The sequence below is a fragment of the Triturus cristatus genome, chromosome 3_1 (genome assembly GCF_964204655.1).
Source record: "Triturus cristatus chromosome 3_1, aTriCri1.1, whole genome shotgun sequence".
Taxonomy (NCBI): domain Eukaryota; kingdom Metazoa; phylum Chordata; class Amphibia; order Caudata; family Salamandridae; genus Triturus; species Triturus cristatus.
This window is the reverse complement of record NC_140583.1, coordinates 1032069432-1032646147: the sequence shown is the minus strand read 5'-3', so window position 1 is coordinate 1032646147 and position 576716 is coordinate 1032069432. Positions and strand designations below refer to the sequence as shown.

The 576716-nt window shown below is 45.7% G+C and overlaps 2 protein-coding genes across 6 annotated transcripts; both read left to right on the top strand.

Annotated features, from left to right (window-relative positions):
* The first annotated feature begins 70668 nt into the window (after positions 1-70668).
* LOC146861447 (zinc finger MYM-type protein 1-like) lies at positions 70669-76002 on the top strand. Its single transcript, XM_085645747.1, has 2 exons — positions 70669-70797; positions 71208-76002. Exon 2 carries the CDS (start codon positions 71244-71246, stop codon positions 72192-72194), a length of 951 nt encoding a protein of 316 aa, XP_085501873.1. The 5' UTR covers positions 70669-70797; positions 71208-71243; the 3' UTR covers positions 72195-76002.
* A 79894-nt stretch (positions 76003-155896) lies between these two features.
* LOC146861446 (NXPE family member 2-like) lies at positions 155897-439124 on the top strand. 5 transcript variants are annotated; one of them, XM_085645744.1, is made up of 8 exons: positions 155897-156228; positions 204017-204054; positions 204888-204958; positions 240915-241017; positions 279360-280084; positions 283417-283478; positions 346014-346232; positions 436789-439124. In XM_085645744.1, exons 4-8 carry the CDS (start codon positions 240925-240927, stop codon positions 437331-437333), a joined length of 1644 nt encoding a protein of 547 aa, XP_085501870.1. In that variant the 5' UTR covers positions 155897-156228; positions 204017-204054; positions 204888-204958; positions 240915-240924; the 3' UTR covers positions 437334-439124. The 5 variants fall into 5 exon arrangements, with proteins under 5 accessions (XP_085501870.1, XP_085501868.1, XP_085501869.1 ...); XM_085645742.1 differs by lacking the exons at positions 204017-204054; positions 204888-204958 and having other exon boundaries at positions 155897-156084; positions 156167-156228; XM_085645743.1 differs by lacking the exon at positions 204017-204054.
* The last annotated feature ends 137592 nt before the right edge of the window (positions 439125-576716 follow it).

Here is a 576716-nt window from a genome sequence, read left to right as displayed (position 1 = left end):
TGGTAAAAATCACCATAAAAGTAGAAAAAACACCCAAACACAAAATGACCAACACCCAAGCACCATAGAGGCAGCCGGAGCAGGTGCAGAGGACGAGCACAACCCCACAAGCACACCGGACGACCAGCCTGGGACCTCGGTGACAGGAAAGGGCAAGGACAAGAAGAAGGGGAAGACGAAGTTCAGTCCGCAGGCGAACAGGATCATAGTCACGGAGGTGATGGAACACCATCAACAACTGTTCGTCACCTCCAACGTGTCATTGGGAACCAAAAATGGAATATGGCGGGACATCGTGGACAAGGTGAATGCCATTGGAGAGCACAAGAGGATAATGGATGAGGTCAAGAGGCGATGGAATGACAACAAGCAAAATACCAAGGAGAAACTCGCAGCCAACCAGAAGGCAGCAATGCAGACTGGAGGTGGGGGTCCAGCGCCACAGCTCGTGCTGTATGACATTGAGGAGCTGGTGTCGACAGTCATCAGTGTGGATACTGTGGCCGGAGTTGGGGGACAGGACACTGCTCGACAGGACCCAATACAACCGCAACAGGGTCAGTGACCACCAGGTACTGGGGGGACGGGTGGAGATGGCCACGATGGCACACATGCACAATCAAGCAGAGCACAGTGCACACCCTCAATGTCTCTGGGTCATCGCCAAGATCTATATATTGTCACAATATCTAATGCCATGCTGTCTGAATGTCAACATGTCCCATGCGGCTACATACATGTGGACACATTGCAATACACCATCTCCCCTTCCCATTGCAGGGCCACCGTCAACACCCACTGCAGCGCAGTCCCAGCCACTCTTCACTGATGACGAGGAGGACAACCACAGCATCGATGCACAAGCCCTCCTAGACATCATTGACATCATCCGTGACTCACCTCCAGGATAATGGCTGCCCAGCTGCATCAAGGAGACCCCACCCACCTCCCAAACCACCCAACAGGAGGCACCCACAGCCCCGGCAGTCTCCCAAGAACCCCAGGAACAGCACACTGCCTTCCAACGCCATGCGCTGGAGGGCCAGAGGGAAACGGCTGAGCAGGTGCGGGTGGGGTTCGACCTCATGGCCCGTTCCATGGTCTCCAAAGAGCCCTGACTGACATCGCTGGAGCCATGATGCGGAGAGAAGAATACCTGTCCACTCAGAGGGGCTCCAGCGATACCAGCCGTGAGCTGGCACACATGCGGTGGCTCATGAAGGACATGGTGCGGATGGAGGCGGAAAAAATGTCAGCCACCGTTGCACACCAGCGAAATGTAGCTGGGATCTACCATGCCCTGCAGATCCTCATCATGGCATTGCTGCCACAAGGCGTGGCGATGATGAATGCTGCTGCCCCCACATCATTCACATCTCCGCCCCCTGGTGTGCCATTGCCTCACAGTGCGGCCGAAAATCCTCCTTCGGCCCCTGATGTGTCAGTGGCACACAGTGCCTCAGCCGGTACTGCAAACCCCACAGGTGGGGCAGAGCACACATCCAGGGAAAAGGACTTGGATGGGTTTGTGACCAGGAGGCACTAGCATTCACTTCCGCCACCTGGCCTGTTTCTGCTTGGTGCTGCATATGCCCCCATGACTTTCCACTGACCCCCGATATACTCCGATGCACTCGCCTTGGACAGCGACATGGACTGCAATATCCTGTTTGATAACCAATGACACGGCGACCAGACTGCGCGGACTGTACCCTTCCTCTTCCGCAGTACTTGTCATCCCCGGATGGACTCTGGCTGGCCCTCCACGGGCCCATATTGTGTAGTGTGCTTGGCATTGCCCTGTACCGCTCCAGCAGCAAAACTGCACTGGATGTGCAGTAAACATCCAGAAACGCACTGCTTTGTTATGTCTTTACTTATTCATGTATGAATGTATGCATGAATGTAGGGACAGTGATTTCCCTTGCATCAATGATGCTCACCCTGTGGGTTGCCAGTCAGAGGGTGCTACATTGCCTATTGTGTTCCGGGTGCCGCGGACACTACAACAGGGACACATGCATCAGTCACATCCATGTCCGGACATGGATTGAACCACGCCCAGAGCCCATGAGTCATTATTGTAAGCCCTGCGCTGGTCCGGCATACGGCAGGCCAGACCACTCTGCTTACGCTCCGGGGGGAGCCCCCATTGCTACCCAAAGTAGGCGTACTCGCTGGTGGTGTGCAGGTCACTGGTCTAGTTGTCAGCATGTCACAGCCACTCTCTGAGGGCAGGTTTGCACACACACCACACCCATCCAGCACAGGCTTCACAGGCTATGAGACTCCACCAACATAAGGGTCCGACAACGTCACATTCCCCTCTGCCGGTGGTGACTGGATGACGGACGCTCCACGGTTCTCAATCATAAAGGGCCCATAAGTTGTTGCGCACAGGGTTAGTGGCACCCGAGGCCTTGCAGCCGTCACGGGCCTACCACCACGTGGCGCTGACTGGGGTTGCACAGGGTTAGTGACACCCGATGCTTTGCGGCCGGCACAGGCACCCCGCCATGGGACGGTGACTTTGGGTGCACTGAGATAGGGGCACCTTTAGTGCTGAGCAGGTGTGCAGCCTGCGATGATGCCCCGTGCCAGCGGTCCGGACAGCTCAGGTTTTGTGTGCCCTGCTGGACCGCAGTGTAGACCAGAGCCAGCGGGCAGCGTGGGCCTACCGCTACGTGGCATCGCTGCCGGGATCCCAGAGTTAGTGGCACCTATTGGGCTGAGCGGGTGTGCAGCCTGCGATGAGGCCGGATGCACTGGTATGTCCTCTCCCATGGAGTAATCAAGACCCAGCACCAAACGTGTGACCTGGTGGCCTGCGGAGCAGGGCTGCATGATGTGGAGGGTGCCATGTCAGCGAGCACTGGATTGTGGCTTGCAGCGGCACGTGGTGGGACCTCCTGTCTGCACGCCGGTAGCGGAAGGTGAGCAGTGAGGCCTGGGTGTGCAAGGGCAGGCATGCTCCGATGGGCGGTGGGAGGGGCTGGGGTGCCTCCACCTGGGTGTGCATGGGCAGGCATGCTCCGATGGGCAGCGGGAGGGGCTGGGGTGCCTCTGCTTGGGTGTGCATGGGCGGGCATGCGATGTCGTCTTGTGCAATTGTGTGTACTGTGCCAATCATGTATCTGGACTCTGTTTCAGATGACGGATTCGTCTCAGATGTGTGACCTGGTGAACTGCAATACATACCGGCAAGTGTTTGGAGACACACCGGTGGCAGCAGGTGGGCAGTGTGGCCTGGGTGCGCAAGAGCGGCACTCTCTCTCTCCCCGTCTCTTCTTGTCTCTCTCTCCCCCTCTCTTCTTCTCTCTCTCTCCCCCTCTCTTCTTATCTCTCTCTTCCCCTTTCTTATTCTCTCTCTCTCTCTCCCCCTCTTCTTCTCTCTCTCCCACTCTCTTCTTGTCTCTCTCTCCCCCTCTCTTCTTCTTCTCTCTCTCTCTCTCTCCCCCCTCTCTTCTTATCTCTCTCTCTCCCTCTCTTCCTCTCGCTCTCCTTCGCTCTCTCTCTGTCCTTTGATGTGCGCAGGACACACTTTCTCATCATGATTTTTGTCTTGCAGACTGTGACCTACAGATTGTCCCGAGGGAAGCCGCCATGTGTCTTCATTTCATTTCAGTGTTCATTTTAATAAAGTTTCATTTGTTGCTTCGAAAGTGAATGTGTGATGCTCATTTTTGTGACAACACATGCATTTCACCAGTTGTGATTGTGCGATATCATGCAGATTATTTTGTACATGTTTAGGTGTAGCTGATGTGGCATGTCTTTGGTCGGGGGGTGCCGGGGAGGGGGGGTCCTGGGGGTGTTGGCGGTGGGTGTTGTTGCCCTTTCGGCCCTCCAGGCTGCAGGTTCAGTTGCCCGGGTGCATCTGTTGTTCTTCAGGTGTGGCTCTGGGCTGGGCTCCCTTTTGTGGTGCAGGCTGTGGTCCGACTTACCACCAGGTCAGAGCAGGTGTTATTTTCCTGCTGCTAACGTGCCTTATTGACTGTTTTGTGTTCTTATCACAGTTCTGGCTGGTCATTGTGAATGTTGTGGTGTGGCGTTGTCGAGGCTTTTGGCACGGAAACGACTACTCTGCATCTCATTAACGATAGTTGCGGGGGTCATCTGTGGCAATGTTTTTTGCTGCTGCTATCGCGGGTAAACTGGTGCTGTGGGATGTTAACACCAGCTTGTGATTGTGGTGATAAGTTTATCGCAACTTTGGCTGCGATAAAGTGCTGTTAACTCGGCGATAGATCCTTGTGAATATCCCCCTAAGTTCATTTTTAATATGTTTGGTAAACACTACTGCAGCGCATTTTGTATTTATTTATGTGGCTTGGTGCTATTTAGCACTGCGGTGCAATTTAATATGTGAATAACACAAGGAGCACTTTCTTATACACATACAGCAGTGCCTTTTTAAGATTGCCTTTTGGCACTTTCAAAATCTTTTGTATAATTTATGAATTAGTTAATAAAATCATAGTGTACGCGTAAATGTGAGACCTATTGCATTGCAAATGCTTGTTGTCTTTTGAACCTTTTTTAGGTCTCGCTGAGCAAGCGCATGCGCTGCTCTGTGAGACATTTAGTGTGTGGGTTTTCAAAGTGCTGCCACAGGCTTTTGGTGGCCTAAAGCTTGCGTGCATGCGAGCATGCACACATGCAACCGCCATCTGTCTTTCCTCCGTCACTCAACTCCCGCTTCTCCCCCTCCCCTACCACAGATCGCTTCGCTTGCCGCGCTTGATCACGATCACTTTCACTTTCGCGGGCTGCGCGGCGTGTCACTTTCACGGCCGCGCGGCCAATGCTTGTTTTTTTCCCGCGGCCGCGTCAGTATCAATTTTAGGTCATCACGTGACTGGAAGTTTGCTTCGTAGGTGTGTTTTCGCATGTGCCACTGCCGTCTTCATGCATTGCATTGCATGTATGTAATTGTAATTTTTTTGTGAAGGACAGCGCTGTGCCCCACCTACGACTGGCAGTGCTTGCAATGTTCAGCTTCAGTAAACTCTGATTGTACGTATCCTACTGAAATAAAATGGCTTATATGCAAGAATTTATTGGGGGCTCTCCGAAATTTATTCCAATTGGCCTAAACTGCACTTCCCTCGCTATGAAGGCAGCTCCAGTTCAAATCTTTTTCTCGTTGACCAGTAGTCCTTTCTTTATGTTTTTCATCAGCAGCTGTACGTGATTTGCATATCTGATCTATTGTACATGCTTTCTAAAACAAGACATTAGCCATTTATACCAGCGTATCTCTTCTAACTTTGCACAGGGACGGCAGCTTTCAAAATGCTGTGATTTAAAAATACAATTTCAATCTATAGAGCCTCTGACATTTTGGACTGGCATAAACGTGGAAGCCAATATGCAAAAGCGTTCTCATGTGCCACACAGCTGTCAGCCATCAGCAGATGACTGCAGTCAGACACAGGGGGAGCGTGTGCTTTGTTAGCCACGAGCCTGGATAATCTCCAAGTCTGTGCACACAATTGGAGGGCAATCTTCTAATGCGGATGGTAATTGTTGGGCCTGCAAGGAGGCTTTGATGCTGTGGCTGTGTTTAATTTTTACCAGCAGGTATGTGCAGCCTGGCCATTTCTTGCGCTTTTTAGTGCGTTTTAGAGTAAATAGTGAGCAGTGAGTTATTTATTCGTGCCGGCATTACGTGACTGGAAGTTTGCTTCGTTGGTGTGTTTTCGCATGTGTCACTGCCTTCTTCAAGCATTGCATGTATGTAATTGTAATTTTTTCGTGAAGGACAGCGCTGTGCCCTACCTACGAATGGCAGTGCTTGCAATGTTCAGCTTCAGTAAACTCTGATTCTATGTATCCTACTGAAATAAAATGGCTAGTCAAGGGTTTTCGGCTCCATTCACATAAACGTTCACAAGTTTGCATTAAAAGTTCTATCACTTTGCATGGGTGCAGAAACCTGATTTGGAGAGTTTTACAAACGTTTCCTGGCATACTCCTCCGAATGTTTTTGTGTATCTCCACTTGAGTCCATGCAGATGTACTTGCTCATGTACTTGCAGATTACCCAGGAAAACGAATGTTCTGACTTCCAACAAATAGCATACTACCTTGCGAAATACATTTCAGAAGTAAAAGCTCGCCAATTTTGGGAAATTTTATAATCACGTTTTATTTATATGCGCTTGTACAGAACGAAGGAGAAGCGGTATAAAAGCAGTGCTGAAAAGTCCTTTCAGCCACACAAGGCAGCTGTGATTACTTAACCAGGGTGGACACAAAAAAATGACATGGAAAAAAAGCCTTCAAAACTGCACGCACACGTTTAGTTCCTTCCTTTCCCTTTTCCTTTTTCTTTATTTTCCTTCCTCTCTCCCTCCCCGTTTCTTATTTTCTATTTATTTAATTTTTTAGTCTTCCTTCTTTCATTATTTCTCTATTCCCTTACCTCCTTACCCTATTAATCTTTTTCTTTACCTCTTGTATTTCGATATTTTTCTACCCTTTCAATGATTTATGTCCCCATTTGTTTTCTTTACCTATCATTTCTTTCTTCTTCATTCAACAGCTTTTTTAGACTTTATTTTGTCCTTTCGTTATTTCCTTTTTCTTACTCTTATTTTCTTCTTTCCTTCTAATTTCTTTCCTACTTTAAGTCATTATTGAGAAACTTGGCCCACTTCCAGTTAATAAATAAGAGAAAAATAACTTAAAAGTGCATCACTATTCCAGTGTGTTGAAAATTTTATATCTGGACAAAGACAGGGGCAAATACCACTGAACATTCATGCAACACAGGACAGCAGGAATAACACATTTCTGTTTGGAGCACATATCACAAAATGCGTATTTGAATATTGTTTTTGCAAGGAAAGTTTTTTTTTTTGCAAATGTATGTCATAACAGCGATCCCTATATCTAAAAATAAAGTATAAAAAATCAACCTACAACTGTAATGGCATAAAGCAACAAGCATTGGCATAGCCAATAGGTCTCGCCTTTGGGACCTTATAAGTGTTTAGCCATGCAACAGTTAATGTTGTTGCACCAAGGATATTGTGCTGCAAAACTAAATACTTATAAGGTCCCAAAAGCGAGACCTATTGGCTATGCCAATGCTTGTTTCTCTCTGTACCGAGGCTGCACCAGGTATTGCTGTACCTCCAGGAATGGTGCACACTTCCTTACTCGGGGATAAAAATGTTGTTTAAACAAAGAGGAGAAAACAAAAGTCCACTTCAAAGACAAACCCTGTAAAGTGGCGCTAATGTGTGTGGTTGTGAGTAACACCAATCCGGCCACTTTGCGACCACTGAGGAGGAGGACCGAGACAGAGACAGAAGGAGAGACAATAAGTGGAAGAAAGAGAGGGGAGAAAAGCAGCTGGTAGCAGCAGAGCAGGAGATGTGAACACTTGTTTAAAGAAACACGAGAAAACAAAAGTAGCGCTTTACTGGTAAACTCTGTTAAGTGTTGCTAGTGTGTGTGGTTGTGAATAAAAGCAGTTTGACCACTTTACGACCACTGAGGAGGAGCGAGACAGAAAGAAGGAGAGGCAATACCTGGAAGAGAGGGGGGGGCACTGCTAGCGGCAAAGCAGAAGTGAAAACTAGTGTTTAAAGAAACATGATAAAAGGAAAGTAATGCTTCAGTGGGAACTCTATGAAGTGTCGCTAATGCATGTATTTGTAATATAATCAATCTGGCAGCTTTATGTATTTTGACCCTTTTTTGTGTCTGGCCTAAGGCTGCACCGTGTATTACTGTCCCTTTAGTCTGAAAGTATTTTTATAGCACACAGAAGAAGATATTAACACATTATGCATAAATAGTGGCAACAGGGGCTCCATAATGGCTCTTGAATGAGGTAGAAACAGCACGAGGCGGCTGTCTGTAGTGTGCCTGGACACCACAGATGGAAAACCCCTGCATACTTATTTATTTATAGCGCCGACCACCAGACCATCAGGTATAGCAGCGCTTCAGATAATAGAATTAATTAGGAGACATGAAAATAACACGCTATAAAGTATATCAAAGAAACATGCAAAGTAACAGTTGATGTCTTAAGAATATGCAGAGAGGTACGGTATACAACTATACATTTATCCGCGAGAAACTTTCTCCCTGCCGCACCCCCACTCTGAGAGGTCCCTATGTATGTGTACGTGTATTTGTGCATGTATGTGAGTACGTGTGGGATAAAAGAAAGGAAGAAGCCGTGAAGGAAAATAGTTACTGGATTAGAAATAGCGCGATTTATTTAAAACCTCCCGATTCTCGTTTTTGAAGTTTAAAAATTACAAAGATAAAAGAAAGATGTTTATTTTACTGGTAGCTTAACAATTCAATACCAGGGCTCGGCAGCATCTGTATAAACAGATTACCATTAAAAACTGCTTTGTGGCACCCCGCTTTTAACTGAACCTCAGAGGCATTTCCTACATTTGCTGGAGAAGAACAGAACACAGTGTTACTCAGTCAGGCGTGTTCTCAAAGCGTTGGTACTGCTTCTTTTTTTCATAAGCAACATCATGCTATATACATTTTGTATTACGTAATCACTATTATTCTCACATTTTGCAACAGTGTTTTTTTTTAGTATTATACAGTTTGCAACCAAAGTGCACTCTGCAGAAATTGCTGAACATTTTCATTAAATATTCACGGAGCTACCGGAAATACTAATGACGGTGGGCGGGCTGCACTGCGACTCCTTGGGAAGGTGAAAAGTTCTGAAAGCAGTTTGGGACAGGAGAGCAGCTTCCCAGAGGCCCCAGTTGGGTGCAGCATCCACAGTAGGAGCATGAGGGAGGCGCACAGCATAGCAGAGTCACCAGAGTGACTGCTGGAAGAACACAGCGGCGGAGGAGGCGCAGCAGCAGTCTCCCGAGGCACCGGTTACTCTTCCCCCGGCTGCAGCGACGCCTTCTCCCATTCATGGACTCCACCTCCATTCTTTGACCCTCAGTCCCTTGGAAGCCCCTCCGAGAGCCCAGACTCCGCCCCCCCCGGCACCGACGGCAGCAACAGCACTTTGTTTCATGACCTCGTCATACGAAGCTTCTTGGAATCGACATGTAGCTGAAGGTGGCAGGAGGGCCGCGACTTACTCGGGGGCCAGAAGCCCTAATGAGTGCTGGAGGAGCTGTCTGGCCGGGACCCAGCGAGAGCCGAGAATCGGCTCTGTGATGCCGACCCTCCGCAAAATGGCTGCGGAGACAGTGATATCGAGGGCAGAGTCGATTGCGGGGATTTGAGCGCTGGACTGTGAGCGTAGAGAGCTCTACAGGCGTGCTCGTGCTAGCGCGACAGACTACGGAAGGCATTGAAGAGCAGGGGGTGGCCGGTCCCCATTTTACCCCCCCACCCGACGTGGCGTGGAGAACTGCCTGCTGCCTGGGGAGCGTTATCTGCAGACGATTGATGGCGGCGAGAGAGACACGGCCTGCACGACAGTCAGAGGCCCAACCGGATGCGGGAGCTTCCTGAGTCCTAATAGAGGCTGTTGGCTGCGACACGGGGTGGAGGAAGGGGGATTCACTGGCAGCGCTCAGCCCAAGAACACTATAAGGGGGGAGCCTGAAACCCCTGATAAACTAATAGACAGTAATAGAAGATTAGGAGATTTGCTGCACAAGCACTTTTCTGTTTGGGGACTGCATTCCCCAGCTACGCTGGTGCCCGGAGGCACCCGCCAGCCACATCACGACGCTCCCGCCGGAGGCACACAAAGACACCCTTCGGCCCCTGCAGCGCGGAAGCCTGAGAATTGCCGCACCAGCACTTTCCTGTTTGGAGACTGCATCTCCCGGCGACGCTCGTGCCCTGAGGCGCCCACCAGCCGTGTCACGATCCTCACGCCAGAGGTGCATAAAGACACCCCTGGGCCCCCGCAGCGTGGGAGCCTAAGAGTTGCCACACCAGTACTTTCCTGTTTTTGGACTGCATCCCCCAGCGACGCTCGCGCCCATAGGCGCCCACCAGCCGCGTCACGATCTTCGTGCCGGAGGTGCATAAAGACACCCCTGGGCCCCCGCAGCGCCGGAGCCCGAGAATTGGTGCACCAGCACTTTCCTGTTTGGGGACTGCATCCCCCAGTGAAGCTCGCGCCCGGAGGCGACCGCCACCCACGTCATGATCTCGCACCGGAGGCACATAAAGACACCCCTGGGCCCCCGCAGCGTGGGAGCCCAAGAGTTGCCGCACCAGCTGGCCCACCTTGGGTGGCCAAGAATTCCTCCTTATCGGTCCTATTCTACTTGCCCTCCAACCGCCTTTGTCTCTGTTTAACCAGGATGACCTCCCCTCTGGTCCTGCTACTACGGCAGCCATATACCTGCCCGGAGAGCTGCCTTCGCCCGGAGTTTCAATTCAGGTCAGGATCAATGTCTCTACCTATCACTGTGATCCTCTAGGGGACTCCCACTTCCATGCTGACCTCCATACTTGGAGGTCCTTTTCCCTGGGTGGTAGGTTTTGGCCCCGTTATGATCCCACTCCCTCTCCGCCACTGGACACAACCTAGCCTTCTATCCCACCAGTATGATGGTTTAGAGGGGAGTTAGACCAGAGTCCCTGACCGTGCATTTCTAGTCGCCTCCTATCCACAATCTCATTGGATTTTCCTCAATTGACTTCCGGAATATGCGCCCTCCTCTTCTTATTCTTCTTTGCGCTGTCGCTACCCTGGTGGCCCCTCCTCTCCCTATCATGGCTTCCATTCGAATTAAGTCGGGAGTTAACTGCTTCAAAATCATTTACCCACCCAATCTGACCAAAGCAGCAGTAAAACGGCTCAAGCACAACACCAATGAACAATTCCCTGATTCCCTCTTTGTTGATCAATTCCATAATGGGTGCCTAGGGAAACTCAAAAATGACTTCATTTTTTTCACTCACGATATCCCTTTCTGGTCCACCAGCTTCTTCAATTCCTTCAATGTCTCCTCCTCCTCATCCATCCCGCATGGACAGCGGCTAAAAATGTCCCCCTCCACTAGCTTTAATGGCTCTCTCACCATTACACTTTACAATAATGGTACTGTCATGATACAAGCTACAGACTCCTGTCTTTCCCTCTTTGATCATCTCTTCCACTCCCTTTGTCCAACCCATACAACTATGATTTCCCCGGAATCTCCTTTGAGCTCATCTCCTTTCTCCCTTTCTCCCCCCCTGACTCCCCGATACTCGATCAGGCCGTGTTCCCGGGAGTCACAGGCCTACCCTTTGTTCCCCCCTACCTTTGCTTCCTCCCCTCCCACCCCTCCCCCTTCCCAATTGGTTCCACCCCCTAGCTCTTCTACCTTGCCTCCGGCATCCACTCCCCCTCACCACCCTGCACCTGCCTGATTCTCTAACGCTTTCTCCTCCCCCCTAATCCAACCAACCTCCCCCCTTATTATTTCACCTGTCTTACAACCTGGTCTACCGATCAACTTTCCTTACTGTTGCAAATAACGATTCGAAACCAATATAGTTCAAGTGTAGGAGTTTAATCCAACAGATCCTTCAGCCTCTCCAACTCACTCTCCCAACATTCTAACCTGAGCTTCAGCCCCCAACGTTCTACAGCTGGGCCATCCCATATGGTGAGGAAAGAGGGGGGGGGGGGGGGAAGGGAAAAGGGAAAAGAGGGAACGGGACAGGTTACAACACATCTCCCTACTAGAAGGAGAATTTCCCAAAACATACAAAAGTGGGTTTGGATACACAATCCCAATTACCTAAGGATAAAACAAAAATTCAAGGAGAAATGCAAAACCATACCTCCATAACATTTCATATCACAGAGCAACCCTCAGAGGATAGAACTTGAGCAATAAAGGAAAAAGAATATTCTAGGGTTACATCTTGTAGTCAGCTTGCCAACTAGGAGGTCCCCTTACCCTTGCAGTTTTGTGCTCATCACTAAGGGACGTTGCAATGCTTTGTTCGTCTCCAATGGTGGGCTTGGAACCAGTGATGCTTGGACAACCAGCTATGATGTCCATGCTCCACGTGCTTCTATCTTCTAGCAATACTGAATTGTTGTGAACGCGAGTTATCCTCAGAGGTTTGGAAAATGAGGAGATCTTGGATTTAGACAAGGAGGGTTTCTTTACGACCACCCATTGGCCTTCCTTCCACCTTTTTTTTAAACTCCCCAATGTTTGTCGTACCTGTGCTTGTAGTCTTGTTGATGTTTATGAGTTTTCCCCAGCACTGCCTCTCTGTCCACCCAAACAGGAGATCCCCCATTTAGCCAGTTGGGAGTGAGTTTAGAACCCGGGTTCCTCCCTTTGAGTGACACAAACGGGGAAACACCTGATACAGCATTGGGAGTCGTATGATACGACCACAGCATTTTCCTAATGGCCTCCTCCACCGGTACCTGTGAGCTCAGTGCAAGTTGAATAGTGTCTTTTAACATCCTGTTTGCCCTCTCTACCAGTCCATTAGCTTTGGGGCAGTAGAGCGGGGACCTAAGATGTGTGATGGATAGTGTGGACATAAACTGCTTCATTTCTTCTGAGGCGAATTGGACCCCATTGTCAGTTATTATTTGTTTGTTTGCAGAGTTTTATATAGCGCGAACTTGACCCGAATCCAATCAGGTATCAGAGCGCTTTACATAGCACCAGTTACGTTACATGAGGACACACATACATTTTTTCGTTTTTGTTAGGCACGGGGAGATTAAGTGATTTGCCCAGAATCACAGGAGGTTTAGCGTCGTTACCGAGACTCAAACCCAGTTCCCCCAGGTCCGAGGTCGAGCGCCCCTAACCGTTAGGCCACGCCTGGTATACCTTCTTTAGAAAAGGTATCTCTCAAAAAATTTATCAACGAAGCAGTAGTGATGGAAGATACCATTCTCGTTATAATCCAATGGGAAAGGTAGTCAATGAGAACGAACATGAATCTATGAGAATGGTTCAGGAGATTCAAGGGACCAATTATATCTAAACCCAGTTTGTCCCAAGGTATGGTGGGGACTTCTACTGGGAAAAGTGGTGATTTGCGGACAACCTTGGTTTTGTCACTGGAACCACAAGCCACGCAACTCTTTACTTGATCCTCCACTAGAGAATCCATACCTGGGAACCAGTAGTTTTGCCTGATCTTGCTTTTCGTCATGCTTCTACCCGGGTGGCCCTCATGTGCGATCTGAATTATACGTTCATACATATTCTTTGGAGGAATGATTTTACTTCCTCTACAAATTAGGTCTTTTACAATGGACAGTTCATCTCTCACAGACCAGAATTGACAGATAGATTCCGGCACCTCAGACTTGTTTGCAGGCCATCCTGTGCAAATCATATTCTTCAAAGCATCAAGGTCACTGTCTTCTCTTAAGGATTCCTCCCATTCCTTACGATTGATGGCCGGAATTTCAACCAAAAGGATGGTCTCCTCCGGTGGGTTGTGCATAGGATCACCTCTGGTCACAGGTAGTCTTGAGAGACAATCCGCTACCCTATTGTCATTTCCTGGAACATGTATCATGGAATAGTTGTAACCTTGTAGACTCAGTACCCATTTAGATATGCGTGGAGTGGCATTTTCCAGGCGTTTGATGGAGAATAACGGGAGTAAAGGTTTGTGGTCCGTTCTCAATGAAAATGGGATACCCCATAAGTAATACTTAAAGTGGTTTATGGCCCAATAGCAAGCCAAAGCTTCTTTTTCTATTGTAGAGTAGTTTAGTTCGGCATCTCTCAATGTTCTAGAAGCGAAAGCAATCACTGTCTCTTGTCCATTTATCCTCTGCGTAAGTGAAGCTCCTAACCCCTTCATGCTGGCATCTGTGGTCAGAGTGGTTTTGGCATTGGGGTCAAAAGCACTCAGAATAGGTGCCTTAACAATGGCCTCCTTAATGAGTTGGAAAGCTGATTGACACTGTTGATTCCACTCAAAATTAGATCCTTTCTTCAGCAGCTCTCTGAGAGGACGCACTTGATCTGCAAAGTTTTTGACGAACTTGGACATATATTCTGCTAAACCCAGAAATGATTTAAGTTCATCCTTGTTGTTGGGCGCTGGGGCTAGCTTAACAGAATCCACCAAATTGGATTAGGGCTTGATTCCCTCGCTTGAGATAGAGTGACCGAGATAGACCACAGATTCCACCCCGATTTTGCATTTGTCTTTCTGAGTGGTGAAACCAGCTTTACTGAGTCTGGACAACACTGCTTCCAGAGTTTCATTATGCTCTTCTGCTGATGAACCATGAATCAGGATGTCGTCTTGGAAGCAGAGTACTTTCCCAAGACCTTGCAGTATGTGCTGCATGACGCGTTGGAATACTGCCGCAGCAGATGCCAGACCAAAAGGTAACCTGGAAAAATGATAAACCCCGTGCGGGGTAATGAAAGAAGTGAGAGGTTTAGATTCCGGATGGAGATCGACCTGGTGATATGCTGAGGATAGGGGGGGAAGGGAAAAGGGAAAAGAGGGAACGGGACAGGTTACAACACTTACCTTCCCTCCCCCTTTCAACTCATCCTTTTTCGCTCTTCCCCGTCCCCCGTCCCCTTAATTCTTCTCTTTCACCTCCCTTCTCTCTTCAACCTCCCCTCCCTCTTCCTGGGCTTCCTAACCATGTCTCCTTCCTCGACAATTCCTTCCTCGTCTCCCCCTCACTCCACCTGTTGCCTGTCCCCCTTCAATCACCGTTCATAACTTACAGTACTTGTCCAGCACCTTCCTCTCTTGTCTCCCCATACTTCTGGCCTTCATTGGATCCCCCTCCCTCCCCCCTTGTACAACGCCCTCTCCTCTCTTCTCCACGTACCTTTGGCATTCATCTAACCCCCTGTCCTCCCCTCCCTGTTCAGCCTCTTCTCCTCTCTTCTCCCCTTACCTTTGGCCTTCATTTGAACCCCTTCCGACTCCTTAACCTTCTCCTCCTATTTATGATCTCTACTCTTCCCCTCTGTTCAACCCCAGTAAAAATATTTCTCTTCCCACCTCTGTTTTATCATCCTCTCCTATCGCCCACCATCTTTCCCAACCTTCAACCCTTGCTCTCCAACTCCCCACCCATTCCCCCACCCCTCCCCTCCCTCCTTCTCCCTCTGCACTTCCTCCCTTTTCCCCCTCCCCCACCTTGCCCCGTCCTCCCTCACTCCCTCCCATTTCCCGCTCATCCATATCTCCCCATCCTCAATCACCCTCTGCTCCACCTCCCTTATCCCATTCCCCTACCCGTCCCCCCTCACCCTCTGCACTCCCACCCTTATCCATCAAGCCACCCAACACTCCGTGCTCAGCTCTCCTCTCCCTAGAAAATAAACTTGATTCTCTCATCTCTTCCATTTCCCAGCTTGTAGCATCCATCTCACTTTTAAGCGCCAAGATGTCCCCCTTCCCTAATACCCTCCCGAGGAGTTCCATGCTCCCGAGCCACAATAAAGCAAACCACAGTCTGTCCTCTACAAACATCTCCAACTTACTAGCCAGCTATAAGACCACCAGCGTCACTCCCCCTCTACCTTCATCTCCCATTAATTCTACGCAGTGCACTATTCAGACCATCTCCTCTGCCAGAACCTACCAGCCTCCCTCTTACCGGGCACCCTCATTCAAGAATCTTATCCCTATCTCCCTTAACAGCCCTAACACCCCATCACTAAAACAGTTGGGTCAGAGCTGCACTGCTTGCTCCACAACTGCAGATCTGCAATGAAACATAAATTGGAAATTTCTGACATTATCACCCTCCAGAATCTTGACATGTTCTTCCTCACTAAGACCTGGTTTAATGACTCCTCTCATACTTTGTTTGATCTTCTGGTACCCACTGACTACTCTATCCTCAGAAATGACAGATCAGACAAAATTGGGGGCGGAGTCGCTATCATCTTCAGGAATTGTCTTCAAATGAAAGCCTTCCCTACCACCCTTTTCCGTACATTCGAATGCCTATCCCTAGATTTTCAAATACACCATGGCTCACCCTTTAGATTCCATGCCATCTACCACCCGCCAGGTAACTGCTCTTCCTTTGTGGAGGAACTCACTGACTTCATCAGTGACCAATTTTCTCAAAGTGACAGACAGATCTTCCTGGGTGACTTTATTCTCCATTGGGGCTCTTTGGAAGACTCGGCTGCCAACGAGCTTGCCACCTTTCTCTCAGCCAACAATCTCTTCCAATATTGCTCTGAAACCACTCATTCCAAGGGCTCAATTCTGGATCTTGTTATATCCAAAGCAGACCTGCTGACTACTGCTCCCCCCATCCATGTAGACTGGTCTGACCACTTCCTCGTTCCCTTCCGTTTTCATCTTTCGCACGTTATAGCTCAGGGCCAACCTAAAAGAGCTACCACCTGGTTCCGCAACACTAAAAACATTGATTTTGACACTTTTTGTGACTCTGCTATGCGGTCACTTCCTAGACTTGACCCTAACGTGATGTCAACACTCTCACCACTCAGTGCCTCTCAGTCTTAGCAGTTGAAATCGACAATGTCGCTCCACTCCAAAGCAAAAGGAAAAGACACACCCCCTCAGCACCTTGGTTCAATAAAGCTCTCTACAATGAAAGGAAAAACCTTAGAATCCTGGAGAAACATTGGAGAAAAGTTCCTTCTACCTTCAATCTCTCTCTGCTACGTTCAGTAAGATCCAAATACCACAACCACATCTTCCATGAAAAAGCATCCCATTTCAGATCCCTCCTTGACTCAGCCAAAAACAGACCCAAAAAAACTCTTCGACCTCATCAAAAACCCAAACTGTTCTCCCCTAACTACTAAGCCCGAGGACTCCACAAAGAAAGCAGCCGATTTCGCCATTTTCTTTGATGAAAAGGTCAAACGACTGGTGGATCAAGTCGCACACCCCACCCCCTTTGAGGAGCGAAAATCCTTAGTCACCTGGCAATACTTTGACGTTATATCGGAAGATGACCTCCTCAAATGCATCCTTGAAACCAAACCATCCAACCACTCTTCTGACCCCATCCCTAGCATCATCGCCATCGATTTCTACACCCATACTCTCTCTTACTGGACCGGGCTAGTTAATCTCTTCCTCAGTCAAGGCTCCCTCCCTGTTGCCCTTAAATCAGGACAGGTTACCCCTCTTCTAAAAAAAACCTCAGCTGATGCAACCAACCTCAACAACTTCCGCCCTATCACCAACCTCCCTTTTCATTTGAAAATCACTGAAAAATGTGTTGCGAAACAACTTTCCCTACATATTATAGACAATAATCTCCTCAATGTTTTCCAATCTGGCTTCATCCAAAATTGCAGCACTGAAACGGCCCTGCTGCAAGTGATTGATGATGCGTTGCATATACTCGACTCCGGGGAATCGTGTCTTCTGATTCTTCTAGACCTCTCTGCAGCCTTTGACACTGTTAATCATAGCACCCTCCTTAACACTCTTCAACAGAGAATGGGATTGGATGGCACAGTGCTTAAATGGTTTGCCTCTTTCCTCTCAGACAGATCCCAAATGATTAGGATAGCGAACAGTCTTTCATCTCCATTGGCTGTAGGTCAAGGTGTCCCTCAAGGTTCTATCCTGGCACCCACTCTGTTTAATCTCTACCTGGAACCTTTAGGGAACCTCTTAAGCAAATCTGGGATCCATTACCATCTTCATGCGGATGACACTCAAATCTACCTCAAGGTGTCTTCCGCACACGATCTCTCTTTACTCGACTCTACTCTGAACTACATCCACAACTGGATGTTAGCTCACCAACTCACTCTAAATCCCGCCAAAACTGAATTCCTCCTCCTTTCGACCTCTCTCGTAACTCCTCCTGTTCAATCGTTGATGGATCAGCTGAACCTGCTCAACAACAAACCCATCATTGTCGACAGCGCTAAATCTCTAGGTGTCATTCTTGACAAAAGACTCAACTTAATCTCCCACATCAACTCTATTGCCAAGAACGCACGGTACCAGTTGCGCCTTCTATGGGGGATCCGTCGGTTCTTCCCGGAGAAAGACTTAAAAACCTTGGTACAATCGCTGGTTCTCTCAAGACTGGATTATTGCAATTCTCTTCTGACGGGCCTACCCAAATCCCACCTCTCCCTCTCAAATCCATCCTCCATTCTGCAGCTCGCTTCATTTCAGGGTCTAAACAAGGCAACCACATCACTCCTATCCTGTCCTCTCTTCGATGGCTTCCGATAGAGGCAAGATCTATTTACAAAACTGCCTGCATCACACACAAAGCCTTGCACACGTCCTCCCCTCGTTACCTGGCAAATAAATTGAAATTGTCCGGAGGCTCTCGACCCTCTCGTAATGCGGAAAAGCTTCTGCTTGAGCCCCCCGTCTTCAAAAGGGAAAGATCAATGGCGCAATCCTTCTCAGGCAATGCGGTGAGAATATGGAACTCACTTTTCCCCCATTGCTCCGTGCCACCTCCTCTACCCGGATCTTCAAAGCTGAACTCAAAACTCTTCTCTTCCAAAGACACTTTCAGATCTAATACTTTCATACTCCGGCCCCTCTTGGAAGTTCGCTCTTCATTGTAAATTTGTATTTTTTCCTGTGCATCCCTCACCCCTGCGTGCTGTGTTGGATTTTGTGTTTGTGTACCCTTCACTCTCAGGCCCTTCTTGGAAGTTCGCTTTTCGTTGTAAATTTGTATTTTTTCCTGTACATTCCTCTCCCCTGTGTGCTGTGTTGGATTTTGTGTTTGTGTACCCTTCATTTTTAGTCTGTGTAATGTTATATTCTGTACCACTTTTCTCTTGTAACGTAACTAGCTCTATTGTACAGCTCTCTGACACCTTTGGGTAATGTCCGCGCTTTATAAAAATGCACTAAATAAAATAAATAAAGGATCGGAAATGCAGCTTCCGAAACCGGCGCAGCAGGGAACACATTAAAGAGAGTACATTACCGACTGTAGCAGATCGGATTCAAAGCCTGGCTTTGCCGCCTCAGGACATTGTGTGATCCTAGACAAACTAGCGCGCTATGCTGCAGCCTGGACTGTGAATTTCTACCTAGGGCAGAGCCTGTGGAAGCGTGACAGCACGGTGATTCTCAGCCAGTCCGGATGTGAGTGGGCATTAATGCAGCTGCTCAATCTTTAGAAACAGTATTTCATTATTATTCCGCCTCTGTCCTGGCTGCAGAAACGCTGCTGAAGTCTGACAAAGCTGCTGCTGCCCCGTGCTCGAAGAGGGTGGGACGAGTCTTCATACTTTTATTGATAATGCGCGAACTTAACATTAAGAAACCTCTATCAGTTAATGCACTGCAGAGGTATGTGTCTGTTATAGCTATGTATTTCTGTACGACGCTCTTAACTGCTGGCAGCAGAAAGGAACAATTAACATGCAGCTCAAGAGGAGTGGTGAGGGCGGGCACAGGAGTGCGTCTCCGCCCTGCGCGCCCCTGCTTGCTCCCGCAAGCAAAACGCTGTTGGAGTGAATCTTTTTAAAAGAGGTGGGACATGCGCCCGCCTTTAGCCATTTGTAAGCTAAAATAACTAAATGACACAGGCAACAGCCAACCCAATGCTTGGGGGGAGTTAGACCCACACAAATTAGTTTTGAGCGCTTACAAGAAGCCTCGCTGAGCAGCGCATGCGCGCTGGCTCAGGCTCGACCTAAAAATCTGTTACCAGCGGTTCATGTTCGAAAGTGCGCTAAGGGAGCAGCGCTCTGTCTCACTGCCCAACTGTAACGCATTCTCAAAGGTGTTTGGGGTGACTTTTAGTCAGCTGCAGGTACTCTCTACAGTTTCACATGCTCTCCCGCTTCACCAATCAAAATTAATTCACTTTTTGGGCTGAAAACATTTCTAATCAGGCCCTGGATGTAAAAGCACAATGCACAGCACCTACATAACATTTTGTTTTTAACAATAAAATGTGTTCCGGGTCTTTACTGTCTTCAGTGTTCGGGCCAATAATATTACTTTTTTTGTTTACTGGCCTAAAGCTCTACTGTACTTTAAAATTGTGCACAAAATACACAAGGTTTTAACTGTGAAAAAAATCATATTTACAACTAAAACATATTTATTGTCTATGCACATAAAATAAAATTGCCCTAATATAGCAGTCCCTTTCTATTTATTTATAATTTTGCAGCCACAACAAAAGCACATTTCACAAAACACAATATAATTATATTATATAAAATTCTATCTGCAGTGACTTTACACCCGCCCTGGGGTATAACTGCACCATCATAAAGCACAGCAGCTAATATTTATTTTAAAAACACTTCAACTATAACTCTCCCTAAGGGAGCAGCGCTCTCTTGCTTCCCCTACTATAATGCTTTTTGTTTTCGGTTTAAGTGCACTTTTAGTCTGCCCCAGGTTTAACTACACCTTCACACGCTCTCACAAATCTACTCACATGCACTCGACTCCCTACAATTACTTTAAAAAACAAACAAAAATAACCCAACAAATACAGAAGGTTTTTTTTGCACTCAAAACCACAAATTAACAGTACAAGTCTTCAGGCACCTTGATCGTAACTCAGTAGCACACATATCTTTAAAGAACTTTTGCATGGCTAAGTATTCTCTTAAATGCTCAATGCTGCGGTCTCCACAAGAACCCTTTGTTCCCTATCTACCGTACCATCTTTTGCACTCTGTATGAAACACATGCAACCAGTTTCACAAGTTACTTCAAAAAAGCTACTTTTCACACATAGCTGAACTAATTTACACATCTTTCTACCTCACCACACCTCTCCATTCTGTCTATGCATTTGTTGGAGTTCCATGGGACTTCTTTTGGACACATATGGTACTGCACCCTGCAACATGGCTAGGCAAAAAACATTGGTATTTATAATGCCAATAACTACAACTCCAACACATGCGAGACCTTTTACATTTGCAATTCTGGTTATTGAAGTGGGTTATTTTCTAACACTCCCCAACAAACATCTTTGGAAGTATTTGTGCACTAAATGTGTCCCCACTCGTGCAAGTCTGTGAAGTGATAATGTAAAGCTGGCTACCTTATGGAGGATATGATATGCAGAAATTGAAGAGAGGGCTAGGAAGAAACTGCATATGAGGTGTAGTGGGAGAGAAATAGCAAGCTGAAGCCATTATCTATTTTCCTTATTATTTAATAACATCAAAAAGAGAACTAATTGATATTGGAGTGTTCTGAATGTGGGTGGGGTGAACCATGAGAATCCTTTGCTGTTTAGGAGGACAGGCTTGAGGCTGCAGAGCAGGCTTAGCTGGAACCGGGAATTCATAGCTGTCTCTTTGAACATGGTGATCTCTATTGTATTGTATAGTATTGCAGCATTTATATAACGCATACTTCCCCCATGCAGTGTGATGACGAGTGTACCTATATAGATAGCACGTTACACTGTTTAGGGGGTGTGTGGTTGGAAGAATGTTGTCTTTGTATTGATCCTATGTGGAAAGTGTTTCTAGGTCATGCTTGATGACCACAGAAGTGTGGGTATTACGTTATGGGATGCAGAGCGTAGCAGTGTGGTGGATGATGAAGTGTGAGAGACATATGTGCAGTTTTATGTTTTTCAGTATGCTGGTATCATTGAACAGCTCTGCAGGTCCCTGTATAGTATTTCTGGGTTGTCCAGTGTTATATTCTGTGTATAATTGTGGCACTGAAATGCCAAGTGGAGAGATCTATTGGGACATGCATTTTTATTGTCATCTCATATCCGAGTCTCTTTATGAGATATAAAGAAGCAGTCAGATTGTATATATATTTGGGACTGGCAATGGTGGATTGGATTAAAATTCTACAAATTGTTCAGCAATAAATAACGGAGCTCTTCAGTAATTCCATGCCTATACATTTGATGATGTTTGGCTTTTTGGCTGTTCAGTGCAGGTGATGGACAGCCCTCAAAGCAGATATATCGTATCTGAATTTAATAGGTATAAGTTACAATTTGCTGCTGACTACTGCGTATTATGGTATTAGTATTATTGTGTGCCATAACTGTGATAAATGCAAGCACATTACTATATAATGCCTCGCCACAGCATAGGTCAGCCCTCTTTAGCTTACCTGTATATCGAAAGCAGTTTGCTGGTTGAGTTGTGTCCAGTTAGTGGGTTGTAAACTGAGGACTGCACTTCTGTTTAAACCCGAACATCAGCTTATATTTTTTATATGTCATAATTAAAATTACTAATAATTAATTACTAGATATTAATTTTGTCAAGTCTCTGATTAATCAACCTTACTAATGAAAGAATTACACGAGGGAATGCATTTGTGTTGCTTTATTAATACGTGAATTAAGTTGGTGAGCAAATTAATTAAATAAGTGTTGCTAAAAGTGCTATTTGTTATGTGTATGCGCTTTGAAATAATACGCTTTAATGCTTCTTTATGTTGCAGATGGCTAGATAATTACATACACATAAGGGTATTAGTGGGAATTAACACTGTATAATCATTACGATATATTAACGTTGTTTTGTGTTTCTTTTGATTAAGATTGTCCATTCTGGCCTAGTCAAAAATGGCCGACAATTACAGCCTGCATTTGAGTAGATGAAATACGAAGAGAGGCCTCGCTGAATATGGTTGGAATCCTGACCTCGGCCTCTGTCTGTATTAAAAGTTTCCGTGAGGACGGCAGCTCTGGGCTTAATGCCAGTTGTTACCAGTTATCCTTGGGAGAGAATAAAAGCCACAATGAACTTTGATAAACTTGCGGTGGCTTCACTATGACTCCGAGGAGGAGCATTCATGGATGTTACATTTTTTAGTTTGTGCTTCCTTCTTCCGTGTTTCTATTTTTGAGATTTTCAAGAGCGGACGTTTTCCTAAATGTTGCGAGTCAACATCCTTTCCTGCTCGCTCTGCTCAACGGCTCAACGGACGTTTAGAGTTTGTTTGTAACTTTTAATGTGTAAGTTTTACTATAGATATTGTTAGACTAGAGAGGGTCTAAGGCCACTTCTTCCCGAACCTATGCTCGTCAGGATCGACGCTGATTGAGAGGACGGCGACTCAGGAGACTTTACTGAGAGATCTGTCCTGACCCAAATATGACATTTAGCTAGAATAGGTAACTATGAGAATAATGTTTTTGCTATTGATTGATTTCATTTGAACTAATTTAGATAAAAATAACCTTTGTTTGAATTCCAGTGTCGGGTGGTTATTTCTTTGTCAATTTATTGGGATCTCAGATGTGTTTATTGTTAAAATCATGACTCGAGACATATCAATTAGGTTGCATTGACCTCAGTTTAGATGTAGATTGATTTAGGAGTTCTCTCGTATATTCAGTGTGGATAGAGTAATAGAATGAATGTTTGTGTGATGGGCCCTAGTGTATGATGAGTGTATGTGCGTATGACTGTGGAATTACTCTGTCCGTGGAAGTAGGGAGAATTTATATGCTTCGATCTGCAGCAGTTTCCTGGTAGCAGTATGATGGTTAATGATTATTGTCTTGATCTGATAGATTGCTTGTACATAGGCTTCTGGATTTATTGATTTATTGATTGATGTTGATACATGTACTAACATTATATGTTTAAGTCGTCGTATTGAGTTCTATGTAGTGTGTACGGCTTCTGGAACGTAGGGAGCGGGTGACGGTTCTGTAGTAGGGCAGAGGGAAGTGAGTGCTCCTCTCGGGAAAGACGGGATTGTTGGCCCTGTACGTATGCAGGGAAAAGCGTGTCACAATTGAAGTTGCGCGTCGCATTATCTGGGTTCGGAATCAGTGACATCGCCATGTGTTACTACTAGAGACATATTTTCTGTATAAGAGGAGTGTGTATGGTAGCGAAGGTTATCTGTGAAACTTTGGTCTTAAGTCCCAGGGATCCGCAAGGTTCACCGTTAAAGCTTATCACTGAAGAAGTAATAGGTATTCTCTGAGCTTGATTGAAGGACTGGGCAGAGGTAAGCGCTGCTTGGTTGACGTGTGTTATAATTCTGTAGTAGGACAGACTGTTTACTGTTCTCGGGAAAGGCAGGATTCTGTGTAAATGTGCTACATTTTCGAGTGTGAAGTGCGTGAATGTATGAGCATTTAGTTGATTGTGAGACTCTTTGGAGCATTCCTAGAGGAAACAGTTAATGAATGCATGTTAGAAGGGCAGAGTAGAGGGATGTGCTACTGTGTCAACGAAAGTAATAATTCCGTGGTAGAGCAGAGGTAAGCGCTGTTCTAGAGAGAAGCGGGATTCTTGTGAAAAAGATTTTTCTTTACTATTCTATGGTTAGCGAAGCAGACAATGGAGATGTTTTTATGTTGTAACTAATAGATTTTGTAGAATCTGAAACGAAGTCTACTAAGAAGGCTTTGTAAAGGAGGGGTAGACGAGTGACAGAAGACAGAGTAGAAGCGACTGCAGCGACTACTAACGTCAGACAAGACCGCGCTGTGATTGGACAGTGGATTAGAATAGTGCTCGTGCTGTGATTGGTGCATTGGTGTGAGTCGCGCAGGGATTGGAAGGAGAACAGGGTGACGTAGATGCTTCAGGATTGGTGCGTTGGTGTGAGTTGCGCTGTTATTGGACAAAAGATCGTACAGTTGCGGAAAGGACTAGAGGGTTGTGGTAAACGCTAAAATGTATTACCAAACGGAGGAAAAGAAGAAGAAATCCTTGTTCGGTAAAATTAAAAAATGGTTCGACAAGGATAAGGACATAATAACTAGGGAAGGCGAACTGCTACCTCCGACAAGAACCCCTGCATCCTTCATGGTTGCAAAATATGGGTATCATACCTGTATTTGGTTAGACAATTGGGCTAAGTACACTAAAGAGGATGGTGTTTTAGCGTTCCCGGAACATGGTTCATTTAATCTGGCTGTGTTGAGAAATTTACGAGAAAAGATGATGTGTCTAGAGCCTAGACCAAGGCCGACACAGTTTGAGGCATTGGTAGAATGGGAAGATGAGGTGCATGAGCGAGAAAAGCAGAGGAGTGGAGGTAATTATAGGTATATTTTGGGAGGAAATATGATCGTGAAACTCATCATGATCGAATGAGGAGATGGCGAGATGCTAGTATGTCAGAGGGATTATATCCTATGAGAACTGTTGAGGAATCGGAAGGGAGGAAAGGTGCAGAAAAGGTACCTGATACAGAATTGAGGAGGTATGGGGCTAATGATTATGAGGATGAAGTCTTGAATGACATGATTTACAAGAGACCACCTCCATATAGACCAGAACCAGAAGTGAGAACACCAGTTGCTACTCCAATAAGAGATACTTTGCAGATCATTAAAACAGAAGTTGCGACACCTGATTTGAAAAGTGGGAGCTCTTTCACGGAAAGAGAGAGAGAGAGAGAGCGAGAGAGAGAGAGTGCAATCGGGGATGAGAAAACAAGAGAGTTAGCAAGAACAACATCTGAGTTGACAGAAAAGATCAGAGAATTAACGAAGAATCTAGAAGCTGTTACAGTGCCTGTAACCATAGGTCCGGTTATGCCTATTTTTGATAAGCAAAGAATGGGTGAAAATGGTTTGACGGTTCCCTATGTAGGAAATGGTTTGGTTAATTCTTCGGGAGAGTCAGGAATGAGGATGGAAGAAAATCATTTGAGACAGTTGAGACATGACACATGTGGTGGAGGGTCAGATGTACAGCCTAATTCAGGATTGAATACTGGTTGTTTAGAAAGATCGATTTTAGAACCACAGAGGATGGCAGAACAAGTGAGTACAGTGAAAAGATCTACAGAAATAACGGATGAGGATTTGAATGATTGGTTGAAAGTTCTCCAAAAGAAGGATAAAGATTCACAGGCAGTGGATGTGGCCAGGTTGCGCATAGAATTGGAGGAACTCATAGCAGGAACAATTCCTACAGAGATGTTGAAAAATCATCATGATGGAGAGTTGTTATTCATGTGCAAGAGTATTACATGGAGGGCTAAGAGTACACATGACAGGTTGAAAGGAATAGCGAGTTAAATGGGAGTTGATATGGATAAGGTGAAAGCTTTGCAGAAGCCTTACAGGGTGGATTTCTCTGACAAGGACATAGAGAATCTAAATGATGTTGGAAGAACAGGGCAGATTAAGAAGATGATTTCCTTATTGCGAAAATGGGGTGATGTGGAAAAATGGAAGGATAGGTGGTACAAGAAAAGGGAAGATTCAGTGGACAGGACTTACTCAGCATTTCCCATGAGAGAAAAAGAAAAAACAGTGGATGCCTATCCTATGAGAGAGATTCCTGGAGGAGGATATGTACATGTCCCATGGACTAGACAGGATATTTTGTCATTTACGAATGATTTCCCTCGATTGAGAGAAAAGCCCGTCGAGTGGTATAGGCAGGTAGACAGGTTGGTGAAATTGTCAAAAGTGCTGTGGATTGACCTGAATAGTCTGTTTGATATAATTGTTCCAGCAGACTTGTGGGCAGAGTGCAAAATAGTTGTAGATTGGCCTGCTAAGGAGTATCCAAGAGATCAGAGAACAGGAGCTCCAGACCCAGAGGTCATGAAGAAGTATGAGCAGGTTATTGTGTTCCTGAAGAATAAGGTACCCCCTAAAGAAACAGACTGGGTTAAAATAGATCGAACACATCAGGAAGCAAAATAATCAGTTCATGCTTTTTATGAAAGGCTGATACTGGCTTTTAAACAGTTCAGTGGAGATGAACACCTGGGTGATAAGGATTTGAGTCATTTTGTATACAGATTTGTATATGGCTTGAGACCTGAAATCAGTGAACGGATTCGAGAACACACAGTTGATTGGCAGAGTAAAAAGATTGATGAAATCTTGAGACATGCGAAATACTTCAGTGATGAAATTGAGGCAAAACAAAGAAAGCTGAAAGAGAAAGCAATGTGGGCACAGGTGAAAGTTACAGAAAGACAAGAAGCACAGCTGGTTGAACAAGCAAATAATCCAGGAAATAGGCCCAGATATGGTGCAGGAAAAGGAAAGGGGAATTTAGAAGAGGCCAAAAAGAAGTTCCCATGTCACAACTGTGGACAATTGGGGCATTGGAGATCCGAGTGTACCAATCCACCATTAGTGAGCAATGAGAATAAATCATTGAATCAACAGGTGCAGAACGAGGGGTGTAATCATCAGCAGCAACAGCAGAAGGTTGTCAGACAGCAGAGTCAAGAGCCAAAACCGCCCTTGCCGCAGAATAGAGGGTCCCAGAAATATAACCATGACTCAGGATTCTACAATGATGAGCAGGTAAACAAACCGAGGCGTACTAACCCAGTACAGCAGTACTGGCTAAAGAATGAGGGGAGTGAGTCTGAAGGGGACTACTGACGGTGCCGAAGAGAGGAGGAAGAGTGCATACTTGGTGCAACTCTAGAAATAGACCAGGCAGGACCATTTGTAGATGGGAAAATAAATGGGGAAAGTGTTACTTTATTGGTAGACACAGGAGCGACGAGATCAACTGTCAGGTCAGCAGATATAAGAAATCTTCCTCTCTCGGACGAAGCAATCCAAGTGGTTGGTGTAGCTAATACACAGATTAAGACTCGACTTACTGAACCAGTAAGGGTAAGAATAGGGAAATTTTCAGACATGCACAGGTTTGTAGTCTGTGACACTAGTCCAGTGAACTTGTTAGGTAGGGACTTATTGTGTAAAATGAATTGCACAATTTTTTGTACTCCGGATGGAATAGCTTTTGAGACACCAGATGAGGATGTCTTGTACAGGATGACTCTAGATAATAGAGAAAGTGAGATTGTTGGGACATATGCTGTATTTAATCCAGATGACTTGCCTCAAGAGTTGAGGAATACAGTAAAAGCAGCGGTTTGGGATTTTACTGGAGAAGATGTGGGATTGATGAATAATTGATGGACTCGTTTGGGGACTTCATGCATAGCCTGGACTTGGTGGTCAATAACGGCAAATCACATGCTATGTCGTTAGGACACGCGAAAAACAAGGTAAAGCCTTTTTTCTGTAGAGGAGCTGAAATCTCAAGAGTGAAGGTTTTCACTTACTTGGGAGTAGTCTTTGATGACAAAGGCTCATGGTCCCCTCAGCTCTCTATAAAGGTAAACTCCGTGAGAAGCTCATCTGCGGCAGTACTTGGTTTTGCAAAAAGGTTGGGAGGAAAGCCGACAGAGGCAATATTAACTATCTATAAAGCCAAAACTGTTTCCATTGTAAGGTATGGGGCATCAATCTGGGGTTACATTAAACACGACGTGATCCAAACGGAGGAAAATAAATTCTTGCGCTCCCTCCTTGGCCTCCCTCAATCAACCGCTTCTTATTCAGTCCATTTGGAACTCGGGATTGGTTACATAGCAGATATGATTAAATTAGCCCCTCTGCTGCTATGGATTAAAATATGGCTAAACCCGAATCTTATTTTAAATCACAAAATCCTAAAGGACTGTGCTCGACTTGACAACATGAATAAAATTCAATGGCTGTCAAATATCGAGTTGTTATCTGCCTACATTGGGAGACCTGAAATCTTTTTTAACCCTGAAATTCTTTGTAAGGCAGATCTTGAGTGGGTAAACTCTAACTTTATGAAATTAAGGGAGGCCGAGCGGGAAGAAGACGAACTTCGTAAACCCTCTGTTAGGGGACATGTCCTGGTATCCCAGCCTTCAGGGTTGTCATTATATCTTACAATGGTAACCAACCCTTTTCATAGATGGCTGTTGACCAAATTCCGGTTCAACCAAGTACATATAGTTCTTTGGGATGTGGTTGGCTGGAATAGGCTAGAAGATGTTGCCCCTTGCAAGTGCGATGACATTTCTCCATAAGACACTACGCACTTTATGCTCTTTTGTACTTTTTTCAAATATGCCAGGAAGAAGTTTATTATTCCTTTGTTAAAAAGTAGGAATTTTACTCAGTATAAGCCAGCTCTATTGTTCTTAAGCATGCTTGAATGTCCATTAACTATGTTCAGTGTTGCTAGCTTTTTAGTGGCAGCTGTCAGAGAAAGGAGGGTTAGACTAAAACTAATACAAGATCCTAACTGACATTTGGAAACCGAACCTGCACTAAGAAATTACGTTGACTATGGTCTATTATGAAATTTTAATAGGAATTGTTTTTAACTGTATATCTGTGAATTGCAAGATTTTATATATTTAACTGTGTAGCATACTTTTATGATTTTAATTAATCGAATAAAGTGGTTTTGACTTGACTTGACTTGAATAATGTAGATCCAGTGAAGATTTCAGTGAAAGAGGGAATCACTTATCCTAATATCCCACATTACAGATTGACACCAGAGATAATTGAGGGAATAACCCCTATAATTGACAAGATGATTCAACAGGGTGTTTTGAGAGAGTTATTGAGTAGCCTATGTAATTCACCGATAATGGGGCTGAAGAAACCTAATGGGAAGTTCAGGATTGTACAAGATTTGAGAAAGATTAACAAAATTGTGGTAGCATGTTGTCCCATTGTGCCAAATCCATCAGTGATTTTGTATCAGATTCCTCATGATGCTGAATGGTACACGGTGATTGATTTGTGTCATGCTTTCTTTTCAATTCCATTGCATCATGACAGCCAGCCGATTTTTGCATTTCGGTTTGGACAGCGTATTTTGGCATGGTGTCGTATCCCACAGGGGTATACAGAGAGTCCATCAATATTCAATCAGTTGTTAAAGAAGTCTTTGGAAAGTTTGATCATGCCTGAGAGTTCGATACTAGTACCGTATATCGATGACCTACTTGTGGCATCGAAGACACGTGAAGCTTGTGAAGTAGATACCACAGCTTTACTGAATCATCTGGCAGATGGAGGGTTAAAGGTATCTCCAGCCAAATTGCAGTTTTGCAAGAAAGAAGTACATTATCTTGGACACAATATTGAGAAAGGTCTGAGAAAAGTGACCAATGACAGGATCAACATTATCAGAGGAATGAGAGCCCCAATGACCCAGAGAGAGGTGAGAATGTTTCTGGGAATGGTGGGTTATTGTCGTCAGTGGATAAGTAATTTTTCCCTGATAGCAAAGCCACGGATTAAATTGACTAAAAGTGAAGTGAAAGACCCATTGGAACTGAATGCAGAACAAATGGCAGCATTTGAAGAATTAAAGAGCAGAATGTGTGAAGCTCCTGCTCTGGGAATGCCAGACTATGAGAAGGAGTTTGAATTGTACTGTAGTGAGAGAAATGGATGTGCACTTTCAGTGTTAATCCAGAAACATGGACGACTGAGAAGGCCAATTGCATACTTCTCATCAACACTTGACCCAGTAGCTGTGGGTTTGCCAGGTTGCCTGAAAGCAGTAGCTGCTACATGCAGAAGCTTGGAACAAAGTGAGGGTATAATAATGGGATATCCTGTAAGGGTGTTCGTACCTCATGATGTGGCAATTCTTTTGACAAAAAGCAGGACTCAATATATGTCACATAGTCGGCTGACTAAATAGGAGAAAATCATTCTGGGAGCATCAAATGTGACTCTTGAGAGATGTGTGAATGTGAATCCAGCAACACTCTTGCAAGATGCTGAAAATGTGAGTGTGAGAGATGATGTTGATCATGATTGCTTGGATGTGCTTTATTACTGTACTAAACAGAGACCAGACATAAGAGATCTGCCACTACCTGAGAGTGATCATGTGTTGTTTGTGGATGGATCATGTCTGAGAACTGATGATGGTGTGCTGAGTGCAGCATATGTGGTGTGCAAGGTTTCAGAGGTTATGGAAGCTTCGTCTTTGAAAGGAGTAAGTTCTGCTCAAGTAGCTGAATTGGTGGCATTGACGAAAGCTTGCAAGATTGGGAAGAATTTGAGAGTGACTGTAATGACTGATAGTCAGTATGGATTTGGAGTGGTTCATGATTTTGGCCAACTTTGGCTACAGAGAGGTTTCTTGACGTCGAGTGGGACTCCTATAAAGAATGCTGAAGTGATTGGAAAATTGCTTGAGGCGATACAGCTGCCTAAAGAACTAGCAGTTGTAAAATGTGCTGCTCATGGACAGGGAGATGATTTTGTTACTCTTGGTAATCGCTTTGCAAATGACATAGCGCAGTATTGTGCAAAGAACAATGATTCGATTAACAAGGGACGAGAAAGAGAAATGTCTTTTTGTTCTGTAATGTTTACTAATGTCCTGGAAACATGGGATGAGGTGAAACAGTTGCAGGATGAAGCAGGAGATGAGGAAATGAGGGATTGGATCAAGGCAGGTTGTGCTCCAAGAGAGAAAGATCATGTTTGGATCTATAGAGATGGTAGACCAGTTATGCCTAACTCCATGCTGTCAACTATGGCAAGAATGTATCATGGCCAGGGACATCTGGGGAGGGACGCTATGATTAGGTCCTTTAAACAAAACTGGTACAATGCGAAGTTCAGGCTGATTGCAGAGAGCATTTGTCAGAGATGTTTGATTTGTCAGCAGTTCAATACTCGAAAGAAGACAGTGGTGAGCCTAGGAACAATAGGCAGAGAAGGAGGTCCTTTTACAAGAATGCAAATAGATTTCATTGAAATGCCTCAGGTCAATAGATTGAGGTATGTTCTAGTGGTATGCAAAGAAACGGTTCAAAGCCGGAGGGTCAAAGGGAACATTTTTTAAGACCACACAGGGTTAGATCCCCAATTCAAGTACCTAAAACAACAAGAACCCTGAGGTCTAAAATCACCAAAGAGGAAAAAGAAGAAGAACGAGAAGGTGATGTATAAATGACAAACAAAAGCCCAATTCACATAGTGAAAGGGCAATCCCTTTTAAGGACGTAATCCCTCACTCACCCTGGGTGACATGCTTCATCATATGGGATTCTCCTCCCAGAGAAAAATCCTAGTTTCTCTGGGGGCTACAAACCCCTCTATGAGAGGGAGGAGCTCAGGGATGTTTTGATTGTGCACTGAAGGATAGACTAAATCCACATATGATGAGCTACGTATGAGTGAGGGCTGCAGTGCTAACAAAATGATTGTGCAGTGAAATAAGTGTGTTAAAATTAGTCACGGGACGGCAAAGGAGATTCTCTTAACACAGCCGTGCCGAAGCTAGATTAAAAACGTGAACACCGGGGGAGGAGCCTAGCGCGCAACCAAGATGGCCGCGTAGGTGCGAGGCTCCCGAGGACCTCCGCGACCTCCTGAATTAATCCTGGCGATATCCTGTCCTTGTTGAGGGGACTGTGTCGGGGAACCCGAGCTGAGGCGCCACCCGTTTTTTGGGCTCGAATCGGACCCCGAACACCGGTGGGAGCATCGATCGAAGGTTGCGGCCTTCTCCTCGCCGGCCCCCCGGATTGGAGTAGTGGGGCGATCCGGGGACAAAGTGAATAACAGCGGCGAGCGGGGCTGGGCGACTCGCGTGCCCCGCACTTTCGCTTTCGCTTTTGCGCCCTCCTTGCTCTCAAGCGGGGTTGGGCTGCGGAGCGGGGTGCGGTGGTGCGGCCTTGTCCAGGTGCCCGGCTGACCCGCCGGCGGTGGGTTGACCCGCGGCTCGGTGGTCGCCCCCGCCCCCCCCCCTGACACCCGTGATTTGGTGTGGCGGCCCGTTTGGAGATCTTGGCACGACGGTGGAAGGGCCAGCATGGCCACCAAGCAAGATGGCGACCGGGCGAAGGTGAAGACAACCCGCCGTGGCACGGCGCACCAGGCCAACAGTATGGACCGCTACACGCTCCAGAAGGGTTCTCCGGAGACATCGCGGTCCTCCCCGGTGGGCCCGACGGAGGCATCTGCCCATCCGGTGGATCTGACCCTCCGGGACGTCATGGGCGCCATCGCAGAGATGAAGGCCTCAGTGGACCAGCGTTTCGACACCTTGGCGCAAAAAATTGACTCGGTCCTGGTGGATGTGAGCTTGGTGAGGGCAGACTTGTCCAAAACAAACGACCGAGTCGACTCCCTGGCCCACACCGCAACGAGCCTCACTACGGACGTGGTGGCCCTCCAGAAGGAGGTGCGCCGGCTTGGCCAGGCGAGCGCCCTGATGGACCGGCGACTGGAGGATTCCGAGGGTCGGGCCCGGAGGAATAATGTCCGTATTATTGGTGTGCCGGAGGGACGAGAGGCGGAGGCGGCGGATCTCTTCGTGGAAGAATTGATCCTGACCCATCTCCAGCCCCGGGGGCTGAGTAAGCTTTTTGCGGTGGAGCGTGCCCACCGGGTCCCCGGGGGCCGCCCTAAGACCGGTGCCCCGCCGCGGCCTCTTATTGCCCGGATTTTTAATTTTCGGGACAGAGATGCCATCCTCCAGACCTCCAGGCAACAGGGACCGGTCAAGCTGGAAAACATGGAAGTACACTTCTACCCAGACTTTACTCCGGCGGTCCAGAAGCAGCGACAGAGCTTTCTTGGTGTTAAACGTCGCCTAAGGGACCTAAACCTCAAGTACTCAATGCTCTTTCCGGCTAAGCTGAGGGTGGAGGTGGATGGTCGTACGCACTTCTTCGACCGGCCCGAGGCGGCTGGGGACTGGTTGGACACTTTGCCTGGAGATCGGGGCCGGGGGGGCGGGGGGGGCGCGGCTGGCGAGGAGAGCCCGCCGGATCAGAATTGAGGGGTGACTGTATAGGCCTTGCTCTGGCTGTTGTTCCTTCACCATATATTGATTGCGTATGTTCCCCTCCCGTGGAGGTCGTGCGGGGTCTGCTGGGGGCTTCCCTCCTCCTCTGGGGGACTAGTTAGTATTTAGCTATGGGGCGACAGGCACACTGCACTTTGGGGGGGCTGTCTGGGCTCATGCAGGGGTGCAGGGAGGGGGGAGTTCTGTTGGGACCGGGGGGTGGGGGGGGTGTGTTGTTTGTTAGCACCGCAAGGCAAACCCGCTACTGTGTTGTTGTTTTTAAGATGCTCGGTGGGGGACGACCGATTGTTTCGACGTATGATGGGGGGTAGGGATTTGACTGTGTTGTCATGGAATGTTAACGGCCTGGGGGATAGGATTAAGCGTGGTGTGGTCCTGCAGTACCTAAAACGTATTTCACCAGATGTTGTCTTTCTGCAGGAGACGCACCTTATAGGTAACACCTTTCATGCACTGAATCGGCGGGGATATCGTTTGGCGGCCCATTCCGGCTTCACCTCGGGCTCGCGGGGGGTGGGTATTATGATCAAGAACTCGCTCCCGTTGGAGATTGACGAGGTGCGCCATGATGAGAGGGGACGCTACACTGTCCTGGTGGGACGAATGGAGGGTAGAGTGTTTATCTTTATATCAGTGTACGTCCCGCCTGGGTTACAAGCCACCACATTTGCGGACCTGGGGCGCCTCCTTCTGGACCTTCCGAGTGGCCTGCTGGTGGTTGGAGGGGACTTTAATGCGGTGGCCTCTGGGTCTATGGATCGCCATCCCCCTAGGGACCTCCCCCGGGCACAGGCGTGGCTGCCCGGCTTTTTGGACACGCTGGGCCTGGTGGATTGCTGGCGATTAAAGCATCCCGTATTGCAACAGTACACCTTCCACTCGGGTGCCCATGGTAGCCTCTCGCGGCTTGATTACATCCTTGTCCCGGCGGCCCATGCAGAGAGGGTGGGGGAGGTGCGCCATCTGGCGCGGGGTATCTCAGACCACTCCCCATTGTTGTTGCATTTCGATGTCTTCCCGAGGGGGGATGGTAGGGTGGCCCCGATCAATGCATGGTATTTGCGCGACCCCACCATTCGTGCCGATTTGATCAAATCCTTACAGCGATATTTCGATGAGAATGTGGGGTCGGTCCCGTCGGCCATCTCCCTGTGGGAGGCTTTCAAGGTAGTTCTTAGAGGGGAGGCCCTCTCCTTTATTTCCCATGCCCGGCGGCGCGAGCGGGAGGAGGTGACCCGGGTTGAGGCCGAGATTGCAGAACTGGAGGGTGACCTGGGGAGCGGGGTAACAGACGCCAAGTTGCATGTTCTACACCTAAAGCAGGCGGCCTATCGGGCCCTCGTCACGGAGGCGGCCAGGGGCCTCAGTAGAGAGCAACAGGGGCGATTGTATGATGTGGGTGACAAGGCTGGCAAATTGATTGCGTGGTTGGATAAGAGGGAGAGAGCGAGCCGCGTGGTGCCTTTGATTGAGAGTGTGGATGGTGTGTGTGTCACTGAGCCGGAAGCCATTGTCTCCTGCTTCGCGGATTATTTCCGCGAAGTCTACTCCCCGGTTTCTCCCTGCTCGGAGGAAGATTCCCATGCCTTGCTTCGGGACATCGCACTGCCCTCCCTTACGGTGGAGGACAGGGACTCGCTGGACGCCCCTCCCACCTCGGACGAAATTGCCTTGGCTATTCGCTCGGTTGCATCCGGCAAGGCCATGGGCCCCAATGGTATTCCCATTGAGCTATACAAGCTACGCCCGGATGTGTTGGCGCCCCACCTGCGCGCGATGTTCCTGGCGGCCCACTCGCAGGGTTCCCTCCCGCCGGACCAGCGTCTGGCCACAATTGTGGTGATCCACAAGGAGGGGAAGCCCCGTGAACGGGTCACATCCTATAGGCCGATTTCGCTTTTGAACGCGGAGCCCAAAATCCTCGCCAAGGTGTTGGCCAACCGGTTGGTTGGCGTGGTGGGCGATTTGGTCCACCAAGACCAATCGGGCTTTATACCTCACCGCAACACGGCGCTCAATTTGCGGCGCTTACACGGGGTGCTCGCGCGTGTCTCATTTGTGCGGGAGCCGGCCATCTTGGCGTCCTTGGACGCCACCATGGCGTTTGATACGCTTGAATGGCCATACATCTGGGCGATGCTGGCGAAGTTTGGGTTTGGCCCGGGTTTCATTAGCTGGGTCAAATTGCTATATTCGGGCCCGTTGGCGCAGGTGGTGGTGAATGGGCGAGTCTCGGCCCCATTCGCGCTGGGGCGGGGCACGCGACAGGGTTGCCCCCTGTCGCCTCTCCTGTTTGCCCTGGCCCTGGATCCCCTGGCGGAGTGGCTGCGGTGGCACCCTTCTATCCGTGGTCTCCGCTGGACTCCCGAGCATGAGGACCGTGTGTCCCTCTATGCTGACGATATCCTTCTGTATCTCGCCTCCCCGCGTAAATCACTGGTCGTCCTGGTTGATGTTTTGCGCTCATTCGGTCGCAACTCAGGCCTCGTCATCAACTGGGCGAAATCTTGTGTCTATGTGCTCTCCGGGGAGGCTCCGGTCCTACCACGGGACTGTCCGATCCAGATTGCCTCCCAAGGTTTTCGGTACCTGGGTATATATATCACTCTTGACCCGGAGGCCCGCTATGAGCGGAATTTGCTGCCCCCCCTCCAGCGTTTGAAGGAGGACGTGGTTCGCTGGCGGCGTCTGCCGCTTTCGCCGCTCGGTCGAGCGGCCTTGTTTAAAATGATGGCCCTGCCGCGCTTCCTCTACGCCCTCCAGAATACTATGGACTTGGTTCCGGCACGCTACTTCCGTGAGGTGGAGGGCCTCCAGCGGCGCCTGTTCTGGGACGGGAGGCCGCGTATTGCTCTGGCTAAATTGACGCTCCCGTGGTACGATGGAGGGGTCGCCCTCCCGGACATTAAACGGTATTACTGGGCCTCCCAACTAGCTGCAATTAATCATGGCCTTTACGGGCCCGCCTTGAACCCGGCATTTGAGATGGACAAGATGCTCCTGCCCGGTGGCGATTATAATCGAGCGCTCTACTCTGGCGCGCCCGACTCCCGTTTGACGGGACCGACGCGTGTCATGGTGCGTGTCTGGCACGCGGCTAATGCAGCTATGGGGTGGAAGGACCGTTTGACCCGGGCGTCACCGCTGTATGCGTCTGAGAGGTTGGGCTCCCTGTGGACGTCGAAGGGCTTCGAGAAGTGGGACACGATCGGAATCAGCACGGTGGGAGATCTCTGGACGAGGGGGGGATTTAAAACTTTTGAGACGCTGCAGGCGGAGTTTCAGCTGCAGGGCAGTGAGTACTTTCGGTACCTACAAGTCCGCCATGCGCTGGGCTCCGTCTTCCCGGATGTCGCATCCATTCCGGAGTCTTCCCCCCTGGAGGACAGAGTGCTAGATGGCCATGTCCCGGACAGCACGATCTCCCTCATATACAAAAAACTGATCAATGATAGATCGTGCCTGCTGACTAGTCTCCGCGAGGCTTGGGTTGCCGACGGGCTGGAGCTGGACGACGAGGATTGGATTTCTGCGGTGGCCTCTCCGAAAGAGGTGGCCATCCCGGCTCGCCTTCGTTTCGTCCAGCTCAAGATCCTTCACCGGGTTTACGTGACGGGGCCAAGGCTTTTGCGTATGGGTTTTGCTGGTGACGGAATGTGTAAGCGTGGCTGTGGTGCATTGGCGACTTTCATGCATATACTGTGGGAGTGCCCGAAGGTGGAGCGATTCTGGCGTGGTGTGCATGAGGTTCTGCGAGTGGTGACGCGTGTCGCGCTGCTGCCTGAAGCGAGGAGATGCTTGCTGAATGTCTGGGAACCAAATGACTATTCGGTCCCGCAGACGCGGTGGGTGACTCTGGGATACATGATAGCTAAGCGTGATATTGCTCAATTGTGGGGATCCCAGAGGCCCCCTGCGGTGTCGGCCTGGAAAGAGCATATGGATTGGTGTATGTTTCGTGAAAAGGTGGTGTATGTGGCGAGGGGTAAGCCTGGGGCGTGGGTGAAACTCTGGGGCCCCTGGAACGCCTACCGCGGGGGTATTTGTGAACCGCCACTGCTACCGGCTGCCTCGCTTGCTCCGTCTCCCTAGACGGCCCCCCTCCCTCGGCCGCGGGCGCGCGGTCCCCCAGTCCCTGATCTACTCCCATTCCCCTCTTCAGAGTTTTGCTGCTGATTTTGGTCCCCCACTTATGGAGCACGTGTTGTCATTTTGGATTGCGGGTTGCCTTGCGGGTGTGGTTTTTTGGTGTTGTTTTGCTTTAAGAAAATGGAACCGTACTGTGGGCATGGAGCCGTGTGGCCTGCACCATCGATTACTCCTGTTTTCCTACTCTGCACTGCTGAGAGACTTTTACTGTATGTACGCAATATGCTTTTGATACTCTAGCGGCCGGCCGGGTGGTTGTAGGCCCATACCTGTAACTTTTGCAAACTGCAATAAACGGTTTCAAAAAAAAAAAAAAAAAACGTGAACACCACTAGTCGAATGTAAACAATGGTGATAAACAACAAAAGAAGGTCGACATGTTTCAGCCAAAACGCCTAAATAGGCTCGGCTTTCATCAGGACCACAGAAGCTACTGCAAAATGAAAAAAACTGTGTGAAAACTACACAGAAAAAAGGATACTGTGAACACCCAATGATTGCTTGAAGGGTGTACGTCACCTTGTCATCTCAAACATCACCTAAACAAAGAAAACTCGGTGTAAGAACAAGTTGGTTCTCAATGCAAAGTAATTAAAATGCAGGAAATGAAACTTTATAACTAATTGCATAAACCACCCACCCGTTAGCACTGGGTGGGACTCTAACCTCCACCTGGCAACCGCTCAGGAAGGGAACACCGCTCTGGAAAAGGATGTAAGACGGCTCAGAATTTGGTACTTACATCTCATGGGCGAATGTTCTAAAAATGTGGACTAAGAAACTAAAAACAAGGGAGACTGATATCTTGGGTAATTGCACCGAGTGCTACTTATAAGAAGAACCAATGAAATACAGCGTTCTTCAAAATGTATACGTTACAACAAGTCTCGCTGTAATTAACATTCAAATTGGACAAATCAAGAAAACCACTGTTAAATCAAAACACTGTTTGAAAAGACTCTGCTTGTAAAAATAAAAATAAAGGAATTTGCTCAATATACTTGGCACTCGAGTGCGTTAGTTGTGAAACGAGTAGCCGAGGATACTTGAAAAAGGCATTAACCGCCTTAGAAACAACTATGTAGAATCTTTCAGAAGAAATGGTGAATAGGCAGTATATCAAAAAGTACCAGAGGGCTACTCCAAGCGCTTACCTCTCCGTCGGGGAACCGAGGCTGAAATGAGCCTGAGGCCGGAGGTCCCGCGGAACGGGCAAACGTGTAATTAAAAAGCGTCAGTGTCTTCAAACAGTGGCCAATAGGAAAGCTCGTTGTAGAGAAACCATAATAGAGAAACCAATCAGAGCTGCTCTACCGCCCTTGTTCCTGTTGTCTTAACAACGGGTGATGCAGCCGACGAAACGGTTTCATAAAGGAAATGCAAGCAAGAAACAAAGGTGCTGGCTCGTGTTATTGGGCTAAGCAACAATTTGAATGCCGAAAACGGAGGAATCCTAGTTAAAATAGACACTAGCTCCGTTAGGAAATGCACGAAAGAAACAAAGGTGCTGGCTTGAACTATTGAGCTGGACACCGGCTTAACTGACGAAAACGGAGGAATTCTAGTTTAAATAGACACTAGCTCCGTAATTGACGCGCAAATGCTCGTCACAAAACAAACTTAAACAACGACAAACTAGGTGTGCAAAACTGAAAAAATGGTCCAAAGCATAGCACAACCTCAGAAAGAAGTAGAAAACATGGAAAAGAGACAAACCTTTCATACCCTCCCATCTGACAGATTGCTCTTCCTTTCTGTTCAAACGAGAGCAAAGGTGGGTTTATAAACTTAACACGCATGTCAAAGGATTGAATGACGACATACCGTGGTTGTTACTGTAAACTTCAGAAAGTTAGTCTACTTCTGGTCCCGATATATTTCATACTATGCACATAGGACAAGCCAAGAGAGTATTCTGTGTGATGGTCAGATTTACTTTTGTCTCTCTTTTCCATGTTTTCTACTTATTTCTGAGGTTGTGCTACCTAGTGCTTGCCTTCTCTGAACTACTTTGTTCGATTTCTTGGATTGATTGAATACCTCACAGTCTCTCTTAGCTGTCTGATCTTGTCTCGCTATTCCAGGACATCTGCTGTTTCCTTGCACATTAGCACGCTTTGGACCATTTTTTTCAGTTTTGCACACCTAGTTTGTCGTTGTTTAAGTTTGTTTTGTGACGAGCATTTGCGCGTCAAATACGGAGCTAGTGTCTATTTAAACTAGAATTCCTCCGTTTTCGTCAGTTAAGCCGGTGTCCAGCTCAATAGTTCGAGCCAGCACCTTTGTTTCTTTCGTGCATTTCCTAACGGAGCTAGTGTCTATTTTAACTAGGATTCCTCCGTTTTCGGCATTCAAATTGTTGCTTAGCCCAATAACACGAGCCAGCACCTTTGTTTCTTGCGTGCATTTCCTTTATGAAACCGTTTCGTCGGCTGCATCACCCGTTGTTAAGACAACAGGAACAAGGGCGGTAGAGCAGCTCTGATTGGTTTCTCTATTATGGTTTCTCTACAACGAGCTTTCCTATTGGCCACTGTTTGAAGACACTGACGCTTTTTAATTACACGTTTGCCCGTTCCGCGGGACCTCCGGCCTCAGGCTCATTTCAGCCTCGGTTCCCCGACGGAGAGGTAAGCGCTTGGAGTAGCCCTCTGGTACTTTTTGATATACTGCCTATTCACCATTTCTTCTGAAAGATTCTACATAGTTGTTTCTAAGGCGGTTAATGCCTTTTTCAAGTATCCTCGGCTACTCGTTTCACAACTAACGCACTCGAGTGCCAAGTATATTGAGCAAATTCCTTTATTTTTATTTTTACAAGCAGAGTCTTTTCAAACAGTGTTTTGATTTAACAGTGGTTTTCTTGATTTGTCCAATTTGAATGTTAATTACAGCGAGACTTGTTGTAACGTATACATTTTGAAGAACGCTGTATTTCATTGGTTCTTCTTATAAGTAGCACTCGGTGCAATTAGCGAAGATATCAGTCTCCCTTGTTTTTAGTTTCTTAGTCCACATTTTTAGAACATTCGCCCATGAGATGTAAGTACCAAATTCTGAGCCGTCTTACATCCTTTTCCAGAGCGGTGTTCCCTTCCTGAGCGGTTGCCAGGTGGAGGTTAGAGTCCCACCCAGTGCTAACGGGTGAGTGGTTTATGCAATTAGTTATTAAGTTTCATTTCCTGCATTTTAATTACTTTGCATTGAGAACCAACTTGTTCTTACACCGAGTTTTCTTTGTTTAGGTGATGTTTGAGATGACAAGGTGACGTACACCCTTCAAGCAATCATTGGGTGTTCACAGTATCCTTTTTTCTGTGTAGTTTTCACACAGTTTTTTTCATTTTGCAGTAGCTTCTGTGGTCCTGATGAAAGCCGAGCCTATTTAGGCGTTTTGGCTGAAACATGTCGACCTTCTTTTGTTGTTTATCACCATTGTTTACATTCGACTAGTGGTGTTCACATTTTTAATCTAGCTTCGGCACGGCTGTGTTAAGAGAATCTCCTTTGCCGTCCCGTGACTAATTTTAACACACTTATTTCACTGCACAATCATTTTGTTAGCACTGCACCCCTCACTCATACGTAGCTCATCATATGTGGATTTAGTCTATCCTTTAGTGCACAATCAAAACATCCCTGAGCTCCTCCCTCTCATAGAGGGGGTTGTAGCCCCCAGAGAAACTAGGATTTTTCTCTGGGAGGAGAATCCCATATGATGAAGCATGTCACCCAGGGTGAGTGAGGGATTACGTCCTTAAAAGGGATTGCCCTTTCACTATGTGAATTGGGCTTTTGTTTGTCATTTATACATCACCTTCTCGTTCTTCTTCTTTTTCCTCTTTGGTGATTTTAGACCTCATGGTTCTTGTTGTTTTATGTTCTAGTGGTAGTCTGTTCTCAAGATGGGTAGAAGCCTATCCGACTAGGAGAAATGATGGAATAACAGTGGCAAAGTTACTGTTAAGAGAGTTGATTCCTAGGTACGGGTTCCCAGTGACAATTGAGTCAGACAGAGGTGGACACTTCTACAATGAGCTCATGGGTTTAATTTGTGAAGCATTAAGCATACAGCAGAAGCTACATTGTGCATACAGGCCAGAGGCTTCTGGTGTTGTTGAACAGATGAATGGCACAATCAAAAACAGAATTGGTAAGATGTGTTTAGTCACTGGAATGAAATGGCCTGATGTCATGCCTCTAGTGCTATTGACTATTAGGTCTACTCCAGATAGAACTACAGGGTTGAGTCCACATGAAATATTGATGGGACGAGCCATGAGACATGCATTCGTGCCTGTCAACAAATTGATGACAATAACTGATGACATGATTTTGGATTACTGTAAAGGCCTGGCTGACGCAATTCATTCTGTGTTTCACCAGGTTGGAGGAGACGCCACCACACTTGAAAAGAAGCAAGCCCATGATCTGAGTCCAGGGGACTGGGTGAGGATAAAAGTGCACAGAAGAAGAAATTGCTTGGTTCCGAGGTGGGGAAGGCCAAGACAAGTCATTCTGACTACGACAACTGCTGTAAAGTGTGCTGGTGTGAAGAACTGGGTTCATGCAAGTCATACTCTGAGAGTTCCAAATCCAAAGGATGGGACTGGGAAAGAGTATTTTGAAGAGTCAGATTCCAGTGATGATGCAGACACTGAAACAGTGAGAAGAAAAAAGAATCCTGAAAGGGGGGAAGGAGAGTTGGAAAGAGAGTCAGGTGATTCTTTTTTCTTACCGAGAGAGGCTTCAAGAGAAACATTGAGAGCTTCAGAGGAGAGTTCAGATTCTGTAAGAGTGCCTGAAGTTTCAACAAACAGTGGAGAAAATAAAGGAGGGAAAAGGAAAGAAAAGAGCAATTCCACAGAGACTACACCTGAATCAGATGAAGAGATTGAGGATCCACCTGAGATTACTCCTGAAGAAGTAGGGTCAGAAGAAGATAGAGAGGGACAGATTGCGGAAGACCCCCGAGGAGGTGTAGGGAACATTCCTGATAAGCTAGGTGAAGGGACAAGTAGACAGCAAGAAGATTGCGTGTCGGAGACCCGAGGAGGGACAGTGGTAGGGAAATCTCAAACGGTGGAAAGGAAGAAGTCTGTGGAGCAAAAGAAAATTGTTGATGAACAAGAGGCAGATGAGACAGAATCAGATGAGAGTGAGAATGAGAAACCAGAGGGTCGAGTTCTGAGAAAGAGAACTTGGATCGGAGAAAGAAATAATAAAGAAGTGAGACCGAAAAGGAGTGTAAGAGGAGATCTTTGGCCTAACAAGATAAAGAGGCTGAGGTACCGACTGACACGAGCGAATTCATCGAAAGCTGAACAGGTGAACGAGGTATCGAGTCAGAATCAAGCAAAGGGTGAAAAACAAAAAGAATCAAAAGAACCAGAGGAGATCAAGAGAATCAGAAAGCCTAACCAGAAGTATAGGTCACCGGAATGGACGTACGTGGCACTGTCGGAAGAAGAAGAGGCAGAAAGTCAAGGAAATCCAGAGGGGACCTTACGGGAAGTGGTTGAGGAGGAGAGAACTGTTGGAGTCCTGAAAGTTATCTTAACTGACATTGGAGAAGAGTCAGATGCTCAGGATATTGAAGATCTGATACAATTTGACGTTGCTGAAGAAGAAGTAAAAAGTGATGAGAATCCAAATTGAGTGAACTAAAGGAGTCACTTGGAGAAAAGTGAAAAAGAAGAAATCTAAAATTAACAGATTGAAATAATCTAGTGTTCTAGAGATTCAGTAGTGGAGTAGTAGAGGCTAAGTCAAAAGACACAGCCAAAGTAGTAAAATGGCTAACGCAGAAAATAATCAAAGTAGATGTACCTTTTTGAAAAGATGGTGTAGAATGTGCTGCTGCTGTACAGGATTATTAATGCTACTGTGGAGTGTACTTGCTTTATTAGTTACTTTTAGGGTTACAATAGACACTTCTGGAATACACACTGAGAATATGACTAACATAGGGAAGAGTTCGCAGAAAATAGTGCCGACTAGAATTAGTAACATTTACATACATAAAGATAGATCGATTAATGATTTTTCTAGCAATGTTTTTTCAAAGTTGTTGTACGAATACGTAAAGACAACGGAAGTAAGGGATTGCTACGTCTGTATGCAATTGCCTGCATCCGTTTCGGAGGGAGTTACTTATCATCATCTTCCAGCTACATATGGGATTTCATGTAGTGTGCTAAGTAGTGTTTTTTATCTGTTAGGGAAAATAGATTATGAGATGTCTAATAAAGATAACATTTTTGGGCAATTGCCTATGAATAAGAAATTAAATCCTGCAAAAGAAGCTAACATTTTTGGTGAGATTTTTCTTGAGACAGAAGAATTAACATTAGATTACATTTTTAGAAACAATTTAACTTGTAGTTTGAAGGAAGAAGAAAAAGCTTTTCTGGATATGGTAGAGAAAAGAAGAGTGAGCATGCATGAAAAGGCAGGAAGATATAAAATGAGTGAGACAATATGGGAAATTGAGATGGGAAAGGAGTTGAAGAATGGGGCCAGTCCAACTTTGGCTTTAGATGCACCACAAAAGGGTAAGCTATGCATTACCAGAAGGAAATCCCAATATGATAATTATTTCGTTGGGACTAGTGAGTGTCATGATACATACTTTATTGCAACAGGATGGGGATTCAAGGGAGGAGAAGATCCAGTTTTCCCGGGAGTGTATTATATTTGTGGGAATAAGGCTTATTACAGGTTGCCTGACCATTGGTATGGCACATGTTATGTTGGCCTGGTCTTTCCAAAGATTTTTCATATAGATAATATTGAGGATGTAGAAAAAATTAATTTACTAACACGCTTTAAGAGAGAAACTTGGTCAGAAATTGTAGGAGATATTTTTGGAGCTTTGATTCCAGCAGTGGGAATTTCATTAAATGCATATGGAATTCTGAAGCTGTCAACAGTGGTGGATCGCTTATCGACAAGCACCGCTGGAGGGTTTGTATTGGTGAATACGGAGATGGTTGCCTTACGTGCCATGTCTATGCAAAATCGACTTGCCCTTGATATTCTATTGGCCAAAGAGGGTGGAGTCTGTGGAATGCTGAAGGTTCAACATTGTTGCACTTACATTCCTGACGAAAGCAAAGATCTAAAGATCTATATCAAAAATATTACAGATTTGCATGAAGAATTAGTACCACTGGAAGCTGAAAGTATCTGGACTAAAATGGCTAATAAGATGATTGCTGTTAAGAACTTTATTGCTAAGATAGGTAGTACTATAATTGGTAAGATATTGTTTCCTTTGACATGTGTGATTGTTGCTTTATTGATACTTAGATTAGGGTGTTTGTGTTGTAAAAACAGGGGAGGGAAAAAGAAAATAATAAGAGAAAATTCTGAAAAGAAACAAAAGAGGTCAAAAAGAGACCCACAGGAAATAGAATTAGAAGAATTTAGGGAGAGTGTGTATCTAGAATCGAAAAAAAATGATGAAAGAGAGTCTGGTGTGTAGTGTCATACAAAAAGACATTTGAATTTCTCCTAAGAAATGGGGACTAAAGTTTTTTTTGGGTTGGTTTTTGTGGTGATAATATATCACCAAAGGGGGGATTGCTGGAGCAGGGTTTTCTGTTTAAACCCGAACATCAGCTTATATTTTTTATATGTCATAATTAAAATTACTAATAATTAATTACTAGATATTAATTTTGTCAAGTCTCTGATTAATCAACCTTACTAATGAAAGAATTACACGAGGGAATGCATTTGTGTTGCTTTATTAATACATGAATTAAGTTGGTGAGCAAATTAATTAAATAAGTGTCGCTAAAAGTGCTATTTGTTATGTGTATGCGCTTTGAAATAATACGCTTTAATGCTTCTTTATGTTGCAGATGGCTAGACAATTACATACACATAAGGGTATTAGTGGGAATTAACACTGTATAATCATTACGATATATTAACGTTGTTTTGTGTTTCTTTTGATTAAGATTGTCCATTCTGGCCTAGTCAAAAATGGCCGACAATTACAGCCTGCATTTGAGTAGATGAAATACGAAGAGAGGCCTCGCTGAATATTGTTGGAATCCTGACCTCGGCCTCTGTCTGTATTAAAAGTTTCCGTGAGGACGGCAGCTCTGGGCTTAATGCCAGTTGTCACCAGTTATCCTTGGGAGAGAATAAAAGCCACAATGAACTTTGATAAACTTGCGGTGGCTTCACTATGACTCCGAGGAAGAGCATTCATGGATGTTACATTTATTAGTTTGTGCTTCCTTCTTCCGTGTTTTTATTTTTGAGATTTTCAAGAGCGGACGTTTTCCTAAATGTTGCGAGTCAACATCCTTTCCTGCTCGCTCTGCTCAACGGCTCAACGGACGTTTAGAGTTTGTTTGTAACTTTTAATGTGTAAGTTTTACTATAAATATTGTTAGACTAGAGAGGGTCTAAGGCCACTTCTTCCTGAACCTATGCTCGTGAGGATCGACGCTGATTGAGAGGACGGCGACTCGGGAGACTTTACTGAGAGATCTGTCCTGACCCAAATATGACATTTAGCTAGAATAGGTAACTATGAGAATGTTGCTATTGATTGATTTCATTTGAACTAATTTAGATAAAAATAACCTTTGTTTGAATTCCAGTGTCGGGTGGTTATTTCTTTGTCAATTTATTGGGATCTCAGATGTGTTTATTGTTAAAATCATGACTCGAGACATATCAATTAGGTTGCAATGACCTCAGTTTAGATGTAGATTGATTTAGGAGTTCTCTCGTATATTCAGTGTGGATAGAGTAATAGAATGAATGTTTCTGTGATGGGCCCTAGCGTATGATGAGTGTATGTGCGTATGACTGTGGAATTACTCTGTCCGTGGAAGTAGGGAGAATTTATATGATTCGATCTGCAGCACTTGGGGGTGCAACTGTTATCTGGGCTTTGTTTTTGGGATGTGGGTGGTGCAGTTATCTAGGAAATAGCCATGTTTCAACTGTCTTTGGAATTGTACATGCTTCTGGGTGCGTCTAATGTTGGCTGGCAGTGAGCTCCAGAACTTGGTGGCTTGTACTGAGAAGGCAGTGCCTTCTATCAATTTCGTAAGGTAAGGTGGATTGATGATAAGTGGTACAAGCCTGGAGCCCTGCTGCAGCATTTTGGATGAGTTGCATTTTACGTATAGTGATTTTGGGGGTGCCCAAGTGTAGGCTGTTGGCATAGTCAGGCTTTCGAGTTTGAGGATGATTTGCAGTTTATGTTGGTTTGAAAATCAATCTCCAAGGTTAAAACTAAATCTTAAGTACACTAACGAGATGTTTGTGGATCCCATTAAATTACATTAGTGAATTGGAGTTTTTTAACAGACATTGCAAGTCAACTGCCAGAACATTTGAGTAGCTCGTGAAATTTAAAGCCAAGATAGTTTGCTGTGATACCCATTTCCTTAAATTGGTTTGATCAATTATGGGAAGTTTTTTTCCTTTGTAGGGGAGAGGAGAGGAATTTCAGTCATCAGGAGGTTCGGTTTCAGATACATATTCTTCATCCAGGTCTGAAATTCCTTAAGACAGGAGATGAAGATTGTAAGACTGCTGGCGCATTTGACTTTAATACATTACTTAGTAATAAAAGCATATAGTAAAAAATAGATACTAGTTTAGTTTGGACATTGCCTGGTGGTTCTGCTTTGAGATTGAAGAGCAGGAGTGCAAGGATGGAGCACCAAGAGACTCTTAAGAAGGCGGGGCCGGCATCGAACACGCCGCATGTATGGCGGTCATGCCGGCCCCGATGACCACACGGGGGCGGGCCTGTCACGTGCAAGGGTGACGCGACAGGCGCGCTTCACCAATGGGTGTCTCCGGGTTGTTGGTGCGTGCCCCGGAAGTGATTATAATCACTTCCGGGGCACGCGTCGCATCAACGCTAGGCCGGTTAGAATCGGCCTGGCCTGATTAGGTTTAGCATAAAAGGCTGGGGAGCGGCAGAGTCTACCTCTTTGCTCGCCGCTCCCACAGCCTGCCCTTAAGGACAACAGCCTCCCTAGGAGGCTGTATTTTAATTTCTTTTTATTTTTGTTTTACAGATTTGGGTCGGTTGGACGTGGAACGGCGGCATTTGGACTCGGGCAGCCTCACTCACGAGGCGGTACAACCCTTGTTGTTTTATTTTTCAGGTCGCTCCGTGGGGCCGTGAGCAGCACCTGTTTCTCGGCTAACTGGTCTCTTAAGGCCAAGCTGATTGAGAGGAGCGCAAGGAATTCTGGGGCGCCAAGTGTGGCCTGATGCGGAGGTTTGTGTTGTGGTCTCCATGTGTACCGGCACAGCGTCGAATGATGAAGATTTCATGTGTTCAGGGTTATCGCCCTGCTCTGAACCCGGAGTTAGCGCCTGCCGACGATCACACATCCCGCTGCCTGAGCGATGCTGGGCTGTAGCTGGTGTCAGATGGCGGCCGACCAACTCACAGGTAACCCCCGCCGTGAACTCTTTTACGATAGCTTTTGGGAACACTAACAAGATAATTGAAGCGCAGGCATTTATTGCCCTGATATGTGCCCGAAGGGGGGCGGGTGTTTAGAGAAGATGGGTGCCCGCCTTGTGTCTTACTTGGTAACCCCGACTGCGTTTGTTCTTTCTCTCCAGTTGAATACAGTGTGAGCTAGACTCGAGAACATCAAAGCACTTTACACACGTTTAATTGAAGGTAGTGCATTTATTGCAGGTGTCATTGACACAGCGCTCGTTTATGACAACTCGATTGATTGCTTCGCTCCTTAGTTATCCATGTGTGATCCTAGGCATGATAGATGCGATGGCACTTAGATCGTATGCACGTACTTTTATGTACCGTAAGTTTCCTGACCAAGGCGCCATTATGCCTGCCGTGATTTCCACAGCGTCTTGGATATGTCCATGACAGTACTAACACCGCTTGATTATTTCTTATTTCATACCCAGCGTAGCAGTTTTACCCTCCACGTGCTGTCTGTATTCTTTCAGTGGTAGTGCTCTTCTGTGTATATATGCAGGCCAGACCCAGTTGGCAGGGCCGTACTTACACAATTGATATAATCCTTGTACTGTACGTATTGTGTCCTTGGGAGTACGGGTAGGTATACCTCTCCATGCCTCTTTGGTACTATCCATACTATGTCCAGGGTTTTAGTTACATTTACAGCGGTAGTTTAAACTCCTTTGCGTCACATACTACACTACTTATGCCCTGGGCTGTAATTAAAATTTCTGAGGGTATGCACTGAAATTGTGATTCCCTTGGTGATGTTAAATCTTTCTTTAGCTCATGATGCACGTATGGCGGCTGCACCTAATATATATATGTTATGTGCCACACATTTCCTGGGCCGGTTTGTGTTTGTTTTCATCTAAGGAGTGTATTGTTCCCTGGTCGGTGGCTGCACCTTCAGTACGGTTATGCCCTGTACTCGTGATGTACTGGGGTGGTCACACATTCTGTATGTTTATTATGAACCGGCTGAGCGATAGTTGCACCTTCTGTACGCCTGTCTGTAATTTTCATGACCTCGGTTGTCATTATACATTCTGTATATTGCATACGTCTCGTATGCATGATGCATGGTCTAGTACTTACATCTAGTATATGCTTATGTCCTGTACTGATCATGACCTGGGCAGTGGTTACATCTTTCTTATGTTATGTACCATACGTACCATTTCTTGTTACCTCTATTAATTTGTATAAATTCCTTATATTCGTTCCATATGCATGATGTAGGGGGTGGTAGTTGCATCTAATATATGTTTTGGCCTGTAAGAACTTCTGTATATTCCTTGTATCTCACACATGACGGCTGGGGGTGGTGGTAAGGGCACCTTTGTATGGTATCATGTACTGTGTGTATCACTTCTTGGGCAGCAGTTACGCCTTCTATTTGTATATCTGCTATATGTGTTATTCCCTGTTGTGCAGATTCACCTTTATATGTGTCCTTTGTACCGTCTGTCATATTGAGCATGAGTATTACCCTTTCTGCACTCGACTTTGCACTCCAGGTCCATTCTTTAATTAGTTGGGCGCGCACATTTGGTGTATACCTCCAAGAGAACCAAGTACATGGTATGCATGTAATTATAAGCCCGTTCTATAATGGAATTAACGGGTTACATTCACCCTCTCGTTGGATACAGTGGGTTAGCCATGGGCATTTCACTTTGTTTGCAGCTCCTCTCACGGGGATCCACGTGGGGAGTTGTCACTTGTACTTCCCCTTCAAAGGTGTTATTTATCAGGTCATATCTCGCGTGATATTTTCAGGCGGGGTATTTTAGAAACAGCGCTCTGCTGGGAGAACCGTGGTAAGCGTTGGCATCAGTATTAGCAGGCTCCAAGGTTTCGTGTTTGGGGCTGGTCATGAAGCTGGCGGACGGAATATCCTGATAATGACATTGAACACATGTGATGCTGGGTGGATCATTTAAGCTCCCACGCAAAAACAAAATATAAAGGGGTCCCCATGTAATGCAACTAGTGCTTGGCTAAGCACTCTCATTGTAAGTCTAATGTCAATGTTCCTCAGGTAATGGAACTGGGGCTATGCTAGGCGCTCCCATTGAAAATATGATTTCAAAGTTCCTTATGTAATGCAACTGATGCTATGCTAGGCCTTCACAATACAACTTCTGATTTCAATGCGTGTTTTTAAAGTCCCAGTTTCGGGTCAGACAGTCATGTACTGTTAAATTGAATTTAGGTCAGTTCACAAGAAACGCAAGATATATTCAGCATATTACCAGTTTATCTTATGCTATGCTAGGCTCTCACAATACAACTTCTGATTTCAATGCGTGTTTTAAAGGCCCAGTTTCGGGTCAGACAGTCATGCACTGTTTAATTGAATTTAGGCCAGTTCACAAGCAACGCAAGATATATTCAGCATATTTACCGGTTTATCTTATGGTTTATCCATAAACAAACCCTTGCTGAAGCGAACATCTCTTCGCTGGCTAAAGATCTATGACAGCCGGGTTAGGTCGCTCGAATTCTCATTCCACATTTTGTGGTTTGCTTGCTTGGGTAGTTAAGCTTTGCGTGATAATGGGACTGGTTAATCAGAGTCCGAGGAACTCCAAGTTACACACCCATGGTGGTTTTAATGTTTGCATTTTAAGTATGCCAGCGGCAGGCCTTTAGTATAAGATGTTTGGCCGTGACAATTCGTTGCCGCCGGAATGGACAAACCATGGACGTTTTTTCAGTGTGAAACATGACTGCCCTACTGTTGGTTTGGGTCACATCAAGTCATTCCAAGCCGTCATGTCCCACCAATCTATTCCAAAGTGTTGAGGTCAGTCTTGCGATGCGCTGGCCTCGGTGATGTCACTCAAGAACATTATCAGCACTTAGGATGTCACATCACTACATCCCAGAACTTGTCGTCACACCTTCGAGAGTACCTAGGCACGCATGTGCGGTTGCACATATGAATTAGGGGTCTGTGTCAAAAAGCATTTAGGCACTCATTGCAAGTACAGGTACGCATTAGAAGCACGTTATGTCACATAGTGCTTAGGCACGCTTGTACATGTAGGCATTATACGCCGGGGGTTTGTCACACGGTGCCTGTGCACGTGTGTGCTCTACATGGATGCTGAATATCAATGCATTGTGTCGCACAGTACCTCTGCACCCGTGTGCCTGAGCACTTGTGCATTGAATGGCTGTGGTGTCACACGGTACCGGTGCACCCTTGTGATTGTGCAATTAAGCATTATATGCCTGTGGTTTGTCACTCAGTATCTCTGCACCCTTGTGCCTGCACATTTATGCATTACATGTCCGTGTTGGGTCACACTACCTTATGCGCCCTCGGGCATGTACAATGAAGCATGCTATTCCTGTGTTGTCACACTGCAACTATTCCCCGTGGGCTAGTGCGCATTTTGTGCATGTGGACACCTATGTTGTCGTACATCCGTATTGTGTCACACTGTACCTATGCAACCTGGGCTGGGGGAGAAGGGGGGTGCAGTCTAATGATGTAGTCAATAGAACTGGCATGTAAACTATGTTTTTTATCCAAAAGCTAAAAACACTAATCATTTGTGTTTTTGATTTTCATTTATGCATGGCTGGTTCCATGACTGTGATACCTGGGAGGTGCTTCACACCACAATGACTGCAAGATGTGGACAGGCAATGGGACCGGAGGATCCGGAACGTAATTGGCAAGCAACGTCATCAAGTGTGATGGGCAATCAATGGAAAGGCTCAAGAGGTGCCAGCATGCATGGTTGAGATGGTGTGGCACTAGCACTCTTTTGGTAGTGTATAGGTATGACAATCATATCTTGCGTCAGCTAGGTCATTTAGAGGTACGCTGCTTTACGGGTAATGGGCGGATGCAATACCTCAACACCCCTGTCTTGGAAATGTATTCTGCTACTACGGCGCTTGTGCTCGCAGGTGCCACTTTAGCGGACACTGCACGGTGTTGGGATGCTCCGCAGTAGGGGAGAAGCCTGTTCCAGAACATGTGGCCTAGGGTAGGCTTAGGTTGTTTGCGCATTCCTGATTGTTTATGGGAGATCTTGGGGCCTCTGGGGCACTCCCTGTGTAGCCTTCCAAAGGTTACAATTTTGGGAGTCAGTTGATCATTCGAATATGGCTTACACTCTCTTGAGATGGGTGCAGTTGCACCAGGAACGAGTATCATCGTCTGGGGCAACGTGCCACTTTGGGGCTCTGGGATGGTATGTCAATCTCCCCTTAGCCAGCCAGCCCTAGAACTAGTATATCACACTTGTGTGGGGGAAGGACTTGGTACGCCTGCGTAAAAGCGGCGGCGGGTAGAAACACCCATTACTGAAGTAGGGATGGTTGGCACGTCTTTGCCTCGGGGTACACCCTGGTCTGGTAACAGATGGTGCAGAGATTACACTGCTAGGAGGGGAGTTTATGAGGGCATGGACAGCACTCGCTAAAGGATTTAGGGACACAATTTTGTGACTATCTAGGGCTCTACATTTGTAGACTATAGCTCATTGGTGCATCTGGGGGGAGTCGGGCTTCTTAAAAGGACAATGCCTATTTGTCCAAATGAGCCTAGGGAGTTGTTTCCTCGAGGATGAAGTCTTCAGAAAGGTTCTTCTGGCCTGGTTAGTAGTGTATGGGGATACGGCATGACCTTTCAGTGAGTGTTGTTTGGGGGGGCCTGAAAGTCGGGCAACTATGCAGGCCTGTGGCGGTAAGGTCATGATTGGTGAGCAGTAAATTTAAGGTCCTTAGAGGGCGGCGCCATTCTTGAATAGGGCGCCCAAGGGGGAGGGACAAGTGGTCTCCCATAGAACTCCAGGGGCAGTTACAGCCGGTTGGCTGGATGGGTGAGGGGGAGTCACGCTTTTCCAGTAGGCTGCTTGGCCACCCTGCAAGCGCACAATGGCGCAAGTAAATGGCTCATAACTGCAAAGGCCCCTTATGAAGATAATTTACAGGACGTACGAGGGTGACCTGGGGGGGAAGTACCCTCATGGGGAATGGGCCCTCTGCACATGCGCACTCCGGTTGGAGGGCGGGCATAAGGGCGTATGGGGGCGACCTGGGGGAGAAGTACCCTCACGGTAAACGGGCCACCTGTGCCTGCGCACTCCGTTGGAGTGCGGGCATAATTTGATAAGGATCTAGCACCAGTTAATGACCTTGCCGTAGGCTCAAAATAGGGATACGCAGAAAATTAAATGTTATAGTTATGATTATTGATTATGGAATGTTTAGATTCGGATAGGAATATATTTGTATTAGAGATGTTAAGGTTAGCAAAAATTAAATCTCTACTTATCCAAGTATTCAATGTAATGGTTTTTCTGCGTATTGTTTAAATATTATAATTAAAAATATTGATTTAATTTTATGTTAATAAATACGGCCGGGGATTTACGACTCCCTAGTCCAAAAATTCCTTGTGCTAAGCGTGTTACTGTCTTAGTATTGATAATGGAGGAGGGGGTTTAGGCGGTACCTGGCCATATAAGGATTGGAGAAAGAATTCCCTATTATGAAAAGTTGTGCTCTGTCAAAAACGCAGGACCTAAGCCCTTCTACTCTATTCCTTCAACATCCACTACATTTCATAGGATTTTGAGGGTGGTATTATGATCAAAGACCGATAATCAGTCAAGAAAGAGCAGGAGGCAGAAACTTCCTTTGTTACATCAACTAAGTGCATTTTTTTATGGATTCTAAGGATCAAAGTTTCAGTGCTGTGACCAAAGCGGAAGCCAGACTGGAAAATTCCTAGGAGAAGTCAGTTGTTGCATTAAAAGGAGTTCTAATGTTTGATGTTGTTCTGTATGTGTGAAGTGTGTTGGTGGAGTATGGTAGGACATTGTAGGTGGTGTGCAGATTGGCATAGACATTCTTGCATTGTGTGGTGTGTTTGGTGGATTTTGATATGGTGTAGTATAGCAAAAATTACTAATAGGTGAGGTGCAGTGATACCATTTGAAGTACCTGCCTTAGTTGTCAAAATGCAGTCAATGATCCATTGCTGCAATAGAATTGGAACCAGGAGATCCCTGTTCTGGCGGCTGTTCTTGTGCCAGAACCGCGATATAAGGTAAGTCTTCCTGTCCGGGTCCCAGTGCAGTGTGGTGTCACTGAGACACATTCAGGTGGGTGGGGAAGACTCACTTCTCCCTTAGCTCCATGGAGCTGCAGCCTGCAGGGTGGTGAGGGGTCTTCTTTTCCTTCCAGTCAGTGCTGGCTCTAAGGCAATGAGACCGGTGGCGCCGTGTTTGCAAGCTATTTATGGTTTTAAAAGCACCTGCTTCATTGTTCTTTTTCGGCTAGAATTTTTCAGGCAACAATAAAAATGTTAAGGCAACAATAAATGTCAAGATAATTCCAGTGATTAATGTTCTTCCTGGAGAGAGATCGGAGTTTATTCTAGTAGAAGGTTTGACTCACCATAAGGTAGGGCAGATGGCTAATATGGCTGCTGCAAAGAATGTGTACCATGCAGATCACAAAGTGCTTGTAATGTGAATAGAATGGGCTACTGCTTTTGTGAGAAATCATTTTGTTACTTGCAGCTCATAAATTAAAATCCTAATGTAGAACAGTGAGCTATTAACTGTCATCAAAGAGCTTTATGCAACCTACAGTTTATAGATTAGAGCGTTTCGATTGTTCCCCCAGTCTTTCATTATCCTAATGTTGTAAAAAGGGTTCACATGGGTAGAAATCAATCCTTATTAGTAAAGAGAACCCCTACCCATGGTGTTACATTTTAAATTCTGAGTTTGTGCTTCTCCAGACGAGGCACTCAAACTATACTGCCTACCAGTAAGGATGACAGGTCACTCCTACTCCTTGTAGTCCTCTGGCTTATGTAACATTTCCTATACACTTATTTACACATGTATGGTTGTCTCTGTGTAACAGTGTGTGATGTAAAGTGCTCTCACACCCAACAATGGTATGAGTGGCACTATAATACTAATTAAATGCATCTGAGAGAGAGTTGTTATGGAGACTTAAGGGGCACTGTTAAAGGGTGGTGGTGAGGGAATCCGTGGCAGAGGTGGTCTGTATGGCGCCAACAAACATTGTGGCACCTGGCGCCACTGGTGCTAAAGCCGGCTCTGAAGCAGTAAATGGTTCACTTGCTGACAATCACTAATTTCTTTTGTCCAAGCTGTGTGCCCTGCTTGAAGCTGTTTTAGGTCAACAGGGCACAAATGTAATCTTGCCCCAAAATACAGCAACAAAGTTTTCTTGGGCTTTACTTTATAGGTGTCCAAGAGATATATTTAGATTTTAAAAGCGTTTTGATTTAAATGATATGTACATATAATTTGTGCTGTTTAGGAGTGTCAGGAGGAACGTTGTGCATTTACACCACTGTCTATGTAGGCTCCACCCGCTCAATGCTCTGTAGTTAGATCTTGTAAAATCTAACCAAATAATGGCTATGACGGCTGCCACTGACTCCGCCCCATTTCGAGCATCACCTCTCTACTCACAATTTGTAGATTTATGTGGTATTTTTTCCATTTTCGGGACAGCAACGCTAGTTAACAAGAGAACCGGAATGACCTGATTTGCATAAGTATGGCGGGGGCCGGGGCGCCTGAATCCCTCGACCCCGGTGCGCAGCTTCTGTGAACACCGCTGGCTGCTTCAGGGCCTTCTAACTGCGGCAACTTCCCTGTGGTGTGCGTTCGTCCTTTATCAAATCTTCACTGCTACTGTGGGTCGTTGCTTAGGGTGGGCGCTACCTGCGCCGCATGGAAAGAAGCACCCCAACCACACCACGAGCAAGGCTCCGAATCGCATGATGACTTTAGGTATTGGAAAGCCAGTGTGCGGAAAGGAAGTTCGAGGTTACGGTCCTCGAATGCCTCGTGCCTCCAAGACACAACCTTTCACCCCATTACAGGCAGGGTAGGGCACGAATAGCGGGGTGACTGACATATTTAACTCACAGTGACGTCATAGTAAGTAATGTTAAATAAACCCTGATAAGATATCCCAGTTTAAATGAACCTGCCTATTTGACAAAAGGGGGGACCCAGGAGGAGCGGAGCGCGAGCCAGTCTCCCCCTGGGTGGTTTCGCACATGGGAGCAGCCATCCAGGTGCAGAGTAGGGATAATCAGGGAGGCGGCAGGCACGTGGGTCAAGGTTATATTTAGAGGGCAGTAGGGCGAGAAAATGATTGTGCCTCAGGGAGCCGGGAGGAGGGGGTTTTGAATTTGTTATTTTGTCTCACTGCTTCCACCGTACCTTCGGCTGGAAATGGCGTCACAGGAGGAAGTTCGCGCTGCCGTTCGAGTGCTCTGTGCGGCCAGCAGGGACGACTTACTGAAGCCTGGCATCCCGGAGCAGGCTTGGTTGGGACTCGAGCGCCGGCACAGGAAGGCGGTGGGAGGTGTCGCACGTGCGGTGGCGGCGTGCCTGTCGCCCCAGCCGGAGGACGTCGAGGTGTGCACAGCGGCAGGGCAGGAGGGGGCCATGGAGGTCGGGGCTGCTAGTACGGACGCACCGGTCGTTGCTATCGAGGCGCCTGCAACGGAGTCCCAGGTATGTGCGGCCGCCCGTGCAGTGGTAGGCGGGTGGCGCGCTAAGGGAGGCAGCAGGAGGGGGCGGTCTTTGAGCTCAGCTCGGAGGCGGGGAGAGGGGCGGTGAGTTGTGTAGCTGCCGGGCGTTTGCTTGGCAGGAGGGGCCAACGTGCAAGGAGTATGGAGAGGCTAAATTCCACAACCACAGAACAGGCACATTCACCTGCTCCTGAGCATGCCGGTGTCTTATGGCAGGGGAGTGCTCTGTTATTGAACTTGAATGGGCAACAGTATGTTATTAGCCCTGCCCCAAAGGTGTCATGCGTCTGCCCCCCCCTTTACCTTCGGTGTACACCACTGCTGGGCCGTCTGGGTTGGTGCCCCACGGGAGGGTCAGCTGGTCTCAGGGCGCCCTGTCGTCTGGCTCAACATCTAAAGATGGAGAATTTGGGATGCAAGCCAGGGCACTGGGTGGTATGGACGACGTTCAGCTGCCAGCTCGATCTTCACAGGTTGCGGGCAAATTAGTGACATCAGATTGTGGTGGCAAGCAGGTGGCTCAGCCTTTTCCCAGTCACCCGGCAGGGCTGGGGTCACAGGGAGGGCGCTTGCGGGGTACATCCGGGACAGTGGCGCGAGAGCCCAATGAGGGCCAGTAGGGTGCGTAGTGGTGGCGCATCTGGCAAGGCTCGGGGTGGTGCGCTAGGGGTCCCTGGGGGCACGACAGGAGCTCAGGAAGACTATAGTCAGAGCGGCTTGCGTAACACAATGCCAGTTTTGTCCACACGGACGGCGGCTGGCAAGCGCACATTACAGTTAGAACACGCAGCGGATCTGTCTGGGGGGCCTGTAGATGGAGGGCGATCTGAGCGGATTTCCCTTCTCATACAGGCACTCCATCTGTTACGACGAATGTTACCTGGAATTTGGTTTCTGGTGGAAGGGGAGCTTTGGACATGCCAGGGGGAAGTGGGTCATTGTGGCGATGAAGTGGTATTGGATATTGACAGCGATGATCTGGAAGAAGGGGAATTGCATGAGGGGGATGGTGGGGATGACCGGAAACAGTATGTGACATCATTGAGGGGTAAGAGGGGTGTGTCGGGGCAACACAGTGTGCTTAGTCTTTTGCAGACGTCACGAGCGGACCAAGCAAAGCTGCGAGATCATGCCACTGTCACGCCACTACAGGAGGAGCGTCAAGATTTACAACACAGAGCGGCTCAGTTGCCAACAGGTACGTGAAGTAAGTAGACACTTCAATGCTTATTTCCAGTAACCTTTTATTAAGTAATTAGTCAACTGCATCCTCAGCTTACCGGCTGGACCATAATCTGAAGGCAACCTCGTCAACATTCCAAGGCTGCCTTCACGTCAACATTCTGAACGTAACATCATTACAGTAGAGTGTGGGGGTGGCCGGAACGTACCATGTGGTTAGTTACAACACATCTCCCTACTTAAAGAAGGTCTATGCACACCCGTGGAACAACAAAGAAAAAGGATAGCCGGAGTGGGGCCTAAGGATGGTGACCTCCCCACAAGACCTATAAACAACAACAAGACCTATTGCATTATTTTTCCTTAACCCATTTGAAATTCCTTGTGCCACCTTGGGGGATTGCGGTCCCTAATTTCCCTACTTCCTTGTGCCCCTTCTGCTCGGGAACTCTGGGCAAGATACCTACCATCCCCCGCTTGGTCCGTTTCCCTCGGACCATTGGCCACCCGGTCCATGCTCCACTTTTTCCCATCCTCCATGATGACCACGTTTCTTTTGACCTCTCTTATTTTCCCAGGCTCGTAGTACCTCTCCTCTTTCCCCCCTAGGTTCATTGGTTTCCTTATCACCACCTTTTGTCCCTCTCTGAAAGGTCTTTCCTGCACCCCCCATTTTCGGTCGTACCACCCTTTATACTTCTCTTGTCTGGAGTCAATTCTCTTACTGATTCCCTCCCGATCAATCACCACGGGATCCTTGGGGATCATCCAGTTAGGGGATAGTTTTGAACCAGCCTTTCTCCCCCTCAATAGTTCAAACGGCGTATGCCCTGTGGAGAGGCTAGGCGTGGTGTGGTAGGCCCAAAGCATGTCTCTCAGCGCCCCCTCAATGGGATTCCCCGCTTTCACTGCTAGTTGTATGCACTCTTTCAACATACGGTTAGCCCTCTCCACTTTCCCGTTTGCTTTCGGGCAGTACAATGGGGTGCGTATGTGTGTTATCGACATGTCCTTCAGGTATTCCCTCATCTCTTCCGATACCAATTGGACACCATTGTCCGTGATTAAGGTGGAGGGAATGCCCTCCTTTGAAAACACTTCGTTCAAAAATTCAATCAACGATCTTGTGTTGATGTTGCTCACAAACTTGTGTGTGACCCAGTTTGAGTAATAGTCTATAAGCACTAAGATGTACCATTGCTGTGGTCCCTTAGCCCTTATGGGACCTGTGATGTCAAATCCCAATTTGTCCCATGGAGCTCGCGGGACCTCCACGGGACTAAGCGGAGATCTCCTGATACATCTAGTTTTATCACTTTCGCCACATGCATGGCACTCCTTCACCTTGTCTTCCATGTGCGTATCCATCCCAGGGAACCAATATTCCGATCTCAGTCTTGCCTTGCATAGGCTCCTTCCCAGGTGCCCCTCATGTGCGAGGTCCATGATCTGTCCTCTTAATCCAGCTGGTGGCACTATCCTGCCTGACTTGAGGAGGTATCCACCTACTATGGACAGATCATCTCGTACATTCCAGTACGGTTGCATGTCTTCTGGTAGAGTCTTGCATTTCATGGGCCATCCTTTGATTACCCAAGTTTTTACCTTGTTGAGAATGCTATCCTGTTCCAGGTGATAGTCCCACTGACTTTTTGTCATTGTTGGAAGTTTAACCTCAAGAACCCCTTCATTGATCTTGACCTCCTCCTCATGACTTCCCACTGGTGCTCTTGATAAAAAGTCTGCCACCTTGTTCTGTTGGCCCGGGACATACACTGTCTTGAAGTTGTAGCCCTGCAATCCTAGGACCCATTTTGCAATTCGCGGGGTCATGTTCTCCAAGACTTTGTTGCCGAACAAGCATATCAATGGCTTATGGTCCGTGCACACTTCAAATGGCAATCCCCACACATAGAAGCTGAAATGTCTAATTGCCCAATACACTGCCAATGCCTCCTTCTCTATTGTAGAGTAATTAGACTCAGCCACTGATAACGACCTTGATGCAAACGCTACCACTTTAACTTCACTGCCCCTTCTTTGTGAGAGCATGGCCCCTATGCCCTTGCCACTTGCATCCGTTGTTATTATGGTATCCTTTGTAACATCAAAGTTGCCTATGTATGGTGCAGTTACAATTGCTTCCTTTATGTTTTCAAAAGCCTGTTCCTGACTTTTCTCCCACATAAATGGCATGTCTTTCCTTAAGACCTCTCTTAGGGGATTTGCTAACATTGCAAAGTTCTTAATGAATTTGGCCATGTATTCCGCTAGGCCCAAGAAAGATAGCACTTCCTCTTTGCTTGATGGCGTTGGTGCTTTACGAACTGCTTCAACTAGATCTATTTTTGGTTTTATCCCCTCCTCGGAGATGGTATGCCCTAGATAGTCTACCGCCGTTACACCCACTTTGCATTTGCTCTTCTTCGTGGTAAACCCTACCTCCTTTAGTTTGTTGAGTACTCTTTCAGCGTTCAGATTATGTTCCTTCTCGTTTGCTCCATAAATTAGAATGTCGTCCTGAAAGCACATTGATTTAGGACAATCCTTCAACACATGTTGCATCACCCTTTGGAATGCCGATGCTGCTGATGCCAGCCCGAAGGGCATTCTTAAGAATTTGTAGTTGCCAAATGGGGTAGTGAACGCCGTTAATGGTTGTGATTCAGGGGGAAGTTTGATTTGGTGGTAGGCCGATGAGAGGTCCAGAACACTGAAAAACTTTGCCCCTTGCAGTGTGCTCAACATCTCATGTATCCTGGGCAAGGGGTGTCTGTCCACCACAATGTTGGCATTCAGTGTCCTGAGATCCACACATAGACGGATGCTCTTTCCACCCTCCTTACTTGTGATGACAATGGGCGCCAACCATGCTGCACATTCGACCTCCTGTATGACCCCTTGCTCCACCAACTTTCTCAATTCCAGTCTCAGAGGTTCCCTCATCAGTAAAGGGATCGACCGTGTCTTGTGCACCACTGGTATCGCTCCTTCCTTCAATTCAATCTTATGCATGTAATTTTTTAGTACCCCTAACTTGTCACTGAACACTTCAGGGAATTCTTTCACTAAATTTGATCCCACCTCTGGAGGGTCAATCAACAACACCTGCTCCTGGTTGTTAGGGTCAAGTTTTATTCCCAATTCCTTTTGGTGTTTCCACCCCAATAAACTTGACCCCTCCTTTGTAACGTAAACTTTCCCTACTGTGTGCCTGTCCTTAAACGTAATTCTCATTCTAATCATCCCCTCCAATGGTATGGGTACCCTATTGTAACCCATGGGAGCAATGTCAGCTGTTTCTAGTATGAGCCTATGTTTTGCAAACTTCTCCTCAAACCTGTCTTTATCCACGAGGGTGAATGGGGAGCATGAGTCAGCATACACCTTAAACTTTTCCCCATCCAGTCCTATTTCGCATGTGGGATACTGTGTCTGCTCACCCTTATTTTCATCTTCAACCTGAAAAATGTAATTTTTCTCTTCTTCCTCATCTCTCTCTCTGTTTTCCACTACATGGACTTTATTAGAACTCACATTGCATACTTTAGAAAAATGTCCTTTCCTATTGCACTTTCTGCAAACTACATTGCGGGCTGGGCAACGCCAATTGTTAGCTAGGTGATTGTGGTTACCACACCTAAAACACTTCAGGCCTTCCCCTCTATTACCCATGTATTCTTTGTTCCTATTCTCAACTTTACATACTGCCTCCTCGTTAACATTGTCCTTCCCTCTATTTTTTTATTTGCCCCCTCCGAAACTTTCATTTCTCTCATGCACTGTGCTGTATGTTCCAGCCCCTTAGCTATGGTAATGGCTTACTCCAAGTCTGGATTTCTAGTCAGTAGTTCTTCCTGAACCTTCTCCTCATTGGTGCATCTCACCAATTGGTCTCTAATAAGAGAGTCCGTAAGTGGCCCGAACTCACATGTGGCTGCCATGCCTCTCAATACTGCTATGTACGACGACACTTTTTCTTCCTTCCTTTGTACTCTCTTAAAGAATTTGTGTCTTTCCAACACCACATTTATTTTTACTTTGAAGTGAGCTTCTAATTTCCTTAAAGTATATTTGTACACATCCACCCCTTCATCTTCTCCGCTTCCTTCATCCTCCACCTGTCTACCTGTTATGTCCTCAAAAACCTTCCTTCCATGTATACCCAGATTATGCAAGAGAATGTGTTGCTTCCTTAGATTGGAAAAATTCCCACCTCCTATAGCTATCAAATATGACTTGAAAATACCTTCCCATCTTTTCCAAGGTATTTCTGGCTCTCCCAGCTCATATAGGAATGGAGGCGGCTGACTCATCCCTGCACCTGCCATAATGTAGGATGAGTGTGACTAAAAGAGTGAAAACAAGTGCAGGCGAACCAATTTTACCTATAAGACAAAAGGACTATACTCACAATGCATGTAAATACCATTTACTTCCCCCAACAGTCTCAGCAGGAACCTTATATCAACAGAAATGTCCTCCTTTGATCTCCTATAACCTTACTTTCCTTTAGGACAGTCCTCTTTCTTTGTTTGGTGTATTTCCCACCATTCCACTAGTTGGCCGCTGACGAGCGCTTCCTGTGGCAGCCTGAGGAAAAAAACGAGTCTTTGAGGAAGTCCCTGCCTCTGAGGAGATAGATCTCCCTCACCACTCGTAAGTACGGTGCTTGTTCCGTCCTCTTATTCCGCAGCCCCCCTTGAGGAAGAGGGTGTCCTTCGCGCGCAGTCCCTGTGATATTTATTTATTTTCACGCTGCTTCCTGCACCACAGCACCCTTCGTCCCTGCGAACTCAGAGACCTTCAATGGTTGGGTACAATTTCAGCGGCCGCCGCTTTTCGAACTCCTAGCCGGCCTTGCCATTATAGCTGCTAGTTGCACACCGGAGTACCGCAAAAAGGGGGGGGGGTTATTTTTTCGTTGTCTTTAGTGTCCCCCAGCCCCGTTGCAGATATCTCTTAAGACTCGCTCTTCCTCCGCTATCAGGCCAGGTCGTCCTTTTTTTTCTTTTTTCTCCTCCTTAAGCTGCTGCAATGCGTTGCCCCCTACAACACTACCACAAAGGTCGCGACCTTCCGGATGTCCGTGCCTTCTTTTCTCTCTCTCCCTCGACAGTCCCCGTGGCAACTCAAATTGGGAATTCGTCAGTACTTTCCCTTAGTTCCGCTCCGAAAGCCTCAGGCTGACCATTCACCTCAGCATTCAAGTTTTAATCTGGTAGTTCTTGCTCTTCGTTCCGCTGCAAACGTCTCAGGCTGATAAGTCACCTCAGCCACCCTTTCATTAATTTTTTTTCTCCGCTCATAACCTTCACAGATGCACAGCTGTACTGACCCGGTATGGCACAATTCCTCTGCCTCTACACCCCTTCAGTTCCGCTCAATCGCCAGGGGTCGGTCCTCACCATATGCGGAATAAGTGAAGAAAACTTCCTCTTCTTCCCGGAGTCTTGATTACTCCTTTCAATGCCAGCAAGCCGAAATATACTACAGGGGAGAATGCAGCGCCGTCCCTGTCACAGCTCCGGTCATCCTCGTCGCCATCTGAAGTAAGTAGACACTTCAATGCTTATTTCCAGTAACCTTTTATTAAGTAATGAGTCAACTGCATCCTCAGCTTACCGGCTGGACCATAATCTGAAGGCAACCTCGTCAACATTCCAAGGCTGCCTTCACGTCAACATTCTGAACGTAACATCATTACAGTAGAGTGTGGGGGTACCATGTGGTTAGTTACAACAGTACGGCAGGATGGTGGTCGGCTTGGCATCAAGAGGGAAAACCGCAGAAATCAACAAGGTCCATTGGTGTGGGGGAGGAGTGCTTGGGGGTTAAGGTTCATGCTGGGGATGTGCGCCCCGGTAATTTACAAGATGCTGCACGGGTGGGGGGCGAAGCTAATGCTGGCGATCCTACTGTCATTGAGAAGGGTAAGGAAGTCAAGGATTCCACAGAGGAAGATAAGAATATTCACAAAAAATTGCCTTATACGGGGATTGGTATGCCGTTAGGCTCCCATTTGTCAGATAGGACCAAAAACAGAATTTGGAGACATGAATTTGTCGATGTTTTTAAGTTGTTGCATCGGGATATTCAGGCGAAAGAAGGGTCTAAGGAGGAAGAATTCCGTGCTCGTTTGAGTGTTTCCAACGATAGGCCATGGGGTGATGTGGATTCCGAGTTGTGGTTGCAATGGATGGCGTCTTCTCAGCCCCCTGCCACCACTCACACGGCAAGTGGGTTACCAGTCTCTTATCGGCCCTTTCCATCTCGTCCTGCCCAGCCTGGGGCGGGGTTTGGTGGCAGGGGTCAGACAGTCCTGTTTGCGGCTTGTTGGAACTTCAACAGGGGGTTTTGCAGTAGACATTTTTGCAGGTACAAGCACGAGTGCTCCCAATGCGGGGGTAAACATCCCCTCACACAATGCTTTGCGGGCCAACGTTTTGGGGATCAAGGAAGAGGACAGCGGGGTAGAGGGCAGGCTTTCCAGTTTGTATCAAAAGGCTCCTGCCCCAATTAGGTTTGAGGTTTTGGGGCATTGGTTGACGGAGTACCCGGACTCGACAGCTGCCAACAGATTGTGGTGGGGTTTCAAGGAGGGATTCCGGATAGGTTACCAGGGCCCCCGGCAGAGTAGGTGGGTGGATAATCTGAAATCTGCTAAAGAGTTCCCACAGGTGGTTCACCAGAAGTTACGGTCTGAAGTGAAAGCGGGCCGGGTGGCTGGTCCTTTCGGTCAATGTCCCATGCCCAATTTGATTGTCTCTCCACTGGGGGTGGTACCAAAAAAGAAAGCTGGGGAGTTCCGGCTGATACACCATTTGTCATGGCCTGAGGGTGCCTCAATTAATGATTTTATATCGCCAGCGGATTCTTGCGTGTCTTACGCTTCTGTGGATGACGCGCTGGGTTTGGTACGTTCAGCAGGGAGGTATGCACAATTGGCTAAAAGTGACATTCAGTCGGCTTTTCGGCTGCTCCCCATTCATCCTTACGATTTTGAACTTTTGGGAATGCACTTTCAAGGGGCGTTTTATGTTGATAAGATGCTGCCAATGGGGTGTTTGATCTCGTGTGCCCTCTTTGAAATCTTCAGCACGTTTTTACAGTGGCGTTTTACCCACATTACGGGTCATGCCCTCATCTGCCATTATTTGGATGATTTTTTTGTTCATTGGTGTCCAGAACTCAGGGCAGTGTCAAGCGGCTTTGTATGCTTTTCAGAGTATGGCACAGGAGCTTGGGGTGCCGTTGACACCAGATAAAACTGAGGGCCCCAGTACCACCATGGTTTTCTTAGGTATTGAAATTGACACAGTGGCAATGGTGGCACGGTTACCGGAGGCAAAGGTGCAGGAGATTTCGGTATTTTTGTCTTCGGTGGTCGAAGAGCGCAAATTGGAGCTCAGGAAAGTGCAAAAGTTGTTGGGATATCTCAATTTTGCTTGCAGGGTGGTGAGGGCCGGGAGAACTTTCTGCAGGAGGTTGGGGTTGTCTATGTCTGGGGTTTTTCTCCCACACCACAGAGTACGTATTTCTGCAGCCACTAGGGCGGATCTACGGGTTTTGTTGACTTTTCTGGGAGAATTCAATGGAGTGTCTTTGTTTTTTGTGGACGAAGATATGATTTGGCAAGTACAGGTTTACTCGGATGTGGCTGGAGCAACAGGTTTTGGCATATTTTGGAAGGGGCGTTGGTGCGCCGAGAGCTGGCCAGAGCGTTGGCTCATTCAAGGGCGCAGTATCGCTTTCCTAGAGTTCTTTCCCCTACTAGTGGCCTTGTATGTCTGGGGTGAAGAGTTTCAGAATCGTTCAGTGCTGTTTCATGTTGACAATCTAGCAATGGTAGAGCTGATCAATCACCAGAAGGCCAGGGATTTGAGAGTTTTACGTTTGTTGCGTGCTTTTATGTTGAAATGTTTACAGCTTAACATTGTTTTCAAGGCACAACATATTTCAGGTGTCAACAATTGTATAGCAGACTCTCTGTCTCGTTTGCAGTGGGAGAGATTTTGCAGGCTGGCTCCTGGGGCAGCACCTCACAAGACTCAGGTCCCGCAGTGTGTCTGGGAGTGGGGGGACTAAGAATTGTCGACTTGGTAGAGCACTCTATAACGGCAGTGGCGGTGCGTCCATTGGGGGCGTTGGGGCGTTGCCCCACCAAACAGTTACAATAATAAATTATAATTCCCCAAATAAATTGCATGCAAACAAATTGCAATAAATGGCAGCGCAGCGCACTGGTAGTCGGGACTGAAGTGACAAGCGAGCGCGCGCCTCGCACTCACTCGCAGTCTGTGGGTGGGTGTGTGTGGGGGCGGGGCTGCCGCTGACGTGGGAATAGCTCAGCAGAGATTGATTGTTCAACACTGCGCATGTCACGTTTTGGGCTTTATTCTTGAATCCTGGCCCGAACATGCGCACACGGTGTGTGCTGTATCTATTAGCACCCATCGACTTCAGTGGCGACTGGGACCCGAGGGTGCGTCTCATGACGCAGCCCCCCGGGTCTCATTATGGGCAGGGAGTAACCCTGCTCTTAAGCCAATCCTGGTGCTGCTGGCGCAGTGGCACTGGTAATGCAGCGCCAGGATTGGCTGAGTCTTTCACCGCGCGCGCAGTGCAGCAGCAGCATGGTCATCATGATGACTCATGGTGCCGCGTATGGCCAATCACACTGCGGCAATGTGAAGCCCTGCAGTAGTGATTGGCCATTCCTACGCTGTCGGCGCACCACGTCACCGCGCCAGTGCGCCTGCTGCTGCCTGCCACGACACGAGTCGACACTCGACACTCGACAGACACGAGAGACGACACGCGACACGACACGAGGAGTCTGAGTCAGAGTCAGAGATCATCATCAGTCAGCCAGGCTGCAGTCACCGAGTCACGAGCGGAGCACGAGTCGTCGAGACTCTTTAATTATTCTTTCCATCCATATAAAAATGTAAGTTTTCCTTTCACCCTGCAGAACATAACCGAGACCAGCTTCCTTCCCCTCCTTTCACCGTGCGGAATGTAACCCCGTCCCCAACATGTCCCTCTCCCCGTCTCACCTTTCACCCTCGGCCTCCCCTCAAGTAAAGCCTATACTATACTGGCTCCCAAGAAGCCTTTAAATGTTCTGATTAACCAACTGCACCCATGTTCATATCTTTGATATAACAGGCACCCTGGGGAAAAGGCTTTCTTATTTTTTAGATGTCTGTTGCTTCACTCTCTTGACAGTACAGAAGACCTCCTCCATGACTGGTATCATACAATCTGAAACAGTAATTGTTTTAACAAACCTTACGGAAACCGTTTTGATAAAATCAAAAAAGGTTAGAAATGTAGTTTCCAATACACACTGCCCACTTTGACCGCTAGCAATACCAGCAAACTAGCAGCTAGCTTTCGAAAGTCTAACCTGCTAAGCATTACCATAAGATTAATTTCCATATTTCCACTGTGAGTTCTGTGTGACCGTTCCGCGTAATTATTAATTTGCCACACTTACCAGACCTTTCATCCGCTTCACACTTTACAGCTTGACAAATGTCTTTTTCTAGATAAAAAAGTTGCTAAAATGTTTTCGCTCTGAGCCGAACACAGAGCCAGAATATTCTCAAACAATTGCTGGTTACCTTAAGCTACTTATTGCTATATTGAGGCACTAAAGCATGTAAGAATTTTACAGTGGGTGATGTGAATATCCTCAAGGGATGGACCGAGAAATGTGGGGTGGAAGAAGAATACGTTTGTCTGCCACTGGAAATAAAACCTTAACAATTTTCAAATAGGGTGGTCAGAATTTTGTGATTAAAATATGTGGACTCACTATTCAGGCAAACACGTTAATATCACAAGCACTGTACAGAAATTTGGAGTTATATCAATAAGATACTCACAGTTTAGAATTATTCCATGCATTCTGTATAACTTCAAGCTACAATTTGTGAACCTTTAAGGGCATCCTAATGAAAAACCTGTATGATAGGCAGTGGTCGGAGGGGATAAGGTAGCGGGAGGATGCATATAGACACTCATGTAATTCTGCCCATTGGCGTTCTACACAGTCTTGCGAATTATGTAGGTAACGTGGTCTTGTACTACAGCTACACTAAGGAAACCCTAGAAGCACCATGCCCACACGAAGAAGTGACAGGATCTTGTATAACTATGTACACAAGACTGCTTCAGGTAAAAGGGCTGGAGGCCTGTCCAAGGAAGAGACTGAGAATTAAGAGAAAGAGGGGGGGGGGCAGGTCAGAATCACCAGCATTTCCCACACAGTTGGATTCTAATCAGGGTCAGGGGTGAAACAGTCCATAGGAGGCACGCATTTTTTTTTGTTGAAGTCTGGTACATATCCACCCACTCGGACCTATCCTGGGAAGGGGGATTATGAATTCATATACGTCACCCCCTTCTCCCCCGGCACCTTTCAATTACACTCTGGTGCTGACATGGCTGCTGTTGACCGTGCCTCTTTCTGGTATTAATTACTATAGGTGTCCTAATCAATTGAAATCTACCAACATGGTGGCTCATGAATTATGGTGGAGTCCGAGAGTCAAGAGGGTAATCTCGCTGAAGCGAATTGATTTTGCAACATTTCAATACCGTGTCACAGGTTTGCAGAGAAGGTAACCCTGGTGAAGTCCATGGAGGCTTGCTGCTTTTGAGGTGCATGATAAACAATGTAAAAGGCGTTGCTATCTTCTAAGTGAGGATGAGAAGCACAGTTAAGTATTCATCCAACAAATATTAATGCGGCTGTGGCATTCTAGCCCCCTATAGGAACCGTGACAAACTGGGGAAGGTGGATAATGTTCAACATGCCGATTGGCGGCCTATTTTAGAACAATGATGAGACACATTATTGGGAGAGCTGTAACTGAGGGAGACGTCACCTGAATGTGTGAATATGGAGAGGCAGCTGCGATCAGCAGGAGTGGGAGCTACCTGGGGATGTGATACAGGGCTTGGGGAAAGGTGCTGGGAACGTGGGCTGCTCCACGGCGTGTGGTCACAGCTGAGGGGCGGGGCAGAGGGGGGTGGGGGTTGCACCACGCAAGGGACAGACCCTTCAAGTTGTCATTCAGAAATGAATAGTCCCTACTCGTTCACAGAGCGGCCCTGGGCACCACCGACAACAGGGCCCATTGACAAGTACATAACTGCCATCACCTATTTAGATGGGTTACTCGATATTTTAATGCCAAAATGCTTCTGTTTTAACCGTCCAGGCTTAAACAATTAATTGTCCCAATTTCTTCCAGCTTAAAGCCTGGAAGGAGTTCAAGTGCCTTTGAAAAGGCAGTCTGGAAATATGACATAAATATGGCTCGCCTTGACAAGCCCCTCTTGTGTAAGTGTCAAAAGAGTTCTGCTTTGCTTCCATTGGCCGCTTGATTTACCGCTGTATGGGTAGCGTATGTTTAATATGGTCTTAATTAGGTGGTACAGTAATAGGTTAATAATGGAACATGTGTGACAAGCATCAGGTTCAGCCGCGTGCAGTGAAGGGGCAGACTCATAGACAGGCTTTCGGCGGGATCTGTCTCAGTTAATTTGGGGTGAACAAGGAAGACTGAAAGCCATCGTGGGGGTGATGGACTAATAACAGCGACCACAGACCGAAGGGGGAGGGAGGTGTCGTTAAGGTGTCCACATACCCACTACCAACATTTAACAGTGGAGCGACAATATAAACCAGTTGTTGCATCTCTTGGCAACTTAACACCTTTGGCCGTACCCCTGAAATTAACAAGCATTTGCCCGGCAATAGGTCAAGCATTTATGCAAGTTTAAACTATTGGCATTTTAAATGACAATGCATTTTATTTATGTTTCAAAAACAAAAAATAAATAAAAGGCATTGTCATTTGCAATGTCAATAGCTCAAACTCACGTAAATGCGAGACCTGTTGCATTGCAAGTGCTTGTCCTAATCTGCAATGTATTTTTGACTTGCACCAGGGGGTTTACAAGTCATTCCGGAGCGCAGGGAGGAAAGGCCTGAAAGGGGCATCCTGTTAACCTCGGAGACATCAAAAATGTTGATGTCTCCGAGGTTAACAGGTCACGGGTCTCTTTGTATTAACAATTCTTTGTTAAGATTTCAGGTAAACAGTAAATCCAACTGTGGGACTTTTCAGTGTATTCAGGTTAACAGCTATTCCTACTGGATTAATGGAAGAGCCGCTTATGTGCCGTTTCTGAGTCTAAATTTGCACAGAGTCGCTTTGATGTGAGTTTTGTATCTGAATGAGTGAGAGAATGAACTGTGCCATTTCTCTTGTTTAGAAGCATTATTACTCAGTAGTTTGTATTGAGTTGTCGTTTTAGAGGGCATCCTGCTGCCCACTACATGGCACTGGTGATCTATTGTGTGTGAGGGTGAAATGGACTATCTAATAATGTGTGTAGTATCTTTGGGTGTTGGTGTGCATGAGGAGCATATTGTGAGGATATTGTTAATGTTTTTCCTAGAGAGAGATCAGAGTTTTGTGTAATGGAAGTTTTGACTCATGGAAAGGTAGCGCAGAACTTCAGAAGGTTAATGTGCCTGCTGCAAAGAACATGTACCTGATGCAGATCACAAAATGCACATGATGTAAATAGGTCAGCGAGTCACTGCATTTGTCAGAGAGATCATTTTGTTACTTGCAGTTTGTAAGTTGTAATCCTAACATACAACAGTGAGCTATTATTAACTGTCATGTAAGAGCTGCATGCAAACTGCAAGCAGGTAAAAATTGTAGCGTTATGTTTTTTCCTCCCCAGTCTTTGTTTGATTACCCTTATGTTTTAAAAATAAATTGTTATATTTTTATTTTCAGCACCTGGTAAAGCCTGAAACATTAACTGAACCACTACCTAATTTTTGGGCAATTTTTGGACAGAGAACAGGAAGACCCAACCTCCTTTGCTGCTCTTTCATCCCGTCTACGACCCAGCAAACAACAGTGTTAAAGGTAAGGAAACTGCTGATATCCTTTTTTATATTGGAATTAGGGCTATGTTTGTGGTCACTGGTCACTCTAGATGGTGGTTGGGGTGGCTGAACATTCTGAAGATTGTTCTCTCAGTGGATAGCATTTACTAATACTGAGCCTTAGCCCTGTGCTTTGGGCACTAACGGTTGTTAAAGGCACTATCTATCCCTTGCCTTGTTCAAGGCCCTGAAACAGTCTCTTTTGCAGTGTCTTCAGCAACCACTATGGCACACAGAGGCAGCAGGCAGTAAGGCTGTATTTTTAGCAGTCCTGTTGTCCAAAGGGGAGCTTTGGAGATATATTGCGATAATGCACATGATAGATGTACTTATACTGAAATTTGATATTATTGCACCAAATCTTATACGTTGTACTTTGACTATTGACAGGCTTCTTTCATATTGGTAAGGACAGCATCGACATCCATGATGAATACGGTAGAACAATTAATTACACGGTCATTCCATGCACGGCCACTACAAGATAAACTACATATAAAGAGACTAGGACCTGATCGGCCAGACCTACAACTACAACAAGTTACCCAGGACAGAGGAAAATTGTACACACGTACATTCTCAAACACCTGGTACACAAAAGCTGAATGGCTTACAGGGTGTCCGTCAAGAAACAAACTGTTCTGCTTCCCCTTCTTGCTGTTTAATGGTGATTTTCCTTGGACAAGAGAAGGAGTGATAGACTTGAAGCATCTGTCTGAAAAAATCAAAAAGCATGCACACACAAGAAAGCATATGGAAAACGTAACAAGACTGGGAATGTTGGGAGACACACCGATTGAGCAGCACATAAACAGTGCATACCGCCAAACAATACAGAAACACAATGAAGCAGTTGATCGGAATAGGCACATACTATCAAAAATAATTGATTGCATTCGTTTCTGTGGTGCTTTCGAACTGGCATTGCGAGGCCATGATGAATCTGAAGATTCCACAAATCCAGGAATATTCAAAGGCCTTGTGGATTTAATAGCAAGCATAGACAAGGAAATGGAAGCACATTTAGCAACTGCTACAGTCTTTAAGGGCACCTCTAAAACTATACAAAATGAACTCCTTGAGTGTATGCTCGAAATTATGAGAAGCCATATTGTCCAAGAGTTGCAAAACACAGACTTTGTGGCTATTCAGGCTGATGACACCACTGATGTGGCCACACAAACACAGTCCGTATTAGTCTTTTGGTACCTGGACAATGACAATAATGTTGTGGAGAGGTTCTATGGTTTCACTCATTTAAGATACTCTACTGCAGAAACCATTACTGCAGCTATACTGCGTCAACTGAACTTCATTTTTCCAGAGGTGCACCAAAAAAAAAACGTATTGCACAAAGCTATGATGGTGCGCCCGTAATGAGTGGAAGCCTTGGTGGAGTACAGAAAAGAATTAGAGATGTGTACCCTTATGCTCATTACGTGCACTGTTACGCCCACCAACTTAATCTTATTATGCAGCAGGCAGTATCAAAGATCTCCGAGACACGAATTTTCTTTCAGGATGTAGGAGGCATGGCAGCATTCTTCTCACATTCCCCAAAAAGAACGGAAGCACTTCAGGAGATTGTGGACAAAAGGGTTCCAAGGGGATCCTCAACTCGTTGGAACTTTAACATACGTACAGTCCAACTGATATATCAATATAGGGAGGACCTTGTGAAATGTTTTCTTAATATAGAAGTCAATGAAACCTTTGATTTCAAAACTCAAAGTGAAGTCCGTGGCTTTGCTAGAACACTAGAAGATAGAGAGTTTCAGTTCTTTCTGTTTTTATTTCAAGACATAATGTCAGCTGTTGAAAATTTATACAATCAGTTACAAGCACGAGAGATCGATACTGTCTCTGTGAAAAGAAATACCGCTATGTTTGTCGAGCGCATAAACATAGTGAGAAATGAGGTTGACAATTTAGACAGCAAACTGCCAGAGGCTTCAATTTTTGAAAACCACAGGAAAGACATCACCACTCTGGTCCGAAATGCAAAGGAGATATGTGACATTGTAATTGTGCATGCACAAGAACGTTTTGCTTTCACAAAACATTTGGTGAGTGCCGCATTATTGGAAAGTCAAAACTTTGCAAAATATGGTGAATCCTTCCCTGAGCATGCTCTGCATGAGGCTGTGGAAGCTTATCCTATGCTCAACCAAGAGGACCTCAAAAGTGAGCTGACTGTACTGTACTCAATGCCTGTGTACCGAAATGCCAGAGATGCCAGGGCTTTGCTGACTTTAATTCATAAACTTAATATGGAAAAGACATTTACAGAGACAGTGACTTTACTTAAAATTGTCATAACCACTCCTATGACAACAGCAGAGGCAGAACGATCTTTTTCCGCCTTAAAGAGGATTAAGACATTCCTAAGAAACACCATGCTTCAGGAAAGACTGAATGCTTTGGCAATGCTCTCTATAGAGAGCAAGTTAGTTCAAAATATCTCTGATTTTAACGTTCAAGTAATTGAAAAGTTTGCTGCTCTTAAAGACAGACGTGCTGAGTTTAGATACAAAAAGTAAACATATGTATGTTCAATGCTGCTAGTTTCCGACCACCTGTTTAGTTGTTTGTTAAATAAAAAACACCTGTGAGGTACTCAGAAATGCATTATATCTCAAAGTCTGTTATGAAGCTCTGTGGTTACACTGAATAAGCAGCTGCCTATGTTATATGACATGATCTCTTTATTACTGTAATAACTGCACTTTCTTCATTGCTTTATTAACCTTTCTGCTTTCTCAAATTTGCTTGAAAATGCACCAAATTTTTCTCGGGGGAGAAGCCCCCCGAACCCCCCATAGGTTGTTCGGGCTCGCTCGCAATGCGCGCTCGCTATGCTGAAGTATGCCAAACATTTTACGCCCACCACTTTCAAATGTCACCGTCCGCCACTGTATAACGGACTCTACGAGATGGAGCTATCAGCAAGCATGGAGCGAGTTCCTCTGTTATGGTAACATGTGCACTGAAAGTAGGGGAAGGATGGATGATGAGCAGTTCTTATTGGGTTTTGTGTTACACCTGATAGATAAAGGTCTGTCCCACAATACCATTTCCGGTAAATTGGCTGGGATTTCTTTTTACGGACAGTTGCGGTTGGGGAGGGACCCGGTAGGGGGGGTGCTGGTGAAGAGGGTTCTTAAAGGTTTAAGTAGGGTACAGGCTGGGTACAAGAAGTTACGCCGGCCGGTGACGTTTGATTTGTTACAAAGGATGCTGGGGCAGCTGCCACTTTGCTGTTATAATGAGTCTGAATGCGGCCTGTTTAGGTTATGTTTTGTATGGTTGTTTTTTGGGGCGTTCAGGGCATCCGAATTGCTTGGTTTGAGAAATAAGGTGGGGATTAGCAGCGACGAGGTTGTTTTGGAAGAACACAGGTTGCGGCTTTGGTTGAGGGTCTCTAAAACGGATCAGTTGGGTAAGGGAGAATGGGTTGTGGGATGGGTCAATGCTGTCCAGTGAGGGAATGGGAGGTTTTCAAGGCCTCTAGCTTCTTTTCTCCTGGGGCCATATTTTGTCACGCACAAGGGAGTCAGATTTCAGTCTCACAGTTGTTGGCTGTGATGAGAAAAGTGCTCGTCCTTTTGGGGGAGAACCCCTTATATTTTGGAACACATTCTTTCCGTATTGAGGCAGCAACAGAGGCGGCTAGATTGGGTTGGTCATGGGCAGACATACGTCGGATTGGGAGATGGAAATCCAAATGTTGTGAGAAATATGTTAGGAAATAATTTTCAGTTTTACTGTGTTTTCTTTTGTTAACGTTTGTTTTTCTGCCTAGGTAAGACTCCGGGGCTTGTTAATTGGAAAAAGACAACATGGATAGTAGGACACTCCTTCATAAAGTGGGCTGCTGTTTATGCTGAGCAACAGATTTGTGGGAGATCGCTTGGACTAAAAAGTGCTAGCCATGAAGTGGTGTGGAAGGGTAAAGGGGGAATGCGTTGGGGGCATTTAAGTTCATTGCTGGCCATGATGTGTTCCAACAAGGGCCCGCCAAACCTGCTTATTATTCATTTGGGTGAGAATGATCTCGTGGCCTTATCTGGGCTGACACTAATAAAATTGATGCAGCAGGATCTAGCAAACATCAAGTCTAATTGGACAGGCACCACGGTAGTTTGGACTGAGTTCATTACACGGATGCGCTGGAAAGGAGCACGAAACCACGCAGCTATAGAGAAAGCGCGTCGGAAGCTTAATAGAGCCATGACACTGTTTTGTGAGGGCATGGGAATTCAGGTTCTCTCTCATTCTCATATACAGAGCACTGAAGGGCATCTTTTTCGGGAAGATGGGGTACATTTGTCTACCATGGGGCAAGCTTTCTATTTGCTAGAGTTAAGGGACTTGATTGCTCAAATTTGGAAAGAATATATTTGGTGCGCATCTGCCAGACTGTAGCAATTTGATGTTGGGTGGGGCAGGGAAACTCTTTTAGGTTTTCCTGGTTGGCGGGTTTTTTGCTGGGGGGTGGGCAGCCTTGAGCGGGATTGCCCATCCTACAACGGTGTGGAAAATAGGCCTCAGCTAGGCCTACCAGTGCAAGGGGTTCGCCCTTCTCTGCACAGAGTCCTCAGACTATTAGAAAGTTGGCACAGAAACTGGAATAGAAAATACAGAGTTTAATAAACCTCATGAGGTGGAACCACATTCACCCAGCACCCTGTGGTGCTGAATGAAGGTAGCACACAGAGTAGAAGAACCATGGGTCTTTTATACCCACACAGGGGCTCAGAAAAGGGCGGTACAAGTATACATGAGAAGAGTTACATACATAGATGGTCATACAGAAATGCACAGTCGACAGTAAAGGAGGAGCTAGCAGTTGCTGACTCTGGTAGAAACAACCTGATAGTTACAGACTAAAAACAGATGCATGGACAGTTAGATATTCCTGCGCATGTGCAGGGTAGCAGAGTCTAAGTATAGCCAGTCCTTTAAGCAGAGCACAAGGGTAAACAAAATGGCTGCCAGAAATACAAAATGGATTCCACAAAATGTACAAGATAGCCTCTAAATACCAGATAGATTCTGCTAACGCTAATTTAATTGCAGCCAATTTACGACAACGGGGGAGGTGGGGGACGCAGTCACGGGGACGGGAAATGAGAATGAGGGGGATCTATCAACAGGAGTCATTTAGTTGTTTTTGCTTGGGGTATATATTGGGGGTTATGTTTTATGGATGTCAAGGGGAAATTTGGGGATTTGTTTATCAGACAATGAAAAATGTGTTTTAGAAAAAATTATAATTTGGCACCTGTCTTAATAAAGTGGCCTTTTTTGCTAATCAAGAAGTGGTGGATCGTGAGTCATTGTGCGAGGGGGGACCCAGGGGGAGCGGAGCATGTACCCACACAACAGTGAAAGGAACATTTTTGTTTTGTTTTACTTTTTATAAATCACGTAGGCTTTGCACATTTCAATGTGAAATGAGCTCAGAAATGCCGGAAAGAGACGCTATTTTTGAACTTTGTATTAAATATTTAAACAGCGTTTGGAGAATAAACAAAATATGTTGTGTTTAGTTTTATAGTTTTAACTGTCATACTTGCTATTAATTCATGTTTGTTTTCTGCTGTTCCTTGTCCAAGGACCCACACAACATATTTGCAGTTAATTTTGTCTCGGCCGGAAGGGGATCAAAGTCTTTAGCGGGTGTGTGTGTTTTTTATTGGGGGGGATTGGACTTATTGCAGCTGCGCCCACCTCCGACTTGTATCAAATTTTCAGTTCATTTTGTCAATATTATTTAGTCCAATGAAACTAAACAAGATTGCAATTCCGATGATGCACTGTAGCATTGAATACATAGGACTGGATGCCCTGGTGGTGAAATAAAGTCCTCAACATGAACGAGAACTGCCCGCAAGCTCTTAAGACATACCCATTAGCCTGACGAGAGACTGTCCAACAGGTGGGGAAGAAGAGCGCCCAACCCATCCCTGGGGTGTCAAAAGGAAGAACGCCGGGGCGTGGCTTCGACGCCGAACAAGCATGGCGGTCCGCTTCTAAGCTCCGTCCAGACGCGGAGCTTTTCCTGCAAAAGATGCCTCACTGACGCAGTGCTTCTGAACCCTGACCGCGGCCCCACAATTATGAAGTGGTGGTGAATCTCGGAACCGCTCCTTGAGTCTCCTGCATTTGATTTTCAGCCTGGGAACCGCGGCGGTGATATTTTCCTCACAGAAACGCGAGCGGTCGCCATTTTGCATAGTGGTGCTCGCGCTCCGATTTTTTCACTAATTTGGATAGTTTTGCTTCTTCAACAATGCCTTGCAGTTTATTTACATACCTCCTGCCATCAGGTGACGTACCTCTATTTTTACCTGCATTCTCTGCTTCCATAACAGGGAAATTATTGCTGTGAGGATTCTTCATATTACAGAGTGTTTTTCACCTCATAATTGCACGCTGGATGGATCTTTTCCCTGCTTTGGATGGTAAATCACAACACATTTCTGCAGCTTTTGCTCATTTTTTGCTGTGATGGTTCTTGTTCACATTGGGCTGAATTCTAAATGACCTTTTTCAGTGACTATTATATTTTGCTCCTGCCCTTCTGTTTTATTTACAATCTATTCACCTATTTTTCTTTTTGAGGACTGTTGTTCTTGTCTTTTTATAATCCCCTGCATTGAGACTTTTTATCCATGTGGGGTGGAGTAGAAATGCTTTCATCTGTCTTCTGTGGCTATTCTTCATGATTTGCACTAAAGTTAAGGTTCCATCAACTTTACTGCTCTATGCTGAAGCAACTCAGGATTCCTTTTTTTTTATGCTCCGAATGGGATAACCTATTGACTCTGATCTCGCTGATATTGCTTATCTGAGATGGTTCCAGTTATCTGCTCTACTCTGCATTACACATTTAACTATGTGCTCCTATTGCATTACTATGCTCTGAACAGCCTTTTATTTCTTTGGATGTAGCTAATAAGGTTACTCTGTGAGGTGACCTATTTGTTCCTTACTGGGGTACATATTGTAAATCACCTTCCAGTGTTTTATATAAATACATATACCCCTTTGCATCATTCTCAATCTGGTGACCTGCTTATTGCACCTGCTGCCCTTTTTGTCATTATATGGGCCGGATCCACCCTATTCTTCTTATGTCTCATCGCTCAATAAACCAGCTTCTTCAGGTGCTAAACCAAAAAGAGACAAAAACGACCCACCTTCTCCTATTCTCTCCTCGCAAAATCTAGTTCGTGACTCTTTTAAATGAAGTACGTGGCCTTCAGCCATTCATGGTAACTACCAATGAAAAACTAAAACAGATAGAAGACCGCTGGATTATCATAGAGGGAAAGGTGTTGGAACTTGAACAACGAGTGAGTGACCTTCATGACATATCTGATAAAATTATTTTACTAGAACATGGATCTGCAAGCTGAAACTCCATACTGAAGACCTTGAAAATCGTAATCAAAGGAATAACCTCCGCCTTTATGGTCTCCCGGAAAATATTGAAGGACCAGACATGTTATCCTTTCTGCAGAAGTTTCTCCCAGATCTGTTAGATCTTCAATCCTCTTCACCTCTCATTGTTCAACCAGCGCATCGTCTGGGTTGCATCCATCCTAATTCAAATAAACCACGTGGCATTATAATGCTCTTCCTGGAATTTACTGAACTTATGCAGGTTTTGAAGGCAGTCAAGCTCAAACGACGTCTCACGTAGTCGGGGCATAATATTTTAATTTCTCAAGATGTTTCCAACGCAACGAATGCTCGACGTAAAAAATTTCTTGCTCTTCGCCCACCAATGAGACATTTGAACATTCATTTTGGCATTCTCCATCCGTGCCTTTGCAAAATTACCCATGAAGGAAATTTGCGTTCATTTGATGATCCTGAGAAACTCAAACTCTTTCTAAACAACTTTTCTTCCCACAACATGGACACCAATGTTTAAAATGTATCTTAGTTAATGGTTTGATATTGCTGTTCTAAAGGTTTATCTATTTTGATGTTTTAATATGTAGTTCCTTTCCCTTCCCCTTATAATGTTCTCTCATCCCTTGTTCTTTTTCTTTCTCTATCTTATTTCTTAAAATTACTCCTTTTTTGTTTTTAATATCTTTTCTCACTTTTTAATGGAGAACTAATGTTTTAGTTTTCTCTTAGTTTTACTAGTTTTTTTTTAAATATTATATTTTATTGCAATTTAAGGCATACAGCAAAGGAAAAAAAAACAAACATATACGTATCAAATAATAAATGAAAGAACGAAAGCAAAAATTAACACAAATGCGGATCGCTGAAGTCACAACCAAATATACAATTGTATAACATCAATACAAAAGGTAGTGGTGAGCAAGGGAAGGGGGAGGAGACATGTGAGATCTTAGTTTTACTAGTTAATTGGTTGTTGTTAATCTTATAACTGTACCTGTACTTTTTTTTCTCTTATTCGCTCCTCTTATATACTATTTTTTATTTCCTCACATTTTTTTCTTTTCACTCTTTATCTCCTACTACTGTTACTCATCTACTTATCACTGAGGCTTATCATTTTTTATTTACTCATACCGCTGTCCTTGCTTTTGTCGTCACCTTGCCCCCCTCTGTTGCTTGCTTACCTCCAGATCTGGATTCTTCTCCTTAATCTGCTTATTATCCTCCTTTTTTTGTTTTTCTCCCTTTACTCTTTTCCTCTCTTCTCCTATCATCCTATTTTCCTTCTGCTTTTTTTCACGGTGCATTTACATTATCAATTTTTTTTATATTTGAATGTTTTTCATTAAGTGCTTATCTTTCTTTCATATATTGCTTGATGCTTGTGCTTATTAGTGTTATTAGCTATCGTACATTTTGTTTTTTAATAAGTGGTGTTTTTCTGCTTCCGGTTGTTCTCCTGAGGTGTATCATCTCCATTCATGTCTTACCCTCCCTTCCCTCCATTATGTGTAATGTCATCATGTGGAATGTCAGTGGTCTTGGAAACCCCGATAAAGGCAAATGGTACTCTCTCATTTATCTAAATTGAATTCTCATGTTTCATTCATTCAAGAAACGCATTGTAATGATGTAGAATCACTTACATTGAAAAGACAATGGGTGGGTCAAATTGTTTATTCTCCAGCCTCTAATCGGAAAGGTGGTATTGCTATACATTTTCATAAATCGATCCATGTACAAATTCTATCTACGCAATGTGATAATGATGGACGCTGGGTAATGGCTAAGGTTGTTATCCAAAATAAATAACTTGTTTTATTGAATATTTACGGCCCTGTGAAACCTGACCCAGATTTTTGGAATAGTATTAAGGTCTTACTCTCCTCTATTGATGGCCCAAATATTATTGTTGCTGGAGACTTTAACCAATGGTTAGACCCATTTTTGGATAGACAATCCAAATGTACATTTAACCCTGATAAAACTCACAAATCATTTCAATCTGCCATTGCCTCACGTTCATTATACGATGTTTGGAAGACCTGTAATCCTGATATTCTTGAGTTTACTTTTTTTTCTAATGTTCACCATACTCATTCTAGAATTGATTACATTTTAGTTAGTAAACCCTTACTTCCATCTATTCAATCCTCCGAGATTGGATCTATTTTTATCTCTGATCATGCCGTTTTTTCTGCTCTTGATCTCTCCCGGAGTTCTCCAAAATTTGGTTGTTGGAAACGTAATCATTTTTTGTTGTCAGATAATGCTTTTGTAACTGAAGCTACTACTTTTATTAACTAGTTTTTTACTATTAATAATCCTTTGGACACCTCCATTACCAATAATTGGGATGCCTTTAAGGCTTCCTTCCGTGCTTTTGCTATTTTCTACTCAGCAAAAAAAAAGAAAACCTCTAAAACCAAGTATACAACTTTACTACAACAACTTAAATTGCTGGAACACAATTACTTTACTTCTAGATCTTCCTCTGCTCTCCATGAATTGATTAAGGCCAAATCTGCTCTTTACAAGCTTGCCACAATTGATGCATGTAATGTTCTTCTTAAAATTAAGTCTAAATATCACGGAGGTCAAAATAAAGCTGGCAAGATGTTGGCCAATTACTTAAAAATTAAATCTGAACGTAAAAATATAGGTCCTATTCTAAATGAATCTACTAATATTTTAGCATCTTCTGATGAAGACATTGGTACTGCATTCCATGATTATTATCAATCATTATATTCTCATGATACGAATCCCTCTACCTTATCCAACACCATTAGTTATATGTTTAATGTTCTAACTACCAAAATACAATCACTCCTTCTTTCATGGTCCCCGCTTCCTTTGTCATGGTGGGGTAGATTAGATACTATTAAAATTATGATTGTGCCCCATGTCCTTTACACATTATCCATGCTACCTTTTCGGATTCCTACTTCGTATTTTGCACAGATCAATTCTATTTGCACAAAGTTCTTATGGAATAACAAATACCCCCGCATTGCTCTTATGAAACTCAAACGTCCCAAAACAGAAGGTGGTGTGCGTTTTCCTGTTTTTTAATCATATCATTCTGCATGTTTAATTTGTAAATTTTTTGCTTTAATTTATGATTTTGCTGACACCCCTATCCCTCGTTGGATTGTTTTTGAACATTCCCTATTAAAAGATTTTTCTTCTCAAAATATAATATATATGTCTAATTGCTCCTTCATATCAGATAATCCTATTTCAATACTCCCAACAATTATTATATAATATTTTTTTCCGATGGTCTAGATTCATATCAATGTTTTTTGCCCTCCACTATTTGGTATAATAAATTTATCAAATATAAAGGTAAATCATTTTATTACAAACATTGGAAGGAGAAGGGAATTATTTTTATTAATCAATTAATCCAGCATAATTCTGTTATTCCCTTCCATGAATTACAATTACAATATAATTTACCTGATTAATTTTTTAATGAGTATCATTTAATATCAACAGCTTTGCAGTCTTATTTATCTTCCAACGATTTCCCTTTAGCTTCTCCCTTACTCACGCCACCCTCCCCATTATATAGTGTTTCTCAGGTGCATACGCCTAAGGCTGCCTTTATTTATAAAATGCTGTTATCACCTGTTACTGAACAACTTAAATCCCATGTCGAATTACTCTGGGAAGCAGACTTATCATTGTCTCTCCCTATCTCTGCTTGGGATAAATTATGGCTCAAGTTATTTAAAACTTCTATTGCCGCACGTATTACTCAATCCCTTTATTTTATTTATAATAGAGCTGTTATTACCCCTGTTTATATTTCCAAGTTTTCCCCTACTTCCTCGTCCTTATGTTGGTCTTGTTCTGAATCCACTGGGACTTTAATTCATCAACTTTATGATTGTTCGAATGTATTGAAGTTCTGGAAATCTATTTGGTCTAAATGTATGACAATATTTCAATGTAATATTCCATTAACAATACAACATTTTCTTCTTGGTTTCTCCACACCTGATTTTGATGTTCCTAATCATAATTCTTTGCTGTTTGATTCGTTTAGTGCTCTAGCATTTAAAGTGATTTTGTCCTGTTGGAAAGACAACTCTAAATTATCATTATTAACTTGGTGGAACTATATTTGTGATGAACACAGAATTGCTACTGTTTCGTCTCTTACTCTTTCTCAGAAAATTAAATCCGACCTACTTTGGCTACCTTTTACTTATTATCTTTCTACACATACACCTGCATCGTAATTTCTTACTTTCTCTTAATTTCTAACTCTCTTTTATTCCTTTGTTCTCTCTTTCTTTCTTTTCCTCTTCTCCTCTATAGCTCTTTCTTTTCTCCTATTTTTTTTTTTCTATCTTTCTTTCCTTTGTTCTCTCTTTCTTTCTTTTCTTCTTCTCCTCTATAGCTCTTTCTTTTCTCTTATTTTATTTTTTTTCTATCTTTCTTTTTCACCTCTTTTTTATCTTCTGCTCTCTTGAAATATTTGCTCATGTTTTCTTATATATCAATTGTTATATTGTATTCATAATGTGTTTATTTGACTAATATATGTCTTTTTCTGAAAACGTAATAAAAAATTATTATACAAAAAATAAGGAAGAACGCCCATCTAGAAACAAGAGTTATAGGCTAGCTTTTCGTCCGAGCACCTCAGCTAGGACATCAACAGGATGGAAGCATTCTGCATGAGCATTGCTGTACTGTATCTTCATGAGATGCTATACCAGGCACTGCTGGTCTCGGAGCACTGCTGTGCTTGACACTGCTGTACTGAAGTCTGCTGAGCCGGTCTCTGCTACTCTGGAGCCTGCTAGGCTGGGGACACTACTTTCTCCGCAGGGCTAGGGGCACTTCTATACAAGGAACTATTGTTGAGAAAGGCAATATGTGCACTAACAGATTTGCCACATAATCCGTCATCAGATGTATAATCTGCAGATTTTAACAAAAAAAAGTATCCGACCCAAACGGTTCTAATGTTACTGAAAACGCAGTGATGTCAATCAATCAATCAATCAAGGTTTTGTAGAGTGCACTAATCACCAGTGAGGGTCTCAAGGCGCTAAGGGGGTGGGGGGGCATCTTCGTTGGGGTTGTTTGAAGAGCCAGGTCTTGAGGTCCTTTCTGAATTGGTGCAATGTCATGCTTCATTGGAGGTGAAGGGGGAGTTTGTTTCAGGTCTTGGCTGCAAGGTAGAAGAAGGATCTTCCACCTGCACTGGTCCTGTAGAAACGAGGGACGGTGGCTAGGGTGAGGTCGGCGGAGCGGAGTTTCTCTTGGGGGCGTGGAAGTAGATTCGGTCATTGAGGTATTGGGGTCAGGTGTTGTAGAGGGCTCTGTAGGCGTGTGTGAGCAGCTCGAAGGTTATTCTTCTTTCGACGGTGAGCCAGTGGAGGTCGCGGAGGTGTTGGGTGATCTGGTTGTGTCATGAAATGTCGAAGAAAAGTCTGGCTGCAGTGTTCTGGATGGTCTGGAGTTTGCGGAGTTTTTTTTTGTTGATTCCGGTGTAGAGAGCGTTGCCATAGTCCAATCTGTTAGTGATGAGGGCGTTTGTGACCGTTTTTCTGGATTAGGAAGGGATCCAACATTTTTCAGAGTATGCAGAGGGTGTTGAAGCAGGTTGAGGATAAAGCGTTGATCCGGTGATTCAATTCAATTCAATAGATCTTTATTCGGATATAAAATATCCATAAAAGCACAGGTCAAAATACCAACAGAAATAAATACATTTGTAAACAATACACAATATAAAAACAATAGGCAAATAGGGGCTTGTGGTATGTATCAAACAACATTAAAAGTACATATATCATAAAAGTGGTCATGATATGCAAAGCAGCAACTTCATAAAAAGCTTTGGCAGAAGGGCCCTTGACAGGTAGCAGCATAGTATAATAAAGTGCAGTCAAATGTTTAACAAATAGCAGCATAATAAAGTAAGGTGCAATCAAATGTAAACAAATAGCAGCATAGTATATAAAGTGCATTCAGATATGAACTGTAAAAAGAAGAACATAGTATACAGAGCAGCTGTTTCCTATAAAACGCCATCCCAAATAAGAGTTTAATATTCATATCGATTAGCATCATGATGTAATTAAGTGCAATCAAATATGTTATGGGGTGCTCGTTGAGGAACGTGAGCGAAATGCCACTTTCAAATAGGAACTTACACAAAAATCAAAAATCCCTCTGCAGCTTTAGAATTTCCATGTAGGCTATTCTGTACTCAGTGAAGGCATTTGCCTTGAAGAAAGGGATCAAAAATTGTTTAGTGTAAATTTAATCAAAATTGCAAAAGAATAAAAAATGTAACATTGATTGATTGCTGCGGTTGCTGCAGGGGCAGGGCATTTGCTCAAGATTGATATTAAAGCCTATAGGGAAGCAAAGTGAATATTTTAAGGTGCCAGCCCTAAGGCGGAAGTAAACTTCTCTCCCAGCGACCTGGTGATTCATGGTGAGTGAAGAGTTGAGTATGATGCTGAGGTTGCTTGCATGGTCTGTTGGGGTGGGTGGGTTGCAGAGGGCGGGGGGCCACCAAGTGTTGTCCCATGCGTATGGGATGAGCCGAAGATGAGGACTTCTGTTTTCTCCTAGTTGAGCTTCAGCAGCTGTTACTCATCCATTATGTGTGTTGCCACTCAGTGGAATGCCCTTTGCAAAGGTTGACTGGTAATTTTTCTGTTGCTTATTACTATATTTGGGTGTTGAACTGGTACTAACGAGCTGCTACCTATGCCCGGACAGTGCTGACCAGTGTAAAAATCAATCAATCAGGGGTTTGTGAAGAGCAACTACTCACCCGTGAGGATCTCAAGGCATTGGGGGGGTGGCTCTGGAGGGTGCTGTGTTCATCTGAAGAGTCAGGTCTTGAGGTCCTTCCTGAACTGTAGCAGTGTAGGTCTTTGCCGGAGGTGGAAGGGGGAGGTCATTCCAGGTCTTGGCTGAGAGGTAGGAGAAGGACTTTCCACCTGTTCTGGTCTTGTAGGTGCGTGGTATGGTGGCCAGAGAGAGGTCGGCTTAACGGAGGTTTCTCTTGGGTGTGTGGAAGGATAGGCAGTTGTTTAGGTATGCTAGTCCGATGTTGTGGAGATCTTTGTATGCATGCGTGAGGAGCTTGAAAGTTATTCTTCTTTCAATGGGGTGCCAGTGGAGGTCACAGAGTTGTTGGGTGATGTGGTTGCGGCAGGGAATGTCCAGGGTTAGTCTGGCTGCGGCGTTCTGGACGGTCAGGAGCTTGTGGAGGAGTTTTTTTGTTGATTCTGCCATAGAGGGCTTTGCCGTAGTCCAATCTGCTAGTGCCAAGGGCGTGTGTGACCAGTTTTTTGGATTCGGAGGGGATCCATGTAGGAGAGTAGGGTCTGCTTCCTATGGTCACCCCCACTTTTTGCTTTTGCTTTACTGGTTTTCAACTTAGATGTGTCTGTGGGCCTGCTAATCAGACCCACAGCCCAACTGTTCTCTCTCTAAATTCATACTATGTACTTTAGGTACATAACCCAATTGGTAAGGATCACCTTATGGGGCCCTGTACAGTGTACCTTAGGTACCCAGGGCATAGGTGTACCCTAGGCCTACCAGGGGCTGCAGCATGTATTATGCCACCCCTGGCTGGCTTCCCATCATGACACAACTGGCTGATCACTCAGCTGGGGCAAGGCCGTGTAATCACCCCTTGCTTAGGTGTAGTATCCCTATACCTACCTCATATATAGACACATGGGTAACCTGTTAGCCACTCCTATGGCAGGCCTTAACAATCCTGGAGGCAGAGTGCTTGGTAACATGTGAGATGGTGCTCTAGCATGAGCTGAGCCTGTCTGCAGCTTTCGGAACCATGTCCTTATAGCTGTTCTATGATATCGCCTACCATATACTCTTAAAGTGCCTTATAGACGCGGTTATGGTAACTATGGTTTGGCTTTATCAAAACATGTTGTGTAAGGTGTCTAACACTTTGGAATACTACACCCACACCGTTTCTGGCGATGAGGATAGTATTCCCCCCTTCTAGAGGGAGAAGACATGTTGAAATCCTACTTACCCGGTTAAAGTTAACCAGAGCCCCAGCATCACAAAATGGATGCTGCTGCCACGGACACAAGTCTGACCTCCTGCTGCTGGGAGTCCTTCCAGCGAGGGAGGCTTGGACAATAGGTTTCCTGCCTTGGGAGGTGCTAGCACCACCCCAGACAGGACTTAGTGTATTGGGGCAGGGAGGGATGAAAGAAACGAGACACTGCCTGGGGCACACAAGGTGTCCCATGCATAGCCCGGTTCAAACCGGTGCTGGGGCACTCCAGCCCCAGCCCTGGCACGAAACTGGACAAAGGGAAGGGGGTGTAACCACCCCCCTCCCTGGTCCCACCCATAGGAGGGACCTAGCAGGTAACCCATCCCCCCAGATTAGTATAAGAGTGGGAGCTGAGTCCCTAGGACTTTGGATTATCTTGAACCGAAACTAGACACGAAACTCTGGACCTTCGACATTTGACAACAAGAAGACTGAAGAATCTCCCTTGTGGCCAAGGAGTGGCCACCCTGTGCAAACAGGCACCAACAAGCAACCTGCCGTTTGCTTTGCCCAAGTTCTACGAGGAACCAACTGCAGAGCCCGACCAGCGCCTTGACTTCCAGACTTCTCCGACCCTGATCCACATCCACAGCCGAGCTGAGATCCGTGGAGGCGACGAGAGACGTGGGACCGGCTACCTGGGAAAATTGGCGAGTAGCTTCTAGCGCAGCTTCTGAGGCATCCTCGAAGTTGTACTCTGGGGATTGAGAAACCCCAACCCGAGCACCATCTGCACCGAAGATCCGCCCTCCACACTCCGCGAGTTCTGCGTGGGGCCCTTCTGCATTTTCCTGCTCGACGCGTCTGTCCGGTTGCTGGCCCGCTGGCTAGTAGCCTCAGTGACGACGAACACTTAACTTTCCACCACTGGTTTGGCTCCTCCAGACTGGCCCTTGCTTCCCTGTGAAAGAGAAGCACCCCAGATCTTCCTGGTCTGCACCTGAAGCGAATTTCCCTTTCCGCGTGGGTTGCCTTTGCCAAGGCTTGTTGACTCCAATCGGGACGTCGACTCCGCCATAAGCAAGACCCTTCGTGGGACAGCTCGTACCCTGGTACTGGTTGTCTTCAACACCTCCTGGTCCACGCAGCTGCAGAGACAAGCTTCACGACATCACCTGTGTTCTGCACGACATCGCCTGGTTCCTTCCTGGTTCCACACGGTCACTGGCTAGTGACCCAGACTTTGTCCCCTCTGCTTGCAGGTGTTCCTCCTTCAAGATCCATCCTTTGATCCACCGGACATCTTCCTCCTGGCCGCCTGCCAGCATCTGTTCTTCAGGCGTCCATAGGATCCAGCGACGACATCCGACACATCTTCACACCTATGCATCCGTCTCCTGTGGGTGAGGTTGGTGCAGATCAGAGCTTCCGAATCCCCTCTACTTCCACGGTCGGAATGATTTCACAGTCACACACGCATACACACATCACACGCTGGTGGGGCCCATTACACAAACATTCACCCTAAACCAAACCTATCCGTGCCCTGTAAAGGAGAAAACACCTTTCACATATGCTCTATCTGATCTGCCTGTACTTTGAGGTCAATGCGACCTGCTGATTGCTGTAGATCTAGCAAAATACATTTCAAAGAACATACAATAGAATCAATAAACATGACCAGAAATAATCACCCGAGACAGTAATTCAAACAAATTGTTCATTTATCTAAATTTTCAGGAAAAGCCAATTAAATGCAAATTTCATTTTCTCTCATATTTACCTATTCTGTCTAAAAGTCAGATCCTAAGTCAGAACCGGTCCTCTGTAGAATAATTAGAGTTTTCTGCCGTCATGTAGAGTCATCGTCCTCTCCGTCAGCGTAGGGACCTCGCATCATCAGCTCGGGAAGAAGTGGCGCTAGACCTCTCTAGTCTACTTACTTTTATACTAAATTTACATTCTAAAAAGTATCATTTCTTTATTCAGAACGGATGAATGGCGGAAATAATGTCGTCTTGCAACATGAGCAAAATTTCCCAGATATTGTCTGTCTTGAATGATGAATAGAAAATGTAATGTCCATAATTTATTCGATACTTCTACGGATGTTTTTCCCAGATTAAATGTATCCCAGTTGTTAGATTGACAGTTCAAGAGTTCAATATTCATTTCTTTGAAACATTTTCTCAATCAGGGGCTTTTCTGGCAGTCCTCCCAGATTTGTCGTCATGGTCATGGCTTTTCAGTTCATCAGAGGTGCAAGGTCACAGGCAGAGCGAAGCCTTTTTGTAAATTTCCATCAACTCCAATGCAGGCTGCGGGTGGCGGCCATTTTGTGGCAGGCCACAATGGACAACTTAAAGCAAAGTAAACATAAAACAGAATTAATGCATAGAAATGATTAAACAGTGTTATTCCCCTGCTAATACCCTTATGTGTGTGTATTTATCTAGCCATTTGCGACATCAGAAGCCATTAATGCATATTAATTATAAGCGCAAAACACCATAACATCACATAAGCAGCATCGTATTCTGTCAGTTTGCTCACCAACTTAGTTCACTTGTTATTTAGCCATGCAATAGCATTCCCACGTGTAATTCTCTTGTTAATAAGATTGATTAGTCCACATTCGACAAACTTTTAATCATTAATAATTATTCAGTAGTACGTTTAATTATAACATGCGAAAATGAAACAGGTATTCCGTTTTGGAGTAAAAACCCTGCTCCATCAATCCCCCCTTTGGTGATATATAATCACCACAAAAAATCAAAACCCAAAAATCTATTTAGTTTCCCCTTTTAGAAGAATTTGAAATGTCTTCTTGTTCTTCTTTTAGACCCTAGTTTCCATCTCATCTTCCTTTTTAGTTTCTATATACCTGCTTTCTCTTAATTCTTCAAGTTCTATTTCTTGTGGATCTCTTTCTGATTTCTTTTGTCTCTTTTTAACATTTTCTTTTACGATTTTCTTTTTATTTCTTCTATATCTACAACACATACATCCTAATCTAAGAATCAATAGTGCAACTATTACACAAGTTAATGGAAATAATATCTTACCAAAAATGGTACTACCTATTTTAGCTACAAAGTTCTTAATAGCAATCATCTTATTAGCCATTTTAGTCCAGATACTTTCAGCTTCCAGTGGTACTAATTCTTCATGCAAATCAGTAATATTTTTGATGTAAACTTTTCGATCTTTACTTTCGTCAGGAATGTAAGTGCAACAATGTTGAACTTTCAGCATTCCACAGACTCCACCCTCTTTTGCCAAAAGAATGTCGAGGGCAAGTCGATTTTGCATCACCATAGCACGCAAAGCAACCATTTCCGTATTTACCAAAAGAAAGCCTCCAGCGGTGCTTGTTGACAAGCGATCCACCACTGTTGACAGCTTCCGAATGCCATATGCATTTAAAGAAATTCCCACTGCTGGAATTAAAGCTCCAAAAATATCTCCTACAATTTCTGTCCATGTTTCTCTTCTATAGCGTGTTAATGTGCTAGAATGTTCAGCATCATCTACTCTATCCATGTGAAAATTTTTTGGAAAGACCAGGCCAACATAACATGTACCAAACCAATGGTCAGGCAAACGGTAATAAGCCTTGTTCCCACAAATATAATACACTCCCGGAAAAACTGGATCTTCTCCTCCTCTAAATCCCCATCCGGTTGCACTAAAGGATGTATCATGGCACTCACTAGTCCCTATGAAATAATAATCATATTGGGATCTCTTCCTGGTAATACACCGTTTTCCTTTCTGTGGGGCATCTATAGCCATAGTTGGACTGGCTCCATTTTTCAACTCCTTTTCTTTTTCAATATCCCACATTGTGTCACTCATTTTATGCCCTTCTGCTTTCTTGTGCATGTTCAACCTTCTTCTCTCAACCATGTCTAGCAAATTCTTCTCTTCTCCTTTCAATTTGCAAGTTAAATTATTTCTAAAAACATAGTCTAAGGTTAATTCTTTGGTTTCTAAAAAAATCTCACCTAAAGTGTTAGCATCCTTTGCAGGATTCAGTGCTTTATTCATAGGCAACTGCCCCAGAATATTATCTACATTAGACATATTGTAATCTAATTTCCCTAACTGATAAAATATACTAATCAACACACTACAGGAAATTCCATACGTAGCCGGAAGATGATGATAAGTCACTCCTTCCGAAACAGAGGCAGGTAATTGCATGCAGGCGTAGCAATCCCTTACTTCCATTGTCTTTACGTACTCATACAACAATTTAGAAAAAACATTGCTAGAAAAATCGTTAATTGATCTATCTTCATGTATATGTACATTACTAGTTCTAGTTGGAACTACCTTTAATGGACTCTTCCCTATATTAGTCTTGTTCTCAGTGTGACCCTCTAAAGTGTCTATAGTGACTCTAAATGAAATCAATAGAGCAAGCACGCTCCAAAGCAGCATTAATAAACCTGTACAGCAGCAGCACATTTTGCACCATCTTTTCAGAAAGAAACATCTACTGTTATTCTCAGTGTTAGCCATTTTGTTAATTGGACCGTGTCTTTTGACTTAGCCTCTTCTACTCCTTTACTGAACTTTTAAGGGCAGCAAGTACCCACCAGATTATTAAACTCTACTAATTTTAGTACTACTGCTTCTTCTCTTTTCCAAGTGATTTTTCCTTGGATTCACTCAATTTGGGTTTTCATCACTTTTCACTGTCTCTTCATCATCATCAAACTGTATCAGGTCCTGAACATCCGTCTCTTCTCCAATGTCGGACAAGATAACTCTCAGGATTCCCACAGCTTCTTCTTCAGCAACCTCCTTCAGCAAAGCCTCCTCTGGACTTCCTTGACTGTCCGCCGCTTCTCCTCCTTCAGGCAGTGCCACATACGTCCATTCCGGTGACTTGTACCTTTGGTTGGGTTTTCTTATTCTTTTGGCTCTTTCAGATATCTTTGTTTCTTCTTCTTCTTTAGTTGGATTCTGACTTGACACTTCGTTCACTTGTTCAGCTCTCGAAGAGTTAACTCGTGTCAGTCTGTACCTCAGTCTCTTTATCTTATTTGGCCAAAGATCACCTTTAGCATTTCTCTTTTGTTTCACTTCTTTATTGTTTCTTTCTCCAAGCCAAGTTCTCTTTCTCAGAACTCGTCCTCCATGTATCTCATTGTCACTTTCATCAGACTCTGTTTCAATTGTTTCTGGTTCGTTAACAGCTTTCTTTTCTTCAACAACTTCCTTTTCTCCAATAGTCTCTTTTTCCACCACTTGAGATTTCCCTGCTTCTGTCCCTCCTCGGGTCTCCGACACGCAATCTTCTTGCTGTCTACTTGTCCCTTCACCTAGCTTGTTGTTGATGTTCCCTACACCTCCTCGGGGTTTTTCCACAATCTGTCCCTCTCTGTCTTTGTCTGTCCCTTTTTCTTCACTATCTATCTCAGGTGGAACTTGTCCAATTCTTTCATGAGACTCAGGTGTCTCTTCTGTTGGAATGTTCTTTTCTTTTCTTTCTTTCTTTCTTTTTGTGTTGGTCACTGTCAATTGGAACCTCAGGCAATTCTTCTGAGTCTGAGCTTGCTTCTGCAGTTTGCACTGTTCTCTTCAGAACCTCTTCTGGTTGGATGAAAGCTTCTCTTGACTCGCTTTCCCCACTTTCAGGATTCTTTTTCCTTCTTACTGCCTCACTGTCTGCATCATCACTGGAATCTGATTCTTCGAAGTATTCTTTTCCAGTACCATCTCTTGGATTTGGAACTCTCAGTGTGTGGTTTGCATGTATCCAATTCTTCACACCAGCGCACTTCACAGCAGTCGTCGTGGTCAAGATGACTTGTCTTGGCCTTCCCCACCTTGGAACCAGGCAATTCCTTCTTCTGTGGACTTTTATCCTTACCCAGTCCCCTGGGCTCAGATCATGGGCTGGTTTCTTTTCAAGTGTGGTGGCGTCTTCTCCAACCTGGTGAAACACAGAATGAACTGCGTCAGCCAGGCCTTTGCAGTAATCCAAAATCATGTCATTAGTTATAGTCATCAGCTAGTTCACTGGTACATATGCATGCCTCATAGCACGTCCCATGATAATTTCATGTGGACTCAAACCTGTTGTTCTGTCTGGAGTAGACCTAATGGTCATCAGGACTAGAGGCAAGACATCGGGCCATTTCATTCCTGTGGCTAAGCACATTTTGCCAATTCTGTTTTTGAAAGTGCCATTCATCTGCTCAACAACCCCAGAAGCCTCTGGTCTGTAAGCACAATGCAACTTCTGCTGTACACTCAATACTTCACAAATTAGACTCATGATTTCATTATAAAAATGTCCTCCTCTGTCTGATTCAATGGTTACTGGGAACCCGTACCTTGGGATGAACTGTCTTAACAGTAATTTGGCCACTGTTATCCCATCATTTCTTCTTGTAGGGTATGCCTCCACCCACCTTGAGAACAAACAGACCACCACCAGAACATACCTCAACCTGTTGACTGGGGGCATTTCAATGAAATCTATCTGCATTCTTGTGAAGGGTCCTCCCTCTCTGCCTATTGTTCCTAGGCTCACCACTGTTTTCTTTCCAGGATTGAATTGCTGACATATCAGACATCTCTGACAGAGACTTTCTGCAATCAGTCTGAACTTTGGACTGTACCAGGTTTGCTTAAAGGCTCTTATCATAGCATCCCTCCCCAGGTGTCCCTGGCCATGATACATCCTTTCCATTGTTGATAGCATGCTGTTAGGCATGACTGGTCTTCCATCCCTGTAGACCCACACATGATCCTTTTATCTGGGTGCACAACCTGCCTTCACCCAATCCCTCATTTCATATTCCTCTGCCTCATCCTGCAGCTGTTTTACTTCCTCCCATGTCCCCACTTCATTAGTAAACATTAATGAACAAGAAGACATTTCCCGTTCTTTACTCCTGTTAATTGAGTGATTGTTCCTTGCACAATATTGTGCTATGTCATTTGCAAACTTGTTACCAACTGTTACAAAATCGTCACCATTACCATGAGCAGCACATTTTACAACTGCTAGTTCTTTAGGCAGCTGTATCGCCTCTAACAGTTTTCCAACCACTTCAGCATTCTTTATGGGAGTTCCATTTGAGGTCAGGAAACCTCTTTGTAGTCATAGCTGGTCAAAATCATGGACAACTCCGAAGCCATACTGGCTGTCAGTCATCACAGTCACTCTCACATTCCTCCCAATCTTGCATGCCTTTGTCAGTGCCACCAGTTCTGCCACTTGAGCGGATTTAACTCCTTTCAAGGGTGATGCTTCCACGACTTCCGAGACTTTGCACACAGCATATGCAGCACTCAACACTCCTTCATCTGTTCTCAGACATGACCCATCCACAAACAACACATGATCACTTTCAGGCAGTGGTAGATCTCTTATGTCTGGTCTTGGTTTTGTGCAGTAATCAAGTACATCCAGGCAGTCATGATCAACATCATTTCTCACTCCCACACATTCAGCATCAGGTAACAGTGTCGCTGGATTCACATTCACACATCTCTCCAGACTTACATTGGTTGCACCAAGAATAACTTTCTCATATTTAGTCAGCCGACTATGAGACATGAACTGTGTCCAACTACTTGTTAAAAGGATTGCCACATCATGAGGTACAAATACCCGTACAGGGTATCCCATTATGATTCCCTCACTTTGTTCCAAACTTTTGCAGGTAGCAGCTACTGCTTTCAGGCAACCTGGCAAACCCACAGCTACTGGGTCAAGAGTTGCTGAGAAATAGGCGATTGGCCTTCTCAGACGTCCGTGTTTCTGGATTAACACTGAAAGTGCACATCCATTTCTCTCACTGCAGTACAATTCAAATTCCTTTTCATAATCAGGCATCCCTAGGGCGGGAGCTTCACAAAGTCGGTCTTTCAGCTCTCTGAATGCAGCCATTTCTTCTGGGTTTAGTTCTAATGGGTCTTTCACCTCACTTTTGGTCAATTTAATCAATGGTTTGGCAATCAGGGAAAAATTACTTATCCACAGACGACAGTAACCCACCATTCCCAGGAACATTCTCACTTCTCTTTGTGTCTTTGGGGCTCTCATACCCCTAATGATTTTGATTCTGTCAATAGTCACTTTTCTCAGGCCTTTCTCAATATTGTGTCCCAGATACTGGACTTCTTTCTTACAGAACTGCAATTTGGCTGGAGATACCTTTAATCCTCCATCTACCAAGTGATTCAGCAATGCAATGGTATCTACTTCACAAGCTTCACGTGTTTTTGATGCCACAAGTAGGTCATCAATATATTGGACCAAGACTGAATTTTCAGGCATTGTCAGACTTTCCAGAGATTTCTTTAGCAATTGATTAAATATTGAGGGGCTCTCTGTATACCCCTGTGGGATTCGGCACCATGCCAAAATCCGCTCTCCAAATCTAAAAGAAAATATTGACTGGCTGTCATGATGCAATGGGATTGAAAAGAAAGCATGACACAAATCAATTACCGTGTACCATTCTGCATCATGAGGAATCTGATACAAAATTACTGATGGATTTGGCACAATTGGACAACATGGCACAACAACCTTGTGAATCTTTCTCAAATCTTGTACTATTCTGAACTTTCCATTAGGTTTCTTCAGTCCCATTATCGGTGAGTTACATGGGCTGCTCAATATTTCTCTTAACACCCCTTGCTGGATCATCTTCTCAATTAAGGGTGTTATCCCTTCAATTATTTCAGGTGTCAATCTGTATTGCGGTATGTTTGGGTAAACCACTCCCTCTTTTACAGCAATCTTTACTGGATCTACATTTCTCATCAGGCCCACATCTTCTCCAGTAAAATCCCAAACTGCTGCTTTCACTGTCTGTTTCAACTCCGGGGGTAATGCATCTGGATTAAATATTGCATATGTTCCCAAAGCCTCACATTCTCTGTTATCCATGGTCATTCTGTATAGCACATCCTCATCAGGTGTTTCAAAGGTTATTCCCTCTGGAGTACAGAAAATAGTGCAATTCATTTTGCACAGCAGATCCCTGCCTAACAGGTTCACTGGACTGGTGTCACACACCACAAATCGGTGCATGTCTGAAAATGTCCCTATTTTAACCCTTACTGGTTCAGTAAGTAATGTTTTGATCTGTGTGTTGGACACACCAACCACTTGGATTGCTTCGTCCGAGAGAGGAAGATTCTTTATATCAGCTGACCTGACAGTTGATCTCGTAGCCCCAGTATCAACTAGGAAAGTGATACTTTCACCATTAATTTTCCCATCTACAAAAGGTCCTGCCTGGTCTATTTCCAGAGTAGCGCCAAGTACGCACTCCTCCTCCTCTCTTCGGCACCATCAGAAGTCTCCCTCAGAGTCACTTCCCTCATTTTTCAGCCAGTACTGAGATACGGCGCTTGCGCGTTTTGGTTTGATTACCTGCTCTTCATCGTAGAACCACGATTCTTGGCTGTACTTCTGGGATCCTTTTCTCTGTGGCAAGGGTAGTTTTGGCACCTGATTCTGCTGTTTATCAGCCTTCTGCTGTTGCCGATGCTGACCACACCCCTTGTTCTGCACCTGCGAATTCAATGATGAATTATCATCGTTAGTGGACGGTGGATTCTTACACTCGGATTTCCAGTGCCCCAATTTTCCCCAGTTGTGGCACGGGAACTTCTTTTTGGTCTCTTCTATGTTCCCTTTCCCTTTTCCTGGACCATACTTGGGTTTATTTCCTGGGTTATTTGCCTGTTCAACCAGCTGAGCTTCCTGTCTTTCTGCAACTTTCACCTGTGCCCACATTGCCTTTTCTTTTAGTTTTCTCTGCTTTGCCTCAATCTCATCACTGAAGTATTTTGCATGACTCAAAATCTCATCAATCTTCTTACTCTGCCAATCCACGGTATGCTGCCGTATCATTTCACTGATTTCAGGCCGCAAACCGTACACAAATCTGTACACAAAGTGACTCAGATCTTTGTCACCCAGGTGTTCATCTCCACTGAACTGCTTAAAAGCTAGTATCAGTCTTTCATAGTAAGCATGAACTGATTCTTTCAACTCCTGATGTGTTCGATCTATTTTAACCCAGTCTGTCTCCTTGGGGGGTACTTTATTTTTCAAGAAGGCCATAACCTGCTCATACTTCTTCATGACCTCCGGGTCTGGAGCTCCTGTTTTTAGATCTCTCGGGTATTCCTTTGTAGGCCAATCTATGACTATTTTACATTCGGCCCACAAGTCTGCTGGTACAATTATATCAAACAGACTATTCAGGTCAATCCACAGTACTTTTGACAGCTTTACAAATCTGTCAACTTGTCTGTACCACTCCACAGGCTTTTCCCTTAGTCGGGGGAAATAATTCGTAAATGATAAAATATCCTTTCTGGTCCATGGGACATGTACGTACCCTCCTCCTGGAATCTCTCTCATGGGGTAAGCTGTCACTGCTTTCTCCTTTTCTGTTAGGGGAAATGCTGAGTAAGTTCTATCCACTCCATCCTCTCGCTTTCGATACCATCTGTCTTTCCATCTTTCTACATCTCCCCATTTCCTTAGCAAGGCAATCATTTCCTTAATCTGTCCTGTTCGGCCTGCATTATTCAGATTCTCAATATCTTTGTCTGAAAAATCCACTCGGTATGTTTTCTGTAAAGCTTTCACCTTATCCATGTCAATTCCTACCTCACTGGCTATTCCTTTCAACCTGTTGTGTATGTTCTTTGCTCTCCATGTGATACTCTTACATAAAAAGAGAATCTCCCCTTCCTGATAATTCTTCAGTGAATCTGTAGGTATGGTTCCTACTATCAATTCTTCCATCTCCATACGTAGCCTGGCTACATCCATTCCCTGTGACTCTTTCTCCTTTTTCTGTAATGCTTTCAGCCAGTCATTCAAATCTTTAGCAGTTATCACAGATTTTTCCACACCTCCTGGTTCTGCCACCCTCTGCGGTTCCAAAATTGATCCACTGGTCCCTTCCATACATCCAGAATTCAAACTTGAGTTAGTCTGCACACTCATTTCCCCTCCACATACAGTACGTCTCCACTGATTTTCTCCTGTTCTCCATTGTGTTTCTCCAGCTCTCATTTCTGCCTGTTCCGGAGGCACAATCAACCTATTGCCCACATATGGCACCGTCAAACCTTTTTCACCCGTCCTCTGCTTGTCAAAAATCGGCATAACCGGGCCTATTGTCACAGGCACTGTAACAGCCTCAAGATTCTTAGTCAGCTCCCTGATTTTCTCTGTTAGTTCCGATGTAGTTCTTGCTAGTTCTCTCGTCTTTTCATTTTCAATTTCATTCTCTCTCTCTATCTCTCTTTCTCTCTCTCTCTCTCTCTCTCTAACTCTCTTTCTCTCTCTCTCTCTCTCTCTCTTTCTCTCTCTCTTCTTCTATCTCTCTCTCTTTCTCTTTCTCTCTCTCTCTCTCTCTCTTTCTTTTTCTCTTTCTCTCTCTATCTCTCTTTCTCTCTCTTTTTCTCTTTCCGCCAGAGAACAACCACTTTTCAGCTCAGGGGCTGTAGCCTCTGTCTTTATAATCCGCAAGGTGTTTCTCAAAGGGGTGACTGCTGTCCCTACCTCTGGTTCTCTTCTATACGGGGGTGGTCTTTTGTAGAGCATGTCCTCTAAGATATCATCATCAGACTCATATGCCCCATATCTTCTGGTCTCTACATTATGTTCTTTTTCTGTACACTTTCTCCCTCCTGATTCCTCTGCTGTTCTTACAGGATATAATCCCTCGGTCATACTGGCATCTCGCCACCTTCTCATTCTGTCATGATGGGTTTCGCGATCATATTTTCTACCGAACATATATCGGTAGTTACCTCCACTCCTCTGCTTTTCTCGCTCATGTACTTCATCTTCCCATTCCACCAAAGCCTCGAATTGCATCGGCCTAGGCCGAGGCTCTAGATTCATCATCTTTTCCCGTAAATTTCTTAACACAGCCAGATTAAATGAGCCATGTTCTGGAAAAGCCAAAACCCCATCCTCTCTAGTATACTTTGCTCAGTTGTCTAACCAAATACAGGTATGATACCCATATTTTGCAACCATAAAGGATGCAGGGGCTCTGGTCGGAGGAAGTAACTCTCCCTCCCTTGTTACTATGTCTTTATCCTTGTCAAACCAGGTTTTAACCTTACTGAACAAGGACTTTTTCTTCTTTTCCTCAGCATGGTAATACATCTTTCTTATTTTTCCACTAGCTGTTTACACTTACTACAGCTGTACGATCTTTTGTCCAATTGCAGTGCGACTCACACCAACGCACCAATCCTGGAGCGTCTACGTCACTGATTCAGTCCGCGAATCCCAGCGCGACTCACACAAACGCACCAATCCTTGAGCGTCTACGTCACTGACTCAGTCCGCGAATCCCTGCGCGACTGACACTAACGCACCAATCCTGGAGCGTCTACGTCACTGACTCAGTCCGCGAATCCCAGCGCGACTCACACTAACGCACCAATCCTTGCGCTTTCTCTGTTCTAGCCCACTGTCCAATCACAGCGCGGTCTCCCAGACGTCAACAGCCGCTGCAGTCGCTTCTGCTCCTGTCTTCTGTCCTTCTCGTCTACCCCTCCTTTACAAGACTACTCGGTAGACTTTGTTTCGACTTCTACGAGTCTGTTAGTTACAACGTACAAACATCTCCATTGTCTGCTTCGCTAGCCACAGAACAGCAAAAGACCTTTCCCACGAGAATTCTGCCTTTCCCGAGAGCAGCGCTTACCTCTGCCCTACTACAGAATCGTTACTTCCGTTGATAAAGTAGCACATCCCTCTACTTTACCCTTCTAACAAGCATCAATTAACTGTTTCCCTTCGGAATGCTCCTAAGAGTTTCACAATTAACCAGAATGCCTTCTCATTCACGCACTTACACACCAGAAAATGTAGTACATTCACACAGAATTCTGTCTTTCCCGAGAACAGCGAACAGTCTGTCCTACTACAGAATTATATCATACGTTAACAAAGCAGCGCTTACCTCTGCCCTGTCCTTCTAACAAGCTCCGAGAATACCTTTTACTTCTCCAGCGGTAAGCTTTAACGGCAAACCTTACGGATCCCTGGGACTTAAGACCAGAGTTTCACAGATAACCTTTGCTATCATATACGCTCCTCTCACACAGAAATACGTTTCTTTTTTTTTTTTTTTTTTTTTTATTTTAATCGAGCAAAAATTCATACAACATAATACGTCATACAGTACATAGTAACACATTAACAAATCTGAAATAAGGATTCAAATCAAAATTTAAACAAATAAGCAAATATAAAGCCCAACAGCTAACTTGTTTAGTTCAAAAGAGGTGGCTCATTGGATCTATGTTTCAAATACCATTTAGAAATAGGAGCCCAAATCTGGGCCCCGAAAAGCCGAGCTTTTTTACCTCTAGAGCTATAAATTAAAAGCTCCTGTTTGTATGTTGCTAAAAATCGGCTAAGCCACATCTGAAAAGTAGGTGAATCTGTGTCTTTCCATCGTGCAGCTAAAATAATACGAAAAATAGCAGTACCCAAAAAAAGTATCCTTTGTTCTTCAATATTATGACCAAGCGATTCATCATGTCCCAATAAATAAAGAGTTGTAGAGTCTTGAATGTGATGACCAAATAATCGGTTCCAAAAGCCCATGAGCGAAGCTTTTAATAAATCTAATTTGGGACAACTTGCAAACATATGTACTAAATTCGCTTGGGGCTGATTACATCTCGGACAGTTATCATCAGCCCGAAGACCCCAAGAAAATAGCTTTGCGGGGGTAAAGTAGAGGTTATAAAGAACTCTGTAATATTGGGCTTTAAGATTCGACGGAATAAAGAGCTCAGATGAAAGAGCCAGGGAAAGATCAACATCAACATTTGGATTAGCTAATCTTATAGCCCAGGTCTGTTCAACCCGCTCTAAATCATCTGAAGTATTTTGGATCAGCAGTTGATAAAAAGTGCCGATCCTAGTGGAGTGTTTCCCAATAATAGAGAACAGCTTGATGTCATCCAATTTAATACTAGGCGTCCGGTCACGAATGCTTGTAAACACCTGCAGGTATTTCAAAAAATCAGTGGAAGGAACATTAAATTTCTGTTGTAACCGTTCAAATGACAAAGTGATGTCATTGCCAAAGAAATCATCCACTGTATTAATACCTAAATGTTCCCACCTATGGGTGGTAGAATCGTTAAGACTAGCAGGTATAATTGCACTATGCCATAAGGGAGTATATTTCGAATATTTTGGAATCGATAAATATTTAGATACAGATTTCCAAACCTTCCAAGCATCTGTGACTACCCTTAATTTGATTTTCTTGTAAATACGTTTCTAATGGCAACACACGGCGATGCTACCTTGTCGAACCCAGACAATGCGACGCGCAACTTCAATTGTCACACGTTTTCCCCTGTCTGCATACAGGGTCACCAATCCCGCCTTTTTCCGAGAGCAACACTCCCTCTGCTCTACTACGGAACTGTCACCGACTTCCTACATCCCAGAAGCCGTTCACAATACATAGAACTCAACACGACTTCAACATATAGTGTTAGTACTAATGTCAATCAAAAATCAACAAGCCTATATACACGCAATTTCACCAGATCAAGACAATAGCAAACCATCATTCTGCTACCAAGAAACTGGTGCAGATCAGAGCTTCCGAATCCCCTCTACATCACACGCTGGTGGGGCCCATTACACCAACATTCACCCTAAACCAAACCTATCCGTGCCCTGTAAAGGAGAAAACACCTTTCACATATGCTCTATCTGATCTGCCTGTACTTTGAGGTCAATGCGACCTGCTGATTGCTGTAGATCTAGCAAAATACATTTCAAAGAACATACAATAGAATCAATAAACATGACCAGAAATAATCACCCGAGACAGTAATTCAAACAAATTGTTCATTTATCTAAATTTTCAGGAAAAGCCAATTAAATGCAAATTTCATTTTCTCTCATATTTACCTATTCTGTCTAAAAGTCAGATCCTAAGTCAGAACCGGTCCTCTGTAGAATAATTAGAGTTTTCTGCCGTCATGTAGAGTCATCGTCCTCTCCGTCAGTGTAGGGACCTCGCATCATCAGCTCGGGAAGAAGTGGCGCTAGACCTCTCTAGTCTACATACTTTTATACTAAATTTACATTCTAAAAAGTATCATTTCTTTTTTCAGAACGGATGAATGGCGGAAATAATGTCGTCTTGCAACATGAGCAAAAGTTCCCAGATATTGTCTGTCTTGAATGATGAATAGAAAATGTAATGTCCATAATTTATTCGATACTTCTACGGATGTTTTTCCCAGATTAAATGTATCCCAGTTGTGGGATTGACAGTTCAAGAGTTCAATATTCATTTCTTTGAAACATTTTCTCAATCAGGGGCTTTTCTGGCAGTCCTCCCAGATTTGTCGTCATGGTCATGGCTTTTCAGTTCATCAGAGGTGCAAGGTCACAGGCAGAGCGAAGCCTTTTTGTAAATTTCCAGCAACTCCAATGCAGGCTGTGGGTGGCGGCCATTTTGTGGCAGGCCACAATGGACAACTTAAAGCAAAGTAAACATAAAACAGAATGTCTGCATAGAAATGATTAAACAGTGTTATTCCCCTGCTAATACCCTTATGTGTGTGTATTTATCTAGCCATTTGCGACATCAGAAGCCATTAATGCATATTAATTATAAGCGCAAAACACCATAACATCACATAAGCAGCATCGTATTCTGTCAGTTTGCTCACCAACTTAGTTCACTTGTTATTTAGCCATGCAATAGCATTCCCACGTGTAATTCTCTTGTTAATAAGATTGATTAGTCCACATTCGACAAACTTTTAATCATTAATAATTATTCAGTAGTACGTTTAATTATAACATGCGAAAATGAAACAGGTATTCCGTTTTGGAGTAAAAACCCTGCTCCATCAAGGTAACGCGAGTACTCTGGTGCTCCAGTGGATATTGACTATCCAAGTGTCTAAGTCTTTAGTTGCTTCCTCCTAGCTCCTTCGAAAGTGCCCTTATTCCTCCTATTTCTAACTGTTACATTCCCATTGACTTTAATGTAACCCGCGTGTGTGTTTCCACACTGCACACGCTTCCCGTGGGCCTCCCACTTCCTAACTATTGGTAGGGTAGTGTAGCCCCAGCGATTCCCTAGGCCCTAGGCCTACTCCCTGTTCGTGACGTGGTACTTATACCACTTTCTTAGTATATGGTTTGCGTGGCCCCTGGGCCTAACTGTATTTTCCTGTGTAACTTAACGTATGCTACTTAAGAAATTGTTTGTACTTAGACCTCTGAACTCATAAAGAGTGCTGAGGGTATATGCTAGAATAAATACATTCTAACTTTATATATACCTGGTGTGGTGTCCTTTCATTTGGTATTCAAGGGATTATAATGGTATAACAGCTGTCTTCACATGCCATACAGAGTTTAGCCTAAGACTGCTCTTGTCCATGCTACCACTAGGATAGCTGGTCTATAAGGTTGACTTTACAACCAATCACCATATGGGTTGTTTGGACTGATACAAGGTGTGCACTAGAACTAGTGACATCATATAGCAGGCCAACTTCTCACATTGGTGAGCAGCGGTTGGGATCTGAGCTTGCTATTGTGATACCATTATAATCTTGAGATATCAAATTGAAAGATCACATTAGGTACTGTAAGGTACATATAAAACAAAATCTTAGAATACTTAAGTTCTACTGAACTTAGTTGTTGTAGGTTGAAGGGCCTAGCACACCCTGACTACAACAACTGAGAGGTTTTAGTAGATACAACTAGTGTAGGTAGGTGCACACACCACACCCTCACTAGATCATGTCTCTGAGAGGAGATCAAGATGATTCTCTCTCAGGAGGGGGATGTCCTAGAAAGATACCCTCTAGATATGATACCCTAACTTTTCAGGAGATGAGACAAGTGTGTACCTCCAGAAAGTTAAAACAGGGTTCCAACCCTACCCTCATTTATCTAGTGGAGATCTTAGAAGAGCATGATGCTCAGAGAGCCTCCCAGGATGGTACCTTAGGTACAAATGAGGGTCTGCCCTCTACAGAAGACTCCCCTCACCACACTGATCAAGATGAGTCAGAAGGTACTTCAGGAGATGAGGTAGACAGCCAGGTCCAAGTTAGGAGACTTAGCCAGGCTAACTTAAGCCTACATGGGAGTCAGAATGGGATCCCCTCATTCAGACCCTCAGGTGGACTTAACCAGAGAGGTAGGAGAGGAAGATCCCCTTCCAGGGAATCTATCCACTCCCATGTCTCTAATAGCTCCAATGCCTCTTCTCATAGGGGAATGACTTCTCCACAGAGAAAAGAGCATCAGGCCAGAATTAGGGAAGTCAATCTGAGGATTGAAAGGGAAGAACTTGCCCTTGCCAAATAGAGACTTGCTCTGGCCAGAGAGCAAAAGTTAGGTGGGTTAGAACCCACTGGTGGCAGCACTATCCCTAAGGATAGAGACAGGACCTATGACAATAGAAACCTGAGCAAGATTGTCCCTCCCTACAAGTGTGGGGATGACATCCACAAATGGATAACTGCTTTGGAGAGGGCTTGCAAAGTGCAGCAGGTACCCCAAAGTCAGTGGGCAGCTATCTTGTGGCTCTCCTTCTCTGAGAAAGGTAGAGACAAGCTCCTCACAGTTAGTGATGAGGATGCGGATAATTACACTGTCCTGAAGAGTGCTCTGATTGATGGGTTTGGCCTAACCACTGAACAATACAGGTTGTTGTTCAGGGATACCCAGAAGACACAGACTCAGGACTGGACTGACTTTGTAGATTGTGCCACTAAGGCTTTGGAAGGTTGGTTATTGGGTAGTAAGGTTAAGGACTATACAGGATTGTATAATTTGATCATGAGAGAACAAATCCTTAACAACTGTCAAAACCAGCTACTGCATCAACACTTGATTGACTCTGACCTAACTTCTCCCCAAGAATTGGGAAAGAAGGCAGATAGGTGGGTCAGGACTAGAGTTAAGCAGAAATCCCAGAACCAGGGCGGTGATCAGAAAAAGGCAGACCAGAAGGGAAATGAGCAGAAAGCAAAAGACCAGAAGTCTTCACCAGGCCCCCAAAAGGCTCAGGGGGAGGGTGGTCCCAAAAAGGATAAAAAGAAAGATGGCCAAAAGAAACCTTGGTGTAACTATTGTAAGTCCAATTCCCATTGGTATAGTGAATGCACCAAAAAGGACAAGCCCCCAACCACCATTGCCCCTAAGGCAACTGTACCCCCTAGTCCAGCTGTGAGTGGTGGTTCCCAGCAAAAGGGTGTAATAGGGTTAACCCTGGGAACTGAAGTGGATTCTGGCCTAGTCAGAATACCAACTCAGGCTGTTCTGATCTGTGATGGGGACATAGCTTTGTCCCCTACTATGAGTCCCAGTAACCTGGGCAAGTATAGACAGACTCCTTTAATCAACCATAGAATGGCTCAGGCCTACAGGGACACAGGTGCTAGTGTCACAATGGTGACACCTGCCTTTGTGGACCCTGGACAGATCATGCTAGGTGAGAATTACCTAGTGACCAACGCTAGCAATGGCACTACCTCCCATAGTGTGGCAATTGTTAACTTCTCCTGGGGAGGGGTAACTGGCCTCAAGAAAGTTATGGTAAGTTCAGACCTTCCTGTAGAGTGTCTGTTGGGAAATGACCTTGAAACCTCAGTTTGGGCTGAAGTGGAGTATAGGACCCATGCAGAAATGCTGGGAATAGATGCACATGTCCTTGCTGTGACTAGGTCACAGGCCAAAAACTGCCACACTGAACAAGTGCTGGATCCTGGGACAATGGACCAGACACAACCCAAGAGAAAGAGCAGTAGGGTTAAGGCTGTGCCTTCCCCCCTGCCTCAGGTAGAGAATCAGCCCTCACAGGAGGTATACAACCTTTACAACGCAACTTTTACAACGCACTACACTTACAACGCATTTTTTACAACGCAACATCCCCTACAACGCATTCCATTACAACGCAGGACACTACAACGCATTTTTAAAAACTACCTTTACAACGCATTCCATTACAACGCATACTACCTTTACAACGCATACCATTACAACGCATAATATTACATTAAAACCCCTACACTATCCAACACTTACCCTACTGTTGCACCCCCTAGAGTTAGAATAGTAATTTTTACCCCTATACTATCCAACACTTGCTCTACTGTTGCACCCCCTGGAGTTAGAATAGTAATTTTACCCCTATACTATCCAACACTTGCCCTACTGTTGCACCCCCTGGAGTTAGAATAGTAATTTTTACCCCTATACTATCCAACACTTGCCCTACTGTTGCACCCCCTGGAGTTAGAATAGTAATTTTTACCCCTATACTATCCAACACTTGCCCTACTGTTGCACCCCCTGGAGTTAGAATAGTAATTTTTACCCCTATACTATCCAACGCTTGCCCTACTGTTGCACCCCCTGGAGTTAGAATAGTAATTTTTACCCCTATACTATCCAACGCTTGCCCTACTGTTGCACCCCCTGGAGTTAGAATAGTAATTTTTACCCCTATACTATCCAACACTTGCCCTACTGTTGCACCCCCTGGAGTTAGAATAGTAATTTTTACCCCTATACTATCCAACACTTACCCTACTGTTGCACCCCCTGGAGTTAGAATAGTAATTTTTACCCCTATACTATCCAACACTTACCCTACTGTTGCACCCCCTGGAGTTAGAATAGTAATTTTTACCCCTATACTATCCAACACTTACCCTACTGTTGCACCCCCTGGAGTTAGAATAGTAATTTTTACCCCTATACTATCCAACACTTGCCCTACTGTTGCATCCCCTGGAGTTAGAAATAGTAATTTTTACCCCTATACTATCCAACACTTGCCCTACTGTTGCACCCCCTGGAGTTAGAATAGTAATTTTTACCCCTATACTATCCAACACTTACCCTACTGTTGCCCCCCTGGAGTAAGAATAGTAATTTTTACCCCTATACTATCCAATACTTACCTTAAATCCAATGTAATATTATGCATTGTAATGGTATGCGTTGTAAAGGTAGTATGCGTTGTAATGGAATGCGTTGTAAAGGTAGTTTTTAAAAATGCGTTGTAGTGTCCTGCGTTGTAATGGAATGCGTTGTAGTGGATGTTGCATTGTAAAAAATGTGTTGTAAGTGCATGCGTTGTAAAAGTGTGCGTTGTAACGACATACATCCCTCACAGGAGGATGATTCTGAGAGCCCTGAAGGAACTGTCCTAGAAGAACTGGAACCTGACCAGGTTGAGTTTCTTGGGACAGGGGGACCTTCAAGGGCAGATCTGAGGTAGGCACAATTAGACTGTCCTTCTCTTGAACCCCTCAGACAGCATGCTGCTGCTGAGGCTGCAGGGAATGCTCAAGGTACCCATAAAGTGTATTGGGATGAAGGGCTGCTGTACTCAGAGGCTAGAGACCCCAAGCCTGGTGCTTCCAGGAGGTTGGTCATACCATTGAGTTTCAGAGGCTTCCTTCTTACCTTGGCCCATGATATTCCCCTTGCAGGACACTTAGGCCAGAATAAGACTTGGGACAGACTTGTCCCTCACTTTCACTGGCCTCACATGTCAGAAGATACCAAGGAGTTTTGTCGCTCCTGTGTCACCTGCCAAGCCAGTGGCAAATCAGGTGGCACCACAAAGGCCCCCCTAATACCACTACCTGTGGTGGGGGTTCCCTTTGAGAGAGTGGGAATAGACATTGTTGGACCATTGGACCCCCAAACAGCATCTGGGCACAGATTCATACTGGTGATAGTGGACCATGCCACCAGATACCCAGAAGCTATACCCCTGAGGACCACAACAGCACCTGTTGTGGCAAGGGCCCTACTTGGAGTGTTCTCCAGAGTGGGGTTTCCAAAGGAGGTTGTCTCTGACAGAGGTGCCAACTTCATGTCAGGATATCTGACTGCAATGTGGAAGGAGTGTGGTGTTAACTACAAATTCACTACACCCTATCACCCACAATGCAATGGGCTTGTTGAAAGATTCAACAAGACCCTAAAAGGGATGATAAAAGGTTTACCAGACAAGCTTAGGCGAAGATGGGACATCCTTTTACCATGCCTTCTGTTTGCTTACAGAGAGGTCCCACAAAAGGGGGTTGGCTACAGCCCTTTTGAACTTTTGTTTGGGCATCCTGTAAGGGGACCCCTATGTTTAGTAAGGGAAGGATGGGAGAGACCTCTCAGACAACCCAAGCTTGATATAGTGGATTATGTACTTGGCCTCCGCTCAAGGATGGCAGAGTATTTGAAGAAGGCTTCTAAAAACCTTGAGGCAAGCCAAGAACTCCAAAAAGCTTGGCATGACCAAAAGGCTGTGCTGACTGTGTACCAGCCAGGACAGAACGTGTGGGTGTTGGAGCCAGTGGCCCCAGCAGCACTCCAAGACAAATGGGCTGGACCCCACACTATTGTTGAGCAGAAAGGAGAAGTCACCTACTTGGTGGACCTTGGGACTCCCAGAAGCCCCCACAGGGTGCTTCATGTCAACAGGTTAAAGGCATATGTTGACAGGGCAGACATGGGCTTGATCATGGCTACAGATGAGGGGCAGGAGGAAGAGAGTGACCCTCTCCCAGACCTGCTGACTCAGAACCCTGATGATGGTTCAGTTGATGGTGTGGTCTTTTCTGACAGCCTCACTAACCATCAGCAACAGGACTGCAGACAAGTTCTACAGGCCTATAGACATATGTTCTCACTGACCCCAAGTCAGACAAACTGGTGCACCCATGAGGTGGACACTGGTGACAGTCTGCCTGTGAAGAGTAAAATCTACAGGCAACCTGACTATGTCAGGGACTGCATAAAGATTGAGGTACAAAAGATGTTGGAGCTGGGAGTCATTGAACCTTCAGAGAGCCCTTGGGCTAGTCCTGTAGTTCTTGTGCCAAAACCTCACACCCAAGATGGTAAGAGAGAGATGAGGTTTTGCGTAGACTACAGAGGTCTCAATGCTGTCACTAGGACAGATGCCCACCCAATACCTAGGGCAGATGAACTCATTGACAGATTGGCAGCTGCCAAGTTTCTGAGTACATTTGACCTGACAGCAGGCTACAGGCAAATCAGGCTAGCTGAGAGTGCAAAAGCCAAAACTGCTTTCTCAACCCCAGGAGGACATTATCAATTTGTGGTAATGCCCTTTGGCTTGAAGAATGCACCTGCCACTTTCCAAAGGTTGGTGAATCAAGTCCTTACAGGCCTGGATGACTACTGTGCAGCTTATCTTGATGATATTGCTGTCTTTAGCTCCACCTGGGAGGATCGCCTGGTCCACCTGAGGAATGTTTTAGAGGCCCTGCAAAAGGCAGGCCTCACTATCAAGGCCACTAAGTGCCAGATAGGGCAGAGCAAGGTTGTGTACCTGGGCCACCTAGTAGGTGGGGGTCAGGTTCAACCACTGGAGAGCAAGATCCAGAACATAAAGGACTCCTCCAATTACCCAGACACAGGTCAGAGCTTTCTTGGGCCTGTCTGGGTACTACAGAAAGTTTGTTAAGAACTATGGGTCCATTGTGACAGCACTTAATGACTTGACCTCCAAGAAAATGCCAAAGAAAGTTCAGTGGACAGTAAGCTGTCAGAAGGCATTTGATGACCTGAAGCAGGCCATGTGCACTGCACCTATTCTGAAAAGTCCAGATTACTCCAAATAATTAATTGTCCAAACAGATGCTTCTGAGTTGGGTGTGGGAGCTGTTCTTTCACAACTGAATATAGATGGTCAAGACCAGTCCATTGCTTTTATTAGTAGAAGTCTGACCCCTAGAGAGAAACGTTGGTCAGCTATTGAGAGGGAGGCCTTTGCTATGGTCTGGGCCCTGAAGAAGCTGAGGCCATACCTGTTTGGCACTCACTTCAAGATTCAGACAGACCATAAGCCCCTCTTGTGGCTAAATCAGATGAAGGGTGAAAATCCCAAACTTCTTAGGTGGTCCATTTCCCTACAGGGGATGGACTTCACAGTGGAACCTAGACCTGGGACTAACCATGCCAATGCAGATGGACTCTCCAGATATTTCCACTTAGAACATGAAGACTCAACTGGTCAAGGTTAGTTTAATGTCCCTAGGTTTGGGGGGGGGGGGGGTTGTGTAGGAGAGCAGGATCTGCTTCCTATGGTCACCCCCACTTTTTGCTTTTGCTTTACTGGTTTTCGACTTAGATGTGGCTGCGGGCCTGCTAATCAGACCCACAGCCCAGCTGTTCTCTCTCTGAATTCATACTATGTACTTTAGGTACATAACCCAATTGGTAAGGATCACCTTATGGGGCTCTGTACAGTGTACCTTAGGTACCCAGGGCATAGGTGTACCCTAGGCCTACCAGGGGCTGCAGCATGTATTATGCCACCCCTGGCTGGCCTCCCATCATGACACAACTGGCTGATCACTCAGCTGGGGCAAGGTCGTGTAATCACCCCTTGCTTAGGTGTAGTATACCTATACCTACCTCATATATAGACACATGGGTAACCTGTCAGCCACTCCTATGGCAGGCCTTAACAATCCTGTAGGCAGAGTGCTTGGTAACATGTGAGATGGTGCTCTAGCATGAGCTGAGCCTGTCTGCAGCTTTCGGAACCATGTCCTTATAGCTGTTCTATGATATCGCCTACCATATACTCTTAAAGTGCCTTATAATCCTCGCGGTTATGGTAACTATGGTTTGGCTTTATCAAAACATGTTGTGTAAGGTGTCTAACATTTTGGAATACTACCCCCACACCATTTCTGGCGATGAGGATAGTATTCCCCCCTTCTAGAGGGAGAAGACATGTTGAAATCCTACTTACCCGGTTAAAGTTAACCAGAGCCCCAGCATCACAAAATGGATGTTGCTGCCACGGACACAAGTCTGACCTCCTGCTGCTGGGAGTCCTTCCAGCAAGCGAGGCTTGGACAATAGGTTTCCTGCCTTGGGAGGTGCTAGCACCACCCCAGACAGGACTTAGTGTATTGGGGCAGGGAGGGATGAAAGAAACAAGACCCTGCTTGGGGCACACAGGGTGTCTCATGCATAGCCCGGTTCAAACCGGTGCTGGGGCACTCCAGCCCCAGCCCTGGCGCGAAACTGGACAAAGGGAAGGGGGTGTAACCACCCCCCTCCCTGGTCCCACCCATAGGAGGGACCTAGCAGGTAACCCAGCCCCCCAGATTAGTATAAGAGTGGGAGCTGAGTCCCTAGGACTTTGGATTATCCTGAACTGAAACTAGACACGAAACTCTGGACCTTCGACATTCGACGACAAGAAGACTGAAGAATCTCCCTTGTGGCCAAGGAGTGGCCACCCTGTGCAAACAGGCACCAACAAGCAACCTGCCGTTTGCTTTGCCCAAGTTCTATGAGGAACCGACTGCAGAGCCCGACCAGCGCCTTGACTTCCAGACTTCTCCGACCCTGATCCACATCCACAGCCGAGCTGAGATCCGTGGAGGCGACGAGAGACGTGGGACCGGATACCTGGGAAAATTGGCGAGTAGCTTCCAGCGCAGCTTCTGAGGCATCCTCGAAGTTGTACTCTGAGGATTGAGAAGCCCCAACCCCGAGCACCATCTGCACCGAAGATCCGCCCTCTACACTCCACGAGTTCTGCGTGGGGCCCTTCTGCATTTTCCTGCTCGACGTGTCTGTCCGGTTGCTGACCCGCTGGCTAGTAGCCTCAGTGACGACGAACCCTTAACTTTCCACTGCTGGTTTGGCTCCTCCAGACTGGCCCTTGCTTCCCTGTGAAAGGGAAGCACCCCAGACCTTCCTGGTCTGCACCTGAAGCGAATTTCCCTTTCCGCGTGGGTTGCCAAGGCTTGTTGACTCCAATCGGGACGTCGACTCCGCCATCAGCAAGATCCTTCGTGGGACAGCTCGTACCCTGGTTCTGGTCATCCTCGACGCCTCCTGGTCCACGCAGCTGCAGAGACAAGCTTCACGACATCACCTGTGTTCTGCACGACATCGCCTGGTTCCTTCCTGGTTCCACACGGTCACTGGCTAGTGATCCAGACTTTGTCCCCTCTGCTTGCAGGTGTTCCTCCTTCAAGATCCATCCTTGGATCCACCGGACATCCTCCTCCTGAACGCCTGCCAGCATCTGTTCTTCAGGCATCCATAGGATCCAGCGACGACACCCGACACATCTTCACACCTATGTACCCGTCTCCTGTGGGTGAGGTAACGCGAGTACTCCGGTGCTCCAGTGGATATTGACTATCCAAGTGTCTAAGTCTTTAGTTGCTTCCTCCTAGCTCCTTCGGAAGTGTCCTTATTCCTCCTATTTCTAACTGTTACATTCCCATTGACTTTAATGTAACCCGCGTGTGTGTTTCCACACTGCACACGCTTCCCGTGGGCCTCCCACTTCCTAACTATTGGTAGGGTAGTGTAGCCCCAGCGATTCCCTAGGCCCTAGGCCTACTCCCTGTTCGTGACGTGGTACTTATACCACTTTCTTAGTATATGGTTTGCGTGGCCCCTGGGCCTAACTGTATTTTCCTGTGTACCTTAACGTATGCTACTTAAGAAATTGTTTGTACTTAGACCTCTGAACTCATAAAGAGTGCTGAGGGTATATGCTAGAATAAATACATTCTAACTTTATATATACCTGGTGTGGTGTCCTTTCATTTGGTATTCAAGGGATTATAATGGTATAACAGCTGGCTTCACATGCCATACAGAGTTTAGCCTAAGACTGCTCTTGTCCATGCTACCACTAGGATAGCTGGTCTATAAGGTTGACTTTACAACCAATCACCATAAGGGTTGTTTGGACTGATACAAGGTGTGCACTAGAACTAGTGACATCATATATCAGGCCAACTTCTCACAATCCATTCAAACGTTTTCCGGAGTATGCGGAGGGTGTTGAAGCAGGCAGATGATACTGCATTGATCTGGCGGTTCATAGTGAGTGATGAGTCCAGTATGGTGCAGAGGTTTGGTGCATGGTCTGTCGGGGTGGGGGGTTTCTGAGGGCAGGAGGCCACCAGGTGTCGTCCCATGCTGAGGGGGTGGAACCAAGGATGAGGACTATTGTTTTCTCAGAGTTGAGTTTCAGGCAGCTGTCCTTCATCCATGTGGCGACAGCTTTCATCCCTTCTTGGAAGTTGTGCCTGGTGATGCTGGGTTCCTTCATGAGGAAGAAGATGAACTGGATGTTGTTGGCGTAGGAGACTATGTTGAGCCCGTGGTTTCTGACGGTGGATGCAAGGGGGCCATGTAGATGTTGAAAGAGGGTGGGGCTGAGGGAGGATCGCTAGGAACACATCTGGTCTCTGTTGGTTCCGAGAGGTAGGGCCGGGAGTCTGACTTGTTGAGTTCTGCCTGTGAGAAATAAGCGTATCCAGTCGAGGTCTTTTCCTCAGATGCCAGCATTGTGGTGTCTGGTAGGTAGTGTGCGGTGGTAGACGGTGTCGAAGGCAGATGAGAGGTCCAGGAGGATGAGGGTTGATACTTGGCCTTGGTCAAGTAGGGCGTGGATGTTGTCGTGGCGGCGAGTAGGGTGGTCTCGGTGCTGTGGTTGCTGCGGAATCCAAATTTGTATATGTCCAAGTCGTTGTTGGCTTAGATGAAGTTTGTTAGCTGGGTGTTGATGGCCTTTTTGATGACCTTGGCTGCGATTGGGAGCAGTGAGATGGGCCTGAAGTTCTTGAGGTCTGTCGGGTCTGCGGCAGGTTTCTTCAAGAGGGGGTTGACTTCGGCGTGTTTCCAGTCGTCAGGGAATGTGGAGGTGTTGAGGGCGTAGTTATTTGGTCCAGCGTAGTTTGGGTGCAATGGCCACGGCCGCTCTGTGGAAGAAGTGGGGGGACAGGAGTATGAGGGTGCTCCAGAGTGGTACTCTTCATGGTCTTTAAGGTGACTTTTGTTGTCAGTGGGGTCCAAGTGAGTAGGGTCTGTTGGGTGGCTTCACTGTGGGTGGGGGCTGAGGCGATGCAGATGTCCTAGTTGTCGAAGTTGCCATAGCGTGTCATACTCTTGAGGTGGAAAGATGTGTTGAGCCTGTTGCTGAGGTCTTGGGACGGAGGATCTGTAGTTTCGCTGCCGGGTATGGCAAATTCCTGGATGATGGAGAAAAGTTCTTTGGAGTTATGGGCATTGGTGAGGATTTTGTCTTGGAGGAAGTTCTTCCTCCAATGAATGAGCAAGCAATGAAGTAACACTTTAAAGAGTGGTCCCCTATAAGGGTATGAGGGCCAAGTGTAGAGGACCTGGGGAAAGAGAAGGAGAAGCACGATCATGAGAAGGAGGGCCACCAGGATACCCTAGAGAACCAGGATAAAACTAACAACAGGACCAATATCAGGATCTTGCTGACCAGGGGAGGCAGTAGGAGAGGCAGCAGGGCAAGGAAAGCCCCAAGCAGTGCTTAATTTGTGTAAAAAAATAAAATAAGTTCCACGGCCCTTGTCAGGAGGCCACTGCAGCTTGCTTCACCCATTGCCAATGCCTGCACTGCCCTTGACAGCGCTAACACAACTACTAACCATCACACTCTTGTTAGTGTGACATTTCTGACTGTCCCCAATTTACAAGAATGGCTTGGGTGGCAGGCATTAGTCATTTTATTTTTTATGTATACTGAAAAACTGCTGTTATTGTGCTCATCTCTAAATTAGACAAACAGGGCCACCTCGTGACAGACTGTCATAAGTGCCGGTGCCGAGCACTAGAAACAACTGGCTGAAATAAAGCCCTGCCCCCAGGAGGGCCAAGGTCACCAGGTGGAATCAGGAGGAAGAGGATAATTGAGGTTGCAAGGCTAGGAGGATCATGCCCCGAGGGACGCGAGGGGGCTGTAGGCCAGACATGTCCTTAGTTACAGAGGTAACTCTCCTTGAAAATTATTCTTAATTATCCTTCCTAGGCCACATCACCTTTAAAGACCCTCCGCCTTTTAAAGCAAACTTAAAGCACTGGAAAGTCTGTGATGGTGCTACCTGTTTTGCGTGCGTATGTGCTAGAGAAGATCTGTTTCCTCTGTTGTGCTCAGTGTTAGAAGAGAAAAAGAGTGCGTTTTACTGGGCCTTGTAAGACTAAGAAGAAATAAAGGAGGGCCCTAAAGCAGGCCTGCCTAGACATATATGCCACAAATTGAGCCCGCAGAGGCCCACCCAAATGCACCCTTGGCCCACCCAAATAAAAATTCCTGGAGCCGGGCCTGCCCTAATTTAAAATGACACCTTTATTATCCAGCCTGTGTGGTCCACCGTGCACATCGACAAAGGCCATCAGTCTAGCATAGCATGAAAACGGCTGCTCTGAGCCCGTGATTCACACCTCATTCAGTGAGGACAGCTGCCTGCCTGCCCCCACTGTGACCAATACAATGGTCACATCAGGATACTTTGGTGTCTCCCCCTCTTCCCCGCTCACGCAGACTGACGGATGCCACCTGGGAAAGAAGAAAAGGGCTTCACTGAGGACTTTGTGACTGTGAATCTGCTCTCCAGCCAGCCAGAACTGAAACGCTGTCCCAGCCCCACTAGCCTCTCCTGGAAATTGTTCTCTGTGCCTGCCCAGAGGTCACCGGCCCCTCCTTTACAGCTCTGCTCTTTTCTCTGTACCGGCCAGCAAGAGGAGCCTGGACTTCCTCTGAAGTTGAACTCCACAAAGATCAAGTAAGTTGGGAAAATTAAATACCTGGTGCATTTTTTAAACGGGAAATGTCGAATGTCTTATCTGCTGTTTTTTAGGTTATTTTTTTAATGTGTAGCAGACATGACAACCCTCCCGATTCAGGCGGGAGACTACCGATTTGAAGGCTAGTCTCCCATTGAAGCATCTAGAAACCCGATGCCAGCACTAATTACGTTACCTTCTGCTCTAGGCTGCAAAATATCGAAAACACATTTTAATGGGATGTTTCAAAGATGGACTAGAATTTCTTTTCATGCCATGACAAGAATAAATGAATTTTAGAGTTGGGGGATTTTAGGTTAACAGGTGGCATTAATAGTTTCATATTACAGGCAAGCATGTGTCCCTTTGCTAAGAAGCTGTAACTCCTGAAGACTACATCCTAAACAAGTATGATGGCTTACGACTATTTAGAGAGCAGCAGTGCAAACTGTGTGTAAAGGGGAAAACCCACGTAAGGATGAGAGAAGACCCAGGAAATCTGTCTAGAAACGTGGTTAATTGGCTGTGTCAGGTTTCCTAACATACACTTGGTAAAGAAAAATATATCTTTAACTGTACAGCTAAATACATCATTAACTAGTATGAATTAACGTGTGAAATCTGATATATTTTTAACTTCCGATATTTAACATGGCATGTTCACAAAGTCTGCTTTTTAAACCATAAATGTGATAAACCTAGTCATCCCTCTGGTGAAGCCGTGATCTACCATTAAATACACTATTGTGAAACAATACCTATGAGGCTAAAATTGCTAGAAACTACGCTACGTGCCAGCATTTTTTAAATAAACATTTGAGCTACTATGGTCAAGAAAGGGACTTATTCAACCAGCGTTGAACCTGGTATCATGTTAGTCGCTACTTATTTGATGTCCGTTGTCCTACCTGTTTTCATCATTATATTTTCTGTTATAGCGCCCAACACAACTGCAACAGAACAAAGGCTGTGTTAGCATCAATAGGGCACAGTTCTTTAGGAGCTTAGCAAATAACCTGCGAAAAAGGATGACAATGTCTAATGCATCAAATGTTTCTAGATGCACAACCACAAACAATGATGAAATAGAATACAAAGAGTTAGTACATAGAATGAAACTCCTACAACCAGTTTATTGGCCAGATCCAGTAGACATCTTATACGGTGAGGGAGAATTACAAAACCTTTGTAGCAGGTTGCATGTATTTGATACCAGGCAGTACATCCTTGGTTTCAGAGAGTACAAACAAAATAAAAATTGCATCTCTGAAAGCCTGAAACCATTAATGCACATTATAAACACCTTTTGTACCTCAACTGCTGAATGTGAACGGGGCTTTAGTGTAATGAATGATGTGCTCACACCACTGCGGAACAGAATATCAATCAATTGTCTGTCTTCTACAATGTTCATAAATATCGTGGGGCCACCTGTCATAGAATTTAAACCTGAATTTTATGTTCAGAAATGGTTAGAAAAAGGGAGGAGAAGTGCAGATGAAAGAAACTGCATGGCTCGGAGACAAATGGCTTATGATTCCACTTATAAGCGTATTTGGAATATTCTGTGATTGGAAACATGTCCCACATTGTAAATGAATTAAATACAAACAACTTATATATTAAACCTCAAATAAACATGTTTATTGATTCTTTGAATTAAATAACGTTATAAGCTGTAACTGATCAGTGAAATGCCAAACGTTCAAAAATTGGTATGTTTTGCTATTTCTAGCCACACCTCCGACTCCGCCCACTAATCCAATCCTTGGGTTATTCCTGCCCCCTGAGTCTCCGCCCACAGTTCCCCTACATTTTTTTTCCCACTTTGACCACTGGTTGTGCTTGTTTAACGTGAGTGTGTTACTTTTCTTCTTTTGGGGGCCCTGCTCCGCGTGCATGGAAGGCTGTAATTAACCAAGTAGGCTGTTAGCAGGCAGCAGTGCAAAGTGAATGTGGAGGTGAGAAGGCAGCGCTGCATAAGAGCCAGGGACCACACTCTGGCCAGGTGGGGTGGCGGGGGGTGGGGAGAAGATTTCCCTCCAGGTAGCATACCTGCCACCTTGAAGAACAATCTCACCGTCAGGCTGGTGCCGATATCCAGGGTTGTTTTCAGACCTCTTCATGGACGTCGGCAGTTAAAAGCTTCAGAAAACGAGATGGAAATCCACTGTTTACAGTTGGTTTTTAGCTTGTTTTCCCTGCCACTGTGTGATATCGCCTCCTCACTTGGAGATCGTGTGATGGGAGCCGATACTGGGTGTCACACAGTTGCACCGTGTGAGTTGGCAGGTAGGGGGTGGCCGTCGGATGGAGTCAGCGATGGACGTGTCCTTACCTACCACCTGTGATGCTGGAGTGAAGAGGGGGCTGAGTGGTCCTTCATTGGATAGCATGGGGCACTTATTTCAAAGCTCCCTGCAGTGACCTTGCACGGTCGCTCATATGACAATGGAGCCAGAAATTGACATCATTACAGCTTATTCAGAGGCTGAGTTCACCAGCCACATACTTTACACATCAGGAGACCCCAACGCTTAAACATTTAAGGTCGCAGCTCAGTCTCATAGCATTGAAGCACCTAATGATCCACAGCTTTCAAGCATTAATTGTTCCTGTCGTAAACCAAGCTACTGCTTAAGCTTTATATGTTCTACATCATGGGGAGTGCAGCTTTTTTAAAATCCTGTAATGTATTGTAATTGTATTTATATAGCGCTTACTACCCCTGGTGAGGCGTCAAAGTACTTTTTTGGTGAGTAGCAGGATTTGTGGTGAATTAGTATAGGGAGATATAAAACTAATTTGAGCGGTGGACATGTGAGTTTGTTATTTGTATTGAAAAGGATAGTGGAGGGATAGAAGAGGGAAGGATTTACATTTATAAAGCACTTGCTACCTCTGATGAGTTGTTGACATGCTTTTTGGCGAGTAGCACGCTAGAACGGAACCGAAACAGGATTAGAGGGCAATTAATATAGGGAAATATAAAATTTATTTGATTGGTGGAATATTAGTCTGTTAGTTGGATTGAAAGGATACTGGAGAATTAGAAGAGAGAAGGTTTTGCATTTATATAGCGCTTGCTACCCCTGACGAGGCCTCAAGGCACCCCTCGGCGGGCAGCACGCCACTCCAGAACCCGAACAGCACCAGTGGGGAACTAGTATATGGAAATATGAAATTAACTTGATGGTGGATATGTTAGTCTGCTGTTTGGATTGAAAGGACAGTGGAGGGATAGAAAAGGGAAGGACTAGAAAGATTTATTTCTTTATTTTTTGGGAGCTCATACCAGTAGGAGGAGGTTTGGGATGAGTAAAGGGAAGGTGGAAGGGGGAAGAATCAATGGGAAGTGTTTAGAAAGGCTTGTTTGGAAGATCTGGACAACAAAAGAGGTATGGAATGATGCAAGGAAGGGTAGAGGAGTGAAGAGTCTAAAAAGGGCTATCTCGGAGATCACAGCAGCAGAAGGAGGCCTGAGACAAGTCAGAGAGTGGAGGCAGAGGACACATCAAGAAAGGTATAGGTTGAGACACAGGGTAGTTATGTTATGTTAACTTTATTTAAAGAGCGCATTATTGCCCTGAGGCGTCTAAGCGCTGTTTTGTTTCAGCTATGATCCAGCGCAAGCCCAATACCTGATCAGAGATCAATACTCGATAACACCCCATAACAATGGCCCATAAACATTCACCCAAAATCCCTGATGCACTGCGGGTCAATTTTTATAGATGTTCAATTCTTTTTCCTTCAAAATCCATGTGTGATATCACAAAATACATATCTAACTTATACATCAACTTTCCTTCTATGTGGTCGATGAACCAATTAGTTGAATAGTTGATGGTAATGATACTACTATCTACCTAACTTTTCAGTCAGCTAAATAATCACAGAATCTCGGTAAAGTTAATAAAGCTTTATCTCAAATAAATGCTCAATGCATATGGTCACCAATGCAAACAATGAAATTCACAAAAGGGAGAGAAAACATCAGCAATTTCAAAACAGTGTCAAACTCAATCTCAATATACGTAATGCATTAAAGGAGTGGATAGGTTAAGAGACATCAGTTTCAGCAAAATTAATGCAAAACAAAAATACATCTAACAGAGGGGATAGATGAAGAGACATAAGTTTCATCTAAATAATACGTGACAATATACCTGTGACGGAGTGGATAGGTGAAGAGACACAAGTTTCAGAGACAAAATACAGTTGCAAGTAAATTTGCAAGAAGGAGTCAGAATAATACAAACCCAAAGGATCTGTGGAAAACCACCCCCCTGGCCAAGGTGATGGTGAGGGTCCCCTGAAATAGAATCAGCGAACAACGATTTCAGGACCCAGGAGCAGGACAGAGACATTAACAGCTAGGCCTCTCTGCAAACCGACGAACAGCGACTCATTCACCCTTCTTCTCTTTCTCCCCGCAAGACTCAACCACACCTCCAAAGGCACCCCAGTTATACCCTAAAACCTACATTTCCATCCCACACCAGTTGAAACATTTCGCGAAACTCGACAAGTGATTGGTGGAGTTAGGAGGTGGTGTGTCACATCATCAGGTTCCCATTCAGGACTACTATAGACTACTGTTTTATTTCTCTTCCCCTTACCTAAGTTCTGACTTGGTCATACATTTAATACATGTCGCATTTTAAATGGCATTTTCCTAAGTCTTTGGCTACGTCCGCGGAAGAGGTTTTAGGTCCCATGGACAGTCACATCCCTTTGGCAGGCACTTAATATTCTCCTTCAGTGTAATGGCCTTGAACCTCTGTGTCCCATCTGCTGTGCTCAGCGCTTCTGTCTGTTCAGACGGGCCAGTTTCACTCTCTTCTCCAACCCCTCCTCTATCCGGCCAACTTATGGAAAATGGGATCTCATTCAGTTCACTATAGCAAATGGAACATAAACATTCATTAATTATATGATAATGCGCATTTCACTGTTTACCACCCACCTTTGCACTATTCCCTGTTAATGTTTTCCCTAGCATAGCTTTAAGCAAAAGTGGCATAATTTATTATTTCAAACCAAGATGCAACATGCAAGCTACGAAATGCACATGCGGCCTAGTGATGCATTATTTCTCGTTTCTTTTAAAGCACAATGTAAATACGTTTTTTTTTCGTTTATGCGTTATCTCATGTTAGTGCATGTATGCGCAAAGCATTTTCCCTCGTGTTCATGTAAGGTGCAAGTTAGTTGTCTATTACTACTTACTGTTAGTACGTATTATGGGGGGTGTTCATCCGAGCAGGTTTCTTTTTGAGAAATCCTGCTCCATAAGCTGCGAGTGTCAACAACAGTGCCCGAAGAATTGCCAGGATTTCAATAACCAGGTTTTTACAGCCTTCCTGAAAGAGAGGAGACCGGACTCATTTTTTATGCACAGAGGAAGTGCATTCCATACTTTGGATGCTTCCATCACGATGCTCTTTCCACCCCATCGTGCTTTTTGAAATCTAGGCTGTACCAATCAATAGGTTGGCGGTAGCTGAACAACGTTTTCTAGCAGGAACATACTGTTTGAAGCTGTGGTTCAAGAAATCAGGACCAAGATTGTGAATTGCCTTATAATTTAGGCATAGCACCTTACAGGTCATTCTTTGCTTGACAGGAAGCCAGTGCAGATGTTTTAGATTTTGAGCTACTGAACCGAATTTGGGAATTTTCAGTAGGAGCCTAACCGTGGCCTTTTGCAGGACCTGGAGTTGTTTAAATTGTACATACGAGTGGTTAGAAGCAGACTGTTACAGTAATCTATTTTTGACAGGATTTGCGATGTAACTAATATTTTTTGTAGGTTGGCAGGTTTGAAAGGCAGGATTCTTTAAATTATTCTGAGGGTGTTACATGTAGAAAAAATGAGTTTATTTACATGATCTGCATTGGAGATGCTGAATTAGAAGCAAAGTAATAAATACAAAGATACATAAGTACAAGGAAGGTATATATGTATAAGGAAGGCAACATATATAGATCTAAGTTGTACCTAATAAACTCAGACTTTCATGAAGTGTACATATACACACACATACATAGACATATACATATTCTATAATTCAATAGTGAAGCAGCTGTCAATAGCCCTGACAATAGGGAGATTTTTGGACACACACAAGAACTGTGTCCAGAATGGCTGCCTGTACGGAGCGCCTCTCAGGGAGTTCACTTGAAGCAGGCCCCGGGTTGTCTGCACACGCACGGAAAGCTTCCTTGCATGAACCCCTCCACCGCTTCTCTGTGAGAAAAAGAGGCAGTGGAAATGGGGAAATTAAAGAACAGAAGCTGCAGGGGATGGAGAGCAGGGACGAACTCCAGGTTTTACCAAAAAGTAGACAGTTCCTTTTTCCAGTGTGGCTTAACCGCGCTGTTTGCCATTGCCCTGGGGCCTGTCCAGTTTGCATTTTATGAACGTTCACAGGAAGGTGTTTAATGTAATAGAAGTGCGGTGAGACGTGAAGGGCAAATGGGGCCTGGAGCGCTGTGTCAAAGTGTTTTGACATGTAAGGTAGGAAATGTTTGAGGCAACTCACCCTTACTTGCCAGCAACTTCCCGCCCCTTCCTTCTTGACCAACTACCTCATCACCTCGCTCGCAACCTACTACTGACGGGAAATATTTCAAAAGAAAAAGTGAATAAAACTGTGCGTCATCCCGGGGAACACAGCGAGGAGACTTATATGTTACATTAGTTATCAGATTAAACATCAAATGTGAAGAAAGCACACTGTATGCATAAACATAGAGAAGCAGCAATGCTCACACCCTGCCTTTTAACCATTAATACCCCGGTTACTTACCGGTAATCTTCATTACTCCAAGTACAGTCTTCCTTGCCACATGACTAACAAAGTGAGCTTCAGCTCCACACCAGAACCCTCCAAAGCAAAAAAGTCAGCCTTCCATGCCTCCCATCCCTTTCCAATATGGCCGACTGTTAGAAATGGGATTTCTGGTTGGCTAAGGCTAGCGCCAAAGCCAGGCAGAAACCACCACTCTAAGTCAGGGCTGGGGAGTTACACGCCAAAGATAACCCCTGCTCACCCCCTTGGTAGCTTGGCACGAGCAGTCAGGCTTATCCCGGAGGCAATGTGTAAAGCGTTTGCGCGCGCACCCAGCAACAACACCCAAGGCCCACACAAAAGAAACTCCACACAAGGTTATATATAAAGATAGCCTTTGTATTATACCAAAACACATTAGATAATATTCACACAATTTACACTGTGCCAACTGGCACTGGGCAGAATTTACAGGGGACTATTTACACAAGACAGAGCCACATGGACCGCTGTCAGAATTAGCACAAATCACCAATAGTAAATGTAGAACATATACCAACTGTAACACAAATTGTAACTGTAACGCACAACCAGTAACTACTGGTAATAGGTAAGTACACCCTATGCAATCCTAAACACCTTAGGCATATATCACGCAGGGAACCATGAACTCACTAGCATAACCTATACTAGGAAAACAATCTCCTAAGCATAGACACATTTAGAAATAGACATAAGCATAAAGGCAATCCACATTGCGCAAACGTACACATGTAGAAATAACCATGTACCCTAGGTGAGGGCACAACACCGAGAAACTGTCCCCAGGCCAACTTGGCCTCTCAGGGGCTCAAACGCCCTTTGTCCAAAATGTCAGGGCTTCTAGTGGGGCCTGCAAACTGGCCCCCTGGTCGCACAAGCAGCAAAAGCAAAGTGCGCAATGCACTGGCCTACACGTAGCAGCTGCCCCCTACTGGCTGGGCAGCTGTGCGGGTAAAAATATGGTCACTGGCACTCCTGCGCCCTTAGTCCCCCACCGGGACTTGTCCCAACAAATTGCGCACAAGTGGCAGCTGCCCACTGCCAAACTGCCACTGCCAAACTGTAGAAAAAATGAGCCTTGGCACCACTGTGCCTTGTGAGCCCCACTGGGCTCTTTATCCAAATGCACCCATGTTGCAGCTGTCCACTGCCAAACGGGGCAGCTGGAGAAGAATGCGTGGGCACCCCGTGTGTCCTTAGAGCAACCGCAGGGGCGGGCAGGCACCGACAATGTGCCCCGCCACACCCTCCAACCCGAAAGGAACTCTGGGCCCCACTCACCGGCAGTCTCCTCGCGCTGCTCCAGGGCTACGGTCCCCCTCTGGTGCCGTCTCTGGAATCCGCGCGTCGTAGTGGAGCCCCTCCTTCACTGGGGCTCCTTCCTTGCAACTACGCTGAGGCCGCGGGAGGGCACCGGCAGTGTGCCTTGGTCGGCCCGTTACTCCTCCGCTCTGGGGACGCCTCCTCCTGCAGGTGCAGGAGCACGGCAACACGTCGGTGGGGTGGGCTCCCGCCGGACTCGGGCTGTCCTAGTCGGCATACGCGGGGCTCTCCACGAGCACGGGAGCCCCGCTGGACCACACGCCACTTCCTTCTGCACGCGGCAGGCCCCGCCTGCAGTCAGGCGGCGGTGGCCTGACTTCCTGTTTTACCCGGCCGCGGCGGTGATCTCCTCAAGACGGCGGCAATGAGGGGTAGGCTCCCTCTTCTTTAATCATACGAAGCGGGGTGGGCACCCGCTATGAAGGTACCGATGCGGGGTGGGCTCCCGCTCGGTTATGAAGCATAAATCAGCGGGGTGGGCACCCGCCAAAGTAACGGCAAGTACAGGCAGGCTCCCGCGAGGTCAGCAGCACAGGGGGGAATCCCTACGCTCGGGATTCCCTCGGCAGGCTCCTCTGCAGCGCTCTAAAAGACAGAAATGGCTCAGCACACAACTCAAATTCAGAGATAATAGACAGAAATATATGCCAAAATCAATAAACAACCAAAATTGTAAAGTATCCCCAAGGATTCACGGTAGACTTCAGTATCTGAATGTTGACATTTTCTTTATTTTGTTGTTCAAGTTATTCTCAGTTAAAAGCACAGCATACAATTCATAGCCGACGCGGCGCGTTTCGTCCCAACGGGACTTCTTTAAGGCTATAAAGATACATATACAAAACATACATTACTATATACAATTAAAAAGTACATAAAAAAAGAAAAAGAAACCCAATTATCGCATAAACATTTAGAGTACATTCTTAATACATTTATGTGTACAGTCAAATCAAAGAGTATGAACAGACTTGGGGATATATTGAAAAAACAGAAGGAGGATCTAACAGAGTTAACCTGTTTTTTTTAAATGTATCATGACAAGTTGAATTAATGCTCAATTCTTTTCACTAAATTTTATATATATGTATTTAAATTCTGATCAGTTTATTCTATAAGTATTATCAATAGTATATCTGTTATACATAAACGGGCAAAACGTTTCACCATTGACATTACTCAATAGTATCCAACTTACAACAGAGTCAATAAGTTTGTTTCCTAAGATTGCACATACCTCACAGAGAGTGCTTATACTGTCCAACGCCAATCAATATTTTCCTTTTCCTTTCTGTGATTAGTTTTTTCAAAGGTCTACAAACTATGGTAAAAAGCAGAAATTTGTTTATCTCAAATTATTGTGCTAAAAAAGGGTCAAACCTTACACAGTATGTAAAGTAATCTTGTTTTATCTGAGGAAACGAATTTATATGAATATATATATACGCATTAAATGAATAGTTGTACCCTTACTTGAACCACAAAATGCAGCTCAAAATCGCTTTCGCTGTATTGTTTGGGGCATTTAGACCAATTAATTTGTAAGTTAAAAAAATGTGCGATGTCATTTGTTAGGACTCTAAGATCAGAACCTTTACGTCAACCAATTAGGTACATGAAATATAATCTCCTAATAGTAAGAACCTCTATGTTTGTATAACATTTACTCAAACAGTTAAGGTGCTAAAACATACCTTCTTACTGACAAACACCTCCATGTTTGCATGATATGGTGGTGGAAGGTTCAAGGTACGATGGCCTTGGTCCTACAAGAAAGCAGGGACATTTGAGATTTTAATTTTAATAATATTAAAGTTTCAGTTATTCAAACTTTTTTATGTTGTTTTAATTGCACTTCTCTATACAAAAATAGAGGCCAGGTAGTTCTAAAGGATACAACATGTAAAATCTGCGAGGCAAGAGGCCATTTCCAAATAAAATATGTCAAGGAAAACATTTATTAGACTAATGGTAAAATGGTAAACCATAGAGAGAAATATATATCCCTATTTGTACCAAGCATGCTAATCTCATCACAGAAGTCATGTTAATATACTATCCTATTATGCATGCAAACGTATTCAATACACGGACACAGTGCTAATATTAGAAAAACGTTGAGAGTGATGGTGCGCTCTTCAAAAAGCTCAACATACACGAAGCTTATTTATTCGAAGAAAGTCAAAGTGTATAGACTTAAGTAAACATCCTCTTATTGGAGGTAACCCTCCAGACCTAATCTGTAAAGCCTTAGTGGACAACAATGATCCTAGTAAGATTTCAAGTTGTGCAGCGAGCTTTTGAGTACGATGGTGAGCGGAAACCACACTCCTGTGAAAACATCAGCGCCATATTGGCCAATTAAATAGGCACCATATAGTAGCTCTCTGATACAGAAAACATATCACTGTCCTAGTTCAGGCATTGAAGAAAAACCCTATAAGGGTATGAACAATGAAAAGTAAACGTAAAAGTCTAACGTAACAGTTATAAAGAGAAAAACTTACGCAATATACGGTCGGAGTATCACAGGGTCCGCACTCAGCGTGTTCGAAAAAGTAGAAAGAAACCACACAACGCTGTGGCCCTATATATATGATGAGTTAAACTCACTACACCTGTGTCGTGTGAAGCAAGGCTGGAAGCCCAAAAGAAGAACGTATAAAGTTATCGAGCGTTTGCGTAAATTGGTCCGCCATCTTAAAATGGTTTGGCGATCCTAAGGAATGATATCTTGTGATCTAAAAAGATATCTTAAACACACAAAATTATGTGTTTGAGACAGCCAAAAAAAATATATATTATGAACTAGTTTTTCGTAAGAAAAAATAGCTGCAAAGTAAGGCTAAAACAGTTACAGGTTAGTCCGCCATCATGGAGTGGTGTAACGATCCTAACGAGAAAAATAATAACGGAGGAGATCTTAGGTATAAGAAATTTATATACGACAGCAAAAGAAGGATGATTATGAAAACTAAATATAAAGCTTAAGAGGTTGTCAATTTAAACGTTTATTTCATACAGAAAAGGTTTGAGAGCTAAGATAAGATTCGTGTAATGTAGTTAAAAATCTACGCAAACTAGTCCGCCATCTTGAAATGATTAGGCGATCCATACAAGAGAAAGATTTGTAAACTTAGGAAATGTCGGAAATGCCTAAGATTATATTTAGGACAGCGAAAGGCTGAAAAAATAAAGTAACTTTCAAAGAGTAGCAAGAACCCAATAAAGGATATGAGCAGTAACCAATATAACATAAGCTGAGCATGAAGAGGAAAATGCACCCGCCATTTTACATTAGTTATTTGTGAATAAACTGAGAAAATAGCAAAGTCGAGCCCAGAGTGACATGTATACCTTTTAAGCAGAGGTTTTCTGTGTACCATGATCATTGTCTGCATAAAGTATACATGTATGACATTACCACCATCTTAAAATGGTAATTTGAGCAAGAATAATGTTTTAGACATTATTCATTAAATCGAATCACAAACGATAGTACAGATGGTGAGTTCATGTTATGAGAAGAAAATCCTCAGAGATGACGTGAGATGCTGTTATCGCACCTGAAGTAAAATAGCGCCTATTGCCTATCCTCTGCAGCGCTCTGCCAGACACCAGCCCTTCAAATTCAAAAGGCACTCGGCAAGAATAGAAATCAAGCGCTCTCAGGCACTAGCTGCCCATAAAGTCCTGGGAAAGGCAAAATGAAAGTCTCTTTGGTGCTGGAAAAGGCCCCAGCAAAGCGCAGCCAGGCAGGCCAGCACGCAGGGACCCCCAGGAAACATCAGCTGGGTCCTGCGGCGATTCCTCCTGGCAGAGGGTCCTCCTAAGGGAAGAACAAGCACAACAGAACACTTTACATGGGGTCACAGCCCCTTTTTATATACACATTTCCTTTGTCTCAGGCTGCAGGGTTAAGAAAAAAACAGATGCAACTGGTTTTGGAGCACTCTGTTGTGCTCAGCCCCTCTCTCCATTCACTGGACAGGCTAGGGACATCAGTCGCACCACAGGGGGCGGAGCCAGCATTGTGTAGGGAAGGCCCAGCCCTATTCAGGTCCCAGTTGTACTCCTCCCTGCCATCAGCATGCAGATCTCTCCATTCACCACCGGGACAGACCCATCCTGACTCCTGAGCCAGGCACACCAGCCAATCACAAGCCAGACAGTCACTTCACATTTATTACATAGACATGCCAGCTTCTAGAAGTGGCACTTCTACACTAGACACAGTAACGCCGCACACATCATCGCGCAGCATTCAATCTCACGAGTTCGCACATACCAAACTCGACCCTGCACTCCCCACGCATCAGGAACTACCATGGACACACACATTCCCCATGCATTCCTATGGGAGGGCAGGTCAGTCTCACTAAATGTAACACAGAGCGCACACACTTTACACTGGGACACAGTGTTAAAGCGCCTAGAGGCCTAAAACCACTTACACAACATAGGGAAAGGCTAGGACAAATGCAAAAAGTTTTGGGGGCGAACCCGCCAGAAGGGCCAAGTCCAACACTACCCTTTTTCCAACCAAAACGCAGGGGAGACCAATCACCACCGTGATGGGCTTCCCTGCTTTGGGCGATAGAACACGGACGCGGGCCCGGCCCGCAACGGCAGGGACACCCTCCTGTTCTACGCCACTCTGAACCCACGTGGTTCCCTCTGTAAAAGCTCTGCGGACAAACTGGTCTAACCCACTGGTACTCCTCAGCTGTCCGCGGCCAGGACCAGGCCCTAGGCCATCCAGATACCACTGGTCCTTGCCTATCCACAGAGTGGGGGGTAGTAACCCCTGGCACATAGTAACCATTCTCCACTCTACCCCTCATCAGGGCAGTTCTAAACTGCCACTGATCCTCCAGGCTAGGATCTGTACCCTCAAGCTGACCAACAGTCACGGACGAGGCTCTCCTCCCCCTACCTCTTCTTCTAGGGTTCCGTCCTCTCTTCCTCTGAGAGGCGAACTCGTAACACAATTCACCCACCAGCTCAGAACCTCTCCCTGAGAACTGGTCTCCCAACCTAGGGTTTAACCCCTCAGGTTGCACCGGGGTCAGAGGTGAGGACTCCCTCCCTCTGCACCCCCTTTCAGAGTCCGGCACCCTCCCAACTGGAGTGGTGCCCCTAGCAGCTACATCGGTTAGGACACTGCTTACAGTAGTCCTTCCCTCCAGGTCAGGCTGATCCTGAACCTGGCCTCCCAACCATGGGTCTAAACCCTTTGGCTGAGTACTTGCCTGGCACTCCAGGACTTCTGGGGACTTACACACCATCCCCCCTGAGGGTAACATACGCCTCATATGTTGCGTGACAGTCTGCCTGGCGCAGATCTCCCATCCCCTGTCCACCTGACAGTGCGTGAAGATCCCCCAGGAGAAACGTGTGGTCACCATGGTCACCTCTAGGAGACTCAGCCCTCCTGGCTGGTCCCTGACCCACTGGCTCCTCCACTGGGGAACACAGCCCCATGCCACCCCTCTCGCTGGACTTCTGTACCCTCCCTACTGGAGCGGCACTGCCAGACACCAGAACCACTGGAGTTCTACTTACAGATGCTCCAGGTTCTCCATACACTAGGTGATCCTCCTCAAATGGACTAACAGGACAGCCTAGGCCCCCAACCTGGTGTTCCCTGAAGAAACCATCCAGGCTCTGAGACTGGGTTTTGGGCATCTGGGGACTCAAAGTCACACACTCACTCCTACTCCACTGAGATAGGTTGTGAACCCCTACACCCCTCTCACTACTCTGGGACCTAGCTGGGCTACTCTGAACCTCTTCCCCAATTCAGGACGGGAAGATACCTAAGCCACTACTTTTGGAATCACTTTCCCATGCCTCCTCAGAACTTCGGGCACTTTCCCAGTGGTCCGCTTCTATTGCCAGGTCCCAAGGACAAAAGGAGTCATACCTCAACAGGTGTTGGCGCAACCCGGGATAACAACTACTGAGCATCTGCTCTTTGTTAATCATATTGACCGCTCCATCCAAATCCTGTTCCGGGTTAACCGCAAGCCAATCCATCAGTGCATCATGATAATCATCCACAAAATACCCCCACGACTGGTGAGACAGCTGCTTCTTACTGTCCCTGAACTTCAACCTGTACTCCTCCTCTCGGGAACAAGGTACCATACTCGGGGAACTGGGAATGGGACGTCCTGCACTGGACTCTGTATCGCTGCCACCACTGGACTCTATCCTCCCTGGGGAATCCAGACAACTACAACTGCGCTCAGGGGACAACTTACCCTCCAGAGCTAGTTTTTCTCTGGCAAAGGCCCTCTCTGCCTCTGCCATCCTCTCCTGCGCTAGGACCCTCTCTGTCTCCAGCTTGGCATGTTCTATCCTGAGCTTCTCCATGGTCAGCTGATGCTCCCTCTCTTCCCTCCTATCTACCCACTCCTCTGGGGATAGGGAAAGGGGTGGGGCGCTCCCCCTGACACTGGACCCAGCAAGGGACTCCCTATCTATGGGGTCCTCACTATCTACTGGCGTCCCTGTCCTGTCATTTTCCTCCTCCTCTTCAGACTCTTCAGGGCTCCCCTCAGACCCACCACTCTCTTTGAGTGCAGCCTGGTCCCTGCCTATCTGTATCCATCTATCCTGCTGACAGTGTAGCAAGGCTGTCCTAAGGGATAGCCGAGTGTCTTCCTCACCCACTGCTAAGCTTCTCTCCTCACAGAAACCCCTTAACTCCCACATACTGTATTCCAACAGATTATATGCATTAAAGGTAGGTTCCATTCTTGGCAAGGTACTAAAACCCACACAGGTATAATGTAAGACTCTTAGGCTGAAGATCTGAACCAAGAGTACAAAATTTGAAAATGACACTTTCAGGAGAAAAATAAAATCTGAAACAATAATCCCCAACATGTGATTATCTAAAATGCAGAGTTTTGTAGTGCAGCCAGTTGTCGCTGTGGTACTGCGCAAACGCAAGTCCTAATCCCACCGCTGATCACCAATGTTAGGAATGGGATTTCTGGTTGGCTAAGGCTTGCGCCAAAGCCAGGCAGAAACCACCACTCTAAGTCAGGGCTGTAGAGTTACACGCCAAAGATAACCCCTGCTCACCCCCTTGGTAGCTTGGCACGAGCAGTCAGGCTTATCCCGGAGGCAATGTGTAAAGAATTTGCGCTCGCACCCAGCAACAACACCCAAGGCCCACCACAAAAGAAACTCCACACAAGGTTATATATAAGAATAGCCTTTGTATTTTACCAAAACACATTAGATAATATTCACACAATTTACACTGTGCCAACTGGCACTGGGCAGAATTTACAGGGGACTATTTACACAAGACAGGGCCACATGGACCGCTGTCAGAATCAGCACAAATCACCAATAGTAAATGTAGAACATATACCAACTGTAACACAAATTGTAACTGTAGCACACAACCAGTAACTACTGGTAATAGGTAAGTACACCCTACGCAATCCTAAACACCTTAGGCATATATCACGCAGGGAACCATGAACTCACTAGCATAACCTATACTAGGAAAACAATCTCCTAAGCATAGACACATTTAGAAATAGACATAAGCATAAAGGCAATGCACATTGCGCAAATGTACACATGTGAAAATAACCATGTACCCTAGGTGAGGGCACAACACCGAGAAACTGTCCCCAGGCCAACTTGGCCTCTCAGGGGCTCAAACGCCCTTTGTCCAAAATGTCAGGGCTTTTAGTGGGACCTGCCAACTGGCCCCCTGGTCGCACAAGCAGCAAAAGCAAAGTGCGCAATGCACTGGCCTACACGTAGCAGCTGCCCCCTACTGGCTGGGCAGCTGTGCGGGTAAAAATATGGTCACTGGCACTCCTGCGCCCTTAGTCCCCCACTGGGACTTGTCCCAACAAATTGCGCACAAGTGGCAGCTGCCCACTGCCAAACTGCCACTGCCAAACTGGAGAAAAAAATGAGCCTTGGCACCACTGTGCCTTGTGAGCCCCACTGGGCTCTTTATCCAAATGCACCCATGTTGCAGCTGTCCACTGCCAAACGGGGCAGCTGGAGAAGAATGCGTGGGCACCCCGTGTGTCCTTAGAGCAACCGCAGGGGCGGGCAGGCACCGACAATGTGCCCCGCCACACCCTCCAACCCGAAAGGAACTCTGGGCCCCACTCACCGGCAGTCTCCTCGCGCTGCTCCAGGGCTACGGTCCCCCTCTGGTGCCGTCTCTGGCATTCGCGCGGCGTAGTGGAGCCGCTCCTTCACTGGGGCTCCTTCCTTGCAACGATGCTGAGGCCGTGGGAGGGCACTGGCAGTGTGCCTTGGTCGGCCCGTTACTCCTCCGCTCCGGGGACGCCTCCTCCTGCAGGTGCAGGCGCACGGCAACACGTCGGTGGGGTGGGCTCCCGTCGGACTCGGGCTGTCCTAGTCGGCATAGGCGGGGCTCTCCAAGAGCACGGGAGCCCCGCTGGACCACACGCCACTTCCTTCTGCACGCGGCAGGCCCCGCCCACAGTCAGGCGGCGCGGGCCTGACTTCCTGTTTTATCCAGCCGCGGCGGTGATCTCCTCAAGACGGCGGCAATGAGGGGTAGGCTCCCTCTTCTTTAATCATACGAAGCGGGGTGGGCACCCGCTATGAAGGTACCGATGCGGGGTGGGCTCCCGCTCGGTTATGAAGCATAAATCAGCGGGGTGGGCACCCGCAAAGTAACGGCAAGTAGAGGCAGGCTCCTGCGAGGTCAGCAGCACAGGGGGGAATCCCTACGCTCGGGATTCCCTCGGCAGGCTCCTTTGCAGCGCTCTGCCAGACGCCAGCCCTTCAAATTCAAAAGGCACTTGGCAAGAATAGAAATCAAGCGCTCTCAGGCGCTAGCTGCCCATAAAGTCCTGGGAAAGGCAAAATGAAAGTCTCTTTGGTGCTGGAGAAGGCCCCAGCAAAGCGCAGCCAGGCAGGCCAGCACGCAGGGACCCCAGGAAACATCAGCTGGGTCCTGCGGCGGTTCCTCCTGGCAGAGGGTCCTCCTAAGGGAAGAACAAGCACAACAGAACACTTTACATGGGGTCACAGCCCCTTTTTATATACACATTTCCTTTGTCTCAGGCTGCAGGGTTAAGGAAAAACCAGATGCAACTGGTTTTGTAGCACTCTGTTGTGCTCAGCCCCTCTCCCCATTCACTGGACAGGCTAGGGACATCAGTCGCACCACAGGGGGCGGAGCCAGCATTGTGTAGGGAAGGCCCAGCCCTTTTCAGGTCCCAGTTGTACTCCTCCCTGCCATCAGCATGCAGATCTCTCCATTCACCACCGGGGCAGACCCATCCTGACTCCTGGAGACAGGCACACCAGCCAATCACAAGCCAGACAGTCACTTCACATTTATTACATAGACATGCCAGCTCCTAGAAGTGGCACTTCTACACTAGACACAGTAACGCCGCACACATCATCGCGCAGCATTCAATCTCACGAGTTCGCACATACCAAACTCGACCCTGCACTCCCCACGCATCAGTAACTACCATGGACACACACATTCCCCATAAATTCCTATGGGAGAGTAGGTCAGTCTCACTAAATGTAACACAGAGCGCACGCACTTTACACTGGGACACAGTGTTAAAGCGCCTAGAGGCCTAAAACCACTTACACGACATAGGGAAAGGCTAGGACAAATGCAAAAAGTTTTGGGGGCGAACCCGCCAGGAGGGCCAAGTCCAACACCGACCCATTACACCCTTGACCTCTATAAGAGGCGGGCCGGCCCAACCCTTCAGCCTGAAACTACCAAGCATAAACATGAAGCCGATAGCCAGACAGGGAGGGAGGGAGGGATGGGAACTCATGTGGCGAGGAAGAATATACTCGGAGTAATGAAGATTACCGGTAAGTAACCGGGACATTATCTCCTCGTAAGTCTTCCTCGCCACATGACTAACAAAGTGTGCACATACCAAAGCCAAGCGGCTACATGGAAACTCACAAGCAACCAACGGACCAGAATGGGACGCCCACGAAAGAGGGCAAACCCAAAAACATAGACGAGTGGAAGAAAACACCCAAGAGAGAGGCAACCACGAGCAGGAAGAACCAGCCCGGGAAAGAGAGATACCGGGAGGGCCGAGACCCCAGACCCTCGAGACCCGCAGGCAAGCCAGAAGCAGGGTCAAAACCAATGACAGAAGTGGACAGAGAAGGACCGGGATGAAACCGTACGGAGCCAAAGGCAACAACAACAGGCCCCAGAACAGAAAACAGTGAGCCGGCCCCAACATACCAAGACCGACCAACGGACAGCCAATAGTGAGAAGGAAGCAGAAGCCCAGACTTTGGAACCGAAGAAACAGAGGGCACCCCCACCACAGTGACACCACAAGAAGCCACAGCAGCAAAGAGACACAGTCCGACTGAAACCCAGCCATCGAACCACCCCAAAAACAACTACCATATGGGAAGAAGGAAACGAAAACCCACCAGGCCCGGTGGCAACCGAGCCGAAGCAGAGGAACCAGACGGGAACAACCCAGACCGGGAGGAGCCGCTAGAACGGAAGGAGGCGCAGAAGGAACCCAGCACCCCAACCGAACAACACAAATGAAGGTCACCCAAATCCCACCAGGAAGGAGAGAACAGGTGGAACACGGACCCCAGTCGCACAAAGGGCCCCCCGGAAGGGAGCGCGACACCAAAGAGAGAAGCCAGGCCGACACAAGGCAAAACCGACCCAGGAGGCCGCAGCAAATGATAGTGAAGCAACCCGGCCACCCACGGAACCCAACCGGCCATCCGCGAAAAGCGGGAAACCCACAAGTTTTCCATGGAGGCCGAAGATCGGAAGGGACCAGGACCAAGTACAAGTCACCAGAAAAAAACGTGAACGCCCACCAGGGGCCACCATGTACAAGAAAGCAGAACAAACCCGGAAGAAAGGGGAACGCAGCATGAATGCGCGAGAAAAGCCCACGCAGGGGACAAGCAAAGCGGTCCTGCAACCTACCAAGTGCAGCAATGACCCGCCGAAGCGAACACCCAGAGGGGCCCTCATACAACCAACAACCAGACCCGACCCAGCCGAGAAACAGAGAGCCGACAGGCACTGGTGCGAACATGGAGGGAAGGCCACAGGCAGAAACATACCAAAGGCGAGGTCAAAAGAGCCGGGCAAAATTGACCCGAGCAAGGTCTACACATCCAGGGAGCTAACCCGAGCCAGAAGGCACCCCAAAAACAGGGACAAAGAAGAAGAGGATACAAAATCTGCACAGGAAGCGTAGGGCCCCAACCGGGGAAGGAGAACAGGGAAAACCCCACACCCCCTGAAAAAGAAAGGCACCGCCGGACCATGGGAAAAGCGAAAACAGCGGCAGGACACAAACCCACGGCCGGAGTGAGCATGTGCCCCCAGAAGCACAATACGGACCATAGAGTAACAACTCACAGGCCCAACACCCACAGCAGCAGAATCAAGGGAGAAGCACCAGGGTGAGCACCACGAACAGTGCAAATGACCCGGGCAGGCCAAGAAAGCCCAGAACCCACCCAAGAAAAGGGACCATGGGAAGGCGCAAATCCGGGAGCCCGGACAAGAAGGCAGAGAGAGCCAACCCCGGGGGAGGCAAACGGAACCAGAGCGCCCCAGACAAGGACAGCACAACCATGGCAAAACGCCAAGGAGGAAAACCCACAACCCCCCGGAGAATGAGGCAGAGGACAAACTGCCCAGAGTGGCAACCAGAAGGCCCCGCCATTCAGGGGCAAACCCCAGCCAAGCCAAGGAACTGCCAACAGAAGCCAGACGGAAAACCCGCCAGCAGGAGTCCCCACCGACCCAGGACAGGCCGGGAACTCAAGCAAGCCCCACAGGACGGCAAAGGCCACAACATCCGGGAAGGATACCAGAACAGAAAGCCCACCGGCCGCACCAGGAGACACCGGGGCAAGAGAACCGGACAGGGAGGACCCTCAATTGACAGACAGGGGAAGTACCACCAGTCAACAAGGCTAAAAAAATGCCCAAAAACACTCCCCGTGGGGGCCAAACGAAACCAGCCGAAGGGGGACAGGCACCAGTAGGAAGGCAACCAAAAACCAGAAAACCAGAAACAGGAGGGGGAACACCCACTGGCAAACTGGAACCAGAAAAACAGGACCTGCCAGAGAAGGACCAGCGAGAACGCCCAAAAGCGAACCCGCAATAAGAGGCCAAAAAACACACCCCCCAGAAGAGGCGTGTGCCGAACCCCAGGCCCCACCCAGCAGACACCACCCAAAGGTAGTGGACCAACCAAAGAGCCACAGCTCCAAAGGACAGGAGCAGGGGAGCCCGACAACCGGAGCGGCCCGGCAGCGGGCAGGACCCAAGGTACCGTGCCACCCAGGATGAGAAGAAAGACCACAGAAGGCCCACAACAGAGCCCCGATCCCCAGGAAGCGAGGAGAAGCATGGCCAGGAAGGAGGGGCAAGAGCCACCTACTGAGACAGGGAGCAGGAGGAGGAGGGAGCACCAAGCCGCGGCCTCGGAGAAGATAGGGTAAGCCATCCCGGAGCCAAAACAGAAGCAAGAGCCACCAGGTGACCATCGAAGCAGCCCAGAGATGGACTGACAGGTGCCAACCTTAGCCTGCCCCCAACAGACACGCAGCAGTCCACAGCCCCTGGAAACCCCCAGAGGATGTCCAACAAGGGATCAACTGGGACAGAACCCGCACAACAACGGAGAGCAGGTGGGAACAGGAGACCACAGGACGCAAGGACCGTAGGCCCAAAGCCCGGAAGGGAAGAAGGAGACGGGGACAAACACAGCGAACAAAGGAAGCCGTGGCCCTGTGACACTCCGAAATGTCATGCAAAACACCAGGACAGGAACACACACTGTGTAGCCTACAGACATTGGCAATCCCAGGAGGATATCCATCCAGGAACTGACCAGACCCGAACCTGTTAAATCTCTTGAGAGCAGAGGAGATCATGTGCTTCAGGGTTGTAAAGCCGTGGGCCCAACGGTCAAACAGGAAAAGGATGGAGCACCACCAGAACGCACATCATTGGCAAAGAAAGATGCACCCCATTTAAGTGCGTAGTTCCACCCAAAGGAACCCACAAGACAATCACGGCATAAAGAAAGACAGAGAGGGCCCGATGACACGTCATGAAGCTCATGAAACAGTGTATGCACGGCAACTCGACGCCGCAACCCAAAACACCAGTACGCACAAAAAAAACTAGACAGTATTGACCAGCAGGGAAGAAAAGAAGACAGATTGCAACAAAAAGTCGCACGGGGAGACCAACAGACAGAAAGCACAAAACACCAATGTGCTATGCATCCGGTAATCCCAGTCAGTCTCCCCTCTAGGGACCAACCTGGCCCGAAGCTGCTTAACTACCGAGAGCAGGCAACAGCAGGAGCCGACAGGTAGGAAGGGCCCAACTACCGACACCACTAGGTCATAATGGGCCAAGATGCAGTCCAGAACTGCCAAAAACAGTTATATATTCCCAAAAATAACCGTCACCCAGAGTACATAGTACCCCTCGGCCAACCTGCGACAGACCGAAGCTGAGCCGAGATGAAAATGACAAATAAAACATTTTCCAGGGAAAGCACCCCTGGCTACAGTTTTTCTTTAGAAACCAAACCCATGGAAACACCTGGGTTTGAACACGTAACCTCCAGGATGCGAGTCCGATTCCTTAACCACTAGGCCACAGACCAAAGGCACCCACCACAACCAGGTCCCATACACAGTCACATCCAACACTCGCCAAATAGTCTCGCAGTGCAAGAAGGGCGAAATGCACGTGCGTGCGTGAAACACACCGGGAACCACAAAAGTCCCCGAAAGCTACGCCCAAGAGGCAGAAAGAGACCCACCAGGGATCGGTGCCACTCCAGGGACACCCAAAATCTACCCGCCGCACGTTTCCCCCGGACGGAGGAACGGGAGAGTATGAGACAAATACGGGACCAGGACTGCAAGATGTAAGTGCAGGCTCCAGACAGCCCGCAGCCGCGCGCGGCACCCGAGAGGACAGGCGCCAACACTGGCCCGGGGGAGCAGCACCGGGCCAACCCCAACCTGCCAATATCGAGGCAGAGCGCCACGAGACTGGCTACATAACCAGGACCGGAAGCGTCCAACCGAGGCATGCAAGGAGAAGCGTAGCCCCGCAACAGCCAGCGCTGGAGCAAAAACAGGCAATGACATACCGCCAGCCCCCCGAGACAGAGACAGAGCAGGCCGCAGGGAGGCCCCCAGGGGACCCCGACCAATACAATAAGGAAGCGGAGGCGTGCCCTGGGACTGTAGAACTGACCGCCAGGTGCCCCCCCCACAAGACCCACAAGACCAGTAGTCCAACCCACAGCGTCCTCAAAATAGGGCAAGAGCAGAACCCATCGAGGCACAAACAGTCAATACCCTCCTACAGGAGACACCAGGGGTGGGTGGGGTACGAGCAGAACAGGACTAAGAGACAGAGATCTGATACACACCGCCCACACAGATGAGGGGACAGGAGATGGCCCAGGAAGGGCCCCAGCCCCCCTCGTCCGGCCTCCTGTAAACCCGTGGCTCGCTAAAGCAGAGCCTAACCGGCCCAGACCAGACACCGGGGGAAGGAAGGAGGAAGGCCCCAGAGTCCTAGGGCCCACTAGAGCAGGGCCACCAAGCAGGGACCCCAGTCCCAGCTACAGCAGGAACCACTTACCTGAAGACACGCTCTGGAGGATCTGCAGCGCAGAACCAAAAAAACAGGCTGAAGGGTTGGGCCGGCCTGCTTCTTATAGAGGTCAAGGGTGTAATGGGTCGGCCATATTGGGAAGGGATGGGAGGCAGGGCCGGACTGGGACCCAAAACCGGCCCTGGCAAAGTGCTCGGCCGGCCCCCCGGGGCTTGGGGGTGCCGCCGAGCTCTTTGCCAGGGCCGGTTTTCGGCCGATTTTGTTACAGGGCCGATTTTGCAGCTATGCTGCAAAAACGGCCCTGTAACAAAAACGTCCCCGAGGGGCTCAAAACCGGCCCCCACCCGTGCGGCGCACCGGGGGATTGCCCGGTGCCCGCTATGGCCAGTCCGGCCCTGATGAGAGGCATGGGAGGCTGACTTTTTTGCTTTGGAGGGTTCTTGTGTGGAGCTGAAGCTCACTTTGTTAGTCATGTGGCGAGGAAGACTTACGAGGAGGTAATTACGATTTGTCTGCCTGTCTCTATCACAACGATCTCTATCGCAACTAACACTCAACAAATGGCGTTTAGCAAACGCGTTGAAGTGGCCTTAATTCAACATATTGGATCTGCAGAAATCGACCATATGTAGATGTGAAGAGGGGGCAATTTGCTTTGCTGCTGCCATTATTTACCCCGAGATGTAAAATTGTGCTTATTTGTAGTTAATTTTAAAGACATTTTCTCGAACTGCCTGTTTACGTGTTTTAAAGAATACTTATTCTCACACTTGCTCATCTCACTCACACTCTTGAGAAACTAGTGTCTTTTAATGCTTTGGGCTCACGCTTAATGAGTGGGTCTTGAGGGTAGGGGCACACCTGGATGTTATCTGTTAACTAGTTTAAATTGCTTATCCTGTGGCCAAGTGTGACCTATAACTGCTGAATATTGAATTATAGAAATAGAAGTAAAATTCATGTGGTTAAATAAAAATACCAATTTGATCCAATAAATACAATTGTCAAGTTTCAAACATATGACTGCAATCAAACTGAATTCCCTGTTTGGCAGTTAATTGTAAAAACAACAGTTGATGGACAGAATGCAGAACAATGTCATACGTTCACCCCAGTACTGAGATCTGGGCCTAAATCCATCGTGTTTTTGCTCACCATGCCATTCCAGTTAATTGTCCCTTATAAGATCAGCAGAAACAGTCTGTGGCTGGCAAACTGGAATTTCCACTAAAGCCCCTAGTTCTGTGCCAGGGAGAGTCATTTGATATACAGCGCTAAGTAGAAGGGTATGCAAAGTGCAGGTCAGGGTGTGAAGCCTCCGCCAAGGAAGATGCCAGCCTGTGTTCAGCTGGGAGGAGGGCAGGGAGGCACCTGACCCAGACACCCAGGGTAGAAAAGAACAGCAGGTGGTGGGATCCGGAGAGGTGAGACATGTGAGCCTAGAAGCAGGCGTCTTCAAACTGGGAGGCGGGCCCCCCTAGGCGGGCCTCAGGTGATGCCAGGGGAGCACCAGTCTTTGTACAAAAGAAGCATTATACTGATAAGAGTGCTTTGTTTTAAGCAGATAAAAATGAGTGGTAGTAAGCAGCTCTGTAATGGACCATCACTGGGGTTACCCATCCTTTAGTCAGCTAAGAGTTTTTCGCCGGTCTTGCGTCTGCTGCTTCTGCACCAAGTTTCACTTCCTCGCTCATAAACCACCCCTCTTAAAATACAAAATTCTCATAAAATACCCCTCTCCAAATGCCCCAATTCAGAAATCCCTACTCTGAGTGGTCCTGTTTTGTGCCCATGATTGTTTGTACGTGTTGCTCAGAGCTTTCACGTTCCCTATTCCTGCGGTTTAAGAAGGGCCAGCGACATCGAGGCGCTGTCGCTGCCCGCATTCACCATGTTATTTGGACGCATGGAGTGAATGGCTTATTTTGAGAGTCATGGGCAGGAACGTGGTCTTTTTGTGCAATAACGAGAGTGGGGTACCAGATGGACCCTTTAAATGAGGCTCACATGGATGCAGGGCTACAGGATGAAGGCACCAGATCCGATTTAGGGCAGAGGGACTGGTGCTGCCAAACAAAGACTGGATTTCGTCTTCATCATTGTGCATGAATGTCAGCTAGTGGGGTTTCTGTGGTCCCGCTTCTCGTTTTGAAGGGATTCCTCATCGAATTGTGGGTGTTATGTATTCCTGTAATCAATTAGTTGGGAAGTAAAAGACAGGCAGAAGGTGAATCCTGTGGGCCCCTAACACTCCAAGGCCCCAGCACTACTACATCAGCTACACCATGAATAGCTTTCATCCTTCATCTGTGATGAATTAATCGTATTATTTCAAACATATTTTTTACGCAATTATCGCAAAATCCCAGTTGAAGATGTCTAAGGATCCCATGGTTTAACTTGCTTTGTCCAGCCCCTGGAAGCTTTGTATTTGAAAAGACTCTGAAATTGATTTTGCGCTTACATTGCTTCTCCCTGTATTTAACACACAATTATGAATTTTATTTTACGAAAACAGAATCTCTTCTTTTTAAGTGTTGTTTGAGTTGATAATTTGGATATATGTTTTTATGTGGAACTATTTGGAGCTCCAAATCTTAATAAATAAAAATGAAAAATAAATGAATATCTTGTGTGTTACGTCGCTGCTCCTTATATGGCCTGAAATAAACTGCGGCGTTTGTGGTCAGCACCAATACGAATACCAACACTCACCCTCTCTCCTTAAGAACATCACCGCTAAACACCTGAAAGCAGGCTCTGTCTATACACACGGAACCTACCTACTTCACTCTGCCAGCGCAACCCCTTCTCCTCTGAGCTCGACCCTGATAAATGCTCACATACTGCCTCCTCAGTTTAGGGTGCCATTTGTATTTGTTAACAGAGATTTATAACGCCCTGTGTTGCCAAAGCGGTTGCAGCGCAGTTCTGTCTGTTTGTTCAGTACTTTCCTGTATCGTTCTTGTGCGTTTCATAACCAGATCTAACCGCGCCAACATCTGACTCTTTACATCTTTTTTTTTTTTAAATGTGCCATAAATGGCAACAGGCACGCTGCAAAAAATGGTTCTAGCTCCTCCATATTTGCAATTCTCAATAGTTGTGCCTCTTTGGTCGGAAACTCGATTGCTTTTTAAATCAATCTAGTGAGACTTACAGCGATTATTTTCATGGAGATCCCGGCACACATTTTACTGCACGCATTGTTGCACCTGCATAGTGCACTAAGAGGCCGTGAAAGAAACAACATGTGTGCGCGGACCCTGGTATGCTGTCTCAGTTTTGGTAGAGAGCTGCTTTTGTACCATTACAGTCAGGGAACTTTCACAAAACCCACACACACACTCAGCAGTTCGCTTCTGCTCTGTCAAAGCTCCTCTTCCAAGAACTCTCCTCCCCCTGTTTTATCAGGTTGTTGCTTAAACCACCTGGACAGCTGTACATGCGTACAGCTGTGTGCTCATGCAAGGCAGCTGTGCAAACAGAACTGAACCCTTCACGGTACAACCCGGCGTCATTTACCACTGACCGGAAGGCACAGCTGACCCTAAAGGGAGGGCGGCTAACTCCCCCCCACGTGGGCGGCAGACAAGAGGGCGCATTCTCGCACCAACGACAAAGGCCAATGCGTAACGAGGAAGTTTGAGTTCAAATGGCCCAATCAGGAAAGAGGTGCATGGTCATAAGCACGGCCAAAAACGCGACTGAGACAACCAAGCCTCAGCTTTGTCGCCGGAGGAAATTGTCCCACCCACCCACATCAGAGAAGGTGGGCGTCGCAGCCATAGTGTGACGAGGAGGCGGGAAGTCACAAGGTTTAGCATGAAAGAATCGTCACATAAAGACGTAAAAGGGCATTTGCCCAAACAAGGTCCTTGGGATGCCTTACGGCTGGAACTCTTGAGACAACTGCAATTGCCCGAACAAGGTCCTTGGGATGCCTTACGGCAGGGACTCTTGAGATAAGTGACCGGAGAAGGTCCTTGGGATGCCTTACGGCAGGGACTCTTGAGATAAGTGACCGGAGAAGGTCCTTGGGATGCCTTACGGCAGGGACTCTTGAGATAAGTGACCGGAGAAGGTTCTTGGGATACCTTACTGCAGGGAAACTTGAGACCAGGCAAAAGGGTAGGAAATGGGCAGAGCTGGGTGGACACGGCACTTGCAGCCCAGGCATGGCAATGGGGCCACGACCACCAGATATTTGGTAACAAGTTGAAGCCTTGAAGCTGCGACTTGCTGTACCAAGTACGACAGACAGAAGTAGAGCTGTCACAACAGTTTGAAGTTATGTTTATTAATATGCAACAAATTATATGATGTACAATGTATAACTTGTTACGAAAAATTCCTTATGTTGTAAGCCAAGATGAGCCAGAAATGAGCATGTTGATGACCATCATCATCATAAGTTGGTACACGAAAAATGTGTACCAACTTATGATGTGAATAAACTGGGGCCGTTCTAACACCACAAAAAAGGTCTTTGTGAACATTTCTTGTTGGGTAGGACATCTGCACACATCTGCACACTGCAAGGATAAGCAATCCTAGTACACAAACCGAAAAAGACACATGCTCAGGCGATACACTTCAAGCACACCTACACCACAGGGACACATGAACCTATTAACATCGAATCCCACCCATCCCGTCCCACCGTCACCTAGAAGCGTGCACATGAATGTGCCGTGCTGCCAGGTTACCAATGTGCATGAATAACCAATCAGTGAAAGATTCCTAACTCAGTCCACGTGTTATTTCTGCATGGAAAGTGAACAGTTTTAGTCTCCCACTGGACTATCCTCTTACATACCTATGTTCTTCCTCCTGAGTCCTCTTTCTCTGGAGCACAGGGTCCCGTCAGTGCCTCTCAATAACATACCTGTGGGAAGCGCTGACTCCCTCAAAAGCTCATATGGCTAAAAGTGCACAATAGGGCACAGTGAAAAAAGACAACCAACACCAAAGAACAAGCATTTGCAATGCAAATTGGTCATGCATTTGTGAGGGTTAGAGGTATTGGTGATGTAAATGACAATGTCTTTTATCCATGTGTTTTGGATTGGAATGGATGTATGTGGTGTGGAGTGGAATATTGTGTGTTGGATTGGAACTGTTAGTTGTGGAATTGTGTGTGTAGAATTGTGTGGTGCGTAGTGGAATTATGTGGCTTGGTGTGCAGTGGAAATATGTGGATAGTAATTATGTGGTGTGTAGTGGAATTATGTGGCCTGGTGTGCAGTGGAAATATGTGGATAGTAATTATGTGGTGTTGAGTGTTCTGGAAGTATGTGGAGTTGAATTATGTGTCAGAATGTAATTATGTAGAATGGCATTTTGTTTTGTGGGGTGGTATGATGTGGAGTTCAATTATGTGCTGTTAAATTTAGTGGCATGATGTGGAATTCTGTGATGTGTTGTTGAGTTGAAATATGTGGTTTGTTGCTGAATTATGTGGTGTGGAATGGAAATGTATAGAGTTGAATTGTGTGGCATTGAAGTGTGTGGTGTTGAGTAAAATTATGCTGATTGGAATTATGTGGCATGGTGTGGAGTGTATTTGTGTGGATTGTGTTACTAAGTTTAAAAATAATGAAACATAATTACAAAGAAAGGCTGCCTTTCATTGCACACATATTTACAAAACCATATAATAATATGCAAAGACTTGTACGAATATCAAAATTAAAACATTCAGAGTCAACCCCAGTGACATTTGTGTCAATGAATTATACAGGGGGCTTGAACAATGCGGGGTGCTGCTTTGGTTGCTAATGGTCCTAGGACTCTGCACATCTTTGCTTCTAAAAGCATTATGCAATGGGAATCCCTCAAGCCTCAGTGGATGTTCAATACCTGCTGAGCTCCCTCCAGGCATTGGCGAAGCCAATAGGTCTCAGCAATGGGAGATCTATTAGCTTTGTGAAATTTAATATGTTTCATTATTGCATGGCTAGATAGTAAGTGTTCCACAGGCAGATGCAGCACCCATAGCTGATGTGCCGTTAATCCTTTGTGTAATGACGGGCTTAAGCACTGGTATTAGTACCACCCTATGAGGCATTTCCCCTGTGAGTGGATTTGGGAGACAGTGCGTATACGTCTAGAATGGAGGTGGATGATGGGTTGCGCTGCACGGAAGGAGTGCAGGACTCTATAGAGAAGAGAGTCCTGGTGCAGAGTGCCATAAAGAAGAAATGACACAGGAAGGGAACTGCCATAGAGAAGAGTCGAAGGAACAGCTGCAAGGAACCTGTTAGACAAATGTTATATTTGTTGTACTGGCAATCAAAGTACAATAAATAATCTTACTTCATTTCATTTGACATTACCATCATGTAATCACAAAATCTAAGCATGGTTTGGAAAAGCAGTGCAGGTTTTTAGGTCTTGCGTAGCGACGCAGCGCATGCGCTGTCCGCCTTGGTGATATCTATTGTCGTCGACTTGGTTGTCGAAGGGGGACAGGAAATGTGCACGCGTGTGGAAGACAGGAGATGTGCACGCGTACGGCTTGCTGCGTTATCATAACTCCTGCTCGCACCATACGCATGCACATCTCCTGTCCGGGCGCGGTGCGCTTACGTCAGCTGCTTCCATTTACTCGCTTGGCAGCGCTTCCAGAACTTCTGACCGCCGCTCCCACAATGTCTCTGAGCCGCAGGAACTGGTCTGCCCTCTCCAGGTAAGAGAACTGCTATTAATGCTCCATCTTCACACAGTTGCAGCCAGTGGGTGGCGATGTCCGGCCCTAACGCCAGCGGCAGCCAACGTGCCTGCACTGCCGAGGGTGCTGCATGGGCCCTTGGCGGTCTCAGGGTCCGTGCTACAGCTCTCCCGCAGCCAGGCGTGGCGTGGGCCTTCAATCCAGTGGCACCCTCTGTCCACGTTTCGGTTGCTCTACGCAAGCGGCGCCCCAGTTATCTCCGTGGATGTCCTGGCAGCTCGTCGGAGCTCACGGTGCCGGTCCGCTGCGCTTCACATCGCTTGTCACTCCCGGGATGGCCAGTCGGAGAGATGCACCGCCCTCTCTTTCTACAGTCACTGCCAGAGGGCGGCGATGTCTGCCCCGGTCGCCAGTGGTATTGCTCCCCACTGTGGCTCTCCTCACCGCGTGTTCTTTGCACCATCCTTGCTGAGGGGATTTATTTTTCCAGTTCTGCCCCACAGGATTGGGGGTGGGGGGCTTGCAGAAGAGGGCGCTGCACAGTCTTTTTGGTAATCTCAGGCTCCAGGAACTAGTTCGCCCTCTGGGCCTGTCATCTTTCGCGGCGCAGCACCACACTTCTGTAGTGTCTCCTGCCTGCGTCTCGCTTGTTCTCGTAGAGTGGCGTCCCATTCACATCCGCGGGAGTCTGGGCGGGTCGTCAGCACCTATCATTTTGATTGTTGTCCTTGCTTTGCTTTCAGCTATTATTGCTGCTGTGATTGTGGCTGTAGTCTGAGCTGTTGTATTTACTGTTCCTTTTACTGCTGTGGTCTCTGCTGTGGTAGAATTGTGATTAATGTTGTTGTTGCTGTAATGGGAGTAGTTGTGATTGAGTCTGCTCCTGCTGAGGTTTCAGCAATAGTCCCTGTTGGGGCAGAAGCTCTGGTCATTGTTTTTGTTGCACCTGTAATTGCTACTATTGACTTTGCTATGGTGGCAACTCTCATTGCTGCTGTTGTCCTACTCAAGGTGGGAGCTGTAGTCACTGCCCTGGTGCCTGCCATGGTTGCAGTTGTGGTCACTGCTCAGGTCCTTTATGTGGTCCCTGCTGTCGACACAGCTATGGTTACTGCTGTGGAGCAAAAGGGACTGAACCTTAGCCCCTACCTGTACATTTTTTCATTTTTTTTTATCATATGATTTCTGGAAGACAGCACAGGCTGTGTCTAGCTATACTCTTATTCCTGCTGAACTCAAATTTTACATTTGAGCCTTATTTCTCTCCTCATTGAGAGCTGATTTCTGCAGATGCTGGCTCCTGGCCTTCAGAGCTTCCCATTGGTGCGTCCATCTTGTAGGCCATCACGTTGCTGTCCACATCCTCCACCTTTTTTATCTTAATATATGCTCCATTTACAATACAACATTTAAGGGACCTTGCCATGTGCCTCTGGAATATGGTATATCATCATTGTGAAATGTGTATATTAGTGTTGCTCCAGTCCACAATGTTGTAAAACTAGGACCACAAATAAACTCAGCATTTTAAAGTTGGAAATTACAAATTCTCAACACTCTCCCAACTCACACAATCACACACCAAATTATTACACAAGCAAGTGTGGAAACACTCTTTAAGTCACACCAAAAGTAAGGTGAGAAGCCTTGAAGTATAAAAGAAACCGGGGGGGTGAAATAAAATTTGACCCACCAAGCTTAAAAACAGCTTCCCCTAGGACCACTGCATCTTGAGTAATCATAATGACTTTTTTTATCAAAACAATATCTCATATCTGCTACATTTGTCTCTTTCTCTTGCCCTCTCTTTCTTGTCCTCCCTTGTATCTGTAGCTCTAACGTCTTCCCTCTTCTTCCTCCCTTATGATCTTTGCAATATATCATTTCCTCTGTCTAACGAGTAATTCGTTCTACCCCTTTCTCAATATCTAAGCAGACTATATTTTCACTCCCCTTCCACAATCTTCATCTCTATGATTTATTGCAAATCTTTTATTCTCTCACAAGTATAGATCTCTTTATGACACATCACTCACCGTCTACTCCGTGATGCTTCTTTTCTCGCCTCCTTTTGCTCTATTTCTACTCTTTCATTCTTTTTTGCCATCTCTTCAAGAACAAGATCTTTCTGGCATCTCTCTCTCTCAATTACAGCAACCTGTCTCATTCATTCTCTTTAGAACTCCCTTCTTATGCATCTTCAAATGACTGGTATGGTTCTCCATCACTTTCTCTTTCACTCTGTTCCTCTCTATTTGGATCTTTTCCTCTCTGTGCGCCTTTTTATTTGTTTCCCCAAACCTACTGTAAGAGTGCCAGGTCATTCTTAGGTCGAGCCTGGGCAGCGCATGAGCTGCTCTGCGAAGCATTCCGTATTCAGGTATGGAATTGAAGCTCTGTCCAATCTCCACCCATATTTTTAATTGGCTTGTGTCATTGTTCACTGTAAGCTGTGGCTTTTCATTTGTCAACAGGCTTAGTCGTCCCTCTTTAGTACTGCCTTGTCTCATTTTGTAACCTCCCATGAGGACACCCCCTGTTACATGTGTTGTTACTCGGTAGACTTTAATTACAGCCTCCTAGCACTATTTTCTCAAATATCTTTGTCCTGCATGCTCTTGAAAGCAGGACACATTCTCTTTAAAAAAAATCTTCATAGCACGCGCGCCGGCCGAACTCGTTTGTAATGAAGTAGGTCTCGCATTTGCGAAAGTAAGCTATTGGCATTAAAAATGACAATGTCTTTTATTTATCTGTTTTAAAAACAAACCCTAAATAAAAGGCATTGTTATTTACAATGCCAATAGCTCAAACTCTTGTAAATGCGAGACCTATTGCATTGCAAATGCTTGTTAATGTTTGGTGTTAGTCAAGACTTCTACAGCATACAGAATGGGGCAATGTATTTGCCCATTCAAGTTGCAGCCAAGGCCTTTTTGATGTTACTAATATTTTATGTATGATGTATTTAGTATAGGGCTTTCAGACAGATTTCTTCGTCCATTGGTCTGTCATTCACACTTTTTTCCACTCTCCACAGCATACAGCAATGGGTCACACATGAGCCATTGGCTAACTTCACTATGAGTAGGAACATTCTACTCTTTCCGAAAAGAGACGCTCACAAAAGCTAGTTCCCTTCAGTGCAATAGATTAGGCAATGGGTGCTTTGTGAGACCCAAACATATTTTTGTTTTCAGCCATTTTTTGTACATTAGTGTTTTGAAAAAAAGAAGCATTGACAAATCCAAAAGGCTACTGGCTGGTGCCAAACATATTGTGTTTGCCAATGGTTGTTTGATTAGCCTTGAGCCATTTCTTCAGTGAACTTGACAAGCAACAGTGCCCTGAGAAGGATTCATCCTTTTACCCCGCTATATGTCAGAGCTATGAAATGGTCAATGCTCTGAAACTTTACCTATGCATACACAGGGCACAAGTCCTAAAAACAACAAGTGGGGGGACTAACCCAGTTAATCAGAATGCAAGTGGCGTCCCGGCGCGTGGCATCATGGTATGTGACACCGCGGCGTGTGACATCACGGCGCATGACATCACAGCATGTGACATCAGATCTTAAGCCCTCACATGCATGTTTAACATGTCTAGCATGAGTACATTGGAGGAGATTTCGAGTATATAGGGAATCCCTCCTGATTTATGCAGAAGATTCACACTTTTGTAAGCTACACATAAAACAATGTTGCCTTTTGTCTGCGTAAACGTCCTCTACCCATAGTGATTTAAAAGAAAAAATAGTGGTACTTAAAATATTTAAACGCCTACTCAGGGGTAGTAAGCACTATATAAATTACATTTATTTTGTGTAAATACAGGAAAAGACCAACACATATGACATTCTTACAGTGCATGCATATGTTGTAAACAGAGCTTGAACAAAGTGAAATGCTGGCTCTTTAAGTATGTGTGAAGTGCTAACAAGGTGTAAGCCTTTGCTTCCCTTCTGCTGTATTTGCATCAGGTGTGAGGCTCCTGACTGCTCCCAGCCAAGAGACTCCAACAAAAGGAAGCCTGATGACCCCAGCAGGAGTCTGAAATAAGAGAACCCCTTCCTGCCTGCACGTTGTTGCGATCAAAAGCAGACAACAACGTGCAGGCGCTGCTGAATGTGTCCTGGGGCCAGAGGTAGGTAAACCTGAAATACCGATTTCTTAATAGCAAATTTTACCGATTCGCTATTAAGAAATCGGTATTTCCTATGTAGGTAAAGATTCGGTAAAAAAAACGGAATCCTTAATATTCCTTATTACCAAATCGGTAATTGAGATTCAGTAATAAGGAATACCTACCCATTCATTCCTATGGGCTTGGAGGCCCATAGGAATGAATGTGAAGACATTCACTATTATCAATTCGGTAGTACCGAATCGCTAATAGCGGGAGCACCTTCAAGGGTGCCAGGGTGTCAAAAGGATACCCTGTTGCACCCCTGAAATGTGCATGTGTGCACATGTGGCGCACATACATGCCCTAAGGGCATGAATGTGTGCCACATGGCACTTAACGAAAAACAAAAATGTGTTTTTTTAAAGGAAATCGGTAATTACCACCAACTTGAAGTTGGTGGTAATTACCGATTTCTTAAGGCTCAAAAGCACTCTTTAATGTGCTTCCTACATTGCATTTAAGAAATCGATATCACCGATTCCTTAAATGCAAGAGCAATAAGGAATCAGTATTTACCAATTCCTTATTTACCGATTCCTTACCTACATTAGGAATGGCTAAATACCGGTCAGTAACGCTGAAATTTACCGAATTTCGGCGTTACCGGCCGGTATTTAGCCACCTACATCTGGCGCCTGGTGTTTGCAAATTACACCGGGACGAATTCAGCATCTTTTTCAGTGGGGCCCAACTTCTTGGCAGGGTGGACGGCGTCCAACCAGTGAAAATAGTGGGTGGACGCCGTCCACCCGCGTGTACCCCCGACTCCTGCTCTGTGCATACACGATGTTGAAAGTCAAAAGCAGTCGTTTATGAAACATTACAGAAAGCATGAAAGTAATTTAGAATACAGGGTGTCTGAGGTCGGTCATCATGTTGTGCTTTTATAATAAAAAGAAACGTGAAACCAATATATGGAAATTATTTCACTTAAATCACCCAGGAAATGTAAACATAAAAGGGGGTTAAGCTTGGTATGTTTTCTGAGACGATCAGCAAACGCCGAGATAAGAGGTGGCTGTGTTTCAACAGCAGACTTTAACACTCTCAAGAAGCTGGGTCCGAAAAGTGACACCTGTGCAGTCACACAGCCATACCGATGAAAGTGATGACATGATACATTTTTCTTCAGCCGGACTGCCGCCTAATGCTATTACTGCGGTTGTCCGCTTCACCGCAGTAAAATGCATAGGCCACACATTTATAGTGCCTCCTGACACCCCACTAGTGCTGCCTGGCACAAGTCAAGACGGTAGGAGGAGGCGCGCTCCGTTAGGCGAGCAGAGCAAGGCTGGTGTGCTGAGCTATTGTTTGTTTACTGACATGTTAACAATGTCATCGTCATTTTGTGGCTTTGTCTTGTAGCTACTTTTTTCAGGATTCGTGGCTCCGGTGGGACAAGTTTGTTTGTTCTGGAAAGCAGGTTACGGCAACGGCAGCACGTCCAGTGCGGCTTCTTCAAGTCTCCAAGCATTTCCTTTCAGTTTACAGTTCTTTGTTTCCTTAACGTGTTTTTTTAGCAGCAGATGTTAAGGTTTGTACTGAAATGCGACCACATGAGTTGTGGGCAAATTAAACGTTCTGTTTCCTGTTGCGGTGCTGGCTGCAGGCACAGAGTGTGTGGAGCTGCGCCCTTTATATTCTAGGTGGGGCCTCAGCGGCAGTGCACTCTGTGTGTGCTGATCAGTCTTCACAGTGCTATAACTTGTGTGACTGGCACCATGTAGCATGTTTTTAATTTTACCACCTTTGCTTGGTGGCCGTCCTTAAAAAGGCATTGCTGCTGCTCGGGCTCGCCCACCCTTAAAACAGCATGCATGGGGCCATGTAAGAAGCAAAAACTGCTGTGAGACAAAGCAAGAAACTCCTGAGGAGAACTGCCTGTGGCCCTCCATGGGCTCTGACAATTCTTTAAATTGTACCTGTGGTCCTTTCCCGTCCTCCCTGGCTGAAGCACCAAGGCACATTGCAGCTCAAGGCAAAACAAAGCGAGCTGGTAAGCTCTCAGCTTGGAGACCCACTCCAAGGCACTGGTGGAATGCAGCTGTCAGGTGAGTCCTGTTAGGGCGGATACCTTTTCTAGAGAAGAATTACTGGCCACTACCTAAAAAGGACAGGAACAAAATTGAATTTATTTATTTCTGCTGTATCATTTCTGTATATGCTTACTTTACGTTTTAGTCATGGATCACTCCTAGAACACTTTTAAAAGCGCTTTCTATTAATATTTGTTCTTTGAAGTATGTACAGTTAAAGCGTAAAAATACCAGCTTTTTTTGATTTTTAGGTCTCGCCTGGCGTAAGACTGCGCAGACATGCGCAGTCTCGCTGACGAGATTTAATAACTTTAGGAGATTTCTCTAGTGGGCTTTAAGCTCCGCCCCTCTTTTCCATTGGCTAGCATCACCGTTTATGCTAAACGGTGGCCAGCCATTGGAAGAGAGCGTCTAGTGACGTACACATTTCTTTTTTAGAGCCGTCACAGTTGGACTGGCTGCCCCGACTTACTGCTGGCGTAAAAGTTTTTTTTATCTTTATGGGGCCAAACACATGGCCCCATAAAGATAAGAAACTAGTCATGCGAGTCAGTCCAACTGGGACGGCTCGTGAGCCAGTCCAACTGCGACGGCTCTAAAAGAGAAAAAAAAGCGGGAGACGTTGTTGGCGTTGCTTGTGCATGAAACAAACGTGGACACATCTCGAAGGTCTCTCTCTGGCATTCAGCTTTAGGCACTCTGCCCTTCGTGAGTGTACAGCCGGAGGGTCTGCCCCAATCACTGTTACGTTGAAAGGCGAGGCTCCGATACTCAAATCTGCCCGTCATGCCTAACCCCCCCATCATTTTCGTCACCCTGCTCACACTACGCTGGCGGTGGTACCCATCACCCCGCAGCACTCAGCTCTGGATTTACTCCGCCTTCATCAGATAGCGGCGGGAGGAAGCTGGCACTCGGGATGAAGATAAACAAGGAGCCAATTCAAATACGGAGCTTAATTAATGTTTGCTTTCGGGGCGGATCACAGCCCGCTGCGTGGGATGGATCTGGGTGGCCGTTCCTGAAGAGATGGCGTGGCTATCCCTCCCCTGGACAGGAGGGTGCGAGCTGCAGTGTAGTCAGGGCAGTCAGTGCTCGGTATGTGATGCCCGAGGTGTGCGCGGTGTCTGCTGTATATGCTCGTGCTGCATGACTCGACGTGTGGATGTTGTGCAGATATGTGGATACCCCCAGGTTCTTGACACTTTTATAACTTAAATTGCTGTTGAGCATGTTTGAGTCTTAGTTTTTGATCCAAGCACGGTCATTGAATTCCACCCTTCCTTAGGAATGGTAATGTTTATTTTCAGTATGAGGGCTCGCAATAAACCTAATAGCTTTACAGAAGAAACAAGCTGATGGCGCGCAGATGTGGCCTAACGCACATCGTGTGGCCACATGAGTAAATCTGGGCTAACTGCAGAATCCAGCTAATAAAAGGAGGAAGGGGAGGGGGGGGGGGCGTTCAGGGAATAATCCAAGGCCACGCTGCTGCAGAGTGTCTGATCTGACCGTGTGCTGCTGCTTACCCACAATAGGAGGATGCCCTGCTCACTGAGCCACCAGCCCTGCACGGCAGGCGGCATTACCCCCAGACAAAACAGTGCCAACCAGACTCGCGCTTAACGAGGCATGCTCCCAACAATTGCTATCGCAAGCAAAACACCGTAACATGGGGTTGATGAGAGAGAGGTGCGTGCGCGAGTCGGGGCGTCGGGGGACACCGTATCAACACATAAATAAAACAACTTCATTGTGACGAGTGTTCGTAAGAAGATGCGCTTTGCTTTAAAATGCAACCATTTGCGATTGTTTAACTAAATATTTAATTCAACACTAGAGGCATGCTTGTGCATTAAAAGGGCACTTGGAAATCTCGCTGGCTGGACGGCAGGTTTTTGCTGCAGTGTCCTGTTAAAAACTGGCCTCTCTTGGGTGGGGGGGTTGCATGCCGGCATGCAACCCCCCCCACCCTCCACACACATACACACACACCCCTGTACCACTCTGTCAACATGGTAAAATACACACGGAAGCATACATGTATCACGTGCCTCCTTTCCCCTCTTATCGGGTCTCATGTGTGCATTATTCCTCGTAGATATCACAAATGCCGACGCGCATGGCGTTTCCGGTAGAGTCATCGTAGACACATTAGTAGTTTTGAAATACCACAAAAGAGATACTTTTTTTTTGTTTAAATGAAACTCAAGCCGCAACCCCAATGAAGAGAATTATTCCCAAAAAATAGAATTAACACATAGTGCTGCATTGGAAAGCAGAACTCCAGCCTCCCTGAACACATTTGGAGGACAAGCATTGAAAATGCAATAGGCCTCGCCTTTTATTAAGTTAAAGCCATTTGCTTTGCTAATGGTATTATATAGCAAAGCAAATGTCTTTAACTTAATGGTATTATATAGCAAAGAAAATGGCTTTAACTTAATAAAAGGTGAGGCCTATTGCATTTTCAATGCTTGTACTTATTTGTGTACCGTCTGCTGCATCAAAATATCTACCCTGTGTTCATTTGATTTCTGCAGCATGTGCTTAACTGCATTAGGGCGCAATAAAGTGCAATGGCATGGGTTTATGAGACGTTTTAGGGTGGTTTCTTTACTTTTATATCTTCTGGGCACACAAATCCTATTGGTATCTTAACCTTCCATTTCAGGGGATTTGAAACAGTTTCAAGATATTTTAGTTTTAATGATCAAAAGGGTGTCATTTCTAGTATTTATCTATTTCCATGCACTGCATTGCCTGGTTTCACTCACGAGAAAATGTCACATATTTTGTAGTCTAGTGTTACTCATAAGTACACTGAAACCATGGAAATGTCACACATAAGCAATCTGTAAACTTTGTAGATATGCAACCCTAAATGCATGAGTACTCGTAAACATTTCCCCTGGGGGCCACAATGTACTGTCTGTGGCTTCCCGAGGGCTGCGCTGATGCCAGCAGGGCGAGGGTCGGGTGTTGAAAGGTGGGCATAGGGGGGGCGCAAAGCAGATGCATGCTAAAGATAAGTTGTCTAGGAAACATAATTTGTTTCTGTACCTTTAGTTTAGTTAACGTGTGAATAAAGTATGCCTCTTTCACAGCTTTTTAGGTCTCGCCTGACCCAGCACATGCGCTGATCTGGCGAGACATTTTGTGAGGGTTCCAAAAAGTGCTACCAGGCCAGCCTAGAGCTACAGTGCATGTGCGCGGGCACGCGCCCCGCACTTGACCGAGCTTACTTTCACTTTCGCGGCCACACAGCCGCAGTGGATCGACTGCTGAATTGGTTGCCATGGTAAAGCCAGACCGGTACCTCGGTTCAGGCTCGGCTCTTGTGGCTTGTAAACCTCTACTTTAAATGTACTCATGTTTGCATATTTGTTTTCACTTTTTTTTTTCCGCATTTTCATGCGTCGTTTTTCTTCTTAGGCTGGGGATGTGAAATTGGGAACTTAAAATCTGAATCTATATTTGCGCTAGACAGTACGATCAATTGCAACAGTTCGGCAAAAATGAACTTTTTTATGTAAAACAAAAGATATTGCGCCACCTACTGGTTTTAAGGGTATGTCTTTTCTTGATCCTTCCAAAAGGAGAAATTCACAGCCTGCAACTCGTGCAAAATGCTTTTACTTCACCCCCCACATACAGTACCTATCTCACCAGCTCACCTGATCACTGGTGAACATTCAAGTCTCTATTTCTTGCAGAATAACTCATCATTTAAGTGGTAGCATACAGGCTGGTGGTGGTTGAAATGCGGTACCAATATAAGCTGCAAGTTCACTCCTTCAAACGGGATTGGATGGAAGACGGAGTCTTTTCTGCAAGTGCAACACGGCTATGAAACCAGCTCCTTTTTGACTTACCCAGAGAAGCCGGTTTATAGCAATACAGGGAAAGTCTAAAAAATGGGTATTTCCTGCAGCATCAGCATGATGTGTTGTGTCACCCGTCGGAAGTTCTATGACAAGTGTGTAGAGTGCTTTGTAGCCTATGAGCGAAAGCAGCGCTCTATAAAACCCAATACTTCTAGATTTGGCCTGACCCTTTAATCTCCCAACATCTCAGCAAGGCTTATTAGGGTTAGAGCAACAGAGGGCGCAGGACTAACCCCTGGACCAGTGCAAATTACTATACACACACGAGGCACCCCGGCTCAAAAACCAAGCATGTGGCAACGATCCTTCAAAAACTGGAAACAATATCTATCTAATCTGCAAAAAAATAAAAACAAGCATTTGCAATTCAATAGGTCTTGCATTTGAGAGAGTTTGAGGTATTGACATTGCAAATAACAATGCCTTTTATTTTTGTTTTTGTTTTAAAAACATAAATAAAAGGCATACTCATTTACAATGCCAAAAGCTTAAACTCGCGTAACTGCGTGACCTATTGCATTGCAAATGCTTGTTGAATGTTCCTGCTCTGTCAAATGAACAGCAGCCCAGTACTGTTGCTCACCAGGGGGACACAATTAAAGGTCAGGAGGGCCGCTCCACCATACTTTGAATATCCCTGCCCTAATGCATGGTACTTGGCAGGGCTGGTGTAATTTCTGATACTTATGTTTCCCTCGTCTTCATTACTTGATTTTGCTCACGAGAAAGTGTCACTCTTAGTGGTTGAAATGTCACTCATAATTACACTGTGATTATATAAAGGTCACACATGGCACTCTGAAACTTTGCCAGCAATGCTGTGTCCTTGTAAGCGTGTTCAGAAAGATTGCCCTTCTCAGCATGAGGGAGGCTCACACTTTTTCTGCACATTTGATGATGCCCGACATGTTTCTACTGAAGCCCGAGAGATCATTTTCACATTATGTAAAAGTTCAAATGATACACATAGACAGGACTTGATTTATAAATGACTTTTTATTGTTGACACTATCCGACTGGTCAGTCTGCCTTTTATTTGTTCATGTGGTTATACTAACCCTATTGCGACTAGGTGCAACATTCGAATTGTTACTGTTAAAACTTCTAAACCAATGGTGGTAACTGGTTGGATGCAGTGTTTTATGGTCTTTCCAGTTTGGCGTCTGCAGGGAGATGTATAACTGCCTTGGTGGATTTACCTGTCAAGTGAGATTGTTTGTAGGTTAATGAGGAAGTTTTGAGTCGGGGAGGTGGGTTGCCAGAGGAGCTCAGTGCGCAGCGGGGAGGATCATTGGGGTTGCTAGGTTAGGAGAACCACGCCCAGAGGGGCGGGAGGGGGGTGTAGGCCAGACATGCTCTTGGTTACAGAGGCAACTCTTCTTGGAAATTATGCTTAATTGTGCTTCCTAGGCCACATCACCTTTAAAGACCCTCCGCCTTTTTATGCAAACTGGAACGTCTGTGCTGGTGCTGCCTGTTCCGCGCTCGTGTGTGTTAGAGAAGAGGGGAGACCTGTTTCCTGTGTAATTCTTGTATAACGTGAGTGTGTTCCTTTTCTTCGCTTGGGGGCCCTGCTCCGCCTTCGTGGAAGGCTATCATTAACCAAGCATGCGGTTTTCAGGCAACAGTTCAGAAGGTGAGGAGGCAGCGCTGCAGAAGAGCCGGGGATCACGCTCCTGCCAGGTGAGTTGGGCGTGGGGGACCCGCAGCCACAGGACTAACAGAGGTGATGTGGTCATTGCAATGTAGATGCTCCCACGGCCGGCGTCATCTCCTGTGGGGCTGGTAGTGATCACTTTATCTGCGCTCGGGCAACATTTAAAGTGGGGCTACTCCGGGCTAGAGTAGTCGGCGCTGCTGTGAACTGCCCAAAAATATTCTTTCTAAAAGCTGTCTCGACAGAATGTAAGGCTTTTCTCTTGTGCCCTGAGTGGATCAGATATCTTTCCTTTTTCTTTCATCTGCTGTTATGTTCTCTCGCCCTATGTTGTTTCTCTCTCTACCCCCCTCCCCCCAACACTTTATAAATGGCAGGGGCGTAGGAGACACTACATTTCTGGGGGGGTAGGTGGGGCGCAGGGACAACTTTGTGGACTTTCCAGTGACCCTATACAAATCGCCCGTTGCATGAGATGGTACGCCCGTTAAACGAATACAACTGTTTATTTTTGAAGTGAAATATTGAGAAAGACAGTCATTTTAGTCACATTTTGCAAGTATCCTTTATTGTTATTTACATACACAAGGTAATTAGACCAAATGTGGAAAAATCGGGTATATTTCTTTATAGTGCTACTCATAGTTCACTCACACCTAGTTCAGTGATCTGCATGGTACATGTTCTTTGCAGCAGGCACATTAACCCTCCGTGCTACTTTACGATGAGCCAAAACTTCCACTAGACAACATTCTGAACTCTCACTAGTAGGAAAGTTAATCAACAGAGTAATCTTAACTTTTTTTATTGTTGCCTGAAAACTGGTTGATACACAAGGAAGCTGATGTGCTTTTAAACCACTAATAATTTTTAAACACAGCATCCCCCCACCAACGCGAGATGTGGATTCACTGGTCGCACCGCCCTAAAGCCAGTCCTGCTACCAGCAATGGGGTAGGACAAGTATTTCGAGAAAAGGGGTCAAAGCTTACCTCCTAGCCATTATATGAGGAAAAATATCTATGTAAGGGTTGGGGTGTTATCCATCCTCCAAATTCCAACAAGCTAAACAATTTAACAGATTTCTTGTAGATGATTTAGGGAGAGTAGACTTTTCCCCTGAGAATTTTTTGAAATTTTTGGGATCATATTTCTCAAAAGCCACAGAGATTTTTAGGGCACTCATTAAATATTCCAGTACTTTCATGGTGCACTAGGGAAGCCAGGTTTTTCCGAGGAGTAGATTTGAGGTTTTTTTTTAAATGTCTTAAGTCAGAAATAACTTCCACTATACCAAGATCCTCATGTGTTCATAGGTGAGCCCCTTATGCCAAGGAGTACATTCAATATAACAGTGCCAGAAATTTACCATGGATGATTCAGCCACAGTCGTGGGTCCCTCTAAAAATTCCCTCCAGTATATAAGGGTCAACATTGTGCCATTGACACTCCCCATAAAATGAGTACAGGAAATCTCATGACAAGAGTTACCTCAAATATCAGTTCCAACATTTTGCTATGGATTCACCCTGTAGAAAAGTAGGATCTGCTTTTATGGTTACCTCCACTTTTTGCTTGATGTAATGCTGTTACTGACTAGTCCGACTAGGATCCTGCTAATCAGGACCTCAGTCTCTGTGATTTCTCCCCTAGATTTGGTATGTTAAGTACTTAGGTACATCTCAGATTGGACACTGGTGTACACTTATCAGCCCCTACTAAGGTACCAGGGCATAGGTACACCAGGGGTGTATTATGCCACCCATAGGAGACCACTCAATTTGTAACTGCAGGCGTGCCATTGCAGCCTGTGTAAGCTGGTGCTAGCACCACTTACGAAAGATATAGGTTTCCCTATATCTGAGGTAAATGCACTTAAAACCTATAGTTCATCCTTAAAGTAGGCCTTTCAATCCTGAAGGCAGGGTGCTCGGTTCTAAGCGTGAGAGTACCCCTGCATGAGCAGGACACCCCTACAGCCTACGGAGTTCATTCTCCTGGGTTGTAAGTGCAGCAGCCATATACAATATAGAGGGGCACCGCGTAATTACGCGATAACCATCTCAAAAACGGCTGTAAGGAATCCTATCATGTTTGGTATCTCCTTCGTTAAGGCGGAGGAGCATCGCCCCACTGCTTCTTTGCAGCATTAAAAGAAATGAAAAATAAAATGATAATAACTCAATGATATTATCATGTTATTCTTCCCTGCTGTGGCAGCATGAGGGTGGTACTGCCCTGCCAAAGAGATAGGGAGGAGTGGTGGGCACATTAAAGTGCGCATGATGCTTTGACCGGCCGGTCAAACAGTCATGTGCACTTTAGCATGTTCTCCACACAGACTGCATTAAAGCCTGCATTGGTGCAAGGATGCCAAAAGGGACCGAGCGCAAGGGAATAAGCAGGAATGCACCGTATTGCCTTAAATACGGCACATACCTCCCCTTTCCCTGTCACGCAGTGCAACACAGCAAGATGACTTGCTGTGCTACACTGCTTGGCATTCTCGTAAATAGGCCCCCCAGTGTGTAGCTGGTAACAAACACATAAGTGCCTGGGCTCAAAACGTTTCTCAAAAGCTTGCCACTAACGTTGCCAGATGACAGGGTTGCTGTATATCAAGGCTGTCTAGTTTTGATGCCACTTCATCACTTTGTCATCTACAGCCTGTCTCTTTTGTTTCACTCTTGCAGATTATTTTTAATCCCTGCTTTTTAGGTCTCGTGAGCCAAAGGCTCGAAGAGACATTTTATATCTGGGCTTTTCAAAGTGCTGCCGTGGCCTAAAGCTACAGTGCACGTGAACGTGCACGCGCGCAGCGGCATGTGTCTTAACTCCGTAGCGATCGTAATCACGATCACTTTCACTTTCGCGGGCTCCTCTGTTGCTGGCATTCCCCCCTCCCTTCTCGCCCAGCCCTTCTTGTTAAAGCTGCAGGCGTATTAACGTAATACTGCATTGCAACTCAAATATTCTTGTGCATGGAGCCAGTATTTGTATTGGGGCATTTAAACATCTATAACCGAGTGTTTGACAGCATAAGATGAAAGTAATTTACCGTTGCGATTCATCCTGGCGTTTCTTAACCCCGCAACGGAGCTGAAAGTTAATTAACATGACCACGTGTCACACAACCAAAGCAACTTATCGCAGTGCTTTCCAAGGTTCCCTAAACTTGTTTTTTTTTTATTTAAAGGGTAGCACAGTTGTCTTTTTCCCTGTCATGATTCTTCCCCCACAGTAAGGGCGTTGACAAGGAAGCACAGGACAAAGTATAATGACGATTACCAGCAAGTAATCACACCATAACAGAGCACTGATGTGCCTTCTTAATATTGGTTACTTGCTACCCACCAGGACTTTACCACTTTCATTAATACCCTCCCAGCTCTTATCTCATACCTGCTCATGTCACCGCTGTACATTTCTACGAGTCGTACCATATCATAGCATTAATGTTGAGGGTTAAACCTGTATGCAACTTAAAGTTAGCTTTTTATTAACACAAAATGCGGCATCTTTTATTGACTAAATCCATTCCTGGACACGCCTTCCTTTATACAGCGGGTATCCCACACTGAAGATCTGACATCACAACTTTTCCTGGCTCGTTTTTTTTTCATGGAGCCAATATAAGCAAAGCTTTGATTTAATAAGATTCTGGACAAACACTGACATCATTCAGCGGCCGCTTATCAAAGCAGGCATCCTTCCCTGCAGCGACCATCTGGCTCGCCTCGCTGCTCGTCCCTCCTGGCTCCTGCGCATCTTCATTTATTACCTCTCAGTAAACAAGCTTCAAAGGGGCTGCTGTCATCATTCACACCTCCCGTGCTTAGCAGGCAGCGCTGTGCCCATGTGCCTTGCATACCACGCTCCTTCTGGCCGGCGACCACAAAGCTGAAGCCATTAATCCAGTAGTCTAACAAGGTCCTGGGTTTCGTTAGAATGGTGCAAATATCTGCGCATATTTGAGAAGGGCATTCTCTGACCTGGAAATCTATGAATTATGGAGAGATGGTGACGGGGCACAGAGCGTAGAAGTGCCAAGACGCTCTAAAATGGTAAACTGATGTTGATGTGGGGAACATATTTGACACATGAGGATGTTCCACCTGCACCTACGTCATGTGAGTAACTCCAAAGATGTTAGCTGCCCATCAACGCAATGTGCTTCCAGTTCCATTTACAAAATACATCGGTGAGCTGCTCTCACACAGGCGACTCTAGGCTCTACAATGTTTCACTTTACTACCGAAGTCATTTTTGGGTTGCGTTTGCAGTTTTGTGTAGCGCAACCACAACCCGAAGGTATAGCAGCGCTTTACATGAGCACCAGTTACATTACACATGGACAAACCCTTCTCTTTTTTATTACAGTATATGCAAGTGATTAACTGGCTTGCGTGTTATTGTAACGAATGAGTGCTCTCCATCACACATATGAACAACTAAAGGCCTACGTGAGTTGACAGGGCAAATATGCCAACATTGTGGATTGTAATTGCATCGCTGCACCGTGCAAGGAGGGGTTTCAGTCTCCAGGTCGGTAATAACCATGTCCACCTGTAATTACCGGTTCCCTTGCCGTGGGCTTATACCTGATTTCAGGGACATCTCTGCTACCATTTACCCCATTAATTGAGCTAATGGTAACAGGGTGTAGGGGGAGTTGGAGGAGGGGCAACGCGATGCACAGGGTGGTGGTGGGGAAGGCAAAGGTGAAGATGCAGGGCAGGCTTTGGGGCTGCTGGGGTGCCACAGGAGGTGGCCGGGTGAGCCCAGGCTGACCACAACTCCAACCCAACCTGCTTTTAATTTTACTGGGTGCAGGTGCTGAAAATAGAAAATATTTGCTCCTGGCACCCATGAATTGGTCAAAGTGTGGCAGAGGAATGGGGTGGAGGCACAAAAGGGCATGAATAACTGTGTTTGACAGTCAACTTTACATTTTTTTTTTTTTACTCTGCTGCCTAGAAACTGGCACTAAGGACAAATGAGACATCAAGTCTGTTCTGGCTTACCCAATTGGTCACACAGTGGCTGCATCTTAAAATATATTATGGAGTGAAGGCACTCGCCGCTGAGATCTTTGTGTGCCTAGTACTTTCATTGGATAATAATGGTAAGATAATTCTGGTGGTTCCAGGATTGATCTGTGTTTTATCTAATCAAAGTTTTGACTCATAAAGTAGCATAAAGTGTTACTGCATCTGCTGAAAAACACATTGCATAAGATGAAGATCACAGATTTGTATTCTAGGTAGATAAGTAAGTTGATCATTGCCTTTGACACAGAGATCCATATGTTGTTTGCAGTTCATACGTTGCAATCCTTATACTATAGAACAGTGAGCTCTGAATAGTCATTAAGGCGCTGCATGCAAGCTGCTAGCTATGGTGGGGTTAGAACCTTATTGTTTTTTTCTCAAGCTATCATTTTTCTTAGGTTACTACAAAGGGTTCCTTTTCGGAGTGATACTGCCTAATTGGTGCAGATAACCTCAACCACTTTTATATTCTGACTTTGTATTTCTCCCGACCATGCACTATTTAATATAAAGCCTAGCAGTATGGGCCATACATTGTAACCCTCATTGCCTTATATAACATATCCTGCACTTTGATTTACACACTTGTATGATTTATTGTCTGTGTATAATATGTGTATGTGTGTAATGCAAAGCGCTCTGACAACCTACAATGGAATGAGTAGGTATATACAAAGCAAATAAATAAATGAATTAGTAAGTTCTATTTAAATCACTATTTGTGTAATTACTAATACAGATGCTCCTGACATTCTTACAGTGCATGCATCTCTTACTTGCAGGGGTTGAACAAAGTCAAAGCCCCGGCTCCAGTTCATAGTTTCTGTTAAATATTTCTGAAACTATAACAACCTGAGTGCCTTTGTTTCCCTCCATTGCATTGGCGTATAGGTTTTAGGCTACAGATAGCTCCCACCCAGGATTACACTAAAACAAAAGAAGCGCTGATGAACCTTTAAATCAGGCCTTTGTTTTTGGCCCAGAAGGAAGTGAAACAAGCATTGGCATAGCCAATAGGTCTCGCTTTTGGGACCTTATAAGTGTTTAACTATGCAACAGTTGCATAACTAAATACTTATAAGGTCCCAAAAGCGAGACCTATTGGCTATGCCAATGCTTGTTTCCTTTGTCACTAGAAAAAAAAATGCAACCTCCACGGTAAAGGCACCCTCACGACCAAATCACCTGCCCATCATAATTATTTTATTCAGTGGCCATTCAAAAAAAATGCCTGCTCTTGAATGGTCTGAAACCAATTTAGCTATGAATACGAGTGCCACGGAGGGGGTTTGACATTACTTGCACTGGGTAAAATCTGGTGCCTGGGGTTTGATCTTGATCTGGTGTGATAAAACGCCAGTTTCGCCTAAATCTGGAATATTACCTGTAGATTTTGCTTCCTATACTTGTAAATATCTGGTATACTTTTCTGGTACATTTCGGCAGACTTGACCTACTTAAACAAAGGGGGGAAAATTGCAGGTGTGTGATTTTCAACACACAGGAGGATATTCGCCATGCAAAAATTGTGCAGTTATCACCCACGCTGAAATTCACAAGGCATTCAAAGTCAGCCCCTAAGAAAGTAAACAAAACAAATTCTCGTTATGCTATAATTTCAGGCACATTTTTTTCATTTTCTTGGCCAAGCAAATTCCAACTCTAATCGTTTTTTCATTTCTCCGAACCTCACACCTTTTTACAAACTGATGGGAGCTTGCATTCTTTGTATTTTATTGTAATGTGTGTGTCTATATTGGTGGGGTAGAATTTAATAACAATAACATTGGCTTTCATACCTGGCAATAAAACCCCAGAGGGGCACCGTCGACGATAATTACATTGCAAGTGGCGGCTGGGGGCAGAAACATCTATGGAAATAAAAGGAATAGCCTCTTGAGAATTAGTGGGAAATATTTCTCATGGGGCTGACTTTAGGCCTGGCTGTGCCAACCCAGCCAGCCTCCACAGCCTAAGGGAGGAAGGACGGGTGAAGTTGACTAAACCCTTTCAGTCCAATGGGCGATGCGCGCCCGAATGCGTCCTTTTACATCACAACAGCAACCTGAAACAATTTAGCACTTTCAATAAAATATTTAACAAATATCGAGTACCCCGGGAACAAGAGCCCTCCAAAGTCTTGAGAGGGGTGCAAGGTTCAGGCTGTGCAGGAGATTACCAGCAGGTGGAAGGAGGCCCAAAATTCTGCTTGATGTGGTCCCGGCGATGTAAGCACGCCTCAGGCTCTGCGGGGGGCACACACACGGCAGACCCTCCCAACGTGCAGTAGGGCTCTCTAGAATAGGACCTCACACCCCTCTGTGGCGAAGGGGCACACAGGAGGCCCACCCCCTGCCCATGCGGGAGCTCCATGTACCAGACTTATTACGTGCAGTGTAGGCCACCTTGGGCCTATCCAACGGTCTCAAGCCCCCAACAAAGGTCATGGCGCATCCGCGGGGAGCAGCTCACCTGCAGAGTGATGGAGCGCAGGGCAGGTCCCGACCCAGCCGCTGCTGCTCAGACTTCACCCTCCCCAGTTTCACAGTGGTTGAGGGGCCTCCGTTTGATATGGTCCAGGTGTGGATTGCGTCCTCCTCAGTGGTGCTCTGTGCTGTTCTGCGTCCGGTGTTGCCTCTGACCCATCAGCAAGGAGGCCGGCCACCCCCTCACCAGGTCCACTAGGTTCCGGGCGCTGCGCTGTGGCTCACAATGCCAGCCCACTCTCCCGGTAGCACAGTCCACAGCTACGCCGTAGCTTAGGTGTGGTCTTGGCCTCTCGCCTCAGCCTTGGCTCGCATTTCTTGCTGTCAGCACTCACCCCATATATACTGTAGGGCCCGGATGTCACTTAAGGGAGGGCAGCAGCAGATTCCCAGTCTGTCTCGGGAGAGCACAGTCCGGCGCCAATCTCCATCTGGGTCAGTGCTGATTTGTGTTGCTCGGCCTCCGCTGCCGCCACGGCCCGCCCAGGTGCACCCGATCTGATCAGTCGTCTCCTTCATGGAACCCTGCCGTAGGTCAGCGGTCTCCCCCCAGCAGGCATGCCATGGCTGTGTCACCCCAGCTTTGTTCTTCGTGGTCTCAGGCAAACCGTTGTGGGGCTGAACCACCTCTGCGGAGGCCACCTGTTGTCACACCGGCATTGGAGGGACTCACCTTCTGAGTTCCCCAAAAATAAGCCTGCTTAGGTGAGGTGTAACCAACAGAAATATCTTTATTTCTCCTCATTACTTCCTCCTTCTATGTGTGCTGCATTCTGCAGCCCACATGGAAAGAGGAATATGACTCTCAGGATTGTTTTTGTACAGGAGCAGACCAGTGGAATCATACCCCTATGATTCCAAGCACTTGAAGAGCCCTCTGTTAGGCTCTCAGTGTTCCTGGTACCAGTCGTCTTGACCCGGACAGCACAAAATGGTTGCTGCCGATCAGAGACACGATTCTGTCCTCCTTTTGCTGACCCAAGCTCGGGCAATGGAAGGCAGAACAATAGGCATCCTGTCACAGGGAGGTGTGACCACTTCCCCTATAGCCTACGGAGTCCTTTCTCCCGGGTTGTAAGTGAGACAGCCATATAACATATAGAGGGGCACTGCGTCATTACCAGGGCAATCGCCACTAGCGGGGGGCTACAGGGGCCGGGCCCCTCTTAATGTGATTGTGGCCCCCTTAAACAGGTTAAGTTTTCCATTATTTGAAGAACAGGACTTGGGCTGGCTGACTTGAAAATCAGTCTTTTCCTGGTGTGCCGAAGACATGCGTTAACATTTTAATTGCATGTTTAGATAACTTATGGGGGGGGGGGGAGGCAGGGGAGCGGAAACCATCCTGCATTTCTTCGGCATACCAGAAAAAGACTGGCTTTCAATCTGATGCTTTGGAACTGCCAGAAGGATACCTTTCACCGTCGATATCCTTGAAGCTCTGGAGCAAAATTTATTGAAAAGTTCACAATCTTCTTTTGGTGCCCAAACAACCACAGAAGTACTCTTCTATGGCTCACAGGACCTCAGCGGGAGCTCTTAGAGAGTCTCAGAGTACCAGGCAGAGGGCCTCATCAAAGTCTAGCGCTGGTCCTGTGCCACTGGAATTCTTCTTAGGAATGCCCCCTTCAACCTTTTCCGTTCCTGGCCCCACCCAGGGAATCAGCCCTATGATCCTTGGAGATCAAGTGGAAGGAGGTCCAACCCTCTCAGGTCCTTCTCACAGATCAAACATGCCAAGTGCAGCAAATTTGGTCCATCTGGAATCATTTTGCAAGTCCAGCAGTGTTCTGAGGAAGGCTGGGCAAAGGTCCAGATTAGCAGGGTTCACCAGCCTGAGTGTGTGTGATTGTGTGATACCCCAAGACATACGTAGTTCCTCTCTAACCAATGGAGTAAAGCCTCCCAAGCCCCTGCCTTCCTACAATTGAGGTCGTTTCTGTTTGGTTTACTGCAAACAGACCCAAAATGCAATGTGTCAGGGCAAATCCAAAATGTTGTCTTAGACTACACTAAACTTTGCTCTGAGGCTGGGGGTGTGAGTCCGGAGTTTACTATGGCAATCAAAGTGCCCACCCACATCTAACACTAAAATCCAGTTTGAGTCAGGCACTGTACCTACAACAAACCCAGAGACAGAACTCTGGAAGGGCATAAGCTGAGTCCTACTGCAACCAAACAAGGGATACACAGGAAATGTCTTGACATCCTGTTCTCTCCGTGTCCAATGTACCCAAGATATTGCATGTGGCTCAAAAGATCTGTTAAGCTGGATTTGACACTTTGGTGTCATCATGATGCCCACAACACCCACCTGGCATATTCAGTTGAGCTCAGAGGAGTAATCTCTGCCCATTCAGGTCAGTCTATTGCTTGTTTCTTGGAGGCATTTCACACCTATTGTTTTCACCTTTCCCAGGCTTGAGCACAGGCTTTGGCTTATGCGAATTAGTCTTCTGACAGTTAAGGCAGGTAAAGGAAAACTTTCTAAAAGTTACCTTTCCTATTTATTAAAAAAACTGACTTCACCATTGGATTTTTAATAACTATTAAAATAGCTGTTTAATTTGTTTGTAGCTTGTTCCATTCTAGAGATAGGAGTATTAGTATTTTGATCTTTACTATGGTTTTCTACATAGTACAGCTAGACCTGCCACAGTGAAATAGTTTTTTGTCCTTGTAACTTTTATGACATGGTAACGTTTATTTTCTATATGTCCCTCTTTTAAATGCTATGCACCCTTCCTTGTGGGCTACAATGCTTATATAATTAAAAGAGAGGTTTCTATTTATCAAAAAAGTTATTTTATTAGGTCTCATTGCAAGTTTTACACTGCAGCAGTCTGGCACCTGCAGTAGTCCTAACACTATGCATAATATGTGCTGCAGTCTACAAGTGACATTCAACTTTCAATGCCATAGGTGTATTCCCACACATTATACTATGACATTATAGACATACAAAAGGTCAATAAACCAATCAGGGCGTAGCCGATTTCAACATGTTGTGAGGGTCAGAGCACATACACTGGACACAGAAGCGAAATGCCACAGTGTACAGAGTCTTATAACCCACAATACATTTCAGGAAACAATGGGGGTAACCATACAAAAAGGGCCATTTTTTCACAGCCATTATCAATTTTCTAGTATTTTGGATTAAAACATTTTCTGTTTTCAGTACCAGCCTTAAACTACCGCTCTCTATTGAATCTTTATTTTAACTATTTAGAAGATTGTTATATCGAGTGCACTGGGTTTGTTTATCAGTTTGGTATGCACTTCTTACAAGGAAAGAGAAATGAGGAAAGCTAAAAAGTGAGAACATGCAAATAATAGTTCTGTCAGGTTTGTGGCTATTCTGGAGCAGGCCATAGGCCTTGCATTTTTATATTTGTGCAGCGGGTGAGCTATTGGGTACTGATCGGGCTCTAATTTATTGATAAGTAACACCTTTTTTCAGAATAATAGTGATAGTTGCAGAAAGGCACAGATTTCTGTTGCTGTCTGAGGACTGGGAATGATTGTTCATACTGTTTTTTTTTACAGACATATTGATGGTCACTGAGCGTCAGTGGGTAGCTGGCACTAATGTGCACTACATCCAAACATTTCATTTGTCAAACTCAGGGCCTGATGTGAACCCTTTCCGTGCTCATGACGGAACCACTCCGTCATGAGCCACGGGTGCCGTGTGCTCATGACGGAGTGGTTCCGTCATGCTGCGGCCGTTGGCGGCCGCTCCGCCCACGCGGCGCTAATTCCCCACCTGTGCGGGCGATTAGCGCAGTGGGCGGAGACGTGACGTAACCACTCCGTCATGAGCACAGCTCACCCGTGGCTCGTGACGGATTGGTTCCGTCACGAGCACAGCGCCACCGCAACTGCCCCCAAACCCCCCCCAGCGCCGCGGCGGAATTCCTGCCGCGGCGAAGGGGTTAAACCATAACCAGTGTGTATTGACGCTTTTAAACAAAATTGCTTACAATTCTCCATTTGACTTATATTTAACTCTTAGATTCCTTGAAGTACCTACTAACTGAAACCCCGAACCTATGAAGTTATGTTTTAATTTTGAGTTTTCCTCTGTGTTACTGACCCTTTGCACTTATAAAGGTGCCTCAAATATTCTCAAATAACCCTTTTGGAGGGGAGGGTATTCTCCAACTGTAAAGTTGTCTTTGAATTGATCCCATTTTAACTAATTTGACTGCTCCAATGAGCTTTGTAATGTTCTATCTGCCTATTCGTATGACATAAGTCTATTCCAACTCCCATGCAAAGTTGACATCAAATTCTGGTTAATTTTACTCCAGTGTACTAGTCCAACGTGCTATATGTGCAACACTGGAAATTCCTGTTCCGACAGATTCCATGACGGAATCTTGTACCCCTCATGTAAGGATGTCTTTACAGTAAGTGCAGTTTTGACTAACATGCTTTAAAATGCAATATTTGTCTCCAACTTTAACCTCTTGGGCGAACAGCATAAAAAGAATAATTCAGCTTAGTATCCACATCATCATTTGCACTGCATTTTTTCGCAAGCTACCACATCCAACTTGCCCCTACTCCACCCCGAGAACATTTCCTTGTCAGTGCTGGGGGGCCGTGCCCCCCAAAGTATACACTTCTGGCTACGGCCCTGGTCATTACGCGGTGACCATCTTGAAACTGGCTGTCACGAACCCTAGCATATTTGGTATCAAACATGTTGGTGTGGGAGGTATGATTCCATGCACTGTAAACCACGATTCTGCCCTCCTGCTGCTGAGTCAAGCTCGAGTAGGGGAAGGCAGAACAATAGGTATTCTGTCACAGGGAGGTGTGACCACCTCACAGACAGGGTTTAGTGTATTGGGGCCAGGTGGGAGCGCTTGCTAGCGCCACTCAATCTGTTTACAAGGCGCACCTGGTGCCCTCCTTGCATAGTCCAGCTCAGGGAGCCGTTGGCTCCCGCTGTGGCGCAAAACTGGACAAAGGACATGGGAGTATGCTCCCCACTGTCCGACCCCTCCCCTGGGAGGGAATCCTGAATCATCCCAACCCTTTCCATAGGGTACGTAAGGGCTTATCTGAGGGTGGGTCCCTAGATTCATCATGGAACAAGATTCATTTGACACCACTTCTTCTTCAACCATCTGGGCACTCTGGACTTCGCTGGACTTTGCTCTGGGCATCAAGGCTGCAACTCGGAAGACTTCTGCTGCTCCTGATCTCGTCGCCCTGCTCGTCTGCTGCAACGTCCTTGCCTGTGCACCATACAGGAACCTTCCAGACCTGTGGGCATCGAAGACACCTGAAGGAATCTCCCTTGAAGTGAAGGAGTCAATTCCCTGCATCTGCAGGCACCTAAACTAAGCTGACCGGTCTGCTGAATCTGGGCTCCCATGGACTCCGAAAGGCTCAGCAATACCGGTGTTGGTTCTTCAGATCTCTCCAGGCTTGCCCAAGTTTGAGGTCAGTATCCCTTTGCAGAGCCACAGGAACCGAACCCCTGAGCACCATGTGGACTTGCAGTTGCAAAGGCTTGTTGGCTTCCTTCCACCAAGATCTTTGGGTTCCTAGTAGCCCCAACCTCAAGCCCCTCCAGTGACTAAAATCTTTGTCCTCACCACATCACTTGCACCGTGGACCGGCATTTTTGGTGAGCTGCTCGAGGTCCTCTTGCGACTCCCGTGCCTCCAGCCTGTGGGTCTTTTTGAAGGCCATCTTTAAATTATTTGGGCTCCCATGATTGCTTTCGGCTTTCCCTGATTCCCCTGCTTGTGGTGAGTCACCTGGACCTTGCTGACCCCGACACTGCACCTTCTTTGCTTTCCACGTTGTTTGCAGTTGCTATGGCTTGTTGGTGCTCCCGACAGACATCGACCCCTCAACTCTCGACATCTCGACCAGGAGCTTGTGAACAGCTCCTGGTCTTCCACAGCATTGTCTGGTCCTCACAGCTGCAGCTCCAAGGTCACTGTCATCTCTCTTGCAGCACTTGACATCGGTGGGCATTCGTCTTCCGCTACTTACCTGTTTCTATTGAAAAGTATTGTGTGCATTGTGCATATCTCTGGCTAGGAGATATCTGTATGTGTTAGTGAGTGTCTTATAATACATACATATTTTTATAAATAAACTGTGTGGTTCTTTTTCACTTCATCTATACCTATAAGATTATGTTCTGGTAAAACAATCTGCTTTACACTCCTTTTGGACTAAGCCTGAAGGCTGCTCTCCACAGCTACCACTTAGAGAGCTTTCTAAGATTGTCTAAGACCTCTAAAATCACTATGAGGGTTGTCTGAATTGGTGCCCCCTTAAATAACTGTACAACATATACTAAGCCAGCTTCTCACACACCTCATATGCTAAGAATTACGTGCATCATGTCAGGACCTTCGGCCAGGTGTGGTGGTGCGTGTTTTGTGTCCCTGCCGCTGGGTATGACTGGGTTAGCAGCTTTTTCAGACAGTTCGAGTCCCCACAGCCAATGATGGTGCCTTTAAAAGAGCATGTCAGGTGCCAGGGCCTGCAGTTTGACATAGATAACGCTTCTCATCCATATGCTGTTAGTGTCCTTGTCCAAAAGTCAAAAATAACCTCCAGTATGCCAGTCTAGCACCACACTTGCACGCATAACAAACATACACTTATACAGACACCTTCTCTCACACACACATTTTCACTATATCTCTGGCACTCTTTCGTAACTTTTGTACTCTGTCACGCTCACACACAGACACACTGCCACTGACACTTCTATTAGCCAGTTAGCTTCTATTGTGTTAGAAAAGCTTGCCCTGCTGCTTCTGCTACACTTGCCTTGCCTTATAGTGAAACTTAATAAAAACATATTCTCTATATGCTATTCAAAAATAATAGATTGCCATGTCAATGTTTGTTACAAGTATGATGTGAATGAAAAGTGCACTTCCTTAAAATAGCTATATGGGGCTTATATTTGGTATCACATGTAGATCAAGCAGTTACAGTATTGGAACTAATCCATGTTCTAACATGTAATATCACAGCATCCATCTGACCTTATGAAATGCTTGACTTCTTCGATAACCATGGACTTCATCCAGTAACACTTTACATTTTTGGGTTTTTGAGACCTAACTTGCAATGTAAAACAAGCGTTTGCAATGCAATAGCTCTGGCATTGTTGAAAGTTAGAGCAATTAATTTTGTTAATCTACTTGAGAAATAGACACTGTACTCTAAGAAGCATTTCATGTGCACGATCCACTAAAATAAGAGTTGACATGCCCCCTTTTTAGGTCTCGCACCTGCGTTGCAGTGCGTAGCACTGCTCACGCAGCGAGAGACCTCTTGGAGGGGGTTTAGAAACGGGTCTAGCAATCGCACACGCTCGTGCGTGTGCTTTTCCTTTTGGGCCAGGCTATTGGCCTTTGCGTGCGTCTTTTTATAAAAGATAGCACGCAATTGGCCAAAGGCGGGCGCATTGCTTCGCCCATGGCCTATTGGTGTCTATTACTCGCACCACTGCCATGTGGTTTCAATAATCGTGCCCAGACACAGGCATGATAATTGAAACCACATGTCTCGCTGTGGCGCACGCGCGCGCACCACTCGCAGGCTTCTTTGTTTTTCAAGCGATCGCTTTCCCTTCCGCCGTTTTTTCTAGGGTTCGATTTTTCATTTCTGCGACAAGTGAACCGTAATAAGTTTACCGCATAATTCCTCCCTTTTAGCACTTAAATGAGCATCGACCGTGTACTGCGCAGTGGCCAATTGGCATGTGTCTAACTGAAATATGCTCTTATAAGGGAGGCTTTGGTTATATTAATATCCAGCAGGTGTCAGCTGGGCTAAAGGAAGGGCGGGGTGTTCCGTGATTGAAATACGACTTTAATCCCTACTTGTTTGTGTATACAGCAGTATTAGTTTGGAGCCTCGACTTTGAGCACGAGAAACAATCCCAGCTGAGTTGGGCTGCAATACTCCATAGCAGCTACTAGAGAGAGCCCTTGCCCTGCCTGTTTCAGAGGCACTCGTAAAAGCAGCGGCTGTACCAGAGGAGGGGACCGGACGCCTCGGGAAAAGGCGAGCCTGTCTGCACGCTGGCGGGATGGATAATGACAACCAGTTCCCGCTTTTCGGGAGGGTTTCTGCGCTGCTCCTAAGTCCTTTCATCGGCTAAAAAGGCCTGCGGAATACAACTGATTGTATGTAAAGTGCATGCTAAGTAAGTGCCTAAGCCCATGAGCCATTATCAACTTGGAGCGTCCTCTTGGAGACCAGTGTCATTTTAATGGAGCTGCGGGAAGTGCCGCGTTTCCCCAGCGGCTCCTCCAGGCCCTGGCTCCCACTTTGTATGGAAGCTGCAACCTTCTGGGCCCAGGTCCACTGGGCTCATTTCACATGGTCGGGAACGCAGACAGCCCCAGGTCTGGGGTGGGGTTATGTAGAGCTAGTACTGGACACATCCAAACAGAAACATAAAGTAGAAGTGAAACATAAATTGTGTCCTCCAACGTCCCTAGACGAACCCAAAGGTGCACCAGAGGTAGCGAGAAATCGTCATGCAATGTATGAAAGTCGAATTTACAAAACATATTGCAGTGTGACTGTCGGCCTTAGAATCACTCAACAACTGCATTAAGTTTGTGTGCACATTTTTATTTTTTATCTTTTGCAACAGCGCTACAGGATCTCGAGCGGTTTTCATATTTTCATCCTTCGAAGCAGGTGATTTTTTTGTACCTGCTCCTCCGACCATCTCTGACGGGCCCAAAGGAGCATTTCTCACTCTTGTTGAAAGGACGCGCCTACAAATGACGCACAAAGTATATACACAAGTGCACACCTGCATTAATTCCACCATTTATTCAATACGCGCTGGTCTCTTGATCTGTTTAGAAGGCTCATCTTTTCAGAGTGTGTTTGGGCGATGATTTGTGTTGCTTTACTGTTATTCACTGCATCGATTTGCTTTCATAGTTGAACACCCAGTTGTTGAAGCACGCATTCAGAAACTCCGCCTCTCGAATGCTAGGGAAATTTATAATTACAATAATAAATGTAATTCTACTACTACTAATAATATCGAACTCTTACTAAGTTGCGCTTCGAACCGTAGTCTATGCTTTCTAAGCGATGTAAATAGCAAGTGGTACCAGTTATATACTCTCGCGCACACAGCTCAGAAGGGTAGGCGACTGGTTGGTTTTGTCGAGATTCAAACGTGCTATCGTAATAGTACAGCAGTTGCTAGCGGCGAGCGTTTCACTCATCGAGCCATATTGCCATTATACGAACTCAGTAAATAATTAGAACATGAACTCATATCTGCTACTTGGAGATATCTCGATTATTTTTTTGCACAGTCCTATTAAAATGATCTTTTCTTAATAATACAGCGGGAGTGGAGTCTGCGTCACGTGGTTTTGGGGTGCCCTTCGCTAGCCCCCACCTTCCTCCAATGATGCCGTTATATGGAAGTCCTTACTCACGGTCCTCAGTATTTCACCCATCGGGTATACTGACAACTTGACCTTTTAGCAGAGGAAGGATAAAAAAGTGTCTACCCGAGCTTAACAAAGTGGGATGTATTTGTAGCTCTGCTTGACCTCGGTCAGAGACACGTCTCCAGCATTTCAGTAACTGTTGAAATTTGCGCCTTGAGAATGATTGGAGGCGCCGCATGGTTTGTTAGAATGCTAAAATAACACACAGTGACACAATAGTGACGTCTGACAGAGTGGCTTTTTGCACCAACAACACACAGATATGATTGGGTGAGGGAGACGCCGACTGTAGTATGTAAGTGAGGCTGCCAGGCGCGCGCAGTGACATGATGCCACTTGGGCCATATGCACGGTGGCAGGCGTTGTCCCTGGCATGCATGGCTCTCTGGGTTCTCTAATTCCCAGTGACGTGCAGCGGCGCTTGCCTCCTTCCTGAATCTGATGCTGTTGCCCGGCAACCCCTGCTGCTACTCCTTGCATTTGCATCGTTGCTTGGCAACCGCTGCAACATGGAGTAGGGCGCAGCTCTGTCCAGCAGCATCTGCTCTGTCCGTGCAGCTCTGCTCGCACATTCACTTGTTTGGGTTGTAGCCACCACATCTGGTAACATACGCTGGCGCAACTGGTCTCTCTAGGAAGGGTGGGCATTCATTTACCATCTAGAGAGAAAGTAACATTTAGGAAGTTTAAAGTACACCGTCAGCTGGCTGCCTCCGGCTACAGAGCACCCTTACCATCTGAACTGTCAGTGAGTGCCCTACGGTGGGTTGAACGGAGAGCTTTTCATTTATAAGATCTCGGAGGCACCATCTCGACGGGGAGAAGAATTCGACCGTGAGATTGTGCATCAAACTTTACCTCCTCGGTGAAAGTAAATGGATTGAACCCAGAGACTAAGAACCAGGGAGTTGCCACAGAACTGTTCTTAGATAGGACCAGAAAGGAAGGAGCTCCGGGTTTGGAAAGCTCCTTGGATGATGTGCAGGGAGTAGAACCGAGGCTGCTTGTAGCCAGAGTGCAGCAGGTACCATCTCCCTGTGAATCAGAGCTGGAGGTGTACTGCTGCATTCTGCTGGGGTTAGGGGTAGGGTGACCAACTGGCATTGGTGCGAATTCAGGACGGTGAGTGTAAAAAGTCAGGACAAAGGGTCAAAATTCAGGACACAAATTCAGGACAGGAGGTCAAAATTCAGGACAATAGGTACGTTTTACAGACACATCAGAGGAGGTCGCGCAATAGTATATACGTAAGCCCAGCGTTATCCAAACATATTCAACCATTTGCAAACCTATCCATCATGTATCCTTCCATCTATCATTTAAACTCATCCATCCCTTCATCCATCCCTTCATCCATCCTTTCACTCATCCATCCATTATCCATCCATCCACCCTTTCACCCTATCCATCTGTACACTCATGCATCCACTCTTCTACCCATCCATTCACTCATCCATCCAGCCATTTACCCTTTCACCCATCCAGCCATCCTTTCACTTACTCATCCATCCATTCAGTCACTCATCCTTCCACCCATCCACCCTTTCAGTCATCCATCCATCCTCCCTTTCTCTCCCCAACAACCCTTTCACTTAGCCATCCTTCCTCCCATCCATCCACCCACCCATCCATCTACTCATCCACTCATGAATCCATCCATTGACCCTATCACTCATCCATCCTTTCGCTCATCCATCTATCCTTTCACTCCTTCACTTATCTATCCATCCTTTTGTCCATCTACCCTACCTTTCACTCACTCATCCATCCTTACATCCACCCATTCCTCATCCCTCCATCCATTCACCCTTGCACTTATCAATTCATCAATCCATCCATCATTTCACTCATCCATCCACCCACTCACTCATCATCCACCTTTTCACTCATCCATACTTTCACTCATCCATCCACCCTTTTACCTATCCAGCTACCCTTCCACCCATACATCCAGCTATTTACCTTTTCTCTCATCCATCCTTCCACTGACTCATCAATCTACCATCCATCCTCTCTCATTATCCATCTCTTCAATCTATCATTCATCCATTCGCCCTTTCACTTATTCATCCAGCCATCCACCCATCCCTTCACTTACTCACTCGCCCACCTTTTCATTTTAATTTTGAGCTGAGCCTTTTTGAGAAGAGGCCCATCAAGAACTTAACCCTCGCTGCAGGAGCCATTCCAGGACTGGGACAGGATCCACCAAGGGGGGGGGGGTCAGGAGCCATCACAGGGGTGGGCGGCAGGAGCCATCACAGGTGGGGGGGACAGGAGCCACCACATGGGGGGGCAAGAGCCATCACTGGGGGGTGGGGCAGGAGCCATCACATCAGGGGGAACAGGATGCACCAGGGTGGGCATGCAGTATTCTAGTATCATATTGGTCTCTTCCAGGGTGGGGTAGGGCTCCTCACCCCCTCCTGGACAGGACAATGAGAAGACAGGCTCTCTTTCCAAAATGTTAGTTTTGCCATCCCCACTGTGATGTACAGTAAGCCTGGGCAAAGCACTATGCTATGCTCGCGTAGTTTGCGAAGTTCGCGCTACTTCGCACTACGCGAATTTCACGTAGCACAGTGCAAACACGCATAGCGCAGCGTAGCGGTCATTTTTTGCTGGCTCGCGGTCCTCAATGTCAAGTTGGCGACCGCGAGCAAGCAAAATGACATCCTGGCGAGACTTTTTCCTCGTTCGCGATCAGCAACCTCAAGTTGCCGATCGCGAGCGTGAAAAATAAACCACCCGACGAGATTCTCAACGCGGGGAGGTCAGGTTTCTCATTGCGAGTGGTCACGTATGCTCGCGACCGCTCGCGATGAGAAACTACCAGTCCGCGTTGAGAAAGCTGCCGCTCGAGTAAAAATCTACAGAAAACTACAGCTCGCAATGATTGTCCGCACTGTGCAATCATTGAAAACGGCATCTTGCACAGTGCGAACAGGGTACTACGCAGTTCGCGAAGTGCTATGCGTAGCTCGCGTAGTGCAAAGTGACTTTGCGTAGCTACGCGTAGCGCTGCTTCGCAAACTACGCCCAGGATAATGTACAGTACTTAAAGGAGATACTCCACGAGAACTGATTTAACTGATTGTCCTCCATACTTTGTTAATCAGTGTGGGTGCGATTGTGCCATTTCTTTATTTTATTACATTATAGACTGCATGCTTGAAGAACCGAGGTTTGCTTAAAGTTTAGTGACAGTAATTAAGCTCTGTGACGAGAACCACCACGTGCTGCCTCGGTGTAATCAGGGCCGGTTCTAGGACGTTTGGGGCCCTGGGCAGAAAGGGAATGTGTGAGGCCCCTCTAAATTGCAGACACATGACCATTCAGGGCTGTTTGCATCTGAATAGATGCCCCTGCGCCTGAAGCTTCAGCCCCCCCTCTCAGTCACCTTAAAACACCTCTTAACAGCTCATCAAGGGCGGAAGGTGTGAGGGTTGCCATCCCGCTGTGCCTCTCCAATGCTGCTGGGTATCTGAGCTTTGGTACTGCATCGGAGTCTGTTACACCCGACCTCAACGGCATCAGAGTCAGGCCCGGCTCCAGGAATTTTTATATGGGTGGGCCAAGGGTGCATTTGGGTGCGCCACTGCGGGCTCGATTTGTCGCATATATGTCTGGGCAGGCCTGCTTCAGGGCCCTCCTTTATCTCTTCTTAGTCTTACAAGGCCCAGTAAATCGCACTCTTTTCCAAATCTCTTTCTAAATATTATCACTCTCAAAAACTGTTTTTTCTATGTAATTTTCCTTTGATGGGAAGAGGAGGTTTCTGAGGTGGTAGTATCAGGCAAGTGACACTACTTGGGCTCCCTCTGTTCGAGCCTTCATGGAGGATCCCTCTTCATTACTACCTCCACCTGGCCCCAGACTCCGCAACGCACTGCCTTGCAGGCTTGATTATACACTACTCCTCTCCAGTGCACCTTATCTCACAGCTGACCTTGGGCCCCAGCCCCATATCAGGCATCATCGGGCTCCACTTTCATTTTTCCCGGTAAAAACAGTAAAATCACCTTCAAACTTAAAACATTGAATATAGCAGTAAATATAATTAGCATGCCCTTTAAAGTATGTTCCACAGTAGCCCTTATGACCCGACTGCTAATTAAATAAACAAAAACAGAAAGGCCATGACAGGGCCGGCTTTAGCGCTGATGCGAAAGTCTTTTTTGGCGCCGCACCAATAATCACTGCCATACGCCACAAGTGCCCCTCAGCTCCCCATAGCCCCTCCCCCTCATGACCACCTCCTCAGATTCCCTCACTGCCACCCTCTACCAATGCCCCTCATTTCTCTGTAGCCCCTACCCCTCATGACCTTCTCCTCAGAATCCCTCACTACCATCCTCCAGCAGTGCCCCTCATCTCTCCCTAGCTCCCCCTCCTCCCCCCTCCACCCATGACCTCTTCCTCGGATTCCCTCACTGCCACCCTCCAACAGTGCCCCTCATCGCTCCATAGCCACTCCCACTACCTCCTCCTCGGATTCCCTCACTGCCACCCTCCAACAGTGCCCCTCATCGCTTCATAGCCCCTCCCACTACCTCCTCCTCGGATTCCCTCACTGCCACCCTCCAACAGTGCCCCTCAGCTTTACGTAGCCACTCTCTCATATGCATTTCATTTGTTGTGTAGCGCTACTCATATCAGTGTAGTGTGTGTCAGTACTTTACACCACGCACACATTATACAGAGACAACGAATCATACAAATATGTAAATCAGCCTACAGGGAATGTCACATAAGCCAATGAGGATTACATGGTGTACGAATCACGTCATCCATACTGGTGGGCAGTTATTTTAAGAGGGTTTGGTCTGGAGAAGCACAAACTCAGGATTTAAAGAGTACTCCAGTGGTTAGGGGTTGGCTTTACTGATAAAAATGTATATCTGACCAAACATACTCATTTTAGCAACATTAGAATAATGAAAGACTGAGGAAGTTCTAACTATATCACAAAACAAAAAACGCGAATTTCTAACTATACCATTCAGGTTTGCATGCAGCTCTTTGATGACAGTTCATTGGTCACTGTCCTATGTTAGGATTGTAACTTCTGAACTGCAAGTAACACAAGGATCTCTGTCACAATGACAGTAACCCACTGAGATTCCGCATAAAATACAGTTCATCTGCATTTAAAACTACTAACAGAGAAATGATTGCTCTCTCCAGCAGGATCATTAATAGCCAGCGTTATCTGGGCATTTTTTTTATTGTCCTATTGTTGTCCTGCATCAGCCATGATAACGATAAAAACTGATTAAATGAAGCACACACGAAGTACAGATCCTGCTGGGCCTGTGCAGGTTTTAAAAAGAAAAACAAACAGTGACACATTCTCCTACCTACTCCATTAGTCAAACTTAGTGTCGCAGCCTGATCTGATAAGCAGCTGTAGGGGTTGGGAAAGGTGAATCAAAATAAACAAACTTCTTTTCTCCTGCGCTGCATAGAAAAAGAATATCCACGCAGCAGGACAGTAAGCAAAGGTTACCGCGGCCAAAGAAAGGATTTTCAATTCAATAATACTTTATTTCGACCTGTTTCGGCCATAAAAGCAGCATTTAAAACACAGTACATTAAAATACACAATAAAAACATCATCAGTTAAAACAAATTTTTTACAGCTAGCACCCCAAGTTAGTCTAGGCACTGTTTCGAATTAAAAAACTCCTTTTTATCCAGAATGCATTGAGATACTTAGAAAGTGCAAACACAATGTAAGCTGCTGTGTTAGATTTAAAAACTCTAAGTGCATCTGCATATTTGCGGAAGCCCAGGTTCCTACATACAGGTATAATCCAGTGCTTCCGGGCTCTGCTGTACATGGGGCAGAAGAAAAGGATGTGACATTCATTCTCTAAATCCGTGCCGCAGCCTGGGCATTTGGAAACCCCGGAGCTAGACCACTTGTTTGTAAAGCATGCAAGGGGGAGGCAGCCAAACCTCCATTGGATGTATAACTTTCTGGCCAGTACAGGATAAATTACATTTAAATAATCCTCAAAGGAGTATACAGATTTAAACTCTAGAAATGAATTTACCATAGCACCAATACGTGAGTTATGCAACCATGCACTAGTGCATCTAGCTCTATATGACTGGGTGAGCTGTTTCCCTGAGATCTCACTGCAGGCAATCGCTGGCCGATGCCACATATCCACAAGACCCATTAACGTTAATTCCTGTTTGACATAGGAGAGCCAGGGGATGTGCACAGCTTTGCTCAAATTTAATACTTCCTGCAGTTCAGTTCTATATTGTGTGAGTTCGGGGGTTAGCCATAATCTCCTCCAGAATCTAAGGGGTTTTATAGACAGTTCCTCCTGGATTGGGAGTAAGCCCAGATCAAGCCGAAGAGGAATAAGGGGGGTACTTTGTGGAAGCATTAGCAGCTGCCTCAAGAATCTATTCTCCGCTTTGGTTAATTCGGGACTCACAACGTACCCCCATAGTTCCCCCCATACAGGGCCGCTGATCTTGCCCTGGATTTATAGATTTCTAAACCTGGGCTTATGGGCCTGTATGATGAGGCATTGTTCATTTTCAATATTCCACCCGCTGTTTGAGTCAATTTAAGCTGGGATTTTAGGAGATGAGGCACCCAGGAAAGGTTTTCGCTCAGCGTGACACCTAGGTATTGAAAGGTCTGCACTCTCTCAAGCGAAACTGTATCCAATATAGGAGGGGGTCTGGTGCGTCGTGGGGGATTAAAAATCATGAATTTGGTTTGTCTACGTTGATTTGTAGACCATGATCAATGCAAAATTCATGAAACCCAACCAATGTGCGCTGTATCCCCATGGGTGACTTAGCTAATAAAAGAGTATCGTCGGCAAACATTATTGCCGCGATTTTCTTACCTGCCAGCCTGGGTGCATCGTTGTTTGGGACTGCATCCAGGCGAGAAATCAACCCATTCACGTATAGGCAAAACAAGGTGGGGGCAAGGACACACCCTTGCCTAACTCCCTTGTCTACCGGGAACCTTGCGGACAAGACTACTCCCCTCGCACACCTGACCTGTGCAAAATTCTGTGTATGCAATCTCACTAATATGTTCAACAGAGCATTAGGTACTCCCAGATCCCGAAGAACAGCCCACAATTTCCCCCTAGGCACGGTGTCAAATGCTGAACGGAGATCAACGAACACCATATAGAGGCTGCCACCCTCTATAGTGACGGTCTTCCAGTATAGCATAGCTAGGCGGAATAGCTGATCCGTGGTGGATGTTTTACTCCTAAAGCCAGCCTGATAGGGTGACAAAATATCATTCTCATTGATCCACTCTTGCAGGCGATCTAAAATAAGTCGCGCAAATATTTTTTGGGGGACATCAATGAGACTGATAGGTCTGTAATTTGCTGGGAGCAGAGGTGACCCCTTTTTGTAGATAGGTATAATCTCTGCTCCCAGCCACGACCCAGGAACTTCTGCGCCTCGCAAGATATTATTGAATAGAGCGCACAGATACGGTGCCCAAATCAGGGGCTGGTCCTTAAACATGTCTCCTGGAAGTTTATCTAAACCTGGGGCTTTGCCCCACATCAGTTTTCCCAGGGCAATGGTAATATCATCGTGGGTGAAGGCCAAAGTCTCAACCTCATCATCTCCAGGTATAAGGGGATGAAAATGCAGAACATCTAAGTCGGAAGATCCTGCATAAAGAGACTTAAAATGGGATTCCCAAACCCCTGGGTCTAGATTTACTTCTATTGCATTGCGGGGTTCAGCAGTCCCATTATTTACGATTGCCCAGAATCTCCGCGATTCCTTACTAGTAAGTGCAGAGGCAAGATCGTGCCAGCGCTCCCAGTCCCAGGCAATTTTTGCCTGTTCCATTACTACCTTGTAGGAGCGTCTGAGGGCCCGAATAGTTGAACTATCCGTACCATCCTTAATTGCATTTACCAGATTGGTTTTTGACTTCCTGCACGCAGCATTATACCAGGAGGAAGGGCGGGGCACCATAGTTTTATTGGAGGTTACAACTGGATTAAAAATATCGGCTAACGTGTCCACCAGGTCCTGATGGAGAGTAAGCAAGTTCACAGAGGGAACAGAATGCTCTTCCGCGATCAGGATGTCCCTTGCCATAGTGAGGAAGGGGAGAATAGTTAAATATAATCTAGGGAGGGCATCCCTATTATCTTGCAGTTTCGCCCATTTGACACGCCGCCTGTTATTAGATAAAACAAGGCCAGGGTCAGTTGGCAGTTCGGGTTGTCGCTTTGAAACAAGAGGAGATATCATCTTTAGCACCAGAGCGTTATGATCGCTATCAGTCCTGGGCAGTACCTCCAGATCCACGATCTTTGGCCAAAGCCTGGTCTCGACCATGACATAGTCTAGATGAGATTCGTGATCTTTTTTATTATCCGTACATCTAGACGGAATGTCCGAGGGTTTCCTGTCGTTAACCTCCCTAACTGAATTGTGAAGGGTAAGAGACATAATCTGTGTAGCTACTGGGGACCAAGCCTTAGCAGGAGCAGAGTTGCAGGGAGGAATTCCCCAGAACTCATCCTCTTCCAACAGGGCTCCCTCATCCATCCCTGGTAGGGGCTCATAATGGCAGTTGAAATCACCTGCAATTATAAACTGAATTTCCCGATTCAAAAAGTCGAGAAAAGTTGAAAGTTCTCTGATGGTGTGAGATTCCCTAGCCAGTGCTATGGGGCGGGAATAAACATTGATTAGGGCTAGTTTAAAAGAGGATTGCCATGTCAGTAAGACACATAAAATGTCAGCTGAATTGGTCTCAATTAATTCTGCTTTGCAACCCAGATGGATACCAACCCACGTAGACAGGCCGCCAGACGGCCTCCCAATGCCTCCCCAACGTGCCATGGTATTAAAAGCCACAAACCCCAGCCTGTGGGCTCCCTCCCTAGCCCAGGTCTCTTGAAATAGAATCACATCATAGGTGTCTACAAAGGAGCCCCATTCAGGGCACTTGAGTTTGGTGCTTATTCCCGCCACGTTCCAGGATGTTATGGTCATGTGCTGAACGTGGCTATTGGGTAGAGATGGAAAGACAGTCGAATGTGGTAAACTCTCCGATGGATTGGGTTCAATGGGGACCTCAGGAGCAATGGTGTCATTAGCTAAATTTTCTGTAGGGTGTTGCTCACTGAGACTGCAACCAATACTCTCTAGGGAGTGACCTGAGCTGATCCCTCCTGGGGGAGATGGTACCTCCCTACTACAGGGAAGCATATTGCCTTCATGAATTGACTCAATCTGGTGGGAAGCCTGAGTCCCGCCTAACGACCTAATCAGTCAATCCACCTGATCTAACTGGCTATACCTGTTGTAAAGGGGGATAAAAGTGCGGGACAAGGTATGAGCTTCTCGCCTTGGTTGCCCGACACGCCCCCTTCGGGAATGGGGTACAAGGGACCATTCGGTTTCTTGGCTTATCGCAGATTGGCTAGGATAAAAGGAAGAAAGTGGGCATGTTGCGATTTTAGTTGCAAGGTGGGAGAATCCCCCCCTGCAAATGTGCTCCACTGTTTTGGGGTCCCTAAAATTGACTAAAACTTGTATAGTTTTGGGGGTATGCCCTATCCAGCCCACCCTTCTGACCATAATGATCTCACTGTTGACATTGGGGGGCAAAGGCCTGTGGGTACACAGCCATTGCATCGTCTTATTCTTTAGGGAGATGTAGTCTTCTGTGGTGGCTTCACTTATTTCAGGGACACCTGTGAGAACGACCACAAGGGGGCAAGATTCGGGAGGTAAATCGATTGACAGAATAGGCCCAGGTACCTCTCCCAGATCTCCCCTTCTTGACGAACTTCCACTAACACTGCCTTTTGCCACCAGAGCCGATGCTGGAATAATAGGAGCAGGTAGTTGAGTGTTACTGGCCCTGTCTTCAGTTTGGAAGGGTGCTGGGTTAACAATATGGGCAGAAGCTGCCTGATCTGTTGTAGGGTGGTTAGACAGTTGCTGAGTGTTTGAATTATTTAAATTATTTAAGGGTGCAACTGGGGTTGTCCCATCCGGCCTGTTATTGTGGTTGCATTTGCAGGAGCATTGCAGTTGTATGTTATTATGGGCATTTCCCTGTGCTCCATTGATAAGAATCTCAAGCTGTGCCAGGTGAGTTGTTATCCTATCTAACCTGGTAAGAATGGGATCGAGTAGGGTGTGCAACAATGAGTTAAGTTGCAACAGAGTTACAACCCCTTCAGTTTGTAGCGGGATGTTGGATGGAGCGCTTGCATCGACCATAACAGTGGGGGCAACTAGGTGCGGGGAACATGACTCAAGATCTTCACTTAACCTGATAGAAACTTCAGTGGTTAGATTATCCCGGCGCTTTGAGGTTTTCTTACCCCCGGGATGAATTCTTTTCCCACTAGGAGCTTTAGATTTATTCTTCGAAGGCACTATCAGAGTTTTATCCTTCTTGTTGCGCAGGATAGGGCCTGAGCACGGCGGTGGAGGGGATCTAGTTTTCGGTGATGTTATTAGTTCATCGCAACTCATGGTGTCACTTTGTGGAGTGTCATCTATAAATTGGGTCAGTGGGAGTGCAGATGATTTGGCGCCTGTACAGTTAGGAGTACCCTCAATGGCTCGGGGAGTACAAACAGAGGCTAAAGGACCCAGAGAAGAGCGTCTGGCCTGAGCAAGTTCTTGCGAAACCCTACGTTCCATAAGAACTATGCCCTGGTCTATCACTGAGTTAGCTCTGATGATGAAATTATCTAAGGTGCCCGTGAGGTTGTCATTACGAGCAGGAATCCTGCCCGTTTTAGAGGCCATTGCGCTAAGCTCAGAATATGGGGGGAACAATTGCGTTGGAACGTTAGAGCACCCGCGACTATGTCAAGCAATGCCTAACACCCACTGTGCCCGCTAAACTCTATCAACCCGCAAGCAATACAACAGTATGAATGTAAAGCCCAGATCAAACCTGCACCCAAGTCCGTAGATGAAAGGGACGTAGCCCGGTCCGGACTCTTGCGGGCTCGAACGGGCTACAACGGGCCCGCCCTTGGCCCGGGCTTCGCCCGCGCTGCGATCCGCGCTGCGGAAGGACTAAGCCGGGAATAAATAATGATGAGGGGGGCGGGGCTATAGGAAGAGGAGCAGGTGAGCCGAGTTAGCGGAGCGCAATGCTCCAAGGTCCTCGCAGTCCCGTCTTCTAGGCAATCCAAGGCCCCCACATGCAGCGTAGCGTCCTGGGCACAGGGAGCGCGAAAGAAACCCAACCTGCAACACACCAGCCAAGATTTTAAATGTTGATGAGGAGGCCTGCGAGCGGCACCCGCGCACCGTGGGCCGCGAGGCGTGGCGTGGGTGGAGAGGCCAGCGGGAAGAGGAGCAGGTGAGCCGAGTTAGCGGAGCGCAATGCTCCAAGGTCCTCGCAGTCCCGTCTTCTAGGCAATCCAAGGCCCCCACAAGCAGCATAGCGTCCTGGGCACAGGGAGCGTGAAAGAAACCCAACCTGCAACACACCAGCCAAGATTTTAAATGTTGATGAGGAGGCCTGCGAGCGGCACCCGCGCACCGTGGGCCGCGAGGCGTGGCGTGGGTGGAGAGGCCAGCGGGAAGAGGAGCAGGTGAGCCGAGTTAGCGGAGCGCAATGCTCCAAGGTCCTCGCAGTCCCGTCTTCTAGGCAATCCAAGGCCCCCACAAGCAGCTTAGCGTCCTGGGCACAGGGAGCGTGAAACAATATAGCTCTTGCCTCGATTGGTAGCCAGTTGAGTTTCTTGAGGGTGGGGGTAATGTGATTGAAGCGTCTCTCCCCCGACAGTAGTCTAGCTGATGTGTGGAGTGCGGCTTTCAAGGGGCCTAGGTGTGTTTTTTTGGCACCTGGAGAAATTTCGAGTTAACTTAGATGTATGGTTCAGCGCAACTCTGCACGACATGGTGTCTATTTCCTTCTCATTCTTCTTCCCGCCGTAAATGACTTCTTGGTTAGCACCAAAGAAAGGATTTGTCGCCATGCCCCTGTTGGAGATGAAGGGGTGAAAAAAGAAACAAAGCCTCGTTAACATGTAAATGGTCTTTTAAAGACCTGTGAAGTACTCGGGTACAACTGCGATAATCTCAAAAACTGTCTGTGCGCGCGCATGGGGGCACACACACGAAGGGGGAGGTGGGGGGGGGGGGCTTTGAAGCACTTGAGCCCCGTGGCGTTGCGCGCCTCCCTTCAAGCCCTCACTGCAAGGGCCAAGGTTCCAGTTTACAAGACACATACATTTAGAGTGGTGCGACCGGTGCCTGGTTAAAATTACGGACAAATAGCGTCCGTTAAAGAATCCTTCACGGACAACGGACAGACGGCCGAAATTACGGACTGTCCGTGAAATTTACGGACGGTTGGTCAACCTAGTTAGGGGCCCATGGTGTCATGCATCCTCTGCAAGGATCTGTGCTTGACTTCATGATCAGATTCAGTCCCCAGCGGGTCCACTCAGCCTTTCATCCTGCTGAGGTTGATGAAATCAGTACCATCTAGTGGGATAACAGTAAACGTTTGTTTTATGTTTCTTTGCACACCACCTTGAAACTCCTCGAGGGGAACTTGCGCTCCACAAATACATCCCTTCTCTTCTGTTATTATACACTTAATCGAGATGTCCAAGAAGTGCATTTGTTCGACAGCCGAGCATGGGCAGCAGTTCACCGGAGGTCCTTCGGCTGGAAGGATCAAGTACTGATTCCCGAGCTGACCTGATCCGGAGGCAGGCTCCATCAGGCTGAACACCCATGACACGGGTGTCCGTGGTTTAGGACCAGGTTTCATGAATGTTGTCAGGCGGGTGTTCGTACAGACATGCCGGTGATCCCGAAAGACTCCTGCCCTCTTCCACACGGCTTTAAACGCACACACGCATTGCTGGCTTAGTAGCAGTCACCAACCCTCGATCAGAGGATCTATAGCTTTCACATTTGCATATTATCTGCATACATGTAGAAACAATCACATGTGAGTGGATGGCCTGAGTTAACGGATACAGTCCTTACAGGGCAGCTCGAGGCCTCCTTGCTGCACATCAGAACATCAAGTGGCTTCAGTGTGGCCGTTGTTAAAGGCAAATAGCCAGGATGCCACAGCTTCAATGAAGTGGGCCTGCTGCCCCTTCTCTGCAATGAAACTGATCTGTGAGTGGTGCTGCACAAGCCTCCTCTCAGGGCCCCCTCTGTGCAGTGAAACTGATCTGTGGAGCAATGCTGCACAAGTCCCATCTCTGGCCCTCTCTGTGCAGTGAAACTGATCTGTGGAGCGATGCTGCACAAGTCCCGTCTCTGGGCCCTCGCTGTGCAACGAAACTGATCTGTATAGCGATGCTGCACAAGTCCCATCTCTGGGCCCCCTCTGTGCAGTGAAACTGATCTATGGAGCGATGCTGCACAAGTCCCAGCTCTGGGCCCTCTCTGTGCAGTGAAACTGATCTGTGAGTGATGCTGCACAAGTCTCCTCTCTGGCCCCCCTCTGTGCAATGAAACTGATCTGTGAGTGGTGCTGCACAAGCCTCCTCTCAGGGCCCCCTCTGTGCAGTGAAACTGATCTGTGGAGCGATGCTGCACAAGTCCCATCTCTGGGCCCCCTCTGTGCAGTGAAACTGATCTGTGGAGCGATGCTGCACAAGTCCCATCTCTGGGCCCTCTCTGTGCAGTGAAACTGATCTGAGTGGTGCTGCACAAGCCTCCTCTCATGGGCCCCTCTGTGCAGTGAAACTGATCTGTGAAGCGATGCTGCACAAGTCCCATCTCTGGGCCCTCTCTGTGCAGTGAAACTGATCTGTGGAGCGATGCTGCACAAGTCCCGTCTCTGGGCCCTCGCTGTGCAATGAAACTGATCTGTGAAGCGATGCTGCACAAGTCCCATCTCTGGGCCCCCTCTGTGCAGTGAAACTGATCTGTGGAGCGATGCTGCACAAGTCCCATCTCTGGGCCCTCTCTGTGCAGTGAAACTGATCTGTGAGTGATGCTTCACAAGTCTCCTCTCTGGCCCCCCTCTGTGCAATGAAACTGATCTGTGAGTGGTGCTGCACAAGCCTCCTCTCAGGGCCCCCTCTGTGCAGTGAAACTGATCTGTGGAGCGATGCTGCACAAGTCCCAGCTCTGGGCCCCCTCTGTGCAGTGAAACTGATCTGTGGAGCGATGCTGCACAAGTCCCATCTCTGGGCCCTCTCTGTGCAGTGAAACTGATCTGTGAGTGATGCTGCACAAGTCTCCTCTCTGGGCCCCCTCTGTGCAATGAAACTGATCTGTGAGTGGTGCTGCACAAGCCTCCTCACTGGGCCCCCTCTGTGCAATGAAACTGATCTGTGAGTGGTGCTGCACAAGCCTCCTCTCAGGCCCCCCTCTGTGCAATGAAACTGATCTGTGAGTGGTGCTGCACAAGCCTCCTCTCTGGGCCCCCTCTGTGCAATGAAACTGATCTGTGAGTGGTGCTGCACAAGCCTCCTCTCAGGGCCCCCTCTGTGCAGTGAAACTGATCTGTGGAGCGATGCTGCACAAGTCCCATCTCTGGGCCCCCTCTGTGCAATGAAACTGATTTATGAAGCGGTGCAAGTCCCATCTCTGGACTGCGTTGTGGTGGCCTCTTGCCCATAATAGCTTTCAGATCTAACAGGCCACAAGTGAAATGGTTAAATTGGCTAAATCTAGGTGTCTTTCCCTCCCAGTCCTAAACCCAGTGTTAATATACTCTCCCTCTTGTTTCACAGCTTTGTCCAGAAAGGCACGTGAAAGGTTTGGGAATATGGCTGTCTCGTTTTATTGTGATATGTTTATTGACTAATTTTTTGGGGGAAACCAGGTCCTGTATTGGAAATCCACCGATGCACTGTGCGGTAAATCAGGGAGCGGTGGTTAGTTGGCTGGATGCAGAGTGGTTTAGCTCTGATTTGAATCTGCCTATCAATTTTTATTTTAACATTTTTTGTTGTGGTATGCGTTTGTCTAATCAACAAAATATCACTAGATTTACCAAACTGAAAAGTTGGTTAAAGGCGGTAATGTGATGGCCATTCACACCCTAGTTAATATGTGCATGGTCCACAGGTGCCTGAGAAGTTTGTATTACTGAAGGGACCCCAGATTCTGCTTAAATAAAATAGTGCAGCACGTGTAGAAGTGATGTCAGTTGTTACTTATGCTGTGAGGTCTGCAGAGTGTACATTACCGCAGGTGCTGCCTATGATGGTTCACAGATGTGGCATTAGGAAGTTAATGTGCACAAAGACCTTTCATACAGATTGCTTTTCCTGCATCTTCTTGACCCAGCATGTGCCGCGTGATCCAGATACTGCTCAGGAAGGCATGGACTGGTTTGCACACTTCTGTCCCCAGCTGCGTCTTGAGGGTCATAGATCAGCGGTACAAAAGGGGGTGGTGATGGACGGAGCATCAGAACCAATCAAACACTCACACCCAGTCAACAGATCTGGGTTTGACCCATCACCGTTCTTTAGCCCACTCTGCCACCCCAGTTCAGACATGGCCATATGCAAATCAGTCTGACCCTGTGCCTCATGGGAACAGTCCAGCCCGAACTGCCAAGTCATGTCTTCTCTGGACCGGAAACAAGCTTCCTAGGACCGGTTTCTGGCATTTCAGCCGTCTTCAGCCAGGCTTGATTGAATCCAGTGGCAAAGTGAGCAAGGGACTCACGTCTGAGCATACCCTGCCAACTTATGGCGAACAAAGCGGTACAAAAGGGGGTGGTGATGGACGGAGCATCAGAACCAATCAAACACTCACACCCAGTCAACAGATCTGGGTTTGATCCATCACCGTTCTTTAGCCCACTCTGGCACCCCAGTTCAGACATGGCCATATGCAAATCAGTCTGACCCTGATAGATCATCCCCATCCTTCAAGTCTGGGTTTAAAGGTTCTCGATTCTCATCCGGGTTCAAGGAGTTCTGGCAGAAGGAGGACGAGCTCAATTACTTGATCTGTTCCACCATTGAGACACCTAACTTTCTTTTTGCAGAATCTGCACTGCTCCTGTCTCATGCTTCGCATGCAACTTTCCCCCTGCAGAATTTTGCAGGCATCTAATAGCACATATCCTTCACGTTGTAGAGAGCTGCCAAACTTTTTCTCACTCCATGTGCACTCTTCGCTTTACAGTAAGCTGCAGGACTACTTCTTACCTTAGCATGCGCCCTTTACTTTGCAGAAATCTGCAGAGCTCCTGCACTGCCCTTAGAGACATCTTTATGGAATCTGCAGTGCTATTGTCTCACCCTTTGTACATAACCTTCACTTCAGGTACGTTTGCATGGCTCTAATGGTACATATATTTCACTTTGCATAAATCTGCAGGTGTTCTTTCTTACTCCAGCACACACCCTTCACTTTGCAGAAACCTGCGGCTCTCGTCTCGCCCTGAAACGCTGATTCGTTAATAGGCTTGTTAGTCCTTGTCTTCATTTGTATCCTCCCTTGAGGACTGGCCCTTTTACTTTAGTTGTTACACTGTAGGTTTTATTTAGTCTCTAAGCACTATTTTCTTTAATGGTTTCCCCTACTGCAGGCGCAACATACTTTCCTGCAACGGTGCAGCTTTGCTGGCACTTTTTCATCTAAATGTTTTGGCAGCATAGCACGCCATTCTAGCGGCAGCACGCTTTTATGTTATATAATAAATCCACTGCAAATAAAAAAACAAAATTAAAAACATTGTTATTTAAAACACCAACAGCTCTAACTTTAAGAAATGCGAGACCTATTGCATTGCATATGCTTGTTACTGTGTTGCCCCTGCTTCCTGCCTAGCCAGACTTTTATTTTGTTAATGGACTGCAACCGGCAACACTGCGCCTGCTCAGGGTGTGTAATGCGCAAGCACCTACCAAGGGGACTGGTGTTTGATAGTGACCAGTGTGACTTAATACAAGAACCCAAAACACCCCCGTTCATCTGTAAAAAGCCAACAGGTGGACAGCATTGTGGGTTAATGCTCCTGCTGCTGAGACTTATGAGAAACCTGCTGGTGAATGGTCTAAATTTGTATCTGGCCCCTATATCGTTTTAATTATTTTTATGAGATTGATGAACTGGACTTTCAGGCTGTTGAATAATACCTGATAGATTTTTCACATAAATTGCTTTTTGAATCAGTGCACCTGGACAAGGGCAGCTTGGAAGCTAACGTTAGTCTTTGAAAATGTTCTCACAATCTCTCCATTTTGTATGGAGTGAATGTAGCAAGTTATTCCAGCCGTCTCCAGGTGGATTTGGGGGGCACATTTTATAAGTTTGTAGCAGGAACATTGTGTGTTTCCTAAGGGCAGTTTGCCAGACTGGACAGTCCATGCTCCACTCCTAAAAGCATCTCGCTGGCCCTCTGCAGGGGGGTTCCCCTGTGCCCTGCAGTGCCAGTCCAGCCTTGCACCTGGAGCATGTAGCCTTTCGCAATCACATTAGACACGTACTGACTGACGAGACACCGCTCAGAAGTTTACCAACATTTTACAGGCACTGTTCCCTGCCTGCGGTACGGACTGCTAGGTCCTTCCACAGATACCGAACTTTGTCCTCGGAGGACGTGATCCTAAAAGGAAGAAGACAGCGTTTGCTGAATAGCTGAAAATGTGAATTATTCATGCCTGCTGCATTACAGCAGAGAACCCCTTCAGAAGGAGGATTCCTGGCTGCTCTGTTGCATAATAGCTCAATGAAAAGAGGAAGAGCGAGCGCAGTGGGAACTACATTGAAACCACCAGTAGTGATGTTGTATGTGTGAGTGTGCAAGCTTTGGTGTCTGGAAGGGAGTTTTTGTGTGTGCAGGGATGTGTACACGAGTTTGTGGGTGTGTCTGTGTGCAGTGGCGGCTGGTGACTTTTGAAAATGGCGAGGCGTAAACTTTCTGTCAGAGTGCATCATGGCGAGCGAGCGGAGCGAGCGCGCCTGAACATCTTAAGGGGGGTTCGGGAAAATTTTGAAAAAAGAGTGGGTAAATGGTGCATTTTCAAGGAAATTTGAGAAGCAAGAAGGTTAATAAAGCAATTGTGAAAGTGCAGTTATTACATTAATAAAGGGACGTCATATAACAACATGTAGATAGAAATGTTTCTGAAGCTAGACCCTGCCAGTGCCACGCACCTCTGAGCAATATACACGCTGTGTGCCAGCAGGGCTGAGCGTCAGAAACTTTTCTATTTTTATGTTTTTGAAGCTAGGCCCAGTGCTGGCACTCAGTGTGTATGCTTCTCAGAGGTGCATCACGCGTGGCAGGGTCTGTAGCTTCAGAGTATAAATGACTTGGATGCATCGCATATGACAGAAATGCACAATACTTTACTAGAAAGCGCTGTAAATAACTTGGTTACAAATGTTATGACAGGGGTGCAGAATCAAAGCGCTGTAAGTATCTTGAATGCTTAGCATACAACAGGGTTGCAGAATACTTTAAGGGCAAAGAAAGTTTTGTACGTGGTTTGAATTCACAGAATATAACTGGGATGCATAAAACATTACTGCGAATGACTAATGAACATTTAAATCATCAAATGCTGTAACATGCTTTCATTCTATAAATATTTTTATAATTCCTATCAAAAATACACTAGAGAGGAGAAATACATTGTCACTTAAAGGCCTGGGTAAATGACTTACTAATTATCGAGCATGCATCAAGAATCAGCCTCTTGTAATACACAGTCCCTCATTATTTACCACATCCTCGGCCATAAAAAAAAACTCCAGTTTACATTTCTGCTGCTCAACGTTGTGCCTTTTATGACGGACACACACACAACCAAGCACTTCGATGGTTACACAATACACAGCCTACTTTTTCCACATGACATGAGGTCTTTGAAACCTTACTTTGAAAATAAAGAATTTCCATGACCATCTATTTGTAGAAGATTAGGGAACAGAAAGAAAATCCAATAACATATTTAAAGTTTTGAGGCACCTATATTCGGTTGATGGTAGACATTACATTATGAAAAACAGGTTACTGAGAATTTGTAAATACCCTCAATTCTGACACACGTTTACGGGTTATTTGCTGATATATGATGCAAAAAGCCGGAGATTGTTTTCCATTTTATGTATACGCCTACAAGTCACTGTATGCAAAGTGCGACTGAATAAAACGCAGTACAGACTGAATGTGACCCCTGTAATAGGAAGCCAGATGGCAACAATGCTATTCATTCATCTGCAGTTCAGCAGCCAACTCCTACAGTATGCTGTGTCAACATCCCAGACCAAAGTACAAGGATGTAGGATTTACGTCACTATTATTCCCTCAGGCAAGCACCAAACGATAATAATAAACTAATTTGAGGTTTCTATATCATTTATGGGAAACCAAGAAGCCGACTGTAACTCATGCGAAGTTCTCGACGTGTGTGGTATTGGCCTCCAGGAACAAAACACTAACAAGCGCGTGAGTGGAAGTGCTTTCTTTTCATAGTTCGCACTCCCTCCGGCTGCTCTGACAGCAAGTTGAAAGGTGACAGGCATTACTCACTGTTCACTGCCAAGACTGATGAGAGCCAGCAGCTATAATAATAGCAGAATGCAGCTCGTGCTATACAGGTCAGCCATTACATGGCATAGACAGCCATTCACACAAGCAGTGTCTCTATAAATACAGGGCAACAAATCCGCTGCACGCTCTATAATGGAATTGCTATAATGCAGTAAATTACATGGTAAACATTCCAGCGTGTTAAATGGTCGCCATTTTCACATTACGGGTGGTAATGATTCTGTGCTGTTAGAGCAATCTAACCAGCAATTTAGTGGCACATTGTAGGCATTCGTCATTTTCATAAGGCTTAAGCATCTCATACAGGCGCGGCCGGCATGACTGGAGAGGGGAAGGGGGGGTTAATTTAATTAATAAAAGAACTTACCAGGCATCTTCTCCGGTCCTGCGTCGCATCACGTCTGCTCTGCAACGTGGTGGAAGTAACTTCTCTCTGCTCTTTTCTTTTGCCAATTAGGACACTGGGGGGCCGGGCGGCTGAACCTGGTTTACTCAGTCCTGGTATTTGATAGGGCATGGGGCGACTTTGCGCAAAACGCGTCACCGCCCGAGCAGGAGCCTATCTTCAAACTCCTGCTCTACACAGGGCATGCGCAGCAAACCTAATGGTTTGTGAATGTGAGTGAGGGGCTTTGCTCCTCTCTCACATGCGCAGACCACCTTTTGAACTCCTGCTCGTCTCTGCCTGCGTGCGCTGTGTGTGACATGCGCACAGCGCACTTTCACCAATGAAGCGCACAGGCGGGCCTGGAAATGTAAACAGACGAATTGTAAGCTGTCAATTCGTCTGTTTACATTCCTGTTCACCTGTTGCCTGATTCTTTTGTGGGGCGCTGCCCCAACGCCCCTAATGGACCAGCCGCCACTGTCTGTGTGTGCTTAGATGTCTACAGGAAGGTTGTGTGCATTTGCCTAAGTGTCTCTGTGGAGGGAGTCGTGCGTGTTTGGATGTTTATAGGGAGTTATTGTGTGTCTGTGTGTGTGTTTGTGCGTCTGTGAATGCATGCTACCGTGTCTGGATAGGGAGATCATGTGTTTGGGTGTCTATTTAGGGAGCATGTGTATGCATGCTTGAGTTTCTATATAGCGAGTTAATGGTGTTTGTATGCATAATTCTGTTGTGTGTGTGCGAGTGTATGAGTACTATTGTAACTGTGGGTGGATGGGTGCTGGCATGTGTGTGTAAATAACAGGATGTACCTAGGTATATTGATTGTCAGTGGGAGTTTATTGGGTGGGTGTGTGTGTAGTGCTTCTTTTATGTCGGGGACATGTGTATAAGCGTGCTTGTATATGTGGAAGGCTGCTTGAGTGCATATGTGCATGCATGTGGGTGAGGGTTGTGTGAACGGGGCATTTGTGTGAGAAAGATTGTGTGTACGTGTTGGAAATTTGTGTTTTAGGAGACTCAGGAGCATATTTACAAGCCCATATTGCCACCAGAGCCTCACTTTTTTTTAAAGTTGTGGTGGCGATACGGGCTTCACCTTATTTATTAACGTGGCTTAACGCTGCCTTGTAAATAAGGCATCCTTTCACGCTATATTTAGCGTGAAAGGGGTGGGCAATGAATGTTGCGTTGGGCGTTCTGCCGCAACACCCATTGATTTTTGCACTGCCCCATATTTACAAGAGTGTGCTTGAGTTCCTATATAGTGAGTTAATGGTGTTTGTAAGTATAGTTCTGTGTTCTTTGTGTGCGTGTGTAAAAGTACTAATGTGAAAAATGTGACTGTGGGTAGATGGGTGCTGGAATGTGTGTGTGCATAACAGGATGTGCCTAGGTGTATAGGTTGTCAGTGGGAGTTTATTGGGTGTATGTGTGTAGTGCTTCTTTTATGTAAATGGCATGTGTGTAAGCATGCTTGTATGTGTGGAAGGCTGCTTGCCTGCATATGTGCGTGCACGTAGGTGAGGGTTGTATGTATGGGGCATTTGAATGAGAAGGGTTGTGTGTACGTGTTGGAAAGTTGTGTTTTAAGAGAATGAGGAGCATATTTACGAGCACACATCGCCACCAGAACGTCACTCTTTTTACGTTGTGGTGGTGATACGGGCTTCACGTTATTTACAAGGCAGCATTAAGCCCCTTAACGTGGCTTAACACTGCCTTCTTTCAAGCTATACTTAGCATGAAAGGGGTGGGCAATGGGTGTTGTGGTGGGCTTTACGCCGCAACACCCATTGATTTTGACGCTGCCCCATATTTACAAGAGTGGCGTAAATTTGGGGCAGCGCCACAATTAAGACCAGAGAAAACCTGGTATTAACAGGGCCCAATGAGGAGACATTCTTTTTTCTTTAGTTTTTGCTGTTTTTATGTGCAGCACACATAAAAACAGCAAAATGCCATGCAAGATTGTTTATGTGCAGGAAGGTGTCCCTTCCTGCACGTAAACAATCATTTTTAAAATGAAGAATTGCAACTTCTATGTGTGCTGCACAAAGAGCCCAAATAGAAGTTACATATCACCATTTAAGATTGTTTATGTGCAGCAAGGGACACCTTCCTGCACTTAAACAATTATTCTCCACAATGCAGGCACTCTTGCACTACGGTGCAAGGGTGCCTGTGTTGGTGCTAGGCAGCTACATTTAGAACCAGCACAGGGGGAAATGCAGGGCTGCACTGAATTGTTCTAAATACGGTGCAGCCCTGCATTTCAGAAGTGGCGGAGTGCGGAGTTGAGCCAAGAAGGCTAACGCCACGCTCCACCACTTCTTTGTAAATATACGCCTAGGTGTCTTTGTGTGAGATTGCTTGTATGTGTAATGTGTCGCTTCTTTGTTTGTGTGTGGTGTGTTTGTGAAGTCTGTTAGGGGTTTGTGTGGTGAAAGAAATACCTTTAAATAAGAGGCCATGGTCGTAGGGATAGCTTGAGGATGAAGTGGGCAGTTCTCCTTCCCAAAAAATCTTCAACGAAAACACTTTGAAATAAACTATTTTTTTAAATCTAAACTAAATCAGCTGTACAGGCAAATTAACTCTAAAGAGAGATTCAACTTGCACATCTTTCATGCTGCACAATGTGAGACAAACTATGCAGGAGCAAAAGAAAGCAAGTTCTGGGGAGGGGGAAGTGCACCAAACATGTGCCCTCAGAATGCTGTTGTGTAGTTCCGATACACCTATATAGGATCTGCACGTTTAGTTTAGCTTAGTAGATTGGTATACAGACTGATTCTAGCCACCCCCACCGGGTATGTTAGCCTGTATGCCAGCTATCTCACAGTGCCACTAGAAACCCCTCTTACCAAGGATAGAATAGTTCTTGGCAACTATCAAACATGATAACCCTGATCTCTCAGGATCGTGGAAACAGTACGATACTTTTTGCTCAGTCCCTCGTGCTCACTTTGTCGCAGAGAGATACACAGAATATACTGTTGGGACGTGTTTCAATAAGCATTTATTGAACCAGTGTCATTCTAGTGTAAAATAGGTCTGCTGAAACAACTACTAAACAGTAACAGATATAACTGATTATAAGCACTAACAGAGAGAAAGGATGGTAGATTTCTAACATCATGCTAAAACAATGAATACAGGCAAGTATATAAAATACATGACAGTAATAAATGCCTACTCCTACGATGCTACCCTAACTAGATCTACCTAAGTGTACCTAGCATGTATGTGGATATAAAGCAAAGAATCCCTCTAGGATAAAGTCAAGCCCATTACCTGAAATGAGAGACTGAGGGACCCCGTCTTGGTCTTGAGATGGACACACGGCAAGGGATGTCAGACCACTGCTAGAAGGAGTGTCTGCGTGCAGGAGCCTCAGCGTCTCGCGTCAGTGTATGGGCATGCAAGTCAATTTTTTCCCTCTGACTACTTCAGCGAGATATGGTGTATATATACCCAAAGTGGTACCCCCTGGGGATATACCTTACTGTGTCATGTCAGGCTGGGATGACTGACGGAATGACTCTTACACATAGTTATAATGCAGGCGATGGTAAGTCTGCTGTCCTGCTGTGATTCCAAGAATCCTCATGCATAATGAATGAGGCTTCAGCTTTTCAGGGAAAACCCCACGTCATCTTTAGGCATTACCATAACTAGGTAAAAGGTCAGTACTAAGAACCGTTATACAGTGTAATATCAGGGGAATGTAGGTGAAAAGTGCTTTCATTACCTGAACTGATATTGGGATACCTATATGAAACATAACACCCACTCCTCATCCGACTGGACAACACATTAAAAATTCTAACGTACGGCTAAATGTTGTATGCAAACTATTAATAAGCCCATTAAAAATAGTACTTTAAAAACACAAAACTTCTATAAACGCTAAAAGAGAAAAAAATATTGCATGTGATAGAAGTCTGTACTAAATATGTTCGTATATGTAGTCTGAACAATGAGTGACTGAAAGCCATGCAGTTTTTAGAAAAAGTGTCTTGTTTAAAATTCCAAATTTGGTTATTTTTGAAAAAGCCAAATTTTCCCAGCACACGATGAACCAAATGTTTATGTGTCCTGGCTGGGAGATGCAACATCACTGTTGCCTGCTATCGCAGACGACGGTCCCTGCAACACCTCCCAGATCAGGTCAATCAAGCACAGAAGTTCCTCCGTATTCACCACAGCCGCTGCTGGGGATGTATGAGTGTCATCAAAGGGCTGAGTATTTGTTGAGGAGTCGGTATCCCTTCCAACAGGAGCTAAAGCATCCTATGGTGGCTTTAAGAATGCAGACATCAACATTGTAATACGCTGAGGACACTGCAGAACATGGGCTGTTATTGGGTCCAGTAAAGCATGAATGTCCGGTGGCGCAATTGTCGGAAGTGTTGGACAGAGATCCAACACGCATTCTTGTCCGCAGAACAGGAATCGGAGAACAGGCATAATACAGTCGATCCAGACTGGTCGAAATGATAAGAACCAAGACTCACTCAATTCTCGAACACGAGGTGCGCCCAGATGGATTACCATGCGATCACAGTATTGGCGCTCCAAGAGCGTTCTTTTCTCCATCTCCTTGGTGAATGGGACGTCCATTGCGTAGCAGAAAAATGACAATCAGGTTACCTGCTATTAGCAACAGGATCAGCGTAAGCCCTCCAAAAATGATTCCGAATACGGAGTGTATGAAGTTGGTAACAACTCTGAGGATTGTCTGAAATATGCTTAACAGTCCAGAACCTATGGTCTAAAATAGGTGGACAATACCCGCTCCATCAGACATGTTAAAGATACGTTGTATCATTTCTGTGAAATGGAAAGGGCAGTTTGTTCATACTAGTGCTTGTATCTCAGCCAAGGACCTTGCAACCTGAAGATCATAAGTTTCCCAGGTGGAAGTTGAGGTCATGGTTTGCTGTAAAAGTATAGCTTTCATTCGGCTCAGAGTATCAAACCGTATAAAGGAAACATTCAATGAAGGCCATAACGGCGCCTCCCTGACTGTGTGGGTCAGTGGAAACAATACTTGCATACAGAAAGTAACCCTGGAGCTTACAGTGGCAAGATATGCGATGCCCTGGAGCATCCAACAACAACCTTGATCATTCAGCATCAAGTAACTCCCATTAGAAAGCAACTTGAACACCGGATTAATCACGGCAGCTGGGGACCCTTTCAAGTGACAGGGTAAGTTAGCAACTGAACCATTACAGGCCCCGTGAAGCAAGATTCCTTGATTAATTCCCTACCCATCGCTTCATATCTGCCCACCTGTTGTTGTTCTAGGCAATACTGAAACTAGAAAGTTGTGACCGGTAGTGTTATATGGCCATGGATTAACCATTTTGTGGATGGTGATTCTGGCACAGTAAAAGGTAATTTGTTGAGTTTTTCAATACGCAGCTTTGTATATTTTGCTCTCCTTTGTGCCATCGTTATCTTCTTTTCAGTTAGATTGTATGCAGAAAATAGGGACGTACAGTTGATAAATCGGCAAGTCACATAACCAGCGAGTAATGATTGCAGCGTCCAGTTCAATAACATAATAGAACGTAGTTGAACACCATGCCTTGCCAGTGTTTGACCCTCACCACCACTCCATAGTGTGACACTATACTGTGGTAGAATGATCTGTGTCCAGGACCATTGTGCTCATCAGCACTGTTTCACAAATTGTCATGTGTTATTTGATTCTACTTGATTTCAGTCATGGTTGTTCATGTACAGTACAGATGAGTTTCCAGCACAGTCCTCTGGTCAAATTCAATGCATATGTGTGAGCCTGAGTTGTGCAGCATTAGTTGATAGCTAAAGTGTGTATCTGTATCCTGGGGTACTGCTGCCCATCCTGAGTGTGCAGTGATTTGTGTGATGTGATGATTTGTGATGTTAATGGTCATGGTTGTGAAATCAAATATGTGTGATGCTGGTTTGGTGGTGATGAGACACTGCTTGCTGTGCATGCACTGCTGTCAGTGAATGTGGCATTGTCCTTACCAGGCGTGAGTCACCCTGATGTACAGCTGGATTTGGTGTGTGATGTGTTTGGATGTGCATATGTTCTGAATTTGTTGTTGAGGGATGCAGTCTTCGTCCTGTGTTGGCTCTTTCTACTGACAGGTCCATGTGTGTGTGATGCGTTTTGTAGCATGACAGTGTGTGTGAGGAGTTTGTGTTTTTGAATGCATTCAGATGTTTGGTGATTTTGTGCTGTGCATTATTTGTGTGCATATCACATGCGGCAATGTGGAGGTTTGTTTATTGGCTTGTTTTGTGTGCACTATTGTGCTGTGGCATCCTATATTGGAACAGTCACTTGTCAGGATTTTGCATGTGAATGCTTGTGCAAGACATTGACACCATGCTCACTCTGTAACCGGTGGAGTGTCTATGTCTGTCTTTGCAGAATTGTCTGGTTGCACACAGTTTGTGGTTACATTTGACATTTGTTCATGTATTTTTGTTTTAGTTTGGCTGATAAACTCTGTGGAGTTGGCCAGAGGAGAAGTGTTGTCTGTTCCAGGGTGGACTAGGTTCACATTGACTATCCACTTTTTTGCTGTTCATGGCCATGCTTGTTGGACTTCTTTTGGTGTTTTTTGTGATACATGTTTTTGGCAATTGGTTTGAGTTCAGCATTGGATCCGAAATCCCTGAGTGGTGCTCAGACATTTGTAGAGACACACTAGGGTGTATTATTGGGTATCAGGGAACTCATAGGACCTTATTTTCACCTTTGTCAGGTCCTCTCCCAGGTGTAGAGCAGTGAAGGTGGAAGATGGGTAGATGATGGGTATGTGTGATGGTCATAGTTGAGTTTGACAGTCAGGGAATGTCACTGTGAGGCATGAGTGTTGTGCTGGTGGCATACACATGTCAAGACAGTTGATACAGATGAGGAGCTGGTCATTGTATGGCTTATGACAGTTCTTCACATTCTGGTCCTATGCATTACTTACATTGCTGTCTCACAGGGATACTGCACAGATGCTACTCTCATACAATTTTGATATCTGTGCAACCATGTATTATTTGATGTCCTAAGTGTAGTGTGGTACCTCTTGAATGCCATGTTCATTTGGTACCAGCCATTTCTCCATGCTTTTCTACTCTGTGGACTCCACTTTATAATAGTTTACTTGAGGAAACAAACTTTACAACGCAGTCATTACATCGCACTACCTTTACAACGGTTGTATGACATAATTTCGACAGACAGAAAATCGACCTACAAATATATCGCAACAAAAATATCGATGTCAAGAATATCGACATCCTATCTACAACATGGTAAGTACAAAAATATCGAAAATTAAATATCGATGTCAAAAATATCGTTATTAAAAATATCGTTTTTCTTTTACTTTAAAAATATATGTAAAATAAACCAAATTATACTTAGAAATTAAATAAACATAATTAAATATATTGTATAATATTTAAAATGTATAATTAATATATATAATTTAATAAAACTTTAATTAAACATATACATATAATATATAATATATATACTTACTTAATAATTAATTTTACTAATAATTTCTGTAACGTATAAATTATTAAATGTTTTTAAAAATTACCAATACATCTATACACATAAAATAATAACATTAATAAATATTTAATAATTACATATAGCAAATAATAATCAATATTTTTAATGTGAATAATTTTTATTATTAATGATATATTACAATAGCAAAAATAATACAAAACATATGAAATATCAGACACAATAAAACTACTAGTCCAACTCCAACAAAAACAACAGTAAGGAAAATGTTGGATACCGTAGAGGTAAAAATTACTATTCCAACTCCAAAGAGTGCAACAGTAGGGAAAGCGTTGGATAGCGTAGGGTTAAAATTGCTATTCCAACTCCAGAGAGTGCAATAGTAGGGAAAGCATTGGATAGCGTAAAGGTAAAAATTACTATTCCAACTCCAGAGAGTGCAACAGTAGGAAAAGCGCTGGATAGCGTAGGGGTAAAAATTACTATTCCAACTCCAGAGAGTGCAACAGTAGGGAAAGCGTTGGATAGCGTAGGGGTACAAATTACTATTCCCACTCCAGTAAGTGAAACAGTAGGTAAAGCGCTGGATAGCGTAGGGGTAAAAATTACTATTCCAACTCCAAAGAGTGCAACAGCAGGGAAAGCGTTGGATAGCGTAGGGGTAAAAGTTACTATTCCAACTCCAAAGAGTGTAACAGTAGGGAAAGCGTTGGATAGCGTAGGGGTACAAATTACTATTCCCACTCCAGTAAGTGAAACAGTAAGGAAAGCGCTGGATAGCGTAGAGGTAAAAATTACTATTCCAACTCCAAAGAGTGCAACAGTAGGGAAAGCGTTGGATAGCGTAGGGGTAAAAATTACTATTCCAACTCCAGAGAGTGCAATAGTAGGGAAAGCATTGGATAGCGTAAGGGTAAAAATTACTATTCCCACTCCAGAGAGTGCAACAGTAGGGAAAGTGTTGGATAGCGTAGGGAAAAGAATTACTATTCCAACTCCAGAGAGTGCAATAGTAGGAAAAACGTTGGATAGCGTAGGAGTAAAAATTACTATTCCCACTCCAGTGAGTCCAACAGTAGGGAAAGCGTTGGATAGCGTAGGGGTAAAAATTACTATTCCCACTCCAGAGAGTGCAACAGTAGTGAAAACGCTGGATAGCGTAGGGGTACAAATTACTATTCCCACTCCAGTAAGTGAAACAGTAGGGAAAGCGCTGGATAGCGTAGGGGTATAAATTACTATTCCAACTCCAAAGAGTGCAACAGTAGGGAAAGCGTTGGATAGTGTAGGGGTAAAAATTACTATTCCAACTCCAGAGAGTGCAATAGTAGAGAAAGCGTTGGATAGCGTAAGGGTAAAAATTACTATTCCCACTCCAGTAAGTCCAACAGAAGGGAAAGCGTTGGATAGCGTAGGAGTAAAAATTACTATTCCCACTCCAGAGAGTGCAACAGTAGTGAAAACGCTGGATAGCGTAGGGGTACAAATTACTATTCCCACTCCAGTAAGTGAAACAGTAGGGAAAGCGCTGGATAGCGTAGGGTTAAAAATTACTATTCCAACTCCAGATAGTAAAACAGTTGGGAAAGCACTGGATAGCATAGGGATTCTATAAACATAATAACCAATTAAATAATTAGTTATAAAAAAATAGCATATTAATAATTAATTTACAAAATATGTATTATTAAATACCAATTATTTAAAATAAATATTTATATAAATAACTTTAAATTACATCCCACACTATTCCCCCTTTAACACACAACACACTACACATACAAAATACACAATACATTTAAATATCAGTTTATCTATTATTTACAATTAATAATACATTCTTTATAATTAATATACTTATTATTTACTAATTTATACATATTAACTACCAAATTACAATTATTCACAAATTAATTATTAATTAACAATACATTAATTAGCAATAACAACAAATATCATGAAATAATAAATTATTTATATTTACTATATTTAACGTACTAATAACAATTAATTACCAATTAATAATTAATTAACAATTAATTATTATTAATTACAAATAAATAAAAATTATCAGTAATTATTTGAATTTAATTACATCCCACCCTATTCCCCTATAAACCCACAACCCACTACACATAAAAATTCACATAATTAATTTAATCATCAATTAATCACTTAATAAAATTAAATCACCAATTAATTAGTAATTAACAATTAATTAATTAACAATACCAATAAATAAATATTAATATTAAACTATTTATAACTTATATAATTAACCAATTAACAAAATTAATTTACAATTAATAATTAATTAACAATTAATTAATCAATTAATATATTTAATTAACAATTAGTAATTAATTAACAATTAATTAATCATAAATACCAATTAAACAATACATATTAATTAATTAATTATAATTAAATTACTTCCCACCCTATTCCCCTATAAACCCACAATCCGCTCTGATACTAAAACGCTAAATTATATTTTAAATAATTATTAATCTCTAAACATTTATTTTTAAATGTATTAAAATACATTACAATAATCTTTAACATACAAATAAAATACATATTAAAATACATTACACTAATAAAATATCGATATTCTTGACATCGAAATTTTTGATTACGATATTACTTACATCTATATTAATGACTTCGATATTATTAACTTTGATAATACTTACCTTGGGGTCGATATTCTGTCCATCGATATTCTTGACTTCGATATTCTTCACCTACGATATTTACAACTCGATATACTTGTAGGTCGAAATTTAAAACTCGATATTTAGACTGCTCGCCCTTTACAACGCAGTCATTACAATGCAACATCCTTTCTATCGCATGCTATTACAACGCAGCATTACATCGCATGTCACTACAACGCATGTCATTACAATGCATGTCACTACAACGCATACCCTTACAACGCATAGGAGTACAATGCATCGTTTTTACCCTTACACTATCCAACACTTACCCTCCTGTTGCACGCACTGGCGTGGCAATAGTAATTTTTACCCCTACACTATCCAACACAATTACCTTTAATGCAATGTAATGGTATGCGTTGTAATGGTATAATGCGATGTCTTGGAATGCGTTGTAAATGTAGTTTCTAAAAATGCGTTGGCAATGGGCTACGTGTAATATGATTCTTGTATGTGACTATGAATTACTGTAATAGTATGAATAATGTTTTTAATCGTATTGTATATATGTGCACTTTTATGGTGTGAAATATAACCGAATAAAGTCTCTATTGAGTTGAATCTCAACTGAATGTGGAACATACACCTTCACAGGATGTCCCATCACAATTGACTCACTTTGTTCCAGACTCATACAGGTGGCAGCTACTGCTTTCAAACATCCAGGTAATGCTGATGCTACAGGGTCCATGGTAGCAGAAAACTTTGCTACAGGACGTCGACTTAAACCATGTCTGTGTGTTAAAACTGACCACTACCACTCCAAGGAACATTCTAATCTCTCTTTGGGACTGTGGTAACTGCATTTGTTTTATTATCTTTATTCTTTCAGGGGTCACTTTCCTCACTCCCCATTCAATCTGGTGCCCTAAATATCTGACTCCAGTTCTACAAAATTGAAGTTTCTCTGGTGACACTTTGTGTCCACCATCAGCCAAATGATTTAATAAGGCAATCGAATCAGTAGCACAAACATCTCATGACTTTGATGCAACTAGTAAGTCGTTGATATATTTAACTAAAATTGATTTTCTGGGTATCACTAACGTTTCTAAACACTTTTTCAAAATTTGATTGAATATTGAAGGACTTTCTGTGTACCCCTGAGGAACTCTATTCCAGACTAAGATATGGTCCTCAAACTTAAACGAAAAGAGATACTAGCTGTCGGGGTGTAAAGGAATGGAGAAAAAGGCTTTGCAAAAATCAATTACAATAAATCATCCTGCCTTCCATGGTATCTGATACAGAATTACTGCTGGATTGGGCACTACAGGGCAACATGGCCCTACAATTTTATTGAATTTTCGTAAATCTTGGACTATTCTGTATTTCCCGCTAGGTTTCTTAATGCCGGTTATAGTCGAATTACAAGGACTGCTCATGAATTCCTTCAAAATGCCTTGTTTTAAACCCAGATCTCTTGACTGGGGGTGAATGTTTTGATTTCTTCTGCATTCCGTCCATCAATAGTGTGTCTTTTGGTTTCTCGCCCTCAGTACGCCAAATTACAAAAGATGTGGAGATTTTTGTTATTTAACACGAAGTACATCTGAGAGGACATCGGAAGGTATGGCAATTGTCTTTCTAAATGAAAAGGGATGCAACGTATTGTGATATCTTGCCTTATGTGCTTCGCAGCTTATCTTGATGTTATCCATTGGTTGATTTCAGGTCCTTAATCAGCATTTGAAGTCTGAGGTACCAACCAGTCATTACTATATGTGATATATATTGTACACTATGGTGGCTTGATGGTGTCTATGACCACTCAGATTCACAGTCATTACACGTTTGGAGGTGTGATATGTTTGTTACAATATTAGGGATATCCTGTCTCTTCGCAATTTGGACATCTCTTTCAAATTAGGAACCACATGTTGGTGTAACTGGTATATTTGTGTATTTGAAGCACTATCAAAGTTTATTTTGTCTCGACTTACGATTAATATGTGAGCATGGTATTAAGTCCTTAGGCATGAGGTTCTCTAGGGGCTCCCCTTTATTTATTAGTTATGTTGATTTCTTTATTCTGTACGTTATCTGTATTACAATGGTAGTTGTTTGTTGCTTCCAGCCCTGAGGAAGTCGCACGGTTGACTACCATAGCGACGAAACGCGTTGGGATTGGAAGACAAAGAAATAAAGGAAGACAAAAAAGAGAAGGAGCTCCATTGCATTTTGTGTTGAATTCAATAACTGTTACTGTTTTTTACTACTGAGTGTGTGCATCAGCTTAACTTGTATATTTGCTTTTTTCTTGGGAAAGTGGGTGTTTCCCTTAGTTAGATGCATTACATTACAATCTAGCAACATTTAAAAGACTGTGTAAAATTGTAGATGCGCCTGGTTCTACTATACACCGCCTCTTTTCTTTTCAATAGATAGACCTGACTGATCTACCGGTAAGGATGCCCCAAGTATGCACTCCTCCTCCTCCCCCCTCAGGCACTGTCATTGTTCATCTCCGGAAAGATAACTATTCTGCAAAAGAAACTGTGAAGTTACAGAATTTTCCTTACCTCTTTGTCCTGGACATCCGGTGTCCGCAGTGTATGTTGCTCTGTTCACAAAATTTGGCATATGGGCAGGTGGCAACTGACTCTGTGGATTTACAACCTGCTGCAGTTGACTCATTATCGCCTTATTCTGCGTCTGTGGATTTAAATTTTGATTTGGGCCATTATTATTCTGAATATTTTTACACTCCTTTTTGCAATGTCCCAATTTTCCACACCCCTGACAAGGAATTTTTTTCGTTGCTTCCTCCCTATTCATTCGTCCTTTTTGTTTTCCCCCATTTTTATCATTCTGACCCTGTCCTCTCACATGATCATCTGTCGGATTATTTAATTTAAGATCTGCCAATTTCACTTGTAACCACACCACTTTTTCCTCTAGCTTTATACGTCTATTTTCCATATCGTCTCCACAATACTTGTCGTATTTTAAGATTTCATCAATAGGTTTTGCCTGCCAGCGCAACATGTGCTGCTGAATTATCTGGGAGATTTCTGGCCTTAACCTGACACAAAACCATATGCAAAATGACCCATGCCTTTGTCTACGATATTCTCAAACCTGCTCTACTGCTTGAACACCTGTAATAGATGCTCATAATAAGCATGTACAGTCTCATTTATGTCTTGTGTTGTTCTATCTATTTTTACCCAATCTGTTTCTTTCGGTGGGATTTTCCCTTTCACAAAAGTGATCACTTGGTGATACTTCTTCATTACCTCTTCTGAATGGGCTCCTGTTTTCTCATCTCTTGGGTACTCTTCACTAGGCCAATCAACTGTGATTTTACATTCTGTCCATAAATCAACAGGCACCACTATGCCAAATAGACCATCCAAATCTTTCAACAAATCCTTTGAAACCTTCACAAACCTTTTAACCTGTCGGTACCATTCAACTGTTTTTCTCTTAACTTTGGAAAATCATTAGTAAATGACAAAATATCTTGTCGAGTCCATGGAACATGTACATATCCCCCTCCTAGAACTTCTCTCATAGGACAACATCTTTCTGCCTTTCCTAATTCTTTCAATAAGAATTCAGATGTCACAGATGTCGATCGATTTGCCTGTGCTTCTTCCTTTTTCTTCATCCACCTAGCCTTCCATTTGTCCAGATCTTCCCACTTTTGTAATATGGTCATTAATTCCGTAACCAGTAATTTCCTTCCAGACACATTCATGTTTTCCAAATCTCTATCAGAAAATTCTGTTCTATATGGCTTCTGCAGTACTTTCGATCTCCCTATTTCAATCCCCATTTCGGAAGCAAGATCTGTCAATTTCTCATGAAATGTCTTTGCATTTCTAGTAATGCTTCTACAAATAAATAATAATTATTCTTCATTGTAAGCATTTAATCTGTCTATCCCCACATTTCCAGCTATCATTTCTTCCAATTCCACCTTCAATTTGTAAATATCTAAAATCTTTATTGGTTGTTTTGGCTTATCCATTCCTTGTGCCCATCTTTCTAATTCTTCTGGGGATACTATTGTGGCACTCTTAGCTCCTGTAGATGTTTCTAAGTGTATTTCTTTTGAACAACTAGATGCAACTCTTCTTGGAGTTTCATTTATCTGTCCTCTTATTGGTAAATCCATTAAGGAAATTACCGAATCACATTCACTGGCTTGATCATCAATTTTTTTTTCTGGGTTCAATGGTAGAAGTTGACATGACTGGTGGTTTAGGACAGATCGCCTTATCCCCATACAAAGGGAACAACAGGACCTATAGTTACTGGTATAGTAATTGCTTCCGTGTGTGTATTTATTAGGGTTATTTTCTGTATTACTTCTTCTCTATTCTTATTTATTGCTTCTCTTTCCTTTTCTTGAAGTACCCTTCCATTCATTGGATCATATATAATCTGTGGAACCCAGGGTGTTCTCAAGGCTGGGGCACTAGGAGTAATTCTATTAGTTCCTTCCTCATATAGTGGTGGGTTTTTCTTTAAAATATCTCCCATAAACTCATCTTCTGATTCCCCACAACCTGTCATTGTTAAATGCTTAGTTTTCCCTTTGCACTTGCCTCCTGACTGTTCTCCAGCCATTAATACAGGATCCAGTCCCTCAGTAACCATTGCTTGTCTCCATTGTTTCATCTGACTCTCTTGCGTTTCGCGCATCTGTCTAGGGAAAAATCCTTTATAACTTCTGCTACTTCTAGATCTATCACGCTCAAATGCCTCAGTTTCCCATTCTTCTAATGCCTCATATTGCGTTAGTCTCAGTCTGGGCTCTAATTCATTCATCCGCCTTCTCAAATTATGAAGGATTCTCCCATTGAACGTACCATTTTCTGGGAAAGCTAACACTCCATCACTTTTGGTATACTCTATCCAATTTTCTAACCATGCACAGATATGGTAGCCTCTCTCCATCATCATAAATGATGCAGGTGTCTTTGGGGGTGGAATAAGAATTCCTTCTCTAGTCTTAATGGGTTTATCTTTCTTGAAATACTTTTTAATTTTCTGCATGAATGACATCTTTCTCTTTTCTCCGTACATTTTTGGTGAAGATCTATTTATATATTAATTTCTGGCAAATCCTAAATATATCCTGTCTGGGTGATTCCCTATTAGTGTTGGATCGTATTTCCACATACAAACTCCACTGTCCAATACTATTACAGCTTCTATTTAAATAACCAATTAGATCCTTCCTCACACTTGAGGTTTGACCAATCCCAGAGTGGCTTCTATTCTCTTGACCAATCAAACTCGGGCTCACGCTCTTCGTCTAGCCAATACTATCGCGGCATTTCTGTGACGTCAGTATCACTCCTTACTACTGACCCCTCCTTTACAATTTCGCATCAGTCACACACCCACTGTTTCAACCAATCCCGGCGCGGCCCTCTGAGACGTCAGTGCCACTCCAGTAACTGACCCCTCCTTCACAAGGTAACACGAAAAACGTATTTTCTTAAAATCTTCATTAATAACAACATAGAAACATTCACTAGTCTGTCTGTTCCACTAAAACCAAAGGATAGTTGTTTTCTTTTACTACGAGTAAAACCTTCTGCTTACTCTTCACACACTGCGAGTAAAACCCTTCAGTTTATCCTTCATTCAAGCTCCGACGAACCTGTTACTCCTTCAGCGTTACCCTTTCTAGGTGACATAACACCAAAGTTTCACCAGAGAACTCTTTTGCTATCGATCACTCTCACTTGTATACGAGAATAGTCCCTAATTTACCACTGCCAGCCCAGAGTAGCTTTTCAGTGCTACTCCAACTGACGAGTGACCTCACTGCAGTGTGGCTTCCATTTACCACCCGCTTTTCATTTCCCTGTAATTTCCAGACACCATAAAACAACAACAAAACGGGTTTTTAAAACATAAATCAATAATTGATAATCACCAAAGTAGCCAATAAAAAAACCATCCTCTGCTACCAGAAAACTGATCCAGCACGTTACCAACCTCAGGTACTCAACTACCATATACTCACCTGGGCCCATAAACTCACACACATTCACATTGGCTAGTAAATCCCGCTGGGGGGGTCAATTTATAATTACACTAGATTAGTTACCTGCTTAATTTAACATCTTTCATTGATCAAAAAGTTCTTTCCTCTGGTCAATGAACTTTTTAGTAGGAACTAGTTGATGGTGAAATGATATAATTGGAAGGATTCTAGGTTAAATGGACCCACAAAGAGAGGGAAAGAAAGTGTCTTGCCTCTTGTTGCCCTCACACACCCCAAATGGTGTCATGCTTCATCATCGGGCAGTTGCTCCTCGTTGGGCCGGCGCTGCAATCCCCAACGGGTCCCCCGAAGGGTCACTTTAGCGGAGATCTTTTGAGACATGCCGGATGGTGCATGTGGGTATGTGGGGTGTGGGTTCAAAATAAGGGTAGCAAAGTGCGTGCATAGTGATTTAAAACTGACCAAGGGTAGCCTAAAAAAGTTATGATGTATAGCATCACCCTTGTCAGAATAAAAGCTCATAATTAGAGTATAATCCCAGGGGGCACATTTGTGCCTCGGTATCATAGAAATGGTCAACATGTTTCACGCCTCTGTTGCCATAAACGGTCGTTGGCGCTTCTTCAGGACCAGGATTAAAAAGTGTAGTGAAGTGCACGTGAGGAAATATTAAAAAATAGATAAATACCCATGATACATGTCAGGGCGGGCCATTGTACTGCTACTGATCAAAACCTAGAACAGAAAAGAAAAGAAAGAAAGTACATCGGATGTGCATTAGCATTGCTTAATGCAACATAGTGTTTCCGGAAGTATCCTTAGTTTTGAATTTGGTATATTTGGATTTAACTGCTAGAACATCACAACAGTGAGATTTTCCGCCTGACACAGTCAATTGACTCATAAAGGATGTAGTGCTCTCAATCCTAGAAGCAATTTCTACAGCCTCCTCCAACGTAAGATTAGGTTTAGATAACAGGGCTTCTTGAGCTTTCTTGTTGTTAGTTTTATTGACTAACTGATTACGGATCATTTCATCCTCAAAGTCCCTATACTCGCACAAAACAGCTAGAATTCTTAAAGCTCCAGCATAGCTGGCAGCTGATTCACCAGAAATTTGAACTCTTCTATAAAATTTGTGTCTTTCCATGATGACATTCTTCCTTGCCTTGAATCTCAAATCTAGTGCTCTTAAAGCCATAGCGTACTCATCAATAACGCTGTCTCCCTCTGTCTCCAAAATGGGATCAGAAGGAATGTGCTTGAGGATTTTGCGTCCAACTGCACCTAAACAATGACGAAGGATAGCAAACTTCTTTTTATGAGTAAAGGAGTCGCCATCTAGTGCATCCAAATATGCCTCAAAAGCTTCCTTCCACTACTCCCAATCAGAATCTGGGTTAGTTGGACTAGGAGAAAAGGCAGGTGGAGGAACTAGTGAGTTTTGCATTATGTAAAGGATAGCTCTGTGCACAATATTCAATAAACATGTGAAGTAAGGAAACAGTGAGCATACAAACAAGGACTGAAAAATGATGATGGAAACATGCTGTATATTGTAATGTGCTGTGTGCATCAGCGCAGACAACTTCCACTGCACAAAACGTAGAGGGTAATGACAATGAATTCAGCTGTGCGTTTCAGCAAATAAAATTACTGTACGCAACTCAAATGAATACAGGAACAGCTGTGTGCATCAGCGCAGACACTACAATGCACAACATGTTATAATTAATGAGAGTGAAATCCAGCTGTGCATATCAGCGAATAAGGACAGCACTGAACACACTGTAGATTATGTATACAAGCAAGAAAGCTGTGCGTATCAGCGATCACAACTCAAATGAATACAGGAACAGCTGTGTGCATCAGCGTAGACACTCCAATGTACAACATGTAATGATTAATGAGAGTGAAATCCAGCTGTGTGTATCAGCGAATAAGGACAGCACTGAACGCACTGTAGATTATGTATACGAGCAAGGAACCTGATATGGAGACATAACGGCTGAGCTGCGCGTATCAGCGATCGAGAATAAAGCTGATGCCGCACCAGACAGCCAAATACTCAACATACGAGCGCTTCGGTTGCCATGGATACTGGAGGGTTTGAAGAGGTGACAAAATAGCTGACGCAGCGTAATGACGCTGAAGGTGACGTCAGCGAAGGAGTCGGAGGTGAAGGCACGTGCAGACACTGGATCGAGACAGCGCAATGTCTGCTCAACAAAATCGAAGAAAAGTACTCACGGCTGGATTACGAGCCTCCAAAGGCTGACCGCAAGGGGCCGTGCACCCATAGGATAGGAACCTTGAAGAGATGCTCACACTCAGCTACGGCCTCCAAGAAGATGGCAGATGTGCAGTGGGCAAAGACGAGGTGTTCGGGGGCTGGAACACCGCCTGGGGGACTCGTCCAGTCAACTCTTTGCCACTGAAAGGACACCAGTTGGTAAGTTGTAGTCCTTTATTATGATAGCGTTATGATTGCATTGACAAGGCGAGTTGGCACCTCCGACAGTAACCCTGTTTAAAATGTTGCCCACTCGCCGGGAGTTATGGAAATTATTATTGACTTTGACATCCCTCTCTGTAACACTCCTGAAAGCTCTTGTTTTGATCACATAAGGTCTGGCGACAGCTGCGCTGTAAACCAGGATCTGGAAAGGAGACAGGAAGAAAATCACCATGTAAATGGATAATAACAATAATAATATTAATAATAATAATAAAAATAATAATAATACTTCATTGTGTGATTACTTAAAACCATTAAAATTTTTCTGTTTGAGATTAAAAAAACTCGTACAATTCTTATGTACAGAAAACAAAGCTTTAAAAGACTCTGATTAATACTAGGACAATCTAAAATAGGAGGGTGTGATTAAAATATCCTAATGTTAATTAATTGCCTATGACGTTCAGAAACTGGGGTGTCGGGTCGGTCGAAGAGTCGCTTTTTTTTTGTGATCTGGAGAGAAACAGCTAAACAAGCATTTTCAAAAAAGCCATCTGAAGAAATGTAAACAGTTAATATTAAGCAAAAGGCAATATTCCAATCGACAGTACTGAGTGATCAAGAGTTCGTGGGTTGAATCTGAAGCAGCGTAACAGAGCAGCCAGGGTGAGGGAGATTTGTGGCCCTGTTTTTTCCCAACGATTTGGCCGCTCTGTTAGATTTAGTGAACAGAATGTTCAGCTTCGTATTGTCTGAGTTCAAGGCAGCAATTATGGCTTGTCGACATGTACGTACTCCGAGTTTATTCCATTCATCCCGTAGTAAGGACCATCTGTCAATGAGCAGGACGGGACATACGCAGGCTATGTGCTCCATTGCTTCGGAGTTTTAGCCACACTTCCTGCATTTGGTACCAGTACTAGAGCGGTGCCATTCGGGCAGGTTCTATAAAAAAGGCCATTCTCCCATACTCGGGGCCATAAAATTTAGCTTCCAAAAACGTGCAAACGTACTTGACAAATAAGATGATTCGACCCCCCCGTTTAAAATCAGAAATTACCGCCCAGGCATGTTTCCTTCTGGACATTGTTGCCCCATCGGAATGGAAAGACCAGAGCCGGACACTTTTCTTGATGCCTTAAGTGCTGGCTGAGATGGATTTGTTCCCCAATATTCCTTGACACCAAGTAGTTGCAGACAGTAGTCCAGATGATGCCGAGGTTTGTGGCTGGATTGGCAATTCGATATTTCGTTCCAGAGTCTGGCCTCCAGGCTGCCCTCCCAGGCTTTGCGCAAGCTGTTACAAAGCCCTATAAACGCACCTGCCTCGATGCCATGGTGATCTAATAAGCCTAGTTCAAGTCTAACTTGGGCTGGCGATGCATATCTTGGCTGGCGAAAAGCGCGTTTGAAGATTTCGATGGTTAATTTATTGACAAGGAGTTGGTTATCTTTGCCTTCATCACCTTTAGCATTGGAGTTAGACTTGGGCCGAGTAGTTGTTTCGAAAGTTTTGTGGAGGCAACCTCAAGTGATAGAGCTTTGGCCCTTAGTGCCTCTTTCTGCTTTACAAAAGATCCTCTGGTGTCAAGAAAAATTCCCAAGTATTTGAAGTGGGATACTGATTTAATCTTTTTGTTGTTAAAGAGCCACCCTCTACTCTGCCGCTTTTGCTTCCCAAAAGCAATTGTTTTTGTTTTTGACAGGTTCCGCTCAAGAAGGTTTTTTGTTGTATATGGGAGCAGCTGAACAAGTAGCCTCTGTAGGCCTACTTTTGTGTTTTGTAATAACACAAGGTCGTCGGTGTATAACAAGTTACTAATGTGGGATCCGTCTATTTGAGAAGGGTGGCTATTAGCGCTGTTGAGTATAGGGGATAAATCCAAAATGAACAAATTAAAAATAAGTGGGGCCAACACGCAGCCTTGTTTGACGCCGCTTTTAGTCTCGATATTCCTGGAGACATGGGAGCCTTCTCCCAACTTAATTCTGATCCAAGTTTCCGAATGGAGTTGAATTAAGGCATTTAAAAGGGCTGGAGGTATGCCTCAGAGCTCTAGTTTTTGCCATAACCGACCCTGGGGCACCCGGTCCAAAGCCGCTATGAAATCGACAAAGCAGAAGGGAAGTTGGTTACGTTGCACTGCCGCTTTATCTATCAAGACGGATAGGGTGAGTAAATTGCTTGTTGTTCCGGAATTAGCCACGAAGCTGGTCTGGTTTAAAGGGAGGTGCTTTGTTGTACCTGCCCAGGCCAACAGTTCTTCCAATAAAATGCGGGCGTAATATTTAGACTCAACGTTAAGGAGAGCTATCATTCTATAATTTTTAGGGTCATTTCTCTTCCCACTTTTATAGATTGGATGGATAATAGCGCCTTTCCAAGACTCCGGGATGGTGTTATTTAGCCTGCAGTGTAGAAACAGGGGGCCAAATGCTCTGACCATAGATACATCTGATTTAAACCAGGCCTGAGGAAGACCGTTGCTTTCCTAATTAAGCGAACAATGTTGTTTTTTGCGCTTCTAATGTCATTGAAATATCCATTGTTGAATCGTTGCTCTTCTCCTGTCCCTCTTTTGTTATTTCTGCCGTAACATGATTGACTGTGGTGTTAGGACTGGATGGACCTGGAATCTTAGCTTCAAGGGGTGGTGTCTCGGGGTCGGCTGATGGAGAAGGGTTAGAATGGTCGTCCCTGTTTGTATAGTCACTAAAATGAGATGATAAAAACTGAATCCATTCATCTGCGCTTATGTTTGCGCTGCCATGGCCACTTGCTCCTTGTATGCCCCTGTTCACAAGAGACCAGAATTGCTTTGCATTGGATTTCTTGCTTGTGTGGACTAGTTTCAGCCAGAACTGGTCGAACACTGCTTGTTTATACCTGTGTACAGATGACTTGAAAGCTTTTTGTGCTTGCTTGTAGTTATAAAATAGGATTTTATTTCCTGGACTTTTCCTAGTCAGGCGAAGTGCCAGGTTTCTTTGGGCTTTTAGCTTTTTTTGTCGCTAATGGGACGTGAAATTGCATTGCATGTTGCCGAGTACTCCTCTTAGATGGAAATTTGTTGAGTAATTGGTTTACGAAGGCTGCCACACTGCAAATGACAGGAAGATCTTTATCTGATGATAAGCATAGAAGAGCTCTGCATTTTTCCATAGTGGGGAAGACAGCACTGACCGACCATTTAATTCTCCTTAGGTTCTCTGTGTGGCAGCCTGAAAGCGCATGAGCAAGTTCCTGGTGACGTGGAATGTTAGTCGATAGAGTTAATATTTGAGGTCGGTGATCACTCTCCCCTTGCGATGCGATATAGTAGCTCTTGATCAGGGGGAGTATTTTGCTGCTGCCTAATGTAAAGTCCAAAAATTAATGGGTCTGACCGTCGGTTCTTGTCCAAGCGGGGGGAGGGTGGTTCGCAATGAAATAGATGAGTGTATTCAATAATAACGGTTGTTAAAACTGATATACATATTCTTTTCCTTCTTTTCAGCCCTGATGACGTCCAAGTGCGGACGAAACGCATAGGCTGATTGAATTTATGTTATACAAGCTCTTGGATCAAGTTTAAAAAAAAATATATGTTCATAAATAAACTTCAGAACTTTTATACTAAGGAGGTTTGCCTACGGATTCGATTCTTATTGAATGAAATAATTGATTGTTCACACAAGATAACCATTTAACGCTCCTTTCCGTGAGCTTAGGATCACATTTGTGCACCACTGCCTATAGCAGCACATATTTCATCTCTCATTGTACAACACAATGCACATTTGTGCACCACTGCTTATAGCATCACATACTACATCTCTCAATGTATAACACAGTGCACATGTGTGCACCACTGCTTATAGCATCACATCTTCATCTCTCAATGTACAACACAATGCACATGTGTGCACTACTGCTCATAACACTGCACTTCGAGACCAAAAAGTACATTCCACACCTCTCTCTCTTTCCTGCTTTCAAATGCACATTCCACACATTCTGTTCTTGGCAAGGCTGTTCTACTGTGACAGCTCCCACTTCAAAACTACAAGAAGAAATCTTCAAGAGAAACAAGGCATATGCAGGACGTCGAATGCAACATTTGTAACGTCCAGCTCATTATTACTACTTACCGTAATTGTGACTGTCTATGTTGTAATATAGATATGTTTTGATGTATTAGGTCAGTGCGGAAGACAATATGTTGCCCAGCGAATACATTCTGGATTATAAAGTGGTCATACCGTTGCCATCCACAGCCACAGCCTTTTGTAAATTAACCCTATCAATCTCGCACAATCTCCCAACAGCATCCTGTTTTTGAAATCTTCCATAGTTCGTTGTATATTCCATACAAAAAGGGCCTTTTATGTGGATTCCGGGGGCCTATTAAACAATCCCTGAGATCCATGTAATTAGAAAGAAGGGACAAGTGTTTTTTCACCTGGGAGAGTGTTGAGGTTTATAGCCAATCTAGGCATAGCTTCCCAACACTATATGACGTCACCACCCTGAGTGTTCTGTTTGTACATATTTCTGATCAGGCCTGTTGATCCTAAACCCTTCGGTGTTACCCAGGAATCCAGATTGACACCCATTTGTGTCCACTGGCCAAACCAACAATCCCTTCCAATTGGGGTCAGATGAATTGAAAGAACCATTATTTATCATGGTATCTAGTGTATCCGCACTGAAGTGTGTAAAGTGCTGCCAATTATCGAAGTGTGAGAATGCTGCTATACGTGGTGTGTTCAAATCTTTAACTTTTGCTACACCAGGACATGAAGTTTGTTTCACTCTCTTGTTCAGTAATATCATTTGATGTGGTATGAGGCAGGCTCTAAATAAGGCCTCTGTTGCCTGAACCTGACAATCTCTTGTCCCCCAGATAGAATTTGTGTCTATAGTGTCTTTCCAAAAGATGAAACCCTGTATAGACAGTTGGGGAATAAAGGAGAGTATATCAGCTTGTTTTTTTAGCATATTTTTCTTTGCAGTGATAGGTGCAAGCATATAGTAATATGAGGCTGGATCTGATGTTTCAAAACCCCAAAAATAAGCAAACTTCTGTGCAAATGTCTTTGAACTACCTTACAGCGGTGTTGGGCAGTGTTCCCATTGTGTGTAATTATAACCAGCGCATGGGATTTTAGCTTTATGTAAGAAATGGTCACCGGAACGCTGCTAACAGAACATGTGTAAATAATTACTTGTACCATCATAAAATTCATCATTAGAAAATGCAGCTGATTGCTCAAATCTGAAAGCAAATTATAAACAGTTTCAATGTCCGAATCATCAGAAAAAGTACTAGAAGTGATGATGTAATTTAAAGAAACTTTAAACAAATAAGGAATTTGCAACAGTTCAGTAGGACCATACACATCATACAATCCCTATTGCTTACAATTCTTTCCAGAACTGGTACTGCTGTAATGTTCACCAAGGACAAGTCCCTCCGTTCACAGTGCGCTGATGCATGTGGTTTAAGAACCAAGTTCACGAGTTGCACTGCGGAGCATTCCGGGAGAAAGCGTCCATTGAGAAGTAAGAAAAAGACAGTCAATATAACAATCCAAAATAATAGGAAAAGTAATCCAATTGTAATCCAGAGATGTATCCAGTGAACAACAAAGTAAGTCTTTTCAGGTAGAGATAAAAGGCCTATACTCGTTGCTTGAAAGGGAGAGGCGGTGTTGGCAGGTCAGGTTCACTTGGATCCGATGAAAAATCGTCATGATGCACAAAGTGGCTGGACACCGTCCAGTCTATTCTTGGCAGCTCAGCAGGTTTGTGGAACTGGTAGATGATTCGATCTGTGGTGCGTTTACATAGACGTCGTACATTTTTTTTAATTGAAATTTCTGTACTTGTTGATTGTACAGTTGTAGTTCTTTTAGTAAGGAGAAGTACCATGTCATTGTTGCTTCTCCTTGGAAAGTGGAGGCTTCAGTCGCTATTAAAACTTCCATTTTAACTTCCTGTACAGTAGCGAGAGGAGTGCGGCTGCTACTCAGGAGCCCTTGTGGTCTACTGTTGAGATTCAGCCACGTAGTGTGGTTTGATGAGATCAGTTGAGACAAACATCCTGTCTCGGCGAACGGCAAGCGACGGAAGTACAGTTCTGGTAACTCCGACAGCCAGGACAGTAAGATGGCCCAATTTGTTTTAGTCCTTAATTTTCTCTCTGACCAGGTCTCCAATTTCGGGACCCAGGCAGGTCTTGTTGCTACTGTTTTCACTTCCCCAGTGGTGGTTCATTTTACTTGGACGTTGCTTTGTAAAGCTCTGTATTCTTTAAAGTCCTGTAAAACAGTCAATTGATCATTGATGGGGTTTCGGCCACCACTGTGCTCACACTATTGAGGTTGGGTACCCACATCCTCACTCCAAACATAAGTTCATAAGGTGTACACCTCCCAGTGATTTTCTTGGCATGTTCCGGACCCCATATAGATGATTGACCCAACTGCCACCCGAGCCTAAAACACTTGCTGTCAAGGATTGCTTTAAGTCATGGTTTTTCTTCTCAATGGCTGAATTTCCCTCGGGATGGTACGAGGCGGGGAGTACTGCAAGGCCACACCCAAACTTTCTATGACTTCTTTGTAAGCCCGAGACCTAAATGCTGGACCCTGGTAGGAATGTAGTGTGCCAATTGTGTATGTGCCGATAAAGACTCGCAAATCCTTTTAAAAAGTTGAGCGCTGGGGCCAAGCCCACAGGAATCTGAAGCATAAATCCACTGCCACCAAGATGTACTTGTAAGCCCCGCCTGAGTGTAAGGGGCCGCAGTGATCAAAATACACACACAAGAGGTTGGCATGAGAGCAGTAAAGGTGTTTGTGGTGGATATGCTATGGTGGAGCCCTTTATCTGTTGGCAGACGTCGCATTTGAGGGCAAACTCCTTGGTCTGTTTAGTAAGACCTGGCCACCAATAGCGCTGCTTTAGTAGTGAAACTGTAGCAGTGATACCTGCATGAGCTGAACCCAGACCCTCGTGTGCAGCTAGTATCAATCCCAATCTGCGATCAGTGTTTGGTTTTAATCTATCCCCCACTCCTGGAATCTGAGTATACAGAATGTTTTGTGAATCTGACTTGTAGAAGTACCTGAGTCTAAAGCCTTTTGGCAGGACTGAGCTGTTGCACATGACATTGACAGCTATCGTAGTTGTTCCGTCTATCCTAGTACGGGAGTGAGTCATTGCAGCAATAGCAGGAGTGCGTACTGTTGCCTTGGCGGCTTCATACGCCATCGAATTCCCTTCAACGTGAACGCCAACACATTGATAACTCAATGGATGAATAGAACAACCCTGTGACAGACATTCTTTCAGCTTTGCCAATTGTTCCCAAAGCATCTTGTGCTTTACTGTGCAATCTTTGGAATCTCTAAATCGATTCTGGCCACAATAATGTAAATATTTGTTGTAGTACTGGACACAGTAAAATGAATCTCACACAATTAGTGTGGGGATTTCATGATCCGTATTTTGTAGTGCCAGTACCAGGGCATTTAGTTCTGCCTGCTGCGCCTTACAGATCCCTAGGGACTGGGTGTGGCTTTTCCCAGGATGAAACTTTGTCATGCATGAACTCTTTCATAATTGCGCATGCTGCAGAATATTGCTGTTTTGTTCCTATGGCTGGCAGGGCAGATCCAGCAGTATAAATGATACATTCATATCTATGTAGAGGCATTATTTAATTCAGCAGAGGATAGTCTTGTTTGTACAGCAAAAATGCTTGTGTACAGTCAAATCTGTAATACACATCTATTGCAGTGAGAGGGTCAGCCCATTGAATCCATTGTGGAAGTAATGCTTTAGCATTCAGTATGCTTGCCTTTGTAACAGCCTCTAGGGTCGGTACTAGGGTCCTGAAAACTATGTGTTTCCCCTGCGCTAAAACTCTCTCTCTTACTAAAGCAGTCTGTACTGCTGTGAGAATTTTTCCAGTGGGTGCAAAACGCAATTCAGCGTTTGTGTACAAATGTGATTTGAATGCTATAGGTATGGTATCACCGTCACTGAAAGTGATATATGTATACACAGTTGGTCCAGTGACTATGCGGATCATCAGGTTAGTTGTGTTAACCCATGTGTGTAAATATTTGGAAGCTATCATGTCAGCTTGAACGGAATGTAAAATATCTGCATATTCTTGTCTCCAATTATGTACTGAAAAATCAGGTCTAATTAAGTCGCAGAAAGGTTTCCCTCTTTCTGCATAATCCAAAATGTATGTCCTGCCAAAATTTAAAAATCCTAAAATGGATTGTAGTCTTTTTAGAGTCGTTAGAGGTTGGAGCAGTGCACATTTTCTTTAGAAACTGTGCTGCCGGGCTATTGCCTGCACTTGACAATTCGTATCCTAAAAATAGGACACTGAGGTGGGCAATTTTTGTTTTTTAAAAATTAAATTTGTATCTCAGGTGGGTGAACCCAAGAATTATGTGGTTCACCCTAGAGAAGTGTTCCTTTAATTCAATGTCTGTCATATAGATGCCCTCCACATAGGACAATGCCTCCTCGTCAAAACTTTAAAATCACTCTGTTACCCTGGCTGAAAACAGTCCTGTTCGTATACCCTTGTGTTAATTGACAAAATTGGCACTGAGCGTCTAGCACAAAGAATACTGTCAAATATCTGCTCACAGGTGCTATATTTTGACAGAAAAATAGATTTGAGATGTCTAGTGTTGGTTTATATTTTTTCCACACAATGTTATTCATTAATGCAGCATTGTGTGCATTTGAACTGCAAATGTGCGTGTGGATGCGTTTAAATGTCTATAATCTAAGACCAGACAATATGAATTATTAGGTTTCATTACGGGAAACAAGGGATTATTCATGGGTGAGGTGCAATTCTGTATCACACCCTGGTATTCAAGTTGATCTGGGATCTCTCTGACTTGTCTCTTTGCTTCATGTTTTATTGGGTATTGTCTCAATGGTTGAGGGATTGATTTTAGGATTGCATAATTTTTATTGTTTTTAAAGTTACAACATCATTCACCTACATCTAATGGCCGGCGGACAAACAAGAGAGGAAGGGAAAAAAGGGTGGTGAGACGAGATCAGTCCATAGGGGGGGGGCAAGGGAAAACAAAATAAACCATGCTCATTTATGAGAGTATCATATTGATTCTGTCTTAATCCACACCTGGTAACACATTAATTATCAGCCTGGGTGTTGGATGTGAGGCGCAAGATACGGAGGGTAAATTGAGGAGGAAAGTTCACGAAATGTGGTGGATAGAGGTTTTATGCACGATCCCCACGTTTTCTCAAATTTTGGTAAAGTGTGATTTATAACCACTGTTAGCTTTTCCATGCCTGGTAAGTCCCAGATTTTGGGCAACCAGTCCATATGGGTTGGGATTGTGTCCGTTCCCCGTTTTGATAACAAAACCTGTTTCCCAGCCCATAGTGACAGTGTGATGGCCCTTCCTCTAGAGGAGCGTAGTGGGTATGTTAAGACATTGGGCAACCCCAGGAGAATATAACTGGGGAAGCGGGGTAGTTCATTGTCAAACATCTGGTCGACATCCGCCAGTACGTCCGCCCAATAACGGTGGTGCTTGAAACAATGCTATAACAGGTGGGAGAGTGTACCTGAGTGATTGCAATGCCGCCAGCATTTATTGTCCTTCCTTCTTTACCACTGGGCTAGGCGTACAGGGGTTTAATACAGTAGTGAATGGTTTTGGCAGTGTGTCCTTCCCAGAAGAACTAGCAGCTGATGCATGAGCACGATGTATAATGTCTGCCCTTGTCATTCCTTGTCTGTGAATTGGCATTCGCATTTTGTCTCCCACCTTTTCCTAGCGGGTGAGCTTAAAGGATTGGCTAAGATGTTTAGAAATTTGTATATGCCTGACAGCAAGGGGCTGTTGTCCCGTCTGGACAGGAGCCAGTGTTCGAATGGGGTTAGTGGCCTGCTTGCGTGGGGCTGTTCGATGAATGTGTTACCCTGTGCCACACTGCAATGTAGTGCCAATGCTCAGAATCCGAAGTCCTGCCGTACCCTTGCAAAGTCCAGTACACCTTGTTCATCGAAAGGGTCACTGATGCGTTTACAGTTGGCGTCTTGCCATGGTGAGTATGTCAGTCCATGCATCGCCTGTAGGAAGTCTGCGTTTCCAATGATTGGGTGAGGAGAGATATCAGGGTGAAGAGCTGTTTCAGGGTGCATATCTAGTCCCAGACTCCCATTGTGGCCCTAACCACCGGGGAGATGAACACTCCCGGAGGGCGATTTCTACGTGGGAGCCACAGTATCTTCCATATATGGATCATGGGCACTGCCTGGTCCAAAATGCACCAGTGCTTCTCTGTAAGTGGGTGTTGCCACTCCACAAAGAAACGGAATTGAGCGGCCTGGTAATAACGTACTAACATGCACATGTTCAAGGAAGTGAAGGAGTGAGGCATTAGCCGTCATGTCTTAATACCTCCCTCCGCTACTTCAGAAATGCAAGGCTGCACCATATTGACAACGATATGGTGCAGCCTTGCGTTTCCCCCTATGCTGTTGCTACACTTAGCAGTGTAGCGCCAACACAGGCACCCTTGCTCCATAGTGCTTCTATGTGTAATGCTTATTACAGCACACATGGAAGTCACAAAATGTTCTTTTTTAAAGATTGTTTATGTACAGGAAGGAGGACCTTCCTGTATGTAAACTATCCAAGGCATTTTGCTTTTTCCCTTGTGTGGGAGAAATAATGCATTTCTCCTCATTTCGCCAACTTAAGACCAGGTTTTCCCTGGTCTTAATTTTGGTGCTGCCTCCTATTTACGCTGCCCTTGTAAATAGGGGGCAGAGTCAAAATCAATGGGTGTTGCGGTGGAACGCCCACAGCAACACCCACTGCCCACCCCTTTCACACTACGCATTGCGCGGAAATGGGCCTTATTTACAAGGCAGCATTAAGCCACTTTAAGTGGCTTAATGCTGCCTTGTAAATAAGGCAATGCCCCTATTGCTATCACTACGTTGTAAAAAGTGACACTGTGGTGGCAATAGGGGCTTGTACATATGTCGCTCAGTGTGGTATACCCAGCCCACCCTTGGCCACCAGGAGATATGTGCGGTCCTTTGCCATTCTGGCATGTTTACCGCCCCAGATAAAGGAATCTATAGTGGACTGAAGTTTCTTGATCGTAGAGGTGGTCAGTTATAGTGGCATCACCTGCATAAGGTATAGGATTTTGGGCAGGAGGGACAGCTGTAGAGCTGCTATTCGTCCCAGCCAAGAAATGGGGCCCCCATGCCTAGACTGAATGAGGGATCGCACTGATTTCAATAATTCAGAGTAATTGTACAACACTGATTTTTCATTTGTGGGGGGTATGTGTATTCCCAAGTATGGGATTCCCTATGTGGGCCATGTGAAGGGAAACTCTGTTGTAAGGCGTGCTTGTTCGTCTTGTGGAATAGTTGTGTTAAGTGCTTGGGGTTTGGTGTCGTTTACCTTGAAGCCTGAAGCTTCGGCAAATGCTGCAAGTTCCTCCAGCAAGGGGGGCAGTGACTGTCTGGGTTTAGTGACAGTTAGCAGTAGATCATCTGCATATAGGGCTATCTTATGGGATTTGTTACTCATCCTTCAATAAAAGGATGACCTCGAATGCATTCCGCTAATGGCTCCATATATAACGCAAACAGGAGTGGCGAGAGTGGGCACCCCTGACGTGTTCCTCTAGAGCTAGAGAATGTGGGGGATAGAGAGTTGTTAACAAGGACTAGTGCTAGCGGGTCTGTGTAACTAGCCCAAATCCACTGCCGAAAACAAGGGCCTAGACCAAAGGCTTCCAGAACTACATGCAAGAATGGCCAGTGTACCTGGTTGAACGCTTTTTCGGCATCTATCGACAGGAACAGTGTTGGTGTCAGGGACCTGTGAGTTTTGTCTAGCAGATTGAAAAGGTGCTTGGTGTTGTCTCCACAGTTACATCCACTTATAATCCCTGACTGGTCAGGGTCGACCAACCCAGGCGTATACTGCCCTATTCTATACACCAGTATCCCTGTGAAAATCTTAGCATCCACACTGAGTAGTGATATGGGATGGTAGAACCCACAGAGTTGGGGGTCCTTCCCCGGTTTCGACAGGACTGTTATGATTGCAGTTAGCATGGACTCTGCAAGCAGTCCCAAGGAGCTAAAAGAGTTGTTCAACCGGGCCAGCATTGGGTCAGATGCTCCGTGTATAGCTTATAAAAGGGGGCTATGTATCCAGCCTGACCAGGGGCCTTCTCCAATTTAAGCCTCCCTATCGCCTCCAGAACCTCCTGTTCTGTTATGTTGGCCTCTAATGATGCTGAAGTGTGGTCTGGTAGTTTTGTTAGCGGAATCTGTTCCATGTAGGAGGAGCAGCTATGTCTGCCCCATACAGCTGAGCATAGAACTGGGCAAATTCAGCTGCAATGTCTCCATCTTGGGTCTTGAGTTTCTGGTCCTGATCTATCAGGCCATGTACGTGGCTTGAATGCATTGGGCTTGCAATCTGTGAGCTAGTAGCTTCCTAGCCCTATTTCCCCCTGCATAATATTTCTGTCTTGTGTCGAGGCGGGCATGTTCCACTGTTTCCATGTCAAGAGCCCTGAGCTGTTTCCGGGCGATAGTCAATTGCTGTTGTGTTTTGTGTGAACCAGTCCATCTGTGTGACTCCACCATCTGCCTCACCTGTGTCTCTAACCCAGTGCGTTTAGTCCTGTGCTCCCCATTAAGCTGCGCTGCTATGGCAATATATGCTCTCCTCACTACTGCTTTGAGAGTATCCCATAACGTGGCTATTGCTGTGTGTGGGGTGTAATTGATCACAAGATAGTCTAGGATGGTACCTTCCACCTCTTTAACTGTGGGATCATAGGATAGCAATTTAGGATTGAGCCGCCACATCCTGGAGCCCTGGTTATAGGCCGAGAGGCGCAGTGTGAGCTAAATGGGGCCATGGTCCGAGAAGGAGGCTACCTCGATGTCTGCTTGTGTCACCACTTGGAGTAGAAATGCCGAGATTAGGAAGTAGTCGATTGTGGCAAAGGACTGGTGTGCGGCTGGGAAAAAGGAGTAAGACTGTATGGAAGGATGTAGTGTCCTCCAGACATCGACCAGCACTGCGTCGGCTAGCCAGCGGGTTCCCTATGGGGTGAAGGCCCCAGTAGGCCCTGCTCGTTTGGGAGTCTGGTCCATGGAGGCATCAGGCACCAAATTAATGTCTCCCCCTATCAATATTTTTTACTTCTGGCGTAGTGAGAATGGTACTGATTGCCTGACTGATAAAGGGCTACTGGTGATCATTGTGTGCGTATATGCATGCGACTGTGAATGTGTGATTGTAGAGGGAAATTTGCACCGATAGCATACAGCCTGTGATTTAAGAATGGGTTTGGAGGACTCATCCCTTGAAATGGGTGGAGACAAGAATGGCCACTCCCGTTTCTTTCCCCGGCCCCGCAGACCAAAACTGGCGGTCAAACTATTTAGACCGCATTCGACACCAGTCCATTTTCAAGAGGTGGGTCTCTTGTAGGAGAAATATGTCACAGCAAGCCAGCCAATAATGCTACTGTCTTAGTTGGTGAGTTCAAGCCCCTCACATTGAGACTAATTATCTGCACCATATAACAGTGTAGTTACCGGCAACAATGCGGGTTCCAGTTGAAGCAGACAATGTCCCCCCGCCCCGTGTGTGTGCTGAGGTGTAACAGTGTGGTAGGGTGTAGATTATGGTGTCATATAGCAACTGTGTCTAAATTAAAACAAGAAAAACAAGAGCACCAAGTGGTGCGGGTCTAGTAGTTACGTAGTAGGGGTCCATTTAATTGGTCATTCGTGACAGTTCTCAGGAATGTGTAGGAAGTGCATGAGCCTCTGCCGCTGCCAATGATTTGTCATCTGGTTATAGGCGGGCCAGGGAGCACCCCCCCAGTGCCGGCTCAGTGGGTCCAGCCGAGAAACCAGCACCACCACATCAACAGCATTCAGTGTTTTGTGGTGACCAGCTCTCATGCTCCGACTCTGAACCCAGCACTAGTCATTCGACTTCTCGCTCTGGAGATTGGCCTTGCTCAGTGAGGTGTTGCAATAGTGTTGATCTCTCTCTGGTGCTTTCTTTCGTGCATGGTTTGCTCAGCTGCTGCTGTATTCGAGTCTTAGAGCACCTCCGGCGGTGGGGTTCCCATGGGAGCGTCTAGGAGTTCCGTGAATGAGCCAAAACCCCTTGTTCCAGTTCCAATCCCACAATCGCCGCCGCCTTGGTTGGTGTGCGGACTGTATGAGTTACTCCATTTTAGACAAAGACAATGCAGAAACGATGTCCCACTTATACCTCATTCCTTTGTCTCAAGAATTCCATGATTGGTTTCATGGTACACCGTCGCTGCAGGGCGATAGTGGAGAAATCCTGGAGTAGGCAAACTTTGTTCCTTTCAAAGGATATGTGAGTTGTTCCCGTACTGCATTCATTATGAGTTTTTTGTCTGCAGTTATGGAGGCATGTAAGGATGTCTTGTGGGGAGCTGGGCGCCTGAGAGGGACGACCTGCTGTATGCGTGCTATCCTGTCAGACTAACCTTGTGCCAGTAGTTCCATATGGCCATGTCTGAACTGGGGTGGCGTAGTGGGCAAAAGAACGATGGATTTAACCCAGATCTCTTGACTGGGGGAGAATATCTGCATTGTCAGCATTCCGTCCATCATTTGTTTGTTGTAACGCTTTTCGCCCTAAGTGGGATGGGTATTCCCAGACGTGGGACCCGTGCTCACTACGCCACTGGAGTCAAGCTATCCTGGCTGATGACGGCTGATAGCCAAAAACCGGTCCTAGGATGCTTGATTCCGGTCCAGGGAAGACATGGCTTGGCAGTTCGGGCTGGACTGTTCCCATGAGGCACAGGGTCAAGACTGATTTGCATATGGCCATGTCTGAACTGGGGTAGCGTAGTGGGCAAAAGAACGATGGATTTAACCCAGATCTCTTGACTGGGAGAGAATGTCTGCATTGTCAGCATTCCGTCCATCATTTGTTTGTTGTAACGCTTTTCGCCCTAAGTGGGATGGGTATTCCCAGACGTGGGACCCGTGCTCACTACGCCACTGGAGTCAAGCTATCCTGGCTGATGATGGCTGATAGCCAGAAACCGGTCCTAGGATGCTTGATTCCGGTCCAGGGAAGACATGGCTTGGTAGTTCGGGCTGGACTGTTCCCATGAGGCACAGGGTCAAGGCTGATTTGCATATGGCCATGTCTGAACTGGGGTGGCGTAGTGGGCAAAAGAACGATGGATTTAACCCAGATCTCTTGACTGGGGGAGAATGTCTGCATTGTCAGCATTCCGTCCATCATTTGTTTGTTGTAACGCAGTAGTTCCACAGGAGCAGAAGAATATTTCTCTGATGCCCCCCCGCAATTTACTGACTAGGAAACTACTCCTGCCAGCACACCACGGGGGAAGGGGAAATGGAAGGAGAGAGAAGAGAGAGACTGCCTCGGTATGACTTCTGTCTTTCCTGCACCTCGAGAATAATGGTTGGAGTCTTCCTGCTTTTGGAATGGTGAAGTAGACAGGTATCTGTAGGGATGACACAAGCACAACATACACTAACCAATTTTCCTAGTGCAGTTCTAGATAACTAATATGTTACATTCAATTTCAAATATACCTGTTAACCCCAAGACAATTGCCTCTCTCTCAAGTAATAGTAATGACTTCTTTCAGGAAACAAAGGAAACAAAGGTTCTCTTTCAAATGATGAATATAGAATTCAGGAGGTCTCAACCAATAACTATAGTGAGTTAATTCAAGACCTTACTTGACTTCTGGCAGTAGTTCAGTACTAAAGAACTTTTTTATAGTTGCAGGCAACGTTGTCTCTGGATGAAGCTTCAGATTTAGGAAAAGACGCTGACGAAATGGGAGGAAACAGATTCAGAGAAAGAACGCTGTCTGAGAAGACAGTATTCCAAGTACTGAGTATGGGACCAAATTACCCAAAATTTCCTCAGGAACAAATTCGAAGGGCTCCTCACAGCTGCTGGTGACAGTTGAAGTGCGAAGAGCAGTGCTCGAGCGCCGGTCAAGTATTCAGCAAACGTCAGAAAGAGAGGAGGCATGGAGCGCTGACCTCTGTCGCCGGTGTTGCGGCCGTGTTGGAATTCCGCAATTACTTTTGAAAGCTAAAGTCTTCAGGAGGAGAGCCAAAAGAAGTCAGAGATAGGGCAAGAGTAGTTTCCATCTGGGATAATTCCTGACCCTATGCCAACTACTGATTTGAGGACTCTGAAGGGAGACTAACGCTAGGGTTTTCCTGACATATACTAAAGGAGATCTTTCCCCTCCAATTCTGGAACAATATTGCGAAACAGTCATAGGACGTACTCCTCCAAGCAGCCCACTTCTGCCTGTAACTGGACACCCTTGATGCGGATGTTGGATCTGCTGGACCTATTTTCCAGGTTTTCCAGGTAGTAATTGAGGTCGGCATTGCGATCTTTAAGTTCTAGGATTTCCCTGCGGCACTCCTCTAGTTCTTCCTCTCTGGTGTCCCCATACTTTTCCACAGAGTCTACCCTTTGTTCCAGCTCACCCATCTCGTGGCGCAGATCCTTAGCCTCGTTAGTCACCTCCATCCTCAAGGTCGCTATATCATCTTGCAGTATGCTGAAGAGGGCTTCCATAAATCTACGAGTGATTGGAGCCTCCTCGTTCATGTTTTGTCCCCCCGTCGGGCCTGGGGAGGTATGGACCGGTAAGGCAAAGTCCGGGGCGAACCCTGTCTGCCTAGTGGAGCCCTTGGGGAGGAGATCCTTGATGGTGGCATCTTTTTTGGGCCTGGTTGATGTCATTTTATCTGGCTCTGGTGTCACTTCTGGGCTATGTGCTTCTGTCCCTACCTCCAGCAGACTAGCTAGTCTCCCCACCCACATTCTGGTGGAAGCACTTGTACTCAATGTTGGTTGCGAGTCTGGAGAACCCCCAGACAGATCCTGTCCACAGGGGAGACCCCCTTCCCAGCCACCAGTCCCGTATTACCCAGACCAAGGCCCTTAATATTCAGGAGAGAGTAGGGGGGAACTCTGCGGGTGACCCATCCCTGACGGTTCCCAATGCTGATCTCCTTTTTTATGTACCTCAGAGTCATCCAGTACTCTCCCACCTCTCAGTTGTGGCAATAAAGTGCTTGTTCCTTCACGCTCCATCAGCCCAGGCTTTCAGAGCCCCATGCTCAGTCCCTCCAACGGGAGCTCCTATCGTGGTGGTACATTGACCTAGCAGTCTCTCGTTTGGCTGGTGTCTTCTCTAGCTAGGTTTTCAAGCCACGCTGGCCTTGTGGGGTGCCGTCACTGGAGCCTTGGTTGTCTGCAGCGGAGTCCTCCCAGTGTTCCGTGTCCTCTGGTGAAGGACTGCTGCTTAGTCGTCGGCCGCACCCACCTCCAACCTGCCATCTGGCGGCGGAGCCGTCAGTCGATACCCCGGGGGTCTCGCCACACTGCTCTAACGTGGGGAGGGGTGGAGGTGCACAAGATCCGGCCTGTAACTGCTTCACTGCCCCCGCACACCCGCTCTCCCCACTTCGCCACTATCTGGACGCCCACCCCCCTCTGCTGGATTCCCGGTTGTGTCCAGGCATACCTATGCACCAACACTAAACTTTTTAACTTATTCTGGTACGAGGTCAGAGAAGGCAGGTAAAATAACTTCTTCCCCCATTGGGCAATTCATTACGAAATCAGGTGGCCAATCTTTTTTGGCCAAAAGAATGTTGTAACCATAAGTCAGGTTCTCCCAAAAGAGACCTTTTAACTTCCTGGGTATGTCCCCCTCCATTTGGAGAATTATTTTGTATACATGATGTGGGATATTTGCCCTTGTATCAAGTTTTTCCACCGTGATATGCTCATTCAGTGCTGCTACCCCCAGATAGTCCATCAGGTTCTGGTGAGCTATTGTGACTTCTGCTGTGCTGTCCAGCATCGTCACTGCCCATTTTCCATTTAGAAGCAGAGTCCTCAGTAGCCTGGGCATTTCTAAAATTAATCCCAGCTACATTTTTCTTTTTAAATTGAGGTTTAGATCTCTTTTGTTTATCTTCCTGCTTTATGATGAAGTCCGAAGTGTGATGTGTCTCTCTTTTCAGCTTGACTTGCTCTTCCGATCTGTGCTCTGACCATCCCTCTCTCTCCAAATGTTTTTTGGATGAGCCCTGAAAGGAACGAGAGGAACGTGTTTCAGTATCCTGATCTCTGTCAGGCTTTCTAATCTTGTCACGGTTTCTCAAATTTATTTTCTCTCGGTGTGCTCCTGTTGAGGAGACCGACCCCGTGACTGTGTTTTATTTTGTTTATTATCCCATTTCTTCTTTGAAGAATCGGGTACTTGCTTAGAGTTACCCTTTTCAGAATTGCTCTTACCTATTGGTTTCCCAGGTCTGGCTCCCCGATTATCTCTACCAAGTGAAGCATATGTGTCTTCGATAATCTTTGGTAATTCTTGCTCCTGCTGTACGGGAGTGAATTTCCTCAGGCATTGGCATATTGCCACGGCTGCTGCCTCCCCTTTTATGTTACTTAACACTATGGCTGATACCTGGACAAAATGTATCCATCAGTTTCATCCCCAGATCTAGGGCAGGCTCTACCCCATACTCATTCTGAATCTGTTTCAGTATATCCGGTATGACTGCTAATGAGGGGGTACTATGTGTTCTGGTATATACGACAGCAAAGATTGTACCCCAAGTGGCACAATCTTCTTTTGGGGGAGCCATCCCCATAATTAAGCACATTGTCAGTATTCAGTGTTTTTCCTGCAGGCCTGCATAGGAAAAAACAGCTTCCAGCTCTGCTGTTTTTTGGGCTATCCAGAACGGGATTTGCTCCCGGCTGGTGGGAATTTTTCCCATAATGGCGTTCAATGTTTGTATGCTAATACCTGTAGTAACCATTTATGGTTGTGCAGCCTGAGCAACCCTTGCAGGTTGGACTGTTATTTGAAAAAGATATTTGTGAGAACAATGTAAGAAATAAGCTGCTTTGCTACATGGGCCTAACTTGGGAATATAACATAGGTAGATGTACTGAACCTCTGGCACCATGACTTCAGTACACTACTGTCCTGTGGATATTGTGCCAGGAAGAAGAGCTGCTGTGATGCTACAAGGACAGCCACTCTGCTGAACTCTGCTAGACTCCTGCTCTGCTGTTCTGACCTGTGCTTTCTGCCGTCTTGCCTGGGTGTGAGTAGGACTGGAACTACATCTCTACAACCCAGAACCTAGTGTGGATCCAAAGGCCCGATTACTGGTCTCCTATTTTCTGAAATCTCTGGGACAAAAAAAGACTTCCAACCACAGTGCCCCTGCTACTGGACTCTCCCATCTGTGAGTGAAATCACCGCAGTGCTAGATCTTTGGAAGGGGGCCTAAGGTGCTTTGCCTTCTGTGGTCCTCATCAGAACCACTGTGAAGCAACGCAAAGCCCTGCAAACCTTACCTCACAGCTGCCAGCCTCACCAGAATCAACGCTGGGCAGAGCGAAGCTCCGCAAAGCCTCGCAGCGCAGCTGCCAGTCTGTCCGAACCGATGCACAGCGACACCAAGCCTGGCAGAACCTCGCAAGACAGCTCCCCTGGATCGACGCAAAGTGATGCCAAACCCTGCAGAGCCTCACTGCAAACCTTCCTGGGACCAATGCAAAGCAATGCCAAGCACCGTAAAGCCTCTCCTTACAGCTTCTCTGAACTTATGCCGGACGAAACGAAGCCTTGCAAAGCAACGCTGCGCATACTGCACACCAGGATTTAAGGTATTGTGTTCAGCGCACCCAAGAGGGTCCCTGTAGTGGCCGTGCTCCATCACAGTCAGCCTGAACTTGTGAATTTGTCCCAGTCCGACAGGAACAGATAACCACACTTGGCACTTTTCTCTTTTATGTGCTATTTTCACCTAAATATTTAAAATTGCAGATCTCAGGATTTACTTATTAGATTTTTATCATTTTTTTCTTGTTTTATTTATAAAATCATAATCTATTCTTCTAAATCTGTGCGGAGTCTTTTTACAGTGTTTTCACGTTGTTATTGTTTGTACATGACTGCTCTGTGCCTAGGTACCAGAGGATGAACACAGAATAGTTTAAGGTGCCTCGTTACTTACCCTGACTAGGATTGTGGGTTCTGCTTGGACAGGGTGCATACCTCTGTCAACCAGAAACCCAATTTCTAACACACTTTGAAAAAACTATCTCACTAAAGAGAAAATAGCTATTTTTCAGCAGCGGTGAACAATGTACACCAGCTTTGTAAGGTCACTCAAAGTGACAGAGGCAATGTGTATAGTCTGCTGACCTATTGCCCTTGCTCTATGCTGTTGTGAGCAGAAGTTTCTCTGTATATGTGTTATGTACATTTTGGGGGAAACAATAGCCTGGCAAAGCAGCTACAGATGTTCCAAAGGCAATGCTTAAAAATGCACTTTGGTGAACTTTTGTTTTTGTTTTTTAGTTTACTGTTTTAAGATGGCTGTCCACTGACTTGGACCAGTACAATAACACAAAAACAAAATGGCCACTGCTCCATAAAGTGTGTGCATGCATGCATGGGGACACATGCACAGATATGCATCATCATTCTGAGGCTGGTGTAACAAGAAGACATGTGTGAATGCTTGATACATATACCTCATGGCATTTTTTCTAAACACACATACAAAGTATGTCTAGTCAACAACAAAAAAACAAGAAAGCAAACTAGACATACTTTTTGTGTGTGTTTAACTGGTTTAGGAGCGATAGGTTCCGGTAAGGTTTCTTGACTCCTAATAGACCCACTGTGTGAAATGCAAAATCTGTTTGTTGGTTTAATATCACAATGGCCCGAATGACAGGTTGGTGGGAGTGCTGCATAAGTGGGCAAGCTCAAGGCGTAATGCATCATGCAATATCTGCCCTCCCACTTTTGTTTTTTGCTTTTTTTTAAATGTTCACAAACATGGGGAAGATGAAAGGTCATGATTATCCAGTTCACCTACGAACTAAAACATTTATAGGTAAATACATAATAAGAGCATATGCGCTGGACAATGACATTTTTGCTTCTGCTTGCCAAAACAGCTTGCCGAAAATTCACCGAACCAAGGGGGCGATTTATATCTTAGCGGGAAGTATACTCCATCACAATGGCGATGAAGTATCCTTGCCTCCAAGATACAGGTCCACGCACAATTTATTTGAAGACAGACCACTGGTGTAATCATGTCAGAGACTACTCCGTCTGACGGAGTAAGTGACGTCGGAGAAAGGGCAATGTCTGTCCACCCAATTAGGATAGGAACACGTAGACATTTTCTTACTGTAACGGTACAGTAAAAAAGAAATAATTCCCCCCTCTCGCCATGGGAAGTGACTCCCATGGAGAGGGGTGCATTATCTTTTTTATTTTCGAAAAGAAAATCACTTTCAGGATTTTCTTTTTGAAAGTTGCCGGAAAGTGGAATATTATGTGGTATGGCTAGGTTGGTTTACCAAGTAATAGTATCACCCTACCCCAAAGGTGATCCTTGGGTTCACACTAATAAATCCTTAGCTCAGTCCTGGTGAAGTGGCAAAGAGCAGTCAGGCTTTACTAACATTTCAGAGTACCAATATGAATGATAAGTAATTGACATGACTTGATAGAAATCCAACACCAATTTATATAAATAGAGGGTATTGTTATCTTAATGTAGACATCAAAATGAATGAAATAGTATACATATATTCAGAGTCATAGACCTTTGAAGAAAATATTACATCAGTGCAATGAAATACATGGACAAAATAACATTGTGGTCAATGGCAAAATCCACTAGTGACAATCGGTCACTTGAAGCGCGAGTTACTTGGAACACTTATAGAGGTACGGTCATGCGGGACCCAAGACCAGGCCATAACAGTCAGATCAATTTTACCTAGCTGTGGAGTCCAGGTGCAGAGTTGTTCTGGCTGTCCTTGGTACTGAACGGGAGCAGTGGGTGGTGCTGTTTTGACAGCTTACACGGTGCTCCAAGAAACAAAATGCAAAAACACAACAGGTACACAGCTGCTGACGTCAGATGATGGTTGCAGGGTGTCCTCTGTAGAGGCTGTATCAAGTGTGGGGGTCTGTTGATCGTGACCATCAAGCCTTGGCAGCGGAAACACCACAAAAAACTTTGGACATGTCACTCGGTCCTGGGGAGCAATGAAGCAGCCTGAAACTTCGTGGCAGGTGATGCCACAACTCCCACAATGCACTGGATCTCTCAGAGGGCCCGATGGCCAGCGATTCTTTGAATCAGGTGAGTGTTTTTACCTGCAGTTTGCAAAGGAACAACTGCTACTGGTCCAGGGGAGGCTGAGGGTGCGTCTAGCTTCCACATATGTCCCTCTCTTTGGATGTGTTGAGTTTTGGTCAAGGACGAGGGTCGTTCAGTAAGTTCCAAGTCTATTGCTTCAGGGACAAAGAGCCACTCTTTTGCTTTGTGCTGGTGGGCAAAGTCCTGTTGGCGACATGGGTCTCCTCTTGGTCCTTCTTTCAAGTATGTTGTTTAGATCTGAAGGTCTGGTGTCAGGGAGGTCCCTTAAATCCTAGATTTAGGGGTGTGGGAGCCAGTAGCCAATGGGCAGATGGTCTGTGCAGCTAATCTTTCCCTGAGGTGACCACATCTGGTGGTGTAGGTCACCTTTCCAATCCAGAACCCACTATTTCTGCCCTCCTAAAGATAGCAGATTTCAATTTTAGGAGTACAGACCAGGCAGCACATCCTAGGGGTGTGGCCAGCCTTCCTGGGGGTATAAATCTCCTAAATAGCTAATTTTACTCCTTGCCTGGGTGCAAGTGCACCGGAGGCAAGTGGAGGGCTGTTTTCTCCTCAGGGGGAGTAGGAAGCTGGCTCTCTATGTAGTGTGCTAAAATGAAGCACACAGTGCAGAGAGTCCAGTGAGACAAAGATTGGTATACAGAGGCAAAAGTAGATATTACTAACACTGTATTTGTGGTAGTGTGGGTGAGCAGTTATGCCTATCAGAGGGTAGTGCTTAGCATTTGTTGTACTCGCAGAGGCAATAAATGAGACACACACTCTAGAATAAATCCAATAAAACCAAGACCAAGTTCTCAAAATAATGCTTATTTTTATCAAATTTTTCAGACGAAGAACTTAGTTCACAGGTAAGTACTTAATTTCTTAGGATTGATCGACAGTTCACTATTGTGTGCAATTATGCACAATGATTTCCTATGGGAGGAAATTCAAAAAGGCATATAAAATCATTAAGTTGGTTCTAGGGGTTCACCTTTGAGATTTAGAGTAGCAGCAAGACAAGGTCCAATGTTCCACCAGCGGCTCATCAGGACCGTCCTAAGGGAGTTTACTGGCAATTTTCAAAGGGCTAGAGGTGCTCCGGGGTTCTTGGAAGCCTCACAGCAGCAGGATGAGACGGCACATCACGATGGTTGAGTCTTTGAGGCAGCAAGCAGAGTTTTGCAGCAGGTACTCTGTTCTGTGGTCAGCAGCTCTTCTTTGTCCATTTTCTTCTTAGGTCCGTCGAATCTAGAGTTCAGGGGTGCCACCTAAATACTAAATTTAGGGGTGTTACAGGGAGTGACAGGTAGTAGTCAATGGGCTACCTACCTTTAGGGTGACTACACCCTCATATGACTACTTCCATTGGGAAGTGGGTGTTACCCTTCCCCTGGTTGGCTAATTTTCTCCAAGACAAGATGGAGGAATTGAAAAAGTGGGGTCCACATCCCTGCCCCACCTAAGAGGTGGTGCTGACTGAATGTGGGCACTCCTCCTAATCTAACTAATTTTCCCACCTGTCTTCCCACCAAAAGTGGAGCAGGACAGGGGGTTGGCAAACTCCATTAACTGGAGATACTGTCATTGCATTTCAGAATGCCATTCCAGCCTGGAGAAGGTGTGAAGCACCGTAGCTCAGAAAAGGCATTGTTCCCGGTCTCTGAGGTCAAAGGTGGTCACCCCATTAGGTCAGAAACATGTCTAGTGGCTGCAGGGTGGTAAAAACTAGTTAGAGACCACATCAGTATTTAGTAGGTTTTCATTGGGCATCTCTAAGGCACCATCTGTGTACATTTATAAATAAATCCAACACCAGAATCAGGGTGGATTTATTAAGAAGAGATGTTTTGTACCAAACGGTTGTGGGTACAGTGAAGCCATCATGGTGCTTGGTAATCAGTAATGATGGGTGTCCAGCTCATGTACTTTATATGGCTTCCCTGTGCTCTTAAAATATCCAGGAATAGATTTAAATATTGTGGAGTTAATCTGCTCAGGGAGATAAAGACCACACATGTGATCTAGTGCACCCTGCCTTAGGGCAGTAAGGCCTGCAGTAGGGGTGGCTTACCTGCTTACCTATACCTCATGACACACAGGGATGTGTGCCATGTCGACTTAAGTTTTCTCTGCACCAAGATGCGCAGCCTGCAATGTCAGTTTGCATGGTTTTGGTGAGAGGTCGCTAGGATGGCACAATTTGAGCTGCAGCCCTAGTGAACCCTCTTTAGTCCCAAAGCCCTAGGTACCTGGTGTACCATTTACTAGGGACTTACAGTGGGTGCTGAAGTTGTGCCAATTGTGGTACAGTTTTGGAAAAAATATCTGGCAGGGACCCAGTGCACCTTCATTCAAAATCACCTCACATTCCAGGCAAAAAGTTGGGTTAACCATGTCAAAAGATTCACTTTCCTACAGGGGGACAGCCTAGATGCATATCAGAGGTGGTGTAGCCGTTGAAGCTCACATCTCTGATGTGCCAGTTCACTAGCTATCTGGGAGGGGGAGGTGTGACCTTCTTCTTGCCAAACCTTTGTTTCTGACTCCTATGAGTGATCCCACTGCCTGGTGGGAGGTCAGAATCCTGTCTTGGCAGCAGTAGGCATGGTAAAGTGCAGGCTGGTTAGTCAGCCAGAGCACAGTAAAGCTGGGGCAATCAGGGGGCAACCTCTAAAGCGCCCCCTGTGTGCATGCTATGTCACCCAGGGTAAGTGAATTGTGTCAGGGGTGAGAGGACACTTTGTTTGATACCAAACGTGACTTATTTTAGTGGTACCATAATGAAGCTGCCAATCTCAAGAGTGCCCGGTTAGCAGCCCATGTTATCCTATTGACCGCTAACACATATAGTTGTTTCCAAATGGTAATGCTACTAGAGGGACATATAGGCTTGTACTTATATGTCCACACCTTTAATATAATGCACCCTGCCTCCTTGTCTGAGGAGGCCTACCTTAGGGGTGCTTATAGACATCAAAGGCTGTGTAGGTGACTGTGCCACACATTGCGAGGGCACAGTCGAGGTTGAGCAGTTTGAACTGTTCCTGCAGTCTGCAAAGGCAAGCCTGCTGTCAGTAATTTGCATGGGTCATCCAGGGTGGCACAAAATCATGCTGCAGACCTGGGGACCTCATTACCACTGATAGAGCGCTTTCCGCACTCTATTTTTATGGGTGCACTATACTCGTGGTTGATACGCACCTCCATTATTGTTTGCAGTCTTTAGAATCATTCATGTATTCAGTAGATCCGTAAAACATTCAATGTAATGAAATATTATGTTATGATTATGTATGTAGTGTTATGCCTGCATATATGGAACGCAGGATAGTGTTATACCTATATAAATGTAATAGCATTTCGGTTAACTTGATTGAGTTTCTAAGCCTAAGACGATACCTGTTTTTGCACCTCTTTGGCTTTCAAGAAATAAATAATTAAATGCTTGTTGTTTTCAAGAAATAGCTATGTTCTCATCCTACTGTAGGTATCGGAATGTCAACTCGTTAGTTTCAGAATGGAACAGATACAAGGAATGCTTTGAAGACAGCTGGAAGCGAGAAGGGAGGATATATCTTGTGTCTGGCTGGTCTGCACCCCAAGGTCATCAAGGCACACAGAAGTCGTCTTTAATTAAATAGTATGAAACTCCCCAAATAAAAAAGTTGCAATGGGAAGTTTTACCAGGATGAAGCAGAGAATTGAATTGTATATTGTATGATGCACAGGGAAAGAGCCCCAGACTTCTGCTAGCTTTCGGAGAGAAAGGAGCATCTTAGAACTAGCTCCTTGCCTTAAGCACTTTGACCCATTTGACAGGAGTACTTCTCAGGAAGTCAACACGTGCTGACACCTTTGGGAATTGATGGACAGGTAGTTAGGTGGCGCTTTCTTTAGTATAGTGTAGGGACCGATTTGTTTTATTTCTAATGAAAGGAGATTTAGACTCTGCTTCCATCCTGAGTTGTATTCTGATCTTAGAATTCACGATTGTATTCCTGTTATGCCGAATTACTTACATTCGTAGAATCGGTTCTGTATTGATATTTTTATATCTGTATATGCTAATATTACGATGTGTATACATCTCATTATTCTTGGCCTTATAATAAATTGACAACCATAACGTCGGGTCTGTGGTACTTTCCAGTATGATATTGACAATTGTGTTCTGACGTGTTTCCTTCCCTCCACCACATTTAGTAGGCAAATAAAAGATCATCAGCGCTAATTGCAAGGACGAAGACAGGGGTGCAAGTTAACTTAATCATCACCAATGCCCTGGGTACCCCTGGTACCATATACTAGGGACTTATGAAGGGGTAAAGCTTTTGCCAATTTGGGATTACCAAATTGAGCAGAATAGTGTTAGGTGAGAGCACAGGCACTGGGGTCTGGCCAGCAGACTCCAGTGCACTATCAGAGTCATAACCATCAGCATTTGGAGCACAATGTGTGTGAGGTGATCATGCAAAAAGGGGTACTTTCATACAAAAATAAAAAAAGAAAACTGTTTTGCGCAAGGGTCCATCATATTGATGGAGCCCTGTGTCAAGGAGAGAAATGTATTGACAGGAACCGCCATGATGTCGGTTCCTTCCAATTCTTTGTAAATGACCACCAGCTTGGCAGTAAATTATTATTAGGGTGGTTGTGACCTCCACCTGGACGACGGAGGAATTTGCTCCTTCAACCTGGTGGAACAAAGACCCGACTGCCAATAACAAAATCGGGCCCTTAGAACCAAGAGAAAGCACAGTGACGGAAAGTCTTCTTTGCCAGTTAAAGTTAGAGGACCTTTGTTCAATAGCTTTGACATTATGCTTGGAACATGCCAGAGTAAGCCATCTTTTTTGTGCAACCCCCAAGCTTTGGAAACCCACCGTAACGTTTGAAGCATTTTCAGCACTCTACACTGAATCAGCATGCTCAAAGATTGTCTATTGAACACTGTCTCTCCTCCCTCTCCACAAGTTTGATGCGCAATGTTCAATAGGATGGGGTGTCCAAATACAGTATGGTTCAAAAAAATTGAATTTCCTATGAAGTGATCTGTCACCCTTAACTACTGAGGCACGACTGCACCTCTGTAATATGTATAAATATATATATATATTGACCTAATATTTTAGTCTGCTGACACTAATATGCGGGTTTCGCACCAATGTTCCAAGGGGACTTACTTTCAACTCCAGTGGGTGCTGAACAAAAATATCCCAGCTCTTCTCAATGCTCCAACCTCTGACGAATAATGCTTAAGGGCCCGATTCACAGAACTAACTTAAGACAAAATCCTAAACTTACTACCATTTTCGTATTCACAGAAGGCACTTACTCATTTTGGTATTCACAGAAGACACTTACTTACTTCGGTTTTCACAGAAGTTATGAGTCCTCACTTTAGGACTCCTAAATGCCTTCTGTGAATACCGAAAGTCTTAAAATTAGGATTTTTCTCAGTTTAGGAGTCCTAAAGTTAGGACTCCTAACTTTACTACTACTAAACTGAGAAAAATCCTAATTTTAAGGCTTTCTGTATTCACAGAAGGGATTTAGGAGTCCTAAAGTTAGGAGTCCTAACATTACTACTACTAAATTGTGAAAAGTCCTTATTTTAAGACTTTCGGTATTCACAGAAGGCATTTAAGAGTCCTAAAGTTAGGAGTCTTAAATATACTACTACTAAACTGAGAAAAATCCTAATTTTAAGGCTTTCGGTATTCACAGAAGGCATTTAGGAGTCCTAAAGTTAGGAGTCCTAACTTTACTACTACTAAATTTAGAAAAATCCTAATTTTAAGAGTTTCGGTATTCACAGAAGACATTTAGGAGTCCTAAAGTTAGGAGTCCTAACTATACTACTACTAAACTGAGAAAAATCCTAATTTTAAGGCTTTCGGTATTCACAGAAGGCATTTAGGAGTCCTAAAGTTAGGAGTCCTAACTTTACTACTACTAAATTTAGAAAAATCCTAATTTTAAGACTTTCGGTATTCACAGAAGGCATTTAGGAGTCCTAAAATTAGGAGTCCTAACTATACTACTACTAAACTGAGAAAAATCCTAATTTTAAGGCTTTTGGTATTCACAGAAGGCATTTAGGAGTCCTAAAGTTAGGAGTCCTAACTTTACTACTACTAAATTTAGAAAAATCCTAATTTTAAGACTTTTGGTATTCACAGAAGGCATTTAGGAGTCCTAAAGTTAGAAGTCCTAACTATACTACTACTAAACTGAGAAAAATCCTAATTTTAAGACTTTCGGTATTCACAGAAGGCATTTAGGAGTCCTAAAGTTAGTACTCCTAACTTCTGTGAATACCGAAATGAGTAAGTGCCTTCTGTGAATACAAAAATGAGTAAGTGCCTTCTGTGAATACCAAAATGGTAGTAATTTTACGATTTTGTCTTAAGTTAGTTCTGTGAATCGGGCCCAAAGTGTTAACAACATCATAGAAAATGTCTTTTGGGCAGTGAACCCATCGATACGGGTGATTATTGCTCAACACAGGAGGCACACCAGTTCTAAAACGCTATCCTGAACTTCCATTGCAACAAAACAGAAATGTGAGTGGCGCTTACCTAGAAAAGGACTATGTTTCTACCCCAAAAAACGGAATGTTATGCCATGTGAAGAATCTTTAGATAAAAGTTCCAGATCGCTTCCAAGGTAGACATCATGCTAACGATTGGCTGATTTCTGCATTGTCATAGACAGATCATGTTTCCTGAAACTGACCACTAACATTGCTCGCTTTACTTTGCAGGCAATCCGACATGGCTTCAGCGACGAGAAATAAATTACAGGTGTTGCTGGCGATCACTATCGTTTTTCTGCTGGCTTTTTTCTGGCACCGGAATACAATAGAGGTATGGAACCTATATGCATTTAGGAAGGCACCATGTTCGTGGGTACTTGAATCTATTGTCCTCTACATTCAATCAATCAATCAAATAACTTTATTCACATATGATATATGCATAAAAGTACAGAATAACCTTTTACTAGTGCCATTTGATCAAAAAGGAGTTTAAAATCAGTTAATAATTAATTTAATGCTTTATCTATTTAAAATAGCGATATTTACAAGTAACCTCGTTGCTAAAACCAACATTAATTCATTATAAGAAAAATGTGTTGCAACATACAGTAAAGAACACGCCGCCCCAATAACAAATCCAATTAGCATATTTAAAACCATACAGTAATTCATTTTCAGAAAGTGGCAATTGGTATAGATGGTCAAATAAAACAACTCCCCTATCTGTAGTGCTTCTCCTAGTATGAAGAACTGAATTACAAATTTTGCAACCATGAAACAAATATATGGAGTTTCCAGGGAGTTGATGTCTGCAAAAGCTGAAGAGTGAGATTATAGGCTCAATTTTGTTATCAAGGGGAGGATATACTTTTTCCTTTCCATATCAGAAGAATAAAATATGAGACATAGTTTGGATAGACAATCCATCACAAGGACATTGCAGCAAAATATTTAATGAGTGTTCATGTGCTGGGTATACTACCATCAAGGGAAAACAATTTAAACTCATCCTTGTTAAAAGGTATTGCTGCATATTATTAGTAACAAAGGAGAGATAAGAGTCATGACCCATGGGGACTCTGGGCAAAGTATGGTAATAGGTAACCGTGACTTTGCATTGGTTGAGTTGCCATCTTTCTAGTTCACATTTATTAAAGAAGACCTCTCTCAGCTAAGTCTTGGGAAAGGACAAACATTTATTTGGTGTTATATACAAATCAGCTAAGCCCAGATCTGTGAGAGACTTTCTGACATAGACTAGCCAGGGGATACTATTGGCTTGGTCCAGGTTAATTACATATTTTATTATAGTTTGATGTAACCCAACCATGTTCCTTTTCCAGATGCGCAACCATAAAAGGAGTGGGTCCGGTTTAAGTGCATCAGTAATAAAAGGGAGGGCAAGTTCTTTATGAGCGATCAGATTCGAACAGGCTGGTTTGACTGATAGCAATGTTTTAGGAAACTTGACCTCCACTGTCTGCAAGGCACCGGCGTCAGCAATGCCCCCAATTTCCACGCCGTAGGTAGCTATAGCTACTTATTTTGCTGAATATATTTCTAACATTTTTGCCCAATTTAGAGGCAAATTTTCACAGGGCAGCAATACTTCTTTGCAACAAGTTAATTCTGTTTGCAACCATGGGCATCCAGTTAAGTATGGAATCAAAGAAGAGGCCTAAATACATAAAGGACTCTACTCGTTCAAGTGATCCCCTGTCTAAATAAAATGAAATCGACTTTTTCTTTCCCATTCCCGCTATCATAATATAGGTTATCGATCTATTAACTAGCAATCCCAGTTCGGCCATAAAAGTTGAGTATAAGCTAATCAGGTGCTGTAAGGCCAGGGCTGTCCTGGCCATCCAAACCCCATCATCTGCATAGAAGACAGCAGGCAGCGGTAAGCCGCCCGCTGATGGAATATCTATGCATTGTGCAGTCAGGACTTTGTTACATTTTTTGGTGTACAGGGAGAATAAAAAGGGGGCGAGGACGTACCCCAGGCGCACCCCCTTTTCGATTTTAAAGTTTCTGTACATTCCCCTTGTTCGCCATACCTAACTACAACCCCGCCTCTCTATTGAGTTCCCTAATAAAAAGAATAATGGAATTGTCCACGCCCATCGACTCCACAAGAGCCCACAATTTTGTGTGGTCTACACAGTCGAAGGCCGCAGACAGATCCACAAAACCCATATAAAATTGGCCTTTTTTACGCAAACATACTTTGCTGCAAGTAAGGCCAGATTAAGTCCTCGGTCTATCGTTCCCCTCCCTTTTCTAAACCTGTATTGGCTCTCTGCTAAAACATTATTGGCCGCTGCCCACTCCTCCAGTCTATTTAGGAGCAATCTCTCTATTAATTTCGCCGTGCTGTTCAGCAGGGAAATTGGGCGGTAATTTGCTGGATTCATGGGGTGCCCTTTCTTATATATGGGGATAATCACAGATTTTTTCCAAGATGCTGGAGGTTCCACTTTAGAGATAGCATTAAAAACTTGCAAGAGGAGCGGAGACCATAAGATCTTACATCCCAAGAAAATATCCAAAGGAACTCCGTCCGGCCCTGCTGCCTTTAAGATAGGTGATTGGGAGAGTGCAAGCTCAATTTCCTCTAACGAGAATTTCATTCCCCTTTGGGCAATCATTTAGTAACCCAATTTTTTTGTAGCACTATCCTTCGCTACATTTAAAAAACTCTGAGAATGAGAGAGCCATGTGAATTCATCTATATGAGTATCAAGAGAGACGCCCTCCTGATCTTGCAGAAAAATGAGCGTTTACCACTCTCAAAAGGCCTTACTATCTTTACTCCTCGATGCCTCACACGAATTAACCCACACTTCTTCTTGTAACTCCTTTTTTCTCACCATTCTTGCTGTATATATATTCAGCACCTAACTTCCTTATTAAATCTTTAATTTCTGGGGTTTATTTTAAGGGGTGTACGTAGTTCTCTGGAGGCTTTCGAGCAATTGGTTTCAAACCACCTTGTCTTGGGAGAAGCATTACTTTTGGCTGGGAGCGTAAGATTAGAGTTAATAGATGTTAGCATTTTATTGAAAGCTGTTACTACCTGATGGCTATTGCCATTAATATCTAAGCAGGATTCTATCTCAGGAAGTACCTCCTGTGCAACCTTTGAGAGGAAGAGAATTGGGTCAATTTTCTCCCACTTGAGAGTAAAACCATTTTTCCTACTTAGTATCGCTTTTGGGGCACATATAGATCGTTAAAATCAATCATTCACAAATGGTCATAAAATGGCCCATACATAGTTAGCCATTAAAATTAACTAGCATAATATGTTTCAAGTGCAGTGAGAGCCATATTTTTCCTTATTTTTAGACAGGCTAGCAAGAAAGAGGCTGTCGCAAAACAGATATTTGGATTCTCGAGTTGTTTTATATACAATAATGCCGGGCGGCATTGCCTAAACTTTAGCTTCTTTAGGATTGGGAGGATAAATCTATCTCTTTCCTTCTTGTAAAGCCCACAGAAAAAAAGGTATGAAGGTCTGACTGCACCGCCTCCCTATCACATGGGCATGCCGGCAAGTCAGAGCTTCTCTACCTTCATGAAGGATAACCTATCATCAATGCAGTTAAGTTTAAATCTGTGTTGTCTATGTCCAATGTTATATAAGTAGGAGAAATCGCCCACAATTATAGGTGGTAGTTGGAGATATAGCATCACTGATTTTTTCTGCTGATTTCCTTCCTGGCGCTCATATGTCGCCTTTGAGAGTAAAACTTTCTTCAGTTTGTGCTTCGAGGTTATTCTGCACAAGTTAGGACTAGTGAACAATTCCGCTAAACCTATGGCAGCTAGGTTTACCCTCGCATACTGAAGCCAAGGAAATTTACATGCATTTTCCATAGCAATACAATTTTTAATTATAAGCTGCGTTAAATCTACAGTATCTCTGACCCATATTGAGTGTCACAAAAGTATTGGGGCGATCTTAATAATATCTGTTATATACGGTAGTCTTGCTTCTGTGTGGCAAATGTAATTTGAACACGATCTGGGGAGAGAAAGTGCTTTCTTAAAAAATCGGTCCTCTAGATTTTGGAGTTGCATTGCCGGGACTATTCCCCATATACCTGCCCGGTATGTAGCTGCACAGAGTGTCTTAACCTAGTATATTGACTTTATAACTTCTCTGCTCCTTTCCATTCCCAGAGCTCTATTTTCAACCATATTAGCCCAAGGCTGTTTTTTGTCAAAATGGACCCCTAGATATGAAAAAGAGTCAATCACCTCTAGTCTCCTTGGGCGTAGGGCAAAAGATTGCGATCTCTTTACCACCAGTGGTTTTCGTAATTTCATTAAAAAAAATTGTTATTAGAGAGGCCCATAAGTCCTGGTGGTTGAGAAAGAAATCGATGAGGACACCATCAGGGCCTGGAGCCTTTCCACCGGTACATCTACCCAGCCCTCTGGTAACCTCCTGTACAGAAAAAGGTAAGATATTCATTTATTGGCCTTTCAAGATCAGGACCATTAGACCCACAAATGTTATTTGAGTAAAAAATCTCTTCAAAATGGGCTACCCATTGATCTTCGCTTACATGAGTATCTAGAGAAGGGTCACTGTTTTGTTTTTTTTTTAAATAAGGAGCGTTGATCGCTCTCCAAAAGTCTTTCGAATTCTTGGAGGCGGCCGCTATATCTAATTGTTCCCATGCCTCTTCTCTTATAGCCTTTTCTCTATCCTTTCTGGCCACCGAATATGCCTCATGAAACAGCTTGAACTGATCCCTATCTTTTGGTTGTTCTTTTATGGCCTTATGCAAATTTCTTAGAGCTTTTGGACAAGTTCGATCAAACCACCCTTTCTCCTGTGTTTTTGATGCAGTTTTAGTACTCGTCAGGGCCAGTTTTACTTTTTTCAGCAGGGTCTCAAAAGAAGAGGGCAAAAGGGAGGTATTGCCATTGCACTCTAGGCATTTTAGGACAAGCACCATATTCACAACTAAAAATTGTGGTATTACTTTCAACTTGTCTATTTGTGCCCACTTCAGCTGGTAGCCATTTTTTCAGGCTAAGATAGGTTTCTCAATTTTTTGGTCCAAATTTTCCACCCATAGATTTATCATTAAAGAAGTGGAGAGGATAGCATGGTCGCTAAAAGCAGTAAATTGTATTGCTAGTTGGGCAATCCTACCCTGTATTGAACCTGACACTATAATGGGGTAGGGAATCTAGAACTAATATATGTCTCTTACAGATATATTGTTACCGAAGGTGAGTAACTTGTTCTCCATGCTACAACCCACTACCTATGGAATAGGTCAGCCTCCCCTCTAGCTGGGTGCACTATGTCACTGGTGAGGGTACAGGTGCATGAGCCTTGTACCCCTACAGTATCTAAGTCCATTCTTAGACATTGTAAGTGCAGTAATGCCATAAAGAGTATATGGTCTGGGAGTTTGTCATTACGAATTCCACACCTCCATAATTGCTTTACTGAAAAATGGGAAGCACATTAAACCCACACTGGTGCCAGTGTGGGATTTAATGAAAAATGCACTCAGAGAGCATCTTGGAGATGCCCCCTGAAAAACAACCTAACACTAGTGTCCTGGCTTAGTGGCTGCTCGCCAGCTGCCACCACCAGACATGTTTCTGGACCCTTGGGTTGAGAGCCTGCTGTTCTCTGGGTCCTTAAACAAAGTACATCCTTGGTCGAGGTGCCAAGCCTCCTCCCCCAGGATGGTTATGGTCCACAAAGGGAAAGCTTCAAAGGCTTTCTGCCTTTTTAAGCTGACCCAGCCCTCTGCTGCACCCAGCAACTGGCCCCCACCGGTTCTGACTCGGCAGGAAAACCAAGATAGGAAGAGAAGTGTGCCCACCTTTGCCAACTCCACCCTTCAGGTGGAGGAGGCGAGGTAAAGCATCCCTCTCAGTCCCCACAATCTTGAAGATGGTGGGGACTCTGATAACCAGAGTGAGGCTTATGCTCCCCCCCACTGGAGGGTGGCATAATAAGGGGTGTACCCACCCCAAGAAAAGAATCCATTGGTCTCAACCTTTACCCACCTGAAACACCCCTAAATTTAGTATTTAGTGGCAACCCTGAACCTTGCCTGCTCAGACAAGAAGATACAAGAAGAAGAAGGATCGAAGAGCCGTGGTGAAGAAAGAAGAGGAGGACACCAACTGACTTGACCCCAGCCCTACCGGCCTGTCCTGACCTCGACCTGCTCCAGCGAAATCCAGGTGTATCCTGCAGCCTACAGCCCCCCAGAACCCAGAGGATCTGCCCTGCCTTCGCCAACCAGACTTTGTCTCTCATGAGCCCTGGATTTGCTCACCAACCGACTCTGACTCCTGCCAAATCCATGAGTCTGTGCCACTCTGCACCAGACGGCAAATGGGCGGAGTTCGAGTGGCCCAGCACCACAAGGAGGTCTCCCCGGTGACCCTGACCTGGGATCTGGTGATCCCTGACCTGGCTCGAGTCTCCCGACGAAGCCTGCAGCCCCTTTCTGGAAGATCCCCTGGACAGCGACCGGAGCCGGTAAGAGGAATCCGAAGCCAAAAGACACCTCTGCACCCAACATCCCAACTTACCTCTCCAACTGGTGGTCGCTTCCAGAAGATCTTCGTGCCCAAGCCTGCAGTGTTTGTTCAAACCGGAGAACCCCATTGAAAGTAATGGGGGACCCGACACCAAAACAGTACCATGCACCTGGCCGCCTAGTGCCGCTGTGGGTTTACCTTGGGTGTTAACTTGACAACCCCCCTTGCCCTGAGCCTACGTCTAGGAGCTTTGCTCCCTCAACCTTGTGGTGTGCTTGGGAGCAGCAACCAACCGGAGGCCCCCTATCCCCCATTGAATAACATTGGGCCTCAGCACTCTGCTCTTGGCTGCCCTAGTGCCGCTGAGGGTGCTTTGAGAGTGCACCCTTGACCCTGGGGGAACCCTGGTTCTAACCCCAGAAACTCACCCCTCAAGACCGTTTACTTACCTGTAAAACGATAACCCTATTTTCCTTCATAGGATTGCAGTGACCGTTTTCCTCTGAAAAACTTCGAAGTGTGGAGGGTGTTTTGTATGGGAACCTAAAAAACTGTGTTTTGAGAAAAACTGTTTTACTTACCTTTTATCTCGGAAATGTTACCAGTGTGATATCTAGGCCTATCACACTGAGTAAGAAAAGAAATCTGAACAGTATTATAAAAAGTAATTGTACAGTACCTGCAAAGTAACTGAAAAGTAATCTCAACTGTTTTTAAATGATTAACCAACCTGTATACAAAACAAGTACATACAACAGCATTCAACTGTATTGTTTTTGAAAAGTATTATTTCACTTACCTGCACCAGACCTGGCTTGATTCTAGAAATAAAATACAACTCAATAATATTTTTATATAAACAAATTGGTCTGAGTTCAGTCCTTGGGTGTGTGACATAATTTGCTGGCTGAGTGTGTAAAACAAATGTTTAACACAACCGTCCGATAAAGCCTTACTGCTCGCCCACACTACCACAAAAAGAGAGTAAGGTATTATCTACTTTTACCTCTGCCTACCTCCGGGGTTCCACTGGACTCTGTGCACACTATACCTTACTTTGATATGGTATATACAGAGCCTGATTCCTACAAGAGGGTTCACTATTGCAGCTTATAATCCCACCTTGCTTTCTGTGCAAATGGATCCCATGATGCGAGACACAGCTTTGATGACTCCTCTTTCTTTAGGGCTTACCATATTTCCTGGGTCTCTGCTGGGAAAACCTGCCCCCGAGGGGTATCCACACCTGCTGTTCTCACTCTGTTATGTGTATTCACCTGCAAAGGTATACTAACTCTGGGCAGGTGTGTGTGTGCGCTCCTAGCCCTGCCTATGGTAGGCTGGAATGGTAGAAGTGGAGACTTTGATGTGGAATGGGAGGCTGTTTCATGCTTTAGGAGCAATGTAAGAGAGCACCCGACTTAATCTCGTTCTATTTATGCGTGGGATGTGTGCGAGTAGGATTCCTGTGGAGCGGAGTTGTCTGGATCGTTGGTGGAAGGAGATGCGACTGTTCTGGTAGTTGAGGCTTACGTTTTGTAGGGTCGTGAATGTGTGTGTGAGGATTTTGGAGTGAGCAGGGTTGTATATCACGAGCCAGTGGAGCTCCCTGAGGTGTGCGGTGTGTTCGGAGTTTGAAATAAGTGGGTTTGTATATCATGAGCCAGTGTGGCTCTCTGTGGTGCGGTGTCATGTGCATGAGGCTGAGGAGGAGTTTGGCTGGAGATCTGAATGGTTTGTAGTCTTCTAGTGAGTTGCTTGGTGTTACCGGCCTAGAGGATGTCTCTGGAGTCGAACTTGCTGTTGACTAGGGCATGAGTGACAGTTTTTTTCAGTGTTGCTTTGGAGCCATTTGAGGATCTTCCTCAACACTATGGAGCAGGATGCAGGGACAGCATGGACTTGTATCCCAATATCTCTTTTGCATTTGATTATTTAGAGGTTCCTGTCATGGATGCTGGGTATATGTGTGGGTCCCAGATTGCAGTGAAGCAGCAGAGTCCAGGAAGTGGTACGGAGGCAGACTAGTGCTGTCTCTTTCCTAACAATTTAAAAAACGATTTTCCCTACCTGTGACTGCATCATTTTTTTAAATTCTCTTTAACTGTCTTTGCCTGTGGTTGTTACAGTTTAAAATTGTAGCTTTAACCTGCCCGTGATTGCATACTTTTTCACCAGTTTTGTGTTTAAACTTGTGGGTCTTCCTTGCCTTTGACTGTCCATTTTAACCTGTTGAATTGTGGGATTTGCAGTCCTAACTCTGTAGTTTTTTCCCTCTCATTCCCCGTGACTATCAGTTTTTCCCTCCGTTTTTCTCCCTTGCTCTGTGCTAAGACCTGTATGTTAAGCAGTCCACCCCCAGCTTCCATTTTGTGTTAGCAAGTGGACGAAACCAGCCCCCCCTTTCCCCCCTAGCAACAGGGATATTTCTACATCAGAGAGAGAGCAGAGGGTGCTCTGAGACCGCAGTAATCTGCTGTTTAAGCTGTGTTTATTAGGGACTGTGCACTTCATTTTGTGGCCAGGAGAGGGAGTAAAGTTTTATACAAACAGTATTGTTAGAGGACAAGTTTGTTAGGCCCTTACCTGCAGAAGTCCAAAGTGTGGATTGAGCCTGTCTGTCTCCTAGGAGATTTCTGAATAGAGGAGCAGCTTCCAACTCCCTAGCCAGCAAACCTTGTCTGAGGTCGCTGGGTCCTTATATAGTCTGCTATTGGTTGGTACATGTGTACACTGATTGGTGGTTGTATCTGGTGTTTCTATTGGATTAGGATTAGTGTCCTCATTGGTTGGGCATTTGAGGGTTTTGATTGGTTTCTGGGTCTGTGACTCAATCAATGTAGGGTTGGGCTAGGGTTAGGATTTCTATTAGAAGTAAGGACTAGGGCTTCCTGTGTGTTTGATTTTTGGGACTAGGGTGGGACTAGTGATAGGGCTAGGCCTTTTATTGGAAGTAGCGATTAGGGCTTCCTGTGTAATTGGTTGCTTGGACTTGTTTTGGGACCACTGGTAAGGCTAGGGCCTCTACTGGGCATAGAGATCAGTTTTTTTTATCTGATTGGGTGCTTGGACTAGGGCTAAGATTGGCTGGAAGGTCCTGGTCTCCTATTGGATCTAGATTTTAGGGCTAGTGTTGTGATTGGATTGTGTTAGGGCTATGGTTCCCATTGGCTGAAGGGGTCAACTAATTAATAGGGCTATAAAAGGCAAAGGCTCTGGTCATCTCAGCCCGGGTGTCAAGGTGAAGGGCAGACAGGACAAGGGAAGATGCCTGTTTGAGCCTGTTCGGGACTAGGGCCAGAAACGCTGCCCAATTTTCCCATTCAGTAATACCCATCCACACCATACACATCCACAAACAGAGCAACACATTTACCACACCAAATGTACACCACACACTTACTACAAACCAACACTATGCACAAATCCATGTCTCAGCACCCACTACAAAACCACACAAACCACACCTATACACCCTTCTATCCCAGCTACCACACATTTCTGCCATTACCTACAAACAATACACAACTCTATCCTATACCACAAACCAATCCACGCATCACTAACACAACCCCATTCCACACCATACTTAACTACATCTCATCCAGACACACACTACCTGCTCTAATTACTCCTAACAGACCACTTTTTATCACTAACAAACATATAATCAGCCATCCATCATTTGTCCAACCAACACCCTCCTCTTCCTTCTACCATAATAACACAAACGCACAACACACACACTGCACAGCACTATACTTTTTAACTCTTGCAACAAACCAGTCTAAGACAAACACTCTTCCCTCTACTTCATTCCCTCCTACACAAAACATACACTCTACTCATAGACACATCACCACCCCCTCTACCTTACAACCTCCTCTCACAAACAATACTATACAAACAAATCCATCGCATGAAACAAGTACACCAGCACCTCTTTTCACTACTCCTTAAAAACAAAACATATCACGCACACCAACACAAAAAGATCTTTCAAGCGCAACACCTCATAATACTTACCATCACAAACATACATCCACCTTTCAAACCACACAAAGGAACAAACACCAATTCCAAGCTTTCTCTCTTCCACCACACCTAACACAGATACAGCAACACAGCAACTCTCTTCCAAACGCCTCTCATCCATTGGACAATTTAGAACCTGACTACATGACCCACATGCTGCACCACCACCCTTGACTCATACACCTTCTGCCCTAAACACACGCAAACAATATAAGCGACATGCCACACCTCACAACTTCTCTTCCCTATGTCTACTGCACAACAATGTTACACCACGAAAACAACACAGCACACCAACTCCCTCTCAAACACCATCTCTACCACCTACACACGCAGACTCATCAAAATGCCTTCTTAGCATGCTGGATGAGGGACATGATACAGAACAGCTACACGATTGCTGTCCTAATACAACTAATACCAGCACTAAATACACACCTGCTACAAACCCACACAATACTAATCAGTCTTCTACAAAACAAGGTCTCACTATCACCAAAGCCTATTCTCTAAACTGTCTACTAATAAATGCTCGATCCCTCTCTAAAAACAAATATCACATCTAGGACCTTCTCATCGATGCAAAACCAGACATACTATTCGTAACTGAATCATGGTTGGGAGATGATATGGCACCAGTCCTGCATGAAGCCATTCCTCTAGGCTATCAAATGATCACCCAAAATCATATAGGCAAAAAAGGAGGTGATCTAGCTGTTGTGTTCAGGCAAACATTACATATCACTAAAGTTGACGACATCACCATAAAGAATTGTGAGGCTCTTCTCACCAGATGCAATCCTACACCGTCTTCCTACTGTAACTTCCCGCTCCTTTACAGACCTCCACCTAGCAAGGCGACATTCCCAGATGCACTTCTAGACACAGTTTCAAACCTGATAACAATACACTCCAATCTATGCGTTCTGGGTGACCTCAACATTTAGTTTGGCAAACCCAATATGACCCATCCAAAAACAATAATCACTGGCCTAGACGCACTAAACCTGCATCAAATTGTTCACAAACCCACACACATTGCTGGACATATCCTAGATGTCATTTTTGCTAATACCAAACTAGTTACCTTTCAAACTATAACTCCAGTCACATGGTCAGACCACCACTTGCTTGCTTTCCAACATAAAACAACACTAAGCGACTCACCTAAAACTACCTTACATCCATCCACCTATCAACCGTAACAAACTATATTTGGAACACTTAGAAACACAATTAACATCCAGTACATATCTGGAAACAATAAATTCTGTTAAAAAACCATATGAGTGGTTACAGGAAGCTTTTGACATCCTGATACCAGTCAAAACCACACAAAAGGACAAAAGAAAAAAAGCGCCTTGGAGAAACAGAGATAAAAGACATAAAAAACTCATTAGAAAGCTGCAACTTACCTGGCTCAAAACAAACGCCAAACAAGACAAACTTCACCTACAGAAAATTAACAGAATATACAAGTCAGCTATCAAAAAAGCTAAGAAAAGGTACCATTCAGACAGAATTCAAAATGCTAAATATGCAAATAGAGAATTCTATAAAAGACTCAATGAATTTCGCAAACCAAATAGCCTAGAAGGAACTCATCCTGTTACTCAAGAATTCACAGACAAACTGGCAAATCATTACACTGTCAAAGCAGACACGTTACTTAAAACAGAGACAACGCACCAGCACTAATCCTTTGACAAAACAACAATACAAGAATACTCTAACCCAGCCTCTCCGTTCCTTCCAACACATCTCACACAATGAATTAATGGCCCTGTTCAAAGCAAGCAGGCCTGCCAGCAGCCCTTCTGACCCGTGTCCACCACAAACTTTCAAAACAATTCCTTTAACAACTTCTGATGCCACTCTAGTAAAAAAAATCATCAACGATTCTTTAACTACCGGAATATTTCCAGAAGAACTCAAAAAGTCACACATACGCCCTTTACTGAAGAAAACAAACTTGGACCCGCTGAACCCTGACAACTACAGACCCATTGCAAATGGACCTTTCCTAGGTAAACTGAAAGAAAGAGCAGCGTTCGCCCAGATGTCACAATTCATTGAAGAGAATGACATTCTTTCAGACTTCCAAACAGGGTTCGGTCCGGGAAGAGGCACAGAATCTACCCTCCTTGCCGTCTGGGATGACCTGAAGAACACAGTCGACCGCAACGGGGTTGCTGCGCTTCTCCTCTTGGACCTCTCGGCTGCCTGTGACACGGTTGACCAGAACACTCTGAAACAAAGACTCTATGAAGCTGGCCTGAAGGGGACTACTCTAGACTGGATTGCGTCCTACCTTCAACTGGAACATCCCAAAGCAATTGGAAACTACCCAATTTTCAGTTGTCTCAGAGCTATGGATCAGTCGATGACCTGGAGCCACCTCAAATTGAATGCTTTCAAAACTGAAATACTCATGTGTGGCGATTGGAAACATTATGACCCGCTTGCCGCCTGGCCTGATGAACTGGGATCACCACCTAAAGTATCGAAGGAAGTAAGAAACCTCAGAAGGACCATGGACTCCAAGCTGTCAATGAATGCCCAAGTGGACAAACTAGTAAGATTAAGCTTTGCCACTATAAAAACGCTGCAACAAATTTTCCATCATTTGGGATTTCCACACAAGGTCCAAGCTACTATCTCCCTTGTTCTGTCCATACTTGATTACGCCAATAGCCTCTACCATGGATCACCTTTAACGACCATGAAAAGACTACAACAGATTCAGAACTCAGCTGTCAGACTACTCTTGCATATCAAACCACGAGACCACATCTCACCTGCCTTGAAAGCCCTGCTTTGGTTACCGGTTGTAGAAGATCCACGTTCAAGCTGCTTTGTATCACCCACAAAGCAATACATGGAATGGGACCGCTCTTCAAAATCAACAAACACATTCAACAAAGGAATCTCCGCTCTAAAATGGCACCTCACCTCAAAATCCCAAGATACAAAAAAAAAAAACATGGGTGGCACATCCTTCTCTGTTCAAGCAGCCAAACTATGGAACTATTTACCCCCCAACATAAGATCCACAGACAGCCACCTTATCTTCAGAAAACTGCTCAAGAATTGGCTCTTCCCCACATAAGCACCATACGCAAACAGAACTTTACAGCATATCCCTCTGTATATAATCCTTTAATTTCACTATAAATATGTACCTATCTTTGTGTATTGCTTTGTATAAACATGTAGAATAATTATGTTAAAAAAAATATATATATATATATTTTTTTTTTTTTAAAGTACAAAAAAACACAAAGACCGGAGTTTATCTGGTGCATCTTTGGTCTACATGTACTTCTTCCATTGTGCATCTATATACTAGTATCTGTGTGTTTGTTACTTTCCTCCTGAAAAGCATATCCAATGCACTACCCTATTTCTCATCCTGTACCTCTATCAATATCTTTAATCTACATATACCTACCCCCTTTATGCATCTATATACTTTCCATGTACTTATGGACCTATATATTTATCACTTTCTTCTAATTCAGCATATCCAATGCACTAACCTATTTCCCACCCTATACTTCTCTCAATATATTTTCTAACCTAACTTTCTGACTCATCTCAAACTTCTTTCTACTACTCTTTCCAATGCACTACCCTATTTCTCACCCTATACATCTATCCCTCCTTGCATTATCTGACACCTCTTTTACTATACCGATCCCCAAAACAAACCTTTCTAAACTCTTCCCTCTGACTCTTCCCCTCCACAACCCCTTTTTACTCAACCAAAAGCCTCCTCCTACTGCTATGACCTCCCAAAAAAAAAATCAAAATCCTTCACTCTCCTATCTCTCCACTATCCTTTTCCATCAAAATAACAGACTAACATGTTCACTTCTCAAATTTCATATTCCACTATACTAATTCACCACTAATCCTGTATGGGTCCCAGAGTAGCGTGCTACTCGCCAAAAAAGCTCTTCAACACCTCATCAGAGGTAAGCAAGCATTATATAAATGCAAACCTTTTTCCCTCTTCTATCCCTACACTACCTTTATCTATCCAACTGAATAACACATCCACCACTCAAACTACTTTCATATTTCATTATAGTAATTTTCAAAACTAATCTTTATGGTTCCAGAGTAGCGTGCTACTCACCCCCCCAAAAAAGCACTTTAAACCCCATCGGGGGTAGCAAGCGCTATATAAATACAAACCTCTTACCCTCTTCTATCCTTCCGCTACCCTTCTCTATCCAAATAACTGAATAACATATCCACTACTCAAATTACTTCATATTTCACTATACTAATTTTCAACACTAATCCTTTTATGGGTTCCGGAGTAGCGTGCTACTCGCCAGAAAAGCGCTTCAACAGCCCTTCAGGGGTAACAAGCGCTTTATGAATGCAAACCTTTCTCCCCTTCTATCCCTCCGCTATCCTTCTCACTCCAAATAACTGACTAAAATCCACCACTCAAATTACTTTCATATTTCACCATCAATCAATCAGTCAATCGTTGCATTTGTAAAGTGCACTACTTACCCGTGAGGGTCTCAAGGCCAGATCTTGAGGAGTCTTCTGAAGGTCAGCAGGTCTTGGGTCTGCCGTAGGTGAATGGGGAGGGTGTTCCAGGTCTTGGCGGTGAGGAGGGAGAACGATCTGCCACCGGAGGTCGCTCTTCGAATGCGGGGGACTGTGGCGAGGGCGAGGTCAGCGGAGCGAAGCTGGCGGGTGGGGGTGTAGAAGCTGAGTCGTCTGTTGAGGTACTCTGGTCCGGTGTTGTAGAGTGCCTTGTGTGCGTGGGTGAGGAGCTTGAATGTTATCCTCTTGTTGACGGGGAGCCAGTGCAGGTCTCTCAGGTGGGGTGTGATGTGGCTGCGGCAAGGGATGTCGAGGATCAGGCGTGCAGAGGCGTTCTGGATGCGTTGAAGTCGTTTCAGGAGTTTGGCAGAGGCTCCTGCGTAGAGGACGTTTCAGTAGTCCAACCTGCTGCTGATGAGGACCTGGGTGACCGTTCTTCTCGTTTCGGTTGGCATCCACTTGTAGATCTTGCGGAGTATGCGGAGGGTGTTGAAGCAGGAGGAGGAGACTGTGTTGACCTGCTTTGTCATGGAGAGGGTGGAGTCGAGGATGACCCCTAGGTTGCGTGCGTGGTCGGTGGGTGTTGGAGTAGTTCCCAGTGTGGTCGGCCACCAGGAGTCCCAGGCCGAGGGGGTGGAACCAAGGATGAGGACCTCCGTTTTGTACGAGTTCAGCTTCAGTCAGCTGTTCTTCATCCACTCGGCGACGGCTTTCATTCCTTCGTGGAGGTTGGTTTTGGCGGTGTGGGGGTCCTTGGTGAGGGAGAGGATCAGCTGGGTGTTATCGGCGTAGGAGATGATGTTGAGGTTGTGCAGTCGGGTGACGTGGGTGAGCGGTGCCATGTAGATGTTAAACAGCGTTGGGCTGAGGGATGAGCCCTGGGGTACGCCGCAGATCATCTTGGTGGCTTCGGAGCGGAAGGGGGAATGCGGACGCTGTGTTTTCTGCCATAGAGGGAGGAGGTGGTCCAGTCCAGAGCCTTCTCTTGGATCCCGGTGTCGAGGAGGCGTGTGCGTAGTGTGTGGTGGCAGACCGTGTCGAAGGCGGCTGACAGGTCCAGGAGGATGAGGGCCACGGTTTCTCCGTTGTCTAGCAGGTCCCTGATGTCATTGGTGGCGGCGATGAGGGCAGTTTTGGTACTGTGGTTGCTGCGGAACTCGGACTGGGACGGGTCCAGGGTGCTATTCTCCTCGAGGTAGCGGGTCAGTTGTTTGTTGACGGTCTTCTTTATGACCTTCGCCGGAAACGGGAGCAGGGAGATGGGCCGGAAGTTCTTGAGGTCCTTGGGGTCTGCCTTGGGTTTCTTGAGTAAGGTGTTGATCTCGGCATGCTTCCAGCTCTCCGGTAAGGTTGCTGTCTCAAAGGAAATGTTGATGGCTTTCCGGAGATGGGTGCGATGGCGGTGCTGGCTTTGTTGAAGATGTGGAGTGGGCATGGGTCTGATGGAGATCCGGAGTGGATGGTGTTCATGATTTTGATGGTGTCGTCGTCGTTTATGTTGGTCCAGGAGAGCAGGCGGTCGGTGCGGATGGTGGTTGTGGGGGCGGAGGTCTCAGTGGTTGTCGGGGCGGTCGTGGCATTGATGCTGTCGTGGATGTCTGTAATCTTGCGATGGGAGAAGGTGGCAAGCGAGTCGCACAGGTCTTGCGAAGGTGGGATGTCGTTGGTGTTGGAGCTGGAGTTGGAGAGTTCCTTCATGATGTTGAAGAGCTCTTTGCTGTTGTGTGCGTTGTTGTCTAGGAGGTCTTTGAAGGAGGCCCTTTTGGCAGATCTGATGAGGTGATGGTGTCTGCGGGTCGCGTTCTTGTGGGCTGCGTAGCTGTCCGGTGTTCGTTCATGGTGCCAGTTCTTCTCTAGCTTTCGGCAGGTTTGCTTGGAGGCCTGGAGGTCTTCAGTGAACCAGCTGGCTTTCTTGCTGGTGTGGCTGTTGGAGGGTTTCTTGAACGGGGCGAGGGTGTTGGCGCAGTCGTTGATCCACTGTCTGAGGTTGCTGGCGGCGGTGTCGGGGTCGGTGGGGTCGGCGGGGGGGCTTCGGGCGAGGGTAGTGGTTAGCTGGTCTTCGGTGACTTTGCTCCAGCAGCGGTGAGGGATCTGTTGGGTGCGGTGGGTTTCCGGAAGGTGAAGTGGATGCAGCGATGGTCGGTCCAGTTGGGTTCAGTGGTGTGGTTGAAGTAGATGTAGGGGCTTGCGGAGAAGATGGGGTCAAGCGTGTGGCCGGTGGAATGGGTGGGTGTTGTGACAAGTTGTCGGAGTCCGAGGTTGGCGAGGTTGTCGATCAGGGTGGTGGAGTTAGTGCCGTTGTTGTTCTCGAGGTGGAAGTTCAGGTCCCCGAGAAGGATGTAGTCTGTGGAGGCGAGGGCGTGTGTGCTGACGAAGTCGGCAATGGAGTCGCTGAACTGTGGTCGGGGTCCGGGAGATCTGTAGACGAGGGTTTCTCTGAGGGTGGTGTTGGGGTCGGTGTGGATCTGGAAGCGCAGGTGTTCGGCGGTGCTGAGTGTGTCGTCGGTGTTGGGCGAGACTCTGAGAGTGTTCCTGTGGACCAGGGGTCTCCAACCTTTTCTGTATTGAGAGCTACTACAGCTCAAGGAAAGTCCTGTTGAGCTACTAGCAAATTTTATCACAGTAAAATATTGGCAGCACATGTAAACATTACACTATGACCACCCTAAGCAGGATTATCATAGTGCCACCCAAGTATTCCAGGTGATAGTACCAGAAGAAATGCTAGAGAAACATGTATCAATATTAAATGCTAAATGACCCCAAGTGACCTATAAAGTAACATTCAAATCTTCACATGCCTCGTGGCACAATGGACATAACCACAGCAATAAGTCTCCTCAATTCAGCGTGACTTATCTTTCAAGTATCAACTTTAAATGTGTTTTGGAATTGCAACCTTTTGTCTTCATCAGCATATCATTTCATTTCATTTAATCTTTATTTCGGTAAAACGAACCATAAAAGGTTTTCATGTAACCTTATTATTTGTAGAAGAATTTCCCCCGGAACCCCCTGATTCTTTAGGGACTTCCACAGGAGATTTCTGGGAATAAGGTTGAACGCTGCTTTTAAGTCCACAAAGACGATATACAAGTGACCCTTCCTAAATTTTATATATTTCCAGGCTATGCAAAGAAATCTAAAAACCTGGCCAATCGTGCCGGTCTTTGCTCTAAAACCTGCCTGATATTGTGATAAAATATTGTATTCCTCAATCCAATTGATCAATTTTTTTAAAATTTGCCTGGCGTATATATTCTGTAAAACATCAATAAGACTAATTGGTCGATAGTGTGAGGGATTATGGCGATCGCCCTTCTTAAACATGGTGGTAATCTCTGCCCCTTTCCAAGACTCTGGTAGGGGTGCACCCGAGGCAACAGAGTTACACAACAGATTAATATAGGGGCCCCAAACACCTTTATCATATTTCCATAGGTCTCCGGGTATTTTGTCAGGACCAGGAGCCTTTCCTGGTTTTAATGTATCTATAGCTGTCAGTGTTTCCTTCAAGCTAAAAGATAATTGGGCTACAATTGGGGTAATTTCATAATCTAGCGGGCAATAATCAATATAATTTGCGGAAGAGGAGTAGAGACCGGCGAAGTGTTTTACCCAGGTATTTGCATCTAGGAAAAGGTCTTCGCTACATCTTCCTTTCTTTTTGCCCTTTGATATCAAACGCCAAAATCCAATTTGGTCTTTTGCTTTGGCTGCTACAAGTAATTCTGCCCAAATGTTATTCTCCCATTCTTTCCTAGTCAAGGCTAGTAATTGCTTATATTCAGCCCTTTTTTCCCTTAAGGCCACTATATTTTTGGTTTTAGAAGCCAAGATAAGCTCGTTTTTTGCAATACGGCATTCTTTATTATACCAAGGGCTTTACAACTCCGTGGCAGCTGTGATCCCATTTTTACATTTTTTGGGGATTTTACTCAATATAGATAACAGGTCTTTGACGAATTTACAGTGAATTTCCACAATCGGAATTTCTGAAACAGGTCGATCTACATACAGGGAGACCCTATCTGCAAACGTTTCATAGATCTGTGCAAACGTTTCATAGATCTGTGCAAACGTTTCATAGATCTGTGCAAACGTTTCATACATCAGCATATCAATTTCTGAAAATAGATAGATTTTTCTATCACCACTTTCCATTTTGGGCAAACAAAGTACATTGTCCTGAAGAAAACCCTGGTTTGAAAAAAATGCCTTTAAAATACACGTTTTCATTTTTCGGAAATACATAATCCCCAAACATCAGCTAGTCATTTTAATTGGGCATTCACTTGTACAAATGCCTCACATGAACAGACTGCTTCAAATGCTCAGGTATTACAGTCATAATCCATGGCAACGTAGCACAGAGGGCGACTGTATAATGCCAATAATGCCCACCAGTATAAATTGTGTCAGGTCTGGACACCATAAGGACCAGGATGGCCACCATATTATTAGTCATGGTCATTATTATGCAAGGGGCAGCCCTAATAATATCAGGGACAACTAAATATAGTGCAGTCATGCTCTTAATATGTCCCTGATGGCTGCCAGTATACCATAACTAGACCACAAATTCCCCAAATAGTAAAGGATGGCCATAATTATGTCATTGGCACTATTATGCCATGAACTGACACAGTTTGGCCCCAGACAAAACCCATATGATGGGGGCTAGCATGCCTATATGGTAGTCCTTGACACCAGGTGTGCAGTACAGGAAGCAACAGTGTTTATAATGGACGAACACATAGATGAATGCAGATGAGGCTCTTCATTTTCTCTGCTCAGAATCATAGCTTTCCTCAGCCCTTGGCTCATGCACCCAACTGAAACATTTTCACTGACTCCTGCAGTCCCACACTTTAGTGGGTCAGCACTGATTACTGCTCAGGCTACCACTGCCACTCTTCATTTATTGCCCACTGTTCACACACATTGTGAAATTGATAAAGCAGGGGACTACCATATGGCTAATCACCTTGTGACTTAGTCCGAGACTGGATAAAGTTGACCATGTGGCAGACTGTTTGATTGTTAATATGAGTCCCTGCCGTAGACTGGTTGGCTAAAGATCTTCAGATGAGAAGTGCTTTCTTTTTTAATATGCTTAGAGTCTCTGCATAGAGTACTCTCTGAATGAGATACTGGGATTAACTTCACCTCCCGAGCTACTCGTTGGAGACTCCTGCTGTGGACCATACCAATTCGCCATTAATCCTTTATGGGTTTCTGGAGTAGCGTGCTACTGCCCATCAGGGGTAACAAGCGCTATATAAATACAAACCTTTTTTCCTCTTCTATCCTCCTGCTATCCTTCCGAATCCAAATAACTGACTAGCCTATCCACCACTTTAATTACTTTCATATTTCACTATACTAATTCAACACTAATCCTTTATGGGTTATGGAGTAGCATGCTACTCGCCGAAAAAGCACTTCGACGCCTCGCATGGCGTAGTAAGCACTATATAAATGCAATTACAGTTTCATAAAACTTTATTTCGGCTCACATAGCCATAAAAGCACAGTTAAAATACAATGAATTACATACAGATAATCAAATATTGCTTGTTCATATTAACAAAGGAGACAGTGAAAAGCAATATATACAAAATTTGGTAATAAAAAATATACACAGGAGGTGGTCATCAGTTATTACTCATTCCTGTTAAAAAAAAAAAAAAGAGGGGGCGGGCAAGGCTCTCTTTACCAGGTGATCCTATGGAAGCGAGCCAGATGAACCTAGGCGGACTTCTTTAGGAAGGCTCTACGAATACACCACATGGCAAATAAAAAACATGAAATGGAGAACACAATGGGCATGTGGGTATCGAATTTTAATAACCTGTACGTCTCGCTACAGTGTCTAGACCCCAGGTTCCTGCAGAGATGAAGTAGCCAACAAGTCCTAGCCCTTCTGCAGCCTTGACAGAAAAATAGCACATGGAGTTCCGGCTCGTCTGCATCGTTACATGCTGGGCAACCCCTATTGGCAGAGCCCTCCCACTTGGTTTTCAATGAGTGCAGCGGTAGGACCCCATGTCTAAATTGTAAATAAAGCTACTTGGCGAGGAGGGGCTGAATGTCGTCCAAAACCAATTCTAGGCTATATTTGTTTTTTACTTCCAGAAACTCAGCAGTCAGTCGGCCCTCTCAAGCTGAGCGAGTTTGTGGTCTCTATAGCTCTCTATCAAGGCCTTTCTGGGGGTAATTTGGGATATTTCTTCTGCTTTAAATCAAAAGTTGCCCCAGCTCAAGGCCTCGCATGGGTTCTTAATGTGCATCAACCATGGTAGCTTCCCACGCCTTGCATCTCCATTACTTCAATCAGCTCTTCCCTATATGGAGCGAGTTCAGGGGTGCTCCACAGACGGCGCCAGTATAGTAGGGGTCTAAGAGCAACTTCATCCGCAATGGGCCTAATCCCAAAGTCCATTCGGAGAGGTGTTAATGGTGTGCTAGAGGGGAGGCCCACAAGTTTATCTTGCAAAAGAGTTCTCAATACGCACTAACAAGCCAGATGCGCAATAGCCCCACAGTTCAGCGCCATATAATGCAGCACTCCTGTCCTGTACTTTATAAATTTCCACCACTTGGCCAACTAATTTATCGGCTCGTATATAGTTTTAAAATACCCTCCTTTGTCTGGGTTAGCTTTAGATTTGCTTTGTTGATTTGGACACCGCAATCCATCTTCTCTGTGAGCGTAATCCCCAAATACTCAAAGATGGATACCCTCTCTAGGGTCTTCCATCCAAGCGGGGATTTGGGCGGGTGCTGTTGCCCACATTAAAGGACATGTACTTGTTTTTTTGGAGATTAATCTCCAGACCCCGCTGTTTGCAGAAGACACTAAAGATGTCAAGAGCCCTCTGGATTCCCATAGGGGATTTCGCGAGCAAGAGGGTGTTGTCTGCAAACATCAAGGCTGGTATTTTACGATTCGCCAACCTAGGGGCGTCGATGTCCTTCCCTGCACAAAATGACGCTATTAAACCATTGATGAAAAGGCAAAAGAGGATCGGGGTCAGACACAGCCTTGACGAACACCTCTCTCTACAAGCAAAGGAGCTGAGAGTTCACCGTTTTTGCCATATCTGATTTGGGCAAAATTACCCTCATGTAAGCGTTTTAACTGATGGCAAAGGTACTCTGGAACTCCCATATCCAATAAAACTGCCCAAAGTTTCTCCCTTGGTACCAGATCGAATGCAGATTTAAGGTCTACAAATATTTGGTAGAGGCTGCCACCCTCTATGCACACGGTTTTCCAGTGTATTAGTTGTAGCCTAAACATGTGGTCAGTTGTTGAGGTCCTGGCTCTAAACCCGGCTTGGAGTGTAGAAGAATGTTATCTTCCTCCATCCAGGTCTGGCATCGCCCCAGAAGAACACGGGCAAATATTTTCTGACTCACATCAATGAGGCTGATGGGGCGAAACTTGGCAGGCATAAGCGTAAATTGGAATAATTTCAGCCCCCCGCCCAGGTGGTAGGGGTCGCCATACCTTGTAAAATGGCATTAAACAGGGAACACAGATAAGGGGCCCAGACAGTGGGCACAGAACGGAAAAGGTCACCAGGGATCTTATCCAGCACTGCAGCCTTGGCTGGTGTTATCTTGCCCCTAAGCAGGAACTGGCCCAGGGGGCCAAAGTTGGCTGGTCACTGGCCCATCCCCAACCTCTGCCCTTGAATAGAGAGATTCAAAGTGGGCCTTCCATACTTCTTCCCCAATATTGGGTTCTATGGCCGATTCGCCATCCTGGGGCCCCGAATGAATGACATTCCAGAAGGACCTCATATCATGGTTGTTTAGTGCACTTCTAAGAGTGTCCCATTTTTGGGATTCCCAACTTCTTTTTGCCTTAACAATGGTGCTCTTATTGGCTACTCTAGCTTCCTTAATCAATGGCCTGTCGTTGCCTTTGATGGCGGCAATAAGGCCAGACTTAGCTGTTCTGCAGCTTTCATTGTACCATCGGTGGTGGGATTTACTGATCACCCTGGGCCTTTTGTTTTAGTAGAAGAAAAGGCAGCCAAAGAGGCAAACAGGTCTTGGTGGTTGCTGAGGGTTCTCGAGTGGAGATTGGGACGTTGCTAGTTGGTTTGCGACCATGAGAAATGGAATGATTTGGTGGTAGAGCGAGGCCAGCTCATCTTGCGAAAATTCCCCTCAGTGGACTCTCCTCCCTCCCGCATCAATCTCGGGTCTGGTGTTGAAAGATTGTCAGAAGCATTCCTGGCACACGGCGAAATTATTTCTGTGGTGAGAGCATTGTGGTCGCTATCATATCGAGGACTGATTTTGAAATCTATCACCCTGTGCCAGGATTTAGTGTCTACTATAATGTAGTCTATGATTGAAGTATGCCCCGGTCTGTTAAAAGTATAGTTCCCTGGGGTGTCAGATGTTCGACCGTTAAATGCTCTTAAAGAAAAGTTCAATGTAATGTTGTATATCTGCAACACTAACGGGGTCCATACCCACGTTGGAGCTATATTGGGCTCTGGAATGTCCCAGTATAAGTCCTCCTCACTGAGGGTACCCATGACCAAGCCATTTAAGGGTTCAAAGTGGCAGGTGAAATCCCTCCCAATGATTACCCCAAAGTTGTCAGGGATGGTTGTAAGAAAGGTTGTTAATTGATCAAGAGTCTTAGACTCTTGACCTTGACAGACCGGCAGGGAGTAGACATTAATTAAAACAATATTAATTTTCACGGGGAAAGACAGTAGGACACAGAGAATATTGCATGAAGAGATCTCTAGCTGTTTTACCTTGCAACCCAGATGCACACCAACCCAGGTGCACAATTCCCCAGATGGTCTACCCCTGCCCGCATGTGTGGTTGGGATGCTGAACGACGCATAACCCATTCTATGCGTCTCTACCCTGGCCCATGTTTCCTGGAACATGCAGATCTCATGTTGCTCTATAAAGAGCCCCCATTCCGGGTTATCCAATTTAGAGGAAAGTCCGGCTACGTTCCAGGAAAGAAGCTGTAGTCTTGGGGGGCCCACGTTGTTAACTAATCTAAGGGAATAGATGTCATAGTTCACTTGGGTGCCCCTGGGGGATTGGGAAGACTCCAACGGTTGCGTCGACCTTGGTCTAAAGCTGGGTTCAAAATAGCCCTTTGTGGGGGGGTGCTAGGGTGGTGCACATCCAAGATGGCTGCACACCTGTGAGGCTCGGGACGCTTGGCGACTCTATCCGTAAATAATCCTCTCCTCTGCCGACAACCACAAATTCTGCTGCTAGCAGATTGCTCCTAAAGTCTAGTGGAACAGCTGTAGCAAAAATTGCGGCTCTCCTGGCCTCGTGGGGCACCCGGAACAATCTGCTGACCTTTGCCGCCCTGTGGGCGCAACACGCCGAAAGCCCTAGATGGCCGCTGCTGCCACCCGAGTCTTGGGGATTCCACGTGGCTCCGCTGGGCCTGCTCCTCTGCCTGCCACTGCCTACGGGGGATAGCTTCCCTGCCGCCGCTGCCTGCCTTGGAGCTACCGCTCTGCCTGGAGCCTCCCTCCGCAGCCGATGTGGTGCCTGCCTGTAGCCTGAGACACAACTAACTGCCGGTGAGAGCGTGCAGCCGCTGCTTCCACCCAAGTCTCGGGGATTCCACAAGGGCGCAGACCCGGACTCCGCTGGGCCTGCTCCTCTGCCTGCCACTGCCTACAAGGGATAGCTTCCCTGCCACTGCTCCCTGCCTTGGAGTTGCCGCTCTGCCTGGAGCCTCGCTCCGCAGCCGATACGGGGCCTGCCCGGTGCCTGAGACACAACTAACTGCTGGTGAGAGCGTGCCCTTTTTCTCCTTGCTCCTGCGGCCCTCCACGCCATCCTTGGGATTGGGCCCGGCGCCATCGCTGTGGTGGCTGCTACCTGCGGAGCCTCCTGCAGACCAGGTGCGTGAGTGTGACCCTGCCGCACTGGGAGACACCCGCGATAATCATCTGAGCTGTGGCTGTGGAGGGCGCGCACCGCCGGCTCTGCACGGCCCCTGCTGTTACCACTACCACCATTGGACGCCCTGTGCGATCGCGGGCCTGCCCATACTGAGTCTGTTGGATCCGTGCAGGCACAGACTGTGAACTTACCTGCCTGTGTTTCGGTTGGGGCCTGAACTAGCGGGATGGATTGCACGCCGGGCCGGCGGGTCGCTCTGGCTGGGAGGGTTGCGGCCTGGCTCTAACCCCCCCGCTGAGCTGACACTCCGACGGGCAGACTCCTGCTCTCTACACTTGTGAAGCCTGCTGAAAGATGTAGCATACACCGTGAGCACTACAGCCCCTAACACGCTGAGGGAGTACACGCCTCTGCTGTGGCAACGCTGATCTGAGGGCCGACTGCTGTTGCCCCTTGGGGGCTAGCGCATACCTCCTTTGCCGACTGGACGCCTTGCCCACCCGCTTATATAATTGAGCAGTACGCCTCCCTGCCATCGATACCGGTGCTGACGGGACCGCAGAGAGCTGCCTGCACACCAACACTACTCCCTGACCCACATCAAGCGAACCTAGGTTGATCCGCACTGGCATCGCCGCCCGACGCACCATACTGATGGTTGTACCACCCAAAAGGAGCTGACCGTCTGTTCCGTTGTGGACCAAATACGCCCACCGTGTGCTCTTCCAGTGCTGCCCTGGGCCGCTCTTTGCCTCTGCCGACCTTGCGCATCTCCCCGCGCACCTGTGGACCACACGGCTCCATTGACTCTCCTTGACCTGCCGCCTGCAACCATACGGCGGAGATCCCGGGCGCGTTGACGCTCTCGTCCTTCCGCACCTAGCGACGCTGCCCACGGAGGACTCTCTGTTTGCTGCTGGTCCGCACCCTGATCCCTCTGCCTGGGCAGCCAGCACTTTCAGATCGCCTGCGCATTCCCACTGCTGTGACAGCTGCTCACCCTCCAGAAAGATGGGGAAACCTGATGGGAGACAACCCAGAATCACCTTCGAAAATAAAAAAGCCTCTACCAGATCCACCTCTGCGGATTCTGGTTCGGGCTGTGTGGACCAGGCTTCGGCCCCCTCGCCATCCTCTGGAGATGAAGTCAAAGCACTGCTCATGGCCGTTCAGCACAGCCTCTCTGCTCTCCGGAAAAATGGACACAATGAACACTCGATTAGACTTCCTTGTCCAAAAAGTCGATAACCAGATGGCCAGAAAGAAGCTGAGCGCCGTATTTCTGAGACAGAAGATACCACCTCGCAGATGCAACAGCAGATGTTGCAAATGGACAAACTCCTAAAAATATTCGCGGCTAAGAACGAAGATATTGAGGCGAGGAGCAGCCGGAACAACATTCGCATCATAGGCATCCCCGAGAGCACCAACACAGGGCGCATGGAGGATTATGTTGAGCACCTCCTAACCACTGTCTTTCGCTCTGAATCCTTCTCGCCGCACCTGGTGGTGTAGCGCGCTCATCGCTCCCTCGTCCGCCGCCAGGTGAGACCCCTAGGACCATCGTGGCCCGACATCTGAACTATCGAGACCGCGATGCAGCGTTAAGGAAGGCCCTTGAGCATAAACCACTGCAATTTGACGGCATCACGTACAGCATCTATCCGGATTTCACCATAGCGGTGCAGGAGGCGCGCCGTAAATTCCTTCCTGTTAAACAAAAACTACGCAAAGCCAACATAGAATATGCTCTCATGTACCCTGCACGTCTACGGATCTCAAGTCATGGGAAACATGTCTTCTGCATGAACCCACAGCAGGCAGAGGATTTTCTGAAGGCCAACCAGAGGCGATCCCCACGGCGAGAGGATGCTTCCCAATCTCCTTCTCCATCCCTTGGCTGAATGGCAGCCCCATGGAACTGGCCTGCACTGCCCTTGGAGTGCCTCCTCGCCCCCACAGGCTTTGCTATGGGGGACCCTGACGGGGGCAGAGAGCGTCGCCTGGACGTCTATGGCGATGTGGTCCCGGGCTTGATACCCCGCTGAGGCTCTTCTCCCGCACCATGATCCTGGACAGTTAAGTGCCCTGCTGGGCTTTGAACGCTTCTACTGGCCTTTAATACACCCTATTTCTGCTTTTTATTTCCTTTTTTATTCTCTTTCTAGCTTTTCGGTAGATTCGAACTTTGCATCGCCAAGCACCCTCCCCCCCACCACCTCCCTCCACTCGTCACTATGTGGCGACTGGGACTGCAAGGCTGGTGGATGAACTGGGAGCGGGAAGGCTGACTGCCCACTGGCACCCCCCTCATATGGGAGAATCCCCTGAATAGTTCTGTTTTCCTCACTTCTTATGGTCATGTCTTGGCCTTGTTGTACTGGGCCTCACTGGCTCTGTTAGATTGTCCACATTGTTTGCTGGGTGTGGGTGGGTGTTCAAATACCGGCACTTTTGGGGTGCTGTTGTGGGTGGGTGTGGGCTGGGGTTTTCTTGCCAGCGCTAATATGAGTGCTCCGATGGTATTGACGGCACAGAGTGTTTTGGTGAAACTGCTCAGCATTACTGTATCATATATTATGCAACACAGGACGCTCCTCTCCATAACCAAGCTTGAGCAGATGTTTGGGACGCCACCGGGGAATGGGGTAGTGTCAATCTTTGATAACTGCTGTGATGCTAGCCCGCTGTGGCCTTTACTCTTTGTTTGTTGGGGGGGGGGGATGGGATGGGAATGTTCTTTACTGTTCCGCTACACATTTGTTACCTGCAGCCAGATATATAAACTCAGCTATTGCTCACCATGTTCCACTGTCAGTGCAAAAGACACGATCCTTGTCCAAATCGACACCCTTGCCAACTACAATGTTACCCACTGCCATGACCGCACAACCTGGTCGTTCATGCATCAAATTGTTTACGTGGAACATCAGGGGTCTCCGAGACCCGCGAAAAAAGAAGGCAAATATTAGCGTATTTAGATAGGCACCATATACAAATTGCCATGCTCCAAGAAACTCATATTGACCCCCGCCGTCCCTCATGTTATGGTAGCAGGTGGGCATCTGCACACGACTTCTCCTCCTACTCGACCTACTCGCGAGGCACACTCATACTAGTCAAAAAGAACACACCATTCGTAGTGGGCGGTCAACACAGTGATACAGCCGGTCGTAGCTGCATACTCTGGGGTACATTGGGCACCCAGTCTGTCTCACTTGTCTGCAGCTATTGTCCCAACATAGATAATCCCGAATAATTCACCTCACTCTGGGGACAAATACTAAAAATTGGCTCCACACACGTCATATGGGAGAGTGATTTTAACACAACTCTATGTCCTGCCTCTGACAGCTCCAATTCCCCCCCCCCCCCACCACTACACCAATACTCGGGAAGCCCTGTCCGGATTAATCGCAGAGCAGGAACTGGTGGATGCCTGGCAATACGCCCACCCCACTGGTGGAGAAGGTACGTTTTACACAGCAGGCAATGCCACGTGGTCCAGATCAGATTATTGGCTTTGCTCGCGTGGAGTGGCTCCCTGGATTCACTCCGTCAAGAATTTTGCCCGCACATACTCAGATCACGCTCCGGTCTACCTGGAACTGCTTCACCCCAACTCTATTGACACCCCATGCTGCTGGTGACTAGTCCCTGTGACGCTGTTAGATACAGTCTTTCAATCCGAGCTGGGGGAAGAGACTGCAGACTTCTTCGCTTGGAATAAAGGCTTTGTTGACCACATGGGCATGCTGTGGGAGGCCTTCAAGGTCACTGTCCGAGGTATAGGTATATCCAAAAGTTTTGGGGTACTCCGTGACATTAGGCGAACCATGCGCCGTTTAGAGACGGAAATTAAACAATTGGAATCAGACATGTGGTCTGCTGACTCAGGGGCCCAACGAGCCGCCCTCCGTGAAAAATTCACGGATTATACTACCACTGCAGATTGCGAAGTGAAATTCAGGAGCAAATACTTTGTAGCTAGGCGTTATGGGGAAGGCGAGAGACCTGGCCGTGCGTTGGCCAGTACTATTACACAATCGCGTTTCTCTAACTACGTGTTGGAAGTGCTTGACGGTGCGGGGACACGCCATTGAGATAGTCTCGATATTCTGAACACCTTTGCTTTATACTATACGAGTCTCTACAGTACAGAGCGCACATCTCCCCCTGATTTTTCTTCCTACTTTGGGGACATAGCTTCAGGGTGGCTGGGCGACTCGCAACGCGAGTTCCTGGAAGCGCCATTTGAAAATGACGAGCTGAGAGAAGCAATCGTGCAGATGAGGTCGGGGAAAGAGCCAGGCCCTGACGGCCTTCCCATTGAGTTCTACAAGACCTACATAGATCAACTACTGCCCATCCTGAAGGAGGTGTTTCTCGAAGCCTGGGAGGCACAAATCCTACCTGCCTCAATGAGGGAAGCACTAATCACGTCATTATTAAAACCAGGTAAACCTGCAGATCGTTGTGAGTCCTACAGGCCCCTCTCTCTTATAAACACGGATGCCAAAATACTTGCCAAGCTGATCGCGAATGGCCTCAGCCTTCTGATGGATAAGCTGGTCCTTCCGGACCAAGCAGGGTTCATTCCCGGCAGGGCGACCACGTACAACCCCAGGACATCATTTTCTATCTTTCAGGCGGTAGACCCCGAGCTTGCGCTGGTGGCTATATTCCTAGATGCCTCTAAGGCTTTTGATTTGGTGGAGTGGGACTACCTGTACAAAATATGGGCCTTCCTGCGGGCTTCCTACAATGGATTAGACTTCTTTACACTTCACCAATGGCAAAAGTTTTGATCAATGGTCATATGTCACCCTCTATCCCTCTCTGTCGCGGCACCCGCCAGGGCTTGCCACTCTCCCCCATCCTCTTTGCCTTGGTTACGGAACCGCTGGCAGCCAAGGTTCGGCAACACTACAGTCATGTAGGCCTGCGTTGTCTCCTTAATTTCCTTATATGCGGACGACGTCACCCTCTACATCAAAAACCCCCACCAAAATCTGAACCCGCTAAGGCAATCAGGTATCCATATCAACTGGTCCAAATACCAAATATTCCCACTGACCATTTCTGCCACTCCCTTTGAGCCTGACTATCCAATCGTGTGGTGCGATGGAGAGGTTCGATACTTGGGGATCCGCGTTACGGCGGACAGAGAGGAGCTGATGCGCCTCAATTATGGGGGTGCAATGGAACATGTTACAGGCTGCATCAATCGTTGGATAACGCTCCCCCTCACCATGGCCGGTCGGATCTCCCTCATCAAAATGGTCATTCTCCCCAAATTCTTATACCTATTCCTTAATATTCTGTATGACCACGGACAACACTTTTATGCTACCCTCCTATCTGTATTGATTAGACAAGTGTGGGGCGGTAAACAACCTTGCATCTAATGGGACATACTCTTGCGGCCATACGCGCACGGAGGCTTTGACGTGCATAACTTTGAATTATACTACTTAAGTGCCCAAGCACACTTTGCCCACTTTTGGTTCAACCCACCCAGCTATACCCCACACGTCGCCATGGAACACTGGCTTGCAGATCCCATCCCACTGGAGGGTATCCTTCTTTCAAAAATTGAGCCCTGCAGTCAATGTCCCACTTCGGTAGACTGCACGATAAGGGCTTGGTCCCGCATTTTGGCCCGCACGCCTGCGTCTTGCCTCTACTCCCCACTTCTACCACTCACTTATTACCCAGAAGTATGGTTGCTACAAGAAGGAATTTTTAAGAAAGTTGCGCGTGCCCGTAATATCCACTGCTGGGGAGATCTATACGTAGGTGGCAAGTTTCGTACTCTTCAACAACTATGTCATGACCCCCCACCTTCAACCATGGAAATCTTTTTATACGCCCGCCTCCGCCATGGCATCCAAGCGAGTCACCCCGCCTACCCCTCCAAGCCAGCAGCGCTGACCCCACTACACCAGACATTGCTCGCGGCCTCCGCCTCGCACTTAGTGTCTACACTTTATCATACCCTGTACATGGATGCAGTCTACCCCCGTGCGCAGCTTGTGCCAAGTGGGTGACGGAACTTGGTCAGGACCTCACTGACAAGCAGTGGACATTTTGCTGCATACAGACGGAGCAGGTCTCCTCCAATAGCAGACTTCGTATTATTCGTTATCGCTTCTTACATCGTAGTTATTACACTCCAGTTAGGCTCCACAAACTAGGCCTACGAGATACACATAGATGCGACAGATGCAAGGCGGAACACGCACATTTTTTCACCTTGCTTGGGGATGCCCCGAGGTACTTACCTACTGGAGACAGGTGCTTACGGCCCTCGAATCTATGACATCTGCAGCTATCTCCCGGTCACCACTCATAACTCTTCTTGGATACACCGCACACATTCCTGCCCCACATCGGAAATTCGTGTCCTTTTGCTTGGTGCTTGCTAAGCGCCGAGTGGCCTGCAGATGGGGCCGGGAACCTAAGTTTAAGGACTGGCTGGGGGATCTGATCATTTGGCAGGACCAACTCAGTACATATGCTGAATTACTCCCTCACTCTACACGTCCCCGTGACATCAGGGGCCCGCTGCAGGCATACCTGCTAGAACACCCACTCACTGCTGTACAGGGTTCTTGAGACCTACTCGCACTGCCCCTTGGGCCTTTTCACCTGTTTGTGCGCTGAAGCACTTGCTTGGGCAATCCTTGCGGGCTGAACCCTCTCTACTCACTCCATCCCCGGGCCACCTGCACTTATTCCCCTTCTGACATTTAGTGTCTACTAGCACTTATCCTGGTGACTCCACGAAATACCCCCCCCCCCCTCCTCTTCCATATGCCTCTGTACTGACCTCTGGCAATGTGTATTGGTCTCCACTGGTTGCTGTCGCTTGTCCCTCTATTTTCCTTTCTTTTCAGGTGTCTTTTTTGATTTACGATACTGTCTTGCTGTCTATAATATGATTGAGCATATGCTGCATACGCTGAGATTTTGATTGTATGTCATTGTTGAAAAATTTCAATAAAATAAAAAAATATATATGTAATCTGAGAAAAAAAAATAGCCCTTTGTGGCAACTGGGAGATTTACTGTGTCCTGCTGTTCTAAACTAGATGTCTGTGTACCCTGCCAGGGTGGATCTCGGATCGGTGTGCTGATAGGGGCTATCCTCTGTTTGCCCATAACTACTTTGTATTTTCTACCCCCATTTTCCAACACCCGTGCCTTATTCTGCTTCGAGGTTCCTCTCTTCTGTGTGAACTCCCTCAGCTGGGTTTAGGCCCCTGATGACTCCCTTTGAGGATCGGAATTCTCATGTGGGGGTTCAATGCTTGCAAGTCAATCTACTTACTCTCGGGGGTTAAATCTGTTAGATACGAGTAAGTTATAAAGTAAGGGGGATAATTGGTCCTGTCCTAGTGTAGAGTATTGCTTAGTCTGAGACCACTCCCCCCTCTGTTGACCATCTCTTCTTCTTGTGGGTAGAATGAGGCCAGGGGGGATAAAGTAAACCAATGGGAAAGACCTGATGCCCCCCTTCGCCCATTTGTGACTGCGATCTAAAAGGGATTCCTCAATCATTGTGTTTCTAAAATTAATAATGACGCAATCACCAGGGACATCTTTCAGCCTCCAGCCCACCCTGCAGGTCATAAAGGTTTCATTTGCATCCCTACAGAAAAATTGTTTGTGTTTGGCTAGCCAGTGGATGCATTTATTTTTTAGGTCAAAGTGTTATTCATTACTCCCCTTGTTCAGCTCCGGAACTCCTACTAATATAATTACGTAGGGTGTTGCGGCCGGGGGAAGGTTAATCCACGGTAAAACTGGCCCTGTTTCGTGACTTTCCTCATATGGGGCACTCCTCACCTGGGCCCCTGGTGAGGAGGATCACGTACTTGTGGCCTTACTGTGGGAGGTCCATTATTTCTTCCTATCTGGGCCCCTTGGTTGTGCCCCTGGCAATTGGTGCTATAATCTTGACCTAACCCCCCAATATCACTCAAGCGTTTACCCTCGCCCTCCTGATTTGCATGGATTGCCATATTGAGATTGAGCGTGTTGTCTGTTGTTAGGGATTGCGGCATAGTACTATGGGGGACTGATTGTGAATTCACAGGGTTTACCAATTCCTTCCCCCTAAGAGCTGCCTCTGTCTTATCACCCACAGCTCAACCAATTTGGCAAGCTTATCTACCCGTTCCCACAGATGTTGTAACTCTTCCTTCACAATGGTCCTTAGTTGGACCTGTAGTCCGCCACCACGTTGGTCCCCCATGCTGGCTGCTCCAGGGCTCCTTAGGGTGATGCTCCTGGCCTGGCCTCCCCCAATTACAATAAAATACAATAATATAATCTATGGTTGAATAATAATCCTTTCTATTGAAAGTCTTATAAAATTCGTCATTTGTTATATCCAACTCATTCATCATTTCCAAATTCCCAGTATGGAGGAGTCTATTTAAGCAGTTTCCATACTCATGATGAGTAAAATGAAATACATTTTCGCCCTGTATATCTTCAAGACCACAAATCTTGTTTGATTTGAGCTTGCATGGCTTCACGTTGAAATCTCCCAATCACACTATATTCATATCTTTCTTCCTCTTTCCTATACTACCTTTTCTTAATTCAATTTCTAGAGAACTCACCACTGTTTGAGGGTCTCTAACGTTATTATTATAGAAATGTATCAATAGCCAATCCTGATAGCTATCTCCCTCTAGCAATAATAGATGAAAATGTAGGCTTGGGGACACAATTTTTTTAATTTGAATACACAATGTGTTTGCTATTAGAGTTAGCAAGCCTCCACTTGCTCTCCCTGCTGGAGATGGAACAGCATTTGCTTGGTAAGATCGAAACCCATCTATATGAATGTTTTCCGGTGCCAAGTCTCCTGGAAACATACAATATCATGGTTTTGCCACAATGCCAACCATGATAAATTATTCTGCTTTGTGTCCAAACCTAATAGATTCCAGGAAGCTATTGTTACAACAGTTTTGTATCTCTCGCTACAAGGGGAAATGGTACTCTCTTTTCCTTCCTTAGGAGACAATTGCCCCTTCAAAAATTGGGCTTGCGGGATTTGTTTTAAGCCAGGCATCGTTAGTCAATAACAGGTCTCAAGGTCTGTGAGGGGGGAAAATCTATTTCTCATTGTTAAACCCACATTTTGGGTAATTGGCTTTGGGTTGTCAAGGGGTCTTACAGTAGTAGATCTCGCCAGGGGTTTAACACATGAGGGTATATATCTGTAAAAGTATTCCGATGAAGAGGGGAAGATCTGTGACCTAGATAGGGTATAGTCTTTCAACTGTGCCAATAATGATCTAGCTACTGTTTTGTTGTTAAGGCTTATTACAACACAATCTCCTGGGTACACTTTGGGTGAAGATCCCACCCATCCATTTCTCCTGGCCACTATGAAGTGATTAAACGGGCCTCCATGTATTCTGTCATAGTGACCAAGTTGGCTATTTATCCAGTGTAAGACTTGTGCATCAACTGTCTTGTTGATTCTCTTTGGCCTTCCCTTAAATTAGGCACATTTACCAGAACCAGTGCTAATGGTGACGCGGCAGGTGGCAGATCCAAAAATTCAGACCGTCCTATCTTACTGTATTGGTTTCCTACATGTGGAAGTAAACCTGGCTGATCAACTATGGGTTGGCTATCCAAAACCCTTGTGTGTATGGTATATCGATTTAATAGACTAGAGCGGGGCAGTTGTGCACCTGGTGGGTGGGGCTGTTTATGATTCCCCTTATTTGGATGTTGGAGAGTGTCTTGGGGGTGGTTCTTACTTTCAGGCTGCTGATCTAGGTGTACCTTGGGGTCTTCTTGCTCTATGTACCCACTATTTGGGTCTCCCTCCTTCCCTTGCTCAGAGCCAACTAAGCCCTGCCTTTTAATACACGCAGTCTCCCTATTTGTTAGCATGCCCCGAGCCTCTCTTCAATTGTACTTAGTCTGTTCAAAATAGGCTGTAATGAACTAGCAATCAAATTGTCTATTTCTTTCCAGAGTACTTCATCATTCAGAGAATGGGGGGGGGAGTCTCAACAGGAGTAACCTTCGTGTAAAGTCTTGGGTCATTCTCTTTAGCCAGCCCCCTCTTGACTTTAGCAGGTTGCTGTCAAGACTGTCTCCCAGCAGTTCTTTAGAAGCAGGCCCATCTACTTTTGTTTCACCCCCCTGTGTTAAAGGAGCAACCAAGGTAGATGGGTGCCCTACCCCTGGGCCCAGCGAAAGTCTCCTTTTCATAAGAGCAATTTCTTTTTCTAGAGCCAATGTAGCTTTGGCCAGAAAGGTATATAGAGAAGGTACAGTTACCTCCTCTGTTACTCGCGTTTTTTTCTTCCCCATGCTGGTCCTGGTGGTCCTGGCGCTGGTGATGACGTGGGTGGCGGCAGGCCGCTAGGTGCTATGGGTTACTGAGTCTCGACCCTGGCGTTGTGGTGGCGGCAGCAAATGCAGCAACAATGAAACGGGCTTCTAGCGCAGCGGGAGCCCACGCTGCTTTTTGAAGTGCCTCCTGGCGCTTGTGATGATGTGGGCGGCGGCAGGTCGCTAGGCGCTATGGGTCACTGAGTCCCGACCCTAATGGTGTGGTGGAGGCAGCAAATGGAGCAACAATGAAATGGGCTTTCTGCGCTGCGGGTGTCCGCGCTGCTTTTTGAAGCGCCTCCTGGCGCTGGTGATGACGTGGGCAGCGGCAGGCCGCTAGGCGCTATGGGTCACAGAGTCCTGACCCTGGCCGTGTGGTGGAGGAAGCAAATGGAGCTAGGGGTACTGGCAAGGTCGGACTGGCCTTTAGTGCAATCCCGTGAGCTGGTCTGATAGATCAGTGTGTGGGCCAGTTTTTAGGTCTCGCTGAGTCAGCGCGCATGCGCTGCTCGGAGAGACATTTAGTATGTGAGTTTTGAAAGTGCTGCTGGCTGGCGACAAGCTTGCATTCCCGCGAGCGTGCACGCCCGCAGCCGGCAGCTTTGCAATATGTACAGCCGCTATCACTCACTTTCGCGCGCGCAGCCTACTTTTACTTTTAGCACGCGCGCGCACCACTCGCGTTTCTTGTTTTTTTCTATTTTATTATTTTATATACATTTTTCTGCCTCTGACTTTCGCGCGCACAGCCTACTTTCACTTTTCGCGCGTGCGCACACCACTGGCGTTTCTTGTTGTTTTGAGAATCTGGGCACCCTAGCATGAGGTCCAGTGAGATTTTGCAGTTGAAAGCCTGTGGTCCGCAAAATCACAACATTTGCGACCACAAAACACCTTTTGTGAGATGGGACAATCTTTCCGAGTCTCAAAACTGCTTTTCCAACCTATTATGAATTACACATAGGAGTGAGCATAATAAGAGAGCCCCTTCTATTCAAGAGTTGCAGTCGCAAACCGCTTATAAGTGTCCACCAAATGTACTGCAGGACCGAGTCACACTTGACTGCCAGGCACCGAGGCATTTGTCCAGATGACGCCATACACGGGATTATCCTAATTTCAATATCAGGTAAATATCCCTGGCGTTATACTATTTCCTAATACTCTGCAATGCAGAGAACCTCGGTGTTTGCCTCTTTTACTGGTATTACATCCTTGCTGGGATGGCGGTGAAACCCTTTCATTTGCGAAACAGGGATTCATGGCTACTCTCCCTTTACATAAAAGGTTGTATGATTCTCCCTCTCTTCCAGATTTTGGATAGACTGTGCCCCTATTATTTAGTTTTTTTTTTGGTATTTTGCCTAAGGTAAAAGGATGTTATGAATAACCTTTTTATATTACACTAAACAAAACTTCATCACTCATTATGTGTTCCAAAAATGAGGCCCTTTTAACATTTAAAATAACCCTCATTCTCATCCCAGCACAAATTGCAATGCATGTCTTCCAGTGGCAACACAAGACAGGGAAGCCCTCCTACACTTGCCAGGTCTTACGTCCATGCCCCGGATTACACAAAGTGAGAAGAGCAACCAATCCTACTCTCTTACTCTTTAAAAGGGCTTTGGGACTTGTTTTAATATCAGCTCAGCTGTTTTCGATACCAACAATAATTGTGCCCTCAACACAGTTCGTAGTTTCTGTAAATACAATAATTTGGTCTCTAAATTTCAGGTTGCTATTTTCGTCAGTTCTATGGTTTATTTTTGCCTCACATGGCCAGGTAATGCCGCCTTCCCTGATATGCCTTTACGGATCTACTATAGACACGTGGTGAAATGGCTCACACCACACCTGGACACCCAACAATCAAATAGAGATACAGGGCAAGTAAGGAAACTTGGCAGCAGGCACGTTTTAAACTGCTGGTAGAGATGAGGCAGAAGCAGTCAATGCCAGGCTCCACGCCAACACAAGGCGCCCCTATGCTTGGCCCTGCCCGTCCATCACATTTCAAATATCTAAAGGTATCATTTTATTTTCTAGTTTGCTTACCCTGCTGAGGCCACTGACCACTGGGCAAGAAACATAACGTTGGAAACACGCAGAGTGAAAATGACCAGACTGACACAGAATGCAGCAATCAAGCAATGGGGACAGTAACCTCCAGTTATTCATTCTGATACCAACTCAATTGTTAAAATCCATTTATATATTTTTGAAGCATTTAATTTCAATTAGCTGGAGATTTTTTATATTAACGTTCTTGATTAAAAACGTACATCTAATCAACTAAATGTCTTGAAGGTGAATTTTAACTTTTTGAAAATTACTTCAGCAGAAAATGTGTCTTGGGTAACTGGCCTACAGATCAATCAGCGAAGCAGGCAAATAAAAACAAGCAGTGGCATAGCCAATAGGTCTCGCCTTTGGGACCTTATAAGAATTTAGTTATGCAGCACAATATCTCTGGTGCAACAACATCAACTGTTGCATGGCTAAACACGTATAAGGTCCCAAAGGCGAGACCTATTGGCTATGCCAATGCTTGTTACTGTTGATGTCACTGATAATGCCATTTCTTTATAGGTGTCTGCTTCTCTAATGGGGGGCGCTTTTATTTTGGTAACCGGGGGAGGGTCTTCACAATAACTCTGTAGAGTGATGAAATTATATACTTCTGAGAAGAATGGTTGGCATAACAAAATAAACACTACTTGCCAGTATCCCATAATACACCAATCATACACCACCTTGCACCATTGCTATTGATTGTTTTTCAGTCCGAATTTGAGGCATTATTGAGCTATACAAATTGGTAGGTTTAGATAACTGAATGGCCTCTCTCTGTCTCTTTCTATCTGATAAGGATGATTTTCAAGAGAGATGTTTCCTTTCGAGGAATGACTGTTTTTTCAGACTCGAATTTTGTCTTACATTGATATTCTCTTAATAGAATTAACTCTTATTTGACCATTTTAATCTTTGGCACATGCAGTCAATGGCAGAGCTAGGGGGGCGATCAGGGGGGTAGGAGCGAGTAAAGTTGGAGAAAGGATTGAAGTGTTCTTACAAATTAACATGTTTAAGGGCGGAAATGTCCTTTAAGTGCCAGGGGCTGTATGAATGCACTAGATTTTTGTTGACACCGAAGTATGCAAATTAATAAAGTAAAAAAAATAATAGTCTTATATATTAGGGCTGCCAACTCAGCACTGTTTTTTTAAAAATCCATTTCAGTTTTCCAACCTTAGTGAAAAGCTTCACTCTTGCCGAAGTCATGTCGAAGAAACCACCCATGCTGCTGGCCAAAAGCCCCCCTCTGAACTTCAGTTACAAATCAATGAAATCTTCCAGAAAATTGAGCAGTCCCTACCCAACGCCACAGTCGGCAGCAACTGGAAAACTTCTACCAGTGGCAGAAACAGCAAAGGCACCATAGTTAACCGCAAAGACCAGTATTGCATAGGTGATGTTCTGACGGTCCAGTATGACATGTTCGACCACTTGGGAAACAGGAAGACCTACGGAGGGGACTTCCTCAGGCCAAGAATATTTACACCTGAACTCAGTGCTGGCGCCAGTGGGAGAATTGACGATTTTCACAATGGTACCTACCATATCCATTTTACCCTATTCTGGGAGGGTAATGTAAAGGTTTCCACTCAGCTGTTTCATCCCAGTGAAGGTGTTGCTGCTCTTTGGCGGTCGAGGCATGCAAGCCTAGGGGTCCTTGCCTACCAGGGTCGGTTTAAAAATGTAAATACGAATACTGAAGCCATCACTGAATGTGGATTTAAGCTCAAGACGGACAGTGAGGTGTGTGAGTACATCGATGAACGAGACGAAGAGGCCTTCTACTGCATCAAACCTCCAAACCTGCCCTGTGGCTCCTTGAATGACATGAGGTCGGTAGACTTACACAGCTCCTACCTCACTGCTGAGGAGCGGCACCTTTTTGAAAGGTAAGCATTCTGAGCTCTGTTAAACAATACTTCTGGTGTTAGGATAATTGTCACTCGCGTGTACTGTGACTGTTTTTTGCTCAGAGGCATCTATAACCACCACTTAAATATTAGCATAGATGGTTAGCCGTAGACTGGTGAAAGGACTGATTTTGTAATTGTAATTGCATTTATATAGCGCTTATTACCCCTGATGAGGTGTAGTAGCGCTTTTTGGCGAGTAGCACGCTACTCCGGAACCCAAAGAGAATTAGTTTTGAAATAGTATAGGGAAATATGAAATTAATTTCAACGGTGAACATGTTAGTCTGTTAGTTGGATTGAAAATGATAGTGGAGGAATAGAAGAGGGAAGGGTCTAGAAAGTGTTTATTTGGAGATCATAGCAGTTGGAGGAGGTTTGGGATGAGTAAAAAAGATATGGAGGAGGAGAGTCTCTAGAAGTGGATTAAGGAGAAAGATGAGGTATCGGATGAGTCTAGAAGGGATACATGAGCGAAGGGTTTAGAATGGCTTGTTTGGGAGATCTGAATAGTAAAAGAGGATCAAGATGATGAAAGGAGCAGTAGAGGAAGGAAGAGTCTAGAAAGGATTATTTTGGGGATCATAATAGTAGAATGGGGTTTGAGATAAGTCATAAAGTGTAGATAGAGGATATGTTGAGAGAGGTATAGGGTGAGATATAGGGTAGTGTATTGGAGATGCTGAATTTGGAGTAAATTAATAAATCTAAAGATACATAAGTACATGGAAGGTATATATGTAGAGGATATATTGATAGAGGTATAGGGCAAAATATAGGGTAAGGCATTGGAGATGGTGAATTAGGAGTAAAGTAATAAATAGGAAGACACATAAGTAAATGGAAGGTGTATATGTATAAGGAAGGTAACATATCTAGATTTAAGTTATATTTAATACGCTTAGACTGTCAAGTGTTGCTGTACTTTAAGATAATTTATTTGTTTTTATAATAGTTTTTTTCCTTTTAATAATTCAATAGTGATGTAATTGTAGATAAATAGTTATGATAAAAAATGACTTATTTATGCAGCAACCTATATACAAGTCAAACTTAGACTAATATAACCATAGGTAATATGTACATTTGTTAAGCAGGCCTAATGAATACCTATATATTCATAAACATAATTATTATCCACATTCATACAAAGGAATGCATATATCGAGATACATACATATAATCCAAATACATGCTTACATACACAGGGACATGCTGTGCAGTTATGTTTGAGTATGGTGGTTATGTGGGAAAGAGCCAACTCTTGAGTAGTCTTCTGAAGATTAGATAGTTATCCGTAGATCTTATGCTGAGGGGTAAAGAGTTCCATAGTTTGGATGCTTGAACAGAGAAGGATGTGTCACCTATGTTTCTTTGCTTGTATGGTGAGATTTTTAGGCGAGGTGCCAATATAGAGTGGAGGTTCCTTAGTTGAATGTATTTGGTGATATTATTCCTGATGAAGAGCGGTGCTGTTCCATTGTTTTGTGGGTGATACAAGATAACTTGAATGTGGATCTTCTGACGACCGGTAACCAATGTAGGGCCTTCAAGACAGGGGAGATGCGGGCTTGTGGCTTTACATGTAGGAGTAGTCTGGCAGCATAGTTCTGAATCAGTTATAGTCTTTTCATGATTTGTGGTAGAGGCCACTGCGATAATCGAGTTTATACATTAAGAGAGAGATAGTAACCTGGAGCTTGTGGATGACTTGGTGATGTTGTGTGAGTTCCACGGATGAGAACGGATGAGTGTGTCTGCTCCAACATTCCAATGTTTGAGTTTGTTTTTTGCTCCCTTTTTAATTTAGACCATTCTAAAATTACTGAGTGAATTTTTCCAGTAGTATTGTATAGCCCCTCTGCCTCAGGCTGTACTGGTCAATAAAGGCCGCATCCTCGTCACTGGGCCTAGCTTGCAGGTCGAGCCTATTACTCAGGTAGAGCGCATTAAAGAGAATCTGTCTTTATTGCTACACACTATTGCTTTGCTTCCATGTTTTCCTTTAAATCACGTAGGCATGAAAGACTTATAGCTTATTAATACCTGTTTTTGTGAACAAAGTGCATCCTGTGAATTATTACATAAAGTTATAAAGTAAGAGGATATTTGGGTTTGTTCCACGTTAGGTGCAATCAGTTACTTCTTCACACACTAAGCGCTCTTTTTTTTAACATTTCTTTATTGGGTTTCATAAACATCGTCATACAAAATCTTCAATCTATACATTTAGAAGTTTACTTTGGCAGTCATTGCCACAAATAACAGAAAAGCGATAACTGAGGTACAATGACTAGTCCGTAACTAATCGGAGTAAAACCTCCAGAAAAAGAATCCACAGGGACAAAAAGACATAGAAGTAAACAAATCAAATCATGCATTATGATGTAGCCAAATTCATAGTTAGCTGACTGGGAGAATCACCAGGAAAGAGAGGAGAAAAGAAATAAGAGGAAGAAATGAAGGAAGTTGTATACAGAAAAAACAGACAACATCAAGAAACAACTTATCTGGGAAATGAAGAGTGTAAGGACACCCTCGAGATGACACAAAACGCTGTTAGTCGGCCACAAGTGTGTGCATCTAACAGTTCAACCAGTCTCAACATTCAGTGGTAAGAATACTTACATAAACCATGGCAATAACTATAATGCATCCTATACGTTTGTCTGGAATAGTCTACTGTTATGTATTAGTTGCTAACAATGTCACTTTTAGAAGGTCCATCGTAATTTTGGTGTGCACCATTGGTGTTGTTAGTCAATTATACATTTAATTCACCATCCCAGATGCCACACACCAACATTTATTTTTGATTCATAATTGTGCAGACGCTACAACGCCAACTGAATCCTGCGTGGCTAATACAAATATTCTCATCATTGAGTTTCAAGATGTTTTTGTCTGGAGACAATGCACACCATATAACTCTACATAGTAAGCCCCGAGGAAGAGCTTTGTTCTTGAAACATAGATTAGTCAAATGGGTTTTTTATGACTTGGCGTCTGACCTAAAAATCTATGAATGAGACAGATTTTTAAAACAAAGACTTTGCAGGACTTATGCAAAATCTTGTTAAATAGGAATTCTCACAGGTCCTCTTATATTTTATTGGTAGTCATCAGTTCCTCTCAATAAAGTACTGGAAATGAATCTTAAGGTTCATAATGGCACTGAAGTTGGTCATATCATGAAGGTCTTCACAGTTTTTACGATTTCTTGGTGCTGTCAATTACAGAGGTTACCAAGTTTTTGATTCTTGTAATTTCACTCAATAGATGTTTTGTTTTCTCCAAAAATGTATTCATAGGTCCAATTTTGGCGTGGAAATGCCCAAGAACTTCGAATTTGTAGTTGTTCAGAAATGTAATGGTAAGTGTACATGGTTTCTGATTTTGATACTTTGAATGGAAGTTTCTCGGTAGTTATTTAAAAATTGTAAGATAGAGGAGCAACCTATCAAACTTCTGTTAAGAGTGCTTAGACATGTTTAAAAGTTAAAGTCAATAATTGATTATTTCTTGTAAAAGATTAGCTTAATTTCATTCCAATTTGTATCTCTTAGATAATTGAGCCATTTATCAACTAATACATTTAATATAGTAAACTTATAGGGGGAGATGACACAGAGTTCTTCAGATTTATGCTGGCTGTAATTATAAAGGTTGTACAAGAACAAGGACCTTATCTAGAGCTGGGTGTACTGGCTGCCAAACAGCTGCGATGGCGGCCCCAGCCGTAGCCATCACAATGTAGTACTGGCTGCTGGGTGAGCGGCTCCAACCAACCATGTGGCAGCCACTTTGTGGAAAGAAAAACAGTAATTTATTAAGTCAGTAGGTCTCGTCTTTGTGACCTACTGCAGCATCCATAAAAGCCAAAGGCTTTTTATCGATGCTGTATAGCATCAGGTGAAAAAAAGGTGTGATGATTCGGAAATGTCATTCCCTAGGCGCGTGCATGCATGATGATATAGATGCAGGTTTAGTGAATAACGTGAGAACACTGTATATTTAACAATACAATTGGCGGATACCATGTGGATCAATAAATACAAAATAAGTAATTTTAATAGTGCAAATTGGCTGTTTTGTACTAGTGACCAAATGGCAACTATCATGTCATAAAGAAAATTAAAATAAAATTCATAAAAAAATGTTATGAACCTTGAGGGATTTGGGAAGCAAAGGAGAACCATGTGGGGGAAAGCCGCTTGGAGTGGGCGAGGCCAAGGGAGCTATGGAGGCGCTTGCGGCTGGGCAGGAAAAGGCCCAAAACAATATTAAAAAGGCAAGGGAGGGGTTGGGAAAGTAGTGGACTAGCTTGGGAGGAGGGATAAGGGAGCAACATGGAGCACATGGGTTGGCGAAGTAGGTTTTTGGGAGGGAAGCTGCACACAAGTGAGAGAGAGAGAAAAACAATGCACTCTAATGGGGTGCTGAAAGTAAAAGAAAAAAATCAGCCCCCTAAGTGTAGGCAATGGAAGGATACAAGTGAGTAATCAAAAGGATGGTAAAGAGGTTATGGTCCTGGTTAGGGACAAGTGCAAGACGACTAAAGTAATCTATTGAATAAGAAAAAGGCAAAGGAGTAACAATAAAGACAATCAATAGTAAGTAATTGATGTGCTCTAAGCCTATTGTAAGTTTTTGATATGGTCCACAAGAGGCTTTCTTCCAGTGAGAGACCTAAAAACAGTGCTAACTGGTCCCATTGTCATGGTGGCATGGAGGCTTGGTCAACATTTCTGTATTCTTACAGGTCAGTGCCGAAAGTGGGATCTGTTCTCAATAAACGGAAATATAATTTCCTATATCTGCTGGAGGTTTTCTCCCATCGAGGAGCATTTTTCCAATTTTCCTGCCCAGGATTGTCATGCCTAAATGGCAGAGCCAGACAGGAATAAATCTGACAGACCTGTTGGAAAGGCCACTCCAAATTGGACAGCCCTGATAACAGTATTCACTACATGCCTGTGGGAAAACAGATTTTTAATTCAAATTTTTCTGCTTTTTAGAAATATTTTATTTCGAAAGGGAGCAAGCTTGGATCCTAAGAAACTTGCTAATATCTCCCACCCAGTTTCACGAAAGATCACGTACGTCCCTTTAAAGTTCTACCATGTAGGCCTATGATGCAATACTGTGGCAAAAAAGTGCCTAACTCACTAAGGCCAGATTTACTAAGTTCTCATGCAGCGCGGTGCTTCAGCCATAAATGTTGCACTGCGCTGCATGAGAAGGAGAGAGCAGGAGAGCATTTTATTGAAATATGGCTCTCTCCTCCCTTCTCCCTAGCGCGGCACTGAAATCAGCTACCTTGCGCCACAGATACACCTTTGCGCCAGAGAAGAGAAAGAATACCTTAATAGTGTAGAGGAGGAGAAAGGCAAAGTAGAAAGTTTATTAAAAGATAATTAAGGCCTGGAAGGAGAAAGAAAGGAGTGGGCAGATACGTTGGAAAGCCTATGCTTAAAATATAGAACTAAAATGCAGGACAAAGTGACTCAACAGTGGGAGGTCAGAAGAGCTAGAGATATCATACAAGGGGAGTGTTGCAGAAAGCTTTTGGCTTGGAAATCAAGGCTGGATAGAAATCAAATATTTATAGGGAAGATCCTAGAAGAGAAGTCAGGGCTCATTGTGGAAGAGAGCAATAAAATCCTAGCCGCATTTATTGATTTTTTTCAGGAGCTATACACAGAAGATTTAGAAGTAACCGGGCAAGAAATACAAGGTTGCCTCCTAGGAAAGCAGCTCCCTAAACTCACAAAAACCCAAGCCCCTTTCTAGGAAGAGAAATCGGTGGTAGTGAGATTTTGGATATCCTGAAAAAGCAAAAAAAAGGGAAAGTCGCTGGCCCAGATGGGATCCCCAGCGAATTATATTCTGTATTGTGGGAAGAGATTATCCCTGTATGGGTCAAGCTAATCAACTCCATTTTGATAGCTGGGGGGCCAATCCCATTGTTGTGGACCGAGGCAGTAATCGCTCTAATTTTGAAGCCTGGCATGAATCTGGCACACTGCCAATCATTTCACCCAATATCCTTACTCAACAGCGATTATAAGATGTTTTCTGGGGTCCTTGTGGTACGTTTGAATAAGGTATTGAGGCAGTTGATTCATCAAGATCAAAAGGGTTTTCTTCCTGGGAGATATATGAATGAGCTTAACTATACCCTGATAGGTTCTATAGATCTAGCTATAACGCAGGATGCCCCTCTCGCGATTGTCACGCTGGATGCTGCAAAAGCATTTGACTGCGTCAATTGTATTTATCTTGGTTAATGATAGTCTGTCTCCCCCTGTGCGAATTGAGAGAAATACAAGACAGGGCTGCCCTTTGTCGCCCGTATTATTTGATCTTTACATAGAGCCTTTTGCTCAAAGCCTGAGGTTAAATGAAGAGATTAAACCTTTTAAAATTAGTGCATACACATGGAACATCTCGCTTTACGCTGATGACCTTATGGTCTATACCTCAGATGTAGTATCTACCCTACCACACCTTATGGCGGAAGTGAAGGAATTTGGCAAACTGGCAGGATATGCGGCAAACAAAGAAAAAACTGAAATAATGATTTGGAACCAAGACGGTGAAGAAATAAAAAGTTATGAGGAATTGATATAATTGGGTATTAAAATATCTAAAGATCTTGGAAAGATAGCGGCTGCAAATTTGGAAAGAGTGGGAAAAGAGATAGATGTGTTATTAAAAAGATGGCAGAAACTTCCGCCTACCATCAATGGCCGGATTAATTTGGTGAAAATGACCATCCTGCCAAAGCTTACCTTTCTTTTTTACAATAATCCATTGCACTTTGAAAACAAAACACTCCTGAAATTGCAAGGGAAGATAACATCCTTTTTCTGGGCTAGTAGAGGAATACGCCTCTTATGGAAAAGGCTGAGACGGAAAGCAGGATTGAGGGGTTTGGGTCTCCCAGACTTTCAGCTTTATTGTTGGGCTTTCCAACTCAAAAACAATGGAATGCTTCTTCAACGACCCGATGAATCTCTAATAGGGGTTATGTTTTAAACCATGTTGGTGGGCTTACCTGAGGAGGGCTTCTCTTATAAGTATGGGGCTCCATTTTTTTAAAAAAAGGGTTCGATTAAAATGTCTCCAGATAGCGGCAAGAACTTGTTACGAGATAAGAACGACTCTAGGCGTACCTTATTACAGAAGACTGTCCCCTATATGGGATTCCCCAGGTACCCTGGAATGTCTATCTGATAGCTTAGCAAAACCATTGAATCAGTGAGTTGTTAGGCTGTGGGGTTGGCAGATGGTGGGCAAAAGTTAACGTGGAGCTTTTAGCACAACAAGACGAAAGGGGCAATCTCCAGATTTAAAATCTACCAGGTCAATGCCTGGCTTAAGATACAAAATGGGCTGGATGTGGACTCAGAACAAATGGAGCTGGTACTTCAGGACACAAGGGCAAGGAAAAAAGAGGTGGCACTTTGGTATCAACACCTTCTGGATGCATAATTGGCGGAAATGAAATCACCATACAGCGCATGGGATGGATGCTTGCTGGAAGTGGAGCTGGCAGATTTATTGCAAGTATCTTGCGCTACACTTCAATTGGTGGTTAAACTCGCTGCTTTATAGAAAAATTACTTTTTTACCTTGCATAAATTCAACTGGACCCCAAAAAAGCTGGGAAAGATAAAGAGAGGTACCAATCCAAAGTGTAAACGGTGTGGCAGTGGAGATGCTGACAACGTGCACATGTTTGCCACCCGCTTAAAACTGGGAGAATTCTGGTCAGCAGTGGGTAAGACTATGTCCCATTCTATGGCTGTCAAAATAGAGGTAAGCCCAGATTTAATTATATTGGGTATATCCCAGCTGGTTAAAGACAATTATAACTTGCGGATAAACTGTCATTATTTGATTTTTTACTTAATATTACTAGCAAGGAGAGAAATTTCTAAACTTTGGACTCAGTCAGAGGCCCCTTTGTGGCAGGTATGGAAGAACTTGGTGGGTTTTTTCATGGAAATGGATAAAAGTAGGGTCAGGTTCTGGGACTTGCTAAAGTTTTGAAGACCTTTCTGTCCAATGATTACACCCTCTAAATTCAGCAACTGGGAGGGCAGTGCAAACTTCTATTTAACCCAGTAAATCTGATTGATCTGTGGCCGATTTCGGGCACTCATGAAAGGCGTATCGACTGGTGCTAATCGGTGGTGACATTAGGACAAAAAAAAAAGCATCTGTCAAATGATCAGGTGACTGTTGGTTTAATAAAGGCACCAGACCTGTTGTGATAGTATACTTTATATCCCAGGATCATTTTATGCAGCTTCCTACCAGGGATACCATAAATGCTGACTGCAACAGTGTGCTCCAGAGTGCCTCTTATGAAAGAAAAGGTATTCCCCCCACCCTCCTCCTTAAAAATTGCTTAATTTTGCCTGTGGCTTTAAACATCGGATTGCAAAAATCTAATAAAAAAGGAAAAAGCAGACCTTTTATCTAGCTTACTGTGATAATTGCCAGGCTACTAAATGAGAATAAGTATTGGTAAATTCAACATGTCTGGGATTAATTTGTTAACACAGGGAGCATTAGCACATTGAAGAGAGACTCACATGAGGGAGCCAGCAGAAGCGGACACAGAGGGCTATAACTGTAAATGAGTTACAGGTTAGCAGGTCTGTGCAAACACCTGAGTGGAGGCGAGAGGATACAGCCAAACAGATAATGGTATTCAGTCAGAGATAAAGAATCCAGTGGACTGAGCCAACACATGATTGACAAAGGTTCAAGCCAAAGTCTGAACCAGGCTGATCAAAGAAAGACAGTGACTGGAGGGGCAGTCTGCAACTGCATGTTGTTATGTTCATATGTTTGTTATGAATAGGTCTGTTTCACAACTGTGCTGTCAAAACCCAGACCTAAAAATACTGTGGGTTCTAGAACTCAGTGCCTTGAGGATGCAACAAACATGGCTCGCCTCCTAATGAGGTTACACAGTAACAGCATTTTATACGTTTTTACAGTTTGGCAAGTGCCAAGTGGAATTGTTGTGATTCAAAGTAATTCTGGTGAGATTTATGATCCAATTTACAATATCATATCTCACACATTGGCCTCTCAAAACTTGGGAAGAACCACGCTTAAAAACACAAAAGGTGATGGGAGGAATGCTTACTGATAGTCACCACTGGCTGTCACTCAGGTAGCATTTCAACCCACCATTCTTTTGCCCAAAATGTCACCTCAGATTAGACTCCATCAGATTTACATCAGGCCCAGCCTTCCTCCAATAGTAGTAGTCAAGCATAAACTGCCAAGCCAGGTTCTCTCTGACCATGAACGCAAGGAAACCAAAACTGATTTCGGGCTTGTGGGGCATCTTCAGTCCAGTGCAGTTTGAATCCTGTGCCACAGTCAGCACTGGACCCATGGCTGGGCATACCATTGGCCATGCTGGGCATTACATCAAATGATGATGAAAGGGATGCTTGCAAATAGTATACCCACTGGAACTCGCCCAGGTCAGCATTGCGACACATTGTTCTTTTGCCCACCATTGCACCTCAGTTTAGACCCAGTAACTGTTTGACATTTTTGCCACAACCATTTACAAATCTGGGTAAGGTTTAGAAGAAGCTTACTTTGCCTGGAATTCAAGAATGCTGATAATAATCCAATGTCTTTAATACAGCTCAAGCATAAATGTGTTTAGGTGTGACCAGAGCCGGTCAATTATTTTATGTTTGCATTACAGTATTTACAAAATCCATTATGAAAAAACAAATCCCTTACATTCTTAGATCTAAACATGCATTCAACAAATCTGACCACCTAAAGATGCTCTAGTCACTGGGGCATTGTTGGGACAGCAAAATGTCCCCTGGATGGCTCTGAAGCACATGATCTCCAGCCTCTTATTCACCATAGCAAGATACTGCTCTTTCAGCATCGCACATGATCATCAAGAATGAAGTTTTTTTTAGATTGAGAGCCACAGTGGTGCTCTCCGATCTAGTGCGCCTTGTATACTGAGCGTGATAACCATCAGCTTGCTGGGCTATTGAGGATTGGCAGTGGTGGTAGCTATAGTTTATCATGACAAAACAGGCCTGTGCTAAGAGTCTACTTTTAAAGTTGTCTACCATTCCTCTGCAACTGAGTATTTTACACATCCTCGTGGGACATGTATTTTGTATGTGTTTATTGTTTTGTGCATATAGGATGCACGTATGGAGCACGTGCCAACCTGCCTTTTTGCTGATAAAGACATTTGCCGTCATGACAAAGAAATTTGCTAAATCAGTAGAGAGGAAAGAGCAAATGGGCAGTACTGCCCAGAGGCACTTTCGGGCCTGGAATACAAAACTATTATCTTCCACTTTCCTATAAAAATTGTGCAGAGCCTTCCTGCCAGGGTGTTGAGATTTCTCTACTTGAATCCACCATTTACACACCAGAGGCAACTAAGAAACTCTGATCCTTTAGGGTTGGTGTATTCACTGCCAACTCCACTTGCCTGGTTCAGGAACAGAACTTGCAAAAGTTCGAAGCCTGACAGGAGAAGAAGCTGCCTTGGAGCCTGTCTTGAAGGAAGGATCTGACTAACCACTGACGAAGGGCATTTGCATGAAGATGCTGCCTGAGGATAGTTAATTTGCTGAGGAGGTGACGAGATGCGATGGGCAATGTTGCTTTGGTTGGACCTGCACCACTCACGATGATGGGTGAGGTCCAGGTAAGCTGAGTGTGCTTCAGTGAGTGCTGTTCCATGGAGGTATCTGAGAGTGAGAGGTCGTCCTGAAGGTTGAGCAAGTGCTTTGTGAGCCAACCTACTACAAATACCTAGAAGTGTGAAACACTCATTATCGTGCAACCACAGTCAGCAGCTGCACTGGACAGTGCTAAGGAGAAGGTCGTCAGACTTTGTCTAACTCTTCTATGGTCTGTTATTATGTTTGCATGTTGGGCTTGTGTCTGGGCACAAGAAAGAACTCAAGGATCAAGACTCCACTAAATAAGAGCTGCTTGACCCACACAGCCAACCGAGTGTACGCCATCTCTTCTGCCACAGACTGTATTCATGGCCAGCCAGGCCAAGGAGGAGAGGAGGTATTTGACCTGGCACTCTCTGCATGGCCATCCTAGATTTTTTCCTTCCTCTCCTGAACCCATTTTCGTTGGCAAATAGGACACTGTGTACTTTACCTCTGCTAACCAATGGTAAATTACTTGTGCTCTGTCCCATGAACATGGTAAAATTTGCCTACACCTAATTGGTATATTTGATTATTTGATTTACTTATGAGTCCTTAGTCAATGGTACTACATGTACCCAGGGCCTGTAAATTAAATACTATTAGTGGGCTGCGGCACCATTGTGCCATCCACTAAAGTAGCATTGTAAAATATGTCTCATGCATCCCATTGCAGTCTAGTGCAGTTTAAACTGTAATTTCGACCCGGCAAAATGAACCTTTACCAAGCATAAACCTCCTTTTTCATACTTGTAATTCACCCCTAAGATAGGCCGTAAAGGGTCATAGGGCAGGGTGCATGGCGTTTAAAAAGTAGGACATGTGTACTTAACGTTTGTATGTCCTGGCAGGGTAAAGCTCCTAAAGTAGTTTTCCACTGCTGTAAGACTCTCTCTGCCAAAGACTAACAGCGGGTTACCTTATTACACTTAATTCGTGATAACTTCAGTTTGGGAACAAATAGAGACATGCTTCTTCCACTCAAACGAATTGTAGATTAAATTATTCTTCAATGGTTAAGTCAAATTGTAAGTTACCATTCTGAAAATGCCACATTTAGAAAGTTTTTTTTATACCACAGGGCAACCCAATCTTCCCCCACAGACCTGGGTACCATCGGGACAGTCCTGTACGGAGTACTGATTGGATGACCCAGTTTAAAGTTACTGTGGTGTGATTTACCCATTGGTTAAGAAATGTTGGCTTTATGTGGGCAAGATATGCTCTGAAGACAAGTGTCTTCAGGGTTGATTCATTCCCACCACTGAGTCCTGATGATGGTCTCGTGGACCTTTGTGGCCACCTGAGACCGAAACTTTGACACATTATCCTCTTTAACATCATTAATCACATCCTGTGGGACTTCAAGCCTTTTCAACCGTGTTGAAAGATCAGGATTCAGCTACTGCAACTGTGGATTTATCTTTCTATTTTGTTAAGAGGATGGTGCCATTCCTAATGGGAAACAGCCATAACATCACATGCGTTACAGTGCATGCTTTTACCACGCGGTCTTCACAACGACCGCGTTGTTACAACGCAAGCCATTACATCGCAAGTCATTTCAACGACTCCCTGCAGGGGGCGCACTGGTGTTGGATTTACAATCCAACACCTTCCCTGCTGTTGCACAAACTGGAGTAGGAATAGTAAATTATATTGTTCCTAAGTCCAGCATGCCCCCTACAACAAGTCTTTGCAATGTAATGGCTCACGTTGTAACAACACGGTCGTTGTAATGACTGCATTGTAAAAGCATGTGATGTAACGCATGCGATGCAAAGGTATATATTCTTCCTAAAATCCCTGCAATAAATGCATACAATTCATTTTTGAGGGATTTTGTGGCAGCGCCAGTGTTGATATATTGATGTACTTCTGTGTATATATTGCTGTACACAACGTTTTTTCATCACCTGTGTGTTCAAAATGTATGTGTAAAAAATGATGCAGTCATATAACAAAGGATTTATAAGAATAATATATTTTCTGAAAAACAATACGCCTGTGTTTTCTAATACATGAGCGACTGATTGATGGGATATAATCGGATCATTGTTATGACCATTCCAACTATGGAAATGATGTGTAAATAATTACTTGCAAAACATTTTTCATATGTTAATTTTAGAAAGTTGGCATTTTTCTGCCTAACCAAAATGAGCCTTTCTTCCAGGGTCATGTTGCTTGGATATGAATTTACCTTTAAAAAAGGAAAAGACAAGAGACGTTTTGCAAAACAGGAGCAAGTTGGTTTAGTTAAACACATCGGCCAGCAGAGCAGCAACAGAGCTGTGTCTGAAGGCTGTCTCAATGTACAGAGGTTTTGGATGCATTATATACAGTTCTTGAAGTACAATAAACAGATTACACATTCTTGTAAAGCACGTAAATCTGGGCCTAGTCATGAACCATAAATTTAACCATCTGATAAGGGGGTACAGTTGGCTCTCGACTTTGTGAAGACCTAATGTGGGCCTGTGTGTAAGTGTCCAGATGTCCGGCATTGGGAGTGCGTTATCGCTGCGTGTAGTGTGTATGCTGGGTTCTTATTGGCTGAGTGTTCCTAACTACATGTGGCATCTCACTTTGTGGTATTTTGGGAATGCGCCCATTTGGCCAAACATGTTTTATTGGGGCCAATCTCCTCTGACCTTTTGTGGTGTAGCTGCCTATCTGTGGGATCTATCTGGGTTTTCCCTGTTCGCACGTTTGTCTTTGGGCAAAGTGTAACCCCTACCTGTGACCTATCAATCGGTAGGCTTAAGTTTGGGTCACAGGGCCTGTCTGACCACATATCTCGGAGCTGATGGGGAGAGGTCATCTCAAGTGGATTTGACAGCAATGATACGAGTTCCTTATTATTTGCACATATAGCATGGTGGACACTGATATCGCATTTACCGACGTTCTCATTATTATGCATACACTTGTGGTAGCATACATCAACATCAAATTTACTGATACTGACATTGTTATGTGTACATATATTATGGTGTACATTGACATTGCATTCACATAACCTGGAGGGTTGTGCTCAGCCCTTCCTGAGTTTAAATGGTAGCCTGAGGGCTTGCCCACCCCAATCCTGACTTATAAGGGCTGCATACCCTGCCAGAAAAAATCCAACTCACACCTAGGCCTGCCTGTCCTTTGTTACCCTTGACAATATGGAGCCAAACCCAGGATAGGGGCTAAGGTTAGGAAAAGGAGGCTTTGCCCACCTGTAGGCTAGCACTGGGGATAAAAGTGGCCCCCTTGGAACCTCTCATTAGAAAACTCCTCAACCTGTGGAAAATTCAGAAGAGGGACTTCCCTGTTGTCTGAAGAAGGAAGACTGGACATGTTTGCTTTGAACCCAGGATTCTAAGAAGTGATTTAAAGGGGCAGTTGGCTGACCTGTTTGAGCTATTGGGACAAAACAAACTACCAGAGACCTTCCCTGCAACTGCCCAGCTGCCTGAGACCTGCTGCTGGTCTTTGCTGGAGTGAATATTGATCCGTAAGAGGTGCCCCGCCGGTTCAGGAAACTTGGCTGGCATCATTTGAATCCTCTTGAACTCACAGTAAAGATACAGAAATGTTTGTCTGTTCCTGACTGCAAAGCGGGCTCTTTGTGCCAAGAAACAACCTCCCTCAATGACTGTCAATGGAAAGCACCAGTGGACGTGCACTTCACACTGACAGGGAGTGTCAGCGACAACCTCAAGCTCAAAGCTCTAGTGAGACCTGCACTTCGTGCCTACAGTGACAGCCCAGGACAACTGGCGACTGGCTCTGTCTGCATACCCGACCTGCTCCTTGTACTGACAACGACCTCCTCACAGCGCCCCGCCAGCGTGAATGGGAACTCCTCACACAAGCTTGAGAAGGTAAATCTTCAGCAGGATGAACGTGGTCCCTGTATCCAACCCACGCTCAATCGCGCCTGAACTTGAGACTTTACCCTGGTTCAGCATAACCAGATAACCACAAGTGGAGCTTTGTGCTTCTGGGCGCTATTTTCACCTAAACTTTAAAAAATCATATCTCCAGTTCCAATGATTGGATATGCGTTCTTTTGATGTCATTTTATTTACTAAAATGTCTCTACTTTTCTAAATTGTTTTGTGATTTTTTTGTTTCATGTTTTTACTTTATTACTGTTTAAGGTCGGCATCAATACTTTACACATTGCGTCTAAGTTGCTTTTGTGCCAAGCTACCCGATGGTTAAGCACAGGTTTATTTAGTGACTTTTGTGGTTTATCTTCACGAGGATTGTGTCTATTATTTAAGTGGGGCCTCCACCCCTTGCAACAAATAACCCAATTTATTACAGCAGTCAGTTTCCACTCACTGAGCAATGTGTGTTGCAAACCATCTGGAGTGGCTGGGCCACTGACCATCAGGGAACAGCAGACCCAGCCTGGCTGCACTTATATGCAGGACAGAAAGACAAAGTGACATTTAATCTACAGAAGGGAAGGAGAAACACATCATAGAGGGAACTGTGATATTGCATTCTTAACTAATTGAGCTGCAGGAGTCCACCTGCCTTGATAACTCCACAGGGCTGAGGTATTAGGGCCAGTGCGCATTGCCGCTACGAAAATCTCCCTAATTAATGCGAGTACTGTTTCTCATTAATATGGTGGTTAACTTTATGTTGGTAATAAAATACTATCCTTTTTATAAACTAAAGAACTGGCTGTGCAGTTGTAAGAAATCCTCCTTTTCTGCTGGTTAACCCCATTTTTTGCCTGTGGCTGGGTCTTATATTTTTGCCTCCTTTCAAACTATGAGCACTTTAACCCTGCTAATCAGCGATAAAGTGCCTGCTCTCCATGGTTGAGTTAGCATATTCCAAATTAGTATATTTCAACTTACCTATAAATCCTTAGTAGATTGTACAAGATGTACCCAGGGTCTGAAAGTTAAATGACACTTGTGGGCCGCAGCACCTATTGTGCCATCAACTACAGTGCTCTGTGCCTACCATTGTAGCCGTACTGTGGCAATTTAAGCATTGAAATTCAATCAGTCAAAGTACACCCTTTTGATAGGTCAAAACCTCTCTTTTAAATAATTGATAGCCCCTTGGTTGGCATTGTAGCCTACAAGGCAGGGTGTGTGGTATTTAAAAGTAGAACATGTAGACATTTAATGCCAGCATGTCCTTACAGTGAGTCGCCTCCAAATGTTTTTTTTTCATTCTGACAGGTCTACCTGTCCTATTTACAAAACCAGAGTACAGATTTAAATCCTAATACAGTATGTTTGGAATGTGACTAGCTAGAAAAATAATTAAACAACTATTTTAGTAGGTATTAAAATCCAATTCAATGGTAAAGTCAAATTACAATAAATATTAATGAAAATTAACTTTGCCTGAAGGATAATTTAAATTTGCTCTCAAAATTCTCCCACGCATGAATTAGTTTTTGAATAGGTATGAAATGCCTCCCAGGAACATGCAATAGGTTGAAAGGGTGGGAGCTTGTGTATCTGCTGCCTGGTTGCTGGAAACCCCTACTTTAGTTTCCCTAAACTTCTGTCTCTGGTTGTATTGGGGGTACAGTGGCTGCCTCAAACTTATTTTAGTGATAGATGTAGGAGGACAATAGGGTTACTATAGTACACTCACCAAACACCCCCTCAGAGTGCAGTATATACCACTGGGGGCGGACTTGAAAGGAAGGGAAACAGTTTGCCAAGACATTTCTTGTGTATCCAACGTCTGGTTGTTGAAGACCCAGTTTTTATTTCACTAGATTTCTTTCATTGAGTGTATCGGGAATACAGTGGCTGCCCACACTTGTCTTAGTGTAAGATGTGGGAGAACACGAGGATTACTATAGTACATTCCCCGCCCACATACACCCAGCCCTCAGAGCCCATGTGTAGTGTGACAAAAGTTTTTCACCTTCTTAAAAATGCCCAAAGTGTGTAGGGTTGGTCCTGGGAAAATTTACCCCACTGGGTAGGGCATTCCTAGGAGTCATTCCTACCCACTAGCTTGTACCAGACATTGATGTGGCATCTCCAGGCACCCATTTCAGAATACTGCTGGAACTGAGGAGACACAGAAGAGGAACAAATTGTTTTCTGTGAACTGAGAGGTACTCTGGATGACTGGACTTGCTCCCTCTTGTACCCAGCACGAAGAAATGGACCCCAAGAGTCAACAGTTTGAACTATAAGGAATGCAACCAGCTACAAGAGTCCTTTGTTGCAACTGCCCAGCTGACCCGTGGCAGATCAACCTTGTCTGGATCATGCTGTTGCCCTCTGCCTGACACCCTGTGAGTCTCTAAGTACCTCCTCCAAGGTCCTGGGGGCATTAGAAGTGTACTCCTGTTGTGTTTGGGGACCTCTATGACAATGGGCAAGATCTATATTTCAGCAGATGGCCCATTTCTCTGCCAGGGCAATGTTGTAAATTACTCCATTGCCCTGGAGGAGAGGGTGCCCCTGAATTTAGAAATGACCGCTAAACTGGCAGTCATTTCTAAAGTATTGGTAGGAGCCATCGTTACTGAAGTTCTTGTCAGTGCTTTTCTTTTTCTCTTTAATTGTCAAAAAGAAAATCTTGAAGCAGGATTTTCTTTTTGAAAATAAAAAGGTAGTGAATGACCCCTAGCAAGTGAGTCATCTTCCATGGAGAGGGGGGCATATTTGTTTTTTTACTGTCCCTTACTGCCTGAAAGTGAGAGGCAGTAACAACTAAATGTCTGCCCATCCTAATTTGGTGGACTGACATATCGCCAATTTTCTGACGGACTTTACTTCATCTTGAGAAGTTTGACCACTGCAGAGACAGAATAATCTCCACCGTGGTCAAACTTAAGGTCAGCCCGGAACTAAATCAGGCCGGTGGACCACATGTTGGTGGGTAGGGAACTCTTTCACCGTTGCGACGTAGTTTCCTATCCCCAACATATAATTTAGACCCTAAATCAGAAGGTCAAATCTTTAATTATGACGAACCCACACTCCATTGTGATCAGCCTCAAATTGCACCTAAATCTGGGTCCATCAAATCTAATGACTATCATTGGCACTTTGTGTTTCTTTTTTTTTTTTTTATATTTGTATTGAGCAGAATAGAGCAGAATAGTAAGAAAGACAATTTTTTAAAGCGATTTTACAATTTCTTTCTGTTACATGTAGACATCTGGAACAACACATCCTGACAAACCAATCTAAAAACAGGCAAACAGAAAGTGTAGAGCAGCTAAAATGCAATATGCAGTGCAATGGACCCTCGACAGTTCAAAAATCAATTGTGCCAAAATACCTAAAATAGCCAAATAAATGATCTGAAGAAGTATAAAACTACTAAAGTGCAATGTACAAAACTGTGAGGCTTTCTACAAGATTTCAATTTTATATTAATAACAGTTTATCTACTAGCCTGCAGTCCATAATATGAAAATTATCTACTTTTCCTCGCCCGACAATATCAACGTATTAAATCTTTACATCCAATCAGAAGTAAATTGTGCAAAAATACAAATTTTCTTAAAGTGCAATATGCGTAAGTGCCGTGTGCTAAAGTGTAACAGTTTATCTGATGGCCTCTGCTCCACAATAAGAGAAACTTTTGCTTTATCCTCTTCTTTTTTCCCGGCATGTTTTGATCTGTTTCATCAAATCCACAATAAATTGTGCAAGAATGCAAATTATCCTAAAGTGCAACATGCTAAGGTATTTAGAGCTAAAGTGCTGTGCCACTACCATACTAAAATGTTTTTTTTTTTTTTTTTATATGGCCTAATACTTATCTAAGAATTTCCAAACCCGAAAAAAAAAAATTACTGCCCCAATCCGCTTGGCATATGCTTCTTCAAATCTCCTAGTCCTCCACATTTTAATTAACCATTCCGAGTAGGTAGGAATCTGTTCTGTTCGCCACTTTTGTAAAATCAATGACCGTGCTATTGCAGCGCCAATAGCCACGAACGTTGCTTCTGCTTTATTTAGGTCAGCTCCTACTCTAGTGATCCCAAACAGCGCTACCTCTGTTTCAGGATTGATATTTTTATCCATTGCATTGCTTAAGTTGAAAAAAATTTATTCCAAAAAATCTGAAGTTTTGGGCATGTAAAACAGATATGTAGCCAGTCTCCCTCACCCAAGGCCTGGCACCGAAAGCAATTATTAGCAACCCCGGCATGACGCTTATTTAATACTGCCGGAGTATAGTATGCCATCCACCTTGAAAGAAATGCCATCCTTTTGAAATTGGCCGCTCTCAATGCTTTATTACCCATTAATGCAATCTGCTGCCACTCTAGCTGGGAAAATTTGCAATTAGTTTCTTGAATGATTTTTCCCCAAAAAATTTCAACTAAAGGAGCTGACCTCTGTTTTAAAAGTAGAGAGTACCAATTACCTACGCCTTTCAATCGCATCTTATAGAGTGCGTTCACAAGTCCTCCTACTACCTGGTCTGGGCAGATATCATATTTTTTAATCAGGTGCGAGATCTGTAAATATTCCAAGAATCCAGGTTTCTCCATATTCCCACATCTGGCTATAACCGGTTCCCAGGACATAAAGGTTTGAACTATAAAAAAGCTACCTAACTCAAAAAAAACATTGTCCTTCTGAAGGACTGGGCTATTCTAAGGCCCAGCGGTGCCAGGGGACAACACCTGAAACCTTCGTGGGTTACCTGTTCCGGCGTACAAAACACAGAGACACGGGACACTTCCTGCGGCGTCAAAGATCAGCGTTTATTTACTGCAGGGATACAGAAATCGCAAGAAGTACACAGCGTGTAGGTTCTGAGAGACTGCTTCAAATTGTAAAAGTGGATCGCTCCTTTTATACACATTTGCGTCATTGAACAACATGGCGAACAAAAGGTTACAACTCAGTTCCCACAGTAAACTTCAAAAGGGTCGCACTCATATTCTCAGAAGCCCGGAACATAATTACAGCAGCATTGCCGGTTCCCAACTGTAAAAGCACATTATCCCCACATTAAGCACATTCCATTCCGACTGTAAACGAATTAGGAGAAGGGACAGAAACAGATGCAAAGGAAAAACAAGGATGCACAACAGATTGAAATAGAGTGTAGAGAGCAATATCGGAAACTTGATTGCAGGATCAAAGGACTCGTGCCTAATGCATGCACGACTGAAACAATAGACTAGCACGGCAAGATGAGCCTCAAGCGGAGCCATCTGCCCTTGCCGTGTCAACCCCCTCATCATAAAGACACCTTCAAAGGAACACGTGTCCTCCAGGAAAGCTTGTGAATCCCAGGGTCACGAAGCGGACAGTGTCCGTTCGCTGGCTACTTGAGGGCAAGAAACAAAATGGATGCCGTATCTAAGATGGAACCCAAGGGTTCAAATGGACATACCCAGGAATGAGACGAACCGTACATAGTAGCGTAGCGAAAACGCGTACACCCACTAAACTCATCATTTGCGGTTCGTAGATACCAAACTCGTCCATATTCGAACAACCCAAAAATGTCATTACGATTCTCACGGAACCTCACTTCCATTTTGTTAACAGGCGAGAATGCATCTGCAACCCCAGAGTTCTAATTTCTTCGAGATTTAAAAAAATGTAGCCGGAAGAGTTAGTTTGTTTAAAGAAGCATAAAAGGTGCCTGGAGAAGTCTCGTATTGTCTTATAGCGGGATTTCTTAGGTAGTTTGGTTGTTTTAAGAAAGGCTGATAATTGTGTTCCAGACTCACAAAGCATTTTTTCATAGTAATAAATTTCAGTCAAATCTTTACAGTCAAGAAGACGGGCAGTTATGTCCAGAAGGGCTGCCTCGTAATAGATTTGGATATTAGGTAGAGCCAATCCCCCTGGTCTATTTCTAATTGTAGTGTGGAAAGTTTAACTCTGGTAGGGAGTGGGGATTGGGAGGATTTTGGGTCAGTAGGGGGGGGTGTAAAAACAAAATAATAATGAGCAGAAGCCGAGCAGAAGCTGAAAATGTCAAATTAGCTAAGCAGTGGAAGGTTAAAACAGGTAGACGATGGGTAGGTTATGTTTTTTCAGGTAACCGGTGGGAAGTAGTCAGTGGAAGGAAGATGGAATTATATAGGAAATGACAAACTCTTGTAGTATCTACTCTCTAAATGTTAACGGGATTTTAAATAAGCAGAAATACGGAGGCCTGATTAGATGGCTCATCACCCTGACTCCTCAAGTTCTGTTTTTACAAGAAACACACTTAAAATCAAATTCTCCAAATCTGTTTCTTCCTCGTTGGTTTTCTCATGTCTTTTTCGCTTCGGCCGGATTGGCTTGTAGAGGTGTTGCTATATATTTTTGTAAAAATCTTCCTTGGGAATTTGGCCAAATAGTAAGAGATCCTCTGGGTAGATGGATCTGGGTTGAAGCCAGATTAAAGGGCGTTTCATTTAATTTTGTGAATTATTATGCCCCTGTAACGGATGACAACGTAGCTGTAATTAAAATAGGGGAAATACTACGGGGGAGACCGGGGAAAATTATTTGGGGTGGAGATTTCAACTTTATCCAAAACTTAAAAAAAGATACCTCAAATAGGAAAAAAAAAGAGCTGAAACCCCAAACCAAGAAAGCGCTAGAAGGCTTAATAGCAGAACATGTTTTAATAGACCCTTGGCGTGAGGCTAATCCCTTTAAGATGGAATTTACTTGCTATTCCAATAAATACAATACAGCATCTAGAATGGATTTTTTTTTAATAACTAAATCTTTGGGGTATAAGAGCACACAAATTATGACAAACCCTTTCTCGGATCATTCCCTAATAAAAGTAGAGATCAAAATTAACGAAAAGGTGAGATCAAGATCCAAGTGGCAGATGGATCGACTCCTCTTACAGGATAGTCAGTGGGTGAATAACACGGAGGAATGGATAAAGACATTTTTTGACAGAAACGAGAACACGGCAGACATATTTTCTGTATGGGGGGGGTTTAAGGCTGCTCTAAGGGGCCAAATAATAGCCTACTCGGCCGCCCAAACGAAACAGAGGAGGGAAAAAATTAATAATCTCCAACAGAATGTCGAAAAGGCAACAAAGGCAGTAAATAATCGCACTGCAACGTTAGAGGAGGATAAAAGACATCTGATTAAAGCTAAATATGAACTGAAAGAATTTTTTATTATAGAAGAGATAGCTAGCTCCAGAGCTTACCAGCAACGAGTGTATGAAGAAAACCAGTTGATTGGTAAAATGCTTGCTGGCGCTACTAAAACTAAGCAAGAGTCTGCAATGATCATCGAAATCATGGACCCCAGAAATAATGGCATGTTATCTGAAAAAGGAGAGATTGCGCAAACATTCTTGGAACACTACACTAAATTATACGCAACTGAATATCAGGTTGGAGTAGACCAGATTGATCAATTTTATGAGCAAGTAGAGATACCTAGTCTTACAAGAGAAATGGCAAACCAGCTTCAAATGGACATATCCAAAGATGAAATAGAAAAGGCCATAGGACTATTTCCAGGGGCAAAAGCCTGTGGAGCGGACGGGCTCCCGATCAAGCTATATAAAACTTTTAAGAAGATATTGACTCCCTTTCTTGAAAAAATATTTACTTTTATCAAACACGGGGGTAAGGTTCCCACAACTTTCACGGAGTCTGTTTTGATCAGTTTTGTCAAAAAGGGGAAGAATGAAAAAGATGTGAATTCGTATAGACCAATCAGCCTTTTGAATGCAGACTTTAAAATATTAATGAAAATCTGGGCCCAGCGCTTTACACCCATAGCCCAAGTTTTAATGCATCCAGATCAGACTGGGTTTATCTCAGGTAGACATATGTCAACAAATACCCGGTTTTTAATTCAGACTTTAGACTTTGCCTCTGTAAATAAACTACCCATTTTTATCACAATGGTCGATGCCGAAAAAGCTTTCGATCTAGTGAATTGGGAAGCTCTTTTTATCGGTTTATCCAAGTTTGGGTTTCCTAGCCAAACTATTAAAATGTTAAAAAATATATATCAAGGAGCTCATGCCAAACTAATTATAAATGGTGAATCAATTGGGGAAGTAGAAAAAAAACGAGGGACAAGGCAGGGCTGCCCCCTTTCACCTATTTTGTTTACATTTTTTATAGAGCCATTGGCTTGTAGAATAAGGAATAATCTTTTAATTAGAGCTCCCATTGATGGGATGCCAAAAATTAAATTATTTGCAGACGACATTGTCAGGTTGTCACTCTGCAGGATTCAATCGCAGCAATAACCTCCACCTCCGGACCTTCCAAACACCCTGAGTCACAGATGTATACAGGGTATTTGAAGGATACGGCGAGGGAAAAAAACCCCAAAGGGGAAAAAACCCAGGAAGGGAAGGGAAGGGACGGCAGGGAGAGGAAGCTGTAAAATAAAACACATAGGTTAGTACATAGCCAATTCCTACTCTCTGTAATGTCTCACTAAAGATTACGTGGTCACCTGAGCAGCTTCTGGAAGGAACCTCAAAGCGATGGAGCTCTCCTTGTCTGCCTGATCCTACCTAATACAAGACAAAACCCCTATTAGTATGAGCCACTGCGTTACTTGGGGACAAAACACTGACAAGATAGCACGTCACGTACCCTTCCGTGAAGTACTTAAGCAATAGTGTATCCACCAAACCCCCACCATCCGAGGTATAAGTTTATCAGTTCCTGAGTCTCCACCAAGGTGATCCCAGTTAAAGATATGGAGGTCCACCGTGTATATTCCTTCATATACACTGGAGCCCACTTGACTCCTCCCCTCTCACTAGTCCGACAAATACGGCAGGGCGTAGTGTAGTGACTACCGCCGTCCGCTTTGCCATTTGTAATCCAAAACACAATCGTACCCTCTTCGTGCCGGCAGTGCGGAGTCGTTCTCCCCCTGCACTCCGCCACTTGCAATACTCTAATACTAACGCCGGTACACTTTAAATTCTGGCGCGCAGCTTCGCCATGCAACCAAACGAACCATCCGCTGCTACTGGGTCGGAAGATAGTCTGTAAGTTCCTCCCTCCAATGCTCGAGCCTTCCGCTCCGCACCAACAACTCCAAACACGGGAATATTTCCCCGACACACAATACCTTTGCATGACTCCGGGAACCAGCACCGATCCGCCGAGAAATGCTTCACTGGAATGGAAGCCCGAAAAACGGGAGCAGCCGCTCCCGCAGTGTTCACCAAAATCACGAACACTTCCCAAGATGCCACGCCTCCCTATATCCGGTCCGGCTGCTCAGGCTCATGGGAAATGTAGTTACAGCCCCTTTGGTCATGGGAACTGTAGTTCAGGCAGGCGCCACAGCTATGTCCTGACAGACATAATCTTGTACTTGTATCCGGATGAAATGAACTGGAGCGAGGTATTAGCGGAGTTTAGAAGATTTGAGCAAATTGGGGGATACAAAATAAATCAAAATAAAACAGAAATGTTAATATTAAATAATGACTATAATTTTCTACCCCCGAATTTAAAACCCCAGGCGATGAAAACAGACCCAATAAGGTATCTGGGCATTTATGTCTCTAGCCAAGTTGATCTACTTTTTAGCTTGAATTACTCGACAATGAAATGCAAGATCAAAAGTTTATTGGACAAGTGGTCTATACTACCTTTGACTTTGATAGGCCGGGTCGGGCTTTTAAAGATGTCTATTCTACCCTTATTAAATTTCTTATTTATCAATATTCCTCTTAAGATAAATGTGAAATTTTTTAAAGAAATCGATTCAATGTTTAGAGAATTTATTTGGAACACTTTGTGTTTCTTGGCACTATTACTAATTAAAACCTTAAAATCTCATATCTCTGGTTCCTTCATTCGGTTTTTGTCATTTTATTTATTACATTTTACTTTATCTTTTCTAATTGGGTTTAGGAATATTCTTGGTTTGAATTTTGACATTATTGCTCTTTTGGTACTGCATAAATACTTTACACTTTGCCCTAAGTTAAGTCGGTATGCTCTGTTCCACAGCTACAAGGAGGCTTAGCTCAGGTTGATTTAGTGACTTTGAAGGGTCACCCTGGCAGGAGCTGTGCTTAATCCTCAGCCCCTTCGCTGCTAGGCCTTTTCCTCCCCTGTGCTATGCCTTTTTTTGTCTATTTGGGGTAGTTCGCGCTTAGGCCCCTGTAACGGTTTGACCACATAAGGTATCCATGTCAAATTTGCGTCCTTTTCTTCCTACATAATGGGGATTCGAAAGGTACCCAGGGTTTGTGGATTACCTTGAAGGGGACCCAGAAATTTGCCAGAATACAGCTGCATTTTATTTTTTGGGGAAAAAAGTGCTGCAAGTGAAAGCGTCTGTTTTTTTCCCTGCAAATGGTATCAACAAAGGGTTTGTGGGGCTGAAATCACCATTTTCCCAGCTTTTAGGGACTGACAGACTTTTGTCAGAAAACTAAAAAGATTTACACAGTTTTGGCATTTTACTGGGATATAGTCTATTTTTGCTATTTTTTGTGCTTTCAACTTTCTTCCAGTTAATGGTAAAAATGGGTATGAAAGCAATAATGGATCCTGGAAAGCTATACATTTTCAAAAAGTAGACAACATTCTGAATTCAGTAGGGGTCATTTGTGTAGATCCTTCAAGTTTTCTTTATAGAAACTAACACTTAAATGTAGGAAAAATTGATAATTAGTTGAAAGAAACAGCCATTTGTGCCAACGTTCTTACCTGTAACTTCTTCTAATTGTGACAGCTGTTTGAAAGCAATATACTTCTTTTTTACTTTCATTTGGAAGGCAGAAATGCATCGAAAGTCAATAGGTAATAACTGTTGCTCTATAATTCTGTGTTACCCTAAGTCTCCCAATAAAAATGGTACCTCACTTGTGTGGGTAAGCCTAGTGCCTGCGACAGGAAACGGCCCAAAACAGAACGTGGACACACTTTTTTCTTACTATGAAAATCGATGCTTTTTTTGCAAAGCGCCTAGCTGTAGATTTTGAACCCTTGTTCTGCCGGCACCTAAGGAAACTTAAAAAACCTATACATTTTATAAGACTAAACACCCAGGGTAATCCAGGTGACTTGACTGACTCTCACCAGGTTCTGTTACCCAGAATCCTTTGCAAACCATAAATTTGTCAGAACAACCACATTTTCCTCACATTTCTGTGGTGGAAAGTTCTGGAATTTGCGTGTATCCACAAAATTCTACCCACCCCGCATTCCCCACAGTATTCCAAGAAAAATGGTACCTCACTTGTGTGGGTAGGCCTAGTGCCCGCTACAGGAAACGGCCCAAAACAAAACGTGGACACACCACATTTTCAAAGTGAAAACGGACCCCTTTTTTGCAAAGTGCCTAGCTGTAGATTTCGAACCCTAGCTCTGCTGGCACCTAGGGAAACCTAGCAGACCTATACATTTTTTAAAACTAGGCACCCAGGGGAAACCAGGATGGGTTGACTTGACTGGCTCTCACCAGGTTCTGTTACCCAGAATCCCTTGCAAACCTAAACATTTGTCCAAAAAAAAACACATTTTCCTCACATTTCTGTGGTGGAAAGTTCTGGAATCTGCGTGGATCCACAAAATTTAATCCACCCCGCATTTCCCAAAGTCTTCAGAGAAAAATGGTACCTCACTTGTGTGGGTAGGCCTAGTGGTCACGACAGAAACTGGCCCAAAACGCTACGTGGACACACCACATTTTCACAGTGAAAATTGACCCTTTTTTTGCAAAGTGCCTAGCTGTAGATTTTGAACCCTAGCTCTGCCGTCACCTAGGGACACCTAGCAAACCTATACGTTTTTGAAAACTAGACACCCAGGGAAATCCAGGATGGGGTGACTTGACTGGCTCTCACCAGTTTCTGTTACCCAGAATCCCTTGCAAACTGAAAAATGTGTCCAAAAAACCACATTTTCCTCACATTTCTGTGGTGGTAAGTTCTGGAATCTGCGTGGATCCACACAATTCCACCCACTCTGCGTTCCCCAAAGTCTTCCGAGAAAAGTGGTACCTCACTTGTGTGGGTAGGCCTAGTGCCCGCAACAGGAAACGGCCCAAAACGCAACGTGGACACACCACATTTTCACAGCGAAAACGGACGCTTTTTTGCAAAGTGCCTAGCTATAGAGTTTGAACACTACCTCTGCCGGCACCTAGGGAAACCTAGCAAAACTATACATTTGTGAAAACCAGACACCTGTAGGAGTCTAGTGAGGTATAGCTTGCATGGGTCTCCCAACATTTTGCTACCCAGAATCCCCTGCAAACCTCAAATTTAGCTGAAACAAATCACTTTTTTTCTGTGTGGGAAAGTTCTGGAATCTGCGTGGATCCACAAATTTCTGCCCACCTAGTGTTTGCCCAGGTCTCCCGATAAAAATTGTACCTCCCTCGCATGGATGGGTTAAGTACCCGCGACAGGCAAGGGCCCAAAACCTATTGATGTGACATCAAAATTACCTATCGCAAAACAACCCGGTTATGCAAGGGGGGGTCCCATAAGTTTTTGGCCCCGGGCTCGGCGGCCATCAAAGAAACCTACCAAACCCACACATTTCTGAAAACTAGACACTCTGGGGAGTCCATCTAAGTATGGCTTGCATGAGTCCACCAACCTTTTCCTACTCAGAATCCCCTGCAAACCTCAAATTTAGCTGAAAAAAATCACTTTTTCTCAAATTTCTGTGTGGGAAAGTTCTGGAATTTGCATGGATCCACAAATTTCCTTCCACCTCGCGTTCCCCCAGGTATCCTGTTACAAATGGTACCTCACTCGTGTGGGTGGGTCAAGTACCTGTGACAGGCAAGGACCCAAAAAGTATTGTGGAGACATCAAATGTGCCTATCACAAAACAACCTGGTTTTGTGAGGGGGTCACCTGGGTTTTTGGCCCCGGGCTCGGCGGCCATCTTGGGAAACTACCAAACCCACACATTTCTGAAAACTAGACACTCGGGGGAGTCCAGCGTCCAGCGTGGATCCCCCAACGTTTTACTACCCAGAATGCCCTGCAAACCTCAAATTTAGCAGGAAAAAACACATTTTCCACATATTTTTGGGTGGAATCACCGTGCCGGGACAAATGTCCTACCCCACAGTGTTCCCCTAGTCTCCAGAGTAAAATTATATCTTGAGAGGCACACCACCCAGTACTCCCCATTTTGTTTTTACTTTACAGAAATATCTAAAGTTGGTAAATTTTACCTAGAGACAGACTACACCTTAGCACAGAAACACAAATGAGACAAATATGACTGCCTATTCACCTGTTCCTCAAGTACACACACATACTGGTTGGATTTGGCACAAGGGTGAGTAAAAGGTTCAAAATGTATATTTTTATTAACAAGAGATTTCCCATAAAGGAAATGCACTGTTAATAATTAAAAGTGTAAAAACCTGAACCAATAACTCACAGCTCGTGAGCTGTAAAGCCACAGCAAGGCACCAGTCTCTTTACAGGCCATTCATATACCTTTCATACTTGGCACACACTTTCACACCACCAGCTGCAGCCCCAGCACATTACAACACTCACATTCACAGACAATGTGGAGACAATGTACACCCTCGCAGAGAGAGACAGAAAAGACAAATATTCCTTCAAAATGAACAATTCCTTAAGTATTCACACATACTGGTTGGATTTGGCACGAGGGTGAGTGAAGGTTTAGAGTGTAAAATTCTATTAACAAAAGATTTCACAAAAAGGAAATGCACTGTTAATATTTAAACGGTGAAAAACCTGAACCAATGACTCACAGCTTGTGAGCTGTAAAGTCACGGCAAGGCACCAACCTCTTTACATGCCATTCACACACCTTTCATACGTGACACACAAGACCATTCACACTGCCAGCCGCGGGCCCAGCACATTACAACATTCACATCAACAGACAGCGCCATTCAAGGGTCCATCACATTCATACGCCCACTGACTGACACAGCAATCACACCGGCTGGTGGTTGACATAGTGTCTGCAGTGGCGTTTGACTAGCAGAGTGTGTAATGACCAGCAGCAAGTCACTACTCACACACTGCCAGCCAAATGCTAGCCCACGCACACCACCAGCTAAGCACCATCCCACCCACACTGCCAGCCATGCGCCAACCCACTCACACTGCCAGCCAAGCACCAGTCCACACACACCGCCAGCCAAGCGCCAGTCCATGCACACTGCCAGCCAAGCACCAATCCACGCACAAGGGCAGCCAAGCGCCAGTCCACACACACCGCCAGCCAAGCGCGAGTCCACGCACAACACCTGCCAAGCGCCAGTGCACGCATACCGCCAGCCAAGCGCCAGTCCACACACACTGCCAGCTAAGCGCCAGTCCACGCACACCATCATTACATTTTTTTAACAAGAAAGAAAACACAAACCAATTGCAACTTGATACACAACTATAACTACAAAAACAACAGCACTAACTAAAGACATCATTCTATTGCCAAACGTGAAACTGAACAGCAGCTATATAAAACCATACAGACCAGGCAGTACGCTATTAGACTCACGGTTGCTCCAAAAAACTCTTTAGAGTGTGATACAATCTGAAACATGTGGGCACACACAGCCTAGGATTAGAAGGACAATAGGCACAGTACATATGACTCTCCTTCCGCATACCTCTTTGCAAGCAAACTCTACTTCTCTTACAGGGAATGTTTTTTGGGGGCTTGGGAGGAATTAAATCAGGAAAGTAGCGATCTTTCAATATAGCCACATCCTCCACCACTCCAACTCTAGGAACACTTGCCTGTCCCACAACAACAAGGCTGCCTATCACAGACTCCTGAAACTGAACAAAAGTCATCTTTGATGCAGGAGAACACTCCTTGAACACAACAAAAGCATTGAAAGTTGCTAAATTGTAGAGATGGATGGCCAACTTCTGATACCAAGCCTTACGAACAGCAGTGTAAGGTTCAAACCTCTGATCTACTCTATCGACACCACCCATGTGCTTATTGTAGTCTACAATGCACACAGGTTTGCGCACTTCAGCAACCTGACCCCAAACAGTCACAGGTGAAGTACTCTCATCATGAATGGTAGTCAGCATGTACACATCCCTCCTGTCCACAAAATTCACAGCTAGCAGATCCTCACTACGCAAGGCACTGCACTGCCCCCGCTGAAGCTTTTTGCAAACAAGCTCTTTTGGGTAACCTTTACAGTTAGAGTGGATTGTGCCACAAGCAAAAATGTCTACTTTGAACAATTCCTTAAACAATTGCACAGCAGTGTAGAAGTTATCAATGTACAAATGTTGGCCTCTGTTGAACAGTCCTCCAGCAAGATCCCACACAATTTTCTCTGAAACTGAAATGAAATTCATTTGGGGTTGCTGAGAAAGCTGCCACAATCCTCTCAGGTCTCTGTACCTCTCCCTGGCGCACAGGTGCATCTCCAACAGCTCATCAGCTCAGTGACGCAAGGGAGCCTTTTGAACAGAAGAGGGATGGGAGCACACAGCTTCACCTCCCAGAAAAGTGACCATGAACTGCATTTTATATATTTCTAAGTGGTGAACTGTGCTGGGAGGTAAGGCAGTGTGCGCCCACCCTCTTCTGTTTGAAAAGGCTCCCGTGGCCATTGAGCTGACAAGCTTTTGGAGATGCACCTTTGCGCCTGTGAGAGGTACCGACACCTGAAAGGATTGTGACAGCTTGCTCAGCAACCACAGATTACATTTGTTTTTATCTCTACTGGTGACGGATGATATCCAGAAACACATGTCTGGAGATTAACAGCACTTACCTGCACCAACTTTGGTGAAATACTCCCGTAAATATTCAAGTAAACATTTACCATGAACTGAATTTACCATAATGCTAAGGGATGAACTGTGCTGGGAGGTGAAGCAGTGTGCTCCCATCCCCTTCTGTTTGAAAAGGCTCCCATGAGCCATTGAGCTGACGAGCTTTAAGAGATGCACCTGTGCGCCTGTGAGAGGTACTGAGACCTGAAAGGATTGTGGCAGCTTGCTCAGGAATCCCAGATTAAATTAGTTTTTATCTCTACTGATGTCAGATGACATCAAGAAACACATGTCTAGAGATTTACAGCACTAACCTGAACCAACTTTGGTGAAATACTCCAGTAAAAATTCAAGTAAGCATTTACCATGAACTGCATTTACCATAATGCTAAGAGGTGAAATGTGCTGGGAGGTAAAGCAATGTGCTCCCACCCCCTTCTGTTTGAAAAGGCTCCCTTGAGTCACTGAGCTGACGTGGTTTTGGAGATGCACTTGTGCGCCTGTGAGAGGTACTAAGACCTGAAAGGATTTTGGCAGCTTGCTCAGCAACCCCAGATAAAATTATTTTTTATCTTCACTGATGGCGGATGATATCCAGAAACACGTGTCTAGAGATTTACAGCACTAACCTGCACCACCTTCGGTGAAATACTCCAGTAAATATTCAAGTAAGCATTTACCATGAACTGCATTTACCATAATACTAAGGGGTGAAATGTGCTGGGAGGTGAGGCAATGTGCTCCCACCCTCTTCTGTTTGAAAAGGCTTCCTTGAGCCATTGAGCTGACGAGCTTTTGGAGATGCACCTGTGCGTCTGTGAGAGGTACTGAGACCTGAAAGGATTGTGACAGCCTGCTCAGCAACCCAAGATTAAATGTGCTTTTATGTCTACTGGTGACGGATGATATCCAGAAACAAGTGTCTAGAGATTTACAGCACTAACAAGCACCAACTTTGGTGAAATACTCCAGTAAATATTAAAGTAGGCATTTACCATAATGCTAAGGGGTGAACTGTGCTGGGAGGTGAAGCAATGTGCTCCCACCCCCTTCTATAATATGGTGATTTGACTATGAATAAATGTATTGATAAACAAACACTTTTTGAGTACACTATCACAGGCAGACCCACAAGCAAAATGTGCTAAAAGAAATCATAGAAAAATATGTCAATTAAATGTGAACATGTAAAAATAGGAGCGTTTGTGCACAGGCCCTGTTAGCCCCACAACAATGTGGGGATGGACTAGAATTATCCCCACCGCAAAGGCTGGCACCAGGTATTAATTTTAAACCTAATAAGCCACTCATTAGTGCTCTCTCATACCTGTGGACATTCCAGAAGAAGGACTGGCTTGTTCCCCAGAGGACTGCCCTGCTGATTGATGCCTACCCTGCTCTCTTAAACGGAAGTCTGGACCTGCTCCCTTCATTCCAAGCTATCCTGAGTGACTCCAAGGGTCAGCTGGCTGACCTTCTCTTCTGAGCTACAATCAATCAAACATTTATAAAGCACGGAAAATCACATGTGTCTTGAGGCACTGGAGATGATGGCTGGTGCCTGTTGTATGGATTATTCAAACATCCAGGTCTTGAGTTCTTTCCTGAATTGCTGGAGAGATGGTGAGGTCCTGAGGTACAGGGGAGGTTGTTCCACGCTTTGGCTGCCATATGTAAGCAGGTGCGTCCTCCATTCAGCAAATCCATGGGTTGTCTGTGAAGGAGAGTGAAGAGGATGGAAGGTGTCTGGTCGGTTGGTGAAAGGTCAGGCATTTGTTGATGTATGCTGGTCCTTCATTATGCAGGGTTTTGTAGGTGTGGGGTCAGGATCTTGAACTGGCATCTCTTCTGAATCAGGAACCAGTGCAGTTTCCTTAGGTGGGGTGTGATGTAGGTCCTTCTGGGGAGGTCGAGGATATGTCTTGACACTGCTTTTTGTATTGTCTGGTGTCTCTTTAAGAGGCGTGAAGTGAATCCTACGTAGAATGGGTTCCCGCATTCTGCTGGTGAGGAGAGTATGCCTGACGATCCTCCTTGTGAATAAATTAATGATAGTCTTGTAGAGCGCGAACTTTGCCCAAAGGCATCAAGGTGCTAGGGATAGAACCAGCGGTCATAAGTTGGAGGGATGGGATTTAGCAGTTAGAGTGCGAAGAGCCATGTTTTTAAAGACTTGCGAAAAAGGTAGATGTGACTCTTGACAGGAGATTGTTAAAGGGAGAGTGTTCCAGAGCTCAGAAGTGGCAACTGCAAAGGCTCTTCCCCCCACCTGTCCCTCCTGAACCGAGGGTCTACCAACCAGTTTTTGTTAGCAGGGACATACTGTTGGAAGAGCCTTTTAATACCTTTAGGACCAGAATTATGAAGAGCCATATGGACAAGGCATAGGGCCTTAAACAGAATTCTCATTTCTAGAGGAAGCCAATGTAATTTAAAAATTGCTGCAGAGACTGGGTGGATTTTAGGAAGATCCATCACAAGACTTGCTGCTGCATACTATACCAGTTGCAGTTTGTGGATGGATCCCTTGTTGATATCCAGGTAGAGAGCGTTACAATAATCCAACCTAGACAAAATCAAAGTAACAGCTGCCTGCTTTCGAGAAGAGAGAGAAAGACATGGAAAAATCTTCTTCAGAATCCTGATAAAGGCAAAACAGGTAGACGCTGTTCTGTTGATCTGGGGGTCAAAAGAGAGTGAGTTGTCTACTATGACACCAAGATTCTTTGCTTATACAGCAGGACAGGGGCATGGGCCAAGCATTTCAGGCCACCAGGAGTGAGACCATATGGATTGTTGACTGTCAAAGATCAGCTGTTTTGTCTCCATTGAGTCGTAAGTAGTTGTCTACCATCCAAGAGGCCACGGTCCGCATGCAGTTTTTAAAATTTGCTGCAGAAGCCTCAATGCTGTTGGTGATTGACGGAATTATGTGTGTGTCATCCGCATAGGAAAAAGCCTCCAGCCCAAAAGATCTAATTACCTTGGTCAATGGAGCGACATAGATGTTGAATAAGATTGGACTCAATGAGGAACCCTGTGGCACCCCACAGAAGGAGTGAGTGGAGTCAGAGTAAAATTGGTCCATTTTTACCATTTGTGACCTATCTGGGAGAAATTAGGACAGAGGCTACAAAGCAGAGCCTGAACCCTTAGACGGTTGAACAGCCTTGTTGACGAGATGGTATCAAAGGCTGCAGATAGGTCTAAGACAAGTAGTAGAGAAGTATGCCCAGCATCCACTTGAGTATGTATGTTATTTACTATAGATGTTAAGGCGTCTCCGAGCTAAGGTCACTCCTGAAACCATACTGGGAGCCATCAGGTAGGTGATGTCACTCCAAGTAGGTGCTAAGTTGGGTATTTAGATGCTTTTCCAAAATCTTTACAGGGACTGGTAGCAGTGAGATGTGTGAATAATTGTGTGGGTTCTGAAGGGTCCAGGTTGATTTTCTTCAATAAAGGTTTGACCACCGCTGTTTTTCAATGAAGTGGGAACTGCCCCGATGAAATGGCCAAGTTAACCGTGTATGTTAGGTGAGGAACAATCATCTCCCTTCCTAATTTCATAATCTTGAGGGGCAGGGTTCTTGAGGGGACCAAGATGTAATTCCCCTTAAGAGATGATCTGTTTGCTCATGGGAAAAGGAAAAGAAGGCAGATAGCGTGGCTTCCCCCTCATTTAATATAGGAGGGTTATAAGAATCAGAGCTAGTTGTTTGAGCTGTATTAGACAGCTCTGAGTTAAGATTGTCCAGAGAAGAATAGATTTCTAAGATTTTGAGTGGAAATATTTGGCCATCTTGTCACAGAAATCCTGCGAGCTGTCAGTGTATAACGAGGCTGGAGAAGAGAGAAAATTAATTATATTAAATAGGTGAAACAACCATTACAACGCAGTCATTACATAGCACTACCTTTACAACGCAGATGTTACAACACAACTGCCTTTACATCACATGCTATTACAACGCATGCCATTACAATGCATGTCACTACAATGCATGCCATTACAACGCATACCATTACAACGCATGCCATTACAACGCATTATATGGTAAGTAAAGGAGATTTTTTAATTTTAGGATGGGTATGGGATTTGGGGTACATGGGAAAAGTAATTTTAACAGCTACACTATCCAACACTTTCCCTACTGTTGCACTCACTGGAGTAGGAATGTCATTTTTACCCCTACACTAACCAACACTTACCCTACTGTTACCCTAAAAGTATTATGCGTTGTAATGGTATGCGTTGTAATGGTATGAGTTGTAATATTAGTTTTTAAAACTGCATTTGTAATGGAATGCGTTGTAAAATCATGCAATGTAATGGTAGTTGCGATGTAAAAAATGTGTTGTAAAGGCATGCGTTGTAATTGTTTGTGTTGTAACATCATATATTCTTAAATAGTTCCCATGGGGATTTGAGTGATTCTGTCTTTCTAGAGTAAAATAATGATTTTTCCTCTTTGATGGCAATTTTGTATTCCACTAGTTTATAGGTCTCGCCTAGCGTTGCAGCGCATGCGTTGCTTGCTTTGCGAGGCATGCAGTATACGGTATAGCTGGAAACTTTGTGGAAGCTCCGCGCACTCTCCGCCCATCTTTTTTCATTGGCTTGTGTTTCAAAATGCTGCTTTGCTATTGGTTGTAGGCTTTTAAGTCCCTCCTTATGACGACCCTGTCGTCATTTGTGTCCTTCCATGGCTATCAGCCCCTTTACTGGACTGACTACTTTCCTCCCCTGCCCCATCCTCCCGCAGCCCGATGCCTTCTCGCGGCTGCCCCCCCTCCTTCATGCCTTGTTGCACGCTCTCTGCTTGCAATGCAATAGCATTGCCAATGCTTGTTTAGTGTGCGTTCTATTTGGCTCGAGCTGGAACTTCGCACCACTATAAATACACAAGTCACCATTCTGTGTATCTCTCGTGACACACCCACAGAGGTGCAATATTCAAATTTACAGAGCGAGGAATTTTAACTTACAAAGAATGCAGTACCCTATCGAGTGGTGCAGATTTAGACTTCTGTTTCGGGGAAAACACTACAGAAACCTCTAGAAAAAAACGCAGGCGCAAGATTAAGACACTAGATCGAGAATTGTTGTTTATGGGTGGTGCGCATGTGTTAAATTTCACGGCAGGATTAGTTATACAGTGTGGGGGTTGTACATGAGCAGATATGTCTCAGGAAGTTTGTACACATTCGTACCAGCTGCCTATTCTTCTGTGCTGTCAACGAAGACTGGCTACACCGGCTATCAGGCCCAAAGAGTGGTGCGCAGGCGCTGTAGCGCCCGCATCGCCCCCCTGGTGGTCCCGCAAGATAAAGATGCTAGGGGTTCGATCGGGGTGTTTGCAGCATAGAGGAGTGACTGGAGATGGAGCCTAGCGGCGGTGGAAGGCCTGAGCCGGCCAGGGAGTTGAGTCGTAGCTTTATTCATTACAAGTACCGTGCTCACCTGCAGCAGAGCCTGCGAAACACAAAAGCATTTTTCAGGGAGGTGCAGCACACGTACTGTCGGGCTTTTCAGCTGTTTTGGGCGTGTCTCAGGGCCGTGGGTAGGCATTAGGTAAGGGATGTGAGGGAAGTCAATACCACTGAGAACAGGACTGAATAGGGTCAGTAGGGGAAGTAAGGTAGTGATGCTCCCTTCAAGGACGTATACCACACCTAATTTTGTTGATGAATATGTTTGTATGCGGGTTGAAAGTTGCTAAAGTGCGTTTTCACTTTTGGAAATCTCCCCTAAGTATCTAGTCGTGGGTTTTGTGAATGTCCACAGATCACAGAACTATATAGAGAAAAGTGGCTTGCCACGAACAAAGTGTAAACAAATGTTTTGCTATAACAAGGTGCTGCTGCTTGTGAAACACCCTTGTTGTTGGAGGAATTCCCACCAGAGTCTGACTGGTTTAAAGCGCAATCTGGCAGTGTCTGGTGGGTATATCTGACAGATCAGTGTGTGGGCCAGTTTTTAGAAGTTTGTGAACCTCTATATGGACAGGTTTGCCGGTTTTTAAGGGTGGTTTAACTGAAATTATGACAAACATTGCTTGCAGCAAACAAATGCATGTATCATTTCATTGTTTTATTAACTTAATTATGAACGGGGTGGAGTATCTTCACGTGAGCTGTTCAAGGGTTATTCAGGAAGCACTTATTGTATCTCGTCCCCATGCAAAGTCTGATAACGGCGGTCCAGCCAATAGGTGTTTGATGGACTGGCCTAGACTTTGGAATCTTGTTGTGATTATCCTATACGCAGACGGCGTGATTGCCATTTTTTGTGCTATGCCAGCCTTCTCGTCTGCCCTTGTGTTGCCTAATATAAGCTCAATCAATTCGCCTCTTTATTACAGTAAAAGGAACAGACATATGTTTGTGTAACCATTACAGGTGGGGTTCAGCATGTCGTGTTCTGGTCACTGTAAGTCCATGTTGCTAAATTTAGAGTGGACGCACATTGGAACTTTATCATTCGTCTAATGTAGCTGTGGAATGGGAAGCGTGTTGCGAACATCCAGATTATGGACTGTTGTATACGGCAAAGTCCTATTTTATTGACACGAAGCTCATAGCCTGAGCGCATTCCCCCTGACGTGCCTGCCTGAAGAAGCCGAGCTCGGGTGTGCGCAAGTGTGGCTTAGGAAGTACGGTTTAGCCTATTTCTACCCCTAAACGTCGTTAGGGCTCGACCTTAGTCTTGTGTGAGAGTGACATAACAGGCTAGTCCTGCTGGAGAATTATTAGCAGCCACCCTTGCCCAAAAGGCAACTCCTCCCCGGCACCTGCGCAAACTGAAACACAGAGATAGCGAAAGCCGAATTGATTTTCTAGTCTGTACATATGTTAATCTTTATTCCCTGTCGCACGGTTGTATTTCCTGAAATGAAAGCGTGCGCTTTTAAATTTCTTGTATGTAACAGCTTCCCTTGTTTAAAAATGCCCCTGCTTTTTCGCGGGCGAGTGTTCATTTTACTGTTGATGGAGTGACAGCACTAGTTTATGGCAAGGATTAATCACAACAAGAAGCAACTCCCTGAAATCCGTCATGTTTTTACCAATAAACGAGTTTTAAATGTATTCATGTTCAATTGTCTTGCCTAAAATAGCAGGGAATTAATGTTTGAGAGCTGTGTTTGGGAAGGGAGGACTCGGGTGGAGTGGGGGTCACTGATAACAGGAAAGGAGTGCTTGGCACAAATGAGGCATCAGTGTGGCAGTAATATCAGATGTGCCTGCGGGGGAGGGGGTCTGTCCGAGAAAGCCCCCCACTCCTTACAAGCACAGGCTGCTTCCACAGACCCCTCTGCTTCTCAAGGCAGCTCCAGCACCCTTCCCTTCTTCCTGAATCACCCCCAGAGGAGGCCAGCCGCAGGCACTATGCTGAGCTCTCTTTATCCATGCTTTTGGTGCAGCGCTGTATACCACGTGGGAATTTCATAGCACTGATCTCAGGTGCCACTGTGTTTCAATGATGCATAATAATATTTCATATTTGTAATGCACACATCCAAGGCTAATCCGGTCCTTACCTGCCAGAACAATAGGTCTTTTAATTATGTAGCCCGCTGGCCCTAATTTATCCACTCCTTGACTGATTCGAACCTGTGATTAGGAGGTTACAAACAGCTCTTCATCAAGTGAGTATTACCACTATCTTAACGACTCTTTCGCCCATTGGCAGATAGGGATGGCAGCAGGGGTATTTTTCATTTTTTGTTTTATACTGCGCAAACTCGACCCAGAGGTATTATAGCGCTTTACATCAGCACCAGTTGAGTCACTGACGTGCAGATTCATTTTGTTAAGCACCGGGACATTAAGTAATTTGCCCAGAATGTATTCATCCCTGTTTATTTTTGTTTCCTTTCCTTCTCTCCATAAACAATAGTCGGTGCCTGAAAATGGACCTGAGGATACCTTGCTATTAGGTGAACCTAGAGACCATTCTCCTCACTTCCACTTGCCCTCAGCGCCGCTATAATCAAATCCTGCTTTGTGTGATCTTGTCTCAAAAGTACCTCAGGCACCTGCCAGTTCTATAAAGAGCTCCGCGTGCTCCAGGTGATCATGTGCACTAAGCACGTTGTGTGTAAAACGATGCACTGTCTGTTGCAGAATGTTCAGTGGAGTGTCACACAGTTTGGTGCTTACTTTCCCTCCATGTTAAAGAACAGTAGCTGTTTCAGCACTAAGGCTAATGTGCTGCATAGCTAAATACATATAAGGTCAAAATGGCGAGACTAATTGTATTGCAAATGCTTGTTTTCCTTGTGTTGACTGAGAGCCACCTGAAGGTCTTGTGGCGCATGCTGACGGCGTGAAAGAAGGCTGATGAGACTGCATTTACTTGTTTCTTCATGGATGGTTTGATATCCAAGATGATGCCAAGGTTACAGGTGTGGTCTGTTGGGACGGAGGGCCACCAAGTGTCGTTCCATTGCAAGGAGTTAGTCCTGAAGATGAGGACTTCTGTCTTATCCGTGCTGAGTTTGAGACTGTTGATCTTCATCCAGTCCACGAGGTTGGTCATGTATCTGTGAAATTTGGCTTTGGTGGTGGATGGGGGGGTCTTCCCAAAGTGGGAGGGTGAGCTGGGTGTTGTCAGTGTAGGAGTTAATGTTGATTCCGTGTGACCCTACAGTGTCAGCCAGAGGGGCCAAGTAGATGTTAAAGAGGGTGGGGCTGAGTGATGATTTTTGGGGGACTCCGCAGATGATCTTCTAAGGCTCCGAGGTGAACGATGGGAGCTGCATCCTTTGAGTTCTGCCGTTGAGGGACGAAGCCAACCAATTTGAGGGCGTCACCCTGGATCCCGATGTGGTGGTGTCTGTTAATCAGGGAGATGGGGTCAAATGCGGTGGACAGATCCAGGAGGATGAGGGCTGCTGTTATTCTGCAGTCCAGGAGGGCTCCGGTGTAGTAGGTGGCAGCAATCAGGGCTATTTTGGTGCTGTGGTTAGCTGGAAATCAAGATTGGGAGGGGTTCAGTAGGTTGTGGTCTTCTTGGTGTTGGGGAAGTTGCTGGTTGACTGCTTTTTCAAGGACTTTTGCTGGATAGGGGAGCAGCGAGATGGCCAGGTAGTTCTTTGGTTTGGCCCGGTCGGTGGAGGGTTTTTTGAGGAGGGGACCTCACTTCCGCATGTTTTTCAGTCCTCAGGGAAGGAGATTGCAGTGATTAAAGTGTTCAGTACCTTGCTGAGCTTTTCGCCAATTGTCCTACTTCTGACGTTGAAGATGTGGTGGGGACAGGGATCCGCTGGTGCTTCCAAGTGCACAGAGTTCATGATGGAGATGTTTTGTGCAGTGAGGAGATCCCAGTGGGTGAGCAGGTGTTCAGGGTTTGTGTTCAAGGGCGAGAGCTGATTGATGCTCTCAGCAGCAGAGGGTTGTCATTCTACGTTTTCATAGATGGCTGAGATCTTATGGTTGAAGAAGTCGGCAAGGTTGTTGCACAGTTCTTGGGAGGGTGTGATGTCATTCTTGATGGCTGCTGGATTGAAAAACTCCTTTACAATGTTGAAGAGTTCTTTGCTGTGGTTTGTGCTGACTTCAATGAGATCTGCCAGGGTGTTCTTTTTTGGCTTCTTTCAAAAGGCAGTGGTACTGGCTGAGAGAGAGGTCTTGAAGGTGGTGCAGTCTTCCGTCTTTTTGCTGATGCGCCATTTCCTTTCTAGCTGCCGGCAGTAGTTTTTGGTGATGGCAGTTCCTTAGATAACCAGCTTACTCTTCTGATTGGTCTTTTGGCCTTTGCTGTCTTGGTGAGGGGCATGGTGTTGGCTCATTCTGTGATCCACCTACAGGGACTCAACACATTCCAGAGGCCTTCCTGCAACTGCCCAGCTGACTTGTTGCAACTGGCCCCTGCCTCGACTTGCAACTAGACCTGCAAATTGGCCCTGCCTGGGTCTGCAACTGGACCTGCCTGAGTCCTGCTGGCCTCTGCTCGAGTGAGTTCCTGATCCCCAAGACGTGCCACCTCAGGTCCTGGATCATTGGCTGGCATCAGTTGAGCTCCTCCTGTGAAATCCTGATGTTTTGAACTCTGCGCACCAGACTTTTAGAAGGTGACTTTGTTAGCAGGACTAACTTGGTCCTTGTATCCGGCCCGCACTTCATCGTGGTCAGCCTAAACTTGTGAGTTTGTCCCAGTCAAGAGCAACCAGATACCCATAGTTAGCACTTTCCACTAATTTATGCCATTTTTACTTAAAGATTGCATCTCTTTGGTTCTACTGATGACATTTTGTTTAAAGATTTATTTTGTCCTGATACACCTCTGACCACAACAACCACTCCAGACGCCAGTGCCCAACGTGCCCTGGAAGCAGGTGTGGGAATCCTCCCCCCTGCAGGGACACCTACGTGCTGGAGAGGTACTGTCCCAAACGGGTAAGGTCATTCTCAAAATTGGTCCAGTATAAACCGGCGACTGCTAAGATGGTATAAGGGGAAGAAGCGAAGAGTCCATCGCATTCTAGAGAGCTCCAAAGAGGTATAATCATAGGGTAATTTTGACGAGATATAAAGGATCCCCAATACATTTGCTTCTGTATCCAGCTATCTCAATAAAAAGTTCCAAAGGGCTTTCTTCCTCTTGGATTGATTCCCTCTCAGATCTAACTTAGATGTCGAAATTACAGATTCTAACATATCTGAGTGTTGGGGGGGAGAAAATTCCACCCATCTGCAACATATTTCCCTTCTTGCTAAAAGTATGACATAAAAGAGAAATGATCTCGCGGGGCCTGTGACTTCATTGGAGATTTCGAAGATAATCATAGAGAGGCTTACCTTGTCTTGGAACCCAAGAATATTCGAGATGGTATCACCAACCTTCACCCAGAAGTCAAGAATGGCCGGGCATTGCGGGAACATGTGTATGTCTGATGCACTCTCCAGTTCACATTTTCCTACATTTTACCGGGGGCCCTTTTGTTATCCTTGATAATCTTTGAGGGGTTAAATAAGCCCTGTGAATCAAAAAGAGATGATTCCTTCTTAACCAGGCTGGCTTAACTGTAAGGAACAGAGCGCCCAGTGATACTTGCCAAAGTTGTTCCCAGGAATCTCCCAGCAGGCAAGCACCCCACAGATCTTCTGCCAGTCTGAAGTCCCCATCTATTGTTTCTTCGATTTCCCAGCACCAAGTTGAGACCCCTTCCTAGGGGTTTTGCCAGCAAGTGTTCCTCTGAAAAGTTGCCTGCGCCAATTGGAGATTTCAGATATTGGGCCCAGCTTCTTAATTGGATATGCATGAATTTGGAAATATCCCGCCCAGAGTGGCGTATAACATTGACCAAGATAGAATTGTCTCCTCCTGAGCAAGGTCACCCCATACGCTGAGCCCAGCCTCTCTTAGTGGCTGTGCTAGTTTGTCCTTTAAACAGTCTGGTGTTCCGGGGGAGTCTCAGAGGGGGACAAGACTAGTAAAATAGCTGAGGCCCGTCAACAGTCTGATGCTTGCCCATGTTCTGGCCATCGCCTGTAGCACCTTTAGCCTTATCTTTTTAAAGAACTTGGGGTCTCAGTATTTAAACATGAAAACCTCCTTGCATAGGTTAGCTCCCTTCAACATAGCTGAGAACATAGACCCTACCTCAGAAAAGTCTAGAGATTTTAACAACATTCTGGAGTGGGTCAATTGGAAGGCCCGCGAGTAATACTGTAAATCTGGGAGTGATAATCCTCCCTTCTCCCTTCTACGTCTCAGCTTCTTCCAAGCATTTCTAGTTCCTTTGTAGGCCCAGATGAAAGAATTTAGGGCCTGCTGAAGTTTGTCAATGGTGGACATGCCGAAATGTAGAGGGATTGCATTAAAAAAGAAGGTGATTTTAGGCAGTATCATCATTTTAACTAGGTTCACCCTCCCAAAGATTGAAGGGGATGTGAACCCAGCTATTCATAAGCCACGAGCACTCCCTTTTAACATTAGAAATGTTGGCTTCTGTCATTTTATCTGTCTCCTGTACTATCTTTACCCCAAGATATCTCATCTCTTTTTTAGTTTGATGTTGAGTCTCCTTTAAATTCCACGTCATAATCTTGGTTTTTCCTGAGTTGCCCTCGTAACCTGACATTCTCCCGAACTCCTCTGCATGCTTTAGGACGGCTGGCAGGGCGGTGGAGAGATCTGAGGGGGAAACCAGTATGTCATCAGCATAGAGGGCTACTTTTCTCTCCCACCCTTCATGCCTAAAGGGAGGAATATTTGCCTCGTCTCTAAGCTTTTGGGCAAACGGCTCGATATGAAGATTAAAAAGAAGAGGGGGTAGGTGACAGCCCTGTCTAGTACCCCTGGTTATTTAAAAGGTTTAGTTAAATTTCCATTGACCAAAACGTTTGCTAATGGATCCTGATAGATCAACTGGACAGCTCTGAGGAAATTCTTGCCAATATTGTACTTTTCTAGCACAAGCACCAGGTATACCCAGTTGACTCTATCAAAAGACTTTGTGGCATCTAAAGTCATGACTGCTAGAGGTAACGAGTGTGTTGAGGCCAGGTCTGTCGCACCAATAAGGCCATATGTATGTTCATACAGATTTCTATCCTTAACAAACCCCTTTTGGTCATATCACCTGTTATCGTGCCCAGCCTATCGGCTAGAACTTTGGCGAAGATCTTATAATCAGCGATATGGGTCTATATGACTCGCAACTGGCAGGGCTTTCCCCTGGCTTTAATATTAAAGTGATCATTGCCTCACCCCAAGAACCAGGTAATTGTATCCCATCTCTTAAGATCTCATTGAAAAGCAGGGTCATAGCTGGAATTAAAACATCACCCAATTTATGTATCTCAGTTGGTAAACCTTCTAGGCCTCTCGCCTTTCCTTGTTTACTTGAAACTAGAGCTCTCTTAACCTCCTCCTGGGTAATTTCCTGCTCTAAAAGAGGTTGTTGAGATGTATCTAAAGGGTTTAGTATGTTTAAACTCAACCATTCCTCAATTTTATGTTTGTTAACCACACTATCTTCCGAATATAATTTCTGAAAAAAGTCATAAAAAGTTCCCTCTATTTCCACATCAGTATTTAATTTGGCCTTACTCTCGCCATCCTCAATTTCTCTTATCAAATTGCGTGTTCTACCTATTTTGCTTTCCAAACCAGTAATCTCCCAGCCCCCTCCCCATACTCAAAGTGAGCCAGCTTGCTAGCTTCCCAACGCTTTGCGACCATCATCTGTAAGATGGTATCAAGCTGTTTCTTCAGTTTCTCCAGCTTATCTTTGTCTCCCTGCCGCTTCTCCTCTTCCACAGTATGCCACAAAATCTGCCTCTACGATCTTCATTTCTGTTTCTATTTGGGCAACCTCTTCCCTATACCGCCTGTTTCTGAAACATAGACTACTAGTAATTTTCCCCCTTAGATAAGCCTTCAAAGAGTCCCAAACTATTGGGGTGGAAGCTGTCCCTATGTTTTAGCCTAAGAATTCCTTCATCTCAAAACTCAGATAGTTAATTTCTTCTGTGTCCTGAAGCAGCGTTCGGTCTAAGGTCCAAACTCTCCCGACCTTCCTGCTCTCCAGATCTATATCTAAATACACCCCTGAGTGGTCGGACAAGTGGGGTGTCAAATACCCAATGTCCTGGACTTTCTCTCTCAGGCTAAGACTAACCAAAACATAATCTATCCTAGACTTATGGCCGTATTTCGCATTGTAATAAGAGACTCCCAACTGAAGGTCAGATCTGTCTCTCCAGACATCCCTTAGCCCTGTCTGCTTCATCATTGAATATAAATATATATGCGATTTCGATGTAACCACAGCTCTACTATTTGGTGATTTGTCCAACTTGGGACTTAATACAATATTAAATCATCAGCCATAATTACAGGGTCTTGGAAATCTCTCAAGTTTGCAAAAATTGTCTTTAAGGGCTCCGGGTCATCACAGTTTGGGCCGTAATACCCTACCATAGTAATTAGATTGCCAAGCAGTATTATTTTAAGAATGACCCATCTGCCACAAGTATCAACTAACGATTCTATTATGTGTGCCTTAACCTGCTTCTTTATCATTATCACCACTCCTCTTATGTTGGCGCTACGTTCGGTACAGATCATATGACCAACCTATTTTAAATTCTTAAAGATCTCAGTACATTCGTTTTTCATCAGATGGGTCTCTTGCAGTACGATAACTTGTGCTGGGGAGTCCCTAATATATTGCACAACGTTTTCCCTTCTTCGTTCAACACGTAACCCGTTTACATTCCAAGATAAAAACTGGACCATTCTCTAGATAGTTCATGTTCGAGGCATAAAAACCAGACCACTACATATTTCTCTAAGATAAATATTCTAACTGAGGTAAATTAGGATTTTAAAAAATATTTTTCCCTATATGCTCTACTCAGTGCACCCAACCACCCACCCCTGCACCCCACCCTGGAGAACCCAACCCACTATTGTGCAGGACTGGATGTTAGTCCTAGTTGCTACACCCGGAGGCAACCTGCCACCATAACCCTCTTTCGTGTAATGGCTATAGTCACATCGGTTTCAGTGGGTATCTACCCTGTTTGTTCATTTGTTTGTTCATTTGCACCTCCTACCTGTACCCCCTATATTAACAAAGAAGAGTTCAATATGTTTTTCTCCTACCACAGAGGAGGCCGTGGAGACCAAAGAAGAGAAGAAGGATCTGAAAGGGATTCAGGATGTTAACTATCACCTTTTTAAACATTTTCTAAGAGCTCGTCTGCCCCTTGTTCAAACCTTACATTGTGCATTCTGGTTTTGTACATAACTTTTAAGGAAGCAGGAAATGTAAGTATGGCCACAGTCCCTAGCTTTTTAAAATCATCACGTTTTTTCCCCAGCTCCCATTGCCTGTCTGAGCTAACTCAAGCAAGGTCAGATCTAATCTCAAAAATGGAGTCTTTACTCCTCAATGATTTTGATTTCAGAGCCATTGTCAGGATTTTTTATTTGGAAGAATATGTATGGAAGTTCAGAAGAATCTTTCGAGGCTTGGTTCTCTTGGAGTTTCTTCTAAAAGAGTCCCTGTGCAGCCTTTTGATGTCATTACTTAATGCTCCCTCAGTCTCCTCAATCTGTAGCGTTTCCTTCATTAGTGCAACAATGAAATGCTTAAGGTCCTCTCCTTCCTTTCCCTCTGGTACATTCAGAATGCGAAGGTTGCTCCTCCTAGAGTTATTTTCTAGTTGTTCCAACTTATCTCAGACCTCCTGCTCTTTTCTTTTTAGAGCCAGTATATCGGTTTTGCAGTTGATGCAGCGGAAGCGGTGGGGGGTTATCATTATCATATGTCCCACACCAACCTTTACAATACTAATGGAAACGTAACTCAAATGACGGGCCAATAAGTCATTTTCATGCCTTATAACAATATCAAAGGTCCTCCGACGGATCTTTGGTAGAGCTAAAAGGGACTGAGTAATGAAAATTAGAGAGCTATTCCCTCATGAGGACCTGTAATGAAGAAACAGCTATATAACAATATACAGCATATATTTATCAGAAGTAAAACATAAGCCCCGACCTTGGCAGAGCGGGTTCTCTGTCCGTTGCAGGCTATCACTGGTGGCGCAGTTCTTACCTGTTGGCTGGCTGTGAGGGCTTGCGGGTCTTTGCTGTGGAGTGACCCCTCGCCGCTGTGCTGGTGTGTGCGGCGATTCCAGCGAGAGGGCTACAGCGCGACTACATCCCCCAGGCTCCTTTGCCCTGAGCCTCTGACACCGGAAGCAGCATTTCGCGCCCGACGGCGCTTTAAAAATAAGCCCCGACCTTGGCAGAGCGGGTTCTCTGTCCGTTGCAGGCTATCACTGGTGGCGCAGTTCTTACCTGTTGGCTGGCTGTGAGGGCTTGCGGGTCTTTGCTGTGGAGTGACCCCTCTCCCCCTCGCCGCTGTGCTGGTGTGTGCGGCGATTCCAGCGAGAGGGCTACAGCGCGACTACATCCCCCAGGCTCCTTTGCCCTGAGCCTCTGACACCGGAAGCAGCATTTTGCGCCCGACGGCGCTTTAAAAATAAGCCCCGACCTCCGCATCGCGGTCTCCGCGCGCGGGCAGCGCCGGGAGAAGCCCGGGACAAGGGCGGGACCGTCTGTGGCCGTCCGGGGCCGGATAAGGCCGGGCAGGGCCGCCTCTCATACACTCGTGATTGTAACACGTCCCATGGTGTGATGTTTGCCTCCGAGTATTGAGGTACTGTTTCTGCTTACTTTTGGGATATTGACAATCGTTACAAGAAGTGACTTCCGGATATTGTCTTGTGTGTATTATGGCAAAACATGATAGTAAGGGCTTGGCTATTGGAGGACCTGGGACATTAGATGCCTATTTAAAAATAGCCGAAAACGCCATCTCGAGGGAAATACAAATGGTGGAAAGGAGGTTGTCCTTAGAACCCTTTACCCAGCTTTCTGTGGAATTACAACCCGGCGATCATTCTTTAAGTACAGGTGCTGGGCAAACTCTTCATCCTCCCTCGCCGGGCCGTGCCCCTCAACCCAGCCCTGTCGGCCTTCCCCTTCCCTCTATTGTATCTACTCCTGCATTTTCCCCCCCAGTTACCCGTACCAGGCAGTCAAAAATTCCCCCGGTAATTAATACTATATCTTCCAAAGGAAAAAGAAATGCAAACAATGCACCTAAAGGAAGCCGTCAACAAGCCAAGTCAGCGAGACTTAAAGACCCTGTATCTGGGTTGGACTGTCAGGGAAATAACGTTGTGGGAAAGCATATACTGAATAATGGGAATGGATGTCATGAGTTCTTCGATCAAGGGCAAGCTGTTACAAAGGGGGTAAAGCCTGTCGACTTGTTTAAACTTATAGAAGAGCAATTGAGAGCGCTAATTTTACCAGTTATGGATAGTCTTAATAAGATAAATGACAGACTTGTATTGATTGAACGTCACTTAGCAGACCAGAATGTGCTGTCACTTAGGAAAAATACATCCGACTTGCATTCTTTGAACGCAGCTACTTCTAGAGTTTCGGAGTTAGTTGAGTCTATTACGGCCCCGGTTGTCGGTAACTTAAATCCATTACCACCGGTTTTGGGATCAAATCGTGGTATTAATGCAGGGTCAAGGGGGCTGATTGAAAATGCTAGGGTTCGGCTGGAGTGCAGACAGAAGGATTATCCTTTGCATTTGCCCCCGGAAGCCTGCCCATATACTGTTATTTTAGCGAACGTCCCGAAAACATCTGATGGCAGGGCAGAGCATTGGTCCTCATTAAAAAATAAAGCTCTTCATTTTTTGGCGGGTAAAACTGTTTTGGGTAGTCGTCTTTTTGACTGTTTTAAAATGGTCAGAAGGGTTTCTTGGGTGGGGAAGTCTAACAAATCGTTAAATGGTGACTGTGTTGTAGTGAATTTTAGTTCCCCAGACATAGTAGACCTTATTTTAAGGCAGGCAGGGACGAATAGATTACACCACGACCACATTAATGTTCTCCCATTGGGCTTCTTCTACCCTCCTCATACCCAAGGACCCGCTAGTTCTGGCGATTGTTTCGCCCAATTTATCCCTGCCAGTAAACCATTGTCTTTACGAAATAGATTTGAGGCCCTTAGTTCCTTAGACGTTAATGACTGACTTACCCCGGTTAGTATTCACACTTCTAACTATGTAACTTGTGTTGTTTCAGCTAATCACCCCGCCCCTTTACTCTCGAGAGAACCTCTTTTTGACTATAGGGTCAATTGTAGTGATGCGATGGATATAACTCTTCAGGCAGTTAATGAGTTAGGAATCACTCAAGAGAACCCTGACGTTGCTCCGTTGGTTGGGAGCTCTACTATTCCTAACACTATAACGGGGAAAATGGGCAACGCTGTACCCGGGCATAGTGTGGAGGATGCACTTTATTCTTGTCCTCCTAATGTAGAAAATAACCATACACAAAAGCCAGGTTGTGTGGGGGGTACTCCAGTTAATGAACAAAATTATTACACTCTCATGGAACATAGCGGGACTACGTACCAAAAGAGAGGACAAAAGCTGGAGGGATTACCTTTCCATCCACCACATTATCGCACTTCAAGAAACTTGGGAGGCGAACGAGCCGTATTACCTGGATGGATTTCAGTCTTTTATTAAATATGCTGTCCCTTCTGCCATGGGGAGAGCCCGAGGAGGTCTCTTGCTATTAATTAGTTTGAAGTTATCCTATAACACTGAATTGATAGTGACCAATTCTCTACACTTTTTGGCAGTGAAACTTGAAGGTCCTAATCTGCCATCGCTTTTAGTTGTAAATTTCTACAATTCATTTGCTAGGTCCGATGAATTGGAACATTTGAAAGCACTGTTCACATTCCTGGACGATTATGATGCTAAGAATGGCACCCCTTATTTTCTTTTACTTTTTGGCGATTTTAACATTCACGTATGTCATCTTAATTGTTATGGTTCTGATAATGATGGTTTCTGCGAGAAAGAGGATTTACATTTCGAACACTCTAAGGGCGGGAAATATCTGGAGAGCATTGTTTCTGCACTTCATTTATATTCCCCAGTTCAAAATTCTTTGTGTTGTGTCCCCACGTTCACTGGTCAAGGTCATAACAGTACTATTGATTATATTTTTATATCCTGTCCTTTGAGGGACTTAATAGGTTCGTTTAGTGTTACCCAAAATCCTCTAAGCGATCATAACCCGCTTATGATGGAAATTAAAATGAATGCCTTAGCAAACGATTCTGCATTGCCTGTGATTTCTAATACAAATTTAGTCTCTACTAATCAGGGCAGACGCCTACGATGGGAAGTCATTACTCCAGCTGATTTTTTGGAGAACTTATATAAAAATAACAACATGGATTTTAGCTCATGTTTGTCGTCAGAGGCGCTTCCTATGGAAGTTCTCAGCGCCTTTGACAGGATTACTAAACAAGTTTCGGGCATTCTTACAACTCATGGGAGACCAAGGCCCAAGAGATTTAAAAGCTGGTTTGATAATGCTTGTTCAAGTGCTCACTCTGTTCTTATGTTGGCACTAAAAGAAAGAGACAAAGATCCAAATAAGATTGCAGAGGCAAGAAGGGCGTACAAAAAAGCAACTAAGGACAGGAAAATTCAGCTGAGAAATCTGGCTTGGGATGAATTGTCAGATGTTAGCGTTTTGACAAATAGTACCCAGTTCTGGAGGGTAATTAATAGTCCACTTTTCAATAAACTGGAGAATACTAACAGCGAGTGTTTTATCCCTCCAGAGAGATGGGTGGGCCATTTCAGTGGTCTTTATTCTGAAATTTATGACCCTAATCCAGTGAACTATGCGGATAGCAACTTAGCCTCAAAAATTCTCTTTAATGAGGAAGAAGTTTTAAAAGCCATCAATACAATGGCAAAAGGCAAAGCTCCTGGGCCGGATGGTGTTCCTGCGGACCTTTATAAGGCTGACCCAGGGCTTTGGGCAAAACTTTTAACGGCCGTTTTTAATGCTGCCTCCATGGCTGGCGCCCCTAAATCTTGGGGCAAAGCTGTTATCGTCCCTTTATTTAAAAAAGGGTCTAGAGAAGATCCGGCTTGCTACCGGCCCATTTCTCTTTTGGATTCTGCCATGAAAGTAATGGGCAAAGTTGTTTTAACGCGATTAACAACTTGGTTGGAAAATAAATCCATAATCTGTGACCTACAATATGGGTTCAGACAGGGAAAGGGCACAGTGGGTCAATGCCTAAACTTGCATCTCATTATCGGGAAGTACACGGTCGCGAAGCGGGGGGACCTTCACTTAGCATTTATGGATCTGTCCACCGCTTTCGACCTTGTTAACCGTCAAAAATGATGGGCTTCATTAGTTGCTCTTGGGCTTGACCCAGTATTGATATCCTTCCTGGCCATTATTCATGAGGATACTACTGCAGTCGTCCGCTATAGGGAAGACGGGAGTTTATCTGATCCTTGGCAGGTAAAACGTGGGGTAAGACAGGGTTGCATCTTAGCCCCCCTGCTTTTCTCGCTTTACATCAACAACCTGGGAGAGGTTTTAAGTTCGATCTCTAATGATCTCCCCAGAGCCGGCTCAAAATTGATTCCCGCTTTACTATATGCCGACGACACTGTGTTATTGGCAAGAACCGCGAGAGGTTTGCAAGCACTTTTAAACGGTTTTAATGATTTTATGACTTCCTTAGATTTATTAATAAATTTTAAAAAATCACATTCCATGTCAATAGGGGCTGGGAGAGCGAAACGGGTCAAATTCTACTGTAATGAACAGGAACTCACAAAAGTACAGTCCTTCCCATATTTGGGGGTTTTATTTGATGACAGACGTTCTTGGGTTATGCAACGTGCCCAGAAAACGAACATACTTGCCAGAGCCACAGGAGCTCTGTTAGGTTTTGCAAAACGTCTGGGGAGTAAACCTCTACCTGCACTTATGAAAATGTATAGAGCTAAATGTATACCTATGGCTCTTTATGGCAGTGAGGTTTGGGGTTATAAGGACTCGTTAGAAATCCAAATGGTGGAAAATACCTTTTTTCGCAAATTGCTGTCCCTTCCCCCATCTGCTCCAACTTTTAACATGCATGAAGATCTGGGGGCAGGTTACCTTATTGACGAAATTACTGTGGCGCCTCTATTGGGCTGGCTTAGACTGTGGGCTCAGCAACCTCCGAACCTGAGCCAGATTATTGCACAGGACTGCTTGTCTCTTGACGAAGCTTTGTCTATCCCATGGCTTTGTTATATAAAAAATAACTTGAAGTCACTTGGCTGTTCTGAAATGTTTGATAGACCTTGTGCTCTAAATAAAACAAAAATAAAGGCCTTTAAAAATCAATTTCTGAGTAAAGCCATGTCACTGAGGGAAGAAGTAGAATTGAATAAACCGGCAGTCAGGAGGTTTGTCATGTTAAGCACAGGCAGCGGGATTCAGTTTTACCTGACCCTTATAAACAAACCATTTCATTTGTTTTTGTTGATAAGGTTTAAACATGGCATGCTGCCCTGGCTTCTGGCTTACCCCAAGGGATTCTTCAAAGAGGGAACCCTGGGGCCATGCCCATGCGATAACACTTCCGAACAAGATATGTTGCACATGGTTTTCTTTTGTAAATTTTATTCTTTGCTTCGGAGAAAATATATTGTGCCTATTGTCAAGCCGCATAATTTTGTGCAAGTGAGGCCTGCACTGGTCTACCTGCAAATGCTTGAGACGCCATTGGTATGCTTTGGGGTGGCAAGTTTCATCACTGGGGCTATTAGGCGTAGAAATAAGGTTTAATATTATTATTAGCAATCCCCCAGCCATTATGTATTTAATCTTTTAAGCAGTGAAGCATGGAAATGTTGAAATAGTAATGGTTTTATGGATGAGTAATTGATTAGCACTTTTATACTGACATACTTTTATTGTGTTTATATGCCAATGTATTGTATTATACTTTTTGTGAATTCTTTGTATCTACCCGTACCATGAACTATTGGATTGTGCTTTGATGGTTTTAAATTTTAACCGAATAAAGCAAATTTTTGACTTTGACTTTGCCTGAAATAATGACAAACACTAATGTTTCTATTATTTCTCTTTGTTATTTCAGTAATATGAATGGTCAATCACAAGTACAAACTGTAATTCATCATTTAGTTCTCTGTTACATATTAAATCACTACAAACATTATAAGATAAATGATTTTAATTCATCGAACAAATTAGGTATAGAAGAGGGAGAGAAAGAAAACATTCAGTAAAAGTCAATTTTCTCACCAAGTTGAGGAAAACTAATGCACAGCGTGCATTTAGTTCGACAAGCTAACCCCACGGCATTACGATGTAGCATGGGCAGCACCATCAGCCGATGAAGTGCAAAGTCTCTAGGAAAGATTCCTCAGGTTTTCAGTCAAGTACACCAGCCAGAGTATTTTCAGGAACCGGCACAGCATACAGAATACCACAAATGCACTACAGGTCAAGAGTCTGTGAGCAAGCCAACAATCATTTTCCCACCAGCATCTTGATAGTAGTGTTGCTACTTTGTTTCTATTCTAACCCTCTTCAAGCCTTTATATTGGTCAGTTCTACGAGGAGGTAAAATCCCCCGACGATGACTTTACAATTTTCTCTAAACAGTCTTTGTCTAAAGTTATACAACTTCCTAGATAGGAAGAGGAAAAACTACAGTTTCAATTATATATACTTCTTGCAACTATTTAATTTCTGACTTCCTACAAACCTAGCCTAGACAGGAAAGAATACTACTGTTTTCTACATTCTAAGGAAGCATTTGTAATTTTTACAAGGACATCAGAAAGGAGCAAGTTAGCACGTCCCCTAACAAATACATTTGCTGAGGCCTACATTTTCTAGCAAAGGATAGAAAAGAGAGAAAAAATAATTTTTCTAAGGCCTACATAGCTTTCACAAAGAATACAAAACTTTATCTCGCATTTGCAGTTGCTTATTCCTGCAGTTCAGGAAACATAAAAACATTTCAATTAGACAGACAAGATAGTAGTTTCTCTCTCTTTCTTTGATTAAGTTTCCTTTTCCTTAATGTTAGCTCCACTACATGTATTTTTTTTTACTTTCAAATACATGCACATTTTGCACATTTCTCTGTCGTATTTCTAAAATTCGCATATTTTGTGTTTTTGGTTCTTCACTCACATTAGTAATTTATTAAAACGCACTCATGGGTGGATTTTCTGAGCAGATTTATTTGCAAAAATTGTGCTCCATCACAGTTCTCAATTCGTCTTTCTGCTCTCCTCCCGAGCTCTCTAGAGTCTCGGTTCTAGTGTTTAAGAGATCTATTTGCTTCTCCAATGACTCACAAAAACTCCTGATCTCTCCCTGGTTTGACTCAGAAACTTCAAGTTCCTTTTTTATCTCTTCCAAGAGGGAATGTAACATGGCTTCCATGGGTGCTGGTGAATCCCCAGTGGAGTTACCCAAAACTGCACCAATTATATTCTTCTCGCTCTCACCACTTTGGGCGGGAGGCTTTAAAATCGCTGGTGCATCACTTTTGACCTTGGCATCTATGGGAGCCTGCACCTGACTGCTTGCAGGATTTGGTGTTGGGGAGCCCCCTATGGCAGCCATGTGCTCTATATCAGGCTGCTCCACTAACCCCTTTCTAAGTGCCTCTGCCTGTTTTGTGATATCCACCACAATAGGTTGCACCTTGAAATAAGATCTTAGGGAGGGGGGAATTCTAAGTTTGTGTTCATCTGATTTTTTTTCTCCCCCTTTCTGTTTTAATGCTGTGGCCTTTTACCTAACACTGCAAAAAAGTGTGTGAGGCAAGTCCATCCTCGAAGTCTTGTATAGATCGTTAGGCAAGGGGTGGGAGACGCTTCCCCCTCCCCCCACTGCCTGCTTTCTCCTTAGTGAATGTCTGCTTTCTCCCCGAGGTTGAAGATTTAAATGGCTTCCGAACACCCACCCTACTCCCTTTACCTTCCTTCACTGAGGCCAGAACTGAAGGGTCCTCAGGATCCTGTTGAAATGAACTCGGGAGCTGCCTCTGACCCTCCTGCGGCACCTCCGTCTTTTCATCCTGGCCGCTCTGACCCCTTTCCTCCAGGGCAAAGCAGACTGAACGTGTGCTGCCGCTGCCTACATTGCTCTGGAGGAAACCGCTCACTGCTGCCCTGCGGCTCCTCCTCAGCTCCAGGGAGGCCACCTCCCAGCGGGTGCTGACGATGGAAACAGCCGGAACAGCCAAGGCAGCCAATACGACTCGGCACATATCCTGAGAAAAGAAAAATAAAAGGGAGAAAAAAGTGCAGGTATGTTTTGATTCCAGTGAGCAGAATGGGGTTGGGAGGCAAATGGGTTCGTGGTCCATAGTTTTTGCCTGCAGCGGCTATTTTATGGCGATGTGGCACGGTGTCTCCGGCGAGCAATCGAACGACTCTTGCAGCGGCCGCCAGGTTCTCCACTGATTGCATTTTTGTCATTTTAGTCACAAGTTAATAATTATGTTTTACTCTATTTTCTAAATTTGTGTGGGATATCTCTTGTGTTGTGTTTTCAATTCATTACTGTTTGTGCACTGCATAAATATTTAATACCGTGCCTCTAAGTTGAGCCTGAATGCTTTTGAACCAAGCTACCAGAGGATTAAGCAAAGGTTAACTTAGTGACATTTTGTTGTTCACCCTGGCATGGATTGTGGTTGTTGCTTGACTAGTGTTTTTATCCCTCTCAAACGAAAAATAAATTTGTTACAGTGGACAAGAATGTTATTGGGGATTCCAGTTAGGAATCATTATAGAATTTGATTAGACAGTAGTATGTACTTAGGAGTTGATGGTATTCTTGGAAATGGAGCTTAAGAACCAGGGAGAACAGCAAATCTAGAGTGTGGACCATGAGCGGCTTCTTACACCAACTGGTTGAAGTTAAAGGAATCCATGTCTTCAGCAATATTTTAGCTATGAATATTAAATGACACACTTTCAGGTCCACCACAGTGAGGGCTCTGTGAAAGATGGTATCAATAAGGAGGTCAGAATGGAACAAAGCAAGACGTATGTTGAGAGGGTGGTAGATGAGGTCCAATACCAGGGAGATACTATTTATCATTAACACTTTGGAAAGTAGATGTTTGAATGAATTACAAGATAGGTTATTATGCTTCTGGGGTAAAAATTATTCCAGTAAACCAGAGTTGCCTGCCTTCTCTATCCCGCATCTATATTATAAAACAAGATGTTGTAGCTAGGGAAACATGATTGGAAGAATCTTGTGCTGAAGCTTTGTTGAACACTCTCTCTCTCTGATGGAAAGGCCTTGGAATACATTTTCAAAGGTGAGGTCAAAAATGTCTTAGGCACTTTAGAGAGCAGACCACCCATTAATGAGGACATAATAATGGGCACGGGCATGGTAATGGGGAGTACGGAAACCTCAGCCCAAAAGACTGTGGTGGTGGTCAGTGGAGCAAGGAACATGAGACTTTAAGGGCAAGAAGAAAGTGAGTGTGGCAAGATCAAATGGGGCAGACATATCCAGAAAAGAGGATTGGACATGTGTAATAGCTTTAAGCTTGCTGAAGCTCCTATTGAGGAGGCAGAGGCTGAGCCTATTTTCCATTATTCTAGAAATGTATGGTGATAATGTACTCACAAGTGTCATGAGAGACTGAGCTTCAGGCCACCAAGGATCACTGTTTTTGAGGAGGAATAACAGCTTTGACTGAAAGTTGGCTCATATGCTGCAATGTCTGTGGTATAAAAAAAATTAGGTCAGTTTTTGTATCTGCTTTTACTGGATTAAAGTTGGTATTTGCAATCAAAGTCTCTGGATAGGTGATGGGCACGTTAGCTCAATTTGTTTTCTTGCTCGAGCATGCTGAAGGGTTAGAGACTATTTTATAACTCCATTTATGGGGTGATGAGCACTTTCTGGATTGTGCAAGGCTATGATGAAGCTGAGAAATGTGATCATGAGGTGGCCGATTCACAGAACTAATCTGAGACAAAATCCTAAACTTACTACTTATGGTATTCACAGAATGTAGTTACGACTACTGACGTTACGTCTGCACTCGGGAGAGAATCTCCGCACCTGGAGCGGAAATCCCGCAATTGTGATTAAATTTCCGCACTCGGGTCGGAATCTCTGCTTCCAGGCCGGAATACCCACAATCTGGTGTTAATTGACTATCTCTGATGCATGGTGGGGATGGTAGGCACTTGGACAGGGGATTAGCATTGAGGAAAATGCTCAATCGGCCAGAATGCAAGTATTACTACCCAGGAGCGGAGATTCTTGCACAAGTCGGTGATTTCTGCTCTGGGTGCTGAAATTCCGCTCCGGGTGTGGAAATTCCGGCCCGAGTGCGGACGTAAAGTTAGTAGTCGTAAGTGCAGTCCTAAATGCATTCTGTGAATACCAAAAATGGGGCAAGTCATTCCAATCTTAAAAAAAACTACCAAGAACTTTTGCCCAGCAAAAAAAATACCCATGCCAGCCAAAGTTCTGGAAAAATGTATTCAACAACTGAGCCAACACATTTCTGAATTCATACTTCTGAACGACTGCCAATCGGGCTTTAGACCAAATCACAGTAGAAATTTTACAGCAGTCAAACATCTCCTTTCACATGGATGCAGATGACACACAGCTATATATCAAGATTACATCGTTGGAAGAGGTCAACATCATGAACCTAGCATTGAAGAGGACCGTTCATTGGCTAACTAATAATCATCTCAAGCTTAACCCGCATAAAACAGAATCACTTCTGATTTCTCTCCAGAAAAGCACAGCGAGGATAATGGAATGGACCAAGTTGATCACGTACTCCAAATCTAGTGGACTCAACCAAATTATTAAATATCCCAAACGATTGTTTGAAAATAATTTATGGTGTGTTGTTAGTGCATCTTTATATCATGGGAGAAAGACATTCCTGCAGCGTAATCGGTCCGGAAAAATCTCTTAGAACAGTCATTTGGGATATTTGATAATTTGGTAATTGTTGTAGTAGAAACTCCACAAGAGTCCAGGTAGTGGTTCCAGGTTGTAGTTTATTAGATGGTTCAGTTACAGAGGTGATAGAGTAGGTAGCCTAGGTGGTAGGTGGGCCAGTAAGTAAGTTGTTATGAAGGCCCCACCAGGAGCAGCTTTCTTCTGCTCAGCCTGAAGTCAACTGACTCACATGAGTCACCCCACATTCTGTGACATCATATAACAGTCTAAATATACTCAGGCTGGACAAAGAGGGAAGACAGGGTGAAAAGGAGGAAGACAAGAAATGACATTACAACATATCCTCTTTCTTTACATGGAAAAAGAATAAAAGAAGAAATAAGAACAGAATACAAGATATAAAGAGGAACTATGTTAAACGTAATAATACATATTACGTAGCATGCAGAAATGTAATGGTGCAATAACATTTCACAAAGGAACATGCGGCAACAAAACAATAATGCAATACCATAAAAATGGAATAGAATGACATGACATGACAAAATGTAAAATGCAATATACTAAAATACAAAACAATAAGCACTAGTAAAATAAATGAGCACGCATCGCTATAAATAGCAAAAATGCACTACTACAATCAGAGAGAATTGTAACAAAATAAAGGCACGCACACCATCCCCCTTTTTCACAAGGGGAAGGCAAAAACAAGGGAATATGTGCCGAAAAAGACACACCTGAAGTGACAGACAGTCTCAGGCAAATAAACAACACATACCGAACTTGTACGCCTGACGTCAAGGCAAACCCTACGTACTGTGAAACGGAGCAGACAGCGAACCAGCACTGCAAACAGAAGGACCATAACACAGAAACGTAGACCAAAAAAAAATGTATGTATGTGTAACGTAGAACGTAGGCAATCCAACAAAACAACGTATAAGCTAAAATGTACGCCTACACACTGCAGAAGAGTAAACAAGTAAAATGTAAAGAAGAAGTAGAAACTGCGCACTTTAAGTCTGTGAAAAATACAATGTAAGCAACAGACCGAATAAATAACCAGAATATCAGAAACTAGGCCTAAAACTGAAAGAGTAACACACCCAAATCATTGTAAAATACATGTGCAGTCAAGAAACCTGTAGGTAAAGAATAAAAACAGAGTACGTGTAGAAATAAATGCAGGGATCTGCAATATGCATCTCACAGCAAGTAACATGGGTTTACACAGCCACTCACAAAGGTGTAACTCACTGAATAAAAGCAGAGTAAATGTATAACAAAAATATGAAGCACAAAGCAGGTAAAAATAGGGTTACGTAGTCACCCATAGCACTGTAATAAAAATGGGGTAAACCCAATAGGAAAAGAAACGAAGGTACTACCCCACACACAGTAATGATAAAGCACAAAACGTATTCATAGTACTGAATTAGCGCAAACAATGGGGTACAAAGACTCGTACTTACACCTAAGAACAAAGAAATTAGAAAACAAATGAAATAATAATAGTACTGTAAGTTGAATTAGTAAAAGTAAGTAAACAGATCCCAAAACAATAGACTAAAACAAAAAAAGTAGTCACCCTAGTCATTAGGATGCTGGAAAGTATCATACCCGACTTCCTTACTATTCCGATGCTTGAACACCACAGACAAATTGAGGGAAGAGCACAAGAAGCCAATTATACCTGCGGCTTGTATATAGAAAGTAAGTGTTTTAACCATGCCGGAGAAAAAGCTGCAAGCGTCCAATGCGGTGTAGGAAAAACATGACAAAATGCAAAATGCAATATTCTAAAATACAAAACAATAAGCAGTAGTGAAATAGAAAAGCACGCAACGCTATAAACAGCATAAATGCACTACTACAATCAGAGAGAATTGTAACAAAATAAAGGCAGGCACACCATCCCCCTTTTGCTATGCACACGTGGGTTCATATCCCATCCTCGTCGCCAAAATGTTGTAGTAGAAACTCCACAAGAGCCCAGGTAGTGGTTCCAGGTTGTAGTTTATTAGATGGTTCAGTTACAAAGGTGATAAAGTAGGTAGCCTAGGTGGTAGGTAGGCCAGTAAGTAAGTTGGTATGAAGGCCCCACCAGTAGCAGCTTCCTTCTGCTAAGCCTGAAGTCAACTGACTCACATCAGTCACCCAGTAGGCCAGTAAGTAAGTTGGTATGAAGGCCCCACCAGGAGCAGCTTCCTTCTGCTCAGCCTGAAGTCAACTGACTCACATGAGTCACCCCACATTCTATGACATCATATAACATTCTAAATATACTCAGGCTGGACAAAGAGGGAAGACAAGGTGAAAAAGAGGAAGACAAGAAATAACATTACAACAGTTACTTATAGGATAAAGTACCCAATACAGCTTATAGGTACATCGAGATTACTTCGATGCCCTGATGAAGTCTTGTTTAAAATTAAAACCAGATGAAACACATGTTGGCAAGGAGTTTAGCAGATAAACGGCAATGTGAAATGCTTGGATGTTCGAATAAAGGACAGTGGATACTTCAAGGATAACAATTTCTTGACTTTTTGAGTGATCGGAGATTCCAATTAGGCATTGGGGAGAAATGTTATTTTCCAATTGAGGAAGATTGGGTGGTTCTCCCTCCTCCTGAGCACCGGCCAAAATATTTGGACATTGAGATATCAATAATTTCAGAAAATTACTCTGTACCAGTATTGTGTGTGTGCCGATTTTCCCAGCCACCACCCTATCTTTTGTATTCTAAGGGCATGATATGCCACTCTATGAATGAAAATGGGAGTGAGCTTGGGGTTAAGCAGAGTTTCAACAAGTCATGACTCCTTATCTTCCTTCAGTTGACTAGTATGGGGATAGAGTCAGACAGTGTCAGTCAGCAGCAAACTGGAGTGTCCACATTCAAGATGATTTGAGTTTCCCATGCCTTTGTTAAAGATTATGCTTCAATGGAACAGTGCTTAATTTGTGAAAGAATAAGTACCAGTGCCCAAAACTCTGCTCAAAAGCCTGGGTGCGTGGAATACCAAAGCTGGTAGCATTAAAACCACCTCACGCCTCTTTAATCCACCACCAGACAATCCCTGCCTCTTTCACTCCTGCAGGTTCTTGCTTTCTCTCTTCGCACTAGTTTTCATCAGTCTTTCAGATCTGTGTAATTTCCATCTCTTGCTCTCGGCAAATAAAGAATGTGGGGAAAATGCCAGCCCCAAAAATAAGTACCATCTGGCAGCGCAGATCTGAGGCATGTTGTTTGTAGTGTGGCTGGTATCTAAGGGGGCCAAAAGTGATATGGGTGTGACAACTGGGTGGGAGGGGCTTTTTTATTCTTTGCCAAAGTATTGCAAGGGGAGCTCCATGCCACAGCTCATTTCCCAACTGCCATCTTCCAAAATCAATAGAAAGTATTAGGCTGTCAGTTTATGTATTTGGAATAAATTAAATCAATGTAAAGTTTCCTGTTGACTCAGTCCATCATTACCTCATAGTCCTCCTTCTAGAGGGTGCCTGGCCTGGCAGTTTGGGATGGACTGTTTTTTATAAGGAGCATGGTAAGTGCTGAATTCCATAAGGGAGACCTCTGCCTAAAGTGGCATTTTGCGATACCAAAGGGGATGATGGACGGAGTGCTTGAGCAAATCAAACACTCACCCCCAGTCAACTGATCTGGGTTTACTCCATCATCATTCTTTAGCTCACTCCACCACCCCAGTTCAGACATGGCCATATGCAAATCAGTCTGACCCTGTGCCTCACGGGAACAGTCCAGTCCAAACTGCCAAGCCATGTCTTCCCTGGACCGGAAACAAGCATCCTGGGACCGGTTTCGGGTTCATAACCCTCATCAGCCAGGCTACCTTGAATCCAGTGGCAAAGTGAGCAAGGGACCCACGTCTGGGCATACCCTGCCAACTTGGGGCGAACAGAGCGATACCAAAGGGGCTAATGGACGGAGCGCTTGAGCAAATCAAACACTCACCCCCAGTCAACTGATCTGGGTTTAATCCATCATCATTCTTCAGCTCACTCCACCACCCCAGTTCAGACATGGCCATATGCAAATCAGTCTGACCCTGTGCCTCATTGGAACAGTCCAGCCCGAACTGCCAAGCCATGTCTTCCCTGGACCGGAAGCAAGCATCCTGGGACCGGTTTCGGGTTCATAACCCTCATCAGCAAGGCTATCTTGAATCCAGTGGCAAAGTGAGCAAGGGACCCACGTCTGGGCATACCCTGCCAACTTGGGGCGACCAAAGCAATACCAAAGGGGATGATGGACAGAGCGCTTGAGCAAATCAAACACTCACCCCCAGTCAACTGATCTGGGTTTAATCCATCATCATTCTTTAACTCACTCCACCACCCCAGTTCAGACATGGCCATATGCAAATCAGTCTGACCCTGTGCCTCAGGGATTCAAGATAGCCTTGCTGGCAGTTTGGGCTGGACTGTTCCCTTGTGGCAAAGGGTCAGAATGATTTGCATATGGCCATGTCTGAACTGGGGTGGTGGAGTGAGCTAAAGAATGATGATGGATTAAACCCAGATCAGTTGAATGGGGGTGAGTGTTTGATTTGCTCAAGCGCTCCGTCCATCATCCCCTTTGGTATCTCTTTGATCGCCCCAAGTTGGCAGGGTATTCCCAGACGTGGGTTCCTTGCTCACTTTGCCACTGGATTCAAGATAGCCTGGCTGATGAGGGTTATGAACCCGAAACCGGTCCCAGGATGCTTGTTTCCGGTGCAGGGAAAACATGGCTTGGCAGTTTGGGATGGACTGTTCCTGTGAGGTACAGGATCAGACTGATTTGCATATGGCCAAGTCTGAACTGGGGTGGTGGAGTGAGCTAAAGAATGATGATGGATTAAACCCAGATCAGTTGACTGGGGGTGAGTGTTTGATTTGCTCAAACGCTCCGTCCATCATCCCCTTTGGTATCGTAAAGTGGCATTTTGGGCAAAAAATGATGGAGTCTAATGATATTCAGAGCTATTGCCATTGGTTTAAACCAGTGGTTCTAAACCTATCAACTTTTGTGGAACCCCACTGAATCATTACTAGAACCTAGAGACACCCACTGAGTCATTACTTGAAGCTGGGGACCCCAGACTAAGCATTTTAGATGATTTGAACCTAAAATGCTATACAATACACAAATATACAGAAGCAAACATTTCTCATACAAATACAAAAATGATTACAAATGTTATTCAATTAAGAAACAAATATAAAAAAAATCACAATTGTAATAGTTTGGAGGTTATCAAAATTCAATTGAGGCCACTGATCGTGCATGCTATACTCTTTTTGATGCACGAGCACTGCACCCATGAATGAATCTGAAGATCCTAACTTAATTTTTAGCCTCCAATTTCAGATTCCTTCACATTTACAGAACTTTTTTAATTTTTCGATTGCACATTTTGTTTCTCCATTTTTATACACTTTAACTGTTATTGCTATTTAATTTTATAAGCAGTCACGGACTCCCCTGAGTAGGCTTCACAGACTCCCTAGGGTCCCCGGACCACAGGTTAACAACCACTGGTTTAGACTATTAGCAAGCATTCTTCTGATCACCTATAGTGTGTTTGATGTAATGCTCAAAGTGACCAAGGACATGCTACAATGACATTGCCTCAGGATCCAATCTATACCACAGTAACCTGGCCAAACAGGGCTGAAACCAGTGGAAACATGCTTGTGTTCTCTTCAGGAGGAGGCATTGCCTGGCAATTATGGATCGGCTGTTCCCATACTATCAGTGCCAGTACTTATTGGCATAAGGCATGTCTCAGTCTAGAGTGGAGGGTATGCTCAATAGGCTGCTTGTGTTGGTTCCCACATGGTGGGGAGGGTGCCCCTGGTTCCTGCTGCTAAGTCACTGGCATTTCCTTAACAAAACAGGGCTGCCCCATCCTATCCAGTGAGTGAGTGAATAAGGGAGGGGTGTTCTGGTGTCGATGGCTCTTTGGAGCTCTTCTTTGTGCATCACCCTGTCCTGAGTCTCAAACTGTGGTTGTATCTCTGTTCCAGTTAGGCATACCACGCTGGGGTTGGTGCTGCGGCCTCTAACTTCTTCCTTTGCAGCTGCAGAAGTGAGCATTGCCTCAGCCAAGAGGTGTTGAGTGTTCCAGGAAGCAATGCAGGTCCACCCGCTTGCTGCAGCACATGATTCCGTCCCCCCTCCTCATCAAGGTTGTCTGAAGTTTTCCCCGTCTGCCAGTGCTGCAGTAAGTAGTCCTGCCAATACTTGAGGGCTGCAGCGGGCCAGGTTCAATCCAAGGGTGCTCCTCAGGAATCGGCATCCTCACCCGTATGCCATTCACTCTAGGCCCTCTGTTTTCATCAGCCGCAGGGAAGGTGATGCGTCGGTTCCTTACACCCAGGGACGGTAATGCGTAGTTTCCTTACTCCAAGGGAGGTGATGCGTTGGTTCTTTACTGCCATGAAGGGGAGGTGATGCGTCGGTTCCTTACTGAAGAGAGGTATTGCGTTGGTTTCTTACTGAAGAGGAGGTGATGTGTCGGTTTCCTACTGCTGCCCCAGCGTTCTTGTACACTTGGTGCCCCAGTGCAATGCGTTGGGATCTGGGGTGCGTCGGTTCTCAATGTGGCGGCGGCAACGGCGCTGCATTGGTCTCTCCAGCCGCGGTCCCATGATGCATTGGTTCTTGCAGCAGCACAGCAGGGCCTGCATCGGAATTGGTGCGGTGATCTCGGATTTTGGCGATCGTGAATTGGATTTGGCTTCCGGCGATTTCTCCAGCTGCATGCAGACGTTGCAATAAATTCTTTAGCGGCACAGTGGCGATGTGTCGGAAATGGGTGCAGATGCGTCCAGCTTCTTTTCGTTGCATCTCTTTTCCAGCTCCCAACAGCAGAATTGACCTCCAGACGCCCAACACAGTAACATACACCTCTTGGCAGGTCAGAACTCCCTGCAAGGATGTTCAGGGCAGCTGGTGGTGACGTCTTTATGTCAGAACAGGGGGCAAGCTCTAGTTCAAGCCCTTGGAGATCTTCAAGCAGGAGACACAGCCCATAGCAAAATCTGTGTCTTCTCCTTGGCAGAAACAGCCACTGAAGGCCAACCCCAGACAGCAAACAGCAAAGGAGCAGTACTTCTCTTTCAGCTTTCCCAGCTCTTCTCCTTGGCAAAGGTTTCTCTTGAGTCCGGAAGTGATCTAAATTTCTGGGGTCTGTGCCCCAAAATGTATACAGCATTTTCCTTTGTTCTCTGGTAGCAGAGAGGCTCTGTGCTCAGTCAAAAAACCCAGTTATGTCCTCGCTGGTCCAGCTTCCCGGCAGGAGGTGGAGACAGCATTGCATAAGGCAGACCAGCCCCGTTCAGGTGAAAGGAAATCTCACCCCCCTATTCTAAATGCAGCCCAGGTCTATTCAGCCCAGCCTGGACTCATCCAGGAAAGGCAGGACACACCTCAACCCCCCCCCCCGTGGCTGTCTACAGGGAATGCACATCTCCAGCCCCTGTCACTCAAAAGCCAGACAGTCAATCAACAACTCAGCAGAGGCACACAGAATGGCTAAGCAAGAAAATACCCACTTTCTAAAATGGTATTTTCAAACACACAATATAAAAATAATCTTTACTGAAAGATGCAGTGTTATATTCTGAGTTCAGGCATACTAAACTCCATCTTTCCATCTTGCCCCAATGGAAAGTTATACTTATAAGATGTTATAAATAAACTACCATTCTATCCTATGGCACAGATCGCCTTTCAACAGTGAAAAACAAAATACACTGTAGTTCAATATCAGGACATGTCACACACATCAGGACATGTCCTACCTTTCACAAACACTGCAGCCTGCCCACAGGAGTACTTTGGGCCTACCTTAGGGGTAACACACATGTAAGAAAAGGGAAGGTTAGGGCCTGGCAAGGGTACCTGACAAGTGGGTGCATTTGTCAGGACAACATGGCAGTACCAGACTGTGCACGGACACTGCAGTGGCAGGTCTGAGAACCTTTGTAAAGGTTGCTTGTATGGATGGCACAATCAGTGCTGCAGGCCCATTAGCAGCATTTGACTTACAGGCCTTGGACACACAGTGCATTGTACTGGGGACTTAGTAGTAAATCAAATAAGTCAATCATTGAAACACCAATCCATAATAACAATTTACACAGAGAGCATATGCACTTTAGCACTGATCAGCAGTGGTAAAGTGCCCAGAGTCATAAAACCAACCAAAACAGGGTCAAAAACAGGAGTCCAAAAATAAAAAAGTCTGGGGATAAACCCGCTGAAAAAGCCAGGTCTAACAATTATGGACATTGTGACTTGCACATTTTATACAAATGGTAAATTAACACGCATACCAGAAAATACATCAATGGATGTCCACATCAGAGGGGTGAAATTATTTTACCATTTGGGGATGTATGATAGCTTAACGACAGGTGACCTTGAAAGAGAAACATGAATATACTACAGCTTTCATAGTATTTGAGGGTGCCTTTAGATTGCTGAGAATAATATTCAGTCCTTCTTTCTCATCTTCAGTGTTCCACAGATTAACAAATTATATTTGAGAATTTGAATGCTGTGAAGGTGCCATGGTTCATGCGCTGACACTGGAGGAGCAGGACAGCATTCTGCGAAGAGTGTTACCAAAGTGAATGGGAAAAGTAGTCATAAGGACAAGTTCATTTTTCAGAAGAGAAAGGGAAATTCATGGGCCATGCAATTTCTCATGATGGTGAAAAGCCAACATCGACTTTTACAATTACTGAAGATGTGTGAGTATCATGTGAAATCCTGTGAGAATATTGTTTAGAGGTTGCAGCTCTTACAAGGAATGCTGAACGAAGAGGAGCAAAAACAACAGAAGGGGAATGTCAAAATGTGATTTAGAGTTTAACCTGAAAATTCACACTGCACCTAATCACTCGGTGTACCAAGCTGTCTGGTGTCAGTCAGGCGGACACCTGAGTAGAAAATATCCCAGTTGTTTCTAGCTGCACACGTACAGTTCCATATATTGTAAAGGAAAAATTAGATATGAATAACCATGTAACATTGTTTCTATTTGTGTTTTCTGTTCCCAAGGAAATATCAGTAAACCGACTGGAAAATGCAAGACAGGAATGGCGTCTCCTTACCCTAGCGGATATTTCTTACAAAACGTATGGCATCCCGTTTTCTGCAATATGGTGTCCTACAAAACTGCTGAAGATTATCTGAACTGCTTGCAAAAAAAGCGTCTTTATCTGATCGGAGACTCCACCTTACGTCAGTACATAATGTACTTCACAGAGCAAACCAAAAGTATGTTTTTCTTCAATTAAATTCAGAATTTCTCATTATGCCTAATTCTTAGCACCAGCCTATACAAGACGCTTTGTGCCTTGGAATACATCGTACTAAAATGTAAGCTAATGGGTATAGCTATATTTACACCTTTTTAAGTTTATTATATATTACATTATTTATCCTAGCTTACTTTTCAGATTAAGTAGTATCAGTAATTAAATGTGTATCTTCAATTGTATTTAAAATATTGTAACCATACTTTGCAGGACTAGTGTGTGCCAACAAAAACGAGGCAATTGTTTTAGAACCCGTGTATTTGTAGTCAGAAAATTGGTCTGCCAAGTACCACGCATCAGGCGTTAGACTAACGCATTTCAGTGTGGTAGTCTGCATCACCGCACTGAAATGCCTTGCCACGCATTTATAGCGCCTCAGCTGTCTGCCTGAGCGCTGCTGTTTAGGCAGTCTCACAGGCTTCGGTGGTCGAGTTGTTACCGCTATGTGTCCCTGTGACGTAATGCAACATCCCCGCCCTGGACAGTATCCTTATTTAATACAATGAAATGCAATCCCACGTTGTGCAGGCGTGTGGCGTGGTAGAGCAGAGGAAAGCAGCTCGGGTGTTACATGATTGGATTAAAACAGGCAGAGCTGGTATGACACTGCGGCCCCGTTTCTTACCCTTTTAATGTTCCATTACAGTGTTACTTCACTAGCCATATTTCATGGTTTTACAATAGTGTGCACTGCCCGTCCCCTTGTAAAACCACCGCCGGACTTGCGAGGAGCCCCGATATGGTCCACGGATTTCAGTCATGTGTCCTTGCTGTGAGCTATGGTAATAAACGCTCAGGAGGTTTGGACTAAGTGAACAACTGGGGGCATCACAATGCGCAAATATACTGACTCGAATAACAAGCATTGGCATAGCCAATAGGTCTCGCCTTTGGGACCTTATAAGTGTTTAACCATGCAACAGTTGCACATGCACTGTCGTTCTAGGCTGGCCTGGTAGCACTTTTTGGAGCCCTCTCAATAAGTCTTGCCAGACCAGCGAAGGCGCTGGGTCAGGCGAGACCTAAAAATGTAAGCAGGCTCCATATATATTAATAGCGCGCATGATGATTCCCCCCTTCCCACCCGGAGCTATAATGGGTCTTTCCTTCCTTCCTTGGGTGACCCTACCCAGGATGCTCTCCTCCTTTAATACCATGCAGAGCCAGCATTGCTCACTTGGGAGACACCCCAATATGATGGATAGATACAGCACTGCTGGCCTTTAAATATCAGGCCCAAAGCAAGGCAATGTATTATGTTCAAATGCTAATATGAGTGCAGTGCACACTGTGGCACACAAGCTCTGTGAAAACCAAAGCAGTGAACACTTTGGGGCACATGCATCAACCAAAATACCAGTGGCAAACGGGCCAATTCACAGAATCTGCCCCGTTGCGACTGGTATTTTGGCATTTGGGATGAAGAAACCAAAATGGAAATTCGCAAAATAGGTAATCGCAAAATTTGTGATTACCTAAGTTGCGAATGCATTTAGGGAATCGCAAATTGCGATTCCCTATTTGGAATACAACAAGCCTTTCCTAAATGCGACTTTGCATTTAGGAAACGCTAATTACCATCAACTGCAAGTTGATGGTAATTTGCAAAAACTTTGAAAAATGCATGTGCCAATTTCGGGGGTGCATCAGGGTGCCTTTGTGCCCCCTTGCACCCTTGAAATCGCATGCGCAATTTGCGAGTACCTATTTGGTACTCGCAAATTGCGCATTCACTTCCCATTCATTGAATGGGAAGCTATTCCTTAATTGCAAATCGCAATTTGCTATTCGCAATTAAGGAATATGTAGGAATCGCTAATATTTTAGCGAAATCTACATGCACAGGCAATTGCGATTCCACAATTGCGATTCCTTAATAATCGCAGTTATGGAATCACAATTGCGTACCTTGATGCATGTGCCCCTTCAATCGGTGCGATGCACTTCTCTGCTGCACACTCATAGACCGTACCTATACGGTGAAAGCACTGTAGGTCATAGAGTACGTGGTACAAACGAATGCATTTCTTAGATTACAAAACGATGACACAGCTGATCTGGAAATTAGCCAACCGCCGCCGCGGGCCCTGTGGACAAAGTACTGGAGCTGCGTACAATCTGTTTAAAGTCTGCCCGTCCTTCCCACTCGCCTACCTTTCAAATGACTCAGGATACAAGGGCGTTCTGGAAAATTGGAAAACATGTGGAGAGGCAGGGTTACCTGAAAAGGGAGTCATGACGTGCAAAACAGTATGAATATGGGTGCCACACGCCGGCAGAAACCCACTGTTTGCTTTGGAGCCAGGTTGTGCAGAGACTGCTGTATGACGTGTATGGAGACAGCTCTGTGCAGCCCGGAAATTGGCCCAGCTCGGCTGTGCTTAAGCCGTCCCAAAACATGCCGCGCCCCATTAAACACTTCCACCCTCTTGTGTGGCAGTGGCATGAAGGATGCTCCATCACTCACTCCTTGGCTCTTTAATACACATATTTGTATTGTTTCTGTTACTTTGGGTTAGAAAATTTTAATATTTTGCTTTTTTTTTTTAATAGATATTCATTCATTAGCATATGCTGTAAAATGTCCATCTTTCCCCCTTCAATAGCCATTGCTGCAGAAGCTGCCCGTGTCAGAAGCGAGCAGTTCATCCAGTCATGTCTTTTATGCTGGGATACTTTGGGGTTAATGCACCTGCTGCTGGAATCCCAGTGCACCTGCGCGTCACATGATCCAATACCGATGGAGCCAGCACAGCCTTTCATCTCCTCCAGGTCGATAAGTAAAAACAAGCCCATATCATTGTTCCTTCTCGACCTAGTGGGTCTTCTTGTCCCTAGTATTTATTATAGCTGCGCGCTGAGACAACTTTTATGTGTTTGTGTTTTTGTACAGCACAGTGGGTGGCTTCTCAATCACTTCTAGGCGCACTGTGGAGGTGACAGCAGTGCGCGTATGAAAGAAAGGCACTCCAACAGTTAGGGGTGACATTTTTAGCACCTCTCTTAGCTGGCAGCTTGTGGTTTATTGTGGCAGGCTTGGGGTCTGGCTCAGCTCACGGATGTCTACACTGTTTCACCCAATAGTGCAGAAATGTTGCTGACGTCACGGCAGTGCAACGAGAATCTTCAGCCTCAAGATTTGTTTAACGGTGCGATATGGTTACAAGGGCACTTGTTTAGAGCCCTTCCGTTTCTGGAGCTTATCAGCAGGTTTAAGATCTTAGAGTTTTTCATTGCTCAAATGGGTGTAATTTCTGATATTTATGTTTCCCTTGTCCTCATTGCTTGATTTTTGATTGCGAGATAGTGTCACTCATAGTTGTTGAATGTCACTCATAATTACACTGACATTATAATAAATGTCACACATAAGCAATCTGAAACCTTGGCAGCTATGAAAATAATATGTACATTTTTAAGACTCTCACACATTTACGATCTTACCAATATGCGTAAAGCATGTAAACAGATGGAGAGGGCATGGAGGCGAGACTTTGATTCCATCTTGAAGAGCTGCTATCAGTCAGCCATTAAGAAATACCACAGGGCTGTCCAGAAAGCACGGGAGCACATTTTGCTGATGAGATCAGAAACAGCTATAACCCTTCTAAAAAATTGTTTTCTTTTCTTAATAATCTTAAAAATGCTGGGGCACCTGTGACGTCTGCCATCAAGTCTGACGAACACTGTGAAGACCATGCCACCTTCTTTATAAATAAGGTGGATAACATCTATAAGACCTTTCCTCAGGTTACCATGGGCTCTGACTCTGGGGATGCACCCCCTTCCGCCCATACATTGTCCACCTTCCCTCTAATTACTGAGGATGCACTATGTGTACTTTGCAGAAAGGTTAAATCTGACTCACCGGCTGACCCTATGAAGCCTGACCATCTTATGAGACAGCTTCCTGTGCTTCTCACACATCTGGGCCAGGTTATCAACATGTCCCTGTCTATGGCCAGGGTTCCCAGGTTATGGAAGCAGGCTAGGGTAATGCCACTATTAAAGAAGCCCACCCTTGATCCAGCTAAACTGGAGAACTTTCGCCCTATTTCCCTGCTTCCTTGGACTTCTAAGATCTCCGAAGCCTAAATCAATTCCATCTTGTCCTGGAGGATAATAACATACTGCATTCCTCCCAGTGTGGGTTTCGCCCGGGCCTGAGCACAGAGTCAGCCCTCCTAGCTGCGAATGAACATCTGAGAGCAGCACTGGATGAGGGTCGTACTTCGGCACTGATCCTACTGGATCTCAGTGCCGCATTTGATACGGTCTCTCACCAGATTTTGTTACGGAGGCTGAAGGAGGCTGGCATAGTGGCCTCACCCTGAATTGGTTTATCTCCTTTCTTTCGGATTGGTCCTTCCAGGTGTTGGCCACCCCTTTCACCTCCAGAATCCATCCTCTCAAACAGGGCTCTGCATTAAGTCCAACGCTTTTCAACCTGTATGTTCAGCCCCTAGCTGCGGTAGCCAAGAGGAGAGGGCTGACTATAGTATCATATGCTGACGATACACAATTAGTAGTCGCCCTCTCCGATGACTGTTTGAATGATGCTGCTAAATTCCGGAGTGGTCTTGAGGATGTCGCAGGGTGGATGATGGCCAACTGTCTCCAGCTCAACGCCAGCAAGTCCAAGGTCTTGCTGATTGGGAAAGATCTTGAGCTATGGAGTGAACAGTGGTGGCCCACCACACTGGGCCTTGCACCCACCCCCAAACAGGTGGTGAAAAACCTAGGGGTCTGGGTTGATTCGGCCCTTAGCTTCCAAACCCAGACTAAGAAGGTGGCGGCAACATGTTTTGGCATCCTGCGTGGGCTCAAACCTCTACTGTTTTTTTTTTACCCTTCCATCCGACAGATGATTGTCCAGGCATCCATGTTGTCGAGATTGGACTACGCCAGCTCGCTCTACATGGGGGCCAACAAGACAGAGATTCTGAGACTGCAGAGTCCAGAATGTGGCCGCCAGAACTCTTCTTGGCATGCCTAGGCGCTGCCCCACCTCCACCGCCATTCGTCAGCTTCATTGGCTGCTGGTGGCAAAACGGGTGGATTTCAAGTCCCTCTGCTTTGCGTTCAGGATCTTGAACTCCCCTGCACCTGGCATTCTAGCGGGCCTGCTTTCCACCTACGTTCCTACTCGTCATCTTCGCTCAGCAGGTCAACACCTGGCAGTTGTCCCACGGGTCAGGAGGGCTTGCGCCGGTGGACGTTCCTTTCGCACACTGGCAGCTAAACTGTGGAATGCCTTTCCTGTACTCATCCGAAGCATGGATAACTATCTGACATTTTGGAAAGCACTGAAGACTTATCTTTTCCCTTCTTTTTAGGTTTTGTAGTCCACGCTGTTCTGTCTGTCTCTGTGGCTCTTCATGGCCCTCTGGCTTTTTCTCTCGCTCATCTTGATGGGCTCCTTGCTGTTAGTGGCCTCTATTGCTTTTAGCACCGGGACGCCCCTTTGCTGGGGCAGCAGTGCACTCTACAACTGAGATACGTATTGCATCAACGTAGGCCAGCAGCATTGTGCATCATGCACAAATGTAACAGTTATTGTGGTATAGGCTTGGAAAAGGGTTATATCAGTAGAGGAACAATATCTCAGTACATACACATATAGATACCACCCACCCTCTCATGCTGTAAGCTTATTGTGAAGACTTACCGGCAACTCAGCAGTACAATTTAACACAGACAACACACGTCACCTTCTGATGATACAGTGCAGCATTGGCGGATGAATAAAGTCTGAAATTATATTGGACAGGAGTAACATGCTTTAAGGTGGTGGGCTCCTTTTCTCTTTTCTTAGGACTTATATTCTTCACCCATGCTAATAAAAAAATTCAACCATTAATAAGAACAGAAAAATACAGACAATCGGGCAGAATTCCTAGGATTGCAAGTAGCAATGCAATTTGTATTTGTCCAGCAAGATTTTACTTTCTACCTTGAATGTTGCCTTGTTTCAGTGGCATTTATCTATTTATACCTAAAGTGGATTCTGCCCGGTCTCTGCTTACCTTTGGACTTAAAAGAAATTTGGAGGAAAAGTTTCTGAAGTTCAGTGAGACAAGGCTAGCGGTGTTGTCCAAGGAGGAGGCGTCATCATCGTAGAGCAATCTGGACCAAGTTGCAGTCAGGATTTCTACTTTCAGACTTTGTCACTTTTTTGGAAGTTGAAAATCTCCAGTGGGACGAAGCTGCAAGATGTAGTTGACTAAGGCTCCACGAGGCCAGATGCCCTATCTGAGAGGTCCAGCTAAACAGGACTTGCTGTTGCAGCGAAGGTATCGGGAACTACCACGATCTCAAGCCAACAGGCAATGTATCCCAGGTGATTAGGTGAGTTGCTAGGTCCCAGCCTCGTGTCAATTCTCAAGCCACTTTTTGTGGAAAATATTTCTAATTCTGAAGTTTCAGATTTTGGCTAGAGGAGCACCTTTTGCACCACTTCCAAGTTTTAAGGACTAGTTGGGCACCACTTGGGGAGGTCAGGACGTACTCCAGGAAGAGGCCAGGTGCAGGGTTCATGGTCCCTGGAACTTGGTAATTCCCTGTAGCTTATCCTGGGATCAAGCAGCGAGGCAGACCTCAAGCTGCAAGGCAGGTCTCTGAGGTTACAAGGCATGCCTCAAGAAGCAGTACAGTCCTCTTGTAGCAGCAGCGTAGTCCTCTGAGGTACAAAACATACCTCAAGCAGCAGGGCAGTCCTCTGAAGTACAAGGCAGTCCTCTACAGGTCCAGGAGTGTCATGAAGAGTGGGTATGAGGGTCCACTATTTATACCTGGTGCCAGCCTTTGAAGAAGGTTTAAGACTACCCTCAAATCTGGTTATAGGCATTTCCTTCCATCCTCCTTCCAAGTTCCATTGTGGGTGTGCTGGAGGCAGTTCTTTGAAATGTAAGTGGGCAGGAAACAGCTCCATCCCACACACCCCCTTTGTCTCACTGTCTAGGAGGAATGCACAAAGGCTAAATTCCACTTATTTACAGGCATGTGGCCCAGTCACAGACTGTAGGCACCAAATGTTGAGAAAAAAGAAAATGCCAACTTGCTAATAATGGCATTTTCAGAATTGTGACTAAAAATCCAAATTTGCCATTGAAGAGGATTCTACATTGCAATTCTATTGAGACCAAACAGGATATTTCTTTATGTTCCCAATCACAAGTTAACCCTGAGGGTCCAATATTTATACCTGCTGTCAGCCTTTGAAGTGGGGGAAAGTTCTAAACTACCCCCGTGCCTGGTTTTGGAAACTTCCTTCTTTTTCCCTCCCAGGCGCCAAGTGGCCTAAGGTGACAAAAGGCTGGTGTGAAGTTCCTTTGGGAGTTTGGGAGAGGCAGGCCTTTGAAATGTAAGTGGGGCAGGGAACAGCTTCGCCCCTCCCATCTAGGTAGGTTGGCTCTCTCCCAGCAACACCCAGGTCCTATTGCTTGATACGCATTCCTGATGGGGGAGTAATTAACAAGCCCAGGCAGCTGGAAACTCCTAGAAGGCTTTAGAAAATTTAGAGCAGGAAAAAGACAACCTGGCATTTTTGAACTTGTAATCTAAAATCCGACTTTACCATTACAGAGGATTTTAAAGTACAGTTAATTTGAGTCCAGACATGATATCTCTATCTGCTCCCAATCAAAATTTAGCATGTAATACCTAATGATATCCTATTGGAGAGGTACGCTTCACAGTAGTGAAAAACGAATTTGGGAGTTCTTTACTACCAATAAATGTATCCTTTAAAAATACATGTTCTGCCTTTTAAATACAATGCACCCTGCCCTATGGGCTGTTTAGGACCTACTGTAGGGGTGACTCATATGTATTAAAAAGGGAGGTTTGGGCCTCGCAAAAGGTTTATTTTGCTAGTCATTTGCAGTTTAAAACTGCATACAGGCGGCAATGGCAGACCTCAGACATGTTTTAGAGGGCTACTTAAGTGGTTGGCACAAAGCGTTCAAGCGATCTGCAGGGCCATTAGTAGCATTTAATTAACAGGCCCCAGGTACATGTAGTACAAGGGATTTACAAGTAACTTAAATGTGTCAATTGGGTGTGAGCCACTTTTACCATGTTTAAAGGGGAGAGCACAAGCACTTTAGCACTGGAAAGAAGTGGTCAAGTGCACAGAGTCTTAATTCCAACAAAATCCAAAAAACAGGAGGGGAGAAGGCAAAACCTTTGGGGGAAGACCACATCAAAGGCTGTTAGGTCTAACAGGTTTACTACACATTGGAAAGTTAACTGAATCATTAAATTTAGTTTTCTATCACCTATATACATTGTATACAGAAAGAAATCTTTCTTCGCAGGATTGGTAAAGCCAATAGTTCTGATTTTAGTGTGCTAAATGGCATTTGTACATGTGGTAAATGAAAACAGCATTTGTGCATGCCTGTAATTGCATGCCTTGGCTTTGACAATGCTTGTTGTGTCTGTGTAATACGAGGTTGCCATGGATCCTCATTGGGAAGGAGTCTGGGTATGAGAACAACCTCCCTTCTCAGAACTCCCTCTGCGACTATGACCATAAAGCCAACCCTGGTAAAAGTCTGTGAAGCTAGCTTTGATCGGATGCTACTGGTAGTTTCAAAGAAAGCACAGTACCTGTTTGAAGCTGGACAGTAGTTCAGCTTTGCCTGAGAATTGAATTCAATGTATACTGGATGCTTTGGTGCCCTGAAGCTCTTCAGGGTGGAACTATGTGCTGTCGGTCTCTTTCCAGTCAACAATGGGATGTGGAGTAGAATGAAGGACTCCTTCCATCCCGGGGAAAGCTGTCTAGTGTAACAGACGAGCCAAAGTCAATTCAGGTCTGACTGCTAAAGCACCTCTAGAGGCATCAGACAAGTGAAAAAGGCATCAGAATCTCAGAGACAGAAGTCTGGTAGAACAAAGGTGAGATGTAAGCAACTATGCACCCAAATGTTATATGTAAATCCATCATCTGAATTAAGCAGCCTGTGACACTGTAATGTTAAAAAGAGACCCGCTGTAATTGGAGCCTGACTGGGAGGACAATTGTCAGCTAACATTTCTCTGCAGCAGTGTTGGCCTCTTTAAAGTGTTCCCTAAGTGTCACAAGAAAAATCCCAGCAGACCTGTCGAGCAGGACTTTACACTCTAATGTCAAAAAAGATCCTTTCAACCCTCCCTGCATGTTTCATGAGGTTTAGATAAATCACCTCTGCCCATTCGGGTCAGCCTATTGTTTGCTTCTGGGAGTAAGTTCACATCTCCTTGGTGCCTATTTAAATACTAATTACTGGCTAGCCTAGGTTAGAGAACAAAATGCAGATTTAGATTTCAGGGATTTTAGACAGACAGAGGCAACTTTCTAAAAGTTACTTTTCCGTAATATTAAATAAAAAATACTCCACCATTGAATTGAAATTGTATTAAACATTAAAATTAGTTGTATCATTATTTTTCTAGCTAGTAATATTCCTGACATACAATACTAGTATTTAATATTTGTTTACCTATAGAAGCCAGTCTTGCCACAGTGAAAATAGCTTTGACGGGCTAGTCACTGTAAAGACATGTTTAATATTAAAGCTTTACACGCACTACTTTTAGATAACAAGTACCTTGCCTTATGGGCAACAAATCCTACTTAAGGGTTGAAGAAGCTGGCTCTCTATACAGCATACTAAAATGAAGCACACTGTGCAGAGAGTCTAGAGAATCCCCAAATGGTACATAGAGGTAAAAGGAGATATTTCTAATGCTCTTTTTGTGGTAATGTGGGTGAAGAGTTAGGCTTATCAGAGGGTAGTGCTAAGCATTTGTTGTACTCACAGAGCCAATAAATGAGTCACACCCTCAAGGATAAATCTGAGACAATTTATAAAAATACAGTAGATTTTTATGTATTTTGTATGTCCAAGAATACAGTTCTAAGACAACTACTTTCGGAGTTAAGATTTTTCAAAGTTTGGAAAATATATCACTTTTGTGCAAATTTACACACCATAGAAATCAATGGGGAAAAATAGGAAAAATGCATATAAAATTAGGCAATGCTTTCACCTTCTTGTTTTAGGTCGATGTCAGGACCAGGTCCAAAGTTCCAGCAGGAGAAGTTCAGGAGGGTCCCGGATCGGGCAGGAGCAGAGTGCTGAGGGTCTGGGAAACTGGTGTGCAAAGACAAGGGATGCCCCTTGAAAATACACTGCACAGTTGGACTTATAGGTAAATCCGGTAGGTCTCCTTGGATGGAGGAGGATGCAAGGGCCTGCGGACCACGGGAGCAGAGCTGGATAGTCGGTGTTGGGGCCGGGTGCAGAGCAAACAGGTCAGCTGGGCGTCGTACACCTTTAGGTACATATGATCAGGAGCAGGCAACTTGAAGAGGTGATCTCGGGACAGCTGGGCCACTCAGGAAGTGGGTTTCGGGTGTCGCAATGTCCCTCAATGGGTGCTTGCTTCTGGTGCTTCAGGAGTCCGGAGTGTACTCTTCTTCTTGGTTTTTACCATTGGGGTCCGGTACCCCGGTTATTGGTATGCTGTGGCTCTGGTAGGTCCTGGTGCCTCTAAACTTGGTGGAGAAGAAGATCTGCCCTCGATAGCTGTTGTATCTCTTCTAGCTTCTGTGCTGCATCGAGGTCATCGGAGAGAAGCAAGTCGACAAACCAGACTTCACGAGATTGGTGTCTGCGGGGTGCAGGGGTTCTGATACCTTCACTCCAAGGCAGCTTCTTAGTGACTACTTGAAGGTTGTAGGTGTTCCGGGGTTCTTGGAGTCCTTGCAGGTTCAGGACGACACATCAGGCAGTAATTGCCGACTCGTTGGAGCAGATGGCAGGGTTTGGGGCCTTTTTTTTGCAGTAGGGCTCCTGTTCTCGTGCAGCAGGTATTAATGTCCTGATCTACTTTGGTTCGATCAATCTGAGGTTAGGGTCTCAGGGAGCCACCTAAATTCTGAATTTAGGGGCATTGCAAGGGGAGACAGGTACTAGCGAATGGGCTATCTACCTTTAGGGTGTCTACACTCTTTAGTGACCACTTCCTGTTGGAAGGGGCACTGCCCTAGCCCAGATTAGAGGTTTTCTCAACATCTCGAGAAAGTGGAATTTTAGGAGAGGTGTTTACCTCATCTGTCCCACCCTAGGGGTGGTGCAGGCTAAGGGGGGACCCTCCTCACCTAACTAATTTTCCTGCCTTTCCTCCCACCAGAAGTTGAGCAGGAAAGGGGGCTTGGCCTCCCCCACTATCTGAGGGTTCCCGGGTTGGATTTCAAAGGGAGCATGACCTTTGAAGCACCTGGTTGTGGCAGGCTGGTGAAAACCAGCCAGAGACCTCACTGGTGTTTGGTTCAGTTTGAGGGGACCCCCTAAAAGGGTCTCCTGTGTTAATTTATTAATAAATCTAACACTGGCCTCAGTGAGGATTTATTAAAGCTAGATGTTTGGTATCAAACATCTTAGAAAACAGTGATGCCATCATGGAGTTGGGAAACTCGTGTTGACAAGTCTCTAGCCAATATTCTCTATTTGGCTTACCTGTTCACATACAACATCACAGAATGGACTGGAAATTGTAGGGGTGTATCTGCTCATGTTGATATGCCCATACATAGGATATGGTGCATCCCACGTTAGGGCCAAAGGCATGCAGTAGGGATGACTTAAATATATTCTATGAAGTGCATAAGGAGCATAGCACACAGGGCTGCATTCCATGTCAACCCTCCGGATTTTCCTGCACCAAGGCACTCAACCTGCAATGGTAGAATGCAAAGCCTTGGTGAGGGGGCCCTGGGGTGGCACAACCAATGCTGCAACCCCAGATGACCCTCTTTAGTACCCATGCCCTAGGTTTCACTTACTAGGGACTTGCAGGGTAGCTAAAGTTGTGTCAATCATGGTACAGTGCTTTGGGAAAGATACCTGGCACTGGGAACCTGGTTAGCAGGGTCCCACTGCACTTACAGTTTGAGATAACATCAGGCAAAAAGTGGGGGCAACCATGCAAAAAGAGGCACTTTCCTACATGGACTCTCTCACCCCCCAAACGAAAGAGGATGAGACTAACCTTTCCCTAGAGAGTCTTAATCTTCTGAGTGGAAGAACCTGGAAAGGCCATACAGTCCCAGGTCTGTATTCCACTGTAAATTCAAATCACTGTAGGGATATGGACATCCTTAACAATTTGCGGTTTCCTCCTTTTATCTGCATGAGCCATCTGAGAGGTCTGTGGTCAGTTTGGACAAGGAAGTAAGAACCAAACAAGTATGGCCTCAGCTTCTTTAGGGACCAAACCACAGCAAAGGATTCCATCTCGATGGCACTCCAACCCAGCTCTCTTGGGAGATGCCTCCTTCTTATGAAAGCAGCAGGTTGGTAATGGCCATCATCATGGGTCTGGGATAGAATCACTCCTATTCCATGTTCAGCTGCATCTGCCCGGATTATAAACTGCTTGGAGTAAACTGGAGCTTTTAGAATGGGTGCTGAGCCCATTGCTTCTTTTAATGTGCCAATAGCCTTTTGACAGCTCACTGTCTAGTTTGCCTTTTTGGGCATTTTCTTAGAGGTCAGTTCTGTGCGGGGGCCACAATGGACCCATATTCCTGCACATACCTCCGGTAGTACCCAGTCAAGCCAAAGAATGCCCTGACCTGGGTCTGGGTGGTTGGAGCTTCCCAATCCAGAATGATCTGGATTTGGGACTGTAGGGGCTAGAATTGGCCTCCACCTACAAGGTGGCCCAAGTAACCTTGCACTGCCCTATTTGGCAATTGCTTGCCTTGATTGTGAGACCTGCTCCCTGCAGAGCCTCTAGGACCTTTTGGAGGTGGATCAGGTGATCCTGCCAGGTGTGGCTAAAGACAGCAACATAATCAAGATAGGATGCACTACAGGCTTTCAATCCAGCAAGGATTTTTTTCACCAACTTCTGAAAGGTGGCAGGGGCATTCCTCAAACCAAAAGACATCACCTTGAACTACAAGTGTCCATCGAGAGTGGAAAATGCTGATTTTTCATTTGCTACAGGAATCAGACCTATCCGGCAGTACACTGATGTGAGATCAAAGGTACTCTGAAATGTGGCTGCTCCTAATTTGTCAATGAGAACATTATCTCTTGCAATTGGATGTGCATCTGTCTTGGTAATTGCATTGGGGCCCAAGTAGTTCACCCAAAACTCATTTATTTATTTCCACCATGGGAATGAGGCCTAAGGACAAAAACAAGTGGGCTGGCCCAGGGGTTTTTTGAGGGTTCAACGACACCCAACTCCAGCATCTTGCTTACTTCAGCTTTGAATTTTTCCTTGACATGATCAGACTGCTCTTTCTGTAAATTTTATTTTGACAGGTAGGCTATTACCAGTGTCCACATCATGTGTATACCAGTTAGTCTGTCCAGGGGTAAAGAAAAAGAGCTCAGCGAACTGGTTGAGGACTTGCCTGAAATCACTCTACTGTTGGGCAGTAAGGGTGTCTGAATAGACCACGCAATCAGCTGACCCATCTTTAGGGTTGTGAGGGAGATCAGGAAGTGGATCACTCTCTACCTCCTGTTCCTCATCTGTAACCATAAGCATGCTCACATCAGCCCTGTCATTGTAGGGTTTAAGGTGTTTTACAAGTATTACCCTATTGGGGTTTCTACATGGCCAACGTCTACTATGTAAGCAACATCCCCTTTTCTCTCAAGGATAGGGTGGGGCCTAGTCCATTTGTCCTGGAGGGCCCTAGGCCCCACAGGCTCCAAAACTCACACCTTATGCCCTGGTTGGAACTCCACCATGGCAGCCTTTTGACCATGCCAGAGCTTCTGGAGATCTTGGGTGGCCTCAAGGTTTTTTGTTGTTGCTTTTTTCATGTATTCAGCCATCCTTGAACGGGGGCCAAGAACATAATCCACAATGTCTTGCTTTGGTTCCTGAAGACATCTCTCCCATCCTTCCTTGACAATACAGAGGGGTCCTCTTACAAGGTTTTCAAACAAAAGTTCAAAGGGGGAAAATCCTACTCCCTTTTGTGGCACCTCTCTGTAAGCAAAAAGCAGGCAAGGTAGCAAGACATCCCATCTCCTTCTGAGTTTTTCAGAGAATCCACTAATCATTAAATATTTCAACAAGCCGATTCATCTGTGGATGGTTTGGTGTAGTGAACCTATGGGTCACCCCACACTCAGCCCACATGTGTTTCAAGTATGCGGACATGAAGTTTTTACCTCTGTCTGAAACTACCTTTTTAAGAAGGCCAGTCCTAGTAAAAATTCCAAGGAGGGCCTTGCCCACTGCAGGTGCAGTGGTGGTCCTTAGGTGAAATTGCCTCGGGGTACCTTTTGGCATAATCCACTACCACCAAGATTAATTTGTTCCCTGGTGCTGGTGGAGGGTCAAGGGGACCAACAATGTCAATTCAACCCTATCAAAAGGTACCTTGACCACTGGAAGAGGAATGAAGGGACCTTCAGGTGGCTACCTGTCTTATCTCTAACCTGACAGGTGGCACAAGAGTTACAAAACTGCTTCACCTTCTGAGACATTCCTGGCCAGTAGAAGTGGTTGACTTACCGACTCAAGGTTTTTGTCTGGGCACGATGCACAATTAGGGGAATCTCATGGGCAAATGTTAGGAGAAGCTCTAAACTGCTGAGGGACTACCAATCTCCTAGTGGCAGCAGGTTTGAGGTCTCTTGCCTCAGTGTATAGGAGTCCCTTCTCCCAATAGGTCCTGTGGGAACCACTGATACTTCCCTTTTCCTGATGAGCAGCTTGCTGTCTCAGGCTTTCAAGAGTGGGACAGGTTCTCTACCCCTGGCACAGATAATCCCTAGAGGGTCCCCCTGGTCCTAAGATCTCTGCTGTGTAAGGCCCATGCTCCTGAGGCTCAGTTACCTCTGGGGCTGACAAGTCTTCTCCCTGTGGAGAGGGGACTTGGTTTGTTGTCTGTTTTGAAACTGGTTTCCCAGACGTCCTGCTCTTTCTCTTGGAAGGTTTGTCAATCATTTCAGGCTCCAACACTTCTTTTTCACCTTGGGTTTTGCTTTGTGCCCTTGTTTGCATACACATCTATTCAGGTATTCCCAGTATTGCCGCATAGGTTTTCTTTTCTACCTCAACCCATGCTGAGTACTCCAAATAATTTCCAAGCAGACACTGCACAGGGAAAGCAGAAGACACCACTACCTTTTTGAGGCCACTAACCTCTCCCCAATCTAAGGTCACCAAGGCCATTGGATGTTCCATAACCTTATTGTCAACGTTGAGGACTATATCGGTCTGCCATATGAGATATTGATCAGGGGAGACCAGTAGATCAACCACCATGGTGATACTAGCACCAGTGACCCTCAGGCTTTCCACCCTAATGCCATTAATATTTGACTCTTGTCTGTGTCACTCCAGGTTACTGGGCTAGACAGCCAGAGTAGCTAAGTTCACCCCTCCCTCTGAGACTAGAGACTAGAGTTGCCTCAGTGAGTACTTTGACCTGGGTAGTGCTAATGCTGCAGATCGGCGCATATAAAATCTCCCTACTTCCACAGACAGAGTAAATCCACAGTCACACGGACATACACTCATCATACGCTAGGGCCCATCACACTGACATTTATTCTATTACTCTATCCACACCGAATATAGGAGAGAAACCTAAACCAATCTGCACCTAAAGCGAGGTCAATGCGACCATAAAGATACTGTCCTGAGTCATGATTTTAAACATAGGAAATACATTTGAAACTCAATAAATGACAAAGAAATAACCACCCGACACTGGAATTCAAACAAATGCTTGTTTATCTAAATTAGTTCAAATGAAAGTCAATCAATAGCAAAATCATTATTCTCATAGTTACCTATTCTAGCTAAATGGGTCAGGACAGGTCTCTCGGTAAAGTCTCTCGAGCTGCCGTCCTCAGCATAGGCTCAGGAAGAAGTGGCCTCAAAATCCAAAATGCAAATGACACAGACCCTCACTAGTCTAGTACATTTATAACAAAACTAGCAAAAATAAAGTTACAAATAAATTCTGAATATCCGTTGAGCCGCTGAGCAGAGCGAGCAGGAAAGGATGTCACTTGGTAACATTTAGAAAACCTCCGCTCAGGAAAAATCACAAAAATAAAAACACGGAAGAAGGAAACTCGAGTTTGCAAGCGATACATTTATGAATGCTCTTCCTTGGTACCATAGCAGAGCCACCGCAGATTTATCATTGTTCATTGTGGCCTTATTCTTTTCCAAGGGCAATTGGAAGCATGCCCGGAGCTGCTGTCCTCACGGAAACTTTTAAATCAGACAGAGGCTGTGGTCAGGTGACTTTCAACCATGTTCAGCAAGGCCTCTCGTCACATCTCAATCACTCGAGCGCAGGCTGTAAATAGCAGCCATCTTTGTTTAGGCCAAAACGGACCATCTTAATTAAAAGAAACACAAAACAACGTTACCACATCATAATGATTATACAGTGTTAATCCCCACTAATACCCTTATGTGTATGTAATTACCTAGCCGTCTGCAACACAAAGAAGCATTAGCACGCGTTATTTTAAAAGCGCAAATCTGAAACAAATAGCACTTTGCGATATTCATTTAAGTAAATTGCACATATTATTAAGCAACATATATGCATTCCCACGTGTAGTTTCTCTCATTAGTAATGTTGATTAATTTAGACTTTTAACAAAACTAATAATTAGCGATTATAAATTAGTAATTTTAATTATAACATATAATCAAAACTGGAGCTTAAAACTCGATAAATTTTCAACAGAAAACTCTGCTCCAGCAATCCCCTCTTTGGTGATATATTATCACCACAAAAATCAACCCAAAAAAAAAAATGTAGTCCCAATTTTTAGGAGAAATTGAAAATGTCTTTTATGACACAACATTAAACACCAGACTCTCTCACATCATCCCTCTTCGACTCCAAATACACCCTCTCCCTCAATTCTTCTAATTCTATTTCTTGTGGGTCTCTCCTTGACCTCTTTTGTTTCTTTTCAGCATTTCCTCTAATTATTCTCTTTTTCCCTCCCCTGTTTTTACAACACAAACACCCCAATCTTAGTATCAATAAAGCAACAATTATGCATGTCAATGGAAATAATATTTTACCAATAATGGTACTACCTATCTTAGCAATAAAACTCTTAACAGCAACTATTTTATTAGCTATTTTAGTCCAGATACTTTCAGCTTCCAGTGGTACTAATTCTTCATGCAAATCAGTAATATTTTTAATATATACCTTCAGATCTTTGCTTTCGTCAGGAATGTAAGTGCAACAATGTTGAACTTTCAGCATTCCACAAACTCCACCCTCCTTGGCCAATAGAATATCAAGGGCAAGTCGATTTTGCATAGACATGGCACGTACGGCAATCATCTCCGTATTTACCAAAAGAAACCCTCCAGCGGTACTTGTCGATAAGCGATCCACCACTGTTGACAGTTTCCGAATTCCATATGCATTTAAAGAAATTCCCACTGCTGGAATTAAAGCTCCAAAGATATCACCTACAATTTCTGACCAAGTTTCTCTCTTAAAACGTGTTAGTAAATTAATGTGTTCTACATCTTCTATCCTATCTATATGGAAAATCTTTGGAAAGACCAGGCCCACATAACACGTGCCATACCAATGGTCAGGCAACTTGTAATAAGCCTTGTTCCCACAAACATAATACACTCCTGGGAAAACTGGATCTTCTCCACCTTTAAAACCCCATCCTGTCGCAATGAAGTATGTATCATGACACACACTAGTCCCAACAAAATGACTATCATATTGGGATTTCCTTCTGGTAATGCATAGTTTACCATTCTGTGGTGCATCTAAAGCCAAAGTTGGACTAGCCCCATTCCTCAATTCCTTTCCCATCTCAATATCCCATATTGTCTCACTCACTTTATATTTTCCTGCCTTTTCATGCATGTTCACTCTCCTTTCCTCTACCATGTCTAGGAAAGCCTTCTCCTCTTCTTTCAAACTGCAAGTTAAATTGTTTTTAAAAATATAATCTAATGTTAATTCTTCTTTCTCAATAAAAATCTCACCAAAAATGTTAGCTTCTTTAGCTGGATTCAGCTTTTTGTTCATAGGCAATTGCCCAAAAATGTTATCTCTGTTAGACATCCCATAATCTATTTTACCTAACAAATAAAAAACACTACTTAGCACACTACATGAAATTCCATACGTAGTTGGTAAATGGTGATAAGTAACACCCTCTGAAACGGATGCAGGTAATTGCATACAGACGTAGCAATCCCTAACTTCCATTGTCTTTACGTATTCGTATAACAACTTTGAAAAAACATTGCTAGAAAAATCATTAATTGACCTATCTTTATGTATGTAAATGTTACTAATTCTAGTTGGAACTACTTTCTGTGAACTCTTCTCTACATTGGTCACATTTTCAGTATGTATTCCAAAAGTATCTATTGTAACTCTAAAAGTAACTAATAAAGCTAGTACACCCCATAATAGCATTAATAATCCAGTACAGCAGCAGCACATTCTACACCATCTTTTCAAAAAGGCACATCTACTTTGATTATTTTCTGTGTTAGCCATTTTACCACTTTGGCAGTGTCTTTTGACTTAGCCTCTTCTACTCCACTACTGAGTTTTAGAACTCTAGATTATTTCACACAGCTAATTTCAGATTTTCTCTTTTCACTTTACTCCAATTGACTCCTTTAGTTCACTCAATTTGGATTTTCATCACTTTTCACTTCTTCTTCAGCAACATCAAATTGTATCAGATCTTCAACAACATCCTGTGCATCCGACTCTTCCCCAATGTCAGTCAGGATAACTTTCAGGATTCCAACAGTTTTCTCTTCAACCACTTCACGTATGGTCCCCTCTGGATTTCCTTGACTCTCTGCCTCTTCACCTTCAGACAGTGCCACGTACGTCCATTCCGGTGACCTATACTTCTGGTTAGGTTTTCTGATTCTCTTGATCTCCTCTGGTTCTTTTGATTCTTTTTGTTTCTCACCCTTTGCTTGATTCTGACTCGACACCTCGTTCACCTGTTCAGCTTTCGATGAACCTGAACTTGCACTTGCTCGTGTCAGTCTGTACCTTAGCCTCTTTATCCTGTTGGGCCAAAGATCTCCTCTTACAACCCTCTTTGGTCTCACTTCTTTATTATTTCTTTCTCCGATCCAAGTTCTCTTTCTCAGAACTCGACCCTCTGATTTCTCATTCTCACTCTCATCTGATTCTGTCTCATTTGCCTCTTGTTCTTCAACAATTTCCTTTTGCTCCACAGTCTTTTCCACCACCGATTGAGATTTCCCTAATTCTGTCCCTCCTCGGGTCTCCGACACGCAATCTTCTTGCTGTCTACTTGTCCCTTCACCTAGCTTATCAGGAATGTTCCCTACACCTCCTCGGGGGTCTTCCGCAATCTGTCCCTCTCTATCTTCTTCTGACCCTGCTTCTTCAGGTGTAATCTCAAGTGGATTTTCAACCTCCTCATCTGATTCAGGTGTAATCTCTGTGGAATTGCTCTTTTCTCTTCTTTCTTCTCCACTGCTCGTTGGAACTTCAGGCACTCTTACAGAATCCGATCTCTCCTCTGAGACTCTCAATGTTTCTCTTGAAGCCTCTCTTGGAAAGAAAAAAGAATCACCTGACTCTCTTTCTCCTTCACCCCTTTCAGGATTCTTTTTTCTTCTCACTGGTTCAGTTTCTGCATCATCACTGGAATCTGACTCTTCAAAATACTCCTTACCAGTCCCATCCTTTGGATTTGGAACTCTTAGAGTATGACTTGCATGCACCCAGTTTTTCACACCAGCACACTTTACTGCAGTTGTTGTAGTCAGAATAACTTGTCTTGGCCTTCCCCACCTTGGAACCAAGCAATTTCTTCTTCTGTGCACCTCAATCCTCACCCAGTCCCCTGGACTCAGATCATGGGCTTGCTTCTTCTCAAGTGTGGTAGCGTCTTCTCCAACCTGGTGAAACACAGAATGAACTGCGTCAGCCAGGCCTTTACAGTAATCCAAAATCATGTCATCAGTTATTGTCACCAACTTGTTGACAGGCACAAATGCATGTCTCATCCCACGTCCCATTAATATTTCGTGCGGACTCAAACCTGTGGTTCTATCTGGAGTAGACCTAATAGTCATCAGCACTAGAGGCAAGACATCAGGCCATTTCATTCCAGTGGCTAAACACATCTTACCAATTCGGTTTTTTATTGTGCCATTCATCTGTTCAACAACGCCAGAAGCCTCTGGTCTGTATGCACAATGTAGCTTCTGCTGTATGCTCAATGCTTCACAAATTAAACCCATAAGCTCATTGTAGAAGTGTCCACCTCTGTCAGACTCAATTGTCACTGGGAACCCGTACCTAGGAATCAACTCTCTTAACAGTAACTTTGCAACTGTTATTCCATCATTTCTCCTAGTCGGATAAGCCTCCACCCATCTTGAGACCAAACAGACTACCACTAGAACATACCTCAATCTGTTCACTTGGGGCATTTCAATGAAATCTATTTGCATTCTGGTAAAAGGACCTCCTTCTCTGCCCATTGTTCCTAGACTCACCACTGTCTTTTTCCCAGTATTGAATTGCTGACAAATCAAACATCTCTGAAAGATGCTCTCTGCAATCAACCTGAACTTTGCATTGTACCAGGTCTGCTTGAATGACCTAATAATTGCGTCCCGCCCCAGATGTCCCTGGCCATGATACATTCTTGCCATTGTCGATAACATGGAATTGGGCATGACTGGTCTACCATCTCTATAGATCCAAACATGATCTGTCTCTCTTGGGGCACAACCTGCCTTGATCCAATCTCTCATTTCCTCATCTCCTGCCTCATCCTGCAACTGTTTCACTTCCTCCCACGTTTCTAGGACATTAGTAAACATCACAGAACAAAAAGACATCTCCCTTTCTCGTGCCCTATTAATCGAATGATTGTTCTTTGCACAATACTGTGCTATGTCATTGGCAAAACGATTACCAAGAGTAACAAAATCATCTCCTTGTCCATGAGCAGCACACTTCACAACTGCTAGCTCTTTAGGCAGCTGTATCGCCTCAAGCAACTTTCCAATCACTTCAGCATTCTTTATTGGAGTCCCACTCGACGTCAAGAAACCTCTCTGTAGCCAAAGCTGGCCAAAATCATGAACGACTCCAAATCCGTACTGACTATCAGTCATCACAGTCACTCTCAGATTTTTCCCAATTTTGCAAGCTTTCGTCAATGCCACCAATTCAGCCACCTGAGCAGATCTCACTCCTTTCAAAGGCGAAGCTTCCATAACTTCTGAAACCTTGCACACTGCATATGCTGCACTTAGCACACCATCATCAGTTCTTAGACATGATCCATCCACAAACAGCACATGATCACTCTCTGGCAATGGCAAATCTCTTATGTCTGGTCTTGGTTTCGTGCAGTAGTCAAGCACATCCAAACAATCATGATCAACATCATCTCCAACATTCACATTGTCAGCATCTGGTAACAACGTCGCTGGATTCACATTCACACATCTCTCAAGAGTCACATTTGATGCTCCCAGAATGATTTTCTCATATTTAGTCAACCGACTATGTGATATATATTGAGTCCTGCTTCTTGTCAAAAGAATTGCCACATCATGAGGTACGAATACCCTTACAGGATATCCCATTATTATGCCCTCACTCTGTTCCAAACTTCTGCATGTAGCAGCTACTGCTTTCAGGCAACCTGGCAAACCCACAGCTACGGGATCAAGTGTCGATGAGAAGTACGCAATTGGCCTTCTCAGTTGTCCATGCTTCTGAATTAACACTGAAAGTGCACAACCATTTCTCTCACTGCAATACAACTCAAACTCTTTCTCATAGTCTGGCATTCCCAAAGCAGGGGCTTCACACATTCTGCTCTTCAACTCTTCAAATGCTGCCATTTGTTCTCCATCCAGTTCCAATGGATCTCTCACCTCACTTTTGGTCAACTTAATCAGTGGCTTTGCTATCAGGGAGAAATTACTTATCCACTGACGACAATAACCCACCATCCCCAGAAACATCCTCACTTCTCTCTGGGTCATCGGGGCTCTCATTCCTCTGATAATTTTGATCCTGTCATCGGTCACCTTTCTCAGACCCTTTTCAATATTGTGTCCAAGATAATGCACCTCTTTCTTGCAAAACTGCAATTTGGCTGGAGATACCTTTAACCCTCCATCTGCCAGATGATTCAGTAAAGCTATGGTATCTACTTCACAAGCTTCACGTGTCTTCGATGCCACAAGTAAGTCATCGATATACTGCACTAGTACTGAGCTTTCAGGCATGATCAAACTCTCCAATTATTTTTTCAACAATTGATTGAATATCGAAGGACTCTCTGTATACCCCTGTGGGATACGACACCATGCTAAAATACGCTGTCCAAACCGAAATGCAAAAATCGGCTGGCTGTCATGATGCAATGGAATTGAAAAGAAAGCATGACACAAATCAATCACCGTGTACCACTCAGCATCATGAGGAATCTGATACAAAATCACTGAAGGATTTGGCACAATGGGACAACATGCCACCACAATTTTGTTAACCTTTCTCAAATCGTGTACAATCCTGAACTTTCCATTAGGTTTCTTCAGCCCCATTATCGGTGAATTACACGGGCTACTCAGTAACTCTCTCAAAACACCCTGTTGAATCATCTTGTCAATTATAGGAGTTATTCCCTCAATTATTTCCGGTGTCAATCTGTACTGAGGAATATTAGGATAAACAATCCCCTCTTTCACTGAAATCTTCACTGGATCTACATTATTCATCAATCCCACATCTTCTCCAGTAAAATCCCAAACTGCTGTTTTCACGGTGTGTCTCAACTCCTGAGGCAAATCATCTGGATTAAACACAGCATATGTACCAACAATCTCACTCTCTCTATTATCTAGAGTCATCCGGTACAAAACATCCTCATCTGGTGTCTCAAAAGCTATTCCATCCGGAGTACAGAAAATTGTGCAGTTCATCTTACACAATAGGTCCCTACCTAACAAGTTCACTGGACTAGTGTCACAGACTACAAACCTGTGCATGTCTGAGAATTTCCCTATTCTTACCCTTACTGGTTCGGTAAGACGAGTCTTAATCTGTGTATTGGCTACACCAACCACTTGGATTGCTTCGTCCGAGAGAGGAAGATTTCTAATATCTGCTGACCTGACAGTTGATCTCGTCGCTCCTGTGTCTACCAAAAAAGTAACACTCTCCCCATTTATTTTCCCATCTACAAATGGTCCTGCCTGGTCTATTTCTAGAGTTGCACCAAGTATGCACTCCTCCTCCTCTCTTCGGCACCGTCAATAGTCCCCTTCAGACTCACTCCCCTCATTCTTTAACCAGTACTGCTGTACCAGGTTAGAACGTCTCGGTTTGTTTACCTGCTCATCATTGTAGAATCCTGAGTCCTGGTTATACTTTTGGGACCCTCTATTCTGCGGCAAGGGCGGTTTTGGCTCTTGACTCTGCTGTCTGACAACCTTCTGCTGTTGCTGCTGTTGATTACACCCCTCGTTCTGCACCTGTTAATTTAAGGGTTTATTTTCATTACTCGCTAATGGTGGATTGGTACACTCGGATCTCCAATGCCCCAATTGTCCACAGTTGTGTCAAGGGAACTTCTTCTTGGCCTCCTCTAGATTCCCCTTTCCTTTTCCCGCATATCTGGGCCTATTTCCTGGATTATTTGCCTGTTCCACCAACTGTGCCTCTTGTCTCTCAGCAACTTTCACCTGTGCCCACATTGCCTTTTCTTTCAGCTTTCTCTGTTTTGCCTCAATTTCATCACTGAAGTACTTTGCATGTCTCAAGATTTCATCAATCTTTTTACTCTGCCAATCAACTGTATGCTCACGTATTCTTTCACTGATTTCAGGTCTCAAACCATATACAAATCTATATACAAAATGACTCAAATCCTTGTCACCCAGATGTTCATCTCCACTGAACTGTTTAAAAGCCAGTATCAGCCTTTCGTAAAAAGCATGAACTGATTCTTTTGCCTCCTGATGTGTTCGATCTATCTTAACCCAGTCACAATTCGTAAAGTATCTCTTATAGGAGTAGCAACTGGCGTGCTCTCTTCTGGTTCTGGTCTATACGGAGGTGGTCTCTTGTAAATCATGTCATCCCAGACCTCATCCTCGTAATCATTAGGCCCATACCTTCTCACTTCTGTATCAGGCACCTTTTCTGCCCCTTTCCTCCCTTCCGCTTCTTCAACAGTTCTCATAGGATATAATCCCTCTGACATACTAGCATCTCGCCATCTCCTCATTCGATCATGATGAGTCTCACGATCATATTTCCTCCCGAACATATACCTATAGTTGCCTCCACTCCTCTGCTTTTCTCGCTCATGCACCTCATCTTCCCATTCCACCAACGCCTCGAACTGTGTCGGCCTTGGTCTAGGCTCTAGACACATCATTTTATCCCGTAAATTTCTCAACACAGCCAGATTAAATGAACCATGTTCCGGGAACGCTAAGACACCATCTTCCTTAGTATACTTAGGCCAGTTATCTAACCATATACAGGTATGATACCCATATTTCGCAACCATGAAGGATGCAGGAGTTCTCGTCGGAGGTAGCAATTTACCCTCTCTAGTTATTATGTTTTTATCCTTGTCGAACCACCTTTTAATTTTACCGAACAAGGATTTTTTCTTCTTTTCCTCAGGTTGGTAATACATTTTAACGTTTACCAATATTCTCTAGTCCCTTCCGCAACTGTACGATCTTTTTGTCCAATAACAGCGCGACTCACACCAACGCACCAATCCTGGAGCATCTACGTCACCCTGTACTCCTTCCAATCCCTGCGCGGCTCACACCAACGCACCAATCCTAGCTCGAGCACTGTTCTGATCCACTGCCCAATCACAGCGCGGTCTGTATGACGTCAGCAGTCGCTGCAGTCGCTTCTGCTCCTGTCTTCTGTCACTCGTCTACCCCTCCTTTACAAAGTCTTCTCAGTAGACTTCGTTTCAGATTCTACAAAATCTATTAGTTACAACATATAAACATCTCCATTGTCTACTCCGCTAACCACAGAATAGTAAAGAAAAGTCTTTCACACAAGTATTCCGATTCTCTCTAGAACAGCGCTTACCTCTGCTCTACCACGGAATTATTACTTTCGTTGACACAGTAGCTCATCCCTCTACTCTGCCCTTCTAACATGCATCCATTAACTGTTTCCTCTAGGACTGCTCCAAAGAGTCTTACAATCAACTAAATGCTCATACATTCACGCACTTTCACACCAGAAAATGTAGCACATGCACACAGAATCCTGCCTTTCCCAAGAACAGCGAACAGTCTGTCCCACTACAGAATTATAACACACGTTAACCAAGCAGTGCTTACCTCTGCCTAGTCCTTCAGACAAGCTCAGAGAATACCTATTACTTCTCCCGCGATAAGCTTTAACGGCGAACCTTACGGATCCCTGGGACTTAAGACCAGAGTTTTACAGATAACCCTCGCTACCATACACACTCCTTTTATACTGAAAATTTATCTCTAATAGTAACACACGACGATGTCACTGATTCCGAACCCAGACAATGTGACGCGCAACTTCAATTGTCACGTTTTTCCCCGCATACGTACAGGGCCAACAATCCCGTTTTTCCCGAGAGCAGCACTCACTTCCCTCTGCCCTACTACGGAACCGTCACCAGCTCCCCACGTTCCAGAAGCCGTACACACTACATAGAACTCAATATGACGACCTCAACATATAGTATTAGTACATATACCAACATCAATCAATAAATCAATGAATCAAAAGCCTATGTACAAGCAATCTATCAGATCAAGACAATAATCAAACCATCATACTGCTACCATATCGTTTCATAATATCCGTTGAGCCGCTGAGCAGAGCGAGCAGGAAAGGATGTCACTTGGTAACATTTAGAAAACCTCCGCTCAGGAAAAATCACAAAAATAAAAACACGGAAAAAGGAAACTCGAGTTTGCAAGCGATACATTTATGAATGCTCTTCCTTGGTACCATAGCAGAGCCACCGCAGATTTATCATTGTTCATTGTGGCCTTATTCTTTTCCAAGGGCAATTGGAAGCATGCCCGGAGCTGCTGTCCTCACGGAAACTTTTAAATCAGACAGAGGCTGTGGTCAGGTGACTTTCAACCATGTTCAGCAAGGCCTCTCGTCACATCTCAATCACTCGAGCGCAGGCTGTAAATAGCAGCCATCTTTGTTTAGGCCAAAACGGACCATCTTAATTAAAAGAAACACAAAACAACGTTACCACATCATAATGATTATACAGTGTTAATCCCCACTAATACCCTTATGTGTATGTAATTACCTAGCCGTCTGCAACACATAGAAGCATTAGCACGCGTTATTTTAAAAGCGCAAATCTGAAACAAATAGCACTTTGCGATATTCATTTAAGTAAATTGCACATATTATTAAGCAACATATATGCATTCCCACGTGTAGTTTCTCTCATTAGTAATGTTGATTAATTTAGACTTTTAACAAAACTAATAATTAGCGATTATAAATTAGTAATTTTAATCATAACATATAATCAAAACTGGAGCTTAAAACTCGATAAATTTTCAACAGAAAACTCTGCTCCAGCACTAAGCATTTGTTGTACTTATAGAGGCAATAAATGAGACTCACGCTCAAGAATAAATCAGAGACCAATTTCTAAAAATAAAGTAAATTTTTATGTATTTTTGAAAACCAAGAACATAGTTCTAAGGTAAATACTTGTGGAGTTACAATTTTTCAAAGTTCAGAAAATATATCAAATCAAATCAAAGACCAGCTTTATTCGATTGTTGTACAATACAATCATAAAAGCATAAAAAAAAACCATAATTATAATAAGAATCATATATATTAGATTTAATTCATTATTATTGCCCATCATGAATAAAAGTTGGGTTAAAAAAAACAGGATAAAATCATAGCACGTAAAACACGTGAGTCACTATAAAGATCCGCCATAACATTTAAGCTACTAGATATATAAGTGCAAAGCCCACCTTTAGGTCTTCCTCTGTGTCCTTCAATTGCCCTGGTATGTAATGTTTTAAACCCATTGATGTGGATCGCGGTTGTATGATTAAACAACTACCTCTTGAATCACGAGAGCCTAAACCACGAAGGCTAAACAACTACCAAATCTTAACCACGAAGTATTGAACCACGACTTACTTAACCACGAAAAAAATTCTTTTGACATAAAAACCAAATTTGAATGTGAGAAATCTTTTTTTTGTTTAGTATGCCATTTATGAACGTTCGCTTTCAGTACACCATACTTTTTAACTTTTGAAAATGAAAGCCTGATATCTTTTAAGATGCCTCTCCAATTTTTTAAATATTTTTTTAACATTACTGATATTTACACGTAGAGGCTTACTTGACATTTTCTACAATGCTACTGATAGAGATCAGGGTATCTAAAATATGCCCACTACCACGGATAGAGTAATTGCACAGTTGCACGCACATACATTCATCATACGCTAGGGCCCATTTCACTAACACACGCTCAAATACTCTACTGGCAATAAACCTGTGGGAAGAAAACACCTAAACACCCTGCATCTATATCGAGGACGATAGGACCTAATTATAGTGATTGTCCTTAAACATACTCTATACAATCTATACAATAATGATCAAAAATGCACACAATAATTGACAAGAAAGAAGAATATTCAACACCATGTTTAAAAGTTATATTGCTTTATCTAAATTAGTCAAAGTAAATCAATCAGAATAAATCAGTTCTCATAGTTACCTATTCTAACTAAGTGTCAGAACGGGTCAGGACAAGTCTCTCGGTAAAGTCTTTCAAGACGAAGTCCTCAGCATCGATCCTCAGCAACGCAAGCTCACGCGGCAAAGGTAAAATGGCAAGTGGCAAAGCCCTCCCTAAGCTAACAATTCTTATAGTGGAAATTACAATGGAAACACACATAAAGTTTGAAAAAATAAAATGTATCACTGAGCAGAGCGAGAAGGAAGGGATGTAACATTGCTACATCTGAAAATCTTCGCTCAGGAAAAGTCACAAGACGTGAACTACGGAACAGGAACCAAGAAACTATTAAAGTATCCAATTTGTTCAACTTCCCTCGGCAGCCGAGCCACAGTTCATTGTTCATTTCTAAAACTCCTTTGTTTGCCAAGGACGTTCCATTTCTTTGGAGATCCTCCAAGACTGCTGCTGTCCTCATGGAAAGTTTCTCTTACGAGGACTATGGTCAGTTGACTTCAGGACCATTTCCAGCAGGGGTCTCCCTCGTCACGTCTTTCACTTATTCACTCGAGGCCAGGCTCACAAAATCAGCCATCATGGACTAGGCCTCCATAGGCCACAATAGACCATCTCAATTAAAAGAAATAAAAACAACATTACTACAGCATAGTGATTAAACAGTGTTAACCCCACTAATACCCTTATGTGTATGTATTTATCTAGCTTTTGCAACATAAAAAAGCATTAATTCAGACAGCGTTTTGTGCTCAAAAATAAACAGCACACAGCAACGTTTAAACATGAAAACTTGCACGTTATTTTTTAGGAAACAGAAACAGCACACACAAGCTAACCCTCGTGTAACTTTCTCTTATGTTAAGACAAACGGATTGATTAATTAAAACACACTTGCACAAGACAAATAATTAATTGTTAATTATTAATAGTTAATAAAACGCATAGACATACTAGAGCTTCAAAAGGCCCTGAATTTTCTAAATGAAAACTCTGCTCCAGCAATCCCCCCTTTGGTGATTTTATCACCAAATAAACCCAAAAAAAAAAATTAGTGAAAATTTTAATCCCATTTTAGGAGAAATCAGAAATGTCTTTTCCCCTTACACAACATTAAACACCAGTCACTCTTTCATCATCCCTTTTTGTCTCTAAGTAAACACTCTCCCTCAATTCTTCTAGTTCAATCTCTTGAGATTCTCTCCTCAACTTCTTATTTCTCTTTTCTTTATTCAATTTCTTCCTCCCTCCCCTGTTTTTACAACACACACACACCAATCTTATTATTAATAAAGCCACAATTATACAAGACAAGGGAAACAATATTCTACCTATAATAGTACTACCTATTTTTGCAATAAAATCCTTAACAGCTATCATCTTATTAGCTATTTTAGTCCACAAACTCTCAGCTTCAAGTGGTACTAAATCTTCATGCAAATCAGTAATATTTCTGATATAGACCTTCAGGTCTTTACTTTCATCAGGAATGTAAGTGCAACAATGTTGAACTTTCAAAATTCCACAGACTCCACCCTCCTTGGCCAATAGAATATCAAGGGCAAGTCGATTTTGCATAGACATGGCACGTACGGCACTTAATTCCGTATTCACCAAAAGAAACCCTCCTGCGGTATTTGTCGATAAGCGATCAACCACTGTGGACAGTTTCCGAATCCCATAAGCATTCAAAGAAATTCCCACTGCTGGAATCAAAACCCCAAAAATATCACCCACAATTTCAGACCAAGTTTCTCTCTTAAAACGTGTTAATAAGTTAATATCTTCTACATCTTTTATTTTATCTGTATGAAAAATCTTAGGAAAAACCAGGCCCACATAACATGTGCCATACCAATGGTCAGGCAACTTGTAATAAGCCTTGTTCCCACAAACATAGTACACTCCTGGAAAAATTGTATCCTCTCCACCTCTGAAACCCCAACCTGTCGCAACGAAGTATGTATCATGGCACTCACTAGTCCCCACAAAGTATGTATCATATTGGGATTTCTTTCTGGTAATGCATAGTTTACCCTTCTGCGGTACATCTAGAGCTAAAGTTGGACTAGCCCCATTTTTCAACTCTTTTCCCATCTCAATGTCCCAAATTGTCTCACTCACTTCATATTTTCCCGCTTTCTCATGCCTGTTCAATCTCCTTTCTTCTACCATATCCAGGAAAGCTTTCTCCTCTTCTTTCAGACTGCAAGTTAAATTATTCTTAAAAATGTAATCTAATGTTAATCCTTTTTCTTCAATAAAAATCTCACCAAAAGTGTTAGCTTCTTTAGCTGGATTCAGCTCTTTGTTCATTGGCAAGTGCCCAAAAATACTATCTCTGTTAGACATCTTATAATCTATTTTCCCTAACAAATAAAAAACACTACTTAAAACACTACAAGAAATACCATATGTAGCTGGTAAATGGTGATAAGTAACGCCCTCTGAAACGGATGCAGGTAATTGCATACAGACGTAGCAATCCCTGACTTCCATTGTCTTCACATATTCATATAACAATTTAGAAAACACGTTACTAGAAACATTATTAATTGACCTATCTTTGTGTATGTAACTACTACTTCTAATTGGAACTACTTTTTGTGAACTCTTCTGTATGTTTGTCACATTTTCTGTATTCATCCCAAATTCAACCTTAAAAGTCACTAATAAAACTAAAATACCCCATAGAAGCATTAATAATCCAGTACAGCAGCAGCACATCCTACACCACCTTTTAAAGAAGGCACATCTATTTTGATTATCCTCTATGTTAGCCATTTTAGTTTAGCCTCTACTACTCCGCTACTGTTTAAACTTCTTCAATTCTTCAGCAATTCTTCAGCTTTCAGTTTATCCAAATGATCTCTTCGTTCACTTGATCCAAGTGAATCCTTCTTTCACTCAGTTTGGATACTTGTCATCCTTTACTTCACTTTCTTCAACATCAAATTGTATTAGATCTCCAACACTCAAATCCAAATCCTCAGTATCTGACTCTTCTCCAATGTCAGCCAGGCCTTTACAGTAATCCAAAATCATGTCATCAGTTATTGTCACCAACTTATTGACAGGCACGAATGCATGGCGCATAGCACGTCCCATTATTATCTCGTGCGGGCTCAAACCTGTAGTTCTATCTGGAGTAGATCTCATTGTCATCAGAACTAGAGGTAAAACATCTGGCCATTTCATGCCAGTGGCTAAGCACATCTTTCCAATCCTATTTTTTATTGTGCCATTAATCTGCTCAACCACACCAGAAGCCTCTGGTCGGTATGCACAATGTAGCTTCTGCTGTATTTTCAATGCTTCACAAATTAAACTTATGAGCTCATTTTGAAAGTGTCTACCTCTATCAGACTCAACTGTAACTGGAAACCCGTACCTAGGAATCAACTCCCTCAACAGTAATTTTGCCACTGTTAATCCATCATTTCTTCTAGTCGGGTAAGCTTCCACCCGCCTTGAAAATAAACAGACTACCACTAGAACATACCTTAGTCTGTTCACTTGGGGCATTTCAATGAAATCAATTTGCATTCTTGTAAAAGGACCTCCTTCTCTGCCAATTGTCCCTAGACTCACCACTGTCTTTTTCCCAGTGTTAAATTGCTGACAAATTAAACACCTTTGACAGATGCTCTCTGCAATTGTCCTGAACTTTGCATTGTACCAGGTCTGTTTGAACGACCGGACCATTGCGTCTCTCCCCAAATGTCCCTGGCCATGATACATCCTTGCGATTGACGACAACATTAAGTTTGGCATCACTGGTCTGCCATCTCTGTAGACCCAAACATGGTCTGTTTCTCTTGGAGCACATCCTGCCTTAATCCAATCTTGTTTCTCTTCTTCTTTCGCCTCATCTTGTAACTGCTTCACTTCATCCCATGTCTCTAAGACATTAGTAAACAATACAGAGAGAAAAGACATTTCCCCCTCTCTTTCCCGATTAATAGACTGATTTGTCTTTGCGCAGTATTGCGCAACATCATTGGCATAACGGTTTCCCACCGTTATAAAATCCTCCCCCTGACCATGGGCAGCACATTTTACAACTGCTAGCTCTTTAGGCAGCTGTATCGCCTCAAGCAATTTTCCAATCAATTCAGCATTCTTTATTGGAGTTCCACCTGACGTCAAGAAACCTCTTTGTAGCCAAAGTTGGCCAAAATCATGCACCACTCCAAATCCATACTGACTATCAGTCATCACAGTCGTTCTCAAATCTTTTCCAATCTCACAAGCTTTCGTCAATGCCACCAATTCAGCAACTTGCGCAGATTTCACCCCTTTCAATGGTGATGCTTCCATGACCTCTGAAACTTTGCACACCGCATATGCTGCACATAGCACACCATTATCATTTCTCAGGCATGATCCATCCACAAACAACACATGGTCATTTTCAGGTAAGGGAAGATCCCTTATATCTGGTCTCGGTTTTGTACAGTACTCAAGCACATCCAAACAATCATGATCATCTTCCATCTTTATACCCACATTTTCAATATCCGGCAAGAGTGTCGCTGAATTCACATTCACACATCTCTCGAGAGTCACATTTGATGCTCCCAGAATCACCTTTTCGTACTTAGTCAACCGACTATGTGACATGTACTGAGTTCTGCTTCTCGTCAAAAGAATTGCCACATTGTGAGGTACGAATACCCTTACAGGATACCCCATTATGATTCCCTCACTCTGTTCCAGGCTTCTGCATGTTTCAGCCACAGATTTTAGACAACCTGGTAAACCCACAGCTACAGGGTCAAGTGTCGATGAGAAGTACGCAATAGGCCTTCTCAATTGTCCATGTTTCTGGATTAACACTGAAAGTGCACATCCATTTCTCTCACTGCAGTACAGTTCGAATTCTTTCTCATAGTCAGGCATACCCAAAGCTGGAGCTTCACACATTTTACTTTTGAGCTCTTCAAATGCTGCCAATTGTTCTGCATCCAGTTCCAATGGGTCTGACATTTCACTTTTTGTCAATTTAATCAGTGGCTTTGCTATCAGCGAAAAATTAATTATCCACTGACGACAATATCCCACCATACCCAGGAACATTCTCACTTCTCTCTGGGTTTTTGGAGCTTTCATTTCTAAAATTGTGCAGTTCATCTTGCACAACAAGTCCCTACCTAACAGGTTCACTGGACTCGTGTCACAGACAATAAATCTGTGCATGTCTGAAAATTTCCCTATCTGTACTCTTACTGCTTCAGTAAGACGTGTTCTGATTTGCGTATTGGCTACACCAACTACTTGAATTGCTTCATCCGAGAGAGGAAGATTTCTAACATCTGTTGACCTGACAGTTGATCTTGTCGCACCTGTGTCTACTAGAAAAGTAACACTCTCCTCATTTATTTTCCCATCCACAAATGGTCCTGCCTGGTCTACTTCTAGAGTTGCACCAAGTATGCACTCTTCCTCCTCTCTTCGGCACCGTCAATAATCACCCTCAGACTCACTCCCTTCACTCTTTAACAAGTACTGTTGTACCTGGTTAGAACGTCTTGGTTTGTTTACCTGTTCATCAGTGTAGAATCCCGAGTCCTCATTATACTTTTGTACCCCTCTATTCTGCGGCAAGGGCGGTTTTGGCTCTTGACTCTGCTGTCTCACAACTTTCTGTTGTTGTTGCTGTTGGTTATTCCCTTCGTTCTGCACCTGCTCATTTAAGGATTTACCCTCATTATTCACTAAAGGTGTATTAGGACATTCAGATCTCCAATGCCCCAGTTGGCCACAGTTGTGACACGGGAACTTTTTCTTTGCTTCCTCAAGACTTCCCTTTCCTTTTCCTGCAAACCTAGGTCTATTTCCCGCATTGTTTCCTTTATTATTTGCCTGTTCCACCAACTGTGCTTCCTGTCTTTCTGCAACTTTCACTTGTGCCCACATTGCTTTCTCTTTCAGCTTTCTTTGTTTTGCTTCAATTTCATCACTGAAGTATTTTGCATGTCTCAGGATCTCATCTACCTTTTTACTCTGCCAATCCACTGTGTGTTCACGAATTCTCTCACCAATTTCAGGTCTTAGACCATATACAAATCTGTATACAAAATGACTCAAATCTTTGTCACCCAGGTGTTCATCTCCACTGAATTGTTTAAAAGCCAGTATCAGCCTCTCGTAAAAAGCATGAACTGATTCTTTTGCTTCCTGTTGTGTTCGATCTATCTTAACCCAGTCTGTCTCTTTTGGAGGAACTTTACTCTTCAGGTATACCATCACCTGATCATACTTCCTCATTACTTCTGGATCTGGTCCCCCTGTTCTTGGATCTCTTGGATACTCCTCAGTAGGCCAACTCACAACTATTTTACACTCAGTCCACAAGTCTGCTGGAACAATTATATCAAACAGACTATTCAGGTCAACCCACAGCACTTTTGACAATTTCACAAACCTGTCTTCCTGCCTATACCACTCGACGGGCTTTTCTCTCAATCGAGGGAAATCATTCGTAAATGATAAAATATCCTGTCTGGTCCATGGAACATGTACATATCCTCCTCCAGGTATTTCTCTCATGGGATAATGCTCCACTGGTTTCTCCTTTTCTCTCACTGGAAATGCTGAATAAGTTGTTCTATCTTCAGATTCATCTCTTTTCTTATACCACCTATCCTTCCACTTTTCCACATCGCCCCATCTTCGCAATAATGCTATCATTTCCTTGATCTGTCCTGTTCTACCAGAAGCATTCAAATTTTCTATGTCTTTCTCTGTGAAATCCATCCTGTAGGTTTTCTGTAAAGCCTTTACTTTATCAATGTCAATTCCCTGCTCATTTGCTATCGCTCTTAGTCTATCATGTGTATTTCTTGCTCTCCAGGTGATACTTTTGCACATAAACATCAGCTCACCATCATGATGACACTTCAGGATTTCTGTTGGAACTGTTCCTGTCACAAGCTCTTCTAATTCTATACGCAACTTAGCCACATCAATAACTCGTGAATCTTTATCTTTTTTCTGAAGAACTTTCATCCAATCATTTAAATCATCAACTGTTATTTCAGCAGTTTTTCTCACTGGAACCACTCTTTTCTGCGGTTCTAAAATTGGCATCCCTGAACAACTAGGTTCACTAGCATCCAATAGTTCACTACATGTGTCATGTCTGGTTTGTCTCAGGTCACTTCTCCCTGTTCTTTTATCTGAATCTCCTGAAGGACCAACTGAATTTGTCAAATCATTCGCAACATATGGAACTACCAGTCCATTTTCACCTGTCCTCTGTCTGTCAAACATAGGAATAACCGGACCTATAGTTACAGGCACCGTAACAGCTTCCAGATTCTTCGTTAACTCCCTAATTTTCTCAGTCAGTTCTGTTGTCGTTTTAGCTAATTGTCTGGCATTTTCCTCACTACCTCGATTCTCTCTCTCCCTGAAAGAATTACTACCTCTTGATTCAGGTGTCACTTTTTCTTTCTCAATGATACAGACTGTATCTCTTATCGGAGAAACAACGGGTGTACTCTCGTCTGGTTCTGGTCTATATGGAGGTGGTCTCTTGTAAATCATGTCATTCAAGACCTCATCCTCATACTCTCCATATCTTCTCATATCTGACTCAGGAACCCTTTCTGCTCCCCCTTCAACTGTTCTCATCGGATATAATCCCTCTGACATATTAGCATCTCGCCATCTCTTCATTCGATCATGATGTGTCTCACGATCATGTCTCCTCCCAAACATATGCCTGTAGTACCCTCCAGATCTTTGCTTTTCTCGCTCATGAACTTCCTCTTCCCATTCCACTAAAGCCTCGAACTGCGTAGGTCTTGGCTTCGGGTCCAGATGTGCCATCTTTTCCCGTAAATTTCTCAACACGGCCAGATTAAATGAACCATGTTCCGGAAATGCTAGAACACCATCTTCTTTAGTATACCTAACCCAATTCTGCAACCATATACAGGTATGTAATCCATATTTCGCAGCCATGAAGGATGCAGGTGTTTTCGCTGGAGGTAGCAACTCACCCTATCTCGTTTTAACCTCTTTATCCTTGCTAAACCACTTTTTAACTTTTCCAAAGAATGTTTTCCTTTTCTTCTCTTCTTGGTAATACATTTTAGCGCTTACCAAAACTCTCTACTCTTTCCGTATTATAAATATACAATACGAGGTTGAAAATCTCGACTTCACACTATCGCACCAATCCTGGAGCGTCTACGTCACTAAACAGCTCTTCCAATCCTTGCACGGCTCACACCAACACACCAATCCTAGCGCGAGCACTATTCTGATCCACTATCCAATCAGAGCGCGGTCTCTATGACGTCAGCAGCCGCTGCAGTCTCTGTCTCCTGTCTCTGTCACTCGTCTACCCCTCCTTTACAAAATCTCTTCAGTAGACTTTGTGTCAAGATTTCTACAAAATCTATTAGTTACAACATAAAAACATCTCCATTGTCTGCTTCGCTAACCACAGAATAGTAAAAGAGAGTCTATTTCTCAAGAGTCAACAAACTTTCATACATCTCATAACTGTTTCCTCTAGGAAAATATAGTACATGCACACAGAATCCTGCTTCCCGAGAACAGCGTACAATCTGTCCCACTACAGAATTATAACATACATTAACTAAGCAACTTTGCCCAGTTCCTCAAACAAGCTCAGAGAATACCTATTACTCCTCCCGCAATAAGCTTTAACGGAAATCCTTACAGATCCCTGGGACTTAAGACCAGAGTTTCACAGATAACCTTCACTACGATACACACTCCTTATATACCAGAAATATATTCTAATAGTAACATACGACGATGTCACTGATTCCGAACCCAGACAATGTGAACGCGCAACTTCAATTGTCACACGTAATTCCTTACAATCCCGTCTTTCCCGAGAGCAGCATATACCTTCCTCTGCCCTACTACGGAACTGCTACCAGCTTCCAAATTCCAGAAGCACTACATATAACTCAACAAGACGACTCCAACATATAGTATTAGTACATATACCGACATCAACAAAAATAAATCAATAATCAATAAGCTAATATACAAGCAATCTTATCTTATCAGATCAAGACAACCATCTATAACCATCCTCTGCTACCAGAGAAATTGATAGAGATCAGGGTATCTAAAATATGCCCACTACCACGGATAGAGTAATTGCACAGTTGCACGCACATACATTCATCATACGCTAGGGCCCATTTCACTAACACATGCTCAAATACTCTACTGGCAATAAACCTGTGGGAAGAAAACACCTAAACACCCTGCATCTATATCGAGGACGATAGGACCTAATTATAGTGATTGTCCTTAAACATACTCTATACAATCTATACAATAATGATAAAAAATGCACACAATAATTGACAAGAAAGAAGAATATTCAACACCATGTTTAAAAGTTATATTGCTTTATCTAAATTAGTCAAAGTAAATCAATCAGAATAAATCAGTTCTCATAGTTACCTATTCTAACTAAGTGTCAGAACGGGTCAGGACAAGTCTCTCGGTAAAGTCTTTCAAGACGAAGTCCTCAGCATCGATCCTCAGCAACGCAAGCTCACGCGGCAAAGGTAAAATGGCAAGTGGCAAAGCCCTCCCTAAGCTAACAATTCTTATAGTGGAAATTACAATGGAAACACACATAAAGTTTGAAAAAATAAAATGTATCACTGAGCAGAGCGAGAAGGAAGGGATGTAACATTGCTACATCTGAAAATCTTCGCTCAGGAAAAGTCACAAGACGTGAACTACGGAACAGGAACCAAGAAACTATTAAAGTATCCAATTTGTTCAACTTCCCTCGGCAGCCGAGCCACAGTTCATTGTTCATTTCTAAAACTCCTTTGTTTGCCAAGGACGTTCCATTTCTTTGGAGATCCTCCAAGACTGCTGCTGTCCTCATGGAAAGTTTCTCTTACGAGGACTATGGTCAGTTGACTTCAGGACCATTTCCAGCAGGGGTCTCCCTCGTCACGTCTTTCACTTATTCACTCGAGGCCAGGCTCACAAAATCAGCCATCATGGACTAGGCCTCCATAGGCCACAATAGACCATCTCAATTAAAAGAAATAAAAACAACATTACTACAGCATAGTGATTAAACAGTGTTAACCCCACTAATACCCTTATGTGTATGTATTTATCTAGCTTTTGCAACATAAAAAAGCATTAATTCAGACAGCGTTTTGTGCTCAAAAATAAACAGCACACAGCAACGTTTAAACATGAAAACTTGCACGTTATTTTTTAGGAAACAGAAACAGCACACACAAGCTAACCCTCGTGTAACTTTCTCTTATGTTAAGACAAACGGATTGATTAATTAAAACACACTTGCACAAGACAAATAATTAATTGTTAATTATTAATAGTTAATAAAACGCATAGACATACTAGAGCTTCAAAAGGCCCTGAATTTTCTAATTGAAAACTCTGCTCCAGCACTACTATCCGTTAATCTCCAGATTTAAATTAAAGAAAAATGTTCTCTTGTTTTTACGTTTTATTACGGAAATATTTTCCTAGAGCTGCAGAAATAATTGCAGAAAAGAGAGAAGAATGCAGTAAAATAAATTAAGGAATCCCGCTAAAAGGGTGATCCTATTGATGAAAAACAACCTGCTATAATTAGTTTAAGAAAGAGTAAGTGCCGGGTGGTCTGTTTCTAGAACGATATATATTCCAATAGCTACGTGATGCAGCATGCCACATCAACTTACTCTATTTCTGATTACTGAGTTATATCATCTGAATAAACAATTGCAAAATGCCAGAGATCATATGGAATGTCACTTTGAAGCTGGGATGTGAAAGTGTTCCTCACTAGTATGCTTACTTATTTGGCAGCACATCAAACGTAAAATTAAATCCAAATGCTCTATTTAAAGCGATAAAATAAAAAAAAACACGTCAGCATTAAAACATCAGTTGAAAACAATCCTACAGTGCCATCTATTGGCCTCACTAGGTAAATTAAAACTGTCTCTGTCCAAGATTGTTTATTAAAAATAGTTTTCAAAGTGATCTTTAAATTAATTGCATTTTTCTTAGTGTTTATAGGTCAGAGTCGTAGTTAAGGCCACTCGTTGTTTAATAAAGTAGTTGTTGAGTAGGTCGTGGTTCAGTTCCAGGTCGTTGTTTATGAGTCGTTGTTAAGGACACTCGTTGTTGAAAATTCGTTGTTCTGTCCGTTTCCCGTGGATCGCATCACTAACCCATGTTTCCGGGAGACAGAGGAAGTCTTGATTTAATATGAACTCACATCAAGTGGGCTCACTTAGCTTTGAGCGCAGGCCAGCAACATTCCAAGATACCAGCTTTCAGGGGGCTTTCTTGTTAATAACATGTGGACACTTACACATTGTGAGTGTATTTACCAGAAAATCATCATTGTCCGTTACTAATGCTGTAATTGTGTTGGGAGCTCTCCCTCTGAAGTCATCCTTATTCTCAATTATCAAACTAGTGCAATCTATCTGTGGTGATGACTCGCTATTAGGGATATCTATGGTAGGGTAGACTGGGGTAACGTTACCAGATAGGGGCAGCTTTGGGTCAGGAAGTCAGTTATTGTCTTCCAGGGAGTTAAGGATTTCATAGCGGTTGTATGTTGGCACTGCGTAAGGAGAAATCCTTTTCTTTAAAGCTGACCTTTCTCCCTGATCCCAATCTGGAACAAAGGCAGGTTGATAAAAGAACCCCAAGGGTAAGATGTTAATGCCATTTGCGTCAACCTGTCAGTTCCCCGCCCTGTCAAAAATGAGCTAGACCAGTCTAGGAGACCCAAAGGTTAGGTTCACACAGTCACCTTGTAAGTGCTTTGTGTCTCTACCTATCCATGATATCCTACGGACCATTTTAAATTCTGAAAAGAGAATATTCTTTAGCCCAGTTCTAGAGCTTACTAAATGAACTGCTTTGTTACGTAGTGTAGACCAGTGTTCAGGATCGTTTGAGACTAGGGGGGGGGGGACATTTGCCAAAACAACAGTATATGGTGTGGCATCCGGGGGGATTTCCAAGCTCATATTATTAGAAAGATCATTAGCTCCTCTTTGTTTCACACCCTGCATGTGTGGCTCTCCAGAGTCCCTTATCGCTACCCCATCCCTAGGGTTTAGCCTTTGGTTTACTAGTCAAGTCAAGTCAAAACACTTTATTCGATTATTTAAAAAACATAAAAGTATACTATACAAATACATAATGTTAAAAAATTCCAGAACATATCATACAAGTAAAAAAAATGTTTTTCTTTAAGTATATAAAAAGTCAGTGGCATATACATATGGATCAACACAAATATACACAAAAATGTTATGGTAGCAGATATTTCATGGTTCATGACAGTGATATTTCATATATTACATGGAAGTTGATTTATGTTATATTATTTGAACTAAAATGAACATTTGCAGTGACAGCTCCAGCATTCATCCGGAGTCTCTTCCCTCTAGCGCGGATTGATGCAATCAAAAAATTGGCTACACCAAACATCACTAAAGGGGTCTCCATTAATTGTAGATAATACAGTGCGGGTTTAAGCTGTACAAACCCCTTTTCCCTTAACAGTGGTTTAATGAACTTTTTCCTGCTTTCCAGAAAGAAAGAACAGAAAAACACAAAATGTATCTGATCCTGATCAGAAAAATTGTCACATTCACATTGCATGTTCTCCTTTGGGGTGCACCATTTATCGTAAATACCCAACAGAAAATGTGCCTGATTAAATCTAAATTTTGTTAAAAGCCACCGATGATAGGATCTGGTAACAGTAGTCAAGTAAGGTTGAATTGACAATGACAAGATATACAAATAGTGTGACCTTACTGTTGGCTTAATAATTTCCTTTGCTTCTCGTTCTAATTCTCGCAATTTTATAAAATGAGTTTTTACCCAAATAAAATCTTCCTTGGTCAGATTTTCCGGTTTCAAATATAGTTCAGGGCGACCCAGATGTACTGCTGATGTTTTAATAAATGTCAACCACTGAATATCCGCCACTCTGTCCCGCCCCATACAATCACTAATAATCTTGTGGTTTAGTGTAAGGTTGGGGTCAGTGGCGGCTGGTGACATTTAAAAGTGGTAGGGCGTGAAAGTTACGGCGTGAGTGTTACATCTCGAGCAAGTCTGACTTACATAAAGGTATTTTAGGGGGTAGGCGGGTTCTCCCCAAAGAGAACATTTTGAAAAAAAAGAGTGGACAAATGGAGCATTTTAATTGTTCCAGGACCACTGCAGACTTCATGGGAGACCAGATTGACAGAGTCAGACATGATGCAGTTAGTTACCGTCAGCATCCTCAGGCGCAAAATTAAATCTGCACATGGCGGAAGGCAGGGAAAATAATTATTAGCAAGCAAAAGAAACACCTCTGCAAAGCGAGAATTTATCACTGCCCTTCCAAGCTATTCTGTCTGTATCCAAATAAAACAGTGTGCATACACTGCACAGTTGAGTCAATTTGTGTTTGGTGCACTGTAGTCAGACTGTCACCCACCTCAAGGCCAAGCAAGAAGAGAACACTGCAAAAACAAAAGCACTATAGACCTGCATGTAGAACCACAAGAAGCAGAATGCAAAAGGTGAACACGGTAAAGGATGAGCTGGCTAGGAATGACTCAAAATCATTGAAACTTTACAGTCACTTCATGAACATTTGAAACTGGGCGGCAGCCATTGGTAGTCCACGCATTTTGCAAGTCTAGAAATGCCAAAAGTGGCAGAATATTGCACTATGTTGAATATTTACATAGATACAACCTGAAGCATTTCCCTCACACACTGAAAGCTAGATACACAGTCAAACTAATTGGTTTAAACGTGCCTACCTTGCACCGTCTACACCTCATCACAGCACAGAGCTACCGGTTCTTGCTTGCAGTGATAATGACGCACTTCATTATTCAGCTAATGCAGTCATAAAAATCCGAAGCAATGCTTTCCAAAATGTAAACAAAAAAGCAGAATGTACTTTCTCCAGTCGCACCTAACACACAGTATAAAATGCCTCATTAGGCAGGGGAATATGCGCGGCTGCCCTGGAAATCCTCAGGGTAAACAGTGCGCAAGCACCCCCATGTATTTCTGATATTATTTACAGATATCCTTGTGCCGGCGAGTACCCCGTTTTGCTGTGGGCAGACCCCAGCTAGGGCTCAGTGACAGATCCCTTCCCTTAGACAGCACGCACCTGAGGCCTCTGAAGTACCCCTTACATAAAGGGGCGGGGTGAGGTCGCATCAGTATGCCCCCATCCTTACCTCCACAGCTCCCCGTGTATGCACCTTCTACGCATTTACATCTTGGTCTGACCCCACAGAATGCCGCTTTGCTCTGAAAACATGGACAAATTTAATATCTGACAAACTCGAGCGCCTCGAAGCAGAGACCTTTAGACAAGCCGTGTATTAAGAAAAAACAGATATAAAGTACCTTTTACGGATTGCACCTTACTTCATAGAACAAGTGCAGCACGTATTTTGAAGCCTGCATCTGTGCTCGGGATTTTCCACTACAGCCACGACATAAAAGGGCCTATTGAGGTTCTATTTATTTTAGGGTGAGCTTCTCAGAATGGCTAGTACGTGTCCCACTGATTTAACCTATTTATTTTCACCAGAATCTAAGAAAGTTATATTCTGATACAATACGTGCAGATCTAATGGAATAGTATGGTTTTGCATCTGCTGCGTAGCCCTATGAAATTATGGATTTGCGGTTATTTTACCAGATGCCGCCATCCTTTGCTGCATTATGCATAATGTACCTACTTGGTTTGTCCGGGGAAAAGGCCTTCGTCTGCGGTATGAAAATATCCTCACATTTCAATGCGCTTTAAACAAAGTGGAAAGAATGATTCCTTCTTTGTCCTGAAAAATGCATTTTATTATTCATGCAAATGTATCTATCCTGCAGACACTGTTCTCAAAGCAGCAGTTATAACAAAAAGGCTCACAACATTTACAAAAAGCCCAAACATTTTTCTTATCTTTGTAAGGAGTATATCTAATTATAACAGAGCACACAAAGAACCCTTCATGAAGTTCAAAGGAAGTCAGAGACCGTCGGTTCGTGTCGATTTTTCAACATAAGCCGTATAAAATGTTGTCGCCAGGCAGTTATTAGTTGCTTTAATCCAAAGGACCCACTTTTGAACAATAGTTTTGTAAATTGTCTGTCGTCGGCAGAAAGGAAGCCTAGAATAAGCGGAGAGGCTCTTCACAGCTTTTTAAGGAATAACCAATGTGCGCGAAGGCGATTTCTATTTTAGCGCGATGGCAATCTTTATTTTAAAAATAATGATTTTAAGTAACCCATCATTAATAAAATGTACCAAGTACGTAGATTTTTCGGTGTGCTTTATTTTTGGGTGTTCTTTTATGTTTTCCATTTCCATCATTACTGATGTGTGCGCGGCCAGTCAGCACCCAGGGTCGTCTCTAGTGTGCGACAACAGCCGGGGGCCAACACGTGCTTCGTCCTATGGACCTTTTCAAAGCAAATACAGAGAAATTTACTAATATATGTTTTACAATACATTAACAACATGTTACAAAGATTCATGATTGAGGAATGAGTTGTCCCGCAAGTACCATGGAAACGAAAGGGGGCACCGATGAGACAAAACAGTGAAAAGTGCTGCTATAACCAGTCGCGGGTCGCGCAGGGGGGGGGGATTGGGGGGGGAATGATATATATATTTTTTTAAAACGTCCCTCACAGCCGGACCACGCCATTCTTTGCAAGTAGTACTCACTCACTGTTTTTCAGTCTCGGACCGGTTGAAGGAAGCTGGTTCGAGGAAGGAGGGAAATGGAACTCAGCGCAGGAAGCAGTACCTGAAATCCCGCCTCTTGTCAGGTGACTCTGTATCAAAGTCATCCAGTCAGGGGAGGAGGCGGGATCTTGGAACTAGAAGAATGTTCTCTGAGCTGAGCTACGTGACTACGTCAGATCAGGGCGAGCCGAAAATCCGACCGAAGTCCTGGAAAACCAGCTGCTTCAGGTAGCGCCTGCTTGCCCTCACCACTGCCTCACAGACACACTCTGCACATGCGTGACTTGGGCGTTATTGAAATCGAACGAACGTCCACCACACGTCATGCGCAGGGTGTGTGTGTGTTTGTACAACAAGGCTGGGCTGCACTGCAGTGCTAACACTGTTTCAAGCTGTCTGTCTTAGTGTCTTGTCTTCCTCCCTCCGACCCCGATCCTCGTCCGTCCGGAGGCTGGTGGGGCAACGCCCCATTCGCCCCTATGCACCAGCCGCCCCTGGTTGGGGTTCAGCCAAGTTCTGATCCATAATAAAAGTGGCGCCATATTTAACATGTCTGTAATATACCCTAACCCTAGCTCCAAGTGAGCTGCAAAGGATGATGTGGATTGGGGGAGACCCAGGAGAGATCGCAGAAATTTATTTTCTTCTCTCTGTATCGGGGCTAGATCTTTATAGCCCCAGATTGCAGCCCCATACCTTGCTATGTCTAGAGTTTTTGATCTATAGATCGTCAATATGGCCTCAGCTGGTTTGCCACCTAATCTTTTCGCGAAGCCTAATATAGCCGCCGATGATCTTTTCACGGCTACTACTTTATTAGCGACTTGGGGCGCCCAGGACCCTGTGTCGTCAAACACTACGCCAAGATAGGTGAACACTTTCACTCTCGTTATTACTGAGCCATTACAAGAGAGAGTTTTCATGTTGTTCCTACCTTTCCCTATGGCCATAACATGCGATTTCTCTACATTTGTCACGAGGTCCAGATTTTGCATAAAGTCCCCAAAGGAATTTAGTAGATGTTGTAAATCCACAGGGGTCCTTGACAGCAGCACCGTGTCATCAGCGTATAATAAAACAGGCACTGGGGTTCCCCCCATGCGCGGGACATCAACGGATGCTGCTGCCAAGGTAGGACCCAGTGAGTTTATGTATAGAGAAAATAGCATTGGGGCCAGGATGCACCCCTGGCGCACTCCCCTGCCGGACTTAAGACCAGCGGTACACTTCTTGTCTTGTGTCATACGAATGACCGCTGTCAGATCTCTATGGAGCTCTGCCAGGAAGTTCACCAGGGCCCGATCTAAACCCAGCTCCAGGAGCATTGTCCACAGCTTTGACCTATTAACTAGGTCAAAAGCTGTGGACAAGTCCATAAAAGCCAGGTAGATTGCCCCTTTTGTTGTGACAGTATATTTGCTGACTATTAGATGTAAATTCGGGCACTGATCTTCGGTGCCTCGTCCGGTTCTAAAACCATACTGTGCATTACACAAGATGTCGTTATTAGATGCCCATGTAAAGATCTTAGCCAGAATAACCTTCCCTAGTATTTTAAATGACGAGTCCAGTAATGATATAGGCCGATAGCATCTTGGGTCCCCCCTCTGGCCCTTCTTAAAAATCGGGACTATAATAGCCCGTGACCAAGATATAGGCAATCTGCTATTAACAGTACAGGCTATATTAAAAACATTAGTGAGAACTATTGACCATATTTTAGGGTGTGCTTTAAACATGTCAGCTGGCACCCCATCTGGGCCAGGGGCCTTATGACCAACCGTGTCCTCTATGGCCTTTTGTACTTCTTTGATTGTAAATCTCAATGGAGAGTTCAATTGCTCGCTCACTATAGGAACAAAAACATCTACCGGGAGGTTACTGCCATAAATTTTCTCGAAATGGTCTAGCTATTCTCGTTCTGATATGTTTAGTTCTAGCGGGGTATTTTCCTTATCATTAAAAAGTGGAGAATTGATGATTTCCCAGAATTTGGAACTGTCCCTCAGGGTAGCCTTGTCATATAATGAGTCCCATGCATTTTTTTTATATAATTTTTCCGAGACTCAACAGTCATTTTATAATGTTTTCTTAACCTGGCCACTTCCTCGTTATCTCTCGTATCTTTTTTAGTTCCACCAATAAATCTCTATGGGCTTTGGAGCACTTTGAACCAAACCACCCGTGTGTTTTTTGCTCCTTATGTGTTGTCTTACATGTTAGGTCCACAGCCACTTACTGGCAAATTAAATCAAATGAGGAGATAATATCCCCACCCAGCCCTAGCGGATCTAAACAGATATTAATTTCCTTGCCCACCTTCTCACTTAGTGTGGTGTGAAAAACCTCTGGGAAAATTTTACTCCATTTTAGCCGTCTCCCCTGATCCTGAACGATTAACTCCAAGGGAGGTACTGTATTTATATTTTCAGTAAGTAAATATGGATTGTTATTGCGCAATTCCAATACCACTGGATTATGATCACTAAATGTAGCTTGTATTGCGTTATAAAAAATGACATTTTGCAGCATGCCTGGTGAAACAAATATAAAATCTATAATAGTATTACTGTCCCTAGCACTATATGTTGCTACCCGGTCATTGGTGTCAGAAAACTCCGGCTCGGCTAAATCAACATCAGACAATAGTTCTCCTAGAGCAGCCCCCTTTGTTGAATGTTCAAAATGTGAATAGGGCAAGTAATCTATATCTATTTTTCGCCTATACTGGCAATTTAGCTGACACAAATGTATGTTAAAATCCCCAAGGAGGATTAAATAAACAAAAGTGGTTTGGCCCTTCTTATAATTCATTAAAAACTTTGCTAATGCATTAATGTTTTCATTACAATGGGTACCATATGGGGCATTATAGAAATTAACATACAAGATTTTATGCTTATTTGGCAAAGTAAATTCCAAGACTAGAAAGTTAGGGGATGTGGAGCTTAGGATTTTTGCAGTTCCCGTATGTTTCACAGAAATTAGGAACATAAGCCCCCCTCTGTCTCTCCCTGAGCTTGATGCTTGGGCAGCTTCGAAATACGATAAGTACCCATCTAACCAGAAATTACATTCCCTATCCCAGGTTTCCTGGAGTGCCACTACATCGTAATCCTTTATTTGTTCCAGCCATATACTGTCAACCCTCTTTGAGCGAAGCCCTGCAATATTCCAGCTTATGAATTTGACTGGTTTCCCAGCTCCCCTATCTACAGTGGGGGTACCATATATCTGTTTTTTAAGGGTAGCATAACAGGTCAGTCAATCATTTTCATCCAGGTGTGATAAGGCTGTATATCTATTTGTTAGATTCAAAGTGGCCTTATTAGTTGGTCTGTTGGTATCAGTCTGTCTTGGGATGAAACCTGGTGTCTGCAGGGCCCAGGGCGACAAACCAGTTGGGCGTCTCGGGGCACCTTGTTGACCACCATTACCCAAAGATGGTTTGGGAAAGTTTGGCCGGGGATAAAAATAACCTAAAGGTACCACACGAACCCCTCCTGCCTTAATATCAGTGGCGTCCCAGAACAAACGTGCAACCTCATGGGGTCTATTAAAATTTACTATGATGCAGTCTCCAGGTAACTTTTTTACCATGTGGCCCAACCAATTAACTCGTCTCACCATCGTGATGTGAGTAGATATATTCTTAGGGCCTGTGCAGTTTTCATCACACCATGACTTAACATTCTCTAATGGGCTTAAAGGTGGGATATTTACTAGGACGGCGACAAACGGGGTTGCCTCAGGTGGTAGGTTTACACGGGGCTTCAAACGCTGCCTCCTTTCCCCCTGTAGTGCTCCACCTTTATTCGCAACAGTTTTTACAGGAGAGGCATTGGAGCTGACCCCTTCATGGCCCAGTTCCATTAGATCATTATTCTTAGCTATTAAAGTAACTGCTTTTGGTGGTATTGAACATGTTTGGTTGAGTGGGACTGAGGGCTGATTTAAGACTAATGACGTGTCGTTCCCTGTCACTTCCATGGGTGAGTCATGGTGAGCGATAGTCCTAAGTGTTTTAGATTGCGGGCAATCAAGTGTTTTTAATGATACCAACTTATTTAACTGATCACGTCTCAATAATATCGTTTGCAATGTGGGCAAGGGTAGTTTCTATCTTATCCGTGAGTACTTTTTCCACCATGTCCCTCATGCGTGTTTCAAAGGCACTTATAGCTGGGCGTGATTTTGTGAAATAATGCGTGGCCTTCTTTATCGGTCTCCTTATCAGCCTTTTAACATGCTTAGTAGCTGTGCCAGCAGCCTCTCGAGTGGGACTTGGAGCAATGTCTGTACATAATGGATTGAGCTCCCCGGGGCCTGTTGTGGTGCACTGGGCTTGGGATAACATATCCTTCGCTTTGAAGATTTGGATCGCAAGCTCCAGAGGTATGACTTGTCTGCTGGTCAATGGGGACACAGGGGTGTCCGACCATGTGTTTTCCAACCCTAGTTCCCGTTCTTTCTCCGCAATCTCATGATTGAGTTTCCCCACGGCAGAGGTAAGGTAAGACATGATGTTATTTGATGTTGAAGATTTACGGGGAACTTTAACTTTCCCCGTCCCACCGAGGGTTGATGTTTGCAATTTGCGCTTACCCATGGTAATATGGAGCGCTCAGGGGGTGAGCCCATCCCGTCCCTCGTCGTCCACTGACGGCCACAGACGGCCCGCCCTCTGCCCGGGCTCAGCCCGGCGCCACCCACGCACGTCCGCGATGCGCAGGAAGCGGCCTTTTTTTAATCGCCTCCAGGCGCGGCAACCAGGAAGTGGGCGGTGTCCCGAGGCAGGCTGGGAGCTGTAGTCCGCCCCACTCCGCGGCCGAACGATGTCAACTGCTCGGCGGCGGGGGCGACCACAGCGTCAGGGCCCCAGCAGTTCTGGGAGGTCAGAGATGGCAGTGCGACCCCCTCCTTGTACGTCTCCGATTTGAAATGATTGATTGAATGGTTTAAAGATGAGTGCTGAGGGTGTAATATGGGACGATGTCTCCCTTCTAAATGTAGGGAGCTAATATGCGCTGGGTCAGTTGTAGTGGAGAGGACAGGTTGAATGTTCGGGCTGGGCTCATTAATTATAGGGTCATTCCCTGCGTTACTCGATATCCTTATTGGTTGAGACATAGGCCGAGTAGTAGATACGGCCCCACAATTACAAATATCGGAGTTCACTGCCCGTCCTTTAGAGACAATTTGCTCTAACTTATTCATCCTATCTTCTATTTGATATAATTTCTGGAGTAGTGGATCTAGTAAAGTAGATATCATTACCCTCAGGTCCCTCCGGTCCTCGTCCCATTCCTTACAAAGTGGAGATTACTATCTCCGCGACAGAAAAAAAGAACAGGAGCATGCTGGGATACCTAACCCACTCCCTCCCGCTGGGAGTACATAAGCGGTACCAGCCCAGCATGCAGGCTGTTCTTTTTTTCTGTCTTCCGACAGAATGGGACGTGCTGTTACTTACCTATGTGTTTCTTCCTTGGATGTCTCGTGGGCTGCTGGTCTGTCCTCGACGTCCTGTTTCCGCGTCTCCTGGCCTGCCCGGCTTGCTGGGAGTCGCGTTGATTGGCGCCCGGCCCTTTGCGGCTGGGGCGCCGGACCTCCGGATTCTTCCGGGTTACAGCGCGCGTCTTCCTACGGCTTGGCCTGGCTGGAAGACGCGCTGATGTGGCTGTTTTGGGGGTCCAGGGGCTGCGCCGGGCAGTGCTCCTGGTCCCCCTGCCTGGTTTGATGAGGTGCTGCTCGCCTTCCTTCCTCCCGGTAGCCCCTGCTGATGTTGGTGCATGGGCGGACCTTGATGGGGGTTCGGTCTCTGGCCGGTTGCTGCAGTCCTCTTCATCGCCCAGCGCTGGCGTCTTGGAGGGCGCCTGGGCTGGTTCTTGGGGGCAGGGCGCTTGTTGGGGTGCTTTTCCTGCCCCTGGGGTGAGTAACGCATAGCGGCTCCGCTTTTTTTCCTTGTTCCTCTGGCTATGTGGTCTGTGCTTGCCTGGCTGGTTCTGGCTGTACGCGGTGGGCTGCTTCGGCAGTCTTGGCTGGGGGACCTGCGCAGCTGCTTCAGTGATATTCTCGCCTTGCTTGCTGGCGCTTCTGGTGCTCTGGGACCCGGAATCCTCTGGTCTCTCAGTCTGCTGGTTGGTTCCGGTTGGGGTCTTTCCATGCTGGCTTGTGGCGCTCCCTGTTCCTGCTTGCTGGGTTGGGGGCATTGCGTGACTTTCTGCACTCTGTCTCTGCCTTGCTTCCTGATGCTGCGGGGAGGGGGTGGGGGGGGGTGTTCCTCCTCCGGTTGGGGGTTCCCTGGCCTCCCTGTTTTCCACTTGCTCGGCGCTTGTTGCTGGATGGCGTCTGGTCATTGGAGTTGGGGGTCAGTCTCTGTTTGATGGTGTTGGCCTTTCCCCCTGGTAGGTGCCGTGTAGCGGGTTTCTTTTTTCCCCGTGCTGTGCTCTTCTGCTGTGCTGGCTTGCGGCCTTGGCTCCTGTTTTCCACTGCTGGGGGTGTGCCGGGGCTGGCGGGTGCTGTGGCTGCCCGCCCGTTCCCCTGTGCGCGCGTCTGCTCCCGGGGGCTTCTTCGTGTTTGGGTGAGGTTCGGCCTAGGTTCGTTCCTCTGGCCTGTGGGCTTCCGGCCTTCCTGCCCTGCGTGCTTTGTTCCCCCTGGTTGGTGCCTGGTTGGATGTCCACCTTGGTTGCCTGTTGCCCGGCTTCTTCCTCCTGTCCGCCCTGTTGGTTCATGCCTGTTCTTGTGGATTCGGGCCTGGTGCGTGCTTGTCTGGGTGCCTGCCTGCGGCTCCTGGTGCTGGGTGCTTCTTGCGTTCTTCCGGGGATTTTGGCGTGGCCCGTGCTTGGGGTGCCTTGTTTCTTCTGCCCCCCTGTGCCTGGCCGGTGCTCTGGGCTTCCCTGTGTGGGGTTTCCTGGCCTGTGGCCTTTTCTCTCTGCTGGAGCCTGGTCATTCTGGGTGTTACGGCTGGGCGCGCCGGTGCCCTTGCGTTCGCTCCTGTCCTGCCCTCCGGCGTGCCCTCCTGCCCGGCCTGGTGGGCTCCTTCCCCAGCGGGTTCCCTGTGGGTGGGGTTCGTGCTGGTTGTGGGTCGGGGTGGTGGCTCTGCTGCCCCCCGATGTTCCCCCGTCTGCGACTCCTCTGCTCCTGCGCTTGGACCCTGCTTGGGTTTGGCTGGGTCGCTACTTGCGTCCTGGGTCGGGGTCCTTGGTGCTTCCGGACTCCCTGTTTTATGGGTTCCCGGGGGGGGGGGATGTTGTATCCCCCTCTGTCCTGTTTGGCCTTGTCCTTGGTTGATGGTTGGCTCCGGGGCTGTCCTGGTGGGGCCCCTGATGGGCTTTCTGGCTGGTGTTGCGGATTGCCTCTTGCCTGGTGCTGTGTTGTGTTGCGCTGGGTTGGCTGGTGGGGTTTGGTTTCCTGTTGTGGTTTCCTTTTCCCCTCTTGTGTCTCTTCTTTGTGGCTTGGGGTCCTTTGCCTCTCGATGCCGCTCATTTTGCCTCCTGTGGTGGCTGGGTGTTGTGGGTCTTCCTTGGCTTCTGCCTGGGTGGCTCCTTGGTTTCTTGGGTGCGCTGCTTCTGTGCCCCTCCCTGTCTGTGGGTTCGGGCTGCCATGTGCCCTTCTTTCCTGCTTGGGGGTGCCGTTGCCGGTGTCCACCTCGACGTGCCTTCTCTTAGGCTTGGCCGGTGGCTTTGTTGGTGGGGCTGCCGGTTGTGGTCTGGTGTCGGCCTCCCCTGTTGTGTGGGATGCGTTGCTGCATCCCCGCTCCCTTTTCGGCCTTGTGCTGGTGGTTGGCTTTGCCTGGGCCCTGGGGCTGTGGTTTTCCCCTTGTGGGCCTGTCCTTGGGCTTCTGCGTTTCCCGCTATTGTGGGTCTGCTTTCGGGCTGTGGTGTCTCTGGCCGTTGCTCTTACTGGCTCTGCGTGGTTTCTTAGGACCTTTTGGGTCTGTTCCCTCTCCCTCCGGGGGTTGTGCGCCTTTGGTTTCTCCGGGCTCCTCTCCTTTGGTTTGGGGGTGCCTGGGGTGTTCCGGGGTGCGGCTGGGGCCTCGGCCCTGCCTCTGTGGCGTTTGCTCTCTTACGGTCCTTGTTTTGGCCTCCCTTTGCGGGCTCGCTGCCTGGGTCCCTGCCTGGGTTCTTCCCTGGCCGCTCGTTCTCTGGTGCTTTTGGGCCTCTTTTTGGCCTCTTGATGGCCGGTGGTTCTGGCCCTGCTGGTCTGGATGCCGGGTTGGTCCTGTGTCCTTTCCTGTGCTGCTCTTTTGCGCCTGGCTGGTGCGCTGTGGCCTTTGTGTTGGTTGACGGTTGTGGCTCTCTTGGTGGCTTGGCTTGCTTTGGTGCCGTTCCCTGGGCCCCTTCTTGGTTGGGGTTTTTGGGGTTGGGTCGGTTGGCCCTTTGCCTATCCTTTCGGGTTCTGAAGCTCCGTATTGGGGTCTTCCGGGCTGGCTGGCTTGTTGGTTGTCCGCTTGGCTTCTGGGGTCTTTCTGGACAGCCTGCGTTGTTGGGCTGTTGGCCTCCTTGTTCGTCCTTCCTGTTTTGCCCTTCTTGGGGTTCGCCTTGGGTGGTTCCTTGGTATCCTCCTGTCCTGTGGGTCGGCTCTAGGATGGTGGGGGTTCCTCCTTCCCGGTTCTTGGGTTTGTGTCCCCGGTTCTGTGTTAGGCCCTTGGTTGTTCTCTCTGGGCTGTGCACTGACCGTGTGTGGAGTCTGCTTGGGTTGCGCTTGTTGCTCTCCCTGGCCTTGCTTGGGTGGGTTCCTGGGTTCGTGTCCCTGTGTCTCCTGCTTTTGGTTGCCTCGGTCCTGGCCTCTGGCTGGTTCCTGTGCCCGGGGTTTTCTTTTCCGGGTGTGGCGGCCTTGGCGGCTGCCGTCTGGGGTTGGCTGCCGCCTGGGGTTGGCGGCCTGTCTTTCCTGCCTTTTGGCCTGGGCCTTCTGTGGGTTTTCTGTGCCTCCGGTTCCTTTTTACCGCAGTTGTCGGCTGTTGGTTGGTTGGGGCGGGGGGGGGGGGTCCTTGTCTGGGTTCCTTGGCCCCTTTCTTCCTGTTGTTGTTCTGGGTCGGTGCCTGTTTTCTTGTCTGGTTCCTCCCTCTTCGTTTATGCGGCTCTGCTGGTGGCTTCCCCTGGTGTGTTGGGGTTGATCCTGTGGTTGGTCGCATTCGTTGTTTCTCTGGGTTAGGGGTGCCTCTTCATTCTCCTCTCCCTTCCCCTCGCCTCTTGGTGTGGTCTTTTGTGGGTTGGTCCGGCTATGGGTCGCCTTCTTCCCTGCTCTGGGGGGTTCGCTTCTGTCTGGCCCTGCTGTGTTCCTTCCTGGATCTTTGGCCTGTCTGCCTGTTCTGCCTGCTCTCGTGCGCCCTTTGGCGTTGGGCCTGGTTGTCCTGTTTTGTCCCTGTTGGAGCGGCTGATTGGTGGTGCTTGGTGCTGTGGGCTTCTCCCTTGGTCGTTTTTCTCACTGGTTCTTTGCCCTTTCTGGCTGGGTTGCTCCGTTGGGGCGCTTCGGCTTCTCCGGGGCTCCCTTTACCTGGTGGTTCGGGGGGTGGGTTTTCTTTCTGCCCCTCTGGGGGTTCCCTTGAGGCTTGCCTCTGGGTGCGGGGATTCCTTCGGGCTTGCCTGGGTGGTCTTGTGCTCGTTTGCGGTCCTTCTCGGTCGTCCCCTGCTTGTTTTGGGGTCTCTGCTCTGTCAGCTTGGTTGGGGGCGTGGCTGGTTGTGTGCTCCTGCCTGCGTTTTCTTGTGGGCTCCCTTCTGTTTCGGTTGGGTGTCGTTTTTTCTCGGTCGGGTGCCCCTGGCTTTGGTGGGGTTCCGGAAGGCCGGGTTCTCTGCTTTGGTATTCTCCACTTTGTAAGGAATGGATGAGGACCGGAGGGACCTGGGGGTAATGTCCTATTACTTACCGGTAATCCTCATTACTCCTGGTCACGTAGGTCCTCATCCCATTCCTTACTTCCCTCCCTCCCTCCCTGGTGGCCGGCCTTCCGGTTGTTGGCTTGGTATTTTCAGGCTGCATGCTGGGCTGGTACCGCTTATGTACTCCCAGCGGGAGGGAGTGGGTTAGGTATCCCAGGATGCTCCTGTTCTTTTTTTCTGTCGCGGAGATAGTAATCTCCACTTTGTAAGGAATGGGACGAGGACCTACGGAACCAGGAGTAATAAAGATTACCGGTAAGTAATAGGACATTAACTCTAATCTTTTACATATATCATCCTCGTTTGTCCATAACATGTTTTTGTTTGTGTTAGCGGAAGTAGCCGCGGGCACTGACGTACTGCTAGGTATTTCGCTACTATCAGAGGTACTAACATGTCCTTCATGTTTACGATTTATCAGTTTTGGTTTCTGAGCCAGGCTTTTTTTCTTCCTGGTGGCAGGGTCCTGTCCCTTTGTTAAGCTTGCCTTCTGCCCTCTTGTGCTGACTCCATGTTTACATGCTACAGATGAATGATCTTCAGTGGGCTTTACAATGAGATTGGTTTTGTCATTTTGCATTTCATTGGGCGTTGCACCTGAGGAAATTGAGGGGCCCTTTTCTAAATCAATAACTATGCCAGGATCTCTTTTACAAAAAGACGGTGCACCAAGGGAAAAGTCTTTTCACTAGTTCCAATTTGTTGTTCTTTTATTTTCATTCAATTTTCAAAAAACAGACTCAGCCAACGCGTTTCGTTCTCTACGAACTTCGTCAGGGCTGTGAAAGAACATAGATAAAAACATACATATGTATAAAACACATAAAGCACACCATGAAACACAACAAACTACATTGCCAATACTACATAAAAAAGTGACATCATTACATGTTGCCATATAAAATAGTAGACACACCTCAACGGACATACAAAATCAATTTCAAATTTGACATATACATATATTACACACAAAATATAGGCAAAAGTATTACTTTTTTTTATATATATAAAAAAGACAACATACATATTAATCAAATACATATACATCACAAAAAGTTTAAAAACACTATAGAAAACACATATATATCCTGCCTAGTTTCACAGACAAAACTTAGTGTGTTCTGCCTACCTAAATACACTGTCCAATGTTATGTAAAGAGAACTCCTTTGAATTAATTTAAAAGTGGGAAAAGAAACCCTGAAACCTAATCTGCAAGTAAGTATGTTGATAGAGATAAAAAATAGCGGTCCTTTTAATATTGAAAACACTAGCTAAAGTAACTACTGATCTATAAAAAGAGAGAAATAAAGAAAAGAATTTTATTTATTTAATTTAGATGCCAATTCTTACCATAGGTTGTTTCCAAGGAGCGGCCACCATAATTTCAAAAAACAGCCGTCTTCCAAATGGTATATGAATATATGTAACCTAATACGAATAATGGTTTTTCAAGGAAAAAAAAAAAGATGAATTCCATTATGGCCTATTATGGGCATGAGCAATCGTAATCACCTTAAGTAGCCATTTAGTTTATACAAAAAACGAAAAACACCTTACCTCTGCAAATATAGAGGCTCTCGTGAATATGTCACCGGCTAATCCAAAAATTAATTAATCGAGACCTTTGGTCGGTTTCTATGTATCACAGGTAGAGGTAAAACGACCTTGTTGTCGTATATTTAGGCCCACAGTACAGGCTCCATCATTCTGGAGAAGTAATATAAAAAACGCAATGTGTCAAAGGAGTCCATTATTGGTCTGATTCCATTTTACAGGGGGTCAAGATCAATCACATTTCCGAAATATCAAGGTTCTACCTCGATGGTTTCTATTGCATATTGTTCATTCGAGTGTGCACTAATATATCACAAAATAGAGGCCGTAATTATAATCATTTAACATTGGACCGCTTTGAATACCGGAGGGTTCTACTCAGTTATATGCGATTTCGTAGAATAATAGCGTCAGACACGTTTTAAACAGGCGAACGATCAATAGCATTTTCCTGGCATGGACATATAGTTGTCCATAGCTGCCTCACATCATTTTATAAACGCATGAAACTATTAGGACGATACCAGCGATAATCCTAGCATTAATACACGAACAACGCCCGTGTCAACAAATTAGCAGAAACATTCCTTTTTGGTCGCATAATTAGCCCCAGAGATGCTGACAGAGCTGAGATTGGGGCTCCAGAGACAATCGGTGCTCGTGAGCTGTATTTCATGCATAAGAGCTGATTCTACTCGGACAAGGAAGGCATCAAGGATCCCTACTACCCTGGCGCCCAACCCTGACTTCCGCCTACTCATGTTCAGCTAGTTACAAGGCAAACAATAATAACAAATATCTAATCACACAGTACCTTCTTACCCACACGCATACATGCGTGCAGGTTTATCTTTCCAATATCAGTCCACCGGTGTCCACAAATGTCAATAACTTGGCCCAGCTGGCCTCCTTCGGGCTCTGACAGGCGCAGATGGGGCCACCCTTGGCCCGGGCGCGTCCCGTGCTGTGTTAGCTCTGTTCCTCTTTTGAGCGCCTCCCGGCGCTGGCTGCTGGCGAGAGCGACGTGTGCGCCGCTTGGGGTGCTGGGCATTGTAGTCTCTGGTCTCTGCCCTCCTCACTCGAGACCACAGAGACCAGCGCTTCTCCCCAAATGACTCCGGCGGCGGTGGCAGCGGTAAAACCAACAGGCAACAACCTCTGTGGCAATGAGCAATGAGCACAATTAGCACAATGAAAGCAGCGTCCCGCGCTGCGGGAGCTCTGTTCCTCTTTTGAGCGCCTCCCGGCTCTGGCTGCTGGCGTGAGCGGCGTGCGCGCCGCTTGGGGTGCTGGGCGCTGTAGTCTCTGGTCTCTGCCCTCCTCACTCGAGAGCGCAGAGACCAGCGCTTATCCCCAAATTACTCCGGCGGCGGCGGTAAAACCAACAGGCAACAACCTCTGTGGCAGTGAGCATAATTAGCACAATGAAATGAGCATTCCGCGCTGCAGGAGCTCTGTTCCTCTTTTGAGCGCCTCCCGGCGCTGGCTGCTGGCGTGAGCGGCGTGCGCGCCGCTTGGGTTGCTGGGCGTTGTAGTCTTTGGTCTCTGCCCTCCTCACTCGAGACCACAGAGACCAGCGCTTATCCCCAAATGACTCCGGCGGCGGTGGCGGTGGTAAAACCAACAGGCAACAACCTCTGTGGCAGTAAGCACAATTAGCACAATGAATTTTGCACCATAGGAATCAAAGGGGAAAAATGCATATAAAGTTAGGCCTTCAGAAAGTTCACCTTCTTGTTTTAGGTCAAAGTCGGGACAAGGTCCAAAGTTCCAGCAGAAGAAGTTCAGGAGCATTCTGGATCAGGCGGGAGCAGAGTGCTGAGGGTCTTTGAAACTGGATCGCAAAGACAAAGGGGGTCACTTGAAAATGAACTGCACAGGTGGACTTACAGGTAAGTCAGTGGGTCTCCTTGGAGGGAGGAGGTCATAAAGTCATGGGGGCCACAGGAGCCGAGCTGGATGGTTGGTGCTGGGGCCGAGTGCAGTTTGAAAAGGTCAGCCGGGCGTCATGCGTCTTTCGGTCCTCGCGGTCAGGAGCTGGAAGCTTGGAGAGGCGATCTCGGGACAGCCTGTCCACTAAGGAAGTGATTCTTGGGTGTCTCGATGTTACTCGATGAGTGCTTGCTTTTGGTGCTTTAGGAGTCTGGAGTGGGTTCTTCTTCTTTGTTTTTACCACTGGGGGTCTGGTACCCCGGGTATTGGTATATCGCAGCTCTGGTAAGCCCTGGTGTCTCCAAACGTAGTGGGAAAGCAGATCTGACTCTCCGGAGCTACCTCTTATTGCTTCAGTGCTGCATCAAGGTCGTAGGGGAGCAGCAATCCGATAAACTGGAATTCACGGGATCGGTGCCTGCAGTGTGCAGGGGTGTGATACCTTCACTCCAAGGGAGCTTCTCAGCAATTCTCAAAGGTTGTAGATGCTTCAAGGTTCTTGGAGTCCTTGGAGGTTCAAGACAACACAGCAGCCAGCGATTGTCGATTCTTTGGAGAAGCTAGCAGGGTTTGGCGCCTTTTTCTTCTGCAGCAGGGCTTCAGTTCTCATGCAGTGGGTCTTCTTTTTCCTGGTTTTCTTTGGTTCGATGAATCTGGGGTTCAGGTCTTGGGGAGCCACCTAAATACTGAATTTAGGGGCGTTACAAGGGGAGATAGGTAATAGCCAATGGGCTATCTACCTTTAGAGTGTCTAAACCATTTAGTGACCACTTCTTGTGGGAAGAGGCACTGACCTTGCCCTGATTTACGGTGTTCTTCCCATCATTAGATTGTGGAAATTCAGGAGAGAGGTTCACCTCACATGTCCCACCCGTTGTGTCGAAACGTCGTTGACAATGTACAAATGAACCACCCTCTCAGCCGTTTAGCATTGTACTAGAGGACTGATTTTTCATTTAATATATTGTATTGTGGTCATTTGATATATATAGAATTTTTTTTACCATTCACTAGCACTCCCCCTCTTCTTTAAGGCTCTACTTCACTTGGGACACCGAGCACCTTTTGGTTTGCATTTTCTGTTATAAATATCATCAAATGAGTACAAGTGTTTATTGGCAATTCTACCAAGTGTATGGTGCTCATTCTTTTTCTGACATTAATTTTCCACCCAAGTATATGCCATTGAGCATTCTAGTTATCAGTATCAAACACATAGGCCACAAGAAACACTGTATCCTGTTATATGATACATACCCTGGTTCTGTGTGAGAAGGGTAACCCTTATTTTGGATATCTAGAATGAAGGAACACAACCACTTTATGACAGTAAAAATAGGGTTTAGCAAAAAGGCAAGAAAATAAATCCATGGTGACCCTGCAGAAAGGGCAGATGTCCAACAAAATACTACTTTGGCTCAAAGTAAATACAAGAATTTAATGCAAACACTTTCCCTCAGCCATCTGCTACCTGTTACAGTGGTGTTAGCGACATCACAGACAAACAGAATCTTATTGCAGGTTTCATTTAGAATCATATGTTCCTGATACCTATGATTCCAAATCATGACATTGGTGTATCTCAATGTATGTGTTTTATGAAGTAATCTTGTATTTATTCATGTTATGGATTGCAGTAAAAAATAATTAAAAAATAAAATAAAATCATGGGTTCCTTGTTTTTATTCGCTAGCTCAATGAGTAAGTGTGTGAGTGAAGGTTTTTCCTTAATAGAACGGTACGATAGAAGAGTTGAAATGGGAGGCCCCTTGTAAACTTCCTTCTTTCCAAAACCATGTGAATTTAATAAAGGCTTGTGTTGTCACTGCAGGATGTGTTGCAGAGAGGGCAGGAATTTCCTGACCCTAGGCCCAACCAAAGTCAAATGTATAGTGTAGCTCATTGGGGTCTCACTGGACCAAATACTGCATAAGCTTGTTACTGCTGCTTTTGGTTTCTTATGGCTCTGGTGATAGATTATTTTTTTAAATATTTTTTTATTGATTTTTTTTTTATTGCTAAAATTATTTAATACATGTCATGGCATTTCTTCACATAATAGATTACACATTAAACACTGTAGATAAAGGAGGAAGAAATAACATATAATCCTGTAAGTTAAAACCATTCAATTCAGTCAATATGTACAAGGAATAGCACCTCATATCACCCCATCCATTATTGCTTACAGAGGAAAAGTGCCAGTGAAATAGAGTAGTTTGATATCAAATTCACTGATTCGCTAATTAGCATGATCAGCAGGCAAACATCGCAAGATAAGAACACGGTTACGTTGTCCCTACCTGTCTTTGCCTGCTAATCCCTTGCTACCATTCCCCTGAAAAATATATAAAGACTACGTATTTCGGATTTGTTTTGTCTGACCATTATTGATTCACCAATCCTGCAATAGGAGCCCAGATTCTACACCCCAGCTCTTTTTCCTTCGTCCTCTTGACTTATATACCGAGAATTCTATATTGTAAATTGCCAGCAGCATCGACCGCCATCTAGAGAAAGTTGGGGGGTCAGTACTTATCCATTGAGAGGTAATGCATAAGCGGGCAATGGCCATTGCAATGAACACAAACACTATCTCTGACCTCGCCCTCCTATTTGTCTCTGTGTTATTTAATAATCCCAGGATTTAAAAGAGCTGGCATAATTAACACAGAGACCCCTTGAACTGTAGTTAAAAAAGCCTCAACATCCTTCAAGAAAACATCCATTTTAGGACAAGAAAGAAACATATGTATGGTATTGACCACCTGTAAACCACATATATTGCATTTCCCTCCCCTCGTTTTCCCCCAATTAGCTATCTTTGCTGGGGCATAATAAAGAGCGAAGACAGACATAAAGTGTTGGCTCCTGAGACTCCCAGTTAACAGCATCTGGTTCTCCAGTTCCAATGAGTCCTCAATGTTGATTACTACCTCTCCAAGCCTACTCTCCCATTTTGCATTCTGAACAACAATATCATCTGGGGAAGCTTGAAGTAAATTTTCGCAAATTTTCCCAATCCAGGACTTCCCAAAGGTATGTTTTCTAAATTCAGAGCCGGCCTGTTCACATTTGCCACCGGAAAACTCTGCATCTGCAAATACTCAAAAAAAATCTCTCTTGCCCAACCCAAACTCTTCCTGCAGATTCGTAAACGATAAAAATTGACCTTCCCTGTAAAAATCGCCTAGAAAGTTAATTCCATTTCTCCCCCATCTAAAGGTGATTTGGTCCTTGAACATCAGTGGGAGAGTGCCTGGAGCGGAGAGTGGAGTATATATATTCAAGTTTGGAATCTTCCGTTTCCGCCGTATCTGTCGCCATACCTTATAAGCAGCTTTAAATATCTTAAATTTGGTCTTTTTATAATATAATATAATATAATATCTGGGGTCCAATTTCCTGCACAAACAGCCCTTAGCTTTGCTCCCCAACCCTACTTCATACATAGTCGTTCTGGCCTCCACCAGGATTTCAGCCTTATCCCCCACTAGCAGAATGCCTATATGTTGTAGAATGTAGTAAAGAAGAAAGCTGGGTATGGCCCGTCCCCCCCACTGTCTTGGGAGGGTCATCCATTTAGCCGCTCTCCTTGGTCTGAGATACCCCCAAAGAAATCTGTAACATATCCTCTCTATCCTTGCTAGGCAAGATTAGTAGAATTCTAGAGGGATAGTTTTGAAAACATATAAAAGTTTGGAGAGGACCAACATTTTGATAACATTACTTCGCCCATGTAAAGAAAGGTGCAGGTGGTCTAGCCTTTCAAACTTTTTATTAACATTTTCTATTATTGGGGCGATATTTAAATCAGGAATTTTGTCTACCGCAGCTGCAATTTTGACCCCCAAATAAGTTGGCTCTTATTCTTATTCATTCCTGCAGGGCAACTATTCCCTGAATAAATAATCTGGGTTTTCTCCATATTTAGTTTATATCCTGAGAGGATACCAAACTGCTCGTCTAGAACCTTCACCTCTGGAAGTGCCGAGGCGACATCACTGGTAAGTACCGCGATGTTGTCAGCATATGCCAGTGCTCTATAATCAACATCATTGTACCTTACCGCCTTGATGTTAACATTAAGCCCTAGGTTTTTTAGGAAAAGTGTCAATATAGAGAGCAAAGAGCAGAGGAGAGCACGGACACCCCTGCCTAGTACCACTGCTAATATCGAACAGATTTGAATCCTGCCCTGAAATACGAATTACAGCCTTTGGTGATAGGTACAATGCCTCAACAGCCTGAATGAATTCTCCGCATATCCCCTTCCATTGTAGGACAGACCACAGAAACCATCAGGAGACCCTGTTGCACGCTTTCTCGGCATCCAACAGGATGATTCCGTGGCCTGAGCCCAGTTAAGAAGGGCTATGCCACGGCGTACATCATCTGTCGTATCCCTGACAGGGATAAACCCATATTGATGGGTTGAAACCAGAGGATTGATGATCTTGCCCAACCTGGTTGCAAGTATTTTTGAGTATATATTTCTGTCGCAATTTAGAAGTGATATGGGAGTGATATGGGTCTATATGATGCTGGAATTAACTACGGCTTCCCCTTTTTTTAAAACGATTATAGTTGTCCTCTGCCATGAATTGGGGATATAGCCCCTTTGGGCCAGCTGGAATAATTGCATTATATCTTGCCACAGAGGCGGCAGGAATGCTCTGTAAAACTCCAGGGAAATGCCATCAGGGCCCGTGACTTTGCCTGGAGCTAGAGAAGTTATGGCAGTTTCCAATTCTTCTCAAGCTATCGGGCTGCAAGAATTTCATTTTGATCATGTGTGACCTCCATAGTTTCTAAATCTTTAAAAAGATCTTCTGAAGACTTTACCCCATGCAAAGTCACTCAAATACATTCAATACTTCTGCGGGGGAATCCTGAACCTGATCTAAATGATCTTTAATTTTACAGATTCGATTGGTCACTTCCCGCTGTTGCAGTCGTTTTGCCAAAACCCCCCCAGGGGTTTTCTCGAGTTCATATAGCTCAGACCTATACTGCAAATATTTGGCTGCCTCCTCCACTCCAAAATGTTGATGGATTTTAGATTTAGGGATCGCAATTAACTGTTGGCAATCTTCTATATTTTGTCCCACAATTACTCTTCTGATAAGTTCAAGCTCGGCTGCCTTTACCTGCTCAACACATTTTCGGATTTCCACTAGTAGCGCTTTCTGTCGAGCTATAGAAAAGCTCAGTGTCTCCCCTCTAACTCCTGCTTTGAAAGCATCCCAGACAGTGACTTCAGAGGCTGTGTAAACTGCTCAACCTATTTTTGGATTTTCCCCTGTAGCGCTTTCTGTCGAGCTTTAGGAAAGCTCATGGTCTCGCCTCGAACTCCTGTTTGAAAGCATCCCAGACAGTGATTACAGAGGCTGTGTTTCTATTAATAATAAAAAATTCCACAATCCACTTAACCATGTGCTCACAGTATGACTGATCGTACAGAAGCTTCCTTTCAAAGGTCCAGGGCCTCTGAGCTCTTGCAATACCACTCGATGGAATTTCAGTTACTAGAGTATTGTGGTCTGAAATAATCCTCAATCTCAAGCTCTCAATTTTAGCTATTTCGGTAAATTGGTTAGCGATAAAAAAAATTGTCCAGCCGGACTAGTTTGTTAAGAGGGGCCGAATACAAGGTAAACCCTGGATCAACTGATCTATGCTTACACCCGATGTCAACCAGCCCATGTTCCCTCACCAATCGTTGAAGGGCCTTGAAAACTCTAACTTTCCTTTCCTGGTATGGCAGATCAGCATTCAAGTTACAATTGCTATCTAGGTGGATATTAAAATCACCACAGAGGGTCAGAGGGTGTGGCCATAAGGCCAGTTCTACACCTAGTGATTTAATATATCAGGATCGTCTAAATTAGATCCATAAACAGAGCAAATTGAGATAGGGGCGTTATTAACTACAAAGTTATAGTCTGCGATGACCCAACGCCCTAACTTGTCTTCTTTGACTCATTTACAAAGTCCCATACCATGCCTTGCTAAAATCGCCACCCCTCTAGTTGTCCCTTGCCGAGTTCCAGCTATCAAATTGAAGCCCAAATCCCTCAGCCACCATTGTTCGCTCCAGGGTATATGGGTCCCGGAGCGCATACTAAATCAACCTGCATAAATCGAGGTTCTTAGCCAACATACCCCTTTGTTTCCTATCATTGAGGCCGCATATATTTAGTGAGCAAATACAAATTTTACCCGTTATCCTTGTATTCGAAATTCTTAATATCAGATCTTTCCATACTGTACATTTGATTATGAACAATCATAGAAATCATTTATTTCCTCCTGAAATTAATAAGAGTGCCATGACACATACAAAAAAGAAAATAAGCCCACAACTGCTTAACCCTCCTCCTCCTTCCCTCCCCAAACCCATGGCAAACTTTCCCCCACCACCCCCTCCCCTGCCCACACCACCCCTCACAAGCGACTAGATCTTCCAGGTCCGGTGATGGAGTGGTAGCCCTCCCGCATTCCCCCCTGTTCGCAATTCTACCGCTAACCCCCAAGGAGAAAGAAGATTTTAAAAAAGGAACATTTTATGGCTACAGAAAGAGAGAAAGCAGCACCATGGTTATCATTAATCCCCTCCAGCATAAATTGAATTTAGTCAAGAGATTGCAAAAACTCTTTAGCTTGAATTTCTGATGAGAAAAAATGAGGGGTTGCTTTCCAAATTACTTTAAACCGGGCCTGATTCAATAAAAAAATCTGAGCCCCCTTGCTTTGAAAAGATTGGATCAGCTGGCGAAGTTGCCAGTGACGTTACCCTGTGGAATGGCAATAAACGGGCCTTACAAAAAAAGTATGCCTACTAAAAAAATTGCTGTTGATCTGGCCGGGCTAGACTGTAAATTGCCTGGCGCAGGAGAAAATTCCCTATATAAATCTGAAAAGCCCGGGGTTTGCTCCCTGCTGACAATGAGGGCGTCTTCTGCTTAAATGGGAACCTGTTTGTGCGCTGAATTTCTTGAGCCCAGTCACAGTTTTCTAGCTCAGGGAGTGCCCCTTGAAGAGATCTACCATAAATTTTAAGGTATCACCCCCCTCCGCCCCCTTCAGAATTCCCAAGACCCTCAAGTTATTCCGTCTCATTCTGTTTTCAAAGTCCTCTAGTTTTCACCGAGCTTCTGACATTTGATTTTCCAATGACACCGTCATTTCTCTATGAGTTAAGGCTTCATTTTCCAGCGTATTGATTCTGCTTTCCATCTCGTTCCTTCTTTCCACAAACTCGGAGCAAGTCTTAGAGATCTTTCGAATGGTTCCTTGCATCTTCCTTAAGGCTGTCTGAACTTTCCGACTCTCAATGTATGTTTCTTTCCTATGGGCCATGATGCATTGGTATATAGATTCCAAAGAGGCAGAGTCGGCCGTACCTGTAGTATTACCTGTTGCTGAGATATTCCCTTTTAATACTGGGGAAATAGAAGAGTTCTTAGAGAAGGAAGCGACTCAATTTCATTTTTTTGCTGCTTCTATCATGAGGATTTCTCAACCGATCAATCAATGGACATTTATTCAGTGCACAGCTACCTCCAACGGAGGTGTCCTGGCAGTAGGAGCGGACACGGGGGCCATTAATGGTGGCTAAAAAGCCAGGGCTTCAGGGCCTTCCTAAATGCTGGTTCTGTCTCAGCCTTATGAAGGTGTACAGGCATAGAGTTCCAAAGAGACGCGATTCTCACTGAGAAAGCACGGCCGCCCAGCCTGGCTTTAGAAAAGCGGGGAGTCCCAAGTGGTTCTCGATGGTTCGATTTCAAGTCCCTGGTCTGGCGATATTTCTGGAGTCTTTGTCTAACGTAAACCGGGCCTCTGTCCCTGGTGGCTCTAAAAGCCGAGGACAGTGCCTTGAACTCGATTCTTCTTTGGACCAGTAGCGAGTGGCGGCTCTGCAAGTGGAGAGAGATGTGGTGGCAAAGTGGCACATTCCTAATAAGTCTAGCCGTGTTGTTTTGGATGATTTGTAGTCTATGAATCAAATAAGCTGGGAGACCTATATAGAGGCTGTTAGCATAGTCTAACTGTGATGTGACCAGTGCATGAACCACAGTCTTTCTGCAGTGAATGAGCATGAGATGCAGAAATCTCTGTAAGGCTTTTAGTTTCTAGAAGCAAGATGATGAGACTTGGCAAATCTGGGCCTTGCAAGAGAGGCGTGTGTCGAACTTAAACCCAAGGTTCCTAACTGAGTCAACTGGGAGCGGAGGAGGGTTTAGCTCCGTCGGCCATCAGAGATCAGGAGGCAGAGAAGAGGCTTGATTGAAGATTAGTACCTCTGTTTTATCGGCATTCAATCTCAGGCAGCTATCTGTCATCCAAGTTGAGATATTAATCAAGCATTGCCTAAAATTATCGAAAGCTGCCTAGGAGTGTTCTCTAAAAGAGAACACCTGCTGAGTATCGTCAGAATAGGAAACTACTTTCACTCCCTGTTGTTTGACTAGCTATGCAAGGGGGTTAGATATACGTTAAAAAGAGTTGGGTTCAGAGCTGAACCCTGGGGTACTCCATGCATACGGGGCTTAGGTGTGGAGACACATGGACGGAGAAACACTTGCTGAGATCGGCCCTCTAAAAATGAGCGGAACCAGGCCAGTGTATTTCCTGTTACTCAGAGACGTTAAAGTCTTTCCAGCAGAATATAATGCGACACCGTGTTGAAAGCTGCAGATAAATCCAGCAGCACGAGCATAGCGGAATGGCCTAGATCTAGAGTTTCACGCACCGTTTCTGCTACTTCCAACAGGGCTGTCTGTACTATTGCCAGATCTAAAGCCAGATTGAGATTCGTGGAGACAGTTGTGAGTCTGCAGAAAGTTGGAAAGTTGCTTCTGGACCTCCTTCTCAAGAATTTTAGCCGGAGCAGGCAGAAGGGAGATGGGCCTAAAATTCTTGAGCTCTGCTGGATCGGCGTCCTCTTTCTTCATGATCGGCAAGACATAAGCCCTTTTCCAGGAGGCATGGTAGGTGCCCGTTGTCAATGAGGAGTTTCAGATAGTGTTCAGCTGCCTATTGAGAAGAGGGGCTAGTAATTTAAAAAACTTAGCAGGGCATGGACCACTGGGCGAGCCCAATTTACATTGATTCAATTCTAGGAGCGACGCATCTGGGCCAAACGGACAAAATTCTGACCAAACGCCTGGAAGGCGTAATGAAGAGTTTTGTAACATTGGTGGCGCTTTCGAGGAGAAAGACGAATAGATGGATTCTATTTTCTCCTGAAAGAAGACAGATAAGTCCTCACAGAGCGTATCTGAGGGAGCAATCGTGCTCTCCAAAGCCTTCGGCTTGATGAAGGACAATCCTAAAGACTTCTTTAACTGAATTGTCTGAGGACTTAATTTGTTTAGCAAAATGGTCCCTTATGGCATTGCGTTTTAGCACATGAATTTTTTTTAGAGCAGCTCTGTACGTAAGCTTGGCTTTAGGATTGTAGGTCTTACGTCAGACACGTTCCAGCTTTTTACATTTACTTTTCTCCAGGCGCAGTTCTGCAGAGAACCAAGGGGCCGAGGGTTTTATCCTGGGTCGTTTCACAGTTTTAAGAGGAGAAACTCTATCCAGGGCTAAGGAGACCCAGTTATTGAAGGTAGTAACATCCCTATTAGGGTCCCCACTTGGCTCCCACAGGGCAGCTAGTAGTGTGGGGCTCAGAGACTCAGGGGAGACCTTTAGCCAATTTTTCCTTTTCTCATAGATTGGTTTCGCCGAGAGCCATTGGGGCTAAAAGGAATTAGCCAGTGGTCTGACCTGGTAAGAGGTATTGGAGTCTCAACTTTTAAGGTGGGATCGTTTGAGAAAATGAGATCCAGCATATGGCCAGCAATATGGGTAGGTGCGCGCTGCTTTAAATCCTGATTTAGGCTCTTGAGTGTGTCAGCCATCTGGGTAGCCAAGGTACAATTATCATTGACCATGTGAACATTAAAGTCTCTGAGGACTAAGAAATTGGCTTACCTCAGAGATAGCTCAGCGATACTGTTGCATAGCTCCAGCAACTGGCTGGGCGGAGTGTCCGGCGGTTGATAAGCTAACACACCCGCAATAGATGATGGGAAGGTTGTAATACAGAAAAACTTCATCTCAATCATCCCTGTGCTCTCCAATCTCCTGTATGAAATTTCCCAATCATCATGTAGAATGACCGCAAGCCCGCCGCCTATCTTGTTACCAGCCCGGTTTACCGTAACAATGTGAAAACCCTCCGAAATTGCCAAAATTATGTCTGGATTGGTGCTTGCTTTTAACCAGGTCATATTTATGAGACACTAGTGTGAGCAATGCATCATCCGCGTGTTTAGGAAGAGATCTACAGTTTAGCAAACTGGCTCTTCTTGACTGTGGCAGTGTCAATCGAGACCTTATCTCCCCCCTCATTTGAGTTACTAGAGTCCGACACATGGCCCTGACTTACTGAATTGGACCAATCTGAGATTTCTGATAGGGAGAAAAATGTATCTCCGCTTTCTGTTTCATGCCCCCGGCTGATAGCAAGTTCTCCACCTGACCCATTCACATCCACCTTACCAATAGGAACAGGTGCAAGCACAGCTCGGACCCCCCAGCTGTAGATAAATCATCTTTATTCTGTTGAGGGCATGCTCCCCCTTCACCACCAAACCCTACTGGAGCCTGTATTGCCCCTTGTCCCACTGCAGTTTCAAGGCTTAAAGGCTGGCTCACCTCTATATCGGTGGGGGTCAGCTGTAGATTTATTTTGGAGGGCGTGCTGTCCGTCAAGTGTAGATTGCTGGATCCATTTTTTGAGTCTTGTGGGGTTGCATTTGTCAAGATTGCGGGGGAAGGGACATCTGGCGCCAAAGATGCTTTCCTATTGGGCGTCTTTCCTGACTCCCTCATAGTAGTAAGTGGGGGCTTCTTAAAAAAGCCAGGGCAAGTTCCTTCCAGTTCTGGTGCTGCCGTTCCTTTTGCAGTGGAGCCCAAGTCTGCCTTGACTAATGATTTCTTCGCATCTGGGTTGGCCTCCGAGCGTTTTTTGACAACTTTAGCCACCTTGGCGGGAGGCATTGCTGGGATACCAAACAGAAGTACCCCTCCTCCAGCAACAGTAGTACCGCTCGCTAAGGAGATCAGCCAATAAGCAAGGCAGCTCCAAAAGCGGCAAACTTGAGCTGCTGAATACAAAGACGTCCGAGAATTCTCCAACCACCGTCTGTTGCCTCCGTGCAGACGCTGGCTGTCTTCTGCGGCATGCTGCACGGCAGGAGAAATGGAAAACGCGGTTCCGGGTGGGATCAGACGGGAGGGCTCCCAGCGGCCCCGATCACACACAGGGCCGGACTGGCAATGCCAGGCACCGGGCAATCCCCCGGTAGGCTGCCAGGGGTGGGGGCTGTTTTTTGGCCAGGGGCCGGTTTTCTTGCTGGGGGCCGATTTTTGGTCCGGCGTCACGTTAGAATTAAAAATCAGAGAAGTTCACTAACAGTAATTACCCTGCGTCTTTCCTCGCTCCGTGTGGGGGTAAAAAAAAAGCACTACTATGATCAATCCCTGGAGTGGATTTTCTCCAGCAAAAATCCATAAATAATGCTTTGGAGAACTGTGCACCATTCAATAGGGGGTGGGTCGCGCGCGCAGCTTGCAGATGTCTCTGCTGCCGCGTCTGCGTGGTCTCTTCAGTTCACCCACCTTAGGGTGGGGCGGCTGGTGGTGACATGCGCATAGTGGCTTGCGCAATAAAACGTGCGCGTGCGTGACCCGTGAGGTCAAGTCAAGAGGAGTATTCCAGAACTAAGCCAGAGACTGTCTGAGACAAGTCACCGAGAGGCACCCCATAATTCAATTACTTCTAGCCCCTGCCTGACAGTCCCTGCTGCCGCCCGCAGGTGAGGCACTGAAGTAGTTTGCATTTGCAATCAGACGCATCATGGCACTGTGGGCAGGGCCGAGCCGGGATTAAACAAAAGGTATAGGCCCCCCGCAGTACTGTCCCCGATGACTCAGACAAGGCCCTCTAAATGAGCTAAAATATGCTTCTTGTGCCTGTGCAAAGTCGGTCTGTGCATCGGAGCTACACGTGAAAGTGCTGCATATTAACGGAACCAACATTCTGTGCTGTGTGGTATTTTTGGCCATCCCCGTGAAGCTGACAAGCAGGAGCAGCAGAGGCAAAGAGATGAAACAGCAAACGAGGCCGCTGCATCGCATGTACTTTGACTTTCTAATAAGGTATGACAATGCCGGGCCCCGGGGGAAGCAGAGTCGCAGACTAGTCTTCCCCCGGGGTCATTCACCCAGGGGTAGGACCATGCAGGGTCAAGGGGTGGAGTTAGGGTGTGGGTATATGAGCGCAGGGGAGGAAGGCGACTTCCTCTTCCTGCACTCGGCACCATCGGGAGGGTTTAGCGAAGGAATTGTGTGGGGCGTAGTGTAGGGCTAGGGCCTGGTCCGGTTTCGGTGTGTCCAGCCGTTTGAGTGTGTCGAGTATGGCGTACGACGGCAGCGACGGTGTGGCGGCCGCTGAGGAGGTGAGGCGGGCATTGTTGGTTCTGGGGCGGGCCGGGCCGGAGGATCTCCTCCGGCCCGGTGTGCTGGGTAGGCGTGGGTGGGCTTTGAGAGGGCCCCGCTTCAGCGGGGGTGGCGGTGGCGGTACTGGCATGTCAGGAGGAGCCGCCGCCACCGCTGTCTCACTCGGGTTTGCGCGGGAGGGGGCGGGGCACTCATCGTTCATGTCGGGCATGCGGAGGCCGGCGCAGGAGCCTGCCTTCTCGTCTTCGTTTCCCCCCCGTTGGATTTCCCCCTGTTGGAGGCCGGTCGGGCCAGTGGGTTGACTGGTGCGGCGGACCTGGGGGTTGTGGGGCCTGGGGATGGACTACTGGCGACGGGGGAGGGCGGGGGGGCTGAGGCTGGGGCGGTTTTGGGAGGGGTAGGTTCGGGGGCTACAGGGGAGGCAGAGTGCGCGGTGGTTGGCGCGGAGGGGGCAGGGGGGCCTGCGGCGGCGGCGGTGGATGTGCCCCTTGATTTGTCTCGGGGGTCTCGGGCCTCTAACCCATGTGTGGCAGGGTTTGGCGCGGGGCGGCAGGGAGAGGGGGCTATCTCTGGTCCGTCCGGGGGGGTTTTGCAACCGGTGATGCCCACGCAGTTTGGCTTTGGGCCACCAGAGGGGGGGTTTCTTGGCTCCCGCCCCCCCTCTGCTCCCGGGTTGGGGCGCTTGGACGTGGGAGGACAGGCTCCAGGAGCAGCGCATTTTGGAGCAAGTGGCATACGCGAGGCGGGCGTATCCGGGCGTGCGGCGGGTGGGGGCGGTGTGGGAGGACGAGGTCGAGGGGCCCCAGTCGCCCACGTCGGAGGAAGAGAGGTGGGCGGAGCAGGAGGAGTTGGTGAGGGCGGAGAAGGCGAGGTTGCGGGTGGGGGGGAATGTCAGGGGGTCGCGGGGGCAGGCAGGGACGGCCGGGACGGGTTTGAGGCCCGATGGTGCCGGGGCCCACTCGAGTGGCCTGGGGGGTCGGGGGGGATCCAAGCCGGCGGCTGTCGGCAGAATCCGGGGGAGTACGGCGGGGCGCAAGATGGCCCCATGCTGTCGTCCAGAAGCAGTAGGGCGGTCCGCGGCGGCCATCCCTCCGGCGCGGAAGCGGGCAACGGCGGCGGGGGTGAAGGGGTCATGGGTGTCTGGCTCTGTGAGTGGCAAGGGTGTGAAGAGAGCGGTGAAAGAGGTGCTGTGGGTGCCTGAAAGTGTGGAGGCGGAGGTGGATTTGGATTATGAGGTGGACAGTGATGAGCTTGAGGACGGGGAGGTGAGGGATGACTGTGACAGGACTGGCGCTGGCAAGGACAACGGAGAGGTTGGTGTGTTACAGGTGCCCCAGAGACCGGCGGACGAAGTGACGGCAGAGACACGACGGGCGGCCCCCTCCGGAGGACGGCCCAGCGAGCGCCATCCGACATTGACAGGTGAGCAGGCTTGGTGGTCTGTGTGGGATGGGGGCCCCAAAGGTGGGAGGAAGAAGGCTTGTAGGTCGGTAGGGGTGGGAGAGGGTTCCGTGAGGGACGTTGTGGAGGCTCCGAAGGGCGGGCTCACGATGGGGGACAAATCGATCGGGGGCAAGGCGGTGACTTCGGCGGGGGTGCAGACGGAGAAGGACGAGGGCAAGGGGGACACGTCAGGGAGTAAGCTTCCGAAAAAGCTGCCCTACATGGGCCTGGCTATGCCTTTGGGGTCGCATCTGTCCGAAAAGATTAAGGGTAAGATCTGGAAACACGAGTACGTGGACGTGTTTAAATTACTGCATAGGGAGGTGCAGGCCTAGGAGGGCTCAAAGGAGGAGGAGTGGGAGCTGACTAGGCGGCCGAGGGTACCGGTGAACATGGAGAATTGGACCTCGGCCTTTCTCATTTATGCGAGCATATATTACGAGAAGCATCCCGACAGGGCAATCGCATTATTGAAGTATATGGACATAATTAGGAAGGCTCAAATGCAGTTTGGGGGTTTCGCCTGGCTGAGTTATGATGAGGAATTCAGGGCGAGGGTCAGCGCGAACCCCGAGAAGCACTGGGGTGAGGTGGACCAAGAATTATGGATGCAATGGATGGCGTCCACGCATTAATCCGCATCGACACACACGGCGAGTGGTTTACCGGTAACGTAGCGGTCTTTTCAATCGCGTCCCGCCCACAGTGGGGCGGGGGGGATCACAGCAAGTACTGGGGGTGCCGGACAGGCTAGCAAGCCCGACACTTACACTACCGGGGCCTGTTGGAGCTACAATCGGGGATATTGTTCCAGGTACCCGTGCAAGTTTAAGCACGAGTGTTCTAAGTGCGGGGGGAAGCACGCCCTTACGCAATGTTTTACACTCACCACTCCATCCGAACAATGGCGGAAGGCCAAGGGTAGGGGGCAGGCTGGACAGAAGGGCCCCTACACCGGTTAAGGTGGAGGCGATGGCCCCGTGGCTCTCCCTTTACCCAGACAGGGAGGCAGCCTTGAAGATTCAGTGGGGCTTTACGGAAGGATTTCGGGTCGGTTATCAAGGTCCCAGATCACGGAGATGGGCCGACAATCTCAAATCGGCGAAGGAATTGCCGGGGGTGGTGGCGTCCAAACTCTTGAAGGAGGTCGAGGAGGGGAGGATTGCGGGCCCCTTCTATGACTGGCCAATGGAGGATTTGATTATTTCTCCATTGGGGGTGGTGCCAAAAAAGGAGGAGGGTGAGTTTCGCATGATTCATCACCTTTCATGGCCTGAGGGACAGTCTGTGAACGATTTCATCGCGGAGGAGGATTCCCGGGTGCTTTATGCGTCGGTGGATGATGCGATCCGCCTTGTGCGGGTGTGTGGGCAGGGGGCGGAATTGGCGAAATGCGATGTGAAGTCGGCTTTCCGCTTGCTGCCTATACACCCTGTGGATTTTGCGCTCCTCGGGATGCAGTTCGGGGGGGCCATCTTCGTGGACAAAGTCCTGCCCATGGGGTGTGCGATTTCATGCGCATTGTTCGAAATGTTTAGCACTTTCCTGCAGTGGGCATTTACGCAGCTGAGTGGGCATCGGGATGTCACGCACTATCTGGACGATTTCCTGTTCCTCGGGAGGGCGAGTTCGGGGGACTGTGGCAGGGCTCTGTCGGGTTTCCAGGAGTTGGCGAGGCAATTTGGGGTCCCTTTGGCACCTGAAAAGACAAGCGGGTCGTGTTGCGTTTTGACATTCTTGGGCATTGAGCTGGATTCCATTCAATGGACAGCGAGGCTCCCGGCCGCAAAGGTAGTGGAAATTCAGGAGTGCCTCCAATGGGCGATTGGTGAGAAACGGATCGCGTTGCGGGCGGTGCAGCGGCTGTTGGGGTTCTTAAACTTTGCGTGCAGGGTGGTCAGGGCCGGACGGACGTTCTGCAGACGGCTCGGCATGGCCATGTCGGGGGCAGTGCTTCCACACGACAGGGTCAGGATCTCCATGGGAGTGAGGGCGGATCTGCGGACATGGTTGTTGTTCTTGATGGATTTCAATGGGGTCTCTTTGGACTTTGTGGAGGAAAACACGGTTTGGCAAATCCAAATTTACTCTGATGCGGCTGGGGCGGATGGTTTTGGCATTTTCTGGGATGGGAGGTGGTGCGCAGAGGCCTGGCCGGATCACTGGAGGAAGCAGGGGAGGAGCATTGCATTTTTGGAATTCTTTCCTTTGTTGGTGGCTCTGGAAGTGTGGGGTCCTGAGTTTCAAAACAGGGCGGTGTTGTTCCATGTGGACAACATGACGGTGGTCGAGTTGGTCAACCGGCAGAGGGCAAGGGACCTGAGGGTGTTGCGTTTGTTGAGAAGTTTCATGCTGAAGTGTTTGCGTCTGAATGTGATTTTTCAAGCCAAGCATGTTCCGGGGGCGAATAATGACATTGCGGATGCTTTGTCTCGTTCGCAGTGGCAGCGATCCCGGCGATTGGCACCTGGAGCAGATCTGTGCAAGACGGGGCTGCCGGATGGCATTTGGGCCCTGGGGGAGTGAGGGTGGTAGGCCTAGTGGAGAATTCTGTTGCGGCTACCACCAGGCGGACCTACAGACTGGCGTGGGCGGAGTTTGGAGCTTTTATGGGCTGGAGCAGGGATTCTGCCTCTGGGGAACAGGCGACAGTGGAGCAAGGAGTGTTACAGTTTGTGCTGCACTGCGTGGACAAGGGGTTGTCGGCTGCAACCATTTCAGGAAAGTTGGCGGGGTGTCCTTTTATTGCTGTTTGTTTTTTGGTTTTGACCCTACAAAAAGTGTGATTGTTAGTAGGGTGTTGCGGGGTTGGGGCAGGGAGAGAGCGGGGGGGACTGTTCCGAGGGAGGCCATAACGTTTGAGGTGTTGGTCCGGTTGGTTGCGGCGTTGCCGCTCTGTTGTTATGATGAGTTTGAGGTTCGGATCTTTCGCTTGTGTATGATTTGGATGTTTTTTGGGGCATTTCGGGTTTCGGAATTGTTGGGCACGCGTGCGGGGGAGGGTCGGAGGTATGAGGAGATCGGAGTGGATGCGGGGCGACTGGGCATTTGGCTGGGTCGGTCCAAGACAGATCAGTTGGGACGGGGCAAGTGGGTATGGTTGAACGAGAATGGTGGAGGGACTGTATGCCCGGTGGCTGAGTGGCGGTCGTTTGTGCCTACTATACAGGTAGGGGAAGGGGAGATTTTCTGTCACAGGTCGGGGGCACGGGTGACGGCGGGGCAGTTGTTGGCGGTGTTACGCATGGCATTGGTGCGTTTGGGTTTGGAACCGGCGGGTTTTGGCACTCACTCGTTTCGGATTGGGGCTGCGACGGCGGCTGCCCGGCTGGGGTGGTCATGGGATAGGATTCGGCAGATTGGGAGATGGAGGTCACGGTGCTGTGAGCGATATGTGCGGAAGTGATAGGGCTGGTTGCAGGGAGTTGGGGTCTGTGGGGGATGGGAGTGGCTTTCTTTTTGTGTGTCTCTAACATCTGTTTCTCCCTTAGGTTGCGTGGGAGGACCTGGGTCCAAGACGGTCACATGGATTGTGGGGCATTCCTTTGTGCACTGGGCGTCAAAATACGCGGAGCAACAGGTGTACGGCCAGAACCGGGGACTCAAAGGACAACATCATGAGGTGCACTGGTGGGGAAAAGGGGGAATGCGATGGGGGGCACTACTGCCCTGGCTCGCGAAGATGGTCCCACAGAAGGGTTGCCCGGATCTGTTGATCGTCCATTTGGAGGAGAATGATTTGGTTCGGCTGTCGGGTTTGGCGCTCTTACAGCTGATGCAAAGAGACTTGGAGGTAATGAAGCACAGGCTGGCAGGGACTTGCATTGCCTGGACTGACTTTGTTCCGAGGAGGATCTGGAGAGACGCTGTTAAGCATGGGGCAATTGAAAAGGCGCGACGGAAACTTAACAGAGCTATGCCCGTTTTTTGTGGGGAAAAAGACATTAAGGTGATCGGTCACCCGGGACTGCGACTGGAGGAACCCCTGTTATTTAGGGATGACGGGGTGCATCTGTCCAGACTGGGGAACGCCTACTACATGATGGAAATGAGGGATGTGGTCAGCAAGCTCTGGAATGAGGCAATTTGGTGTCGCAGGGATGTGTGAGCGGGGGGGGTGTCTGAAGGGTCCCAGCCTATGGGGTGGGGCAGGTATCCGCCCTAAAGGGGGCTACCTGGTTGGCGGTACTTTGGAGGGGTGAGGGGAGTCATTAGCGGGCACACCCATCCCTCGGGGGAGGAAGAGTGAACGAGGTGGGGGTAATGGAGGCGTGAGTGAAATGGCCGAGGAGAGCGGGGAGGATGCAAGGAGGTTTGTGGAATGGTGAGGAACGGAAGGGGCATGGAGTGGTACAAAAGGGGAGTGTGGAGTGGGAGAAAGGAGTGAAGGATGGTAGAGTGTTGGGGGAAAGTTGTTATTCAGGTAATGTTTGGTTATTGTTTAATGTTGTGCAGCCTGGTCCTAATAAATGGCCTTTTACGCTTAAGACACGGTGTGGTCTGTTTATTGCGCGATGCCGGGCCCCGGGGGAAGCAGAGTCGCAGACTAGTCTTTCCCCGGGATCATTCGCGCAGGGGTAGGACCAGGCAGGGTCAAGGGGTGGAGTTAGGGGGTGGGTATATGAGCGCAGGGGAGGAAGGCGACTTCCTCTTCCTGCGCTCGGCACCATCGGGAGGGTTTAGCAAAGGCCACCCACCCACCCTGCAGTTGGGGTTTGGGGTTAGGGGTTGGCTAAGCGTGCCAGTTTAGGACAGGCTGCGGGGGTTGGCGGTACTTTGGAGGGGTGGGGGGAGTCCTTAGCGGGCACACCCATCCCTCGGGGGGGGAAGAGTGAACGAGGTGGGGGTAATGGAGGCGTGAGTGAAATGGCTGAGGAGAGCGGGGAGGATGCAAGGAGGTTTGTGGAATGGTGAGGAACGGAAGGGGCATGGAGTGGTACAAAAGGGGAGTGTGGAGTGGGAGAAAGGAGAGAAGGATGGTAGAGTGTTGGGGGAAAGTTGTTATTCAGGTAATGTTTGGTTATTGTTTAATGTTGTGCAGCCTGGTCCTAATAAATGGCCTTTTACGCTTAAGACACGGTGTGGTCTGTTTATTGCGCGACGTTAAATACATTCGTTATTACAGTGATGAGGATGATTTGAGGAAACAGCCCTAGGGTTAACAGGCACAGCATGTCAGTAAGAAAAGAGTGGGATAGGGTGTTATCTATTTTAACATCAAGTACATGTTTTAAAAAGAGTGATTTAACAACATAAGAACAAAATACTAATTCCTGGCCCAGGGCCTTGGCCTATCCCTTTTTGTTTAATCCCCGGCCCGGTTCTGTGCAGGCAGCACAGTGGTCCAGGTGGGCGGGATTGGAAGGGCACTTCTTTAATTAAAACTATTCCGTTCCCCTACTTTTTCTTTTCAAAACTGTTTCCCAGGACGGCAGAAATAGCACAGGCATTCAAATAAGGCTCAGTTTGCTTTCGTGGACGTTCGGGGTCGGGCAGAAAAGGAAAAGGACTCTGGGGCTTATTTACAAGCACCTTGTGCCACTGGTACGTCACTTTTTCCTATATTAAAAGTGATGCATCGGTGGCGCCAGGGGCTTGTAAATAAGCCCCTCTGTCTCTTCCTTACTGCCCAGCGAAGACACGGACAATGTCCTCTTCTTTTCTGTGCTGGCAGCTGCCCCCATCTCTCTTCCTATTATCTTTCTGTCTTTCTCCTCACTCACTGAAAACGGTGACTTGAAGAAACAGTTCACAACCTCTCTTTCCTTCTTTCATTTAGTTGCTTCCTGTGAAATGAATCCAAAAAAGAAAAACACTCTTGCGGGAAATGCCATTTTTCTGACATTTTTCTTTTCCAAAGTGCAGCCTCGGCATCAGTGGCGTAACTAGGGGGGTGCGGTGGGGGCGGTCCGCCCCAGGCGGCACTATTTTGGGGGAGGACAAAAGCATTCAGATAAGGCTCGGCTTGCTTTCGTCGACGTTCGGGGACGGGCAGAGAAGGAATCGGTCTTGGGCAATGACCTCTTCTTTTTTGTGCTGGCAGCTGCAGAGGCGTAGCTAGAGCTTGTGGCACCAGGGGCAAGCCCTGAGATTGCCGCCCCTGGGGTGGGGGGGGGAGGGTTGCTGGGGAAAAAGGACGGCAAGCACTTGAAAGAGGACCGAGAGGCACGTAGTATCGCCGCTAATAGTTACCTCGATCATGCAAGCTAGATGCACATACATGACACGGTCCAAGGCCACACGGTTGAATACACCGGTGACTGGCAGTGACTGGCAGTACAAAAGAGAACACACAGACTGAATGATCGATCTGGGAACTGCGTGAACAATTACCTGGTAATTCCCTTAGCACAATGCAAACATGCACATACATGACACTGTTCAGGGATCCATCATCTACAGCTGACATTAAATGACCATTCATCATGGTCCCCCCATTAAAGCAGTGCACTTTGTGATCTGCATGGTACATGTTCTTTGCAGCAGGCACATTAACCCTCTGTGCTACCTTTCCAGGAGTCAACCCTTCCACTAGACAAAACTCGGATGTCTCTCTAGGAAGTACATTAATCACCGAAGTTATTATGACATTTTTATTGTTTCTGAAAATTGCTGGAGGCCAGGAAGGAGGCAGCAAGTTTTTTTTAAACCATAATATACTTGCAAACACTACGCACCCACCTGAAATAGGTACCCAGTGCGGTCACACCGTTTGCACCGCCCTAACCTGCTCAAGGTTCATGTGACCTCAGTGACAGAGTCACAGTGACTGGATCACTGTTGCTCTAGGGTGTGCGGCTTCGTAGGCCTGTCCGCAAGACTGGGGATGAACTTCAGTATGGATTGTGGTGGACAGGCCTTCAAGGTTAACTCACAATTGACACCACTAGGGTACACCTGCTTGTGCTAAGACATCAAGCCTTCTAAGGTCTAGTGCAGCCTTGTAAGGTCTAGCATGGGAATATGCTCCCTCAGTAGAGTGGTCTGGTAGACTGGTCATGAAGGCTGAACCCAGTTCCCCAGTTTCAAATTCGACAGCTCTGGCCATAGTGCCACATCCTCTCCCCCACTGAACACCATACTGCCCCACTGAGAAAAACTCGCACTGCCTTCAGCTATAACCTAATTGTGCCCGCTATAAACACTTGGATGTGGCTCAATTCAAATTATGCATTTGATAAGAGTAATATGCTGCCTAAAAAAAAAAAAGTAAAAGCAAACACTGATAGGGAATGCAAGATTAATAAAGCATGTGAAATGTAAGCAGAAACAACATGGTTATCTTAACGATCTCTCACTCACTATTCAGAAATCAGCAAGTGGTTTTACCTGAAAAATTAAGGACATGACTACAGGGCCCTGAAGGGAACCGTTTCAAGTCCATTGCTTATATCCTTAATAAACGTAAGCAGTATGGTTTAAAAAGACCAGATCCATAAACAGAGCCATGGTACACATTTTGTTTTCCAATCCACCCATCAACCAGGTATTGCAGTACCTCCTGGAATGGTGCACTTTCCCACCTGGGAACAACAATGCTGTTCCAAGAAAGACGAGAAAACAAACGTAGCGCTTCACTGCAAAGTCTGTAAAGTGAGGCTGATGTATTTGGATGTGAATAAAACCAATCTGGCCACTTTGCAACCACTCTGTCTTGCTTTATTTAGTTATGTATTTATTTTTCATATTGAAAACCTTCTATTTCTCTCCATCCTGCTGCACTTTGGAATAGAAAAATGTCAGAAAAAGGGCATTTCCCGCAAGAGTGTTTTTCTTTTTTGGATCCATTTCACAGGGAAGCAACTAAATGAAAGAAGGAAAGACAGAAAGAGAGGGAATAATAGGAAGAGAGGTGGGGACAGCTGCCAGCACAAAAAAGAAGAGGTCATTGCCCGAGTCCGATTCCTTCTCTGACCGTCCCCAAAAGTCCACGAAAGCAAGCCGAGCCTTATCTGAATGCTTTTGTCCTCCCCCAAAATAGTACTGCCTGGGGCGGACAGCCCCCACCTCCCCCCCCCAGCTATGCCACTGGGCAGCTGTCCCCACCTTTCTTCCTATTATTTCCTCTCTTTCTGTCTTCCTCACTTACTGAAAACCGTAACTTGAAGAAACGGTTCACAACCTCTTTCCTTCTTTCATTTAGTTGCTTCCCTGTGAAATAGATCCAAAAAAGAACAAGCATTTACAATGCAATGGTCTCGGCATTGTTAAAGTTAGAGCTATTGGCATTGCTCATGACATTATTTTTGTTTATGTTTTTGTTTTTAAAACATTTAAAGAAACGGCATTGTTATTTACAATGTCAATAGCTTAATCTCTCTCAAATGCGAGACCTATTGCATTTGCACCCACACACAGAGCCACACACAAAGCCACCCACACACACAGAGCCACCCACACAGAGCTACCTACGCTAGCCGAGACCTAAAAAGGGCCACAGTCAACTCTTCCGAAATGCTACTTCACATACACGTAATAAAAATGTTCCACGCCGCTACTTACTACCCAATTGGTGTATGTGTAAACCATATAAAGAACGCTGGGACCTCACGGCGCTATAGAACTTCATTGCTACCCAGAGCCCGGAAGGATGAGCGGCTGAGAGGCCCCGTCAGGATTTCAATTCCCGGTGGATGCATTCGCCCACTGAGCTCCGTGCCCCTGCCGTAGATGAAGGCCCATGCAGTAAAATGTAAATGCGCCTTCAAATTTTAACTAGCCCCCGAACTTCATCTACCCACTGAATACCAAGTTCACAACGTTAATGTCCTTTTATTAAGAAATCTCCACTTGCAGATTTAGAATGAAGATTTTATTAATTGTGGCATGTGCTGTTTCGTGGCAGCTTAACGCAAACTAATAAACAGGTCAGTCCGAAGACAGGCCCAGGATTCCACCGGGAGCGCCCCTATGTTTCATGGTAAAACTTCAGCGAGAAAATAGAATAAAGAGGGATTCATCGCGGATCTGTCGGCGCCAGCCTGACAGGAATGAGTCAACCCTTTCCAAACAAAACAAGAGGCGGGAGCGCGATTCACAAAAAAAACACATCCACGCTCGAGTTGGCCAGCACATTTTCTGACTTGGACTAAAATATATATTAACACTCGCCACAACAGGTGCCAATCCAGTCGGAATTTTTGAAACCATTTAATTATTTACCTTTTACGGGTCGTTTTGCCTTGATTTTAATTCAAAATGCTTTACCGAGGCAGTAAATAAAGTTACAAAAATTACTTCCCAGCCTTCCCCTTAATTTCTCTATACTTTGTGACGTTTACTTTGTGCCTGAACCCGCCCTTCTCAACACATGTTCAAGGGTAAATTTATGCTTGGTTAATCAGATATAAGTTGTGTGGTCTACTGTGTGTGTGTGTGTTTGGGTGGGGGCAACAACTCGGAAACGGTAAACGCATAAGGAGTGGGGAACAGGAAACACATGATCGCGACACAACAAACAGAAATGGGTCTCTGAAGACAGGAAGCCAGGCACTGCAAACACACAAGAAAACCGGTCTGCGAGCAAACACCATTACCCAGGAAAAGCAAACACATGGACTCAAGCACACGAAGCACAGTTAAACTCAAGCACGGCAAAGACGAAGGGTCCAACGCGCACACGCAAACGCACACAAAAATGACACAAATTAACCCAGGCATGGAAAATATAAACGCATAGGAACGGTAAATAGACACAGACTCGAAGAACAGCAAAAAACATGTTCAGGCACAGCAACACCGAGCGACATGGGCAAAGCAAACATGAAGGACATGTATAAACGAAGGACTCTGGGGAAAGCAAAAGACATGAACCACAACATAACAAGCCTCATTATACGCCATATGACGCCATGAACACCACCGCCTTTCTCCGAGGTCAAGCAGAAATGCCTCGGAGAAACGCAGCGGCATTTTCGGATTCGGTGGCTTGTTTTTCTTTCTCTCCTCTTGCCATCAGCTGGAATGTTTACATTCCAGAGGAGAGAAAGAAAGTAAAAAACACGCCCCCGAATCCGAAAAAGACTGGGCTTCTTTGGAGAGACAAAGCTCTTCTCCAATGGCTGACCGGCATTTAAGAGGCCAGCCAATGGAGAAGAGGGGAGAAGAGGGGCGGGTTCAAGCCCCTCTTCTGAAAAACATTAAATCTTGGAGCGAGACTGCGCAAGCGCAGCCTTCGCATCCGAGACCTAAAAACACTCTTGCGGGGAATGCCCTTTTTCTGACATTTTTCTATTCCAAAGTGCAGCTGGATGGAGAGAAATAGAAGGTTTTCAATATGAAAAATAAATACATAACTAAATAAAGCAAGACAGAGTGGTTGCAAAGTGGCCAGATTGGTTTTATTCACAGCCAAATACATCAGCCTCACTTTACAGACTTTGCAGTGAAACGCTACTTTTGTTTCCTCGTCTTTCTTTGAACAGCATTGTTGTCTCCAGGTTGGAAAGTACCCCATTCCAGGAGGTACTGCAATACCTGGTTGATGGGTGGATTGGAAAACAAAATGTGTACCATGGCTCTGTTTATGGATATGGTCTTTTTAAACCATACTGCTTACGTTTTGTAAGGATATAAGCAATTGACATTGAAACGTTTCCCTTCAGGGCCCTGTAGTCATGTCCTTAACTTTTCTGGTAAAACCACTTGTTGATTTCTGAATAGTGAGTGAGAGATTGTTAAGGTAACCATGTTGTTTTCTGCTTACATTTCACATGCTTTGCTTAATCTTGTATTCCCTGTGAGAGTTTGCTTTCACTTTTTTTTATGCAGCATATTACTCTTATCAAGTGCATAATTTAAATTGAGCCACATCCAAGTGTTTATAGCGGGCACAATTAAGTTGTAGCTGAAGCCAGTGCGAGTTTCTCCCAGTGGGACATTATGGTGTTCAGTGGGGGAGAGGATGTGGCACTATGGCCAGAGCTGTCGAATTTGGAACTAGGGAACGGGTTCAGCCTTCATGACCAGTCCACCAGACCACTCTCCTGAGGGAGCATAGTCTCATGCTAGACCTTAGAAGGCCCCACTAGACCTTAGAAGGCCTGATGTCTTAGCACAAACAGGTGTACCCTAGTGGTGTCAATTGTTGGTTAACCTTGAAGGCCTGTCCACCACAATCCATACTAAAGTTCATCTCCAGTCTTGCGGGCAAGTCTACGAAGCAGCTCACCCTAGAGCAATAGTGATCCAGTCACTGCGACTTTGTCACTGAGGTCACATGAACCTTGAGCAGGTTAGGGTGGTGCGAACGGTGTGACCGCACTGGGTACCTATTTCGGGTGGGTGCGTAGTGTTGCAAGTATATTATGGTTTTTTTTTTACTTGCTGCCTCCTTCCTGGCCTCCAGCAAATTTCAGCAGCAATAAAAATGTCATGATAACTTCGGTGATTAATGTTCTTCCTGGGGAGAGATTGGAGTTTTGTCTAGTGGAAGGATTGACACCTTGAAAGGTAGCAAAGAGGGTTAATGTGCCTGCTGCAAAGAACATGTACCATGCAGATCACAAGTGCACATAATGTTAACTAGGTTAGTAGGTTACTGCTTTTGTCAGAGAGATCCTTTTGTAACTTGCAGTTTATAAGTTAAAATCCTAACATAGAGCAGTGAGCTATTAAACTATACTGCCTGCTAGTATGGTTGTCATGTGGCTTCTACACCTTGTAGTCCTTTGTCTTATGTAAAATTTCCTATACAGTGATTTACACACGTATAAGTGATTGTCTCTGTGTGGTGTGTGATGTAAAGTGCTCTGACACTGTACACTGCTATGAATGGCGCTGTAGATCAAATTAAATGCATCTGAGAAAGAGTGTGGTTATGGAGATTTGAGGGGGACTGTTAAAGGGTGGTAGTGAGGGAGTCCGAGGCATAGGTGATCATTGGGGGCACCAGCAAACATTGTTGCACAGGGCGCCACCAGCACTAAAGCCGGCCTTGCCATCAAGGCCAGTCCGCCTCACCCTTTGGTATCTCCATTGGCCTTGTTTCAGCAGTAGTAGCTGCAACTCACCAAGGATCGTCAATGCAGGATGTGCACGCACACCAAACTTAGTTTGCAAACTTCACAGTCTCTCTGCTTCATGCACCAGCACTTTTAACATGTGCTGCCTGCTCTGCAGCCACAAATGATGATGCAGTGTTGACTTAATTGTGCAAAAAAAAAAAAGGCTACAGCGTAATGCAATATATTTTCTTATACTTTATGATTTAGACATTTTTACACATGTTAAATCTCTGCAAAGATTCGGCCTCATTAGTATCAGTATAACATGCAAATTCAGCAGTGAGAAAGGTGATCAGTCAACCTTTGCAAAGGGCCATCCACTTTGCAGCAACTCAAGTGACGTTTCTTAGTAACTTTTTATCCGTTTGAGCTACAAAAATGATTCGTTAAAACTGTAAGTTCATGCAGTGGATGATGTATTATGTGGCAAGTATGGCAGAGCCATAATTATATAGAAAACATTTGCAAACTAGGATATTTTGCCATTCATGTTTGAACTGCTCTTGTGGAAGAAGGGAGAAGAAGTGTGTTATGAAGAATGAAAGCGCGCAGGCATGGTCTTGTATATATGATTGATGATTTATTCTTCAGATCCAAATCATTAGTTACAGGTTAACAGGAGATGTTCTGTTCCTTCTTAATGCCCCACCAGGAGCAGCGTCCTCCCTGCTCAGCCCCTTCTCACCAACTGATCACACTAGAATCCCAACCACCCTCAACATTCTATCATACCTCATCAAAGGCTGAGCAGGCAGGCAGAGAGCCAGAGTAGGGAGAGTGTAAAGATAATAAGCACATCACAACACATCTCCCCCCTTATAATATTTGAAAACAATCAACATGTGTTAAGATGATACAACACTCACCGAGCATAGGAGGATGCATTAATAACAACTAATTAAACATCACCCCCCCAGCAATAATGATCATAAACAGAAAAATGCATGAAAATAAATTTAACACACATTTAGTAGAAAAGGAAGATGAATAACCAAAACATTAAACACCATCCTTCCCCTGATAATGATCAAAAACAAAATTGCAAAACTAGCATGAAAACTCAGACTACAACTATGGGTACAAGACACTACACTACACCCCACAACGTACCCATTGTGCCTCATAAAAGACACAAGACAGGCAGAACAGGGATCTACAACCCTAAACTGCACAACTAAGACAAAAACGGATCTACCAATAAGACAGATCTAAGACTAAATCCCTTAACCCTAACCAACACAGGGTACCTTTAAACCCAAAATACTTATGGGTAACTCTAACTGACAAATCAGGGTATCCCTTAACCCTAAAACACTCTTGCGATAACTATGAGTAACAATAACTCATGACAAACTTAGGGTATCCCTTAACCCTAAAAACACACTCGCAAAACACTATGGATATACATAACCCATGACAAATTTTAGGGTATCCCTTAACCCAAGACACACCCAAAAGGGTGACTCTAGACCATCTAGGGTATCCTTTAACCCTATACAAACACAGGTTAACCCTCAACCCCATACAATTCAGGGCAACATAGCAAAACCAGTATGTCCTTGAACCCAAAATATACTGGCCACAAAAAGGAATTAGACAACAAATGCACAAATCCCCCAATAATAAACAGTAACCCAAAACCAACCCCCACGTTCAAAAGAACCAAAACCCACAAGGCTGAAAAATAAAGAAAAGGAAAGTCTCTGACTCCGGTGAGCGATCTCTCACCCGAACCCAAATACTACATAAGCAATGAAGACAACGAAAATCGTGAAATAAGGCAAAAGGCAATAAAGATGTCACACACGAAACGATAGGGAAAACAGTCAAAATAACCGGTGAAAAACTTCTAGATGCGAGGCTCACCAGTCCTTTTATGACACGAAAAAGAAAAACATCTTCCAAGTGTCTCAGTCCCCTGGTAATGTAGATAATTACCACAACTCCCAAAAGGCTCTGCCAGTTCCTCCGATATCAGCATTGCTGAAAAACGCCATCGATTATTTCCACAGACAACAGCAACATAACGTAATGCACGTAGCAGGGAAGTCAACCAAACTCGCCCACCAATCTTACAATGGCAGTACGTAGGCAACGACGCATCGGGTGGCTCACGGCACGTCGCTGCATGCAGCCTGCGGAAAAGGAAACCAGCCCAGAACGTTGAAGAGGATCCATGGCAACACCACAGTTCGCAGTGAAGAAGGTAAGACTGCGCGCGCTTGGGAGAAGACTGTTACGGTGTTTTTTTTTTTAAATAAAGCGCCCAGGAACGGTCGCCGGCAAGCAGCAAACTCTTAAGTCCACACAGTTTGCAAACATAACGCAAAGACTCTGAGGCTCGATCTCTGCCCCCGATCATCCAACGTGACAGTCCGACACGTCCAATAAATACAGCAGACTTGAGTGTTACACTTTGCCGGTTACAAACACCGACACCATCCAAGATTCATGCTACAAGTCCACTAGCTCGACTACACAAATGTCAGCAACACCAATTGAAACGTGCCACAAGCAGATTTAACAGGGCACTTAGACTGAAATGCGATGCTCCGTAGTGCGTGTGTGATGCTGTGTGATGCTGATCGCTCCCTTTCCCTTGCGCCGGAATTCACATTGTCATCATTTTCACCTCAGCAGCAGCAAATAGTAGACTACCAGCCTTTACTCCTCACAGGGATGTCGGTTTTCAACCAGGACCAAACAGCAACTAGTCCAATTAGTCTTTTGGGGAAACACTCACCCAAGTCCATGATCTAGCACATCCACAATAGGGCTGACCGATCTTTAGGTCACTGGTGGGGCTTGTGGAGTGCAAAATTACTTCTTTTTTTTTCTTATGTGCGCTTCTTCAGTTCCAAGTTCATCCAAAGTAGGCCCTTCAGTCCAAACTCCTTGAAGGTACACGCAGGTTCTTTAACTCGTCGCCAGTGTTATGAAGGAAAGCGCGCAGGCATGGTCTTGTATATATGATTGATGATTTATTCTTCAGATCCAAATCATTAGTTACAGGTTAACAGGAGATGTTCTGTTCCTTCTTAATGCCCCACCAGGAGCAGCGTCCTCCCTGCTCAGCCCCTTCTCACCAACTGATCACACTAGAATCCCAACCACCCTCAACATTCTATCATACCTCATCAAAGGCTGAGCAGGCAGGCAGAGAGCCAGAGTAGGGAGAGTGTAAAGATAATAAGCACATCACAACACAGTGCTAATGAGAGAAACTGCATGGCTAGGAGACAAATGGCTTATGATTCCACTTTTAAGCGTATTTGGGACATTGTGTGATTGGAAATATATCCCACTTTGTGAATGTATTTAAAGGCCAATAACTCCTATTAAAACTTAAATAATCAAGTGAATCCATTAGTTGAATTAAATTACACAATAAGCTGTAACTGGTCAGTGAAATGCCAAACAAATACAAAAAATTGGGAGGTTTGGCACATTCTGGCCACACCTGACTCCTCCCACTGATTGAATCCTTGGGTTAGCTCTGCCCTCTGAGTCTCCGCCCACAGTTCCCCTACTTTTTTACCCCCACTTCGACCCCCGAGCACAGCACACTTCTAGCTCCCAGGCCCCCTGAGTGTGGATCAGGGCCGGACTGGTAATGGCACTGGCAGCCCTTTGGTTCCTCCTGCCACGGCCCGCAGGGCCGGCACCCCAGCAGTGCAGCACTGACCTCAAACATGATCTCAGGTCAGATTCTGTATAAATGGGTTTTCTTTTCGTCAGGTGTTGTTCGTGTGTGTGTCCGTCTCCGAGCAGGGCCAGGCCAGCTGCAATGTTCCGAGCCATCAGGCAGGATACGTGTGCTGCTCCCTTTGGTGGTGCTGTGCTGCTTGACTCTTGGGGGCTGTATCTGGGGTGAAGGTTGGGGTCATCAAGTCTGCTTAAAATATATTTTTCAGCACAAGCCCCAACTTGGGGCTTGTGCTAAAAAATATATTTTAAGCAGACAACAGGGCTTTCTAGTGTTTATTTATTTATTTTTTTACAACAGTGAGTCTTTTTTTTGTGTTTTCCACTGGCCACTGGTGTTGTTGCCACTGGCACTTGCCACTTAGGCTAACGTGTAAATTTCTAAGAGCCCTCTGTGCGTTCCCTTGACGCTGGCTCAGTTGGTTTGTGACCTCTATATTTTTTTTCATTGTCCGTATTTCAGTCCGGATTTCACAAGAAAGGAGCTTGCGCTGTTAAAATGCGCACACTTGTATGTTCAGCGGATGGTTCACTTCTAAAAGATGCAATCGGGCCACAGTGACGGTATGGTAGCTGCAGTTCCCAGTGTGCAATCCGATAGTTTTCGAAAGAGACTTGCTGTTTCATAATACCCAATTCTTGTGTGTTCTATGATGTTTCGTTTTTAATGTCTAAATTACAGATTATCCAGCTGAACAGTATTCGTGTTTTATGGCCTCAGAAAGCTGAAAAGGCTGGATCTGCCTTGCATCGATTCCAATCTATAACAAATTAGCTGCACAGAGTTCTCCACAGAAGGTGTAGTGTTAGGCAAATGACATCACCAATCCTCTGATGACATCACAGAGTTGATCTCTGATCCCAGCCCAAGCACTTCAACAGCCTCCTAGCCCTACTTGCTTGCTCCTAAGGGCACAGGGGCAGCAAGGGCAAGATGTGGAAGCTAGAACTGCTACCTCACACGGTGTGAGCGTGTGTCACACTATTGGCTCCCTTCACATGGTCACCCGGGGAAGAGCTGTTATCATAGTGCTAGACAAGGTGAGCTGGAAACCCTTGCACAGAGCAGCCTTCCAGCTTGTGTTTGGAGGCTTTGCATTGCTGACGTCCATAAAGGGGGTTGCAAGCAACCGCCCTAGGAAGTTAGTGGTAGCCTCTGAAGCTTTTGCTAGAGTTTTAGGGGAGAGAGAGGTGTGACTCTCAGGCTACTCGCTAGCCATACCTCTCCTTGTTTATGCACTCTCCTCCTCCTCCTGTCTCTTATAGTAAAAAGTTTGAAAAGTCGTCAGGTATGGGGCACTTCACACACTAATAGGCCCTTTAAAACCCTCCTTAGCTTCTATTTCTGCTCCTGCCTTCTTCATTACACCTGGTGCAGGGGTAGAAACCACCAAGGGCAGTGCCACACCACGAGTACCCAAGGGCAAGCCAGGGGTGGTAGCTGCTACTCTTGGCCAGTGGCCACCCCTAACTGAGTTTCATTTTTACCAGCCAGAGTCTCTGAGATAAGGTACTTATATTAATTCACCTAAAAACGGATGGTGGAGATCAGCATTTGCTGTACAACAAGCAATGACACCATTCAAATCATTGTGTTTTGTGCTAAAATACCAAGCTCACAACAGCAGATCTCCCAGTGGCTGCCATGCAGCAAATTAACTTGAGTTCTGAATAGTGTTTAATTACCACCACTAAATTTAAGATTTAATCATACTGTGCTTTCAAAGTTAATTGGCATACATCTTAATTAAGTGACTTGAGCCTTAAGCATATATTCTGCATGTGAATTTCATAAAGTTACTTGGTTGACTCATTTGACAAAAATGCAATTAAAGATGTGAAAGGAGATGTATTATAAACAACAGTTAAGGCTCTATGTTAAAATAAAGGCAGGAAGGCGTGGCATTGCAAGTGAACATTGTCAGAGGCTTTCTCGCAGAGCCTTTGGGTACTAAGGCATTGTAGCACACAGAGCATAGAAGAAAAACAATTGGGAGCCAGACGAGGAACAAATTGTGCTGCAGTGACAAGGCACCGTAACTTAAGAATGATGGGTGGTTCTGTAGTACAAAGGCACATGGATATAATTTTTAAAACATGGCATATGGTTTAATAGACTTAATATTCAAACTGAGAATGTTGCCAATTTTGTACATATTCTTTCCAGCTGCCAAATTAAAGTTGTATGGAGAAGGAAGCTTTACATTAACCATCAAAAACACTACATCTATTTTTACAAAGGGGAGTAGGTCAGGTTTCAGTATGGTTCAAGTAAGAGGGTAGAACTGATTATATGCTCAAGGTCTGTTGGGTGCTTTGTTTCTACCCTGACTACTGTATTAACAATGTATAATGACCTAACAAGGATGGCATGAGTAAGTTGAATTAGATTTAACACATAGATCCAGAAATTTCTGCTTTAGAAGGGCGCCTGAGTAGTTCTTCTGTGCACCAAATATATGTTGGACTCGGGCTGCCACTTTCTGGTAAAACAAAAACATAAATTAAGACACACTGTCCTATTTTCTTCGTGGACTGAAAATGTAAGTAATTAATCCCATGATTGAACTTGGAAAGGGCACTAACTGATGATAAATGCCTGCATTCTAAACTGCATCCTTTTCTTCAGGTACCCAAGGAGATATAGAAGGAAGCTAACTCAGAAAAAGTCCCAGCGCCATTAGCACATGTAAAATGTTTTTTAGATACATATTGTTCATACTGACTGCTGAGACATGGTTAGATAAGTCCTTGTTGGCCTCAGATTCCTCCAAATTAAAATTCGGTTTGATCTGCTTTATTACATCAAAAAAGGCAATTTTTGTTGGCTCTTAGGGCTCAGTGCACTTCACCACCACTAACCAGTGCTAAAATTGTAAACATGGTAAAATTGGCTTACACCGAATTGGCAAGTTCAACCCCCCACACTCCCCCTAGTAGTGGTTGCTCACTGTGCTTGTTCGCTACACACCATGTGGGGGCTGGTCTCACTTTTACTTTGTTCTCTCTGATTCACTACTTGTATCGATTTTTGCTGCTCTCCGAAAGAATGTCTATGGGTACATATCACTGGGTGGGTAACCTGATGTTCTTTAAGGTCATCATCTACTATTTACTGTGCTTTGAAAGTTGATACAATTTGAATATGTAATGAAAAATGTGCTGTAAAATTCACTATTTTGATCTTTCGTTTTCCAAACTTTTCAAGGGGATAGAACCCCCCCAAACCCCTCTAGTAGCGCTCGGGCTCGCTCGCTGTGCGCTCTTGCTATGCGCCAGATGGGGGCTGGTTTGGCAAAATTTGCCAGGGCTGCTTTCAGTTCCCAGTCCGGCCCTGATCACACAGCCGCCATCTTGACGCCTCTCCTGGTGATAGACGGGTGAGGTAAATTTGATACTAGACCTTGTCAAGTTTTTCAGCTGAGCTGAGAGCTGCTTTTTTAGCAGACTGACATGATCTTTATTTAGATCTGGAAGTAGCTGTGTGGTCTGGCTTCTTTAGGATACTCAGATTCTTCGTGTATTCGGAACAGTGGTCTACCTGGCCTTGTGTATGATTCCTGGTGTGGCAATAGGATTTAATAGGGGCTTTTATGGTGAAACATATTTATTTACATTATAAAATAATTCAGCTATTTTTTGCTTGCCATTATAAAGTATGTAATATGTGTGCGATCTAAAAAATGTCGTTTTGGGAAAGAACATTTTCACAAACCTTTGGTAGCGAAAACTGAAAGGTTTTGATTATTTAAAATCTAAAACACACAACCAAACAAATTAAAAGCATATGTTGAGAAAGTATTTCATGCATTGTGTTTTAATAATGCCAAATTATTTCATGAATAGCCTTCTGATGTTTGTTACATTCTGTATTTTTCTTCTCAGTGATGACCTATTTCGACCACCATGAAACCGGTTGGTCTTCCTGGCAGAAGACCCTCCTAGCTTTCCACATGGGCAAGGACATTATGGTTTCATACAAAAGGCATGGATTTCCACTTGAAAGCTTTAGGTTCTATTTATTTAAGGACGACAAATACATCAGTCGACAAATTGATGAAATAGGCGGAGGTCGCAACACCATCTTAGCCATCACGATGGGTCAGCACTTCCGACAATTCCCTCTCCAGCTCTACATCCGCCGAACACTCAACATACGCAAGGCCATCGAACGACTGCTGACCCGAAGCCCTGACACCAAAGTCATCATAAAGACAGAGAACACAAGGGACGCCAACACAGCCGTGGAAAAATTCAGTGAATTTCACGGCTATTGTCAATATCTGGTGTCGAAAGAGGTTTTTAAGAACATGGATGTTGGTTTTGTGGATGCATTGGACATGACCTGCGCCCTGGCCACTGAGGATATTCACCCACCGACGCACGTACTTGAGAACATTATGAGCCTGACTTTTACTTATGCCTGCTAGTGATAATCAAACAAGTAACTGTGCCAAGAAACATGTCTTTTTGAATGAGTACTTGACATACAAGTGCGATGCAGAATGCTCATGTCACAAGTACAAGACATGCCCCCTTCTTTCTTAGCCTTAAAACCTTTTTTCTATCTTTCTTGTTCTTTTCACCCCAACTCCATTGGCCCCAAGCACCACTCATGAAATACCCTGGAAGCTGTATATTGCCTGTTAGCACACCACAAGCCCTAGGTTCTTCAGAACAATTGAAAACTCGTAAAACCCTGATCAGGAATTATTGGGAAACATTACTGGAAAGCATATCCTAACAGCAAGGTGATTTTGCTAGCTTCTACCAATTGGGGCACAGATGCAAGACAGGCACACGGGGCACAAATGCTGCATTTATTGTTTTTGTTCAAGTTCATGGCTGTTCATGAGCTGAAAAACGGAGAGAGGCTTCTGTCTATTGCTGGCCATGATGTACCTTGAATGATTCTAGGAGAAACTTGATGATATTGTCAATTCAATTCCCAGTTCAGAGCATGGGGGTCCCCAACTCCCCGGGGCCCCTCAGTAATGTCTGTGAGATATGGGAGACTCCGTGGGGAGGGAAGGGAGTATTCGCATTCTGCAGGGGTTGCCTATCATATAGCTCTACACCACTGTTCCCGTTTCACAAGATGAATACAGTGCATCTTCAGCTCTTCTCGTCTGTCTGTGTATAGATCTGACGTAGCTTCTTTATTTGCTTGGGTACTATCACATTTTGAGCAGAACTGAATATAAGAACAATAAATGCACCAAGTATAGTAACTAACAGATGGGATGGATAACATAAGTATGTTCATTATGCACTGCAAATGTAACTGGGGAGCAAGGTGGCGCTGTACAAGTCGGGGTGTAGGGAGATGATACAAAATTGTGTTCCAGAAATAGGTATTTTATATGTTAAACTTACGCACTATCGTATTTCACATATATGCGTTACAGGCACATGAACTTTAAGTGATTTGTCTAGAATCACAGTATTTGCAGCCAAGCATCAATAGTAGGATTCAAACCCTGGTCCAGAGACACTGGACCACCGATCCTCCCAACAAGGATCAAAATAAACAATTGATACATGGGCAAATATGACAGTTGTGTGGTAAAATTGACAATGAAAACAGACAATACAATTCACTACCTAACCGTAAAGACACACTGATTTCCATATTAACAAGTTTTGCAAATTTGTGATGAGGTCTTTGGTTTTTATACCCGAGCACGTGGAGATGACTCTTCAGGACTGATTTACAGTTGAGAATTGTGAGGCTGGCTGGAGGAAGTGAATTTCAATGTAGAGGTCCTAGAAGGAAAAAAGGATTTGAACCTGGATGCCTCAACGGGCTTACTGAGTGAAATTAGCAGATTTGATTAAGCCTGGGCGGAACTTGAGGAATTGTACTCAGTGGAATTCTGCAGAGCTGCAAAAGAAACTTATGGAGATCCCGCAGAATTTCGTGACTGGGCCAAAAATGCATTTTACACTCCTTGCACTGTAATTTAAGGCCGGCAGCCTATTATATATGTATAGGACTTAGTTTCCATAGGAAAAACCTTTTTTGGCTTGCGTATCACTTTGGTGTCATTTGACGAATCTTCACGAAATTGTCCGAAAAATGTGTCTTCCTGATTCTAGTTGTGTATGAAAAGCTTCGGGCTGATCTGTCAAGAGGAGGGCGGAGAAAAAGGCGAGGTAAAAAAAGTGTGTTTCTCATATTAATTCGCATAGGGATTTTGAACAGCCCGAACTTCAAAACGGAATTAAACCAAATTTGGCAGAAAGCTAGCTCTTGCACCAGAAAGAGCCATTATTTTGAATTGATGTAAATCCGTTCAGTAGTTTTTGAGATATTCAAGGAAAAAGAAATTTGTATAGCTGGGTGGAGCCTAAGCACAGATCTCATGGTGAGACATGATTGGCTGTCAGCACTTCAACCAGGAAGTGCTGGCAGTTATCTTGGGACCAATATACATGATAGCAGCCCATTAAAATGCATTGTAGCGAAATGGCAGGTTTTGAGTGTCACAAAAAGGAGAACATATAAGGGTGATAACAGATTTTAGTTACAATATAAATCATTTGTTAATAGTGCCATACTAATTTTAGGGATTGTGGAGTGTTCTAAGGTGATTTCACCCTGTGAAAAAGCCTTCTGCTGGCATTTCATTAATCAAGTTTGAGAGATTACTGTTTTCTCATGATTTTCCTACAGAGGTTGTGGAAGATGCTCCAGAAGCTAAAATGAGAGCATATTTTCTGTAAATTCACACTAGCTTTCTCAGGCATATGAAAAGGAAGTCTGACATTTTGAATGTATGAAACTGGCAAAACTTAAAACATGTGATTTAGAAAGGAATAGAATGAGGGGTTTCACATTGTCCAAAAAATTATGGTTAGTGCTGAAGAAAAAAAAATTGGGACACATTTTAAGTGGGTCTTCAAATATCTTCCTCTTCTATTTCATTAAAACATTCTAACAATGTAGAGTGAAACATGCACTTTCAACACCAGCAGCAGACTGCCTGTTAACTCCCTGGTGATCAGCACATTTACTGCAGTGTTCTAATCAGTAACTACAGTGCTAACATTCAGAATTTATGAAAAAAGTGTAGCATGTCTAAACGCCATCTTGATGGAATCGAAGTGAAAAACTGAAAGCATTTTTTACTGAGGATACTGTAGTAAATGAGGAAATTAGGAAGCTTTATAACAAATAAGTCTCCCAAGATGGCCACCAGAGAAAAAAGAGCACAAATGTAGCACAAATATCACCCAAATGTAGCCCAAGTATTGCCCAATGACAGAAGTGTGCAAAATACTTAGGGCTTCATTACGATGTCTGTGGGAAAGACTCTGAACGCCATTCGGTTTGACCGAATCCGTGTCAGAACCCGTATTTCCGACCGACTCGGAAACATATCAGACCGACTGATTATAATGGTCGTAAACCGTTCGGACTTTCCTACTCGGTACCAACTCGCTTCCGAACGGCATTTGGAGAAACTGAGTCAGTCGGAGCCGACTCGTACAGGTCTACGGACAGCGTTTCTGACCGACATATTATGATGTCGGATTCGGACAGCCGAATTGGTTATTCAGACACGGATTGGCTGTCGGAAACCAACTTAGGGCACCCATAACAGGCCCCCTTTACACGGGGGCCTCCAATTGAGGCCCGTGCGGGTACCCATGGGTCTCCTCTTTACAACCATGCATTGTGTGGCGGGCACCATGGGGTGCCCTACACAGGGTGCAAGGTTTTCCGCAACCTCCCCTTCCTTAAATGGGAGCCTGTGTTGTTGGTTGGAACACAGGCTCCCATTGAAGTCAAAGGGAGTCCGACCGAACGGTAGTCGGTAGCATCGTAATCGGTTGACCGGACTCCCCGATTCCGGTCGGAAACCATTCAAACGCCAAGTCAGTCGAAATGCTTTTCGATCGACATTGTAATGAGGTCCTTAATTTATTAGTTTTTTAGCAGTTGTATGTTGGGCAAACTTGACCTGAAGGTTTTGGAGTGCTTTACATTAGCATCAGTTACATTATGACACAATCATTTTGGTTTAGGAATGGAGAGATTAAGTGATCTGCCCAGAATCACAGGACGTCAAGCTGACGCCAAAACTCAAACCTGGTTCCCCAGTTGCAAAGTCTGCAGCTCTGGCTGTAACGCCACATCCTCTCCTCTAAGAATAACATATAATCAAGTGATGAACTGGATAAAAAAAACATAAAGATGGCAAAAAATTTACTCTATCAGTTCCCCCCTGATGATGTCGAGTCATCATGAAACATTCCAAAATCCCTGCAGAATAGGCCGATCTAATCAAATGTCGTAGTTAATCTCCTCTGTCTGAACTCTTCCAAACTCTTGTAATGGATGTTGTGCAGTCTTTCCACCCTTCTCTCTCTTTCCCTAAGGAGCTCTCCAAATGCCTTGCCTTCTGCCATTTGTATGCTCTTATCATTCCTACTAAGATGATAACACTGATTACAACAATTGTAATTGGCTTCAATATATACCCAAGGATTCCAACTTCTAAGTCTGCAAACTAACTTCCAGCTGCACAAAATCCATATCAAATCTTATCCCAAACTCCCTCAGCTGCCAGATCTTGTATCTCATGATGTATATCAATAATGTTGTTTATATATTCCCTCAGATGTTTACTTCTATCAGGAATATAAGTACAACACTGTTGTACCTTCAGCATCCTACATACTCCGCCTTTCTTTGTCAATAACACATATAATGCAAGAAGGTTTTGCATCACCATAGCCCTTATCCAAACCATCTCCCCATTTATGAGTAACAATGACTGAGCTTTGTTAACTTAACTTACCAACTTATCCACAATAGTAGACAACTTCATGATCTTGATGTTCAACAGCACTCCTAATCTAGGTATCATTTCTCCAAATATATCTCCCATAACCTCACGAGAACTCAGTGCACATTGTTCCCTGTGGTTCGATTTTCCTTCCGAACCTTCCAGATTCTCAATATGGTAGATCTTTGGAAACCCAGCTGCCACATAACAAGTACCATGCCAATTGCTTGGAAGCCATACATATGCATTCTTCCCACACACAAAAAACACTCCTGGCACAATTCGTACTGCCTCTTGCAGAAACATATTACAAGGACCATTCACTAGAAAGATATGGTCACACACACACTGTCCCAAAAAAAACAGTGTCATACGGACTCTGAACTTGACGTATGCAAAGCTTGCCTCGTTGTTCCCAATCTAAAGCTGTAGGATCAGAACTTCTTTTAGCCTTGTGAGCTAATTCCTCCTTGATCCATTCAAGATTGTTATCCTTATTGTTAGATTTAACAACTAATCGCCTACTTCTATCCTCTCTACAATTTTCTTTTCTATGTCCGTTAATATGCATATTAGATTATATTTATGTGCGTAAGCAGTATCTAATGTTACTGTGCGAGCGAAATACTTTTCCATTCTCTCTATTTGCTTATAGTAATCATATTTGTTCAAATGTTTATAGACTGGCATTTCTAGGAGTACCACATCATAATTTGAGAAGTAGTACTCATAATGACCCTTTCCATAAACATGCTAAGAAGTAAACTACAACTAATGCCATACGTCAAGGGTTGGATGATGCTAGCAAGTCAACCAAAGCAGGCAGTTGCATACACACATAACAGTCTCTCACTTCCATAGTATCAACGTACTCATACATCAGCTTAGCATAGGCATTCAGCATATAATCACCTTTAGACAAATCTACATGTAGAAAGTGACTAGTTTGCTCTATCAAGCCTTTTCCAGATCCTATTGTACCCTCTTTTGAGGTGAAAGTGTTAGGTGAGGATGTCTCCTGTACCCCCACTCCATGTACCTCACTTTGGCATGCATTTAAAATAGACTAAGGGCCAGATGTACGACGGTGTTTGCATGCGCAAACGGGTTTGTGAACCCGTTTGGGCATGCAAAAGCCAAAATACCAAATAAATGCCAAAATAAATTGCGACTCGCTATTTTGGAATTGCAAGTCGCTATTAGGAAGGGAAATTCCCTTCCTAATAGCGAGCGCAACCCCATGTACAAATGTTTTGTGACCGCAATTGCAGTCCTAAAACACTTGCAAATTACCACCCTCTTCAAGAGGGTGGTAATGGGGTCGCAAAAGAGAAGGGGTCCCCAGGGGTACCCTTCCCCTTTGCAAATGCAGGGGAAACTATTTTAATAGGAAAGGCAGTGGACCCAGGGACCGCTGCCTGCCCTTAAAAAATTAAACGAAAACGTTTCATTTTTTTTAAAAAATGCATCCCGTTTTCCTTCAAGGAAAATGGGCTGCATTTAACAAAAAACAGCAACAGCTTTATTTAAAAGCAGTCCCGGAAATGGTGGTCTGCTGAGCCCAGCAGGCCACCATACCTTGGAGGGCCTGCCATTCCCAATGGGGTCGTAAATTGCGAAATGCTCATTAATATTCATGAGCCTCTACATTTGCGACCCCATTGGGAATAGCTAACAGTGTGTTGCACACTGTTGTACATCCAAAATAGCGCCTCGCAAATTGCAAATCGCAAAATACTCACAATTTGCAAGGCGCTATTGATGGCGTCGTACATCTGGCCCTAAGTAAGGACTCCTACAATGAGTGTACCTATCATATATTTGTGTCTACAGTTCCAGTTTCCAGACTCCATGTTCAAAGTAGCTCGGATTCTAGCTTGTAAGAGGATCAACAGACAGTATCTTTTTCTCTGCCTCTTATTCACATGCAACAGAGTCTTTGAGCAACTTTTCCTTGAAACCTTAGAAAGTTCTTTTCAACAGTCTCTTGTACAATATTTACACTGCTTGGAAGACTTCCTTAGCCCTCTTTCTTCTTCTATAAGAAACTCCCTATTTGTATTCTGCTTCCACTCGGGCCTAGGTAATCTTCTTTCAAGCAATTTATTTACAGTTCAAAAAGTTTGATTTACATCCCTTATGAGATCAGGGCCAATCTCCTCAATGACTCTCTGTAACAGTTCACCTCTTAATGATGCAATCTCATAAGGAGACTGTGGAGCTCCGAAGCTTGGTAATTCGATGTTTTCCAGAATCAGAGTCCGTCAGCCATTCAGGCTCAGTGGGAAATGCATTGTGAATGACAGAAGTGCAGTAGCCTTGATTCCAGGAACTCTCAGCAAGATCTCGACAATCAGTATTTAAATCTCGGACCTCGTTCTCCCCGGCATTTGTAACCAGATAAGTCCACTCGAGGGAGGAATATCTCCTACACGGCACTTAAGCTCTCCTAGACCTCCTAGCACTTGCTGTGGCTTGCTCAGGTTCACTCAGATCAGAATCTAAAGATTCACTTATCGGTGTAAGTTCTCTTTCTGATGGAAGTCTCAGGTTTCTGCTCATCTGTCTCACAGGCCACGTCTCACCCGCAGCATCTTTCTTTCTTTTTAAAAACAAAATATTTATTATTAACATGCTCAGTATTCAGCAATTCACTTATGATACATTGCAGCATAGTACAAGTTACATGTCTTCTTTTTACAAATTTATAATAAACATACATTTAGACATACAACATAATTTTCAGCCCCCTACCTATCCCTATTACAAGTGGCAGTTGTCACCTGCCTCGGTATGCATGCCAGGGCTCCCATATTTTCTCCCATTTCTTCGGGCACCCCCTGCTCTGATTGACCGTATGTTCTGCTTGCTGACTCCAATCGAGGTCTGCGATCCACTGTGACACCTCTGGTGGGGCCGCCACCCCCCAGTGTTTAGCAATATTCCATTTAGCAACCACTGCCGCCAATTTTAACCATTTTTCTGTGTAGCTGGGCCACGACTGTTCATTTGATATAAGCAGTAGGAACCATCTGGGGTCTAATACCCCAACACTTCCTCATAATGCTCCCCACTTTTTGCCAGCATGTTTGTAACACTGGGCAATCCCACAACATGTGACAAAAGGAGCCCAATTGCACGCACTGCCTCTGGCACTAATCATTCTTTGTATGTCCCTCATGGTGAATAGCCATGCGGGAGTAGTATAACTTATGCAGAATTTTTAATTGGATGAGTCGGAAACGAGCACAGATCGCTACCTCTTGTGGTCCCTGTATCACCTCCATCCAATACTCCTCATCTAGATCACCCTCCCATTGAGTTTTCAGTGTCACCAGAGGGTTATTTGTTTGAATTTTCTATATATACACAATATGGCTTTATTGGTCAGTGAATCTGTCAGCAGCCTGTCTTCCAATGGGGACAACTCTGGCAGGGAGGTCCTCTCCTGTATATGGGCTTTTAGGGCATGTCCCAGCTGGAAATATCTCAGACACTCCCCCTGTCTTAGTTTGTAATATTTTGCAAGTCTACAAATGTTATGTAGGCTCTTCCTCTCCACACGTCCCCCAGTCTTTCTAAGCCCAGCAACCTCCATTTGTGGAAGCTCTGTAGGCTGCCTAACCCTTCGAGTTGTTTGCTTTACCAAAGTGGTGTCATCTCCGTTAGTTCCCCTTTCTACCCTGGGTACTTTTGGGCCACGTTCCATGTCTTTATAACTGTGAGCGTGTGTGGCAACAGGTCTTTGGCTTTCTCTGAAGTATCTTTTTTTCTTAACTGCACATGTCCATTTGTCACACCAGCCTCTTCTGCTGAGTCAGACTCTGCCACACGTAACATTACCGTCTCCCTCAGAGTCTATACCAGGGTCTTGTGTAGCCTGACCCCCTCAGATGGATCTGGTGTGTATCCAGCCTCTTTGGGAACCTCCACAGCATGGCTTGTCCTCTCCAGTGACCCCTCATCACGGCTGAAAATACTTCTGGGAGAGGAGGTGTGTCATCAGAGGGACCTGTGATTCATTGGGTATGGGAGGTATGAACCCAATTCGGTATTCCACCACACTTAACAGCAGTGCTTGTCACCAGTATTACTTGATATGTCCCACGCCACTGAGAGTCAAGACAATTCTTCCTCACATGCTTTCTGATGAGCACCTAATCACCTGGGCTCAGGTCATGGCAGAGGTCTTTTGAAGTCTGTGTAGTCGCTGCTTCAACCTGATGAGACACAGAACGAACCACATCAGCCAATCCTTTACAGTAGTCAAGAATCCAGTCATCTGTGATATTAATTAATTTGGTGGCATTGCTCCTACCCATCAGTATCTCATGTGTCGCCAAACCAGTTCTCCTTTCAGGAATACTGCGCAAACTCATTAGTACCAAAGGCAGCGCATCTGTCCACTTCAGAGATGTCGAAGTACACTGCCAGTCTTACCTTTAAGGTCCCATTGATCTATTCCACCTTGCCTGATGCCTCCAGCCTGTAACTACAATGCAGTCTTTGATCCACACTCAAGGCTGTACACAACAACTTCATGACTTATGATTTCATGAAAGTGGGTTCCCCTATCTGATTCCACTGGAGTTGGAAATCTAAATCTAGGAATGAGTTCCCTCAACAATAACTTCACTACTGTGAGACTATCACACCTTCTAGTTGGGTAAGCTTCAATACATTGAGAAAAGATGCACACAACCACCAGAATGTATCTCAACCCATTACACATAGGCATGTCAACAAAATCCATTTGTATCCGGATGTAGGGACCTCTCGACCTACCAATGTGACTCAAGGCAACAACTGTCTTTTTCCCAGCATTCATTTGTTGACACGTGACACACAGAAGACACACTGCTTCTGCAATCACAAGAAATCTCGGATTGAACCAAGTCTGCCTGAACAATCTCACCATTGCATCCCTTCCTAAATGAGCTGCTCCGTGAATGCCTTGTCATTGGGTGCAACAGACTGTGAGAAGTTGGCCTAATAAATGCTGTCCACTAGTTATAGTGGGCACCTTGTATCAGTCCAAACAATCACATTGGTTTGCAGCGTGTGGGATTCCAGCTTGCTATTGTTTTACCAGATAATCTCAATTGAGTAACTAACTGAAAACAACTAAAGGTACCATAGGTACATATAATACAAGCTTTAGCATACAGTAAGTTCTACTGAACTTAGAGTTGTGTGTTAAGGGATAGCACACCCTTTCTACAACTCAAGAGAGTTTAGCAGGCCAAACTAGAGTAGGTAGTGCAATACACCACACCACACTAGTAAGGTCTTCAAGGCCAGGAACCAGTAGGTCCTTGCCAGAAGCCAATGGGCTTCAAGATTCCCAGTATGATAGACTCCCATTCATAGAATTGAGAGCATTGTGTACAACTAGGAAACTGAAGACAGGCAAAAGCCCAACTACCCAGCATCTCATAGAGGTACTCAGGCTGGATGACCTTAGCAGATCTTTAGGATCTGAAGGGTTAGGCAGAGTGGGTGGGACAGCACCTGAGGAAGGGCCATGGGATGGAACTACCCATGACCTGACCTCTGATGCTGACCAGGCAGATGACAATGATCTGGACCTGGAAAATCCAATTCCCCTAGAAGGTGATGGAGAGGACCACAATGGACCCCTCTTTGTCCCTCCTGGAAGAGTTGGTGGTGAGCCAAGAAGGTCAAGATCTCCCTCAGTGGAGTCTAACCATTCTAACTCGTCTATAGGGACCTCAATCTCCTCTCATAGGAGGGAAACCTCTCAGGAGAGAAGGGAGAGACTGCTTAAGTATGAGGAAGCTCAGCTTGAAATCAGAAGAAAGCAGGTAGCCCTAGATAGGGAGGCCCTAGAGCTCTACGGAGCTAGAAAAAAGATGGGACTAGAGTCCCATGGTGGCAGCAACATCCCTAGAGATAGGTAAAGGTCTTATGACCATAGAAACCTGAATAAGATTGTCCCTCCCTACCAGAGTAGGGATGACATCCACAAATGGATAACTGCACTAGAAAGGGCCTGTAAAGTACAAAGGTTCCCCAGGAGCAGTGGGCAGCAATCTTATGGCTCTCCTTTGCAGACAAAGGTAGAGATAAACTCCTCACTGTTAGAGAGGAGGAGTCAGATGATTACAACAGTCTGAAGAGTGCCTTAATTGATGGGTTTGGCCTAACCACTGAGCAATACAGGTTAAAGTTCAGGGATATCCAAAAGGCACAGACTCAGGACTGAGTAGACTTTGTAGATTGTGCTACTAAGGCTCTGGAAGGTTGGTTACTTGGCTGAAAAGTGCAGTCAAGGATTGTACAATTTGATTATGAGGGAGCAGATCCTTAATAATTGTCAGAGTCAGCTGTTGCACCAGTACCTGGTAGACTCAGATCTGACCTCTCCCCAAGAATTGCGAAAGAAGGCAGACAAGTGGGTCAGAACCAGGGTGAGGCAGAAGGTACAGAACCAAGGTGGTGAACCCAAGAAGCAAGATCCTAAAAACTATGATAAGGGTGGGGAGAAGGGTAAAGACCAGAAGTCTTCACAAGGCCCCCAAACATCTTCTTCAGGTGGGGATTCACAGTCTAACAAGGGAAAAGGCCAAAAGAAACCATGGTGCAAAATTTGTAAACAGAAAACACACTGGACCAGTGATTGCACCAAGTCCAAATAATCTACTCCAGCCACCATTGCCCCTAAGGTAACTGTTCCCCCTAGTACAGCTACAATTGGTGGTGGTAATGTTCAGAATAAGGGTGTAGTAGGGTTGACCCTGTGTTCTGAGATGGGCTCTGGCCTAGTCAGAGTTCCAACTCAGGCTGTTCTAGTCTGTGATGGGGGCATGGATATGTCCCTCTTTGTGAGTACCAGTAATATGGGCAAATACAGACAACAGCCTTTAATAAATGGAATAGAGGCTTTGGCATTCAGGGACACAGGAGCAAGTGTCACAATGGTGACAAAAGATCTTGTGGATCCTGGGCAGATTATACTTGGTGAAATGTACCAAGTGACCAAGGCTAGAAATGTCAGAACAGACCATTCTCTGGCAGTTGTTAACTTCTCCTGGGGAGTGGTAACTGGCCTTAAGAAGGTTGTGGTAAGTGCAGACCTACCAGTACAGTGCTTGCTTTGCAATGATCTAGAGACTTCAGCTTGGGATGAAGTGGAGCTCAGGACACATGCAGAAATGTTAGGGATCCCTGCTCAGGTCTTTGCTGTGACTAGGTCACAGGCCAAAATGTCTAAAACTGGACAGGCCCTACATTGTGGAATATTGGACCAGGTGCTTCCCAAGAGGAGGAGCAATAGGGTTAAGGTAGTGCCTTCCCACCTGACTCAGACTGCAGATCAGTCTCCTCAGGGAGATGATCTTGAGCCTGAAGAAGGAACTGTCCCAGAGGAGCTTGAACCTGACCAGGTTGAGTTCTTGGGGACAAGGGGCCCTTCCAGGTCTGATCTGAGCCAGGAGCAGAAAACCTGCCCCTCTCTCGAACCCCTCAGAAAGCAAGATGCTGATGAGGCTGCTGGGAATGCTAGTGGCACCCATAAAGTTTATTGAGATGATGGACCTTTTTATTCAGAGTGTAGAGACCCCAAGCCTGGTGCATCCAGGAGGTTGGTTATACCTCTGAAGTTTAGGGGCTTCCTATTGACACTAGCCCATGATATTCCCCTAGCAGGACACCTGGGCCAGAACAAGACTTGGGACAGAATTGTCCCTCACTTTCACTGGCCCCACATGTCTGAAGACACTAAGGAGTTTTGTTGCTCCTGTGTGACCTGCCAAGCCAGTGGCAAGGCAGGTGGAACCACAAAGGCCCCCCTGATACCACTACCTGTTGTGGGGGTTCCCTTTGAGAGGGTGGGGATTGACATTGTTGGTCCCATGGATCCTCAGACTGCATCTGGGCACAGGTTTATACTGGTGGTGGTGGGCCATGCCACCAGTTACCCAGAAGCAATTCCCCTAAGGACCACTACAGCACCTGTGGTGGCAAGAGCTCTCTTGGGTGTATTCTCAAGAGTAGGCTTTCCCAAGGAGGTAGTATCTGATAGGGGTCCAAACTTCATGTCTAGTTACTTGACTGCTATGTGGAAGGAGTGTGGAGTGAACTACAAGTTCACCACCCCCTATCACCCACAATGCAATGGTTTAGTTGAAAGGTTCAACAAAACCTTAAAGGGCATGATTAAAGGACTCCCAGAAAATCTTAGGTGAAGATGGGACATACTCTTGCCCTGCCTTTTATTTGCATACAGGGAGGTGCCTCAAAAGGGGGTTGGCTACAGCCCTTTTGAACTTTTGTTTGGTCACCCTGTCAGGGTTCCATTGTTTCCGGGCTCACGGAACACTCGTGGAGTGTAGGCCCACAATCTTCAGTGCAGGTGGTGCTCGGGCAGTGGGCTACAAGTAACCCAAAGCACAACTTTGAGAGATGTCAGGAAGTCAATGCACTTGCAAATGTGCATGGTGACCAGGAGTTCTGGTTCCACGTTACTCACAAGGGCTGTGGGTCTCAGCTTTGTTGGGGACTCAGGTCGGCCTCTGTGAAGTCTGGAAATCCTCTTCCTGGGCTGCAGATACTTTGGAGTCTGCCGGGAGCTTCGGAGATGCAGACGGGCAAAATGCTTCTTTGGTGCCTGCCAAGCAGGGGAGTCTCTCCTTGACCCCAAGGGAGATTTCTTCAGTCCTCTAGTCTTGAGCAGAGCGTCAAAGTTCCAGGATTCAGTTGCGGAGTTTCGTCCACGGATATCTAAAGTCCTGTTGCCAGGGGTTCCTTACTTATACCTAAGAAAGGGATTGAACTAACTGAGGGGACCCACCTGTGAGACGTTGGCCTGATATATGCTGTCCACTAGTTATACTGGGCACCTTGTATCAGTCCAAACAACCCCTTATTGGTTGTAAGTTAAAGACAACCTTTATTGAAAGCTATCCTAGTGGTAGCTATGGGGAGCAGCCTTCAGGCTAAGTCTTTAAGGAATGTAAAGCAGCTTGTTTTACCAGTCTATAATCTCTTGAGTCACTAAATGAAAGATATCCACATCAGGTATATATATATAAAATATATGTATTTATTACTAAACACACCCTCCTAGTCTCTTTATGAGACTAGAGGTCAAAACACATACGTTTTTGTTTTTAAAAAAATGAGTTTATTAAGGTTTTCAGTACCATACAGCGTATTGGCATCAGAAACATTATACTCTAAAACCATTAGGAAAACAGTAACACAAAAAACCCCCAAAATATCCCAAAAAAAACCTTGCAAAAGAAAAAGGGCACAGTAGCGATCAGAAACCATAATAAGCATGGTGATGCAATCACGCATCGGTGGCGCAATAACAGTACATTTGACGCAGGCGATGACACAACAGCATAGATCGGCCGCCAACACTACACATTGTCAGCAGGAGTCTGGCTTAGCAAATATTCGCTGAGAGGGGTCCAAATGTCCTTTGGCCTAGATGTGATCGGCAGTTCCTCTGCATATAAGTCTAATTGCTCATGGCAGTATATCAAGTCTTTCATCCAGTCGGCAATCTTCGGGCCAAACTTACTGTCCCAGGTAAACATGATCCGCCTCTTGGCGAGCAGAAGTGCCACTCTAACAAACTTGACCACACTGGCCTTGGCCTGAGGAACAAAGCCAAGGAGGCATTCCAGAGGCGTGCCTCCCAAAGCAATACCTGTCATAGCATGTAGGCGGGCAATGCCAGGAGAGGTGGATAAAATCAGCATTCCCTGAGCCACAGCGCTTACATTTATCAGAATCTCTGAGGCCCATTTTATACAATTTGACAGGGGTATGATACATCTGGTGGATAAATTTAAAATGGATTATACGCAAGTTACCATTTGGTGTAAGGCGGCCCGTTAACATGCAAATTTGTTGCCATTCTTTCATAGTGATCTGAGGGGCTATGAATGTGTTCCAGTGCTCTAGACTGCGATCCGGCCCAGAAATCGTTTCAGCCTACACCCCCTTGTATAATTTGGTAATTAGCTACTTCTTGGATGGGGCTACCAGCAGGAGTTGGAGTGATAGAACTGCAGTAGGTTCGGCAGGAAAGTCAGGGTAATGATCCCTCAACGCACGCTTTAGGCGGTGACAGGTGTATTGGAATAGGAATGTAGGGTTCTGGATGTATGCTAAGTCCTCTTCGGTAACATAACTGCCCCCCTGGAATAAATCTCCCATGTGTGTGATGCCAACCTCCTTTAAAGCCGTTAGAGGCCCTTTTTCCAATGCGATAGACAAGGCTGCGTGACCAGCCAGGGGCAACGTAGGAGCATACAGAGGGAGTTTATGCGCGCGCTTGCCTATCGTCTGCCAGGCCGCGATAGTGGTATCAATGGTGTTGATTTCAGATCTAGGTGTATTTCGATGATTGTGTGTCAGGATGCCCCCCAGTGGCACGGGGTGTGCATCGCCGCCCTCTACCGCCAAGTGCGGAATATAATCATGTGTTCGGAATCAATAGTAGGCCTGTGCACACAAATAGTAGACATAAAAGTCAGGAGCAGCAAACCCCCCTTTATCATATCCGAGTTCAATTGGAATGTTGCAGAACAAGTATAGAAATCGCGGGAGGATAATCATTTTAATGACTGCAATCCGGTCTGCAAAGGACAACGGGAGCTGGGACCAGAGTGCTATAGGCTGGACCATAGTTTTCCTTAATCACTGTGACAGGGTCGCGATGTACTCAGACCCCAAGATATTTAACCGGGTCCGCGGACCACACTAACGGATATTCAAGCTGCGGCTGAGTTGTAACCAGTGTCAATGGAATAATAACCGATTTTTCCTAATTAATGAGGAGTCCAGAGAAGAGGCCAAATTTAATATATTCTCGTATGATCGGAGACAGATGTTTTTGAGGATCACGGATGAAAAGAACCATATCGTCCGCGTACTTAGAAATGCCGACCGGACGATGATTAAAATTAAGAGCAGCCGCTCTGTGGCATTGCCATATTTTGCACGCTAATGGTTCCAGAACAAGAGCAAATAAAAGTGGGGACAGAGGGCAGCCCTGTCTGGTGCCACGTTCTATTGGAAAAGGCTCTGATGTGAGGCCCCCCACGCGCACCCTCGCCGAGGCGTCGGTGTATAGAACCTGAATCCACTGCGTCAAAATAGGAGGAAATCCCATTCTGTGCAGAATGCGCATCATATACTTCCACTCTATCGAGTCTAACGCCTTCGCCGCGTCGAGCATTACAGCAGCTGCAGATAACCCGGAATTCAGCACATGGAACATTGCGAAAATTGTGCGTAAGTCATGCGAGGTAGAACGCTCCGGAATAAACCCGGACTGATCCGGGAAGACCAAACGAGGCATCAACGGTTGAATTTTGGTGGCTAATATTTTTGTGAGAATTTTTGCATCCAGATTAATCAGCGATAGGGGGCCGTAGGATTCACAAAGCGTGGGGGATTTATCTTTTTTAAGAAGGGTTATAATCAGCGCCTGTCTGAGGGAGGGCCCCGGACTCATGCGCCTCCGCGTACATTTCTAACAAGTGAGGCACCAGGAGATCCGAATAGGCTTTATAAAATTCTGCTGTTAATCCGTCCGGCCCGGGGTCTTGTTATTCGGAAGAGAGAGAATAGCCTCCCGCACATCTGTTTCATCTATGGGTTGACTCAAATAATCTCTGTGAGTGTCCGACAGCCACGCACAGGCCGTGTCCGAAAGATAGTCATCCAGTGCCTCCTCTGCCATACTGCCCCGCGTGGTATATAAAGCAGAGTAGAATTGTTTAAATTGGTCCACAATTGCAAGTGGCGCAAGTGTGTGTGCCCATGAGAGTCTATGATTTGGTCAATCGGGTGATGATAAGACCTGAACCGCAGCTTGAAAGCCAAATTCCTCCCAGGCCTGCCCCCCTCCCCATACGCCTGGGCTACATGTCACAGAGCGAGGTATGTTGCCTCCCTTTCAGCTAGGGTGTTATATTCAGCCACTGATTCTTGTATGCGCGCCAAACTGTCTGCATCTGTGGAGTTCTGATATTGGCTCTCTAATTCACCTAGATCTCTTTCCATTTTGGACAGCTGGCCCCTAAAGGTCTCTAAGGATCCCCGCTGCCGTACCGATACACAGCCCCCTTATCGTCACTTTGAACGCCTCCCAAAGTGTGGCTGGACTGGCCACAGAGCCTATATTAAAATCAAAATATTGGGTAATAGCCGATCTAATTGCCTCATTATATATAGGGTCCAGCTAGGACTCGGCCTGGAACCGCCATGTGAAAGGTCGATGTGGGTTCGCGGGAATGCAAACAGCCAGGCCCACAGGGTTGTGATCAGAGTATGTACGTGGAAGTATATATACCCGTGTGACCCACCCACAAGCTTCTTCATCCACCAACCAGTAGTCCAAACGAGACCAGCTATTGTATGCAGGGGTAATGTGTGTGCCTTGCAAGGTATCTGGATTTCGCATGCGCCAAATATCTACAAACCCCATCTCCACCATTGCATCTCGGACACATTGGGCCACCCTGACAGTGCGCGCCCCCGCCGGATTGGATTTATCCACTCGCGGGTCGAGATGTGTGTTGAAGTCGCCCCCCCAAAGGACAGCCGATTCAGGCCATGATCGCAAAGTTCTAAGCAAGTTGAGGAAGGGTGCCGGATCATCCACCACCGGACCATAGATGTTGACAATTGTTACAACAGACATACCCAACTTGTCCTGTGCCATAGCCCAGCGACCCTCTGCGTCAGTGCACGAGTGCAGTGGTCGGAACGGGACTCCTCTTTTAACCAGTATAAGCACACCCCTAGAATAACTCGAGTAAGATGATGCCAATCTAAAAGTTGCCCATTTGTGTGCCACCTTCGCTTCTGTTTGCTGACTAAGGTGTGTTTCTTGCAATAAAGCAATTTGTATATTATGTCTGTCAAGATAGGTTAGCACCTGGCGGACTTTCTTGGGAGTGTTGAGCCCACGTATATTCCATGTTAAACAGTTGTACGTCTCACCTATGCCCAGTTACAAAAGCAGCTACCACACTCTGTGTGCCTCTCCACGTAGTAAACGTGGAGATCGTGATTTGTGTACCAAATACAATATGGTCTCTGACCGCAGCACCCTGAACTATAACAAAAAGGAACCCACTCCCTCCCCCCACCCACTTTAACAAACCCCAATTGCCAAAGACAAATCCCCAGAACTTGAACAAGCCAACCAAAAACAATTTACCGTGAACCATAGTGCGGGGTATACCCATTGGGGGCGTAGCGGGCAGATCCACTCCCTGGTGAGTTCGGGAGGGGGCCGCCGATATACTGCGACCAGCTCCCGTTCCCGAGACAATCACCGGGGCAGTACATTGGGATGATAAAGGAGGACAAAAAGAGCAAAGGAGAATGGGATTTCTCTGCAGCTACAGGTGCAACAGCAACACACAGGTGTCCAGGCAGGTCGCACAGTGAGCTGGGAGGACACCACCCAACTCGTGTAATGGAAGTGTATCCAATGGGGCTCACCCTCCGCCCTAAAGAGTCGAAAATCTGGCCGCCACCCCCCAAATGACCACAGCCAAAGAGCGATAGCCACTTGCACCCCCCCCGCATCTCTATCGAGCATAAACACAGGACAACACTATATCTCGGTTACCATTAGCGGCCATGTGATGGCCCTAAAAGAGAAAAACAATTATACAGCCCATGTCATGAAGCATACAAGTTACTCAATCGTCAACATCCGATGTAGGGGTGGCAGAGGCCCGCTGTCGTCGCAGAGACTTGGCATATTCCATAGCCTGCTTGGGAGCCGTGAAGATCTTGGCGCTGTCCTCCTGCCTTTGCGGAGGCGCGCAGGGTAAAGAATGGCGTATGGCACCTGCTCCTTCATTAAAATCTTTTTAACTCCTTGAAATTCCTTTCTCGCTGCTTGTACCAGTGCGGTGAAATCCGGATAGAACGATAGGGTATTGCCCTGGTAATTGATCGTGCCTTTCTGGCGAGTGACACGTAGGATGGTATCTCTATCTCTGAAATTCAAAAGCCGAGCAATGATCGGCCTGGGAGGGGCTCCAGGAATAGGTCGTGCCGCCAGTGATCTATGAGCCCTTTCAATAGCAAACATAGTGGAGAGCTGCTCAGCCCCGCATATTTCTCGTATGAGCGTCTCTACATAGTCCTCCAGGCGCCCCACATTCGTCTATTCTGGCACGCCTAAAATGCGCACGTTATTGCGCCGAGATGCGTGCTTCAATGTCTTTGTTCTTTGCTTGTATGACAGCTAGCAGTTTTGCCATGTCTGTGGTTTTACTGGTAACCTGCTGGAGACCATCCTTAGCGTCCGATATCCTCTGTTCCGCCTCGTCAATTCGTGCTGCATGTTTGTCCAGCTTGGCGGAGAAATGGTCCATCCGTTCGTTTAGTGCCTCTATTTTACCATCTATAGCCTGTAGGCTAGCCTGTATGGCGGAAAGCGACTTTTACAACACCGAAGGGGCCGGGGCAGCAGCGTCAAGCTCTGCATCAGAGGCCTCAGTCTGTGTGAGCTTACCGCCCTTGCGCGAGTCAAAGGCTGATTTTTGTCCGGTTTACCCATTGTTATGATGATGTGGGACTGCAGTGTGGGTCAAGGATCCCTACAGCAATGAAGATATTCTCCCGCTCCTGAAAGGCAATGTTGGAGGGGGACCTCCGTCTGGGAGAAGCAGGAGATCCAGCCAAGCAGCCACTATGCAGTCCTGGGCAACTCCCCTCACAAAGTTCACAGGGCCCGTGTCTGGCGCTATATCTGCAGTGCTAGGGTGAGGACACGGTTCTCGTCTTCAGCCCACCCCAGCAGGGGGGCACAGCGTCTCTCAAATACTGTTCCGCGAGGTAGAGCGTCAAAATCACCAGCTACCACAGGCCCAGCGCAATCCAAGTCCCCAAGTGCTCCCCCCCGGCGTCCTCTCATCAAAAGGCCACGACGCAAAACACATAAGTTACACTTCAATAATCACAGTAAAATAGCACAAATACACGTCAGGCCCTTAGGGGTGAGCCAAACCATATACTAAAATAGTGGTATAAGAACCGCGACTTAACTAGACCCAAGGCCTGGAGCCTGTAGAATTCCTGGGACCCCAAGGAACCACCCAAGGTAGTGACACAGGGGACTCACGGGGGCCGTGTGCAGTGTGTGAACACAGCCACGAGCTCCCATTAGCTTCTATGGGCAAAGTCGCGGTTAGATTTTTAAAGATTACGGACACTTAGAAATGAGTCAGGACCAAACCCTTTTGGACTTAGAAAGTTCTAGGGCTAGCACCCACGGGAGCACCAGAGTACTTGTGTTACCTCACCCAGGGAAGCCGGGTGCATAGGTGTCTTTTGGTGTCGGATCGCGTCGTCGATTTCAATGGGAGCTGGCGAAGAAGTGCTGCTGCCGGGAAGATGCGAAGTGTCCGAAGAGATCCAAGCCTGGATCGAAGATGAGAGGAACCTGAAAGCAGAGGGTACAGAGTCTGGGTCACTAGCCAGTGACCAGGAAGGCAATGAGCAAAAGCTCACCGATGTCGGGTGATTTCAGGTGAAAGAGGTGAAGCTTGACTCTTCAGCCACGAGGACCAGGAGGCGTCGAGGATCACCAGGAGCTGGATTTGAGCTGTTCCACGAAGGATGTTGAGTGCTGCAGTGTTGGTGCCCGGATAGGACACAACACACCTTGGCAACAGCAACCCATGCAGAAACGAGAAAGATGCTTCGGTGCAGACCAGCAAGGTCTGGGGTACTCACCACTTGGTTGGGAGTCAGGGCACATCTGGAGCAACCAGGAAAGCCCAAGGAAATGCAAAGTTACCCTCTCAGGGACCCACCAGTCAACGGACTAGAGATCGCGAAGGGACCTCGAGACAAAACACAAAATGGTGGCCCACGGGTCACTCGGAATGACCAGGCCAACAATCTTCAGTGAATTTAGTGCTCGAGATGGGGGCTACAAGTTAGCCCAAGCACGACTTCAAGAGGCGTCGAGAAGTCAAAGCACTTGCAAAAGTGCATGATGACCAGGAGTTCCGGTTCCACGCTACTCACGAGGGCTGTGGGTCTCAGCGTTGCTGGAGACTCGGGTCGGCCTCTGAGATGTCTGGAAATCCTCTTCCTGGGCTGCAAATACTTCGGAGTCTGGCAGGAGCTTCGAAAATGGAGACTGGCAAATTGCTTCTTTGGTGCCTGCCAAGCAGGGGAGTCACTCCTAGACCCCAAGGGAGATTTTTTCAGTCCTCTGGTCTTGAGCAGAGTGTCGAAGGTCCAGGATTTGGCTTCAGAGTTTCGTCCAGGGTTATCTAAATCTCTGGTTACAGAGGTTCCTTACTTATACCTAAGGAAGGGATTGGACTAGCTCTGGGGACCCACCTATGGGATGGTTCGGAAAGAGGGGTGGCTACACCCATTTCCTTTGCCCAGTTTTGCGCCAGAGCAGGGGCTGGAAGCCCCTGAACCGGTTTGAGCTAGACTGTGCACAGGGACACCAAATGTGCCCCCAGTGCAGGACTTCAAAGCACTTAGAGAGTCCTCCCACCTAGCCCCAATACACATAAGCCTGCCTGGGAGGTGGTTACACCTCCCTGTGACAGGACACCTATTGTCCAGGCCTCCCCTGCCGGAGTTTCGGTCAGCAGCAGGAGGCCAGACCCGTGTCTGTGGCTGCAGCATCCATTTTGTGATGCCAGGGTTTTATTAAGTTTCTACTGGGTATACCAGTGCTGTCATGTCTCTCCCTCTAGAAGGGTGGGATCATACTCCCACACCAGTTACAGACACACAGCCCTTGTGAGTAACGTGGAACCAGAACTCCTGGTCACCGTGCACATGTGCAAGTGCATTGACTTTCCGACATCTCTCAAAGTTGTGCTTTGTGTTACTTGTAGCCCACTGCCCGAGCACCATCTGCACTGATGATTGTGGGCCTACACTCACTCCACGAATGTTCCGTGAGCCCGCTTCTTGCATTTCAGCTCGAGGCTCATTTGCGATCCCTGGTCCATCAACTGGTGGGTCCCTGTGAAGGCAACTCTGATTTTACTTGGGCTTCCCTGGTTGCTCCAGACATGCCCTGACTCCCCACCACGTGGTGAGTCCCTCAGACCTTGCTGGTCTGCACCGAAGCATCTTTCACCTTTCTGCGTGGGTTGCTGTTGCCAAGGCTTGTTGTGTCCAATCCAGGCCCCGACGCTGCAGCACTCGACATCCTTTGTGGGACAGCTCGAATCCAGCTCCTGGTCATCCTCGACACTTCTTGGTGTTCGTGGCTGAAGTGTCAGGCTTCACCTTCTTCCAGGGGCGGCTGGTGCATAGAGGCGAATGGGGCGTTGCCCCACCAGCCTCCGGACGGACGAGGATCGGGTCGGAGCGGAGGAAGACAAGACACTAAGACAGACACCTTGAAACAGTGTTAGCACTGCAGTGCAGCCCAGCCTTGTTGTACAAACACACACACACCCTGCGCATGACGTGTGGTGGACGTTCGTTCGACTTCAATATCGCCCAAGTCACGCATGTGCAGAGTGTGTCTGTGAGGCAGTGGTGAGGGCAAGCAGGCGCTACCTGAAGCAGCTGGTTTTCCAGGACTTCGGTCGGATTTTCGGCTCGCCCTGATCTGACGTAGTCACGTAGCTCAGCTCAGCCTCAGAGAACATTCTTCTCTAGTTCTAAGATCCCGCCTCCTCCCCTGACTGGATGACGTTGATACAGAGTCACCCTATGACAAGAGGCGGGATTTCAAGTACAGAGTACTGCTTCCTGCGCTGAGTTCCATTTCCCTCCTTCCTTGAACCAGCTTCCTCCTTCAACCCGGTCCGAGACTGAGAAACCCATGATGTACTACTTGATTCCCCTTATTGGAGCAGCAGCATCCAGGGTGGAGGGGGTGAGGAAGGAGTTTATTCCAGCGCTGGACCGGCTGTGAGGTACGTTTTTAAAAAAAAAATATTTCATTCTCCCCCACCCCCCCCCCCAGTGCGCGACCCCCCGCGAGCCGCGACTGGGTTCCTGCTATTTTAACAGATATCTACTAACCCATACTCTGGCCCTTAACAGTTCCGACTCCCCATGTCACTCTACAACTTCAACTTGACGCTTTCCGTTTGTGTCTTACTCCGACACTGGCTTTCCTCCTGCACTCACTGTTCCTTGTCTCCCTACCCTGGGCTAAGTCTGCCTTCCATTTCGCTCTTTTATTTCCTTCATCCAGTTTCCTGTTACCTCTTGTCTCGTCCTAACCGTTCACACCTAGCGACACCCCTCTCCCTCTTCACATCCATTACTTCCTTCAAAACCCTGCCCCCTCAGCTTACTGTCACAGTTTTCAGAGGCACTGACTGCTCTGTTGCAGGTAAACACGTAATGACAGAATGAGGGCTGCTGTGCGGTTCCGTTTTATTGCATCTGTGTCTTCCCTTCCCCAATTCTCCCCAGATGGATAGGACGGTGCCCACCCTCCCTCCACCTGGGGCCTAGCTTGTCTCCAACCTGCCTGCTTCTGCCACTTCACCTCACTGTGCTCAAAGAACGCATTAAGGGCCCAGCACAAAAAACGGGCACTACACTAAGCCAGTGAATTGTGAATCGCTGCCAAGTGAAGTTCCATGTCATGTAACTTTTTCAGACATATTTGGGGTTTAGCGAACAACATAGAGCATTATGGGAATTGTGATTTTCCTCTTACCATTATATGTATGGAATCAAAAATCATAGCATGCAAAACCTTGTTGCCTAAAACGTTAGGACTAACTAAGGGTGTTACATATATCATTGGTCTACTTGGTAGCTATGCTAGATGAAATGAAATCGAGATTTATAAAATGCCCTACTACCCGTAGGTGTCTACGCACTGAACTCCCACTTGGAAAAGAGATAGAAAGTGAAGGCCAAGACTACATGTGTGGAGTAGGGTGAGTAATTGTACTAATTACTAAACAGCCAAGTTTTAAGTGCTTTACGAAAGATTGTCAGATTTCCTGTAGTTTTTAATTTAAGAGGCATCAAATTTCAAAGTTTGGCGGTGGCCACCACAAAACTCTTGCCTCCCCTAGTGGCTCTCTTGATTTTAGGTACAACCATATTGGCCTGGGAGGACGATCTTAAAATCCTAGGTGGGGTGTATCGGTGAAAGAGCTGTCTAATAGATTCTGGCCATCAAAATGCAGAGGATGGGTGTATTTTTGGACTATTGCAGAAGATGGGTGTATTTTTGGACATCTGTGTATGACCTGCGCCACTGTTCACCTGTGTTAAAAATAAGGGAGCATGCACTGGTTCATTAAAACACATAGTGACACCGATGACAGCTTTGAATAATTACTGCTTGAACCAGTATCTGGAATAAAGTTCAAATTATTTTTAAAGGGGCAAAGATCCTTTTTATCTATCCTTTCGCAAATGCAGCAAACTTATTAGGCAGGAGCTTGTGTCTTTACAGTCCCCATCAGTTCAGTTCCATGGTTCACTTCCCAGGATTTGATGGAGAACAAAACTATAAAGCAGGTGCACACAGGTGTCATGGACCTCAATGCCACGTGCAACCATATGAGCCACTGTTGAGCTTTTTAAGCTTCAGCCCCTGTGCATGTGTGTTTTACCCATTCCTTGCCATTACAAACCTCAAAAGGCAAAACCCCCCAAAATGGAACGCGCTGTTCAATAAAAATCTTAGAATGCTTTCGAGGCTACATCATGTGATAGCACACAGCAGCTATGGTTACACAGGAATATGAGTCTGCGGGTCTAAATCGATCTCTCAAAAGAAAGGAAGCGACATGACAGCACATTCAAACATGAAAGAAGTCCTCATAAAGAGGGCCAAGTCCCATCACCCACCGAAGTGGCATGCTTCATCATCTGGGACCTCCCATAACTACACCTAGTGTAGTTATAGAGCTGCGACTCCTTCGATTACTGTAACAAGGAGGAGCTCAGGGATGTTTTAATTCCTGTAGTTGGGAGGACAAATTATCTCAGAATGAGAAAGACTGCCATGAGAGTGGTGAGTCTAGATGCAGTGTGTGGAATAGGGAAGTGATTTTAAAATTGATTATCATTAGAAAAATAATTTTATTCTGTATCCAATGACATCAAACTAAAAACAGCAGAAATTATGAGGGAAGCGCGTCCACAAACGTTATAGGGCCGCGCCCTCGTGGGTCAACATGTTTCAGCCAACCTGTGTCTACCCAATGACAGTGGCTTTCGTCAGGACCATGAGATAACACTACTGCAATGTGAATGAGTGGTGAATGAAATAAAAGGGAACAATACAACCTACCAAAGTACCTACTTATCTGTGGATATGTGGCACCGTAGTGATGTAACTTAATCACCTGGAGACAAAACAGAATGATAATACATGAATGGAATGTGCTGCACATATCTACTACGTTTTTTTGACATAATACAAATGTCTCGTTCATAAACATTTGTCATGCGTGCAAACTGCATTGTCTTCTTACCCGCAAAAAGTCAGGGATGCACCTACACTCCTGGTTACAACTCAGGGCGTGAGGCAACGCTCTAGAAGACAAGAAAGGGGGAGAGAGAACTAACTCGTGCCATAGAAAACAGAGGATGGTATATTCAACTGTTTAAGCAAAAGCTGTTTGACTGTAAAACCGATAAAATCAAGAAACAGACAAAGGTATGTTAACTGACTCCAAGAAAGACAAAACCATGCTGCCATTATCCTGGAAAACGAATTGCCCAGGACCTTATGTGAGCATATCTATTGCATAAATGCCTATGCAGTCACCGATAACAAGCAAATACCGTAGTGCGCATCAGAATGCTGCCAATAATGACTCAAAGCCAAGTCTCTAGGAAAGAGTTCGGTAAAGAGAACATTCGGTTGTGTGCTGATGAGTAGAGAGCAGGCTTACCTGTCCGTCGATACCCCGGACCGTCTTCCTGGTTGTACCGAGTGTAACCGGAACCGAGTAAGCCCGCCCCTCATAAGGATTGACTGTATGACGCGCCGGACCTTAGACCAATCCTCACACAGAGGCGCGATGACGCAACCCGTAAGTCAAGCGTGCGTCTAAACCGCAAAGAATGCTGGGGATTGTGGTCTCAGCAATCGTGTGGCAAGCGCTTAGCCGGAGTTGCGTAATACGCAGGACAAAATGTATCCTAAACAATAAAGGCTCGGTCCGGTATGTCCCTATACTCAGAAACAGCAAACTGATCTAAAGTCATGTGTAGAAAGCAGAACATGTAAAGACTAGTGACATTCTCTTAGAAAAAAGAGACTTGGCCCTCTTTATGAGGACTTCTTTCATGTTTGAATGTGCTGTCATGTCGCTTCCTTTCTTTTGAGAGATCGATTTAGACCCGCAGACTCTATTTGTTGTGTTAGCTTATGTGATTTGGGGAGTTGTCTGCGCAGGTCTTTAAAAATTCCCTTAGACCCTATAACCAGTTGTTTTGTATAGTTATCGTGTGCAGCTACGGCTGCGGGTCTTGTTGCGCCGTACACCCAGCAGTGCTGTCGTGTCTTTTCTGTTTTTGTAGTTTGTGTTACAGCCTCTTTACAGACTAGGTGTGTTGGTTTGACCCCTTTTGCAACATGACAGAACTCACAGGCTTGGCCTTTGATGATGAAATGGCCCGCCTCATACTGACCACCACTCCAAGTATCTTAGAAAACATAGACAACCCGGTAGGAGCAACCGGTGACGACTGGGCGAAACTTCTTATCCTGAAGAAATCGCACACTCGCACCGGTATCCATGGGGCGATTATGACAGAGTATTTGCGCGGCAATTGCGCGCCTACTGGCCTAATCGTCACTAACACACCCCGCCTCTTCTTGCAGGACAAAATCTTCCTTAAAGATTGGGCCATGATAGCGTAGCGATGCACTCGCGACTGGCTGATTTTGATCATTAGCACTGCCAAACGCGTCGCCGACGCTATCATGGTTGAGATCCTAATACTAGAAGGACAAATTAAGACAACTTTGTCCCATTCCATCTATAAGAAGAACCTCGATGATAACAACAAATCTAACAAAGATTTTCGAGATGGTATTCTTTCTTCTAAGATAGAAAAATTTAAGAAAGATCTAGCCAAATTTTCCTTTGATAAAGTCTATCCCTATACACAAGAGAACTATGTACCACCTGAGTTCAATAGGAAAGGAAGACGATATGGTTCCAACTACTCTTCCTCTGGATCAGAAGAGTGGTCAAGTGACTCTGACTCCACCACTCAAGAGCCAGCACGGAACAGAGGTAGAGGTAGCAACTTTAGGCGGAACTGGCGAGGGAATCAACAACCACAATGGTGGCAACCTCCACCATGGCAATATCCAAATCCCCCCTTTCCTCCCAATATGATGCCTTTCAATCCTCCTCCACAGTTTTTTTACAATCAGCCTTTTTTAGGCCAGGGCCGGGGACGATCAAGGGGACGAAGAAGAGGACAACAAACTCCAAACCAAACGAGGGTCCATTGGAGCCCACCCCCACCAACATCACCACGGCACCTTCGCAGCTCGGCGAAGGGCCCAGCAGGGGCGGGACCCAGCAACAGCTAGTGGTCAATCTGAGCTCTTATACTCTAACCGCTATGGAAGAGAAGGTCCTCAACAAAGGCCTGGGCTTTGTTCCGACTAATACGGGTGATCCGTTTACTCTCCAGTGCGAGCTAGCTAAGTTTTTTCGAAAAATTAGACTGCACTTTTTCTTTCAAGACAAGAGTAATGAGGATACAGCACTAGAAGATGGTGTGACTGACAGTGGCCTCAGGAAGAAATCCACATTTAATCCACCTGCACACTCCTTGCCCCCTCATGTTCTTGCTTTTGAGACAGCCGTTACCAAGGAAACCTCTGCAATGATGACTAATCCTACTCGTCAGTATCACAATTTACCTTTTTATGAGGACTTCTTTCATGTTTGAATGTGCTGTCATGTCGCTTCCTTTCTTTTGAGAGATCGATTTAGACCCGCAGACTCTATTTGTTGTGTTAGCTTATGTGATTTGGGGAGTTGTCTGCGCAGGTCTTTAAAAATTCCCTTAGACCCTATAACCAGTTGTTTTGTATAGGTACACAGGAATATGAACCAAGCTACTTTAGCCAAAGCATGCTGCACTACCTTCTATGTGTCAGTAAATTAAGGAGAAGGCAATCAAGGAGAAGACAATCAGAAAATGATAACAGCATACTCAAAGATTGTCTTCTATAGCTCAAAAAATTAGCAATTTCTTAAATGATAAATAATTCAATCGCATTGCTTTATTAACCTTTCTGCTTCCTCAAATTTGATTGAAAATACACCATTTGTCCACTCTCTTTTCAAAATTTTCTCGGGGGAGAACCCCAATGGGCCCCCTTGTAGGATGTTCGGCCTCGCTCGCTCGCCGCAGTGCAGTACGACAAGAATTTTACGCCCTACCACTTTCAAATGGCACCAGCCGCCACTGCCTTCTTCACCTGAAATCACCCGACATCGGTGGGCATTCACCTATTGTGCTCCTGGTCACTGACTAGTGACTCAGACTCTATCCCCTCTGCTTTCAGGTTCTTCTCAACTTTGATCCAGAATAGGATCTCTTCGGACACTTTGCATCTTCCCGGCAGCAGCACTTCTTCGCCAGCTCCCATTGAAAACGACGACACGACCCAACACCATTTGACACCTATTCACCCGGCTTCCCTGGGTGAGGTAACTCAAGTACTCCAGTGGTCCCGTGGGTGTTGACCCTAGAACTTCCTAAGTCCAAAAGGGTTTGGTCCTAGCTCATCTCTAAGTGTCCCTAATCTTTAAAAATCTAACCACGACTTTCCCCATAGATGCTAACCGGAGCACGCGGCTGTGTTCTCACACTGCACACGGCCCCCGTGGGTACCCTGTATCACTACCTTGGGTGGTTCCTTGGGGTCCCAGCAATTCTACAGGCTCTAGGCCTTGTGTCTAGTTAAGTCGTGGTTCTTATACCACTATTTTAGTTTATGGTTTGGCTCACCCCTAGGGCCTAACGTGTATTTGTGCTATTTTACTGTAATATTTGAACTGTAATTTATGTGTTTGGACCTCTAGCCTCATAAAGAGACTAGTAGGGTGTGTTTAGAAATAAATACATATATTTTATATATATACTTGGTGTGTTTGTCTCTCATTTAGTCATTCAAGAGATTCAAGAATGGTAAAACAAGCTGCTTTACATTCCTTCAAGACTTAGCCTGAAGGCTGCTCTCCATAGCTACCACTAGGATAGCTTTCAATAAAGGTTGTCTTTAACCTATCATCAATAAAGGGTTGTTTGGACTGGTGCAAGGTGCCCACTATAACTAGTGGACAGCATATACCAGGCCAACTTCTCACATTGGTGGCAGCGGTGGGATTCCAGCTTGCTATTGTTTTACCAGATAATCTCAATTGAGTGACTAAGTGAAAACCACTAAAGGTACCCAAGGTACATATAATACAAGCATTTAGAAGACAGTACGTTCTACTGAACTTAGAGTTGTGTGTTAAGGGCTTAGCACACCCTTTCTACAACTCAAGAGAGTTTAGTAGGCCACACTAGAGTAGTTAGTGCAATACACCACACCTCACTAGTAATGTATTCAAGGCCAGGAACCAGTGGGTCCCTGCCAGAAGCCAATGGGCTTCTTCCCTCCAAGTATGATAACCTCCCATTCTTGGAATTGAGAGCATTATGCAGGACTAGGAGACTGATGACAGGCAAAAGTCCAACCACCGAACATCTCATAGAGGTACTCAGGCTAGATGATATCAGAAGACCTATAGGGTCTGAAGGGGTAGGCAGAGTGGGTGGACCAGCAGGTGAGGGAGGGCCTAGGGGTGAAACTCCCCATGACCTGACCTCTATTACTGGCCAGGAAGATGACAATGATCTTGATCTGGATAATCCAGCTCCCCTGGAAGATGAGGGGGAGGGCCACAATGGTCCCCTCTTTGTCCCTTCTGGAAGAGTTGGTGGTGGGCCTAAAAGGTCCAGATCTCCCTCAGTGGAGTCTAACCATTCTGGTTCATCTGTAGGGACATCTATCTCTGCTCATGGTAAGAAAACCTCCCAGGAGAGGATAGAGAGACTGCTGAGGTATGAGGAAGCTCAGCTTAACATCGGAAAGCAGCAGCTGGCATTAGACAGGGAATCCCTAGAGCTCCTGAGAGCTAGAAAAAAGATGGGACTAGAGTCCTATGGTGTCAGCAACATCCCTAGTGATAGGGAAAGGTCTCATGTCCATAGAAACCTAAATAAGATTGTCCCTCCCTACCAGAGTGGGGATGACATCCACAAATGGATTACTGCACTGGAAAGGGCCTGTAAAGTACAAATGGTCCCCCAGGAGCAGTGGGCAGCAATCTTGTGGCTATCCTTTGCAGAAAAAGGTAGAGATAAGCTCCTCACTGTTAGAGAAGAGGATGCTGAAAATTACAAGGTCTTGAAGAGTGCTCTGATTGATGGGTTTGGCCTAACCACTGAACAGTATCGGTTGAAGTTCAGAGATACCCAAAAGGCTCAGACTCAAGACTGGGTTGACTTTGTAGATTGTGCTACTAAGGCTCTGGAAGGTTGGATACATGGCAGCAAAAGGCTTGACTTTCAAGGATTGTACAATTTGACTATGAGGGAGAAGATCCTTAATATTTGTCAAAACCAGCTTTTACACCAGTACCTGGTGGACTCTGATCTGACCTCTCCCCAAGAATTGGGAAAGAAGGCAGACAAATGGGTCAGAACCAGGGTAAGGCCTAAAAATCAGGGTGGTGACCAGAAGAAAGATTCTACCAAGTCCCAAGAGAAAGGTGGGGATAAATCTAAAGATAAGTCCCCTACAGGGCCCCAAAGGTCCTCCCCTTGGGGTAGGTCCAAAACTCATTCCTCTCCTGAAAATATACCATATTGCCATGTCTGTAAAAAGCCTCGCCACTGAAAAACTGATCCCAGTTGCCCAATGATTGGCAATTAAGAAAATGTTCCTCCAACTAATACTACCAACCCTCCTGGTACTACTAGTAGTAAGCCCCCATGCGGTAGTGTTGCACCCAAAAAGTTAGGTGCATTCTCATGGGGAACAGAGGTGGGCCCTAGTTTAGACAGGTCCCCCTCACAAGCCTCCTTAGTCTATGATGGTGGCATGGGATTTGCCACTTTTACCATGGGTCCCAACACTTTGGACAAATACAGACAGGAGCCCTTGATCAATGGTCAAAAAGCTTTGGCATTCAGGGACACAGGGGCTAGTGTCACCATGGTGACAGCGAAACTAGTCCCCCCTCAACAGCTTTAACCTGAGTTTAAGTACCAGGTGACCAACATAGATGGTATCAGGACAGATCATCCCATGGCCATAATCAATCTCAGCTGGGGAGGGGTCACTGGCCCAAAGAGAGTGGCAATGTCCCCAAACTTGCCTGTAGATTGCCTGTTGGCAAAGATCTGAAAATTTCAGCCTGGGCTGAAGTTGAGATACAGGCCCATTTAAGAATGTTAGGCCTCCATGAGAAAGTTGGTGGGGCTGCGATGGCCACAGCCCAACCCCAGTGAAATGTTGGAGTGATGGAGCCTGAAAGAATGGCCCACTCTCCTCCACAAGAGAGCACAAGGGTTGAAGAAAAGTCTTCATCCCCCCAGACCCTAGGTAAGGGTCAGCCTCCTCAGGGAACTGATCCTACCCCTTGTGGAGGAACTTCCCCAGAGGTCGCCACACCTGTCCTGGCAACACCTCTGATGGCAGGGGACCCTTCCAATGTGGTACACAGTCTGGAGCAGGTAACCTGACCATCTCTACCCTGCCTCAGTCAGCCCAGGGCTGCAGAGGTCAGGGAGGTCAGTGGACCCCACAGGGTCCCCTGTCCAGAGGAACCCCCCATCAGCAGATATGGGGCACCCAGTCTAGTAGCCCTAGCCAGGTGAATATTCCTCAACACACTGAGGGATTTTCTATACCTTTGTGTAGGGACCTCCCCCAGAAGGGCTCTGTTGGGCAAGGGCAAACCTGGGACCAAAAGGTTCCAAACCTGTACTGTCCCTCCAGTGTTCCACCCAAAGGGACCCAACCCCCAGCTGTAGGCAGCCAAAGGTTGACCCTTAGAGCAAAGTGCAACTCAGTCTTGGAAAGAGAGGCATACCTGGTGACCAGTGATCTGAGGAAGCTGAGACCAACTCTATTAGGGCCCCACTTCCCTACTCAGACACCTCACCAGCCTTTGTCTTTACCACAACACACCACAGGTAGTAATTCCCCATGGTGGAGACCCCCTCCTACCCTTAGGGTGAGGGATAGCTTAGTGGACCATAAGACAGGGGGTAAGCATGCTAGCGCAGGTACTTCCTTACATGGCCACTTAGTCAATAAAGGCTCAACTGGCCAAGGTTATCCTTATCTCCTTTCGTTGGGGGGGGGGGGGTTGTGTAGGGAGGTGGAATCTGAATATATGGGTGCCCCCACTTTTGTCCTGGTGTTTTGATGGTTTTTAACTTAGTTATGCTGGGAACCTGCTCTTCAGGTCCCTAGCCTATCTGCTTTCTCTTATAAATTGATTCCATGTACTTTAGGCACACTCCAGATTGGATTCTGAGGTACCCCTCTGAGTCCCTTGTATATGGTATTCTATGTACCCAGGGCATAGGTACCCCAGAGTGTGGAAGTTTGGCAGAGATCACTGTTAGCATGAGCTGAAGCCATTTTGTTTTTGACAGCCATTTTAGTTGTGAATCAACAAAAAAAGGAGAGAGGGGGACCAGGAGCTGGTTATGGTCCAATGTCCGTGCTCCAAAAATGACAGTTATATCAATGAGGACACTGTTCCATGTTGGCGGTGAAACACAATTAGTGAGCACCTACTCAACAGAATAAGTAGCGGGAAGGCAAAGAAGAGAGAAAGAGTGGAGAAGGGAGGGAGAGGTAGAGGGGAGGGAGGGGTGAAGGTGAAAAGAGGCAGAGAGGACTATCCCCAGTATCAAGGATCCGATCCCAAAGGGGAGGACTCAATGTAGCCTCTTGTTGGCCCTCACACACCCCGAAGGATGTCTTGCTTCATCATCGGGCTTGTTATTGCTCCTTATCGGGCCGGCGCTGCAATGCCCGACGGTCCCCCGAAGGGTCTCTTTGTCGGAGGTCTTTTAAAGAGAAAAGCCGATAGGTGAATGCGAGTGTGTGGGGTAAAAAGGTTGTGGATCCAAGAGGTAGGTGGTTACGTGCGTGCAAAGTGTGTGAATAAAATTACCTAGGGGTGTCCAAAACACTATTTTAATAATGTGGCACCCCTGGTGAAGTAAAAAGACCGATAGGTCGAGGAGTCACTATTGTGCGCAAGGTGCTACTGTGACTCAAAAAAAGGTCGACATGTTTCACGCCTGCTTAGCCTGTAAAGGTCAGTGGCGTTTCTTCAGGACCTAACTATGTGAAGGGATGTGCACGATACAGACGGGGGTTCCAGAAATTAGAAGGGTAACCCGTGACAATGGAAGGTAGTGTTAGGTACAGGACTGTGGGGTGCAATGACCTAATCAGCAGTGCGAGTCTAAGGATGATCTCGACAGAGCGTACCGAACTTGTGTTACCTAAAAAGGGGATAGAAACGGGGAGGGAAAGGATGGGAGGAGAGGAGGGAGTAACAGGCACAAATGGAGGTTTTTAGACAGTACTGGTATAAATAGTAATAACAGTATATCAGGCGTGGTACAGCAAAAACTGTCCGAGCCCCCAATTGCCATCCAAATAGTGGTTGTGTAGTCAGACGTGTGGTAGCTTGAAATAAAACATACCAGAGTACCACATCAGCCAAACGACATTCGTGACAGACATGGCATCTAGGGAGAGGATACCGCATATACGGCAGAGGGAGAGGTTATAAGCGGTTGCAAGACAGTCTCAACTAGGGTCAGCATCGACTACATTCAGTCAGAAGAATAATACGTAAAAGAACAATCCGTGCACATGGAGGTGATCACACGGTGGTAGTCAACTATTGAAAGTAGCGGAATATAAGCCCCAAATATACTCGTACGTTATTAGCAGTGACTTAAATGATTGCTTGAATCATGCGTGAGTACTGAGCTCACCCCTGAGGGGTGAACCAGATGAGGGTGACAGAATAATCACACAAAGGACATACGGGACATTTAAACACGCGTGCCATGCTGCTTACCCTCATAAATGTTAGTGAGGGCTTCCTAGGTATTGCCGTGGCTGCCTGCGCCCTATTTGCTAAAATAGAAGAACACAGATAGATCGGTAGTGAACCACCGGAGCCCTAAAGCATGGGCAAGCTGTGCATTGAAATCATGAAAATCATTAAGCGTGTCCTGAGAGGTCCCCTCGTGGTAGAGTACTTACGGTTACGTGGGGGCCGGCTCATTCAGCACCTACCCTCTGCCAGGGGCTGCCTGTAGGAAGTGCGGGTTGTGTTCCAACTCCCATTGAAATAGTGACGGTAGAGGCGTGACCTACTTCCTGCTTAGGACGTGGAAGCCGCTGATTAGCGGGCGCTGGCTCCTGCGCATGCGTTGTTGTGTGTGTCTCGAGGGGGCGCATGCTCCGAGGGGATTGACTTAGTGTGTGCGCATGCGTCCTGTGGTATCTGCGGTTAAAGCCTAGGAGGGGGACTGCGCCTGCGCATATCGTTAGGCACGTAACTTAAAACTATAACCAGGGTCCTGATCTGGTCCGTGGAGTAGCGATCCCTCCCCAAGAATTATACGCATGCCAGGATATGTAATACTCAATATGCAGTTGGAGCTTCCTATAACCTAATCAGAAGTGTCCAATGAGACTTCAGGGGATCCAGAGCTTACATTAAAGGTAGAAAAAACCTAAATTATGAACCCATCGTGCAGCTGTACAGTCATAAGTGTAAAGACACATGATCAATATGCGATGTATACACGGGGCCTGGTCAGAGTTCTACCCAGGGTATCTCATCGTTGAGTCCTATGGTGTCAGTTTGAAGACGGAACACCCAGCGTTGTTCTTGGCGCAGGAGGGCTAGGGCATTCCAGAGCGGTCTGGATTCTAGTATCGTCCATGATATTTTTTCGCAGTTATGCCTAAGTTCAAGGAAATGATTGGTTAGCTTGGTGGCTGTCCGTCCCTGTCGGATGGTGCTCTTATGCTCGCTTATACGTGTTTTGATGGGGCGTCGAGGTCATGCCAACATATCTTAGACCGCATGGGCACGTGATGAGGTACACACAGTTCTTTGTGTTACAATTAGAGTGTCCTCGTTGTTTCCAGATGAAGTTCTCCAGGGTTAGTTGTTTACTGTGAGTTGTAGTGGAGCAGGCATGGACGACCCATTGTCTCAGGTATTAACTCCCTCCTGGGACCACTGAGTCAATTCAGCGACCACTTCCTCCGACCCCTGGTTCAAACTACCACCGCTTACCTCAAGGACACACGGGATGTACTCAACTTAATAGAAACCATCAACAAGGATAACACCGAACCTATTGACCTACTTCTGACTCTGGATGTAGAAGTGTTATACACCAACATCCCTCAAGACGCTACCATCGAGGTTATTGACGATCTACTACAGAGGGCAGAACTCCAAACTAACAAACCAGCGGCCTTCATCTTGGACTTGATCCCTCTAGCCCTGAAAGAAAACTTCTTCATGTACAAGACCTCCATTTTCCATCGGGTACAAGGTACCAGCATGGGTAGTACCTTCGCGCCGAGTCTGGCTGGTCTGTACATGGCCTCCTTCGAGAACAGCTATATCTTCTCAGACGCAAACCCATATAAGGAGAACCTCATTACATGGAAGCGGTATATAGACGATATCCTGATTCTCTGGAAGGGCACTAGATCAACCTGTGAGACCTTCTTAGAATGGGTCAACCAACTGAACCCACATCTCCGATTCTCAGGAACAGTGAGCGAAACTACTATCCCTTTCCTGGATCTCAAGATCATCCTGGAGGACGGTGTACTAAGGACCACACTACATAAGAAACCCACGGATTGCAACAGTCTCCTTGACTTCAACAGCCACCACCCCAAGGCCTTACGGAAGAATTTACCGTATGGTAAATTTTTACGGATACGACGCAACTGCACAACCAATCAGGACAACGAGACCGAGGCCAACCATCTCCAAAAAAACCTCTTAGAAAGACACTACCCGAAGAGGGTCGTTAGACACGCAAGAAAAAGAGCCCGCAACAACCACAGGGAAACGCTCCTGGAAACAAGAACTAAGGTACCCAACGAGTCAAACACATGTGTTACCACGTTCACACCTCAGTCCAATAGGATCAAACAAATCATCAAACGCAATTGGAGGATCCTGAACACTGACACACTGGAACTGGAACAACCACGGTTTGCGTTCAAAAGAACACCAAACCTACGAGATACACTGGTCAACACACGACCAGTACAAAAAAGACCGGGCCCACAAAGGACCACGCTGTGGAATCTACCCCCTGTGATAGGCCACTACCCATGTGGTAATAGCCATGCCTGCTCCACTACAACTCACAGTAAACAACTAACCCTGGAGATCTTCATCTGGGAACAACGAGGACACTCCAATTGTAACACAAAGAACTGCGTGTACCTCATCACGTGCCCATGCGGTCTAAGGTATGTTGGCATGACCTCAAGCCCCATCAAAACACGTATAAGCGAGCATAAGAGCACCATCCGACGGGGACGGACAGCCACCAAGCTAATCAATCATTTCCTTGAACTTTTGCATAACTGCCAACAAATATCATGGACGGTACTAGAATCCAGACCGTTCTGGAATGCCCTAGCCCTCCTGCGCCAAGAACAACGCTAGGTGTTCCGTCTTCAAACTGACACCAAAGGACTCAACGATGAGATACCCTGGGTAGAACTCTGACCAGGCCCCGTGTATACATCGCATATTGATCATGTGTCTTTACACTTATGACTGTACAGCTGCACAATGGGTTCATAATTTAGGTTTTTTCTACCTTTAATGTAAGCTCTGGCTCCCCTGAAGTCTCATTGGACACTTCTGATTAGGTTATGGGAAGCTCCAACTGCATATTGAGTATTACATATCCTGGCATGCATATAATTCTTGGGGAGGGACCGCTACTCCACGGACCAGATCAGGACCCTGGTTATAGTTTTAAGTTACGTGCCTAACGATATGCGCAGGCGCAGTCCCCCTCCTAGGCTTTAACCGCAGATACCACAGGACGCATGCGCACACACTAAGTCAATCCCCTCGGAGCATGCGCCCGCTCGAGACACACACAACAACGCATGCGCAGGAGCCAGCGCCCGCTAATCAGCGGCTTCCACGTTCTAAGCAGGAAGTAAGTCACGCCTCTACCGTCACTATTTCAATGGGAGTTGGAACACAACCTGCACTTCCTACAGGCAGCCGTAAGTACTCTACCACGAGGGGACCTCTCAGGACACGCTTAATGATTTTCATGATTTCAATGCACAGCTTGCCCATGCTTTAGGGCTCCGGTGGTTCACTACCGATCTATCTGTGTTCTTCTATTTTAGCAAATAGGGCGCAGGCAGCCACGGCAATACCTAGGAAGCCCTCACTAACACTTATGAGGGTAAGCAGCATGGCACACGTGTTTAAATGTCCCGTATGTCCTTTGTGTGATTATTCTGTCACCCTCATCTGGTTCACCCCTCAGGGGTAAGCTCAGTACTCACGCATGATTCAAGCGATCATTTAAGTCACTGCTAATAACGTACGAGTATATTTGGGGCTTATATTCCACTACTTTCAATAGTTGACTACCACCGTGTGATCACCTCCATGTGCACGGATTGTTCTTTTACGTATTATTCTTCTGACTGAATGTAGTCGATGCTGACCCTAGTCGAGACTGTCTTGCAACCGCTTATAACCTCTCCCTCTGCCGTATATGCGGTATCCTCTCCCTAGATGCCATGTCTGTCACGAATGTCGTTTGGCTGATGTGGTACTCTGGTATGTTTTATTTCAAGCTACCACACGTCTGACTACACAACCACTATTTGGATGGCATTTGGGGGCACGGACAGTTTTTGCTGTACCACGCCTGATATACTGTTATTACTATTTATACCAGTACTGTCTAAAAACCTCCATTTGTGTCTGTGTCCTCTCCTCCCATCCTTTCCCTCCCTGTTTCTATCCCCTTTTTAGGTAACACAAGTTCGGTACGCTCTGACGAGATCATCCTTAGACTCGCACTGCTGATTAGGTCATTGCACCCCACAGTCCTGTACCTAACACTACCTTCCATTGTCGCGGGTTACCCTTCTAATTTCTGGAACCCCCGTCTGTATCGTGCACATCCCTTCACATAGTTAGGTCCTGAAGAAACGCCACTGACCTTTACAAGCTAAGCAGGCGTGAAACATGTCGACCTTTTTTTGAGTCACAGTAGCACCTTGCGCACAATAGTGACTCCTCGACCTATCGGTCTTTTTACTTTACCAGGGGTGCCACATTATTAAAATAGTGTTTTTGACACCCCTAGGTAATTTTATTCACACACTTTGCACGCACGTAACCACCTACCTCTTGGATGCACCACCTTTTTACCCCACACACTCGCACTCACCTATCGGCTTTTCTCATTAAAAGACCTCCAACAAAGAGACCCTTCGGGGAACCGTCGGGCATTGCAGCGCCGGCCCGACGAGGAGCAATAACAAGCCCGATGATGAAGCAAGACATCCTTCGGGGTGTGTGAGGGCCAACAAGAGGTTACATTGAGTCCTCTCCTTCGGGATCGGATCCTTGATACTGGGGATAGTCCTCTCTGCCTCTTTTCACCTTCACCCCTCCCTCCCCTCTACCTCTCCCTCCCTTCTCCACTCTTTCTCTCTTCTTTGCCTTCCCGCTACTTATTCTGTTGAGTAGGTGCTCACTAATTGTGTTTCACCGCCAACATTGAACAGTGTCCTCATTGATATAACAGCCATTTTAGTTGACCATGTGCTTTCTCCCTCTTCACTGTTGTCTGCTCTTGTATTTCACTTGAGTCAGGAACTATAATTAACTCCTTCAATATGGAGCCAGAGCACTGCACATGCTCAGAAAGGCCTAGCTGCTCATGCACCTGTCTTAGTCTGTAAATGTCAGGCTGTTTCACTGATGTCAGCTCTTGAGTGAGTATAAAAGACCCACAGTTTCTGTACTCCCTGTGCTACCTCATACACTGCCTGAGGGATTTGTATAGATGTAGTTCCACTCATGAGGTTTAATAAACTGTTCTCTTGATATTCCAGCTTCCGTGCCAATCTCTATTTATTGGTCTGAGGACTGGTGCGCAAAGAAGGGCGAACCCTAGCACCGGTGGGCCTTGGTGAGGTCTACTTCTACAAATTGGCGCCCGTCTTGTGTGGCTCATCGGCGACTCGGATGCCCGTCGGAGTGGTCTTGACGGAGGATTGGAATCTCGCTACGGATGATCACTGCATGAGGAGACCTGTGTCTTAGCAGGCCGAGGTGCTTTTCCAATTTTCCCGATTTGACCCTCCAGATGGTGCCGGTCCTCGACTGAGATCTCTTCCGGCGTTTGTTGTGCAGAGACCATTATGTCGTTTCAGAACTTGGCAGTTGGCAGTTGGAGGCTGGAGTCTTTTGCTTGGTAAGGTCGTCTGATGCGACACTTCTTGTTTGTTTGGCCAAAATCTTGGATTTGTTTGGATATATATAAATTGCAATATATATAGGCAGGTAATGAGGAGATTTTTCTCTAAATTTTGAAAACTTGAACGGCACACATTGTGTTAAGTGTCACTTGGCAAATAATATTATATATGCTATAATATTCTTGGCATGCCTGTTTCAAGCACACTTCGTAGAATGTGTTGCTTTCTTGGAGGTACCAATATGGATCTAGAACAGAATCAGCCGACTCCCCCCGAGGGGACACCAAATAGGGATATGTACATTAAAACCGGTATTTCTTCTATAATGCATAGTGCACTATGGAATAAATATACCAGCAAGGATCCTGAGTTGCGATGGCCTATAAATGGGTCATTTGATCTTAGAAAAATTCAGTATGTGGAACAATGTATGTTTAAGCGCAAAAGTAGACAAGATATGTTTGACTGCGTACGAATGTGGGAGAAAGAAGCGCGTGAACAAGTGAGAAGAAAGCAAGCTTTAGTAGAAAAAGAACAGCGCAAGAATATCTATGCGAAAGCGCTGGAGATGAAAGATAAAGAAATGAAGGAAATAAAAGAGAGAGAGGATAGGAAGCGTCGTGTACAGGTAAATGGCCAATACCCTGTCCGGTGCCCCCTTTATCCTCTACTTAATAAACCACAGGATGATTCAATTCTTTTAGATTGCTCTCCGCCTCCGTATACTTTTCCCTCTGCCCCCAAGGTTGATTCGGTTGACATCTCTCTCTCAGATTAGGGAAAGTCAGGATCGGCCACTAAACGACAGACTTGCTCTTTTATGACGGCCGACCGTCCGGCCACTCTGAGATCCACTGCTCGTAAAGCAGCTCGTGATGACACTTCTGCTCTATACCTTATAGCAAAAGTTTAGCAATGGCCAGAGTCAGAGCAGTTATATTTTACAGAGACGTTTACTTCAGAAGTAATTGAACGGTTCAGGATACATCCAAAGAATTAGAGCCTGCTGATATAAAAAATGATCATAAACAGTTGAGTGACGGTCTTTTTCTCCCTTCCCAGGTGGCTGACTTAATTAGACGCGTGGTTAAACTGCGAGCTGATGCATTCCGTTTGCGAGAGGAGAAAAAGGCAGCAACTACAGCTGAACAAACAGTTCAGACCCCCGTGCCGCAGGATGGCGATCCGAGGACAGATAAGGATATTGTAGTTCATGGGAAACCAATGCGTGAAGCTGCGCCTTTGTATGTCCCTTCTAGGGGTGCGGGCACGAATGACGATAAAGATTCCACTGATGCAAAGGGATATTTTATTTATAATTGGGTCTATACTCCTTGGAGTAGAGCGGATGTCATGGGTCTTAAAGCTGCTTTGCCTGATCCGCGGAAAAATCCGGCTGCTTTTTATGAAGAAGTTGAAGGAGCTATTAGTTCTTGTACTTTGACTTTGTCTGATATTGATATGTTTTTTGGGCTTATCCTACCCCCTGATATGTGGAGGTCTATTCGTAAAGTAGATGATCATGCAGCTTTTGGAGATATTTGGAAGGAACTAGAGAGGATAGATGCAGAAAGGGAACCCGCACAGAAACCGCAACAAGAAATTTTAGACCTTCCAAAGGCTATAATAATTAAATTGAAAACTCTCATTCCTCCTAAAAAGATAGATTGGACCATGTTAGCATCTTGTCAGCAAAAGGTAGATGAATCGGTCTCTGACGTTTTGAGGAGACATTCCATGACTTTAGTGGCCAGTCATTGACAGATGACACGGGCAGGCATCTGTTTGTCGATAAATTTGTCGTGAACATGTTGCCAGGAATAGCTAGTCGCCTAAAGGCCAGCGAGAGTTCATGGACTACGTCTTCCCCAGTCTCTCTTTTGACTATGGCTCAGTATTATGAACGTCAGGAACTGGAAGCTAAGGGCAACGAGGATAAAAAGGCTGAAGATTTGAAAACAAAGGTTATGGCAGCTCAGGTTTATGGTCCATCCTATAGAGGTGGTGTCAGAGGCGGACGTGCAATGTATCGCCCTGGCGCACCCTCTTTCCCCCTAGCTACTCTCTCTTCTGATCAGTGTGCTTATTGTAAGGTGATTGGACATTGGGCTGTTGAATGTCCACATTTGCGTACTCAGCAATATCAGCATGGTCAAGGACAAATGAGAAGCCGCCCGGGGAATTCAGGACATAGGGGAGGTATGGATGATCGCACCAGGTTTGAAGCTGTTGAGCATAGTCAGAATTCTTCTAATACTTTTGATAGACGAAATCAATATCAAATGTCTGAATATTCGACTGCTGATTTGAAAGATTCTCTTATGCATAGGAATGCCTAGGATGGGATAAGGAATCAGTTGAAGTCCCAGTAGATCAGAAGGGTCCCTATGTTAACGCACGTGTTTTGGGTTCCACTGATCGTTTTTTGGTTGAGACAGGAGCTACTCGTAGCACCCTGTCTAAACAATTGGTTCCGAGGGCTTCCCTGTCTGGCTTAACAATCACATCGATAGGATTCAATGGGACACCTTCCCTTAGCCCATTGTCACAACCACTTGCATTTCATGTTGATAAATTCTCTGCTGCATGTCCATTTTTGCTTTCCCCTAACACGCCGGACAATATTGTGGGTCTTGATATCCTCAAGCATTTCCGTGCTACGATACGTTGTTCCCCAGAAGGCGTGCGTGTTATTTTAAACAATAACTATCCTATGGTTGAGAAGTCTTATCTCATTAGTGAAGATATTGCTTTGGCATCACTCCCTAGTACTTTGTGGGGCAAATGGTTATTCCACCAGTTCATATTCAAGTGAAGGAAGGCGCTTCATTGCCTCGATTGCCTCGATAAAAAATTTCTCGAGAAGGTGAAGAAGCACTAATACGTATTGTTCAAGATCTGATTGAAGTGGGGGTTGTGGAAGAAGTCCCTTACAATATTTGCAATAGTCCTATTCTTCCTATCTTGAAGAAAGACACTGATTCTAAAATATACAGGTTTATCATTGATTTGCGAGAGGTGAATAAGATCGTAGTGCCCCAATACTCTGCAGCCTCTGACATTCACGACACTCCTCACCATGGTTCCTCTGACTGCGACTACATTCTCTGTGATTGATTTGAAGAATGCTTTCTTTTCGATCCCTATTCATCCTGATATCCAATATTTGTTTGGCTTCACTTTAAATAATCGCTTCTTCAGATTTTGCAGAGCTCCCCAGGGGTAGACAGAGAGTTCCAGTATTTACAGCCAAGTGTTAAAACGAAAGCTTGATTCTTTCCCTGTGCCAACAGGGGTGGCTCTCATACAATATGTTGAGGACATCTTGTTGGCAGCTGATACCTCTGAACAGTGTGAAGAAGGAACACTGTCATTACTTTCATTTCTTGCATCACACCATCACAAGATTTCTCTGAAGAAATTGCAATATTGTAGACAGCAGGTTACCTATTTAGGTCACCTCCTGTCTAAGGAGGGACGTGCACTCACACCAGATCGCATTCAAGTTATTTTAGACACACCTGTGCCCTGTACTCAGAAAGATGTTTGTGCATTCATTGGTCTTACTTCTTTTTGTAGGCAATGGATCCCTAGCTTCTCATATATTGTTAAACCCTTGTTGGCCTTCCTGACTAAAGACACTCCAACGCCCCTTCCATGGACTACTGAATGTCAGAATGCTTTCCAACAGTTGCATCAAGCTCTATGTTCTGCACCAGTATTAGGTACTCCAGACTACACTAAGGCTTTCACACTCCATGCACAGGAGAGGAATGGTTGTGCACTCTCAGTTTTAGTACAGACACATGGTGATAAGCAGCGTCCTTCTGCATATTTTTCAGCTGTTCTTGATCCATTCGCTTGTGCGTTGCCTGGGTGTTTTCGTTCTGTTGCAGCGGCAGCTGTGTCCATACGTCAGAGAGAAGGGATAGTTTTGTCACATAGATTGCTTGTGTTAGTACCCTGTGCAGTTGATGCCCTTTTGAACCAAACCAAAACACAGCATTAAACTAGTGCTCGTTTGACAGGATATGAATTGACACTTTTGGCCCCTCATATCACTTTGAAAAGATGTTCAACCCTTAATCCGGCTACTCTGTTGCCATATCCAGCTACTCAATCCCAGTCACAAGAGTCTCATGACTGTATATTCCTTACTGAGGAACAGACAAAGGGTCATGTTGACCTACAAGATACACCCCTCTCAAATGTTTTTATTTTAAATATTTTTTATTTTGTACTTTCAGCAATGCACATTTAATACATATAATACATTCATTTATTCATTTTCGCAACCTAAACCTTTAGATAATTTCAAAAACGAGAAACCAATTAAGAAAAAGAGAAAAACCAGATGTCATATAAACAAACCAATATACCAATATAGCTCTCACCAATCCCTAGATCATATATTTCCAAAGTACAAAATTTACCAAATTACCAGTTTACCCTACCCCGACTCTCCACCGCGCTAAGGGCCCCCAAATTCTTATGCCTAGAGCTCTCCCCACTCTACCTTTTCTTGCATAGATAGGTTTTTCCAAATTAAATATAGATATTAAGTTTGCTAGCCATACGTGCATCGACGGAGGGGATTTGTCTAGCCAAACCCTGGCTAGAATTAGTCTATACACCGCCATTGCCACAAAAATAAATTCCCTCTCTACGTTTCTGTTTCCATCACGGTCTATACCTAGCAAAATACATAAAGGTGACATGGAGATCTGTAGCCCTAAAGTTTTGTCAAAAAAAGCCTTGATGTCCCTGATTAAAGTATATAGTTGTGGGCAAGTGGCCAACATATGAAGTAAGTCAGCGTCTAATGCGCTGCATCGAGGGCAGTTTATCCCAGTTGTACCCCCCCATTTAGCAATTCTAGCAGGCGTATGGTATAAGGAAAAAAGGGTTTTATAATGTTGTGATTGTAGGGGGCCGGAACATAGAATAGTACACCCCAAGTCCAGCGACTCCTGGAAATCCTCCATTTCTCCTCCCAACTTCTCTGCCCACTTACGCTTATGTTTTTCTAGGTCGTCCACTTTAGTTTGAGCTAGTATCGCGTAAGCTGACCTGATACTATGATGGCCGCCCGTGGTTAAAATCTCCAGGAAGTCATTTGTATTATATCCTGCTGAGCCACCACGTTTCTGTCCCAAGAAGCTTCTTAGTTGTAAGTACTTAAAAAAATCTCTCCTACTCAGCTTAAACTTGTTTACCAATATCTCAAACTGTACCAATCCCCCATCCCCTATTAAATCCCCTACTTGGTTAACACCTTTTCTATTCCATTCGGCCATTACTGTATCCGAAAAAATTTCTGAGGGGAGTGACTTGTTTTTATATAGTTTAAGATATCTATTATACCGCCCAAGGCCCATCTTCCTCATAAAAGCCTTCCATACACTTAGGGCCGCATTTAGTGTCTTAAATTGCTTCCTTCTGAGGTACCCAAAATCAGTAAAACATAACAAACAATTTTCTGCATCTTGTCCTAATAAAATTGCGTATATATCGGTAGATTCGGACGTTATTCTTTGAAGCATCCCCCCTCCTCCGATTAAACCTTGCATATATTGAAGGGCGGTTGCCAGATAGTATAGTCTAAAATCCGGGGCTCCCCACCCCCCTCTGTCTCTCGCCAATGTCATAAATTTATATGCCCTACGAGTTTTCCCATGTGCCCATATAAACTTGTTGAGGATACCCTCCAAAATATTAAACCATTTGGTTTCAAAGATTAACGGAATTGTTCTAAATAAATACAGGAACTTCGGCAATATACTCATTTTTAACACGTTGGTACAGCCTACTAAAGAAAGATGTAAGTTGTTAATTCTATTTAGATCTGTTTTTACATTCTCAAGGAGAGGGGCTATATTATTCTCTACCAGGGTATCTAATTTTGCAGAAATTACTATCCCTAAGTATGTCGCCGAGGTAGTCACCCTGGAGTCAGTGTAAGAAATGGCTTCATTCAGAACTATCTGCGTCTTAGATCTATTTAGCTTGTAGCCTGATATTTTACCAAACTTGTTAGACTCCCTTTCAATCTCTGTAATAGCTAAGCCTGGATTCGGAGTAAGTATCGCAACGTCGTCTGCGTACGCCAAGATTTTAATTGACCGACCGTTTAAGACCATTGGTAAAATCTCTCTATTTCTGTCCAGTTTCCGCAAAAAAGGCTCCAAAAACAACGCAAATAGTAATGGGGATGAGGGGCAGCCTTGTCTCGTCCCCCTAGAAATTGCAATTGATTCTGAATATCCTCTATTTACCCTAATTTTAGCTATTGGACATTGGTATAGGGCTCGGACGGCTGTTATGAAACCTTACCCAATACCGCTCCATCTCAAAACTGACCACAGGAACCCCCAGGCAACCCTGTCGAAAGCCTTCTCGGCATCCAACAGCAGTGCTGCCGCAGGGTCGCCCAGGGATTCCGCGGCGTCAAACACCGTTATGAGTGTCCTAACGTGCTGGGTAGTTCCCTTGCCTGGTATGAAGCCGTGCTGGGATGCGCTTACCAACTGCTCTATATCGCCTGCTAACCTTGTTGCCAGCATTTTTGAGTAGAGTTTAATATCGGCATTCATAAGAGTTATGGGTCTATACGAGCCCGGGAGTGTCGGAGGTTTGCCTTTTTTTGGGATGACTATGATGTCCGCTGCTCCCCAAGACTCAGGAGGTGAGCCCCCTTGTTGTGTTAATAGCATGATATTAAACATATCCTCGCCTAAGCTGTCTTGGAAAACTTTATAAAATTCTACTGGAATTTGGTCTGGCCCTGCCGCTTTCCCTGAGGGGAGGCACTTGATCGCGTTCTTAAACTCGTCCAAATGGAAAGGAGCGTCAAGCCCAGCTTTATGTTGTACAGACAAAGTGGGAGCTAGGACATCTCCTAGATAGCTATCCACCTCTACCTCTGTTAGAATACTCCCTTCCTCACAAGTATACAATTTAGCGTAAAATTCCCGAAATACCTCCCGGATAAGATCGGGGTCTGAAACCAAATTCCCCTGGCTATCCTGAATTTCCTTAATATCTGCCATAGCAGTTCTTTGCCTAGTTCTGACAGCCAAAAAGTGCCCGATCCTCTCACTTAATTCATAAGAATCTTGTTTATGCCCCATGTATTTTTCAGCTGCTTTCGCGCTAATCCCCTCGGTAGCATCCCCTTTGAGGGTAGTTATGTTAATCAAGAAGGGTTCGAGTGGTAGGCCTTGCAATATAGCTCTAGCAAGATTTTCCTCTGCCACAATCAGTCCTTGTCTTATATCTTCTAAATGTCTTCGGTCTTTTTTCTGTTTAGCCAATACGTAGCTCATGGTTTCTCCCCTTACTCCCGCCTTAAAACAATCCCATACCACCCCCGGGGGCGCAGTGCCTCTGTTAATATCCCAAAAAAACAATATCCAAGATTTCATATGCTTCTGATATGCCCTATCGCTCAATAATGTACGCTCAAACGTCCACTGGGGTTTATTAGCTTTAATATCCCTAGTAGTTAATGTTAAAACCAGAGGACTATGATCAGAAAGGATTCTGGGTTGTTTTTCTATTTTTGTGTGGGAAATAATAGAACTAGACACCAAAAAATAGTCCAATCTCACTAAAATTTTGTGTGGAGCCGAAAAATAAGTACTACCATCCACAAAGGGGTGTAGCTTAATCCATGGGTCCACAAGGGAGTTATGTTGGGCCATACTAGCCAATGCTTTGAATGTCTTCCTCTTCCTCCCTACATAGCTCCCCCCAGGTTCTGTGAAGGAGCTCGCATGATCATGGATATTAAAATCCCCACATAGCACAATGGGCTCCGGCCAATGTGCTAATTCCGAGTCCATGAACTGCCAGACATCTGGGTCGTCTTCAGTAGAGCCATATATTGTACCTACTGTAATTTTAGCCCCTTTTATACTCAGTTCGACAATAGCCCATCTCCCCCATTGATCCTCCTTTTTTCGGTGTATCACCACCTCGTATTTCCTCCCTAATATTGCGACCCCCCTAGTTCTAGTCCCCTGTTTGCTAGCAGCTAGTACATCAAAATTGAGCTGTTTTAACAAGTAAATCTGTGATGCTTGAATATGGGTTTCTTGAAGACAGACTAAGTCCAATTTCAAGGTTCTTAGCAACCCTGCTACATTAGCTCTCTTCGCTTGATTATTCAAACCACACACAATAAACGAGGCAATCTTACAAGGCATTACAGAAGATCGTTAAAATTCTTGCATCTGGTCAACCAAATATTAGGCATGAGCATAGACATGATCATGAGCATCGATAAAGAACTAGCAAATCTGTGCATAGAAATGTGCATTATTAAACCGAAAAAAACCCAAATTTTAGCCCCTGTTAGACCCCCCAGTGACCTCCCCCCCGCCCAAATGCCCTCCCCACCCTCCCCACCCTCCCCTTGACCCCCACCCCCACCCTCCCCTACACAGGCAAATAGGTCGGTCAGACCTATATGTAGCCGGTTTCGGGCTGCTGGAGCCGCTGTGTCCCACCCCTCTCCCTCCTTTATCACAGACACTGTATTTCCATCTTCAATCATCTAGTGCCCCCCTGCTTTACCGCAAAGATTTCTGTCCCCCAACAAAGTAGTAAAGTACTTTCCCTGCCTGCGCCTATTATTTTTTCACCTCATCTAGATACTGCTGAGCCTTAATCTCGGAGAAGAACATCCTAACTCTACCCTGAGTGATCGTTTTCAGTTTTGCAGGAAACATTAAGTAAGCCTCTGAGCCTAGCTCCTGGAATTTCGGAATCAACTGCCTCATCCTCCACCTCCGTTCAACGGTAACATGGCAGAAGTCCGGTCTTGCGAAAAAGGAGGTGCCTTCAAATGATCTCTTACTTGTAGGTCTAGCTTTTTCAATGATTTCCTGTCTAATAAGGTAATTGCCAAAGTAGACTAAGATCGCTCGCGGAAAGGAGGCCTTCCTGCCCCCCTCTACCATGGACCCCCCTTTTAGCGTAAAAGGAAACCTGTGCACTCTCTGAATCTCGTTATCCCACTGCCACTGAGACTCTGGGAAAGCCCCTTTTAGTAAATTGACAATGAATCGCCTTATATCCTGTCCTTCAATCCCTTCCGCCACACCCAAAATTCGAACATTATTCCGCCGCTGGCGGTTTTCTAGGTCCTCCAGCTTCCATTGCAAGTCTTCCGCGACTTTTACTTGCTCCATTCTAGAGGTCTGCCAATTTCCAAAGTCATCTTCAAGTCTATTCGTGCGCTCCTCCACCTCCGCCACTCTGCCAACCAGATCTTCATAGAGCTTATTTGTTTTTTTAAGTGAGACTTGTATTTTTTTTGCATCTTGTCTTGCTTTCCGATTTGCCACCCTAGCTTCCGCCTGCATCTGCTTAAGCGTATTAAGCAAGATGCTGGAGGGTATGCTTTGACTCGGTGCACCGGCGGGTTCCTCCTCGTGATATGTTTGAGAAGTTCCCAGGTAATCCCATGTTAATCCTCTCCCAGTGCTTCCCATGAGCCCAGCCTGTTGGCTGCTTGGCTTTATTTTAATCTGCCTTTTTCTTAAGGTTGAGTCGTTTCCTATACATACATCGTTGCAGTCGCCCCCTGTCGAGCTGGAATCCGTCAGCTCATCCTCCCCTGATATTACCATCTCCTCTTCTCCCTCTGTACTCTCCTCTATGCTCGCCTCGCCATGCTGCAAAGAGAGAGAGTCCGAATCTTCATTTAGAGAAAAGAATTTCTCTCCATCTGCCTCACCGATACTGTTTTTCTCTGTCAACACTGTCAACCCTGGCTCGCAACACCCAAGCCGTCCTGCCTCCCCCGCTGGGCTAATATATTTATCCGCTGTAGCCGTGGGCCTGAGTCCCTTAGTCTGACTCTTTTGTACTGATTCAAGGACCTTAGGGGCCCCAAGCTCCGCCTCGAGCAACAAAATTGCCTCCAACATCTCTGCATTTGCACCTTGTTTCGCCAATGAACTGGTTTTGCTTGCATGGGGGTCCTGGGGGTCCTCAGTGCTCACAGTGCTCTCGACTGACAATACCGAACCAGATTGCGGCGCAGGCTGCTTCGGGATTCCAGCGGTGTTGCTGGTCTGCTGGTCCCACTGTTGCTGAGCAACCCGGGCGTCCGTGTTTGACGCGCTTCCCGCGTCCTCGAGGACGCTGAGGCTGAGGCTGAGGCTGCCGCTGGTTTCCTCTCTGCCGGTTTCGCTACGACTTGCAGCGGATTGTGTGGAGAAGACTTCTGATAAAGTAGGTTGCCTGAGGGGGGTCGCTCTGCTTTTTTCCTCGCCCCTTCCTTGCCCCAACTTCTTCTCGACTCCATCCTCCTGCTGTGTTAATCTTGACGTCTTCGCATCGGCGGCACCATCTGCTCGGCTGGTTGAGCCCGTGGAGGTATTTGCGGCAGATTTTTCTCCCCTCCGTGACTCAGCCTTCTTAGGCCTTTGTGCTGCTGCTGTCTTCTGAATTGCTCCTAGATCCTTTGAGGTCAGCGGCGTCTCCTTAGCTAGTTCCTCCAAAGGAGTTTTCTCGAGCTGGTGAATCTCCTTATGTCTCTCCTTCATTTTGTCCATCTTGACAGGGCGCGGAGGCATCTTGTGAGGTTGATTGCAATGCAGTGTCAGTGTCAGGATACTCAGCGTTTTCAGCGTGCTCTCCCACGTTCTCCAAGCCCTCTCAAAGGCTACCTTCAACCAACTCCGTTTAAGTGTCACAGGTAATTTCCGCGCTTTTGTTGAATATTGAATCGGCGCCAGTAGGGTTGTGTGCCAGAGACTGATCAGAGCCATTGAGGGGGAGCATTACCGTCACCAGTACATGTCACAGGGCACTAGATTACTACCACTGGGAGAGGTATGAAACAGCGACTGCTCAGCCCAGCCCGTCCGCGGCCATCTTGCCTCCGTTTGTTGGACTCATTTACAAACGCACTCTCATTCACCCCTCTCAAATGTTGATGGAGAATTATGGGTTGATGGGTCCTGTTTGCGATTACCAGATGACACGACATCAGCTGCATATACAATCACAACGCTTCAGACGGTAGTTGAGACAGCTCGCATTCCACAGAAGTCAGCTCAGGCAGCTGAACTAATAGCATTGACGAGGGCGTGTGAACTTAGTACTGACTTGTCTGTTAACATCTATGCAGATAGCCGTTATGCCTTTGGAGTGGCTCACGATTTTTGGTTACTCTGGAAGGAAAAAGGCTATCTTACATCACATGGAGTCAAATAGTGCATGGAGAATTAGTGCATAATCTTCTGACTGCCTTGACATATCCAAAGAAAATAGTGATTGTTAAATGTAGCACACACAAGAAAGTGACTGATAAAATAGGAAAGGGCAATGCCTTCGCAGATCGCATAGCCCGCGAAACTGCAATGCAGCGAAGCACCACATCTATGTACGTGGTGAAGTCACAGGCTGAACATTGGCATGATGCTAGGCAAGAGGTGCTCGATATGCAGCAATTTGCCTCTGCAGAAGAACTTGAGCAATGGTCTAAGGAGGGAGCATTGGATGATGAGGGTTGTTGGAGAAATAAATACATGACTAAGTGGAAACTGCCCTCAGCCTATTTACATCCTATGATTCACATGGCACATGGGCCGGCACATGTTGGAGCTTCCTCAATAGCGAAGTTGCTTACGCAAGTTTGGGATCATCCAGAAATTGCCAGCACAGCTAAAAGGATAGTGCAGTCTTGCTTGATTTGTCTCCAGTATAATCCTGGAAAGGGAACACAAACTCCAACAGGAGGGTTTGCCACACCAACTGCGCCTTTTGAGGTTCTGCAAATGGATTACATCCAGCTTGAACGCTGTAATAACTTAAAGTATGTCCTAGTAGTGGTATGTGCCTTCAGTAAGTGGATAGAAGCGTACCCTACGAAAGATAATACAGCTCTTACTACAGCAAAGGTGCTTTTAAAGGAGTTTTTTTCCAGATTACGTGTTTGCCGACTTCTGTGGAGTGATAACGGACCTCATTTCATTGGACAAGTTGTTGAGTATGTTTGGAAAGAATTGGAAATCAAGCAGACGTTTCATGCTGCTTTCCACCCACAATCAGCAGGGCTAGTGGAACGATAAAACTCTACCCTCAAACTTAAGTTGGCTAAAATCCAGGCTTCCAAATCTCTGAAATGGCCTGATGCACTACCCTTGGCATTGCTGTCTATTAGATCGGTGCCACATACACGATCTGGTCTTACACCATATGAGGTGGTATTTGGAAAGCCTATGAATATTTGGGGGATTCCTAAGCCACGCCCCATACATGATGTACCTTGTATTGTGATGAGTGACTACCTGTCACAGTTGAGTGACAGCTTGCTTTCTATTCATCAACAGGTTCGAGAAGCACTTCCTGACAGGTCGCGAGGTGATGGTCACGATCTTCGGCCTGGTGACCAAGTAATGGTCAAAGTCTTCCAGAGGTCGAAAAGCCTGGAGCCCAGATGGCACGGTCCTGAACAAGTCCTCCTGGCAACGAGAACTGCAGTCCGAGTGACCAATCGGAGGAACTGGGTCCACTCATCACGCTGCAAGAAAGTGCCGTCTGCCCTGGTTGAACCTGCTGCGCTCACCGACAGATTCTGGACACAGAGAGAGGCCAAGCTACATCATCTGAAGAACCTCAGGAAGTCTTCCTGGACCACACGATCCCTGGTACATCTCGATATCAGCTGCGACCCCGGAGAGAAACTGCATTGCTGAAAGAGACTGATTGAGCAACCGTCCTGGGTTAGTGAGAGACTGAGATGGTGAGGGGGGGATCTTTTGCTTAGTGACACCCGTCTCAGCCCTCAGTGAAGAAACCAATGGCTGCCCAGGACTTTAGAGCTCCATCTGCTTTGTAGTTTCAACATCAAGATGACCATGGCTATGAAAGAGACATCGACTGCTGCGGGAATCTGCGATAAAAAGAGTATGTGCATTGTTGGGTTTACTGTCACTGTGATCATTATGGCAGTAATAACTTGAGTTGTAGAGGAGGAACACCTTTCATTCCTCTGCCATTTTCATACAATGGTTCTTGTAGGGCCTGGTTTGCACTGCTCTGTGCTACCCATGTTGCTAATATCACTACATATGATGTGGGAAACCTGAACTACCAGCTGAATAAAGTGATCTATCCTGATGAGGAAGGAGATCCGCAGGCTAAAGGCACTGTATGGAAGATGGACGAGTATAGCAGAGGAAATTCCTCTACACACTATGTTTTTCCGAATACTCGACTGCTAAGGGTAATGGACCATTTGTTATAGCTGTTACTAGGGCTTGAGCAGAACAGTGTTGGCAGAATTCCCGTAGGGAAAAGCGATTGTACTTTGGTTTTAAACATTACTGGAGTAAATAACAGCAGTTTTACGTCATCGCACAATACATATTTTATCTGCGGAAATGAGGGATACTACAATTTACCCATTGGCTGGTCCGGTACTTGTTTTGTGTCCTTTTTGTTACCACCTGTGTTTTTGGCACCTGCATCATATCACAAGGACTATAAACTGTTCAATTACATTTCCAAGAACAGATTTAAGAGGACAACAAATCATGATGAGGTGGATCAGACTGATACTGCACTGCAGCAATATGTTGATTTTAATTTGGGGCTGTTCTTCTTTGTCGGTGCTGCCTTGAACAGCAGGAAAATCAGACGTTTGACACGTGTCGTAGAGGCTGTGACCAACCAGACAGCTATGGCACTTGGAAACATCACAGAAGAACTACAGAGTGCGAGGATTGTGGCGCTCTAAAACTGTATGGTGTTGGACATAGTCCTGGCCGATCGAGGTGGTGCATGTCACATCATCGGGAGCAGTTGCTGCGTCTATATTCCTGATCATGCCCCTTCAGTTTTTAATGCGATCTCTAAACTGTATAAAATCGCGGCTGAGATGCGTCCCAATACCGGGACATGGACTTTAGCTGGTTGGTTATGGACATTGTTTACTGTCTGGGGTTGCAAACTGTTGACGATATTGTGTATATTATTTTCAATTCTGCTGATATGCTGCCTATGTATACAAAGTGGTCCAATGCTTTGTTCCCTCTGTATCACTGCTTGTATACCTGCTAAGCATAATGTTAAGAATGTGAAAGTCCAACCTGTATTAGATCAAGAAGTTAATCAAACGATGCAGATAGATGTACGGGATGCATACTTGGATTCTTCCAGATCATAGATGTCTTCAGGTAATGCTAAAAGGGTAGTCTGTGGAAGTTTGGCAGAGATCGCTGTTAGCATGAGCTGAAGCCATTTTGTTTTTGGCAGCCTGTTTAGTGGACCATGTGCTCACCATGTGCTTTCTCCCTCTTCACTGTTGCCTGCTCTTGTATTTCACTTGAGTCAGGAACTATAATTAACTCCTTCAGTATTGAGCAAGAGCACTACACATGTTCAGAAAGGCCTAGCTGCTCATGCACCTGTCTTTGTCTGTAAATGTCAGGCTGTTTCAACTGATGTCAGCAACTTCATTACTCCTCCTACTTTCTTGACTGAGCATTTTCTGTATGTCCATGTATGTGAATAGCTATTCTTGTGGGTACTTGTACCGCCTCCTTTTGAGCTCTTGAGTGGGTATAAAAGACCCTCAGTTTCTGTACTCCTTGTGCTACCTCATACACTGCATGAGGGTTTTGTATAGATGTAGTTCCACTCATGAGGTTTAATAAACTGTTCTCTTGATATTCTAGTTTCTGTGCCAATCTCTATTTATTGGTCTGAGGACTAGTGTGTAAAAAGGGACGAACCCCTAGTACTGGTTGGCCTTGGTGAGGTCTACTTCTACAACAGGCCTACCAGGGGCTGAAGCATGTATTATGGCACCCCTGGAAAGCCCTCCAAAATGACACCACAGGTCTTCTACTGCAGCCGGGGTAAGGTGGTTCATGCACCCCTTACTGAGGTATAGGTTCACTATACCTCACCTATCACTGTACATAGAAACCTATCAGTCACCCCTATGGCAGGCCTTACCAATCCTGAAGGCAGGGTGCTTGGTTATATGTGAGAGGGTGCCCAGGCATGAGCTGAGCCCCTCTGCAGCCTTCGGAATCTCTCCTCCGGGGTTGTCAGTGGTGCAGCCTGACCATATACTCTTAAGTGCATTATAACCAAATGGTAAATGCTAACTTTGAACTGGCTGCACGGAAACATGTTGTGTTTGGTTTCAAACAGCTTGGAATCATACCCCCACACCAGTAACTGGTGCTGCAGCCATAGACATGGGTCTGGTCTCCTGCTGCTGACCTAAACTCCGGCAGGGGAGTCCTGGACAATAGGTTTCCTGTCACAAGGAGGTGTAACCACCTCCCAGACAGGATGATGTGTATTGGGGCTGGGTGGGAGCACTCTCAGAGTGCTTTGAAGTCCTGCACTGGGGGCACATTTGGTGTCCCTGTGCATAGTCCAGCTCAAACCGGTTCAGGAGCTTCCAGCCCCTGCTCTGGTGCAAAACTGGACAAAGAAAATGGGTGTAGCCACCCCTCTTTCCAAACCCTCCCATAGGTGGGTCCCAGAGCTAGTCCAATCCCTTCCTTAGGTATAAGTAACATACCTCTGTAACCAGAACTTTAGATATCCCTGGACAAAACTCTGAAGCTGAATCTTGGACCTTCGACGCTCTACTAAAGACTAGAGAACTGAAGAAATCTCCCTTGGGGTCAAGGAGTGACTCCCCTACTTGGCAGGCACCAATGAAGCATTTTGCCTATCTGCATTTCCGAAGCTCCCGCTGGACTCTGAAGTATTTGCAGCCCAGGAAGAGGATTTCCAGACTTCTCAGAGGCCGACACGAGTCCCCAGCAAAGCTGAGACCCGCAGCCCTCATGAGTAGCGTGGAACCGGAACCCCTGGTCACCGTGCGATTCTGCCAGTGCATTGACTTCTCGACGTCTCTTGAAGTCATGCTTGGACTCACTTGTAGCCCCTACCTCGAGCACAGAATCCACTGAAGATTGTCAGCCTAGTCACTCAGAGTGACCCATGGGGCGCCATTTTGTGTTTTGTCTCAAGGTCCCTTCGTGATCCCTGGTATGTTGACTGGTGGGTCCCTGAGGGGGTAACTTTGACTTTCCTTGGGCTTCCCTGTTTGCTCCAGATGTGCCCTGACTCCCAACCAAGTGGTGAGTCCCTCAGACCTTGCTGGTCTGCATCAAAGCATTTCTTCACTTTCTGCGTGGGTTGCTGTTGCCAAGACTTGTTGTGTCCAATCTGTGCACTGACACTGCAGCACTCGACATCCTTCATGGGAAAGCTTGAATCCAGCTCCTGGTTGTCCTCAACACCTCCTGGTTCTCATGGCTGAAGAGTCAAGCTTCACCTCCTTCACCTGAAATCACCCGACATCGGTGGGCATCTGCCTATTGCCTTCCTGGTCACTGGGTAATGACCCAGACTCTGTCCCCTCTGCTTTCAGGTTCTTCTCATCTTCGATCCAGGCTTAGATCTCTTCGGACACTTCGCATCTTCCTGGCAGCAGCACTTCTTTGCCAGCTTCAATTGAAATTGACGACGCGACCCGACACCATTTGACACCTATGCACCCGGCTTCCCTGGGTGAGTTAACATGAGTACTCCAGTGCTCCCGTGGGTGTTGACCCTAGAACTTCCTAAGTCCCAAAGGGTTTGGTCCTGACTCAATTCTAAGTGTCCCTAATCTTTAAAAATCTAACCACAATGTTCCCCATAGAAGCTAACGGGAGCTCGTGGCTGTGTTCCCACACTGCACACGGCCCCGTGGGTCCCCTGTGTCACTACCTTGGGTGGTCCTTGGGATCCCAGCGATTCTACAGGCTCTAGGCCTTGTGTCTAATCAAGTTGTGATTCTTATACCATTATTTTAGTATATGGTTTGGCTCGCCCCTAGGGCCTGACGTGTATTTGTGCTATTTTACTGTAATATTTGAAGTGTAACTTATGTGTTTAGACCTCTATCCTCATAAAGAGACTAGTAGGGCAAGTTTAGAAATAAATACATATATTTTATATATATACCTGGTGTGGTTGTCTTTCATTTAGCCATTCAAGAGATTATAGACTGGTAAAACAAGCTGCTTTACATTCCTTCAAGATTTAGCCTGAAGGCTGCTCTCCATAGCTACCAATAGGATAGCTTTCAATAAAGATTTTCTTTAACCTATCATCAAAAAGGGGTTGTTTGGACTGTTACAAGGTGCCCACTATAACTAGTGGACAGCATATACCAGGCCAACTTCTCACATCCCACTTACCTCGTTCTGTATCCCTCTTCCCTCTTTCTGCACCTCTCTTGCCTCTTTCTTCACCCTTGTTCAATCTTTATGCACCTCTCTAGCCTGTTTCTGCTCCCCTCTAGCCTCATTCTTCACTTCTCTTGCCTCTTTCTGCACTTCTTTTGCTTTTTTCTGCACCCCTCTTGTGTCTTTCTGCACCCCTGTTGCCTCTTTCTGCACCTCTTGTGCCTGCTTCTGTAACTCTCTTCCCTCTTTCTGAAGCTCTCTTGCCTCTTTAAGCTCCTCTCTTGCTTCTTTCTGCAGTTCTCTTGCCTCTTTCTGTACCTCTGTTACTTCTTTGAGCACTGCGCTTGCCATGTTCTGCACCCTCTTGCCTTTTTCTGCAGCTCTCTTGCCTCTTTCTGTACCCCTGTTCCCTTTTTCTGTACCTCTCTTGCCTGTTTCTGCACCTCTCTTGCCTCATTTTCTACTTCTCTTGTGTCTTTATGCACCACTCTTGCCTCCTTCTACATCTCTTTTGCCTCTTTCTGCACCATTCTTGCCTATTTCTGCAATTCACTTGCCTATTTCTGCACCTCTATTGCCTCTTTCTGCACCCTCTTCCCTCTTTCTGCACCTCTCTTGCCTCTTTCTGCACCCCTGTTCCCTCTTTCTATTCCTTTCTTACCTGTTTCTGCACCTCTATTGCCTCATTCTGTTCTTCACTCACCTCTTTATGCACCCCTCTCGCTTCTTTCTGCACCCCTGTTGCTCCTTTCTGTACCTCACTTGCCTCTTTCTGTACCTCACTTGCTTCTTTATGCACCTGCCTTGCCTCTTTATGCATCCCACTTACATCTTTCTGCACAGCTCTTCCTTTTGTCTGCACCTTACTTGTTTCTCTCTGCAACTCCCTTGTCTGTTTAATCACGTCTCTTGCTTCTTTCTGCACCTCTGTTGCTTCTTTCTGAACCTCTCTTGCCTGTTTCTGCACCTCTGTTGCCTCATTCTGTACTTCTCTTGCCTCTTTCTGTACCCCTCTTGCCTCTTTCAGTACCTCTGTTGCTCCTTTCTATACTTCTCTTGCTTCTTTCTGCACCCCCTTGCCTCTTTCTGTACCTCTGTTGCTTCTTTCTGCACTTCGTTTGCCTCTTTCTGAACCCTTGTGCCTCCTTCTGCACCCCACTTGCCTCTTTCTGCAACAGTCTTGCCTATTTCTGCATTTCACTTGCCTTTTTCTGCACTACTCTTCCTTTTTTCTGCATCCTCTTGCCTCTTTCTGCACCCCTGTTCAATCTTTCTTCACCTCTCTAGCCTCATTCTTCACTTCTCCTGCCTCTTTCTGCACCCCTCTTGCGTCTTTCTGCACCCCTCTTGCCTCTTCCTTGTTTCTGCACCACTGTTGTTTTTTCTGCAGTTCTCTTGCTTCTTTCTGCACCTCTCTTACTTCTTTCTGCACCCCTCTTCTGTCTTTCTGCATCCCTGTTCCCCCTTTTTGCACCTCTTTTGCCTGCTTCTGTAACTCTCTTACCTCTTTCTGAAGCTCTCTTGCCTCTTTACTCTCCTCTCTTGCCTCTTTCTGCAGTTCTCTTGCCTCTTTCTGTACCTCTGTTGCTTCTTTGTGCACTGCTCATGCCACTTTCTGCACCCTCTTGCCTCTTTCTAGACCTCTCTTGCCTCTTTCTGTGCCCCTGTTCCCTCTTTCTGTACCTCTCTTGCCTGTTTCTGTACCTCTCTTGCCTCATTCTCTACTTCTCTTGCCACTTTATGCACCACTCTAGTCTCTTTCTGTACCTCTATTGCCTCTCTCTCTACCTCTTTTGCCTCTTTCTGCACCCCTGTTCCCTCGTTCTATTCCTCTCTTACCTGTTTCTGCTCTCTTGCCTCATTCTGTTCTTCTCTCGCCTCATTATGCATCCCTCTCACCTCTTTCTGCACCTCTGTTGCTCCTTTCTGTACCTCACTTGACTTTTTCTGCACCTCATGGGCCTCTTTCTGCACCTGCCTTGCCAGTTTGTGCATCTCACTTGCATCTTTCTGCTCATCTCTTCCTTTTTTCTGCACCTTACTTGTTTGTCTCTGCAACTCCCTTGTCTGTTTCATCACGTCTCTTGCTTCTTTCTGCACCTCCGTTGCTTCTTTCAGCACTTCTCTTGCCTCTTTCTGTACTTCCTTTGCCTATTTCTGCACCTGTCTTGTCTCTTTCATCACTTCTCTTGCTTCTCTCTGTATCTCTATTGCTTCTTTCTGCACCCCTCTTGCCTTTTCTGTACCCCTTTTCCCTCTTTCTGCACCTCTCTTGCCTCTTTATGTACCCCTGTTCCCTCTTTCTGTACCTCTCTTGCCTGTTTCTACACCTCTCTTGCCTCATTCTGTACTTCTCTTGCCTCCTTCTGCACCCTCTTGCCTCTTTTTGCACCCCTGTTGCTTCTTTATTCATTACTCTTGCTTCTTTCTGTACCTCTCTTGCTTCTTTCTGCAACCTCCTGGCCTCTTTCTGCACCTCTGGTGCTTCTTTCTGCCCCTGTCTTGCCTCTTTCTGCACTTGTTATGAGAAGTTGGCCTGATATATGCTGTCCACTAGTTCTAGTGGGCACCCTGTATCAGTCCAAACAACCTCTTATTGGTATAGGTTAAAGACAACCTTTATTGAAAGCTATCCTAGTGGAAGCTATGGAGAGCAGCCTTCAGGCTAAGTCTTGAAGGAATGTAAAGCAGCCTGTTTTACCAGTCTATAATCTCTTGAATGATCAACTGAAAGGACAACCACGCCAGGTATATATTTAAAATATATGTATTTAAGATAAAACACACCCCTTTAGTCCCTTTATGAGGCTAGAGTTCAGAGTACTTAAGTTACAAGTCAGTATTCAACAGTAATAGCACAAATACACGTTTGGGCCCTAGGGGCATACCAAACCATATACCAAAAAAGTTGTATAAGAACCACAACTGAACTAGACAAGGCCTAGAGCCTGTAGAATCGCTGGGACCCCAAGGAACCACCCAAGGTAGTGACACAGGGGACCCACGGGGGCCGTGTGCAGTGTGAGAACACAGCCGCGGGTTCCCGTTAACTTCTATGGGCAATGTCGCGGTTGGAAATTTAAAGATAAAGGACACTTAGAATTGGCTCAGGACCAAACCCTTTTGGACTTAGACAGTTCTAGGGCTAGCACCCACGGGAGCACCGGGGTACTCGAGTTACCTCACCCAGGGAAGCCGGGTGCATAGGTGTCTTTTGGTGTTGGGTCGCGTCGTCGATTTTAAAGGAAGCTGCTCAGGAAGTGCTGCTGCCGTGAAGAGGAGATGTGTCCGGAGGGATCCAAGCCTGGATCAAAGATGGAAGGCACCTGAAAGCAGAGGGGACAGAGTCTTGGTCACTTGCCAGTGACCAGGGGCACGATGGACCAATGCCCACAGATGTCGGGTGCTTCAGGTGAGTTGATGGGTGTCTTGACTCTTCAGCCACGAGGTCCGGGAGGTGCAGATGATGACCAGGAGCTGGATTCGAGCTATCCCTCAATGTCTGTCGAGTGCTGCCATGTCGGCGACCAGATTGGACCCAACAAGCCTTGGCAACGGCAAGTCTCTTGGAAACAGAGAAAGGACTGCAGATCAGACCAACAAGGTCTGAGGGACTCACCCAGCGAGGGTAAGTCAGGGCACGTCTGGAGCAACCAGGGAAGCCCAATCAGAAGAGGAGTTGCCTTCATGGGGACCTACTAGCCAACAGGCTAGCGATCGCGAAGGAGCCTCGAAACTGGCCCATGGGTCACTCGTGGAGTGGAGGCCAGCAATCTTTGGTGCAGAGGTGCTCAAGGCTGGGGCTACTCGGAGCCCAAAGCACAACTTCAAGAAAGACCAGTAAGATGCTGTTGCTGCAAAAAATCACAGTGTCCAGGGGTTATGGTTCCACGTCACCCACGATAGCCACAGGCCTCAGCTTTGCTGTGGACTCAGGGTAGCCTCTGGGAAGTCTGGAAATCCACCTCTGGTGATGCAAAGACTTCGGCGTCCGGTGGGAGCTTCAGCGATGCAGACCAGTCAGTTGCTTCTTTGGTGCCTGCCAAGCAGGGGAGTCACTCCTTGACCCCAAGGGAGATTTCTTCAGTCTTCTAGTCGTGATAGAACGTTGAAGGTCCAGGATTTCTGTTGCAGAGTTTTGTCCAGGGTAATCTGAAGTCCTAGGGACTGGTTTCCTATACTTATACCAAGTTTAGGGGATGGACTAACCATAAGGCCCCACCTATGGGTGGGCCTTGGGAGGGGGTGGTTACACCCCTTCCCCTTTGTCCAGTTTCACACCAAAGCAGGGGCTGAGTGCCCCTGCAACCGGTTTGAACTGGGCTATGTACAGGGACACCTTGTGTGCCCCAGGCAGTGTCTCAAAAGCATTCTCTGAATGCACCCACCCTGCCCCAATACACATCTGCCTGTCTGGGGAGGTGGTTACACCTCCCTGTGACAGGAAACCTATAGTCCAGGCCTCCACTGCTGGAGTTTCGGTCAGCAGCAGGAGGCCAGACCCGTGTCTGTGGCAGTGGCATCCATTTTGTGATGCCAGGGCTTTGAAAAGTTTTAACTGGTTAGACCAGTGTGAACATGTCTCTCCCTCTAGAAGGGTGGAATGCTACCCCCGCTGCGAGGACCGGCGGGGGGGGGGGGTAGTATTCCAAGATATTTGACACCAAACACAACATGTTTTGATGCAGCCATTCCAAAGTTAGCATTTACCGCGAGGTTATAATGCACTTAAGAGTATATGGTATGGCTGTATCACAGAACAGCCATAAGGAAGTATTTCCGAAAGCTGCAGAGGGGCTCAGCTCATGCTTGGGCACCCTCTCACACAAAACCAAGCCCTCTGCCTTCAGGATTGTCAAGGCCTGCCATAGGAGTGACTCATAGGTTTATATGTGTCTGTATATATATGTGGATATAGGTAGCCTATACCACTGTAAGGGGTGCAAGCACCACCTTACCCAAACTGCAGTAGCAGACCTGTGGTGTCATTTTGGCGTGCTTCCCAGGGGTGGCACAATACATGCTTCAGTCCCTAGTAGGCCTCTGAGGTACCTATGCCCTATGTACATAGTATACCATATCCTAGGGGCTTATAAGGCACTCCAGAATCCAATTAGAAATGTACCTAATGTAAATGGAAACCATTTTAGAGAGGAAACAGCTAGGCTGGGGTCCTGATTAGCAGGGCCACAGCCAGACTAAGGTCGAAAAACAGTGAAACTCAAGCAAAAAGTGGGGGTACCCATTTGAAGCAGATCCTACTCTCCTACACAACCCCCCCAAACGCAGGGACATTAAACTAACCTTAACCAGTTGAGTCTTCATGTTCTAAGTGAAAATACCTAGAGAGTCCATCTGCATTGGCATGGTTACTCCCAGGTCTATGTTCCACTGTAAAGTCCATCCCCTGTAGGGAAATGGACCAACTAAGCAGTTTGGGGTTTTCACCCTTCATTTGTTTTAGGAATAAGAGGGGCTAAACTAGGAAGTGAGTAACAAACAAGTATGGCCTCAACGTCTTCAGAGCCCAAACCACAGCAAAGGCCTCCCTCTCAATGGCTGACCAACGTTTCTCTCTAGGGGTCAGCCTTCTGCTTATAAAAGCTACTGGCTGATCCTGACCTTCATCATTCAATTGTGACAGTACAGTCCCTACCCCCAATTCAGATGCATCTGTTTGGACAATGAACTTCTTGGAGTAATCAGGGCTCTGTAGAATGGGAGCAGTGCATATGGCCTGCTTCAGGTCATCGAATGCCTTTTGACAGCTAGCTGTCCACTGAACCTTTTTGGGCATTTTCTTAGAGGTTAAGTCATTCAGGGGTGTCACTATTGATCCATACCCCTTGACAAATCTCGTATAGTACCCAGTCAGGCCTAAGAAGGCTCTCACCTGAGTCTGGATGGTTGGAGCAACCCAGTCCATGATGGTCTGGATTTTGCTCTGCAGTGGTTGAACCTGGCCTCCACCTACAAGGTGTCCCAGGTACACACCTGACTCTGCCCTATCTGGCACTTAGTAGCCTTGATAGTTAGGCCTGCCCTTTGCAGGGCCTCCAAAACATTCCTTAGGTGGACCAGGTGATCCTTCCAGGTGGAGCTAAAGACAGCAATATCATCTATGTATGCTGCACTAAAGGCTTCCAGACCTGTGAGAACTGCATTCAACAACCTTTAGAAAGTGGCAGGTGCATTTTTCAGACCAAAGGGCATTACCACAAATTGATAGTGCCCACTAGGGGTTGAAAATGCTGCTTTGGCTTTGCATCATCAGCTAGTCTGATCTGCCAGTAGCCAGCTGTCAAGTCAAATGTGCTAAGGTACTTGGCTGAGCCCAAAGTATCTATGAACTCATCTGCTCTTGGTATTGGATGGGCATCAGTCCTACTGACTGCACTGAGACCCTTGTAGTCCACACAAAACCTCATCTCTCTTTTTCCACCACTGGTGTGAGGTTTTGGCACAAGGACCACTGGACTAGCCCAAGGGCTATCTGAGGGTTCAATAACACCCACATCCAACATTTTCTGGACTTCTGTCCTGATTAAGGGTGGGCGTAGTGGGCGTAGTGGGGCTACGTGAAGCAGCACGTAGTGTGCCCAAATCTACGCACACTACGTGCTTCGCGTAGCCCCACTACGCGCCACCCGCCTCCCGCCCGCCCTCCATTTAAATCAAACCCCCGCATTTACAATAAATACTAAATTAAAGAAACTTACCTGAAACGCGGCGTCTCCGGGGCTCCCTCTTCCATTTCAAACTTCTTCTGACAAATGCGCATGCGCGGAAGCCCGCGCATGTGCATTTCTTGCGAAGCAGGCAGCGCTACGTACACTACGTGGGCGAGGCGTAGTGTCTCGCCCAGGGTTAGTCCTGATACAGTCCCTGTTATGGTCAGGTTGCCTATAAATCTTATTTTTAATAGGCAGACTGTCCCCAGTGTCCACTTCATGAGTGCCCCAGGTAGTCTGACTTGGAGTCAGTGAGAACATGTGTCTGAACTGATTGAGCACCTGTCTGCAATCAGTTTGCTGCTGGGCAGTGAGGCTGCCTGCCAAGGCTACACTATCAACTGACCCATCATCCAGGTTCTGTGATAGAAGGTCAGGGAGTGGGTCACTCTCTTTCTCCTGTCCCTCATCAGTAGCCATGAGCAAGCCCATGTCAGCCCTGTTCACATATGGCTGTAGCCTGTTGACATGGAGAACCCTGTGGGGACTCCTGGGAGTTCCTAGCTCTACTAAATAAGTAACCTCTCCCTTCTGTTCAACAATAGTGTGGGGTCCACTCCACTTGTCCTTGAGAGCTGCTGGGGCCAGATGCTCCAACACCCACACTTTCTGTCCTGGCTGATAAACAGTCAGTGCAGCCTTTTGGTCATGCCAGGCTTTTTGCAGTTCCTGGCTAGCCTCAAGGTTTTTAGTTGACTTTTTCATGTACTCAGCCAACCGGGAGCGAAGACCAAGTACATAGTTCACTATGTCTTGCTTTGGAGGCTTGAGAGGTAACTCCCATCCTTCCTTCGCCAAACACAATGGACCCCTGATAGGGTGATCAAACAAAGGTTCAAAGGGGCTGTAGCCAACCCCCTTATGTGGCACCTCCCTGTATGCAAATAAAAGGCAGGGCAAGAGTATGTCCCATCTTCGCCTAAGCTTTTCTGGGAGCCCTTTAATCATGCCCTTTAAGGTTTTGTTGAACCTTTCAACTAAACCATTGCATTGTGGGTGATAGGGTGTGGTGAATTTGTAATTCACTCCACACTCCTTCCACATGGCAGTTAATTAACTTGAGATAAAGTTTGCATCTTTGTCAGATACTACCTTCTTTGGAAAGCCTACTCCTGAGAACACACTCAGGAGAGCTCTTGCCACCACAGGTGCTTTAGTGGTCCTTAGGGGAATTGCGTCTGGGTACCTGGTGGCATGATCCACTACCACCAGTATAAGCCTGTGCCCAGAGGCTGTTTGAGGATCCATGGGACCAACAATGCCAATCCCAAGCCTCTCAAAGTGAACCCCCACCACAGGTAGTGGTATCAGGGGGCCTTTGTAGTGCCACCTGCTTTGCCACTGGCTTGGCAGGTTACACAGGAGCGACAAAACTCCTTTGTGTCATCAGACATGTGGGGCCAGTGAAAGTGAGGGACAATTCTGTCCCAAGTCTTGTTCTGGCCCAGGTGTCCTGCTAGGGGATTATCATGGGCTAGTGTCAATAGGAAGCCCCTAAACGTCAGAGATATGACAAACCTGCTGGATGCACCAGGCTTGGGGTCTCTACTTTCTGAGTAAAGGAGTCCATCATCCCAATAAACGTTATGGGTGCCAATAGCATTCCAAGCAGCCTCATCAGCAGCTTGCTTTCTGAGGGGTTGACAAGAGGGGCAGGTTTTCTGCTCCTGGCTCAGATCAGACCTGGAAGGGCTCCCTGTCCCCAAGAACTCAACCTGGTCAGGTTCAAGCTCCTCTGGGACAGTTCCTTCTTCAGGCTCAAGATCATCTCCCTGAGGAGACTGATCTGCATTCTAAGTCAGGTGGGAAAGCACTGCCTTAACCCTACTGCTCCTCCTCTTGGGAGGCACCTGGTCCATTATTCCAGAATCCAGGGCCTGTCCAGTTTTAGACATTTTGGCCTGTGACCTAGTCACAGCAAAGACATGAGCAGGGATCCCTAACATTTCTGCATGTGTCCTGAGCTCCACTTCAGCCCTTATTCTGAACATTACCACCACCAATTGCAGCGAAACTAGGGGGAACAGTTGCCTTAGGGGCAATGGTGGCTGGAGTAGATTCTTTGGACTTGGTGCAATCACTGATCTAGTGAGTTTTCTGTTTACAAATTTTTCACCATGGTTTCTGTTGGCCTTTTCCCTTGTTAGACTGTGAATCCCCACCTGAAGATTTTTGGGAGCCTTGTGAAGACTTCTGGTCTTTACCCTTCTCCCCACCCTCATCAGAGTTTTTAGGATCCTGCTTCTTGGGTTCACCACCTTGGTTCTGTACCTTCTGCCTCACCCTGGTTCTGACCCACTTGTCTGCCTTCTTTCCCAATTCTTGGGGAGAGGTCAGATCTGAGTCTACCAGGTACTGGCGCAACAGCTGACTCTGACAATTATTAAGGATCTGCTCCCTCATAATCAAATTGTACAATCCTTGACTGCACTTTTCAGCCAAGTAACCAACCTTCCAGAGCCTTAGTAGCACAATCTACAAAGTCTACCCAGTCCTGAGGATGTGCCTTTTGGGTATCCCTGAACTTTAACCTGTATTGCTCAGTGGTTAGGCCAAACCCATCAATGAAGGCACTTTTCAGACTGTTGTAATCATCTGCCTCCTCCTCTCTAACAGTGAGGAGCTTATATCTACCTTTGTCTGCAAAGGAGAGCCATGAGATTGCTGCCCACTGCTCCTGGGGGACCCTTTGTACTTTACAGGCCCTTTCCAGTGCAGTTATCCATTTGTGGATGTCATTCCCACTCTGGTAGAGAGGGACAATCTTATTCAGGTTTCTATGGTCATAAGACCTTTCTCAATCTCTAGGGGTGTTGCTGCAACCATGGGACTCTAGTCCCTTCTTTTATCTTGCTCTGTAGAGCTCCAGGGCCTCCCTTTCTAGGGCTACCTGCTTTCTTCTGATTTCAAGCCGAGCTACCTCATACTTAAGCAGTCTCTCCCTTCTCTCCTGAGAAGTTTCCCTCCTATGAGAGGAGATTGAGGTCCCTATAGATGAGTTGAAATGGTTAGACTCCACTGAGGGAGATCTTGACCCACCACCAACTCTTCCAGGAGGGACAAAGAGGGGTCCATTTTGCTCCTCTTCATCACTGTCTAGGGGAATTGGATTTTCCAGGTCCAGATTATTGTTATATGCCTGGCCAGCCTCAGAGGTCAGGTAATGGGGAGTTACACCCCTAGGCCTTTCCGCAGGTGCTGTCCCACCCACTCTGCCTAACCCTTCAGATCCTAAAGATCTGCTAAGGTCATCCAGCCTAAGTACCTCTATGAGATGCTGGGTGGTTGAGCTTTTGCCTGTCTGCAGTTTCCTTGTTGTACACAATGCTCTCAATTCCATGAATGGGAGTCTATCAAACTGGAAACTTGAAGCCCATTGGCTTCTGGCAAGGACCTACTGAAGTGAAATAAGCTTTATTTCGATAAAACAATATCTTAAAAGCACATACATAACAAACATGTGAGATCAAAAGGCGAGCCATAAGACTGTAACATCATCAGATTTCCAAAGCAGACAAGATAAAAACACATATAGACAAGATAAATAAGACAATTTTAAAAAAGAGAGTATATACCAGTGATAAAACAAAGGGACTGCTTATGTATGAGCCACAAGGGCTTTGCATCTTATGAGCCAGGACCACCTCAAAAATTTCGATAGAGCGCAGACATACAGGGATCGTGTGTCTGATTTTAAAATGCGCAAAGCCATGAGATGGTCTCGCGTGCCCAGATTTCTACACAAAGGTTTGAGCAAATAAGACCTTGGAATTTTGTATTTGGGACATGCAAATAAAACATGTGCAATTGACTCAGTGTGGGTCTCGCAAAAAGGGCAGAATGGTGAAGTCTGGGACGGTGGCTTCCAGCGCGCGGTCAACTCTCGCACCGGGAGAGTGCCAACTCTGAATTTAAAATAAAGGGCACGGTCAAAGGGCTTCTGAATAATATCAAGAAAGGGCTCATAGCGTACTTCGTCTTTAAACCTTAGAAACTCAGTGGTGCATCTGCCACCATGAGAGCTAGAGTTCCTCTTTGCGATAACCCAATTCCAATAGAGTTTCTTCAATACATCTTTCGGGGGCGAGGTTCTGTTCTCCCAGGCGTCTTTGAGGCCAAGGTCACAGAGCAAGGTCTTTACATCTTTCAACCATTTAACTTTATGCCAGCAAGGCATAGACAATAATTCAGATAGTCCCTCCGCATACTTAGCTAACTCAGGGGTTCGCCAGAGCCGAGCCCATAGAAGCAGGGGGCGTACTTTTGCCAAATCTTTCAACGCATGGCACCCCAGATCCATCAATAAAGGTACTACTGGAGTGCTCTGGGGAAGTGCCATCAGTTCCTTATAGAAGCTGGAGTCGGATTTAGTAAGCTCGTCCATGTTATTCAGGCCTCAAAGTTCAGCGCCATAAAGTGCCGAGCTCACGCCTTTCGCTTTATATATCTCGAGGGCTGGGGCTATAGGTCTGGACGCGGAGGAGCGATGCTCCCTGAGGAGGGCACCAGAGACCCTCTTATGGGATAGAAGCATCTTATGTATGTGGGATGACCAACGCATAGTGTCTGAAATGCGGATACCCAGGTAATCGAATTCTTTAACCCTTTCAAGGATAGCCGCATTCAGGACTGGGGGCCGCCCTAGTTTTTTGGGTGGGTTCAGTATTAGATATTTTGTTTTGGCGGAGTTTATTACAAGGCCTCTGCTATTACAAAAAACTTGGAAGCTGTCTAAAAGGGTTTGTAGACCCATAGGTGATTTAGACAACAAAAGAGTATCATCAGCGAACAGGAGAGTTGGAATACGTTCGTCCGCCAGGGATGGTGCGTCAGATGGAACTTTCATCAGGTGATCCACTACACCGTTCACGTAAAGTGAAAAAAGCGTAGGGGCGAGAACACATCCCTGGCGGACACCCCTGTTCACTGGAATTCTCTCCGTTTTCTGGCCTTGCAAGCCCCACCGTACTTGGGCATAATTTCCCTTGTGAAGTTTTACTAATAAAGCCAATAAGTAGGGGGGAATATTCATATCGGCCAAGACGCCCCACAGAGTGTCACAGGGCACAAGGTCAAACGCTGTTTTAAGGTCTATAAAAGCGAGGTAAAGGCTGCCCTTACCAAGAAGGACAACCTTCCAATATATAAGGAGCAGTCTAAAGACCTGTTCTATGGTGCCTGTCCCAGCCCTGAAGCCTGCCTGGTAGTCTGAGAGGATGTTGTTTTCGTTCACCCAGGATAAGATCCTCTCCAGGATTACCTTCCCAACCACCTTCTGGGATGAATCAATCAGACTAATTGGGCGGTAGTTGGCTGGGTCCTCTCTACCGCCCTTCTTAAAAATCGGGACGACCTCAGCCCCCTTCCAGGATTCAGGGACCGAAGCACCATTAATTATGGCATTAATTAAGGTGGAAAGAAGCTTCCCCCAGCTAGATGGATCTAGTCTGAGAACATCACCAGGGATACCGTCCGGACCAGCTGCCTTCTGGGGGACAATGGACTTGATAGCATAGAGCACTTCCTCTTCAGAAAAAGGGTTAGCGCTCAATGTGTCCATGGAAGGAAAAGCCATGTCAGGAGGAAACTCCCTCGCTACCTCTGGTCGGAAAGAGTAAAGTTTGGAAAAGTGTTCAAACCAGACCTCACTAGTGATGTTACATGTCAAGAGTTCATGGGCTGGTCTATTCTTAGTTCTAATTACATTCCAAAAGGAGCCTGGGTCGCGTTTTAGGGAAGCCTCCCTTAATGCCTGCCAATACTGTTCCTCCCAGACCTTTTTGGCGTTAATTACACAGAGTCTATACTCCTTCCTGGCCTTCTGGATCTTTGGTATAATCTTACTTTTAAGGGCCATAATTAGAGCAGATTTCATCCACCTGCAGTGTTGCGTATACCAACCACCCATAAAGGTATCCTTAGCCCCCCCCCTAGAGGGCCCACCTTTGTCATGGGCTCGAAAAAGGTTGCCCAGTTCTTTGATGGTACCTTGAAAAACGGTTAGAGCCTTACCACAAGCAGCCTCATGGTTCTTAGACGAAGCCAACTCGGCTTGCGCTGCGTGCAGTATTGCCCCAATCGACTGGACTTTCCCATCATCAAGCATTACTTTACACCATTTGAGGCGTCTCTCGCAATTTGCGGGGCGCACCTTGTGGGTTTGCATAGGGCTAGCTGCTGAGGGGACCAGGGACCCACCTACTTTCTCCCAGAAAGGTTTCATACTTAAGGATAACTGGTTGTGATCACTATCATCTAGAGATTAAGAAGCAGCGCAGGCTGCCATGCTACTTCGCTCCTAGGAAGCTGACATTTTAACCTGATATTTTAAAATTGCATACTGTGTTTTTACTGAAAATCTGATTAAGAGATTACTTGTCTGTGTTCTTCATCCCGCTCAGACTCGATCCGCCTCGGCTTTGTGCCGCTAGAGCGGCGAGTCCCTGGAAGCGGCATTTCCGCCCTCAGTGCTACGGGGAAGGTGATTGGACCAGCAACCCTCGCCTCGTGGCTTCCCATAGGCTATTTAAGTCACGTGATCGTGACCGGGCACATCTAGAGATTAAGCAGCAGCGTAGGCTGCCATGCTACTTCGCTCCTAGGAAGCTGACATTTTAAGCTGATATTTAAAAATTGCATACTGTGTTTTTACTGAAAATCTGATTAAGAGATTACTTGTCTGTGTTCTTCATCCCGCTCGGACTCGATCCGCCTCGGCTTTGTGCCGCTTGAGTGGCGAGTCCCTGGAAGCGGCACTTCCGCCCTCAGCGCTACGGGGAAGGTGATTGGACCAGCCACCCTCGCCTCGTGGCTTCCCATAGGCTATTTAAGACACGTGATCGTGACCGGGCACATCTAGAGATTAAGAAGCAGCGCAGGCTGCCATGCTACTTCGCTCCTAGGAAGCTGACATTTTAAGCTGATATTTTAAAATTGCATACTGTGTTTTTACTGAAAATCTGATTAAGAGATTACTTGTCTGTGTTCTTCATCCCGCTCGGACTCGATCCGCCTCGGCTTTGTGCCGCTAGAGCGGCGAGTCCCTGGAAGCGGCACTTCCGCCCTCAGTGCTACGGGGAAGGTGATTGGACCAGCAACCCTCGCCTCGTGGCTTCCCATAGGCTATTTAAGTCACGTGATCGTGACCGGGCACATCTAGAGATTAAGCAGCAGCGTAGGCTGCCATGCTACTTCGCTCCTAGGAAGCTGACATTTTAAGCTGATATTTTAAAATTGCATACTGTGTTTTTACTGAAAATCTGATTAAGAGATTACTTGTCTGTGTTCTTCATCCCGCTCGGACTCGATCCGCCTCGGCTTTGTGCCGCTAGAGTGGCGAGTCCCTGGAAGCGGCACTTCCGCCCTCAGCGCTACGGGGAAGGTGATTGGACCAGCCACCCTCGCCTCGTGGCTTCCCATAGGCTATTTAAGACACGTGATCGTGACCGGGCACATCTAGAGATTAAGAAGCAGCGCAGGCTGCCATGCTACTTCGCTCCTAGGAAGCTGACATTTTAAGCTGATATTTTAAAATTGCATACTGTGTTTTTACTGAAAATCTGATTAAGAGATTACTTGTCTGTGTTCTTCATCCCGCTCGGACTCGATCCGCCTCGGCTTTGTGCCGCTAGAGCGGCGAGTCCCTGGAAGCGGCACTTCCGCCCTCAGCGCTACGGGGAAGGTGATTGGACTAGCCACCCTCTATTTAATATGGGGGAGTGGCGGAGGCGCAGCGGACGGGCGCAGCGGGGGCGCCGACTTCGCGCCGAAGTCGCGCCTAAGTTAAGCCTGTCTGCGCCCGTCCGCGACCAGACGGGACCAGGGGCCACCCCCCCTGCTCCGCACCCCACTAACCCCAGGCTTTACTACTCTAGCCATGCCTTGCGATCTCTTCGTCCCCCTATAAACAACACTTGCCCCTGTCTACGGGCTATGGACGCCCCTACATCTTGCCAGGTTTGCTCCATGACTCTAATCTCAGTACCCTCACTTACCCATATCCCCAGTTCTACGTTTTGGAAGCCCTCCCCATGTCAAGTCATCCCCTCCCCCACACATCATTCCACCGATTTTACTTTTCTGAGCTTGAATTGCAGGTCCCTGCCTAAGCATAAGAGGGACATTTTTGATCTTTTGGTTTCCGACAGTCCGGCGGCCCTGTTCTTGACAGAAACCTGGCTGAACGACTGCACGGGACCTGACATTGCCACAGCTCTCCCTAACAACTACACCTATGTGAGCCGTAACAGACCGGGCAAGGAGGGAGGTGGCATTGCTATTATATACAAACGGACTTACTCATGTAAGTGGGAAGATTTAGCCATACCCAACTGCGAAGCTGGTTGCTTCAAACTATTATTGAATCCTAACTACACCCTGTCGGGCGTTTTACTCTATCGTCCTCCGGGCGCTGCTGGCACATGGGCCTCTTCTTTATCGGAAAATATAGCTCCTCTATTGATGCAAACCGCGAACTTTCTTCTCCTTGGCGATCTTAATATCCACTTTAACAACACACTCTGCCCTATCTGTACACACCTTCTTCAAGATTTGGCCGCTCTTAATCTACATCTTCACAACATTGGCCCTACACACAAGGCAGGTAATCTACTTGACCCCATCTTTTCGAACCTTGACGTCATCACCTGCCTCCCTTCCAAACCTATTACCTGGTCCGACTACTACATTGTCGAATTTAACATCTTGACTAGTGCTATTGTCGGTCCACCAGTTCACATTCAGACCCTCAGACCGAATAGAAACTGGAAAAAACTAAATCTGCCACAACTGAATCGCCAGCTTGTCACAACCCTACCCTCTCTACCCAACAATATCACTACCAAAGATGAAAGTTTAATTAACACATGGCTTTCTTCAGCCATTGACATCTGTCTCCCGGCCCGAAACGGAAAACAAAACTTTACCCACCCCCCTGCCCCCTGGTTTAATGACCAACTCAAATGCGCCAAATCCAAGTGCAAGAAACTTGAACGCATATGGAGATCTGAGTATTCCCTCAATGATAAAGACATTTATAAAACGGAACTTCGATACTACCACTCCCTGTGCAAATCTGCCAGGGCAAACTATGTAAACACCTCTATTCTATCAGCCCAAAACCGTCCTAAAGCTCTTTTTAGAGCAGTCCAAGAACTTTCTGGACAATCAAACTCGCCAAAAGCCCCCTGTTTGGACACAGTCCAATGCAATACACTTGCTGAATTTTTCACGGAGAAAATAGACCGCATCTATGCCGGTTTTGATGCCTCCCCACGAGCATTGGACAACCCCCCCAGTACAGATCCTGACACCACCTTCCCCCAGGATACTACTACCCTTGCCCCTCACACTTCCATTGATAAATGGGATCCGATCTCTTTAGAACTCTTTTTTAAACTCATGGCTAAAATCAAATCTGGCTCCCCACTTGATGCCATGCCCCCTCAAATTCTAAGCACCCTTGACACTCCCGCTCTTTTACCTATCCTAGCCCTCCTGAACGCATCTCTGTCGGAAGCCACCGTTCCTGCAGTTTGGAAACACGCCATGGTGGTTCCCCTTCTCAAAAAAACTAACGCCGATCCCAACAACCCTTCTAATTTCCGACCCATATCTCTACTCCCTTGCCTGTCCAAGGTATTAGAAAAACACATCAACCTCTGCCTCTCCTCTCACATTGAGGACACGAAATTCCTACATCCATCCCAGTCTGGCTTTAGGGCTGGATTCTCCACCGAATCCACCCTCCTAGGTGTCACAGAGGCTATCAGACAGCAGGTGGACAGAGGGGAGACGGTGGCGCTTATCCTGTTGGACTTAAGCGCTGCGTTCTACACCGTCTCCCATGACATCCTCCTCTCCACCCTAAAGGCCGCTGGTATCCATGGCACTGCTCTAGCCTGGATCGCCAGTTTTCTGACCGCACGCACTTTTCAGGTCTTTTCCTCCACTTCTGCCTCCACTGCCCTCCCGTCCCCACACGGTGTACCCCAGGGCTCTATCTTGAGCCCCCTTTTCTTCAATATTTATGTCAGTCCTCTCGCCTCTCTGGCAGAACAATCTGGTCTCTCTATATTTTCATACGCGGACGACACCCAAATCATTTTTTCTCTCTCTTCTAATAAACACGCCCCCATTTCATCTCTCCGATCTGGGCTCATTAATATTGCCAACTGGATGCAGACCAATAAACTAAAACTAAACGGCGACAAAACCGAACTCCTTCTATTCGGTCCTGACACCTTTCTCTGGGGCCCTAAGCATTGGCCTCAGCAAATGGGTCCCCTGCCGGTTCCATCCACCAAGGCTCGCAACCTGGGAGTTACATTTGACAACCAACTGTCCATGAAGCAGCATGTTGTGAAAGTCTCAGCCACCTGTACTAATATCATGCGGTGGCTGAGAAAAATAGCATGGATGCTTCCGCCAGACACCCAAAGAACTGTGGTCCAGGCTTTAGTAACCTCCAGGTTAGACTACGGTAACGTGCTCCTCCTTGGGGCTAGCAAGGAGGTAACACGTAAATTACAGGTGGTGCAAAACATGGCAGCTCGCCTGCTCTGCAACCTGCCCAGAACTGCCTCTGCCACCGTTTCCCTGCGCAGCCTTCACTGGCTGCGCATCGAATCAAGAGCAAAATTCAAAGCCCTCTGCTATATGCACCTGATTAAAACAGGCAACTCCCCCCCCTACCTTTCCATTTTGGTTCAACCGTACTGTCCAGTGCGCACCCTCAGATCCTCCTCTTTTGGCACCTTCTCCGTGCCCCGTTTCAAACGCACCAGAGTTGGTGGTCGCTCCTTCTCCTATCTGGCGCCATCACTCTGGAACACACTCCCCATTTCTTTGCGCTTTGAAACTTGCTACCTGAAATTCAGGAAAGGCCTGAAAACCTGGCTTTTCTCTGCTTAATCTTCTCCCTTCTTTTGTCTCCCTGCTTCTTTTCCTCTGCCAGCGCCGGGAAACCCCTGGGTATCTGTGCGCTTTACAAACCCAAATATAATAATAATAATAATAATATCATGGGAAGGGATTATCTCCATATCCACCACATATGTCCAAAGATTAAAATCAAGGAGTATATAATCTATCCTTGAAGTGTGATTTATCCTATTATAAGTATGGGCACCTTGCAGGTCTGAAGGTGTTCTACCGTTTACCGCTCTTAGCCCAAACTCTAGGGTCATGGTGTTCAAGTGTATAACTGATTTGGTCCAACTCCTGATGGGGGGCAATGTTAAGAGCGGGATGCCTCTTTTGGCATCGTCTTCCAGTAAATCAGGGAGGTCAAGTGATGCAAGGGGCTCAAAGGAGCAGTTAAAATCTCCTGCCACCAGGACATGGGATGCGTGGTGGCACTTCCTTAATTCGCCCTCAAGAAGTATGAGAGTAGGTGACAAGGCTCCACCCCTTAATCCCCTAGCATAAACATTGAATATGTCTAGAGTCTTCCTGCCCTGGGCTCCCTTAAGAGTGAGCCTTAATATATCAGGAGAGATGTTGTGGGCCTGCCTGATAGAGCACCCGAGAGAGATGCTAACCCAAATCATGAGACCGCCCGAGGGGCGTCCTCTCCCCGATGGCGATAGGGTGGCTGGTACAAAAAAGGTGGTATAGCCAACCATGTGTTGGGGCACTATGCTCCAAGTCTCCTGAAAAATACAAATACTATAGGGCTCTATTAGGGAATTCCAGTATGGGAGATCTAATTTGCTGGTAATGCCAGCTACATTCCAGCTTAGAACCCTTAGAGGAGGAACAATAGGGGCTATAACCCCTGTTGTAGGAAGAATAGAAGAACTAGGGATAACCTGAGGCAAGGTAGGTTTGGGAAGCAATGACGAGTAATTTATAGCCTGTGGATTTGGGGTAAGTTGTAAACTAAGCTGCTGGGCATGGGGGCTCAGGATGGTTGGGGAAGGGTCCCCCGCTAGTTTGGTAGATGCTACTGCATCTTTTTTATTTTGTGCGCCAGCGAGGGAATAAGATGCAATCAAGGCAGGGGTTACTTGTCAATAATGGTTAGAAGAACCATATAGTTCTCGGGGTCTGATAGGGACAATTACAGAGGAATCATTTTCACCGTTGATCCAGGCCCTCTTAGAATACCCATCGTGAGCCAAATGAAAGAAAGAGTGTGAGTAGTGGAAATACACAGAGTCTGAATAGAATTGGCTTAAGTCACGACATCCCATGCCATTAGTGACAGGATTTGATTGTTGATTGCAAATTAGCCTGTAACACGAGGATCCCTGAAGTTTACAATGATGCAATCACCAGGCGTATTCTTGGGTCTGTTGCCCACCCAAGAAACCCTTCTGACAGAAAGGACACAACCGTCCAAATGCCTAGGGAGCGGCCTGTTGGTATTCAACCAATGAGTTGTTTTATTTTTTAATTCAGTAAAGGATTCTGACTTGCCAGCTTTGAGCTGAGGGACTCCAGTTAAGACAGCAACATAGGGTAGACACTCCGGTGGCAAGTTGATGTGGGGTAGGTTTTGTTGGGTACGGATGGCATTTTCATTCGAATGGGCAAGTACGGTGTCCTTGATAGATGATATAGGTAAGGTCTGTGTGGGCTCTATCTCATGACCTGGTGCTTCAGAGTTTGTATAGCTATCGATTGGGCCAGAAACTAACTTATTATGTGTGGATTCTTTACACATATTAGATGGAGGTGCTGGAGGTTTAGGTCCTATGGAGATAGCTCAATTCGTGGGCCCTGGAGTTGGGGTAGTACTTGGATGTAACAAGGCGATTTGAAGAGTAGACTCGTTATGGGTAGTTGGAAGGGAAACAGCAGTAGCGTAATTGACGTGGCCAATCTTCGAATGTAATTTAATTAGAGATTTGAGAGAGAAGAAGTTATCTAAAGAGGCCTGCTCGAATCTCTCAAGCTTCTCAGACAATAACCTTACTCTTTCAGTCAAAGGAAGTAGGAGGGATTTAATGAGTAATTCGAATTGGCTGACGAGGGAGGATTGGAACTCAGGGCCATATGGTTCAGGGGCTGGAGGGGGCTGTTCTACAGAAGTTTGAGAGACCAGGTATGTAGGATGCCCAGAGGGTGACCTGGTCCTCTGATGTGAAGATGTAGATGCCGCTATGCAACCCGCTTTCCTGTCAGCAATATTACACAATTTACTTTTGCATTTTTTAGATGTTTTTACGTGGTCCTCCTTATGGCCGCTACCCACTCTTTTCCTTTTACTCGGAGCAGTTTTAGGACCTGCGATGATATTTAACTCAGGGGGGACTAGGATTTCAGAAGAAGGAGTTATATTTGTAGTAGACTCCAGGGGCACTGTCGGAATAGGCAGCAAGGGTGAATTCGACAGGTCTAGGTGTACTAGAGAACCGTAACCTACAGGGCTAAGAAGATGTTTGTCCGCGCTAACCGCCATGGTTTGGGTATTTCCCAATGTAATACTATTTATTTGGGTGGTTTCTGGGACGGGGGAGACAACTGAAGCTATTTTGCCCAATGAAGAACGTTTATCGTTGAGCTGGTCAAGAGAGAGTCGACGTTCAGTGATAGCAATTTCCTTTTCAAGCACTGAGCAGGCACGTATTATAAAATGATCTAAGGTGCCGCTCACTCCGGCCCCCCCTGACCCACCTTTCTTTCCCGAGCGCGTAGACATTGCCATAAGGACAGAATAAGAACACAAGTCACAGCATGAAATACACTTGCCTGTATGTTATAAACACAATGTCCACACTAGGGCCGCAGACTAAGAAAATAGCATAACACTGTATCACATGAAGCAAAACAAAGGGGCCAAGAGGGAGGGCCCGGCCTGTTCTCCTGTGGCCTCTGACGGCCACAGACGGTCCCGCCCTTGTCCCGGGCTTCGCCCGGGCTCGTTCCCACGCGCGTTCCGCGCTGCGGAAGCAATAATGGATAGTTATACAACCAGTGGGCGGGAGGATCGGGTGGGCGGCCCTAGGCACAGGTGGAGACAGCAGAGGGCGCCTGGGTGATGTAGTCTTCCTCCCTTCCCCACAGCAATGGCTAGAACCGGCAGCGGAGGCTCGGCGTGAGCAAGGAACCACGAAGATCAACACTGCTGGATACAATGTTGCAGGAATATCCAAAGGGCTGCCAAAGACGAAGCGGGACCCGCGCCAGCGGGTTCCGCGAGGTTTCTTGTAGGAGCAGTGCGCGGGAGGATCAGGTGGGCGGCCCTAGGCACAGGTGGAGACAGCAGAGGGCGCCTGGGTGATGTAGTCTTCCTCCCTTCCCCACAGCAACGGCTAGAACCGGCAGCGGAGGCTCGGCGTGAGCAAGGAACCACGAAGATCAACACTGCTGGATACAATGTTGCAGGAATATCCAAAGGGCTACCAAAGACGAAGCGGGACCTTCTGGTTCCTGGCTTTGAATACATTACTAGTGTGGTGTGGTGTATTGCACTACCTACTCTAGTGTGGCCTACTAAACTCTCTTGAGTTGCGGAAAGGGTGTACTATCCCTTAACACACAACTCGAAGTTCAGTAGAACTTAATGTATTCCAAAGCTTGTATTATATGTACCTAGGGTACCTTTAGTGGTTTTCAGTTAGTTGCTCTATTGAGATTATCTGGTAAAACAATAGTAAGCTGTTTATCCCACTGCTGCCACCAATGTGAGAAGTTGGCCTGATATATGCTGCCCACTAGTTATAGTGGGCACCCTGTATCAGTCCAAACAACCCCTTATAAGTTATAGGTTAAAGACAACCTTTATTGAAAGCTAGCCTAGTGGTAGCCACGGAGAGCAGTCTTCAGGCTAAGTCTTGAAGGAATGTAAAGCAGCTTGTTTTACCAGTCTACAATCTCTTGAGTCACTAAATGAAAGATATCCACAACAGGTATATATATAAAATATATGTATTTATGACCAAACACACCCTCCTTGTCTCTTTATGAGACTAGAGGTCAGAACACATAAGTTACACTTCAATAATCACAGTAAAATAGCACAAATACAGGTCAGGCCCTAGGGGCGAGCCAAACCATCTACTAAAATAGTGGTATAAGAACCACAACTTAACTAGACACAAGGCCTAGAGCCTGTAGGATCGCTGGGACCCCAAGGGACCACCCAAGGTAGTGACACAGGGGACCCACAGGGGCCGTGTGCAGTGTGTGAACACAGCCGCGAGCTCCTGTTAGCTTCTATGGGGAAAGTCGCGGTTAGATTTTTAAAGATTAGGGACACTTAGAAATGTGCTTTGAAGTCCTGCACTGGGGGCACATTTGGTGTCCCTGTGCATAGTCCAGCTCAAACCGGTTCAGGGGCTTCCAGCCCCTGCTCTGGTGCATGTCCTTGTAATGAGTGGGTTTGAATTTATTTGCAACTTCATACTCCACTTTTCTTGGAACGAAAGGTGGTTCAGATTCACCTTTTTTGCATACGAGCAGTTCATACTATCGAAATACCATATTACTCAAAAAAAAAATATTTAAAATGTGTTTTTTTTCTTTCTCTCAGACTACAGCATTAGATGTCAAATTAGTGGACATTGTGTGTGGAAGAACATTTTTAATTCTTAGTTTAAGTTCGAGACTGGTTCTGTGGTATTCAACAGGTGTACCTGAGTGGACACCATGCGCTATATTCTTTTATCTGAATATAGAATTAATAAACATAGGGCTAAATAATTATTGAAAACACATTCCTAATCAGGGCCCTTTTCTCCGCTATATTTGTTACAGAGCGGGGCCTCATATCCCTGAGAAAGGTTCCAGGTGAGGTGAGGTTTAGTCCCCGATCAAGACCGGTAAGCCACGTATACATGTTCTTGATTATGACTGGCTGTGCATATAAAAATTTCTTTATCTCATAATTTTTATCGCAGTATATAGAGGCTGTATGGCCCTAACTTGTTAAGCACGTTTAAATACTTGTGGTGTTTGATGATGATTGTTCTATTCTTACAGGTGATTTGTACACCTTTGAAACGGAGGTTTGAGTCCAAGTGAGGTTGTATTGATTCCAACCCTGAGTAAATCAACTGTGTTATTTACTTTTTCACACTTTTTTTGGGGGGTGTGAGTACATTTTGCAGTAGCAAGATTTTGACGTATACAGGTCCTGAAGAAAGCCGTGGGTAATATACCCTTATGGCTGAAACATGTCGACCTTATTAATAGCAGTTATTTGTTAACACTGCTAAGTTTTTTGCACTGTTTTTAATAAGGGTGTGAGGAGTTTGTTCCATTAAAGAAGTGTTTTGCTCCACACAACTCTTTTTTAACATCTCACTTATCACATTATTATTTGTTGCACTGCACCACGTACATAGGATCACCAACAATAAGAACTTCTAAATCATTGAGTCTGATTCCACCTTTTCATCTGAGCAAGAGAGCTCCCCATTGAAGTAATCTCTATGATCAAGAGACCTCCCCAACGGGTGGATGACCAAATGATAATACTGATCATATAATGATTGATGGGAATCCAGTCTCTGCTTTCAGATTCTATGTACTGATTCTATCACATATACACTTTTGTATTTTTGTGTTTTCCTTTATACTGTAAGGACCCCCAGTTCTCTTTTGTGTTGTTATAGTTAGATTTGGGGATAAGAACTTGGGCAGGTCGGTAAAAACATCCCTTAGACCCTATTTTCCTACATGCTATTATTATTACACTTAGAAATGAATCAGGACCAAACCCTTTTCGACTTAGGAAGCACCGGAGTACTCGTGTTACCTCAACCAGGGAAGCCGGGTGCATAGGTGTCTTTTGGTATCGGGTCGAGTCATCGATTTCAATGGGAGCTGGCGAAGAAGTGCTGCTGCCGTGAAGATGCGAAGGGTCTGAAGAGATCCAAGCCTGAATCGAAGATGAGAAGAACCTGACAGCAGAGAAGACAGAGTCTGGGTCACTAGCCTGTGACCAGGAAGGCGATGAGCAGATGCCCACCGATGTCTGGTGATTTCAGGTGAAAAAGGTGAAGCTGGACTCTTCAGCCACAAGGACCAGGAGGTGTAGAGGACAACCAGGAGCTGGATTCGAGCTGTCCCACAAAGGATATCGTGTGCTGCAGCGTCGTTGCCCGGATTGGACACATCAAGCCTTGGCAACAGCAACCCATGCAGAAATGAGAAAGATGCTTCGGTGCAGACCAGCAAGGTCTGTGGGAGTCACCACTTGGTTGGGAGTTAGGGCACGTCTGGCGCAATCAGAGAAGCCCATGGAAATACAAAGTTACCCCCTCAGGGAACCACCAGACAACGGACCAGGGATCCTGAAGGGACCTCGAGACAAAACACAAAATGGCAGCTCACGGGTCACTAAAAATTACCAGACCAACTATCTTCGGTGGATTTAGTGCTCGAGGTGGGGGCTACCAGTTAGCCCAATCACGACTTCAAGAGACGTCGAGAAGTCAATGCACTTGCAAAAGTGCACGGTGACCAGGAGTTCTAGTTCCATGCTACTTACGAAGTCTGAGGGTCTCAGCTTTGCTGGGGACTTGAGTCGGCCTCTGGGATGCCTGGAAATCCATTTCCTTTGTCCAGTTTTGCACCAGAGCAGGGGCTGGAAGCCCCTGAACCGGTTTGAGCTGGACTATGCACAGGGACACCAAATGTGCCCCCAGTGCAGGACTTCAAAGCACTTAGAGAGTGCTCCCACCCAGCCCCAATACACCTAAGCCTGTCTGGGAGGTGGTTACACCTCCCTATGACAGGAAATCTATTGTCCAGGCCTCCCTGCCAGAGTTTCGGTCAGCAGTAGGAGGCCAGACTTGTGTCTGTGGCTGCAGCATCCATTTTGTGATGCTAGGGCTCTATTAAGTTTCTACCGGGTATACCAGTGCTGTCATGTCTCTCCCTCTAGAAGGGTGGGATCATACTCCCACACCAGTTACTGGTGTGGGGGTATGATTCCAAGGTGTTTGACACCAAACACAACATGTTTCCGTGCAGCCAGTCCAAGCATTTACCATTTGGTTATAATGCACGTAAGAGTATATTGTCAGGCTGCACTACAAACAGAATCAGAGAAGGGTCTCCGAATGCTGCAGAGGAGCTCTGCTCATGCAAGGGCACCCTCTCACATAAGAACCAAGCACTCTGCCTTCAGGATTGATAAGCCTGCCATAGGAGTGACTTATAGGTTTATATGTGTGTATATGGTGAGATATAGTGTACCTATATCTCAGTAAGGGGTGCATGCACCACCTCACTCAGTAGCAGACCTGTGGTGTCATTTTGGGCGGCTTTCCAGGGGTGGCATTATACATGCTTCAGCCCCTGGTAGGCCTCTGGGGTACCTATGCCCTGGGTACATAGTATACCATATACTAGGGACTTATAAGGGCATCTCAGATCCAATCTGTAATGTACCTAAAGTACATGGAATCATTTTAGAGAGGAAGCAGTTAGGCTTGGGCTCTGAATAGCAGGGTCCCAGCCAGACTAAAGTCGAAAAACAGTGAAACACCAGCAAAAAGTGGGGGTAAACATGTGAAGCAGATACTACTCTCCTACACCCCTTGCCTCTTTCTGCACCCCTCTTCCCTCTTTCTGTTCCTCTGTTTCCACTTTCTGCACCCTCTTGCCTCTTTCTGCACCCCTCTTCCCTCTTTCTGCACCTCTCTTGCCTCTGTCTGCACCCTGTTCCAACTTTCTGCACCTTGTTTGCCTGTTTGTGCAACTTTCCTGCCTCTTTCTGTGGCTCTCTTGCCTCCTTCTGCACCTCTGTTGCTTCTTTGTGCGCTTCTCTTGCCTATTTCTGCACCTCTCTTGCCTCTTTCTGCACCTTTGTTGCTTCTTTGTGCACTTCTCTTGCCTCTTTCTGCATCTCTCTTGCCTCTTTCTGCACCGCTGTTGTTTCTTTCTGCAGGTCTCTTGCCTCTTTCTGCACTCCTGTTCCCTCTTTCTGCACCTCTCCTGCCTGCTTCTGTACCTCTCTTACCTCTTTCTGAACCTATCTTGCCTCTTTAATCACCTCTCTTGCCTCTTTCTGCCATTCTCTTGCCTCTTCCTTCACCTCTGTTGATTGTTTCTGCACCTCTCTTGCCTCTTTCTGCACCTGTCTTGCCTCTTTCTGAATCTCACTTGCCTCTTTCTGCACTTCTCTTCCTTTTTTCTGCACCTTTCTTGCTTCTTTCTGCACCTCTGTTGCTTCTTTCAGCACTGCTCTTGCCTCTTTCTATATTTCCTTTGCGTATTTCTGCAACTGACTTGTCTCTTTCATCACTTCTCTTGCTTCTTTCTGTACCTATGTTGCTTCTTTCTGCACCCCTCTTGCCTTTTCTGTAACCCTCTTCCCTCTTTCTGCACCTCTCTTGCCTCTTTCTGCACCCCTGTTCCTTCTTTCTGTACCTCTCTTGCCTGTTTCTGCACCTGTATTGCCTATTTCTACATTTCACTTGCCTCTTTCTGCACTTCTCTTCCTGTTTTTCTGCACCTTTCTTGTTTCTTTCTGCTACTCTCTTGTCTGTTTCATCACTTCTCTTGCTTCTTTCTGCACTTCTGTTGCTTATTTCAGCACGTCTGTTGCCTCTTTCTGTACCCCTCTTCCCTCTTTCTTCAACTCTCTTGCCTCTTTCTGCACTCCTGTTCCCTCTTTCTGTACCTCTCCTGCCTGTTTCTGCACCTCTCTTGTCTCATTCTGTACTTCTGTTACCTCTTTCTGCACCCCTCTTCCTTCTTTCTTCACCTCTGTTGCTTTTTTGTGCACTTCTCTTGCCTCTCTCTGTATTTCCTTTGCTTGTTTTTGCAACTCTCTTGTCACCTTTCATCACATCTCTTGCTTCTTTCTGCACCTCTGTTGCTTCTCTTTGCACCCCTATTTCCTCTTTCTTTAACCCTCTTCTTTCTTTCTGCACCTCTGTTGCTTCTTCCTGCCCCTGTCTTGCCTCTTTCTGCACTTGTGTTCCTTCTTTCTGCACTTCTCTTGCTTCTTTCAATACCTCTCTTGCTTCTTTCTACAACCCCTTGCCTCTTTCTGCACCCCTCTTCCTTATTTCTGTACATCTGTTTCTTCTTTCTGCACTTCTCTTATCTCTTTCTGCACTCCTCCAGAGTCTTTCTGCACCTCTGTCTGCTTCTTTGTGCACTCCTCTTGCTTTATTTGGCACCTCTCTTGTAAATTTCTGTACCCCTCTTGCCTCCTTCTGCACCCCTCTCCCCTCTTTCTGCACCTCACTTGCCTCTGCAACCTGTTCCTTCTTTCTGTACCTCTCTTGCCTGTTTCTGCACCTGTATTGCCTATTTCTACATTTCACTTGCCTCTTTCTGCACTTCTCTTCCTGTTTTTCTGCACCTTTCTTGTTTCTTTCTGCTACTCTCTTGTCTGTTTCATCACTTCTCTTGCTTCTTTCTGCACTTCTGTTGCTTATTTCAGCACGTCTGTTGCCTCTTTCTGTACCCCTCTTCCCTCTTTCTTCAACTCTCTTGCCTCTTTCTGCACTCCTGTTCCCTCTTTCTGTACCTCTCCTGCCTGTTTCTGCACCTCTCTTGTCTCATTCTGTACTTCTGTTACCTCTTTCTGCACCCCTCTTCCTTCTTTCTTCACCTCTGTTGCTTTTTTGTGCACTTCTCTTGCCTCTCTCTGTATTTCCTTTGCTTGTTTTTGCAACTCTCTTGTCACCTTTCATCACATCTCTTGCTTCTTTCTGCACCTCTGTTGCTTCTCTTTGCACCCCTATTTCCTCTTTCTTTAACCCTCTTCTTTCTTTCTGCACCTCTGTTGCTTCTTCCTGCCCCTGTCTTGCCTCTTTCTGCACTTGTGTTCCTTCTTTCTGCACTTCTCTTGCTTCTTTCAATACCTCTCTTGCTTCTTTCTACAACCCCTTGCCTCTTTCTGCACCCCTCTTCCTTATTTCTGTACATCTGTTTCTTCTTTCTGCACTTCTCTTATCTCTTTCTGCACTCCTCCAGAGTCTTTCTGCACCTCTGTCTGCTTCTTTGTGCACTCCTCTTGCTTCATTTGGCACCTCTCTTGTAAATTTCTGTACCCCTCTTGCCTCCTTCTGCACCCCTCTCCCCTCTTTCTGCACCTCACTTGCCTCTGCAACCTGTTCTATCTTTCTGCACCTTGTTTTCCTGTTTGTGCAACTTTCTTGTCTCTTTCTGCAGTTCTCTTGCCTCCTTCTCCACCTTTGTTGCTTCTTTGTGCACTTCTCTTGCCTCTTTCTGCACCTCTCTTCCCTGTTTCTGCACCGCTGTTTTTTTCTGCAGTTCTCTTGCTTCTTTCTGCACCTCTCTTGCTTGTTTCTGCACCCCTATTCCCTCTTTCTTCTCACACCTGCTTCTGTAACTCTCTTGCCTCTTTCTGAATCTCTCTTGCCTCTTACTACAGTTCTCTTGCCTCTTTCTGCACCTCCGTTGCTTTTTTGTGCACTGCTCTTGCCTCTTTCTGCACCTCTCTTTCCTCTTTCTACACCTGTCTTGCCTCTTTCTGCATCTCACTTGCCTCTTTCTGCACTTCTCTTCCTTTTTTCTGCACCTATCTTGTTTCTTTCTGCAACTCTTTTCTGTTTCATCACACCTCTTGCTTCTTTCTGCACCTCTCTTGCTTCTTTAAGCAACTCTCTTGCTTCTTTTAGTACTTCTCTTGCTTCTTTCAGTACATCCATTGCCTGCTTCTGCAACTGTCTTGTCTCTTTCATCACTTCTTTTGCTTCTTTCTGTACATCTGTTGCTTCTTTCTGCACCCCTCTTGCCTCTTTCTGTACCCCTCTTCCCTCTTTCTGCACCTCTCTTGCCTCTTTCTGCACACCTGTTCCCTCTTTCTGCACGTCTCTTGCCTGTTTCTGTACCTTGATTGCCTCATTCTGTTCTTCTCCTACCTCTTTATGCACCCCTCTCGCCTCTTTCTGCACCTCTGTTGCTCCTTTCTGCACTTCTCTTGCTTTTGTCTGCCCCCTTGTTTCCTGTTTATGTACCTCTCTTACTTCTTTCTACACTTCTCTTGCCTCTTTCTGCAGCCTTGTGCCTCTTTCTGCATGTGAGAAGTTGGCCTGATATATGCTGTCCACTAGTTCTTGTGGGCACCCTGTATCAATCCAAACAACCCCTTATTGGTATAGGTTAAAGACAACCTTTATTGAAAGCTATCCTAGTGGTAGCTATGGAGAGCAGCCTTCAGGCTAAGTCTTGAAGGAATGTAAAGCAGCTTGTTTTAGCAGTCTATAATCTCTTGAATGATCAAATGAAAGGACAACCCACCAGGTATATATTTAAAATATATGTATTTAAGATAAAACACACCCCTCTAGTCTCTTTATGAGGCTAAAGTTCGAAGTACTTAAGTTACAAGTCAGTATTCAACAGTAATAGCACAAATACACGTTTGGGCCCTAGGGGCGTACCAAACCATATGCCAAAAATGTGGTATAAGAACCACAACTGAACTAGACACAAGGCCTAGAGCCTATAGAATCGCTGGGACCCCAAGGAACCACCCAAGGTAGTGACACAGGGGACCCACGGGGGCCTTGTGCAGTGTGAGAACACAGCCGCGAGTTCCCGTTAACTTCTATGGGCAATGTCGCGGTTGGAAATTTAAAGATTAAGGATACTTAGAATGGACTCAGGACCAAACCCTTTTGGACTTAGGCAGGTCTAGGGCTAGCACCCACGGGAGCACTGGAGTACTCGTGTTACCTCACCCAGGGAAGTCGGGTGCATAGGTGTCTCTTGGTGTTGGGTCACGTCGCCGATTTCAATGGAAGCTGCTCAGGAAGTGCTGCTGCCGTGAAAAGGAGAAGTGTCCGGAGGTATCCAAGCCTGGATTGAAGATGGAAGGAACCTGAAAGCAGAGGGGACAGAGTCTGGGTCACTTGCCAGTGACCAGGAGCACGATGGACCAATGCCCACAGATGTCGGTTGCTTCAGGTGAGTTGACAGGTGTCTTGACTCTTCATCCACGAGGTCCAGGAGGCACTAATGACAACCAGGAGCTGGATTCAAGCTGTCCCACGAAGTCTGTCGAGTGCTGCAGTGTTGGCGACCAGATTGGACCCAACAACCCTTGGCAACGACAAGTCTCTTGGAAACAGAGAAAGGACTGCGGTTCAGACCAGCAAAGTCTGGGGGATTCACCCAGTGAAGGTAAGTCAGGGCACATCTGGCGCAACCAGGGAAGCCCAATCAGAAGAGGAGTTGCCTTTGTGGGGAACCACTAGCCAATGGGCTAGCGATCGCGAAGTAGCCTCAAGCGGTTGCACTTGAAACTGGCCCACGGGTCATTCGTGGAGTGGAGGCCAGCAATCTTTGGTGCAGGAGGTGCTAAAAGCTGGGCGCTACTTGGAGCCCAAAGCACAACTCTGAGGAAGGCCAGGAAGATGCTGCTGCTGCAAAAGGTCACCGTGTCCAGGGGTCACGGTTCCACGTCACCCACGATGACCACGGGCCTCAGCTTTGCTGTGGACTCAGGGTAGCCTCGGAACCTGAAAGACTTCGGCGTTCGGCGGGAGCTTCAGCGATGCAGAACGGTCAGTTGCTTCTTTGGTGCCTGCCAAGCAAGGGAGTCACTCCTTGACCCCAAGGGAGATTTCTTCAGTCTTCTAGCCGTGATAGAATGTCGAAGGTCCAGGATATATGTAGCAGAGTTTCGTCCAGGGTAATCTGAAGTCCTAAGGACTGGGTTCCTATACTTATACTAAGTTTAGAGGTTGGACTAACTCTAGGGTCCCACCTATGGGAGGACCTGGGGAGGGGGTGGTTACACCTCTCCGCCTTTGTCCAGTTTCACACCAGAGCAGGGGCTGAGTGCCCCTGCAAACGGTTTGAACTGGGCTATGCACAGGGACACCTTGTGTACCCCAGGCAGTGTCTCAAAAGCATTCCCTGAATGCACCCACCCTGCCCCAATACACATCTGCCTGTCTGGGGAGGTGGTTACACCTCCCTGTGACAGGAAACCTATTGTCCAGGCCTCCCCTGCCAGAGTGTCGGTCTGCAGCAGGAGGCCAGACCCGTCTCTGTGGCAGTGGCATCCAGTTTGTGATGCCAGGGCTTTGGAAAGTGTTAACCGGGCAGACCAGTGTATACATTTCTCTCCCTCTAGAAGGGTGGAATGCTACCCCCACCGCCAGGGATGGCGGGGGGGGGGGGTAGTATTCCAATGTGTTTGACACCAAACACAACATGTTTTGATGCAGCCATTCCAAAGTTAGCATTTACCGCAAGGTTATAATGCACATAAAAGTGTATGGTATGGCTGTATCACAGAACAGCCATAAGGAAGTATTTCTGAAAGCTGCAGAGGGGCTCAGCTCATGCTTTGGCACCCTCACACAAAACCAAGCACTCTGCATTCAGGATTGTCAAGTCCTGCCATAGGAGTGACTTATAGGTTTATATGTGTCTGTATATATATGTGGATATAGGTAGCCTATACTACTGTAAGGGGTGCAAACACCACCTTACCCAGACTGCAGTAGCAGACCTGTAGTGTCATTTTGGAGTGCTTCCCAGGGTGGCATAATACATGTTTCAGCCCCTGGTAGGCCTCCGAGGTACCTATGCCCTAGGTACATAGTATACCATATACTAGGGGCTTATAAGGCACTGCAGAATCCAATTAGAAATGTACCTTATGTACATGGAAACCATTGTAGAGAGGAAGCAGCTAGGCTGGGGTCCTGATTAGCAGGGCCACAGCCAGACTAAGGTTGAAAAACAGTGAAACACCAGCAAAAAGTGGGGGTACTCATGTGAAGCAGATCCTACTCTCTTACACTGCACCTCACTTGCCTCTTTCTGCACCTCTCTTGCTTCTTTCTGCACCTATCTTGCCTCTTTCTACACTTCTCTTCCTTTTTTCTGCACCTTTCTTGTTTCTTTCTGCAACTCTCTTGACTGTTTCATCACTTATCTAGCTTCTTTGTGCACCGCTGTTGCTTCTTTCAGCACTCCTCTTGCCTCTTTCTGCACTTCCTTTGCCGGTTTCTGCAACTCTCTTGTCTGTTTCATCACGTCTCTTGTTTCTTTCTGTACCTCTGTTGCTTCGTTCTGCATTCTCTTGCCTCTTTCTGTACCCCTCTTCTCTCTTGCTGTACCTCTCTTGCCTCTTTCTGCATTCCTGTTCCTTCTTTCTTTACCTCTCTTGCCTGTTTCTGTACCTCACTTGCCTCATTCTGCACTTCTCTTGCCTCCTTTTTCACCATCTTGCCTCTTTTTGCACCCCTGTTGCTTCTTTATTCACTTCTGTTGCTTCTTTCTGTACCTCTCTTGCTTCTTGGCCTCTCTCTGCACCTTTGTTGCTTCTTTCTGCCCCTGTCTTGCCTCTTTCTGCAATTGTGTTCTTTCTTTCTTCACTTCTCTTGCTTCTTTCAACAACTCTCGCTTATTTTTGTACCCCCTCGCCTCTTTCTGCACCCCTCTTCCCTCTTTCTGTTCCTTTGTTTCCACTTTCGGCACCCCTCTTGCCTCTTTCTGCACCCCTCTTCCCTCTTTCTGCACCTCTCTGGCCTCTGTCTGCACCATGTTCCATCTTTCTGCACCTTGTTTGCCTGTTTGCGCAACTTTCTTGCCTCTTTCTGTGGTTCTCTTGGCTCCTTCTGCACCTTTGTTGCTTCTTTGTGTACTTCTCTTACCTCTTTCTGCACCTCTCTTGCCTCTTTCTGCACCTTTGTTGCTTCTTTGTGTACTTCTCTTGCCTCTTTCTGCACCGCTGTTGTTTTTTCCTGCAGTTCTCTTGCTTCTTTCTGCCTCTCCCTTGCTTCTTTCTGCACCCCTCGTGTCTTTCTGCACCCCTGTTCCCTCTCCTGCACCTCTCCTGCCTGCTTCTGTACCTCTCTTACTTCTTTCTGAACCTATCTTGCCTCTTTAATCACCTCTCTTGCCTCTTTCTGCCATTCTCTTGCCTCTTCCTGCACCTCTGTTGATTATTTCTGCACATCTTTTGGCTCTTTCTGCACATGTCTTGCCTCTTTCTGCACTTCTCTTCCTTTTTTCTGCACCTTTGTTTCTTTCTGCAACTCTCTTGTCTGTTTAATCCCATCTATTGCTTCTTTCTGCACCTCTTTTGCTTCTTTCAGCACTCCTCTTGCCTCTTTCTATATTTCCTTTGCCTATTTCTGCAACTGACTTGTCTCTTTCATTACTTCTTTTGCTTCTTTCTGCACCTATGTTGCTTCTTTCTGCACCCCTCTTGCCTTTTCTGTGTGAGAAGTTGGCCTGATATATGCTGTCCACTAGTTATAGTGGGCACCCTGTATCAATCCAAACAACCCCCTTATTGGTTATAGGTTAAATACAACCTTTATTGAAAGTTATCCTAGTGGTGGCTATGGAGAGCAGCTGTCAGGCTAAGTCTTGAAGGAATGTAAAGCAGTTTGTTTTACCAGTCTATAATCTCTTGAGTCACTAAATGAAAGATATCCACACCATGTATATATAAAATATATGTATTTATTACTAAACACAGCCTCCTAGTCTCTTTATGAGACTAGAGGTCAAAACACATAAGTTACACTTCAATAATCACAGTAAAATAGCACAAATACACATCAGGCCCTAGGGGCGAGCCAAACCATATACTAAAATAGTGGTATAAGAACCACGACTTAACTAGACACAAGGCCTAAAGCCTGTAGAATCGCTGGGACCCCAAGGAACCACCCATGGTAGTGACACAGGGGACACACGGGGGCCGTGTGCAGTGTGTGAACACAGCCGTGAGCTCCCAAAAGTCGCTGTTAGAATTTGAAAGATTAGGGACACTTAGAAATGAATCAGGACCAAACCCTTTTGGACTTAGGAAATTCTAGGACTAGCACCCATGGGGGCACCGGAGTACTCGTGTTACCTCACCCAGGGAAGCCGGGTGCATGAGTGTCTTTTGTTGTCGGGTCGCGTCGTCGATTTCAATGCTGCCGGGAAGATGCAAAGTGTCCAAAGAGATCCAAGCCTGGATCGAAGATGCGAAGAACCTGAAAGCAGAGGGGACAGAGTCTGGGTAACTAGCCAGTGACCAGGAAGGCGATGAGCAGATGCCCACCGATGTCGGGTGATTTCAGATGAAAGAAGTGAAGCTTGACTCTTCAGCCATGAGGACCAGGAGGTGTCGAGGATGACCAGGAGCTGGAATCGAGCTGTCCCACAAAGGATGTTGAGTGCTGCAGTGTCGGTGACCGGATGGGACACAACAACAGCAACCCACGCAGAAACGAGAAAGATGCTTCGCTGCAGACCAGCAAGGTCTGTGGGACGCACCACTTGGTAGGGTGTCGGGGCACGTCTGGTGCAACCAGGATAGCCCAAGGAAATTCAAAGTTACCCCCTCATGGACCCACCAGTCAATGGACCAGGGATCACAAAGGGACCTCAAGACGAAACACAAAATGGCAGCCCACGGGTCACTCAGAATGACCAGGCCAGCAATCTGTGGTAAATTTAGTGCTTGAGTTGGGGGCTACAAGTTAACCCAAGCACGACTTCCCGAGATGTCGAGAAGTCAATGCACTTGCAAAAGTGCACGTTGACCAGCAGTTCCGGTTCCACACTACTCACGAGGGCTGCGGGTCTTAGCTTTCCTGGGGACTCGGGTCAGCCTCTGAGATGTCTGGAAATCCTCTTCCTGGGCTGAAAATACTTCGGAGTCCGGAGGGAGCTTCGATAATGTAGGCCGTAAAATTGCTTCTTTGATGCCTGCCAAGAAGGGGAGTCACTCCTTGACCCCAAGGGAGATTTCTTCAGTCTTCTGGTCTTGAGCAGAGCGTCGAAGGTCCAGGATTTGGCTTCAGAGTATTGTCCAGGATAATCTAAAGCTCTGGTTACAGAGGTTCCTTACTTATACCTAAGGAGGGGGTTGAACTAGCTCTGGGGACCCACCTATGGGAGGGTTTGGAAAGAGGGGTGGCTACACCCATTTCCTTTGTCCAGTTTCATGCCAGAGCAGGGGCTGGAAGCCCCTGAACCAGTTTGAGCTGGACTATGCACAGGGACACCAAATGTGCACCCAGTGCAGGACTTCAAAGCACTCAGAGAGTGCTCCCACCCAGCCCCAATACACATAAGCCTGTCTGGGAGGTGGTTACACCTCCCTGTGACAGGAAACCTATTGTCCAGGCCTCCCCTGCCGGAGTTTCGGTCAGCAGTAGGAGGCCAGACTTGTGTCTGTGGCTGCAGCATCCATTTTGAGATGCCAGGGCTCTATTAAGTTTCTACCGGATTTACCAGTGCTGTCATGTCTCTCCCTCTAGAAGGGTGGGATCATACTCCCACACCAGTTACTGATGTGGGGGTATGATTCCAGGGTGTTTGACACCAAACACGACATGTTTCCGTGCAGCCAGTCCAAAGTTAGCATTTACCGTTTGGTTTTAATGTACTTAAGAGTATATAGCCAGGCTGCACTACAAACAGCATCAGAGAAGGGTCTCCGAATGCTACAGAGGAGCTCTGCTCATGCAGGGGCACCCTCTCACATAAGAACCAAGCACTCTGCCTTCAGGATTGATAAGGCCTGCCATAGGAGTGACTTATAGGTTTATATGTGCGTATATGGTGAGATATAGTGAACCTATATCTCAGTAAGGGGTGCATGCACCACCTCACTCAGGCTGCAGTAGCAAACCTGTGGTGTCATTTTGGGTGGCTTTCCAGGGGTGGCATAATACATGCTTCAGCCCCTGGTAGGCCTCTGGGGTACCTATGCCCTGGGTACATAGTATACGATATACCATGACTAATAAGGGTACCTCCAATCTAATCTGTAATGTACCTAAAGTACATGGAATCATTTTAGAGAGGAAGCACCTAGGCTGAGTACCTGAATAGCAGGGTCCCAGCCAGATTAAAGTCGGAAAACAGTGAAACACCTGCAAAACGTGGGGATAAACATGTGAAGCAGATCCTACTCTCCTACACAACCCCCCGCCCCAAACACAGGGACATTAAACTTACCTTGAGCAGTTGAGTCTTCATGTTCTAAGTGGAAATATCTGGAGAATCCATCTGCATTGGCATGGTTACTCCCAGGTCTATGTTCCACTGTATAGTCCATCCCCTGTAGGGAAATGGACCACCTGAGCAATTTGGAAATTTCACCCTTCATCTGTTTTAGCCATAAGAGGGGCTTATGGTCTGCCTGAACAATGCAGTGAGTACCAAATGAGTATGGCCTCAACTTCTTCAGAGCCCAAACCACAGCAAAGGTCTCCCTCTCAATGGCTGATCAACGTTTCTCTCTGGGGGTCAACCTTCTGCTTATGAAAGCTACTGCTTGATCCTGACCTTCATCATTCAACTGTGACAGTACAGCCCCTACCCCCAACTCAGATGCATTTGAACTTTTTGGAGTAGTCAGGACTTTGCAGAATGGGAGCAGTGCACATGGCCTGCTTCAGGTCATCAAATGCCTTTTGACAGCTAGCTGTCCACTGAACCTTTTTGGGCATTTTCTTAGAGGTTAAGTCATTTAGGGGTGTCACTATTGATCCATACCCCTTGACAAATCTCCTATAGTACCCAGTCAGGCCTAAGAAGGCTCTCACCTGAGTCTGGGTAGTTGGAGCAACCCAGTCCATTATGGTCTGGATTTTGCTCTGCAATGGTTGAATCTGGCCTCCACCTACAAGGTGGCCAAGGTACACAACCGGACTCTGCCCTATCTGGCACTTAGTAGCCTTGATAGTTAGGCCTGCTTTTTGCAGGGCCTCCAAAACATTCCTCAGGTGGACCAGGTGATCCTCCCAGGTGGAGCTAAAGACAGCAATATCATCTAGATATGCTGCACTGTAGTCTTCCAGGCCTGTAAGGACTTGATTCACCAACCTTTGGAAAGTGGCAGGTGCATTCTTCAAACCAAAGGGCATTACCACAAATTGATAGTGTCCACTAGGGGTAGAAAATGCTGTCTTTGGCTTTGCATCATCAGCTAGTCTGATCTGCCAGTAGCCAGCTGTCAGGTCAAATGTGCTTAGAAACTTGGCTGAGGCCAAAGTATCTATCAGCTCATCTGCCCTGGGGATGGGATGGGCATCAGACCTAGTGACTGCATTGAGATCCCTGTAATCCACACAAAACCTCATCTCTCTTTTGTCATCTTTGGTGTGAGGTTTAGGTCCCAGGACTACTGGACTAGCCCAAGGGCTATCTGAGGGTTCAATGACTCCCAAATCCAACATCTTTTGGACTTCTGTCCTTATACAGTCCCTTACGTGGTCAGGTTGCCTGTAGATCTTATTCTTCACAGGCAGACTGTCCCCAGTGTCCACTTCATGAGTGCACCAGGTGGACTGACTTGGAGTCAGAGAAAACATATGTCTGAACTGGCTGAGAAGTTTTCTGCAGTCAGTTTGCTGCTGGGCAGTGAGGCTGCCTGCCAAGGCTACACCATCAACTGACCTGTCATCAGGGTTCTGAGAAAGCAGGTCAGGGAGTGGGTCACTCTCTTCCTCCTGTCCTTCATCAGTAGCCATGAGCAAGCCCATGTCTGCCCTGTCAACATATAGTTTCAGTCTGTTGACTTGAAGTACCCTGTGGGGACTCCTAGGGGTTCCAAGGTCTACCAAGTAGGTGACCTCCCCTTTCTGTTCAACAATTGTATGGGGACCTCTCCATTTGTCCCGGAGGGCTGCTGCACCCACACTTTCTGTCCTGGCTGATAAACAGTCAGTACAGCCTTTTGGTCATGCCAGGCTTTTTGTAATTCCTGGCTATCCTCAAGGTTTTTGGGTGCCTTTTTGATATACTCAGCCATCCTGGAGCGGAGACCAAGTACATAGTCCACTATGTCCTGTTTGGGGGGCTTGAGAGGTAACTCCAATCCTTCCTTAACCAGACACAATGGACCACTGACAGGGTGACCAAACAAAAGTTCAAAAGGGCTGTAGCCAACCCCCTTTTGAGGCACCTTCCTGTATGCAAATAAAAGGCAGGGCAAGAGTATGTCCCATCTTCGCCTAAGCTTTTCTGAGAGCCCTTTAAGGTTTTGTTGAACTTTTTAACTAAACCATTGCATTGTGGGTGATAGGGTGTGGTGAATTTATGATTCACTCCACACTCCTTCCACATAGCAGTTAAGTAACTTGCAACTCTGTCAGATACTACCTCCTTAGGAAAGTCTACTCTTGAGAATACACCCAAGAGAGCTCTTGCCACCACAGGTACTGTAGTGGTCCTTAGAGGAATTGCTTCTGGGTACCTGGTGGCATGGTCCACCACCACCAGAATAAACCTGTGGAGGGGGCGTGGCGGAAGCGGACCTTAGAGCTCCTTTGTGGCCGCCCTACGTTACCATTGATTCTGTGAAGTTACGGGGGCCCCCAATCCTCCAGCCTGCATCAGAATATCGGGTGCCTTGGTGGGGGCTCCCCCGACGACGTGGGTGCATGAGAAGCGGAATACGGCGCGATTCTTGGTCCCGCTTCAGCACTGGCCGCGGTGACCTAAAATGGCGGCGCGAACTAGAGGGGAGAGCGCTGAACGCTGCAGCGACTGGGAGCTGGGAATTGCCCCTGCTGAGAGGCGGAGAGTCTTGCATCGGACCCCGGTGTGGCGGCTGCGGCAGCTTTGGCTTCGGAGCGGAGTATGAGGAGAGAAGAGCGCCATGATCTGGGGATGTATTCTGACTTTAAGATGGCAGCTTACAGGTAGTTTGGAGTAGCGACCTACATGAAAGCGAGGTAGGCGGGTGCTTGGCCCTTGGACTCGGTGGAGCGGGCCCGCTGCTGGTGCTGACCTTCAACGGCTGACTCCTGCCTGGGATCGGCACGCTTGTGGACCTCCTGCGGGGCACTGCGTGTCTGCAGGGCGGCCTCTGCAGCGGTGAAGCGAACCTGGCTGTGGTGTGTTGCCGGCCAGGAATATATCGCCCTTGCTGCGTGGATGTCGCCGTGAGACAGGAGAGCTTGACTGCGGACTCCAGGGTGCTGGGCTCCCTTGGGACAGCGCCCTGCTGCTCTCCCGGTTTGCCTCAATAGACCGACCCCTGGTGGAGGTGGACTGCCTGGTGCAGAATGCTGGGCCCTTGCGCGAGAGTTGCCTGATTTGGTGTTGATAGCGGACTTTAGGTGTGCTGCTGGGGGCCCTGGCTTGGCTGTCCCCACGGAGTCACCTGGCCTGTGGTGACTGCTGATGAGCTTGAGGAGTTTTCGCGGGGAGTAGTCTGTGACGCGACAGAGTCTTGGGGCCATCCGAGTGAACTGCTGGGGTCCTGGGACGTGCTGCTGCATAGCGGGGGACTTGTGGAGGTACGGGGGCCTGGAGGACCTTCGCGAGTCGCTGGTTGTCCTCCCCGCTATCATATCTGTGCGGTGATAACTCTCCCAACCTCTGGGCTGCGACTGGGGATGAGCAGAGGCCAGCCCCTGCATTTTCCGGGCCTGTTCACACCCCCGGACCGAGGGCAGCTGCTTTGTACGCCACTTCTCCCTTGGGACTTACCCTACCTCACTTGGTTTGCCGGACAAGTCGGGTACATCCATTGAACGCAGTTGAGGTTGACGACATCCCGCAGCTGGTGGCGGCTGGTGTGGCCCTGGGCAGACGGCTGAGATGGTCCGTGTGTCGCGGAGAAGAGGGTTCACTGCCCTACGAGTAGAGGATGGGGGGGCACCAGTGTGATGACGAGGGAGTCGAGACACGAAACTCCGATGTGGAGGCTCCTAGCGGCCCTACTTTAGTGGATATAATGCAGGCCATTACTGCATCCCGGGAAGCCCTCGAAACAAAGATCGAAACTATTGGAGTGGATCTCGCTTTGCTTAAGGATGATCATAAGAAGTTGAAGGAGCGGGTGAAAGCGACTGAGAAGACGTTGGAGGAGGTACCAGACAAGGTGACCACTTTGCATCACTCCTTGAAGCAGATGGAGAGCAGGGTTCGGATCTTGGAGCTGAGAGCGAAGGACAGCGAAGGGCATTCTCGCAGAAACAATCTACGCATAGTGGGGATCCCTGAGCGCGCGGAGGGGGATGATGCTGTTCAGTACTTGGAGGGCTGGCTCCGGTCGGAGGTGGCCTCGGAGGGGTTATCTCAGTTTTTTGCCCTTGAGAGAGCCCACAGGGTCCCGGCTAGGCCTCCTAAACCTGGAGCACCCCCAAGGCCTATGGTGGCAAGATTGCTGCGTTACCGAGACAGGGACCATCTCCTGCAGCGGGCTCGAGAGAAACAACATTTACAAATCTACAACTCTAGGGTGATGCTCTTTATGGACTACACCAGGGAGGTTCAGAGACAGCGCGCCTCCTTCGTTGCTCTCAAGAAGAAATTGCTTCAACTCCGCATTCCTTATGCAATGCTCTTCCCGGCTCAGCTGCGGGTGATGGATGGTTCCAACACACTCTTCTTCACCACTCCGCAGGACGCTTGGCAATGGCTGGGGACACGTCAGGCGAGGTCGGGCGGAGTTCGCCAGCGTGCAATGTGGAGCGACGATCACCTGAAGCTGCGAGCCTGTCGAGGGCTCTAGCGCTGCCCGACCCCCGGCTGGAACGAGACAGAGCTGTGCAGGCGGTTGGAGCGATCAGTCAGATTGGAACTAGTTCGGCCTCTGCTTCCTCTAGCCGGGTGTGGGAGGGTTCTGGGTCCTGTGCAGTTGATAGCACGAATGGTGATTCTGAGCCTGAGTTGCCGGAGGTCATTCCACAGACGGTGGACTTGTTTGGCTGATCTGGCCCTTGATGGAGGGGAGAGGCAACCTTGCAATGCAGTCTAGGACTCATTTCTGGGGAGGGCTTGCCCTGTGGGAGGCTGGGAGTTGGTACCAATGGCTCACTCTTAATGGGGCCCCCAGGGGGCTGTTACTGGCTCTTTAACACTGGGCGGGGGAGTGCCGGGGGGGCTTTTGGTCCCATAGGGTTGGTGCACGTCTCACTACCCATTGTGGCAAGGTTGCTGGTTCTGTCAGTTTGGATGGGGGCTAGTTTCAGGGAACCGATCCTGGGGAGTGGGAGTTGGGGGAGTTGGGGTGCAGGGGTTGGGGAAGGTGGGACCAAGCATGTTGCCATGGGAGATAGGGGGAGTAGCACTCTCTTCGCAGCGTCATGGCTACCGCCGTAGGTATTAAATGTCTATCTTGGAACATCAGGGGGATTCACACTATGACTCGCCATCACAAAATTCATGCTTACCTTAGACGTCGAGGGGTGCAGATAGCACTGTTGCAGGAAACGCACTTGAACAAGCAGGAGGGTCTGGCTTTACAAAGGAGGAGGCGGGCAGGTGTTCTGTACCACATACTTGGCCTATGCGCGAGGCATTCTGATCTGGGTTAGGGCGGGAGTACAGTTTCAGAGTACTGGGCAGGTGATTGACCCTGAAGGTCGATATGTTGTGGTGGCGGGGCGATTAGACGGCAGGGACATTGTGTTGGGGAGCATATAGGCCCCCAATACAGATCAGTCTTCTGTTTTTGCACACCTCTCTGGGAAACTGGTTCCCTTGTTGACTGTTGCGGTGCTCCTGGGTGGCGACTTCAATTGCATCACTGATGTCTCCCTAGATCGCTCCCATCCCCCTCTTGTGGATTCCCCGAGCCATAGGCTGGCTGCGGTGCGGCGGGATTGGCAACAACAATATGGGTTGACTGATACTTGGAGGGCACACCACCCGTCTGACAGGGACTACTCTTATTTCTTATTGTTACATGACCTGCATGTTCGGTTGGACTCAATCCTTAGCTCCCCAGATGTCCACGGGGGGATGGTACATAGTGACTACTTAGCCAGGACACTGTCTGCTCATTACCCACTCTTGACAATCCTACACTGGAAAAGAGGCCGCCCTGCCATCCCCACTTGGCGGCTTCGACCTGACACATTAGAAGACCCAGTGTTCCGTGCTAATATTGGAGCGGTCATTGACGAATATGTTAGGGCTAACGCCAACACGACATCTTCGTTGGTGGTTGAATGGGATGCTTTTAAGTCAGTAGTTAGGGGGCGCTGCATAGGAGAGGTAGTAGGAGTGCGCAAAGGGTTGCTGCAAGACGTACTTAAAGCAGAACAGAGGGTGCATGATTTGGAGAAGGAGCGCCCAGAGCATCCGGACTAACAGGCAGGGTTACTGGAAGCACGAGAAGAGCTAGCGGTACAAATAGAGAGATTACGCTGCTTCAATTTTAAGGCCTACACAGATAAGGTGCTCGTGGACCGTGATAAGGCTGGGGCGTTGCTAGCCTGGCTGGCCAATCCGACGCGTAGAGGGACAATGATAACGGAACTGAGAGGCCAGGGAGATGAGGTGTTGTACACCCAAAAGAGTATCAACGACTGCTTCCTACAGTATTATACCGAGTTATACCGGAGCAGGCTGGGTCCTGGGCTCCCGGGGGATGAGGAGTTTCTGCCACGGGCTGGGCTGCCAGGGCTTGAGGCTGAGGCTGCCGAAGCTCTTGGTCGGGGCATTGAGGCGGGCGAAGTCCGCAGCGCCATAAAGCACATGGCCAGAAACAAAACACAGGGCACCGATGGGCGTGGCCTACACGGACGTTTTGGTTCCCTGTTTGGTGGCGCTCTATAACAGGGCGCGTCAGGAGGGTGCCCTCCCGGCTTCCACGCGCGAATCCCTCATAGTTCCCCTTCTCAAGCCGGGCAATCCTGCTTGAGATCGCTCCTCGTCTAGGCCCCTAGCGATGCTTAATCTTGATTACAAGATCTTAAGTCGGATTCAGGCCAGTCGTTTGATGCCCCATGTGACGAAACGGATTCATATGGATCAAGCCGGATTTATTTCTTTTCGAAATACCGCGATGAATGTGCGCAGACTTATGCGCATTTTGGGGTCCGACTCCTATGATAAGGAAGAGGCCTGCATTTTTGCGGTCGATATTGAAAAGGCCTTCGATAGCCTGGAGTGGTCAAATCTTTTTAACGTCTTGCGGGAATTCGGACTGGGTGAACGCTTTATACAGTGGACGGCGCTGCTATACAGTGCTTCTACTGCCAGGGTGAAGACGGGGGGTTGATTTCTGCAGCCTGTACAGTTGCCCGGGGGACGAGGCAGGGGTGCCCGTTGCCCACTTTATTGTTTGCCCTGGCAATGGAGCCCATGGCTGCCCACGCTAGATCCAGGAAGTATTTCCCTGGGCTCTTGGTAGAGGGACGAATGCAACATATAGCACTGTATGCGGACGATATCCTCATATTCCTGCCGGACATTGGGGACGCCCTCCGGGGAGCGAGGACCTTGTTGGAGACCTTGGAGAGGGTGGCGGGACTCCGGGTGAATTGGGCCAAGTCGTGTTTGTTTCCTACTAAACCAGACAGGATAGTCCATCCGAGGGCAGGGGATGTTCCGTGGGTGTGTCGATATTTGCCATACTTGGGGACCCAGATTTATCATGCTCCTGATGATCTTTTGGAGGGCAATGTGAGGCAAGCGGTGCGCAGGGCGAAAACCTGTTTTGATTTTTGGGGGACTCTTCCATTGTCTGTTGCAGGCAGGCGGGCCCTGGTGAAAAATGTCATCCTGCCCAGGTTCCTCTATTATTTCAGGACGCACCCCGTTTGGATCCCAGGTAAACTCTTTGCCCAGCTTAATACTCTGATTACGGGGTTTATATGGGGGGCTGGGAGACGGAGGGTTGCTTTGACCACCCTGCAGTGGCCCAGGGCAGAGGGGGGGCCTTGCGTTGCAGGACCTAGAGGCCTATTATTATGCCACGCAGCTTCAATGGTTTATGAAATAGGTGGCGAGCCATATTCGGCGCCTGGAGGACGAGGGTGGGTTGGGTCCGAGTTGGGACCAGTTGTCCTGTGTGGTGCTGCGGACCTCGCTGAGAGGTGCATTACTGCCGCCGAATTTGCACACGGTGCGCCAGTGTTGGGCACGACTGGCCAGAAGGGCGCACTCTAAGACTCCGTATGCACCCGAGATCCCGCTGAAGATGTGCGTGGCATTGCCCCACGGGGGAGATTGGAGCCAATTGCTGGTCTGGGAAGAGGCGGGAGTTATGGTAATAGGTGACTTTTATGAGGATGGTAACCTTCTCCCTTTTAATGACATCAGGGAGCGACATGATCTCCACCGGGGGGACTTTCTCTTGCATGCGGCCCTAACAGCGGCTGTCAGAAAGCACTGGCAAAAGGGACTGTTGGAACCAGAAACGTCTCTCGCTTGTCAATATGTAGTGATGGCAGCGGGCACCTTTAAAGCGGTGACCTGCCTCTACTGACGGATCACCTGACGGCGTTGCGCCGCAAGTGAGAAGCAGACCTGGGGGAACCCATTGCAGCAAAACCTTGGGAGGCGATTGTAGAGCGGCCGTGGAAATGCTCTCAGAATGCCTGTTTCCAGCTCATTCAATGTTATGTCTTTCATTAGGTCTACCTCACGCCTGGTAAAATTACTGAATACTTTGGGGTGTCGGCCACTTGTCCTCATTGTGACTAGGATGGGGAGAGTTTTCTCCACATGTTCTGGGATTGTCCGAAGGTGGGAGACTTCTGGAGAGAGGTGACGACTGCTCTGAAGACTGTGACGGAGAAGGAGATAGCCATGTCACCAGGGGTCTGCTTGTTACATTGGTTTCCACACACCGTCAGGACCAAGGTTACCCGCAAGTTTATTGACCTAGGGCTGGTTTTGACTAAGAGAGAACTTACTTCCCACTGGAAAGCGAGGCAGAAGCCTAGTTTGGTGCGCTGGAATAAGGAGCTGGTGAAATGGGCAGAAAGTGAAGGGAACTATAGGTTATGTATGGCTCAGCGTAATGGGGGTGAGAAATCACTGGAAATGGCCCGGGCGTGGGTGACACTCCTAAAACTGGTCAAGCATCCGGCCATAGAAGATGACGATAAACTGGATGAGGGGGATGTGGAGCAGGCCCCTTGAGCGACCTTTCCCACCTGCGGGGGCGTAACGTGAGATGAGATCACTGCGATCACGATAGGAGGCTTCCCCCTATGTCCCTGCTTTAATAACTACCTTGTGGTACAAAAGGGGGTGATGATGGACGGAGCATCAGAACCAATCAAACACTCACACCCAGTCAACAGATCTGGGTTTGATCCATCACCGTTCTTTAGCCCACTCTGCCACCCCAGTTCAGACATGGCCATATGCAAATCAGTCTGACCCTGTGCCTTATGGGAACAGTCCAGCCCGAACTGCCAAGCCATAAGTTGGCAGGGAATGCTCAGACGTGAGTCCCTTGCTCACTTTGCCACTGGATTCAAGCAAGCCTGGCTGAAGACGGCTGAAATGCCAGAAACCGGTCCTAGGAAGCTTGTTTCCGGTCCAGGGAAGGCATGGCTTGGCAGTTCGGGCTGGACTGTTCCCATGAGGCACAGGGTCAGACTGATTTGCATATGGCCATGTCTGAACTGGGGTGGCAGAGTGGGCTAAAGAACGGTGATGGATCAAACCCAGATCTGTTGACTGGGTGTGAGTGTTTGATTGGTTCTGATGCTCCGTCCATCACCACCCCTTTTGTACTGCTTTGTTCGCCATAAGTTGGCAGGGTATGCTCAGACGTGAGTCCCTTGCTCACTTTGCCACTGGATTCAAGCAAGCCTGGCTGAAGACGGCTGAAATGCCAGAAACCGGTCCTAGGAAGCTTGTTTCCGGTCCAGGGAAGGCATGGCTTGGCAGTTCGGGCTGGACTGTTCCCATGAGGCACAGGGTCAGACTGATTTGCATATGGCCATGTCTGAACTGGGGTGGCAGAGTGGGCTAAAGAACGGTGATGGATCAAACCCAGATCTGTTGACTGGGTGTGAGTGTTTGATTGGTTCTGATGCTCCGTCCATCACCACCCCTTTTGTACTGCTTTGTTCGCCATAAGTTGGCAGGGTATGCTCAGACGTGAGTCCCTTGCTCACTTTGCCACTGGATTCAAGCAAGCCTGGCTGAAGACGGCTGAAATGCCAGAAACCGGTCCTAGGAAGCTTGTTTCCGGTCCAGGGAAGGCATGGCTTGGCAGTTCGGGCTGGACTGTTCCCATGAGGCACAGGGTCAGACTGATTTGCATATGGCCATGTCTGAACTGGGGTGGCAGAGTGGGCTAAAGAACGGTGATGGATCAAACCCAGATCTGTTGACTGGGTGTGAGTGTTTGATTGGTTCTGATGCTCCGTCCATCACCACCCCTTTTGTACTGCTTTGTTCGCCATAAGTTGGCAGGGTATGCTCAGACGTGAGTCCCTTGCTCACTTTGCCACTGGATTCAAGCAAGCCTGGCTGAAGACGGCTGAAATGCCAGAAACCGGTCCTAGGAAGCTTGTTTCCGGTCCAGGGAAGGCATGGCTTGGCAGTTCGGGCTGGACTGTTCCCATGAGGCACAGGGTCAGACTGATTTGCATATGGCCATGTCTGAACTGGGGTGGCAGAGTGGGCTAAAGAACGGTGATGGATCAAACCCAGATCTGTTGACTGGGTGTGAGTGTTTGATTGGTTCTGATGCTCCGTCCATCACCACCCCTTTTGTACTGCTTTGTTCGCCATAAGTTGGCAGGGTATGCTCAGACGTGAGTCCCTTGCTCACTTTGCCACTGGATTCAAGCAAGCCTGGCTGAAGACGGCTGAAATGCCAGAAACCGGTCCTAGGAAGCTTGTTTCCGGTCCAGGGAAGGCATGGCTTGGCAGTTCGGGCTGGACTGTTCCCATGAGGCACAGGGTCAGACTGATTTGCATATGGCCATGTCTGAACTGGGGTGGCAGAGTGGGCTAAAGAACGGTGATGGATCAAACCCAGATCTGTTGACTGGGTGTGAGTGTTTGATTGGTTCTGATGCTCCGTCCATCACCACCCCTTTTGTACTGCTTTGTTCGCCATAAGTTGGCAGGGTATGCTCAGACGTGAGTCCCTTGCTCACTTTGCCACTGGATTCAAGCAAGCCTGGCTGAAGACGGCTGAAATGCCAGAAACCGGTCCTAGGAAGCTTGTTTCCGGTCCAGGGAAGGCATGGCTTGGCAGTTCGGGCTGGACTGTTCCCATGAGGCACAGGGTCAGACTGATTTGCATATGGCCATGTCTGAACTGGGGTGGCAGAGTGGGCTAAAGAACGGTGATGGATCAAACCCAGATCTGTTGACTGGGTGTGAGTGTTTGATTGGTTCTGATGCTCCGTCCATCACCACCCCTTTTGTACTGCTTTGTTCGCCATAAGTTGGCAGGGTATGCTCAGACGTGAGTCCCTTGCTCACTTTGCCACTGGATTCAAGCAAGCCTGGCTGAAGACGGCTGAAATGCCAGAAACCGGTCCTAGGAAGCTTGTTTCCGGTCCAGGGAAGGCATGGCTTGGCAGTTCGGGCTGGACTGTTCCCATGAGGCACAGGCTCAGACTGATTTGCATATGGCCATGTCTGAACTGGGGTGGCAGAGTGGGCTAAAGAACGGTGATGGATCAAACCCAGATCTGTTGACTGGGTGTGAGTGTTTGATTGGTTCTGATGCTCCGTCCATCACCACCCCTTTTGTACTGCTTTGTTCGCCATAAGTTGGCAGGGTATGCTCAGACGTGAGTCCCTCGCTCACTTTGCCACTGGATTCAAGCAAGCCTGGCTGAAGACGGCTGAAATGCCAGAAACCGGTCCTAGGAAGCTTGTTTCCGGTCCAGGGAAGGCATGGCTTGGCAGTTCGGGCTGGACTGTTCCCATGAGGCACAGGGTCAGACTGATTTGCATATGGCCATGTCTGAACTGGGGTGGCAGAGTGGGCTAAAGAACGGTGATGGATCAAACCCAGATCTGTTGACTGGGTGTGAGTGTTTGATTGGTTCTGATGCTCCGTCCATCACCACCCCTTTTGTACTGCTTAATAACTACCTTGGCTTGTGCGGCGGGGAGACGGATAAGTGGTATGGGAGTCTTGTTTGTATTCCTGAATATCTTAGTAATTGGCAACATGCTTGGGTGGGTGTGTGGTTGGGGTGGGGGGTCCTTGTTGGGGGTTGTTTGGAAGTGGGAGGGAGGGGGTTGGGGTTCTTTTCGCTGCTTCACACCATTGGACTGGATTATGCATGCGGGTGGACTGAGCTGTATCACGGATGCCTCGCATGGGGGTGGATGAGACTTTGTGTTCAGTCTGTTATGATATCTATAGTACTGCATGCTGATTTCCTCCCTAGTGTACAAAAAGGGGGGTTCTCTTTCTCAGCAACCCAGGTATGGACGAATATTGAATACTACAAAAAAGGGAGGAATACCTGGTTGTCGATTTTACCGCTATTTATTTCGGGCGGAAAAAACAATGACCACTTGGTTCATATGCTTATAGTATATAAATTACATTTTTTTCAAAATTGGTTCAAACATATTTCTTATAAACATTGACTTCGTGCCTGAAATACGATACATATTAAATGCAAAACGTGATTTTCAAACATAAATAATGTGCATGAAAAAAACAACACAGTGCAACAATATTTACAAAAACAATAATTAATGTATAAAATACTTGAAATTACACCAGCGATTAACACTTATAGTCAGTTCCCCATTTTTCTATCAATAGATTTTTGGGAAAAAGGAACTGTAGCCACATTGGAGAAAATTACTACTCCGAGGGGTGCATACTTGATTACCCACCCTCACCGGAGGATAAGAATTAATCGTTGCCCTATGTGGAAAGGACAGATGGAAATGGGCGACGCGTTTCTAATCCCTGCGTGAATTCATGGGATTGTCATCAGGGCATAATAGCACGTTGAAACCTGAAAGTGAAATTAAATGAAGAAATTGTCATAAAAATGGGGCGTCTCCTCTTTTCGAATTTTTTATAACGTGCCATTTTTTATATATCTAGGGTGCTATACTTGAAATTAGAAGTGTCACTTCACAAAGCGATGAATGAATTTAAATCACGTAACAGGACCTAAAAAAATCTAAAAAGCGCCTGTCATTTTGTAAAAGAAATTGCTATTTAAATAATGCATCTGCTTTAGATGATTATAGGAATAGACTTACGTTAGTAGTCAAAGGAGGGTACCAAAGATTTATTTATTGTACATGGTCGTCAATCGGAGATTGAGCCGTCAAGTTAGGTATCGCATCACCGGCCTCGTTTTTTATATATTACTGCCAAAATGAGAAACGACAAATGAAGCTAAATACACTATGACTTTGTCCACTTAAGCACTAGCGTTTCTTAACTCTAGGACTGTTTGTCACGAAAACTTACTTTGCGTAGGTATATGGCGGCCTCACGTAGCGAGAACAACTTTAATCACCCGCCGGGTTCATCTTATATCTAAATGGAAAATGAAATGCAGTTAATGCGTTTGTTCACTTTCACATGCCTGCAATATTTGAAGCAGATTTTGCTTGCGGCAATCACTTACTTGGAATCTTAACTTCGGAATCCCACAAAGAGTCGTCCCGCAGCTTGTTTGCTTTACGAAATGAACGGCGGTGACGACTGAGACTAAATCATGATTATATCGGAAATTGGCAAAATCGCTTTGCTGATGTCTTCTGGAAATTGTGGTGACTAAGTTGAAAAAATGCGACGTGACATTAATTTGGGCATTTCTTATTTTTGTGACGTTATAGACTAATACCGCGCACTTGTTATTGCGCCACAGATGTAGCCAAAAAAACCAATGCTTTAACGTAAAAAACTCAAATAAATGTAGCCTCCTTTGTAATGAAGTATAAACTGAAAGTGATAATTATAGCTGCCCTCGAGAGGTCAATGAAAGTATGATTTAACATACATGTTTTAATGTATCTGTACCAGTGTTTTTGAAGCCAGAGGGCCCAGGGCAAAAGTGAAAATCGTTACACAGACTCATTTACGCCATCTAGCACACAGTTGTATTTCATGATGAATTTTTTTTCTTTTTTTCTCAAAAGTGAGTCAACATCTCCACCTCTAGGTGGAATTTTAAGTGCAGATAAAACAGTCCAAACAAAATCCTTTTCAGAATGCTGTTTTTCAACGAAGTGTTGAACCATTGGGGCTGACAATATTATTAAAAAACAACCAAGAATTCCTGTCATATATTTTCTCCCGAAGATCCATAAAGACCCATTACGACCACCAGGGAGACCGATTGTATCGGGTTGCGATTCGGTACATGAACCGTTAGCCAAATATGTTGATGATTTCCTCAAATAATTTCTTGGAAATGTTCAATCATATCTTAGAGATACCACTGATTTTATCACTAAGATAGAAGGCCAACTATTCAATTACCAACAACAGTGGATGGTTTCTTTCGATGTCAACTCCCTGTATACACAGATTCCTCAAGACGAAGGTCTGGAATGCATAGAGCACTTCTTAGACACTAGACCAAAACCTCAAAGGGTCCCTACTGATTTAATCTTGGATCTGGTAAGAATCGCACTAAAACGGAACTACTTCAGGTTTGAGGACACGTTCTTTTTTTTAATTTTTTTTTTTATTGAGCATTTTGCAATATAAGAAAATACAACCAACAAACCTGCCAGTCATCAACATTAGTGTGTTACATACAGTATGCTATTAGGTGTCATACAGAAAGGAACATATTGCAATAGTCATCATGTCAATATCAATAGGAATTACAAGCCACTAGACTGGATACAGGAGCTCAGAGGGCCACAACACTCTGCCTAAGTGCATAGAGAGAACAGCCGTGGAGGAAGACATGGGTAGCGATCAAGGTCATGCCAGTGTTACAGGCATTGCCTCCGTGATGTGAGAAGAAAAGAATGCAACGTACCCCTACCGCCACCCACCTCCCAGGGATCATTCACTCAAAATATCTCCTTCTGATTCCCTGCTCTGATGTTCCCGAGCCCAACACACAAACGGATCCCAGATGTCTCGGGGCCTGGATGCAGCCGGCTGCAACTCCCAGAACGTGGTTAGCTGCGTGTGCCCATAAGTTACATCCGCCAGCCAGCCCTTCACTGTGGGCACCCTCCGTCTACCCCAGTGGATCGCCACCCGTCGCTTAGCAAACAGTAGAAGCAATGCATGCAGCTTGCGCGATGGTGGCGGAGTGTCTCTGACATATCCTAGTAGCCCAAGCAGAGGGGAAGGGACGTCCGAGCGGCCCACAATCTGGTTTACCATTACAAAAACCTGAGACCAATAACGCTCCAACCTCGGGCAGGACCATGCTATATGTAGAAAAGAGGCTGAGGCAGACGCACATCGCCAACATTCATCCGTCTCTCTAAGCCCCATTCTTTTCAGGCTGATGGGGGTTCTGTAGAACCTATGCAGGTATTTAAAATGTATTAAATGCAACTTGTAGTTTGGCGAAAGCTCAGTAAGCTGCCCACAGCAGAACTCCCACTGCTCCTCAGATATCTCAGGTTGGAGCTCCTCGTTCCAATACAGCATAGATTTAGGCGCCACCCCCGGTGCCATGTTTTACATATGGCGATAAATACGAGTTACCAGCTTACGGGGACACGGGGAGCCCACCTCCGCGTCTAAAGCTGTAAAGACTGGCGGCGCGTCAGGGAACTCTCTGGATAGTGCCCGGCATGCCGCACGTAGTTTATGGTACAAAAAAAATTCGGAAAATGGCACCGTACCCCCCTTCTCCGGTGCCGGGGAGGCATGAACTTGCCACTGGGAAAGAGGTCCGCAAGGGTGCGAAGATGCAGTTTGTCAATTAGGTGCCCGGCTATCCCATCAGCAAAACAAGGCAGCATCGGGTTATTCAACAGAGGGAGCGATGGAGCATACAACAATGGGACCTTCGCCCTCCTGCGCAACTCCTCCCACCCCCATTGCAGCGTCCCAGCTGTGTCTACATCCGCTCTAGGGCGCTGTGCCTTGGCAAATATCGCCACACCCAGTGGAAGGGGCGCCACCACATCTCGTTCCACTGCCACGTGAGGCTGAAAAGGGACAGGGTGGGTCCAAAAATGCAGGAACTGAGCCTGAGCACAGAGGGCATACAGCTTCATATCTGGGGCACCCAGACCTCCCTGTCGCAATGGTAGTGCCAGCGTGTCCCACGCCACCCTGGCCTGTCCGCCTGCCCACACCAGCGCCACCAGGCAGGACCGCAGAGTGGCAAAGAAGTGCGACGTAAGCGGTATAGGTATATTGACGAATAAATAAAGGAATTTGGGCAGCACTATCATTTTCGTCAACGCAATTAGCGACAGGGGCAGGGAAGCCCATAATTTCACTTTCTCGCTCAGCCACATCATAGCCCTGCCAAAGTTAAGGCTCCAGATCTCCTGAAGGTTCCGGCTAATCCAAATCCCCAAATACTTGACCTCCTCCGCCTCCCAGTGCAGGGGGTATTCGGAGGACACCTCCGCAGTGCTGTCCGTGAGGGGAAAGATTACCGATTTAGACCAATTGCTGGAGATGCCCGCGAAGCCCTCAAAGCGGACAAATTCCCGCAAGATGGGATCCAAGTTGTCCGCAGGATTGATAAGATAACGGGTCACATCGTCCGCGTATAGCGATATTAGAAGGTTTCTAGAACTGAAGCATATACCTCTTGCTGTATGATGTTGTCTAATCCTGGCTGCCAACGGCTCCATAGCTATGGCAAACAGCAGCGGGGAGAGAGGACACCCCTGCCTAGTACCACGCAAGACAGGGAACGGTTCAGACACCAGGCCATTTACCCGCACTCTGGCTTTAGGCAAAGTGTAGAGCAAGCGAATTTTCCTAAGCAGCAGCGCGCTGAAACCCATCCTTTCCAATATATGGAAATAATAGGGCCATTCAAGAGTATCAAAGGCCTTAGTGGCATCTAAAAACACCACGGCAGCCCTGACCTCAGGGTGTAGGTAATGCAGTGCGGCGAAGATCGTTCGCAGGTTGTGGGAGGTCGCTCTTCCCGGTATAAAACACCCGGTTTGCGAGCAGCTTGGCCAGGATTTTCACATCTACATTAATCAAAGATAAGGGCCGATAGGAGATTAGATCGTCAGCAGGTTTATCCGGCTTCAGCAATGTGATGATCAGCGCCTCACGCATGGTGGCAGGCAACACCCCCTTTTCTAAGGCCTCCTCGTACACTGCCAATAACCGGGGAGACAGCTCATCCACGTACGCCTTATAGAAAGCTGTTGTCAGACCATCAGGTCCCGGCGCCTTGTCAGGCGGCAAGCTCTTGATAACTTGTGCCACATCTCCGGCGTCTATCGGGAGGTCCATATATTCTCTGGGTTTATTATTGAACCACACCAACGCAATGGAATCCAGGAAGGATGCAAGCCCCTCCGGACACGCATCCTGGGTGTTGGTATATAAACGAGAGTAAAACTCGGAGAATGCTCCTACAATGTCCCCCTTGTCATGAAGCAGCTCGCCAGCCGTCGTGCGCAGTTCATGAATATACGTCGCGGGACGCGGCGGCCTAATCATATTTGCCAGGACCTTCCCCGGTCTCCCACCCTCGCCATAACGCCTTGCCTCCGCATATTTCCCTAGAAATTTAACCTCCCGCATCGCCTCCTCGTCGTACTCCAATAGTTTGGTTTTCAGCAGCCCCGCCACCCCTGACTCTCCAGCCTCAAAGAAAGTGCGTTCGAGTCGTTTGATATCGGCTTCCAGCGTTGCCAGTGTGCCCCGTATCGCCTTCAGTACACCCGCCTGCCGGGCTATACACTGGCCCCTAATGACGACCTTGAAGGCCTCCCACAAAGTCGCATCCGTGTCCACCGATCCCACATTGCGCTCAAAATAGTCAGTGATATCAGTCCGTATCTCCTCTTTGAACGCATCATCAAGTAATGCGGGAGCCGCCACGAGAACGCCGGAAAAGGACCACCAGGGATTAGTAATTTCAACATGGAGGGTGCATGGTCGGACAACGAGCGGGGCATGTGCTCTACCTACGCCGTCCACAGTGCGACGTCCCGCGACACCAGCCAGAAGTCAAGACGGGAACACGCGCCGCTATGAGCGTATACAGGTGCCCTCCCTCAGGTCCCCATGCCTACCCCGCCACACATCAACCAGCGCACAATCCAACAGTATTTCCCACAGCGCAGAACTCGCCAACGGATTCAGTGTGCGAGCCACCCCTTTCCTATCTGCTTTGTCATCCAGTACGGCATTGAAATCACCTCCCCATACAATTGTACCGCATCCAGTGGCTTTCACCTGCCCCCAAAGCTTATGGAAGAAACCTGGGGAGTCAGCATTAGGCCCATACACAGCCACGAATACCACCAAAACACCGCACACAATGCCCTGAACCAAAACATATCTGCCCTCTGGGTCGCATTGAACAGAGCCCTCCCGCCAGTCCAACCCGCGACGTATCAGTATCGCCACCCCCCGGGCATAGTTGGAGTAGATAGCTGAATAAACGAGTCCCCATCTGGTGTGAAGCAGTCTTTGGGCAGGGGCGGTGTTCAAATGAGTTTCCTGTAATAGGCAGACATCCACACAGTGCCGCACCAAATATGCATGTACCAACCTAGCCTTCCTATGGTCGTTGAGCCCCCGAACATTCCAGGTAAGACAGTTCAAAGTTTTATCTACTCTGGGCATTTCCCACACACATTATGTAAAGTGCAGTAAGACATGTTGACAATGACCAAGCCGTACGCTCAGGACACCACGCAGATAGCATACAATAAAAGTTGGCAGTAAACAACAAAACAAAAACTCCAACCATCCACCCCCCACCCACTCCAACCCCCCAACCGGGTCGTAGAATAGCCATCCCCATACTATCCCCAAAGCGACATTTAAATAAACAAGGGAACATTCCCGAGGGGGTGTGGCTATGCCGGCTACTCCCCCGTGTGGAACAGGGTGGCCGGAAGATCTGCAGGGGATCCTAGCCACTCAAAACCTAATAATTTAGATCTACCCATGATAGCAGATGGCAACGATTGAACACTGGGCATCACAAGTGCACTACCCCTTACAGCGGATAGGAGTCCACAGTCAAACAGGAGCCATTCCCCTCAGGATATAGTAGATGGGACCCGCGTTTACTCATTGCCGCTGAGCCTGCTATCCACTGCCTCCGCCGCATCCCTGGGTCGTTGTGCGGATTTGCGTCCCACATGTTTGGCGAACTTCATCGCCTCCTTGGCATCAGTGAATATGTGGGCAGACCCCTCAAAGGACACCTTTAACTTAGCCGGATAGAGGAGCGAGTACGGAATCTGCGCCTGCAGAAGAAGCCGCTTTGCCGGCAGAAACTCCCGGCGGGCAGCCTGGACAGCCGGGGTGAAGTCAGGGTAGAAGGAGATGTTATTGCCCTTGTGTGTGATGGTACCTCTTTCCCTTGCCAGTTTAAGGATCAAATCACGGTCTTGGTAGTTCAAGAGTCTCGCAATTATGGGCCCGGGCGGCGCTCCAACAGGGGGCCTCTGACACAGCGACCTATGCGCCCTCTCTACCGCAAAAACCGCTGAGAGACTAGGGTCAAACAATTCGTGTAGGAGTTCAGTGACATAGGTTTCCATTTTAGATATGGCAGTGGTCTCCGGGACCCCCGTGATGCGTAGATTATTGTGCCGGGACCGCGCTTCTAAGTCCTCATTCTTAGCACAAATTATTCCCAACAATTTGTCCATATGCAGGAGCTGGTCCTTCGTTTCCACTTGGAACTCATGAAACTCCGATTGGCGAGCCTCAAGCGTGTCCAACCTCGTCTCGTGCGTCGCCACCTGTGTTTTCACTGAGTCTAACTGACTGGTGAGGTTGTCCAGTTTAGTGTCAATATTGCGGAGGCTAGAACGCATCTCAAGCATCAGCGTGCGTAAATCTTCGCCATGATCGTCAGCGGCCAGGTCGCGCCCCTCCGCCGCCTGGGGCCCCTGCTCCAACTCTCCCTGACGCGTGGAGCGCTTATGGTCAAAGTTCAGCTTCGGCTGCTTAGAATCATGTTTACCCATGGTGAAGAGAGTCCCACCGGGTCTCGCCGTGAACCACCAGCAAAGGCCCCCAGCCTCCTCCTCAACCGAAGATCCGCAGCAGGACACCCCCACCCCTGCTTTGGCGCTCTTGCTGACTGATCCCAAAATGGAAGCCGGAGGCACAGGCAGCGACCACCTCGCAGTACTTCCGGCAGCAGGTCCACACTCACAGGCCCTCAAGTTTGTCGCCAGCACCTCCACCAGGTTACCCTAGACCAGCTCCTCGCGGTGGACCAAAACTGCAGCCAGGACATAAGCAGAAGTCCACCAAACCCTCCGTAGGCGCAGGGGGGGGGCAGCCCCTCCGTTCACCCCCGTATCCACAAGTCAACTGGACAGACCGTAGCAGCACCTGTCCCTGTAATCCACATTCCTCCTCCTGCACCGCGGTGTTTTCGCACAGGTTCCCAGTCGCCTCACCACCGTCTCATCGGAGCATGCCACTCGCGGTGCTCGGGCAGATCAGGCACTCTCCACTGCCTCCAGAGCTCCAGATGTCCCCCGCAGGGCGCCCTCGGCAGCCGTGAGACCCCGTGCCAGCACCCCGCCGCTCATCGGTCTTCGCACCACCTCACTCCGGCTCTGGTGAGTGACCCCAAAATGGCGGCCGCCACCTCCAAAATCTGCCACTAGGGGACCAGCTGCGGGGCCAACATCAACAACCTGCGGGCCCCCCAGCCCGCTGGGGCGCAGTTCAAATGCCGCACAGACAGCTTTAATCAGGGTCCCCCACTTATCTGGCGCCGTCCGCGTCGGTGAGCAACGCTCCGATCTCCGAGCTGCCACCCGTCTGCACGGCACTCCGCAACTCCTCACGTCATCAGCCCAAGGACCGCCTCATCACTGCAGCGCTCACAGGATCCCTCAAGCGGCGCCAACAATGCAGGGACTAATCCGCGTCACGGCGCCGCTCCAGCCCAGGCCCCGCCGTCAGCGCCCGCCCCAGGCTCGAGTCACGGCTCACCCCCAAACGAGCTCCAGCAGGCACTTCCACCAGGTTCGCCCACAGGCTGTGCGGGTCCCGATCTCCTCCAGGGCGATGGAAGGCGGGAATATCGTACCTCCGCCGATGCCTCACCGCCACCTGTACGTTTTCTGCCGGTTTTGGCAGCTCTGGCTCACCCCGGTGTGAAGGATAATTGCAGGATTTCGGTCCGGCCGGCGGAGCTCACTCAGAGAGCGGCCATCTCGCTGCTCAGCAGGCCACGCCCCCCCTTGAGGACACGTTCTTCATGCAGGTCAAGGGCACTGCCATGGCGTGTCCAAATGCTCCAGAGATGGCGGTGCTCTTCATGGCACTGTTTGAGGAACGGTTTATCTACAGGAACAACCCATATAGCGGTAACCTTCAATCATTGTACCGCTATATTGATGATGTTAGGTGTCAGTGGGAAGGCACAGAAGAACAACTACAATCCTTTTTTGAATGGCTAAACAGCAGGCATGCTGGTACTAAATTCAGCATGACCAAAAATCAAACACAATTAACTTTTCTCGATGTTGAGGTGTTTGTACAAGATGACAAATTGATTACTACGCTACACCGCAAGTCTACGGATAAAAATTCTATTCTACATTGTTCCAGCAGTCATCCTCGAAATCTGAAAGACAACCTACCATATAGCCAATTGTTAAGAATACGGCGGAATTGTTACCGGAAAGAAGATTTCATTATCTAAGCAGATATCCTCTGTGAACAACTTAAAAAGAGAGGATACCCAAAGAAGATGCTGAAATATTCAACCATGCAGGCTTGGTACACTCCTAGAGAAGAGCTATTGACGAAAAAGATTAAGAAGCCATTAGACCAACTAGTATGTGTGTCAACATTTGGCCCACACACCAACAGATTCTAAAAGATTGCTCTGAATAATTGGCATTTGTTAACAAGTCTGGCGTGTCCGATGGAAAAAACACTATTTGCTATGAAAAGAAACAAAAGTATTGGACAACAAATCATTCATGCTGACATCGGGAAGAATAAAGTATAGTCCGACTTACGCACATTATGGAATTTAACTCCAATTGTTGGTCATCATAAATGCGGCACATGTTCCACTTGCGACAATACGGTTGAGGGTTCATAATTTGTGTTCAATAGTATCAAATGGACACATAATGAATTCACTAACTGTAAAATTAAGAACGTCGTATATGCCATCAAATGTCCGTGCCCCAGACTATATGTCGGCAAAACCACCCAACAAATCAATCAGAGAATGATACAACACAGTTCAAGAATCAAACAAAGAATATTGACAGCCCCAATGGTTCAACACTTTGTTGAAAAACAGCATTCTGAAAAGGATTTTGTTTGGACTGTTTTATCTGCACTGAAAATTCCACCTAGAGGTGGAGATGTTGACTCACTTTTGAGAAAAAAAGAAACATTTTTCATCATGAAATACAACTGTGCGCTAGATGGCTTAAATGAGTCTGTGTAACGATTTTCACCTTTGCCCTGGGCCCTCTGGCTTCAAAAACACTGGTACAGATACATTAAAACATGTATGTTAAATCATACTTCCATTGACCTCTCGAGCGCAGCTATAATTATCACTTTCATTTTATACTTCATTACAAAGGAGGCTACATTTATTCGAGTTTTGTACGTTAAAGCATTGGTTCTTTTGGCTACATCTGTGGCGCAATAACAAGTGCGCGGTATTAGTCTATAACGTCACAAAAATAAGAAATGCCTAAATTAATGTCACGTTGCATTTTTTCAACGTATTCACCACAATTCCCAGAAGACATCAGCAAAGCGATTTTGCCAATTTCCGGTATAATCATGATTTAGTCTCAGTCGTCACCGCCGCTCATTTCGTAAAGCAAACAAGCTGCGGGACGACTCTTTGTGGGATTCCAAAGTTAAGATTCCAAGTAAGTAATTGCCGCAAGCAAAATCTGCTTCAATATATTGCAGGTATGTGAAAGTGAACAAACGTATTAACCGCGTTTTATTTTCCATTTAGATATCTGATGAACCCGGCAGGTGATTAAAGTTGTTCTCGCTACGTGAGGCCGCCATAATACCTACGCAAAGTAAGTTTTGGTGACAAACAGTCCTAGAGTTAAGAAACGCTAGTGCTTAAGTGGACACAGTCATAGTGTATTTAGCTTCATTTGTCGTTTCTCATTTTGGCAGTAATATATGAAAAACGAGACCAGTGATGCGATACCTAACTTGACGGTTCAATCGCCTATTGACGACCATGTACAATAAATAAATCTTTGGTACCCTCCTTTGACTACTAACGTAAGTCCATTCATATAATCATCTAAAGCAGATGCATTATTTAAATAGCAATTTCTTTTACAAAATGACAGGCGCTTTTTAGATTTTTTTAGTTCCTGTTACGTGATTTAAATTCATTCATCGCTTTGTGAAGTGACACTTCTAATTTCAGGTATAGCACCCTAGATATATAAAAAATGGCACGTTATAAAAAAGTCGAAAAGAGGAGACGCTCCATTTTTATGACAATTTCTTCATTTAATTTTACTTTCAGGTTACACCGCGCTTTCGTGCCCTGATGACAATCCCATGAATTCACGCAGGGATTAGAAACGCGTCGGCCATTTCCATCTGTCCTTTCCACATAGGGCAACGATTAATTCTTATCCTCCGGTCAGGGTGGGTAAACAAGTATGAACTCCTCGTAGTAGTAATTTTCTCCCATGTGGCTACAGTTCCTTTTTTCAAAAAATATATTGATAGAAAAATGGGGAACTGACAATAAGTGTTAATCGCTGGTGTAATTTCAAGTATTTTATACATTAATTATTGTTTTTGTAAATATTGTTGCACTGTGTTGTTTTTTTCATGCACATTATTTATGTTTGAAAATCACGTTTTGTATTAAATATGTATCGTATTTCAGGCATGAAGTCAATGTTTATAAGAAATATGTTTGAACCAATTTTGAAAAAAACGTAATTTATATACTATAAGCATATGAACCAAGTGGTCATTGTTTTTTCTGTCCAAAATAAATAGCGGTAAGATCGACAACCAGGTATTCCTCCCTTTTATGTAGATGTCCTCCCTAGAGCATTCCGAGGATCACAGAATTGAATGTATGTTTTCTGAAAATCTATAAAAATCTGTTTAAAAAACAAAACAAAAAAAAAACAGTATAAACCTGTGCCCAGATGCTGTCTGAGGATACAAGGGACCAACAATGTCAATCCCAACCCTCTCAAGGTAGTGGTATCAGGGGGGCCTTTGTGGTTCCACCTGCCTTGCCACCGGCTTGGCGGGTCACACCGGAGAGACCAAACTCCTTTGTGTCTTCAGACATGTGGGGCCAGTGAAAGTGAGGGACAATTCTATCCCAAGTCTTGTTCTGGCCCAGGTGTCCTGCTAGGGGAATATCATGGGCTAGTGTCATTAGGAAGGCCCTAAACTTCAGAGGTATGGCCAACCTCCTGGATGCGCCAGGCTTGGGGTCTCTACACTCTAAATAAAGGAGTCCATCATCCCAATAAACTTCATGGGTGCCACTAGCATTCCCAGCAGCCTCCTCAGCAGCTTGTTTTCTGAGGGGTTCAAGAGAGGGGAAGGTTTTCTGCTCCTGTCTCAGATCAGACCTGGAAGGGCTCCCTGTCCCCAAGAACTCAACCTGGTAAGGTTCAAGCTCCTCTGGGACAGTTCCTTCTTCAGGCTCAAGATCATCTCCCTGAGGAGACTCATCTGCATTCTGAGTCAGGTGGGAAGGCACTGCCTTAACCCTACTCCTCATCCTCTTGGGAGGCACCTGGACCGTTAATCCAGAATCCAGAACCTGTCCAGTTTTAGACATTTTGGCCAGTGACCTAGTCACAGTAAAGACATGAGCAGGGATCCCTAACATTTCTGCATGTGTCCTGAGCTCCACTTCAGCCCTAGCTGAAGTCTCTAGATCATTTCCAAGCAAGCACTGTACCAGCAGGTCTGCACTTACCACAACCTTCTTAAGGCCAGTTACCCCTCCCCAGGAGAAGTTAACAACTGCCAGAGAATGGTCTGTTATGACATTGCTAGCATTGGTCACTTGGTACATTTCACCAAGTATAATCTGCCCAGGATTCACAAGATCTTTTGTCAACATTGTGAAACTTGCTCCTGTGTCCCTGAAAGCCAAAGCCTCTATTACATTTATTAAAGGCTGTTGTCTGTATTTGCCCAGATTACTGGGGCTCACAGAGGGGGACACGCCCATGCCCCCATCACAGACTAGAACAGCCTGAGTTGGAACTCTGACTAGGCCAGAGTCCATCTCAGAACCCAGGGTCAACCCTACTACACCCTTATTCTGAACATTACCACCACCAATTGTAGCTGTACTAGGGGGAACAGTTGCCTTAGGGGCAATGGAGGCTGGAGTAGATTCTTTGGACTTGGTGCAATCACTGGTCCAGTGAGTTTTCTGTTTACAAATTTTGCACCATGGTTTCTTTTGGCCTTTTCCCTTGTTAGACTGTGAATCCCCACCTGAAGAAGATTTTTGGGGGCCTTGTGAAGACTTCTGGTCTTTCCCCTTCTCCCCACCCTTATCATAGTTTTTAGGATCTTGCTTCTTGGGTTCACCACCTTGGATCTGTACCTTCTGCCTAACACTGGTTCTGACCCACTTGTCTGCCTTCTTTCCCAATTCTTGGGGAGAGGTCAGATCTGAGTCTACCAGGTACTGGTGCAACAGCTGATTCTGACAATTATTAAGGATCTGCTCCCTCATAATCAAATTGTACAATCCTTGATAGTCATGCACTTTACTGCCAAGTAACCAACCGTTCAGAGCCTTAGTAGCACAATCTACAAAGTCTACCCAGTCCTGAGTCTGTGCCTTTTGGGTATCCCTGAACTTTAACCTGTATTGCTCAGTGGTTAGGTCAAACCCATCAATTAAGGCACTCTTCAGACTGTTGTACTCATCTGCCTCCTCCTCTTTAACAGTGAGGAGCTTATCTCTACCTTTGTCTGCAAAGGAGAGTCATAAAATTGCTGCCCACTTCTCCTGGGGGACCCTTTGTACTTTACAGGCCCTTTTCAGTGCAGTTATCCATTTGTGGATGTCATCCCCACTCTGCTAGGGAGGGACAATCTTATTCAGGTTTCTATGGTCATAAGACCTTTCCCTATCTCTAGGGATGTTGCTGCCACCATGGGACTCTAGCCCCATCTTTTTTCTAGCTCTGTAGAGCTCTTGGGCCTCCCTACCTAGGGCTACCTGCTTTCTTCTGATTTCAAGCTGAGCTTCATCATACGTAAGCAGTCTCTCTCTACTCTCCTGAGAGGTTTCCCTCGTATGAGAGGAGATTGAGCTCCCTATAGATGAGTTAGAATGGTTAGACTCCACTGAGGGAGATCTTGACCTTCTTGGCTCACCACCAACTCTTCCAGGTGGGACAAAGAGGGGTCCATTTTGGTCGTCTCCATTACTGTCTATGGGAATTGGATTTTCCAGGTCCAGATCATTGTTATTTGCCTGGCCAGCCTCAGAGATCAGGTCATGGGGAGTTACACCCCTTGGCCTTTCCTCAGGTGCTGTCCTACCCACTCTGCCTAACCCTCCAGATCCTAAAGATCTGCTAAGGTCATCCAGCCTGAGTACCTCTATAAGTTGCTGGGTGGTTGGGCTTTTGCCTGTCTTCAGTTTCCTAGTTGTACACAATGCTCTCAATTCCATGAATGGGAGTCTATCATACTGGGAATCTTGAAGCCCATTGGCTTCTGGCAAGGACCTACTGGTTCCTGGCCTTAAATACATTACTAGTGTGGTGTGGTGTATTGCACTACCTACTCTAGTGTGGCCTACTAAACTCTCTTGAGTTACGGAAAGGGTGTACTATCCCTTAACACACAACTCTAAGTTCAGTAGAACTTACTGTATTCTAAAGCTTGAATTATATGTACCTAGGGTACCTTTAGTGGTTTTCAGTTAGTTGCTCAATTGAGATTATCTGGTAAAACAATAGCAAGCTGTTATCCCACTGCTGCCACCAATGTGAGAAGTTGGCCTGATATATGCTTCCCACTAGTTATAGTGGGCACCCCGTATCAGTTCAAACAACCACTTATTAGTTATAGATTAAAGACAACCTTTATTGAAAGCTAGCCTAGTGGTAGCTATGGAGAGCAGCCTTCAGGCTAAGTCTTGATGGAATGTAAAGCAGCTTGTTTTACCAGTCAATAATCTCTTGAGTCACTAAATGAAAGATATCCACACCAGAGATATATAACATATATGTATCTATTACTAAACACACCCTCCTAGTCTCTTTATGAGACTAGAGGTGAAAACACATAAGTTACACTTCAATAATCACAGTAAAATAGCACAAATACACATCAGGCCCTAGGGGCGAGCCAAACTATATACTAAAATAGTGGTGTAAGAACCACGACTTAACTAGACACAAGGCCTAGAGCCTGTAGATTCGCTGGGACCCCAAGGAACCACCCAAGGTAGTGACACAGGGGACCCACGGGGGCCGTGTGCAGTGTGTGAACACAGCCGCGGGCTCCCGTTAGCTTCTATGGGGAAAGTCGCGGTTAGATTTTTAAAGATTAGGGACACTTAGAAATTAGTCAGGACCAACCAACCCCTTTTGGACTTAGGAATTTCTAAGGCTAGCACCCACGGGAGCACCGGAGTACTCTTGCTACCTCACCCAGGGAAGCCGGGTCTGTTGGTGTCGGGTTGCGTCGTCGATTTCAATGGGAGCTGGCGAAGAAGTGCTGCTGCCGTGAAGATGCGAAGTGTCCGAAGAGATCCAAGCCTGGATCGAAGATGAGAAGAACCTGAAAGCAGAGGGGACAGAGTCTGGGTCACTAGCCAGTGACCAGGAAGGCGATGAACAGATGCCCACCGATGTCGGGTGATTTCAGGTGAAAGAGGTGAAGCTTGACTCTTCAGCCACGAGGACCAGGAGTTGTCGAGGATGACCAGGAGCTGGATCCTAGCTGTCCCACAAAGGATGTCGAGTGCTGCAGCGTCGCTGCTCGGATTGGACTCAACAAACCTTGGGAACAGCAAACCACGCAGAAATGAGAAAGATGCTTCTGTGCAGACCAGCAAGGTCTGTAGGGAGTCGGGCACGTCTGGAGCAAGCAGCAAAGCCCAAAGAAATACAAAGTTACCCCCTCAGGGACCCACCAGTCAACGGACCAGGGATTGCGAAGGGACCTCAAGACAAAACACAAAATGGTGGCCCACGGGTCACTCGGAATGACCAGGCCAACAATCTTCGGTGCATTCAGTGCTTGAGGTGGGGATACAAGTTATCCGAAGCACGACTTCACGAGATGTTGAGAAGTCAATGCACTTGCAAAAGTGCACGGTGACCAGGAGTTCCGGTTCCACGCTACTCACATGGGCTGTGGGTCTCAGCTTTGCTGGGGACTCAGGTCGGCCTCTGACATGTCTAGAAATCCTCTTCCTGGGCTGCAAATACTTCGGAGTCCGGCAGGAGCATTGATAATGCAGACTGGAAAATTGCTTCTTTGGTGCCTGCCAAAAATGGGAGTCACTCCTTGACCCCAAGAGAGATTTCTTCAGTCCTCTGTTCTTGAGCAGAGCATCGAAAGGTCCAGGATTTGGCTTCAGAGTTTCGTTTAGGGTAATCTAAAGTTCTGCTTACAGAGGTTCCTTACTTATACCTAAGGAAGGGGTTGGACTAGCTCTGGGGACCCACCTATGGGAGGGTTTGGAAAGAGGGGTGGCTAGACCCATTTCCTTTGTCCAGGTTTGCCCCAGAGCAGGGGCTGGAAGCCCCTGAACCAGTTTGAGCTGGACTATGCACAGGGACACCAAATGTGCCCCCAGTGCAGGACTTCAAAGCACTCAGAGAGTGCTCTCACCCAGCCCCAATACACATAAGCCTGTCTTGGAGGTGGTTACACCTACCTGTGACAGGAAACCTATTGTCCAGGCCTCCCCTGCCGGAGTTTCGGTCAGCAGTAGGAGGCCAGACTTGTGTCTGCGGCTGCAGCATCCATTTTGTGATGCCAGGGCTCTATTAAGTTTCTACCAGGTATACCAGTGCTGTCATGTCTCTCCCTCTAGAAGGGTGGGATCATACTCCCTCACCAGTTGCTGTGTGGGGGTATGATTCTAAGGTGTTTGACACCGAATACGACATGTTTCCATGCAGCCAGTCCAAAGTTAGCATTTACCGTTTGGTTATAATGCACTTAAGAGTATATGGTCAGGCTGCACTACAAACAGCATCAGAGAAGGGTCTCTGAACGCTGTAGAGGAGCTCTGCTCATGCAGGGGCACCCTCTCACATAAGAACCAAGCACTCTGCCTTCAGGATTGATAAGGCCTGCCATAGGAGTGACTTATAGGTTTATATGTGTGTATATGGTGAGATATAGTGAACCTATATCTCAGTAAGGGGTGCATGCACCACCTCACTCAGGCTGCAGTAGCAGACCTGTGGTGTCATTTTGGGTGGCTTTCCAGGGGTGGCATAATACATGCTTCAGCCCGTTGTAGGCCTCTGGGGTACCTATGCCTTGGGTACATAGTATACCATATACTAGGGACTTATAAGGGCACCTCAGATTCAATCTGTAATGTACCTAAAGTACATGGAATCATATTAGAGAGGAAGCAGCAAGGCAGGGGCCCTGAATAGCAGGGTCCCAGTCAGACTAAAGTAAAAAAACAGTGAAACAAGAGCAAAAAGTGGGGGTAAACATGTGAAGCAGATCCTACTCTCCTAGATTCTGTACCCCTCTTCCCTCTTTCTGCACCTCTCTTGCCTCTTTCTGCACCCCTGCTCCCTCTTTCTGTACCTCTCTTGCCTGTTTCTGCACCACTCTTGCCTCATTCTGTGCTTCGCTTGCATCTTTCTGCACCTCTATTGATCCTTTCTGTACTTCTTGTGCTTCTTTCTGCACCCCTCTTGCCTCTTTCTGTAACTCTGTTGCTTCTTTCGGCACTTCTTTTGCCTCTTTCTGCACCCTCGTGCCTCTATCTGCACCTCACTTGCCTCTTTCTGCACCTCTCTTGCCTCTTTCTGCACCAGTCTTGCCTATTTCTGCATTTCACTTGCCTCTTTCTGCACTTCCTTTCCGCACCTTTCTTTTTTCTTTCTGAAACTCTCTAGTCTCTTTCATCACATCTCTTGCTTCTTTCTGCACCTCTGTTGCTTCTTTCTGCACCCCTCGTGCCTCTTTCTGTACACCTCTTACAAAATGCAAAATGCCGATATAATTTGTCTACAAGATACCGGCTTAAGCACTAATAAAAACAAACTCTTATTCTTAAAAGAGCAAAATGCCGATAATTTGTCTACAAGAGACTTGGATCACATAGAACTGGTCCACTGAAAATTATATTGTGCTGAGCCGGCCTGCGCTCCCTGTGAATAGAGGTCACGCTAAAGGAGGTATTGCTTTTTTGCTAAGTACAAGCCTTAGCTGGTCATATAAAGAAATTGTGCATGCTTCTAACTTAATTCAGGCGATTAAGTTAGATCATAAGGATGTTCAGGATCATTTGGATTCCTTGTTGATCATAAATGCATATTTACCTCCCGATGCATCTTATTCTTATTTATGAAAAGATCTATTAATTTTGATCTCCTCTACCTTGGAAAGTGAAGACTGAAGGTCCCTATTATTAGTTGGTGATTTGAACTCTAAAGTCTCATCTCATAGTATAAGGGTATTTTCCATCATCGAAAAAAACGAAGCCCTAAATATCCCCATTGCCAAATTTCCTAATAAAAGCAGGACAGACAAAAGAGGAGTCCTATCACTCGAAGGTTTGAGAAGTTTAGATCTCATAATCGCTAATGGGAGGCTAGAAAAGGATATCCCAGCAAATCACACTCATAAGGCGCCAACGGGGAGATCAATTATAGATTATTTATTGTTTCTGCAGATTTTGTCTGTAAACTTACAAATATGGAAGTCCTGGGAAATGTTTTTAGTGACCATCTGTTGATTTGCTTTAGATTTGAATTCACTTGTGCTAAGGTAGGCCCCTGGAACTTCAAAGGTGACACAGTAGGGTTCAATGCAACAAATGGTAGGATTCACTGGAATACTCAAGCATCATCTAAATTAAAAGCGTACTTAACGGCACCTATAAGAGATCAGCAGCACTTAACATCGGTCGAGTGTGATTCTACCCAATTAGATTTACTCAAAGCCTATTCTCATAATATAGGTCTCCTAGCTAAATCCTGTAAACTAACACATGCTCCAGTTAAGCGGAGATCATATTTTAACCCATTGCTTAATATAAATAGGGAAATAAATATATCAGTGAGGGCCCAGTTCCTGAATTTTTCGTCCGAGCGAAGCAATTTAATAAACCTTCTAAAAAGAAAAAGACAGACGAGGAAACGCTCCCTAAGATAAATAAAGGAAGATGGTGCATGGATGCAGCTAAAAAAGGCAGCCTCAAAAAACTAATTCTAAAAAGTACTGGGAAATAATCGCCGATTGCTGTGGCACTAAAGTGAAATCTCTCCCTATGCCCATAAAAGAAGAGGAATGGAAGCTTCATTTATTAGAACTGTATTCAGCAAATTTTAATTCAACCAGTTTAACCATTGCGGCACCCGATCAGTTTAAAACCCCTGTATCCAACTATGTACACTCAATCAATGAAGTGGCCGGAGCTATTAAAAAAATGAGATCTTCAGGAGCAATGGGCCCTGATGAAATTCCCATGACGGTAATTAAAAAAGAGCCACTTTTGTGGGCCACTTCTCTAGCTCCACTGTTTAATTTTTGCTACTCCCAGCGGAAGACACCACCTTCTTGGTCTGGAAGTATTTTAATTCCTCGATACAAAAAGGACCCTAGAACACACCCAGGTAAATATCGGCAAATAGCCATATTGGATGCAGTGGGGAAAATATTTGCGCGTAGTATCCTCGATCATCTTACGGAATGGGTGACAGAGAAGAAGGTCCTCCCCATAGAACAAGCAGGTTTTAGAAAAAATCGTTCCACTCTTGACAATATCTCCATGCTGAAACTAATTGGGAGAAATACACAATTTCTTGTAACTCAAATGTAAACATGGCTTTCATAGATTTTTCAACAGCCTTCGATAAGGTAGATCGACCACTACTGTGGAGAAAATTGCAAAAAATTGGATTGCCCTCACCCCTGCTATCATTAATTATTGCACTACATTTGCAAACTTGGTGCCAGATACTAATGGGTGGAAATCAAGGTTTATCCGACGTAATCCCTACAGAAAATGGTTTGAAACAAGGTTGCTTGTTAGCACAGCTGCTTTTTTCTTTATATATAGCGAATTTACCCGATTGCTTTGCTCAAGCAGATGGGGATGCACCACAGATAAGTAGCCGGCCTTTTGCATGTCTTTTATATGCAGATGATATAGTAGTAATGGACCTACCCCCTATTTGGTTGAATGGAAAGCTGATATCACTACAGAATTTTACAGTGGGCCATTTCTTGAAAATAAATGTTTCTAAAAGTAAAATCTTAATTATGAAAAGTAACAAAAGTAGAAAATCATGTAATTTTAAGTGGCAAATTGGTCCTGAAAAGCTGGAGGTGGTAGACTCATACCTTTATTTTGGGAAACTTATAGCAGGTAGTACGAAGAACAAACTTCATATTGAACATAGCACTTGTAAAGCTACATCCCACGCTAATGGTCTGCATATTTTTTACAGTGCTATGGGCAGAAGACATTTTTTACATCTACTGATGGTTTAGAAGGCAAAAATTCCTCCAACCCTACTCTATGCGATTGAATCAATACCTGTTAAGGACTGGAGTTTTTTAGATAGGATTGAAGGCCCGATACTACGTTAAATATGTCATTTTAACACGTTAGTTCCAACGGCAGCAATTAGACTGGAATTTGGCTTCATAAGTTCTTACATCCGAGGTTAATGCAGGGTTTTAAGCTGGGGATATCAGCTAAAAAATAGCGAGCCAGATTCATTAAGAGGCTTCATGTCCCATCAAATCTTCGGGTTTAAGGCAGGTAATTACTCTTTTTATCGTGATTTTTCATTGGCACAAACAAATGTTTGTATACAAGAAGAATCAGTGATTGCTCTTCCACCATTAGTATTTAAATCTCTCTTAAAAACTTTAAGTGGCAAAGTTAGCTTTGATAGAGATACTAAATTCCGTAATTCTGAAGAGAGATTAAAACTAATTGCCAGGACACCGAGAATTCCACAAAAATATTTATTTTGGAACTTAAAACACGGAACTCAACGTTTGCTCACTTTATGTCGTATGAATCTTTTACCTCTAAACGACTTAACAGCAAACAGGCCCCAGAATTTGAAAGATGGAAAAACTTGTAATATGTGTAAATTGAGCATTCAGACCCTGGACCATGTCTTGTTTGCCTGTCCAGCATTGGCTTCGACTCGTCATCGTTGGCTTCGGCCGATGTTTTTACAAAATTGTGTTAAAAATGTAGCTTCAGCCAGAGATTATCTTTTTTGTCCCAAAAACAAAGCAGTGTGTGTAAAGCTTTTTAATTATTTTAAGGTGTTTATGTATGCATTTTAAATCTTTTACACATTCTTTTAACTGAGCGGTTAACCCCCTTGTCTATCATCTTCTTATGAAATATTAGTATTTTCTCTTTTGTCAGACTGTATTTTGCACGTTGATTGGCTGCTATTTACTGCTATTTGCAGAATAGGGATATGTTGCGTTAGTTTCCCACTATGTTCTTGTTGCTAATTTCAAAACTTAATTGAACTGGGATTTGGGATGTATTTTGCACATGAACTGGCTGCTACTGAATTGTTTTTTGCACTTGTTAGGATATGCTCTGTTATTCCTTTTTCTTGCTGCTAATTCCAAATTGAATTTTTAGCCGAAGCTGAATTTTGGACTCCATTTTGCATATGATCTGGGTGCTATTTTCTGTCCTTTGTACATTCTTGGAAATGCTCTGCTATTCCTTCCTCCTTGCTGCTATTCTAAACTGAACTTTTAGCCGAAGTTGAATTTTGGACTTTATTTTGTATACAAACTGGCTGCTACTTACTGTCCTTTGCACATTTTAGGATATGCTCTGTTACTTCAATCCCTATGCTACTAATTCTAAATGCGATTTTCAGTCAAAATGGCTATGTGCTGCTGCCCAAATGATTGAAAATTTTCGCTAAGCACTGAGTTTATGCATATTATTTTTAACTTTAAATGTACCTGCTATTGTCTAATACGTTCCTAAACAAACGTAATCTTATACAGTAGAGGTCTTGGGCCTCTGTTTGAGTCGTGAGCTAAATGGTTTTATTGTTGAAAATCCTGATTATTTTGCGTATTGGGACAATTGATAATATAGACTGATGTTATCTGAAGGAATTCTAGCCTTGCCAATGCAGGCCTCTGATAATTGTATGATGGTCCGTGGAATGAGTTTTGTCATGTTGTATTCTTGTAATAATATGCATGTTTTTAATGTGGACCTCTTAAGAGTTCCAAATCTTTAATAAAATATTGAATTGAATTGCACACCTCTTTCCTCTTTCTGCACTACTCTTGCCACTTTCTGCACCCCTGTTCCCTCTTTATGCACCTCTCTTGCCTGTTTCTGCACCTCTTGTGCCTCATTCTGCACTTCTCTTACCTCTTTCTGCACACCTCTTGCCTCTTTCTGCACCTCTGTTACTTTTTTGCGCACCTCTCTAGCCTATTTCTGCACCCCTCTTGCAACTTTCTGCACCCTTGTTGCTTCTTTATGCACTTGTCTTGCTTGTTTCTGTACCTCTCTTGCTTCTTTCTGCATCCCCCTTGCCTCTCTCTGCACCTCTGTTGCTTCTTTCTGCCCCTTTCTTGCCTCTTTTTGCAATTTTGTTCCTTCTTTCTGTACTTTTCTTGCTTCTTTCAACAACTCTCTTGCTTCTTTCTGCACCCCTTGCCTCTTTCTGCACCCCTGTTGATTCTTTCTGGACCCCTCTTGCCTCTTTCTGTATCCCTGGTCCCTCTTTCTGCACCTCTCTTCTCTCTTTCTGAACCTCTCTTGATGCAAATCTCTTCCCTCTTTCTGCAGGTCTCTTTCTTCTTTCTTCACCTCTAATGCTTCTTTCCTCACTTCTCTTTCCACTTTCTTCACCCTCTTGCCTCTTTCTGAACCTCACTTGCCTATTTCGGCCCCCCTCTTGCCTCTTTCTGCACCTGTCTTGCCTCTTTCTGCATCTCACTTGCCTTTTTCTGCACTTCTCTTCCTTTTTTCTGCACCTTTCTTGTTTCTTTCTGCAACTCTCTTGTCTGTTTTATCACGTCTCTATCAAGCCCTCAGAGACAGGAAAGTGATTGTCTACAACTACGCAGACGACCTGCAACTGGTCTTTACCATTGATAACTCTGACAGATCAATCACCGAGTTTCAGGCCACTATGAGGCTCAGTCAGCTATGGATGGACCAAAACCACCTTAAGCTGAATCCTGGAAAGACTGAGCTGGTACTTACAGGAGACAGTCACAAGTTCTGGGGCCCGCATTACTGGCCTTCAGAGATGGGATCTCCGCCTTCCCCCTCCCCTTCGGCTAAAACACTCGGAATCACACTTAACAGCGATCTCTCACTCAAAACTCAAGTGGGTCTGGTAGTCTCCAAATGCATCTTCCAACTACGAAAAATCAGGACGATCCGCCGCTTTCTCACGCAGGAAGCCCTGACCTAGGTTGTGATAGCTACCGTTCTGTCACACCTGGACTATGCCAATGCCACCTATCTGGGCATGCCTCTCTACCTGCAAAAGCGGTTACAGTTGGTTCAGAACCATTCGGCCAGACTGATCCTACAACAACCCAGATGGCTACCAGCCACTCCCCTATTAAGGAAACTACACTGGCTCCCCATCCCCCAATGCTGCATCTTTAAAACCGGATGCCTGATCTTTAAATCTCTGCACGGCAAAAGCCCAAAATTCACAAATAACCTGATACTCAGGCACATCCCCTCCCGCAACTTACGCTCAGCCCACCTCTCACTCCTCCACACCCCCTCATTTAGGCGGAAGCGCCTTGGAGGCTGCAGATTTGCTGTCCTCGCCCCCAGACTTTGGAACTCCTTCCCCTTGGAAATCCGAGCCTGTGCTGATCTTATGAAATTCAGAAGATCCCTTAAAACCTGGTTGTTCGAGCAAGCCTACAACTAAAGTTCTCCTGGGTAACGACTTATGCCTTCCTTTTCTATAGCGCCATGAAACCGCCCGGTGAACGTGCACTCTGCTCTACAAGATATTTTTAACATTAACATTAACGTCTCTTGCTTCTTTCTGCACCTCTGTTGCTTCTCTCAGCACTTCTGTTGCCTTTTTGTATACTTTCTGAGCCTGTTTCCGCAACTGTCTTATCTCTTTCATCACTTCACTTGCTTCTTTCTGCACCTCTGTTGCTTATTTCTGCACCCCTTTTACCTCTTTCTGTACCCCTCTTCCCTCTATCTGCACCTCTCTTGACTCTTTCTGCACCCCTGTTCCCTCTTTCTGTACCCCTCTTACCTCTGTCTGTACCTCTCTTGCCTCTTTCTGCACCCCTGTTCCCTCTTTCTTTACCTCTCTTTCCTGTTTCTTCAACTCTCTTGCCTCATTCTATACTCCTCTTGCCTCTTTATGCACCCCTATTGACTCTTTCTGCACCTCTGTTGCTCCTTTCTGCACTTCTCTTGCTTCTTTCTTCACCCCTCTTGCCTCTTTATGTACCTATGTTGCTTCATTCTGCACATCCTTTGCCTCTTTCTGCACCCTCGTGTCTCATTCTGTACCTCATTTGCCTCTTTCTGCACCTCTATTGCCTCTTTCTGCACCTGTCTTGCCTATTTCTGCATTTCACTCGCCTCTTTCTGCACTTTTCTTCCTTATTTATGCCCCTTTTCTCATTTCTTTCTGCAACTCTCTTGTCTCTTTCATCACTCCTCTTGCTTTTTTCTGCACCTCTGTTGCTTCTTTTTGCATTCTCTTGCCTCTTTCTGTACCCCTCTTGCTGCACCTCTCGTGCCTCTTTCTGCATCCCTGTTCCTTCTTTCTGCACCTCTCTTGCCTGTTTCTTCACCTCTTGCCTCATTCTGCACTTCTCTTGACTCTTTCTGTACCCTCTTGCCTCTTTCTGCACCCCTGTTGCTTCTTTAAGCACTTCTCTTGCTTCTTTCTGTACCGCTCTTGCTTCTTTCTGCATCCTCCTTGTGTCTTTCTGCACCTCTAGTGCTTCTTTCTGCCCCTGTCTTGCCTCTATCTGCACTTGTGTTCTTTTTTTCTGCACTTCTGTTGCTTCTTTCAACACCTCTCTTGCTTCTTTCTGTACCCCCTTGCATCTTTCTGCACCCCTCTTACCTCTTTCTGTACCTGTTTCTGCTTTCTGCACCCCTTTTGCCTCTTTCTGCACCCCTCTCCTCTCTTTCTGCACCTCTCTTGCCTCTGTCTGTACCATGTTCCATCTTTCTGCACATTTTTTGCCTGTTTGTGCAACTTTCTTGCCTCTTTCTGTGGTTCTCTTGCCTCTTTTTGCACTCCTCTTGCCTCTTTCTGCACCTCTCTTGCCTCTTTCTGTACTTCTGTTTTTTTCTGCAGTTCTCTTGCTTCTTTCTGCACCTCTCTTGCCTCTTCCCACACCCCTCTTGTGTCTTCCTGCACCTCTGTTCCCTCTTTCTGCACCTCTACTGCCTGCTTCTGTACCTCTCTTACCTCTTTCTGAACCTATCTTGCCTCTTTAATCACCTTTCTTGCCTCTTTCTGCCTGTTTCTTGCCTCTTTCTGCGCCTCTGTTGCTTCTTTCTGCACTTCTCTTGCCACTTTCTGCACTTCTCTTCCTTTTTTCTGCAACTTTCTGCAACTCTCTTGTTTGTTTCATCACATCTCTTGCTTCTTTTTGCACCTCTGTTGCTTCTTTCAGCACTTCTCTTGCCTCTTTCTATACTTCCTTTGCCTGTTTCTGCAACCAACTTGTCTCTTTCATCACTTCTCTTACTTCTTTCTGCACCTATTTTGCTTCTTTCTGCACCCCTCTTTCCATTTTTGTACCCCTCTTCCCTCTTTCTGCACCTCTCTTGCCTCTTTCTGCATCTTACTTGCCTCTTTCTGCACTTCTCTTCCTTTTTACTGCACCTTTCTTGTTTCTTTCTGCAACTCTCTTGTCTGTTTCGTCACATCTCTTGCTTCTTTCTGCACCTCTGTTGCTTCTTTCAGCACTTCTCTTGCCTCTCTCTATACTTCTTTTGCCTGTTTCTGCAACTGACCTGTCTCTTTCCTCACTTCTCTTGCTTCTTTCTGCACCTATGTTGCTTCTTTCTGCACCACTCTTGCCTTTTCTGTACCCCGCTTCCCGCTTTCTGCACCTATCTTACCTCTTTCTGCACCTCTTGTGAGAAGTTGGCCTGGTATATGCTGTCCACTAGTTATAGTGGGCACCTTGCACCAGTCCAAACAAACCTTTATTGATGATAGGTTAAAGACAACTTTTATTGAAAGCTATCTTAGTGGTAGCTATGGAGAGCAGCCTTCAGGCTAAGTCTTGAAGGAATGTAAAGCAGCTTGTTTTACCAGTCTATAATCTCTTGAATGACTAAATGAAAGACAACCACACCAGGTATATATATAACATATATGTATTTATTTCTAAACACACCCTACTAGTCTCTTTATGAGGCTAGAGGTCCAAACACATAAGTTACACTTCAAATATTACAGTAAAATAGCACAAATACACGTTAGGCCTTAGGGGCGAGCCAAACCATATACTACAATAGTGGTATAAGAACCAAGACTTAACTAGACACAAGGTCTAGAGCCTGTAGAATCGCTGGCACCCCAAGGAACCACCCAAGCTAGTGACACAGGGTGTAGGAGAGTAGGTTCTGCTTCACATGTTTACCACCACTTTTTGCTGGTGTTTCACTATTTTTCGACTTTAGTCTGGCTGGGACCCTGCTATTCAGGGCCCCAGCCTAGCTGCTTCCTCTCTACATTTATTGCATGTACTTTAGGTACATTACAGATTGGATCTGGAGTGCCATTATAAGTCCCTAGTATATGGTATACTATGTACCCAGGGCATAGGTACCCCAGAGGCCTACCAGGGGCTGAAGCATGTATAATGCCACCCCTGGAAAGCCATCCAAAATGACACCAGAGGTCTACTACTGCAGCCTGAGTGTGGTGGTGCATGCACCCCTTACTGAGATATAGGTTCACTATATCTCATCATATACTGCACATAGAAATCTATAAGTCACCCCTATGGCAGGCCTTATCAATCCTGAAGGCAGGGTGCTTGGTTATATGTGAGAAGGAGCCCAGGCATGAGCTGAGCCCCTCTGCAGCTTTCGGAATCAATCCACCGGGGTTGTCAGTAGTGCAGTCTGACCATATACTCCTAAGTGCACTATAACCAAACGGTAAATGCTAACTTTGGATTGGCTGCACGGAAACATGTTGTGTTTGGTGTCAAACACCTTGGAATCATACCCCCACACCAGTAACTGGTGTGGGAGTATGATCCCACCCTTCTAGAGGGAGAGACATGACAGAAATGGTCAACCCGGTAGAAACCTAATTGAGCCCTGGCATCACAAAATGGATGCTGCAGCCACAGACACAAACAAGTCTGGCCTCCTACTGCTGACCAAAACTCTGGCAGGGGAGGCCTGGACAATAGGTTTCCTGTCACAGGGAGGTGTAACCACCTCCTAGACAGGCTTATGTGTATTGGGGCTGGGTGGGAGCACTCTCTGAGTGCTTTGAAGTCCTACACTGGGGGCACATTTGGTGTCCCTGTGCATAGTCCAGCTCAAACCAGTTCAGGGGCTTCCAGCCCCTGCTCTAGTGTGAAACTGGACAAAGGAAATGAGTGTAGCCACCCCTCTTTCCAAACCCTCCCATAAGTGGGTCCCTAGAGCTAGTCCAATCCCTTCCTTAGGTATAAGTAAGGAACCTCTGTAACCAGAACTTTAGATATCCCTGGACGATACTCTGAAGCTGAATCCTGGAACTTTGATGCTCTACTAAAGACTAGAGGACTGAAGAAATCTCCCTTGGGGTCAAGGAGTGACTCCCCCGCTTGGCAGGCACCAATGAAGCATTTTGCCAGTCTGCATTTCCGAAGCTCCCTCCGGACTCTGAAGTATTTGCAGCCCAGGAAGAGGATTTCCAGACACCTTAGAGGCCAACCCGAGTTCCCAGCAAAGCTGAGACCCGCAGCCCTCGTAAGTAGCGTGGAACTGGAACTCCTGGTCACCGTGCATTTCTGCAAGTGCATTGACTTCTCGACGTCTCTTGAAGTTGTGCTTGGGCTCATTTGCAGCCTCCACCTCAAGCAGATAATCCACCAAAGATTGTCAGCATAGTCACCCCGAGTGACTGGTGGGCCGACATTTTGTGTTTCTTCTTGAGGTCCATTCACGATCCCTGGTCCGTCGACTGGTGGGTCCCTGAGGGGGTAACTGTAATTTTCATTGGGCTTCCCTGGTTGCTCCAGACCTAGGGCCTGACGTGTATTTGTGCTATTTTACTGTGATATTTGAAGTGTAACTTATGTGTTTTGACCTCTAGTCTCATAAAGAGACTAGGAGGGTGTGTTTAGTAATAAATACATACATACATTTTATATATATACCTGGTGTGGATGTCTTTCATTTAGGCTCTCAAGAGATTATACACTGGTAAAAATAGCTGCTTTACATTCCTTCAAGATTTAGCCTGAAGGCTGCTCTCCATAGCTGCCACTAGGATGAGCTGCCATTTTGTATTTCGTCTCGAGGTCCCTTCAGGATCCCCTGGTCCGTTGTCTGGTGGTTCCCTGAGGTGGTAACTTTGTATTTCCATGGGCTTCTCTGATTGGTCCAGACGTGCCCTCATTTCTCATTTCTGCATGGGGTGCTGTTGCCAAGGCTTGATGTGTCCAATCTGGGCACCAACGCTGCAGCACTCGACATCCTTTGTGGGACAGCTCGAATCCAGCTCCTGGTTGTCCTCTACACCTCCTGGTCCTCGTGGCTGAAGAGTCAAGCTGCACCTCTTTCACCTGAAATCACCAGACATCGGTGGGCATCTGCTCATCGCCTTCCTGGTCACTGGCTAGTGACCCAGACTCTGTCCCCTCTGCTGTCAGGTTCTTCTCATCTTCGATCCAGGCTTGGATCTCTTCGGACACTTCGCATCTTCACGGCAGCAGCACTTCTTCGCCAGCTCCCATTGAAATCGACGACTCGACCCGACACCAAAAGACACCTATGCACTCGGCCAGGGCCGTTTCTACCATTAGGCAAGACTAGGCGGCCGCCTAGGGTGGCAAAAGGGTGAGGGCGGCAAAAACCATGAGTGCGCGCCACTATAAATATGCAACTTCTGATTTTGCTCCAGTGTTTACTAGTGTGTACAGTGATTGGACACGAAGCGCTTTAGTGCGCTGTAGTTCTACAAATCGGGACAAGATGTGGCGCCGTGCTCATTCACATTCTGCCAGTGATTTTGTTGCAAAGGACCCTGTAAATCGAGCCATATCCTGAAAGGCCCTACGCCCTGCAAATCTGGACTCAGCGTTAGTTGATACAGCCCTGCAAATCACCTGTGTGGCAGCAGAACGGATCGGCATACCCCGAGAACAAACATGAGAGGAAACCTCTACGAAAAAAATCCCGATGGTCGTGACCCCTCCCCCGCCCCTTACCGCCCCCATATTCTGTGACACTTTTAATTCTGGTGTTCTGCTTGCCCCACGCCATTAGGCAATAAATGAGGGGGCACATCCCACACATTGTGTTTTATAGCAGTGGTAGCCCCCCAAACAACCAGGCCTAAGTTAAGACATGTGTCCCTACAAACCGTGACAGATGTGAGAAGGCCCCTACAACGTCTTGCCAAAGAGAGCAGACCCCCATCAGCATCTGGGGTTGTGCGTCTCGTCAAATCCTTGTCTTTTGACCTTGCACATTAAGGGTTTGCATATTGGCGAAAACCCAGTACCATTGTGGGGTGCTCTACGGATGCCTGCCAGGGTTAGACCCTGTGACAACGTGGGGCTTTAGGTGAATGTCACTGCAGAGGAATGAAGCAATCCTCTCTGGGGGCCATACATCACTGGAGACACTGAAAAGGGTATATAGGGGTCATGTAGGCGCTGAAAGCTATCACAGGCCAGGCACCCAGACCCCGACAAGCTCGTCTCAGAAAGTCCTACTGAGCCCTGGGAAATGCTGACAGATGTTCCTGCACACTCAGCATGGCAGTGTCCGCGCTGTTTGGGGCCTAATATGTGCGCCATGAAACCTGTAAAATGTGCTAAAAATGGCATACGTTATTGACCCCCCCATGAAAAGGTGCAGACTGAACAGAAACTGTCTCTGCAAAAGGTGAGGGGAAGCATTCTATAGACGCTGCCTCACAACAGAGAAATGTCCTCCCCCAAAGCAGCATACCGCATAAAAACGCCGCATGTGGTGTCAGGTCATACACGTTATTAAAAATAATGCAATAGATGAAACTCGTCAATATATGGCATGATTTATGGTGTGAGCTCCCGGAAAACCATTGAAGTAACCGAGAAAGCCCCCATCAAAATTTCGCAGCTATCTGGAAAGAATCTCGACAGAGGTGCCCGGCATTTAAAGCCCACATACATATATATGGATAATGTCTTAGAAAATGCCCGGTTTTAGGGGCGACGTATACGGTCACGTACACGTAAGCAGAATGTTGTCTCCTTATAAAAATCTGAAATGAGGAACAGTCACTTCAAGGCAGGTCCTGTCAGGGGGGATTTGACTTGTGGTAGGTGTAGAGCCAAATCTGTGAGGTTTGGGAAATGATGGGTTTGGCTTATTCCCCTCCCCCCGTCCCCGTCCATCAGAGACCCCCTAAGACTGGGTCTGTAGTCTGCGAGGTTTGGAACTTCCATAGCATGTACCATTAAATATCATGTTCGTTCTGCAAGCTTTGATTTTACCTACAAATTTCCCCTAACTTCTTGCATGCTAGGCCAGCAGTATTCTGTGTTCACTATTAAACATTTTAGCTGCTAATTGCATTTGGGATACCTCGACAGAATTTAGTTTTACTAAGTAGGGCTCGTCATAAATATTCTGAAGAGTAGTAATAGATATGCAAGTGTAGCAACTCAGATAGTTACTAGGTGGTGTGCTGAGGTTCTGTACCAAGAATTTCATCCAAAATGCGTTTAACAATAATAATGAATATATTTAAGAAGTGGCCTAATGCTGACATTTTTTTTAATGTTGTAATAATTATTTTTAAAAAGGCAGAAAACTAGGCTAGAGCTTCAGCAGTAAACAATGGCGCCCATAATGCACTACAATTACTGCTTTTCATGTCGGGAGCGTCAAGTATGTGACAACAGCAGCACCTTTAGACACTATTTTTGCAGGAAATGTTTACAATGTGAGTGTCAGCCTGGGGTAAATGTTTCCTAAAAAGCTAACTTAAATGTTTAAAACATGTATAAATAAGTATTGCAAGTAGGTATTTAAAGTGAGTTTGTCGGAAAGCAGAGAGCACACTTTTTCTGAAAAGAAATTTGGCAAGGTTATAGTGAACGAACACAAATAAAAATAGCAAGGGTACCTTTTTCATCACGTAAGTAATTAAACATGTTTGTATCAAATATTAATAATTTTGAAAGGAGTTTAAGGAACAGACATCTGGCCTTTATGAATACATACATCAGAGTAAAACAAAGTTCATACAAATTGTGCCAACAATCCTAAACTATGAACATTTATCCCTCGAGATAAAAGCCTAAATGCTGAGATGGTGCACCCTTAACCAGTGCTTGAATACAAGTTCTTTTATATCTAATGCATTAATTCTTCTAGCCTGGATGACAGGGGGAGAGAGTGATGGCAGTAAAAGGGAGGGGGCGGCATTTTTCAATTCTCACCTAGGGCGGCAACACACCTAGAAACGGCCCTGCACTCGGCTTCCCTGCTTCCCTGGGTGAGGTAACACAAGTACTCCGGTGCTTCCTAAGTCCAAAAGGGTTTGGTCCTGACTCATTTCTAAGTGTCTCTAATCTTTAAAAATCTAACCGCGACTTTCCCCATAGAAGCTAACAGGAGCTCGCGGCTGTGTTCACACACTGCACACGGCCCCCGTGGGTCCCCTGTGTCACTACCTTGGGTGGTTATTTGGGGTCCCAGCGATTCTACCGGCTCTAGGCCTTGTGCCTAGTTAAGTCGTGGTTCTTATACCACTATTTTAGTATATGGTTTGGCTCGCCCCTAGGGCCTGACCTGTATTTGTGCTATTTTACTGTGATTATTGAAGTGTAACTTATGTGTTCTGACCTCTAGTCTCATAAAGAGACTAGGAGGGTGTGTTTAGTCATAAATACATATATTTTATATATATACCTGTTGTGGATATCTTTCATTTAGTGACTCAAGAGATTGTAGACTGGTAAAACAAGCTGCTTTACATTCCTTCAACACTTAGCCTGAAGGCTGCTCTCCATGGCTACCACTAGGATAGCTTTCAATAAAGGTTGTCTTTAACCTGTAACCAATAAGGGGTTGTTTGGACTGGTACATGGTGCCCACTATTACTAGTGGACAGCATATACCAGGCCAAATTCTCACATTGGTGGCAGCGGGTGAGATTCCAGCTTGCTATTGTTTTACCAGATAATCTCAATTGAGTGACTAACTGAAAACCACTAAAGGTACCCTAGGTACATATAACACAATCTTTAGACTACAGTAAGTTCCACTGAACTTAGAGTTGTGTGTTAAGGGCTTAGCACACCCTTTCTACAACTCAAGAGTGTTTTGTAGGCCACACTAGAGTAGGTAGTGCAATACACCACACCACACCACACTAGTAATGTCTTCAAGGACAGGAACCAGTAGGTCCCTGGCAGAAGCCAATGGGTTTCTAGATTCCCAGTATGATAACCTCCTATTCATGTAACTGAGAGCATTATGTACAGCTAGAAAACTGAAGACAAGCAAAAATCCAACCACCCAGCATCTCATATAGGTACTCAGGCTGGATGACCTCAGCAGATCTTTAGGATCTGAAGGGTTAGGCAGAGGAGGTGGGACAGCACCTGAGGAAGGGCCTAAGGGTGGAACTCCCCATGACCTGACCTCTGATGCTGGCCAGGCAGATGGCAATTATCTGGACCTGGAAAATCCAATCCCCTAGAAGGTGATGAAGAGGATCACAATGGACCCCTCTTTGTCCCTCATGGAAGAGTTGGTGGTGGGCCTAGAAGGATAAGATCTCCCTCAGTGGAGTCTAACCATTCTAACTCATCTCTAGGGACCTCTATCTCTTCTCATAAGAGGGAAACCTCTCGGGAGAGGAGGGAGAGACTTCTTAAGTATGAGGAAGTTCAGCTTAAAATCAGACAACAGCAGGTAGCCCTAGATAAGGAGGCCCTAGAGCTCTACCAAGCTAGAAAAAAGTTGGGACTAGAGTCCCATGGTGGCAGCAACATCCCTAGAGATAGGGAGAGGTCTCATGACCATAGAAACCTGAATAAGATTGTCCCTCCCTACCAATGTGGGGATGACATCCACAAATGCATAACTGCACTGGAAACGGCCTGTAAAGTTCAAAGGGTCCCCCAGGAGCAGAAGGCAGCAATCTTATGGCTCTCCTTTGCAGACAAAGGTAGAGATAAGCTCCTCACTGTTAGAGAAGAGGAGGCAGATGATTATAACAGTCTGAAAAGTGCCTTAATTGAAGGGTTTGGCCTAACCACTGAACAATACAGGTTAAAGTTCAGGGATACCCACAAGGCACAGAATCAAGACTGGGTAGACTTTGTAGATTGTGCTACTAAGGCTCTGGAAGGTTGGGTACTTGGCAGTAAATTGTATGACTTTTCAAGGATTGTACAATTTAATTATGAGGTAACAGATCCTTAATTTTTGTCAGATTCAGCTGTTGCACCAGTACCTGGTAGACTCAGATCTGACCTCTCCCCAAGAATTGGGAAAGAAGGCAGACAAGTGGGTCAGAACCAGGGTTAGGCAGAAGGTACAGAACCAAGGTGGTGAACCCAAGAAGCAAGATCCTAAAAACTCTGACAAGGGTGGGGAGAAAGGTAAAGACCAGAAGTCTTCCCAAGGGCCCCAAAAATCTTCTTCAGGTGGGGATTCACAGTCTAACAAGGGAAAAGCCAAACACACAAGATGATGGACGGAATGTTGCACATTGGCAAAGCATTCACCCCCAGTCACAGATCTGGGTGTAATCCATTGTTATTTTGCTCACCACGCCACCCCAGTTCAGAAATGGCCATATGCAAATCAGTCTTGACCCTGTGCCTCATGGGAACAGTCCAGCCCGAACTGCCAAGCCATGTCTTCCCTGGACCGGAATCAAGCATCCTAGAACCGGTTTCGGGGTTTCACCCCTCTTCAGCCAGGACAGCTTGACTCCAGTGGCATAGTGAGCATGGGACCCACGTCTGGGCATACCCTTCCCACATAGGGCGAACAGCAAAACACAGAAGATGATGGACAGAATGTTGCACATTGGGAAAGCATTCACCCCCAGTCACAGATCTGGGTTTAATCCATCGTTATTTTGGTCACCACGCCAACCCAGTTCAGAAATGGCCATATGCAAATCAGTCTGACCCTGTGCCTCATGGGAACAGTCCAGCCCGAACTGCCAAGCCATGTCTTCCCTGGACTGGAATCAAGCATCCTAGGACCGGTTTCAGGGTTTCACCCCTCTTCAGCCAGGATAGCGTGACTCCAGTGGCGTAGTGAGCACAGGACCCACGTCTGGGCATACCCTGCCCACATAGGGCGAAAAGCAAAACACACAAGATGATGGACGGGATGTTGCACATTGGCAAAGCATTCACCCCCAGTCACAGATCTGGGTTTAATCCATCGTTATTTTGCTCACCACGCCACCCCAGTTCAGAAATGGCCATATGCAAATCAGTCTTGACCCTGTGCCTCATGGGAACAGTCCAGCCCGAACTGCTAAGCCATGTCTTCCCTGGACCGGAATCAAGCATCCTAGGACCGGTTTCGGGGTTTCACCCCGCTTCAGACAGGATAGCTTGGCTCCAGTGGCGTAGTGAGCACGGGACCCACGTCTGGGCATACCCTTCCCATATAGGGCGAACAGCAAAACACACAAGATGATGGACGGAATGTTGCACATTGGCAAAGCATTCACCCCCAGTCACAGATCTGGGTTTAATCCATCGTTATTTTGGTCACCACGCCACCCCAGTTCAGAAATGGCCATATGTAAATCAGTCTTGACCCTGTGCCTCATGGGAACAGTCCAGCCCGAACTGCCAAGCCATGTCTTCCCTGGACCGGAATCAAGCATCCTAGGACCGGTTTCAGGGTTTCACCCCTCTTCAGCCAGGATAGCTTGACTCCAGTGGCGTAGTGAGCACGGGACCCAGGTCTGGGCATACCCTTTCCACATAGGGCGAACAGCAAAACACACAAGATGATGGACGGAATTTTGCACATTGGCAAAGCATTCACTCCCAGTCACAGATCTGGGTTTAATCCATCGTTATTTTGCTCACCACGCCACCCCAGTTCAGAATGGAAATGATGGATTTAGGCTCAGATCTCTGTACTGGGGTGAATGTATGACATTGTTCTGCATTCTGTCCATCAACTGTTGTTTTAACAAGGGAAAAGGCCAAAAGAAACCATGGTGCAAGATATGTAAACAGAAAGCTCACTGGACAAGTGACTGCCCAACGTCCAAAGAATCTACTCCAGCCGCCATTGCCCCTAAGGCAACTGTTCCCCCTAGTACAGCTACAATTGGTGGGGGTAATGGTCAGAATAAGGGTTTAGTAGGGTTGACCCTGGGTTCTGAGATGGACCCT

Excerpts from the sequence above, each read along its gene's own strand:
- LOC146861447 (XM_085645747.1), top strand. The coding sequence starts at position 71,244 with ATGATGAATACGGTAGAACAATTAATTACACGGTCATTCCATGCACGG.
- LOC146861446 (XM_085645745.1), top strand. The coding sequence starts at position 240,925 with ATGGCTTCAGCGACGAGAAATAAATTACAGGTGTTGCTGGCGATCACT. Across the intron at positions 280,085-283,416 it reads GAGCGGCACCTTTTTGAAAG|GTCCAATTTTGGCGTGGAAA; the intron begins GTAAGCATTCTG and ends ATGTATTCATAG. Across the intron at positions 283,479-346,013 it reads AGTTGTTCAGAAATGTAATG|GAAATATCAGTAAACCGACT; the intron begins GTAAGTGTACAT and ends TCTGTTCCCAAG.